Here is a 560,718-nt window from a genome sequence, read left to right on the forward strand (position 1 = left end):
TTAAATTCGCATTTCCTCCTTGGGGAGTGATAATATGGTAAGGCCAGGGAAACCCTGCTTTAAGTGTGACTGGCTGGGCGCCACCTGTGCCAGCCTGGAGCGACCTGGCCGGAGTGTTAGGGGCTGTGGTGTCCGGCGGGTGTCCAGGTCTGATGGGAGATGGTCCGACTCCCTTGCATACTTGTAGAGAGTGACATTTTTCAGTGCAAGTGTCCACAGGTTTCCTCCCCAGCGGTGGGTTAGCCATGGGATGGGAGGTCTGAGCACCCCTGCTGGGTCCTCCCAGGGCTGGGCCTGCACCCAGCAGACAGTGCCAGGCCTGGTTCAGGCCTCAGGAGAAGCAGCCCTGAGATTCACAGAGGCCAATGTCCCTAAGTCTCTGAGACTCAAGTTTCCACATTTGCAAAGTAGGGGACATCCTGGGGCCCAGGTGCAGCTCCTAGTCCTGGGTCGGCACACAGCAAGTGCCCAGGAGTGGCTGGCAATGTCAGTGTGCCAGGATCTGAGCCTGCCCCGAGGGACTGGGGATGGTGCCCCCAGCCTCCGAGGCTCCCAGCAAAGTGGGGACCCTTCCTTAGGGTTCATAGACATGGTGTGCATCCAGAGAGAAACTCGGCAGCCACAGGGTCACCTCCCAGGTCCCTGGGATAGCTCAGCTTTCAGTGCTCGTGGAGCCCACCCCAACCCCAGCCCCCCATTGTCCCTGCTCGCAGTGCTCATTGCCGTGGTTCATAGGCTCTAAACTACCCCCTCCTGGCAGAACATTACAGTGGGCCAAAGCAATCCTCCCGCCTCGGCCTCCTGGGTAGCTGGGACCAAGGGCACACGCCACCACACCCGGCTAATTTTTTTGTAGAGGTGGAGTCTTGCTATGTTGCCCAAGCTGGTCTTGAGCTCCTGGGTTCAAGCGATCCTCCCACCTTGGCCTCCCAAAGGGCTGGGATTACAGGAGTGCGCCACGGCCTCAGTCCGTTTTTATTTAACAGGTGGAATTTTTGCGGTGGCTCTGATGGAGGCCAGAGGGGTCAGAAACCTGCCTCTGAACTACCCTTCCCATGTCACTCCTGGACTGGGGGCTTCCGGGGTGCCTCCTTGCAAGTCAGCATGAGAGTCCTCCCTCCCATGAAGAGTCCACAGGGGCTCTGCTGACATCCTTCCTGCCCTCTCATTTTCTGCTGAGGGTGTTTTTTGGTAGGTTCAAGATGCCCAGCGAGCTGGGATTTCCTGGGTTCCAGTAGCCCCTGCAATTTCCCCAGGAGCTGGGACTGCAAGTGAGCCCACCACACCCGCTCTTGCAGAACCTGGGGGAGAAGGGGCCAGACAGCATGGGTGGAGTGAGGAGGGGGCCAATGGGGAACAGAGTGGGGGAGGTGTGTATGGTGTGGTGGGGGCAGGTGCAGCCCTGGCCTGAGCTGAGGCTCCAACCCTCAGCGGATCCCATCCTGGTGAGACACCGCTGTGCTGTGCACCCCAAGATGACGGGGGCCTGGCACCATGGGGACACCCGCTGGAGGGCAGAGATTGACCATTGCAGGTGCACACGTCACTGGCATTAAGCAGTCACAGCAATGCGGGACCATCACCTCCCACCCTCCACAGAACTCTCCATCTGCCCACTCTGTCCCCATGAAACACTCACTTCCGTCCCCTCCCCAGCCCGGCAGCCACCTACTTCTTATCTCTATGAATCTGATGACTCTAGGGACTGCCAATGAGTGTGACCACAGGATGTGTCCTTTCATGACTGGCTCATTTCACTCTGCATAATGTTCTCAAGGCTCATCCGTATTGTAGTGTGGGTCAGAGTTTTCTTCCTTTTTAGGGCTGAGTAGTATTTTCTTGTGTGGTGAGGCCGCATTTTCCTTATCCATCTGTCCACAGACACTTCAGCTGTTTCCACCCAAGTGGAATAAGCTGCCATGAACTGGGGTGTCCAAACACCCCTTGGAGACCCTGCTTTCAATTACAGGGTCCCATGGTAATTCTGTTTAATTGTCTGAGGAACTTCCATGCTGTTTTTCACAGTGGCTGCATCATTTTACATTCCCAGCAACAGTGCACAGGGCTTCTCGTTTCTCTACATCCTCCCTGGTACTTGCTATTTTCTAGTTTTTTGGTAGCAGCCATTCCAGTGGCTGGGAGGGGGTCTCTCGTGGTTTTTGGTTTGCATTTCCCTACTGACTAGTGATGTTGAGCATCTTTTCATGTGCTTCTTGGCCATCTGTGTATCTTTTTTGGAGAAGCGTCTATGCAAGTCTGTTGCTCATTTTTTAACCACGTTGTTTGGTTTTCTATTTTTGAGTTTTAGGAGTCCTGGATATTAATCCCTTTTCAGATACAATATTTGCAAATATTTTCTCCCATTTTGTAGGTTGTCTTTCTACTCTTTTTTTTTTTTTTTTTTTTTTTTTTTGAGACAGTCTCACTCTGTCACCCAGGCTGGAGTGCAGTAGCACAATCTCGGCTCACTGCAACCTCTGCCTCCTGGGCTCAAGCGATCCTCTTGCCTCAGCTCTGCAAGCAGCTGGGACTATAGGAATGAGCCACCATGCCTGGCTAATTTTTGTGTTTTTTTGTAGAGATGGGGTTTCACCATGTTGCCCAGGCTGGTCTCCAACTCCTGAGGTCAAGTGATCCACCAGCCTCGGCCTCCCAAAGTGCTAGGATTACAGGCATGAGCCACCATGCCCAGCTTCTGCTGACAGTGTCTTTTAATGAAAGCAATGTTTTGATTTTCATGATGTCCAATTTATCTTTTCTTTTGTTGCCTGGGCCTTTGGTGTCATATCCAAGAAATCATTGCCAAATTCAGTGTTACGAAGCTTTTGCCCTATATTTTTCTTTTTCTTTTTTTTTGCTACAGGGTCTTGCTCTGTCATCCAGGATGGAGTGCAGTGGTGTAATCACGGCTCACTGCAGCCTCAAACTCCGGGACTCAAGTGATCCTCCCACCTCAGCCTCCTGAGTAACTGGGACTACAGGTGTGCACCACACCTGGCTCATTTTAAAATTTATTGTAGAGACAGGGTCTCTCTCTCTGTTGCCCAGGTTGGTTTCAAACTCCTGGGCTCAAGAGGTCCTCCTATTTTTTGAGACAGAGTCTCGCTGTTGCCAGGCTGCAGTGCGGTGGTGCAATCTCAGCTCACTGCAACCTCTATCTGCCTCCTGGGTTTAAGCGATTCTCCTGCCTCAGCCTCCTGAGTAGCTGGGACTACCAGTGCATGCCACCACACCCAGCCAATTTTTGTATTTTTAGTAGAGATGGGGTTTCACCACTTTGGCCAGGATGGTCTCGATCTCTTGACCTCGTGATCCACCTGCCTCGGCCTCCCAAAGTGCTGGGATTATAGGCGTGAGCCACCACACCCAGCCTCGGGGGATGAGTCCTCCTTTCTCAGCCTCCCAAAGTGCTGGCATTACAGGCATGAGCCACTGTGCCTGGCTTTGCCCTTTATTTTCTTCTTAGAATTTTATAGTTTTGGATCTTACATTTAGGTCTTGGATCCATTTTGAATCTATCTGTGGTAAGGTAAGGGCCAAACTTTATTTTTCTGTGTGTGGATATCTAGTATTCCCAGCATCATTTGCTGAAAAAGACTGTCCTTTCCCCACTGAATGGTCTTGGCACCCTTATTAAAAAATCATCTGGCCATGTATGCAAGGGTTTGTTTCTGGGCTCGCTATTCTATCCCATTGGTTTCTATGTCTGTCTTTATGCCAGTGCCACATTGCTTACTATAGCTGTGTAGAAAGTTTTGAGATCAGGAAGTGAAAGTCCTTAAACTTTGTTCTTTTTCAGACTGTTTTGGCTAGTCAGGGTCCCTTGAGATTCCAAATGAATTTTAAGATGTTTTTCTGTTCCTGCAAAAAATGTCATTGGGATTTTATAGGGACTGCATTAAATCTGTAGATTGGTTTGGGTAGTACTGACATCTTAACCATATTAAGTCTTCCAGCCCATGAACACAAAATGTCTCTCCATTTATCTGTGTCTTAATTTCTTTCAGCAATGTTTTGTAGCTTTCATTGTACCAGTCTTTCACCGCCTTAATTCTTGTTTTATTCTTTTTATGCTATTGTACATGGAATTGTTTTCATAATTTCCTTTTCAGATTGTTCTTTGCATCCTACTGCTTTGCTGAATTCATTCATTAGTTCTAACAGATCTTTTGTGGAATCTTTAGGATTTTCTTCATATAGGATCATATAATCTGTAAACAGAGATAATTTTACTTCTCCCTTTTCCATTTGGATGCCTTTTATTTTTCTTGCCTAATTGCTCTGGCTAGATCTTAATAGAAGGGACAAAAGTGGATATTTTTGCCTTATTCCTGATTTTAATTTTTTTTTCAGATGGAGTATTGCTCTTGTTGCCCAGGCTGGAGTGCAATGGTGCGATCTTGGCTCACCACAACCTCTGCCTCCTGGGTTCAAGCGATTCTCCTGTCGCAGCCTCCAGAGTAGCTGGGATTACAGGTGTACACCACCACGCCTGGCCAGTTTTCTATTTTTAGTAGAGACATGGTTTCTCCATGTTGCTTAGGCCGGTCTTGAACTCCCAACTTCAGCTGATCCACTCGCCTTGGCCTCCCAAAGTGCTGGGATTACAGGCGTGAGCCACCGCACCCGGCCTCTTATTCCTGATTTTACAGGAAAAGTTTTCAGCCTTTCATCACTGAGCAGTGTTAGATGTGGGCTTTGCATAAATGGCTTCTATTATGTTGAGGTAGTTGCCTTCCAGTCCTAATCTGTTGAGTGGTTTTATCATGAAAGGGTGTTGTTTTGTCAAATGCTTTTTCTGCATCAATTGAGATGATCATGTAGTTTTTTGCTTCATGCTGTTAGTATAGTGTAGTACACTGATTTTTTTTTTTTTGTATACTAAGCCGTCCTTGAATTCCAGGAATAAATCCCCTTGGTCATAGTGTATAATCCTTTCAATATGCTGCTGAAGTTTGCCAGTACTTTGTTGAGGTTTTTTGCATCAGTGTTCAGAAGAAATATTGGTCTGTAGTTTTCTTTTCTTGTCATATGTATGTCTGGCTTTGGTACCAGGGTAATGCTGGCCTCATAGAATGCGTTAAGAAGTGTTCCCTTCTCTTCAGTTTTTTGGAAATGTTTATGAAGGGCTCGTATTAGTTCTTCTTTACATGTTTGGTAGAATTCACCAGGAAACCATCAGGTCTTGGACTTTTCTTTGAGATTCAGATAATGCTTTTAATGCCTACAAAATTAAAAATGAAATTAAAGTACTTTCATCACAAATTTTAAACGGTGGTACAGTACTGCATGTGCTTCTTTATGAATGCATTAAATAATGTAATCAAGCAGCTGGTCTAGGAGTTATGGTAATTTTGGAGCAATGATGAGCAGAATGGTATTCTGTGGCATCTGCAGCAATGGTGATGTGATGTGAGACATCCACGACTTCTGTAGGAGGTGGAGTCCCGGACACTGCTGATGCTGCTGCCAGCAGTTGGTTGCCTAGATTCATAATTCAGGAAAATGTTAAATTTTGGTTAAAGGCCAGTGATGATAAAGATGGTATTTTTTCCTGTCCCAGTTCTCAGTATCAACCTTTTCGGTGTGCTGGATATGATAACTATCCCAAACACCCCCATGGGCCCATGTCACACATGAACATATTCTGTCATATCTGTCTTTCCAGAAAAAAAATGCTGAGAATGACCACAGTAAGGGATGCTTTACTTTGAAACATTCCCTGGTGTACCCAGCCCTGACCGAGGGCCGTGTGGAGGCTGGAGTGTGCAGGTGCAAGGGGTGGTGCCCTGTGCAGGAGGGTGGCCTTGGCTCCTGGGGTGCACAGGCATGGCCTCTCTGCAGGACCTGTGCTTCCACTAGGAGGCTGTGGTGGTTACATGCTCCTGAGTGTGTTTGGGGAAGGAACTCAGTAACTAGTCACCATGTGTATATGTGTCCTGCAGCTGCTGTGGCAAATTACCAAAAATTCAGTGGTCGAAACACAAGCATTTATTCTCTTACAGTTCTGAGGTCAGAAGTCTAAATTATCTCACTGAGGTAAAGTCAAGGTGTTGGCAGGGCTGGCTCCTTCTGGAGGCTCTAGGGTAGGGGAGAATCTGTCCCTGCCTTTTCCAGCTTCTAGGGGTCTCCACATTCCTTGGCTTGTGGCCCCTTCCTCTGACTTCAAAGCCAGCATCTTCCCTCCTCTGACCCCTGCTTCTGTGGTCACATCTTCTGTCCAACTGTGAAGCTCCTACCTCCCTCTCACGATCGTGATTATATGGGACCTACCTGGATAGTGCACGATAACACCCCATCTGAAGGCCCTTCACTTAATCCCATCTCCCAAGTCCCTTTTACCAGGTACGATGATTTAAAAGATGGCATCCCCTCCAAAATTCATGTTGAAACTGAAAGTTGTCAGAATCAAAACAGAGTGACTAATGTTAAGAAAACCCTAACAAATAGAGCTAGGGAAGGCCATGAAGAGAGGGTCCATATGCCCGATAACAAAAACTATCACAAAAGACCACAAAAACCACAACCTTGCACAAAGGCCATTGAATTTTTTTTTTTTTTTTTTTTTTTTTTGAGCCCAAGTCTTGCTCTGTCACCCAGGCTGGAGTGCAGTGGTGCAATCTTGGCTCACTGCAACCTCTGCCTCCCGGGTTCAAGTGATTCTCCTGCCTCAGCCTCCCGAGTAGCTGGGATTAGAGGTATGCATCACCATGCCTGGCTAATTTTTGTATTTTTAGTGAAGACAGAGTTTCACCATGTTAGCCAGGCTGGTCTTGAACTCCTGACTTCAAGTGATTAACCCACCTCAGCCTCCCAAACTACTAGGATTATAGGCGTGAGCCACCACACCTGGCCAAGGCCACTGAAATCTTACACAAGAAAATATTTCTGCAAGGATACCTGCCCAGCAGCTACCTTCCAAACTTGGACCGGTGTCTCCCTTGCTATTAATCTTTGCAGTCAAGGGTATCATTTCAAAATGATTATGTAATCTCCTTTTTTCCTTTAAAACTTTTGTCTTCCTTGAACATGCAGTTACCGTAATATGCATGTTCCCGTTGCAAGGCCCTATTCCTGAATAAATATCTCTTTAGAGAGCCCCTCTGTCATTTGGGTTAACTAACAACAAACTTGGTCCCCATTGTGGTGAAAGAAGAGGTGGGGCCATTTCGGACTAGGTCATGAGGGCTCCTCTTATAAAAGAGGCTTCCTGTGGAGTTTGGCCTTTTCTTGCCCCTCTGTCCATCCCACCTTGTGAGGACACAGCATTCTTCCCTCCAGAGGAAACAGTAACGAAGTGCCCTCACCAGACACAGGACATGCCAGTGCCTTGATCTTGGACTTCCCAGCCTTCAGAACCATGAGAAACAAATTTATATTGTTTATAAATTACCCAGTCTGTGGTATTTTGTTACAGTGGCACAAATGAACTAAGACACCAGGTAAGGTCACACATTCACAGGTTCCAGGAATTAAGATGTGGACATCTTTGTTGGGGGTGGGGGGCGTTGCTGTCACTGCACTATTTCGCTAGTGAGGAGTCCAGGGGCCTCATTCTGTTGCTTGTAGAATAAGCCAATGTCCACTTGGTGGGAACCTCAGGATGTCTAGGAACAAGACGGGAAAAGCAGGGCAAACAGGATGAGTTCTCCTCTTGTGCTCTCTGTGGGCAGGTGGGAGCCCCTCAAGGAATATGCCCATCCAACTCCTCCCCAGAAGGCTGGGCCCTGGAGTCACTGGAGCTGTGCCTGAGCAGCTGCTATGCTTGTAGGAGAGTTCTGAGCACCTTCCCTCTACCTTCATTGTATCTAATAATGCTGTAACCTAGTCTCAACATTAAAAACGAAAAAAACGGCTGGGCGCAGTGGCTCATGCCTGTAATCCCAGCACTTTGGGAGGCCAAGACGGGTGGATCACGAGGTCAGGAGATCGAGACCATCCTGGCTAACACGGTGAAACCCCGTCTCTACTAAAAATACAAAAAATTAGCCGGGCGTGGTGGCGGGCGCCTGTAGTCCCAGCTACTTGGGAGGCTGAGGCAGGAGAATGGCGTGAACTCGGGAGGCAGAGCTTGCAGTGAGCCGAAATCGTGCCACTGCACTCCAGCCTGGGCGACAGAGCGAGACTCCGTCTCAAAAAAACAAAAACCAAAAAAAACCCGAAAAAAAGGTCAGCCTGTTTTGCTCTAACAAAAATATTTTTCTCTTTTTCTTTTTTTTTGAGTCAGAGGGTCTTGTTTTGTCACCCAGGCTGGAGTACAGTGGCACAATCCCGGCTCACTGTAGCCTCAACCTTCTGGGCTCAAGTGATCTTCCTACCTCAGCCTCCTGAGTAGCTGGGACCCCAGGTGCACACTATTACTTCCTTCTATTTTTTTTATTTTTTGTAGAGGTGGGGTCTTATTTTGTTGCCCAGGATGGTCTTGAACTCCTGCGCTCAAGTGATCCTTCTGCCTTGGCCTCCCAAAGTGCTGGGATTACAGGTGTGAACTACCACGCTGGGCCAGAATTAGTTTTTTTTTTTTTTTTTTTTGTTTCGTTTTTGAGATGGAGTCTCCCTCTGTCTCCCAGGCTGGAGTACAGTGGCACGATCTTGGCTCACTGCAACCTCTGCCTCCCAGGTTTAAGCAATTCTCCTGCCTCAGCCTCCTGAGTAGCTGAGATTACAGGCACATGCCACCACGCCCAGCTAATTTTTGTATTTTTAGTAGACAGAGTTTCACCATGTTGGCTAGGCTGGTCTTGCAGAATTGGGTTTTATAATAAGCAATGAGAAGCATTATAGCAGCCCTGATAATGAAACTTTAATGACATAGAGACTTCTTCCTCTTCTCCTTGTGGTTTGTCCTTTAAGCCTAGGGGGACCTCTGGTCCCTGGACTCTCCCCTCTCCCCACTGAGGTCTGGCGTCAGCATGGGCCCTCACACATGCCCTCAACTGTTCTGCCCTGGTCAAAACAGCCACTGTCTAGGCCCCACCTTCATCCTGTGTTCTTGGTGAGTGGACATACACCTGAACCACCCAGCCTTCCTGTCCACTTAAGGGATGTCCCCAGAGAGGCGAGAATACTGCCCCACATCCAGCCCAGATAACTATCCTGGGCCTTCTGTGCCTCCAACCTGCCGTGCCTCTGCCCTGCCCTTAACCAGTCATAGGGCCACCAGGGGAAAACCAGCCAGGCTCCCATCCCAGCCCAGCCCAGCCCAGCCCTCTTTTCAGTCCTGCACCCTGCTGCCTTCTCTTCTGCTGCTACAGGAGGAAAAAGGGTCTCTCTGCTGGGCTCCTGCTCAAGGGCACACGACACCTGCTCCCCATCATCAGATCCTGTCTACTGCATCACTCCAACGGGCACCTGTCATCACTCCATCTTAAACACGCCATTCCGCACCCCATGCCTCTGTCTCGCTGCTCTCCTTTACAGCAAACTCAGGGACAGAATGCAAATACTCATCCTCGGAACTCCTGCCTGTCTTTTGTCCTCACCCATATCTCATCTTGAATTTGCACATGTTGTGGGAGGGACCCGGTGGGAGGTAATTGAATCATGGGGCAGGTCTTTCCCATGCTGTTCTCGTGATAGCGAGTAAGTCTCATGAGATCTGACAGTATCCTATTAGGGGGAGTTTCCCTGCCCAATCTCGCTCTTTGCCTGCCGCCATCCACGTAAGATGTGACTTGCTCCTCCTTGCCTTCCACCATGATTGTGAGGCCTCCCCAGCCATGTGGAACTGTAAGTCACTAAACCTCTATCTTTTGTAAATTGCCCAGTGTCGGGTGTGTCTTTATTAGCACCGTGAAAACGGACTAATACACCACCATTCCACGAAACCTGCACTCGCCAAATCTGAGTTAGCTCCCAGGCCATAAGCTGGGGACCCCTCTCCTGGCTTCTCACCTTTCAGGCTGACTACTCCCAAGTGCTGCCCCTAGGCCCAAGCACCATGCCTCGACTTCCCCTCCACCTGAGCAATGGCTCCTTGGCGCCTCCTCCTGTCTCGCAGCTCTAAAGGCTCTCTCTGTGGTGACAATTCCCAGTCTCCAACCTGGGCCACGCCGGTGACTTGCTCATCCAATCACCCACCAGCGTTTCCATGAGGAGGCCCAACAGGCATCTGAGACTCAACACAGCCAAAGCCACAGCCCAAACTCCGCCGGTATTATATTAGGGGGAGTTTGTGGGAGATACCTGGTGGGAGGTAAAATCCCTGTACCACCCTGCCTCGACCTTTCCCATCTTGGTTAAGGATAACTTTCTCCTTAAAATTGCTTACGCCCAAAACACTGTAACTTAAATAAAATGGACAAATTCCTCTAAAGACACAAACAGATGATCTGAATAGACCTACAACAAATAGAGATTGAATTAATAATCAAAATAAGTAATCAAAAAAGCCCAGACCCAAATGGCTTCAATAATGAATTCTATGAAACACTTAAACAATTAAAGCTGGGTCCAGTGGCTTGTGCCTGTGATCCCAGCTACTCAGGAGGCTTGAGGTGGGAGGATCAGTTGAACCCAGGAATTGGTGACCAGCCTGGATGATATAGTGAACAGGCATCTTAAAAAAAAAAAAAAAAAAAAAAAAAAAAAGAGGAACACTTCCAACTCATTTTATGAGGCCCAGTAGGACACTGATACTGATACCAAAACCAGACACAGACACCACAAGAAAACTTCAGACCAGTATCTATGATGAATATGGATAAAAAAAATCACTCAACAAAATTGTATTAAACTGAATCCAGGAAGACAGATACTCCATGACCAACTGGAATTTAACTGAACACAGGGGATAAGTGTCTTTTCAATATCTGAAAGTCAATTAATGTAACACACCACATTACTAGAACAAGGAAAAAAACCCATGATCATCTCAATGGATGTGGAAAAATCATTTAACCAAATCCGACACGTTTTCATGATAAACACACTCAACAAACTAGAAATAGAAGATACTTCCTCGGCTGGGCGTGGTAGCTCACGCCTATAATCCCAGCATTTTGGGAGGCCCAGGGGGGTGGATTACTGGAGGTCAGGAGTTCAAGACCAGCCTGGCCAACATGGTAAAACCCCATCTCTACTAAAAATACAAAACTAGCTGGGCGTGGCGGCCTGTGCCTGTAATCCCAGCTACTCAGGAGGCGGAGGCAGGAAAATCGCTTGAACCTGGGAGGCAGAGGTTGCAGTGAGCCAAGATCCAGCCACTGTACTCCAGCCTGGGTGACAGAGTGAGACACTGTCTCAAACAAACAAAAAATAGGTTTTATCAGGTTGAGGAAGTACCCTTTTTTTTAATGATTTTTAGACAGTTTCCCTTTTTTAGCTGGGATTACAGGCACCGGCCACCAACCTCAGCTAACTTTTTGTATTTTTAGTAGAGATGGGATTTCTCCATGTTGGCCAGGCTGGTCTCAAACTCTGGACCTCAAGTGATCCGCCCGCCTCGACCTCCCAAAGGGTTGGGATTACAGGCGTGAGCCACTGTGCCCAGCCTGATAAAACCTATTTTTTAAGCACCCACAGCTATCATCATACCCAAAGGTGAAAGACTGGATGCCTCCTCCCTGAAATCAGGAGCAAGACAAGGATGTCCACTCTTGCCGCTTCTAGTCAATATTGTATTGGAGCTTCTAGACAGGGCAGCTAGGCAAGGAGAAGAAATAAAAGGCATCCAGATTAGAAAGGAAGAGATAAATTGATCTCTATTCACAGATGACACGCTTTTGTATAAAATCCCAAGGAATCCACTAAAACACTAGAACAACTAATAAATGCCACTAAAAGACAAGAAGAACTAATAAATGGGTTTAGCAAGGTTGCAGGATAAAAGATCAGTATACAAAAAGCCCTTAGAGTCACACTTGACCTTTCCGGGTCACACTCCACATCCCATATGACAGTGGATGGCCTCCTGCCTCCTTCTCAGCCCTTCCTAGTCTGTTCTTCACCCAGGAGTCAGAATGACCCTTTTAAAGGGTTAGTCATATCCTTCCGTGTGCTCAGTCTTCCGAAGGCTGCCCATTTCCTGCAGAGAAGGGGCCACCGTTCTGACTGTGCAGGACCTGTCCGCATCCCTCCATGTCCCCACCTCCCATTTCCTACCAGTCCTTCCAGCTCCTGCGTTCTCGACTTAGTGGCCTCTACTGTGTTTCTTACACTCCAGGCTCTCGTGTCTCAGAGGCTCTGTCTGCCGTGCTCCTTGCTCAAGACACTACTTCTGCAGATATCCTTACCCTCGACGCCCACGTCCCGCCGGTCTTTGCTCAAATAAGTGCCCTCCTATGGCTTTCCTTGACCGCTCTGCCCTGTCCACCTCGTGTTCTTTTCAGACGGCTGACTCAAGAAAAAATAGACAATCTCAACAGACCTATAACAAGTGAACAGACTCAATTAGTAACCAAAGAACTATGAATCAAATAAGTCATCAAAAAAGCCCAGGCCCAAATGGCTTCAACGTTGAATTGAAGCCTGCACGTGGGTTGGTATGTGAATGACGGACTGCCTGGGTCCTCTGGGCACCTGGCATTTCATACATGTTCCGCCTCTGGCACGGGGTGTCTCGACCAGGTACAGACAGGCTGGGAGCCCCGCGCCGGGCGCCCGCTCCCTGGAAGCTCGACCTCTCCCTGCCGTCAAGGCGCCGGTGGGCGGCACGTGGGCCGGCTCTCCCGGGGGCAGTTCTCTATTTCGCTGGTGAGGTTCTCAGACCAAATCCTCGGAATGCAAACTCTCACGGCGTTCCCGTAATTCTCAGCCCAGCGCGGGCCCCGACGCAGGCTCCAGGGGAACGAAGTCAGCGTCCCTTCCGGGGGATGCGCCGGCGGGGCCGCACCTGTTTCTGCCTCAGGGGTCCAAACGCCCACCTTCCCTGCACCCGGACGGGGGTCTGGAGACTGGCACGTCCACCTGGTGCCCGTCTGCTGGGCCGTCGCCTGCCGAGGTCGCCGCCGGCCACACCCACGAGGTCCCCAGGGCGCCGGCGGCGAGAGCTCGGCCGGCCAGGGGGCCGGGCTGTGGCTGAGGTGGGACGATCCAGGGCCGGGGAGGAGACACGGCGCTGAAAGAGGGCAGCTGCGGGCTCGGCAGGATCCCCGCCGCCGACCCACTCCACCCACCCCGCGCCGCCCACTCCCCGCTGCCTACGCCGCGCTCCGCACCGCAGGCCTCAGAGCCTGAGAAAAGCAACGGGGCAGGCGCGGACCAGAGCGGGTCCTACTGCGCCTGCGGAAGCGGGCGGAGAGGGGCGGGTCGACGCTCACTGCGCCTGCGGAAAGGGGCGGGGCAGGCACAGGCCAGCGGGTGCCACCTACTGCGCCTGCGGAAAAGGGCGGGGCGGGCGCGGGCTGGCGGGCGGTGCCTACTGCGCCTGCGGAAAGGGGCGGGGCAGGCGCGAGAAGGGAGCGGAGCTGGGGGCGGGGTCGAGGGCGGGGTGGCGGGCGGTGCCTACTGCGCCTGTGCGAGGCCCGGGCGGTGAGCGCGCTCCCGCTCCTTGGCCGCCGCCTCAGCCGCTATCGCCGCCGCCGCCGCTCACCCGGGACCGCGCACGCGCTGCCACCGCCCCCGGCCCGCTCCCGCCCCCGCGCCCGCGCCCGCCCCCGCCCCCGGCCCGCGCCCTCCTGCCGCCGCCTCTTTGGGCCGCGGGCTCGGCACCTCCTCCGCCCGGGCTCAGCGCCCGCAGCATGCAGCAGCCGCGGGGGCGGCGACGGCGGCGGCTGTGAGGTGAGGCGGGGGCCGCGCTCGGGCGCCCCTCCCGGCTGGCCGGCTGCGGGGCCGAGTGGTGGCTCGGGGCGCACCGGGCCCGGCGCGGCGAGGGGCGGCGGCGCCTTTGTTGCGGCCGGGCCGCCGCCTCAGCCCTTTGTCTGCAGATGGTGGACGCGAGCGGTCGCGCCGCCGCCGAGGGCTGGAGGAAGATGGAGGCCCCGCCGGACGGCGCCGCCGACCTCGTGCCCCTGGACCGCTACGACGCGGCGCGCGCCAAGATCGCCGCCAACCTGCAGTGGATCTGCGCCAAGGCCTACGGCCGAGGTGGGCCGGGTGAGGGGCGCGGGGCGGGGGCCAGGGGCGCGGGCCGGGGTCGGGCCGGGTCGGGGTCCGCGCGCCGCGCCTTTGTGCCGCGTCCGCACAGGGTCGGGGCTGGGCCGGCCGCCTCCGAGGTCCTGGCGGCGCCCGGGCAACGCGGAGCGTGGGGACGCGGTCACCTGGCGAGTGGGCGTCCCTGCGGCGGAGGGCGGCGTGGGTCGGGGCTTCCGCTCCTATTTCGGGAGTGCCCCCAGCCTCCCGCTGGCGGCGGCGGCGGCGGGAAGGAGCTGCCCGGTTCTGGGCGCAGGGAGGGGCCATGGGGACGCGGGGCCGCCGTCTGAGGCGCCGCTTCCCGGCGCGCCGGGCATCGTCCAGTGCTGGACCTGTGATTCCGAGCCTCGCACTTGTTACGAATTTTGATGCTTACAAGCTGTCAGCTGTTGAATTCCCCAACTAGAAATTGCGTATTCCGCGCATTGTGCTTAATCATAATGATCCCCTTTGGTTAATTCCTGTTTGGAAGAACTAGGTAACCTTGGTACTCAGTCCAGTTTGTTAGGCCCTAATGTGCTTAGTGGATTAAGACGCTCCTGTTTCGTGCCCTGGGAACAGGACAGACCTAGTGATTCTCGTCCGTGGCTGACTTCTTTATTAATTTCAGGTGCTTTGTTTCAGGTACAATTAAAGGTTAATATTTCTGCAATCCTCTTTTCATTTGAAGCATTCTTAAAACATTTGCCTTTATTCTGGTGAAAAATTACCCTTTTTAGAGTAAGACTAAAGGAGACAGCCCTTCCAGAGAAGAGTTCAGTTGACCAGTTTGGAAAACGCTGAGTAGGCGTTGCCCTGTTTGACAGTGGCCTGTGCCCCAGCTAGACTCGAGTTAGTCATAAGGGCAAACGCGTTTTGTAAGTTTTAGGGATTAAATACCTCGCCTTATTTCAAACTGGTTTTTGTACTGTGTAAGTAGTAATTGGGAAAGAGTTTTTCCTTTGACAGTTTTCAGTTTTACAGTTCTTGTTTACTGGCTCAGTGGAACCTTAGTTTCTGTGTTGTAATGAGGAAGAAACACTGCTACATCCAAGACTTCACATGAGTTTTTGAGAACGGAATTGGTAAGATGGAGGTATGAAACTTGAGTCAGGTGCAAAGAACAGCCCGAGAGCGGACGCCTGGGTATCTTGCAGTCACTGCCGGCTGCATGGGCTCACCTGCCTCACACCTTGTGTTAGTCACTGTTTTGCTTTTCTTTGTATTTTGCCGCATGTGCTTACACCACGAACTAGTTTTTACACCTTTGCCAATGATGTCTCTTTCTGAGACTGGCTTTTGTTATTCCGTTATCCCACGTTACGTTCTTAGGTTCTTCTTGACTTCATCTTCACTTTTCCACATTTCCGCTGCTGTGGAGTGTCTCACTGAGGACTGTTCACCGCAGCTGCTCGTGGGCGCTGGCTGGGCTCCCGTAGGTGCTGTGGAGCCCAGTGCATTCTTGGGCATGGCTCCTGGGATCCGAGCACAAAGTTTTACTCCTGCATGTTTTTTAAGATTTTGTATGTGGAGAGGGTTGAGGGCTCAGGCAGCGGATGTTAGACAAATTGCTATAAAAAGAACTTTCACGATCTGCTTTCCAATTTCTTTAGCAAGGTGCATGCATTTGTTATTTCATTGCATTTAGCTTTGGCATTCAGCATGGGATTTGTCAGCCATCCAGAAATAAGTACGCGTGTCTCTGTGTTAGTATTGGGGTCGTCTAGTTTCAGTTCCGGTACCAGATCACTCTTTAATCCTTGTTGACTCATCGGATGATGAATTCACAATCTGATACTAACATGGGCTTTTGAGTTCTGGAATTATTAAAAGGTGGGCATTTAAAGAAAAGAAACATGAACAGGAGCTGGAGAAGACTGGACACCATCTTAGGAGCTGAGACTGGAGTGCCCCTTACTGGTGGGTGACAGTGCCTTCGCACATCAGACTCCGATTTTAGGAGGTCTGGTTTCCACTTTTTTTTTTTTTTTTTTTTTTGAGACGGAGTCTCGCTCTGTCGTCCAGCCTGGAGTGCAGTGACGCGATCTCAGCTCACCGCAACCGCCGCCTCCTGGGTTCAAGCGATTCTTCTGCCTCAGCCTCCCAAGTAGCTGGGATTACAGGCGTGCGCCCCCACTCCCGGCCAGTTTTTGTATTTTTCGTAGAGACGGGTTACTCCATATTGCCAGGCTGGTCTCGAACTCCTGACCTCACGATCCGCCTGCCTTGGCCTCCCAAGGTGCTGGGATTACAGGCGTGAGCCACCACGCCTGGCTGGTTTCCACTTCTTTTTGCCGAGAGAGGGCTTTTACATTCTATACTTTGCTTCACAGGGGGAGCATATGTAATTACAAAAAAAAAAGTTTTTAAGCCAGGTGTGGTAATTTATACTTATAATTCTAGTGACTCGGAGGCAGAGGTGGGATGCTCACTTGAGGCCAGGTGTTTGAGATGGAGTCTGCCTGTGTTTCCCAGGCTGGTCTCCAACTCCTGGGCTCCAGTGATCCTCCTGCTTCAGCCTCGTGTGTAATTTTCTTTTTTCCTTTTTTTTTTTTTTTTTTTTTTTTTGTGGAGGACAGGGTCTCGCTCTGTCGGCCAGGCTGGAGTGCAGTGGTGTGACCTCGGCTCACTGCAGCCTCCGCCTGCCGGGCTCAAGTGATCTTCCCGCTTCAGCCTCCCTAGCAGTTGGGACTACAGGTGCACCACCACGCCTGGCTAACTTTTGTATTTTTTGTAGAGATGGGGGTTTTCTTTAAACAGTTTTTATTTTTGTAAAAATGGGGTCTGTTTGCCCAGGCTAGTTTCGAACTCCTGGGCTCAGGTGATCTGCCCGCCTCGGCCTCCCAAAGTGCTAGGATTACAGGCATGAGGCACCGCACTTAGCCCTCCTGTGTAAGACTGTGTAAAAATTGAGACTCTATTTAAATTTACAGGTTGGAGAGATCGTAATTCAGATGACCGAAATACTTGCCTCAGCTCAGCTGAAGTGATTTACGTTGTTGGGGTCACAGCCTAGGTGTGAGATTCGCTGCTACCCAGTGTGGCTGTATCTTGTAAGAGACTGAGTGGGGAGGGGGTTTTGGTAGGACAGTGTGGGTCCCCCCAACACTTCTTCTAATCCAGCAGCATTTGCTTTGTTTCTTCTTTTGAATGTCTCCATGTACCTCTCCAGCTTAGTTTTCAGTTAATCAGACATGGTTCTTTCAATATGGATGTTTTAATCGGAAATCACTTTTGGGGGTATGATGGTGAAAGTGGCTTCAATGTTTAACTTGTTAAAGGCTTGTTCATTAGGTTGCTAACTAAAGCCCATCCTCCATTTGTGTAAAGATTGAAAGCATTGAAAGCCTGCTGAAACTCCAGGGCTGGCTGCTGTCTTGTTTTGCATTAGCCTTTTGAGATTTTTGGTGTCCTGGGGCCACCAGTCTGCCATTGTAGTAAGTGGGTGGGCTCAGGAGAGCTTGCCCTTGGCGAGGCCTTGTGGCATATGGCTGTGCAGAAACACTTCCTTCAGTTTCGTTCGTCCCTGGGGCCACAGCCAAGAATTGTGGCCGCCTTGGGCTTTTATTTTTAGGTCCCCCTCCCTTTCTTTTGGTAACTCTTGTTTCATTGACAGTGTTTGCATTTTTTAAAGAAATAATGTATTGGACATGTTGAAAATTGTCCGCTTAAAAATGTCTATAAGAAGGTGCAGAACCTGACTAGTCATCACATTTTGTGGTGATGTTTGAGTGAAAGTTGTAATAAATTGGTGGAAAGTTGAGGGGGTGGCTGAAGTTCCCTTTATTTTACCGCATAGCACGCTGGACTAGAGCAGTGCAGTCCTGGCGTTGATCTCGGCCACTGTGCGTTTTGTACATGCCCTTAGGAAACTCAGAGGTATCTAGGCCTTGGTTTCAGGGGACAATGTGGAGAGCAAGCTTTTATTATCTCTCAAGGACAATGTTAAAAAACAACCCAGGGCAAGTACTAGCATGCACTCAATTCTTTGCAAGGATGTCGCGGTGTAGCTCAGTGGAAACCAGGTTTTCCTTTTGCTTGCAGAGCCAAGCTGCCCTGAACCCTAGGGCACTGGATGGGAGCTTAGGGTTCGCCAGTTCATCCCCTCTCCTTACTGACAGCACGTGGCCCTGTGCAGAAGCCACATGGCCTGCCCAGAGGCACACTGTTGGGAGGAATTGTCTGATCCCCTCCTCCTTTTTTTCTTTTGCTAGAGTAATTCGAACTACTGATTTGGAAACCATGTTATGGAATAAGAAATCAGTGTGAGGATGCTGTGGCCTGTGAAGCCTGGGTTTTAGTCCCCATCTCAGGGACCAGCAGTTTCATGATATAGGCAACAAGAAGAGTTTACACTCCGGTTTGCTAACTTGACATGATGAGCAAAATCCCTTTATAATCAACTCCAGAGGGTCGCCATATTGTTTCCTTGTAGTGACTTTTCGTTAAAATGAAATCTGTGCTCAGAGCCCCTTTCCACCTCCAGAACTTGCCCTCCTGTGTAAAACTGTGTAAAAATTGAGACTCTTTATTTAAATTTACAGGTGAAACCACTGCGCGTCTTCCTCCCTGTGTTGGCAGGAGGGCAACAGTGGTTGGAGTCTTGGTGTGAAGAGGCTGCTCTTGATGGCAGCACACTTGTAAGCACATTGCTACATTTCTGAAGGTGATGACTTGTTCAGATTATTGGTTTATGAGTTTAGATTGTATATTTAAATCGTCTTTGGTTGTTCTTGACAAGGGATTTGGGTGTTTCTGACATGGGGGTTACAGAGCATCTTCAAATGCTTCCTGAGCACCTGTTAGGTGGTACTAGATACTGTGGGAGTTGCTAGTTGGTCCAGCTAGCATGACCTTTCCTCTGCAGAGGTGTCCTGAGAACCACCTGCTGCCTAGTTATGTGTGCATCTCTGTGAGGCCAGGGATTATGGTTGTCCCACTTACTGCTGTGTCCACAGTACAGAGTGCTCAAATACTTGTTGAATGGTTAGCCCCTAAGAGCAGAGGGGAGGGCAGCTGGCTACAGCCCTGTGCAGAGGAGAGGTGTCTTCGGGTGTACTGAGTAGATTAACCTTGTTGAGGCGGAGGATTTGTGGACTGAAATAGTAAGTGATTAGTTTGGAAAATAGTCTGGGGCCAGATTGTTTATGGTGCTCAGGTTGGCTGGGGATTTCTTTGATGATGTGTGCCTGGGAGGGTTTTTAAGTAGGGGGATGTCGTGCTGAGAGAGCGAGCCTGGGAAGATGTTTTTAGCAGGTTTGAGTGGGTAGAGGCCATAGACAGGTGTTCTACCTGAGAGTTGATGTCGTTAGGCTGGAAATGCCAAAGACTTGCCTGTTCTTGTTTTTATTTTTTTGAGACAGGGTCTTGCTCTGTTGCCCAGGCTGGAGTACAGTGGCATGATCACAGCTTACTGCAGCCTTGACCTCCTTGAGCTCAAGTGATCCTCCCACCTCAGCCTCCCGAGTTGCTAGGATCACAGCTAGGACCACAGGCCTGCACCTCCTGGTCCGGTTAATTATTATTTTTTGTAGAGGTGGAGTTTTCCTGTGTTGCCCAGGCTTCTGAAACTCCTGGGCTCAAGCAGTGCTCCCACCCACCTTGGCCTCCCAAAGTGCTGGGATCACAGGTATGAGTGAGTGAGTTAGTCCACTGTGCCCAGATGGACTTGCCTGTCTGTCGGCAGAGGGAATAGGAAGGGTAGATAGAGCCAACAGATATACAAGCTGAATCTGTGGAGCTGGACTGATTGACAGTGGCTGTGGGAGGTGGCTAAGGGTGAGTACAGTCAGCTGAACTGCCATGGGGAGCCCAGACACAGGAACGCTGGTGCCCTTGACAGGAATATTTAGTCATTATTTCATAGCATTTTTCTACTTTCATAACTTTTCTTGTCACTACAGAAAAGATCTTTGAGGCCAGGCGTGGTGGCTCATGCCTGTAATCCCAGCACTTTGGGAGGTTGAGGTGGGCAGATCACCTGAGGTCGGGAGTTTGAGACCAGCCCGGCCAACATGGTGAAACCCCGTCTCTACTAAAAATACAAAATTAGCCGGGTGTGGTGGCATGCGCCTGTAATCCCAGCTACTCAGGAGGCTGAGGCAGACGAATCGCTTAAACCCAGGAGGCGGAGGCTGCGGTGAGCCGAGACTACGCCACTGCACTCCAGCCTGGGCAACAGAGTGAAACCCTGTCTCAAAAAAAAGAAAGATCTTTGAGTTTTTTAAATTTCTGGCTTTCCTGAGTTCCCACCTAGTCCTCTCTTTCTTTTTTTTGAGACGGAATCTCGCTCTGTCGCCCAGGCTGGAGTGCAGTGGCATGATCTTGGCTCACTGCAAGCTCTGTCTCCTGGGTTCACACCATTCTCCTGCCTCGGCTTCCTGAGTAGCTGGGACTACAGGCGCCTGCCACAACGCCCGGCTAATTTTTTGTATTGTTTTAATAGAGACGGGGTTTCACCATGTTAGCCGGGATGGTCTCGATCTCCTGACCTCGTGATCTGCCCACCTCAGCCTCCCAAAGTGCTGGGATTACAGGCGTGAGCCACCGCGCCCGGCCCTCTTTTTCTTAGAGTGGTTTATTATTCCCCAGTCACTCTCGTCCCATCACTTCAAACTCAACTAGTCAAAATTAAACTTATATCTGGGGGTGGAGTGTGGTGGCTGACACCTGAAATCTCAGCACTTTGGGAGGCTGAGGCGGGAGGATTGCTTGAGCCCAGGAGATTGAGACCAGCCTGGGCAACAGAGTGAGACTCTGTCTCTACAAAGAACATAAAAATTAGTTGGGCATGGTGGTGCACGCCTGTTGTCCCAGTTGCTTGGGAGGCTAAGGTGGGAAGATCAGTTGAGCCCAGGAGATTGAGCCTGCAGAGAGCCATAATTGTGACACTGCACTTCGGCTTGGGTAACAGAGCAAGATCCTGTCTCAAAAAAGGTTAAACTTACATGAGTTCAGTTGGGCATTACATTGTGAACTGTGGGGCCCTTCGTATCCTTTTCAGGCCTCCTGTAGCGATGGAAGTGTCTGCATATGCAGAGACCCATAATGACGGGCTTGAGGAGGCTGGCTCTCTAAAGGGCAGATGCTACTGGCAGAACAGGGGAGTAGAGGGAGGGAGACTCCCCTGAGGGAATCTGGAATGTTCCATTAGAGTGAAAACTGAGTTTGTAGTCTAGGTGTGTGAGAATCAGATGGAGGTAAGGGAACGAATTAAGAGAAGCAAAGACAATAGGGGGAAGTGGAGGGGAGTGCGTGATGTGCACACCGTGTGGGAAAGGCTGGTGGCCTCATGGGGGTAGTGGCTGCAGAGTTGGAAGGCGAAATTAGACTGGAAAAAGTGCTGAGGCCAGAGCGCGGAATGCTTTGAGTGGCTGATTCGTAGATTGGGGATTTGCTCTGTGGGAATTGGGGAACCACTGAAGGTTTCTGAGGAGGGGAGAGATGTATGAAATCTGAGCTTTTCGGAGAAGTCCCTGCTAGGATACAATGGTTAATGCCCATTGTAAGGTATAAAGTGAAGACTTTTGTTTTGGACTTGTTTTTTTTTTTTTTTTTTTTTTTAATAGAGACAAGTTCTGTCAGGGATGGTCTCGAACTCCTGGGCTCAAGAGATCCTCCTGTCTCGGCCTCCCAAAGTTCTGGGATTACAGGTGTGAGCCACCGCGCCCGGACATTTTGGACCTTTGAGAGAACCTCTTTTATCGAGGTGTGATTTACATCTGGTAAAGCACACATGTTTTAAGAGTGTAGTTTGAGGAATTTAAACCACTGTGACCACAACCACAATCAAGACAGAGCATTCTCATTACTTCCCGAGTTTCCTTTGTGCCCCTGCCCGGCAGGACCCACCCAGGGCTTCACTGCTCTGCTCTGTTATTGTAGATGAGTTTCCTCTGTGCATCTAACCTGACTTCTTTCACTTAGCGTAGTATTTTTGAAATTCATGTTGTGTAGATCTTTTTTGCTTAGTAATAATATTCCATGGTATGGCTAGCTCACGTTTTAGAACTCCATTCATCTGTTGGTGATTATCTGGGGGCATTTCCAGCTTTTGGCTATTATGAATAGAGCTTCTGTGAACATTCATCTATGTGGACAGATGTTTTCATTTATCTTAAACAGCTGTGCTTGGGATTACTGGGTGATAATAGGATACATATGTGTAACTTTGTAAGAAAGTGCCCAGTTGTTTTCCAAAGTGACATATTTATTTGGCCAGCAGCTTATGTGAATTCCAGTTGCTTTGCATCCTTGCCAACACTTGATGATGTCAGTCTTTTTGATTTTAGTTATGTAAGTAGGTGGGTTGTATCTCACCGTGGTTTTTGTATGCATTTCCCTGATGACTTATGATGAGCATTTTTATATGCTTATTGGCCATTCGAGTACCTTTTTCTATGAAGTATCTTAAAATCCTTCGCTAATGTAAAAAAATTAAATTTTAGTTTTGAGTTAATTGTGTATATATATTTTTTTCTTTAAACAATTTTTATTTTTGTAAAAATGGGCTCTCACTGTGTTGCCCAGACTAGTTTGGAACTTCTGGACTCAAGTGATTCTTCCACCTCAGCCTCCCAAAGTGCTAGGATTACAGGCGGGAGCCACCACGCCTGGCCAGGTGGAGACAGTTGTATATTAACATGCATTTTAAAGAAATACTATACAGAGATCCTTGGTACCCTTTACTCAGTTTCCCTAATGATGACTTCTTCTAAAATTGTAGCATAATATTACACCAGGATATTGACCTTTATCTAATCCAGATACAGATCATTCCATCCCACGAGGACCTCTTCTGTTGCCCTTTTCTAGCCACACCTGTCTCCTTCCCTTCTGCTTCCTTCGGGTTTATTTTGGTCTTCTTTTTCTAGTTTCTTGAGCTAGGAACTTGTATTAATGATTTGAGACCTTTCCTCTTTTCTGATGTAAGACTCTAGTGCTGTAAATTTCCCACTTAGTACTGCCACAGCTGCATCTCACATATATGTTGTATTTTCATTTTCATTCAGTTCTAGGTATTTTTTAAAAATTTCCTTTGATAACTACTTCTTTGACTCATTGTCTTAGTTCCTTTGGGCTGCTATAACGAAATGTAGTAGTCCCCTGTTATCAGTAACCTTTGGTCAACTGTGGCCTGAATATATTACATGGAAAATTTAGAAATAATTCATAAGTTTTAAATCGCATGCTGTTCTGAGTAGCATGATGAAGTCTCACGCCGTCTTGCCTGGACGTGACTTATCCCTTTGTCCAGCATGTCCACACTGTATATGCTGTCCTCGTACGTCATTGATATCATCTGCTCCTGACATCCCACCATGGACGTCGTCATGGCTTGATGACCCAGGATCTCCCCAAGCAGATAGTTCTCTGTCTGACCTATTGTCAGAAGGTTGGGAGTAGCCTAAAGCTAGGTCACTACTATGCCTAATGTCATTCAACTCACTTCATCTCATCATGTAGGCATTTTCTCATCTCACATCCTCATGAGAAGTGTGAGTATAGTACAGTAAGTTGTTTTGAGGGCCAGGCGTGGTGGTTCACACCCGTAATCCAAGCACTTTGGGAAGCTGAGGTAGGAGGATAGCTTGAGTCTAGGAGTTTGAGACCAGCCTGGGCAACATAGCAAGACCTAGGCTCCACATTAAAAAAAAGAATTAGCTGGGCGTGGTGGCTGTGTGCCTGTAGTCCCAGCTACTCAGGAGGCTGAGGTGGGAGGATCGTTTGAGTTGGGATTTGAGATTACAGTGAGCTGTAATTGTACCACTGCACTCCAGCCTGGGCAACAGAGTGAGACCGTGTCTCAAAAAAACTTTCGTGTGTAGGAAAGTGTAGTACTGAGCCCTATATGTATATATTTTGTTTCTGGAATCCTCTGAGGGTCTTGGAGCTTATCCCTTGGGGATAAGAGGGGACTGCTGTACTTTTGAGTAATTTATAAATGACAGAAATTGATTGTTCATGGTTCTGGAGGCTAAGAAGTCCAAGATTAAGGTGCCAACAGATTTGGTGTCTGGTGAGGGCCTGTTCCTCATAGATGGCACCTTCTGGGTGTCCTTATATGGCAGAAGAGGACAGGCTCCCTCAAGCCTCCTTAGTCTCATTCATGAGGGTAGGGCCCTTGTGACCTATTCACCCCCGAAAGGCCCCACCTCTCACCACTGCCACATTGGGGATTAGGTTGCCGTGTGAATTTTGCAGGGGCAGAAAACACTCAGACCACAGCACTCCTCAATGATTTCAAACTTTTAATTTTCAAGTGTTCAGAGATTTTCCTGTTTTGTCTTATGTATTTCCCATATGATTTCGTTAAGATAACCTAGTTTGATTTCTTTTATACTTGTTAAGGTTTGTCTTGTGGCCTAGGATATGGTCTCTTTTAGTGAATGTTTCATGGGCATTTGGAAAAAAATGAGTATTCTGCTGTTACTTGGTGGAGTGTTCTATCAGTTGTATTCTGCTAGTTGGTTGTGTTCTGATTTATATCTTTGTTGATTTTATGTCTAGTAATTCTGTCTAGGGGGTGTTGAAGTCCCTAGCTATACTTGTAGATTTGTCTGTTCCTCTTTTTAGCTGTGTCAACTTTTTTCATGTACTTTGAGGCTTTATAGTTTGGTGCGTGGACTTTCAGGATTTTTAGGTCTTTCTGGTAGATTGATCCTTTTATCATTATGTAATGTCCCTTTTTGCCTCTCGTAATTTTTCTACTTTATTAATGTAGTTCTGCTTTTTTTAAAAAAGTGTTTGAATGGCGTATCTTTTTTCCCTCCTTTTAGTTTTTAACCTACTTAAGTTGTTGAATTTGAAGTGTATTTCTTGTAAAGAGCATGTAATGATGTTATGTTTTTTAATCTACCCTCTACCAGTCTGTCTTTTGATTGGTGTATTTAGAGTGTTTACATTTACTAATAACATTATATTGTTAACAATTACTATTGATAACGTTAGGACTTGAGTCTGACATTTTATAGTTTTCTGTTTGTTTCCTCTGTTTCTTGTTCCTGTTTCTCTTCTCTTGACTTCTTATTGGTTAATTGACCATTTTTTAGGATTTTCTCTAGATTTATTTATATTGTTTTTGGGTGTATCTCTGTATAATTTCTTAGTGACTGCTCTGGGTATTACGGTATACTTATGTGACTTACAACAGTTTACTGATATCCTTATTTTACTGTTTTCAGTGAAATGTGGAAACCTTTTTTCCATTTAGCCGCCCTTGCTCTCTCCACTTTTAAATACCACTGTCTTGACCATCTGACAGTGTTAAAATTTTTGTCATCGTATGTAATTTAAAACACTCATGAGGGTAGTCTGTTGTATTTACTCATTACTCATGTCTCTGCATTTTTTCTTCCTGGTCCTCCAAGATTCCTTATTTTCTTGCTCTTTGGACAGCTTTCTTTAGCCATTCTTTAAGGTTTGACAGATTATTTTATTTTCCTTCACCAGAAAACATCTTTATTTCCTCTTCATTTTTTTAAGGATAGTCTTGCTGGATATGGAATTTGTGGTTGATTGACAGTTCTTTTCCTTCAGCCCTTGAAAACTGTGCCACTTCCATCTGGCCTCCATAGCTTCAGATGAGAAGTCCTTGGAGCTGGTGTTCCCTTGTATGTATCGTACCATTCCCCTTTGGCTGCTTCAAAATATTTTGTCTTTAGTTTTAGAAGTTTAGTCGTGATGTGTCCTGGTGTGGATTTCGTTAGGTTTATCTTTTTTGGAGTTCACTCAGTTTCTTAAAACATTTCATTCATTCCTGTCATTCAACATGTTTGGGAAGATTTTCTCTCTTTCTGTTGCTGTTTCTCCTCTTTGATCTGGGCTCCGGTGATAGAACCCTTGGATCTTTTGTTATTCTCCCGCAGGTCTTGGAGGCTCTGTTCTTCTTTTCTCCATTGCAGTTTCTGCCTGTTGTTCAGATTGGGTAGATTCTCTTGATCTGACCTCAAGGTCAATGATTCTGTCTTCTGTCATCTCAACTATTGCTGAGCCCATCCAGTGAGTTTTAAAATGTCTGTTACTATATTTTCCAGTTCTTCATTTGGCTCTCATTACCAGAATTTTCTAATTTTGTTTCAGGAGAATTTGTGATTACTTGGGAGTGATTTCATGCCAGTTGCTTTAAAATCCTTGTCAGATAGTTCCAACATTTGATTTATCATGGTGTTTGTGCCAGTTCATCGTCCTCTGATTAAAGTCATTTCTGATGGCTTCCTGATCATTTTGTCTATTTTGTTAGGAAACTCTGGGTACTGGTTTTATTTTAGCAGTAGTCACCTTGTTCAGGTTTAGCATGCAGGCCTGTCCTACTTTTGTGACTGTGGTTCTAGTGATAGTCTGACCTTCCTAGCCTTTGTGGTGCTGTTTCGGTCGCTTGACTTAGCCTCTCCCCTGGGGCTTCCATGGGTCCCCGCTGATGTTGCTCGAGGGCAGCAGGAGCTCCTTAGGCTGGGCAGCATGCTGCCTCTGGATGGACATGGGAGTCTCTGTGCACAGGACCAAGAGCTTCCCAGGCTGGGTGTTTGTTTTACACCCCTGCCTCTGAGGGGTGGAACATTTCAGCATCACCGTCAGGTGCGTGGAGTGTGGCTCGTGTGCCGGTGTCCGCCCCTCCCCTCGGATGGCTTCCCTCAGTGGGGAGAGGAGTCCCGTGACCAGTGGGGAAGGAGAGTGCCTCCTAGGCCAGGTGCTGGTGATGGTGGTCCCACTTGCTGGATTCCCTTGGTGCAGGGTGTGTCTAGTTTGTGGGAGGGGTGTCTCAGGTCTGCCTGATGGGGAAGGAGAGTGCTTCTGGGCTGAGGGATCTCTTGCTGATGTCCCTACCTGCTGATTGTTAGTAGGGCTTGGGCTCGCCTGGTGTGGTAGGTGGAACTCCTACTCAATCCAGGGCAGAATAAGTGTACCTGGGTTGCCTCTGTTGCTAGGCAGGGAGTCAGGAAGCATCAGGCCTGTGTCACCTCCTGTTGGGTGGGGGGTCGTAAGAACACCCTGTTGCTGTGTTGGTCCTCCAGTCCTGAGGCCCTAAGCCAGTTTGCCTTCCTCTTCCACCTTTCAGAGTCCTCCTTTGTCTCTAGGGTTCTCTCCAGGGTTTATGGTTGTGCTTAGAGGAGAGGAACAGGGAGAGACAAGTGTGTGCCATTTTGTCCTGGCCAGAAATTCCTTCTGGCTGCTTGAAAAATCTTCTCTTTGTCTTTGGATTTCGTCAGTATTACTGTGAGTTCTTTGGTCTGTAGATGTCTTTTTTTGAATCCTGCTGGCATTTTGTAGTGCTTCTTGAGACTATGGTTTCATGAGCTTCACAAGTATTGGAAGATTCTCATCCATTATATGTTTACTGTTTCTGCCCCATTTTTTCTTCTCCTTCCTGGGCCTCCAGTTACATGTCAGTGGCACAGTGTATGTTATTTCTGTCTCATTGTTCTTCACTCAGGATGCTTTAATTCTCTTATCTGTATCTAATCTATTCATCAGCCCATTGTATAAAGTTAAATTTAGTTACTATGTTTTTCTGTTCTACAACCTTTCTTTTGTTTTGTTTTCCTTTTCTTCTTTCTTTTCCTCTTTTTTTCCTTTCTCCTTTCCTTTCCTTCTCTTTTCTTTCTTCCTGCCTTTCCTGCCTTTTCTTTTCTTTCTTCTTTTTTCCTTTCTCCTTTTTTTCCTGCCTTTCCTGCCTTTTCTTTTTCTTTTTTGTTTTTTCCTTTCTCCTTTTCTTTTCTTTCTTCCTGCCTTTCCTGCCTTTTTTCTTTTTTTCTTTTCTTTCTTTCATCTCTCTCCTTCTCGTCTCTCTTCTCTTCTCCTTTTCTTCTTTCACTGTCCTCCTCTCTCCTTCTCTTCTCTCTTCTCTTCTTTTCTTCTTTCAACAGGATCTCATTCTGTCTCCCAGGCTGGAGTGCAGTGGTGCATTCATGGCTCACTGTAGCCTTGAACTCCTGGGCTCAAGTGATCCTCCAGCTGCAGCTTCTTGAGGAGCAGGGACTACAGGCAGGTTCTACTTTGCCCGCCTAATTTTTAAAACTTTTTGTAGAGATAGGGTCTCATCATGTTGCCTAGGCTGGTCTCAAACTGCTGAACTCAAATGATCCTCCTACCTTGGCCTCTCAAAGTGTTGAGATTATAGATGTGAGCCACTGTGCCCAGCCTATAATTTCTGATTAGTTCTTTTTTTTTTTTTTTTTTTTTTTGAGACAGTCTTGCTCTGTTGCCCAGGCTGGAGTGCAATGTTGTGATCTTGGATTACTGCAACCTCTGCTTCCTGGGTTCAAGAGATTCTCCTGCCTCAGCCTCCTGAATAGCTGGGATTACAGGCGCATGCCACCATGCCTGGCTAATTTTTGTGTTTTTAGTAGAGACGGGGTTTCACCACGTTGGCCAGGATGGTCTCGAACTCCTGACCTCGTGATCCACCCGCCTTGGCCTCCCAAAGTGCTGGGATTACAGGCATGAGCCACTGCACCTGGCCGTGATTTGTTGTTTTTTGAAAAAATTTATTTATAGAGATGGGATCTTGCTATGTTGCCCAGGCTGGTCTCCTGGGCTCAAGTGATGCACTGCACCTGCCTTAGCTTTCCAAAGTGCTGGGATTCCAGGTGTGAGCCACCACACCCAGCCTATTTTGTTCTTTTTCTAATTTGTCAAGTTCTTTTTTCTTCTTTTGATTTTTCGTAATTTCCACTTTTCTGTCCAAAATTTTAATCGTGTCTTTTTTGTTGCTATTGTTTGAAGCATGGTAACTGAAAGTCTGTGGCTGGTACCTCAAGTTGTGGGGTCCTGCGGGCCTGTTTCGTCACCTTTGGTCTTCAGCAGTTTATTATGAACCATGTCTGCACACGGTTTTCTTTGAGTTTATTCTGTTTGAGGTTTTCTAGGCTTCCTGAGCCTGTAAATTGGTGTCTTTCACCAGATTTGGGGAGATTTGGGCCATATTTATTCATATACTTTTTTGCATCAACCTTTTCTCTACCGACACAGTGTTGGAACTTTTGACATCGTCTCATACTTCAAGACTTGCCATTTTATCCCATCAGTTTCTTCTCTCTGTTCTTCAGATTGGATTCTTTCTATTGATCTATTTTCATATTCACTGACTCCTCTGTCGTTGCCATTCTGTTGAGCGCATCCAGTGAATTTTATGTTGCCATTGTACTTTTTAGTCCTGAAATTTTCGTTCTAGTTTTTAATTTCTCTGCTGAGATCTCTATTTTTTCATATATTTTAAGAGAGTGTAGCTTTACCTCATGGAACTTATAATAGCTGTTTTAGAGTCTTTGATAACTAACATCTGGGTCATTTTGGGGTTGGCCTCTGTTGGTTGTCTCTTCCTTTGAAAATTGGTCACATTTTCCTAGTTCTTTGTTGAATAATTATGGATTGGGCTCTGTGAACATCATGCTGTGAGACTGGTTTCTGGGTCCTGTTAAAGTCTTTTGGATAATGTTGATTTTGTTTTGCAGCTGGGTTGCAATAAACCCCATTGGGTTCAGCCCAGGAGTCCATTTTGCTGTCATGGGTGGTGGCTGCAGTGTTGGTTCAGCTTTCACAGCTTTTGCCTGTGGCCCTGGGCCTGCCCAAGGCACACACAGCTCAGGAGTAAGCCCAGATCGTGCAGGCTCATACACGTCTCTGGGGATCCCTCTCCAGCTCTCCTTTTGTGAATTCCTTCCACACTTTCTGGCTCCGAGGAACCTTCTTCCTCAGCCTCTGCCTAGAAAGATGGGCTTTCCTCCTTCCTTACCCCGTGCCTAGGCTTCCCTGTTTCTGCTGCTCATGCTGCCACTGCACAGCTCTGTGACTGCAGCCAGCTGGGTCAGGCTGGGAGAGAAAAGTGGGAGCCCTCAGGATTCCCCCTCCAGCTTGTAGGGGCCCTTTTTCCTCATCCTCTGGCCAGAGAAAGACAGGGTTTATCTCTGAGCCTGGCTGTCTGGGGCTGCCCTCAGGTCCAGCCAGGGCAGAAAAGAGAAAACGAACCTGAGGAGTCCCCTGTTTTGGGTTCCTTCTTCAGGATGGACCCTCCTCCCCAGTGTGCCTGCTGCAGCTTACTTTCCAGAGTCCTTAGGTAGGTGTTTGTCTTTTGTCCAGAGTTTTTAGCTGTCGTCAGCGGGAGAGAGGGGCTGTCTTGGACTGTCTTCATCTTGGCAGGCTTCAGGAGTCTGGGAGCTTGCTTCTGTTACTGTTTCTGCTGGCTTTTGCTCATGATGTCTTGTCATTTTGCTTAACTGACCATTGTATGTGAAAGATTTTGGAAACAGTCTGAGGCCTAAGATATAATCTTTTCCCAGGGGGAGTTTCCGTTGGCTTCCAGCGGTCCCTTGGAGACAGGAACAGATCTGGTCACCCCAGGCGAGGCCCTGGTGGAGGTGCCTCAGAGCCGTGCTCTAGTCCCCTGAGGCTGGGCTGCTTCGTGTTTGCTCCTGCTCCTGGGTGCAGCCCTTCAGGTTACCCACCCAGAGTATGTGGTAGGCGTCATTGGGCAGGCCCTGGAGTCCAGATTTTGTCCTTAGAAAGGTGCGGTGCCAGAAACACAGCCTGCCGTCTTTACCACCTCTCCTGGCACGGACAGCTCCTCCCAGGCGCCCTCAGGGGGAAACCGCAGTCCAGGAAGAGGGACGGGTTCTCTGGATTGCGTCTTCTGCCTGAACTTGGCCTGGTGATTCCTCACCACCCGGTTGGCTGGCCAGAGCCTCCCGCAGGTGTGAATTGTGTGTGTGGAGCCTCTGTGGCTGTGAGTTGTGTGTGTATAGCCTCCTGCAGGTGTGGATTGTGTGTGCGGAGGCTCTGTGGGTGTGAGCTGTATGTGTGTGGAGCATTCCACAGGTGTGAGTTGTACATGCGGAGCCTCCATGGGTGGGGGTTGGGCATGCGGAGCCTCTGCGGGTGTGAGCTGTGTGCACTGTCCTACTGTGTCTGCCACGGGGGCTTACTGGCCTAGCGCAGGGTCCACCGTGCCTGGAAGGAGGCTCCCTCCCATCCCACCCCGAGGGGCCTCCCATGCTCCTTTGCCCACCTTTGCTCCATGCCTCCTTTCCAGGCTCAGGCTGTGCAGTTTGTGTTTCGGTTGCAGTGGTTGTGGCCCTTGGGGGCCTCGAGATTTCTTCGTGAGCTCGGGGGAGTGAGCTACGGGTGGGAGCTTACGGGGAGAGGACCTGGTGCCAGCACCTTTCCTGCTGGGTTTCTGAGGTGTGAATGAGGGTGGCCGGCCGGGCCTCAGGTGCAGAGCCTCTGGCCTTAGAGTTTGTGCTCCACTCTTACCATCCCGTGCCCTCCCACGGCCTCTCAGAAGAGCTCAGGGGAAGGAGGAGGAGGGGCTATGAGGGTTGCCCCTTAGTGTCTGCCTCCTGGCCCAGTGGGGTCTCTGTCACTGCGCTCATGAGATGGCCCAGGGCAGCTGCTAGCAGGCGGGCTCTGCAGCCCCTCCAGCCTCTCCTCACCAGCATGTGGCCTCTGCTCCGGGCTTGGTCTTTTCTCCACACTGGGGCTTCTCTTTGCTGGGAGTTCTCTGAGTTTCTGTGAGAGTTTTTGTTTCGTTCGGGCTTCTGCCTGTGCTTCTTGGAGCATTGTTCCATGGTCACTTTGAATTCCTTGTCAGACAGTCCCAACCTTGGGACATTGCCTTTTCTCCTGGAGGTTGCAGGTTTTCCTGTGGGTCTTTCTTTTTTGTTAAGGAGCTTTGGGTTGTGTGTTGGGCATTTGGAATATTGTATTTGGAGGCCATGGGTCCTGTTGGAGGCCTGAGGTGTTGGTTTTGGTTTGTTCTAGCAGGTAGTCCACCCAGTTACGTCGAGACTGCAGGCCCTGACCTGCTCCTGGGGGCTACATACAGTTGAGCGTAGGTTTCATTTTTGGTCTTCGTCCTGCGGCTCTGGCTGGGCTGTGGGCCGTGGCCCTCAGAGTGGCTGCTGTGCCACTGTAGTTGCTTCAGGAGTGGCCAGGATGTGACACAGATTTAGAGGGTCTCCCTGTCCAGCCCCCTCTTCTCTGGGATCCTCTCCCCTCTCTGAAGGTTCCCGAGGGTCTCCCTTCCTGGCCTTCTGGCTGGAAGCCAAGTCTGCACCTGAGCCTGGTGTGGCATGTCCGGGCCAGCGCCCTGTGGGGTGTGTGCTTGTCTGTGCACCTGGCGCTCCGCTGTCAAGGTGCAGTTTGTTACTGGTTGTCCCTGGGTGGGGGTCGGGTGGTCTTGGCCCTGTGGGGAGCATTACATCAGCTTTTCTTACCCTTGTGTCTGGCCTCTCCAGGATGGAGCTGGGGCATGGACTACTGGTCGCTCTTACCTTGAGTTGGAATTATTTCCGTTGACTCCTTATATCCAAACAGGAAGAGTATCCACGTTTTCCAGGTGGAGACACTCACAGCCACCTTTGGGGCCTCTGCGGAGGTGACTTTCTCAGTGTCAAATGCAGATAGCCAGGCCGCCCACGGGGACATTCTGGGAGAGCTGGTCTCAGCTCCCAGGTGGCTCAGACAAGCAACAGAGCAGAGACTCACTGTCCTGCATGTCTCTGGGCTGTGCCTGGCACTGCAGTGGCCTGGTCTTTTTTTCCTGGGGCTGAGTTGGAGGCTACGGGAGTAGCTGGCTTTAGGTTGGGCAGTGGCCACAGTTGTGGCACCTGCCAGAGGGGTCTTTGCCGTGTGCTGCCATGGAAGAGCTGGCGGTTGGTGTGGACACCTCCTCCCGAGCCCCGTGCAGGTGCCGCGGGAGGGCTGCAGTCGACAGATGGCCACTTCCTGACCTGCCTTTTCATCCTCATTGCAGTAATAGCGACGACGGAAGGAATAACAGCTGAGACTCCCATGTGCATCCACAGAGCTTATGCTCAGCTGGCGCAGGGCAGGAGATAGACCCTTTCGTTGTTCGGAATGGACAGGTAGGGGGCCAGGGTTCAGAGGGATCCAGTAAGAGGCCAAGCTGGTACTCTGGGCCAGGTGGCTGTGCTGGGCCCTGCCCTTGGGAGACCCCAGCGCTCCAACTCCTGCTCTCCGTCAGTTGCCACCCCTCTGAGTTCCTCCTGCACTTAATGTTGACCTCACTTCCACTGCAGACTGGTTAGAGTCTTCTGACCCCTTCCCAGGGCCTTTCTGTGTGGCTCCCGCCGAGGCCTGCCCCACAGCAGTCCAGCAGCCACTGCGAATGCGTTGCTCATGGGTACTGACGTAGCAGTCCGAGGAGTGACAGTGCTGCCACCCTGACAGTGCCGTTGCCGACTCTGTCTCCAGTCTCCATGGGCCCCTGCCCTGCCCGTGTCCTTGTTTGACTTTCACTCTGCCCCCTGTAGCCGCACTTCTCCCCACTTCCTCCAGGCTGGGCCCTCCCACTCAGCAGATGCCCTGCCTCCTGCTTAACGTAGTAAGACAAACTGCAGGTGCTGATGGGCCGCCCACCCCTTCCCTGCGTCTGTACCCTGACCCAGTGAAAGACACTGCCCTACCTGGGCCCTGCATCCCTCCCCTCCGCCTCCCGAGGGGCCTCCTTTCTCAGGAGCAGTCTCCTCCTCTTCAGCCTCTCCCATTGATTGGGTTTTCTTTCGTCAACGTTTCTCCAATCCTTAAAGCAGACACATCTTTTTTGGCCACACTTTCCCCTCAGAGCAGAGGCACAGTTCCCGCTGTTCTCACTTCCTTCCTTCTGTGCCTGCGGCTGTCTCTTCACCAGTTCTCAGAATGCTCTTCCCGAGGCTGCCAGCTGAGTCCGGCGGGCTCTGTGGTCTTCATGCATGCATCCTTCTCAGCCTTCCTTGGTGCACACTGCCCCTTCAAAACCTCCTCTGGCCTTGGCAGCACCATGTTCTGGCCCCGCCCCGTTCTCTGTTCACTTGTCCGTTTCTTTGGCTTCTCTCCCGACGTCTGTCCTGTGGGCTTGGTGTCCTCAGGTTGCCTTGACCAGCTTCTCCCGCTGCGCCCGGCTCTCACTGGATGACTCGTCCCCCTGGGCATCGATGGCTGTGTATATGTAATGGGTTCCAAAGCACGTCTCCAGCTGGTCCCTTTACTCTTGCTCTTCCAGTCTCTACACCTCTCCATTGCAAAGCTCCCCTTGGGTCCCACAGGCTCATATCTCCTGTCCCCGACTGCCCTCCTCCTCCACACTACTGGTTTCCTGTCTTAGGAAAAGGGACCGTCCTGCTCCAGGCTGGCAGGAATTATAAGTTTGGTGTTTTTGTCGTACTGCATCAGGCACAGGCCTGCTGCTCACGCCTCCTGGGCAGTGGTGCCCCTTCCCGGGGCTGCCTGCCTGTGTCAGCCTCCATTGTCTCTCCTGGTGGTGACCACAGCAGCCTCTTGGGTCCACGCTCATTCTCCACTCTTGTTTACGGGGAGCTCCAGCAGATGGGATCTCCTCGTCCTCTGGCTTGTCTGACCCCCTTACTTGATGTGGTCTTATTGCATTCCTTGTGTGCCCGCCTAAGCCTGTCTCGCTCTGCTGACAGATCCCGCAGGGCCCAGGTCCTCCTAGCGCAGGCACGCACAAGAGCCTGGTGAGCTAATGAATGAAACATCCAGTTTGCCTCTTCCGCGCAATTCTGAACTGCTGTCACTTGCTAAAATTCTCTTAACAGGGTCATTTTCATGTTTTCCTCTCGCTCCTACCCACCCCCCTACTGGCTGCTTCCTTCCCTAAGAAACTTCTTCATCTGCACATCCCACTGCCCCACTGCCCCACTCCTCAGTGCGGAACTGGTGTCTCCTGCACCCCAGTCCCCCAGCACTCATCCTGTGTGACACCCTCCACATTGCGTGGAAATTACCTGTTGACTTTTCAGTTGTCTTACGAGGCTCAGCCTGAGAACAGTGACTTTATCTCTTCCTGTTTGACTCCCTGGCATTTTTGTACATTTTCTGGCTCACATGGGTACTTAATAATTGTCGAATGAATGTGTATTAATTCTAACAGTCTTACTGGTTTGTAGAAAAAACAACAAGAAACTATTAGAAATACATTGAAGGCATCACAAAGTTTTTTTTTTTTTTTTAAGTAGGTATTGATTTTGATAGAACGTTAAACGTTCTAGAACTCTGCACATCCAGCTCTCGCAGTAGTTGCTTTCACTGAAGCCGGTTACTCATGGACAAGTGCAGTGTCTGAGGGCAGAACTGCCACAGCAGGGCCATGGAGGAGTGTGGCCACTGTCACCCAGTTGGGGGTCTGGCCAGGGTCTTCCTTAGGTCGGATGGAAAGGAGTAACATACAGTTAGGAGGGCTTCACCACAGTCTGAAGCTTGTATCTTTAGTAAGTGCGTCATTTTCCTTTAACTCTCATTTTCCTGCATCTGAAATTTATGTGAATTAGTTGTGTTATGCATATTCATATATGATTCAAAAAGGTGATTATATGAATCATTTTATATTGATTAATTTTAAAAGTGGGTCACCCTATGGCAAACGTTTCTACTTGGTAGATTGTAAAAGAGAAACTTAAATCAGAGCCATGGTTGCTTTTTCCCGTCTGGCCAGGTTTCTGCATCTGTGAGGTAGGCTCTGCCATTCTCCCTGGGGCTCACCCTGCTTCCGTCTAATGCCAGCCCTCCACTTACGTGCCTGTCCCGTCTCCCACTCTGCACAGAGCCGTCACTCTGAGGGGTCCCCCGGGGCCTTTCTCCTCAGCTGTGCCAGTTTCTGCTCTCCTAGGGGGACTGCATCACAGTTGTCTAAGTGGGAGGAGAGGGTGGCTTGGACCAGGCCAGTTAGGCTCGAGGTGCCCCTAGACATCTACATGGAGATGTCAGATAGGCAGTTCAGGGAAGTGATCAGGGCCAGAAATGTACATTTGGGGATGACTGTGTGTCTGTGGTATTTCTAGCCATGAGACTGAATTAGGTCATTAGGGAGGAGTGAGATAGGAAGTGCCCCTTCCAATATTTGGAGAAATGAGGGGCAGCTGGCCTAGGAGATGGGGATGGAGCAGGCAGCGAGATGGGAGGAAGAGGCCAGGTACCCCGAAAGGAGAAAGGCAGCTCCCTCCAAGAGCCCTGACTAGGGCTGCTGGTGTGGTCAGTTGAATAAGAGGAAGGCTGAGAGTGACTGTCGCATCTTTCCCCGCAGCCGGTGTGAACTGCTGCAAACGTTTTCAGGTTATGGGATACCTTGCTCATTGCCCTCCCCTGACTTCCCTCCACGGCCCATGGGTGGAGGGAACTTGGACAAACATGGGCCCACAGGCCGCCTATTTGTCCCTGGCCACCTTGCTCTTGTTTCCTGGGACGTCTCACTCCGGCGTGTGCGGGGTGGCTCTGTGCTCACCTCTGCAGGTCAGCTTTCCTTGAGCAGTTTGTAAGGACAGCAGAAGTCTTCCCGTTGTGCTTGGCATTGGGGCCTGTTCCTTGTGTTACTGCTGTGCTCTGTTGTATTTCAAAAGTTCCAGTGATTTCAGATTAGGGGGCTACTCGATGTGGTCAGCGAGTATAGGATTTGAGTCTGTTAACATCCACTAAGCCAGCCTTCCATAGCTGGAGCCCTGGCTGCCCCTGGGTTGCCGTGGTGACCTAATCATTGTGTACAACAATGCTTAAAACAAAAATGCTGTGTAAACGGTGACTGCTGCCGTTTAGAAGTAAACCAGCTATGAGGTGCTCAAATTGTGGGGAAATGACCAGACTCCATGGGACCATAATGAAGTGACTCAGGGCTCAGGAAAATAGTGAAGGAAGCCAGAAGAGATGGCAGCAGAGAGAGAGGGGTGCTGTGGGGAACCATCACCACAGCTGGTTCTTCCCCTGGGGAAGAGCTTAGGAGAGCTTGGCTCGAAACACAAGACAGGTTTGTTAGTGTCCCCATGAACGTCTCTAGTGTTACTGGTTGTCTGAACGCTAGGAGTCAGTGGGGTTTCTTCATGAGCTGTTCTGTGGAGATGGTAGTCCTTTCTAAACTCTGTGGAGGTGGGAGTGTCTGCACCTCCTAGCAGAGTGTTGGGCACGGGGCACATTAAAGACCTGGGGGTCACGTGTTTCCGAAATGTGTCTGAGTGCAGACATCCCTCGTCCTCCGTCTTTAGTGGGACAGCCGTTGATGTCTTGTGAGACAGTGTGAGGGGCATAGTGTCAGGGCTAGAAAAGTGGGTGAGGCCAGCCGTGACACATTCGGTGTCCCGTGTGTATGCTGCTCCTGTGCTGTTTGTGTGGGAGGCGACGTATGTTGCAGCTGGAAGTATACAGTAGGCTCTCTGGATCAGATTGTGTGGGTTCAGGCTGGTCTCTGCCTCCTGTGGCCTTGAGCACTTACTTTCTCTGTGCCTCAATTTCTCATTTGTAATGTGCAGATGGTAGTCCTCATTTGAGGGAACTGCAGTGGCAAGATTAAGTAGCGTGGTTCATGTCAAGAGTTTGATGCTGCCTGGTCCAAAAATGGATAAAGGCTGATTGCTGCTGCTGCTGCTGTGTCGTCATGGTTACAGTGGCACCACGCCTGCCTGGCTCCCTCTTCTGTAAAGACCACGGGTGTTCATCCTCTGTTATCACTTCCGATTTTCATGTCAGAAAGAGGATGCTGGGCTCCCTCCCCGGGCTGATGCCGGCCCTGCCCACATGCCGTCTCCGCTGGTGTCACCAGGCACTACATGGTCCTAGCCTGTGCTGGTTTCCCCTCAGCCCCAGTAACACCCTCAGGGCTCCCATGTCTACCTTCTTACTGCTGTTAAGTTAGGACAGTCATCCTTTGAGGTCACGATGGAGGTCACGAAATGATTTCAGTTGTCTGTGTTCACAGAGTAGTCTGAGATGCTACAGTTAGTTGCCTTTGTAAGTACAGAAGACAGTAGAATTATTGAAAAGCCTAGAGCCTTTTCACGTTGTTAGTTGCTCATTTAATCAATCAATCAATTAATTATTTTTTTGACACTTGGTCTCCCTGTGTTGCCCAGGCTGGAGTACAGTGGCACAGTCATAGTTCACTGCAGCCTTGAACTCCTTCCTTTGGGTCTTGTGTGTGGCACTCACCTGGTCATCCCCTCCCTGTCTTAGATAACATCCCTGAGGACCTCAGAGACCCTTTCTACGTTGACCAGTATGAGCAGGAGCACATTAAGCCGCCTGTTATCAAGCTTCTCCTGTCCAGCGAGCTGTACTGCCGTGTCTGCAGCCTCATCCTGAAAGGGGACCAGGTGGCCGCCTTACAGGGACACCAGTCTGTCATCCAGGCCCTGTCCCGGAAAGGGATCTATGTGATGGAGAGTGATGACACCCCCGTGACAGAGTCCGACCTCAGTCGCGCACCCATAAAAATGGTGAGTGGTCTGCGGTGGCCGCCCCCAGGGGCCATCCTCTGGAGCCGTGGCCTCTCGTGTGGCGCACCTGGTGCATGGATGGTGTGAACACGGTGTGCGGCGAGGTGGTGGAGACCTGTGCTTTTGCACACTGGCGTTCCTTAGGAAACTGCATATCTTTTAAAGCACATGACTGTTGTGGAGAATGGGGAAAAGAGAGCTTTCATTGAGCTCTTTTTCTCATTGGGAATGCTCTGTGAATGCTGAGATTGGAGTGAGGCCTGTTAATAAAAATACTTGAGGCAGACTTTTTACAGATGAGAAATGTAATTGTTGCACCCATTCTGTTAGGTTGTTTCATGCATACTTTGTGCTAAAATAACTCAGTCTGCCTTTTTCTCCCCCAAGTATCCCACCCCCATCTTTCTCTGAAGCCTTGCTACTGGTGTGCCTTTTCCAGAGCGTTCTGGGTCAGGGCCATTCTCGGTGCCTCCTGCACTGCCTTTGTTTGGTTGCTCCCATGGCGTTCCCGGTGAGACTGCGGGTGCCGTGCGGTGGCTGAAGAGAGTGTCACTCCTGTCGAATGAGGAAGCTGCACTAAGGCGTGGTGCAGCTGTAGCAGGTAGAGCTCTGGACTAGGAGCCAGAGCCCTCTGGTGGGCAGTTGGCCTGGGGCAGGTCTCCTGTCTGCCTTCCCACAACCACGACCTGGGAGCTGCACCGCCTTTCCTGGGAGTCCCACAGGGCTGTTGAGGAGATAAGAAATGACAGTGTGAGACAGTGCACTATGGGCCACAGGGCTGGCCTGCCTGCCTGAGAACGGACTCCTGGTTCCAGACGGTCTTGAGGCTTGACCAGAAATGCAAGGCTTGAAATAGTGATGGTAAGGGGGAGGCAGGTCTCAAATCTGAGTATCTCTTCAGACAGAAAGGGTGAGGGATGAAGAAATTAGGCCAGAATTCTGAGTATGAGCAGGTTCCCTGCATCAGAACCTGGTAAGAGGGGTGGGTTTGAGGGATTATAGCTGCTGCCTCTGCCCCTAGAGTGCCCACATGGCAATGGTGGATGCCCTGATGATGGCCTACACTGTGGAGATGATCAGCATCGAGAAGGTGGTGGCCAGTGTCAAGCGCTTCTCAACGTTCAGTGCCTCGAAAGAACTTCCGTACGACCTCGAGGATGCCATGGTGTTCTGGATCAACAAGGTGAGTGCCCTGCCTAGATGTGGTGTGTGACTCTGCTTCTGTGGCTGGTCTCCTTTTCACTTGAGAGCAGCACACTTTGTCTGTCATGCTGAGACCCAGCCCTTCATTTGGGACCAGTCATATTTTGTGTCCAGAAATGTGTCTGCTGTAGTTAAAAAGAAGCAAAGCAAGCAGGCGTTTCTCCCGCAGGCTGAGAGTAGAGGGTGATGAATCTATATCTGAAAATGCAGCACATGTCGGTACTTTGAGTGCCTTTAAATTTTTTTTTTTTTTTGAGACAGGGTCTCACTCTGTCCCCCAGGCTGGAGTACAGTGGCACGATCATGGCTTACTGCAGCCTTGACCTCCCAGGCTCCAAGTGATCCTCCTGCCTCAGCCTCCTGAGTAGCTGGGATCACAGGCACGTGCTACTATGCTTGGCTAATTTATTTTATTTTTTTTTAATTTTTAGTAGAGAGGGAGTCTCACTGTGTTGCCCAGGCTGGTCTCGAACTCCTGGGCCCAAACAGTCCTCCCTCCTTGACCTCCTGAAGTGCTGGGATTACAGGAATGAGCCACCACACCTGGCCAGTGAATAATTTCTTTTTATTTTCATAGTATGCACCTATATGCAATAAAGGAGTTTATCAAAATGCCTTCAGAAGGCATTTTGATTATTAAGGAAAAAAAAATGGCATTTTCCCAAATGCTATTTTCTCCTTTTACATTTAGAAGCTCATAGTGTAATTTTAAATACAATATATGTAAAGAATGTTTACTTTTAGTAGTGTCTAATGATTTATAAGGTTACCTTACCGGAGCCTTTGGTTAGTAAGCATCCTGATATGCAAAAAGGTGTTTAAGTTTGCGCATTAACACAGCAAAGGAACTAGAAGGTTGTGTGGCCCCATGTGAGGCTGTATTAGTGCGCCTGAATAAGAGGCTCACGCAGGATGGTTCTGGAGTTACTGATAGTTAGCTTGCACATGCAGAGCCAGGCCGGTGCTCCATCTGCTGGCTCCCTGGAAGGCACCTCCGTCGCTGTGACAGGCGGGTCTTTGTCAGGAGTTGGCAGACGTTTGTGTTTTGACTTTTTCTAAGACCGTTGCCCTGCTCTTGAGCTGTTTTCCTACCCAAGCTTGGGGTTGGTGAACCAGGTGGATGGGCAGACTCCTTACATTTCCTTATCCTGCGGTGAGGTAGGGACAGAAAGCCACAGGGTTTTCTAGGACTCAGTGGAGCCTCCGGGCCCTAGTTCAGATTTGGGTGCCAGCCAGTAGCATCTCTGCCCCACTCTGCCTCTACCCATGAGGACGCCTCTTGGTGGCGAGCGCCATGTCTCACTCATCCCTGGCTCTCACCTGGCAGCGTGCATGTGGGAAGTGCTTGCAAGAATTCTGTGGAAAATGGTGTTCAGGCCTAGTTCACATTTCCAGAGGAGCCTGAGCTTCGGGGACGCTCCTGTAATGCTAGTGGAAGCTTCCTGTGATCAAAAGTCAAATTTTAGCTTTTCTTTAATATCTTTTATTGATTTTTCCTCGTATTAGAAATGACATAGTTATAGAAAATGTAGAAACTATGGATGAACAAAAAGAATAAAATGTAAATTACCCATAATCTTATCACCTATGAAAATGGTTAACATTTTGGTAAAAATTCTGATAGTTTTTCTTGATTTGTATGTGTTATATAGGCCTACAACACAGTGGGGAGCCTACTGTGCTTTCTGTCGTAAGCCATGTTTCTGCTTGGTACGGTACTGTGCAGTGAGCTCCTGCTCATTGGCCAGATATCTGATTTCAGCCGTTCCAGTGACTCCCCTGTGGCCCTTCTGTGATCACAGTGTTGCTGGAGGTCAAGTTGTCTCCTCTCCATCTGTGCAGTGGTCTCTGTCCAGCCACGATGATTTCCCTCAGGCCACGTTCCTGCGAGGGGAATGGTTGTTCATATTTAAGGAGTTTGTTTTTGTTTGCTTGTTTTTTTTTTGGCCAAATCTGATCCTAAAGATTGTAACATTTTCCTTTCTATTAGTTTGTGTAGGTGTCTTTTCCCATGTCTTCCCATATCTTGGGCATTATTAAAAATTACTTGCCCATTTGAAAGGTGAAAAATAGTGTCTTTTTCTATGGTAAAGACATAGAAAAACTTAATTCTGGGTAAAATTGCAGATTCTGGGTAAGAGCATCTGTCTCTTACTCTCCTTCTCTGGTGAATCACTTGTTTGTTATCTTTGCCCGTATTTTTTTGGGCAGGAGGGTATGTTTCTTTTTCCCCTGCTTGGTCACGTTTCTCATTTGCTGTGCATTTGTAAGTGACTTTTCAGGCTGTTGCTGGCCTCTGTGTTTCTGTGGACTTGGCAGATAAATAGAAGGTGGTCTCCTTGTAACCAGAGACATCATTTTCCTTCCATGCTATTCTCGTTTCTACCTCTGTATTTTAAAGAAATACATTGTATTTCCGGCTCCTGACTCCTCATTTGTGGACATGATCTACTGAGGTAGGATTGTGACAAATGGCAATTACAGTGATTACAGTTTCCATGGCCCTCCACTCCCCTCCTCCTCATTCCCCTGCGGTTGCATTGACAGCTTTGGACACATTCACAGTCAGACTTGATGTTGCTGTGGTCAGACGCCCATTTTCACAGCTCATGTTCCTTTCCTTGTATTATGCTTTGTTTTTCCTGGAGTTAATACTTGGTTTAGTTTTCATGACCTCTTCTTTTTTCTCATGCATTATTTACATTTGTATTCAGTGTTTTCCATATTTTACTGTTTTCTTGCCATTTCCATATGAATTTAAGTTCCTTACGTTAGTGGTTTCTCCTTATGTGACTTTCTCCCGGGTGCGAGTCCTCACTGCAGGATGCGATACCGGCTGAATGCTTCCAAAGCACCTTTTGCAGTGTGAATGCCCGGGTGTGTAGGAAGTGCGAGTTCCCCGAGCAAACTCTCTCACCCGCGCTGTGTTCCTAGGCCCTCTCTGGTGTGGGTTCTCAGATGCTTCACTGGCTTCGAGCTGTGCCCCAAAGCTTTCACTCTACAGGTGGGGTTTCTCCCCATTGGAAATTGCTGCATGTTTAATAAGCTTAGGGCTGTTGGTACGATTTCCATAAGGGTGAGTTTTTTCTCCAGCATCAATTCTTTGATGCATAAGGTCTGAATTCCCTTTGGGCATAGATACCATGTTTCCAAGATGCCTGCTGTGCGCGGGTGCATTTGAGTGCAGATTTCAGCTTCTCACACCCACACCTGGGTCACTCCCTCCTTGGGTTTGGCTCTGTGTCGTCCTCTGCAGCATCTGTGGGGGAATGGCCATGTTCTGAGTCTCTCCTCCTCTGTGGCATCCCTCTGGGACTTTGTCCTGCCCCTGTCTGCGTGGTTGCTGCCCCAGCCACCTGCATGTCTGCCATCCTGGACTTTCCTCCCTTCACCTCTGCTCCAGGCCGCTCACCCGCCTCCTCCTGGCCGGGGTCCCTACCTGGGTGCAGGAGCCTCCCTGCCGTCTGAGGAAAGGCTAATGCTGTGCATTTCCGGGACCATTTCTGAGACAGCTTCTGAAGGGGCCTTCCTCCACCTTTCCCTGGTGATTGTGTAACTAGATGGAAGCGCTTTCCCCAGCTTGAGGGGGTTGCCCAGCTGTCTTCTCTCTTCCAGGCTGAGGAATCTGCTGCCATGCGGGTTCCCCATCCTGTATGTGACCCGGATGACCTCACTCAGGTTTTCCTCCTTCCTGGGTGCTCTGAAGTTTCACCATGAATCACCTTGCAGGGGCTCTTTTTATTTTTTATTGATGCCCACCCAGTTGTTGTTGTCTCTTTCTCTCTTTTTGTTTTTTTGGAGACAGAGTCTCGTTTTGTGGCCCAGGCTGGAGTGCAGTTGTGTCATTGCGGCTCACTGCAGCCTGACCTCCCAGGCTCAAGCAATTATCCCTCCCCAGCCTCCTGAGTAGCTGGGACTACAGGCATGCACCACCGTGCCTGGCTGATTAAAAAAATTTTTTTTTAATTAGAGATGGGGTCTTGCTATATTGCCCAGGCTAGTTTTGAATTACTGGGCTCAAGCAATTCTCCTGCCTTGGCCTCCCAAAATGGTGGGATTACAGATGTGAGCCACCACTCCTGGCCTGTTTTTTTCTTTCTTTTTTTTTTTTTAAGACAGCTCTACTGAGATGTATTTTATATGAAGTCAGTGGATCTTTTTCCTTGAGTTTTGATAAGCAGTCATTTGTTTAGCATTCACCACAATCAAGGTAATATTTCCATCACCCTAAACAAGCTCTTTCATGGTGCTTTGCAGTTAATCCTCTACCCCAATGCAGGTAACTACTCATCGGCCTTCTTCACGGTGGATTAGTTTTGCTTTTTTTTTTTAGGTTTTGATAAAAGTGAAGTTGTGCGGTGTGTGCTCTTCTTGTGTTTGGCTTCTTTCAGTGAACAAAGTGTTTCTGAGATTGACCTATGGCATTGCATCTGTCAGAAGTTCTGTTGGTGCTTGGTAGAGTTCCATCGTGTGCACATACCATGGTTCGTTTATCTGTCCACCTGTTGATGGACACTTGGGTTGTTTCCAGTTTTTGCCTGTTTTGAATAAAGCTACTAGGGACATTTGTGTGCAGATATATTTTTATTTCTCTCTTTTTTTAGATGTAGGCTCACTCTGCCACCCAGGCTAGAGGGTAGTGGCAAGGTCTCGGCTCACTGCAACCTTAGCCTCCTGGGTTCAAGCGATTCTCTTGCCTCAGTCTCCCAAGTAGCTGAGATTACAGGCGCCCGCCACCACACCTGGCTAATTTTTGTATTTTTAGTAGGGACGGGGTTTCATCATGTTGGCCAGGCTAGTCTTGAACTCCTGACCTCAGATGATCCACCCATCTCAGCCTCCCAAAGTGCTGGGATTACAGGTGTCAGCCACTGTGCCCAGCAATATTTTTATTTCTTTAAGTAAAAATTTAGGAGTAGAATCTCTGGGTCATGTGATAAGTATATATAACTTAATACAAGTATGTGTAAGTTCAGTCTTTAGAATAAGCTGCCAAAATGTTTTCCAGTGATTGTACCATTTAGAACTCCTGCTAGCAAGATAGGATTCCGGTTGCTCTACACTTGTTACAGTCCGTCTTTTCTCTTTAGCCATTTGAGTGGATGTGTAACTGTCGCTCATTGTCGTTTTAATGTTTTCCTAATGGGTAAAGATGCTTGTCTACATTCTTTTATGAGGTGCTTTTTCAAATATTTTGCCCAATTTTTAACTGGGTTGTCTTACCAAGTTGCAAGAGTTTTTAGAAATGTATGTATTTGGGAATCAAGGGCCTTGTCAGATGTATGTATCGTGAAGATCTTCTCCCAGGCCGGCCACCTTTTTGTTTTCTTAACAGTGTCTGTCAAAAAGCAAAGGTTGGCTGGGTGTGGTGGCTCACACCTGTAATCACAGCACTTTGGGAGGCCGAGGTGGGCAGATTGCCTGAGGTCAGGAGTTCAAGACCAGCTTGGCCAAAAGTGGTGAAACCCTGTCTCTACTGAAAATACAAAAATTAGGCGTGATGGCGGGCGCCTGTAATCCCAGCTACTCAGGAGGCTGAGGCAGGAGAATCACTTGAACCAGGGAGGTGGAGGTTACAGTGAGCTGAGATCATGCCACTGCACTCTAGTCTGGGTGACAGAGCAAGACTATGTTTCAAAAAACAAGCAAAGGCTTTTAAAATTTTCTTTGTAGCCCAATTTATCAGTATTTCCTTTTATGGTTTGTCCTTTTGTGTCTTATAGAAGACATCTTTACCCACTCCAAGGTTGTGAGGAGTTTCTCCTATGTTTTCTTCTAGAAGTTTTTTTGTTTTAGCTCTTACATTTGCCTCTGTGACCCACTTTGAGTTCATTTTTATGAATGATATGAGGGAAGGGTTGAGGTTCATTTTTTTCTTCATATAGATAGCAGTTCTGAAACCATTTATGGAAGAGATTTTCCTTTCCTTATTGAATTACTTTGACATCTTTGTTGACAATCAGTAAACCACATATATGTGAGTCTGTTTCTGGATTCTATTCGGTTCCACCGATCTTTGTGTCTGGTTTATAGGAATACTCGAAATTGGGCAATGTTAAGTCTTCCAGCCATATCCTTTGTGTTAAAAAATAATTGTTTTCGGCTGGGCGTGGTGGCTCATGCCTGTAATCTCAGCACTTTGGGAGGCTGAGGCGGGTGGGTCACTTGAGGTCAGGAGTTCGAGACCAGCCTGCCTAACATGGTGAAACCTCATCTCTACTTAAAATACAAAAAACTAGCCAGGCATGGTGGCACATGCCTGTAATCCCAGCTGCTTGGGAGGCTGAGACAGGAGAATTGCTTGAACCTGGGAAGCAGAGGTTGCAGTGAGCTGAGATCATGCCACTGCACTCCAGCCTGGGCGACAAGAGTAAAACTCCGTGTCAAAAAAAAAAAAAAAAAAAGAATTGTTTTCACTATTCTAGGTCCTTTGCATGCCTACCCTTAATTTTAGAACCAGCTTGTCAGCTTCTATAAGAATACTTGCTGGGATTTTGATTGGGAATGCATTGAAGCTAGATGAATTTCAGGAGAATTGATGTGTTATTAATATTGCATATTCCAGCCCACAGACATGCTTATATCTCTCCATTCTGTGTAGACTTAACAGCTTCACAGCTTCTCTCAGCCATGTTTTATGGTTTTTCAGGGTAACATTTTGTATATAGTTTAACTTTATTCTGTATCTTTTGTGTTTTGGATTCTATTATAAATGGTGTTCTCCTAGTTTCATTTTCCAGTTGTTTGTTACTAGTCCGTAGAAACGTAATTAATAATTTGTATATTAACTTTATATTTTGTGACCTTGCTAAACTTATTTATTCTAGTGGCATTGAGAAAATTCCTTAAGATTTTCTACATACAAGATCATGTTGTCTGTGTATAAAGTCATTTGTATTACTATTTAATATGTATGTTCTTTTTTAATTATAAAGGTTTTTTTTTTTGCCTTACTGTACTGTTGAGTACCTCAGATAGAATATTGAATAGAATTGGTGAAAGAAGACATTTTTGCTTGTATTTCATCTTAGGGAATAAACATTTACTGTATTAACCATTGAAATGATGAATGTTGGTTGTAATTTTTTTTCATAGATGCCCTTTATTAGGAGTTCCCTGCCCCTGTGCCCCCCCCCCCCCTTTTTTTGAGACAGGGTCTCACCCTGTGGCCCAGGCTGGAGTATAGGTGGTACGATCATAGCTCATTGCAGCCTCATTCTCCTGGGCTCAAGCAATCCTTCTGCCTCAGCCTGCTGAATAGCTGGGACTACAGCACACAGCACCACGCCTGGCTAATTAAAAAAAAATTTTTGTAGAGGGGATTTTGCCACGTTGCCCAGGCTGATCTTGAACTCCTGAGCTCAAAGGATCTGCCTGCCTTGGCCTCCGACGCCTGGCCAGGAGTTCCCTTCTATTTTAAGTTTGCTTAGGGTATTTTTTTCATGAATACATATTGAATTTTGTCAGATGCCTTTTCTGTATTTATTGAGATGATTATATGACTTTTCATTTTTAGTCTGTTGATACAATGAATTACATTAATTGATTTTCAGATGTTGAACCAGCCCTTTCATCCCCAGGACAAACACAAATTGGTTGTGTTTATTATTTATTTTATATATTGATGGATTCGATTTGCTAATATATTGTTGATGATTTTTGTGTCAATGCTCTTGGCAGATACTGGTCTCTACTTTTTTTTCTCATGATGTATTTCTCTTGTTTTGGTGTTGGGCTAATGTTGGGCTAAAAAAGTGAGTTGGGAAGTATTAAGGTAAAAGGAAATTAAATATTAAATTCACTGGTAAAGCAATCTGGGAGTGGAGTTTTCTTAGATGATTTTAATTATGAATTTAATTTCTTTAATATACATATGATAATAGATTTTCTATTTAGCATTGTGCTAGCTTTGGTAATTTGTGACTTTCAAGGGATTTGTCAGTTTTATTTAAGTAGTTGAATTTATTGGCATAAGGTTTATATTTCTTTATTTTCCTTTTAATATACCTGCGATCTGTAGTGACAGTGTCCTGTTTGTTTCCTGAGGTTGGCAATTTCTTTCATTTTTCTTTACCTTGATTAGTCCGATTTATCAACTTTATTAATCTTCTAAAAAATCTGCTTTTAGTTTTTATTTTCTCTATTTAATACTTAATTTCCTTTTACCTTTATTATTATTTTGTATTTTGGGTTTAATTTGTTCTCCTTGTCTAGTTTTTTAAGGGGGGAGTTAGTTATTGAAGTCTTTTTTCATTTTGAAGGCAGGTATTTAAAGCTGTCGATTCCTCTCTAAGCGGCACTTCAGCCGTGCATTATATATTTTTATAGGCCATGTCTTTCATCATTCTCTTTAAAATATTTTGTTTCCCCTGTGGATTCTTGTTTTCTCACTGGGTTATCTAGAAGTCAGATGTTTAATTTCCAGATACTTAAAGAGAGGTTCTAGATAGCTTTTTGTGTTGTGGTTTCTGGTTTAATTCTGTTGTCAGGGAACATACTCTGTGATTTTCATCCTTTTAAGTTTATTGAGACTTAGGGTCCGTGACATGCCTTACCTTGCAGAATGTTTAATATGCATTTGAAAAGAATATTCTGCTGTTTGAAGGTAGAGTGTCTTCAGTGTCAGTTCAGATTGGTTGTTGGTGGTGTTTGTGTCTCCTTTACCGTTTTCCTGTCTTTGGTCCTGTTACTAGGTTAATCCGAGAGGAGGGTGGAAGGTGCACTTGTAACCCGCCGTTTGGTTCTGTCAGTTTTTACTTTGTGTATTTTCAAAGTCTGTTATGTTTACACATATTCAAGTTTTTGATATTAGTTGATGAATTAACCCTTTTGTCATTATGAGATGTTGCTTTTCATCACTGGTGGTAATCCTTGTCCCAGAAGTCTACTTCATTTAATGTGGATGTGGATTCAAGAGTGCTCGTGAATAGTGGCTGCACGGTGTATGTTTCATTCCTTTAACTTTTAACCTCTTGTTGTCTTTCTCTTTAAAGTGAATTTTTTGCAGATGCTGTGTCGTTGCTCTTGCTTTTTTATTCATCTGACAATCTCTTGGAGTGTTTAAACCAATTGCATTTAATGTGATTATCCATAAGGCTTGGTTTTACCATCTGGTCTGTTTCTGTTTATCTCTTTTCTTCTTCTTCCCTCTTTTAAGGGTTATTTTGGATTTTTTTTTTTTAAGTACTCCCTTTTATCCACCAGTATTTTGTCGGGGTTGCTTTAGGGTTCCTGTCTGCATCTTCAGACCATCACAGGCTGCCTGCAAGTCAAAGTGATGCCACTGCACAAATAGCAGAAGATGCATCTTTTCCTCGCTGACCTTTGTGTTGTCATTCATTTTACCCCAGCTGTGCTGTTTTGGCTTTCTTTTATCTTTTAAAGTATTTAAAAATTGAGAACAAAAGTCATTAAAATTTATCCACATAATTTCCATTCTTGTTGTTCTTAATTCCTTTGCATACATCAAGAGTTTCACACAGTTTGGTCTCAGGATCTCTTCCGTTTTTTTTTTTGAGATGGGAGTTCCGCTCTTGTTACCCAGGTTGGAGTGCAATGGCGTGATCTCGGTTCACTGCAGCCTCCCTCTCCTGGGTTCAGGTGATTCTCCTGCCAGCCTCCCGAGTATCTGGGATTACAGGCGCCTGCCACTATGCCCGGCTAATTTTATATTTTTAGTAGAAATGGGGTTTCTCCATGTTGCTTAGGCTGGTCTCGAATTCCCGACCTCAGGTGATCTGCCCACCTCGGCCTCCTAAAGTGCTGGGATTACAGGCGTGAGCCACCACGCCTGGCCAGGACCTCTTTATAAATTGCTGTGGACCTCAGATAACTTACTTTTTTTTTTTTTTTTTGATAGAGCTGGGGCCTTGCTGTGTTGCCCAGGCTGTTCTCAAACACCTGACCTCAAGCGAGCTTCCTGCCTTGGTCTCCCAATGTGCTGGGATTACAGGTGTGAGCCAGTGCGTCCTGCCGAACTTGTAAAGAAAATTTTAATCTATCAATGTTTGCCATACTAGAAGTTAAAAATCAGAAAGTTTAAAAATATTTATTTAAAAATAACAGTAAGTTGATTTCATGTTAATACTAACAATGTTTTAGTGAAAAATGACTATTTTTCAAAACAAATTAGAAGGGGCTGTGTGTGGCTCACATCTGGAATCTCAGCACTTTGGTAGGCTGAGGTGGGAGGATTTCTTGAGCCAGGGAGTTCAAGACTATCCCCGACAACATAGTGAGACCCCATCTACAAAAATTATTAAAAATTAGCCAAGCATGGTGGTGTGTACTTGTAGTCCCAGCTACTTGGGAGACCGAAGCAGGAGGATTGCTTGAGCCTGGGAGATTGAGGCTGCAGTGAGCTGTGATTATTGTGCCACTGCACTTCAGCCTGGGTGACAGGGTGAGACCCCATCTCAAAATAAAGAAATAAATAAGGAAGATGGCAGTATTTTACAATTTTGCAAGTGTCTTACTATCTGGCTTGCTAGAAGATAGCTGATTCTCCTATCTACTTTTGCATTTAATCTGTCACAATATGTTGTTTTTATTGAAGTTCATGAACAAAATCTGGCTTCATGTAGATATATAATTGGAAGAGGGGATAGTATTTTCACAGTCTTTTCTGAGAAGTATGCAAATCTGTTTTTGCTATTACACCAAAATTTGACAAACAATAGTTTCTCAAAGATTAATTATGTGGAAATTGAAACTATCATCAATTAATGTTTTTAAGAAATTGAGATATAATTTACATGCCATAAACTTCACTATTGTTAAAATGTACTAGTCAGTGGATTTTTTAATTTTTTTATTTTTATTTTTTGGAGAGAGAGACTCTGGCTCTGTCACCTAGGCTGGAGTGCCATGGTGTGATCTTGGCTCACTGCCACCTCTGCCTCCTGGGTTTAAGGGATTCTCCTGCCTTAGCCTCCCAAGTAACTGGGATTACAGGTGTGTGGTACTGTGCCTGGGTAATTTTTTTATTTTTTGTAGAGATAAGGTTTTGCCATGTTGGCCAGGCTTGTCTTGATATCCTCGCCTTCAAGTGATCCATCTGCCTCGGGCTCCCAAAGTGCTGGGATTACAGGTGTGAGCCACTGTGCCTGGCCTAGTCAGTAGTTTTTAATATATTCATAAGGGTGTTGTATTAATCTGTTTTCACACTGCCTAAAGAACTGTCCAAGACTGGGTAATTTATAAAGAAAAGAGGTTTAATTGACTCAGTTCCACATGGCTGGGGTGGCCTTGGGAAACTTACAATCATGGCGGAAGGGGAAGAGGCACGTCTTACATGGAGGCAGGCGTGAGAGAGCAAGCAAGAGTGGGGAAAACTGCCTTATAAAACCATCACATCTTGTGAGAGCCCACTCACTATCACAAGAACAGCATGGAGAAAACCTTCCCATGATCCAGTCACCTCCCACCTCGTCCCTCCCTCAACATGTGGGAATTATGGGGATTAGAGTTTGAGATAAGATTTGGGTGGGGACACAGAGCCAAACCATATCAGCTTTATAGTCATCATCACTGGCTAATTCCAGAACATTTTTATCATTCCAAAAAAACTCTGAGCCTATTAGCAGCCAGACGTCATTCTCTCCTCAGCCCCTGGCAACTAGCAGTCTACTCTGTATCCATGGGTTTGCTCAGTCTGGACAGTTTTTATGAATGGTATCATACAGTATGTGATCTTCCGTGCCTGGCATCTTTGACAGAGCATGTTTCCAGGGTTCTTCCGTGTTGTAGCGGGTGTCAGCGTTTCATTCCTTTTTATGCCTGAATAACATTCCACTGTGTGCTTACGCCTCGTTTTGTTTATTCATTTATCAATTGATGGGCATTTGTGGTGTTTCTGCATTTTGACTATTGTGAATAATGCTGATTTCATGCACAAGTTTCCTGTGTGAATACATGTTTTCATTTTTCTTGGGTATGTACCTGGGGTGGAATTGCTGGGTCATGTATTCATTCTGTGTTTAGCTTTTTGAGGAACTTCCAGACTGTCTTCCACAGCAGCTGTGCCATTTTGCATTCCCACTGGCTGCATCTGAGGGTTCTAGTTTTCCCCATCCTTGCTAACATTTGTTATTTTCTGGCTGTTTTTTTGTTTGTTTGTTTGAGACTGAGTCTCGCCCTTTTGCCCAAGCGGGAGTGCAGTGGTGCGGTTGTGGCTCACTGCAACCTCTGCCTCCTGGGTTCAAGTGATTCTCCTGCCTCAGCCTCTCAAGTAGCTAGGATTACAGGTGTGAGCCACCACACCTGACTAATTTTTGTATTTTTTGTAGAGACAGGGTTTCGTCATGTTGCCCAGGCTGGTCTTGAACTCCTGAGCTCAAGAGCTCCATCTGCTTCGGCCTCCCAAAGTGCTGGGATTACAGGTGTGAGCCACCGTGCCTGACTGTATATCTTCTTTGGAGGAATTCATACCCTTTGCCTATTTAAAAATTGGATTGTCTTTTTATGGTTGTATTGTTCTTTTATAGATTCTGGGTACTAGATCAGTGAGTTTTTATACTCTGTTATTACTATATAGTAACCATTTCTAGTTCTTGCATTCTTCCTGGACCTTTTACCCACCCAGGGTTTTGCAGCTTCATGCTTTGGTCATTTGGAAAACTGTTTCACTGAGTTATGTAGATCTTCCAAATGTTGTCACATTTCATGACACAGTATCAAAACTTACATTCATTGATATTGCCAATCTTGGCTGGGCGTGGTGGCTCACACCTGTAATCCCAGCACTTTGGGAGGCCGAGGCAGGTGGATCACGAGGTCAGGATATCGAGATCATCCTGGCTAACACGGTGAAATCCTGTCTCTACTAAAAACACAAAAAATTAGCCGGGCGTGGTGGTGGGCGCCTGTAGTCCCAACTATTCAGGAGGCTGAGGCAGGAGAATGGCGAGACACGGGAGGCGGAGCTTGCAGTGAGCCGAGATCATGCCACCGCACTTCAGCCTGGGCGACAGAGCAAGACACCATCTCAAAAAAAAAAAAAAAAAAAAAAAAAAAAAAATCGCCAATCTCATCAGAAAAGCCTTTACATGTTAGGAAGTTATCTAGCTTTTGGTGGCAGAAACAAGTTTTCCAAAATTTAAATTTTTTCTGAAATTCAAATTTTGTTACTGGAAACAAGTAATTTTCTTTTAGTGACAGACATTCATTAAAAAAAAAACAAAAAACACTTCTTTGGTTTTGAGATGATGTCTTAACATGTTTGCAAATGTGAATAACTGGTTTGTTAGTGGCTCAGCTTGTAACTCAGTCAGGTGCACAGGTGCATGTCCCGAGGTCACTGATGTCATTTGGTCCACAGGAGAGGTGCTTTGTGCCTGCTGACCATGTGGTCATGGAATACAAAAGAAGTTGTACTATAAGGTAGAGATTTAATAAAATATTTTCCATCTGTATCGTTTCCTTCAGCCTAAAAAACTTCTTTTAGCATTTTTTTTTTTTTTACAAGCAGTTCTACTGAATTCTCTCAGCTTTTTTGTTTTTTTTCTGAAAAAGACATTTTGCTTTCATTTTCCAAAGATACGGCTGGATATAAAATTTTAGGTTGACTGAATTTTCTTTCAGGTGAAAATATGGCTCCATTCTGTTATGCTGCTGGGGTTACTTTGTGGGATGAGGTGGGACTGGGTTCTTGCTCCAACTTTTTAAGACACTGACTTTCAACCGTTGTCTTGTCTGCAGCCTTGTCTCTGGTCTGAGGATGGGAGGCGTCTTGGGGGTGTTTGCAGGGCCCCTGCCTGGCATCTCTTCCCCAGCACTGGGGCTGCACTGGCTCTGCTCTGTGTAGGTTTCCCTTGCTTACAGGGGTTCCCCTCTTGCCTTGTTTGTCCTGTGGATTTTCAGCTTTTAAATTATCTTTTCTGTATTATTTTCACAGGGATCAGAGTTACAAGCAAATGTTTGATTTACTCTGTTTAGTCTTCTTGATTTTTTGGTAATTTATATTTTCCTTTAAAATGTTAGTTTCATTAAAAATTTCAAATTAATTTACATTTTAAGAAGGATGTGTTTTTACGTGGTGCTTTTTTAGTGGCTTCGACTTTCCTCCAAAAATATGACTGTTTCATGTTATGTATTGGTATTTTCATTCATTTTCTTGATTAGCTTTTCCAGACTTTAAAAAAAAAAAAAAAAAGGGGGGGTCTTGCTGTGTTGCCTAGGCTGGCGTGCGGTTTTTGGACTCAAGTGATCTTCGTGCCTCAGCCTTCCAAGTGGCTGGGATGATACGTGTGAGCTGCCACACTCGTCCTTTGCAAAGGACTCTTTTAATCATGCATACAAAACTTGGTTGTGGATTTAAATATCCTTTCTTCTACTTTCTCATTGATTGAATTTTACATTATCTATATTGTTTTTTTGTCTTTTCTTTATTTTTAAAAACAGTTTTTCGTACTTCTGATTTGATGTGCATGGTGGACTCCTTTGTCTGTGTTGTTTGATGACGAAGCATTTAGCTCTGTGCCTTTTTGTCTGATCATGGCTTTTACCTCGCCCCTTTAAGCACTGCTGAGTGTTTTTCTCCATACTTTATGATTGCAATTTTGATATTGAGTTAGTAATTATAGGAGAGAATACTTAAATTTCTAAGAAGTTGAATTAATTTTTAAGGGGTGTATAGTTAAACTTTTATAATTAGATTTGGTTTGGTATGATTTTTGCATGGTCTGGGATGTGTGACCTATCCTGTCACAAGTTAGGCTCTTTAGTGAGATGTCTCCACCAGATTGTTTTGTAAGTGGCATTTGCTGTTGGTGTTGGAGAAGCTTAGCTGTTTGACAGTACTTGTGTGGTGAGTGACCACTGCCAAGATGTAGTGACTCTGTCCCGCAGTGACGGGGGAGCACTGCGCTGGCATTGGGGTGGGGGTCGGGGGCAGGTGGTTTCCTGGTGGTAGCAGGCGGACCTTGTTGTGGATCATGTGGAATTCATGTACTTCTGTATCTGTGTAATTGGCCTAAACAATACCTATGTCTAGGAGTCAGAGGTGAATCAGGTGAAGTGGGGGTCTCTGGGGGATAATTGTGGAGACACAATTGTGCGGGACAGCAATTACCTCTTTAATGCATTTCTCTTCTACTTTAGGTAAATCTTAAAATGAGAGAGATAACAGAGAAAGAAGTTAAATTAAAACAACAGTTATTGGAAAGTCCAGCTCATCAAAAGGTAAAGGGTAAATTTAATTTTTCTGGAATGCACTAAGTTAATGTTGGTCCCAATTTTAAAGAATTCTGTTAGTTCCCACTATTTGCTTATTCTCTATTTTTACTCACCAAAGAAGCAGCTAGTCTCTTGGATTCACCTGGTGGGCTGATTCTCCACACCTCAGTGAGATGTGACCACGGCAGCCTGCCCCGCCTCTCCTGGGAAGGGGTGTTTTGTATTGCACTTTATGGTGGGTGAGGGTATTTGGGGGAATTGGGAAGCTTGAGTGAGGGACGTAGGGCCCACCTGGGTGCTAGCTTCCACAAGTCAACAAACAAGGGGGAAATTGCCTGTTGCTAAAGATGCCCTCGAAAAGTCCTTAAGTGGCCCATGAGGTACAGCGTAGCTGGTGGTGTACCTGTGTGCCTGTGCCATGATTCTGCTGGATGAACCCTACGTGCCTACTGAAGTAGCACGATGGCTGGGCTGCACCTTCCAGCCATTAGCCTTTTTCTTCCTCTGACGTTATTTTCTCTTTTGCAAGCACATGTGTGACTGAATTCACTCAGTTCAGTGCACACAAGATGCAGCCCGACCATCTATAAGGTCTCGCCTTTGAAGGGCAGTGTGCTGCCTTCCCCTGTTCCTTCTTCCCCCTCCAGTGGCACCAGCCCCTGGCCATGCATTTATTAGCTGGGTGGGCGGGTGAGTCAGGCCGCCTGGTATGCCTCCCTCATCTGGATCTTAAGCATTGAGCTTCCTCCCTGTTCCTCAGATAGTCATGTTTAACACATGGGTACAGACTAAGCACTAGACCCTTCCCACGTCAGAGCTGACTTCTTGCCTTTTGGTACCCAGCCCATACCAAGTTTCCGAAGTTTTCTTTGCTACTGCAAAGAATAGTGTTGTGGAGGTGACTCGTGATCTTCCACTTTAATCATCTGCTAATACAACATGCCTATGGCCACGTACACTTAGAAGACTTTGCTTACCAGAGGCTCTCCCGCCTCTGCCGTGTAAACGCCGTGGGGAAGTGTGTGTTACCTCGTCCACACGTGGACCTGCTCTGCTGATGCTCCTCTCCTGCCTTCCTTCTCTCGCTTCCTGAGCAGTCTCCCTCCAAGTGGTATTGGAAGTTAGTGCCTGTAAGTGAACCCCAAGCCGCCAGCTGCCATCTACAGAGCCATCCTGTCGCGATCACTTGCTTCCATTAAAAACTGCTCGCACCCGAAACTGTTTTTTTGTTGTTGTTGTTTAAATGTCCCACCTTGGAGTTATTTATATAGTACAAGAATTGGCCTGATTCTGAGCTGAATAGGCCTTGTAATATGGCACTTTGGAACTCTTAAATTACATTTCGCCCAGTTTCCTAGTTACTTCTTTAAGTGATCAACGTGCACGTAATGAGAGGGCATTTTTGTGATAGATACAGAGGGAATGAGAAGTGGTCTAGTTGCCCAAGTTACTCTGTATATTTTGTTCTTTCTGATGTTACCTTGCCTGACTGTGGTATGTAATGTGACATCTGTTAGGAGCCATCAGCTGGGTGGTCCAGGTATGCGGGTGATGCACCTGGTGGACTAGGGCTGGAGGGCTGCAGAGAGGGGCTCTCACCAGCGTGTCAGATTCCTCTGTTCTCCTCCTCGGGTGTTGCAGCCACTCCTGCTGCCTCGGCCTGCATGGAGTGGGGAAGGGGCGTTTCCTTATTCCCGGGTCTGAGTTAGGTCAGCCTGGCCACAGGCTTTCTGGAGTTAAGTGTGAATTTTCACATAAAAAGAAAGGTGAAAACAGCATTTGGTTTTCCAACCCTAGTTGTGCTCCACCTGGTGGCCCATTCTGGAAGCGGAGCCAGTTTGTTACCCAGGCCCCTGGGGAGAGAGTACTTGGTGCCAGTGGTGCCTTTCTCGGGAACTTTTGGATGCAGATCTTGCAGAGGGCTTTATGCGTACTCCATTAACTGCCTGTGTCCTTCAGTGTCATTATTGGGCCCCTATTTTCCTTTGAAGTCCATCCTCGAGGCGATAGCGGTGGGAGTAAGCTGGGATACAGGGCTCCTTTGAGCAGCGGTAGATTCTGCTGCAGAGCTCACAGATCATTTTGCCTCTCTTGAAATATATTAATAAGAAGAAAGAGGAAAGCATTCTAAATCAATATAGATCTTTTAACTTTTTGAATCCTGAAGACTGAAGAGCTAAATATCAAAGCACTTACGTGATTTAGTCAAGGGCTCACAGACTTCGTCTGTCCTACAGGAAGTGAGGTCACATGAGAGTTTTATAAAAACAGAAACATGTTACCAAGGGTGGTGGGTCCCTTAATGCTTTTTTATTAGATAGTTCATAACCCTAACTTTCCGACCCCAGTGTTCAGTAAATAGGTCAGTGAGGAGAAGTGTGGAAAGGCCTGGGAAAGACGGACAGATTTAGAGGTCTAACCTCAACACTGTACAGCCTAGAGGTTCAAAACACCTGATTTGCAAGGCAACTATACAAGTTCCTGGACTCTTGTAGTTTGGGAGTGTTTCACCTGACCTTAAGCCCACCCCATCCATCTTTAATCAAGAAACCATGTGCTTTCCCGCATGCCTGTGTTCACCCCTCACGTGTCTGCTGTCTGTGTGGAAGCCTGGCCTGGCGCATGCTGTGGTGCACTGCATGCTGGAACCCGTGGAGTTTGCACGCGTGGTACAGTATGAGGCGGGTCACGTTTTGTAGTGTGTGCCGTGGGCTCCGAGAAACAAGTTAAAGTGTGTGCTGAAATAGATTTTATTGACATAAAATAAGCCTTATTGCTAAATTTAAGAGAATGTGTTACAAATGTTTTTTGCTAAACATCAGTATTGATTATTCTACATGATGTACTTATTGACATAACAACCTGAAATTCTTGATTTTAGACAATTTCTCCTCAAGTTGATTCAGCTGCATGACTCTCAGAAATCAGTCATTTTTTATTGTAGATTGCTGGTTTTCTTCCTCTAGTTTGTATTGTGTATTTTCCTCCTGTGGAGAAAATGTGGTTGGCAAGAAATGCCATATTTTAAAGCTGTATTGTGGCTGTTAATGCAGAAAACACCAGCGTACTGCAGGCTGTTTGGCAGTGGGGCTGGGGCTGAGTATCCTGCCCTCAGTGGCCTGTGTCTGTGCTCTTGTTCGCTGACATGCAGATACAGGGGCAGATCTGAGGGTTTGATGGAGTGCAGAAGGCCACACGTGTGGCTTTCTGTAAATGCAGAAACATGGAATCCTTGAGCAGACACTTGTCTTCTGGAGCACCTTGCATGGATTTCGTCTCCTGATGCTTCATTGCCGTTAATAGAGTGGTGGTGGTTGTGTTATGAGAAATTTTGTCTAACCTGGCTTCTGAAATTTCTCAAACTAAATATTCATGCTGTTTTGTGTTTTTCTTAATGACTGAGGCTAGTGATATTACTCAGAAAAGTAACAGTAACTTGGGTCTTCTGAGCGTCAGGATGTTCACCATTTAACTTGTTTCTCGTTAGTGTCTAGTACGTCGGCTTTCGGTAGTGTAGGTGTGTGTTCTGTCTCCTTTCCCGTGTGTGCCTGCACTAGTGGCAGCCTCTGCTTCCAGGTCAGTTTAGAGTAGACTGGCTCTGGTATTGCTAGCAAGTAGTTGCTGTTACCCAGTGTAGCCATGAAGCCCAGCTCCTTGGATCTTGACATATATGTTCCAGGCAAAGTACGTAATCCAGACGTTTCTAACTTTTTCTAGATGATTGCAATTGTTCTCCATGTTGTCTATTAGGCGTTATGTTACTTCTCGATCTAACAGTGTGCCTGTAACATATATGGTAGTGAAGAGACATCACATGCAGAGACCGTTTTCCTTTTATCAACTACAGGTCCGCTATCGACGAGAGCACCTTTCTGCTAGGCAGTCACCCTACTTCCCGTTGTTGGAGGATTTGATGAGAGACGGCAGTGATGGTGCTGCTCTCTTAGCTGTGATTCACTATTATTGCCCAGAGCAGATGAAACTGGATGGTGAGTGGAGAATGCTTCCCTGAAACAGACCCGAAAAGGCTTAAAGGAAAATTATAGTGTACATTGATCTACATATATATTAAAAAAAAAAAAAAGAGAAAGAAAATGGAATCCTTAATATAAATTGGGATGTTAGCCTATAGATGAAAAAATTGGGGGATGATGTGCTCATACTTAACCTGCATTTTATCTGATGACAAAACTGCACTTTGAAATTAGCTGGGTGTGGTGGCACACGCCTGTGGTCCCAGCCACTCGGGAGGCTAAGGTGAGAGGATCACCTTAGCCCGGGGTGGGGTGGGCGGGGGGTGGTGGAGAGGGAGAGAGAAATGGTACTTCAAAGTATTTGAGTAATGTGTGAAAGTATTTGTGACTTTACCTATGTCTCAGAATGGGTAGCTTTTGTAAATCCTTCCTCAATTGATTTAAATCACCTAGAACTTAGTTTGAGGATGGGAAAATTAATGCAAAATTGAATCTGTTTATGAACCATTTATGAACAACTGCCACACGCTTCGTGTTGGGGACGTTCCGATGACAGCGTATCTCCCTCCAGGTGTTTACACCCTAACAACGAGGAGAGAGAGTGAATGACTGTCACCAGCACGACAGTGGGTGTCTGGACAGGGGCCGGGGGAGCATGAATTCTGATTTAGGTTTTGCTAAGCCCCATTCATTCTGAAGTAGGCAGATACAAGGCCAAGAGGTGCCCCCCAAACTAATATGGAAACATTTGTGTCAGACTTCAGGTGCTGGGTGGATTGAGCTGGCATTGATCTTGTTCCTACTGAGCGTAAAAATGCTAGAAAATATAGTTTCTTAGATAAAATAGTTTCACAAATATATAGCTGCACTTAAAGGAAGAGGCTGGACACGGTGGCTCATGCCTGTAATCCCAGCACTTTGGAAGGCCGAGGCGGTAGATCACCTGAGGTTAGGAGTTAGAGACCAGCCTGACCAACATGGCGAAACCCTGTCTCTACTAAAAATTAGCCAGGTGTGGTGGCACGCGCCTGTAGTCCCAGCTACTTGGGAGGCTGAGACAGGAGAATTGTCTGAACCTGGGAGGCAGACATTGTGGTGAGCCGAGATTGCACCAGAGAATTCCAGCCTGGGCAACAGAGCGAGACTCTGTCTCAGGGGGAAAAAAAAAAAGGAAGAAGGAGAGAGCCTCAGGTACCAGGAGATGGTCTCTGTCATTGAGTGAAAACTCATGAGTGGAGGACAGGTAGGTGCCCTGGGGCCCCTTGGGCCTGAGTTTCCATGTTCGTTTGGCCCTGGGCCTATGTGCTGTCAGGAGCTGTGACTGGGACCTTTTGGGAAGAGGACTAGAAAACTCCACCTACTGCCCAGGAGTGAACTGAGGAGGCCTAACAGATGCCCTTGGCTCCGGGGATGTGGAGGAGAAGCTCTTTAAGGAGGAAATGCAGCTCTTGGGTACACGGTGGATCAGAGGGAGGTTGAGATGTGTATCACCCATGTGGCGTGGGAATACTGGTTGAATGTTAGTGCAACAAGTAGTCTAGAACTAGTGAAACTCATGGTCCCTGGCAGGGATAAAGCACAGCTTGGCTGTGCAGGGACATTCCCATGAGCCAGGGCATGCTGGCTGCCCACTGAGGAGAACCCCTGCTGGAAGACAAACTCTTTGAAAAATCAGAAACCACGCAGGGAAAGCAGGCACTGCAGCTGATTTGGCACCAAGACATGGGTGAAAGATAACAGGATATTTAAAATGGTGAAGGACATTAAAAAGAGAACTAGACACCTTAAAGAAGACGGCGGAGGGGTCGGGGTCTTCAGATGTGCTGTGATTTTCTTCATCCTCCAGGTCTTGTCTTGGCACTTTTTTTTGAGGCAGAGTCTTGCTCTGTCACCCAGGCTGGAATGCAACTGCGTGATCTCGGCTCACTGCAACCTCCACTTCCCAGGTTCAAGCGATTCTCCCACCTCAGCCTCCCGAGTAGCTGGGATTACAGGTGTCCACCACCACACCCAGCTAATTTTTGTACTTTTAGTAGAGATGGGGTTTCACCATGTTGGCCAGGCCGGTCTGGAACTCCTGACCTCAGGTGATCCACCTGCCTTGGCCTCCCAAAGTGCTGGGATTACAGGTGTGAGTCACCGCGCCTGGCCATGGGACCTTCTTTTATGTGTTCATCTCTTATATTCTCCCTGCTGAGTTCTGGATGCTTTTTATTTTATTTATTTATTTTTTATGGAGACAAGGTCTCACTCTGTCACCCAGGCTGGAGTGCAGTGGTGTGATCATGGTTCACTGCAGCCTTGACTTCTCTGGACTTCTCAGGCTCAGGTGATTATCCCATCTCAACCTCCTGAGTAGCTGGGACTACAGGCACGTACGACCATGCCTGGCTAACTTTTTTTTTTTTTTTTTTTTTTTTTTTGTGGAGATAGGGTTTTGCTATGTTGCCTGGGCTGGTCTCAAACTCCTGGGTTCAAGCGATCTGCTTGCCTTGGCCTCCCAAAGTGCTGGGATTCCATACGTGAGCCACCGCACCTGGCCCTGGATGCTTTCTGAAGTCCACCTTCTAGTTCGTAAATTTGACTTTTCCTTCATTGTGTGCAGCCTGCCCTGTATGTCTGTTGGGGATCTTAAGACAGAGTGAATTTTTTAATGATACAGGGTCATTGCCAATTATGATCATGTGAACAGTTTACAGGAAGGTGTGACTGTATTGAAGCTCATTATATCTAAGAGCAGAACATCAAAATGGATTTTAAAAAATGGCGGAGTTACGGCCAGGCGCGGTGGCTCACCCCTGTAATCCCAGCACTTTGGGAGGCCGAGGCGGGTAGATCACGAGGTTGGGAGATCAAGACCATCCTGGCTAACATGGTGAAACCCCGTCTCTACTAAAAACACAAGAAATTAGCTGGATGTGGTGCGGGCACCTGTAGTCTCAGCTACTCGGGAGGCTGAGGCAGGAGAATGGCGTGAACCCAGGAGGCGGAGCTTGCAGTGAGCCGAGATCGTGCCACTGCACTCCAGCCTGGGTGACAGAGCGAGACTGTCTCAAACAAACAAACAAACAAAATGGCAGAGTTACAAGGAGAAATGGACAGAGCCACATCGCTGACTTATGTAACAGAAACTGATTGATAAAGCAGATAATTTAGTAAGGCCATAGAGGACTTCAGGCTTCATCCAGTGCACCAGCCACTGTGGAATCTGCTCACTTACAGACAGTAAAGACAAACATGGGAGCCTTTATAAAACGTGCAGTCGATTAAGGCCACAGGTGAGACTGCAGCAGATCCCAAAGAATCAGTACATTCTCCACAGTGCAGTAAAGTGAGAACTCACCAACTAGAAGATGCAGCTTCTTTTCCTGCCTGTGAATTAATGATGGTTCATTTCAGGTGTGAATTTGACTGGATTGAGAGAGAAGCCTAGGTGACTGGTGAAGCATTGTTTCTGGGTGTGTCTCTGAGGGTGTTTCCAGGGGAGATGGGTGTGAGTCAGTGGCTTGAGAAGGGAAGACCTGCCTTCAATGTGGGCAGAAGAGGGGGACTCTCCCTCTCTGCTCTCTCTCCCTTACTGAGTGGGGCACCTTCTCTCTTCCTGTCCTTGGACATCAGACTCCAGGTTTTTTGGGTTTTAGACTCTGGGACTTGCACCATGGCTTCCTGGGGGATTTTAGGCCTTTGGCCTTGGCCTGGGGGCTGCACCATCAGCTTTGCTGGCTCTGAGGCTTCCAGACTTGGACCCAGGCATGCTGCCACCTCTGATTCACTAGCTTGCAGATGGCCTGTTGTGGGATTTCTCTGTCTTTGTGATCATGTGAGCAAATTTCTCTGATTAAATCCCCTATCGTATGTCCTACTGGTTCTGTCTGTCTGGAGAACCCTGACAAATGCACAATTATTCTAAAATCTTAAAGATTGAGTGCCTGGAAGCCAGAGAAGGCATTTAAATATTTCATGGATCATAGGGGAAAGAGTAGTGGGACTTGCTAGTGTGAGCTCAACAGGGGCAGGGTTTTACCTGTTTTGCTCACTGATGTATCCCAGTCATCTGAAATAGTGTCTGGGGCCAGTTGGTGTTGAGTAGGTATTTGTTACTAGAAAAAGAACGTAGAAGTAAACCCAAAAAAAGTTGAAGGAAGGAGAACTGAAGGGCAGTTTTCTATCCATTTCTGTTAGTCAGAAGTCACTCCCAAACAAGGAGAATAAGGAACTGAATTACAGATTCCATTTTGGATGAAACTAAGATATATCTGGACTCTGAACAAGTCCTCTAATGGAGAAGTAATTAAAAAAAAAGGGCAAAGTGGTGGAGGGGTGGGTGTCAAGCTGGGGACGCAAAGAGGCTTATCCTATAGGACCCTGGACAGCAGAACGGAGCGCCAAGGATGCTGGTGGACAGCAGTGCCTGAGGGTGGATTCCTTGAAAGTTGGTCTCCAGCAATGAGAGCTCAGGTTCGCTTTGCTTCTGATGCCTTTCTCCTCACATGCCCTCAGTAGATGCGGGACACTCTTGAGGAGAACTGAGCCAGATAGGCTCTAGCCTCAGACCCCAGGTGCAGGTAGGGATGAGGTGACACTGAAATCAGGGCTTTTGTGTAAAATTCTTCATACCCGAAGGTGAGACTGGTTCTCCTCCTGGTGCACCCTGCCCCAGAAGCCACCGTCTCTCTCACTTGACTCCATAATGCAGACCTGCCCCACATGCAACACAGGGAAGGATTCTTCTCTGCAGAAATCGGCCTCAGGAAAAAGACTCACAGTGACTCACTCTTTACTAGGAGCAGCAGCCAAAGATTCCTGACATTTGAGGAAAGCCACTGACCTGAATGAGAACCCAAATCAACAGAGATGGTGCAGGTGAGCAGGAGAAAATGTTAGAGATGAGAGGGTTTGGACCTCAGAACCAACAACAGGACTCTGGGAAACAATGTCTGCAAGATAGTGGCACATAACTGTGTACAGAATCATCAGACTCAGAACAGCTGTTGGAGTGCTACAGCTTGTTTAGAATTCTCTGGCAAATTCTAAAGAGCCGCCAAAAACCAGTTCTTGGGAAGGAAATATTTGGTTGCTAAGATGGGAGAGCCACTGAACTGCTAGAGGACAGTTGAAATCTCCCAGAAAGTAGAACCAGAAAAGCAAAGAGATGGGAAATAAGGGAAAAAAGATGGAAAAATCAGGATCAGTCTACGAAGAAAGACAAGAGAAAATAGGAGAAAAGAACTTAGTCAACACAAAATGTAGAAAAATGTCCCAAGGACATGCGTGGTAAGTAGGAAGGACCCACTGGGTGGCCAGCAGGATTCCTGAAGAAGGGCCATGGCAAAGCCTACCATGATGAGCTCCGGAACCCCTGGGAAAGAGGAGATCCCAAATAACTGTGGAGAGACCAAGCAGGTTACACACAAGCAGGCAGCCCCAATGACACCAGATTCCTCAGCCACAGTCCTGGAAGGAAGATGACTGGGAGGTGCCTTCCCAGTGCTGGGGAGCGTGTGCACGCACACCATCCTGAAGAGGAGGTGGCGGGAGGCTCAGGCTGAAATCCACAGTGCCAGCCTTCCCATGGATGGGCCAGGAACGTGGGACAAAGGCACAGACCAGGAGGAGGCAGTTGGCCTGTCCGGCTCAGAGGCAATAACAGGTGAATAACTGAGCCAAGTATTAAATCCAGGAGAAATGAAGAGTTGTGCAAGGAGTGTAAGTAGAGACACTGTGTAACCCAGCTGTGGAAGATGGTTACATAGTTATGGTGTATAGAGACTCAGTCTGGGTTTAATCACACATCCTGCTGTGTGGCCACTGGGGAGAGAGGCTGGGGAGGCACACAGAGGACCACCTGCACTGTGCTTGTCTGTTGTGACAGTGGGCTGTAGCCTCTTAGTCATAGGGTAGGGGATGGGGCTGCATGTTCTTACCGAGGCCACAGGCAGAAGGAGTGGAATGGGCAGTGATAAGGTTTGGCTCTGTGTCCCTACCCAAATCTCTTCTTGAATTGTACTCCCATAATTCCCATGTGCTGTGGGAGGGACCTGGTGGGAGATAATTGAATCACAGGGGCAGTTTCCCCCATACTGTTCTCGTGGTAGTGAATAAATCTCATGAGATCTGATGGTTTAATAAGGGGAAACCCATTTCGCTTGGCTCTCATTCTCTCTCTTGCCACCGCCATGTGACACGTGCTTTTCATCTTCCGCCATGATGGTGAGGCCTCCCCAGCCATGTGGAACTGTAAGTCCAATAAACTGCTTTCTTTTGTAAATTGCCCAGTCTCAGGTATGTCTTTATCAGCAGTGTGAAGATGGACTAATATAGGCAGAGACCTAGTTCTCTTAAGCTTTTCAAAACAAATAGTTTGGCTTTTTTGTTTTTGTTTTTTTTGAGACTGGAGTCTCACTCTGTTGCCTATGCTGGAGTGCAGTGGTACGATCTCGGCTCACTGCAAGCTCCACCTCCCAGGTTCACGCCATTCTCCTGCCTCAGCCTACCGAGTAGCTGGGACCACAGGCGCCCGCCACCGCGCCCGGCTAATTTTTTGTATTTTTAGTAGAGACAGGGTTTCACCGTGTTAGCCAGGATGGTCTTGATCTCCTGACCTTGTGATCCGCCCGCCTCGGCCTCCCAAAGTGCTGGGATTACAGGTGTGAGCCACCGCACCCGGCCTTTTTTTTTTTTTTAATTGAGATGAAGTCTCCCTTAGTCACCCAGGCTGGAGTGCAGTGGCCCGATCTCTGCTCACTGCAACCTCTGCCACCACCTGGATTCAAGCAATTCTTGTGTCTCAGCCTCCCAAGTAGCTGGGACTACAGTCACGCACCATCACACCTGGCCAATTTTTTAATATTTTTAGTAGAGATGGGGTTTCACCATGTTGGCCAGGCTGGTCTCGAACTCCTGACCTCAGGTAATCTGCCCGCCTTGGCCTCTGAAAGTGCTGGGATTACAGGCGTGAGCCCAGCCAGCTTCTTAAAGTAAAATAAAAATTTTAAAATTTTGGCATGCAGCAATAGAAAAGGATGAGATCATGTCTTTTGCAGGAATGTGGATGGAGCTGGAAGCCATTATCCTTAGCAAACTAACAGAGGAACAGAAAACCAAATACTGCATGTTCTCACTTAACAAGTGGGAGCTAAGGCCGGGCGCAGTGGCTCACGCCTGTAATCCCAGCCCTTTGGGAGGCCAAGGTGGGCGGATCACCAGAGGTCAGGAGTTCGAGACTAGCCTGGCCAACAAGGTGAAACCCTGTCTCTACTAAAAATACAAAAATTAGCCGGGGGTGGTGGTGCACACCTGTAGTCTCAGCTACTCGGGAGGCTCAGGCAGGAAAATTGCTTGAACCCAGGAGGTGGAGGTTGCATTGAGCTGAGATCACGCCACTGCACTCCAGCCTGGGTGACAGAGTGAAGCTCCATCTCAAAAAAAAAAGTGGGAGCTAAATGATAAGAACTTAAGAACACAAAGAAGGAAACACAGACACTGGGGTCTCCTTGAGGGTGGAGGGTGGGAGGAGGGAGAGGAGCAGAAAAGATAACTGTTGGGTACTGGACTTAATTCCTGGGTGATGAAATAATTTGTACAACAAACCCCCGTGGCATGAGGTTACCTATGTAACAAGGCTTCACATGTACCCTCCCAAACCTAAAATAAAAGTTAACAAAAATTGGCAAATTTGCTGGGTGTGGTAGCTCATGCCTGTAATTCTAGCACTTTGGGAGGCTGAGGCGGGGGGATCATTTGAGCCCAGGAGTTCAAGACCAGCCTGGGCAACCTAATGAGACCCGAAAAATTAAAAAGTTAGCTTGGCCTGGTGATGTGCACCTGTAGTTCCAGATACTCAGGAGGCTGAGACAGGAGGATCACTTGAGCTCAGGAGGCTGAGGCCACAATGAGCTGTGATTGTGCCACTGCACTCCAGATGACAGAGTGAGACCTGCTCTCAAAAAAAAAAAAGTTTTGGCAAATTTAACAGCAAAAAGTGAATAAAGTAGAAAAAATTCCAAAGTTCTAGAGAATATGTAAAACTAAAACCTTATTGTTTTAAAGAATTAATAAAATAGATAATCTGGAAAGACTGATCAAGAATTCAGGTATAGCAGCTACTAAAATAAAAATACTGAGAATATTTGTGTGCCATATGTGTTTGAAATGTTAGACAAAATGAGCAATCTTCTTTGAAGCCAAAAGTGGTGGGCAGTCTAAATAGACCCATAACTACAAAGGAAACGGACTCAGGAGTCAACACATACATCCACAGGGACCAACTTCTTCCTGAGGCATTTCACCAGACTCTCAAGGAATTGTCAGCTCCTGTGTTATGTCAAGTGTCCCGGATAATAGGAAAAGATGGAGTGGCCCAAAAGGGGATTATTCCCTGACACTGAGTAGGCTATGAGAGGAAATTCTAGGCTGGCTTTCCATGTTAGTATGGATTGAAAATCCTATGTAAGATATTAGCGCAAATTGAACAGATTCTCTACGGTCAGCTCAGTAAGGGCAGGGAATCACTTGTGGGCAGTCACTGCCCCCTTCTGATGGTGGCTCTGGGCCTCATAGGGACTTGATGGGACCTCATAGGCTGTTGACCCCACCTGTGGCAGGTGCAGTTCCATTGAAGGCCCAGGAGAAGCGGCGCCTTTGTGTCCTGACGGAGCGGGTTCTCTGAGCCTGGCAGGAGGAAGGTAGCGGGAGCCGTAGCCAGGGCTGCCCTGTGCCCCTGCCCTGCACTGCAGTGCCCACTCCCTATGAGCATTCTCTTGTCATGTGAGAACTGGGAGGCATTTGGGAGTAAGTGCAGCAGAAGAGAGGCGAAGAAAATCCATATGCTTTTCTATTTCTCTTGGGAGAAGACTGAAACAAGTGTACTTAGATCCCCAGTCAGTATTAAAACTTGTGATTTCTCCAGATTGTTCTGAAAACTTGTCGCCAGTCCAGTAAATACTTTTGTCTTCACAGATATTAACAAGGCAATGCAGAAATTCTCTTGGATTGTGTTATTTCTGTGTCTCTCTCAACCATTTGAGAGTAACACAGCAAAAGTTGGGAAAGCTAACGTTGGCACACAGATCCCCAGCCTGGTCCTGACTCGCTCAACTACCCAGGAGCACCTGCTCGGCCCAGCGTCCCCTCATAGTTTCCCTTCATCTGGAGTCGTTTCCAGCCTTTACCTCTCTTGACTCTTGATGTTTTCGAAGAGTAAGGTTGTGAGTAGTGGCCCTTGGTGTGTTTGTCTGGAGTTTCCTTGCGGTGTGTCCTCCCAGCGTGTCACCTCAGGGGCAAGGTACTGGGACATCTCCGTATTGGTGACTCCAGCTTCACCCCTTGGTGCAGGTGGCATGTGCTGGCCTTCCCCACTTCTAAGCTTGCTGTTTTTGCTTTAGAATGCATTAGTAATTTGTGGGGAGAGGCTCTGGACTGTGAATACGTTTCTCATCAGACTCTCACCTGCTGGTCTCTCCACGTGTGGATGGCTTCCAGCCTCAGTGCATCTTTCCATTTTGTCAGCGTTTGCCTCACTTGCTTGCTTCTTTATTCATGTGTTTGTTTATATCCGGATGGCCTCATGGATCTTACTTTATTCAATAGGTCATAATTCATTACTTTCATTATTTATTTTGTTGCTTAAATTGTCCCAGATTTTAACTGAGTAGTTTTGAAGAATAAGAATGTGCGGGGTATGTGCCCTACAAATACCAAATTTTGTTTAACTTTGCATTACCAAAAACAGTGTGGTTTTGGTTCCGGGACAGTCACATGGACCAGATGAATAAACCACATGTAGAACTGAGAAAAGAGATGCTTTGCAGGGAATCTGGTGCCTTTGAGGTGGCCTCACCGAGGGAGCCGTGCTGGCTGGTCAAGAACATGGCGGCATTGACATCTCTATGGGAAAGTGCCGTAAAACCCCACCCCACCTGAGCCAGAAATACCCCTTCCTCGGAGTAAAGATGCAAACCTGAAAAGTAAAATTTAAGAATTTTGAGAAGATAAAGGGAAATACTTTTATGATGTTCGTGTAGAGATGGATTGCCAAAATTATAAAAAGCACAAATAGAAAAGATTGTTAAATGTAACCATATTAAAATGTAAAACTTTCCTGTGACAAAAGAACATCATAAACAAAATGAAATGATAAACTGTACCCATTGAAAATATTTGCAGCACACGTGACCTGATGAAGGACTGCCATCCAGTCCTTTCGTAACCACAATCCAGAAAGAATTCTAGAATCGGTAAGAAAAAGATGCACAGCCCAAGGCAGATATGGACAGGGTCCACAGGAGAGGACCCTTCATGACCAGTAACCATGAAAAAGTAAAGCCACAGCAGTCATCAGAGGCATGCTGTTTGAGAAGGAGGTGTTCACGCCCCTCTGCCTGGCAGACATGGACAGGTCGGTCATGCTGCGGTGCAGGTGGGAAGGAGCAAGCTGTGGAGTGCCGTGGGTGGGACTGGAGCGAGGCACAACCAGGCAGAAGGGCGTTGCCAGGTGACACAGGAGGGCGTGCCTAGCTCGTGGCCCAGCGAGTCCCCTCTCAGAGTATGCCTGGGCAACACCCGTCTGTACACGCATAGACAGCACACGCAAGCTTTGTGATGGCAGCATTTGTCATAATTGTGAGAAATCGCGGAGGACCATATAGCGGTCAAGATGAGTGACGGAAATCTCTCCGTATCAACATAGATCTGTTTGAAAACATCATACTGAGTTTTGGGGGAAAAACTGGCTGCTAAAATGAGGCATAGCTTGATACCATGAATGTAAGTTTCTCAAGGCTGAGACAACACTTTGTGTTACTTGTGGATGCAGACAGCGTGTAGAATACTCAGGAGGAGTGGAAAGGGTTTGTGGCAGTGTTGGGAGAATGGTTCCCTTTGGAGATGGAGATGACTTCGGCTGTTTTATTTCTAAAAAAGAAAAGATCTGAAGCCTATAAGACGTTAACATTTGATGGTCAGAACTGTACAAAAGGAAACATCCTTAGCAGTGTAAGTGTGCACAGTTCCTCAGCTTTAAAGGTTTCTTTTGAGAATGAATGCTGCTTAGGTGACTGTGGAGGGCAGTTCATGAACGACTCTGGATGCTGTGGCTCCAGTTTGTACGTACTTCTAAACCCTTGAAAATGGTTTTTTCCTTAGAAATAAAATTTATGTAAAAAGTTATTTCTGAAATTCTTTTTTTTCTCTATGTATATATTTACAGGCAAAATAAAGTCAAGTCACTTCTCACGGAGTCCTGAGCTGCACCGTGCTCTCCGCAGGGCTCTTTGTCTGAGGGCCACCCCCCACTCCACACCAGGGTGCCTAGACTAGGGGGAGGCCTGCTCTTTGGTCCTGTGACTTGTTGCCCATACTGGTGCTTCCTCCATGGAGGGTCTGCAAAATCACGTGCAATGGAAAGTTGCCCTGCAGATGCTATAGCCACCAGTCTCCACCTCTTCATGGAAAGAGACTTGGGCTATGCATTGTCACTTGATCTTTGTGATTAGTCACATTCCTGTGTTATCACTGAGTGGGCGTGGATGAGCCTGGTGCTTTACGTTTTATTCATTTCCCTTCCCCCTGCCCTTTACAAACACGGAAACCTTGTGCAGAGGGTTTCTGATGGGCGAAAGAAACTCGGCTCAACATTTACTCGCTACGTGCAGCATGGCTCTGCTGTAAAGTGAAAGGTGATTGTTGCTGTTTGTTTTGGAAGCCCACTCTTGAGATCTGAGCGATTTCTATTATTCTTTCTGGATGTTCACCATCAAAATCAGACTTGAGAGGTTCCTGGAGTTGTCTTGAGTGTTTTCTTTTTATACTTAGTGTTACTTGTTGTACATCCTATACTCCCTACATCTCTCAATGTCATTACCTTCATTACTACCTTTATGTAAAATGGTTTTCAGTTTAGAATGCTTCTCTCTCTCTCGAAGCAGAATACCTTTACAATAAATTGTGATTTTCTTTTTGTCTATTAGATATATGCTTAAAGGAGGTAACGTCGATGGCCGACAGTCTGTATAATATTCGGCTTCTGAGAGAATTCTCCAATGAATATCTTAATAAATGTTTTTATCTCACCTTGGAAGATATGCTGTATGCGCCGTTAGTGTTGAAGGTAATAACGAATTATTTGGCATGCAGTTTTAAAACCATGTGTGAATAAACTGCTTATCATACTTTGGTTTTTTGTTTTTGTCTTTTAGCCGAATGTTATGGTTTTTATTGCGGAGCTTTTTTGGTGGTTCGAGAATGTCAAGCCAGATTTTGTTCAGCCCAGGGATGTTCAGGAGCTGAAAGACGGTGAGTGACAGATATTCCCCAGGTTGGCAATGGTTTCCTTGAGAGCCTAGAGTATCAGAAAGCACTCTCCAGTGGTTCCATGTTTCTCGCACAGCAGAGTTCTTGGAAGAGCCTGTGGAGTCAGAATCCCAGGGACGGGCGTGAGAGTTTGGGGCAAAGGCTTTCTAAGTGATTTTGATGAACTATTCGGTTACGAATCATAGCTCTAAAAATTGCACAACTCTAAAAGTTCCAGGATGGCTGTTCTCACCTCCAGAATGAACAAACTGAAAAAAAAACATGTTTACTACAGATTAAAATAATCTGTCAGGCTTGACAATCTAGAAAGTTTTAAGGAGATAATATAGAGGAATATCTTCATAACCTTGGATTAAGAAATTATTTCTTACAAAGAATATGAAAATATTAGCCACAAAGGAAAAGACTGCAAATTCAGCAACATTAAAGTTTGGACCTTCTTTTCCTTGAAAGATGATAAAGATAATTTAAAAAAAACCCAACTATTAATAACTATAGAGGGGGAAAAGGTACTTGCAATGTATGTGGTAGATAAATAACTAGTATCCAGAATATATAAAGAGCTCATTCATAGCCATAAGAAAAAAGAAGAGCCAACAGGAAAAAAAGGCAAAAGAACAGATTCTTGATAAGAGTGGGACCCCATGTGCCTAACTGATTTGTGAAAAGCTGCTCGGCCTCAGTCATCAAGGATATGCAAATTAAAGATGACACCCAGACGGCCTGCAGCTTGCAATGCTTAAGATTTTTCAGCTTCACCGTGGTGCAAAAGCGATGCACGTTCAGTGGAAACCGTGCTTCCTGTGCCCTACAACCATTTTGTTTTTCACTGTCAGTACAGCATTCAGTAAATTACACGAGATACTCAGCACTTTATTCTAAAACAGGCTGTGTGTTAGATTTCGCCCGGCTGTAGGCTAGTGTAAGTGTTCTGAGCACACTGAAGGCGCCTAGGCTAAGCTGTGATGTTTGCTAGGTTAAGTGTATTCAGTGTGTTTTCTACTTACTGATATTTTCAGTTTACGATGGGTTTATTGGGGCATGACCCCATTGTAAGCTGAGGAGCATCTGTGCGGGTATATATCCTCCAGATATATTTGTGGCAAAACATTGGAACGGGCCCAGGTGTGGGGCAGTGTCTGAGAGTGCACCTTTCACCACTGCTGGCAAGAGTGTTACTTGGAGTCACTGTTTTACTTGGAGCAGCCTCTGAAGCTCTTCAGTGTTACCCAGTCCTGTGGGTTGCCTGCCCTTTGGCTCAGCAAGCCCATTCCTGTGGTGTATCCTCAGGGAAACTTGGTACTTGTGCATCAGGACACAGGGAAAGGATGCTCAGAGCAGCTCTGCTCATAACAGCTAAAAAGAAGCTCCCAGATGTGCCTCTGCAGTCAGAGGGGTGCAGTGTTCTATGTCCATGCCACAAGATGCTTTGCAGCCCTGGGTGTGTGTGAGCCACAGCCACGAGCAGCTACAAGGAAGATTCTCCTGATAATGAAGGCACAGAATCACATGGACAGGCTGGAGAGCAGGCAGAGCTCCACTGTGTTTTCCAGGGGGTGTGTATGTGTGTGCATGCATGTGTGTGTGCATGTGTGTGCGTGTGTGTGTGTGTGTGTGTGTCTGGGGCTAAAAGGCAGTGGTTCATTGGGCACGTTGGGTGCTCCTGGCAGACTCGTGACTTTCTCTTCTGGACCCGAGTGGTGGTTACCTGGATTTTGCTTTATAATTATTTGTTAAGCTCTATGTACGTTTTATGCAGTTTCTCTCTGTGTGTGTGTGTGCGTGCACTATTTTACAATAAGAAAGAATAACGACAAAAAGCTTAGAACTGGGTTACCTTGCTGTTAGAATGTTCTTAAGTCACCTCGCTTCCTCACGGGTGACCTTGAACTAATTTTTCATCCCTGGACTTAACTTTCCTTCCCAACTCTTCTTCTGTGGTAACTATTCCATCTTACAGCCAGAAACACTGTAGTGCTGTGAAACTTGCTTCCTTCATCTTAATTGAGGTTAGCCCTAAGTCAAGGCTATTGCTGACTCCTGTTTTCAGATTCGTTTCTATTCTTCTTGCATTTAAGGTAGAATAGGCTTTCCTTGTTTGATGCCTTCATGACTGCAGCACCCTCTCCACTGCCCTGTCCTTTCTGGCTTCCCTTCCCTTCACTCCTCCCCCTCCTCCTCCCCTTCCCCTTCCCTGCCCCCTTCCCCCCACTCCCGTCCCCCCACTCCCCTCCCCCACTCCCCTCCCCCCCACTCCCCTCCCCCCACTCCCCTCCCCCACTCCCCTCCCCTCCCCTCCCCTCCCCCCACTCACCTCCCCCACTCCCCTCCCCTTCCCCCCACTCCCCTCCCCCACTCCCCTCCCCCACTCCCCTCCCCTTCCCCCCACTCCCCTCCCCTTCCCTGCCCCCTCCCCCCACTCCCCTCCCCTTCCCTGTTCTGGGATACTTGTGCACAACCTGCAGGTTTGTTACATAGGTATACACATGCCATGGTGGTTTGCTGCACCCATCAACCCATCCTCTACATTAGGTGTTTTTCCTAATGGTCTCCCTCTCCTAGCCCTCCCACCCCCCGACAGGTGTGTGATGTTCCCCTCCCTGTGTCCGTGTGTTCTCATTGTTCAACTCCCACTTATGAGTAAGAACATGCGGTGTTTGGTTTTCTGTTCCTGTGTTAGTTTGCTGAGAATGATGGTTTCCAGCTTCATCCATGTCCTTGCAAAGGATATGAACTCATCCTTTTTTTTAATGGCTGCATAGTATTCCATGGTGTATATGTGCCACATTTTCTTTATCCAGATGGGCATTTAGGTTGGTTCCAAGTCTTTGCCATTGTGAATAGTGCTGCAGTAAACATACGTGTGCATGTGTCTTTATAGTAGGATGATTTCCTTTTTTTAATTTTATTATTTTTTTCGAGACAGAGTCTCACTCTGCTGCCCAGGCTGGAGTGCAGTGGCACAGTCTCAGCTCACTGCAAGCTCCACCTCCCGGGTTCACACCATTCTCCTGCCTCAGCCTCCCAAGTAGCTGGGTCTACAGATGCCCGCCACCATGCCCAGATAATTTTTTTGTATTTTTTTTTTTAGTAGAGACGGGGTTTCACCGTGTTAGCCAGGATGGTCTCGATCTCTTGACCTCATGATCCACCCGCCTCAGCCTCCCAAAGTGCTGGGATTACCGTTGTGAGCCACTGTGCCCAGCCTATAGTAGGATGATTTATAATCCTTTGGGTATATACCCAGTAATGGGATTGCTGGGTCAAATGGTATTTCAGTTTATAGATCCTTGAGGAATCGCCACACTGTCTTCCACAATGGTTGAACTAATTAACACTCCCACCAGCTGTGTAAAAGTGTTCCATTTCTCCACATCCTCTCTAGCATGTGTTGTTGCCTGACTTTAATGATCGCCATTCTAACTGTCATGAGATGGTATCTCATTGTGGTTTTGATTTTCATTTCTCTAATGACCAGTGATGATGAGCTTTTTTTCTTAAGTTTGTCGGCCGCATAAATGTCTTCTTTTGAGAAGTGCGTCCATTCAAATCCTTTGCCCACTTTTTGATTTTTTTTTTTTTTTTTTTTGGTAAATTTGTTTTAAGTTCCTTGTAGATTCTGGATATTAGCCCTTTGTCAGTTGGATAGATTGCAAAAATTTTCTCCCCTTCTGTAGGTTGCCTGTTCACTCTGATGATAGTTTCTTCTGCTGTGCAGAAGCTCTTTATTTTAATTAGATCCATTTGTCAGTTTTGGCTTTTGTTGCCATTGCTTTTGCTCTTTTAGTCTTGAAGTCTTTGCCCATGCCTGTGTCCTGAATGGTACTGCCTAGGTTTTCTTCTAGGTTTTTATGGTTTTAGGTCTTACATTTAATTAAGTCTTTAATCTGTCTTAATTTTTGTATAAGGTGTAAGGAAGGGATCCAAATTCAGTTTTCTGCATATGGCTAGCCAGTTTTCCCAACACTGTTAAGTAGGGAATCCTTTCCCCATTGCTTGTTTTTGTCAGATTTGTCAAAGATCAGATGGTTGTAGGTGTGCGGCATTATTTCTGAGGCCTCTGTTCTGTTCCATTGGTCTATATATCTGTTTTGGTACCAGTACCATGCTGTTTTGGTTACTGTAGCCTTGTAGTATAGTTTGAAGTCAGGTAGCATGATGCCTCCAGCTTTTTTTTTTTTTTTTGCTTAGGGTTGTCTTGGCTATGAGGGGTCTTTTTTGGTTCCATATGAAATTTAAAGTAGTTTTTTAAAAATTCTGTGAAGAAAGTCAATGGTAGCTTGATGGGGAGAGCATTGAATCTATAAATTACTTTGGGAAGTATGGCCATTTTCACAATATTGATTCTTCCTATCCATGAGCATGGAATGTTTTTCCATTTGTTTGTTTCCTCTCTTATTTCTTTGAGCAGTGGTTTGTAGTTCTCCTTGAAGACGTCCTTCACATCCCTTGTAAGTTGTATTCCTAGGTATTTTATTTTCTTTGTAGCAGTTGTGAATGAGAGTTCACTCATGATTTGGCTCTCTCTTAATCTGTTATTGGTGTATAGGAATGCTTGTGATTTTTGCACATTGATTTTGTATCCTGAGACTTGCTGAAGTTGCTTATCAGCTTAAGGAGATTTTGGGTTGAGACGATGGGGTTTTCTAAATATACAATCATGTCATCTGCAAACAGGGACAATTTGACTTCCTTTCTTCCTATTTGAATACTCTTTATTTCTTTCTCTTGCCTGATTGCCCTGGCCAGAACTTCCAATGCTGTGTTGAATAGGAGTGGTGAGAGAGGGCATCCTTGTCTTGTACCGGTTTTCAAAGGGAATACTTTCAGCTTTTGCCCATTCAGTATGATGTTGGCTGTCGGTTTGTCTAAATAGCTGTTATTATTTTGAGATACGTCCCATCAATACCTAGTTTATTGAGAGTTTTTAGTATGAAGGGGTGTTGAATTTTATCGAAGGCCTTTTCTGAATCTATTGAGATAATCATGTGGTTTTTTGTCATTGGCTCTGTTTATGTGATGGATTACATTTATTGATTTGCATATGTTGAACCAGCCTTGCATCCCTGGTATGAAGCTGACTTGATCGTGGTGGATAAGCTTTTTGATGTGCTGCTGGATTCAGTTTGCCAGTATTTTATTGAGGATTTTTGCATCAATGTTCATCAGGGATATTGGCCTGAAATTTTTTTTTGTTGTGTCTCTGCCGGGTTTTGGTATCACGATGATGCTGGCCTCATAAAATGAGTTAGGAAAGAGTCCCTCTTTTTCTGTTGTTTGGAATAGTTTCAGAAGGAATGGTACCAGCTCCTCTTTGTACCTCTGGTAGAATTCGACTGTGAATCCGTCTGTTCCTGGGCTTTTTTCGGTTGGGAGGCTGTTAATTACTGCCTTAATTTCAGAACTTGTTATTGGTCTATTCAGGGATTTGACTTTTTCCTGGTTTAGTCTTGGGAGGGTATATGTGTCCAGGAATTTATCTGTTTCTTCTAGATTTTCTAGTTTATTTGCACTGAGTTGTTTATAGTATTCTCTGATGGTAGTTTGTATTTCTGTGGGATCAATGATGATATCCCCTTTATCATTTTTTATTGTGTCTATTTGATTCTTCTCTCTTTTCTTCTTTATTAGTGTGGCTAGCAGTCTAGTTTGTTAATCGTTTCAAAAAACCAGCTCCTGGATTCATTTTGAATTTCGTTGCTCTTGCTTCTCTGGTTCTTTCAATTGTGATGTTTGAGCATCAATTTCAGATCTTTCCAGCTTTCTGTTATGGGCATTTAGTGCTATAAATTTCCCTCTAAACACTGCTTTAGCTGTGTCCCAGAGATTCTGGTACGTTACCTCTTTGTTCCCATTTGTTTCAAAGAACTTCTTTATTTCTGCCTTAATTTCGTAATTTACCCAGTAGTCATTCAGGAGCAGGTTGTTCAGTTTCCATGTAGTTGTGCGGTTTTGAGTGAGTTTCTTCATCCTGAGTTCTAATTTGATTGCACTGTGGTCTGAGAGATTGTTTGTTATGATTTCCGTTCTTTGGCATTTGCTGAGGAGTGTTTTACTTCCAATTATGTGGTCAATTTTAGAGTAAGTGCTACGTGGTGCTGAGAAGAATGTGTATTCTGTTGATTTGGGGTGGAGAGTTCTCTTGATGTCTATTAGGTCTGCTTGGTCCAGAGCTGAATTCAAGTCCTGAATATTGTTAATTTTCTGTCCCGATCTGTCTAATATTGACAGTGGGGTGTTAAAGTCTCCCACTATTATTGTGTGGCAGTCTAAGTCTCTTTCTAGGTCTCTAAGAACTTGCTTTATGAATCTGGGTGCTCCTCTATTGGGGGCATATATATTTAGGATAGTTAGCGCTTCTTTTTTTTTTTTTATTTGAGACGGAGTCTTGCTCTGTTGCCCAGGCTGGAGAGCAGTGGCGCGATCTTGGCTCACTGCAAGCTCCGCCTCCCAGGTTCACGCCATTGTCCTGCCTCAGCCTCCCAAGTAGCTGGGACTACAGGTGCCCGCCACCACGCCCAGCCAATTTTTTTTTGTATTTTTTAGTAGAGACAGGGTTTCAGCGTGTTAGCCAGGATGGTCTCGATCTCCTGACCTCGTGATCCACCTGTCTCGGCCTCCCAGAGTGCTGGGATTACAGGCATGAACCACTGCGCCCTGCCAGCTCTTCTTATTGTATTGATCCCTTTACCATTATGTAATGCCCTTCTTTGTCTTTTTTGATCTTTGTTGGTTTAAAGTCTGTTTTATCAGAGACTAGGATTGCACCCCCTGCTTCTTTTTTGCTTTCCATTTGCTTGGTAAATATTCCTCCATCCCTTTATTTTGAGTCTTTGTACATGAGATGGGTTTGCTGAATACAGCACACTGATGGGTCTTGACTCTTTATCCAATTTGCAGTCTGTCTTTTTATTTATTTATTTTGAGATGGAGTTTTGCTCTTGTTGTCCAGGCTGGAGTGCAATGGCGTGGTCTTGGCTCACTGCAGCCTCTGCCTCCCGGGTTCAAGTGATTCTCCTGCCTCAGCCTCCCGAGTAGCTGGGATTACAGGCCTGTGCCACCATACCTGGCTAATTTTGTATTTTTAGTAGAGACGGGGGTTTCTCCACGTTGGTCAGGCTGGTCTCGAACTCCCAACCTCAGGTAATTCACCTGCCATGGCCTTCCAAGGTGCTGGGATTACAGGTGCGAGCCACCACACCCGGCCCAGTCTGTGTCTTTTAACTGGGGGCATTTAGCCCATTTACATTTAAGGTTAATATTGTTATGTGTGAATTTGATCCTGTCATTATGATGCTAGCTGGTTATTTTGCCCGTTAGTTGATGCAGTTTCTTCATAGATAGTGTTGATGGTCTTTACAATTTGGTATCTTTTTGCAGTGGCTGGTACCGGTTTTTCCTTTCCATGTTTAGTGCTTCCTTCAGGAGCTCTTGTAAGGCCTGTTGGTGACAAAATCTCTCAGCATTTGCTTGTCTGTAAAGGATTTTGTTTCTCCTTCACTTATGAAGCTTAGTTTGGCTGGATATGAAATTCTGGGTTGAAAATTCTTTTCTTTAAGAATGTTGAATATTGGCCCTCACTCTCTTCTGGCTTTTAGGGTATCTGCAGAGAGATCTGCTGTTAGTTTGATGGGCTTCCCTTTGTGGGTAACCTGACCTTTCTCTCTGGCTGCCCTTAACATTTTTTCCTTCATTTCAACCTTGGTGAATCTGACGATTGCGTCTCGGGGTTGCTCTTCTCGTGGAGTATCTGTGCTGTTCTCCGTATTTCCTGAATTTGAATGTTGGCCTGTCTTGCTAGGTTGGGGAAGTTCTCCTGGATAATATCCTGAAGTTTGTTTTCCAACTTGGTTCCATTCTCCCCGTCACTTTCAGGTACATCAGTCAAACGTAGGTTTGGTCTTTTCACATAGTCCCATGTTTCTTGGAGGCTTTGTTTGTTCCTTTTCATTCTTTTTTCTCTAATCTTGTCTTCATGCTTTATTTCATTAAGTTGATCTTCAATCTCTGATATCCTTTCTTCCACTTGATCGATTCGGCTACTGATACTTGTGTATATTTCATGAAGTTCTCGTGCTGTGTTTTTCAGCTCCGTCAAGTCATTTGTGTTCTTCTCTAAGCTGGTTATTCTAGTTAGCAATTCCTCTAACCTTTTTTCAAGGTTCTTAGCTTGCTTGCATTAAGTTAGAACATGCTCCTTTAGCTCAGAGGAATTTGTTATTCCCCACCTTCTGAAGCCTACTTCTGTCAGTTTGTCAAACACATTCTTCGTCCAGCTTTGTTCCCTTGCTGGCAAGGAGTTGTGATCCTTTGGAGGAGAGGAGGCATTCTGGTTTTTGGAATTTTCAGCCTTTTTGCACTGGTTATTCCTCATCTTTGTGGATTTATCTACCTTTGGTTTTTGATGTTGGTGACCTTTGGATGGGGTTTTTGTGTGGACGTCCTTTTTGTTGATGTTGATGCTATTCCTTTCTGTTAGTTTTCCTTCTAAAAGCCAGGTCCCTCTGCTGCAGGTATGTATGCTGGAGTTTGCTGGAGGTCCACTCCAAACCCTGTTTGCCTGGATATCACCAGCAGAGGTTGCAGAACAGCAAAGATTGCTGCCTGTTCCTTCCTCTGGAAGCTTTGTCCCAGAAGGGCACCCTCCGGATGTCAACCGGATCTCTCCTGTATGTTGACCCCTGCTGGGAGGTAAACACCCAGTCAGGAGGCACGGGAGTCAGGGACCTACTTGAGGCAGTCTGTCCCTTAGCAGAGCTCGAGCGCTGTGCTGGGAGAGCCACTGCTCTCTTCAGAGCCAGCAGGCGGTGATGTTTAAGTCTGCTGAGGCTATGCCCATAGCCACCCCTTCCCCTAGGTGCTCTGTCCCAGGGAGATGGGAGTTTTATGTATAAGCCCCTGACTAGGGCTAATACCTTTCTTTCAGAGATGCCCTGCTCAGAGAGGAGGAATCTAGAGAGGCAGTCTGGCTACAGCGGCTTTGCCCAGCTCTGGAGGGCTCCACCTAGTTTAAACTTCCTGGAGGCTTTGTTTACACTGTGAGGGAAAAACCCACCTACTCAAGCCTCAGTAATGGTGGACATCCCTCCTCCCACCAAGCTCGAGCACCCCAGGTCGACTTCAGACTACTGTGCTGGCAGCGAGAATTTCAAGCCAGTGGAGCTTCCTGGGCTCTGTGGGGGTTGGATCCACTGAGCTAGACCACTTGCCTCCCTGAGTTCAGCACCCTTTCCAGGAGAATGAACAGTTCTGCCTGGCTGGCGTTCCAGGCACCACTGGGGTATGAAAAAAAAACTCCTGCAACTAGCTCGGTGTCTGCCCAAATGGTCGCCCAGTTTTGTGCTGGAAACCCAGGGCCCTGGTGGTGTAAGCACCGGAGGGAATCTCCTGGTCTGTGGGTTGCGAAGACTGTGGGAAAAGCATAGTATTTGGACCAGAATGCACCATTCCTCACAGCTTCCCTTGGCTGGAAGAGGGAGTTCCCCGACCCATTGTGCTTCCTGGGTGAGGTGATTCCCCACCGTGCTTGCCCTCTGTGGGCTGCACCCACTGTCTAATCAGCCCCAATGAAATGAGCTGGGTACCTCAGTAGGAAATGTAGAAATCACCCGCCTTCTGTGTTGATCTTGCTGGGAGCTGCAGATTGGAGCTGTTTGATCTTGCCAGCCACCTTCCTCCTGCCTTTCTTCACCCTTTTCATGATACTGTCCAGCTCAAGAAGGAAGTCTTGTTTTTCCTGCTGCTTGTGAGGTGGTTTCACCTGTTCTGCCTGGTGGGAAAGGCCTCTTCCCATCGGACCCCGTCGTGAGTCATGGCCGGAGCCCCCTTCTTCTTGCGGGGCTCCTCTTCTTGTCTGCTGGTCCTTAGGAATGAGGAGTCAGGAATGCTAGGAAGCAGCTAAGCTTCAGTTCACTCTGGGATGAGACATAGCGGGGGAGGGGGACCTCAGAGTCATGGGCCCGCTCTGCACCTCCGAGGCTGGGGAGTGTCTCTGGTCTGATACAGTATCATGTGGGGCCCTGTGCAGTGGGTCCTACTGCCAACCGTTGGGTAGTGATGCCTGCTGAAGCCCTATGGCCAGGAGAGGCCAACACTCAGATGCAGAATGCAGGTCTGCTCTTGGAAAAGTGAACTGCTGGCCCTTCCAGGCTGCAAGGGGTCCATTGTAGTTACCTTGCTGCCTAGTGATTGGTTGGTCTTCTCCAGGACGGTGCCATATTAGGAGTCAGCACTGGTCTTGGCAGGTGGTAGTCTGTGCTCTTAGTCTCCATACCTGCCTACCTCTGGCTGCTTCATGTGTGTGTCTGTTGTCCTGGCCTGAGAGTGGCTGATGGCAGAGTTTGTCTGCATTCCCAGTTGACCCACTGTTAACCGTGCCCAGGCTTTCCCCTTTTCCATCCGTGGTCGTCAGGGGCCCTTGTGTGGCTGTAGAGAGGGGCTCGGTGGGCTGCTGGTGCCCTGGCGGTAGCTCGCGAGGGTCTGGGCTGTGTATGCCTGCAGCTCATGCCCCTGCTCCTGTGCAGGCTCGGTCCCAAGGCACAACTCCGTCTTATGGGTGCACTCGGCCTTAGCCCTGGAGTGAGTGGGTGGCAGAACCCAGCTTGTGATGGGCAGTTCTGAACACACTGTCAGCAGGCGTGCAGTACCCTGTGCACGTCAGGGGCTGTTGTTAATGTCGCGTGATTCTCTGTGGCTCTACAGTCCCGGGATCTTGCATTGTGCTCTCCCAGCTGACTTGCCAGAGACTCCTGTGGCATGTTCTCCCTTCACTGATACCTGTAGGCCATGGGATGTGATGACCCCTCCCTTTCCCAATGCGTACTCATCTGGGAATGTAGCTGGTGGTCCCTTTGGGAATGACTGGGGAACCATTGCCATGCATGCTCACCTTAGTGTTGCTGGTCCCAGAGACTGGGCATTGTTGGGAGGAAATACGGACACAAACAGACTCATAGCTATTCATATGCATGTGGCAGGCACAGAAACAGTGGCTTGCTGAGTAGCTAGAAATAGGGACTCATACACTCTGCGTCAGCAGGGAGGCAGGGAGAGAAGAAGCTTGTATGGGAAGGATGAATCAGTTTCCTCAGGAAAGACAGATAGGCTCATACAGGAGCAGAACCGAAGGGCGCCGAACCAAGTAGAAAGTGTGTAGCGAAGTGTGTCTGCAGAACGGGTAGAAAGTGTGTGATGATGTGTGTCCTGAGAATGGAGTAGAAAGTGCGTAACAATGTGTGTCTATAGAACAGGGTAGAAAGTGTGTGGTGACATGTGTCTGCAGAACGGATATAAAGTGTGTGGTGATATGTCTCTGAAGAATGGGTAGAAAGTGCGTGGTGACGTGTGTCTGTAGAACAGGTAGAAAGTGCGTGATGACGTGTCTGTAGAATGGGTGGAAAGTGCGTGATGACGTGTGTCTGTAGAACAGGTGGAAAGTGCGTGATGATGTGTCTGTAGGACAGGTGGAAAGTGCATGATGACGTGTGTCTGTAGAACGGGTGGAAAGTGCGTGATGACGTGTCTGTAGAACGGGTGGAAAGTGCGTGATGACGTGTGTCTGTAGAAGGGGTGGAAAGTGCGTGATGACGTGTCTGTAGAACGGGTGGAAAGTGCGTGATGACGTGTGTCTGTAGAACCGGTAGAAAGTGCGTGATGACGTGTGTCTGTAGAACGGGTGGAAAGTGCGTGATGACGTGTGTCTGTAGAACGGGTGGAAAGTGCGTGATGACGTGTGTCTGTAGAACGGGTGGAAAGTGCGTGATGACGTGTGTCTGTAGAAGGGGTAGAAAGTGCGTGATGACGTGTCTGTAGAACGGGTGGAAAGTGCGTGATGACGTGTGTCTGTAGAACGGTTGGAAAGTGCGTGATGACGTGTGTCTGTAGAACGGGTGGAAAGTGCGTGATGACGTGTGTCTGTAGAACGGGTAGAAAGTGCGTGATGACGTGTGTCTGTAGAACGGGTGGAAAGTGCGTGATGACGTGTGTCTGTAGAACGGGTGGAAAGTGCGTGATGACGTGTGTCTGTAGAACGGGTGGAAAGTGCGTGATAACGTGTGTCTGTAGAACGGGTAGAAAGTGCGTGATGACGTGTGTCTGTAGAAGGGGTGGAAAGTGCGTGATGACATGTGTCTGTACAACGGGTGGAAAGTGCGTGATGACGTGTCTGTAGAACGGGTGGAAAGTGCGTGATGATGTGTATCTGTAGAAGGGGTAGAAAGTGTATGATGATGTGTGTCTGTAGAAGGGGTAGAAAGTGCATGATGATGTGTGTCTGTAGAACGTCCGTGGTGACGTGTGTCTCTGGAATGGGTAGAAAGTGCGTGATGATGTGTGTCTGTAGAACGGGCATGATGATGTGTGTCTGTAGAACATGCGTGGTGACGTGTGTCTCTAGAACAGGTAGAAAGTGCGTGATGATGTGTGTCTGTAGAATGGGTAGAAAGTGTGTGGTGACGTGTGTCTGTAGAACGGGTAGAAAGTGTGTGGTGACGTGTGTCTGTAGAATGGGTAGCAAGTGTGGTGACGTGTTTGTAGAATGGGTAGAAAGTGCATGGTGTGTGTCGGTAGAAGTGTGTGGTGACATGTCTGTAGAACGGGGTAGAAAGTGCATGATGATGTGTATCTGTAGAACAGGGTAGAAGGTACGTGACGATGTGTGGCTGTGGAATGGGTAGAAAGTGCGTGGTGATGTGTGTCTGTAGAACAGGGTAGAAGTGCGTGGTGACGTGTCTGTAGAACGGGGTAGAAAGTGCGTGGTGATGTGTGTCTGTAGAACAGGGTAGAAGTGCGTGGTGACGTGTGTCTGTAGAACGGGGTAGAAAGTGTGTGATGATGTGTGTCTGTAGAACAGGGTAGAAGGTACGTGGCGATGTGTGGCTGCAGAATGGGTAGAAAGTGTGTGGTGATGTGTGTCTATAGAACAGGGTAGAAGGTACATGACTGTGGCTGCGGAATGGGTGGAAAGTGCGTGGTGATGTGTGTCTGTAGAACAGGGTAGAAAGTGTGTGGTGACGTGTCTGTAGAACGGAGTAGAAAAAGCGTGGTAATGTGTGTCTGTAGAACAGGGTAGAAGGTATGTGGTGATGTGTGGCTGCGGAATGGGTAGAAGGCACGTGGTGACGTGTGTCTGTAGAACAGGGTAGAAGGTACGTGGTGATGTGTGGCTGTAGAATGGGTAGAAGGTACATGGCGATGTGTGACTGCAGAATGGGTAGAAGGTACGTGGCGATGTGTGGCTGCAGAATGGGTAAAGGCACGTGGTGACGTGTCTGTAGAACAGGGTAGAAGGTATGTGGTGACGTGTGTCTGTAGAACAGGGTAGAAGGTATGTGGCGATGTGTGGCTGCAGAGTGGGTAAAGGTCCATGGTGATGTGTGTCTGTAGAACAGGGTAGAAGGTACGTGGTGATGTGTGGCTGCGGAATGGATAAAGGTACTTGGTGACGTGTGTCTGTAGAACAGGGTAGAAGGTACGTGGCGATGTGTGGCTGCAGAATGGGTAGAAGGTACGTGGCGATGTGTGCCTGCGGAATGGGTAGAAGGTATGTGGCGATGTGTGGCTGCCGAATGGGTAAAGGTACGTGGTGACGTGTTTCTGTAGAACAGGGTAGAAGGTACTTGGCGATGTGTGGCTGCGGAACGGGTAAAGGTACGTGGTGATGTGCGTCTGTAGATGCACATGGGCTTCTCTGGGTGCTTTTGGGCAGGAAATCTGCCCCAGAGGGGATTTTGGCACCTCTCTTTCCGAAGTTTCTGCCCCTGGTCAGATAAGAGAAGCTCTGAAAAAGCTGTTTTTTGAGTCTGTTGGATAGCAAATGTCAGAATAATTTTTTTGTTGTTTTTGTTTTTTGTTTTGAGACAGGGTCTTGCTCTGTCACCCAGGCTGGAGAGCAGTGGCACAATCTCACCTCACTGCAGCCTCCACCTCCTGGGTTCAAGTGATTCTCCTGCCTCAATCTCCCAAGTAGCTGGGATTACAGGTGCGCACCACCACGCCTGGCTAATTTTTGCATTTTTTAGTAGAGACGGGGTTTTGCCATGTTGGCCAGGCTGGTCTAGAACTCCTGACCTCAGGTGATCTGCCTTTTCCGGCTTCCCAAAGTGCTGGGCTTACAGGCGTGAGCCACCGTGCCCAGCCATCAAAATAATTTTTATGCCACTAGGGTGTAATTTGGATCCGTCCAGCATGGCATACTGAATTCCAGTGGGGGCACAGCTGCTCTTAGCAACCAGTCATCCTTTCTTGGTTTCTTCTCATGGGATAAGCTCACCAGTGCCCTTGTTGGCTCTGTGTTTTGTGCCTAGTGAAGCAGGGCCCTGTTCTCAATTCTGTGACTCTGCTGACCAGGCCCCGTGGCCGCCCCTCCAGCCTTGCCATTCACCATAATCACTAAGGCCACCTGGTTTCTGATACCTCCGTGAAGCCTCTCACTTTGGAACTCTGTCTTCCCCTTGCCACGGTGATTGCTTCCCCGCCAATCGTTGCTTCAGACAGCCCTGGTGTACTGAAGGGGGCGACCACGGGGCTGCCTGGTGCTGCTGTGGGTACCCGTCTGACCGGCACACTCCCCATGCTTCTGCTGTGTGTGTGGGGGCGGGAGGGGTCCTAGCCCCTCCTCTGCTGTCCCTTGGCAGTTATGGTACTTCTCCCTTACTTGGTAAGGGCCTCCTGTTAGTACACGTGCATCATCACCCAATTCCTGCCAAATCCTGTGCTTGGGGGTCCTCCCAAATGGACACATTTTGCCTCAGCCAGCTCCCTTGACAAGGGCCCTCAGAGTCCAGCACTTCACAGCCTCCCCTGGCTGCTGAAACTGGCTGGCTACACCCCGCAGCTCCACGGGGTGTGTGGGTATGTGGCCCTTTTCTCCCAGGCAAGGGCTTTGTTGGATGTCACCCTGGTTATAGGCCTGGTGACCGCGAGGGAAGATGGGGGCAGGTCCTATTGAAGATTAAAAGTGTATATAAACAGCATGATGTTTTGATACACGTATACATAGTGAACTGGTTACCAGGGTCAAGCTAGTTAACATCCGTCTCTTCACATCGCTACCTTTGTATGTGGTGAGAACACTTAAAATCTTTCAGCAGATCTCAAATGGACAACATAATATTGCTAACTATAGTCCCATGCTGCCTTACTTACCTTAAAATGGAAACTTGGTGCCCTTTGACCATCATCTCCCTGTTCCCCTCACCCTCCAGCCCCTGGCAAACACTTCTCTCCTTAAGTTCTGCTTTTTAGATTCCACATACACGTGTGATCAAGCAGTATTTTTCTTTCTGTGTCTGGCTTATTCACTGTACATAATATCTTCCAGGTCCATCTGTGTTGTCACAAATTACAAGACTTCCTTCTTTTTTGAGGTTGAGTAATATTCCATTGTATGTCTCTGTATATCACAATTTCTTTATTCATCTGTTGACAAGCAGATTGATTCTATATCTGGGCAATTATGAATTGTGCCGCAGTAAACATGGGAGTGCACATAACTCTTAGCGACGCTGATTTCATTTCCTTTGGATATATACCCAGAAGAGGGATTGCTGGATCATATGGTAATTCTATTTTCAGTTTTTTGAGTAACCTCCATACTGTTTTTCAGAATGGCTATACCAATTTGTGTTCCCACCAACAGTATGCAAAGGTTCACCTTTTCTCCACATTCTCCTCAATACTCATCTCTTGTCTTTTTGATAATAGCCATCCTGACAGGTGTGAGTGATGCCTTATTGTGGTTTTGATTTGCACTCCCTGATGACTGGTCATGTTGAGCAACTCTTCACATACCTGTTGGCCACCTGTATGTCTTCTTTTGAAAAAAATGCCTATTTAAGACCTTAGCCTGCTTTTTATTTGGGTTATTTGTATTTTTGCGATTGAGTTGCGTTACTTATGTATTTTGGATGTTAACCTCTTATCAGCCATATAGTTTGTAAATAGTTTCTCAGTCTGTAGGCTGCCATCTCGTTTTGTTTGTTTCCTTTGCTTTGCAGAACCTTTTTCATTTGGTGTAGTTCCTGTGGTTTATTTTTGTTTTTGTTAGTTGTGCTTTTGGTGTGATAACCAAATCATCACCAAGGCTAATGTCAAGGAGCTTATTTCCCTAGAGTTTTACAGTTTCAGGTCTTAACTAAATTAATTAGTCTTAGTTTAAGTCTTCAGTCCATTTTGAGTTGATTTTTGTATATGGTGTGAAATAAGGGTCCAGTTTCATTCTTCTACATCTGGTTATCCAGTTTTCCCAACAACATTTATTGAAGGTACTATCCTTTCCCATTGGTGTATTTTTGGCACCTTTGTCAAAGATTAGTTAACCGTATACCTCAATTCTGTTTCATTGGCTTGTGTCTGTTTTTATGCCAGTATGATAGTGTTTTACTATAGCTTTGTAGTATAATTTGAAATCAGGGAGTGTGATGTTTTTGCCTTTGTTGTTCTTTCTCAAGATTACTGTGGCTATTTTGGGTCTTTTGTGGTTCCATACAGATTTTAGGTTTGTTTTTCTGTTTTGGTGGAAAATGCCATTGGGATTTTGATAGGGATTGCAGTGAATTTGTAGGTCATTTTTGGTAGTATGGACATTTTGACAATATTATGTCAATCCATGAATATGGGATATCTTTACACTAATTTTGTTGTCTTCAATTTCTTTCATCAGTGTTTTATTGTTTTCAGTGTACAGATCTTTTACTCATTGGTTATATTTATTCCTAAGTATTTGTTCTTTTTGATGCTATTATAAATTGGATTGTTTTCTTGATTTCTTTTTTAGATAATTAATTAATTGTTAGTGTATAGAAATGCTACAGTTTTTTCATGTTGATTTTGTATCCTGCAACTTGACTGAATTCGTTGATTAGTTCTAGCACTTATTTTATGGAGCCTTTAGGATTTTCTATGTGTAGGACCTTGGATCTGCAGTGAGACAGTTTTATTTCTTCCTTTCCAATTTGGATTTCCTTTTTTCTTTTTTATTTATTTATTTAGACCAATTTATCTGACTAGAATTTCCAGTACTGTGTTGAATAAAAGAGGTGAGAGTGGGCATCCTTGTCTTGTTCCAGATCTTAGAGGAAAAGCTTTCAGTTTTCCCCCACTAATTATGGTACTGGCTGTGGGCTTTTCATAAATGGTTTTTATTGTGAGGAGGTAAGCTCCTTCTATACCTGTTTTGTGTAGAGTTGTTTTTTTTAAATCATGAATGGATGTTGAACTTAGATGCTTTTTCTGCATACTGTTGAGATGATCATGTGGTATTTATCTGTGATTCTGTTAATGTGTTCTGCATTGATTTGCCTTTGTTGAACCAACCTGGCATTTCAGGGAGGAATTCCACTTAATCATGGTGTATAATCTTTTTGATGTAATGTTGAATTTGGTTTATTAGTATTTTATTGAGGATTTTTACATCTGCGTTAATCAGAGATATTGGCCTGTAGTTTTCTTTCCTTCTGGTGTCTATGTCTGCCTTTGGTATCAGGGTGATGCTGTCTTCATAAAATGAGTTTAGAAGTGTTTCTTCTTCTGTTTTTTGGAAGGATTTAAGAAGAATTGGTAGAATTCAGTAGTGAAGCCATCTGGTCCTGGACTTTTTCTTTGTTGGGAGGTTTGTGATTACTGCTTCAGTCTCTTTATTTATTACTGTCTGTTTAGGCTTTAGATATCTTCTTTGTTCAGTCTTCATAGATGGTATATTTCTAGAGATTTATCCATTTCTTCTGCATTATTCAGTTTGTTGGCATATAAGTGTTTGTAATAGGCCCTTGTGATCATTTTTATTTCTGAGGCATCTATTATAATATCTCCTCTTTTATTTCTGATTTTATTTGAGTCTTTTTCTTCATTAGTTTGTCAATTTTATCTTCACAAAACCAACTTAGTTTTGTTGATTTTTTTCTATTGTTTTTCTCTATTTGATCTATTTCTGCTCTGATCTTTATTATAATTTCCTTTCTTCTGCTAACTTTGAGCTTAGTTTGTTCTTCCTTTCCTAGTCTTTGAGGTGTGAAGTTAGGTTGTTATTTAAAGTCCTGCTTCTTCGTTAATGGAAGTGTTGATTGCTACAGAATTCCTTTTTTTTTTAATTAAAAAAAGAGAGATGGGGTCTCGCTATGTTGGCCAGATTTGTCTTGAACTCCTGGCCTCAAGCAGTCCTCCCACTTCAGTCTCCTAAAGTGCTGGGATTACAGGTCTGCGCCACCACATCTGGCCCCAGACTTCCTTGTTAACACTGCATCATGCAAGTTTTGGTATGTTGTATTCCGCTTCATTCAGCTTAAGATACTTTTAAAATTCCCTTTTGATTTCCTTTTTTACTCAATGGTAGTTTAAGAATGTGTTGTTTAGTTTCCATGTATTTGTCAATCATCTTGTTTTCTTGCCGTTACTTTTTAATTTTTTTGAGACGGAGTCTCACTCTGTCACACAGGCTGGAGCGATCTCGGCTCACTGCAGCCTCCGCCTCCCAGGTTCAAGCAATTCTCCTGCCTCAGCCTCCCAAGTAGCTGGGATTACAGGCGCCCGCCACCACGCTCAGCTAATTTTTCGTATTTTTAGTAGAGACGGCGTTTCAGTGTGTTGGCCAGGCTGGTCTTGAACTCCTGACCTCAGGTGATCTGCCCCCCCTCAGCCTCCCAAAGTGCTGGGATTACAGGCGTGAGCCACTGCGCCTGGCCTTCTTGCTGTAATTAATTTTAGGTTCATTCCATTGTGGTTGGAAAAGATACATGACATGATTTTGATCTTCTTAAATTTTTTAAGACTTGTTTTATGACTTAACATATGATCTGTTCTGGAGAATGGGTCCCATGTGCTTGAGAAAAATACGTATTCTGCTGCTGTTGGGTGAAAAGTGTGTATATGTCTCTGTGAGGTCATTTAGTCTGGAATGTTGTGTAAGCCTGCTGTTCTTTGTTTTTATTACTGTTAAATATCCTGTCTGGATATTCTATCCAGTATTTAAAGTGGGGTATTGAAGCCTTCTGCTATTACTGTATTTCTGTTTCTCCTTTGAGATCTGTCAATATTGCTTTATATATTTAGGTCTGATGTGGGTACATAGATGTTTACAGTTGTTACAGCTTTCTGTTGAATTGACCCTTGTCTCTAGAGACAGTTTTCGATGTAAAGTCTGTTTTGTCTGAGGTAAGTATAGCCATGCCTGCTTTCTTTGGGTTACCATTTGCATGCGTGGAATATCTTTTCATCCCTTCACTTTCAGCCTGTGTGTTCTTCACTCAAAAGTGGGTTTCCTGTAGGCAGTATACTGTTGAATCTTGGTGTTTAGTTCATTTAGCTACTCTCTATCTTTTGATTAGTGAGTTGAATCCATTTTTGTTTGAAGTAATTATTGATAGGAAAGGATTTCCTTTTTCCATTTTGTTAACTGTTTTGTCTAACAGTTCTTTTGCATGTCTTTGTCTCTTGCTATCTTCATTTGTGTTTTGTTGTTGCTTTTTGTGTTAATGGTTTTTGCTTTCCCTTCTCTTTTTCTTTTGTGTAACTTCAGTAGTCATTACCTAGGGCTTACATAAGATACAGTTGTCTGTTTTAAGATGATGACAACTCACCTTCACTTATATGCAAGACCTCTCAGCTTTTACCTCCCTCCTCTACATGATGTGCAGTTAATGCCACCATACATAACTATTTATGTAATTGTTAACATAACTTATTGTTATTTATTTATTTATTTATTTATTTATTTATTTATTTATTTATTTATGTATGACAGAGTCTCGCTCTGTCGCCCAGGCTGGAGTGCAGTGGCACAATCTCAGCTCGCTGCAACTTCCGCCTCACGGGTTCAAGTGATTCTCCTGCCTCAGCCTCCTGAGTAGCTGGGACTACAGGTATCCGCCACCATGCCTGGCTAATTTTTGTTTTTTTGGTAGACCTGGAGTTTCACCATGTGGCCAGGCTGGTCTTGAACTCCCGACCTCGGGTGATCCACCAGCTTCGGCCTCGAAAAGTACTGGGATTACAGGTGTGAGCCACCGTGCCTGGCCAATTTATTGTTATTTTAACTATTTTTGTCTTTTACCTTTTTTTCTTCTTTGAGACAAGGTCTTGCTCTGTTGTCCAGGCTGGACTGAAGTGCAGTGGCTTGATCATTGCTCACTGCAGCCTCAGACTCCTGGGCTCAAGCAATCCTCCTACCTCAGCCTCCCAAGTAGCTGGGACTACAGGCATGTGCCACCATGCCTAGCTACTTTAATTTTTTTTTTTTTTTTCAGTAGAGATGAGGTCTTGCTGTGTTGCCCAGGCTAGTCTAGAACTCCTGAGCTGAAGTGGTCTTCCCACCTCAGCCTTCCAAAATGTTGGGATTACAGGCATGGGCCACCGTGCCTGGCCTCTTTTAACTTTTATAATGGAATTAAAAGCGATGTATCTACCACTGTTATGGTAATACAGTATTATGTTTGTGTCTGTATATTTCCCTTTACCAATAAGTTTCATACTTTTTATGTTTTTGTGTTGCTATTTAGTGTTCTGTTGATTCAATATGAAGAATTCCTTTTAGCCATTCTTGGAAGGCAGGTGCAGTGGTGATGAACTCCCTCAACTTTTGTTTGTCCGGGAATGTTTTTATTTCCTCTGTGTTTCTGAAGTATTGCTTCGCCAGATAAAATGTTCTTGATTGGGGTTTTTTCCCGTCCTTTCAGCGTTTTGAATATATCATCCCATTTCTCTCTGGCCTGCAGGTTTCAGCTGAGAAACCTACTGATAGTCTAATGGGGGTTCCCATGTATATGATGAATCACTTTTCTCTTGCTGCTTTCAAAATTCTTTTTGTCTTTGACAATTTGATTATAATGTGCCCGGGGGAGCACATGTCATCTTGAGAGAGAGATCTGTATCATCTAAGCGTGGGGCCAGCAGGGATACTGGCCTTTAACAGGGAGGGGAGCCCTCCTCTGTAGGCTCAAAGAATTTCAGGTAATCTGAGAATTTGAGGTTCTCCAGGCCTAGAAGTTTGTATGCCATTAGTCATAGTCTCTTTCCTTCCCATCTAGGGCCTCACCTTGGCCTTGCAGCCTTCTTGGGTTGGGGGTTTAGCTTCTCTGGCAGCCATTCATTTCTGGTCCTGGCCCCTGGCTGTAGGAGAGCACAGCTTGGTGCCCTTGGCTTTTGGTCACACGTTGCTGCCTCTTAGCCCTCTTTATCTTTTCCCTAGACCGTCTGCACAGCTCAGTGCAGCCGCCACCCGCTCGTCCTTACTTCCCTCCTCCATGTTCACAACACATCACCTAGTGGGTGCCCTCCCACTGGTCCCCACCATATGGCCCCACCTCTTGCCTTCTTGAGCTGCTCCTGGCATCACCTCCCATAGGTTAGTTCTCTGGGAAGCAGCCTTAGATACAGAGTCACTGTTTGGGGCTGACCCTTTGGGAGAGAGGCGGGTGAGCAGGCGTGGGCCAAGAAAGGGAATGGTGCCCCAGCCAGGCTCAGCACCTCACCTGACCCCCAGGGGCTGGAGCTGAAGGGACCCACCAGAGCAGCTGCCCACATGCTGGGCCTAGAGAACCGCCCTTCTGACCCTGCCTCGGTCCCTCACTGGCTGGGCTGAGCGAGGTGGCTCTCTGGAGCTGAGCCCCAAGCCTTCTCCCAGGAGCCTGGGTGGTGGGCATCTTGTCTAGCACCAGGCTTGGTGAAGGTGGCACGTGGTTTTGGAAGCAGCCCACCAGTGGAGGACTTTTGCGCAGGTGTTAGACGGTGACCAAGACAGAGCCCATCAGCTGGGCTTACATTTCCTCTCAGTTCTTCTTCTCATCTGTGTTGTGTCTTTTAATGTTAGTATTTACTTTGGTATAATATTTGTAGTACTTGTTATTACAGAATACATTTGTTAAACTTGAAACCAGTTTTTTTTGGCAGAAGTTTGGTTTCAATAAAAGGTTGAGTTAGTGCTTATAAAAGCTGCAGGTTAGGTTTTCTGTGCTTCCAGTTAGTGTTGTAAGTAACGATGCAAAAACGCTATTTCTGCAGCGAAAACAGTGTTACACCAGAAGAGCAGCCGGCCTCCTGTACCTATCTCCAACGCGACCAAACGCAGTTTCCTAGGCAGCCCTGCTGCAGGGACCCCGGCTGACCTGCAGCCCCCCGTGCAGCAGCCGGCGGAAGGCTGTCACAGGCACTACCTGCACCCGGAAGAACCTGAATACCTGTAAGTCTGTCTTTCTGCTTTCAGAATCAGTTCACCATCTTGTGTCCCTTTTTGTGTTAGTTTGAAATATTAATTGAAGTTACCTTTTTTAAAATAAGCAATTTGTATTCGCTTATGAAAGATTTTCCTTCTGTCCCTGCCCTTCTGGCCATTCGGTCCCCTTTCCAGAGGCCGGGAATGATACTAGCAGGAAGTTCCTTCAGGGATGTGTACCTAATTCTGACATTGTTTATGGAACAGGTGTTTTTCTGTTCTCTTTTCCACCATGTGTTACACTGTTTAAGAAACGATCTAAAGATTAGAAAGTTGAATTGACAGTTTAGGTGTGCTCTTTATGGTCTGATAGACATAAAGAGTGAAATCCTCTTGCATTTCAAGTATTGTGAAGTCTTCAAAGAAGAGAATTTGTTTGCTCTTCGGGGAAGAATTAATTTGATTCTAGTGAAAAAGTGTATAGAGCTGCTTAAAGGCTAAACTACTCTAGAAAAAGAGTTGTTTAAAAAACGTTTTTTCGAAAATGAATTTTCATCATGAAGACCTAATTTGGATAACCATATCTGGGGTAGAATTGACTGTGCCAGAATTGGGGGAGGGGGTGAAGGAAGCTTCCCTTGGAGTAAGAGTGAGCTTTGTGCTGTGTGTGGTAGGAGGACCCACAGCTGATTCCAGCCTGGAGCCAGTTAGCACACCGAAAGTGGAGAAACATTTTTAACGTGGCGATTTAAGTTGGGATTTAAGATGAAGACACTATTTAAAAGTGGTTTTAAATAATTCACATAAGTGAATGGTTCAGTGAGACAGCATGGCATAGAACGAACTCAGTTGTTTCAGGTTGTTTGAGAGGAGCTAAAACCGGTGACCATGTTGAGGGATGGGATGCGGGGGCTGCCGGAGTCAGGAGGAAGGAGTTGAGAGGCCCTTGTGATACAGGCAGTGGCGGGGGGGTACACACCCAGGGGAGGGGCATAGCTGAGGGAAGGGTTTGGATGTGTTCTGTGTTGGGCGGCTTTGAGACTGGGGTGTCTGTCCCCAGAGCTCAGAGCAGAGGTGGGGCGGTAACTCCATGCCCGCGGGCACAGGCGGGGTCACTGAGTGAGGAGAATGGCTCGAGGCTGAGCCGTCCCTCACACGGGGCCAGCGTGGACACTTGGCGTCCTCCCTTCGGTCTTTGCGTGTCTGTTGTTGAGCCGTGTGTGTGTGTGTGTGTGCGTGTGTGCGCACAAGAAGCTGGTGCCCGTGTACACGCTGCTCTGTGACCTGCTGTCTGCACCCAGCAGCCTGTGGTGAGAATTTTCCCACTCGGTGCATCCTCCTCTGCCACAGTTTCAACAGCTACCCAGTCTGTCACGTCATGGGCGTGCCGTGATGGGTCCACTGTCCCCACGGTGTCCAGGCTGCAGGGTTTGCATTGTGGCCCTGACACAGGTCCCTGTGCCATTCCTGCTCTGCCCAGCTTCCCCCCGGGCTCCCTGCCTTGAGCCCCTCTCTCCGCAACCCTTTCGCTTGTGTGCTCCTGCACACCTGCTCTCACTGTGTCTCTTTGGTGTCTGTGTCCTGACTCTGGTGTCCTCTGCCCGTCTTTGCCTCTTCAGGCCTAGGTGTGCTGACTCTGGCCTAGGGTGCCGTGCTGTCCCCTGTGATCTCCCCAGCCTGTCTGCACCTGGCGAATTATCCCTTTACCAAATTCTCCCCAAAGTGAAACAAGCAAGATAGCTGCCCTGCAGTGTGAGCGCGCTTGTTTCTCGGGGAGCTGGTGCCTGTGGAGTGGCAGAGGCTGCTGGGTGCCGGTCTCATGGGTGTTGCTCTGTCAGAACTGTGCGATCCGCACACGTGTGACTTCCGCCTTTCCCGCATGTGCCGTTCTTCCCGGGAGTGAGGCCTTCACACCCATGCTTCTGTGTGCACCTCTCATCGTTCTTTCTCTTAAGCTATAATCCAAGGAGTGGTAAAGGTGTGAGTGATTTTAGAGGTTTTTATGGATATTGCCATATTGTTCTCTAAAAATGTACATTTTTACCCTCCCACCAGCAGTGTGGGAATGTTCATGCTGCTGTCTGTGATGGGTTTAATTACTCATCAATATCTTCACAGTGGTGGCTTAGTACATTGGGCATCATCCTTGTGGTCTCTTTTATCTCTGAAGTTCTCTCTCTTTTTTTTAATTGAAGCAGTAATGTGCATTTTTGAAAACTGTTGCTTGTCAAAGGATCACTTTTTCTTTTTACTTTTGCTTATCTCAGAAAATCACTCTAATTGCACGCTTGGGTTTTGCTTTTCCCGTGGGAAGCTGGTTGTGTTGTAGACACATCGGGGAGTCAGTGTGCCCGTTTGCAGTGTGTGGATGTTCATCCCAGGTTGGAAGTTACTGATACTCTTGGCTCATTTTTATAGTCATTTTTTCCCGAACAGTCCGAGTTTCTCAAAACTTGGTGTGAATTCAGGATGGTCCTGTACACTTGTGCATTTGCTGTTGACCTTGAAGTTTGATAAAGGAATGATTTTCCCTGTAATTCTTTTTCCATTTAGCGGGAAAGGAACTGCTGCCTTCAGCCCATCCCATCCTTTATTGCCACTGAGACAGAAACAGCAGAAATCCATACAGGGAGAGGACATCCCTGGTAAGAATGTTGTTTCCTCGTTTTTTCCTTAATTTCTCCTTACTATAGATTAGTAAAATCATATTTCTCAAAATTAAATCATTTTATCTGATGTAGTGATTTTTTTGTTTGTTTGTTTTTTGAGATGGAGTCTTGCTCTGTCACCAGGCTGAAGTGCTGTGGTGCGATCTCGGCTCACTGCAGCCTCTGACTCCCTGGTTCAAGCAATTCTCCTGCCTCAGCCTCCCACATAGCTGGGATTATAGGCGCATGCCACCATGCTCAGTTAATTTTTGTATTTTTAGTAGAGACAGGGTTTCATCATGTCGGCCAGGATGGTCTCGATCTCCTAGCCTCATGATCTGCCCACCTCGGCCTCCCAGAGTGCTGGAATTACAGGTGTGAGCCACTGTGCCCGGCTGATGTAGTGATTTTAGTTAAGACTGTAGCCAAATAAATTTTAACTTGTGTTGTCAAAATGTATAGTCTTGCAGTGAAAATATCGTTGAGAGCAATTACCTTCTGTGTAGTAGACACAGAGTAACTGCGACATAAGCAGGGCTCACACGTGCTGAAGCTCTCTCACAGTTCTGAACTGTGTGTTACCATCAAAATGTGGGACAACTGTATGGTTTTGCCTCTCTGCTTTCCGTGCGGCCCTTCTGGTGTACTGACTTGAGAGGCATTTTTCTGGACAAATGGTCATATTGAAAGAATTTCAAGTGATAGAAAATTGGTTACTTAACACTATCTATTTCCTCTGTACTGCAGATCAGCGACATCGATCGAATTCTTTGACCCGAGTTGATGGTCAGCCTCGAGGAGCAGCAATAGCCTGGCCAGAAAAAAAAACTAGGTGAGTCTGTGTTTCAGCAATGTTTCTGTTTGGAATGTTTTTTATACTAAACAGCAGTTCTTAAGATGTCACCCCAACCCCCTGAGGATCACCGAGACCCTTTTATAGGGAGTGCCTGAAATCAGAATTATTTTTATAACAACACTAGGAAGTTACTGCCTCTCTGCAGCCTCACTCTTGCGAGTGTGCCGTGGGATTTTTCAGAGGCTGCATACCATGTGGTGTGGCAGCAGGTGGAGTCAGGTATGAGGGTCCAGCCAGATCCCAGAACTATACAGGTGTCAAATAGTGCCTGCCCTTAACACTAGGAACTTCTTCCGTTCTGGCGAATATAGTCATTTGTCATGGAGTGGGCTAATTACTGTAATTTTAATCAGTGTTTAGAAAATGTCTGAGCTTTAATTTGTAGGATGATAAATAGAGATTAATACTGATAAATAGAAACAAAAGCTCTTTGAGGTCCTCAGTAATTTTGAAGGGTATCAAGAGGTCCTGGGACTAGAGTGTTTGAGAATCACAAAGCTGAAATTATCTCTGATTTTCTTCTGCTCTGTGGAAGAGTGAGTTTAAATCTCCTGCATATGAGAGGCGTATTCTCTTTTTGTGGCCGGCATTCTCACCCCCTGGTCCATGTTGGGGGTCTCTGGTGTATACAGCAGCGCACCCAGTGGGCCTTCCCTGTGTTTCAGGCCTGCGTCCCAGCCAACACCTTTTGCTCTACATCACGCTGCGAGTTGTGAAGTGGATCCCAGCTCTGGCGACAGCATCAGCTTGGCCCGCTCCATCAGCAAAGACAGTTTGGCATCCAACATTGTTAATCTGACCCCACAGAACCAGCCACACCCCACGGCCACGAAGAGCCACGGGAAGAGCCTCCTGAGCAATGTCAGTATTGAGGATGAGGAAGAGGAGCTTGTGGCTATTGTTAGAGCAGACGTGGTTCCCCAGCAGGCTGACCCGGAGTTCCCCAGGGCCTCACCCCGGGCCTTAGGCCTTACAGCAAATGCCTGGTCTCCCCAAGGACAGCTGGACACCTCGGAAAGTAAGCCTGACAGTTTTTTCTTGGAGCCTTTGATGCCAGCAGTTCTTAAGCCAGCGAAAGAGAAGCAGGTGATCACCAAGGAGGATGAACGGGGGGAAGGGAGACCGAGGAGCATCGTGTCCAGGAGGCCCAGCGAGGGCCCCCAGCCTTTGGTACGAAGGAAAATGACTGGCAGTCGCGACTTGAATAGGACTTTTACCCCGATTCCATGCTCAGAATTCCCCATGGGCATCGACCCCACCGAGACAGGACCACTGTCAGTGGAAACCGCAGGAGAGGTCTGTGGTGGGCCTCTGGCCCTCGGCGGATTCGATCCGTTCCCCCAGGGACCATCCACGGATGGCTTCTTCCTTCATGTAGGCAGGGCTGATGAAGACACCGAGGGAAGGTTATATGTTAGTTGTTCAAAAAGCCCCAACTCCCACGATTCAGAGCCGTGGACTCTCCTCAGGCAGGATTCTGACTCGGATGTGGTGGACATAGAGGAAGCCGAGCACGATTTCATGGGTGAGGCCCATCCTGTGGTTCTCAGCAGATACATTGGGGAGGAAGAGTCGGCCAAACTGCAGGAGGACATGAAGGTGAAGGAACATGAAGACAAAGATGACGCCAGCGGCCGCTCGAGCCCCTGCCTGAGCACAGCCTCTCAGATGAGCAGTGTCTCCATGGCGAGTGGGAGCGTGAAGATGACCAGCTTTGCGGAGAGGAAGCTCCAGAGACTCAACAGCTGTGAGACCAAGTCCAGCACCAGCAGCTCCCAGAAGACCACGCCAGATGCGTCTGAGAGCTGCCCAGCCCCTCTGACGACGTGGAGGCAGAAGAGGGAGCAGAGTCCGAGCCAGCATGGCAAGGACCCCGCCAGCCTCCTGGCATCTGAGCTGGTACAGCTGCACATGCAGCTGGAGGAGAAGCGCAGGGCCATCGAGGCCCAGAAGAAGAAGATGGAGGCGCTGTCGGCAAGGCAGCGCCTGAAGCTCGGCAAGGCTGCGTTCCTGCATGTGGTGAAGAAGGGCAAGGCCGAGGCTGCCCCACCCCTCAGGCCGGAGCACTTTGCAAAGGAGTACTCTCAGCACAACGGGGAGGACTGTGGGGACGCTGTTTCCAAAACCGAAGACTTTCTCGTGAAGGAGGAGCAGAGAGAGGAGCTCCTTCACGAGCCACAGGATGTGGACAGAGAGAGCCTGGCCTTTGCTCAGCAACATAAAGCAAAAGACCCTGTGGCTCTGCACGAGCTGGAGAGAAATAAGGTGATCTCCGCCGCCCTCCTGGAGGACACTGTTGGGGAGGTTGTCGACGTGAATGAATGTGACCTTTCCATCGAGAAGCTCAACGAAACCATCAGTACGCTGCAGCAGGCCATCCTGAAAATCTCTCAGCAGCAAGAGCAGCTTCTGATGAAGTCCCCCACAGTCCCAGTGCCGGGCTCTAAGAATAACTCGCAGGACCACAAAGTGAAGGCGCCAGTCCACTTCGTGGAGCCACTCTCTCCCACAGGCATGGCTGGCCACCGCAAAGCCCCCCGGCTGGGTCAAGGCCGGAATTCCCGTTCCGGAAGGCCGGCGGAGCTGAAGGTCCCGAAAGACAGGCCACAGGGCTCCTCCCGAAGTAAAACCCCAACGCCCAGTGTAGAGACGCTCCCGCACTTGAGACCCTTCCCTGCCAGCAGCCACCCTCGGACGCCCACGGACCCTGGCCTGGACGGTGCCCTGGAGCCCAGTGGTGACCCACATGGGAAGTGTCTCTTCGACAGTTACAGGCTCCACGATGAAAGCAATCAGCGGACACTTACTCTGTCCTCTTCCAAAGATGCCAACATTCTTTCGGAGCAGATGAGCCTCAAAGAAGTTCTGGATGCGAGTGTGAAGGAGGTGGGGTCCAGCTCCTCAGATGTCTCGGGAAAAGAGAGCGTCCCCGTGGAGGAGCCTCTGAGGAGCAGGGCCAGCCTCATTGAAGTGGACCTCTCCGACCTGAAGGCCCCCGACGAGGATGGGGAGCTGGTAAGCCTCGATGGCTCGGCGGACCTTGTCAGCGAAGGCGACCAGAAGCCGGGGGTCGGCTTCTTCTTCAAGGTAAGGGATTGGTAGCATCTGTTTCAGGCACTCGTGATGTGTTGCCACCCCACGTGATAGTGAGTTAGAGAACACAGATCTGCACCAGGCTGGCCAGCCGCTCCTGTAAGAGGCCAGGGGATGTGTGTGTTTAGCTTTGTGGGCCACAGAGTCTCTGTCCCGAGGACTCCACTTGGCCAGAAGCAGTCCCGGGCAATACGCATGCAAGTGAGCGTGGTGTGGCTGAGATGACTTTGTTATGAGCCCTGAAACTGGAATTTCATGTGATTTTCAACATAGTTTTTTTTTTTGCTGGTTTTCCAGTCAAAACCCTGTCGTCTCCCTGTCCTGCCCCAAAGTGTAAAAAGCGTTCGTCGTTAGAATGCTCTGGAGGTGGCCAGGCCTGGCCTGTGGGCTGAAGTTTGCCAACCTCTGATATAGCAACTTCAAAAAACATTTTTTGTATGTTTTTCTTGTAATTTTTTCCTTAGATATGAAGGGAAGCGTAAACTGAACTGTTTTAATAGTCAGTGCGTCACATGATGTTTGCTGTGACGTTCGTCGTCTCCTAAGATAAGACCATGTTTTCGTGGTAGTTTTTCAATGTTTAGATAGATTTTGATACACAGTTACTTACAGTATTGGGTACAGTAATGTGCTGTGCAGGTCTGTAGTCTAGGAGCAGTGGCTGATGTAGCCGAGGCCTGTGGGGGGCGCTGCCATCCAGGTGTGCGCACACTCCGTGATGCTCACACAGCAGCAGAGTCACCTGAGGACCTATTTCTCAGAACGTTTTCTCTCGGCAAGCGACACTCAACTGTTTCTGCTTTGCCTCCAGGCAGTTATGAATTTGACTGAGAGGATACCAAATCATCAGGTGGATCTTAGCAAAAGAGGCAAGCTTTATTTGGTGGTTGCACTTCTGAAATGTAAACAAATTCGTGACCAACTTCAGTATTCACTTTTTCGCTTTTTTTTTTTTTTTTTTGGACAGAGTCTGGCTCTGTCGCCCAGGCTGGAGTAAAAGGGCATGATCTTGGCTCACCGCAACCTCTGCCTCCCGAGTTCAAGCGATTCTTCTGCCTCAGGCTTCTGAGTAGCTGGGATTACAGGCGTGTGCCACCATGCCCGGCTAATTTTTGTATTTTTTTTTTTTTTTAAGTGGAGACAGGGTTTCGCCATGTTGGCCAGGCTGGTCTTGAACTCCTGACCTCAGGTGATCCACTCTCCTTGGCCTCCCAAAGTGCTAGGATTACAGGCGTGAGCCACCACATCTAGCCAATTTTTGTATTTTTAATAGAGACCGGGTTTCGCCGTGTTGGGCAGGCTGGTCTTGAACTCCTGACCTCAAGTGATTCACCCACCTCAGCCTGCCAAAGTGCTGGGATTACAGGAATGAGCCATTCTGCCCAGCCTCGCTCTTATTTTGGAAATATACGTGTACTTTTTAAGGCAAACTGGATCTCGTGAGATGTTTGGGAAATTGGGTGATGCCGAGCGCCTTTGAAATGCCCTGGTTTGTCTTCATTCGTATTTCAGAGTCTGTAACGGTTAAAGAAAAGCATAGAAGTCTTTATGCGTTGAACTTTTAAAAGCGTAGTGGAAGTCGGCTGCTGGGTCGAGTGCGGCCGTGTCCGGCGTCTGAGGGGGTTCCTGTCATGCTCTGTGTGGCCTCTGTCTTGCAGGATGAACAGAAAGCGGAAGATGAGCTCGCCAAGAAGCGGGCGGCCTTCCTCCTGAAGCAGCAGCGCAAGGCCGAGGAGGCCCGCGTGCGCAAGCAGCAGCTGGAAGCGGAGGTGGAGCTCAAGCGTGACGAAGCCCGGTAAGCGTCCCGCCGGGGGGGAAAGCAGACTGAGCAGGAGCCTGGTGGGTCCCTGGCGGCCCCGGTCCCGTTGCTGGCACTGAGCATGGACCATGGCAATGAGTGCCCGTGACGGTCTTACTCCTCCCATGGACCGCCTCCCCGAACTTTCACGGCCCCTGCTGATCTTCAGTGAGGACGTGCGTTGCCGGTGGCCAGGGAGGCTGTGTGGCCTCGGTGGGTCATCTGCAGGACTGCCCTTGCAGCCTCTGTGTCCCGCTTGTGGAGGCTGGCCACTCTTGGTCCCAGCGGCCGGGGAGAACCCGAGAAACGCGCCTGGACAGAGCCCCGCGGCGCAGGCGTCGTGGAAGAAGCCCCGTGACCGAGCAGTGTCTGGGCGTGTGTTTCTCCCAGGCGCAAAGCTGAGGAAGACCGGGTGCGGAAGGAGGAGGAGAAGGCGCGGCGCGAGCTCATCAAGCAGGAGTACCTGCGGAGGAAGCAGCAGCAGATCCTAGAGGAGCAGGGGCTCGGCAAGCCCAAGTCAAAGCCGAAGAAGCCGCGGCCGAAGTCGGTGCACCGGGAAGAGTCGTGCAGCGACTCCGGCACCAAGTGCTCCTCCACCCGTAAGCAGCCCCGGACCTCACGCGGGCAGCGCTTCCTTCCGCGGGCGGCGGCCTCACGTTCTTCAGCTCATTTCAATTTTGTCATCAAGAGTGGTGTGAGGCGGGAAGGGTGGAGATGATTATCCCCGTTTCATTAATGACAATGTTGAGACCAGATGCTCTGAGATGTGCGGCACCTCCAGGCGCAGCCCGGCTCCCCGGGATGGGGTGGGGACGCGGCCTGTGTGGCCGAGCTCTGCAGGGCGGGGTGAGGGGAACAGGTACAGGGGACAGGTACTTGTCTGTCGGAATCCGTTCATGAACCGTCGTCTGTTTCTGTCTCTGGCAGCTGATAACTTGAGCCGGACTCAGTCAGGCTCCAGCCTGTCCTTGGCCTCTGCGGCGACAACAGAACCCGAGAGCGTTCATTCCGGGGGCACACCCTCTCAGCGGTAAGGGGCCTGAGACGGCCGCCGGCACGGGGCTGGAGGACGTTCGGAGGGGCAGGGTGGGACTTCCTGATGAAACACGGTGAGAGAGGCTTTTGTAACTTTAATTTTGATATAATTTCACATTTACAGAATAGTTGCAATCATGTCATCAGGAATACCAGTGCCCTTCACACGGGCTCCCCAGCTGGTTAAACGTGGCAGCCTTCACCTTATCACCCTCCCCTGTCCCCCACCCCACACGTGCACACCTGCTTCTTCATCGTTTTGAGTCCGTTGGAGTCCAAGCGTGGTGGCTCACACCCATGATTCCAGCACTTTGGGAGGCTGAGGCAGGAGGATCACTTGGGCCTTGGAGTTCCAGACCAGCCTGGGCAACAGAGTGAGACCCCCCCATCTCTACAAAAAATACAAAAAAAAGTTAGCTGGGTGTGGGGGCATGCACCTATAGTCCCAGCTACCTGGGAGGCTGAGGTGGTAGTATCGCTTGAGCCCAGGAAGTTGAGGCTGTGGTGAGCTGTGCTCACGCTACTGCACTCCAGCCTGGGCAACAGAGTGAGACGCTGCCAGAAAACCCCCCAAAGCAAAAATAAACAGAAAAAAACCACTCCGTTGGAGATGTCTGGCCTTTTATGCTTAAATACTTAAGTGTGTATTTCCTAGAACGAGAATGTTTTCTCGTGTTACCAGTTACCAAGGCAGCACTTTCATCCGATTTGCGGTCCCCATTCTGCTGTCCTCAGCTATCCCAAGAGTGTCCCTGACAACTGTGTTGTTCCCTAGTCCAGGATCTGGTTTGGGGCGATGAATGGCCTTGAAATGCCGTGTCCCTGTAGTCTCCTTCGATCCAGAGCAGTTCCTTAGCCTTTCTGTGTTTTTCTGGACCTTGACTTTTGGTAACCACAGGTCAGTTATCCTTCTGGCTGCCTCTCAGTATCGGCTTCCTGTGATGAGACTGAGGCCTCGCGCTGCTGATTGAGCAGCCCAGAAGTGAGTGTGCGTCTTTCTCAACGCAGCCTCTCAGGTGGGCCCCGGGACCGCTCCTGTGATGAGAAAGTAACTTCAGGAGAGAGGCTGGGGACTGGTCTGGACCTCACGGAACTGTCCCGCAGGGGCTTTAGTGACCACCATGGAGCTCCTGCTCACCGCTTCCTCCACGCGTGTTGTCAGCTCTCGTGGGAGCAAGGGCTTCCCTTGCCCATGTGTCCCTTTATTTTTATACGCACAGCGTGTGGCTCCTGCTCTGTGTGCACCTGTGGGCCGTGTTTTCTTGTCTCTTCACCCGTCTCATGGCTCCTTGTTGTCTCTGGGCTTTGTGGCAGATCCCTCCGAGGGACTGCAGATTCTGTTTGGATTTTTGTTCTGGTGGTCAGTTACCCTGGCTGGATTCAGACTCCAGCTCTGTCTGCCTCCCTTGTGAGAGCAGCAGCCGACATCTCTGAGCAGCTTTGTCCAGCCTTTCGGCATCTGTTGTGCTCAGTGGAGAATTCCCTGCAGGGTGGAGCTCAGGCCTTCCAGGGATCAGCGTCACTGGGACCCAAGTTTTCAGACTCGGCCTGCTGTGGCCTCTCCTTCCCTAGGTCTCATCCCTGGCTGGGCAGCAGCACAGGTGGCCCAAACTTCATCCTGTGGCCTCCTGAGCCAGCAGCACTGTGCCCCGTGCTGTGCCTGTGCCCTGCTCACGGGGGCAGTGCCTGGAGCAAGGGCTTCGTGGAGGTGAACCCCTTCGGTGAAGGGCTGACTTCCCTCTGTCTGTCTTCGTCACTCCCTAGTGCCTGAAGTGTTTGCTTTTGTATTTTGCTCGGAGTGTCTGTACTGTGTGGGAGTTGAGGCAACTCGAGCCCCCACTGTCACCGAAAGCCTCCTCCCCTGCTGATGTGCTTCCTATCCTGGTTGCGGGCCAGCCCCTTGCCAGCAGTGGTGAGAGGAAGCCAGCGCTTCACCTGCCTGTCTCTTGTCTGTTTCTGCCTGCAGAGTGGAATCGATGGAAGCCCTGCCCATACTGAGCCGTAACGCAAGCAGGAGCACAGACCGAGACTGGGAGACCGCGTCGGCGGCATCTTCCCTGGCCTCAGTGGCCGAGTACACAGGTGACGGCCTTCGCCCTCCTTAGAGGTCATCGTGGGCATGGCCACACGCCTTTGCGTGGCTCTTTCAATATCTGTTCTCTAGTTTGGTCTAAAAAGTATTTTTCTAACAAAGATGTTTGATGTAGTGAAAGAGAGCTAATTTGAGCTCTTTGGTGCTGAAATGGGCATGTGGTTTAGTAGAAGCTCTTAGGCCTGCCTTGCCCTCCTGGTCATCTGCCCTGCTGTCTGCTGTGCAGGGGGCAGCGGACCTGGGGGCAGCAGAGCCCGGGAGTGGTGGAAGTGCTTGGCTCTCACCAGCTGCCCTTGGAGCAGGCGTGGGCTCAGGGCACAGTGAACTGGAGGTGCTGCTGTGGCTGAGGTGTATGTCCCGGGGCCTTTGAACTTTAGACTTTTTACAAGTTATTTACCTGGTTTTGTCTTTTTTTTATAGTTAAGACACTGAATTTAGAAAGGGGATAAATTATTGATTACTTTGTCTTTAGTTGTCTAAAAATTTATAACTTAAAATTCTTTTGAATAAATTTAAGTGGTTTTTACTTCCCATTTTTAAATAATCATAAATATCTGTAATTCAGCCTACCCATTGCTTGCTTCTAAGACATTGCTGGTTTTCTTTTTTGTGTGTGTTCGTGCCTTAAAATAATAATTTTACCAACCCTGGCCTCGTTTCTTAGGTCCCAAGCTCTTTAAGGAGCCCAGTAGTAAATCAAACAAGCCGATTATTCACAATGCCATATCCCATTGCTGCCTGGCTGGAAAAGTGAACGAACCCCACAAGAATTCCATATTGGAGGCAAGTATCATGTTTCAACCTCAGTTTTTATGTGGAATAAAAAGTGTTTATAAATTAAGGGTTCTTTTTAAAAGAAAACACCCCTAATCTTTGATGCACGAGAGTTACTAGGGAGAATGCAGATTTCAGGGAAGAGGCCGTTCCAGGCAGGTGGGAGTGAGGAGTGCCAAGGTCCAGGGGCTGCAGTGAGCCTGTGCTGGAGGAACACCCAGGAGGACGGGGCAGGGTTCAGAGGCTACATCCTCATGTGGTGCCTCTGGGCTGAGGAGAGACATAGTTTTACTCAGTGAGATAGTGGATGCAGGTGTGGGCAGAGGAGAGCTGGGAACCCACCTGCCCTTCCCAGTAGATCAGAGCAGTCAGCAGGGAAGCCAGGGAGGCAGCCTGGAGGTGAGTGAGGAACAGGGGCCAGGGCTGGAGCGGTGGGTTGGGGAGGACCGAGGACGGAGGACGGAGTGGTGGGTTGGGGAGGATGGAGTGGGGAGGGAGGGAAGAGGTGCGCACCCGCTGAGCGTGTGGACTCCGGAGCACCCAGTGTGCATGCCCAGGGAGGGGCTTGGAAGCAGGAATCTGAGGGTCCTGCACGGTGTCTAGGCTGGCCCCTGAGGGGCAGGACTGGGATTCCAGGGGAGAGGAGGCAGAGCCACTGGACCCTGCCCCAGATTCAGGCTGGTGTGTGGCCTTAAGTTGCTGGCCTTGGGATACAACGGCTTGTGAATGAGTGAATGAAAATTATGCAACAATCTGTCATCCACCAGAAATTCTGCTTTTTAATAATTAAGACTAACCCCTGGTCCTTAGTTGGTTTAGTTGTAAAAATTAAAGTGACATACGGAATTTGTGACCCACTTTAAAACGGATGTGTTCTTTTCTTGATAGTGAAGATCATCTAGACTAAGAATGGCCCCGACCTAGGCAGGTCTCGTGGCACTGGGGACAGAAGAGGCCATGGTCATGCCCTTCCTGCTTAGATTTCCACACGGAGAGGTGGTTGGCCCCCTGTATCAGTGGCCCCCAGGATCACCCTGTGTGCGGAGATGCACTGGAAGGACTCGTGGCCCTCAGTGTGGAGTCGACCCAGGGCTTAGATTTATTCCAGCACTGTGGAGGGAGCCACAGCCACTGGGTGAAGAGGGAGAAGACAGAGGCGGGGCTAGGCCTTGTGCGGCTCCCTCTGCTCTCGTTCTTCCAGCAGTGGATCCACAGCAGCCTGTGGGCCATGGAAAGCCCTTTTGAGACTGGATGCCCTGAGCTCTCCTTGGGGGCTGGTCACAAGGCACACTCCCTGCCCAGTGTGCAGCAGTGTGCCTGACGCCTGGGAGGAAACCAGCGTCAGCGTGCAGACCAGCAGTTCAGGCTCAGGAGGCCCTCCTGTCTTGCCAGTGAGTGACTGGGAGCGAGCTCTGCAGATAGCAAGTTCCCAGGTGCCCACCAAGGGCCGCCCAGCAGGCAGGCCTTTCTAGGACAGCAGCTCTCTCAGCTGTGCCACGTAAGCTGTGGGCACCACACGCTTCCTTATCGCGCAGGCAGCAATAAGTAAATAAGATGAACCCCACTCCCCACAGTCCCGCTGTCCCTACAAATTAAATGTTTCTTTCTTTTTGGCATCTAATTCTGTTCATATTTAAACACAGTGAGTAGGGTTGAAATCAGTATTATATATACAGTTTTGGATTCTTTTAAAAAATACGTATTATTTAAAATAATAAACCCCATTATATGCTGATACATTGCATATTTATGAAAAGTAACTTTTCTAAAGCCAAATAAATAGAAGAGTGGCATTGACATAAGAGGGCTGGCATCTCAGCCGCTCGGGCCCTCCGTCCATTACAACCACACAGCCCAGGGCCTTGGGAAGGTTCTGCCGCACACTTGGGAGAGGCGATGAGGCCTTAGCCTTTCGAGGTCGAGGGCTTGACCCTGAGATTCCTGGGAAGGCCTCAGGATGCCTGGGCCGCATGTGGAGAACTGTGAGGGCAGACCCAGGTGCACTCCCATTCCCAGGCGTGTGGAGGGTTTGTTTTTAAAAGTTACCAAAACACTTGAAGATGCGTTTTAAACTTTTAAATACAATCAACAAACGCGGCGACAGGCATCAGCAGTTTGTCATACTTCAGATTCTTCTTTTTTTTTTTTTTTTGAGATGGAGTCTCACTCTGTCGCCCAGACTGGAGTGCAGTGGTGCAATCTCAGCTCACTGCAACCTCCACCCCTCCAGGCTCAAGCGATTCTCTGAGTAGCTCGGACTACAGGCATGTGCCACCACGCCTGGCTAATTTTTGTATCCTTAGTAGAGATGGGGTTTCACCATATTGGCCAGGCTGGTCTTGAACTCCTGACCTCAAGTGATTCGCCCACCTCAGCTTCCCAAAGTGTTGGGATTACAGGCGTGAGCCACCGCGCCCGGCCCAAACAGCTTTATGAGATATCATTCACATACCGTAAAATTCACCCTTTTAAGTTATACCATTCAGTGGTTTTTAGTACATTAATAGAGTAGCACAACCATCACCACCGCCTAATTTCAGAACATTTTCATCCTCATAAAAAGAAACTCCACGCCCGTGAACAGTCACTCCCCTAGTCTTCCTGCACCCAAGCTCTTGGCGGTTGCCAGTCTGTCTCCGTGGATTTGCCTGTTATATAACTGGAATCATAATTTATATGACCTTTTGGGTCAGGCTTCTTTCACTTAGCGTGATGCTCTGAGGTTTCTCAGTGTAGTGTGTACCGGACCTCCATTCCTTTTCATAGCTGGATAATGCTCCATTGCATGCTCCGACCCCATGCTGTTCATCTCGTCATCTGCTGATGCACACTTGGGTTGATTCTTCTTAAAACATTTTTTATTGATAGGGAACAGATGTGCATGTTTTTGGGGGGTACATGTGATATTTTCGTTTCTACTTTTTGCCTGTGAAGGGATAGTGCTGTTATTTATATGCAGTGTTTTGTATGGATGCGTGTTTTCATTTCCCTTGAGTACATATGTGAGAGAGGAATTGCTGGGTCCCACGGTAACTGCCTGATGGTTTGGAGAAGAGCCAAGTTGTTTTTCACAGCAGCTGCTGTGCTCTGTATCCTTCTGGCAGTGAAAGAGCCCCATGGCTCGCCAGCACTCGTTACCGCCCTGCTTCTGGGTTCCAGCCGTCCTTGTGGGCATGACGCGACGTCTCTTTCTGACTGGCATTTCTCTGGTGGCTGATGATGAGCATCTTTTCATATGCTTTTCCACTTAATCGTAAAAGCATTTTTTCCCCCTTGCTTGCTTAGACTTCTTAAGTAAAGTCTCAATGGCATATAATGCTCCCGTACAGGGGTCTGCTGTAATTGTTTACAACAGGCAGGCCGTAGCTGACGGGTGGGAGAGCTTCCCACGGAGCGGTGCTGGTTGAGCCGCTGTGGGAGCCCAACTCGTGGCAATTGGAGTGGCCCTGAAGTGTTTGTCTCTTCCCCTTTTCTCTCTCTGCACAGGAGCTGGAGAAGTGTGATGCCAATCACTACATCATACTGTTTCGTGATGCTGGCTGCCAGTTCAGGGCGCTTTACTGCTACTATCCTGATACTGAGGAAATCTACAAACTCACTGGCACGGGGCCAAAGAACATCACCAAGAAAATGATCGACAAACTGTATAAATACAGCTCAGACCGAAAACAGTTTAACTTGATCCCAGCCAAAACCATGTCTGTCAGTGTGGACGCACTCACAATCCACAACCACCTGTGGCAGCCCAAGCGGCCTGCAGTGCCAAAGAAGGCCCAGACTCGTAAATGACCCCGGTGCAGCTGGCGTCCAAAGGGTGACCCAGACTCGTAAATGATGCCCTTGTGGCTGGCATCCAGAGGGTGCCACGGGGTCCTTATTTATTGTTTTCATCTATTTGGGTACGAAGTGTGCAAAGTCACAGACCTTTTGCAAAGAGGTTTCTAGACAGCAGAAGAAAACCCCTCTCTCAGCGCTCATCTCACGCAGAGGATGCCAGGCAGGGTGAGGATGGGGGAGTAGATGCCGCTTTTGCAGTGGCTCGCACTGCTGTGGCCACTGCTGACCACTGAGGCTCCCAGCGGAGGGTGTTCACAGCCAGGTCCCGGGCCACGGAGCTCCCTTACTTGAAGTTCTCCTTCAGCATAGATTAGACGTGATCCACTTTGCTTTCTTGCTTCTCACCTCGCCCCCTTGCACATTGCCTGACACCCTCATTTTGGCCAGCTGTAATCTCAAGTGACTATAGGACTGAGGCTCAATCTTGGCTTGGGGTGTTTGAATGTCTATAGCAAAGGAATTCATAATGGGAAATCTTTTTCATTTGAGAAGTTATATGATATTTATTGATTGTGTCTACTGCCAACATTTATATCCAATTCTAAGATTTCTGAAAAAAAATTCTTATCCCTTGCTGCTCAGAAAAAGTTTACTGAAAATACCAGTTCACTAAAAGCACTGAAATCTGCAAAGTCTGTCTTCTGCTAAAATAACGTTTACAAATGTGAAGATGATGATTTCTGGCACGCAGTCATGAGGATGGGGAATGGCACTAGGAGCTGATGTTTGCCTCATTTCAAGTAGGCAAGCTGAGCCAACTGCAGCCATCATTCATTAAGTTTTGGGTAGTGCTCTAATGGTTTGTTCACTTTAATAAAGACAGATTTTGGTAAAGTAGAATATTTTTCATTCTGAGCATGTTTGTCCCAAAAGGTGATGCACTTAAGCTGACAGTCCCTTCAGTGGTTTTGTTAGGTCACGGCTTGTCCTGTCTGGATTCTGCATCTGGAAGCGCTGCATGCTCTCAGAGGAGCGTGCCGTTTCCCCTGTAGATGGATACTTTTGTTTTGTTGCCTATTTAAAAACAATTAAGTGGTTATTTGCAGTTATTTCAGAACTCCAAGTAAGTGGATGGCTTTGGGTTCTTTCTGCCTTGGTCCCAATGGTGTTGATGCTTCTGTGGAGCGCGGACATTCCCAGGAGCAGGTGCGTGCCAGCCATGGCTGCCAGACACTGCTGCAACTGACCAGCTGCCGGAAGATTCTGGAGCCACTAACATTAGTTTTGCACATATTTTCTTGGGAGTGTTACTTGAATCTATCTCAAACTGCAGAAAAAATCAAAAGATCAATAATTGGGAGAAAAAGACAAATTTAACTGTTACATAATTTTAGATAGACAAAAAACATGAGTGAGTCGTGTACATAAGGAGGGAACATGGTACAGAAGGCTAGAAGGAATTATAGGTCTTATTCCCCTTTCCTCAGTCCTTTGAAGAAAAGTACAGTCTCTTGCGATTTTGTATATATCGTGTTCGACACAGCCGCTCTCTGTCCTGTAAATAGGGAACTAAAGGCTGTATGATTTCTCAAGTGCTGAGTTACACAGTCCTGAGTGAGCTTTCTGTTACCATACTTTCACACGTGGGCTTTATTTCTCACTGTATGTTTGATATGATATTACTGTATTTATTTTAAGAAAGCACTAAGATGTAATAAAGTGATGAACTAATTTGCTTTACATCGAATCGTATGTGTGAGGTTGCTGTGGCTCATTTCGCTGACCAGGCGACACCAACTCCTTGCTTTATAGGAGTTTCACATTGTTCTTTACCATGGCCCTATCGAAGTCAGTGGAATTGGATTCTTTTTAATGAAGAGCTAGAAAATATCTGGCATAGAGCTGGAAAATTGCATTCCCATGGGACGTCTGAATCAATTCTGGATTTTCTCCATGGAAGGAGTCAGTGTGTGGAACATCCTGAAACTTGTCCTTAAGCGTGTAGTTTTCACTGTTTGTTGCGAGTAAGCACTAATGTGGCATGGACATTCCTGATGTCCCAAGTCCCCAGGCCAGTGTTCGCCTAATGATTGACAGAAGCGTCCCTGCATTCTTCATGCTTGGACACAGCAACCCTTTTAATTAGTCTTGAAAAGTTTCAGACACAGGATTAATTTTCGTGGTGGTGCTTTTGGGCCTTTCTGGCTTGGGTGGTGGTAAAGTCATGATTTTGCAGTTGATAACACTGACTTATAACTCTGTTTATCAATGTCTCCTATATTCAAAGCCCCTGCAGTGGTATTTGTGTCTCGTTGCAAATTTCTTTCAGCGGAAAGCTTGCACAACTTTCGTTGTGTCTCAGAATTCTAACCTTGTTATTTAAGACAAGCTGCTCTACCCATTTAGGATATAACTTTGTAAAGAAAGTGTAAACCAAATGATTCAATGTATGATGAAGTTTATGTGTAAATCCTTGGTAATGCTAGAATTCTGGGAGCCCAGAAGGGTTGAAAGAGAAATGAAACTTGCGTGAGTCCCATTATTTTACGCATGTATGTGCAGATACGTTCTACCCACACGTGTGCATGCACATGGCTGTGTGCGTGCACCAAAGATGGACTGCTTTCCATGTGTCCTTTTGACTTTCTACACGTGTCACTGCGGTGCAGTCTCTTAGCAGACTTCAGGCCCAAACTGTATTCTTCACTCAGGCAAAATTGAAAAGTGGAATAATTCTAAATTACTTCTAGGTTATACTTTTACCTCCCTGAAATTGTAGTTGTCACTTGGAGGGCAAAATATTTATTGAAATAAAATTTTCTGTTAAAAATTCATCACTTGGAGAATGTTTTACAATTGATTGTGATTTATTTTGTGCAATGGGGTTTGACTTGTGAGAAGTGCGAACGGGCATCTGTAAAGGAGTTGAGTTTCACCTTTTCTGTGAATGTTTTTGAAAAGGACTGTAGCTGTATCTCTCCATCATTGTTTTGGTCAAGTCTGTCTGTGTTACTGGGAAGCAGACACACCCAGGACTGCATCTCTGACTTTCACACCTCCCTTTTCTTACAGGGCTTGAGTAGGTGCCTTACTGTTTGTCTAGAGTTTTTTATGGCTTCGAAGGTGGAGGTGTATTTTTAAGGGCAGTCCAAGGGATTCGGACGTCACCAGCAGAGCCATGTAGGATATTCTGTCATTCACAGTCTCCATTTGCTTCAGTTTATCACATTTGAAGGCCCAGGCTGTGGGGTTTGTTAGAGGGTTCAGAGAGCAGAACTTGCTCTTGTAAGAAACTTGGGCTCCCGGGAGCATCTCGCCGTACAGATGGCAAGTTCCTCTCCTTCCTCCTCGTGCCGTTTTCCAGGATTATGAACTGGGAAAGTAAATTTCAGCTGTGGAAGTCAGTGCCCTCGTCCGTCCGCCATCTAGAAGAGGAGAGATCTCCACCTGCAAGCTCTTTGCAGATGCCTGGTTTTGTTCTTTCTCCTTTAGAAAGAGCAAGTTAAATTTCCCCAGTTATTTCTCACGTAGCAATACTTTACCAAAGCAACATATAATGGGAATGCATGATAAGGCAAAGAAATAGATGAGCAGACTCCACTCCACATAGTCAAGCCCAGGCACAAAACTTGTGAATGAATTGCTGAATGATTTGTTTCAGGGTAGAATATTTATTTGCAGTGAAAAATTTGGGTTGCTTCTGGTTCAAAAGTGTTAAACCACATTTCCCATACAAATGAAGTTCTACGCTAGTATCGCGATGATGGTCAGCAACTAACCAGCTTGGCCTTGGAGCCACTTCTCAGTAGCTCTCTTTTTTTCATCTGGTAAATGATGCTCTCGAACTGCAAACTAAGGTCCTTCAGCTCTGGCAGCCTGTGATTGAGGGTGCGGCCTGCCATGCAGATGTGCATAGCATGTTGGCTTCATCTGTGCAGACAGCCTTCAGGAGGAGGAGGATCCTGCTCTGAGTGTGGCTTGCCACAAACGGGGCTTGAGACATGCTGTCGGGGGCACACGGGGATGATGCTTGCAGGATCCATGTTGCTGCCACAGGGCAAGGTCGAGAAAAGCCCACATGGCACCCGGCTTGCTTACTCCCAGTTGGAGGAGATCTCGTGTCCTTTCTCTCTCATTGTGGAAAAGAATGATACACGTCCTTCTAGTTTCATGCTATCATGAAAAGTAAGTTCTCTTTATAGTTGAAATGATTAATAACACGGTGGTTTAGATGGAGACTCCTGTATGATAGGCGTGCTGGCAGAGGCACCGGCTGTTGGAGTTGGGCCCAGAGGAGCCCAGCGGGTGCTCGCTTTGTGTCTTCCCCGTGCAGCCCCTGGGCCTGCGTCAGTGTGCACTGTGGGGTGCTGACGCTTCGGGACAGGCATTTAAAGTCTTGGGTTTTTTAGGGCCGAGTGTGGTGCCTCATGTCTGTAATCCCAGCACTTTGGGAGGCTGAGGTGGGCAGATTACCTGACAGGTCAGGAGTTTGAGACCAGCCTGGCCAAAATAATGAAACCCCATCTCCCTTAAAAATACAAAAATTAGCCGGGCGTGGTGGCGCGCGCCTGTGGTCCCAGCTACTCAGGAGGCTGGGGCAGGAGAATCACTTAAACCTGGGAGGAGGAGGTTGCGGTGAGCCGAGATCGCGCCACTACACTCCAGCCTGGGTGACAGAGCGAGACTGTCTCAAAAAAAAAAAAATCTTGGGTTTTTTAAAAAGTGATTTTTTTAGTTGAACTGATAAATCTCTCTAATTTCCGTTTTTTCCAGGACACCTTTTTTAATTTCCTTTTATACCAGGTGGTAAATTTTTGTTTTCATTATAATGCAATCCATATTCTTTTAAAATTTGAAGTAGAGCATACTTAGAGAAAAGCAGATCCCGAGCATCCAGCCCAGTAAACTTTTGACAAAGTGCTTGTTCTGGTTTTAAAATCAGTGGTTCCCAATATTTGTCACCAAAGTTCCCCCCATCATATTTTGCTTCTAAATTATATTTATGGATACATATTTTTGCCCTATTTTAGCAGACATTTAACTGCCAGTACAAGCGGGCCAGCTGGACAGTCCCTGTGGCCCGTTAGAGGTGCTGGGAAGGCGGAGTGTTGGGTGTATGGTGCGCACGCGGGTTTCTGTTCCGGTATTGGCATTATTTCTGTGTATGTTTCTCCAAGTCGGACTCTTGTTCAGCTTGCAGGTTGCCGTGTGGTTGCGTGGCTAGTGTTTCCTCATCCCAGGAAGTCAACTTGGTGGGGCACAAGCGTTGTCATTCCTGGGGAAGAGACTCCCGGCTGCTGGCTGGCTGCAGACTCGGTCCTGGAGGCAGACCTGCTGGTTGCCTGGGCATTTGGTGTTTATTTTCCTTGAGGATGACTTTTGCTGTCGTTCTTCTATTACAGTCTTCAAGGGCCAGAGGTGGACAGTGTAGCCCCCAGGTGGCACACAGCCAGGTGAGGGGACGCGGGGACCCATTCGCACCCGCAGGCAGCACAGCAGGGCCTTTTCCTTGGTGGGCTGTGGTTGGCTCTTAGATCGTGTTGGCTGCACCAGGCGGTGTAGGTAAAAGCTGGTGAAGCCTCCTGTTGGGGTGAGGTCAGCGACACCGCCCTTGCTCCTTCAATAGAGGAAGCCTGTGTTATGTACCTCAGCGTCCCCTGCGGCCCACAGGATGTGGTGATGTGGTGGCGGTGGCCGTGGAAGGGGAAGGGGAGGGTGCGACCACCCTGAGCTCTGCAGTGCGGGTCAGAGAGCAGCGGTGGGCCAGTGGGCAGAGGCCAGGCCATCTTCCCTGTGGGTGCTGGGTGAGTGCCAGTGGCCGGCACACGGGACAGTCAGTGCGTGGTGAAGATGCTGCCCTGGGCCCGGGTCTTGGTGGAGCGTCTGTGCCTGGAAGCCTCCTTGCTGTAAGAGTGCCACCATGTTCTCAAGGGAAGGGGCAGCGCTTTTCAGGAAGGAATGGTAGCCACGGAGTAGTCAGACAAAATTAGCCTTATAAGAACTGTGGGCCTATCTGTTAGGGAAAGAAAAGAAATGAGATCACCACTTAAAAATGTGTGACTATTTTAGCTACAAATCGGGTTTTTAAACTAAGCTGCAAAACTTCAAGTCATTTGGTGCAAAGGCTGTGTCTGAATGGTGGAGACCATGGGGCTCCCGGCCTGAGCCCTGCCTTCCAGGCACAGCGAGGGCCCGTCGGCTGCAAGTGGCTCGGGAGCGCTCTCTGGAGGGCCCTGGTACATACACCAGGCCAGACATGGGGTGAGGCGGTGGCACCCTGAGCCTTGTGGTTAAGAGTCCCAGCCCTGGGCTGGGCACACTGGAGAGGGCTATTCCAGTCAGCCTCCCACTAACTTCCTCAGGAGGAGGCTTGGGAGGGCGGGGGTGCTCGTGGCAGGCACGGGAGCCGTGTTGAGCGAGGAACAGGGGTCAAGCCCAACGGTAACCACATCGCGAGGACTGTTCTGAGGGTGGCGGGCAGGTACACAGGGCAGAGCCCACGGCGCGCCAGGCTGGCAGTTCCTGTAGAGCAGCCGTGTCACGAACGCCGCCTGTGAACACACTCTTGTGTTTGGCACCTCATCCCCCGGGAGCCTGTTGTGGGTGGAGCAGTCTTGTGAGTGTGCAGACTTCGACCTGGTGCTGGGAGGGAGGCGACAGCAGACGATTGGCGGTTAGGCTGAGGGTCACCTCCCCACACTCTCTGTTAGAGACAGCACCGGCCACGCCCTCCCTGCAGAGCACTTGGGCGAGGTGTGGACCCAGCTGGAAAGTGGGTGGTGGAGGGTCCGTTGATTGTTTTGAAGATGAATCTGCTTTTTTTTTTTTTTCTTTTTGAGATGGACTGTCACTCTGTTGCCCAGGCTGGAGTGCAGTGGTGCGATCTCAGCTCACTACAACCTCTGCCTCCCGGGTTCAAGTGATTCTCCTGCCTCAGCCTCCCTAGTAGCTGGGACTACAGGCACATGCCACCACGCCTGACTAATTTTTGCATTTTTGGTAGAGACAGGGTTTCACCATGTTGGCCAGGCGGGTCTCAAACTCCTGACCTCAGGTGATACGCCCACCTCGGCCTCCCAAAGTGCTGGGATTACAGGTGTGAGCCACCGCGCCCGGCCGATTGGCAGTTTCTTGATGGCAACAGAAGTGGAGCCTATTTACATCTTTTTTTGGTCACGGAGTTTCCTCCTGTGAAGTGTGTGTAGAAACTTTTTGCCTATTTTTCTCCTGAGTCATCTTTTCCTAAGTTACAGAAGATAAATTTTTGAAAGACAATATACAGAAGGTATAAATATCTTCCATTCTGTGACTTTTCATTTTTTTTTGTTTGTGGATACACAGAAGTTTTTAAGATTTTGTGGCCAGATTGTCAATGTTCTTATTAGAGTTGCAGAAATCTAAGCCGGGTGTGGTGGCTCATGCCTGTAATCCCAGCACTTTGGGAGGTTGAGGCAGGTGGATCACCTGAGGTCAGGAGTTTGAGACCAGCCTGGCCAACATGGTGAAACCTCATCTCTACTAAAAATATAAAAACTAGCCGGGCGTGGTGGTGGGCGCCTGTAATCCCAGCTACTCAGGAGGCTGAGGCAGGAGAATTGCTTGAACCCAGGAGACGGAGGTTGCAGTGAGCTGACACAGTGCCACTGCACTCCATCCTCGGCGACAGATTAAGACTCCATCTCAAAACAAAACAAAACAAAAAACCAACAAAAAAATAAAAAACTCTTGCCCTGCCATGGAAACTACCTTGTAAACCTTCTTTGACGTTTGTATTTCAGCCTATAACGCACCTGGACTTGGCTCTTACGGCTTGTGAATGAGGTGGAAGTCCGTATCATTTTTTTTTCTATGAGAATCTCTAATGGTCCCAGAGCCACTTCTTGGACACGCCATGCTTCCTCTGCTGTTTGGCAGTGCCAGCTTTGCTGTGGTTTTGTTTCAGTACTTCCAGTCCATTGGTCTCTGGTGAGCAGAGCAGTGCCCACCCTACACCCTCAGAGATGTCCATATTCTGATCTCTGGGTGTTTTGTTAACACAGTGAAGGGGAATCAAGGTTGAAGATGGAATTCGGGTTGCGAATCAGATGATCTTGAGATGGGAGATGAGCATAGACTGTTAGGGGAGCCCCATGTCATCACAAGGGTGTCTCAAGTGTGGGATGGGTGCAGAGGACAGAGCAAGACCGGGCCGGCGGAAGAGAGCACAGAGCTGCAGAATGCTGGCTTTGCAGATGGAGGGAGGGGCCGTGAGCCAAGGAATGCAGATGCCCTCTAGAAGCTGGAAAGGCTTCTAGATTCTCTGGAGAGTCTCCAGAAAGCTGGGAGCTCTGCTGATGCCCTTGATCTCAACTCAGGTATTCGTCGGACTTCTGGTCTACAGAGCTGTTAATAAGTTTGTGGTGGTTGAAGTCACTAAGTTTGTTACAGCAGCAACAGGAAGTGAGTCCAGTCTACTTGTCTATTTGTGCAATACACAGGCAGGATCCTGATTCCTGTCGCTTGATAATGAGACTCGCTCTCTGGTAAACCAGCTGCTTCCGCTAAGAGCGTTTTGGATATTTTTGGCCCTTTGCATGTTAGGTTCTACCCAGCCTCCCCTCCCCTCCCCTCCCCTCCCCTCCCCTCCCCAACCCCCAGTAATTGAGATTTGGTTTGGGATTGCCTTGAAGTTAGAGAGATTTGACATCTTTATAGTATTGATCCATGAACTTGGTGTGGCTTCATTATTTAACTCTTAAAGCTTGCAAAACATTTGATAATTTTTCCTGTAGAAGTCTAATACTACTTTTTTTTTTTTTTTTGAGAGGGAGTCTCGCTGTTTCGCCCAGGCTGGAGTGCAGTGGCGTGATCTCGGCTCACTTCAAGCTCCGCCTCCTGGGTTCACACCATTCTCCTGCCTCAGCCTCCCGAGGAGCTGGGACTACAGGCGCCCGCCACCACGCCCGGCTAATATTTTGTATTTTTAGTAGAGACGGGGTTTCACTGTGTTAGCCAGGATGGTCTCCATCTCCTGTCTCCTGATCTTGTGATCCGCCCGCCTCGGCCTCCGAAAGTGCTGGGATATACAGGCGTGAGCCACCGTACCTGGCCTAATTTCCTTTTCTTGTAAGGACACCAGTCAGATTGGATTAGGGCTCATCCCGGTGACCTCTTTTTAACTTAATTACCTCTTTAAAGGCCCTGTCTCCAAAGACAATCACATTCTGACGTCCTCAGGGAATGGACATCCACCTGTGGGTTTGGGGGACACCGTTCAGCTCATAACAGAGGTCACCAGGGATAGGACGTCCACCTGTGGGTTTGGGGGACACCGTTCAACCCATGACAGAGGTCGCCAGGGATAGGACGTCCACCTGTGGGTTTGGGGGACACTGTTGAGGTCACACGTGGGCAGTGCATCCACTGCTTGAAGAGTTGACGTTGCCAGAGGTAGGTGGACCTCTCAGGATTTCTATTTTTTATTATAAAATATTCAACCTGTAATCCCAGCACTTTGAGAGACTGAGGTGGGAGGATTGCTTGAGTCCAGGAATTGAAGACCAGTCTGGGCAACATGGCAAAACCCCATCTCTACCAAAAATACAAAAATTAGCCGGGCTTGGTGATGCTTAATCTGTAGTCCCAGCTCCTCGGGAGGCTGAGATAGGAGGATCATTCAAGCCCAGCAAGTTGGGGCTGTCGTGAGCCATGAATCCACCACTGCACTTCAGTCTGGGCAGCAGAGTTAGACCCTGTCTCAAAAACATAAAAAGTAAAATATTTGAAAGCCATCCAAGGAATAGAGTTGCATATGTTAGTCATGAAGCAAAATAATAAACGTTGCCGGTGACTCTCACTCATCTTAATAATTTTATAACGAGATTTCTAGAGATGGAAGGAGTCGCAAAGGCCAGTGCTCCTGCTTCACTTATCCAGGACTTTGGGCGTCACGTCCCTGGATCTGCGGCACATGGTAAGTCTGTGTTCCTCCTGTGTGGTGAGGCCACACTGTCCCTAAGTGTGTACCGGAAGCACCCATGGAGTAAGGTGCTGTGGGGTGGATGCGCGGCGCTGAGCACACAGCCCTGTGTGTCCGAGCTTTGCAGGCTGGTGGAGGAAGGTCAGGCAGGTGGACTGGGCAGGACCTTTTCCAGACCCAAAGAATTGACCAGGGTTGGCTGGGAGGTGATTAAGAAGTCTTTGCAGAAGCCAAGAAATGTGCGATGCTGAGGAGCTCAGGCTCTTGAGCCTGGAGCTGGTCTGGGCAGGTGATGGTTGTGGAAGGATGCAGGAATGGGAGGTCTCAGGGCTGATGATCAGGGCAGTGGGTGGGCCTTCTGGGCCAAGTGACCAGCGAGTCCTACCGCTCTTGTTCCCCGAGTGCCAGCACCATCACTGGAAGTCTGGGCCAGTGTGGTGGCTAAGTGGCAACATGATGGGCTGAGCGAGACCACGGCAGCTGCCATCCGAGGGAGGTGGCCACGGGCAGGTGGTTCAGGAATCATGGCCAGCGCCTGCTTCTCACTGCTCTCTTATTAGAGTGGTGGCCTTCTTGGGCTGGGAGGTGGTGGTGGGGGATGGGGGACCAGACTTTAAGGAAAAATGGAGGCCACACTGTGAAGGACCCTGGCCACAAGCTGCCATCTGGCCTTTGGGACTTTGTATTTTGAGTAGAATGACCATGCACTCACGTACTCCTCCACTCGCTCATCTGTTCATTCATTTATCCATCTGCTCATTCATTCACTCATTCGTTCTGGAATAGGGCTGGGTGTGCTGTTGGGTGTGGTGCAGGGCTGGAGACAAGGAGGCAAGGGTCCCAGCCAGGGGTGGCTTGCATTAATTCATGGCATCTGGGGGGGTGTTGAAGTTCACGGGCAGTAGAGAGATGTGACCGAGGCCGCAGTGCCATGGGGGAGTGGTGGAGAGAGGAGGTGCGGCTCACGACTTAAGGATGGAACATTGGAGGCGAGACACTGGAGCGTGCGGGCCCCCAGGGGACAGGAGGAGGCAGGAGGGTGTCCTCAGGGAGGAGGAGGCACAGCCTCAGAAGAGGTTGAGACCAGGCAGCCTTGTCCACCACCCTGCAGGGCCCGAGCAGGGCGGGTAGAGGGTGGTGAGAGGTGGGAACAATGCATGGTGCCTGGGCAGGTGCGTACTGGAGACTGCAGCGCGGAGCTGGTGTTTTGGTGTGTGGAGCTGCCACCGTGGGCTGCTTCCTCCAGACCTGTCCTGCCTGCCACATGCACTGCTCTACAGGGCTGGTTTGCTGCAGCAAAGAACTCAGGGCCGGGAGCAGGGCCTGCCCTGGCCAGCTCCAGAGCACGGCCAGGGTCAGGCTGTTCCCAGGGCCTTCCAGGGGTGGCCGTGTTTGACGCATGCCTGGAAGAATGCCTGGTCCCAAACAGCCATCAGTGCCTTTCATGAGCATCCTGGGTGCCAGGCGCTGTGGCCAAGCCCCCAAGGCCCACCCCAGCATGAACTCACAGCCGCTCTCAGAATTTAGGGCTGCTTCGTCACGCTGCACCCCAGGATTTTAGACGGTGATAGGGTGGATTTGAAGGTCAGCTCTGGTTACAGAGAACAGGCAAAGGGCCCAAGGCACAGGAAAGGGAGCGTTTCCCGGCTGCGGTGATGCTGGAGAGGGCGGAGGCTGCTTGGGAAGCAGAGGACAGAGGGCAGAGGCGCCCCCTAGTGCCTGTGTGAGAGACGGCAGGTGACCTCAGGGTGTGGGTGGGGGACACTGAGGGAGGACATGGGGTCTTGAGGGTGTGACAGATGGATCGGCTTGGACACGTGGAGTCTGAGGTACCCCCAGGACAGCCACTTGGAATGTGGAGTGGGCTGACGAGTTCCCGGACTTGAGTGTGGATGGACTTCTGGGGGAGCTGGTAGACGGGTCAGCACCGGCAAACCTCAGTAGTCTGGGGCTATGTGAGGACAATCAGGAGGGCCAAGACAGACTCTTCGGAGGGTGGGTGGGGTGAGTGTCCAGTGGAGGTCAAGTGAGGTGAGAACCAGCAGCACCCTTCATGTTCAGTGGCCAGGAGCCAGCCTGACTCAGGGTGTGTTTTGGGGGGCACTGGGAGTGGGGTGAGGAAGAGGACAGCATGGGGGAAGGCTGGAGAAGCTCAGCTGCTCAGAGGGGAACAGAGAAAGAGAGTGAGCTCACGTGTGGAGGTGGTGCCAGAGGGTGGGCTGAGTGAGGGCAGGGGCCCAGGAACAGCTGGATGGGAGCTGGCATCCTGGGAGAGCGCAGAGCTCCGGGGTTGGCGCTGAGGCTCGGCGGTGCTCAGCAGACAGGAGGTCAAGCCACTGTCAGTCCCCTGGAGATCTGGGCTCCTCGGAGGTCAGGAGGGCTCCTGGCTGCTGTCCTCTGGGGCGGGCTGGGAGTCGCAGCAGTAGATCGAATGTGTGAGTTGGGGGCTCCGTGAGACTCTGCCCCGGGTGCCCTGTGGCTCCTCTGCAGCCTGCTTTCGGGAATGCCAGGGCAAGTGGAGCAGCGAGGCTCCGGGCAGGTGCAGGGGCTGGGCCGGCTGCTCTCTGAGCATCCTCTGTCCTCAGTCCTGCCTGACTCCTCTGCTCACGGAGAAGCCCTTGCCCTGCAGCGGCCGCGTCTCAGTGCCCCTCACAGGTACTCTGTGCCTTCCATGTATGCAAGGTGGGGCCTCTGGAGCCTGGCCCTCACACACAACCATCCAGGCAGCTGTGGGGCAGAGACGGCAGCTTTCTGGGACCCGGGGACACTGCAGGGGCTGATCATGGTAGCCAATGCCTGGACACCTGGCAGGCGGCATGGCCATGAAGGGGCCGTGCCTCAGTTTCCCCACTGAGGTACATGCGTCCTCAGGCAACTGCATCGCTCACCTGTCACCTGGCACCTTCAAGCAGGTGCCTGCCTGGAGGAGCTCTTCCTGGCTTCCAACCAGCTGTGCCACCTGCCATGGGTGCCCTTTGCAGCCTGCGCACCTGACCAGGTTGGACCTCTCCAGCAGCGAGCATCTGCTTGCTGAGCGGGACACCTTCCTGTACCCAGGGGCTCTTCAGGAGCTGGAGCTGTGGGGAACTGGCTGGCCACACTGCCGGCTGTAAAACCATGCGCCATCTAGGGGTCACTTTAAAACCCTCCAGCCTGGACACACATCCAGGCTTGAGGTGTGTGTGGGAGGTGGAGAAGGACAGACAGGGCTGAGGACTGCTGAAGCTGGGGCTGACGTGCTAGTCATGTGACTCTCCATAACTTGGGGACTTAACAAATCCACTATCAGTCTCCGTCTTTTTTTTTTTTTTTTTTTTGGAGACGAAGTCTTGCTCTGTCGTCCAGGCTGGAGTGCAGTGGCACGATCTCGGCTCACTGCAGCCTCCTCCTCCCGGGTTCAAGTGATTCTCGTGCCTCAGCCTCCGGAGTAGCTGGGATTACAGGCACACACACACAACACCATGCCTGGCTAGTTTTTGTATTTTTAGTAGAGTTGGGGTTTCACATGTTGGCCAGGCTGTTCTCAAACTCCTGACCTCAGGTCATCCGCCCGCCTCGGCCTCCCAAAGTGCTGGGATTAGAGGTGTGAGCCACCGCGCCCGGCCAGTCTCTGCCTTTTAATTGGTGTATTTAGACTAATTCATGTACATTGAATGTGATGACTGGGTTCGTGGGATTATCATCTACCATATTTGTAACTGTTTTCTATTTGTTGCCCTTGGTCTTAGTTTCTATCTGCCTTTCTTTTCTGCTTTCTCTGGTTTCAGTTAAGCATTTTATATGATTCCATAGTCTTGTCTTTTGTAGCGTATCAATTATACTTCCATATATAGAAAAAAATAATAAAAAGAAAAATAAGTATATGTATTTTAGTGGTTGCCCTAGAGTTTGCAGCTCATCCAGATCCCCCTGTAAGTTACACTGTACTGCTTCTCAGGTCACAGGGTAACTTGTAACTGATGGCCCCCGCTTCCTCCCACCTGTCCCTTTTAACGTTGCGCTTACATTTCACTCACCCATGAGTGATAATCACCCAATACGCTGTTGGTATTCTGATTTTGAGCAAACAGTTTTATTTTCTTTTTCTTTTTTGTTTGTTTGTTTGTTTTGTTTGAGACAGGGTCTCTCTCTGCCACCCAGGCTGGAGTGCAGTGGTGCCATCTCAGCTCACGGCAGCCTCAACCTCCCCAGCTCAGGTGATCCTCCTTCCTCAGCCTCTTGGGTACCTGGGACTGTATGCACATGCCACCACATCTAGCTAATTTTTTTTTTTTTTGTATTTTTTGATACAGTCAGGGTTCGTCATGTTGCCCACGCTGATCTTAAACTCAACTCCTGGGCTCAAGCAATCCACCTGCCTTGGCTTCCCAAAGTGCTGGGATTACAGGTGTGAGACACTGCACCCTGCCCAGTTTTCTGTTAGATGAATTAGGTATAAGGAAAATAAAAACAAACAAAAAACAGGAATAAGGAAAATAGCAGGTGTCTCACTAATTTTGTATGTTTCAAATAATTCTACCGTAAAACATTAAAAAAAATTCTTTTCGCTTATTCTAGGCAGTGATGACTTCTTAGGGAATTCAGTCCCTTAACCTTTGCTCAGATCCTACTTCACTTGGTGTACTTTGCAGGGGGACCTTTTATGGGTCAGCAGGACACGAGGCTGGGAGAAGTGATGGTGGACGAGGACGGCTGGGAGTAGGGACCCACCTTCCTGATATCATGACTGTGCAAGCCGGGGCTGCTGGTGAGTGGGCTCGGGACAAGCAGAGAGGCACCCGGGTGCTCCCTAAACCTGGAGATGAAGAACATAGAGGCCAAGGAGAGCACAGAAGGTTCCAGATGCTGCAGGCAGCTTTTCTTGGGCTGGCAGCTGGCATCTCACAGTCACTGACCTGCCTAGTTCCAGCCCCTGGCTCCCAGCTTTGCCCACGGGAGGATTCACAGGCCGCTGGGCGCTGGGTGCCACCTGTGTCCACGGCTGCCTGCATGAGCTCCAGGCAGAGCAGGGGGCCTAGAGCTGGCATCCTCTGCGGTTAGTGAAGGGGCAGGGACTGCCCGCCTCCTCCTCGGATGTCCAGGGCTGGACCTGAAGTGGCCTCATTACTGGAGATTATGAAAATGCTGCCACTTGCCACCAATGTGCAGGAGGGAACGGATCACTGATGTTCTCAGAGGCCCCAAGTGCCCACCCAGCCCCTCTTGGGCAGCAAGCCCCCAGCCCTCTTTGGGGGACTCCACTCACCCTTGGAGAGAGGCTCAAAGGCTAAGATGCCTCCCGGCCTCACGGTGGTGGAGTGGCCACAAGGGACTCCGGGAACACCGTCCACATCGCAAGTCAATCCCGAATAAGTCAGGTGACTCCCCCATGGTGCCTCCTAGAGGCCAGCTCTTCCAGTGTGGGGCTCCAGGGGCTACAGCTTCCCCTGCCACTGCTGGAACTGTGGCCCTCCCATCCCAGCAGCCAGACCGGCTTTTCTCTCCCCTCTCCTCCCTGCAGGTGCTGTGCAGCCCCCCTCGCCTGGGGGCCAGGGTGTGGGTGACATGAGAGGCCACCCAGGTGAGGCAGACTTGGGCCTTCCAGCTGCAGGGTGACTGTGGGGCGGGGTGACTGTGGGGCAGGACGTGCTCGCTGGTTGGATCCCAGGAACCTGACAGACCCCAGCCCTGCTGGGACAGGCTCTGGCCACCCTAGCCCAACATCGATCCCTGCCGCTCCATCAAGGTCCTGGGACTTTCTGGCCCCCTGAATCCACACAGCCTCTCCCTGACCACCCATGTCTGGCTCTGTCCCCCACAGAAGGCTAGTGGGCACCTTCTGAGCAGGAGGGTTCCAGGCAGGCCGGGAGTAAGGGACTAGCTAGTCTGTGTGGCCAGGGCCGGCCCCTCCAGCAGCTGCTGTGTTGTCTGCCCTGACACTGGGGAGGGGCTGCACCTCGGCCTTTTGGTCCTTCCCCTTCAGCCTCTTGGGGTACCCTGAAGTGAACGTGGTGAGGTGCACACACATCCCCACCTGGGGCAGCCCTGACCCCCAGTGTAGGGGATGCCCAGCAGCCACTGGCCTCAGATGAGTTCTGTGCCACTGCGGGCAGACCCTGGGGTCTCTGTGCCCACCCCAGGGACATGCCTGGCTGCAGGGGTGAGGCTGATGGGCAGCTCACCAGACAGCCCTCCTGGACTCCGGGACCCCCACCACCAGGCAGGTTTCCTGGCTACCAGGATCCAGTCACCAGTAGCCAAATACAATTTGGTTCCCGAGTTTTGGAAGGACTGTCCTGGCCTGGCTGGGGAATGGGGGCTTGCCTATGGGGTTGGGGTGGGGACCCCAGCAGGTGTTTGTAACCCTTAAAGTGGGGTGGCTGGGAGGGGTGAGAGCCTTGGAAACACGAGCAGGGCGACTTGACTTGTAACTTCATGCCTCCAGAATGCATCCATTTAATAGAAGTTTCCAGCGCTGACCGTACAAACCAGTAAGGAACCAGCAGCAAAGGACGCAGGGTGGTGCTCCTGATGTCAGCCGCCGCCCGGGATCTCGCCTTGCTGAGAAGATCCTCTCTCCACGTGGCCCAGCCCAGAGGCTGAATTGTGCTTCACAAGTCAGGGGTTTAGAAAATGAGGCTTTGCTTTAAAAGGTAAGTGTAAAATGGTCTATGGAAATGCACCATCTTCCGCCCAATGCCCCCTAGATGCAGTGGCTGGGACAGTTCAGTGTGAAGTAGAGGAAACGGCGTCTTCTGCTTCCTTCAGAAAGGTCCTCAGTGACAGGGCCCTCTGGGGGACCTGGGGACGCACCCCTCTCACATGCCCGGCTTCCCCGGGCCCTTTGCTGCTTCTAACTTCCAGAAGGGGCTTGGGACAGCAAACAGCCCAGGGTCCCCCTTACCCACCCCACAGAGTGCAGAACAGCAGCCCTGGCCCCCAGCCCTTGGCTGCAAGGAAGCGAGGCCGCCTGGCCGTGAACGCTCAGGCCGGCTCTGAGTTGGGTGTGGCCCACGCGGGGCTCCTGGGTTCTGCTCCCCTCCCCATGCACCCCAGCCCCACCCTCCAGCACAGCCTGGGCTCGGCCCTGCAGGGCGTCCAGTCCCTGCGTTGCCCTCCCAGCCAGCCCTGGTCACGAGTTGCGGTACATCTGTGTAAAGAGAAGTGGACTGCATCGATGTGTAAAAATAGGTTAAAAAACTCTCCTCGCTAGCCTGCAGGTGCCCAGGAGTGAGCTGGCCCTCCCCCCGCATGAGGGGCTCCTTTCCAGGGTGGAGTCCCAGGAGCCACGGTGAGTAGAGTGTGGCATCCCCAGGGTCACGCTAGTGCCACCGTGTCCTCACACGCTCCTCCACGTCCTTCCTGAGGACCCCGGGCTTGGTGGCCTGAGCTCCGTGCAGGGCTGGCTCAGAGCTGTGTCTCGTCGCGAGTCTCGGGGTTGCAGGACGACAGCTTGTGGCTGCAGCTGCTCTTGCGGCTCTGGGAGCTGCTGGCCACGTGAGCCAGGGGGTCGGAGCGGATGAGATAGCTGCGGGAGGGCACAGAGGACCCTGGAGTGGATGTGGGCTGGGCAGCCCCTGCTCAGCCCTCTGCTGAGCGGCCCCACTGTGGTGCCTGTGGCCTCGTCTCCCCAGTGCCCACCTGGTGCTCAGGGGGGGGTCTCCACACAGCCCACAGGTGCTACTCACACAATGTCGCTGGGCTCCAGCCTCGTGTCGGGCGGAGGGTTGATGAGGACGTAGGAGAGGGTGTTCTGGTGGTCGTTCATCTCGTCTGCAAAGGACACAGCCGGGCAGACGTCACCCCCCAGCCCTGCCCCTCCCAGCTCCGCAGGGGCCCGGAGGTGTGGGGGCTCCAGGATGAGCTGAGTCTTTCCGGCCTTCCTGACCATTCTGCTCCAGCACCTCATCCTGGTGAGCCCAGCCAGGGCCCATCCCTGACCGACACCTGTCCCTGGCCCATCTCCACACAGGGCAGGGGGCAGCCAGGAGGGCAGCTGGGAGCCAGCTCCGACCCGCACCCACCTCTGGTGCTAGGTGGCATCGCAGCAAAGGGGTGGCCCTGAGCAGAGGCACTGAGCACACCTGCACACACCAGCTCACACCTGCCACGTACGTCAGCCTGCAGACACCGGGACGTGTCTGTTCACCTCACATGCATGCATGCCTTCATCTACACCTGCACACACCTGTGCACACACCCACACACCTGCAGATTCACCTCTGTATTCCACACACATTTGTGTGTCTGCACAGATCTTCATAGCAACCCATACCTATGGTATCCACAGACCCCTGCACACTCACTCATATACACACCTGCATGCCGTCCTCCACATCCACACACACCCACCCCCGCCTCCAGAGGCTGCTCAGCCCTGTCCCTCCCTCAGGGCCCTGCAGCTGCCGCTGTCCCCGGGCCTGGACAGGCCATTCCCACTCGCTGTGCTCAGCCCTTTGCTTCAGACTGAAGTCCTGAGTGGCATCAGCCCAGAGCACCCCCCACCCCGCAGCTCATCCCTCCGAGAACATGGCCTCTGCCCCTCATGGGAGACAGCCTGGCGTCCGGCTCATGGGGTGGGCGTGGGGATGTGTCCCACGGGGTGAGAACGGTCCTGGAGAAACAGCCCCCCATCATCTCACAGTCTCCATGGGGCCGGCAGGGTAGCCCTGCCAAGCACAGGGAGGGAGAGGCCACCATCCCAGCAGTGGCCCTGGGTTCACTGGCTGGAAAGGGTCTGTGGCCTCAGTTTATCCAGCTGATGGTGTCTACGGGAAGCTCCTGGATTCCTGTTCCAGGACTCCAAGGACAGAGAACAAAGGTGACCCAGGACGGGGGACCCCAGGGAGCCTCCACCCTGGCTGCTGCCATTCCCTCCTCTCTGCCCGTCCTCTCCCCTTGGGGTAGCCCTGCCCTGGTCCCTGAGAAGGGAAAAGTCGGGGAGGCTGCTGGCCAGCCAGGTGGGGGCCATGCTGGTCCCTCTGCAGTGGGGGCTTCGGAGTTCCCACAGTGTGAGCACAGCTGCTGCCAGGGTGGCGGGGGCACAGGCTAGGACTTGGGGGCGACCAGGGCAGCTCTGGCCAGGAGACCAGCTCTGCTTCAGGCCTTTCGCACACGGCGGCAGGTCATTTGGTGCCAGCTCCTGTGTCCACACCTGCGGGATGGGACGGCCTGACACCTGTTTTGCTCTTTTCCCAAAACCCATGTTGGGGTCTTCCCCAGGCCTTTGGAGGAGGCCCAGGGGCCTCATGCTGAGGCTGTGCAGGGAGGCACATCCTCCCCACCCTCGTGCCCACACACGCTTCTGGGGTGGCCGCATGGCAGGTGGCACAGGGAGTGGGTGGTGCGGGCAGCTCTAGTAGGTTCTTGGGACCCTGCCCCCCTGCCTGACTGGCTTTGTGACGAGCACCCAGTGGGACACCGAGAACAAGGGGCCACCAGCTCGTTTCACTCCGGCAGGCACAGACTGGCCCCAGGCCCCAGCTTCTCCCGCTGGGGTGCCCGGACCACACGCTTCTGAAGTAAGCAGAGCTCACTGGGCTGAGCCAGTCTGGGCTTTGTGTTTCTTGGGGCTGGGCTAGGGGGTGGGTGGGGACGCCAGGCCCCAGCTGCAGTGCCAGGGCCTGGGTTGTGGTCAGTCACATGGCACTGGTCCTGGCTGCCCAGGATGGTCACAGAGGACTAGCTTCGCGTGTCCACGGTGCTTGGTGAAGGCTGGCAGCAGGTGTGCCTGAGGGCCTGGGGTGGGGCAGGGGCTGGCTTTGGCTCTTCTGGTGAATGTCCTGGGCCAGGGCCACCTCGCCCCTGGTCCCCAGGGCTACCTGACTCCTCCACCCAGACCCTCCGATCTTCACTCCAGGCCTCAATGGTAGCTCTGCTCGCCCCCCAACCCGCTTCCTAACCCTGCAGGCCCCAGAGGCTTCCAGACCTCCTGGCTCTTGGCATCCACGGTCACTCCCGCCTGAATCCCCCATGCCAGGCCAGAGCTACCGCCACCCGAGCCTCAGTTTCCTTCTCTATAAACTGGGGATAACTAGTGCCTCCCCCCACGGCAGCTGTGAGGAAGGCGTGAAGAGGGGATTTGTGTGAGTATCGGGGCTGGGGTGCCTCCTCCTGCTGTGTGTGTGGGATGGGGGCTGCACGCTGGAGGGGCCCCAGAATGCTGCCCGCCCTCCCCGCAAAGGGTGTGACTCTTTCTGTTCTGCCTCTTGGCCTAGGCTCCGCTTGAATCTAACCATGGGGGTGCAGCTCCCCAGCCCCAGAACCCCGGCACCGTCACCCTCCCAGGCATGTAGGCCGGCCGAGCCCAGGAAATGCCTGCCGCGGGAGTCCTGTGAGCCCTCGCTCCCCCAAGCCCGCTGTGGCCGTGCCTGCCCTGGAGCCGCAGTGGGAGCCGCAGGAAGCTTTGGCAGGTGAGGGGAGCGGGCGACGCAGGCATCCCACTCATGAAGGCCGCTAGCTGCAGGTCCGAGCACCACAGTGCCCGGCAGAGCGAGGGTCTTCCATGAGCGCCATCGTGGGGAAAAGCACGGAGCCAGGAGAGGCCGACGCTTTACTTCCGTGGCTGCCCCAGGCCTGGCCCTGCCTCCGGGTGCAAGGGCATTGTGGCAAACAGGTCCCTCCCGAGCTAACACCCGTCCTGGCTCAGGAGGCCCTTCAAGCTCCTGGGTTACCCTGTAGGGAGGTGTGGCAGCGGGGGCAGGCTCTGAGCTCCCCTGAGGCTGCCAGGACCCCTGGGAGCACCCTGGCCCGGACTCTGCTCTGAGCACTGATGGGGCACAGCATGTTCTTGGAGGAAACGGGGTGTGGAGCGGCTCTGCCCGAGCCGAGCAGGAAGAATCCCCTCGTGGAGCCCCAGCTGGGGGACGAAGGTCACCATCCACCTGGCCTGGGCAGCCATAAAGCCTGCCTACTCCTCGTGGCTTGGAGTCCCCACCCCTGCATCCAGCCCAGGCTTCACCGAGCTCTTCCCGGGGCCCTGGCTCGGGACCCTCTGGGTGCTTCCTGAGAGCAGAGGAGCTTAGGGTCCTCAGACTGCTCGTGGGGCCGGCAACAGGGAAGGGCTGGCTGCAGGCCAGGGTGGCCCACCGGTCCCATCGGAGCTCAGCGTAAACAGCAAAGCAGGAGCAGCAGCACCAGGGTGAGCCCGAGCGCTGGGCAGTGGCCACTCTGCCTGGCGGCCAACAGCACCTTGACCAGCACAAGCACCGGACCTCAGCCTCAGGCCCGTCCTCGACGCCCAGCCAGGGGACGCTCTGTCGGCATGCGAGGCCTTGCCCAACAGGGCCGCCTGGGCTGACACCTGGGACGTGCTCTCACAGCTCCCGTCCACCTGCCTGGCCGGGACGGCGCGGCAAGGCTGCCGGCGGTGAAGGGTTGGCGAGCCCCGTTGTGCAGCGGTCGGCACCCGCCAGGGCAGAATTACCTTGCAAATATCCCAGGTTTACCCGATTCATGACATCACTGGCTGTTAAATTTGCTACGTCCTCTACAGAACACACAGAAAGAGGCACAGACAGAAACAGAGAGAGAGAGAATGTCAGCAAGCGAGGTGCGGGCGGCCGGCACAGCGGGCGGGTGCAGGGGCAGCTGCACGGGAGGCCGGCCACCCCTGGACCTGCAGCCCGTGCCGGCCACCAGAAGCGAGTCGGTCACCAGAAAGGCAGTTGCTCCTTCCTTGCCAAGCTCTGGGGGCAGGCAGCGGTCGCAGAGGCAGGCACCAGCTCTGGGGGTGGCCAGACCGGGCGGGATCATCCTCTGCCAGCAGTCACAGGGGACCGCAAACATGAATGCTGGGCACTCCCCTCAGCCTCGTGAGCCCCACCTGAAAGGGCGTGAAGTCCCTCCCGGGACAGGGACACTGTGGGGATGGAGGGAAGCTTCAAGGCGGGGACAGGGGGACACCTTCCCCGGCGCCTACAGGGCTGGGGGCCGGGAAAGGTCTTCACAGGCCACCTGTTCCCCAAACCCTGGCCTCTGAGTCTCCTTCGGGCCCACAGGCCAGCCCAGTCACCCGTGAGCAGCTCCTGGGCCAGCCCTGAGCTCCTGACTCTGCTCAGGGGACTCAAGACCCCGACCCAGGTGACAGACACAGGAAGCAGGGTTGGGAGACGGGGCACTCCGACGGGACAGAGGCAGCCCTGAGCATCAGGCAAGTCCCCGAGATGGAACAAAGGGAAGGTGGAGCCTCAACCTGGCTCAGGGGTGGGTGTCACTGGGCAGCAGCCCGGTGCTGGGGAGCTGGGGCCCATGGCTTCATCAACGGAGGTAGCATCTCTACAGTGAGGGAGGGGATGAGCTTCTCTCCATGCCAGGCAGGGCATGTAGGGCCCTGAAGCCCAAGAACACTTCCCACCACAAGGCGCAGAGAGAGGGGGCTGCACGGATCTGTTGCTGAAGACGGACGCCGGGCTCCCTGAAGCGGCAGGAGGGGGCTGTGCCATGGGAGTGGCAACAGGCCCATGGTGGACAGAGGCATGTCCTGGCATGGGCCTTTCTCCCAGCCGTCCCCCCAAAGTCTCCCCCCTACCCTGGCTGCTGGGAGGGCTGGGGGCTCTGGGAGGGGGTCCCCACCAGTCTTGTTCTCTGCGAGAACTCAGGGACCCTGGGTATCCGCTGTCCAGCAGGCCTGGCTGCAGCTGGCTGGCCCAACTCTAGCTGATGCCCTCGACTTGGGGAGCCCAGCCTGGCCCTCTCCACCCCACAGCTGCCTCCCCTGGCCAAAGGACTCAGCCAGCTCCTGTCTCTAATTTGGCAGAGAGGGAAACTGAGGCCCCAGGGCAGTGGAAGCGAGCGCCTCCCTACGGGGCTCACACCAGGGATGCCCAAGGGTCCTGTGGCCTCCCAGCACCAGGGTGGGCCATGGCCACTTCCCTCCTCTGCACGGGGCCTCTGCTGGGCCGTGGTGGTGCCCACAGCTGGCCCCACAGTAGAGGCAGGCAGAGGGTGGCCAGAAAGGCTGACAGACAGACAGATGACAGATGACAGACAGGAGGACGGCCCGGGCCCCGGGATGCCGTGGCCGACTGTTCTTGGCTGTGGCCCGACCCTGGCCCAGTCTGTCCGTCCGGCCCCCACCCACGCCGTGTGCCCTTACCGTAGCCGGTGGTGGGCAGCCCCAGGTGCTTCATGCGGTTCTTCACCAGCTCGGAGAGCTCCTGGCGCTCAGAGCGCCGGTACAGGCTGAGGCGCTGCTGGCTGATCCACTCCGTGGCCGCCGCCCGGCCCGCCTGCTTGGGCGCCTTGCGGCTCAGCCTCCGGGCCCACTGCAGACTCTTGCGCCGTAGCAGCGGGTGCTCTGTGGGGTCACCGCCGCCCGTGTGGCGGCCCTGGGAGCTGCCTCCGGTGCCAGCGTGGGAGCCCCAGGGCCCCTTCACTTCCCGTGTGTCCTCACAGTCCTCCACGTTCACCGAGATCTGGGACTGGGCAGGGCGGGGAGGGGTGAGGCTGCCGGGAGGGTCGTGGGCTTTGGGGCAGGGGCTTAGGAAGAGGTGTGGGCTCTGCGGCTTGGGGCCTGCGTGGGAGCAGCTGGGGATGTTAGGGAAGAGGATGACGACAGACCCCAGGGTGCATGTGCCTGGTTTCCTCCTGAGCACAGATCGCCGGGCCATCCACCCTGCCCGGGCCTGGTCAAGGGATTCGCCAGGCTGCTGAGGGCAGCTCCCTTCACCTCTCTGAGCCCTTATTTCTGTGGGTCCGGCCTGGGACGCATCTGGACCCCAGCACATCCTGGCCTTGCCCTGAGAGGTCACCCCCTCTGCGTGTCAATTTCTCCATCTGCAGATGAGCCCTGATCCCTCTTGCAAACACACCCTTTGGAGGCCCCGAACCTGGGGAATGTGGGGTGCCAGAGCCTGTGGGTCGTGGGGTGCTGGGAAGAGGTAGGCTCCCCACCGGGGTGGCACCTTCAGAAAGGCCTGGGAGGCTGGGGGCTGGATGGTCAGGCCAGATGGGCATGGGGGCTGCCTGCCTTGGTGGGGCCTGGGAGGGGGCGGGGGTGCACCTGGTGTCCAAACTCACAGGCTACTCCCCCCAGGCCTCAGCTTCCCCACCACCAGTGCAGGAGGGAGTGACTGTCAACAGCCTTCTCTGAGCCGTGCTGGGGCCGACACATCCATGGGACCCGCTCCTGCCTCGGCTTTCCCAGGGCCCTGTGGGTGGGTGGGGCCTGGCAGGCTTCTCCATGTGAAGCTGCGATGTTCTGGTGCTCCGCAGAAGCTGCGTGGGCACGGAGGGGTTGCTTACCTGGGCTCTGAGGTCGTGGGGCTGCAAAGGAAACAGGCGCAGTCTGGGACCTGCGGGCGCACCCCTGCCCCCCACGCCGCCTCAGCCTGGGGTCTGCACGGAACATGCTTAGGGCTGGTGGGCACGGTGCCTGCTGCTGTGTGGACTGCAGCACAGGGGCTGCCCGTATTCTTCCTGAAGCCTCCCCTGAGCCTCTCTGCCCCCGGTAGGGGTCATGGCTGCTCCAGCTGGAAGCGCTACACGTGGGCACACGGACCAGACGGAAGGAGCTGCCAGCAATAGCAAAGCTGATCTAGCCCAGGTCCCCGACACTGAAGGTGGGGATGCTGTGGGTCACACAGGACAGGGGCTGCCACAGTCCCAGCCCCCAGGCTGCCCCAGAACCTCCGAGGTGGAGAAGACGTGGCTCTCTGTCCGGTAGATGCCAATGGGGATCTCGGCGCTGGAGGAGCAGAGCTTCTGGAAGAGGCGGCCGTACGTGCGGATCCACAGGTCGCCCTCGGTGATTTTCATCTGCAGGGTGGGAGCCCTGAGTTGGCTGGGGCAGGTGGCGGCACCCAGAGCCTCCTGGCCACCGTGAATCAGGGGCAGGTGCCCATCCACCCACTTGGGACAGCCCAGCACGCCCCCAGCCCGGCCCAGCCAGGGGCACTTACGGCACAGAGGTACCCCGAGCCCGGCGTGGTGTCCAGGCCCAGCAGCAGCCGGGTGATGGTGATCATGTAGTCCTTCACGAAGGACTGGCCAGGGAGGGAGGGAGGGAGGGAGGGAGCCACAGTGAGGTGCGTGGGCACGGGCGTGGGACGCAGGTCCATACCCCACCAGCCACGGGCTCGCCGCCCCTCATGCATACACACACACAGAGCCACCAGGTCCCCAAGCACCACATGACCCACAGGCAGAGTTCTGGGAGGCCTTTTCTAAGAAAACTCCCTTGCCAGGCACCCATAGGTCAAAAAGGGCCCAGAAATCCCTGGGGCAAGGACAGGGCCCAGACGTCTCCTTGGAATCCAGGGAAGGTCATTCAGAGGGAGTCCTATCATTCAGAACAGGGACCAGGCTGAAGAGCCGAGGGCATGACGGGGGTCCCACCCAGGCGCCGCCCTCCTGCTGCCGCTTCCCCGCTGACCTGGTAGAGCAGCGTGTCCAACATGCTGATGCTGAAGACGCGGCCGGCAGCGAACGGCAGGCGGAACATGAAGGCCAGGTTGGAGCCATTCTCTCGCTCCCTCTGTGGGAAAGGAGGGGCCTCAGATGGGCTGGTGCCGAGGTCCCTCCAGTGGCACGGCAGCCACGGGGGCGAGGGCACTGTGTGTGCACCGTACATGTGTGCATGATACCTGTGTGCACATTTGTGCATGGTGTGTGCGCCCACGTGTACACAGTGTGTGTCTGCATGTGTGCATACACCAGCAGGCCTGAACCAGCTTTATCTTCCCAGACACACTCAGGGCCAGAGCCCGGGAGGAGTGATGTGGGGCTCTGATGAGAAGGTGGACTCCCGGCGGCTGCCATGGGCACTGCGCTTGGTCAAGCGCCCTGCTCTTGCCATCCCGAAATTCCAAATCCTCCTGATAATCCTCTCCTGCCCCGGTGTTTTGTAAGTGGTGCCGGAGGGCGTGTGGAGTCTGGGCTGAGGAGGAGCAAGCATCGGGCTCCCTGCTGTCCTTGGCCTCCCCGTCCCCGTGCTCCAGGCTCGCAATGGACCCACTGAGTTTCCTGGGGCTCCCGTAACAAATGACCGCAAACTTAGCAGCTAAAACGACACCTGTCTCCTCTCTCCCGTTTCTGGAGTCGGGAGTTTGAGGTGTCTCAGGCTGGATCCAGGCCTGGGCAGGGCCCCGCTCCCTCTGGAGGCCTGGGGGCCTCCTTCTCTTGCCTTTTCCAGCTCCTGGAGGCCGCCTGCCTTGGCTCATGGCTCCCTCTTCCCTCTTCTGAGCTGGCCGTGCAGCTTCTTCCCACCGGGCGGGGACCTCTGGCCTCTCCCTAGAAGGACCCTGAAGGCGTGAACCTGCCGGATGCTCCAGGAGGACCTCCCGTCTCGAGGCCCGTGACTTAATCCCATCCGCAGAGGCCCTTCTGTCATGTGAGGCGGTACATCCACGGGCTCCGGACTCGGCCGTGGCCAACTCTCGGGCCATTCTTCAGCGGAGGGCCCCAACCCTGGAGCTCGGCCTCCAAGCAAGTGTGCACAGGCAGGCGTGTGCGCCCACGGAGGCCACACTTCCCCCTGGAACCAAAACTCAATTCACAGGTAAAAGACACGACAGCGACAGGACAAGCAGGCAGAAGCCCCTTTTCCTCCGGGTTCGCCCTTACTCATCAGTGGCCGGCGGGAAGGCCGGGGCGTGAGAAACAGTGGAATTAGTTTCGTGCGGCGTTTCCGCTCTTGGGGCGAGAACCAGGTGCGATGAGCTGCGACGGGCGTGTGAGTTTGCAGTCACGGTGATTTGCATCCGGAATTCCAGCCGTACTTCGCAGAGACGAACGTGAAATTCCAGAACAACTTGCAATTTTAATTTTCCTTTACTCAGAACAATGCTAAACAGGAAACAAGAACCACGACAGGGCCAGAGAGAGACGTGGAAGGAAAGAAAAAGCTGGACGTTTCAGGACCTTCCAGAGATTTCCTCCTGCTTTCTGGACAGGAGGGCTTCAGCAGGGGCTGAGCGGGTGCCATTCACAAGTGACAGTGAAGACAGGAGCACACAGGAGCGGATGAGCCCTTCCTGAGCACGAGACCCCGGTCAGAGGGAGCAGGACAGGCACCGTGCAGCCCCGGGATGGGCAGAGCCAGCCTGAAGGAAGGCTCCTGGTGAGGAGGAGAGATCACACAGGCTGACCGTGTGAAAGCAATGAAGTGGTGGAGGAGTCCTGGGTGCTGGAGACCAGGGGAGGTGGACGGCAGGGGAGGTGGGCCTCAGGGGAGAGACTCCTCTCTCACACCGGGGCTCTGAGAGCCTTCCGGAGCCAGCCCTTAAGGGGAGATGCATATCACCCCACCGGCAGCATCCTTAATAATAGTTTCATTTTTTTGCTTTGTTTTTTTGAGACAGGGTCTCGCTCTGTCGCCCAGCCTGGAGTGCAGTGGCACAATCTCGGCTCACTGCAACCTCTGCATCCCGGGTTCAAGCAATTCTCCTGCCCTAGCCTCCCAAGTAGCTGGAGTTACAGGCGCCCTCCACCACACCCGGCTAATTTTTGTGTCTTTAGTAGAGACAGGTTTCTCCATGTTGGCCAGCCTGGTCTCGAACTCCTGACCTCAGGTGATCCGTCCGCCTTAGCCTCCCAAAGTGCTGGGATTACAGGCATGAGCCACCACCCCCAGCCATTAAATTTTTTGTATAGATGGGGACTTGCTATGTTGCCTGGGCTGGTCTCGAACTTCTGGCCTCAAGCGATCTTCCTGCTTCAGCCTCTAAAAGTGCTGGGATTACAGGCATGAGCCGCTGCACCTGGCAGAGCATCTCACTGACGGTCGTGTATGCCATCTCCACCTCCTCCCTTTTTCCTTCTGGAGTCGTGCCTGGAATCCTGTCTTTATCCTTCCACTGGGCCTGGATGTAGAAGATGTTGGCTGCAGGGATTTGGGGTAACTTTTCTTCAATTTTTTTTTTTACTTTCAGTATTCTTTGAAGTAAAATACATGTACATTTTTATAATAAATTGGCATTAATGTCTTTTAAATAAGGGTCTGAAGCTGCCACAGGTGTCCCTGTTGGAAGCAGGTCACCGTATGCTGGCCTGTCAGAGAGACCCACGGGGGATCTGGGGCCAAGGCCACCCAGGCTGGAGAAGCAGCAACCCCTGGTGCCTTCTACTGGCTCCTTGCATGCTGGGGAGGCGGATCCCAGCCTCTGCAGAGGGCGATGGGTCAGGTGGTCCACGGCGCCCTCTCCTCCCTCGGCTCCACGTCTCTGTATATGCCTGGCCCTGCCCAGGGCCCAGGGCATCTGCCCCATATGGACCCCAGCACCATGTCAGCCCAGAGGAGCTCACGGCTGCTTCCAGAGGCTTTGCTGACGTCCTGACTTCTCCTTGGTCCCTATCACACAACTGCCATGGAATCGCATGACTGGAGCTGGAGCCCAGGACTGTTCACTGCTCTGAGATGGAGAGCTGGCCGCACCCGCCCCGGCAACACAGAGCCCCAGTGGAGGCGAAGCTGGGGAAAGAGGTGGGCCCCACGGCGGGGCGGAGCGTGGGTGATTGGCGATGGCTGCCTGGCGGGAAGGCGGGCAGGAACGTGTTGGCTGCGTGCTTGCTGACCCAAACTTCAAGCCACCTTGTGGGACAGAGAGGTGCAAGGCTGAGGCCGGAGGAGCCGCGCCAGGATGACTGCCTTGACCCCAACTCCACGGCAGCATCGCTGTCCACACTGGGTCAGACTTGGTCTTCCAGATCCGGAGAGTCCTCCCAGCCCTAGGGAGCGGCCCGGCACCCGAACACAGAATCCTGTGAACTTCCTCCCCTTCCGTGGTTCGAGCTGCAGAGCACACCCCTCTGCCAGCTGAGCCGGGGGCTGGGGCCAGGAGCTCCCGACGCCGGGCAGGGCAGGCTCCAGGGTGGGCTTGGGCGGCGGGCAGTGCAGACAGAGCCCTCTCCTGTGCTGAGACCAGCTGCCCGAGCATCCCCCTACGCCTCAGGCTGGCATCTCTAAGGCAGAAGCCCCTGTTGACCTGGTGGCTGCCCAGCCCGGCCTCCTCTCGCTTCTCTGGGGCAGAACTGACTCCAGGATCCCTATGGGCTCTTGGTCGACGGCTGGCCGGAACACACTTTCACTCTCCATCGGGTTCAGGTGGGACAAAGCCATGTCCGTGTCGCAGGGAGTGCCCGTGTGTGTCCTCTGCCTGGTGTTGGTGGTCAGGCCGGGCCTGGCTCAGTAGATCCTCCACGGTGTCACAATCCTGCAGCCACGCAGGCCCCAGCAGCTCGCCGATGAGGACTTCAGCCCAGACTGGTGAGCTCGGGGTTCGTGTAGAGCAGACAGCATTGCTGCTGCTGACCAAGGTGCCTGCTCCCTGCTCTCAGCCTAGGGCTGCCTGGGCACCGGCCCCCGTGTGGACAAGGTGGTGCTGTCCCAGCTTGAGCAGGTGGGGAATGTGGTGGGGCTGGGGTCAGCCAGACATCAAGGCAACAGCAACAGTGGCCGTGCCCTCTGCAGCCCTGCGTGCCTATGCCCCTGGGTTCCACACCTGACCCTGGGTGGTGCCCTTCATGGAGCTCCAAGGGCAGAAAGCCAATTCCAGCTAAGCCACTTGCTCCACTGTGCGATCCGGGGCAGGCCCCTTCCCTCTCAGGCCCTCGGTCCCTTGTCAATACAAGGAGGCAGTGGTTATACTGAACCTGTTTCAAGGTTGGGCGTAGTGGCCGGGGCAGTGGAGGAGTCTGGAATGGTGCAGCCGTGTGCATTATCTGTACTAAGAGCTACTGGCCAACCTATGTGGAACCACCAATCTGAGGGCTCCCCACGGGAGTTCTGACCAACTGACCATGCCAGGACAGATGGCCTTGGCCTCCAGACACGGCCAGGCCTGGTCCCTGCTCAGGGAGATGGAAGGCTGCTACGGGCCACATTCCCAGTGCCTCACACGCGGTCAGGGAAACGCCCTGCCTCCGTCTCCTGGCTCCACCATCAAGAGCACCCTGTCCATGCTGGGCCCCCCACACCATCTCCTGAGTTCCCCAGCAGGAGGGGGCAGGAGCCCAGCCTCCCATGGCACTGGCCCCCTTTCCCCTGAGCCCCTTTCTCCCGCTCTTTCTGGGATTCTGGGGTGGCAGCTGGCACGGGGCAGGGCTGCTCACCTTTTCTAGTTTGGAAAGAGCCAGAGAGTAGCTGTCCTTGGCGCGGAACTGCATGAAGCGCATGTTGGAAGGGTGGGTGAGCTCCGTGGTGATGCTGAGGCTGGGGAAGAGCCTAGGGGAGGCAGGCGGCTCAGGGCGGGGCCCATGGTGGCTGTGGGGGTCTCAGGGCGGGGTCCCATGGCTGTGGGGGGGTCTCAGGGCAGGGCCCACTGTCTTGGCTATGGGGGTCTCAGGGCAGGGTCCCATGGTCATGGCTGTGGGACTCTCAGGGTGGAGGGCTTGTGGTCGTGGCTGTGGGGGTCTCTGGGCAGAGTCCACGGCTGTGGGGGTCTCAGGGCAGGGTCCCGTGGTCATGGCTGTGGTTGTGGGGGTTTCAGGGTGGGGGCTTGTGGTCATAGCTGTGGGGGTCTCAGGGCGGGGGCCCGTGGTCGTGGCTGTGGGGTCTCAGGGCGGGGGCCCGTGGTCGTGGCTGTGGGGGTCTCAGGGCGAGGGCCCGTGGTCGTGGCTGTGGGGTGGTTTGGAGCCGAGCCCCGGACACTGGACGCACCGGAACATGGTCTGCACGTTGACGATGGTCTTGGCGTCCGCCATGTAGTCCTCCTCGGCGCTCATGGTGCTCTCCTTGTCCACCACCACCAGGTTGTCCGCATAGATGATGCCGCACTGCAGCAGGCTGTCCAGGCTGGTGGCGGGACCGGGGGCCCGTGGCTGAGGATGCGGCCCACTCCCCACCCACAGGCCCCCGGGATTTGGTCAGAAGGCAGGAGGACCTCAGCCCCCCACCCCACCTGCGGTCGGGGTCACCCCAGACTTTGGAAGAGGAGGGGAGGGGTGGGTGTGGAGCCCCCACGAGCCTCGGCCGGCCACGCCTTACTTGTCCACAGAGCCCTCCATGTAGTAGACCATGGGGAAGCAGCAGATGGCTTCCAGGAAGTGGTGGTCGGGCCTGTGGGGACAGCGGTCCTGGAGGGGCCCACCCTGCTTCAAGGCCCGCCCTCCTCAGGCCCAGTGGGGCCCTACCCTCCATGCACAGAGCTGGGCCAGGCAGGGGTTCCCCAGAACCGCAGCGTATGGGACCTGGGGGGTACTTTAAGGCCAGTGGGCCATTATTTTATTCAAGGGGAAACCAAGGCCCGGGAGGGTGGGACCTGCTGAGGTCACACAGCCAAGATGACCCTGGGCTTAGCTGTCAGGGTCCTAGGGTCCCCTGGGCAAAAAGGTGCCCAGGAGGAAGAGCCATTCACCCCCCCCCCCAATCCTGGGGCTCAGAGTGAGTGGAGCAGGAGGCAAACAGGACAGAAGGAGTGACAAGGGAGGAGGGGGAAAGGGGGAGAGAGGACCAGAGTGGGAGGAGCTGGGAGCCACAGGAGCTGAGAGCATGGAGGAGCTGGGAGACAGAGGAACTGGGAGCAGGGAGGAGCTGGGAGTGAGGGGGAACTGGGAGTGGGGAGAAGCTGGGAGTGGAGAGTAGCTGGGAACTGGGGGAGCTGGAAGCAAGGAGGAGCTGGGAATGGGGTGGAGCTGGGAACTGGGGGAGCAGGGAGGACCCAGGAGCCAGAGGAGCTAGGGGTGGGGAGGAGCTGGGGATGGGGAGGAGCTGGGGGGGAGGAGCTGGGAGTGGGGAGGAGCTGGGAACTGGGGGAACAGGGAGCAGGGAGGACCCAGGAGCCAGAGGAGCTGGGGGTGGGGAGGACCCGGGAGCCGGAGGAGCTGGGAGTGGGGAGGAGCTGGGAGTGGGGTGGAGCTGGGAACTGGGGGAACAGGGAGCAGGGAGGACCCAGGAGCCAGAGGAGCTGGGGGTGGGGAGGACCCGGGAGCCGGAGGAGCTGGGAGTGGGGAGGAGCTGGGAGTGGGGTGGAGCTGGGAACTGGGGGAACAGGGAGCAGGGAGGACCCAGGAGCCAGAGGAGCTGGGGGTGGGGAGGACCCAGAAGCCGGAGGAGCTGGGAATGGGGAGGAGCTGGGAGTGGGGAGGAGCTGAGAGCCAGAGGAGCTGGGAGCAGGAGTGGGAGTGGGGAGGAGCTGGGAGCAGGAGTGGGAGTGGGAAGGAGCTGGGAGCAGGAGTGGGAGTGGGGATGAGCTGGGAGCAGGAGGAGTTGGGAGCAGGAAGGAGAGTCCCCCTTTTTAGGAAAGCTGAGAGGACCAGGCCAGAGGCCCCATGTTCCCATGCCCTCTGCAAAGGTGAAGGGTGGGCCCAGATGGGGAGGCTGCTGGCTGCAGGTCTGAGGGCCCGGGTGGGCGGGGTGGGTTGAGCCCCAGGAGCCTCACTTGTTGTCCAGCAGCAGCACAATGGGGTTCAGCTCCTTGCGGGATCTGTAGTAGGCCCGCAGTGGCACGATGAAGTTGTACAGCCCGTTGCCGGCCGTCTCTGCCGAGACGATGATCAGCTTGTTCTTGAACCCGTAGGCCTTGGCGTCTTCATAGCTGTTGTGCTTGCAGCCCTGGGGGCAGATACTGGAGTCAGTCAGGGCTGTGGTTCCTGCTGGCCACTGGAGCCCTCCCAGACCCCTCACCAAACATCCCCCGTGAACACCCAGCCGTCAGCCTCTCGGCCCACAGCCCTTTCATGGCCTGCACGCGCCTGTGGGGAGCTACAGGCACCACCAGATGCCATAGCTGTACCCACAGGCGGCACAGAGCAGTCATGTCAGGGGTGGAAAGGGCGGTGTCCATGTGAACATGTGGTTTTGGCATGTGGCTGGAGATCTAGGCGTGGGCATAGATACGTGTCGTGTGTGTGCACACACGTTTTCTCAGAGCAGGGATGCCAGCAGCAGTGAGCACGCCACGTGCCCAGGTCTTGGTTTCCAATCATCATTTTCCACTAAAAGGAATCAGGGTTCCTTGGAGAAGTGGTTCATTCCAGACTGGAGCAGGGGAAGGCCAAGATGTGGCTGGAACATCTCCGGTTGGAAAGCACAGATGAGCTCAAAGGGTGAGGGGGTCGTGTCAGAAGCACCCAGAAGCCGCTTGAAGGCCCCCACCCCACGCAGCGAACTGAGGGGGTCCGAGCATCAGAATCAATAACGATCTGTCAAGGATGATGCTACTGCAATGACCAGCCACAGATTACAACCCACAGAATATGCTGGGAGCCCGTGGTCCATGAAGGACACACACACACATGGGGAAGGGGAGGTCCCCTCCGTGGCCGAGCCCTAACACACAGCTGGAGAGAGATTCCGGAACTGGAAACCATCCACAGATGGCAGGCATAGTGGCTCAACGCCTGTAACCCCAGCACTTTGGGAGGCCGAGGTGGGAGGATCACTTGAGTCCAGGAGTTCGAGACTAGGCTGGGCAACATAGTGAGACCCCATCACTACAATAAATAAATAAATAAATAAATAAAATTAGCCAGGTGTGGTGGTGCGTGCCTGTGTTCCCAGCCACTTGGGAGGCTGAGGTGGGAGGACCCCTTGAGCCTGGGAGGTGGAGGCTGTAGTGAGCTATGATCCCACCATTGCACTCCAGCCTGGATGACAGAGTGGGACCCTGTCTTAAAAAAAACCTAACAACAAATAAACAAAAAAGAACCCACTGAGGGATGCTGAAGCCGCTGGGTCGAGTGGTTTGCTTTCCTGATCTCAACACATCCCCCACAGAGAAGCTGCTAACTCCAGAAGGAAAACAGTCATTTTCACAGTGGGGAAACCCTACTGACCCCAGCTTGCCACGAGATCCAAGTAAACATCGCCAGTGACCTGACAATTGACCCCCGAGTTTCCAGGGAGGGCTGGCCCCACATGCAGGCAGAGTCCCACCACCAAGAAACATCGCAGACCCACCTGCCACCAGGTCACTGGTCCCTGCTCTGCAAAAATATTAAGGTCAAGAGACCCCAGGGAACATTCCAGATTAAGGGAGAGTAACGAGAAAGGAGTTGCTAAGACGCAGCCGGGACAGGCTCCTGGTGGGGAAAACACTGCTACGCAGGACACTGAAGGCCTTCAGGGCCCTCGGCCCAATCTGAACTTGGACTGTGGATCAGACACCCATGCCGGGCCGGGGTCCCTGTCCTAATGAGCTGTAGTTACGAGATGGTTCTTGATCTTTGGGAACGCATGTAGATGTATTAGGGGAAAGGGGTGTGGTGGCTCCAACCTGTTCTCAAGATGGTTCAGAAAACAGGTGCTTCTAACATAGACACTGCGAGAGGGAGAGCCCAAACAGGACAGGAAGGGACCGTCTGCTGAATCTGGGTGAAGGATCTGCGGCTCTCCCTTGTAGAATTCTTGCAGCTGTGCTAGAAGTTTGCAATGGTATCGAAATGTAAAGTGACCAAAGAGAAACCAGGGCAGGTGTGCACGGCCCAGTGCTGGCGTCTGGGGGTGCAGAGTGCGGCAGAGCCGCCAGCCTTACCTTGTCCAGCCGCAGGCAGCAGAAGGGGGCTTTCACAGGCAGGAGGTGGCACAGGGTTGGGGAGCTGCCGATGTAGGGCGAGTTGGGAGGGTAGCCCTTCACATACCTGGGGCAGGAGACAGGAGCCCTCAGCACAGCTGCACAGAGGTGGCTGGGTCTGCTCTGGGGCCCCCCTCGGGCTGGGGGACTCGAGGGCACCCACTCCACCCACAGCCACGTTGCTCGAGGTCACGCACAGCTGGCCCAAGGTGGCCCGTTCTTCCCTTAACCACCTGTGCATCAGCAAACGTTCCTCCAGCTGAGCCTGTGGTCACCGTGTCATGGGGCCTGCCTAGCCTTGGCACCCAGGACCCAGTGTGTCCTGCAGGGCAGTCAGGGCAGTGCCCAGGGCACCCATGCAGGTGCCGAACCTTAAGGACCTGTGCCTGCCTGACGGGTCAGCAGCGGCTGCAAGGCCAGGGCTGGGGAGGCATGGACTTAGCCCCATCAGGGCCTTGGGGGACTGGAGGAGACTGAGGGGTGGGTAGGGCCCTCACTGCTGCTGCCCTCACCCAGGTGTGGGAGGGGGTGGCGGTGGGGCTCACCCCTCACCTGGTCAGCCCAGGACCCCCCAGTGGTCAGCCCTCGGCATAACACATGGCCCCATACAGGCACACGGAAATGGACACATCCAGACACACACACAACACATGCACACAGAAATGAACACATGCAGGCGTATGCACACGTGCACCATGTGCACGGACACACATACCACACACACAACATGCACAACACACACACACCACACACCCAGACACACAACACATACATAGACACACAACATACACAACACACAACACACAGACACAACATGTACCACACATGGACACACAACACACAGACACACCACACAGACCACACAACACACTACACAGACACACACCACACACAGACACACAACATACGCAACACACACCACACAGACACAACACGTACCACACACGGACACACAACATACACACAGACACACCACAGACACACCACACAACACACAGACACACACCACACACACACGGACACACAACATACGCAACACACACCACACACAGACACAACACGCACCACACATGGACACACAACATACCCAGACACACAACACACAGCACACAGACACACACACCACACACACCACACCACACACACAACAGACACCACACACACCACACACGGACACACACCACACACAACACACAGACACCACATACCACACACAATACCACTCAGACACACATCACACACGGACACATACCACACACACCCAGACACACATCACACAACACACACCACACGTGAAAAACACACGTTGACACACAACACACATCACACATATGGACACACCACACACAACATACACCACACACACACACCGAACACACCCCCCTTGCACACCCACCCCCATGCCCTACTCGGTCTTTCTCCTCCCACCACAGCCTAGACCAGGCTTTGCAGCCACATGCAAAACCCACAGGGCTCTGCCCGCCCGCCATGCCTCCCTGACATCCCCAGCACCCCCGGCTGGTGGAGCAGGCACTCTGGCCTTGGGCTCTTACCCACATACTTTTCCAGCCAGGCTGTTGTCCCCAGCAGGCCACCACCCCGTCCCCAGCAGCACCCAACACACACACACAATGGTTCAGGGCTGTTGCCCAGCAGCTGGGCTGTCATTACAGTGTGTTGACCCCACCCCAGAGGCAAAGGCCAGGACAGAGTGAGGCAGCCCCGCTGAGGATGGGCCTCGGGCCCTGCAGCTGGGGCACTTGTCTGTCCTGGCTGAGGCCAAAAGGCAGAAGCTGCTGAGAACAGAGTGGGGCCTCCTGTCTCATAATTTGAAGCAGGAGGACTTGGCCCCAAACCTAGGCCAGGACAACAGCTCAGGACGGGCTGTGGTTTCCAGGCTGGGACGCTGCCTTGCCGAGGGGTTGCACAGGGAGCCTGCTCAGAGGACACCCACCCCTGGTCAGGCGAGCTGTGCCCCTCTGTGCTCTGTGGTGCTAAGGGGGAGACCTAGGGCACTGGGTGGAGGAGGATGGCCTGGGGTCACTGCCCGGCTCCATCCTGATTCAGAGAGTGGCCGGGCCACTATGGGGCTGGTGAGGTAGGTGGGAACGGGCCCCTCTCTGAGGGTGGCGCTGCCTGGTGCCTGACAGCCCCTGTGCCAGTGAGCTGCCTCGCTCCAATTAGCTCTGCACCCCCAGCCCCAACTGGAAAGGGTGTAGCCCAGCACACCCCATCTCAGTGACCCTCAAAAGTGCTCCCCGGGGACGAGGGTGATGTGGCTCTGATGTCTGTGTTGGGCCCCCTGAAGATTCCATTTGTCAAACAAGGACTTCCACGGAGCTGTCCAGAAGCTGCAATTCAGAGCATGGGGGACCACCAAGGATGCTCCGACACCCATCCCCCGCACTCATGGGCGGCTCCTCCCCACACTGGGAGCCGTCTCCAAGGCAGCACTCACTCTACCACGGAGAGCCCCTCGTCATCCGACGGCGTCACCTCATCCTCCGACTGGTCGCTCAGCAGGTCGCAGGGCAGCAGGGCTGAGCTGTCGGCCAGTTCCAGGACGGGCGCGATGCTGGGCCGCCGGCTGCCCGAGCCGTTCTCCGTGGGCAGTGCCAGCTTGCTGCCCCCGCCCCCCCCGCCGCTCTGCGTAGGCCGGTGCTCTGTGCCCTGCAGGTCCATGGCCACTGTCCCTGGAAGAGAGCCCTGTGCTTGGCCACAGCCCGACTCCCACCCTCCGTGGGCGGCGAGTTCCCAGAGCTCAGGTGAACACAGTCAGCTCTGGAGACCCTGTCACGGCCTGGCTCCTGTGCTCCAGCTGAGGAGCTTCAATCTATGCCTCGGTTTCCCCCTCCATACAACAGGGACAGTGGCCTCTGGGGTGGCGATGATGTTGAGCGAAGACCCAGGGGGCCCCAGTGCCCTATCGGTGCCACCCAGGCCAGCTGCTGTGGCCTCAGCACCAGATGCCTGAGGAGAGGGTTGGCTGATCCTGGGCTCGGGGGTCTCAGCCTTAGGGGCCTGTGCAGCTGGTCAGGCTGCCTGGTGGACGGGGCCAGGTGGGGAGCAGCCGGGTGACTCAGTGCCTGCGGGAGCAGACTCTGCCACTCCTGCACCACCCCAGGCTGCCAGGTGGGGGTTGTGGACCTCTAGGTATGGCCCAGGGCCTCTGTGGATACAGTGAGGGTTGCCCGAGTCACCCTGGTTTCCTGGAAGCCACCTGGGGGCAGAGTGCCTACTGCGCAGGTGAAGGTGGTGGTGTGGCTAGGCAGCAGCAGCCTGCCTCCCCAGTGCCCTGCGGCCAGGCCCGGTCCCCCGAGTGAGCTGCCGTAGATGGCAGCCGGGAACCTGCGGGGTCTGGCAGGCGGTGGGCTCCGCATCGGCACGTCTCCAAACCCCAGGGCCCTCTGGGTCTTGGAGACTGTGCCCCACTGCACTGAACCACCTGGTGCCCCAGCAGCCACCGTGTAACAACCCCCCAGGGTGGGCGTGCTGGCATGCCCCATAGGGTCAGCCTCTGCCTGGGCCACTGTACGGAGGTGGCAACGTGCTGGCCCGGCTGTAGGTCTGTGGCCTGAGTGGCTTCCTGGCCTGGCCCTGCTCCCTAACTGTCCCCCAGGAAGGCCTGGCTGGGGAGGGGGCAACACCACTATGGGTGGTGCCCTCGGGGCCATGGGCCTGCACCTGCTCAGAGGCAGCCTGACCCTGTCTGGCAAGCGGCACCCTGGGAGGATCCCTGAAGGCACGAGAAGAGGCCAAAGCCCTCGGCCGCTGCGACCTCATCCCGCCAACTCCTGGCCCCATTAGACGTCAGGACTCCTGACTGTCTGAGGGACACACGTGAAGCAGACCCTCCGGGCTGATGGGACCACCAGGAGCCTCCGGTTGAGCTGCCAACCGGTCCTGTGGGCAGCCCCACTTGGACAGGCACTTGGACACAGTGAGCAATGCCCACAAAGGTGGCCACAGGAAGGCGGGGACACCTGTTTGACAGATTCAAAAACAGGCCCAGAGAGACTCCACCTGTCCAAGCTTGGAGGCATGGGCCAAGAGGAACTGGGTCTGGGGGCCACACTGGCCTGGTCTCCTGCCCTGCCCGGTCTGGTCTCCCGCCCTGTCCCGCCTGGTCTCCCGCCCTGCCTGGTCTCCCGCCCTGCCTGGTCTCCCGTCCCGCCTGGTCTCCCGTCCCGCCTGGTCTCCCGTCCCACCTGGTCTCCCATCCCATCTGGTCTCCCATCCCGCCTGGTCTCCCATCCCGCCTGGTCTCCCATCCCGCCTGGTCTCCCATCCCACCTGGTCTCCTGTCCCACCTGGTCACCTGCCCCTGTCCCGCCTGGTCTCCTGTCCTGCCTGGTCTCCTGTCCCACCTGGTCACCTGCCCCTGTCCCGCCTGGTCTCCTGCCCCACCTGGTCACCTCCCCCTGTCCTGCCTGGTCTCCCATCCCACCTGGTCTCCCATCCCACCTGGTCACCTGCCGGTGTCCCGCCTGGTCTCCTGTCCCGCCTGGTCTCCTGTCCCACCTGGTCACCTGCCCCTGTCCCACCCGGTCTCCCGTCCCACCTGGTCTCCCGTCCTGCCTGGTCTCCCATCCCGCCTGGTCTCCCATCCCACCTGGTCTCCCGTCCTGCCTGGTCACCTGCCCCTGTCCCGCCTGGTCTCCCGCCAAAGGAGCAGGCCCAGGGAGTCCCGAGTGCCTGTCCCGGCTCACCCATGGAGGCGATGATGCTGTGCACGGGCAGGCGGGCCGGACCCTCGTGCAGCCCCTGCCCCGAGAAGGCCCTCTTCTTCCGCTTTTCCTCCTGCTTGAAGATGAAGGCCGAGTTCTCCTCCTTGGTGATGTTGATGTAGAAGCAGGTGTCGGAGGCAGCCAGGATGTGCCGGGGCCCCGGGTTCAGCAGGATGCTCTTGTTGTCCTCCCGCTTCAGCCCGATGAGGCACACGCCGTACCTGGGCAGAGGCACCGGCAGCTTCAGGCACCGGCAGCTTCAGGCACCGCCGCTCACCCGCCCTGTCCCGCTCCCTGCCTGCCCTTCCTGCAAATCACCAGAGTCCCCACCGGAGCTCCGCGTCTTCCTCCTGGGGGCCATTTGGGGTCAGGGACCTTGGCTGAACCCTCCTGTCCCAGAGGTGTTGGGGACCAGAGAGCTGGGGTCAGCCCACAAGCCTCAGGGAGGAGCCGCGTGGCAGGTTTTTATGTGGACTCGGAGCCCAATCCTGCGGCTGCCCTCGCCGGGCAGGATGACCTGATGCCCTCCCCCGAGCCCTCTGCAGCCCCGCCCCAGGGCCACCCCTGTGCCTGACCGGGCGGGTGGGGAGGGCACGGAGCAGCCCTGGAGCGCCAGCCCTGTGGACGCAGCCCGGCCTTACTTCTTGTGGGCGTGGAAGGCCGCGTAGGTGAAGCTCTTGCCCTCGTACTCGCGGAAGAACTTGCTGTCACCCATGCGGATGTGGTACACCTCGTTGCCGGAGCAGCGCCCGTACATGCGCTGCCACTGCTCCGGAGACTCCTGTCCCTCCCTGTGGGCCGAGGCAGGGCCAGGGGAGCGTCACCCTCGGCCATGGCTGCCCCTCCTCCCCGGCCGGGTCTGCAGGTGCCCCCTCTGCTTCCCCTGGCATGGATCCCCTCCCTGTGCAGGACTTTTGCCCCCCATGTGCCCCTCCTCTGGGAAGCCCATCCCCGCCCCCATGCAGGCCCTGCCTTGTCTTCCTGTGCCGGCCCGGCCATGGAGGTCGGTCCCCCCCGGGGCACGGGGCACTCACTGGCCGCGGGACGTGTGCACCAGCAGGGTGATGAGGGTGGAGGTCGCCGGGCAGATGCAGTTCAGCGCCAGCATGGCGTACTTGCACTCCTCCTCACACACCACGTGGTCTGCGGGCGGTGGGGGAGGCCGGTCCACCTGCCGCCCTGCCGGCTCTCTCCTCCCCCACAGTACCTGCTCACTTCCTGAAGGTGCTGTGCAGATGCACCCTTGCCTGGCACCCCCGTGTCTGCTGTCCGGCTTCAGCATCTCTGCCCCGAGAGTCTGTGGACCTCAACCCCCTACTTGGTCTGAGCCTCGGTGGACCTTCCATCGCTCCTGTGCTTCTCTCCCAGCTCAGCGAGAAGTTCCAGGGCGGGGCAGGCCCTGGCCCCTGTGCCTTGGGAACTCCATGTGGGCCCTGACCCCTGTCCCCTGGGCACCTGGCATGGGGCCTGCCCCCCGTCCCCCGGGCACCCGGCATGGTCCCTGCCCATAGAGGTGCTCATCAGACGGTGCTCCTGCCCCCACCTGACCTCTGACCCTGCCTTCACCGACCCCAGGGTCCCAGCATAAGACTCTTCATCTGAAGAGTTTGGACCCCCTAGGTCCCTTCTCGGATGCGGTGAGGATGGGGGGTCTGCCGTCCCCTCCAGCACCTCCTGGTGTGCTTGTGTGAGGAGCTCCAGGGCCAGCCCCTCCCGCTGCCCCACACAGCTCGCCTAACTGCGTGCACATGCGCCCTGCCCCAGACACACCATCACCCACGTGTGCACACACGCCCTGCCCCAGACGCACCATCACCCAACAGCATGCACACGCGCCCTGCCCCAGATGCACCGACACACACATGTGCACACGTGCCCTGCCCCAGACGCACCGTCACCCACGTGTGCACACGCGCCCTGCCCCAGACGCACCGTCACCCACGTGTGCACATGCGCCCTGCCCCAGACGCACCGACACCCACGTGTGCACACGCATCCTGCCCCAGACGCACCGTCACCCACGTGTGCACACGCGTCCTGCCCCAGACGCACCGTCACACACATGCACACGCCCCCTGCCCCAGATGCACCATCACCCACGTGTGCACACGCGCCCTGCCCCAGATGCACCATCACCCACGTGTGCCCCAGACGCACCAGCAAACTTGACGTGAAACTTGTTTTCGGGTTTGAGGATCTGGACGTAGAGGGGGCAGTTGGGGGCAAAGTCCTTCACGGCCCAGGCGCGCAGGATGGTCTGGTGGTCCTGGCGGGGTGGGTGGTTGGTCAGTGCAGACGGGCTGGCCTCTGTGGGCTGCTGGGCGGCACCGGCAGCCTGGGGCAGGTCTCTTCCCTCAGGGACCCCCGCTCCCCGGCCCCACGGTGCCCCTCCCGCCCGGGCAGGGCCTCAGCCTCACTCACTGCAGCCGTGCGGTCCACCTCGTTCCTGCTGCTGAGGATGAAGCAGGCCTCCCCATTGTCCATCCTGCAATGCACCAGGGCCTGAGCGTGGGTGGAGCAGGGGAGGTGGGCAGTGCAGCCGGGGGTGCGGAGGTGAGGTGGGGAGGACCTCCCCTGGGAGGAGGCTGGTGCAGCAGGTGCACAGAAAGAGACTGAGAGGACGGCTGGATGGAAGGCGGGGAGGGAGGAGGCCCCTACTCTCTGCTGGTCAGGAGTCACAGTGCCCCCTCAGTGGGCATCCCCATACTGCCCCCCCCGCCAACCCACATCACAGTGCCCCCCGCGGGCATCCTTGTGTGCCCTCCACCAGCAGGCATCCCTGTGCACCCCCCTCCCCCGCAGGCATCCTGGGCCTCTCCAGACTCCCTGGCCCATCCCTGGCAGGCTCTGAGCCGGGTCAGGACTCCTGGACACCCTAGGAGACTCCAAGCTCCGACACTCGAGAAGGCACAGGAGCCACACCTGTCCCCCGAGCGTGTGCAGGCTGACAGCGGGTGGGGGCAGGGGTCAGGAGCCACACCTGTCCCCCGAGCGTGTGCAGGCTGACAGCGGGTGGGGGCATGGGGTCAGATGCTATGGATGGTGTGTCCTGGAGACACCAGCTGACAGCTTCTCCTGGCCACGGCCCTGAGTGGGAGCCCATGGTGCTTCCTAGGGCAGTGCCTGCCCTTCCTCCCCCAGGCCCTGTTCTCTGAAGCAACCCCCCAGCTTGTCCCTAAGTTGGCCAGGTAGGAGGGGCATCAGGAGGTTGTGCGAGGGGGCTCTGCTGGCTGGGGCTGCCTGGATTTGTCCATACTCCCAGGCGTCAGGGGCTAGGGGTCCAGGGTTGGCAGGAGCAGGCCCGGTGGAGACCCCACCTAGGTGTGTGCCAGTGACCTGGGCACTGGCTTCCGGGGTACCCATCTTGTATGTTGCCATGAGACATTCACCCAGGGCTGGGTTGGGGTGCAGGAGGGAGGGGGGAGTTTGGGGGCAGAGACCCTGTCCGCTCCCTGGCCTGGCTACTCTGTGGTCTGGGAACCTGGGTGGTCACTTCCAGCGCCTCCTGGGTCTCCTGAAAGCCCAGCTGCAGAAACTACCCAGCACTGCTGAGACGCTAAGAAACTGTCGCCTCTGCCCCAGGGCAGGGAACCCCACCACATCACTGGCACCACTGTCTGCTCCGCAGGGGCCCCAGGCCCTGTACCCACAGCCCTGGGCTCATCCCTGCCTGGCTGGGAATGGCCTACGCCCTTGCCCTCTCCCCACTCCCTGGGCCCAAGCAGGTGCATCGCCTGTGTGTGCTGGGGACGAGATCACAAAAGAGGTGGCGTTCCATAGGCAATGGGTTCCAGCTTGGGGCTCTGGACATGGCAGGGGGAGGGGGAGCGATGAGGAGAGACCCTGGGAGTACCACCCACACTATGCCACTAAGGACACATTCAGGCTCCTGGAATGAAAACGTCACCAGGAGGGTTTTCCAGGGAGTGTCCCAGAAAGTGCACCAACACATTCTGGAAAGTTCCAGGTAATAATATACTCTTGTTACCTTGTCACTCTGTCAATTTGTCTTTAAAAGGAACTCTACCTTCAGCCCCTGTTCTCCCACCTTGACTCACAGCAGCCGACTCTCCCGCCCCTGTTCTATTTTGAGGCTCCCTAGAACTTGACAAAGATTTCCCTAGACTTGGAGCAGGGGAAGGTGGAGCTCGCAAAAGGCTGCCCCTCACCCTGCAAAAGGGAGACGGAGACTTAGCTGGGTTGGGCTTGCCTGGGCTGCTCCACAGTGGGTATGGTGCAGGGACAAGGGCCTGGCTGCAGGGTCCTGCTCATCTGGGCCTGGGACCTGAGCTGGAGAAACTGCAAGAGGCCCCGGACAGTCTACCCCAGACAATCCACCCCAGAGGGTCCACCCCAGACAGTCCACCCTGGATGATCCACCCCGGATGATCCACCCCAGACGGTCCACCCAAGAGGGTCCACCATGGATGGTCCACCCTTGACAGTTCACTCCAGATGATCCACCCTGTATGGTCCACCTAAATGGTCCACCCTGAATGGTCCACCCCAGACAATCCACCCTAAATGGTCCACCCCGGATGATCCACCCTGGACAGTCCACCTAGATGGTCCACCCTGGAGGGTTCATCCCAGATGGTCCACCCTGGGGATAGTCTATAATGCTCTCATGGCTCTCATTGGCCAGGAGAGCGATGGTCAATGCCTCAGCCCTGAGCAGCTGACCTGACTCAGGAAGGTGCCCCCACGCCACCCCCTCCGCCCACCAGCACTCACTTGGCTCGCATGAGGTCCTGGTCTTTGAGTGCAGAGCCCTGGAGGTAGATGACCCGCTGGGACCACAGAGGGATCTGCAGGACTCTGCGCACCTGGACATCCATCTCCGTGGGGCACAGGATGACCACGTAATAGTCCTGCCGGCCAGGCGGAGGGTCAGACACTCTGAGCCAGCCCCTGCCCCGACCGGGCGGCCCTGCCTTCAGGACTGTGTTTGTGCCCACCACCTCTGGGCCCTAGAGCTCACTGTGATCTTGCATCTGGTGGGAGGGAAAAGAGGGGCCCCCGCAGGGCCCCTCCACCTGACTGTGGGCTGCCACCCTCACTGAAGGGGTAAACTGAGGCTGAGAGGACTCAGGGACTTGCCAGGCAGTCCTGGGGAGAGGATGGCATCTCTGGGCGCTGGGAGGGAGGCGTCTGCCCTCACTGAAGGGGTAAACCGAGGCTGAGAGGACTCAGGGACTTGCCAGGCAGTCCTGGGGAGAGGATGGCGTCTCTGGGCGCTGGGAGGGAGGCGTCTGCCCTCACTGAAGGGGTAAACCGAGGCTGAGAGGACTCAGGGACTTGCCAGGCAGTCCTGGGGAGAGGATGGCGTCTCTGGGCGCCGGGAGGGAGGCGTCTGCCCTCACTGAAGGGGTAAACCGAGGCTGAGAGGACTCAGGGACTTGCCAAGCAGTCCTGGGGAGAGGATGGCGTCTCTGGGCGCCGGGAGGGAGGCGTCTGCCCTCACTGAAGGGGTAAACCGAGGCTGAGAGGACTCAGGGACTTGCCAGGCAGTCCTGGGGAGAGGATGGCGTCTCTGGGTGCCGGGAGGGAGGCGTCTGCCCTCACTGAAGGGGTAAACCAAGGCTGAGAGGACTCAGGGACTTGCCAGGCAGTCCTGGGGAGAGGATGGCGTCTCTGGGTGCCGGGAGGGAGGCGTCTGCCCTCACTGAAGGGGTAAACCAAGGCTGAGAGGACTCAGGGACTTGCCAGGCAGTCCTGGGGAGAGGATGGCGTCTCTGGGCGCTGGGAGGGAGGCGTCTGCTGGGCCACGGTCAGGGGCCTCACCTGGAGCCGGGGGTGGGCGTAGAACTCATTGAGGAAGTCCATGAGAAGGTCGATCTTGAGGGAGCTGACACACAGGACCACGTGCTTCTCCGTCTGCGCACGGTGGCGGCTGTAGTTGCCCCCTGACTTCTGCCGCTCCATCCAGAGGTAGACGAGCTCCTCGAACTGCAGGTGAGAAACAGGTAAGCACCAGCGACCAGGCCCGGGGAGCGAGGGCTCCCGGCGAAGAACCTGGGCCCTGACACACGACTGTCTGTTGGGGGCCTGGGGCAGGGCCGGCCGGGGGGTGACACCTACATTAGGGGGGGCCTTTCCCACATGGAAACTGTAGATGCTGATAGCCTCAGATGACACAGAGCAGGACGCAGGCCCAGCTGGCAGGATGTGTGGGGACCAAGGGAGGAGGGGCGGCTGGAGACTGTGGAGTAAACCGAGGGTGGGGAGGCTCAGCCCGTGGGATTGGGGATCACTCTCTTGATGGTAAGGGTGGCCAAATCAGGCCTCAGACCCTGGTCTTCCAGGCACTCGCAGGCCTCACTGTCAGGAGCCTATGTCTGGGGGGCAGGTGGTTTGAGGCTGCTGGTCTGAGGATGCCGCCTGCCCTGGCTCATGCTCCCCAGATGCAAGCTCTGGGTGTTGAGACTCAAAGGGGACAGAGCCAAAACAGAGGCCACCGGGGCCTCCCAGCACCGGCCCCACTGGCCTCTAGGTGAAAGTCTTTGGCTTTTTTTTTCTTTTTTTTGAGACGGAGTCTCACTCTGTCACCCAGGCTGGAGTGCAGTGGTGCAATCACAGCTCACTGCAGCCTTGACTTCCCGGGCTCAAGCCATCCTCCTGCCTCAACCTCCTGAGTAGCTGGGATTATAGGTGCGTCACCACCATGCCCAGCTAGTTTTATTTCTATTTTTTGTAGAGATGGGGTCTCACTACATTGCCCAGGCTGGTCTTGAACTCCTGGGCTCAAGCGATCCTCCTGCCTTGTCGTCCTGAAGTGCTGGGATTACAGGCTGAGTCATGGTGCCCGGCTTGTTGAACACGTGTTAAATGAACAATGGCAGGAGCTCCCACGGACTGTGGGCCGCGCGGCTGATGTGCTATCGTCTGGTCTAAATGGGACCGTCTCGTTGCACTTATCCAGCGCCTGCTTTGTTCCGGTGACGAGGCTCCACTGCCTTGCCACACAAAACAGTTTCCACAGCTGGGAGGTGCTCAAGACTCCAGGGCGACCGGAACAGAGGCTTCCCCGCGGATGGTGCTGGCGGGGGCTCTGCTGTCAGACACCCCAGGGCTCACGTCCCCCACTCTGAGCCTCAGCTTCCTCACCTGCAAGATGGCTGCATGGCACGGCAACCCTCCAGGGCTGCCGTGAGGATGAAGGAGCTAATGACGGCAGCTCCGTAGTGACCCTAAAAGTCCTATCTGCCCAGAACCTCGCCATGTGATCTGATTTGGAAATAGGTCTCTGCAGATGTAATGATTTAAGATAAGGTCACCCTGGGTTGGAGTGGGCCCTAAATCCAGTGAGAGGTACAGAGAAGAGGCCAAGTGCACACGGGGCAGAGGCTGAGGTTTCTACAGCCACTGCAGAAGAAGCCCCAGGGATTGCGGCTCCACCAGAAGCTGGAGAGAGGCATGGGACAATCTTCCCCAAAGCGGCCTGATAGGGTCAGCCCTGCCAACCCCTCCACTTCCGATTCTGTCCTCCAGGGCTGGCGGAGGATACGTATCTGCTGTTTAAGCTGCCTGTCTGTCTTGCTGATCGAAGAGCCTGGAGGATACTTCCAGGAGACCCAGCCGGCGCTGCTGTGTTCCAGAAGGACGCTCGTGAGCGAGGGCCTCGGGGTCATCACTCTGCTTCAAGGGCTTTTACTGGTGCATTCAGCCCAGTGGAGACCAAGGGCAAGGGCACTGCAGCCCGCCCTTACCATCACCAGTGAGAGGCTCAGTCTTTCCAGTCATTCGGAGGAGGCAGGGAGCGGCTTAGACGGTGGGGTCAGTGGCATCACTGTCCCAATCATCCCCAGCCCTGCCAGGGACAGCACAGGCCCACCTGGGTCAGGTTTGAGCACCAGGCCCAGCAGGGCTGATGGGAGGGAGGGTGCGCCAGCCCCCCAGGCCCTGCCCCCGCCTTCCTCCCTGCCACGCTCAGAGCTCGTCCCACTCAGGGCCTGCTCTGCCTGCCCCACACGGGAGAAAGGAGACAAGGCGGGCAGGCAGTGGCTGATCTGAGGGACCCCACTGTGGACACGGAGCTCGAGCTACAGTGACACCTCTGCGTGCAGGCTGCTGAGCTGTCGGTCACTTGTCACCATGGCCATACCCATCGATGCAATCAGTTCTCGTGACGATGGCGCATTTGTTCCGTGAATTTCCCTGAAGAGCAGTGCAGGTGTGATGCCTGCAGGACCTGGTGCACCTGGAGTCACCTTGTCTTGTTTGTTTTAAGATGGCGTTGAGATGGCATCTCGCTCTGTCACCCAGGCTGGAGTGCAGTGGTGTGATCTTGGCTCACTGTAACCTCTGCCTCCTGGGCTTAAGTGATCCTCCCACCTCAGCCTCCCAAGGAGCTGGGACTACAGCTGTGTGCCATCATGCCTGGCTAATTTTTCCTATTTTTTGGTAGAGACGGGGTTTTGCCATGTTTCCCAGGCTGGTCTTGAACGCCGGATCTCAAGTGATCTACCCACCTCGGCCCTCCAAAGTGCTGGGATTACAGGCAGGACCCATTGTGCCTGGCCCTTTTCATTTTTCTTTGAAACAGGGTCTCACTCTCTGTTGCATAGGCTAGAGTGCGATGGCCAGATCACAGCTCACCACAGCCTCGACCTCAGGGCTCAGGCGATTCTCCTGCCTCAGCCTCCCAAGTAGCTGGGACTACAGGTGCATGCCGCCACACCCAGCTAATTTTCATACTTTTTGGTAGAGATGGGAGTCTCTCTACGTTGCTGAAGCTGATCTCAAATTCCTGGGCTCAAGCAATCCTCCCGCCTTGGCCTTTCAAAGTACTGGGGTTACAGGCATGAGCCCTGCGCCTGGCCTTGTCTTACTTCTTAATAGAGATAAGGGGAGGTGGGGGCTCCCCTGGTGCTTCAGGAGCAGAATGGGAAGGCAGCCCCGGCCCGGAGGCTGTGGACGCAGCAGAGGGACATGGAACAGGCGTGCTGCACATCCCGATTTGGCCCTTTTACCCGTGGGTGCCACAGTCTCGTGAGAAGCACGGGAGAGAGTGCTTCGCTCCTGCTTTATTTGAAAGCGACCCTGGGGGTGGCTGGGGCTGGGGCTCCTCTTCGCTCTGGGGTGTGTGGGGTGGGGAGAGGAGCCGGACGCAGCCTGAAGGTGGAGCTGCATGTGGCTGGGCCGTGGGCCCACAGGGGAAAGGGGGACGCATTGGCCCTGCTGACCCTTCCTCTGACCTCGGCTGGGCCAGGGGCCTCTCGGATGCGTCTCTGGAAGGGCTTGCGGGGAATTCAGAGACTGGATGGGTCAACGCCTCTGCAGAGCATCTGGGTGCAGCGGCCTCAGCAGGTGCCGGCCACGTGGTGAAGTGTGGGCCAGGGCGGACCAGGGACGGAGGCTGGGGGCCCGTAGCAGGGTCAAGGATGGCCCTGAAAGCAGGTCCCCCTGCACCTCAGGATGAGTCCCCATTTGCAAAAGGGTCTCTGCAGAAGTAATTAAGGTAAAGAATTTGAGGTGAGATTTACGGATTGGGGCAGGAGGGCCGAGGAGGGAGGCAGTGTCACTGCACGGAGTGCACCTCACACTGTGCTCCTGGCCTCGCTCCCACCCTCGCTCCCGCCCTTGCCCGGTTATGAAATGCGCAGAGAAAGGAGCAGAATGCAGGGTGTGGGGGAGCAGGCGTCAGAGGGGAGAACCCAGCTCCACCCCACCCCACATGGCAGTTCCTGGTGGGTGAAACCCTGCAGGTGAGAGGCGAGCTTTACACTTTTAGAAGAAAATAGGAAGCCAGGTTTATGATCGAGGGAGGGAATGATCTTTTCAGTAAAGACAGGAAAACAGAAACCATAAGGGAAAGACTGGTGAATCAAAGCCAAGCCGCCTGTAATCCCAGCTATTTCTGGGGCTGAGGCGGGAGGATCGCTTGAGCCCAGGAGTTCGAGGCCAGCCTGGGCAACAAAATGAGAGTGAGACCCTATCTCTAATTTAAAAAAAAAAAATCAAGACCATCCGTGAATGGACGATTCTGTAAGCAAAGTGAGAGGGGCGGTCACAGAGCAGGAAGTAACGGGAAAGCCACACACAACTGGCTTCTTCTAGAACACAGAGACTTGCTCATCAGCGAGAACCAGGGGTAAGACCAAAGAAGAGCGGGCAGCTCACAGGAGCGGGACTCGTGGCACTGGACGGTGGAGTGGCCGACAACCAGGTGGAAAGACGCGCACGGACCCATCTGAACTCAGGAGAACGGAAGCCACAGATGTGGAGAACATGGCCCACGCTGGGGGCCGTACAGCTGGTGCCACAGCTTTGGCTTGGATATAGTGAGGAGAAGAGCCAGGCCTGGCCTGGGCCCATACCTGTGCCACGCCCACTGCTGTTTAGCGGGAGGGAGCTGGGGCTGAGCCTGGGGTCGGCAGAGGCTCCCTAGGAGCACTGCCCTGTCTCCCCGGCATCCTGCAGCCACCTGGGGGTCTGTCTCCCAGAAGGCCCTGGCCACCTCCTCAGGCTCTTCCTCCTACCCAGCCTCCTGGAAAATGTTCCACCACCCACAGGGGTCCCCTCCCTCTCCCATCTCCCCAATAGCAGGGTCCCTCCAGGGTGGGCTGGGGTGCCTGGAGGAGGTGTCAGAGGCAGTCCAGGCCCAAGCACTTCACACCCTGAGGCAGCTGCCCTCTCCAGGCCTCCACCTTTCCCACTGAGGTCTTGCCCCGCCCCCTCCTCTGCTCAGTGGGCAGTGGGCCACAGCAGTGGTGACGGGGAAGCCACTGGGGTGGCCGGGGGGGTGTGCCCCTGTGGGCCTGGCAGCTGCTGCTGCACCTGGCTGTGGATGGGAAATGGGCCGGCTGTCCACCTTGACCCTTCCCTGCACTCTGCCTGGGCCTGGGAGGGGCAGGTCACCCTGGCACTGGAGATCCACCATCTCCCCAGAAGGAAGAGGCCAGCTCATGGGACTCCATCATTACCCACCATGCTGAGCTCATGGGACTCCATCATTCCCCACCATGCTGAGCTCATGGGACTCCATCATTACCCACCATGCTGAGCTCATAGGACTCCATCATTACCCACAATGCTGAGCTCATGGGACTCCATCATTACCCACCATGCTGAGCACCACCGGACCCGCCGTAGACCCTCAGTGGGGGCGTGCAACGGAGCAGGCGCCACCCGCCTGGCCTCACTGTCCCCTCCTGGGAGCGGCCCCCGCACTGTGCCACAGTCTGTGGCACCCTCCCTCTACTGGCGCCCGCCTGTCCCTTTGCTGGTGCCACCCAGGGCTGGTGCCCAGAGGACCCACCTGCAGTGGGAGCACCACGAGGGCCACGCAGATCATGATGACCACCAGCAGCTGCGATGGCCAGATCTTGGGCGTGACGTCACCGTAGCCCACGGTGGAGAAGGTGACGATGCAGAAGTAGAAGGAGGTCAGGAGGGACAGGTTTTCGCCTGCCCGCTCCAGGTGCTGGATGCCGCAGGTCCTGCAACCCCTGGCAGTGAGGGGCGGCCTGGGGCCCAGGAGCCGGGGGGCCGTGGCCCCTCAGAGATCCTGCCTGCCCACGGGACCCTCACTGCCCAGGAGACTGAGCTGTGCATCACCAGGCGAGCCCCGCCCTCCTGACAGCTGGGTGGCATCAGGCCCTCAGCCCTGCCCATCTGTCCCCAGGCTCTGCCGGAGCCACCTCCTGCCTGACGCTGGCTGACGATGCAGCTTGGCCACAGCATGGCGGCCTCTGTTCACGGCGAATTCCCTGGAGCCTCCCTGCCTGCCGGGTGGCTCTCTCCTAGGTCCCTGGAAAATTCTCTGGGAGCAGGGGATGCAGGGCTGTGTCATCAGTGTGGGCTTGGGTGACACAGGGGTGGGCCTGGGGTCTGGCCCTCTACCCCCATCTCAGAGCCTTGCCCCTTTACCCACCACACTCAGGCCTCTGCCCGGCACAGCCAGACAAGCGCCCAGGCCTGAGGCTGGGAGGTCTAATGGGCAGGGCTGGGGTTGCCACCAGGTCCCAGATGCTATCCTCATGGATGCCCCAATCTGCCCACTCAGCTCTGTGTCTGTCAGTCTGTCATGAGGGGCAGTGGGGGAAGGGAGGCGGGAAACGCAGGGCACTCTCCCTCCCCCAGGGCACAGTGCTTGCCTGACATCCCTGCCTGGGGACGGGAAGTGGTGACCAGGCCTCGCCGGGACCCAAGGCAGAGCAGCAACATGGAGCCCTCCATGGGGACACAGGCAGGTGGGCACAGTGGGCATGCTTGGGTGGGCTGGAGGCCCTCGCAGCTCTGGGCACCCCCACCTTTACCCTGGCTGCCTCCAGACCCTGCTTTCAGCTGGGCCTCAGCCAAGAGACCCCACCTGGCCTAGGGGCCAGTCCCCTTCTCTACGTCCATGGCATAGACCAGGAAGCCAGATCTGGGTATCTCTGTCCTTGGAGGAGTCGGGCTGCAGGGCTGCTCGTGTACTGGGGACGTGGGCTTGGAGCTGCCTCCTGACCTCAGTCCCAGCTTGGTGGCCCGACACCCACAGCCCAGGCACTGTGGCCTTTTCTGTCCCCTGATAGCTTGGACATAGGCATCTGTATCCCCTCGCCCGGCCCTGCTTGCCTCTCGGGCCCTCCCCAACGTCCTGGGGTGCTCACACTGACGGCCGGCACTCACCCCGTGAAAACGAGGCACAGCAGGGTGCAGAAGAGGATGAGGACCTGGTTGAACATGGCTGACTGTGTCCGCAGGATGGCACGGTGGAAGTCATTCTGTGGAAGGAGTGGTGGCTGTCAGCGGGCAGGGACTGTGGACCCCGCCAGGAGCCAATGCATAGAGACTAGAAGGACAGTGGAAAGCAGACGGCCCGGCCACACCTGCGTCTCGGCTGAGGCCCACGGGGCAGCCTGCACCTGGCCACACCTGCGTCTCGGCTGAGGCCCATGGGGCAGCCTGTACCTGGCCACACCTGCGTCTCGGCTGAGGCCCACGGGGCAGCCTGTACCTGGCCACACCTGTGTCTCGGCTGAGACCCACGGGGCAGCCCACAGCCACACCTGTGTCTCGGCTGAGGCCCAAGGGGCAGCACACGCCTGGCCACACCTGCGTCTCTGCTGAGGCCCATGGGGCAGCCTGCACCGGGTAGGGCACCCCCTCTGCTGTCCTCTCTCAGGACGGGTCCCCATCTTGCCTACATCCCCGGGGATGAGGCTTAAGTCTCAGGTCAGAGGGCTGGTTAGTGTGCAAGGCTTGGATCCAGCATGGTAACGCTGATTTACCACTGGGGCAGGAATGGGGGCTGTGAGTCAAGGGGTCTGGCTTGGAGAGGGTGGGCGCCTAGGGAACTGACTGCTGCCATTCACATGACAGGGACCATGTTGAGACACTCAGAGCAGGGCCTGCCTGTGGCCCCGTGGCCCAGGTTTCCTGAGATGCTCAGCACAGGGCCTGCCTGTGGCCCCGTGGCCCAGGTTTCCTGAGATGCTCAGCACAGGGCCTGCCTGTGGCCCCGTGGCCCAGGTTTCCTGAGATGCTCAGCACAGGGCCTGCCTGTGGCCCCGTGGCCCAGGTTTCCTGAGATGCTCAGCACAGGGCCTGCCTGTGGCCCCGTGGCCCAGGTTTCCTGAGATGCTCAGCACAGGGCCTGCCTGTGGCCCCGTGGCCCCAGTTTGCGTGTGGCCTGGTGTTTGTGGCCCTGGTCCTCGTGGCCTGGGTTTGTTACACCCTTCACTTTGTCCCTCCTCCTCCTGCCAGCCATTTCATTTCCAGGCTTAGGAAAAGCTCTGGGATTGAGTTTCTTCCTGGAAAGAGGGCATTCGGGGCTTGGCTTGGATGTTTTCCAGGAGCAGAGACGGAGTTTCTGCTGCCCTGGCTTCCCGGTCCTCTACAGGTCACGCCAGGGCCGGGGCGTGGCAGGCTACGTCGCACAGTGTCTTCCAGGGCCGGTGAGGCTGAGGGTGGCCCCCCCAAGTCCCAGCTGCACCGCCCGCCCTGGCTTACAATCATGTTTTCCAGTGCGTGCTTGGCCAGCCAGCAGTTCAGAAAGACGGGGATGAACAGGTTCCGCAGCGGCGGCCAGAAGATCTGTGAAGGGGACAGGTCAGGGCTGGGGCTCCAGGGCCCGCACTCCTGGCAGCTGGGGCTCACCCACCGTGATGATGAAGGGCAGAGTGTTGATCATCTCCAGGACGAAGGACACGCGGAAGATCTGCTCCCAGATGTTGCCCTGGGGCCAAACGGGGGGTATCAGCGGGGGCGATGGAGGGTGGGGGTGGGGCCCAGCAGGGGAGGGGCAGGGTGGGGAAGAGGGCGAGGAGCACACCCTGGAGGTCAGTGGATGAGGCTGGGAAGTGTGGGGAAATAGGAGAGGGTGGGGAGATGGGAGAGGGTGGGGGAGGTGGGGGAGGCTGGGGAGGGTGGGGACCCCCTGTGAGGTGCCATCCCGGGCAGGCACTCACTTTGTAGCTGAGGTAGATGAGAAGCATCGTCTCCAGGAAGCTTATTATGGCCACGATGACCTGGGAGTCAGGAAAGGGAAGGAGCTCTGGAGCAGGCCGGGGCTGGGGCTGGGGCCTGACCCCACAGGCCTCGCGGGCAGGTACCACACAAAGCCAAGTGTGTGTCTGCGGTCTGCCTTGACCCTCACTCCCATGTCAGGACAGTCTTAGCCACCAAGGCCTTTGGCTGACCCCCGCCAGGGCCGAGGGCAGATGGAGTCTTGAAACCATGGTCCTCCTGGGCCGCCCACGCTAGGCCCAGGGTGGGATGGAGGGTGCAGTGGGTGAGGCAGGACGCTCAGGAAGACACCAGAGAGCGGCTATCCCGCTGCCCTGGTGGGGAGGGAACGGAGATGGAGGCTCAGTGGACCTGGTTTTCCCCCACGGAACCCCTCTCAGCACAGGCATCTACTGACCCCTCTGGAACATGATAGGGGTGGGTGTGAGAGACCCTCTCTGGTCTCAGATGGAGACATGGGACCCAGTCATGAACTAGGTCACCCACCCAGGAGCCAGCCAGGGACCTGGCCTGTGCACTCTCCACCCCAGGAAAACAGCAAGGACACAGATAGGTCAGTGGAGGGAGAGATTCAGGTGGTGAAGCAGACAGAGGGGGTCAGGAAGTCCTCAGGGATCCCTGGGAAAATTGTGTGGAGAGCAGTGGAGCCTGGGTCGGTCCTCAGCACTCACTGAACCTGGGACCCCTGCTTACTGAGCCTGGGTGTGTCTTCAGCATTCACTGAGCCTGGGTTCCCTACTTACTGAGCCTGTCTGTCTTCAGCATTCACTAAAGTCTGGTTTCCCTGCTTACTGAGCCTGGGTCTGTCCTCAGTGCTCACTGAGCCTGGGTCCCCTGTTTACTGATCCTGGGTTTGTCCTCAGCATTTACTGACCCTGGGTCAGTAAATGCTGGGTTTGTCCTCAGTGCCCACTGAGCCTGAGTCACCTGTTTACTGAGCCTGGCTTTGTCCTTGGCATTCACTGAGCCTGGGTCCCATGCTTACTGAGCCTGGGACTGTCCTCAGTGCTCACTGAGCCTGGGTTTGTCCTCAGCATTTACTGAGCCTGGATTTTTCCTCAGGATTTACTGAGCCTGAGTCAGTAAATGCTGGGTTTGTCCTAAGTGCTCACTGACCCTGAGTCACCTGTTTACTGAGTCTTGGTTTGTCCTCAGCATTCACTGGGCCTGGTTTCCCTATTTACTGAGCCTGGGTTTGTCCTCAGCATTTACTGAGCCTGGTTTCCCTGCTTACTGAGCCTTGGTCTGTCCTCAGTGCTCACTGAGCCTGGGTCCCCTGCCTACTAAGCCTGAGTTTGTCCCCAGTGCTCACTGAGCCTGGGTCCCCTACTTACTAAACCTGGGTCTGTACTCAGTGCTCACTGAGCCTGGGTCCCTGTTTACTGATCCTGGGTTTGTCCTCAGCATTTACTGAGCCTGGGCCAGTAAATGCTAGGTTTGTCCTCAGTGCTCACTGAGTTGGAGTCACCTGTTTACTGAGCCTGGGTTTGTCCTCAGCATTTGCTGAGCCTGGGTCCCCTGCTTACTGAGCCTGGGTCTGTCCTCAGTGCTCACTGAGCCTGGGTATGTCCTCAGTGCTCACTGAGCCTGGGTTCCCTACTTACTGAGTCTGGGTTGGTCCTCAGTGCTTACTGAGCACCACTGCAGTCGGGAGGGGGGCAGGGTAGGGCACTCACCTGGATCGCCCACAGTGTCATCTTTCTCTCCACCCACAGAATAGGAGCCCTGGGAAGAGAAAGGAGGCAGCACAGTAGGGCACCACAGCCACTAGTGTCCCCCAGCCACCCTGGGGCTGGGGCTATAACCATTGGCCTCCACTGACCCCAAGCATGCGCTGCTCATTGGGGCTGGACCAAAGGAGCCTACCTTGCCTTTGGAGGGGACCATAAGGAGGAGGGAAGGGAAGGTTCCCCAAGAGAGGAGGATGGAGCAGGACTGCAGCAGGCAGGCCCCTCAGGAGGTGCTTGTGAGGCCAGGGCCCATGGCTGAGTCCCCATGGAGCCTTGGCCTGCAGCCCATGACACTACCAAGGGTGGCAAAGCTTCTCCTCTCTGGACATGACAGGCAACAGCAGCCTGGGCCCCAGACTGGGTAGCCTGTTTTTTTCACCTGGGTCCCTGAAGCCGGGCTCCCATGAATGTCCCTAAGAGCAGGGAGGTCGGGCTATCTAACCCACAGCCCCCTGGGTTTCCCCGAGTCTCAGTTCCTCATCCATAAACAGGCAGGGGCATGGCTGCAGGGGGCCATCTGCTCCTTGCCTGATGCGGACAGGGGCTCAGGCACTGGGGACATGCCTTGCAGGGTCTGGGGACAGGTCTTAATCTCTGGACCAGGCACCCCAGTTGCCCCGCAGTCACCTCCCACTGCCTGCCCGGGGCAGGCGCCTTCCTTTGCCGTAAGATGGTGAACTGGAAGAGAAGCCACCGACTCACTGGGAGACGGGCTTCCCTGCATCTCTCACTGGGTTCAGGAAGAGCGTGTGGAGGCTGTGGAACTGGCTGGGAACTCATAATTCTCAAACTGCTCCTCTTGAAGGGGACATTCCCAGCATTGACCACAGCCAGGGCTAAGGGCACATGTGTCCTGGGGTACCTGGGTGGCTGCTGGGTTGAGGCTGGGCATTATCCCTCAGGGACCAGGCAGTGTGAGCCTCTGTCCATCCCACCCCACCCTGGTCCCAGGCCTCTGAGCGCCTGGCTATTGGGAGCTGGAGTGGAGACTCATCCCACCCCACCCTGGTCCCAGGCCTCTGAGCACCTGGCTATTGGGAGCTGGAGTGGAGACTCATCCCACCCCACCCTGGTCCCAGGCCTCTGAGCACCTGGCTATTGGGAGCTGGAGTGTGGACTCACCAGTTGATCTCGGAGGACGAGTCATTGAAGGAGTAGTTCTGCTTTGGGCAGCCCCAGCTGTGGAGAGACACAGCGCTGGCCCGGCCTTGGCCCCTCCAGCACCACTGCAAGGACTTGTTGCCCGAGGGCTTCCACGGGCTCGGGTTCATGGGGGCCTCCTACTCACCCACCCGGGGCTAACCCCCACATCAGAGCTCTAACACCTGGGAGACAAGGCAGCCTGCCCCCTCCCCGCCCACTGCAGAGATCCTGCAGGAGGGCCTCTAACTGAGGAATGCTGGGCTGGCCTCTGCTCAGCCCAGCAGGCAGACAGCGAGGGTACATCCCACATCTGCGGGATTGGGGGTAGCCCTGACCCAACAGCAACACACTGGTTCTGCCTGTGCTGACAACAGGCTCCCAGGGAGGGGCCCTACATGGCCAGAGAGAGCATGTGGGAACACTCAGGGCCTCCCCAAGGCCAGAGCTGCCTTGAACAAGGCTGGACAGTGTTCAAGAGACAGGAAGAGGAAGCTCCTATCCCCAGGTGCTGACTCCAAGAGGCACGTCCCTAAGCTGCTTCTGATGACAAGCAGCCCCCAAGCCACCTGGAACCAGCTGCTGCGACAGTGACCAGGGCATGGCCAACAAGCTAGTTTTGTCCCAGACCATCATCAATGCCAGGGTCACTGACCAAGGAGACCTCACTGCTCACAAGGCCCCTGGTGATGGCCAGCTCCTCTTGTCTTTTCTTTCAACTGACCCACTTTCCCCTGATTTTTAATGGGGTTGTTGCAAACTAAGTGCCCACAGAAGTATCTGGACATCCATCTATCATCCATCCACCCATCCATCTTTCCACTCACTCATCCATCCATCCACTCATCCATCATCCATTCACTAATCCTTCCATTCACCATCCATCTCTCCATCCATCCACTCATTCCTCCATCCATCCACTCATCCATCCATCCCTCTATCCATCCACTCATCCATCTATCTACTCATCTGTCCATCCATCCATCCCTCCATCCATCCATCCACTCATCCCTCCAACCATCTGCTCATCATCCATCCACTCATCCATCTATCCATCTACTTATCTGTCCATCCATCCATCCATCATCCATCCAGCCAGCCATCCATTCATCATCCATCCACTCATCCCTCCATCCTTCTGCTCATCTCTCCATCCATCCACTCATCCCTCCACCCATTCACTCATCCCTCCATCCAACATCCATCCCTCCACCCATCCACTCATCCCTCCATCCATCTATTCCATCCGTCCATCCATCATCTACCCACCATGCATCCACCTATCCATCCGTTATCCACCCATCCACTCATCCCTCCATCCACTCCATCCATCCATCCATCCATCCGTCCGTCCGTCCGTCCATCCATCCATCCATCCATCCATCCATCATCCACCATCCATCCAACCATCCATCCATCATCCACCCATCTTCCCACCCCCATCCATGTCCTGGACGCTGTGCTAGGGGACGGGCAGTGAACACAACAGACTTGGGCCCTGTGGGGATGTGAAACCAGAAGCCCCAGGGGACCCTGGGACTTGGGGTGGGGAGTGACCTAGGAAAGTAGCTTGAGAGTCAGTCAGGGCCCAGTTCTCCTTCTCAAACTCTCCTAGTGGGTTCTGCCCTCTTCTGACCTAGACAAAGACAGGAGGTTCGTTCTTAGGAGAGGGAAAGTCTCTGGCCTGGGGATGCCAGGCCCCCGTGACGGGGTAACAGGTGAAAAGGGGGATTGAGCAAAAGTTTACATGGACGCCTTTAGGTCCCCAGAAGCCAGGCTCCCGGCAGTCAGGCCTTCTCTCCAGGGAAGAACCTGCTCTGTGCAGCCAGAGAGGGGACCAGCATGCTGGCAGGGTTCACCCCGATGGCTGGATGGTGACAACCACACCACACACGTGGCTGCAGAGCCCCTCAGCGCCTGAGCACTCTTACGCATAAACGGCACCAGACATTTGAGGAAATCTACGGGTATGAAAAAATCAGGGCCCAATGTGAGCTCGGGAGAAACAGGCCCAGCAGATGGGGAAAGCATAAAACAGGAAAGGACTGGAGACACCATCCTCGGAAGGACATTCAGAGAAAGGATTTCTGGAAACCAGGAGGCAGGATAGAACAAGTGGACGAGTGAACAAGGGAACGAGGCAGGAGAGGGGAGAGAAGAAACGGGACACAGAGCGCAGCATCCGAGTGCCAGGGAGCCAGAGAGAGAGGCCTGGGGTTGGGGGCTGGTCCCCAAAGACATGACTCAGGACAGTCCGGCACCGAGGGCCGCAGGGCCCTGCTGATGTCCCCTGGGACCCACACAGAGGTGAGCAGGAGGTGCCAAGGCACCCTGGGTACAGAGTAGGTCCCAGCAGCCGCCACTTCTCGAAGCAGCAACAGCAGGAGACAGAACAGGACTCAGAGAGAGCAAGTTCCCACCCACCCTCATGGCGGCTGCTGTGAGGCTGGTAAGGACCTGACGGTGCAGATTGCTGCCCCCAGCACCTCTCCCAGAAGTCCCTGGAGCATGGGCCCCAGGACGATGGGCCCTGGGGAGGGGACTCCTTGGGACCCAGCAGGGGTAGAAGACACCCCCAGAAACAGGTAGGGGCTTTCCCCAGGGGGACTGGGCGCCCCCTTCCCCGACCTGCAGAAGCTCAAGTGAGCACAGAGACACTTGTGGGGGCAGGGAGGGACTTCCTAGATGCTCCAGCCTTTCCGTGGACCTTCTGGGTCCGCTAGTAGCTAAGGGCACAGCTGGAAGTCTACGATGGGGACCCTTCTCCCTACGCTGAGCCGTCTGCGGGAGCCTGGGCACTGAGTCCTTGGCTTTTTCCATCCTGGGACAGGCACTGGGGAAGGAAGGACTCCCCAAGGCCCCAGGCACAGGGGCTCCCCCAGGGACGCCATCAGCTTCTGTAATAGCCCAGTGGGAAGGCTCAGCCCTGGGACCCGGGAGCCCTCGCCTGGCCGCGCACGTGGCCCACCATCCGATGCCCAGGGCCGGGTCGTCGAGCAGGACGCGCACAATGTAGAGCAGGCAGGTGAGCAGCTTCAGGGAGAAGTTGAACAGCCGGATCCTCAGGCCTGCGGGGAGGGCAGCGGCCTCAGGGCTCTGACCCAGCTCTGGGCTTCGGGGAGCAGGGCCTGCACCCGGGTCTGGCTGGGCTCTCTGGATGGCCCCAGCTGGGCTCCCCTCCCACACCCGGGCTGCACGCAGAGCTCTGTGTGCCCTGCGTTGTTTGGGGGCTGATGCTCTTGGGTCAGCCTCCAAGAGGCTCTGTCCCTGGCCCCACCTTACAGGTGCCTGAACTTGGGGTGCAGGGGATTTCTAGAGGCCACTCCACTTCTTGGAGGACAGGATAGGGATTGGGGAGCAGGCAGGTGAATGTGGAGCCCCTGGGGAAACCCCCCAAGTCCTCACCTGCAATCCCGGGGGGGGCATGATGCCAAGCTCTGGCTGGGAACGGGGCAGGGAGCTGTTGGGGAGGGTGGGGCTGTATGGAGGGGTGGGAGGCAGGGTGTGGCCACAGGGGAGACCTTGCTGGCACCTATGGATGGTCCTGCCCCACCCAGCCTGGTGTCCAGCAGGCAGGACGGTGTCCCCACGGGTCCCGCTGGAGAGGCCCTGGTCTCAGACAGTGTGAAGCAAAGAGGGGGCTACCCTGTGCCCCACTCACCATGCAGACCCACCCCCACCCTGCTTCCAAATGCCCCCGCAGCACTCAGGTGGCTCCCACCCCATGGACTCCTCCCTGAGCTCACAGCCCCAGCCTTCGCCATCGCCAGGCTTGCTCCCGGCGCCCTCAACACCTCCCTGCCTGGGAGTGGCCCTCCAGGCACCCCACTCACTCGATCTTTGGTTTTTGATGAAGAACAGCTTGAGCCGCTCCTTGAAGGTGTTCTCGTTGACGTAGAACTCCACCTGGACCCTGAAGAAGCAGAGAGGGGCATGGAGGCTCAGGGCCAGTGGGGACTCAGGCTGGGGACACGCTGGAAGCCCCAACCTGACTGACTTCTTCCAACTTTCCAACTGCAGGAGTTGAGAAGTCAGGGCCCAGCAGGACCACTGCCTCCACCTCAGACCCAGGAGGGCCCTGGGGTCCGTCACACCCAGCAGACAGCCGACCCAGCCTCGGCTCCTCTGAAGATTCCTCCCCGCACCCCTGGGCACTTGCTGCTGTGAGTCTGGGCCCTCCAGGCTGCCCTGTTGGGGCTCAGGGTGCGGCACTCACTCCACACACCCTCGCCCAAGCCTCCGTGGGTGCAGGGCACCTGCCAGGAGGTAAAGTTGCCCATATGGCCCTGGGCATGGTGCTCAGGACACCGCAAGTGCTCAGAACATGCCGTAGGACCTGCGTCATACAGGCTGTCCACAGCTGATGGTCAGCTGCTCTGTCTGGAGGCCGCTGGTGGCTGTGCTCCAAGGCTATGGGCCACTGCAGCCTCCAGGGCTGTCAGGGAAGATGGGCTGGTGGGAAGTGGTCATCCCTGCACCCACCTCGCAGGCCAGCTATGGGGCCCCTCCAGCCAGTGCCGCTCCCCTTCCCTCAGGCTCACCTATGGCCCCAGCCACTGGTTCCCAGACACCCCTCAACCCCCATGCACACCGCTGCTCATGGGGCCTGCCACCCAGCCCTCTGGCCTCCAACCGGGCCCCGGCGGTCCTGAGAAGAGACCACAGTGTGCCAGTTGCCGGGGGTGGCAGGTGGGGTGAGGTGGGGTGGGGAGATTGCGTGGCTCACCTACCGTGGCCACCTGCATGACCCAGGCTGGCCACCAAGAGTAGGATGGAGCCTGGGGGTGGACGGCTGCTGCCCCCACTGCCCCAGCCTTGGACGCAGGGTCTCCTGTGCCCCGCTGTGCTAGAATGCAGGCCAGTCTAGGCCAGGGTTTAATGATCCCCTGAGAGGAAAACTCCAATGCTGCCAGCCTGCAGGACAGACAGGAGCAAGACCCAGAGCCAGGGTTCCTGCAGCAGGCATGGCCGTCTCTGGGAAGGGGGAGCACATGTCCCCCTAAACGGCCCGTGCCCTGGGGTGCTGGGCTGTCCTCCATGGGACCCTCGGCTGCTCCCAGCCATGGCCGCTGTGCCCTCCATGACGTCTGCTCCTATCAGTCGGCTGCCTTAGCCCTCGGGCGCTGCCTCCGGTGCCTGGCCTTGCTCCCTGGGGTCAAAGAGAGGTGCCCCGCCTCCCTCAGGGATGGTGTGGGGGCAGAACACGCAGTCCAGTGAGCTCCTCAGCATGGGCCCCCTGCCCAGTGCAGTGCGAGGGCCACAACACAGTAGGGCAGACAGACAGGGGAGCCTGGAGGAAGACTTGTGCTGCCTGGAAGGATCCTGGATGGCTGCATGGAGGAGGCAGTGTTCAAGCAGAGGTCCCAGGGCAGCTGTCCAGAGGTGGGGGGAGGTAAGCACCAGCCTAACCCCTGTTCCTGCCTCAACCCCTTCCTTGTCACTGTCCACCAGGGCAGGAGGCTGTGACGCCCAGTGGGTGGGCTGTGAGCCTCACCTCCCCTCTGAGCAGGCACTGGCTCCTATCAATCGAATCTGAGAATTTGATGTCACTGCCTGGCCTGGGGCTGGTGACCCCAACATCTCCAAAAGTGATTAAAACATTCGATGTTTCCCAAAGCTCACAACACTCAGGGTAAGTGATGTGGACCAGGTGTGTGCAGCAGCCTTCGTGGTGGGGCTGCTGTGCGGCGGGCGGGAGGGGCCTTGGTAGAGTCCCAGCACCTGCCTTGATCTGCCCCAGTGGCCACAGTGGCCTCTGCTGGTTACAGAGCTCAAGAAGGGGCCAGGGGCCGGTCACAGTGGCTCATGCCCATAATCCCAGGACCTTGGGAGGCAGAGGTGGGAGGATTGCTTGAGGCCGGGAGTTTGAGACCAGCCTAGACAACATAGCAAGACCCCCGTCTCAATAAAAAGTAGCCAGGCATGGCGGCACGTGCTTGTAGTCCCAGCTTCTGGGGAGGCTGAGGCAGGAGAATCGTTTGAACTTAGGAGTTTGAGGCTGAAGTGAGCCGTCAACACGCCACTGCACCCTAGCCTAGGTGACAGAGCGAGGCCCTGTCTCAAAAATGAATAATAAATAAATAAATGAAATAAAGAAGGGTCCAGGGTCCAGGAAGAGGCGTGTGGCTCTCGGTGCCCTTGCCCCATGCTGAAGAGGAGGCTCAGGCCAAGTCCTGGGGGCAGGCTTGTCACCCCACCGGGCATACTCAGGGCTTCTGGGGCCAGGCAGTGGGACAAGCCTCCCACAGACCAGTGGCGTCTGAACCAGTGCTAATGGGGGGTCAGTCTTCCCCCAGAGTGCCCCATCATGCCCTGCAACCCCTCAGCGCAGACAGCTCTGCTGTGTCCCCCAGCCCCTCCTCCTGCCCCACGCCTCTCCTCTGTGTGCCTGGAGCCCTGGCTGGGGAGGCCCCTCCCTGCATAAGTGTCTCTTTGGGGGGTCTGTCTGCCGTCTTTCTCTCTGAATGGATGTCTTTTGCTCAGACAGGATGCTGGAGGTCCAGGCTGCGCTGGGCCTGGTCTGGCCATGTCAGGGGGGCAGGCAGGGCTGAGGCGGGAGCTGCCCCCGGGGGCTGAGCCCAGGGTCTCCTAAGGCCCTCCTCCCCTCACTGCCGGCGGTACCCAGGGACCACCGGGTCCTAAAAGCATGGAGCTTAGGAACCCACCCTCCCCGCCTCCCCACCACTGTCCCGCCCTCCATGGCAAAAGCCTCAACGCTGGGGGTCTGCTCACCTCACTTGCTCCTACTACCTCCCACCCTCTCCTCTCCGGCAGGGAGCCTCACCATGCCCTTCATGGTGACCAGACCCCAGAATCTCCTCTACTCCCTGGGCCTCTCAGCACGGCCTCCCCGAGCTCTGTTTTTCTCCCCTCTGCTCCGTTCTCCTTGGGGGACCCCAGGGCTGGCCACAGGTGCCTCTCTCCCACCCAGCCTGGGAATTAAGTGCCACGCAGGGGTGACTTCCCAACTGGCTCTGCTGGCAGCCGTCCAGCCCCACTCTACCCTCTGGCATCCACCGGCTCCCCCTCCCCGAGGCAGAATTCTCCATTCCTGATGGCACCAGGCCAACCATCCCCCACCAACCTCAGGCTCCTGTACCCTCCCCTCCCCTAGACCAGAGCCATCAGCAGGTCCTGCAGCTCTGCCCTCAGGATGTTGCTTCCCTCTGACCTCCCTCCGGGCCTTGGGCTCCTGCCTGGCCACTCCTCCTAGGCGGGGGTGCCCAGCTCCGCCCTGACCATCGCCCCACACTCCACTCCAAGGCGACACGCAGCCAGCTCCATCTCCCCAGCCAGCTCCGGCCACACCCCCAACCCTCCATCGGTCATAGGCCTCCAAGGAGCTCCTGCTCCTCCCTTTACCTCCCCGTGGACCTGGTGCAGCTGGACCTCTGGGCCTTGGGCCTCTGCAGCTGCCTGGCAAGACCACGAAGCCAATGCGTCCCCCTGGGCTCCCCTTGGCCTCCACAGCCAGGAAACAGAGAAATGCAACCCTGCCCATTGCCAGGACCTCACTGGCTTCCGGACAGCCAAGTTCCTCCCCAGGCACCGTGGGGTCGGGGGCTGCTGGTCTGGGACTAGTCGCGCCCCCAGCAGCTTCTCTTTGAGGATCCTTGACCTCCTCCTGGCACCCCAGAAACAGAGCACTGAGCCCCCCTTAGAGAGAGAGCCCAGCCAGACCCTGGTCCCCTCACCGAGGGGCTGTGGGCCCCAATCTGGGTAGCCCCCACGGAGCTCAGCGGGGAGTGCCCACCTGCACAGATGGCACCCTCCACGTGGAGGCAGAGAAACGCTGGGGCCTGGCAGACTCCCTGAGAAACTGGAGCCTGCGATGCCAGAGACATTAATGAAGCTTCCTCTGCTTTTAATTTTTAATGAACTGTGGCCGCCCACTTCTCCTAGCACCACCACAAAAAGGAGATGAAAACGATCCATTTTCCCCTGCAGTGTATTTCAGGTGACTGGTGCGATCTGTCTTCACGAGTCACGCAGCGGCACCTGGGGAGGGAGCCTGTGGCTGCAGAGGCCTGGCTGGGGTCAGCTCCAGGCCGACCTGGGTGGTGTGGACTCGCCAGGAGAGAGCCTGTGGCTGCAGAGGCCTGGCTGGGGTCAGCTCTAGGCCAACCCGGCTGGGGTAGACCCGCCTGGTGGTTCCTGCCAGAGTGGCCCAAGCCTCCTTGCTGCGGCAGAGGTTCATGGACACTGGTAGCCTGGAGGGCTCCGCTAGCTCCTCAGAGTCACAGCATGCTCCTGGCCCGGCAGCCAGAGGCCCAGGGCTGAGACCCAGTGAGCCCTCTGAGGCTACACGGGCCCTGCCGCTCCTCTGCCCGGCTGTTCCCCTCCACCTGCCAGCACCTGGGCCTCCTCCCTGGGGAATGGGAACCAGGACAGGGACCAACTCCCGGGGCGTCCCGAGGACAGCAGACAGGTGGAGGAGCTCTGTCTGTGCTGAGATAGAAACAATGGCCTCTGTGTCCCAGGCTTCTCTTGGGACGACGCCCTTGCTCACAGGCTCCATTGAGAGGCTGCCCCGGTGCTCATCTGGGGGCCAGCACCCGTCTGCTCAAACCATCAGGACCCACGTCAGCCAAAAGAGACAGCGCAGGCCTTCGACTCACCGTGGCTCCCAGGCTATGAAGCCACAGGTGTGGACCACGGGCAGAGGCGGGACCCCGGGTGGGGCCACACTCTCCGCTTCCTGTCAGGGCCCGGCCGGTGGGAAAGCAGGGGACCCGCTCATGGCAAGTTGCTCCCAGGAGCTGGGCGTGGGCTCGGTGGAGTGCCCTGAGAGGTGGGAGATGACCGAGAACTCCCGTGGGGAGCCGCCCGCAGGGCTAGGAAGAACCTGCCTGTGAACGCAGGCTCCCAGGACAATAGGCAAGGACGGGGCAGAAGAATCTACTTCCTGTGTCCATTCTCATCCACTCATCAGTTCACTCATTTGTTTATCTGGCAAACAGCAAGTGAGCGCTCATGGTGGCATCCGTCTGGGAACATCGCCATTCCCAGAGTCCACACCCGGCAGCGGGTGCTGCATTCCCGGACCCCCGGCCACGGGTCCCGACCCCCACCCTGGGAGGCGGGCTCAGGGCGCAGCCACACACTCGCCACAGGGGGCCGGGCCCGTCTGACCTCTGCCAGTCTGCATTTCGGCTGGTGGGGAGGACGGGGCACACCAGGGACTGCCACTGCCCACAGCCTACAGCCCAGGAGCAAGACGCAGGGCCGGTGAGACTCATGGGCATGTGCGGGCAGGCCTGGCCAGGGGGTCCCAGACACAGCAGGGAGCCTCAGACAGTCCCTTGTGTACCCCCTGGGGTGAGGCCTTGGTCCCTGAGGAATCCACAGGCCAAACCCTGGCCCTGGCCCTGGCCCTGGGAGAGCCGTCAGTGGCGCTGGCCCATGGCGAACAACTTGTCCCTGGCACCGTGAGGACAGGCAGCTCCTGGCCAGCCCCGTCCCTACACGGCTGAAGCCCGCTGTAGCCCCCCGAGGCTCCCCGAGGCCCACGCTTGCCCCAGTCACTCAGCAGGTCAGAGGCAGTGCCAGGCCTGGGTCCTTGGGGCTCCTTGTAGCGGCAGCAGGGGAGTCTGTCCCCAGGTGGCGGCTCTGCCCCAGTCCTGCAAGGCTGGTGTTGAGCCAGGCCTGGGCCCCGCGTGTACCCATGCCCACTGCCTGCCTGTGCCCAGGGGCTCACACCACTGCTCTGCCTGAGGAGGCCCTTGTGCTGCAAAGGGGCTCTCATGGTGCCCACCCCCACACCAAGACGGGACCCTCTGAGGCAAGTGCCGGCCGCCCTGTGACAAATGGGGTCGGCAGAGGCCGGCAACAGTTCTCCCTGCTGACCGGCAGGCCAGCTGCAGGCTAGGGGACTGGCCTTCCAGGGATTCCTGGCAGGTAGTCATACACAGATGGCCATGCCGGGAAGCTCCACACCAGCTCCAGGCTGCCAGGCACACGCCTCGGGGCCCACCATAGCCCTGCACTCACATGGGGCCGAGGTCCGAGCTGCCTCTCTCTGGCAGTGGCTGGGTGCCGGCTGGCTCTTAGGCAGGTGCCTGGGAGCTCCACGCAGGCCTCTGCCCCCAGCACCAGGCAGGCAGGCAGGAAGAAAGGGCAGGCTTCAGGCCCACTGCCAACCCTGGGGCCAGCTATTCTGAGCCTGGACAGAGCATCTGATACGCCCAAGGGCCCAGAAAGGGCACACACATGTCTCCGTCCCCCTGGGGTCCCTGTTTTGACACCCTTGGGCCTCTGGGGCCCCCCCATAGCTTGGCCAGGGGCCCAGGTGAGGCTGGCTCAGGGCTGAAGGGTGAGTCCAGCTGGGCCTCCAAAGGTCCAGGAACATCGGCTGTGTCCAGACCGTGCCACGGCGGCACACACTATAGCCTCGGCTGCAGACGCATCCATTTCCTCCACAGGTCTGAGACCTGACTCCTCGGGAGCCTGGGGTGGGGCCAGGAGAACCCTGGGTGGTGGGCACGGCTTCTATCTCACACCCGTCACCCTCTGCACCATGGGGCCCCAGGCTGGGAAGATAGAGGTCTGGTGGTGGCCACTGGCCTCCCAGCCTCCAGGACTCTTTTGGGATAATAATAGGTCCCACCATGGGTGCCGGGCAGCCCCTGGATGCTCAGCAGCCGTGAGTGCTGAGTGCTCGGTGGTTTCTGCTGCTGGTGCCGTGCATGGAACAGTAAGCCTGGGGCCCCTCCTGGAGACCGCGCTGAAGGTGGATGGCAGCGGGGGGCTTCCCAGGAGTGCACAGGGCCTGGCTGCCCTGGCCTCAAAGCCTCTTCCATTTGACCTACATCTTAGCTGAAGTCAGGAAGCACCACCGGCAGAGCCCTGGCGGCTCAGTGGGGAGTGGCACAGCCTCCGAGAGCGCATCCCAGCTCCTGGGAGCTCGACCGGCACAGGCAGCCAAGGTGGGCTGAGCCAGAGCCCAGGCCCCAGCAGCTGCCTGCCTGCCTGTCCCTGGGAGGCACCATGACAAGGGCCCCTGCTCTGCCATCTGCCTCTCCTGAGGCCGTGGCCACCACTGCAGGGGCTGCGGACCACCCACCTCTGGGGAGCCCATTTCCCAAGTTCAGGCTCCTCTCCAAGGGGGCACACTGACTGTCCTGTCTCCAGCCCCAGCACCTGGGACCCAGAGGCACCAGCGGGTACTGGGAGGTGCCGGTGGCCCTGGCCCAGCTGCAGGGGATGCTGGGTTGAGGGGACCCCCCAGAAACAAGGGCTCTCACACCTCTAAGAGCCCTTGTCTGCCACCAAGACAGTTCCTCCCTTGCAAAGCACTTACTGAGACAGGGAGGAGTCCAGGCTGAAATCTTCTACAGGAAGCCTGGGGACACAGAGGGGCATCAACCAGAAGGCGGCAGACAGATGGACAGATGGAGAAGGCAGCAGACAGATAGACGGACGGATGGAGAAGGCAGTAGACAGACAGATGGAGAGCCTGGGCTCTGGGACCAGGCGAGGCACAGACACGCAGGGAGGCTCTGGGGGGCCCGGACCTTTGGCGCCCCCGGGCACGGGAGAGGTGCCTGTGGGAGGCAGTCCATGTGCAGAGCCATGTGGGGGCACTGAGCCAAGCCTGGCCCCCTCAGGGCCCGAGAAAGCAGCACAGCCTGCTTGGGGGTCCCCGTGCATGCACCCTCCTGTGCCTGGGCCAGATGGGGGGGTGACAACCACACTCGAGGAGAGGGCCACCCTTCAGCCACGCAAGCAGGTGACAATGCTTTGGGCACTCGCCCTCGCCCTGCTCAGCACGAAGCCAGCCCGGGCCCCATGTGTGGTCCCCAGCATCCAGAAGCGAGCGCGGTGAGCTCCACCTCATGCCGAGGTCTGCGAGGCTGTCCCCTTGTCTCCACTCCCCTGCCCTACACCCAGACCAGCAGGTGAGGCACCTGCCAGCCCTGCCCCAACCCTACACCCAGACCAGCGGGTGAGGCACCCGCCAGCCCTGCCCCAACCCTACACACAGACCAGCGGGTGAGGCACCCGCCAGCCCTGCCCCAACCCTACACACAGGCCAGCGGGTGAGGCACCCGCCAGCCCTGCCCCAACCCTACACCCAGACCAGCGGGTGAGGCACCCGCCAGCCCTGCCCCAACCCTACACACAGACCAGCGGGTGAGGCACCCGCCAGCCCTGCCCCAACCCTACACACAGACCAGCGGGTGAGGCACCCGCCAGCCCTGCCCCAACCCTACACACAGGCCAGCGGGTGAGGCACCTGCCAGCCCTGCCCCAACCCTACACACAGACCAGCGGGTGAGGCACCCGCCAGCCCTGCCCCAAGGCTCCCTGCGATAGGACAAGACAGGGCTCAGAGCTGATGCCTCTCAGGGGACCTGGACACACCACCCTCCACCACGCCAGCAGCCACACACCTGCTACCCCTTCAGCCTGGCCCCAGGCAACCTGGCCCCAGTTGTCCCAGACTGGCCAGCAGGCGGCTGACACCAAGGTGGTTGCAACCTGAACTGGATTTGGAACTCGGAGAGAGAGGCTGATGGGAGCTGAGGGCTCCGGAGGGCCGGCCTGGTGGGGGGCTGGGCAGGGTGGGAGTGCCGAGGGTCTTTGCCTTCACTGACTATGTGCCTGTCCTGGACCAGCTCCTCCTCAAAGGACTTCAGAGGGACCTCTCTCTTTTAATCCTCAAAACAACCATGTTTTCAGAAAAGAAAACAAAGGTTCAGAGAGGACCACGGTCTTCTGAGGCCACACAGGCAGGAAGGAGGAAGCCAGCCTGGGGTCACAGGCACACGCTCACCGGCCTACGCCAGGCCCTCCGGGTGGGCAGGTGCCCTCCTGGTGCCCCTAGCCCTAGCAGCTTCTGGTCCCTGGGGGAGGCAGAAGCTGGACACACCCCTGGGAGGGCCGAGGTCCTGGCTGGGCATGGTGGCCGGGCCAGCAGCTCCACACGGAGCAGGCAGAACCCCAGGCTTAATGGGGCTGATCTTTGGGTTTGCTGGGAGCTTCTGGCAGATTCTGCATGTTTGTCTGGCTCAGCTTCCCTCTCGCTGGACCCTGGTGCTGCCTGAAGCTCTGAGCCAGGGCAACAGCTGTGTCAGAGGCTGGCAGGAGCCTGGCAGTGCCTCAGCCCATGGCAGCGGGTCTGCCTGGCCTGTGGGTCAGGTCCGGCGTGGCCAGGCCCCGGCTGGGCTCCTCCCTGCTGGGGCCCACTGTGTCCTCTCTCCCAGGTGCTCCCTGGCCGTGTCCCTCTGCATCTCCCGATATAGCCCTAGCTGAGTGTCTACTGAGCTGTGCACGGGGCCTCCCATCTACTCTGCCCAAGGCCCTGTTGTCTGAGTGTTGAGGAAGCCACCACCTGTCAGATGTCCCACAGCCTGAGGCCCAGGACAGCCGTCCCCGCTGATTTTGGAAGGGGCCACCAAGCACATGGGTAGAGGATCCACCCAGGGACTCCCAAGGGGAGGACAGCGGCCTGTGGGCAAAGGGACCTGGGGCTTTGCTGGCCTGTGCAGAACCTGGCTGAGGACTGGAGCTCTGTGCGAACAAGGTCTGTCGGCTGCACAAACCCTGCCAAGTGAACTGCAGGGTGAGGGGTGGGAGGGGAGCGGAGGGGAGCTGAGGAAGCTCGGCCTCTATCCGCAGCATCCAAACCCACGGTGGTCCAGGAGGACCCTGATGCTCGCCTGTCCCAGTGGTTGGTGGCCTGGGTGCCACTCAGCATCTCTGCCAGCCCTAACTTAGCTGTTGGGACCAAGTGGTGAGGGCCTCATCCCTGGGCCCACCCACCTCCCATGGCCGGGCTCGCTGTCAACACACGAACAGAACCTGCACCCGAAGGCGTCACCTCCCTCCCAGGAGAGGGTCTCAGCCCTGCTTAGGGCAGCAGTGGTCAGTGGAAGGATCTGGGCTTAGCCCTGCTTCCCTGCTGTGTCCTGCAGAGCCTGGGGCTGGGGTCGGGAAGGAGCCCAGGTGAGGAGGGGCCATCCCCACTTGACTTGTGCCCATAAGGAGCAGTCTCAGCTGCCAGCCTCGAGAGGGAGGGACCCTCTGGGCTCTCTAGGAGCCCCTCTGGGCTGACTGGGGGAAGAGTGGGGTGTCCCTCTGCACCCCACAACCCCAAGTCCCATAAGATGCTTCGGGGAAGAGGGGGTTCCCTGCTTGGGGGAGTTTGGGAGCCTCTGTTCTAAACCTGGGGAATGCCCAGAGCACAGCCAGGTCCCGGCAGGGTCCCACACGCAACAAAGGCACCCCCTTATCTCGGGCGGAGTTTTGTCCCCCCAGGCTAACATGCTGAAGTCCTGACCCCCAGTATCTCAGCACGTGGCTGTGTTTGGAGACGAGGCCTTTAAAGCGGTCATTAAGGTAAAGTGAGGCCATGAGGGTGGGCCCTAATCCCACAAAACTGGTGTCCTTATAAGAAGAGATGAGGACACAGACACACATAGCGGGACGGCCAGGAGAGGACACAGGGAGAAGATGGTGTCTACGAGCCAAGGGGAGGGGCCTCAGGAGGAACCAGCCCTGCCCACATCTTGAGCTCAGACTTCCAGCCTCCAGGACTGTGAGACAATAAATGAGGTATGGGCCCAGCAACCCCCCCTGAAAGACAGGGCCTGGTGTCCCCCGAGGGCCTGGGAACACAGCCCCACCCCTGCGGCTGGGCACTCCCTGTGCACACTCCTGGGTCAAGGATAAACCAGCCGCCCAAACAGGTGCATTCTAGGGTGGGGGAGAAAGAGCGCAGAGCACTGTGTGGAAAGAAGGTGCGCAGCCCGGAGGGGGGCAAAGCCAGAGGAGGGCGGGGGCACCTCAGGGGTGACGGGACCATACTCAGGAGGGGCTCTCCTGGGAGAGAGGCCATCTGGGGCAAGCTCCAAGGGGGGCTTCAGGCCCAGGGGAAGGGGTGTGCCGAGCTGGTGTGAACACCATGAAGAGGGTGGAGCGCCGGGCGTGTGCCCGGGGTGAGGGGGGCATGGAGGAGCAGCCAGGTTCTTGGAGAGGAGAGGGGCAACCATGAAGGTCTGGATCTGCAGGGGAGGGAGGTCCCGGCAAGGGTGTCTGGGGTCGGGGGGCTCAGGGGACCATCTCCTGAGCCAAGGAACATCAGGGCGAGGGGCTTGGGGCGGGGCCGGGGCTCTGCGTGCCACAGCTGGACTGACAGGCCTGTGGCTGCCATAGACACTGGGGTGCTGGGCACAGTGGCAGGAGAACTGGACCACGCTAGACCTCAGGCTGTGTGGGGGCCTCAGGCTTGCTCCCTGGGGTCAAAGAGAGGTGCCCCACCTCCCTCAGGGATGGTGTGGGGGCAGAACACGCAGTCCAGGTGAGCTCCTCAGCATGGGCCCCCTGCCCAGTGCAGTGCTAGGGCCAGAAGAGTAGGATGGGGCTGGGGGAACGGCCCCGGAGAGGATGTGGGGAGGGGGCTGTGTTGGTGCCTTAAGTCAGGCATGAGGCTGGGAGACCCCAGCTGGGAGGGGCAAGGCCGCCTAGGTCCAGGGGTGGTAGGGACACAGAGGGGCTCAGGGCCTCCTGACGCAGCGGGGTCTCACTGAGAGGCCCTGTCCCCCCATTGGGCACTTTTACTCAAAAGCTTTGCAGTGATGGTCTCCTGATCCCACCACTGAAGCCACGCTGTCTAATCAGCTCCCAATCCCTCCCCAGCCTCACACAGGGGAGTGAGAAGGAAGGAGGAGACCCCGGAGCTCAGGGTCAGGGGAGCTGGACTGTGTGGGAGGAGGGACAGATGCCAGCCTGCAGCACCCATAAGTGGGCACAGGGTGTTAGGGGAGCTCTGGGCAGGGGCACCAGGAGCAAGCGCCCTCCCCCCACAACGCCTCCTGTGGCTCAGTCCCTGGTGGGCAGTGGAGACCTCTCCTCTGCTTCACTGTCTTCTCAACAATGAGACAGGCAGAGGCTGAGAGGGCTGAGGGAGCCCGGACCCTGGCGGCCCATGAAGGCAGCTCAGGCCTGCAGGATGAGGCAGCTGTGGGCACTGCGACCCCCGGCTCCCTGGGGCAGACCACACCTGCCTCTCGGCTCTGGCCTCGCCTGTGTTTTCCGTGAGATCCACACTCCAGAAGAACAAACCTACCAAGTCCTCTGCTCAGGAGCCTGCCCTACTCATCTCAGCGCGAGCCCTGTTGTATGAATGCTCCAGGCCCAGGGGCTGCTCAGCCCAGCTGGGCAGCAGCTCCATTACCTCTGCTCTGCAAAAGGAGGCTATAAGGACTCTGCACCTCAGGGGCTGCTGGGGGATGAGCGAGGCCACCCATGTGAAACTGTCAGCACAGTACATAGCCCACAGGGCTGGGATGAACATGCGGGAGGGCTTCCTGGAGGAGGTGGGCCTAGGCCACAGCTCCCATGCTGCACTGCACTGCGGGCTCAGACGCAGCCTGGGCAGAACCTGCTATCCCTATGGGCCCTGCAGGAACAGGGATGGGGCAAGGAACCTGCCCCTTGAGGGCTGGCTGTAGCAGGGCTTCCAGGATCACTGCCCTCCCCCTTCCCCCCACACCAGCATCCAGGAAGAGGAGGGGAGGGGACTGTGGTCCCCAGGGCCTTGGCCAGTGCTCGCCTCCCTGGCGGAGGCTGCCCATTAGCTGCAGGAGGCTGCAGCCAGGTGCTTGACCTTAGCCTCAACCGCCTCTTCTGCAAATGGGACTAAGCTGGGCAGTGCCCCCCCAGGGCTGCTGTGAAGAGCTAGAAATGGGGGTGCGGGGAGGGGCCCAACAGCCCACAGCCAGGTAGGAGGGGCAAGGGAGAGGCTCCTGGGCACCCTTGGCCCTGCCATCTGCCAGGCCCTGCTCTGCCAGCCCTGCCCCCCAGCCCTGATGAAACTTCAGCCCTCACTGCTTCCGCTACCTGGAAGGCCCCTGCCCATCTCCCCATGCTTGTCCCGGAAGGACCAGCACCCCAGGAGTCCCCGGCTCTTCTGTCCCGGCCTGGCCTGCACCTCTCTCTCCCAGGAACAGGTTCCGTGCCCACGACATGTGCCCACACCAGGCCAGGTCTGATTCATCCTCATTTCCCCCGCAGCATCTAGAACGGCTCCTGGCACGGGAAAGGTGCTGGCTAGGAATTTGCTGCTGCAGATGAGGCCTCGGTGTCCTCATCCGTGAAATGGGGGTGCTGGGTCCCACCCTGAGCTTGCGGAAGAGCCGAGGAGGGGTAGGCGCTGCTCCACCTGCCCAACCATCCCCAGAGGACGGCCACCTGCACCCCTCCTGCCACAAGCACCAGACACCAGCCCAAGCATACCCCACAGCGGGGCTCCCCAGGCAGCCTGAGCCCTGTGTCCCAGCCCCGACCTGCTGTGCAGGCTTCGGCCTCACTCACCTCTGGGGTGGGGACACGGATGCCGGCCCTGTCTCCCCCAAAGTGGCGCTGGCACCAACAAGATCGGGGCTCCTGTGGGACAGGGCTCGGGCAGGGGCCCCCAGTGCCTGGCACAGAGCTGGGTCCACTTCCTCCCTCCCCTGCAGTCTCACCTGCAGCCCCGCCGTGTTCAGCCCCTACGTGGGGGGAGTGGGGGGTCCCGCAGGCTCTCAAAGGCTGGAGACACGGCAGGAAGCAGGGCGCCGTGGTGGGCTTAGGAGGGGAGACCCTGGCCTCCCCCCTTCCCCGGGCTGCAGGCAACGCAGGTGCAGCCCAGCCAGCGCAGCCCGAGCAGGATGCAAGCGCGATTTGACAAGCGGGGTCCCAGGCCCGCGCGCCCCTACCTCTGGCCCACGTCGCTGCCCACGGAGCCCCCGCCGCGGGCCGGCAGCAGCGGGCTGAGCCCGTGCGGCTCCTCGGGGGCTGCGGCGCCGGCTGGGGCGCCCCCCGGGCCCGCCTTGCCCTCGGACGGCGAGCGCGGCAGCTTGGCCCGCGCCATCCTGCGGGAGCGCTCGGCGCGGCGGGCGGCGGGCGGCGGGCGGCGGGGGCGGTGCCGGGCGGAACCATCTCAGCTCGCGCCGTGCCCTCCCCACGCCGCCGCGCAGTGGAACGGCCGGGTGCCGGGGCTGGGGGGCTGGGGAGGGCGGGGAGGACTGCCCGGCTCAAACCACCGCCAGGACGCCCCATGGAGAAGGTTCAAGCACCCGGTGGCCCTGCGGCTGCTTTGGCAGAAGCCAAGCAATGGTAACAATGACAATCGCGCACGGGGGGAGGGGAGGAGCCGCGAGGGCTGGTGGCCCTGGGCGCCCACCCCGGGCGGCAGATGCTGGAGAGGAGCCGGAGTCCCGCTTGGCAGGGCAGGGCCCTCCAGCCGGCCTGCGGACCAGGCCTGGCGCTCAGGATGGCCTGCCCAAGCTGTGCCCACCCCTGGCCCCCAGCCCTGGTGTGGGGTGGGTGTAGTACCCTGGCCAGGGGGATGATGGCTGAGTTGCCTGTCCTCACCAGGGTCCTCAGCCCCCAATTCCTACCTCCAAAGCTGTCAGGGCACAGCCCACGGGGGCACTCCAGGATGGTGCCTGTATGCCAGGCTGGGCACCGGGCACAGATCCCACCTCTGTGTGTGCAGCGCTGGTCTGCCCCAGATGCCTGGCTGGGCCCGCACATCTCACATGATGTGGCTTTTGTAACCGTTCCCTTCCATGTCACAGACGCGGCTCCAGGTGACTCGCCCAGGTGACAGGCAGGTAACAGCCGGGGGGTATTGGCACCGGGAGGCCCAGCTGCCCCGAAGCCAGCTCGGTAGAGGCAGGAGGCTGTCAGATGCGCCCCTGTCCTCAGCAGTGCCGGGTGGCAGAGCCCTCCGGACTTGTCCACGCTCTGACCCCAGACCTGGAGTCCTTGCAAGCCAGGGATCTGTCTCTATTTCTTCCCCCAACCGTGCCCCAACCAACAGCCAGGGCCCAGTGAGTACAGAGGCCTGTGGGAGGCAGGTGGGCCTAGGACCCCCTGACAGCACCAACTCCAGGGAGTGGGCCGGCCCGCCCCAAACTCACACCAGAAGCCCTCCCGGAGCCGGCTGCCTGTTCCCCCACCCTGAATCCCCCCACCCTTGGCTGGACGGTTTCTGACCTCACTAGGCCTCCATGCACCCGTGCCACAGGAGCCTGGGTGGCCGACGCGGATGGGGTGGGGGTAAAACTCCAGCGGCAGGTCCCTGACAGGCAGCACAGGCTTCCATTTCTTCAGCACCCATGCTGAGGGAGGGCTGGACCACTCGAGGGAGGCTGAGGCACAGGGCCCTGCTCCCTCTGGGGGTCCAAATGCTGAGCCGCCATCGTGCTCAGAAAATGACCAACTTACTGGCGCTCCTGATACCTGCCCTAGCGCCCTCCCCAATGTGGCTGAGTAAGGAAAATCCCCTGAAAAGCCACTGTGTGTGGTCTGAGCACATGCTCCTATGCATGTCGCCCTGGCTGCCTGTCGTGGCTCAGGTCTACCCCAGGGGAGAGCGCTGTTTGTACCTGCAAAGCACGAGCACCCTCTGCCAGCCCCTGGTGTTGGGGAGCACCAGCAGATGGAAGCCTCCTTCAACCCTCCTGTGGAGTGCCCCAGAACGGCTGTAAAGAATGAGGCTGGGCGCTTCTCCTGGGCGCACTGCTGAGTGAGCCCCATGCTGTGCTGTGAGTAAACAGACCAGGCGGAGCCCCGCACCACCCCTGGGCGCCGCCTGCAGGACCCTTCACCGCGCCATGACTGCACAAAGGGCCGATGTACATCAGGGCTGCCCATACATGGTCACCCTGGGGCGGGGAGGAAGCTGGGAGGGAGGGTGCCTGGGCTGCGGATGCGGCTCGCTCACATTCCCTGGGAACGAACCCACAGCCCACCGCAGTGCTGGAGGAAGCCTCACGCAGGAGGCAAACGCGCGCGCCCACCCGGGGCGGCTGCTCCATGATGCAGTGCTGTGACTTTTTCCGTTCCTGCTTTTCGAGAGTGCAGTGGGTCTTCACTTACTCATGGCCTTTGAAGTACAGGATGAGAGTTATGTGACAAGAGAACATCTGTGCCGTGTTGTCCATGGAGTGCCCACAGCCCGCTGCAGCAGGTGCCGCCTGGGGTGCGGGGAGGGGAGGAGGATCTTTGCAACTTGCCGCTGTACCACGTCTGAAGTTTGATTTATTTTGAAACGACTGTCTATGTTTGTCACAGAAAGTCCAGTGAGATGATTCCCATGTGGGAAGGACAATACCTTCGGCATCGAGCAGCGGTCCCAGAAGCCCCCTTTCCTGGCCTCAGGGCACCAGGACGGGTGCAGGGCCCATGGCTAGAGCCAGGCAAGGAGGGGAAGGTGGGCTGGGGCCCCAGGCTCAGGGTCCACAGAGCCACGTGAGCCTTGAGGTGTCCCCAGCACTTTCTGCTCCCATGGAGCCTGGAGAGGCTCGACCCTATGGCTACACAGGGGCAGACATCCTGGAAACTCAGGAAAAAATAACAACTGCCCTTTTAGGGAGCACACAGACGCTGTGGTTCAAACGTGTCTCCAAGAGCCCTGCAGAGAGGGTGGGGCCTCGCTTCGCCTACCGCGAGCTGAGTGGGACTGCGGGCTGGACAGAGGACAGGGGGCCAGGTGGATCCAAGGTGTGTTTTGAAGGTGGCACTGGCTAGACTTCCTGAAGGACTAGGGGGGAGGGACAGCGCCCAGGCTGGGGGGAGGGAACAGGCAGGTGGTGACACCCCAAGGTGGGGAAGACAAAAGGAGCAGGCGGGGGGTGGATTATGACACCCATTCTGGACATTCTCAAAGTGCCTGCCAGGTGACATCTCGTGGGTGGGCACCCACGCCTGGTGCTATGGGGGGCTGCCAGTCTGAGACTGTCAGTCTGAGACCCATCTGGGTCTCCGGCTCAGCAGTGGGATCTGAAGCCCCAAACTAGCTGGGGTCACCTTGGTGGAGTGGTGCAGCCTGAAACCGGCCAAGTGGGAGAGGAGTGCAGGGCTGGGCAGTGTGACATTTACAGATGTGAGGGCAGGTGTGGGGGCAGGTGCAAAGGCAGGTGTGGGGGCAGGTGCAGGGGCAGGTATGGGGGGCAGTTGTGGGGGCAGGTGTGAAGGCAGGTGTGGGGGCAGGTGTGAGGGCAGGTGTGAGGGCAGGTGGGGCAGGTGTGAGGGCAGGTGTGGGGGCAGGTGTGGGGGCAGGTGTGAGGGCAGGTGTGGGGGCAGGTGTGAGGGCAGGTGTGGGGGCAGGTGTGAGGGCAGTTGGGGCAGGTGCAGGGGCAGGTATGGCGGCAGTTGTGGGGGCAGGTATGAAGGCAGGTGTGGGGGCAGGTGTGGGGGCAGGTGTGGGGGCAGGTGTGAGGGCAGTTGGGGCAGGTGCAGGGGCAGGTATGGGGGCCAGTTGTGGGGGCAGGTATGAAGGCAGGTGTGGGGGCAGGTGTGAGGGCAGGTGTGGGGGCAGGTGTGCTGGCAGGTGTGGGGGGAGGTGCAGGGGCAGGTGTGGGGGGCAGGTGTGAGGGCAGTTGTGGGGGCAGGTGCAGGGGCAGGTATGGGGGGCAGTTGTGGGGGCAGGTGTGAAGGCAGGTGTGGGGGCAGGTGCGGGGGCAGGTATGAGGGCTGCACCAACCCAGGACAACAAACAAGCATAGTAAGAACTGGAGATGAATGACTCAGAGCCGACAAGGAGAGGGCAGGTCAGCATCACAGACCTCCTGGAGGGTGTCCAGGGGAGTCACAGAGGAGGTACAGGCAGTGCTGCTCCCCACACTGCTCCTGTCTTCTGAGTCCAAACTGGGAGTGCCGGAATCCTCACCCTTAGCCCCCATCAGGAGGCAACCAGGGGGTGTGTCCTGACTTTGGTCACTGGCTGGCTGGGGAGACACCAGGGCTGACCCTTGGACTGAGGTGAGCCCTCTTGATTGCCCCCAGTGGGAGAAGGGCATGGAGCCCCAGGAAGGAGGGAAGGAAGAAGGAAAGGAAGGAAGGGAGAAAAAAGAGAAGAGAGAGAGAATGAGAGAGAGAGAGAGATAGGTTGGACTTCAGCAGACAAAGAACCCGGCCAACAATAAAACAAAACCCAGAGAAGAAGGAATTTCCCCAGGAGGAATTTGGGCACTGGGTCAACTTGATAAGGACAAGGTGCAATGGAAGCCACACTCGAAGATGAGATGAGCCTGTTCATCTCAGCAGCCAGTGGCAGAGGGGGAGACCACAGAACTCCAGAAGCAAGCAGAGAGCCCACACGCCATACAGTTATGACTCAATGAACCCAAGCCAGGAGGAACAGGAGAGGCATGGCTGAAATTGGATTATAGACACAGATGGTTGGCTCTGACCAGCACAGCAAAGGCACAACAAGATCCAGGCACCGGAGGAAGGGTGAGGACACTTCCACTGGAGGATTGCTTGTACCCCTGGGTAGAAGCCTCAACTAGTTTTTGGTATTTAAAATATATTTGAAGCCAGTTGCGGTGGCTCATGCCTGTAATCCCAGCACTTTGGGAGGCTGAGGTGGGCAGATCACCTGAGGTCAGGAGTTCAGCACCAGCCTAACCAACATGGTGAAACCCTATCTCTACTAAAAATACAAAAATTAGCTGGACGTGGTGGTGGGCACCTGTAATCCCAGCTACTGGGGAGGCTGAGGCAGGAGAATCTCGAACCTGGGAGGCGGAGGTTGCAGTGAGCTGAAATATCATGCCACTGCACTCCAGCCTGGATGACAGAGCGAGACTCCATCTCTCTCTCTCTCTCTCTCTCTCTATATATATATATATATACACATATTTGAAAAGTATTTAGATATGTGATGATGAAGCAAAGAAAGAACTGTGCACGGAGTCCCAGGAAAACAAGACACAGGATGCATTCCATCCAGATATGGCTCCTACTCCACCTCCTCAGCTGAGGGTAAAGAAGATTCTGCAGGTGCACAAGACAGAGCCAGTGAGTCACTACGAAGGGGGTGAAGTGAGCTGGCTGCAGATTTTCTGCAGTGAACTAAGCACCAGAGGATGACGGTCCCATGCTGATCAAGTTCTAATGGGAAAAAATGAGGTCTAGGACTATTATACCCAGCCAAAATGTCACTCGAGTCTAGAGACACAGGGGTGATGTCCTCCAACACAAAGGAACGTGAGAGAACGCGGCACAAATGCACACGCCCTTGTTGGGAGAAAAACAACCACAGCCACCTCAAACATGAAATGAAGCTGCTAAAAGAAATGCCAAAGAAAGAATTCCAGCGTGAAGAAGCCGTATGAAAGGGTGGGTGGGCAGCGGGAAGCCCACTGAGGTGGCTACAGAGCGTTAGAGAATTACACAAAATATGGTTATAGAACAGGTAAGCATTTAAACCTTGGTGGAGTAAAAACAATGATAAAATTAGTAACATTGTGGGTATGCAGGACACTGTGATCCAAAATGGAGACACGCCAGGTGACTGAGATTCTAACGCAAGCCGCGCTGAAAGACCCATCCCCAGAGAATGACTGACTCAGGGCGGGGAAGGTTCGAGAGTGTGGAAAATCTAGTTTTGCTAGAGAACAAGGAAGTTGCAAAGAGGAATGGGGTCATGTCCAAGGGTACAGAAGCCAGTGGGAAGGGCTCCCATTGGCCAAAGTGGAGGCGGTGGGATCTCAGAGGGGACAATGATTCAAACATGGCGTGTGGGCTTCCTGCTGCTGTGGTTACAAATGACCACAAATTCAATTGCTAAACCACACTTTTTTTTTTTTTTTTTTTTTTTACCTTGAGACGGGATCTCACTTTGTTGCCCAGGCTGGAGTGCAGTGGCATGAACATAGCTCACTGCAGCCTGGACCTCCTGTGCTCAAGTGATCCTCCTGCCTCAGCTTCCCAAGTAGCTGGGACTACAGGCATGCACCACCATGCTCGGCTAAGTTTTGTATTTTTTGTAGAGACAGGGTTTTGCCATGTTGCCCAGGCTGGTCTGGAACTCCTGAGCTCGAGAGATCTGCCTGCCTTGGCCTCCCAAAGTGCTGAGATTTCAGGTGTGAGCCACCGTACCCGGCCAACACAAGTGTTTTAAGCACACCATCCCGGAGGTCAGAAATCCCAAGCCTGAAGTGCCGGCAGGGCTGGCTCCTTCTGGAGTCCCAGGGAGGGGTCCATTTCCTTGCCTCTTCCAGCTTCCGGTGACCACTACCCTCCCCGACTGGGCCCCTCCTCCCATCGCTCCAGTCCTTGCTTCCCCTGCTCATCTCCTTCTCCAGCGACTCTGAGCCTCTGCCTCCCTCCCCTAGGAATCTGTGATGATCTTGGCTCACCCAGATCATCCACGATAATTTCCCATCTTCAAGGCCCTCCACTTAATCATATCTGCTAATCCCCCTCACCACGTGGGGTCCCCCTAGCCACGCATGGTTACATAGTCACGGGTTTCTGGGATCAGGACATGGACATCTTCAGGGGAGCATTATTTGGCCCACCACACACGGCAGGTCCACGGAACTCCATGGGTCCACACCTGATGCTCCGAAGGGGGAGTCCAGGGAACCCCTTTCCTTGTTGTCACCACTAGAGGCTGCAATTCAACACTGCCTTACTGTGAAAATCTGTCATTAAAGAGAAAGGGTCGAGGGTGTTTCCAGCAGGAATTATATTTGGGGGTGCACAGCTCCCATGGATGAAGGATCAGCACAGTGCAGAGGAGAATGTGGGTAACGCTGATGGAGGGAGGAAGAGAAAAAGGCAGCCTGCACCTCCCAGGTCCCAGTGGAAGGACAGGCTTGGGAAGGGCCTTCAGAGGGGGCCAAGAGCCACAGAGGGAACACTGGGTGCTCGTAAAGCCACAGGCCACCTTGAGGTGACCAGGGGGAAGTACCTGCCCAGTGGTAGGGTTGGGCTGGCCCCAGCAGGTCCATTGGGCCATCTTTGACAGGGGCAACCAGGACCTGAGGCCACACGCAGACACCAAGGGCACATGCAACATTTTCGAGCCTCGATCAAGTAAGCTCTGTCCAGCAGGCCTGCAGACCCAACTTCCACTTTGCAAAAAATACTGGAGGCAGAAGAACAAGCTGAACCACCCACAGAGAGGCCACCGGACACGTGCAGACGGTGGAAACCTCTGCAGGACGAGAGGCCTGGTGTACGTGCTACCTCTGTTGCGTAACGAACCACCACCAGCCTGGAAGCTCACAGCAGCACCCACTTATCACTTCTCAGTTCTGTAGGGTAGAAGTCCGCGCACAACTGAGCTTGGTTTTCTGCAGAGGGTCCCATGAGGCTGAGACCGAGGCATCCGCAGGGCTGGGCCCGCATCTGGAGCCCAGCAGGAATCTGCTCCCAGGCTCATTCCCGCCATCTGCGGAATCCCCTCCTGCACTGTGGGACAGAGGACCCCCTTTCTTGCTGGCCGCCGGCAGGGGGTTGCTCTAAGCTCCCCAGGGCCACCTCCTTCCTTGGCATATGCCCTCATCTCTAAAGCAAGTACGGATGTGTTCAGTTCCCTGCTGCCTCCAGTCACTTCACCTCTTCCACTGCCAGCCAGAGGAAACGCTGCTTTCAGAGGGCATGTGTGAGTAGACGCAGCCCACTCGGATAATCGCCCTTTGATTAATTCAAATTCAACTGATGAGCGAACTTAATTATATCTCCTGTGTATACCTGTCTCCCCATTCCTCCTTTGTATAAAGAAGGGCCTTAGTCCTATTGAATTAGGGCCCAACCGAATGACCTCATTTCACCTTAATTACCTCTAAAGAACCAATTTCCAAATACAGTCATATTCTAAGGTACCATGGGTTGGGGCTTTGATATATAAATCTTGGGGGACACAGTTCAATCCCGAACACCATGTCACGTGACAATCGTGGTGTGATGTCTCAGATTCACAATCCCGGGGGTAGGGTGGGAAATCCTGGGGGACCCGCCTGGTGGGAGCTGTTCCAGATTAAAAAGGGGTTTGTGAATCATCATAGCCAGACCCGACAAAACACTCCTGGATTGAGCTCACCAGCTGCTGAGCACATGCCGGGGCCGCTGGGGAGGTGTCTCTCCAAGCTGGGCTTGGGCTGCCCCTCTCCCAGGACCCCTGCCCGGCCCTCTCCCCTTCCCAGCCCGTGGCTGCGGCCCTCACTCTCCGGCCCCCGGCTCTCTGCCCCTCCGTGGGCATGGCCTTGGCCTCCCTGAGTTCTGGGGAGATGCCTCCCCTTTCCTGTTCCCCCAGAACAGGGCGTGAGTCTTGGGAGACCTAATCAGGGCCTCCTGAAATCTGGGCTTTTCCCAGGCAGGCCGTGGGTGGCTGTTACATCCTCAGTGAGGCTGTGGGGGTCTCACTTCCCAAGGAGGGGCCTGGGGGTGGCTTGGCCGCTGGCTCTTTTCTGCCCCACATAGAAACCAGGTGAATCTGCCCCGATGTTCTCCCTCCAAACAATGATGCGATTTCCTGGTGTTGGGGTGTCCTGGGGCTGCCATAACAAAGTACCACAGCGGGGGGCTTGAAGCAACAGTTCTGGAGGCCAGAGTTGGACATCAGTGTCCCTGGGCTGAAGTCCAGTGTCACAAGGCTACGATTCCTTGGAGGCCCTAGGGAAGGTCCTTCCTGCCTCTTCCAACTTCTGGGGACTCCAGGCACCCCTCGGCGGTGGCCACATCACTCCAGTCTCTGCCCCCGCCTTCACACGGCCATCTCCTTCTGCCTGTTAATCTTCTTTTTCTTTTTTGAGTTTTCTTAAGGCAAGCTTGTTTTTGTAGTAAATATGCATAACACAAATGTTGCCATTTTAACCCTCTTTGCCGCCCTCTTTTAAGGACTTTGTGACTGCGTTTTGGGCCAGGATGGCCTCCCCACTGCAACATCTTTCCCTCACTCGCCTCTTTAGAGCCCCGCACAGCAGGTCCCAGTCCCAGGCTGCAGATTGGGACGGTCAGTCAGGATGGTCATCCTTCGGCTGGTCTGAGAAGGGCCCTGGCGCAGACCCACGCTCTCTGGATGGCCCTTTGCTCCCCTGTGGGCCCCAGCTCTGTCCAGAGAATCCAGGCCAGCGAGTGGGGGCTGGAGGAGCAGTACCCAGGGGCCGGGGGCTGGGATGCGGAGTGGCCTTTGGCATGGGGGACACCGCCCAGCCTGGTGCCACACCTCCCTTCAAAGGCACGACAGTACCACCAGGCATGGAAGGGGTCCTCCTCTCCCAAAGGTGACACACGGCTGGGCTCCCCCTCCCCATTCCCAGGCCCCTCGGGCTGGGCCTTGACTAATCACTGTGGAGGGGACCCTGCAGAGAGTGGGGAAACTGACAGAGAGAGAGGGAGAGACAGAAAGAGAGAGGGAGAGAGAGGGAGAGGGGGGAGAGAAGGGAAAAGAGAGAGGGAGAGAGTGGGAGAGAGAGGGAGAGAGAGGGAGAGGGAGAGAGAGAGAATGGGAAAGAGGGAGAAAGAGGGAGAGAGGGGGAGAGAGAGAATGGGAAAGAGAGAGGGAGAAAGAGGGGGGGAGGGAGAGGGAGAGAGGGAGGGAGAGAGGAAGAGGGAGGGAGAGAGAGGTAGAGAGAGGGAGAGAGGGAGGGAGAGGGGGAGAGAAGGGGAAAGAGGGAGAGAGGGAGGGAGAGGGGGAGAGAAGGGGAAAGAGGGAGAGAGGGAGGGAGAGGGGGGAGAGAGAAAATGGGAAAGAGAGGGAGAGAGAGAGAATGGGAAAGAGAGGGAGAGAGGGAGAGAGACAGAATGGGAAAGAGAGGGAGAGGGAGGGAGAGGGAGGGAGAAAGAGAGGGAGAGAGAGGGAGAGAGATGGAGAGGGAGAGAGAGAGAATGGGAAAGAGGGAGAGAGAGGGAGAGAGAGAGAGAGAATGGGAAAGAGAGAGGGAGAGGGAGGGAGAGAGGGAGAGAGTGAGAGAATGGGAAAGAGAGGGAGAGAGAGAGAGAATAGGAAAGACGGAGAGAGAGGAAGAGAGAGAGAGGGAGAGAGAGGGAGAGAGGGAGGGAGAGGTAGAGAGTGAGAGAGAGAGAGAGGGAGGGAGAGAGGTAGAGAGAGAGAGGGAAGGAGAGAGAGAGGGAGGGAGAGACAGAATTAATTAGCTAATCATCAGGTTGGGGGCGGGAGTAGGGCGAGGCCTTGGCAGAGTCTGATCTGGGTCTCCGAGGGGCCCCGTCCGTAGCAGAACTTGGCTTACCTGGGGTGCCTCGCTTTACCCTCCCAACAGGTTCTACCTACCAAGGGACCCACTGAGGCTTGGAATGGGGTGGGGGTGAAGATGCGGCCCTGGCCACATGGCGAGCCACAGAAGCCAGGGGGAGCTCTGAGCTCTGAGCTCAGGCCACCCGAGACTGGGCCGGCTTTGCTCCCAGGGGCACTTCTGTCCCTGGGGGTACGGCCTCATCCAGGTCCCTGGAAGGGATCCGAGACCCAGGGAGGCTCCAGAGGGCCCTGCAGGCTGGGAGTCTCCCCTGGGGGCTGCTGGCCCTGTGCCACGTAGTGCTGTGGAGAGGGGCTGGGAGCATCCACCGCAGGCCCTCAGCTGCCCCTGCCCCAGCCCAGCCCCCAGCCCAGACAGCGCCCTGGCTCCTCCTGTCCCCTCCCCTCATCCCCCTGCCCCCATGACTGCAGGCCTTTCCCCAGTCCTTTGCCGGCCCTTCTGTGGATCAAGGTCAGGGGAGGATGTGGGGGTCTCTTGCCCTGACAGGCCCCTCCTCCTGGGTGGGGTGGCCACTCCGAGCCCCCACAGCCGTGGCTCCTGGGTGGTGGCTGGGGAGGCTGCTGCCCACCAACCCCTCTTCCTCCCCAGACCCCTATCGCCCAGGTGGTTCCTCCTGCCAGACCTGGGCTCCCAGGGCGGGTGGGAGGGGGCCTCTTTTCCGGCATTTCTGCTTTCCAGCATATATTCAATCAACTTAGGACACGCCCAGGCAAACTGCCCAGCAAAAGGACGGGGCTGTGCTGGAAACAGACTCTGTCCACCTGGACCTGGCTGAGGGTCCCAAACCCAGCAAGGGCAGCCACAGCTCCACGTGGGAACCTCCTTAGTGGCCCCTGGGGCCCCCCGGCTTTGGTGCTGTCCCAGAGTGACCCCTGCACCCTCTCGTGTGTGCATGGGTGTCCTGGGGCTCAATACCACAAACTGAGTGCCCAAAACTACAGAGGTCTCTTCTCTCCGTTCTGGAGACCAGAATCCAAAATCCTGGTGTTGGCAGGTCCACCCTCCCCCACAAGCGTAGCGGGTCCTCCGCCGTCTCCAGCTCCTGGTGGCCCTGGGCTCGTGGCAGCGTCGCTCTGATCTCTGCATCTGTCCCGGTGTGGCTTCTTTTCTGTGTCTCTGGGTTTGTTCCTTCTCTTCGTTTAAGTCACTGGATCTGAGCCCCTCGGTCCAGAATGGCCTCACCTTGAGATCCTCAACTAATCACATCTGCAAAGACCGTGTTTCTACATAAGCCACATTCTGGGGTTCTGGGAGGACAGGAATCTTTCGAAGGCCCTGTTCAAACACTATAGGGGACCTGGAGTACTCTCCGCAGACCCCTCCTTCTGAGGTCCCCCCCCCCCCGGCAGCTGTGTGGCCCTCGACAGGCCCCGCCCTTCTGAGGACTCCGTTTTCCTGTCTGTGCAGGGAGGCGGTTGGGCCATTGAGCCACCAAGGGATCCTGGGCTGGGTTTGTCATGTGTCCACCACATGCCCCCCCACGCAGTTGCCTCCTGGCGGGGGGGCAGGGACAGGCCCCAGCGCTGCTTCCACCAAGATTACCCTCAGGATCACATGGCGGAGCCCAGGGGCACCCCCTCTCATGGGGGGAAGACCCTGTCAGATCTGTTGTCTGCTAGAGGGAAGGTTCAGGGTCATCCTCGAAGCCAGTGGTGGGGGGCCCATCTGTGCCTGCAGGAGCCCAGGCTCTGCCTGGGCGGAGGAAGCTCCAATCCAGGTGGGTGGCCGGGGCCTTCATGTTGGGCCTCTCGGGGCAGCCCAGCCGACCCAGCCGGAGCTAGGGATCCCAATGAAATACATGACACACCTGGTGAGGTTTCAATGTCAGATGGAAAATAATTGTCTTCAGTATAAGCACGTCCCCGATATTGGATAGGATACACTTCCACTGGGAAATGATTTACTGTTTATCTGACAGTCATATTTAACCAGGCATCCTGTATTTGTATTTGCTGAATCTGGTGCCTACAGCAGACACTCAACTTGACCTCTGTTGCATGACTGAATGAATGAATGCCTGCATACGTGGAGGAAGGAACAGGCAGACTGGCCACGCCCCTCGCCGACCACTGGCCTGCCTGGATCCTGCAGGTGAGGACCTGGTTCTCTGGCTACCACAAGGCTGTGCCTGCCCCCATTGGCCTGTGCTTCCCTGGGCACTGCCTTCACTCTTGTTTGAGGCTCAGGGGGCTCAGGATGGGAGTGCACGCGGGGCCCGCTGTCTCTACCCACCCACGGCTGCCCCCACCTGTGCAGATGGTGCCCCCTGAGCCACCCCTAGCCTGGCCTCCGGGGATGAAAAGCACCCCATGGGGAGGACACAAAGTTGAGGCCCCTAGAGGCCTGACCCTGAGGCTGGCCTGGACTGCGAGGCCCTTGGTGCCCTCCCCCTGTGCCTCTCGAGCCTCTGAGCCCAGATCCCACAGTCAGCTCTTATTCAGGGGCCCATGATGGATAAAAATTCAGAGGGGAAAGCAGGAGTGCTGGGAGGAGGGCATGGAGCTTCCCGGGGCCTCTTATGAAAACCTGGAGAGGAAGAGACGGGCTCAGAGCGAAGGTGGCAGGGATACCTGGGCCTCCCCAGCCCACAGCACCCTCAGGAGAACGGACACTGGTCTGGGACGGGGCTGCGCTGAGCCATGGCGCTCAGACTGGATGGAGTAGGGGGTGTTCAAGGACATGAGGTACCTGTGCTGGGCTGGGGGCAGCCGGACACCAGGCCTGCAAGCCCCGAGGGGTGGCCCGGCACTGAAGGCGGTGATGCCTTTGATGGACTTGCCAGACTGGCAGAATCATCAGTAACAAGGTCCCTGGGACACGGCACTTCCCGGGACAGCTCTAGATGCTCCGGACACCCACCAGGAGAGCCAGGGCCCCCTTCCTACTGACAGGGCTCTGAGGGCCCCCAAGCCCCAGGGTCCCTCCGGAGGCAGCAGGCCCCGTGTAGACATGGCCATGCAGCAGACCCGTGGGCACAGCTGTCGGTCGCACAGGCACAAAATGCCCCTTCGGGAGCCACACGCTCACGTGGTGCACCAGAACTTCCTGCCAGGGAGCAGCAGCCTCTCCTCCCCGCCTGCCACCCTGTGGAGCCGAGCCTCGGGCAATGGCAGTGGATGCCGGCGCCGGCCCTGTTCATGCAGGTGGCATTCCATGTTGACCCCAAGATGGACGATATCTCCTGGAACAGGATGCAGGACAATTTCTAGGTACAGCTGGAACTCCTGACACCCCACCAACGCTTTTGCTTTTGGGACCTGGTGGAGGGGTGACGGGTCACGGGACAGCTCACCCACCCTGCCAGGCCTCTGGGGTGCTGCCCTGCAGGCGAGCTCTGCAGCCCCCAGCTTCCTGCACTCTGCAAGTTCACTGCCTTGGAGAGCCACGCCCGTCACTGACTGCTGGGGAGGCACAGGCAGTGTGGCCTCAGCCTTCACTCACACAGTGGCCGCTGTTGTGATGAGCGCTGGAGAGGAGAGGAAAGCTGCATGCAGGAGGCTCTCCCTAGGGACCTGGCAGATGCCCTTGAAGTTTAAGGAATTTGAAATGAAAGGGCAACTTAATCCCCCGGAGGATTTCCCACGACATCTTTTGCAGCGTCCGCTTCTTTCCCTCCAAGCCTGCTCCAGACTGAATTGCACCCCCCAGATTCCCTTGTTGAAGCCCCCACCGCTGATGGGATGGTATTTAGAGACAGGGCCTTCAGGAGGTGAGTAGGCTTAGACGAGTTCATGAGAGTGGGGCCTCAGGATGGGATCAGTGCCCCACAGGAAGAGAGCAGAGAGCCTGCATTCTCTGCCCCGTGGGCGCAGTGAGAAGACGCCACGTGCAAGCCTGAGAGATGCTCTCACCGGGAGCCTGGTCCGCCGGCGCCTTGATCCTGGGCTTCCAGCCTCCAGAACTGAGAAATAAATCTCTGTTGCTGAGGCTGCCGGGTCTGTGGTGCTTTTCCATAGCAGCTGGGAAGACTGAGACGAGGCATAAACACCCTTACACCCATTCCATTTCAGCTGGACGCGCCGGATGATGGAAACGGAACAGTGGAGGGAGCGCATTGGGAATTACAACCTGAAGCCCAAATGGATGGTGGCTTCCTGACGCGGAGGATGCCAGCCCCTCCCACTGGGCATCTGTGTTCTGTTTTACACTAATGCGGGAGGAATTTCATTTTGTGTCACGCACATGAGTCCCTGGGACACGGGCTTGGTGATGAAGCCGTGTGCCCCGTTGTGCCGGCCCCAGGGGTGGGATGGGGGAGGCAGCCCCAGAGGACGCGGGATTCGCCCTCTCAGGGTCTCCCTGGATATCCTGGGCGTGTGGTTGGGGGAGCCAGAACCCCCCGCTTGAGTCATAAAGATGCACAGGCTGAGGACTGAGCCAGCCCTGGGCCCAGGGGTATCACGGACCCTCCTCCATGCCCCCGCAGCCAGGTGATGCCCCACAAGACACCGTTCACATGTGGTGGGCCCTGGTCACCGACAGCCTCTGTGGCCCTCCTGTTGATCCTGCCCACTCCTTGGTCACCCAGGGCTGGAGGCAACGCAAGCCCCTGGAACCCACCGTCGGAGGGAGGGACAGGGCTAGGAGGAAGGTGCAGCCCACCCGGGAGCCACAGTCTCCACAGCAGAGGCGTCACCTTCCCCCACCCTGACTCAGGCCCACCTTTCAGGACCCTGCTTTCTTGTAGGGGGCCCAGGAGACAAGGGCGAGCAGGCCTGGCCTCCAGCCCTGTCCACAGTCGAGTGGGGGCAACACAGGCAAACCGACCCTGAGCTGGAAAGGGACTGGAGAAATCATGACATGCATTTCACTCACTCAGGACACCGTAAAGCACATGGAAACTGCCAGAACTTTCGGACACCATCCCGGGCCTTTCCTGCTCCAATAAACCAGACCTTGACTCAATCATGCAGGTGGCACACCAGGGGGGTCCAGGAAAGACAGACAGGCGGCCCCGAGGCTCTGGGATTGGCTCCTGGTATGCGCATGGCCGGCACCCTCCCCCGGCCAGGAGACCCCAGCCTGCCTGGGCCCCACCGGCCTGGCCAAGGCCATTTCTCAGGCTGGCCGTGTCCTCCCAAGCCTGTGGGTGTTTGCTCTGGAAAGGGCCCCAGGGCGAGAAGGGCCAGGGGCAGGACTGGGATCCCACCTGGTCCCTCCCTGCCCTATCAGTACGCCTGCACACAGCAGGATGGCCCCGGGCAGAATGTTAAATATAACCACCCCCTACCCCACCACCCCCAGGGACTGAGCAGGCTGGCGTTTCCCTGAGCTCAGCAGCTCTGGGCAGGAGGCACGCCAGGGGACCCGGTGCTGGAGCGGAGTGGCTTCGAGGCTGGGGCTGGCCCAGCAGCTCAGGCCGAGAGCGTTGGGGGCCACTTCAGCCCCTTCTGGGGGTCCCCCAGTCCAGGGGCCACCCTTCCCAAACTCAGCTCCAGGCCTCTCCCACCCCAGCCCTCACCCTGCATGGTTCCCCGACTCCTCCTCGAACCTTCACGGCCCCTAAACCACCACTGCCCCTTGGGCTCGGCCGTGTGTCCCTCATGCCCCACCCTCACCTTTGGGTCAGGCCTGGCCACACCCTTCCTCCTGACTGTCCCCCTCTGTTTCAAAGCTCCAGCTACACCTGAGTCTGTCACATGGGGACCTGGGGCCCTAAGGCAGGAGCAGGGTGGTGCAGGCGCAGCCCAGCCGTAGCTTCCCCAGAGCACCCCCGAAGGAGAGCTGACCTGTGCCCTAGGTCCTGCCCAGGCCACTCACGCCTTCACGCAGAAACTCTGGGCTCAGTGCCCTTCAGGGAGCTGGGGTTGGCTCCGGGGCCTTCTCAGCTCAGGGTCCCAGAGTGGCCTTCAGAGAGCAGGTGGGGGTGGGGGTACAGGCAGGACCCCCGCCCCCAGCCCCGAGAGAGGCGGAGCAAAGCTCCCTCTGGAGGAAGGCTGCCTGGGCCCCCTGCTTCTTCAGCAGGGGCCAGACTGGTGTGTGGGGGCAGGATGATGGGGGTGGGGAGGGGATAGGAAGAGATGATGGAGCTGGGAGGGCTGGGCAGGAGGAGGGCACTTATGCAATCCCAGGCTCTTCACAGGAGGGATGATTCTAGAAGGCCCTCAGCACACCCAGTCACCCAGGTCTCAAGGCACTTCCCCGACCAGCTGAGAAATTGTTCAGCTATTAAGGATGACAGATGAGGGCTCGGAGGGCAGGGCTGTTCCTAGAGACATCCCCACCGCAACCCCTTCTGCTTGGAGGCCTGGTGGGGCCTTCACCCTGTGAGAGAAGCCTCTCTCTGTTCCCAGCCACCCTGTCCCTGCGGGGCAGCTGGATTCACTGTGGGGTAGGGTCGGGTGAATGGAAGGGGTGCATCCAGCAGGGCCAGGGAGGGGTCTGGGCTGCCCCCTCCTTCTGCACCCATTCCTGCTCCTGCTGGCCCTGCCTGGCCCGTCCACAGTTGCTGCCTGTGGGGCCGGCAGGGGTCCATCCTCCACGCAGGCCCGCTGCCCCGTGTTCCCAGCAATGCCGGGCCCTGTTTGTGGTCCACTTCTCAGCTTGTTGTGTGAAAAAATATTTGGTGTTGCTCAACTCCAGAGAACCAAGTCAAGTTCCGTTCTCTGTTGTCAGAGGAGCTAATGAAACAGCCTGGTCAGGCCTCTCTGGGGCAGTGTTCTGACCCCGGGAGGCCTGCACTGGGGCCGGGCTTTCTGTGGCAAGGCGGCCGCTCCCTTCCCAGGTGACCCTGGTGCCTGGGCCCCATGGCGGGGGGTGCTGGGCTCAGCTTGGGGTGGCCCAAGGAGCCAAGGCAGTGGCCCTGGCCATGCTCAGGGACGAAGCTTCCTCTTGCCTGCCGGGAGCCCCAGCCAGTGGGCAGGGCCTTCCTGGCACCTCTCATGTCCTGCTTAATGCCTGGGAGTGTTGGCGACCCTGACGTTGCCTCCAGTGGTGGCTTCAGTGGCCCCGGTGGGCTGGGTCCTGGTGCAGCATGGCGGGGGGTGGCTGCCTGCCCCACCCCTCCCCACTGGGACTCCTTGTCTGGAATCTGCCCCTTTGGAGAGATGGGCCTGTGGTGTGACAGCCCCAAGTGTCCCCAAAGCATGCATCCCCCGACATACACAGCATCTTCCTGAGCCTCAGTGCAGGGCAGGATGGAAGGCGCACCTCCACTGCCACAGACCAGAGTCTGCACAAGGTGCCTGGGACCCAGCTCGGGGACACCGTCAGGACCCAAGCCCTCAGGCAGCCCCTGTTCCGCTGGCTCCTCGAGCTGCCCTTTGGGGGCTGTTAACCCCTCTGCAGAAGAAGAGCCCAAGTCTGTGTCCTCCAAGGGCCATGACGCTCACTTAGGCTTCCGGGACACTCTTGAGAGCTGGCTCTGGCTGGGAGGGCCAGGGCCTCCATCAGTTGCCCCTGGACTCCCAGGCAGAGGGGCAGTGAGACTCTCAGCATGGCTCAAGGGGCTCCAGAGCCTGGGCGCAGGTGGACTGTGGCTGAATGCTGCTCCATGGGAGCACCCGAGACACCATCTGGTAAGCAGTGGTGAGGATCCACCATCAGGTCCCTGAGGTGAGTGAGCTCCCAACTCTGTCCACTTCCTCCACCGGGTGGTACCAATGGGCTGGGTCATCCCCGCTGGGAGAGGCCTGCCCAGCAGTACAGCCTCCTCTGCCCACATGGCCCGCTGAGCTCTTCTCTGTCCAAGGCCACGGGCGATGGAGGCTGTGGTGACTCACTGCCAGAGGCTCTACTCCCGGGGGAAACAGGAAGCCCGAGTCCTGCCCGCCCACCTGCTCACTCACAGCCTGCCAGGGGTTGGCAGCAGCACCCGCTTCTCTCACAGAGCCTGCCCCAGGGTAGAAATAGGGAGGGCGTGAGAGGTGCCGGTCTGTGCTGAGCCCCCACATTGCACCTGCCCTGTGCTGGTGGTTGGGTCTCCCTGCCCCTCAATCTCTTCCCCTGGTGCAGAGAGAGACCAAGCGGCACTTCCACCTTACCCAGACCTGAGACACCCCCATGGCCAAGGCCACCACGCTGGTCCCTCAGGGGCCCGAGCGGAGCCTGTGCTGCCGTGTCCGGGCACACCAGCCCTTCCGTCCGCAGCCCAGGACCCCATCCCAGCGTCCCCTCCCCTCCACCTAAGGGCTTTCTCACCCAGAGCCGGCAGGCAGGTCTTGCTGGGCTCAGCCCTTTCAGACCTGGGCCCCCCATGGCCTCCGGACCCCCCATGGCCTCCGGACCCCCCATGGCCTCCAGACCCCCCATGGCCTCCGGACCCCCGCCTGCACTCCAGACCCCCCATGGCCTCCGGACCCCCCATGGCCTCCGGACCCCCCATGGCCTCCAGACCCCCCATGGCCTCCGGACCCCCGCCTGCACTCCCTCCCACATTCAGATAAGCACATCCTCCCACCTCACACGGCCCCTGTGAGTCACTGCAGTACACAGGAAGGGGGTCCCACCAGGCCAGGCAGATGACCCCTGGTCTCTACTCCAGGAGGGGGAAGGCACAGGCACTGGGGATGAGCAGGAAGATGAGGAGAGACGAGATGGCTTCTAATGGCAGATAGAGGCATCAGACCCCACCCCAAGCACCCAGGAGGGTCCTCCAAGCGGCCGATCCCCTCCTCCAGGTCAGCTTGGGGTTTCCACAGAGCCAGGGCTGGGGTCCCCACGTGCGTGTCCTTATGGATAGGGGAGGGCTTCGGTGACCTCAGGACCCCGGCAGCATCCTGATTTCCCTCATTGTTGCCCACCCATTCCAGCATCAGGGGTCATGAGAGAGGCTATACCAGACTCACCCAACCCTGCCATGGAGGCTGAAGCAGGCCCCTTTGGGCAAAGAAGGTTTGAGGAAGAGAAACCCTTCAGGCCAGGCTCCCTGAGCTGCCTTCAAGAGGAGAGGCCCCCAGGCTGCTGCTGAGACCAAGGAGCTGCTATTCCTGGGTGGGGTAAGTGGGGGTTCCCCGGGGTCCTAGGCCTCTAGGGCACCCTCTCCTACATCCAGTCGAGGCAATTTCTCAGGAAGGCCTGAGTCCACGTGAGGAGTGGGTTCAGCTGTGCAGGGCAGCGGCTGGCGAGCTGGCAGGTGACTTGGGCAGAAGCCCCCAACTCACTTGCCCCTGCGCCCCCGGAAAGCTGCCCACTCCTGTACTGTGCCCAGCCAGCCTCACCAGCCCCCGCAGCCTCCACGGGGAGCCAGGCAAAGCTGCTGGGAACCGGGCTGGACACCAGCCGACCGGCAGCCCCCCACCTTCCAGATCTCGGGGTGCCCAAGGCCACCATCTCCACCAGGCCCAGGCTTCCTCTCAGAGGTGAGAAGTGGGGAACCACTCTCAGAGGGAAGCTAAGTCCCCTCCCTGTCCCATCCTATAGACACCAACACCACAGGGGCCAGGTCCCCTCCCGTCCTATAGACACCAACACCACAGGGGCCAGGTCCCCTCCTTCCCGTCCTATAGACACCAACACCACAGGGGCCAGGTCCCCTCCCTCCCGTCCTATAGACACCAACACCACAGGGGCCAGGTCCCCTCCCTCCTGTCCTATAGACACCAATACCACAGGGGCCAGGTCCCCTCCTGTCCTGTAGACACCAACACCACAGGGGCCAGGTCCCCTCCTGTCCTGTAGACACCAACACCACAGGGGCCAGGTCCCCTCCCGTCCTATAGACACCAACACCACAGGGGCCAGGTCCCCTCCCATCCTATAGACACCAACACCACAGGGGCCAGGTCCCCTCCTGTCCTATAGACACCAACACCACAGGGGCCAGGTCCCCTCCTGTCCTATAGACACCAACACCACAGGGGCCAGGTCCCCTCCCGTCCTACAGACACCAACACCACAGGGCCAGGTCCACTCCCATCCTTCACACATGAGAGAAGGTATGCAGCACAGCATCTCTGAGGCCATCTTGAGGGACAGCACCACAGGACAGGTATGGTGACCACACAGCCCCGAAGCTCTAATCCCTGGCCACTCTCCCTCCAATAGAACCTCACTGTATACTTCATTTCCAACCAGAGAGAGCAGGGCACTTGTGGGGGTGGCACAGATGCCCTGTACCCCATGGGCCTTTCCTGGAGAGGACCCACAGCCACGCACTAGCTATAGCACACACAGCCACACACATCCAGCGGTCCACCTCCTAATACCATCAGTACACAACCCATGCCACCGGTGGGCACAGCACGCCAAGACCACTAGAATGCAAATCGGTGGCTGCCAGGGGCTGGGGGATAAGGGGGCATTGGGGAGTGAGTCCCAGTGGTTAAGGAGATTCCTTCTAGGGTATACAAATGTTATTGAATTACAGTGGTGAGGGTGGCACAGTGTTGTGTACTAAATGTCACTAACGGTAAATTCTGTTTTATGTATTTTACCACAATTTTAAAAAACCACACCCAGGATCAGGGACTCATTGTGAAATCCCATGCCAGCTTCTCCTCTCCCAGGGATGGGCATGGTTCTCTCTAGGTGGACAGCAAAAGCCTCTGCTGTCCACTCCTGAACACTCAGGAATACAGCATTACAATTTGATCAACCACAGCCACAGGCGTTATCGAGTCATCTGGGAGCCCCAGGCACCATTAGGCGGATGGACACCACTTCCTGCCCAATATCGGAAGGATCTCCCAGGGCTGCTGTTTTCAAGAATTAACTAAGTCCCAGCTGAACAGGCATCTGAGGGGCTAGTGCTGGCTTAGAAAGATGTTGAGTCCACGGATTCGGCCTAGGGAAGCTTTGCGTGGCTCCCAGGAGAGCCTCCCAGCCACGCACGCCGCCCTGGGACCAGCCTGGCTGACTGCCCTCTGCCCACACAGGGAGATAAACTAAACTCTTCACCTGGGCATTTGCACTTAGGTGGGCTCATCATTAGAGCACTGAGTTCAACAAGATGAAAAACCAAGTTTAAAAGGCCTCTCTGCAGGGCGCACACTCCCTGATTCTGAGCGGATGAAGACTGGGCTCAGTCCCCACTCCTGACTCTTGGTTCACACAACCGAATGTTATGGGAGGTCTGGTAGAATATTCCATTCCCCGCAGGCAGAGGGGTTTTAAGACCCCCTTTTTACAAATCTTCATGGTCCTCGTGGATACAGTCCCTAGGACTGACTCTAGTTACAAACATGATTTCTTTTTCAGCTGCGGTTTCAGCAGTAGATTACTCTGAAAGCCGTTTGTATCCTGACCATTTTCAACCTCGTGTACTTTGTGTGCTAACCTGAATAACTGCGTTGTTGGGGGAAAGTGCGGATTTGCTAGCTGAGCCCAGGGCTGGGTGGTGACGGAGCCCTGGAGACAGTGACAACCCCGACCCTGCCGTACCCTACACGCTGGAAGAGGAGCGGTTCCTGACCTGAAGCCCCCGCGGGCTCCAGCTCCGCGTGAGTCCTCAGAGCACTTGCCTTCACTTGCAGGCAAAAAAGCGCCTCCCCAGAGCCTGGCAGAGCTAAAGTGCTGGGTGTTTACCCAAGACAGCTATTTGGGGAAAAGGAGGAGAGAAAAGCAACATTTCTTCCAGCTTCCTGCCAGCCCCCTCAGCGGATGAATTATTCCCATGGGCTCATCCTGTCGGTCCTTAACTGAAAGACACAATTCATTTTGCCTTTTTAGCCCAGGAGATGTTGAGGGGACGGGGACACGGTGACTCGGAATAAGTGACCAGGTCACGAACCTGAAGGACAAGCTCCCTCATTGAATAATTAATCAAGGACCGCTGCCTGAGCCTGGAGGACGCCAGCCCTCAGCCAGGCTGCGGGCTCCGCCACCGGGGCGCTTCCGGCCCTGGCTTGCCCCCAAAACCAGAAAAACTGGGGTGCTGGGGGTTGGGAGCAGACACCGGAAGGCCAGGCCGCCCTCCGCCTCCGCGCCCCAAGTCGGGCTCTGGAAGACTCCGCAGCTCCGAGCATCCCGCGCCCTCCTCCGGAGACCCCCTCCCGAGAAGATGCTTCCCCCTGCCCGCACCCCCTCCGAAACTTCTGCGTCCCCAGAAGCCGGGAAAAGTTGAAGGGCGCCGGCGGCTGCGGGGGCGCGCGGGACCGGCCGTCAGCACCGCGGACAGCTCCGGGCGTGCGGCGGCGCCGGGACGGCGACCCCAGCCCCCCCCCCGCGCCCGGTCCCTACCTGTCGTCGTTCTGGAAGGACGGGTCGCCCAGCAGCAGGTCCCGGAAGCGGTAGCGCGGCGGCAAGGGCAGCACCTCGGAGTCCAGGTCGCTCATCTTGAAGCCGGCGGTGTCCAGGAGCGCGCCGTCCCCCGCGCAGGGCCGCCTGCGGGCACACGCCAGCGCCCCTCAGCCCGCGTCGGGCGCCCTCGCGGACGCGCGCAGCCCCCGGCCCGCCAGGCCCGGCCCGCGCAGCGCAGCCCGCGGCCACCGCGACCCACCGGGCGGGCGGGCGGCCGGGCGGGGGCGGGCCTGGCGGCACATGCGGGCGGGGGCGCGCGGGACCGGCTGCGCCGGGCTGGGGCTAGGGCGGGGGCTGCGCAGGGGCAGGGGGCGGGGCTCCCTCCAAAGCGGCCCCGGGGCCTGGCAGGAGGTAAGGGGGACGGGAGCTGTCATGGCCAGCTCAGGGACAGGCGCGCACCACTCCTCCCTGATCCCCCAAGAGCCAGGATGGAGGCCCTCCCCCTGCTCTGAAGCCCCGCCACACCCCTGCAACCCCTCCCAACTCCCCAGCTCCCCTCCCCGTCCCCAGGGTCTTTGCCGAGGCCGGCTGCTCAACCTTCCTTCAGGGTCCAGCCCCAGAGACCCCCGTCTCAGACCCTCAGGCTGTTGAGGGGTGAGGGTGGAGTGACCAGGAGGCCTAAGAAGACACCCTTGTTTGCAGCCTCCCCAGGCGGAGCAGCTCAGCTCAGGTCAGAACCCCGGGGGGCTGCCAGGCCCTCTGGGCCCTGAGCTGCTCTGCCACTGTCACCAGGTGAGGGATCAAAGAGACACAGAGAGCTGGCAGCGCAGGTTAGGGGCATCGTGGCACACCAGGTAGAGTGGGAGGACCCCTGGTGGTCTGCACTTCTTGAGGGCCCAAGCAGGTGTCTTCCAGGGGTCTTGCATCTTTCCTGTCCCCATGTCCACCACTGAAGTGAGTTTTGGCTGCTCCAGGAGAAGCAGGAGCTGAGGGGCAGGGAGCTCCTTACCTGGCCCAGGCCGGCCCTTGTTCAAGGCTTCAAGGCCAGCAGGAGAGCAGAGGGGGGATGGAGGGGGCTGGCTCCCCCACAGGCAGGGGCAGGAGGCTCTGACCATACCCAGCTCCCCGTGCTGTGCCTGTAGGCCCTGCACAGAGGCCACTGATTTGGAACACCAGGTCCAGGGATGCTACAAAACTCTCCTCTCTCTCCTCAAGTCGGGAGGGGTGGGCACATTCCTTGAGCCCCCACCAAGTGCCTCTCCTTTGTCCCCTAACCCTCAGACAAGCAGCAGGCAAGGAGCTATGGGCACCCCAGGCTGAAGCTGCAGGCAGCAGGTGCGTGCCCCAAACCCTGCTCCTTGTTCTGAGGTCACAGGTTCAACCCCCAGGATCTGGCAGCATTTAAAAAATAACATTTTCCTAATTGCATCAGCGTAGCTGCATGTTTTTCCTTAGTCACAAGCTGGCTGGGCCATGGGGAGGTGCAGGCAGGCAGGGGAACCACGTGGCCAGGGGTCGGGGCTCTATTTTCTTGATTTTGTGCCTTCCTTACTGAAAGCCCCTTTCAATGGCAAAACCCCAAGAGACTGCCGGCTCCTCAGGCGTGGCTGCCTCCTCCCATCCCCGCCCCGTCTGCCTTTTGAGCAGCTCTGGTTCCTCCTCCTGGCCTCAAGGCCCAGTCTTGGCAGGGCCCATGGACAAGCTCAGGGGCTTGGACCTTGGCTTGCTTCAGGAGTCACCAGGGGAAGGAAGTGCACCAGGAGTCCAGAGACCTGGCCCCACCCCTGCTCCCCAGATGTGGCCTGGGGAGGGTGACAAGGACAAGATGCCCTTCCTCCCTTGGGAAGCTGCTTTGACACTTGAGTGAGCACACGGCCATAAGCAGGTGTCCCGCAGGCCTCCTGGCATCCTGCCTTGTTCCCCCCACAGAGCCAGAAACCTTGAAAATACTTCGCTGTTGTGTTGGCTGAGGGCCGGGGCTAAAGTCCTTGGCTGTTGTGTTGGCTGAGGGCTGGGGCTGAGGGCCGGGGCTACAGGGTCTCTGGGAAAGGGGCCCATCGCAGGAGGACAGCAGCAAAGCAGCTGCTCCCCGTGTCCTTGGGGTCTGGTTGAGACTTTTCGCAAGCAGGAAGGCCTACATCGGCCAGCTTTTTTGGGCACAGGGGGAGAGGGGAGTGTTGGGGGGTCTGGTCCCTGCCGAAGCTGGTTCAGGTGGAACTGGAACATAACCCTGGCATAGCCAGACACGGGGACCCTGGGGCCCACCTTGAATTCTGCACCCCCTCTTCTCTTGCGCTGTCCTCCCTGTGTGACCCAAGGGGCCCTGGAGGAAATCTAGGACCCCAAGGCCACATCCATGATCTTTTTATTTTCTGAGTGACTGCTGTGCCAAATAATTACCAATTTCCATAAGAATTCTGTGTTTGGTGGCTTAAGGAAGGTGTCCCTCTCCTCAGCCCTTACACTACTCTCTGGACAAGGTGTGGAGCTCAACCTGTGGGACTCACACACCCCTTGGAGCCAGGGCTGAGGTGACGGGACACAGCACACCCCCTAGACAAGGCCGGGGCAGCCCAGGGGCTCGGAGCACCCCCCTGCTCCTCTTGGGGACTCTCTGGGCTGTCAGCACACGCCCTGCAGGCCCAGAGAGTGGCAAGAGTCCCGCTGGCATGAGTTCAGTCCTGGCCCATCAGTCCTGCTGGGCGGCCCCCGGCGAGTCACTTCACCTCCCTGAGCCTGTCTGCTCATGCGTGAAGGGAGATACTGACGCCTGTTCCCTTACAGGAAGAGTGTGAAGATGTAACCAGACAGCATGCCTGAGGCACGCGGAACAGGGCCTGCAGGTGAGTGCTTCAGCTACAGCAGGTGTAGCGTGGCCAGCAGTTTGGCTGAGCTCTTATGGACAAAGGCTATGACCCAGGGTGGCCGGCGCCCAGCGTGCCCCCTCCGCTCAGCTGAGGCCCATCAGAGAGCTCAGGCTTGGGACACTGACTTTTGGAATCCATCTGGAGAGGCCAAGAATGAGCGAGGCAGTCCACACCTGGGCACGGCAACAGGAAGTCCCCGTCAGCTGTTTGGTGCACACGTAGTCACGTGCACTGACCCTGACAACCCCGTCAGAGGGGAGCCCAGCAGCTGTGCTCAGTGCCAGCTGCCATGGACTGAGAGCCAGCTGCACGCCAGGCACCCTGGCAAGCCAGGTGGTGGCATGGAATCCTGAGAACAGTTCTCAGAAGCCAGTCTCTATCCCTAGTTCCTGGCAAGGACAAGTGGCTCCCAGAGCCCAAGGAGTGTCACTGAGGTCCCGGCAGAGGCACTGGGGTGGGGGCCAGGTCCAGGTTCACCTCGGGCTGTGCTGCCTTTGGCCAGCTGGGGGGCTCTTCTGATAGCCGGGAGTGCCTGCTTCTCACTCCCCCTGCATCTGTTCCCGGTGGCCATGGAGCCAGGGCTGTCTGACAAAGTGCTTAAAGACAGCTTCTCCCGCCAAAGGCTCTGGGCATTCCCGTTCCAGTTGGGAATGTGAGGCTGCCCTTGCCATCATAAAGGAGGCCTCATCTGTGCACTGCTGCGAGAAAAAGGATAAAAGCAAGGAGTCATGAAGGGGGCTCTGTTTGGAGTTGGCATGATTGCTTACTGGAAAACCCAAGAGGAATCAACTGAAAACCTACTAGAGCAAATACGGAACCTAGTATGGCGGCCAACCCAGGAGCACCACGGAGAGCAGGAGCAGAGAGCCACCGGGAGAAAGCCCTGCTCACAGCAGGCGCGGGAGCCCCAAACCCACAGGGGCGCACGGCGTTCCCGAGAGATGGACTGGAAGCTGTCGCTGGCGGAAGACGGAGGTCTTCTTCCTGAGGGTCCAACAGTCCCTTCTCCAAACACACGGGTAAAGGGAATCGCCGCCAATCAAGAGCGCATCACTATTTTCTCAGAATTTGATGAACTGTTTCAAAAATTAATCCTGAAGACTATACGTGCAAGAACAGCCACAGCAGTTGTGAAAAGGAACAGAGAGGGCCCTCGTCTTCTGCTGCCAGCACCAATGTCCAGCCACAGCAGCTGACACTCTGCGGTCTGGCCCAAGGAAAGACAAGAGAGTGGGGAGACACAGCAGAGTGCCTTGACCAGCTGAAGCCCACGTTGGAATCCAGGCTTGAGAAAGGAGGCGGGGGGCACTCCTCGTCCTATGGTATTGGAACGAGTGCAGCTCCACCTGTCCTGACTCAAGTCACGGTTGCAAATATCAGGAGGGGCGACATCCTTCCCATTGTGTTGATGGAGAAATGGAGGCCGGAGAACTTCAGAAACGCACTTGACCTTGTTCCTTATTTGTCCTTGTTTATCACTTGTCCCCTTGCCTTGGGAGGGCCGGTGCTTGAACCCAGTACCTGGCTCCAGCCTATGCTATGCAGTGTCTTCTGTTGGATAAAATAAGATTAGACCCCATGCTGCAGCCCCAAACCAAGGACAAGATGGAAAGAAAATACAGGGAAAAGTGTTCAGAGCTGAGAAGGCCTTTTATTTAATACACGAAACCCAAAAATCATCTATTCCAAGAGGAATAGATTTATAAAAGCTTCTACATCTGAACAAAACACTGCTGTTTAACAAAAGACATCACTGGCAAAAGGAAAGAATAAGCGACCAACAGGAAGAACATATTTGCAACAGAATAATCATCAGAACACAGCCTGGTGCCTACAGGTCCCATGGAAAGGAAAACAATCTAGCAGAAAACATGGCCGGGTGCAGTGGCTCAAGCCTGTCATCCCAGCACTTTGGGAGGCCAAGGTGGGTGGATCACCTGAGGTCAGGAGTTTGAGACCAGCCTGGCCAACATGGTGAAACCCCATCTCTACTAAAAATACAAAAATTAGCTGGTTGTGGTGGCACACACCTATAATCCCAGCTACTCGGGAGGCTGAGGCAGGAGAATTGTTGGAACCCAGGAGACGGAGGTTGCAGTGAGCTGAGATCGTACCACTGCACTCCAGCCTGGGTGACAGAGCGAGACTCCGTCTCAAAAAAGAAAACGACTCAAAGGATGGATGAGTGAGGTTCAAAGAAGAGGAATGGAAAACAACGCACAAGTAAAGACAAGCCACCTAGCTAATAATTAGAGAGATGCAGAGTTGGACGGTCTCCTGCGCCAGTGATCGGCTGTGGTTACAGAACAGGGGGTTCTGCAAGCCAGGGCTCTCGTGTAGTGTCCAGCCGACTGGGAGCAGTGGATTAATTATGATGGAATCGTGGGTCCTCTCCAACTTGGAACCTCTACCTGGGGACATTTTTGATCTGTGTCCGAGGAGGCCCAGGCATGGATTTTCATCACGGCCTCATGTGTGAAGGTGAACACTGAAAACAGCCTGCACGTCCCTGAACTGAGGAGCGACTGACAGCTACAGCCAAGACTGCTCTGTGAAGGCACAGGTCTCTGTGAGCCTGCGTGAGCCCGTGTGGATGCATCACTACACAAACAGAATGACATATAATGAACCCCATTTAAAAACTAAACACGACCGCTTTCCACAGAACCCTAAAGAAGAGGTGGGTTTCTCGGGGCACCCAGCTTGTAGGTGATATAGAGACTGTCCCCACACACTGGCAGCCACAGTGCTGGGGGCAGGGTGGGGTTCTAGGGCAGCGTCTCACCCATTGTGCTTTGCAAAGTGAATACATCATGCACGACGTGTGTTATGGCAAACGGAACAGCTAAGGGCTAAAGATGTCCTTCCCTAAACTCCAGCATCACCAGGCCCTTATTTCTGCCCCGGGTGGGGCTCAGAAAGAAGCAAGGAGCCTGCCTCTCAGGATCAGCATAGGAAGGCCTGGATAAAATGTCCTTTCCCGCAAAGACTTCTCTTAACATTGCTTGTGGTCCAGCATGGTGCCTCACGCCTGTAATTCCAGCACTCTGGGAGCCCGAGGTAGGCAGATCACTTGAGCCCAGGAGTTCCTGACCAGCCTGGGCAACATGGCAAAAACCTTCCTCTACAAAAAATAACAAAAGTTATCCAGGCATGGTGCCTGTAGTTCCAGCTACTCAGGAGGCTGAAGTGGGAGGATCATTTAAGCCCCTGAGGTTGAGGCTGCGGTGAGCCATGACTGCGCCACTGCACTCCAGCCTGGGTGACAGAGCTAGATTCTGTCTGAAACAACAACAACAAAAAAAGATTGTGACTGTCTTTGGCTAAGGGAATGAGGTTTCTCTCCTAAAATACATTCTTGTTCACACTCAGTTCAAAATTTCCAGGAGCTGGGCGAGCCATGTTTGACAGAGAAGTTAGGGAGGAGGGAGATGAGCACATGTAAGCACGTAAATACACACATGCATGCTGATGTGTGTGTAAATGAGCATGTATGTGCATGCAGAGGCATGTGTACGAATATGTGCATGCATGTGTGGATGGGATTGCATGCATGCATGTACAATGTGCATGTATGCATACATGTACATGGGCATATGTATACATGTGCACATGTGGACATGTGTGCATGCACATGGATCTGTGTGCATGTGCCTGTATGTGTGTGGGCATCCCTACCCTGCATCCAGGAGAGTCCCCCAGGCAGGCATAGCATCACTGTGGTGGGGGCGTCTGAGTGCTGGGCTTAGTGTCCAGCAAGTGCAAAGCTGCAGAACCTCTCTGCTGACCATGGCAGAAAACTCAACGCTTCCTTTGCACAATGATTAAAAAGTCAGAGCTGCTCGAGATGCCCAGGCAGCTGGGCAGGCAAGCGTCCTCAGTGACGTCTCTCTTTAGGGGAGGGGCTTCTTGCCCATGCGAGGGTGGCTGCTCAGCACCATCTCCTGAGATGCTTTAGGATCCAAAGTGAAAGCTCAGAACACATGGAGGAGCCGAAATCAAGCTGTAGATTTATCCAGACAGACTTCAGAGCAGCTTTCTCCCAGCCCGGCGGGAAGAGGGGAAGGCCAGCAGCACAGTGGACACAGGGGCCCCAGGCGAGGCTGTGGGGGCCATCACCCCTGGACCCGTGCCCAAGGTTGTCGGGGGAGGCAGAAGCCTGGGCTTGGGCCAGACGCCAGGCGAGCTCTTCTGCTGTCCCCACCCCCTGCAGCAGGCAGCAGTGTGCTGGTCACTCAGGGTCAGATGGCAAGTCCATCTCAGGGTCCTGGGTGCCCGGGACCCTTGGCTGGTCCTTCTCACAGGCCACACCCTGTTCTCCAGCTGCATCAGCCCACAGCCCCTGCCCCCGGCCACGCTGTGGCTGCTGGGAGATGCTTGGTGACTGCACACGTCAGCTGTCAGTACCCTCGAGCTGAGCTGGCTGCTGGGGGCAATGGTGATCATAGCAAGGAGCACAGCCTGGAGCCGGCAGGGGACCCTTGGGGACAGCCCTGCTAGGGTGGACAGCCTGAGGGTGGGGAGGCCGTGGTGGGGGCTGCACCTGGAGGAGAAGCTGCCCCTCTCCCACAGCTATGGGAGGCACCACCATGCCCCTGCTCATTCCCCCAGAGAACTGTGCCAGGTCCCTGGGCTGGCCATGCTGAGCACCTGAGGGCTGGCATGGCCTGCAGGGGTGCACCGGGCCTTATCTGATCTTAATTTTTAATTTTTTTTTTTTTTTTGTAGAGACAGGGGTCTTGCTATGTTGCTTAAGTTGGTCTCCAACTCCTGGCCTCAAACAATCCTCCCGCCTTAGCCTCCAAAAGCACCGAGATCACAGGCATGACCCACCGTGCCTGGCCTTGGGCCTCTCTGGGAACTGAGGCACAAGTGAGGCTTCCATTTCCTCAGCACCAATGAACTCTGGGAGGGCTGGGCCGCTTTAGGGAGGCTGAGGCACAGGGCCCCTGCTCCATCTAGGGGCCCGTACCCTGAGCTGCCATCATGCTCAGAAAATGACCAACTCACTGGTGCTCCCAATACCTGCCCCAGCCCCCTCCCTCAATGTGGCTGGGGTCAGGAAAATCTACGGGAAAGCTGCTGGGTGTGGTGGTCTGAGCCCTGGCTGTCTGTCACAGCTGGGGTCTGCCCCAGGCAAAAGCACTATTGGTGCCTGTGAAGCATGAGGACCCATTTCTGGCCCCTGGAGGGAGTCACAGGCAGATGGAAGCCCTCTTTGCCCCTCTTGTGGAGTGCCCCAGAGTGGCTACAAAGGAGGAGGCCTGTGTGCCTTTCCTGAGCACCAAGGGGCCAGCTGTGTCTCAGCCTCCGAGGCCTGAGTGGTGCCTGGCAGGACACAGGTGCCCCAGGGCGACGGTGCCAAGGAGGAGACGGTGGCAGCTGGCACACACCACACCCCGGCACTGTTGTGAGGAGGAGCCATTCCCACCCCTGGGGGCCGTGGGCCATGCGGCAAACATTAACACTGTGGGAATCTTTTGACCGGGCAATTCCACTTTTGAGAATCCATCTCGGGAAGTCACCGGACAAATGCTTAGCTCTGACATGTCAACACAGGCTGGTGCGTGACAAGGCAAAGACGAACTGGCCGGTGTGCAAGCTCCCGACGTCAACACAGCTTTGTAAACACCGAGTATGTGCTGTCAGCGTGGGCTCAACACAACCTCGTAAGGTCCATGCTAGCACTCCCATTCTACAGATGAGGAAACTGAGGCCCAGAGAGGTGAAGTGACTCGCCAGAGCTGACACAGCTACTGCATCTCAGTGCTGGGATAGACCAACCTCACAGACACAGTTCCCAGAAGCTCCTCCAGGCCCTGTGCTCCTCCCGGGGCGCCCGCCTTGTGCCAGTCCAGACCCTGGTCCTGCAATGCCCTCCATCTCCTGATGCCCCCACCTCTGCTCCAGTGAGGCCACCCTCCTCTCCCACCTCCCCACCTCCCGCCCCCGATCTAGGGAGCAGCTGGAGGCCCCCTCTCAAGGAGGGCCTTCCCAGGGACCTACCCCAGGAAGCTCGCGGCCTCTGCCCTGCCACTGTCCCCTGCAAACCTGTTACACTTGCCAGCTGCTAGTACTGGTCTCACCTCCCTGGGCCAATCGCATCCTGGCCTCAGTTCCAGCCCCGCTGGCTCACTTCCAAGTTCCACAGGTGGAAGTGGGTCTGGGTGAACATGGGTGGCCTTATCCACACACACAGCTGGGAGAGGTCCCAAGACACCTTTGAAAGATGCCCATTTAACCGGGCCTTGGCACCCAGCCACCTAGCACGGGCACGCTGAGCCCAGCCTGCCTTTCCCCAGACTCATGACCGGTGACTTCAAGGTCACACAAGCTGGCTGGCGGGCCCCACACATCCTCCTCCAGCTCTCACACACGTGCCCACGGTGCGCCTGCCTGGCTCACAGAGCGCCCGCCTGGCTCACGGAGCGCCCAGGTTCACAGGCACACACAGCACTTGTTTTTGGGTACACGATACCCGTTCAGCATCCCTCACCCATGCAGGGCTGGGACACACTTGGACAAACTTTCCTGTTGCAGAGAAACCTGGGATTGTTTGTGGGAGACACAGAAGTGCCACCCTTTCCAGGGCCAATGGCACCTGGGTCAAAGCCTGCAAGTTTGCATCCTGGGGAAGCAGGACAAAAAGCCTCAGGGGAGAGCCCGAGACGCCCCCCAACACCCTCCGAGGGCATGAGATGGCCCCACAGCAAGGCCCCGCTACTGCCACACCAGGCTCGTCCCAAGTAATTTTCTGTGTTAATCAAGAGCTCACCATACGGTAGGTGAACCAGACCAGCACACTTGGAGGCTGCCGGGTGCGAGGACACAGGCCACACCCAGGCCAGCCACTGGAACACAAGCAGAGGCCCTCGTGGGGACCCTGTCTGCTCCCTTCTCACTCACCTCTGTCCTCCTGAGCTGTTACTGTGGCCACTCCTGGGCCACAGCAGACCCCTGAGTTCCCCGTGGCCCGAGCCGTCCCTCCTGCCGGCCAGTGCTGGGCGGTACCTTGGGCCCTCAAACCTTTCCCATGAGCCCTGAGCTACTTCCTGCTGCTGAAGGCACTGCTCCCTAATATGGGCCTGGAGGGCTGGCCAGGACCTTGGGCCAGGCATGTACCCTGGCAGGATGCCAGGGCCTGATCCCATCAGGGCCTAGAGGGTCCCAGGCCCGCCCTGGAGCACAGCTGCTGGGAAGTGGTATTTCCAGGAAAGCCCTGGCAGGGGCTCTGATGCGAAGTGCGCTGGGCAGGGGGTGGGCACTTGCCAGCTCTGGGGCCACCAGGGCCACTGGTCCCTCCCTGTCCTACAACAGCTGTCATCTCCAGGGTCTGTGGGGAGGCAGCTGAGGGCCTGGGACTCCATGGCATGGGGGTGGGAGCAGGGAGCCTGGAGGCCAGAGGCCCGTGAAGACCCCTGCAAACTGGAAGGCCAGGAGCTCCTCCCTGGAGCCCCACTTTCTGGCCTGATGGCCTTGGGGCTGACTCAGGGACACCACTAGCATGGAGCTGGGGGTTTGAGCTGGGGCACTGGAGTGGGGTGGGGTGTCCAAGCACCTCCTGCCCCCTCTGAACCACAGCACCAAGGCTGGCATCCTCCAGCACCCAGGAAAGACAGAGGCCTGCTCAAGGCCTGGCACCAAGGCCTATGGACTCCAGGGCCTGGGTTCTGACCACGCTGTTGCCTAGCACCCTCCTCCCCATGTGAGAGCTGGTGGGGAAACCTGCCCCGCAGAGCTCCCCCCACCACCAGGCAGCACGAAGGTTCTTCTTTCTGCAGCTGAAGCCACCTGCCTGGGCCGCAAGCCTTGGCCTCACCTGGAGCTCAGCTCCCCGCTCCCGAGCCCAGCCAAGCCCAGGTCCTGCTCCCTCCCCAAGCCTGACGCCTGACATCCCTCCAGTGCTGGCAGCTGCTCTGCCTGCAGTGTGACAGGGAATCTCTGTTGCAACGGAGGCCAGCTCAGTCCAGCGGGGAGGAGGAGCTGTCCCGGGCCGGTGGGCAGGGCCAATTGGGAGAGACAGGTGTCTGGAAGGACCCGGAGGATGAGGCCTGGAGCTAAAGGCTGGACCCTGAGGACACAGTCCTGCAGGTCAGGCCCAGCAGGGTAGGTGATAAACTCCAGCAGAATGGCCAGGGAGGGCAACGCTAGGCTGGGGAGGGAGATGGTAGGGGCCGGCCAGCCCACAAAGACGAGGGCAATCCAGGACCCCCTTGGGATCATTTTCTCTGTGCCTGACAGGCATCCCCCGGATAGTCCCTCAGAGCACGTCCAGGCTGTGCCCACTTCCCAAGGACATCACCAAGTCACTGTCTACCCTCAGAGCACCTGCTCCTCACACACGCTGTACCCCGGACTCCCCCGGGTGCCAGGTGGGTGCTGTGCCTGCCTCTTGATTCTGGGAACCTCCTCTCCAGCCTGGTCCCTCACCAGAGGCAGCCTTTAAAGACCATCCGCCCTACCTCCTCATTTTACACTCGGGGAAACTGAGTCCCATAGAACAAACAGGCAGCCGCACCAGGCCTCCCGCTCTCAGGTATGCTCTTCCACCCCCTTCTCTGGCCTCAGGACAGCCTGAGACTGGGCAGGATCCAGAAGAAAGGGCTCTGTCCTGGTGGGGAGGGGTTCGCCCAAGGCAGTGACCAGCTCTGCCCAGGGTTCCCTGGAGTCTGGCTCTGGGGACAGGGTGAGGGGCAGACTTGCCTGTTTTCAAGAGCCGAGGGATGGGGGAGAGGATGGGGAACCTGGACCCTGGGGCAACCTCCGCTGAGGACTGTCCCACTCAGCTGCTGGTCCGCGCCTCTGCACTGGTCACTGGGTGGGCGGCAGACGCATGGCATCCCAGGACACTGCACAGAACAGCTAGCTCCAGGTCACCTGAATGCCCTTCTCAACTGGCCCTCTCCTCCCAGGGATAGGCCAGCGGGGAACGAGGAGTGACCAGAACCCAGGACTCCCGCCCTCATCTGACAGCCACTTAGCCCACTTCCCACTGGGGACTCTTCCTTGGAAGGTTGCTCTGGAAACCCCCTACTGTGTGGGGTAACCTCGCCGGGAACCCCACCCTGGCCGAGCACTGCCATGCCACACAAGAAGGATGGAACCTTCCTCCCCAAGCTGGGGTGGGGCAGGGGCTGGGGGAGACGGAAGGCCCTGCACCGCCCCCAGCCTCCCTGCCACTCCCCCCACCTGGGAGATGCTCAGGACCCCCATGTAGCCACAGCCGCTCCCCCCAGCTTCTCACCAGGTCGAGGACAGATGGGGACGGACGCTGCTGCCTCGGCACCTGCTGATTAGTGCGGCCCACCCTGAGGGGCGCCCCTGTTCCCCAAGGTGGTTGGGAGGGCACTCGCGGGTCCTGGGGAAGTTGGATGGCCCTGGGAATGGCGGGTCCTGGAGGGTGCGGGAGCCTGAGGGGGATCTTGGGGGTCTTAGGTTAGACCGGGGCCTCCCCGCGTGGGGAGGGCGCAGCAGACTGTACCTGGGGGCGCATTGGCCGTCGTCAAACTCGAAGGTCCGGTTGGTGTAGCCCCCGCCGCGCGCCTCCTGGTAGACGCCCCCTGGGGTACGCGCCCCGTCAGGGAGTGGCATGCGGCCTCGCAGCTCGGACCCGACCCGAGGGAGAAGCGAGTGGGAGCCGCCACCTTCGTCCCTCGCGTTGCCCTGAAAAACATTTTTTTTTTCATCGCAGATTAGCGAGGAAAAAACGCCAGTTTCAGGGTCGGGTGCAGGCGTCTGTCCGCGCGCGCCCCCTGCCGGCCGCGCCGGGAGCCGCGGCGGCTCTGGCCCAGGCTGCGACGGGGGTGGGGGGTAGGGAAGGCGAGGGTCCAGGGATCCGCTCCCGCCGCGGCCCTCTGAGCCCTCAAAACTCCGAAAAACAGGACGGGGTTCGTCAATGGCTAGAAAAGCCCAAGCGCGCCGCCACCGGGCCCTACACCCCTGGGAGGGCTCCGTGGTGGGCGGGGGCTCAGGGGGCTCTGGGTCCTTTGCGGGCAGCAGGGCACATGCGCTGCTCGGACCGCCAGCGTCCAGCCGCTGCGCCCAGGGACCGTCAGCACCTCCCCCTTGTGCTGCTCTGCCGTGGTCAACACTGGTCATTCAACACAAGCCAGATTCAAGACGACTCCCCGCCCCCCCGCCCCCCGCAGGCTGCGGCATCTGTGGGTGGGCGCCACATCCTGGGCTTGGCCTGGGGGAGGGGGATGACTGCACCCCGCCCTGTGCTCTCACGCAGACGGGCACACACAGCACCTTTAGACGGGTGGGGAGGGGCCCCAACTTAAGATGCTGCAGGCCAAAGACTAGGAAGCAGAGGGTCCCCCTGCGGGCCCCCTTTCCCGTGCACGTGCTCACACTGTTACACATGCGTCACCCTGGCTCAGCCTCACACAGAGCTCTGGAGAACTGCGATTTCTGTCCCCAGAGCTTTGTTGGTTTGCAGGGCGGACCAGGCCCCTCACTAAGTCAGGACTGCGCCCACGAGGGCCAGGGGGAGGGCCAGGTCCATTTGGAGGGCGCATGGCATGTACTTTGTGGTCCCTGGCCTCCCCAGTGTCTCTCCAGAGGGTCCCTTCCCTGTTTCTCCAGGAGGCAGCAGGCTGAACACAGATGCTTTTGGGGGGTGGGTGGGGAACACTCGGGGAAGTCTAGGATGCTAAGTCCCCAGCAGAGGTTCAGCCTGTGTCCCTGCCACACAGCTCGTGGGCATCTTGGGGGTTTTTCCTCAGGTCCCCAGAGAGGCCGGTGCTGCTGCCGGGGTCCCCCCACCCCTGGGCGGGTGCCGCCGGGGCAAGATGGTGGCCTTTCTGCCAACGCCCTCCTGCCTGGGGAACTCAGAAAAACCACCACTGAGAGGCCGCACCATCTGCATCTGTGGTTAATTAGCAGTAATTACACGTGTGCCAACGGCAGGAGAGTCGCAGGTTTGATGACATTCCAAGGGCTTCAGGGAAACAAACACTTGGCCCCACTCTGCCACTGAGGAGCCCCAGATCGCCAGCCCGTCCATCCCTCCCTGGCCAGGGGCAGGGCTGGGAGAGGGGCCCAGGTCCCCGAGAGCTTTTGCCCTCCTCTCCAACCCCGTCCTCCTCCATGTCTGACCTGCAGCCAAGGCTGGGCGGAGCAGGGATGGAGACACCACCTTATATTACATAACCTCCCTCTGCTCCAAACACCCTTCACCCATCTTTGGCCCAAAGTCCAGGATGCCAGCCCGAGGCCCAGAGCCGCGCCTTCTCCACAGGAGACTGGGGCACCCCGGACAGACGCCCCCGTGTGGTGGCACCTGCCCGGGCTCCTTCTTGCCTCCCCTCTCGGGACGAGAGCCCCTGCCACCCACCCCACCTCCTCCCGCTACGGACCTCAGCACGAGCCAGGCCAGGGATGTCCTCCCAACAGTCCAGCCTCACCCCCCACCCTCGTCTCCTGCTTCCCTGAGGGCCCCCCGCAACCTCCGTGAAAGAGGAAGGGTCTCCACCTCCCCCTTCCCTCCGTCATCCCCCCAAAAGTATGTACTGGGGGACTCAAGCCCAGCGCAGGGCGGCTCCTGGAGTTCAGCGGGGAGGTGAGCAAACACCTGGCGCCGGAGCTTTCTGAATTTGGATGGGCAGGACCCCCGCGATCCCGCAGAAACCTGTTGAGAGTGTGAGGGGTCGAGCTGGGGCCCCAGGGCATAAAGCGGGGACGGTGCTTGGGCAGGGCCAGGTGAAGGGACAGACGGTTCCGAGGGTGCCCGGCAGAGCTCAGCGGGAGGAAGAGCACGGACGATGGTGGCCTGGGGTGGGGACAGGATGCCCCTGGTTCTGGGCGACCCAGAAGTGTGGATGGTGACCCTACCCTAAGGCGCAGCATCTGCAAGCGTACCAGATTTGGGGGAAAATGGAGGCGTGGGCGACTGGGGAGCAGGCGGGTACCCTTCCCCCTCCCTGTGTCCCTGGGTCCCCCAGGCCTGGGCTAAACAACTCAGCCCAGCCCGCCCACTCCCACCAGGGGCTGGGCTCCTAAGGGCAGGGCCCGCATCTCCAAAGTGCCCAAGGGCACCGAGACCACCGCATAAGTGGGAACCGAGGCGACCCCCGGGAAGGTAAGGGTAGAGGCAGGGCCACCTGGGCTGGGGCCCCTTCCCCTGGCGTCCTGCGGGGGCATAGAGTGGGTGGACCCCCCGAGTCCCTTTCCAGCACCTTCTTTGCAGGAACGCGGGTCACGTGGGCCCCGGGCTGGCTGCGTGGGGAGGGCTAGAGCGCATGCGCTATGGGGGCGGATTGCAAGTGGGGGTGGGGGTGGGCTAGGTGGAAAGCACGTGGCAGGTGGGCAAAGCACACGTGAGGGGGCGGGGCTGCCTGCGGAAGGGGCCGTGCACGTGGGGTCGCTCCGCAGCTGCGAGTTCATGGCGTCCCGGTGCTCCGAGCCCGACCCGGAGGTCTCCAGAGTCCCCACCGTCAGGGGATGCAAGTGAGGAATTGGGCTGGGGGCCAAGGCCTGTACCCAGGGGTTCTTCCGCAAGTTGCCGGGCTCCACCCATCCTGGGCCTCCTGGGGCAGAGCCCTGGACCCTGGGAGAGGGGAAGGGGTGCAGAGAGGGCCGGGCCGTGTCCCTACGTGACCCAGTCTTGGCTTCCACCCGCACCCCAAAGACGCCCATTCTGGCATCTGGGACTCCTAGTGGCCTTTTCTGGGGGTTCTCAGGGCCCGGTACTCTTGGCTTTCTCAGCAGCGGCTCCCTGTCTGGTGCCCTCTCCTGCTGCGAGGACTCGGCCCAGGGCTCGGGCCCGCCCAAGGCCCCTACGGTGGCCGAGGGTCCCAGCTCCTGCCTTCGGCGGAACGTGATCAGCGAGAGGGAGCGCAGGTGAGTGGTGGTGCCTCCCAGGGGTGAGGGCGCTGTAAAGGGGTGGAGCGGGTGAGATTATGTTCGGGGCTGCCACCAGGTGTCAGGCAGCTGGGAGGGGCTCGTGGCCTATGCCCAGGAGAAGGACAGACTGCACGTCTCCAAGTAAACCAGAAAAGCCGTGTTGGGGAACATCCTGCAGCCCCTCTTTATCCTGAAGCCTTGGCCTCTTGAGGCTATGCACCTGTGACCCTCTGTGCTTCTGACTGCCTCTGACCCTCGTTGTCTTTTCCACATCGCAAAGCAGCCATGGTTTGGGCCTGGGCTGGACAGCCTGTCGCCGAGGTCCAGGGGTCAGGCCCAGGCTGTGCTCTGATGTGGATCTCGGGGCTTCAGACCACGGGGGCAGCTCTGAGTCATCTTGTAGCCCCCTCTGCCTGACAAGCGCCCAGGGTCTATCTGGCAGGTTCTAGCAGTTGCTGTCCCTTCTCGGGGAGGGCAGGAGGGCCCAGAGGTATTTGTTTCTTGACCGGAACCAGGAAGCGGATGTCGTTGAGCTGTGAGCGTCTGCGGGCCCTGCTGCCCCAGTTCGATGGCCGGCGGGAGGACATGGCCTCGGTCCTGGAGATGTCTGTGCAGTTCCTGCGACTTGCCAGCGCCCTGGGGCCCAGTCAGGAGCAGCACGCTGTGAGTTGTAAGGGTAGACGCTGTCAGTCCTCCGGCGTCACGGTGATGGGACATCTCACCACCTTGCAGGCAGCGTGTCCCCTGTCATCCCTGTCTCCTTCAGCCCTCTGGGTCTCCACGGCTAGAGCAGGCCACGTTTTCGGCAGGGCACTTCCTGATTTGTTCAAGCCTTACCTGTTGTTATTCTGTCCCTGGAAAGGAGCAAGCCTTCCTTTCCAGCCCTCCTGTGCCCCTGAGTCATGTTCATTGATGGGTTGCCGAGATGCTCCGTGCCAATTTGGGGGAGAGTTGGGGTCTCCTGATCCTCCCTGGCTGAGCACCCCCTAGATCATTTCTGTGCACGTCTCCAAGAGAGAGGCTCCTCTCCCCTCTCCAAGGCTCTGGGGGCTCTGGCTGACCCCGTGAGTGCTGGGGCTGAGGACCTGCGTGGGGAATGAAACTGTGTTGTCATCTGTGAGGTCACAGCATTTGCAGTGAGGCCCTTGGGTATGCACAGCCTGATTCAGGAATGGTGGGGTCTTTCGGGGGTGGAACCTCAGCCTCGTTGTCAACCTGTACTCTCGCCCCCAAGTTCCAAGCGGGGACCGAGCTCACAGTGACCCTCCAGGCCCTGGGGTAGCAGTCTTGTCACCGTGTCTTGGGTTTCTCAGCTGACTGTCTCTGTCCTTGTTTTACATGTTTACTTAAATTTCAGATTCTTGCTTCCTCCAAGGAAATGTGGCACTCGTTGCAGGAGGATGTTTTACAGTTGACGTTGTCGAGTCAGATTCAAGCAGGTGTGCCAGACCCTGGGACGGGAGCGTCCAGCGGGACTCGGTTAGTGTCTCCTGGGGCCTGCTCTCCAGGGCTGGGTGACCCTGGGAGCAGCAGACCCAAAGCCCCCTGGCATGTCCTCGGGAGGGTGCGGCCTGGAGGCCCGGCTTGGCCTCCGCAGGTGGTGACCTGCCCAGGGCCCTGCCAACTCAGGTGGCCAGGTGTGAGGTGACCAACACGGGCGAGCTCCAGCAAGGGGGGAGCGCGGTCAGCAGAATTGAGGGCCTGGGCTGGCGTGGAGGTGGGAGGTGCCCAGGAGGATCTCTTCTGCTCCTGTGTGTGGGGAATTTACAGGTGGTCAGTGAGGTGTCGTACTTCTCCCCATGGGCAGCTTCAGGAATGGAGTTTTCTGAAGTCAAGATAATTTGGTTCTTTTCAGAATGGCAGCTCCCCAGGTTGAAGGACTGTCTGCATCTTGTGTTTAAATGCACCCATTTTACCCCAAAGCGGGCTGGGGCATGGGGCTGGTGGCTAATTAGCTGTGGAAGAATCTAGAACCGGGGGAGTTGGGCAGAGGGAAACTGGGCAGACAGCTGTGGAGCTTGGCTGGCCCAGGGCCCCTGGGCAGAGGCTGGCTTGATGCTGGGTGGTGCCTGGGGTGTCCTGGGGACGGGTCCAGCCCTCTGCTCTTGGGGTGGGTGGGGGCAGCCTTCCAGGGGGCTGGGGGATAGACCCAGGATCCTTGTCATGTTGCTCCTTCTAGAACCCCAGATGTGAAGGCGTTTCTGGAAAGTCCTTGGTCCTTGGATCCGGCGTCGGCCAGCCCAGAGCCCCTGCCGCACATCCTTGCGTCCTCCAGGCAGTGGGACCCCGCGAGCTGCACGTCCCTGGGCACGGACAAGTGTGAGGCACTGTTGGGGCTGTGCCAGGTGCGGGGTGGGCTGCCCCCTTTCTCAGGTGAGTCCTGGGTGTGCATGTGGGGTACCTTTGGCCTGGGGAGCGGCGCCAGGCTGTGCTTTAGCCCTAAGAACAGTGGGGGCTGTTTGCAAACGGGGGTTCGAAGTTTTCCCAGGCCCTTGTGTTGGTGAGAAACCCACGTGTTGAGGGATGAGCTTGATTCAAGGCCCCCGGGCTGTGCCTGCTTTTGTGAAAAGGAGGACGTGTGCTCTTGGGAGGGAGAAAGTGGGGCTCGAGGAAGGGAGAGTCCTGGGCAAAGGCCACCATGGGGGCTGTTCCTTCTATCCTGTCTCCTCCTGGGACTTCCATGTGCTCCAGGGAAGGGAGGGCCTGATCTCCTCCTCCCTGGGTCCCTGGGTCTGCAGGAAGCATGGGGATGTAGAGGGACTTGGCCCCATCCTGGTCACTCCCTGGGTTTGCAGGAAGCATGGGGACGTAGAGGGACTTGGCCCCATCCTGGTCACTCCCTGGGTCTGCAGGAAGCATGGGGATGTAGAGGGACTTGGCCCCATCCTGGTCACTCCCTGGGTTTGCAGGAAGCATGGGGACGTAGAGGGACTTGGCCCCATCCTGGTCACTCCCTGGGTCTGCAGGAAGCATGGGGATGTAGAGGGACTTGGCCCCATTCTGGTCACTCCCTGGGTCTGCAGGAAGCATGGGGACGTAGAGGGACTTGGCCCCATCCCGGTCACTCCCTGGGTCCCTGGGTCTGCAGGAAGCATGGGGATGTAGAGGGACTTGCCCCATCCTGATCACTCCCTGGGTCTGCTGGGAAGCGTGGGGACGTAGAGGGACTTGGTTCTGTCCTGGGTCTGTGGGAAGTGGGGATGTAGAGGGACTCGGCCCCATCCTGGTTGCTCCATCCAGCTTTGTGGCCCTGCTTCTCTCACCCGCCTGTGGCTGGTGTGTTTTGGATGTGGCCGGAGATCTGTTTTCCCCGGGGCGCCCCATCTGCCCTTCCGCCTATGCTGCCTGGCTATGGCAGGAACTGTAATTGGGGTGAGCCAGGGGCCCGAGGCCTCCCAGCTGTTCCCTCTGCCACCCGGGGCCTTTGTCCCTAATGCCACCCACAGCTGAGTTCTGGTCCCTCTGTGGGTGGCCCTGCAGGGCGCCTCTGATGACCGAACTCCCCTCGGCCCCTGCTGTGGTAGCGTCTGGAAGTTGCCAGGTGCCATGAGAGGCAGGGCTGTGCCTTTTGGCTCCCAGCTGTGGCTGGGAGCAGTCATGCGGTTGGCAGGGCTGGTGTCAGAGCTGGGGTCATCAGGGCACTCTGGAAACCCAGGAGTCAGCCAGGCACTTGGGGAGCGAGCAGGTCTGAGGGCAGAGCTTGAGGTCCGGGAGGCGGTGCTGAGAGGGTCCCCAGATCCAAGCCCCTTGCGGCTGGCCAAGCCAGCACCCCCTCTAGGAAGCCCTTGGCCCCCAGGTGTTGGGCACCCCACCTCTGGGTGTTCATCTTTTCCTTGTTTACCTGTGTGCCACCCGCTTCTGAGCTTCCTCCCACGTGTCCCCGCTGCAGGGTGCAGGCAGCAGGGCAGGTGCTCGGTCAGCGTGAGTGGACCGAGCCTGTGAGTCACGAGGTCCTCGGGGGCAGCCTGTGGGGCTGGGCAGGGAAGGCTGACCCGCATCTGACTTCTCTCCCAGAACCTTCCAGCCTGGTGCCGTGGCCCCCAGGCCGGAGTCTTCCTAAGGCTGTGAGGCCACCCCTGTCCTGGCCTCCGTTCTCGCAGCAGCAGACCTTGCCCGTGATGAGCGGGGAGGCCCTTGGCTGGCTGGGCCAGGCTGGGCCCCTGGCCATGGGGGCTGTACCTCTGGGGGAGCCAGCCAAGGAGGACCCCATGCTTGCGCAGGAGGCCGGGTGAGTGCCCAGGTGGTGTGCACGCCTGTGTGTGCGTGAGCGAGCATGTGTGTGTGCGTGAGCGAGCATGTGTGTGTGAGCCTGTCCCACCTCCTCCCAGTCCTGCTTGGGCCCACTTTCTCGGCATCTGGAAGCTTCCGTCTCTGCTTCTGTGCCCGTGGGAGGGAGGCCAAGGCCACAGCCCAGGACAGGACCAGCCAGCCTTGCCGTGTGGCTTTCTAATGTGTGTTTCTGGAAACACTTTTGTCTTCCTAATTGTCATTTGTTTTGGCTGATAGTAAAATGAGTTTGTGTTTCGTGAGCACATACCAGCTGGGGTGTGGGAGGGGGAGGGGAGGGGGAGGGAGGGGACGAGAAGAGCGAGACTATGGCTGGAGAGAAACCGGCAGAGATGCTCTGCAGGACGGATCGGGACCCGCGAGAGCCGCTGGCCCGTGTCCTCAGCGGCTGTGGCCTCTGCATTTCTCCCCGCTGGGTAGGGTAGAGCCTATCAGGAGTGGTGCCTAGATCTTTGCATTCGAAGCTGCCTTTGCAGGACTTGGGCCCAAATGTTTCCTTGAGCTCCAAGGCCTGGGTCCACTTGTGGCCACTGAGGAAGAGCTTGTCGCCTCCAGGTCTGCGTCGGGGTCTGATGTGGACGATGGGACGTCCTTCCTGCTAACTGCTGGTCCCAGCTCGTGGCCGGGTGAGTGGGGCCCTGGGTTCAGGGCTGGTCCCCCCGCATAAGCACCTGACATGAGCTGGGGAATTGGGACTCAGGCCTAGCATGTGTCAGGGGGCCCCAGGGTCTGTGTCTGAGCCCCCATTTTCTCCACCGTTGGTGCTTAGCTATTGGGCCGTGTCTGGTATTGAGCGTTATAGGTGATATGTGAGTGTGTGAGTGAACGTGATGTGGACGAGCCTGCATGAGAGCTGGCGGTGCTTGGAGCCCTGTATTCTTCCCCTTGACCCTGTGTCAGCGAGGCCCCTGGTCCAGCCCATGCTGGCCGGCAAAGGTGTATGGCCCTGTGACGTGTGTTCATTCCATTTAGGATTTAGTGTTTGGGAGCCCGTTCCTGGTTCTGGTCCAACAGGTGTCCTGGGTCTGGGGCCACCAGGTATGAGCTCACCCACCTCATCACAGCCTCTGTGCAGCGGGGACAGGGCAGGGCAGACGGACTGAGGTGGGAGCTCTGTTCCTCCGACCCCACCTGTCTGCCTTGAGCTCCCAGAGCACCTGCCTGCCCTGCCGATGTGTCCTGTTTGCTTCCAGGGTCTCTGGAGGGTCGAGGAGGCAGTGGCCCTGCATGGGCCCCAGCTGAGAGCAGTCCACTGGATGATGGAGAGCCAGGCTTCCTAGGGGACCCTGAGCTTGGCTCCCAGGAGCTCCAGGACAGCCCTCTGGAGCCGTGGGGCCTGGATGTGGACTGTGCAGGCCTGGCCCTGAAGGACGAGGTGGAGAGCATCTTCCCTGACTTCTTTGCCTGCTAGCAGCCAGGCTGTGGAGAGGAGGCGGGCGGGGCCGGTGGATCTGGAGCCGTGTGTGTCCCTGTCGCGTGCTTGGGCATTTTATTTTGGGTTTGGGTTGCAGCTGCACCCTAGTTTGAGCGAGGCTTCCAGGCTGCGAGAAGAGGATAGCGAATATTAAAGAGGGAAAGCAGTTTTCCTGGAGGAAGCAAAACCCGTGTGGCTTCTGTGTAATTAGCCTGATTCATCAGGCAGATCGCGCCACCTCCGTTCAGCGTTCAGGCAGCTGCCGGGGATTTTGTTTTCCAAAGTTCTCAGCACTGCGAAATCCCGGAATAACCCAGTCCTGGTGCCCTGGGGTAGGGGCGCTCTGGGACCTGCTCCCTGGAGGTGATGTGGCCTCACGGTCTTGGTGCCTGGAGGCTGCTCTGTGAGCTGCTTTTCCTGCTCGTTGCCACTCAGAGCTGCAGGGAGGAGAGTCCTTTAGGAAAAGCCTGCTGTCCTTTCCCAGCCCAGGGGGCTCCAAGGGAAGGGCTGGCTTCCACCTCCACTGCTGGTCATCTCTGCACTCACTGTGCATGGGGAATAGGGGACCCTGGGCAGAGGTCACCTGGCCTCAGTGTGTGGTCCTATTCCCAGCCCTACACACTGAGATCTGGAGGGGGGCGGGGTTACTTTGGGGTGGAGGGGGGCAGGTTACTTAGAGGAAGGGCTGAGCTCTTTGAATGGTGCTTAGGTGCCCGCCTGTTCTTCAGCCACAGCACAGGTGGTGCTGGTCTCCGACCCCGGATGCTCAGGGACTCACCCTGCTATCCCCATCCGGATAGCACCCCCACCAGGGCGGTGTTCCAGGGGCCAGCGCAGTCTCTGTCGCCCAGGTAGAGGAAAGAGGTCTGAGCGTGGGCTCAGAGCCCCACCAGGCTGCAGCCCTGTGCCTGCATGCAGCCGCCCCTGCAGCCAGCCAGAATGTTCCATTCATTCCTCTGAGTCATTCAGGCAAAGGCTTAGGAGGGAGTGCTGTGGGCAGGAGGTTAGGAGGCTCCAGGGAGCAAGCGCCGTGCAGACACCAGGCTGTAGGTGGCGGGCAGACCCAGAGGAGAAGGGGGTAGGGGGCTTTGGTGAGGGGCCCAAGGCCATCAGGACTGGCTCTGAGCACCCATCGTGGTCCCTTGGAAGGAGGTTCAGGTCCAGCTGGATGCCTGAGACATGGCTGCTGGCTGCAGAACAGCATCCCTGGGATGCCAATGCCACCGGGTACTGATGGCCCGTGTTGCTGAGACCCTGTGGCAGAGGCGGAGGAGCCTTCAGACCTCTGGTGGACAGAGTGGTGGTCGGGGCCCAGCCGGGAGCACGAGGCTGCTCTTCGTGTCCTGTTCATTAGGGGTCGACTCAGGCAGCCAGATTTCAAGAGTGTCTCCTGGAAGACCATTGTGTTCACTACTGCACTGCCGTAAAGCGATACTTAAGACTGGGTGATGGAGGAAGAAAAGAGATTTAGTCGGCTCACGGTTCTGCAGGCTGTACAGGAAGCGTAGTGACTTCTGCTCCTGGGAGGCCTCAGGAAACTTCCAATCATGGTAGAAGGCAAAGCGGGAGCAAGCACATTACGTAGAGTGGAAGCAAGAGAGAGGAGGGAGGTCCCAAACTCTTCAGCAGCCAGATCTCACGTGAACTGACAGTGAGGACTCACTCATCACCAAGGGGCTGGCACTAAGCTATTCGTGAGGGACCTGCCCCCACGATCCAGTCATCTCTCACCAGGCCCCACCTCCAACACTGGGGATCACATTTCGACATGAGATTTGGAGGAGACGTCCAGACTGTAGTACCGTGTGTGCATGTGTGTGCACACGTGTTCGTGGGTATGCACAGCTTCGTGCTAGTACTCGAGTGCGCACCCATATGTTGGTGTGCATGTGTGTGTGTGTCCCATGTGTTGGTGTGTGTCCACGTTTGCACTGTGGTGTGTGTGTGTGCACTGTTGCCATGTGTGCGTTTGTGTGCTGTGTTGTGCGTGCGTTTCTGTTCCCATGTGTGTTGGTACGCATGCTTTTGCACTGTGCAAACTGCAGTTGTGTGTGTGCATGGGTGCTTGTGCCAGGTGTTGGTATGTGCATGTCTGTGTGCAGTGTGCACATATGTGTACGGTATTGGTGTCTGCATGTGTGTGTACTGTGGTGTGCATGTGTGTGATGTGTGCACTGTGGTGTGCATGCGTGTGTGCACTGTGTTGGTGTGTGCATGCATGTTTGTGCACTGTCGGCCCGTGTGCATTGTGTGTGTGCACTGTGTTGGTGTGTATGCATGTATTTGTGCTCTCGTGTGTACGTGTGTGCACTGGTGTGTGCATGTGCATATGTGTGCGCTGTTGGCAGTGTGTGTGTGCACTGTGCTGGTGCGTGTGCATGTATGTGCACTGTGTTGGTGTGTATGTGTTTGTGCTCCCGTGTGTGTTGGTGTGCATACATGGTTGTGACTATTGGTGTGCATGCCTATATTTGCACTGGGTGTATGTATCAGCCCTGCTCCGGCTGACCAAAGAGACCCTACTACCCCTCCGGTCGGCACCCAGCTGCTCCTGGCTGTCATGAGCTGAGTGGGGCGTGGCTGTCCAAGCATGAAGGTGGCCATGGGGTGGCGCGGCAGGGTGGGCCACTGTGCTGTCTGGCTTCCCCTCAGTGTTGTTCCGTGGCCAGCAAGGGGTGAAGAGTCCGTGCTGCACCCCAACTGGGAGCCGGGAGTCCCCGGTCAGGGCCGCACCTAGTCACCTTCCACAGCCCAGCACGAGGCCCTCCCTCCCCTTTCTTTCCAGAAACTTCCAGAATCTTCCTGACTCCTGGACTTTTCTGGCCTTTTGACCCTCATCAGCTGTCCCTGCAGTGGTCCCCGTGCCCAGGTCATGGCTTGTGTGTGTGTCTCCTCGGCCCACAGTGTGTGAGAAGCCTTGGTGCTCCTTAATGTCCGGGGGCTCCTTGGAAGAGGAGGCCTGAGGAGAGGATGGCACACCTTGGACCCTTGAGGCGGTTTGGGGGAGGCGCTGGGTCACATGAGGGTAGGGTGGGAGGTGGGGTCCAGGGAGGCCCCAGGAGTGAACTCTGATGCCCATCTGAAGGGTCTCCACCGACGGGTTTCGGGGCTGGCAGTGGGAACCGGCATGCAGACGGGAGTGGGGTGCCCTCCCCCTGCCTGCCCTCAGCTATCTCTGAATCTCTTCACCCAGGAGGTGGAGGAGGCCCCCAGCTCCGAGACGCACATGCTCAGCTGCCCCTCTGGGAGCCACATTCTCTCTCCAGGCGTCCACGCTGGGGTCGTGCCTGGTTCCCTGAGGGGAGGGGCGGGGTGGGCAGGTGTATCAATCCCTTTTCACGCTGCTATAAAGAACTGCCCAAGACTGGGTAATTTATAAAGGAAAGAGGCTTAATTGACTCACAGTTCAGCATTGGCTGGGGAGGCCTCAGGAAACTGACAAATTGTGGCGGAAGGGGAAGGAAACACATCCTTCTTCACATGGTGGCAGCAGCAAGGAAAAATGCAGAGCAAAGCGGGAGAGAACCCCTTAAAAAACCATCAGATCTCATGAGAACTCACTCACTATCACGAGAACAGCATGAGGGTCACCGCCCCCATTATTCCATTACCTCCCACTGGATCCCTTCCACGACTCGTGGGGATTACGGGGACTGCAATTCAAGATTTGGGTGGGGACACAGCCAGACCATGTCAGCCGGCTCCAGGTTCATCTCCGTGCGCAGCATGAGCGGGAGTGGGCAGGTGGGCTGCCTGGAGGAACCCCCAAGGCTGTGGGCTGGATGCCCGTCTGCCTGAGGGTCACCATTGTGTCCCTCCCATGGGCCTTGGGAATGGACATCTGAGTCTGGGAGGTGCGGGCTTCTGTCCTTTGGTGAGGATGAGGGAGGTGAGAGGGGGAGGCTGGCGGTGGGTGCGTGTTGGGTTCGGGCTGCTGTGGAGGCCCATTCACACCTGGGCCCTTGGACACCTCAGACATAGGAGCGGAGCATTCGGGCCTGGCCCTTGGCCCTCACTCTCCCTTCCCTGCTCCCCTTTATCTCTGCCGTCCCCAAAGTTCAGGCCTCCGTTGGTGGCACCCATGAGTGCCCCTTGCCCTGGGCCCTGCCTGGCCTGTGAGTTATTCCTTTGGCCCTGCCTTCCGGGTTCACCCACAACCCCTGGCCCAGCTGGCAGCAGGGCCAGGCTTAGTTCTGTCCTGTCCTGGATGCTGCCTGCGATGCAGCCTCACCAAGCCCATATCTCATCTGCCAAATGGGCTTGGTAGAGAGGGGAGGAGTGAGAGTGGATAGAGCTAAATCACTCAGAGTAGTGTCTGATGCTAAGTAGACACCTCATAGGGTTTCAGACTCATCTCTGGGAGGATTTATTGAGCTGATGAACGCGCAGCTGCAGATGCAGGCAGAGGGCTCCACGCATCCGGGGGTTTTGCTTTAGCAGCTGCATTGAGATGGAATTCACATCCCGTACAATGTGATTGGTGTCTGGAGGCACCATCCAGGGCCATCAGCATACTGCACACATTGCCTGCTTCTCCACACTCCTCCCCACCTCCACACCCCCATCCCTCACCTGCATGGAGGTGGCAGCTGCCTGCCTGGTCTCCCTGTGCTGTCCTGGGCCTGCGGGATGCTCTCCTCACGGTACCCAGCATGAGCCTGACATCACACATGACGGTGTCACCTGCTTTTACAAGTATGTCCGGGCTCCACGCATCTCCTTGGCTTGTGAGGTCTGCAGGGTCCTGGGTGGCCACAGAGGAGATTGATCAAGAACGTGGCCTGTGATTGGCACATAATTGTGTCACAGTGATTGACAATAAGGTTGTGCTCGACCTGGGAGCGGCTTCTGGCTGGAGGGATTGTGACCCTGCAGGACGGGGATCCAGCCTCGCTGACATGGAGCAGTGGCTTCTGGCTGGAGGGATTGTGACCCGGCAGGACGGGGGTCCGGCCTCGCTGACATCGAGCAGTGGCTTCTGGCTGGAGGGATTGTGACCCTGCAGGACGGGGATCCAGCCTCGCTGACATGGAGCAGTGGCTTCTGGCTGGAGGGATTGTGACCCGGCAGGACGGGGATCCAGCCTCGTTGACATCGAGCAGTGGCTTCCAGGCTGGAGGGATTGTGACCCTGCAGGACAGGGATCCAGCCTCGCTTACATGGAGCAGTGGCTTCTGGCTGGAGGGATTGTGACCCTGCAGGACGGGGGTCCAGCCTCGCTGACATGGAGCAGTGGCTTCCAGGCTGCAGGGACTGTGACCCTGTAGGACGGGGATCCAGCCTCGCTGACATCGAGCAGTGGCTTCTGGCTGGAGGGATTGTGACCCTGCAGGACGGGGATCCAGCCTCGCTGACATGGAGCAGTGGCTTCTGGCTGGAGGGATTGTGACCCTGCAGGATAGGGGTCCAGCCTCGCTGACATGGAGCAGTGGCTTCTGGCTGCAGGGACTGTGACCCTGCAGGACGGGGATCCAGCCTCGCTGACATGGAGCAGTGGCTTCTGGCTGGAGGGATTGTGACCCTGCAGGACGGGGGTCCAGCCTCGCTGACATGGAGCAGTGGCTTCTGGCTGGAGGGATTGTGACCCGGCAGGACGGGGATCCAGCCTCGTTGACATCGAGCAGTGGCTTCCAGGCTGGAGGGATTGTGACCCTGCAGGACGGGGATCCGGCCTCGCTGACATGGAGCAGTGGCTTCTGGCTGGAGGGATTGTGACCCTGCAGGATGGGGGTCCAGCCTTGCTGACATGGAGCAGTGGCTTCCAGGCTGCAGGGACTGTGACCCTGTAGGACGGGGATCCAGCCTCGCTGACATGGAGCAGTGGCTTCTGGCTGGAGGGATTGTGACCCTGCAGGATAGGGGTCCAGCCTCGCTGACATGGAGCAGTGGCTTCCAGGCTGCAGGGACTGTGACCCTGCAGGACGGGGGTCCGGCCTCGCTGACATGGAGCAGTGGCTTCCAGGCTGGAGGGATTGTGACCCTGCAGGACGGGGATCCGGCCTCGCTGACATGGAGCAGTGGCTTCTGGCTGGAGGGATTGTGACCCTGCAGGACGGGGGTCCGGCCTCGCTGACATCGAGCAGTGGCTTCCAGGGGATGCCCTCAGGGCTGACGGCCACACCCTCAACGCTGCGGGATTTCCTGGCCCCGTGGTCCCCAGAACCGTGGTCACTGCACCGTCAAGGCTCCCTTGGCTCCAGACAGCGACGTTGCCACCTCCACTGTGTTCAAGCCAGTCCTGGCCTCCCTGGATACCCCTGCTGGCTCCTTCCTGGGACCAGAGAGGTGCTAACACCCAGCCCTTGACCCGGGAGGCAGCCCTGTCCTGCCCCTCTGTGGGCTCTTAGAACGCTGAAGCCCCGGGAAGCTGCGGAAACTTCTGGTTTGCATTGGGACCGCCTTCCTGAAGTGTGGCCCACGGACCCCTTCCTGAGAGAAGACACTGGGGGAGTGGGGGGGCATCGGGAGGGTTTGGGCCAGTCCTTCCCTGGGATGCTGCCAGCTCTTTCCCAGCCTCTTTGGCCAGGAGTGGCGGGAAGGCAGGAAGTACAGCTGGTGGGGCCGGCAGGAGTGTGGCCGGTCAGACATCACCACCCTGGTCAGCCTGGGAGGTGAGCACTGCTGTGTCCCCAGGTTACATGAAAGAGAAGCAGATGTGGGGCTCCCTGGGGTACCTCTTGGGAAACAGAGCTTGGAGGGATCAGCTGGACCCCAGGTGAGCCCACCGGCCTCTGGGGCCCAGGCCTCCCTGGAGCCTAGGGTGTCAGCCTCTGCTGTTCTGAAGCACAGCCTGGCCCTGAGGGCAGGGAAGGCCCCACCCCCCACTGGCTCTGGGACAAGATGCTGAGGTTGGTCCCCAAAGCAGTGAACTAGGGCAGGCCCATGTGTTGACCCTGGAAGGGGTGACACCTCCTTTTGGGCTCCCTGTCTCCCTGGTCCACTCCCACCACGTGGTCCTGGCCCCCCCCAGGGGACCCACCACCTCAGCCCTTGTCTGCCCAGGGGTGTCCCCCCGGGCCCAGCCCCAACCGCCAGAAATCTCGGTGCTCCTTCCTGCCTCCCCACGCCATCCCGCCCCGGCCTCACCTGCCCACCTTGCCCCCACGGCAGTTAGGATGGATGTGCCTACCTTTCCACACTGCACGGCTGGTGGGCCCACCCCCGAGAGGCCGAGTCCGCTCGCAGTCAGCAGGCCATGACCCGCCACATGCTGGTCACAGTGCTGGCCGGGGGCACCTTCCACTGGGAGGGTGTGGGGGTCTGGGCAAAGCCAGTGGTGAGGCGGGGAGGAGGGTGCTGCACTCACCCATGGAAGCCCCCCCTGGCTGTCAAAGGGGCCTGGCGCCAAGGGAGGGGGCGTGTCCACAAGGACTGAGGGGCCGCCTGGTTTTTATGCAGGGCCAGGACCCCCCCTGCCCACAGTGGATGTACTCAATGGTGCTGGCTCTAAGGAACGTGGGTTCTGGGTCCTCCCAGAACCTCCTGGAGTAGCAGGGTCTCGGCGTCTTGGGGGTGATGAGAGAGACGTTTCTGGATCAATGTGAGTTTCCTCATTCCTCTGCTGACTTAAGGGGGAGTCCAGGTTGGACCAGAAGGGTTAGCAGGACGGACAGATGCTCTGTGTTATCCTCAAGGGGGGTGGCAGCTGAAGCCACATGGAATCGCTCGTTGGAGAGGTGGGGTTTCCTCCTTAGCGAGCACGAGGGTCAGTTACACCTTCCTTGCTTGCCTGTAGCCCTCCAGCCTGAGAGGCAGAGACGTTGGCCAAGGCAGGCCACAGACAGGCGGAGTTGGGTTTGTGCCAGAGCCAGCTCTTCCCTACCTGGCCACCCCCTGGGGCAGATGGGGGCAGAGCTGGGCCAGCCAGGGGCAGCCTTTATGTGCGAACTGCCTTTGCCCGGGGACAGGCCGTGGGGTCTGCGCTTTCCTTTGCTGGGTTTTCTGAGTGATTTGTTGCTGCCCAGCCTCCCCTAGGCTGTTCCAGTCACTGCTCCTAAAGTGCCCTGTGTCTGTGTTTGGATGGACCTCAAGGCCCCGATAACAGCACAGTGGCCACCAAGATGCAGATGCTTTTTGGCAAAGACAATGAACTTTGGACCTCGAGGTCTGGCCCCCAGGTGCCTTTCTGAGGAGCACGAGCTGGGCTAGGGGCCTGGGGCTTCCACCAGGTCAGACACAGCCAGGCCAGGCTGCTGTGTGCAGGCAAGACCTTTCCCGGCCACCGCTGTTCCAGGGCCACCCTCCCTGTGTTCCCATGGTTGCACATCCTGCGGCTGCTGCCCCCAAAGACACAAGGCCCCGAGCTTCACAGAGACATGAACGGGGCCTCTGCTTGTGTGCACTGTGGGCCTGGCCAGGTGCGAGGCCGGGGAGGGGGCTCTTCAAAGGATCATGAGTGGCACAGCACACACTCAGGAGGAGGCCTCGGCTCCTGGAGCCTTGGCGCCACTGCAGGGGGCTGGGAGAGGCCCGTCCGCCGAGGGTCGTCTGACCCCACTCCTCCTAGAGCAGAGCTGTGCAGGGGCCCAGGCACTCCCCCCGCAGTGACCAGGAGCCCCAGGGCTGCCCTTTCCAGTTCCAGGGAGCCAGCCAAGGAGCGCCAAGGCCACCCGGGAGCAGAGCTGCCCACCCCAGGTAGAAGCGATCCGGTTTCTCATGCACAAATCCGTCGAGGACCCTCCAGGGCTCCTGGTAGCTGGGCCCACTGAGCAGCTCCGATTCCCACACCCTCACCGCCCTGCTGACCTTCTCCCCCGAGTGTCACCCCACGCTGGCCCACCCCGGGTCACCCCACCCCCAGGCCACCCCACCCCCGGCTCACCCTCCCCCCGGCTCACCCCAACCCTGGCTCACCCCACCCCCGGCTCACCGCACCCCCGGCTCACCTCACCCCCGGCTCACCCCACCCCGGGCTCACCCCACCCCCGGCTCACCCCACCCCCGGCTCACCGCACCCCCGGCTCACCCCACCCCCGGCTCACCCCACCCCCGGCTCACCCCACCCCCGGCTCACCCTACCCCTGGCTCACCCTATCCCTGGCTCACCCTACCCCCAGGTGATCCTACCCCCCGGTCACCCACCCCCGGCTCACCCCACCCCCGGCTCATCGCATCCCTGGCTCATCTCACCCCAGGCTCACCTCACCTCCGGCTCACCCTGCCCCTGGCTCACCCTATCCCTGGTCACCACAGCCACAGGTCACCACAGACACAGGTCACCCCTATTCTGCACTTGGTGTTGCCTCAGCCCAGAGGTTTCCTGGGGGATGTGTCCCCAGCACCACAGGCTGGAGTCTGACCCTCCAGGGGCATTTTTGAGGAAGACGGGGATTGGGGTGGGAGTGGGGGCGGGGAGGGTCTCCCTCCTGTGAACCACTGGTCACTTTACTGGCGTCTGCCTTATAAATGGGGTGGGGTTGTCAGGGGCAAAAACTGACCCCCATCACGTCTTTGGTGCAGTTTTGGGGTCCCGAGTGGGAGGAGTGGGAGCTGTGACCTTGGGGGGAGGGGAGGGCTCAGGGAGGGTTAAAGGACAGCCCTGAGGGTCTTCCCAGGAGGGGGTGATTCCTCTCCGTGGTGTCAGGGCCCAGCACTCACCAAAGAGCCACCCCCATCGCCCCCCCGTCCTTTTATGGGAGGGTCTGATGCCCAAAATAGGGCTATGATCCCTGCCACAGACACCTGTGGGTCCAAGCGGGAGACGCCCAAGGCGTGCGTGCAGTGCTGGGGTCTCATAATGCCCCTTCCAACAGCACCTGCCTCGCCCCGACCTGGTTGGGCTCAGCTGGCAGCCCTCCACGCCTGTGACGCGTGGCCATAAACATGGGTGAACCAAGGTAGGAGCGAGTGGGGGGATGCAGAGGTCCCAGTCGGCTGCCTCTTGTAAAGTGGGGATCCGTTGTGCCCTCCAGGCGGGGGGTCTGTGATCGATTTCCTCCCCAGAGGGGACCAGGCTGCCCTGAAGTGCACCCCAGTACCCTCCCCACCAGGTGCTGCTGTCTCTGGAATCAGGATTTCTGAAACCACCTTTGGCAGGGCCACGGAGCAGCGTCTAGCTCTCTGATGGTAAGATGGGGTCCATTTCCCCTCATTCTGCGGCCCCCTTCCCTGGAGAGTGTTGGGGTGGAATTGGGGTGGAATGGAGCCATGGGCAGTCCGGCTGCTGAGGCTGTGTTGTGCCTGGGCACTGCCCGCCATGGCCCTTCCCTGCCAGGATGGGGCAAGCAGCCATGTCCTCAGGTGGCTGGGAGCAGCCCTGGACTTCTCCATGTTGCATTCACAGCCCAGCCCTGGGGGTTCCCTGAGGCTCCAGGGTCCTGGGCACAGCATGTGCTCAGAGAACGCGCTTCAGGACCTGGAATGGGCTGTACAGTCAGTGGACGTTGATTCAGCCCAGGAACTGTGCTGAGAGGCCACTTTGGTGCCAGGACAAGGGAGGGGACTCGTTTTTCCTGGGTGAACTGCCAAGTTCATAAGCCGGGCTGTCTCTTCCCTTCTCCTCCAAGGGCCCATCCCCCAGCAGGGCCAGACCCCAACCACGTAAGAGCCCTGGGCAGGGGAGCGGGGCTGAAGGAAGGGAACTAGAGGGGCCAGCCCCTTTAAGGGGCTTGCAAGGTTACTCGAAGGGTGCGCAGGTCCATGTAGTGGGGCAGGAGGCTGTCGCCAAGGAGGACCCGTCAGGCACAGGGACAAAGAACTGTCATTGCAGAGGAGGGGAGGGGGAGGCACCCCCAGTTGTGTGTTCTCTCCCCGAGAAGGCTGTGCTGGGGCTAATGACTCACTCATGCTCCTGGCTTCCCCACATGAGCCCTCCTGGGTATCCCCCAAACCCATGCTGTGCTCACCTTGGCCTCGGAAGTGGGACTCTGTTGGATGTCAGGGTGACAGCTGCTCCCCCTCAGGGCTGGCCTGGGGTGGGAGGGGGCACAGTGCAGGTGTGGAGCTGTGGCTCTCTTAAATCCCAAGCGCAGGCCCCGTCTCTGCCAGGTCCCTAGCAGAAGAGGAGAGAGGCAGGCGGGAAGGGAGGGCGGGAGGTCCCGGGCAGTGGCCTGGTGGATGCCTGGCTTGGGTCCTGCTCAGAGAGCCCAGCCTCGGCCCTTGTTCAGCTCCCCTGCAGTGGCCAGTGGGGAGGTGTGAGGGGCACCCCCTAGGCCCTCCACATTTTGGGGTTGCTCCTTCCCCTGTAGGAGGCCTGCTGTCCCAGGAGTGGGTCCAGCCAAGGGTCAGGCTGGCGGGGACCCCAGCAAACATCTGGTCCTACGGGAGGGAAACTGAGGCACAGAGAGGGCAGGGACTGGCTGCACCCAGGACTCCCAGCTCCTGGCTGGCCCTGCCCAGAATTGTGTCATCTTCCCGGGTCAGATCCAAGGGTGGCCCCCACTCAGGGCTAGGTGTGAGGCTGGGGAGATGGGGGCCACCCGGCCTCTTCCTAGATTGGCCGCTTCTCCAGCATCTTCTTCCTCGCTGAAGGCCTGGGCTCAGAGGTGCGTTTGCTCTCCTCATCATTCTCCTCCCCCTCACTTTTCTGGGTCGGGTGTGCCCAGGTGTGGGCTGGCCGGCAGGGACAGGTGCAGAGGATGCGGCAGTAGGAGGCTGCCCAGGCCTCCCCATTTCCTGCCCCTGGCTCAGGCCTCCCAAACAGGGAAGGTGTTCACTCACTCATTCTTCATTCATTCATTGATTCACTTGGGGCTCCAGCCTCCCAGAAATGCACAGAGGGGGTTCAGGGCTGGGCCAATGATGAGGACGACACTGGGGGCTGTGGACGCCTAGGCAGGGGCTCCTTGTCAGACTCAGGGCTCAGGAAAGGCTACCTGGAAGGGGAAGTGCAGCTGAGGCTGTGTAAGAGTCACCCATGAAGGGCCGGGTGGAGTGGCTCACACCTGTAATCCCAGCACTTTGGGAGGCCGAGGCGGGCGGATCACGAGGTCAAGAGATCGAGACCATCTTGGCCAACATGGTGAAACCCCGTCTCTACTAAAAATAGAAAAAAAAAAAAAAAATTAGCCGGGCATGGTGGCAGGTGCCTGTAATCCCAGTTACTTGGGAGGCGGAGGCAGGAGAATCGCTTGAACCCAGGAGGCAGAGGTTGCAGTGAGCTGAGATTGTGCCATTGCACTCCAGCCTGGGCAAAAAGAGCTAAACTCTGTCTCAACAACAACAACAAAATCACCCGTGAAGGACAGAGGATGGGACGTGGTGGCTGAGCACGTGTAGAGGCCTGGGACTGAGGACAAGCTCTGCCCCTCAGGGGACTGGGGGCTGCAGACAGGGACAGCCAGGCTGGGCTACGGGAGAGGCAGGGCCTTGGACAACAGCACGTGTTTAGAGTTCATCCTGCAGGGCAAGGTGTGCCCCTGGAGGGTGTTATGTGAATGAGGAGGCTCCCCCGGTGGCAGAGGGAGGGCTGGGCTGAGGCTCCCTGAGATGTGCTGTCCGCTAAGCACTGGAAAAACAAGCAATCAAATTAGGAATAAACATAATAAATATCCAAAAAAGTACAACCCGCTGGGGCTGGTCTCAGGTTGGAGGCAGGGTGGCAGCCACTGGGGGAGAGGGGCCTGAGCGGAGGGACTGTAAGGCCAGTTGGGGCTGGAGGGAGGGTCCGGAGACGTGACTGCCTGCTCTGACGTCCTCGTTGGAGTCCTGTCATGGAGTCCCGCTGGCCTCCACGGGGAGGCATTGAGATGGGGGTGGTTTTCTGGGGTCCCCCATGCAGGCTGCAGCAGAGACAGGGTGGCATCCTGGGGTCCTGGATCTAGTCTGCAGAGCTGGGGTCCTGGGTGGAGAGAGGAAGTGCCGGATGCCAGGGAGGGTGTGTGGGGATGGGCCTGCCCCTGGTGCCGGTTCCTAAGGGTACCTGCTCTTCCCTGGCAGCCTCTGAGGGCAGATGCTGGCTTGGGGTCCCTGCCTCCCCTGGAGGGTCACACTCCCCAGCCCAGCCCAGCACTGTATCTGTTTTACTTTAGGTCCCAGGTCACTGCTGGACCCTGGGTCTCACACTTGACTGTGACCCCCGCCCCACCCCAGTCCCCAGCAGCAGGGGCTTCCCCGACTGAACCACGGATGCCCGGCTCAGGGATTGGAGAAGGCTTCACGGGTCTCTGCTGAGTCAAATCCAACTTAAAAAGGTGACTATCTTTGCCTCTTTAAAAACATATATTTTTTTCATTTAAAAAATGTGCCACTTTCCCCAAGCCCTTGGGATACAGTGACAGCCCCTTCAGTGCCCTCACTACCCTGTGTCTGTGCTGAGGCCCTGTGCGGCCCCACACCCTGCCCCCTGCCCCGTCCTGGTGAGGTGTCCCCTCTGGGAAGCCCCATCGGACATTCGGCCTGGGGGTCCCTCCACCAGCTCTCAGGGCCCCTGTGCCTTCCTGCGGAGCAGCCGACCCTCGGTGTGGAACCTGCCGGTCACCAGGGGTGGGTGGTAGCTTGGGTGCAGCGCTGGTTGGTGGCCAGCACCTGGTGCCCTGGGATTTGGGGAGAAGCCCCCTGCCCACAGAGCACACTGGTCCTGGCTCAATCGTTTGTTGGATACACAGGAAAGGTCTCCAGGTAGGGAGGGAGGGGCTGCTCCCCACGCAGTGTAAATTCTTCTTCCCTTCTCTTCCATGTGAAAGTGTCTGTTTCTGGCTTCTGGCCTGAGGCTGCACTTCCCAGCCAGTCAGAAGGGCCATCCTGCAGGCTGCAACCGTTTATGAGCAATAAAGCTCTCCTTTCCAAATGTATGAGCCTTGTCATTCTTTAGTTGACATGATTGGGGGCGCCCCACAATCTCCCTCACCATAGTGGCTAAAGCATGGCCGTCAAAAGGCAGGGGCACTGGGTCAATCTGCTGGAGCCCTGTGTGTCGGGAAGCTGTGTGGCATTAAGGAAGGAGACCACTACTGCTCTTGCTGCCCTCCTCCCCCAACCTTGCCTAGTTCACAAGACAGGAGAAAAAAAGTGAAAAGTGGAAAAAAACAAAAGTAAGATAAACAGCCAGACAACCTTGTCACCACTACCCAGCCCTAGGAGTTAAAAAAAGTAATAATAATAACATCAACCCCTGACCTAAACTACTTATGTTATCGGTAAATTCCAGACGCTGTATGAAAAAAGCATTGTGAAACTTTTTGTTCTGTTAGCTGATGCATGTAGCCCCCGGTCACATTTCCCACGCGTGCTTGATGTATCACGACCTTTTCACGTGGACCCCTTAAAGTTGTAAACCTTTAAAAAGGCCAAGAATTTCTTTTTCGGGGACCTCGGCTCTTAAGACGTGCGTCTACCGACGCTCCCGACTGAATAAAAACCTCTTCCTTCTTTAATCCGGTGTCTGAGGAGTTTTGTCTGCAGCTCCTCCTGCTACAGCATCACCTGTGACGAGCCCCTGGGCAGCCCCGGCCACCGGAGAGACCGCCTGCCAGCCCCACCCCAACAGTGCACACATGGCTCCAGCGACCCAAACGGGATGACTCAGTGTCCATCCTTGGAAGAGTAGACAGAGGAAGCATAGGGACGTTCTGTACAGCAGCTGTACAGCCATGGAGATGACAAATCCCAGCTGAGACCAACAACTGGGTGATTCTCAGAGATGAGGATTTTAAAAATATACCTAACAACCTGAAACAGCAGAATAGTGCTCACCTGTGGGGAGGGGAGGGGATAGTGCTGACCTGGGGGGAGGGGGAGGGGATAGTGCTGACCTGTGGGGAGGGGGAGGGGATAGTGCTCACCTGTGGGGAGGGGGAGGGGAGGGGATAGTGCTGACCTGGGGGGAGGGGGAGGGGATAGTGCTGACCTGTGGGGAGGGGGAGGGGGAGGGGATAGTGCTGACCTGTGGGGAGGGGGAGGGGAGGGGATAGTGCTGACCTGTGGGGAGGGGGAGGGGAGGGGATAGTGCTCACCTGTGGGGAGGGGGAGGGAAGAGTGCTCACCTCTAGGGAGGGGTGGGGATAGGTTTGGTGGTGCAGAAGGGCTGCTGGGTGGCCATTGCACACGTGTATGCCTTGTGAGAATTCAGTGAGTTGTGCATTGATGTTTTTGTGTGTTACATGCTGCCAAAAATAAGTAGACAGGAGGCCCCAGCGCTGGTAAGAGGTTGATTTGGGCCTGAATGTGGGCGGAGCTTTGGGGATGCAGTGTTTGCACGGGGAAGGGTGGCATGGGGCTGGGTGAAGCAAGGGAGGCCAGCCCAGAAGTGGTTTCAGTGGGCCCTGAGGCCAGGTGCCCGCAGCCCCACTGGGTGGGTTTGCTCGGCCACCACTCAGCCACTCGGCGCCTCAGGAACACAAGGGGGTTTGTGGATGCTCCCCTCTTTCCCTAGTGGTTTTCTCTTTTGTCCCCAACGCCTCTTCAGGACCCATCTGGAGAGCAGATCTTGTGCAAGGTGAGGAAGAGCAGGAGAGCCGAGGGCTTGGGCTCTGCCATTGGGAACGCTGCTGGGGCTGCCAGGTTCTGGAAGCTTCCTCTAATTCTCAGCTTCATAGGAGATTTGAGCAGCAGCAGCGGTTGAATTTGCAGAGCACTTTTTCTGCGCGGAAGCAGAGGCTGGGTTGGCCTCACTGGGCCTGGGGATATGGGGGCTGCAGGTGAGGGAGGGGAGAGAAGGCCTGGGCCTGGCCTGACTGTGGGAGACACAGCCTCAGGGAAGGCTGGGCGGGCAGAGGGCCTGGGAAGCTGCCAGGAGCTCGGGCAAAGGCCTGGAGGGATGAGGGCAGGGTGGCCCACCAGGAGCTGGGGAGTGAGGGGCTCTGCGGGGGAGAAGGGGGTGACAGTGGCTGTGCGTGGCACCTTGGGACCGGCCAAGTGGATTTGTGCTTGTGTGTACCTGGCATCGACATTTGCTGAAAGGAGGTCAATGCTCTCTCGCCGTCGAAGTCTGATGTTGGCATGGGTGATGGGTGGCCTGCCAGGGTGGGAGAAAGCAGGGGGCAGGTAGCTGGATTTAATATTTCACAGCCCCAGCCACGGTCATACCTCAGCCACAACCCCAGCCATAGACACAACTGCAGCCACCGCCACAGCCGTGGCCACCCACCCCCCAGCCACAGCCACAGCCACCACCACTGCCATGGCCACAGCCACGGTCACTACAACCACAGCCTCCAGTCATGGTCACTACCACGGCCACAGCCACAGCCCCCGTCACTGCCCCAGCCCCAGCCCCAGTCCCAACCCCAGCCCCAGTCCCAGCACATTCCAGTCTGCAAGCTTTGTCACAGCCTCGAGCTCCCTGGGCTGCTGGCACCTCAAGGCCATACTTCATGTGAGGAGAGAGCTCCCCTCAAAACTGTGCCTCTGAGCTTGGGGTGCCTGGAGTCCCTCGTGTTCTGGGGGGTTCTTTTAACTTTATTTTGAATGAAAGAAATGCTGATGGGGAAGACTCAAAAGCCTGAAGACACCCAGGCCCCGTCTTGGTGCAAGGCTGGGATGGGGAGAGGCCGCCGGATGGAGTGGGCAGGAAAACTGGAACTGGCTTTTCCTGGGAGTGTGACGTCACCATTCCAAGAGCGTTTCCAAGGTCACCTTGCAGAGCGCGTGCAGTAGAGGCCATGCATTCTGTCCACAGCATGGAGGCAGCGCCACCTGCCCACTGCCGTCAGCACAGACACCTGGGCTCGTGGGCATTTCAGGTCAGCATCATCCACGGATCACAATGTGCTGATTCTCTGACAAGCAGAAGGCAGGCGCCCAGGTGCTCCGTTAGCCAAAGGGAGGCTCCAGTGCCGAAGACGGGCAGACGGCCGCGGCACACACAGACCACGGTGTACACAGGCCACGGTGCACACAGACCACGGTGTACACAGGCCACGGCGCACACAGACCACGGTGTACACAGGCCACGGCGCACACAGACCACGGTGCACACAGGAGCCAAGAAAATGTTCGTGAAGCTGTGAGCAGGAAAGCACGGATTTCCACGTGGAGAGGACCTTATCCACGGTGATGCTGATGTGTGGGGATCACCGTCAGTGCGTTGCTCGTAGGAAGGCAGCTGAGATTTTACTCTGGGTTGGGTATTTTAAAATTCAAATTGGCCCCCTGCATTTTCTCTCTCTCCTCGCTGGGAAATAGAGGGACGCCTTGCTTGGGTGCCCAGGCTGCCCTGGCTCAGCACCTCTGAACTTTCCTTTCATATCATCTTCCCAATTTTGCTGTATCTAAGAGGCTGATCTTTTTGTTATTTGCTATATGGATTTGTTTGTCTAAATCAGCTTACTCCTACCTGTCAGGTGGGTGTGTGCTGAGGAACAAGAACCCAGGCTGATCCCAGACATGCAGCTGTGTCCCAGGGCGGGAGCTGGACACCTGCGGGCTCTGCCCCACGAAAGCCCTGTCCTGTAGCCCATGCCAGCCCATGCCAGCTCCTGGGTCCTGGGCCACAGACTCCTCCAGCTCAGTTGCCGTCAGCCCGAACGAGGGAGATGGGGCTGTCGGGTTGGAAGCCTCATGGCCACACCAGCCGTCGGCCTCCCAGGCTGTCTCCGCCTCATCACAGGGACCAGAGGACGGTGGGAGCCCCACGGACCGGACCCCATTTCTGTGTCAGGGCAGGGCCAGGAGGAAACCACACAGGAATTCCAGCAAAGAATTTTAAAAAATGTATCGTGGTACAATATGTGTCACATAAAATGTGCCATTTTAACCATTTTTGCTGAACAGTTCAGTAGCGTTAGTTACATTTACAAAGCTGTGCAACGCTGACCACCATCTACCTGGAAAAACTTTCATCTCCCCAAACAGAAACTCTGCCTCATGGGACTGGGCATGTGGTTCACGCCTGTAATTCCAGCACTTTGAGAGGCAGAGGCAGGAGGATCAGGAGCCCAGGAGTTTGAGATTGGCCTGGACAACATGGCAAGACCCCACCTCTACGAAAAATAAATAGCTGGGTGTGGTGGTGAGCCTGTAGTCCCAGCTATTCAGGAGGCTGCAGTGGGAGAATCGCTTGAGCTCAGGAGTGATGCAGCCTGGGCGATATAGCAAGACCTTGTCTCTACAAAATAGAAAATAAAAAAATAAGCCCGGCATGGGGGTGTGCGGCCCCAGCTACTTGGGAGGCTGAGGTGGGAGAATCACTTAAGCTCAGAAAGTCGAGGCTGCGATGAGCAGAGATCACACCACTGCACTCCAGAGTGAAACCCTGTCTCAAAATAAAAATAAAAATGAAACTCTGGCCATGAGCCTTTACTGCCCCCACCCCCAGCCCTCTGCATCACCACCGTTCTGTTCTCTGTCTCTGTGGGTTTGCCTATTCTAGATATTTCATACAATATGCAGCCTTTCCTGTCTGTTTTTAAAAATTTTTAAATTTATTTATTTATTGAGACGGAGTCTTGCTCTGTTGCCCAGGCTGGAGTTACAGTGGTGCAATCTTGGCTCACTGCAACCTCTGCCTCCCAGGTTCAAGCAATTGTCCTGTCTCAGCCTCCTGAATGGCTGAGACTACAGGCGCCTGCCACCAAGCCCAGCTAATTTTTGTATTTTCAGTAGAGATGGGGTTTCACCTTGTTGGTCAGGCTGGTCTCAAACTCCTGACCTTAGGTGATCCACCCGCCTTGGCCTCCCAAAGTGCTGGGATTACAGGCATGAGCCACTGTGCCCGGCCTATTATTATTATTATTTTTATTGAGACAGAGCTTCGCTTTGTCGCCCAGGCTGGAGTGCAGTGGCGTGATCTCAGCTCACTGCAACCTCCACCACCCGGGTTCAAGTGATTCTCGTGCTTTAGCCTCCCCAGTAGCTGGGATTACAGGCGCCCGCCACCATGCCTGGCTAATTTTTGTATTTTTAGTAGAGATGGGTTTTGCCATGTTGGCCAGGCTGGTCTCGAACTCCTGACCTCGGGTGATCTGCCCGCCTCGGCCTCCCAAAGTGCTGGGATTATAGGCTGAGCCACCGCAAAGCCCGGCCTGTGTCTGGCTTCATTTACTCAACAGAATGCTTTCTCGGTTCGTCCCTGTCCTCGTGTGGGTCAAAGTTTCCTTCCTTTCCTGGCTGATCCATGTCTGTTTACCCAGCGCCTGTGTGGATGGGCTTGCGGGCCTGCTGCATCTTTCGGCTATCCTGAGTGCTGCTGCTGGGAAAGTGCGCCCGAGTGTTTATGAGCCCCTCACATCATTTATCTGGCCCAAGAGTGGAGTTGCTGGGTCACAGGTTGTTCTGTGTTTAACTATTTGAGGAACTGCCAGGCTGTTTCCACAGAGGCTGCACCATTTACATCTCCACCTTCGACAAGGGAAGTCCGACAGGGAAGGCCCAGTGTGAGCCGTGATAAGCCATCCGCACTCCTGGAGCCACAGGTGTGCAGGAACCCGACCTGCACAGGTGGGGAGAGTGATGAAGGGGGAGCTGCACTCCCACCCCTGCCACAGCCCCAGAGACCCTGAGTAGCCACCACGAAGGGGAGGGGGAGTCGGGGCCCCGGGAGTGAGGCGGCCTGAAGACACCAGCCTGGCGGCAGTAGGCCCCTAAGATGGTCTTCAAATGGAAACAGAGTCCAGGACCCCAGCCTTTGTGGTCATTCAGTTGGAAATTAGAAAAAAGAAACACAACTGATTTTTTTTGAGTGTTGATATGATAGCCTCAACTTTTCTGACTTTGTTTGTTCTAATAGTTTTTGTTTTAATCTTTAAGGTTTTATATTTTTATTTTTTGAGGCAGGGTCTGGCTCTGTCACCAGGCTCGGGTGCAGTGGTGCGGTCTTGGCTTATGCAGCCTCTGCCTCCTGGGTTCAAGAGATCCTGTCACCTCAGCCTCCTGAGTAGCTGGGACTACAGGCTTGAGCCACCATGCCCGGCTTACTTTTGTATTTTTGTATATTTTTTGTAGAGACGAGGTCTCGCCATGTTGCCCAGGCTGGTCTCGAACTCCTGAGCTCAAGCGATCCTCCTGCCTTGGCTTCTCAAAGTGCTGGGATGACAGGCATGAGCCACCACGCCCGGCCCTCGAGGGTTTTCTATATGGAAGATCATATCATCTGCAAAGAACTATCACTTTACTTCTTCCTTTCCCCTTTGGATGCCCGTTATTAAATATGTCCGTTCCGTGTCATTGCTGTTGGTTCACTTCCATTGCTGCGGAGTCTTCCCTTATGTGACCATCCTACAATTGATTCATCCGTTCTGCTGTTCGATGGACATTTGGGTTCCTTCTGGTTTTGGGCTGTTAACTATCCAAGTCTTTTGGTGACTTATAATTCCATTTTTAAGTTAAATATTTAGGAGTGGAATTCTGGGTCATAAGTAGATGTGCTTTTACTTTTTCTCAAAGCGGGTGTACCACTTTGCATTCCTACCGGCCGCCCACATCCTTGCCAGCAGCGACAGGGTGGGTGTGGATCGGCTTGGCCCTGAGGCTTGGATTTGCATCTCTCTGACGACGGTGAGCACCTTTCCTGTGCCTGCAGGCCGCTATGGTGTCCTCTTTTGTGAAGTGTCTGTTCCTGTGTGTTTCCATTTTTAAGTTGGGATTTTTTTTTTTTTTTTTTTTGCTATTGATTTGTAGGAATTCTTCAAATATTCTGCAAGGAGCTCTTTGTCATGTGTGTGTAATTTGAATATTTGTTCTTTGATTGGGGGATATTCAGTGGGAAAATTTAGTGATGAAGTAAATGAATTCTCCTTATATTATTTAAATCCCCTTTACATTATTTAAATTATATTGAGGCTTATTCTATGACCCATGATTAGGAATATCTTTTTTTTTTTTTTTTTTTGAGACAGGGTCTTGCTCTGTCACCCAGGCTGGAGTGCAGTGGTGCGATCTTGGCTCGCCGCAGCCTCTGCCTCCTGGGCTCAATTGATCCTCCCACCTCAGCCTCTTGAGTACCCCTGTACTCCACCTCTTCATCCCTCCCTCTCCCTAATTCCTGGCAGTCCCCTGACATTCTTACTGCCTCTGTAGCTGGGGGCGGGGAGAGACTTGACACATGCAGGGGACCAAGGGATGTGGAGATGGAGCAGAGAGAGATTTGAGATGCTAGCCTGGAAGATCCCAGTGATGCAACCACAAGCCGAGGGAAGACTGGAGCCACCAGAAGCTGGGGAGGCAGCAAGGATCCTCCCTTCCCACCTCGGAGGAGGCGCAGCCCTGCCGACATCTGGATTTCAGCCTGGTGACACTGATCCTGGAGTGCTGCCTTCCAGGACTGTGCAAGAATGAACTTCTGTTGTTTTGAGCCCCCTACTTTGGGGTCCTTGGTTACAGCAGCTCCAGGAACTAATAGAAGTTGGGAGAGAAGAGTTAAACATCCTTGACTCATTCATCTGTCTGTCTCTCGCTTGTGATCTTTAGCTGTTTGCTCCTGTATTTGACTCGCATTTATTGAGTGCACAGCCATCTACAATTGTTCTGTCTTTTTAACGAGTTTACCCTTTTATGGTTATGATATATATATATTTTTGCTTTTGCTTTTTTTTTTTTTTTTGAGACAGTGTCTTGTTCTGTTGCCCAGGCTGGTGTGCAGTGGCAAAATCTTGGCTCACTGCAGCCTCCGCCTCCTGGGCTCAAGCGATCCTCCTGCCTCAGCCTCCCGAGTAGCTAGGACCATAGATGCAGGCTACCATGCCCAGCTATTTATTTTTTATATTTATTTATTTATTTATTTATTTATTTATTTATTTATTTATTGAGACAGAGTCTTGCTCTGTTGCTCAAGCTGGAGTGCAGTGGCACGATCTCAGCTCACTGCAAACTCCACCTCCTGGGTTCAAGTGATTCTTGTGCCTCAGCCTCCGGAGTAGCTGGGATTACAGGTGTGTACCACCACGCCCAGCTAATTTTTTGTATTTTCAGTAGAGATGGGGTTTTGCCATGTTGCCCAGGCTGGTCTTCAACTCCTGAGCTCAGGCAATCCGCCTGCCTCAGCCTTCCAAAGTGCTAGGATTATAGGTGTGAGCCACCACGCCTAATTTTTATTTTTGTAGAGATGTTGTCTTGCTATGTTACCCAGGCTGGTCTCGAACTTCTAGGCTTAAGTGATCCTCCTGCCTTGGCCTCCCAAACTGCTGAGATCCCATCCAAAATGTCTGTCTTGATCCCTGGGAATGGTCCCCTTCCTTATGTAAATGTAGCCACTCCAGCTTGCTTATTCTTTGTGTTTTTGAGATATACATTGTGATTGGCTGAATAATGACGTCCGCATCCTAAACCCTGGAACCTGTGAATGTCACCTCATATGGCAAAGGGGGCTCTGTAGTTGTGGCGAAGTTTAGGATCTCGGGGTGAGGGCATGACCCTGGATTGCCTGGTGGGCTCCAAATGCAGTCACCAGTGTCCTCATAAGAGAGAGGCAAGAAGAGGGAAGACGCAGAGGGAGAGGTGAAGCTGCTACTTCACGCTGCTGGCTCTGAAGGGGGAAGGGGCCAGGAGGCAGGAAGCAGCGCTGGAGCTGGGAAAGGGGAGGAAGCAGGGGCTCCCCGAGAGCCTCGAGAGGGGGCATGGCCCTGCCAACAGCTCCATTTCAGCCTGGCCAGACTGATCTCAGATGGTGACACCAGAGCTGTGAGGGACCCATTTGTGCTGGGCAGAGCCGCTCCTTGTCAGAGAGGCCAGGGGTCACCAGCCTCCTTCAGACTCCCGTGAAGGCTCAGATGGCCCCGCCTCCTAGAGTCCTCCAGCCAGCGGTGGGAACATCTGCTCAGCCGTCCCATGCCCGCTGCCGCCACCATGAGGCACTGGGTCCCCATCCCCTCCTCTCCTCATGGTCCCGTCCCACCCCAAACCCCCAGCTTGCCTGGGCCTGGTCCGGTCCCTGGGCGTCTGCAGCCGGCGCTCAGCGGCACACACCCCATTCCTGGGAGAAATCTCTCTCCTGGGTCACGGAGCCCTAGAGCACATGGAGAAATCCAGTGGCTTCCTTGCCTGAAAAGCACTCGGTGGGAAGTTGCTGCTCTTGCTGAGTGAGCGGTTCCTGGCCCTGGCACTGCACTGTGGGTGCCCCATGCCAAAAGGCCCCAGGTTAGGAAGCCCTGTCCAGAGGGTGCTCCTGTGCCTGGAATTTACCAGCAGTGCCCGCCATCCCCAAAGTGGGATCTGCATCTGCCATCCGCTCTGCAGTGCCAGGAGGAAGAGGCTTCCACGTGGTCGTGTCCACTGGGCAGGGCTCCGTCGAGGGTGCGGGAGCCAGGTGCCTTGTTCCACTCCAGGCCGAGCATGTCATGTTCCTTGTTCTGGAATCCCGCAGTGGCTCTGGCAGCTGGGCGTGATGTGCAGGCTGGCAGCCATCCGATGTGTGCCCAGGAACATACCAGTCATTTGGGGAAACAGAGGCGGGGGCTCACCCCACACCTGGCTGGTCGCCTGACCTGCAGGCGCATTGTTAAGGGCCTCTGGTATGGGAGGGGCTGTGGGGAGTGGACATGCCTCCCCTCCTGGGGCTTCACCTGCCTCTGCTCCTAGCTCCGACTCCCCTGGTAACTGCAGGCTGCCACACTGTCGGTAACTAAGAGAACACTGCGAAGGGAAGTGGCATCGACAGCCCCTCGCCCCGGTGCACGTGTGCACACAGCCGTCCTGTACACGCGGTGCATTTGCACGACCCTTAAGCTTGTCCTTTCGATGCCCGAGAGACCCTGGGCGGTCTATGGTGAGGGGCCACACAGGCCGGGCATGGCTGGCAGAGGCAGGTGGGTGGCCGAGTCCACACTGCAGGCGAGAGGGCTGGAGGCAGGAGTCAGACCAGCTGGTGGTCAAGCAGCATCCCTCCACCAAGGGCTGACCAAGCCCACCCAGCACCCCACCCATCCTGAGCCCACCTTGCACTCTGGACTCATGGCACAAGGATTTCCCCATGCAGGTTCCCGTCCTTCGGGTCCAAGGTGTTGACGAAGAACCTGAAGCGCCCACCGGGCTTGATCTGGGCAGAGTCGTTGGAGGCCAACGCTGAGGTGTGCCAGCTCCCAGAGAGCTGCGGGCACGAGAGAGGCCGATGGGGGGCCAGCACCCCCTCCTCCCCCGGAGAGCTGCAGAAGCGAGAGAGGCTGATGGGGGGGCCAGAACTCTCTCCTCCCCCATCCAGCTCCGTCCACACCAGCAGTCAGCGCCTGGTGTCCTGCTGAGATCGTGCCCAGGAACGCATTGAGGTGCTGGCCAAGCTGGTGGGTTCCAGGCCTTCAGGCTGACCCTATGCCCTGGCCAAGGGATCGCCGGCCTCCCTAGCACCTCCTGTGGATGGTGGCTCATGAACAGCAAGTGGGGAGGATGGTCAGCCTTGTTCATCTCCAGTGCCTGGTGCTGCCCCACTGCTGGGGTCCCTGGAGCCCTGCTGGACTGAGCTCAGAGCTTCTCCCAGGACCACAGCAGAGGCTCCAACCCCACAGCTACCCTTGGAATCCCCCTCAGCCATTTACAAGCTGTGCAAAGGGCAACCCTGGGATTGAGCCCCACATCCTGGTCTGGGGGTGCCCATGGTGTCCATGCTCTGCTGTGGGCAGCAGTGCCCGTGGGCATCTGGCTACACTGACCAGGGAGTGTGGTACTAGGGGGCCTCTCAGGCCTGCTTCCTGGGCGCCGACTCAGATGGGGTGGCATGGCTGCCTGAGGCAGGGACTCTCAGAGTCCTGCTCTCCGGAAAGATCTCCAGGCAGGTGTGGGAGATGGGAGACACTTCTACTCCAGCCAGGAGCCAGGTGGGCCCACTGTCCAGAAGGCTCACTCAGGGTTTGACCGCCATGATGCTGACTGGATGTCAGGACTGTCCTCCCAGCCCCGTCCCTGGCCCTGCCTTCTGGGAGCCCCCAGGAGCCCCTTGGGAGGTACTGTCTCACCTGCGACAGGTCTGACGCCTGCTCTTGGGAGCGCACCCCATGAGCTCAGAGGCCACCAGCCAGTGCCAGGTCCACAATCAGCTGCATCCCCAGGCATGGGCAGTTGGGGCAGAGGGACAACTGGGGACTCGCTGGCTGCAGGGATGCTGGGCCCTGGCCTGTCTATATAGCTGTGTGGTCAGGGTGTCTGGTGAGGTGTCCCTGGGTGTCCCTGACTTGGAGAGGGGGCTTAATCTTGGGAAACGTGAGCCCGTCTGTTCTTTCTCTGTGGCTTTGGACACCAAAATGTTATGCTCCCACAAAGCCAGTTTCCAAAATCAACAGCCAATCTTGGGCTGGGCCAACTTTCTGGGCCTGTGTGTTGGTTACTGTATTAGTCCATTTTCACGCTGCTGATAAAGACATACCTGAGACTGAGCAATTTACAAAACAAAGAGGTTTAATTGGACTTACAGTTCCACGTGGCTGGGGAAGCCTCACAATCGTGGTGGAAAGCAAGGAGGAGCAAGTCAGGTCTTACAGGGATGGCAGAAGGCAAAGAGAGAGAGAGCCTGTGCAGGGAAACTCCTCTTTTTAAAACCATCAGATATCGTGAGACTTATTCACTATCACAAGAGCAGCATGGGAAAGACCTGCCCCCATGATTCAGTTACCTCCCGCCAGGTCCCTCCCACAACACGTGGGAATTCAAGATGAGATTTGGGTGGGGACACAGCCAAACCTTATCAGTCACTTTGGGGAACCCTCCTGGAACACAGCTAGGGGGACACAGGCCCTAAACAGAGAGAGCCTGGGATTGAGCACTGGGGTTGGGGGGTGGAGGGTAGGGGGTTCTGGGCTCCAGAAGATGATGTCAAATTGTGCCAAAGGTGTCCCCACCCATATGATGAGTCCCATGGATTTTCAGAGCAGGGATGGTGATTGGAGGGTGTTGTGACGGAATTGTGCTCCCCAAGCACCCAAAATGCATGTTGATGCACCTCAGAATGGGACCATATTCGAAAATAGGGTCATGGTAGATGTCATGGGAGTCAACCTTCCTCCACACTCGAGTACCTTTAGAAAGTTGTTTATATTTGATTCAAACTTCCTAGCTGTTATCTGTGTGTGTAGTGGGAGAGGGCCTGCTTGGAGCTTCTCTGCCTCACAGGAAGCAGAACATTGACTTCTGTTTCAACAGGGACGGTCTGGCTGCTGGGGGAGAATAACCTGGGGTGCAGCACGGAAGTGCAAGACCACCTTGGGGTGCTTCTCCATCATCAGGGAAAGAAGGGCGTGCTTGGACCAGGAGGGAGCAGTGGAGGGTGAGGAGGAGTCGGGGTCTGAATACATTTAATTAAATTAATTAATTAATTAATTAATTTGAGATGGAGTTTCACTCTTGTTGCCCAGGCTGGAGTGCGATGGCATGATTTTGGCTCACTGCAACTTCCGTCTCCCAGGTTCAAGCGATTCTCCTACCTCAGCCCCCTAAGTGCTGGGATTACAGGTACCCGCCACCACACCCGGCTAATTTTTGTATTTTTTGTATAGGTGGGGTTTCACCATGTTGGCCGGGCTGGTCTCCAACTCCTGGCCTCAGGTGATCCACCTGCCTCGGCCTCCCAAAGTGCTGGGATTACAGGCATGAGCCACTGCACCCAGCCTCACTAGATTTTTATTTGACTGAGTGCCACCCCAAATGGAAACAATGAGGGTGGTCTCTTGGTTGTTCTTTCATGCCCTGCCCACTGCCCTGTTCCTTTGTCCACCTGAGGCCCCTGGTGTTGGGGCTGCAGGAGTCTGAGGCCAGGGCCAGCCTGGTGCTGAGCAGCTGATGGTGGGGTGGGTGCTGGGGATGCTCAGCTCTGGTTCAGCTCCCCTTTGTGCTGTCTTCTGGGGTGGGGCTAAAGGCTTCTGCCTATGTCCACATCCACCCCCATGCCCAGGCCTCCTCTGGGGCCCAGAGGCTCCCCCTGCACCAATGGGCAGTGGCCTCCCAGCACCCCTTTCTGGCAGCCTTGGCTCTGCTCCTCCAAGGCCAGCTTTCTGCACCAATGGGCCCCGCCGAGTGGGCAGCTTCTCGTGTTCCCGCTGCGGCTCAGCAGGCTGGGCCCAGATCCAAACAGGGGGCCGGAAGCTGGGCAGCCGTGGGAATGCCAGGTGCCTCCCACTCCCTCCCATCCCAATGGAGCTGCTCCTTCCCCAAGCCTGGCACCCATACGGCAGGCACTAAAACTCTACCCAGCCTCGCCCTACAGCCTGGAGCTCCCAATGGAGGTGGGGTGGGGGGTGGCATCCAGACCCTCATCCTAAGACAGCTCCACTTAGCTCCTTTACAAGCAGGCACTGGCTCTGGGGACAGGTTCTTCCTGAGCACCCGGGACTGTGACCCACGGGATGACCCCTTGGAGAGCTCACGCAGACGCCAGAGTTGGGGCCGCCCAGCGCACGCCCCCAGCACAGACGCTTCTGGGTCTCGGGCTGCAAAATGTTCTCCCCCGGGCAGGGGGCAGGGCCAGCGGCTCCTCAGACAGAGCCGCATTTTTGCTGCACGTGCAGGGTCATGTCCACCGCCAGGGTCACAGTGCAGGACGTTCCATCGTCACCAGGGCCCCTCCTGGTGCCCCTTTCTGGCTGAATTCCTACCTTCCATTTGTAACCTCTGGAAATCACCGACTCATGTCCCCCTCTGCGGTTTTGTGATTTCGAGAGCATCATACAAATGCAGTCGTTTTCACATCTCTGACAGAGGCCCAACCAACAATCACTTTTAACCCACAAAATCACCGCAGATTGGCTGGTACCTCCCTTTTATTCACCAAAACATGGAGGGGGGCGCAGGCACCTGCCTCAGCTGTGACATTGTTGATCATCTTCCCCCAAAGGCAGTGGCTGAGCCCAGGGAGGGGACAGGAGGGGAGGGCCAGAGAGGGGAGGGACAGGGAGGGGAAGGTCAGGGAGGGGAGGGGCGGAGAGGGGAGGGGTAGGGCCTTGGTTGCCGGTTGCCATCTCATCTCACCCGCATCTTGGGGCCACCACGCACCACAGGTACATCCACTCCTTTACCCTCAGGAACCCTCGTGCAGAAATGCAGAGGTGCCTTCAGAGGCATATCTCTGGGAGGCTCAGGCTCTGGGAAGGGAAGGGGGCCCTGGGGGTTTTTACTGGGCTGGGACCATTTCTGAGAAGGGAGGGGCATCTCGGAGAAGGAGCCTGTGGTGGCCTGAGTGGTGTCCCTCAAAGGACATGCTCCTCTCCTAGTGCCTGGAGCCTGTGAAGGGCGTCTGATGGGAAAGGGTCTTTGCAGGTGTGAAGTTAAGGTCTTGACAGGAGATCATTCTGCATGAAGATGGGCCCTAAATCCAATGACAAGTGTCCTTAGAAGAGACAGAAGAGGAGACACAGACAGAGGCAGAGGCTGTAGTGACAGCCACAAGCCAGGGATGCCTGGACCCCCCAGCAGCCGGAAGAGGCAGGAAGGACCCTTCCCGGGAGCCGGTGGAGGGAGCACAGCCCTGCGGACCTCGGGTTTCAGACCTCGGGCTCCAGGCTGTGAGAAAGTAAATCCTGGTTGTCCTAGTCACCCGCATATGGTGACATCAGGCCCTGGAGACTCACACAGGGCCCCATCTCACTTCCTGCTCAGACCTTACCACCCTGGAAGGCCCCATCACTGCCCCGACTCCAGGATGCTTTTCACAGCATCTTTCACCAAAGCACCTTGTGTTCGGTTCCCAGACCAGGGGGAGGGATGGGCACCTCCTGGGGTGGGACCCCCCAGCCTCTGACGTTGGCCCCAAGCTCTCCCCATCCAGCCCCCTGCCCGTTCCGAGTTGCAGCTCACGCATGGGAGGCCTGGGCGGGCTCCTGTAATGCTTGGAGTAGCAGGGATCTGGAAGGACAGAGGGGGCTCTCAGCGCAGGGACAGGGACCCTGCAGGCACACCTCCCATCCCCACCCTGTCCCGGCTCCCGCTTGGTCTGGGAGCAGTGGGGCTGACCTTTGTTGGTCAAGTTGATGATATTTTGTGAGCCAAGTCCGTACTTTTTGCAGGTTTCTTCAAATCTGCTCAGGAAGGAGGGTTCCAGCTGTGGGACCCATGCTGGGAACAGAGTTGGTTGTGTGTGAAGCTGGGCCTTGCTGGGGGTGCTCAGGCAGTGCTGAGGCTGGGCAGGGGGTCACGCCCTGACCAGAGAGGGGCTTTGTGCCAAGTGAGATGGGAGGTGACAGATTGAAGCACCCAGCACCCTAACGGTGTGTCTGTGGGAAGGAATAGCCAACGGGAACCACCTCTCCAAACCCCAGGGCCACTGCGAGACCCTCCTCCGCCCAGGGTTGGGCCAGACTTCAGAGGAGGTGGGGTCCCCGAGGGGGTCAGAGGGGGACAGCGGAGGTACCATAGAGCGCCAGCGTGTGGGTCTCGGTCCCGTTCCTGAAGTTCTGGAGGTGGAAGGTGATGAACAGCCTGTAGTCAGTCTCCGAGACGGCCACTGTGTTCTGGCCCTCATCTGCGTGGAGACATGGCTCAGCGTGGCCTGGCCCCGCCACCCTCAGGGTCCTGTGACACGTGCTGTGTGGCCGCAAGTGAGGATGGGGGGTCAAGTGGCCTTTTGAGGCGGGAGGGGAGGAGCCCACGGTGCTCACCCAGCGGAGACCCCTGCACAGGGGGCGGGCAGCAGCGGCACAGCCCTCTCCCTCCTTGTCATTGGCTTGCAGACCCTGGTGGCCCCTCAGTGGGCTCACCCCCCAGAGCTCAGCATGACACACCTGCCTCTCTGCTTCCCCTGGGCCAGGAGCCCCCCTGGGTAGGTGCCAGGATGGGTCCCTCCAGTTCAGGGTCAAGCTGTCAGGGGCTTAACTAAAATCCCCAGAGTCAGTGCTCACCAGAATATGGCCCAGGCCCTGGAGAAAGGAGACCCCCGACTGTGAGACCAGGAGGAGCCTGGCTTCCACTTACAGTTGATGGAGTATTCCCCATTCTTCTCTGTCTTCTCGCAGACCACGACCACAGCCACACACTCCCCCTGCACCCTGGAAGCCAGCCAGGAAGATGCCGGGAGTGGAGCTCCAGCCCCCTGGACGTGCGATGGCAGAGAGCACCCCTCCTCCAGGGCACAGGCTCCCCCTCCCAATGCCCAGGCCTCATTCCACAGCTCCGAGTTCTTGGGCTGGGCCCTGCTGCAGCCCACCGGACACCCTCATCTCCTCGAACCTCACCCCAGCCTTGGAAGGGGGGCGATTTCATCTCTGTGTTTCAGGGAAGAGCACAGTGCCAGGCAGACCGAGTCCCTGCTCCCACCTCACCCTGCCCCCAGGGGTCACACGCACAGGCTCAGGCTCTCGCCAGAGTGCAAGTCAGTAAGTGTGAGAGCGTGTGTGTGCAAGAGTGAGAGTATGCGTTGGGGTGGCAGGGGCATGGGTCTTCCTGATGCCAGCTGAGATGGGCAACACGCACATGTATTCGAAATCAAATTTTAGGCTGCCGTTCTTCAAGTGTTCAATATTCTGGACGAAGACCCTCAGGTCTCCATTTTCTTTAATCTGATTCAGGTCATCTTAGGCCATGAAAATAGAATACCAGACCCCCGAAACCTGAAGACAAAGAGCTCCAGTGGGTGGGGGGCCGCGGGACAGCCCTGGGGATGCTTAGCGCCCACAGTCTTCCCTCCCAGGGCCCAGCCCCTTAGCATCTGGCTCCCAACCAGAACCCCTCCGCCCTTCCAGTGCCCCCAGGTCTCCCCCCGTCACCAGATCCCCCCTTTACCCCCAAGGTCGCCCCTCTGCTCACAGAATGCCCTCTGCCCTTCCAGGGCCCCCTCTGCCCCCCAGGTCTCCCCTCTGTCCCCAGATCCCCCCTTTGCCCCCAAGGTCCCCCCTCTGCTCACAGAACGCCCTCTGCCCTTCCAGGGCCCCCTCTGCCCCACAGGTCTCTCCTCTGCCCCTCCAGGTCCCCCTCTGTCCTCTCAAGGTCCCCCGCTCCGCCCTTTCCCACTGAGTCCCCCTCTTTTCCCTAGGTCTCCCCTATACTTCTAGTAACCCCTGTGTCCTCTTAGGGCCCCCATCTCCCTGCTGGCTGCCACTCCACTCTCCAGGTTTCCCCTCTGCCCTCCCAGGGCCCCCTCTAACCTCTCAGGGCCCCAGTCACTCTCCCAGGCCTCTCCCACCCGACCCTCCCGGAGTAACCCCTGCTCTCCCAGGCTGCTGTCACAGCTTGGGGAGGAGAGGTGGGCTCCCCTTGGACCAGTTGCCCTGGTCACAGGTCAGAGACCCCAGGCTGGGGGAAGACAGGTGCCTTGAAGACTGGCCCCTTCCCCACAGACCCCGACGCAGACACACCCTGGCCATATTGTAGTTCCTCTGCATAACGGTGCGGGGATCGAACTCCTGGGCTGCGATGAGGCTCAGCCCCAGGCTCAGCAGAAGCAGAGCCATCTTTGCCGTGGACGCCTCAGCCCTCAGCCCACCCCCTTTATACCCTGCTGCCCTGCGGCTTCCAGCCCTGCAGGGTGGCCCACTCTGTGGCCTGTCCACACACATCCTGTGCCCACTGGGCATGCAGCCAAAGGCCCCGAGGCTGCTGCCCTCTCTGCCTTGGGGAAGATCACCCCACTCCCTTGTGGGAGCTTCCTGGATCCGTGGGCAAAGGAACCTGCTGTCCCCTCACTGGAGGCAGGCACCTTGTCTCAAACGCAGGGGACAGCCTCTCTCTCAGCCTGCAAGAGGACCCACGGTGGCTGTGTCTGTGGAGTACAGGGTGTCCCTGTTCCCCTCCCATCCCCTCCCGCTCCTTCCCCAGCACAGCGTCTGGGGCCGGAGCCGATGGTGAGTCACAGCGTCCCCAGACTCAACCGACGGCCGGGCGCTTATTCGCTCCTTATTCTCTCAGCCCAGTAACGAGATGCAGACGAGCTGGGAAATAAGAGAGTTTGCTTCTGTCACCGGGTACAGGGAGAAGCCCGGGAAAATAGCACCAGACCACTCAAAATTGCAGTTTTCCAGAGCTTCTGTACCTTCGAAGCTGTAGGTCTACGTGTAAGTGTGCATTCAGCTAAAGACACAGTGATGAACTTCTTCTAATCTATAACTAAGGCCTGAGTCCTGAAGACCTTCCTCTGGAGCCTCAGTAAATTTACTTAATCTGGAGGGGTCCAGGTGCTGGGGTGATTCCCCTTATCTTGTCTCCTGCTAAATCATGGAGGTTTGGGGCGTTCCTTTAGACCCCAATAGAACTTGTTTAATCCTAAATGGGTCCCATTAAGAATTCCTTTGTTATCTTGCCATGCTTCAAGGCCCAGGAGAGGCCTGGGCAAAACTCTTGGTGGGCTTTTGTTACATTCCAGCCTCTGTTGAAGGGCGCTGGCCCTCTCAGCTTTTAATAGTTAACTTCACTACCCGGTCAGTGCTGAAACAGTTGTCGTGGAGGCCGGCCTATTCAGCCGTTAGTGAGACCTGGCCTGCCACAATTCCCACTGTCAAATTATGCATGATTGCTATCATGCTTGTATATTTATTTCTTATGAGAATCATGGGGGGATGGGGCATTATAATCTTTCTGGCTACTTCCTGCTGATAGGAGGTCATTGTTATGGGGCACCAAATGCAGTGTTGGAGTGAAAGATGTTGATTTGTTCCCAGTAGTACTCTCTGTTTTGGGGGCCTAGAGGCAGCGCCTGTTGAAATAGTATGAGCTGGAGGGGTATTTTGGAACAATGTGCAACAGCAATACATTCCACAATGTAACATGATGCCGGTGCCTGCAAGGACGGCCTGGACTGCGAGGACGTTCAGCCCCGAGGGAGGCCCCCTGCTAAGCCACGATGTGGTTCGGTCATTAACCGATAACCTAGGGCTGGAGATGACCTGCATCTGTGGATGATAGCCCTTTTTTTTTTTTTTTGAGTCTCGCTCTGTCGCCCAGGCCGGAGTACAGTGGTGCCATCTCGGCTCACCGCAAGCTCCGCCTCCCGGGTTCATGCCATTCTCCTGCCTCAGCCCCTCAAGTAGCTGGGACTACAGGAGCCCGCCACCATGCCCGGCTAATTTTTTGTATTTTTAGTAGAGACGGGGTTTCACCGTGTTAGCCAGGATGGTCTCGATCTGCTGACCTCGTGATCCGCCTGCCTCGGCCTCCCAAAGTGCTGGGATTACAGGCGTGAGCCACCGCGCCCGGTGGATGATAGCCTTTAATGCCAGAGAAATATTCCCGGAATTGTCAGGTACATACATGCAATATTCGGTTCTGATGAGGGTGCAGGGTCCCTGCTGGGCCGCTGTTAGAATGTCTAGGGCCATTTGATTTTGCAGGATAGCTTTCCACCTATGGTACGTTTCAGCATTCACACGGGAAACACTTTGGAGACTGTCATTTAAGCCTCACTGCGTAAAACTAGAGAGTGCCTCTGTGTGCCATATGACCATTTCTAAGCCCATTGAGGGCGTAAATATTACGGCCAGATGACCGTACCTGTGAAAGACTGGCCTTGTCCATCTGTTACGCATATGTGGGAGATTGACTGGATTTTGGATGGTTTTTACCAAGGTCCCTGTGCCCATAGGAGGCCTAGAGTGCAGTGTCTCAACGTGCCCGAGGGCAGCCATGGCCATAAAATGGTGCCACAAAGCCACTGGCTTCCGTCAGGGGCATACCAGTGTAGGCAAGGCCACTGGGACCAGTCGGTGGCAAACAAATCTCTTTACTGAGGGCCGGGCGCAGTGACTCACGCCTGGAATCCCAGCACTTTGGGAGGCTGAGGCGGGAGGATCACTTGAGGCCAGGAGTTCGAGACCAGCCTGGCCAACATGGTGAAACCCCGTCTCTACAAAAGAAATATACAAATTATCCAGGCGTGGTGGTGGGCACCTGTAATTTCAGCTACATGGGAGGCTGAGGCAGGAGAATCGCTTGAGCCCGGGAGGCAGAGGTTGCAGTGAGCCGAGATTGCGCCACCACACTCCAGCCTGGGCGACAGAGACTCTGTCTCAAAAAAAAACAAACAAAACCCAAATCTCTTTGTTGTAGCACTATAATATGTGCGGCAGAATCTGTCCCATGATCCGAGTTACGTTAGGCCGGTGATCAATGTGTGGCGGAATCCGTCTCATGACCTGAGTTACATTAGGCCAGCGGTCAATGTGCGGTGGGCGGAATCCGTCTCATGATTCGAGTTATGTTAAAGTCGGTGGTCAAGGGAGGGGTTCTGTCGTTTGCAGCATAAGGGGGCTATTTGGTTTAAATGTCCGGTGGAGGCAGTTAGCCAAATAAATCCATTCCAAATTCGAAGAAAGCCGTTTTTATACCGGACATTTTGTGGTATAATAGCCTGGACATCCACCTTCGGACTCAGCAAGGGCATAGCTAAAGCGGTTGCATCATCCCTTGTTTTGTTTACTGAGAATGGCCTTTTGTGCCCTGGGCCTTCTAAAGTTTTGTTTATGGGCCACTCTGAGACATTTGCGCTGGTTACTCCTGTCATTTGTGACCCAGTCCAAGATTTTAGATTTCCCAAAAAGGTTTGCAGGTAAATCCAGTCCTTCCCTTGGATGGGCGACCCCCGCCAAGGCAACCCTGAGGTGCTAGAGAGGGGTGAGAGGCCACAGACCCTGAAGGAGGCTGGCTGCAGGTTATCTGCCTAGTCCTGTGCCCAGTGTAAGAGAAGATGAGAGGTAAGAGCAGGCATTGCAAGACGGAGCACTAGAAGAGAAAGTCTTAGCGTTTTCTGAATAGAAACTTCAGGCCTTCTAGGGATTCTGCTTCCCAGCCGTGGCCGGAGTTTCCTGTGCTGCAGGGCTCTTGGCCGGCAGGGATCTTTCCACTCGTGTGATGGACCCAAGGCTTGATGCCTGCCAGCTTCAATGCTGCGCCCATGGTCAGGAGCACGTGGTAGGGCCCTTCCATTTTTCCCGTCGCGGCAGCTTCCTTCCATTCCCTCAGCAGCACTTGATCGCCAGGTAGGAGTGGGTGGCAGGTGTCTGTGGAATTCACCGCATCCGTGTTGGAAGCAAACTTAAGCAAAACGTTAAGAGTCTGTCCTAAGTGAGCAACATGATTCTGAATAGCCGACTCCCTACCTAGGGGCACTTTGGTAGCCCGAGACAGATTGGCTGCAAAGGGTCTCCCAAAGACGGTTTCACAGGGACTTATTTTAATCCCACCTACGGGGAGCAGTGCAATGCTAAGTACCTGAGTCCATTTCAACGGAGCCTCTTGACACAACTTGGCAATGAATGTTTTTAGGCTGCGGTTCATTCTCTCAGCTTGTCCGGAAGATTGAGGTCTCCACGCTGACTGCAGTGTCCACTTCATTTCCAACGCTTCATTCATTTGTTGAGTTATCTCAGAGGTGCACGAAGGCCCATTATCATTTTGGATTACGTTGGGGAGCCCGTATCGTGGTATGCTTTCCTTGAGCAAAACTTTACTTCAGTTGCTCATTCGGAGTGACATGGGCACGCTTCCACCCAGCCAGAGAAGGTGCCCACTAGAACTAGGGGGTATTTGCATCCCCAGGGGCTGGTGGCATCTGTGTAAAGTCTATTTGCTGGTTTTCTGGTGAGTGCCTGCCTCTTTCTTGTTGCCCAGGCTGCCCTCGGCTATGATTATTAGGCTCATTCCGGGCGCACAGATGACAGTGCTGAATGATATTCTCTAAGTGGCCCTTTAGTCCTTTCCCTTTCAAATAATTTTGTACAAAGGCCAATGAAGCGACTCTCTCAAAGTGCGGGCTATTGTGAACGTACTTTAACAGCGGGTGGACGAGACGCACTGCCGCCCAGCCTATGCCTGCGCTGTTTCCTCTCTAGCCTCCACCCTTCCTCGTTTAGTTTGAATCCTTTATCTTCTGCAGCCTTTTTATCTTCAGAAGCATACCGGGGCTCGAGGGCCGTGAAGTCTATCTGGGAAATTAAGGGCGCCTGGATTTCGATGCTGTCACTGGCTGAATGCCCGGCGGTGCAGTCTGCGAAAGCATTACCCCTTGCCACTTCGGAATTACTGCGTCAATGGCCAGGGCAATGCATTATGGCTATTTCCTGTGGGGCCTTTATCGCTTCTAACTTTTTTTTTTTTTTTTTTTTTTTTGAGATGGAGTCTCCCTCTGCCGCCCAGGCTGGAGGGCAGTGGCGCGATTTTGGCTCACTGCAACCTCAGCTTCCTCAGTTCAAGTGATTCTTTTGTGATTCTCAGCCTCCCAAGTAGCTGGGATTACAGGCACGCGCCACCGCGCCTGGGTAATTTTTGTATTTTTAGTAGAGACGGGGTTTCACCATTTTGGCCAGGCTGGTCTCGAACTCCTGACCTCAGGTGACCCACCTGCCTTGGCCTCCCAGAGTGCTGGGATCACTGGCGTGAGCCACCACACCCGGCCCACCTCTAACAATTCTAACGCTTGCTTAGCATTTTTAACTTTGGTGTTATCCGCTCTTAGCCACCCTCCTTCCCTCCAGATAGTTCTGTGGGCCTGAACTATCATGAATGCGTACTTGGAATGAGCGTGTATGTTGGCGCTCTTAACTTGGGACAGTTGTAAGGGCGATTAACTCTGCCTTCTGTGTCAAGGTTCCTGCCGACGAAGTTCTTGCCTCTGTTACCTCTGAGGAGGTCACCACGGCATACATGGTGTTTCTCTTCCTGTCGGTGACCAAGCTACTCCCATCTGCAAACAAGGTCCAGTCTGTACGCGGGAGGGCTACAGCCTTTAGGCCGGGTGGCTGGAGAACACTTGGTCTATGACCTCTAGACAGTTATGTAGAGTTTCTCCAGCTCCTCGGCGGCAGGGAATAGTGGAGCAGGGTTTAGAGTTCTGGTGGTTTGCAGCTTTATTTCGGGGTCGTCTAAAAGGATGACTTGATAGCTACCCAACTGGCCTGCTGTCAGCCAGTAACCTCCTTTGTGCTGCAATAACACTGACATGTGGTGGGGCGTATGTACTGTGACAGGCCGCCCCAAGGTCAGCGTCTCAGCTCCCTCGAGTAGCAGGCAAGCAGCAACAACTGCTCGAAGGCGGGAGGCCCAGCCAGCCCTTGGCTACCGCGTCAAGCTGCTTTGAAACGTATGCTATGGGTTGTAACGCTTCGCCTCACCTTTGCATTAAGACTCCAAGTGCCAAACCCAGTCTCTCGTGCACATCCAGTTGGAAGGGCTGAGGAGGATTTGGAAGCCCTAAGGCGGGGGTGAAGATTCACTTACACTTCGGTTGTTGATCGAGTGATGGTGCCTTTCTTCCCACTCGAAAAGATCGTGGTCGGCCCCTTTCAACAGCTCACATAAGGGCTTTCCCATTAATCCATAGTTAGGAATCCAAATCCGACAAAATCTGGCCATATCTGTGAAGCCGCTTAGCCGCTTTCTCCTGGCTGGCTCACCGAATTGTACCCAGACTGAACCCGGGGTTGGGCAGCTAATTCTCACGGCTTGATAATGAGATGCAGATGAACTGGGAAAGAAGAGAGTTTGCTTCTGTAAATGGGTACTGAGATAATAGCACCAGACCAACTCAAAATTACTAGGTTTTCCAGAGCTTATATACCTTCAAAGCTGTATGTCTACGTGTAAGTGTGCATTCCCCTAAGACATAAGTGATGAACTTCTTCTAATCTATAATGAACGCCTGAGTCCTGAAGACCTTCCTCTGGAGCCTCAGTAAATTTATTTAATCTGGAGGGGTCCAGGTGCTGGGATGATTACCCTTATCTTGTCTCCTGCTAAATCATGGAGGTTTGGGGAGTTCCTTTAGACCCCAATAAAACTTGTTTAATCCTAAATGGGTCCCGTTAAGAATTCCTTTGTTATCTTGTCATGCTTCAAGGCCCAGGAAACGCCTGGGCAAAACTCTTGGTGGACTTTTGCTACATTCTAACCTTTGTAGAAGGGTGCTGGCTCTCTCACCTTTTAATTTTTTTTTTTTTTTTTTGAGACAGAGTCTTGCTCTGTCACCCAGGCTGGAGTGCAGTGGCGTGATCTTGGCTCACTGCACTCTCTGCCTCCCAGGTTCAAGCGATTCTCCTGCCTCAGTTTCCTGAGTACTCAGCTGGGATTACAGGCACGTGCCACCACGCCTGGCTAATTTTTGTATTTTTAGTAGAAACGGGGTTTCATCATGTTGGGCAGGCAGGTCTTGAACTCCTGACCTCAGGTGATCCGCCTGCCTCAGCCTCCCAAAGTGCTGGGATTACAGGTGTCAGCCACCGCGCCTGGCCAGCTTTTAATATTTAACTTAATCACTCAGTCAGTGCCGAAAGTTGTTATGGGGGCCTGCCTGTTCAGCTGCTAGTGAAACCTGGCCTGCTACAACAGTGCGGAGCCACACCTGCCCTAACTCCATCTCCTCTTTCATCGGCCAGGAAAACGACGCTGCCCACAGGTGCACACCTGCAGAGGCCGCAACCCATGTAGAACATAAGTGTCCCAGGAGAGAGGCCGAGGCCTGGTTCCAGGAGTGGCCCAGAGGATGGACATTCATGACCCTGGTGAGCAGGGTGTGCTTAGTGGTTGGCCTGGCTGGGGGATCCAGCCCGGGGGCCGCTCTGCATACAGCACCCTGGGGCCCTCCCATCTGGGATCCACTTGCTTGACCCCTCGAGCTTAGAGAGGGGAACCCACCCCCACCAAGCCCTCTTTTGTCAAGTTCCCCAGGGAAACCTGATGGGCGGCAGCGGCCCCCTCTGACCAGCTCCCACCCTGCTCTACTTTCTGAGTCTGAGGACAGAGGAGGGATGTGAAAGCATTTAGGGCCCCAGGCAGAGGGTCTGGGTGAGGGCGAGGGATTCTCAGGAACTCGGGGGCAGCAGAGCCTCCTCCTGAGACGTCAGAGGGGAGGATGCCCCTCGTGCTGTGGCCTCTGTGAAGGAGCCTCAGCAAGACCCGGGGAAGGGTGACCAGGCAGAGGAACGGAAGGTGCAGTGCTGCAGAGGCAGCAATGAGGTGGTGCATGGCCAGGCACAGAGAGGAGGCAGAGGCCAGTGAGCCAGGGGCGGGCGGGGTTGGAACTAAGCTTGGAGAGGTGGAGGGCAGAGAGCCAGGGCGGGGGCTTCCTCTCATTCCCTGTGCAGCGGGAGGCCTGCGGAGAAGTGGAACCTGCCCTGAGCTTTGCCCGTGGCTGCTGAGAAGCAGTCCTGACCCAGTCACTCCTCCCCAGGACAGGGCATTTGGGAGGTGGGGCTGGATCCAGCCTGCCCGGCTGCCCCGGCTCTGCCCTCCCTGGAGAATCAACAGGGTGTTCCTGACTGAGCAGCCTGCTAGGCAGATGAGCCCTCAGCACCATCCAGACAGGCCTTCCCAGCCGCTGAGTCCCGGCCAGATGGACAGAGGGCACAGCCTGCAGCAGCTGCCTTAGCACTAGATGCCCCTGGGCTGTGCCTTCCTGCATCTTGCTTGGTTTCCCTTCTGTTGAAACAGAGTGGAACTGACAAGGGCATATCTGAGTAGATGAATTCCCTTTTCACAAGATTTTCACAAGAAGGTTTTCTGGCAGGTGGATTTGCAGCTAAAGTGACAGTAGATGTTATCTGGGGTGTAGATGGAGGCTTTTCCCTGCAGCTTCCCCTGCTGTGCTTAGACAGGGATCTGTTTGGTGGAGGAGTCCCCCCCCCACCCCTTCCCTACCCAAGAGATAGTCATCATTAGCCGGCCTCTCTAGGCACCCATGTCCTTCCCCAAATCCATCACTATCCCTTCTCTGTCTCTGTTTTAGGAACTTTTAGAGATCTTCTATTTTCTTACCCAAAACCTGCCTTCAGCCCTAGCCTGTAAGGTATTTAATGCACAGGAGAGGCGGGCAGGGCACCCCTAAAGTCCAAGGGTCTGGCTGAGTTCCTGGCACACACAGGCACAACAGGTCTCAATCAATATGAAAGAAAGGATGAATGAGGGATGGGAGTAGAAGGAGCCGTTGGGAAAGGGGTGGGAGGAAGGATCTGGGCGCCTTTCTGGGGCCAGCCCGCTTCTCTTCTTTAACCATTGAAGCCCTCAAAGTCATCTCTGGAGAAAGACACAGACCACAGACAGTTTCTGGGATTCCTAGATCTGTCAGGAAGTGACAGTCTTTACTTGTCAGATGTCAGTGACATGGGGCCAGTTTTTCCAAGGGGCTTTTATGCTGGTCTTCCATCAGTGTGGCCTTGATATTAATATTTAATTTGTAGAGAAACTCCGAACTAATTTTATCTCTCATAATCAGCCCTGAGAATCTCACGTGCTCACCTCTTCTAGAGGCGCTGGATAGTGTTAATATCCAGTCCTGTGTCTCATGAATGCAGGTTATTTTGATTGTCATCTCATGGGTCTGAAGATGAGGCTTTAACTGCTGTTCATGTTTAAGGTTTAGTAGGCTTTGTGTCCTTTCTAGACCGGAGTCAAAGCCCTGTAACTTAACGGCACAAGGTCTTTAAAAGCAATACCTAGAGTTACACAGATACTGTAACCTTATTTTTTTAATCTCAGTTTTCCTAGGACTTGAATTAGTTAGACACATAGGAAGAGTGTGTCCTGGATCAGAAATGAAAGTTTCCAACTTCATAGAAGAATTTGAAGCCAAGAGCACAGAAGGCTATATTGAAAGAAAACACTTCCTTTAGATCTTTTTTTTTTTTTTTTTTTAGATGGAGTCTTGCTTTGTTGCCCAGGCTGCAGTGCAGTGGCGTGATCTTGGCTCACTGCACATTCCATCTCCCGGGTTTGAACAATTCTCCTGCCTTAGCCTCCCAAGTAGCTGGGATTACAGGTGCCAGCCACACCTGCCTAATTTTTTTGTATTTTTAGTAGAGATGGCGTTTCACCATGTTGATCAGGCTGGTTTTGAATTCCTGACCTAATGAGGGCTGCCTGCCTCTGCCTCCCAAAGTACTAGGATTACAGGTGTGAGCCCCTGTGCCTGGCTGAGATCCTTAAGATAAAATATTCTGTGGCATCAGGCCACAACAGCAGTTAGAACCTGAGGAAACTAGTTACGGGAGATGATGAGTAATTTGCAGGAGAAACTTATTTCAGGCCTTCTTGAAGGGGAGAGAAAGCTGAAAACAGTGAGATGCAATAAAAGTTAAACTTTTGCATTAAAAAAATTAAAATCTCTTGTAATTTTATTGAGTAAATCAATACCTTAAGAAAATTTTGTTGTTCTAACCAATTCTTTAATTAGTGTATTTTAATATCAAAACCCAACCTCTAGAAAGACTATTGTAATTTCCTTTTAATTAGAACCAACTTGATTATGTAAAGTTTTTTCATAAATTCCCTTTTTGTAAACCTTATTACCACTTACACAAACCATTTACAATATGCTTGGAGTTCGTGTTTTATCCTAAACATCCCTCTTTCTTAAATAACCAGTCATTTTATTTTAGGACAAAAAAATTACCACATAAGATTTTTTCTCATATAAAATTATTGTCCCTTCTTACCAAAAATACCTCTTCATATTTATAACATTCTTTATATCTCTCTTATGTACTGGTTCCTTTTACCTTGTGTGATGGTTAATACATAATGTCAACTTGATTGTATTGAAGGATGCAAAGTATTGTTCCTGGGAGTGTCTGTGAGGGTGTTGCCAAAGGAGATTCACATTTGAGTCAGTGGACTGGGAGAGGCGGACTCACCCTCAATTTGGGTGGACACCATCTAATCAGCTGCCAGCACAGCCAGAATAAAAAGCAGGCAGGCCCGGTGCGGTGGCTCAAGCCTGTAATCCCAGGACTTTGGGAGGCTGAGGCGGGCGGATCACAAGGTCAGGAGATCGAGACAATCCTGGCTAACATGGTGAAACCTCGTCTCTACTAAAAATACAAAAAAATTAGCCGGGCGTGGTGGTGGGCACCTGTAGTCCCAGCTACTCAGGAGGTTGAGGCAGGAGAATGGCATGAACCCAGGAGGTGGAGCTTGCAGTGAGCCAAGATCGTGCTAATGCACTCCAGCCTGGGCGACAGAGCGAGACTCCGTCTCAAAAAAAAAAAAAAAAAAAAATCAGACACAGAAGAACATAAAAAGACTAGACTGGCCTAGCCTCCTAGCCTACATCTTTCTCCTGTGCTGGATCCTTCCTGCCCTTGAACATCGGACTCTAAGTTCTTCAGTTTTGGGACTCACACTGGCTGTCCTCACTCCTCAGCTTGCAGACAGCCTACTGTAGGACCTTGTGATCGTGTAAGTTAATGCTTAATAAACTCCCCTTTATATGTATATATCTATCCTATTAGTTCTGTCCCTCTAGAGAACCCTGACTAATACACCTTGTTTCAAAAATGACCTTTAAATAGCCTTTGAATTAGACAAAAATTATTTCCTTTTCATAAGAACACACTATTTTTCAGAAAAATGTTTTCTCCTATAATCGAATTTTTGTTAAAAAATTGGAAACGATACAGACATTTAACAAATATTATTTTACTATAACTTTAGATTTTAAATTCTATGATGTTTATTTGCAAGCATTTAGTCCATTACACTTAATTAATTAATTTTTAATAGTTTACCTAGATTGCTTATGAAAATTATGATAGTCAGGTAAACCAAAAGTAAAATTGTAAGCCCCGCAACCATCCGATTGGACCTGTCCTCTCTGCCACATGCATTCCAAAGTTAACCTGAAAAACTAGCTCAGGCCAAGATGGGAAGAGGGAGTTGGACATACCTTATACCATCAACACAGACCTTCAGACTGAGAGGACAGACGCTTTAAGTCTGATAAGAAACATTTACAATCTATTCTCTCTGAAACCTCCACCTGGAGGCTTCACCTGCGTGATAAAACTTTGGTCTCCACAACCCCTTATCGTAACTCAGACATTCCTTTCTACTGATTTCAGGTCTTTAGGTAATAACCAACTGCTGATCAGAACATCTTTGCATCTGCCTATGACTTGGAAGGCCGCATTTCCAGCTGTCTGGCTTTTTCTGGACTGAACCAAGGTACATCTTACATGTATTGATTGATGTCGTATGTCTCCCTAAAATGTGTGAAAAAGTTGTGGCCCAACCAGCCTGGTCACAAGTCATCAGGACCTTCTGAGGCTGCGTCATGGGTGTGAAAGGAAAATCTCTTGGGCCCCCCCAAATCACTAAGCTAAAGGGAAAAGTCAAGCTGGGAAGTGCTTTGGGCAAACCTGCCTCTCATTCTATTGAAAGTCATCCCTCGGCTCACTGGGTTAAATACATATTTGATTGCCTCCTTTGGAGAGGCTCATCAGAAACTCGAAAGAATACAACCATTTATCTCTTATCTACCTATGACCTGGAAGCCTCCCTCCCAGTTTCGAGTTGTCCCACCTTTCCGGACTGAACTAATGTTCATCTTACGTATATTGATTGATGTCTCATGTCTCCCTAAAATGCATAAAACAAAACTGTGCTTGGACCACCGTGGGCACCTGTCATCAGGACCTCCTGAGGCTGTGTCGTGGACACGTGTCCCCAACTTTGACAAAATTAACATTCTAAATTAAATGAGACCTGTCTCAGATTTTGGGGGCTCACATGGCATGTCCTTCACCTTGGCAAAAGAAACTTCTAAATTCACTGGGACCTCTCTCAGATATATTTTGGCTTACAGTCATCATTTAAAGTTATTTCCTTGTTGACCATTTTTATAGCCAGTGAATTTCAGGTGTTTACCTAAGTAAGAATCTTAAGGTTAAATAAATGAATTTTTTGGCCAATAACTCAGGATTTACTGTTTTTATTAAATTAACAATATTAGACCAATAAATCTAAATAATAATGTATGTTGACAATTCTGAAGACATTTCTAATTTTATTTTACCAATTATTTTAAAGTTAGGTTATTTATTAAAGATTTACTGAAGTCATATGAACTTGAAAAGTATTTGCACTTATTTACTTAATTTATTAGCACTCCTTTTTTTTTAAGCCAATTTGGTACCTTGTGGTCACAACACATAACAAAACACATGCATGCACACAAAAACGCACCTAAGCATGCACGTGCATACACACTCACACACATGCACACACAACCACACATGCACACACACCACATGCACACACTCACACATGCACACACTGACACATTTGCAACACTTGCACACACACTCGCACATGCACACACCACACATGCACACACTCGCACACACAAAACTCACATGCACACAAACACACATGCACAAACACTCACACACCACACACTCGTACATGCACATGCATACATTTGCACACACACACCACACACTTGCACACGCACATGAACACATTCACATACATGCACACACACACTCGCACACACACCACACACATGCACACTCACACACACACTCGCACAATCACATATGTGCACGTGTGCACGGGCACACACACACAAATAAAGGTCCCATAGCTTTTGCCTTGGAATTCCAGCCAGGAGGTACCAATGCAAACTCACCAGTTTACAAAAGAACGGTTGGATGTGAATAGTGGTTTTTATCTTCGACACCAGCAGAAAGGTCCTCTAAACTAGAAAAAAAATATGTTTCATTAAGCAAAAACCACATCCTCATGTTTTTTTAATAAACTTCACCAAAAATGCATCTTACTTTCCTACTATTCTCTTAGAAACCCTAATTTCCAGCAAAAAACCTAGGATGACTTCATTTAACACAACATGACTTTAAGATTTTCAATTACTGGAGAGAATTGTGAGATTACATTCACCAAATTAATCTTACCAAAGATTACTAAAGTCATGTGAGCTGAAAGGCCTCTGGGCTAGCTTCTATTAGTCTATAAACACTTACTTTTCTTTAAGCCAACTAATTAGAGCTCTTTCATATGATTGGTAGTGAAATATTGTTTCCATGTGACACATAAACACACAGACTTAACAGACCCAGACAGAGGCAAATCTTAGAGATTTAAAATGTTTCACTTGCCTGTTTTCAAAGTTTTTTTCTTCCCTACTTTAGACCACTAATCTCTTGATTATCTATTCCATGTCTTAAACAATTGTTAACTAGGTAACTCTAAATTTACATCTCCAAATACATGACTTAGGTGAAGCAAGGTAAAAAATGTACATCTCAAAGGCACAGACTTGGATCTAAAAAAGGCAAGGTCTGTTATGTAAATGAAGCCATTGTCTCCCCCTTAGTTAAAGTTCCCAGTGGTTTAGACGCAGAGACAGAGATGTCCTTACAAAATGGAAATTTCCTTTAAAGACATAAATTTCCTTTACACAGAATTATATTGAAGTGACTTAGTTTGATAGGTAGTATTTTCAGCGGAGCTTGATTAGGTCACTGGCTTTAGGGTGGAGCCCTTTAAGGAACAGAGCCAAGAAAGCACGCACAATTTTCTGATCTAAATGTGCAACGAGTGGCCCCCTGTAGTAATGACCATTTCCTGTAAACTGTCCTCAGCCTTCCCTAACGTTGTAGCTCTCATCTGCCATGACACACACCAAGGTCAAATCCTCTCACAGTACAGAGTAATCTCTGGTATCTCTAAAAGTCAAAGAAGTCAGGTAATGCAATACAGGAAAGCAGAACTTTAGACCTAAGAAAAACCTGCCATGACTCTAAAAACTCCACACAGAAAGCAGAACACCCCCGCACAGGGTGAGTGGTGCCTTTATTCTGAGTTATTTAAGGATCCAAGTCATTATGATACAGGAGCGAGAAAGAAATTCAGGCAGATAAGGAGGGTAAGAGAGTCCTCAGCAAGGTTTCCTTTTAATAAAAAGCAGCCCCCAATCATTTCTTTCCTAACAAAAAGCAGCCTGAAAAATCAAGCTGCAAGTATAGATAAACAAGCTAAAAGCTTACATAGGTAAATGCTAGCAGCTGTGGTGATAGAAGAGGGATACCTGGAAGCCAAGTCTGTTCAACATGAAGGATCCCCCTTCCCTTTTCTTGGTCGCCACCTGTGCGGTAAAAGGCAGGCAATATGACACCGGCCAGGTAGAGACCCCATCTGGATAATAAAAGATTAGGGTGAGTTGGCCAGCTTCTTTGTGCACTATGCAAATGGCATGCCTAGTCTGACCAATCTCTCATGTCCTATGTAAATCAGATATCGCCTCCTCAAGCTCGTCTATAAAACCTCGTGCATTTCACCAAGGACCTGGAAGACCCACTCAGACGCCCCTCTCTCTCCGCAGGTGAGAGAGCTATCCTCTTTTCTCTTTCCTTTGCCTATTAAGCCTCTGATCTTAAACTCACTTCTTGTGTGTCTGCATCCTCGATTTCCCTGGTGTGAGATGACGAACCTCAGGTATTTTACCCCAGACAACAACGCTGCTTCAATTAGAACCCTTCTGTAGACATTTTTTTCACTTGGTACCAAAGATGGCAAAAGGGCTTCCCCTTTTCGGGAGAAATAGGGTGGAAGAAAAATAAAAGAATAATTTTTTAAGAAAGGAAGCACACAGAGAAATCAAGTGAATGTTTTTTTTTTTTTTCTCTTTTGCAGCTTCAAGGAATTTTAGCCAATCCAGAGGGCTTGTTACCCATAGTGTGGAATTCTCATTCAGATTTGACCAAGTCAGGTAGAGATGGTCAAATCCAATGGGAGAAAGACCAAAACGACAATGAAACCAAACTATATTGTTAGAAAAAAATGCTTGGTGCTGCAAAGAAAACGAGGCAGAAAATTTCTCAGCAAGGCACATTTACTTCTGCAGAAGGGTGCTGCCTGCATCAGTCACAATGGCAAGAGCACACTGAGCTGGGAGGGCAGGAGTTTTTACCCCTAATGCAGTTCCTGTTTCTGTGTCCTTTCCCCATTGGCTGGAGTTGGACTGCACAGTCTAAACTGACCCGATTGGCTAGTGTTTGAAATTGAATAAGGCCAATTATGCGGGAAGGGAGAGGCTGTTCCTTACCAACTAGGTGGGAAGAGTTGTTTACAGAGTAAGAGGTTTGCAGGTTACAGATCAAGCAGAAAAACAAGTGCTCATTACAGATTAAGCAGGAAGGGCTGTGTACAGAGCAAGAAAGACCAAAGAAGCTTTGAAGAGGAACTTATAATTTCTGGCAATATGATTACTGAGCTCTCTAATGGAAGCAGAAATGAAGACCAGGTGGTGGTCAATCTTAACTTTTAGGCATGAGGGAGAATTCTCAAGACAAAACTCCAATTCAGCTACTTACCTAGAAATGGGGCCCAGGCTGAAGACTGCTCTCTACTGTCTCAGAAACAGGAAAAGTCCCAAACTCGCCTTCCCTGTTGGAATCGAGCTGAAACTCCAGAAAAGGAGTTGCTCAGCAAAAGAAACCTCAGATCTCAACCGAATGTTGGGAGATCAGGGATTCTCTGGGGTAGAAGGGGATACTCCTGGACTTCAGCAAATCGGACTTCAGCAAATTGTCCTATTAATTTGAGCAATAAAGATAGCCCAAACTGATACTGAGCATGGATAGGAGTGTCTGCAAAAAGAGTCAAACTTGGTAAAATATTTGAAGGGATTTATTCTGAGCCAAATACGAGTGACCATGGCCCATGACACAGCCCTCAGGAGGGCCTGAGAACATGTGCCCAAGGCGGTTGGTTTTATACATTTTATACAAGCTTGGTTTTATGCATTTTAAGGAGGCATGAGACATCAATCAAATACATTTAAGAAATACATTGTTTTGGTCCAGAAAGGTGGACAAAGCAGGGGCTTTCAGGTTATAGGTAAATTTAAACATCTTCTGGTTGACAATTGGTTGAGTTTGTCTAAAGACCTGGGATTATAGAAAGGAAATATTCAGGTTAAGATAAAAGATTGTGGAGACCAAGGTTGTTTTAGAGTCTTATAGTGGCTGCCCTTAGAGACAATAGATGGCAAATGTTTCCTATTCAGATCTTTAAAAGGTGCTAGACTTTTAGTTAATCTCTTTAGGATTGGGAGGGCCTGGAAGAAAAAGATCTAGCTATATTAATTCAGATTATTTAGAGATGCAAATTTTCCCCCACAAAGGACAACTTTACAGGGCCATTTCAAGATATGGCAAAGAAACATGTTTTGGGGGTCAAACATTTTCATTTTCGTCCTTGTCTTACAATGTTATGCCAGAGTCAGGTTGGAAAGTAAGTCACAATATATAGGGTGAAATAAAACCCAGCTAATGACAATTTATGATTGTCTGAAAAATGCTGAAAAAAAGGGCATCCCCAGAAACTTGTAGGAAAAGGGGAGAGAGAAAAATAAAGCAGAGAAGGAGGGAAAAATAAAGGTATTGTGTAAGGGAGGTGATCTCCTGCCTCCCATCCTGGCTTCAGCGAATGATTGGAGAGTGTTCTGACTCCCGGCTGCCTAATTTTGAGCTGTAGTCAGAGCTTGGAAAAGGCAGCTCCTGGGCTCAAAGGCAGTGGCTGGGGGAGGAACGCACAAACCCAGGAGCCAGGTGGGCTGGATGTGGCATCCCCATGTGTTAACTGCAGTGTCAGGCAACTTACTCAACCGTGTGTGCCTCTGGTTCCCCACGTGGAGATCAGGGGTGGTGGCGCTCATTGCACAGGGCGTTGCAAGGATGAATCCAGTGGGATAATGCACTCAAACACGGAGCTGGGCGCACACTAGGTGCTCTCTAAGCATTAGGCATTACTGCTCGGCACCTGCTGCCGGCGCCTCAGTAAAGCACTCCGTGTTTAACTTGGTTCTTGTTCCACAGAAAACGCCCTGATGTTATAACGAAAACAGACTGGCTCGCTCCCATCCTATGGGAAGGGACTTTCGACAGGCGGGTTCTGGAAAAACATTACAGAAGGCAGAATATCACTGTGGGCCTGGCCGTCTTTGCTACTGGCAGGTAGGTGCCACTCACCTTTGCCCTTTTTTATTTTGGGAAAATGTGGATCAGCATTCACGAGCCTTTAACCTCCAAAGAGCCAACCATAATTAAGCATAATTAGTGATAACAATAGCCACGATTTCTGGGGAGAAACAAACTTACCTGTCCAAACCCAAATAAGGGACTCAGAGACCTGGAGAACAGTGAAAGTGAGACTTTTAGTGACAGTCTTGCAAGATCGGATGTCTGATGGGCAGGCACACCCGGCACAGTTTCAACTGCAATTTATCCCCTAGTGCACAGGTCCCTCCCCCAGTTCCTCATAGGCTGAGTACTTGGGGTCACAATCTTCCCAGACGTCGCCTATTTGTTGTTGGGCAGGGGCTTTAGGTGTTTTCTTTAGGGTGGTCTTGCTGCATTTTGTTGCAGCCCACAATGCATTGCAATCCTAGTGAGCTCAGGGGCTCTTCAAGTATCTGACTTATGACCTAAGTAGCTGAGCAGGCTGATAAGAACAGACAAAGTGAGCTATTTTGCAGACTAGTAAAGTTTTATCTTAGACTAAACTTTTTTGGTTTGGGTGAGGGCAACTAAGGCAGGAGGCCGACAAGCAGGCATTGGCTATTTATAGTGGGGACCTAGTATATCCTGTTTCTTTTGTAGTTTGCTGACCTAAGCCGATTTAAGGCCCTTTGTCTTGGAGATGGTCTACTATAGACATGATTTCCTTCAATTTCTGGCTGTCCTGTACAAAAGGTGTGCTGGGTTTCTCTGTCGATGGCCGAGTCCTTAACACCAGTGGGAACCTTTTGACTCATACCCATTTAGCTCCTGCTCCCTTTCTTCACAACAGCCATTCCAAAACATGGTGGCTTTTCTCAGGCCCTCCAGATCAGGACATTCCTTCCCACTCACCAACTCAGCTGAAGCTGTGGGCCCGACTCCTCCACGCTTGTACATCCCAAGTTCCTTAGCATCAGACACACCCATGTGAGTGCATTCAGCCGCCTCTTCTCCTGATCATGTTTAGAAAAGTAAGTGTCGGCTGGGCACAGTGGCTTATGCCTGTAATCCCAGCACTTTGGGACGCCGAGGTGGGTGGATCACCTGAGGTCAGGAGTTCGAGACCAGCCTGGCCAACATGGTGAAATACCATCTCTACTAAAAATACAAAAAAAAAAAAAAATTACCTGGGCGTGGTGGCAGGTGCCTGTAATCCCAGCTACTTGGGAGGCTGAGGCAGGAGAATTGCTTGAACCCGGGAGGTGGAGGTTGTAGTGAGCCGAGATCACGCCACTGCACTCCAGCCTGGGCATCAGAGCGAGACTCCATCTCAAAAAAAAAGAAAAGAAAAAAGAGAAAAGTAAGTTTCTTCCCTAGTGTGTGTTTCTTAGGTTTGCAGAGGAGTACCTGAGGCCGTTCCTACACTCCGCAAATAAGCGCTTCATGACAGGCTACCGAGCGATCTTCTACATCATGGTGGACGCCTTCTTCAAGCTGCCTGACATAGGGCCCAGTCCTCTTCGAACGTTCAAAGCATTTAAAGTGGGCACCGAGAGGTGGTGGCTCGACGGCCCCCTGGTGCATGTGAAGAGCCTGGGTGAACACATCGCCAGTCACATCCGGGACGAGGTGGACTTCCTCTTCAGCATGGCTGCCAACCAGGTCTTCCAGAATGAGTTCGGGGTGGAGACCCTGGGCCCGTTGGTGGCCCAGCTCCACGCCTGGTGGTATTTCAGAAACACCAAGAACTTCCCTTACGAGAGGAGGCTGACCTCAGCAGCTTGCATCCCGTTTGGACAGGGAGATTTCTATTATGGCAGCTTGATGGTTGGTGGCACACCCCATAATATTTTAGACTTCATCAAAGAATATCTGAACGGAGTTATTCATGACATCAAAAATGGACTCAATAGCACCTATGAAAAGCACCTTAACAAATATTTTTACCTCAATAAACCCACCAAGCTGTTATCACCAGAATACAGCTGGGATCTTGCATTTTCTCCTCCTCCACAGATCCAATACGTCAAGGTTGCACATGATTCCCAGAGGAAATTATGAATTACGCCATGAGGTTTATGACGAATAAATGAATCACGGCAATTTCTTATCAATGAGGGAAGTCTTAAGACCTTCCATTTTTTAGAGACATACAAATTTACATCCTTCCCAAATAAATGTTTCTTCTTGCCATTTTGAGCCATCTTATTTGGCTAATGTAGGATAAAGAATAAAAGCATAATTACTTAATGTTAATACACAGTAATGTTATTATCTATGTATTGTAGACAATGTGAAAATACATTTGACATAGAATGAATATTTTTAATGGAGAAAGACTCTAGTTGAGAAAAAACGTTCATAAAATGGAAAAGTAGTTCACGCAAAGGAAAAAATGAATGCCAGGCCACTCACTGAGTAGTCACTGTGTTTTTCCACACTGGGATATGTGTGGCTTGTGGTCGACCTCGCCTATTGTCTCAGTCTGTTCGGTGTGTGATTCGACACAGGTGAGCTAGAGGAATCCAGCCAAAGCCACGTCTTACTATTACGCTTCCAAAGTGAGATATTCAGTTCCTTTTGTTAAAAAGCTATAGATATTGGCCGGTTGTAGTAGCTCATGCCTGTAATCCCAGCACTTTGGGAGGCCGAGGCAGGCGGATCACCTGAGGTCAGGAGTTCGAGACCAGCCAGCCTTGCTAACATGGTGAAACCCCATCTCTACTAAAAATACAAAAAAATTAGCTGGATGTGGTGGCGCATGCCTGCAATCCCAGCTACTCAGGAGGCTGAGACAGGAGAATCGCTTGAACCTGGGAGGCGGAGGTTGTAGTGAGCCGAGATTGAGCCATTGCACTCCAGCCTGGGTGGCAAGAGTGAAACTCCATCTCAAAAAAAAAAATCTGTAGGTATTTTATTTTTTAAAAAAAGATATTTACTGAGCTCAGCGGTAAAGGTGCTCGCCAGATGCAGACAGGGATAGAAAAGAGTTTGGAACACCTGTGTCCCTGGCAGCCCACACTCTGGCAGAGGTTGAGGCTGTGTGCTAGCAGTGCGTGTTCAGGGTGCTAAAAGTGACAAGGAAGACGGTCACCTGAGCTCTGTGGTGGTCAGGGAGCCAGCATCTCCACCAGACGCTTTGTGTGTCACACAGGGAGAGTGTTCCTAAGTCCGTGGGCAGTGGCAGCTATGAACAGCTTTAGTAAGTGTCACCCCATTACTAAGCTGAGGTCCTAACTCCGTACCTCAGAATGTGACTGTGTCTGGAGATAGGGCCGTTAAAGAGGTCATTAGGGTAAAATGAGGTCACTGAGGTGGGCCCTAATCCCACAGGACTGGTGTCCTTATTAAGAGATGAGGACACAGACACACAGAGGGACGACTGTGAGGACACAGGGAGAAGAGGTGTCTGCAAGCTGAGGATTGAGGCCTCAGGAGGAGCCAACCCTGTAACACCTTGATCTGGAACTTGCAGCCTCCAGGACTCTGATGACACACATTGCTGTTGTTGACGCTACCCAGCCCAGTCAGTCGTACTCTTTTAGAGTGGCCTGAGCAAACTATTCCAGTAGGTGTCCCAAAAATAACAGCAGTTCAAACACCAGATTGCAAGGAGCGCTGACCACCGTTTCCTGGGATGGAAGACGGAGGCTGAGAAAAGCCTCCCTGGGTTCAGAATTAGACCTGGGGCTACCACCTCAGGGTCCCCTTTGTTATGTCACCCAGCCTCCCCCTCATGCCCAGTTCATGCCAGGGACCATCTTAAAGAACCTATCTGTCAAGGCTTAGCTCACCCTCCCTCTTTTTTGCTGTCATCTCCTTGGACTAAAAGAAGGTGATCTTTTCGGAGACTCATTCTTGCATCTCACAGAGTAGCTCTCAGTTTTTAAAAAAAATCTATGAAAGTTTCAAAAGGATGAAAATAGATCTTACATTAGCCACAAACCCTATATATACAGTATTAGTAATTACCTGGGCCAGATCTGGAAAGGGTGAGGTGTACTGAACTAAACAAAACTTTTTTTTTTCCTGCCAATTTATGGATAAGGCTAGAAGACTTACTGAGAAGGCTTCTGAAGTTTTATCTTTAAAAATTATGGAATCAATATTAAAGCATTGTAAATGTCTTGATTTGCATGGCAGAACAACAGGTAAGCTTGCCAATGTTGAGAACTTCCAGGTCCCAAGGCAAGCCTGCTTAGGAGACTTAGAAACCAGGTCATCCGGAAAAGCCAACATCTGTCCCCACCAGCCAGCGTGTGCCTCCCTCATGGTGGGTGCTAAATTGATTTCTAAAAGAAGTTTAATTTTGCCAATTTGATGAGCAAAAATAACCTCTCTTTTTTTTATTTGACTACTTATGAAGTCAAACCTTCTTTTAATCAGCCTTTTGATCTATGCAAATATCCTTTTTTTTCTATCTTTTGCTCAGTGCTTTTTTTTTCTTTTAGAGACAGGATCTCACTCTGTTGCCCAAGTTGGAGTGCAGCGGTGTGATACCATGGCTCACTGCAGCCTCAAACTCCTGAGCTCGAGGGATCTGCCAGCCTTAGCTTCCCAAGTAGCTGCGTTCTATAGGCGCATATCACAATGCCCAGCTAATTTTTTTTTCTTTTATCTTTTTATTTTCTTTTTGTCTGGGGCTGCTTTTTGTTAAGGTTTTTTTTTTTGTTTTTTGTTTTTTGTAGAGACAGGGTCTTGCTATGTTGCCCAGGCTGGTCTCAAGCTATCATTTGGCCCCCAGCTTTCCACAGCGATGGGATTACAGGCATGAGCCGCCATGCCCGGCCCTTCAAGGAGTTTTGATTTATATATGTATTTACATATGTGATATGAACCCTTCATCACATTTGCTGCAAATGTTAATTTCAGATTGTTCTTTCCATTTTGATTGTGTTGATGATGTCTTTGACGAGCCGAGTTTAAAGCTCTCATCCTTTCCCGTGGTGTTGATACTGTCTGTGTAGGCACCCCATCCTCAAGTTATAGAAAATATAGAAGTTTCAAGGTTTCCTTTTATTCAGACTTGATCAGGAATGAATTTTAAGGTAATGTGTAGGGTGAGATAGCTAATCTTATTTCCCCCTTTCTGTCTTGCCCATTTCCCTCAACACTAGTTATTGAATAAATAATGCTTTTTTAGGACAGGCCATTTGTACTGTCTATGAAGTTGTTGTATATATTCGGGTTCATTCCTTGACTTGATACCCAGTTTCATTGCTGTTGTTCTGCCCCGAGCTAATGTCACATGCTTCTCATCATTGCTGTTTTATATTAGGGTAGAATGGTAGATCCATCTGCATGAGGCTTCTTTTAAAAATGTTTCCAAACTTTTGTTCCTTCATGTAAATTTTAGATTCAGATCTGCAGTTTGGGGAAAAATCCCACTGGAAGAGTAATTGAATTGCTGAAGTCTATGGGTGAAGCTGAGGTTATCAACTCTACGATGTTGAGAGAGACACAGCACTCTCACGTCGCTATTTATCCCGGTCATTTTAGGGCCCCAGAAAAGGCTATTTTTTATGGTCTTACAAATTCCATAAACCTCTTGTTAAACGTGTGCTTTGTGATTGTCGTTTTTCCTTGTGTTTTTCCAGCTGGGCTTGTTGGTTTGCAGGAGAACCGTGGGGCTTCGTCACCAGCTTCATTGCCAGCTCTGGATTTCGTTCCATTGTGTTTTTCCCACGTGGGGGAGAAGGGAGAGAAGGGGGAGACTGGGCAGATGGGAGAGACGGGGGAGAAGAGGGAGTAGGGGGAGAAGGGGGAGATGGGGGAGACGGGAGAGATGGGGGAGAAGGGGGAGTAGGGGGAAAAGGGGGAGAAGGGGGAGACGGGGGAGACGGGGGAGTAGGGGGAGAAGGGGGAGTAGAGGGGGAAGGGGGAGAAGGGGGAGTAGGGGGAGAAGGGGGAGAAGGGTCAGTAGGGGGAGTAGGGGGAGAAGGGGGAGTAGGGGGAGTAGGGGGAGACTGGGCAGACAGGGGAGACGGAGAAGGGGGAGTAGGGGGAGAAGGGGGAGACAGGGGAGAAGAGGAAGATGGGGGAGTAGGGGGAGTAGGGGAAGAAGGGGGAGAAGGGGGATACTGGGCAGACGGGGGAGAAGGAGAAGGGGAGAAGGGGAGTAGGGGGAGAAGGGGGAGATGGGGGAGACAGGGGAGAAGGGGGAGACGGGGGAGATTGGGGAGAAGGGGGAGAAGGGGGAGAAGGGGGAGAAGGCCTCACTGGAGGCGTTTTCGGGGCAGCCTCTGGCCATACCTGTCTTGGGAGTTCCAGACAACAAGTATTGAGTCCCTGACCCAATTTCCTCAGAGCCTGCCCTGCCGATGGGCGGCCCTGGCTCACCGGGTGCAGAAGTGGGCGCCGCCCTTCAGAATCCTGGGCTCCGAGGAGTGGGCGTTGGCTGGTCTCACCTGCCACACAGGTACAGCCGTCTGTTTACCTGGCAGCCCCACTGGGCTTCTGCAGAGAGCAGGGTCTGGAGCTGGGCTCACTTAGGGCTCTTGGGCCTCAGTGGGGACATATGCGTTTGCTCACGGAGCATGGAGGCCACCTCTCTGGAGGGTCCCCAGCAGACCCAGGTGAGGTGGGTCACAGTGGAGGGGAGCTGGAGTCTGAGAACAGCCTCCGTGGGGTCATGTTCCTGAAGGACACTTGAGGGCCACCCCAGCAGCCCTGGGTGGGGGGGGTGCATCGGAGGCACCTGGGACTACAGTGCTCCACTCATTGTATAAGTTTTGGAGGCCTCTGGCGCTGCGGGCAGGAGCTCAGGGGGCCATGTACCCCCTCCTCACCACCCTGGGTGTGCTCCAAGCCCACGGGCCAGGCTGGGGCACACTGCTGGCCCCTGGCTGTTGGTTGGCAGGTGGTTGGCAGGACCTGGAGACGCACAGAGGGAAGAGGCCTTCCCAGCAGGGGAGGGGACCAGGAGAGAGGCAGGGTTGGGCTCAGCTGGGGAGCTTCCTTGAGTCCCTGAGATGCAAAAGGGCTTCCAGGGGGATCTGGGGACAGTCCAGGCCACAAGCCAAGGTGAAGGAGGTGGAAGGGAGGCTGAGGGCAGCAGAGGGGTGAGGGGCCCAGGCAGGAAGACTCCAGAACTGCCAGACCTAGGCTCAGGGTGGGGGACATGGGCCTGTGGAGCAGAAAAGAAAAAGGTGGTGATTCTGAGGACTTCACTCATTCATTTTGAAATCAATCAATCAGCAAATCAATCACATAGCACAAAACAGCCATCCCTCACTGGCATCACTGGGCCTTCTGCCTCCCCATGTTGGCTGTGTCCTGCCAGGGCCCTGTGCTCTGTGGAAACCCAGTCCCCTTGGGGGCCCACAAGGCCCCACCCACTGCCCCTCTCAGCCTTGGATCTCATCCCTGCCCTCCTCTGCTTGGCTCCTGTTCCATCTGCATGACCCATCTTCCAGGGAGCCTTCCTCCCTCACCTCATCTCAGGGCCACCCACCCTGGCTGCCCGTGCTCACACAGCACGGTCATGCTCCTCAAACCTTGTTCTAGCCCCCACTCCCACCCCCATAGCCCTTGCCTCTAACAAATCAGGTAATTACAATGCTTGCTGCAATGTAACCCGCACTAGAGCTGGATGATGTGTCTGTCTTGTTCTAAGTGAATCCCAGACTCCCAGAACAGGCCTGGCCCGTGTGTTTGTTGATTGACTGAATGATGCGTTGGGAGGCAGCAGAGGGGAGAGGCTGGCTGGGCACTTGGCTCAGGAGGCTGGAGATCTGGATCCCTTCCAGCTCCTCCTCCTGGCTGTGCAACTTGGCCTTGTTACTGAACGTCTCTGAGCCACCTCTGTAGAGTGGAGACGGCATTGGACCCATATAATCGTGTCACGTGGGGCTGGTAAGATCCGGCAGCCCCTGAAGCAGCCGGCACAGGCCTGGCCGTAAGGGGAGTGGGGATGGGCTATACCCTCAGTGGCGCTGGCGGGGAAGACGAGGCCCCAGACCCTCAGGCCCTCTTCCCGTCCGGCTCCGGGATGTGGCTGGGGGGCAGTGCTCACCATCTATGTTGAAGACCGGGGATTTCTGCAGGTGGAATTTCTCCACGTACTCCAAGTATCTTCCCAGCCATTTGGGGTCCTCCAGCATTCTTCTCGCTGGAATCAGAGGGGCTGACAGTGAGGGGCTGAGGCCTGGAGCCTCTGTCTTTTCTGTCCTCCTCCTCCTCCTCTGCGGAGAACAACGGGGAGGCAGAGGCCCTGGGCATCGGCCACCCCACCACTAAGTTGCCACGACACAGGCTGGGGGCTCTTCGGACCACGGCAGCACCCCCTCTGCGACCTCCCAGGCCCGGCCAGCTCTGATTGCACTGGCCCCAACCTTGCCTCCTCTAAACACAGGTCTGTTCTGAGCACGGCAGGTAAAATGCCCCTGGAAGGAGGAAGTCAGGCCTGGCCTGCCTCAGTGGAGACCCCTAGAGGGTCCCAAGTTCCGGCCTGGTGCCACCCCTCCCACCCCGGTGCCACCCCTCCCACCCCCTCGACCTTCTCGGCCCTGCGGCCTCTCGGCTGCTGCTGCCCCGCTCCCCCACCCCATCCTGGGCTCGGGCTCCGGCTGATCCTCTGCCCTGAAATGCCCCCAGCCCCATCTATCTCCACCTCGTCTTCAGGACACTGCAGCCCCTCGATGTCCCCCACTCTGTCCCCTGTGCCCTTCGAGCCCTTCTCTCATGGTGCTTTTACTTTCAGGAGCCCCCCAGGACCCCGAGACATTGCTTGATAAGGAGGAAGACAAGGAAGGTGTTTTCTCAGTTTTATCCACTGATAATTCAAGCTCCCAGTGCAGCACCCAGAGCAGTGCCCGCCTTGTAGCAGGCCCGCAGTGCACGTCCTGCGTGGGGACACCCTCCCTGAGGGGCATGTGTCGGAGGAAGAGCTCAGCTGCGTCTCGGCCCAAGGCTGCCTGTGCCCTCAGAACACTCTGCACAGAAGGCCCCCTCCCAGACAGGACAGCAAGTCTCTGCACAGAGCCGGGAGTGTCCAGCAGCTCCGCCCTCATGTCTGGGGTCTGAGGCACTGCACCTGCCAGTGCTGGGGAGAGCTGGCCACTTACCCAGCAGCACCCACAGGTTGGTGATCTCATCATCCTCAAAGCGCACGTAAAGAATGAGGTTGCTGTAGTCGGTGCTGACGAAGCATACGTGCATGCTGCCGCCCTCAACTGTTGGAGACCCCGGGCCAGGTGATACACGATGCCTCTCTCCTCCATCCCCCAGGCCCTGGACCCCCCCATGCCCTGTGGACATTGCAATGCCACCAAGAGGATGCACAGCTTCCTTCCAGCACCCGGTCTTCCCCCAAAGCCGACAACCCCTTCTGAGTGTTGCGGCCAGGACTGGACATCCGAGCGTCCCTTGCTCGCCCCTCCCCACTCAGAGCCCAGCCCAGATCCTGGACAGGGGCACTCACACGAGCCTTGGTACTGGCCTTGCAACTGGGTTGGATGGACGGTGATGTTTGTTTCTTTACACACCCCTTCTCCCCTGGGAAAAGAGAAAGGAACCAGGGCCTGGTCAGCCTCCAACTGTGTCCTGTTGCCCTTTCCCAGGACGTGGTGGCCCTCTCAGGGCTCTCCACCAGGGGACACTGTGGCTGCCACCAGCTGAGAGCCCTCCTGTCCTCCACGGGGCGTCAGCTCCCCAGGCTCAAGGACAGCCTCGTCCTGGCACAGGCACCAGGGTCATGCAGCCAGGAGGTGGCGATGCCCAGGGGGTGCTGGGGATGCGACTGGAGTGACGAAGTGGAGTCTTCCTCACTTCTGGGATGACACCAAGCCTCCTGGAACGGATTGGTCCCAGTCTGGCTTTGGCTCTGAGCTCCAGGTTTTGGGGACTGGGACTCTGACTGTCCTGCCTGTCCCCCCATGCTCCTGCCTCCGTGCATAGACAGAGTCCCCCTCACTCCCATGCCCCTTGCTCCGGGGTCTTCAGTTTCTCATTTGGGGTGGGTGCCCACCAACCCCTGGGACTCTGCAGGCCACCGCGCGGTGTGTCTACGACTGAGCGTCTGCTAGGATGTGGGTCTAACTGCCTTCGGAGCTGTGGGTGCAGGCGGAATAACGGAAGCTTGTTGTCGGCGTCACTGCACTCAGCGTAGCTTGTCCCCAGGGCCGATTTTCTTTTGCTGACAGTGCAGCCGTCCTTGGGATTCCCTGGCTTACATCGGGGCCGGAAGGGGCGTGGGCCCAGGGTGGCTGTGGTCCTTGGGAGAGGGATGTTGGGAATGAGGCAACTTTTAAACACTGGAGATCGCACATTTAAAACTCCAGACCCGAGCTTCCTTCACAGCTGGAACACAGGCCCGTGGCCCAGTGGGCGTGTCTGCTGGGACTGGACGTTGCATCCGGGGCCAGGCTGTGTGTTTCCTGCCCGCCTGCCTCTGGCAGCTTCTGAGCTTACCCCTCTTGGAGCGGGGTCTTGGGCCTCAGCTTGGTGTGATGTGTTCCTCTGGCTCTGAACACTGTCACTGTTGCTTGGGGGTCCCCGGGTCTGAGAATGAGTGCCTGAGAGGGGCGGCAGGAGCCGTGCTTACTTCCAGAACAGCACGAAGTCCACGTCCCCGCCGTCCCTGGTCCGGATGGAGTGGAGAGCGAGCCTCAGGGGGTCGGCCGGGGAGACCAGGTCTGCATGGTTGGCTGCCAGCTGCAGGGTGAGCCAGCGCCCCTCCACCTGCAGGGGTGTGGGCCGGGGCAGAGGAGGCCAGCTAGCACCCGGCTGTGTGGCACTCCCTCCACATGCAGGGGTGTGGGCCGGGTCGGGAGAGGCCGGCTAGTGCCCGGCTGTGTGGCACCCCCTCCACCTGCAGGGGCGTGGGCCGGGACAGGAGAGGCTGGCTAGTGCCCGGCTGTGTAGCCCCAGCAGGCCACCCTCTGGGCTCTCAGGCCCCAGCTTCGGCACTGAGCATGGTCAGCAGGTGGTCGTGCCCCTCCCAGGGGGCTGCACTGGCAAACGTTCCCCCTTCCTGGTCTCTATTGGCAAATGCCCATCTGTGGGTCCAGGTGGAAGATAAGCTGTGCTTACTTCTTGGGAAGAGTCACCTCCCGTCCCCTTGTCTCAGGTCTCTGTCCAGTCCCCTTCCCCACTTGCTGCCCCCACTTCCCTCAGCCCTGCACCCCTGCCTCTGCCTGGTCCAAGCTCTGTTCTCCTGGTCAGGGAGGGCAGAGGGGAGGGTCTGGTGCTGTGCCGGGTGTCCCTCCATCCCTGCATTCCCACCAGCAGCACCAGGACCCCAGGGGCCACACAGGGAGGAGGAGCTGGGACCCTCCCTGTATCCAGGGTTGGCCTCTTCGTGTCACCCAGGGTGAACCCCTCCCCTGCTCGGCTGGGTCCCCTGGGACCCTGCTCCCTGTCTGGGCCCAGTGTCTGGGCGCTCTGTTTCTCCGGCTGCCGCCCTGCAGCCTTCTCCTGCGACCTGCTGTTGTGCTGTAGCTTCCGCAGCCCGGAGAGAGGGAAAGGCCCCGAGGTTAATCAGTGGCCGCTGGTGCTGGCTGCGCGGGAGGACAGAGCCTGCTCCCGCCTGGGTTGGACCCAGGGGCAGCTCACCCTCCAGAGCTGCTGCAGGGTCAGGCAGGACCTGAACCTCGGCACCCCCTGTCTGCCCCACCCCCTGCACCTCCTCAATGTGACACTCAAGCCGTTGTTCCAGGCCTGAGTCTGGGGACTGGACCCATGACACGTACCTTCTGCGCATTGAAGCCCGGCTGTACCGGCACCTCTTCCAGAGCCTTCTGGGCACCCGCCAGGCCCAGGCCAAGGGCCAGCAGCAGGAGCGGGCCTTTCTCCAGGGCCATGACTCCGGGGAAGGGAGAGCATCCCTAGTCAGCTCCCTCCTCTGCGCTGCCCAGACCCACCCCACCGTCCCACCCACCACCTAAAAGTTCCGCAATCCCACCCCAGGAATGACGCCGCCTCTGGGCACCGCCCCATGTCCAAAGTGATGCGAAGCTGTTGTTTGGACTGGGTGTGGAGTGGCTGTCGGGGCAGTTTAACTGCATTGCACGTCTGTCCTGGATTCTGGGATGAGGCCTGTGCCTGAGGGGGGCTGAGAAGAGGGCAGAGGAGGACGTGGGCTCATTCGGGCCTGCAGTCCCTCCTCCCCAGGCCCCCTGACCCCCAGTGTGTTTGTCCACCGACTGCTGGAGCCACGAATGCCAGGATCGCTCTCACATCTCTGTTCACCTCATGCTCACGGTGGGGCCTGCCCGGGTGTGGGGAGGGTGGAGGGGGTGACACAGACCAGCTCTGGGATGGCACTCGGCACACGCCAGGCACTCGTCACGGGGCGTCTGTCCCTTGTTCCTGCTTACTGCAAACGTCTCCCACTAGCCCCCTCTCTCCAACCCTGGAGCCACTCCCAGGCCACACCATGAGCCTCTCTCCTGCCCCATCCTCCTGCCCCTGTGTGTCCACAGGCCAGCGTGGGGTCGGGTCAGGTGCTCCCTGCTTGCCCGTCTTTGGGTCCTCCTTTGCCATCTGGATTAAGTGCAGATCTCCAGGCCACAAAGCCCCTGTGGTCTACCCCTTCCCCACTCCCTCCCTCCCTGCTGCAGCCGCACAGAGATGCCTGCCAGCCCTTGAATGTGGCACCTGCCTCTGTACCCCGCCCCCGCCCTGCCCTCCTTCCTCCTGCCTGGGCCTGCATGGGGCCAAGGAGAGGCTGCCTGACTGCTACAGGTCCCAGCTTCCAGGGAGTCTGGAGTCTGGTGTGGGGAGTACAGCTGGCCTCAGGGTGACCACTGGCTTGGCCTCAGGGTTCTTAGATGGACACTGGGGGGCTACTCTGGGCTGGTGCTGCAGGGTTAGCTCTAGGAGTGACGCCCTGCCACCCCCCCAACCATGGAATGTGGCCAGTCCCAAGTTCCACCCACTGAGCTTCTGTTTTCTCTCCAAAGATAGAGAGCGGGCAGGGATGCCATGGTCTGTGCAGGGTGCTCCGAGGACGGAGTCAGGTAATAAAGGAAAGAGCTTAGTTGAGTGCCTGCTCCCCATAAGCTCGCTGTGAAGTCAGCTCCCAGCCAGAGGTCCTGGCTGAGGGTCCGGTTAAGTTTACAGGAAATGCACCCAGCCCATCAGGGAGGCTCCGAAGCCCTGGCTGGGGAGGGCCTGGCCTGATCTGTGGGGTCTTTCTGGAGGCTTCCATCAGCAGACCAGGGTGAGGCAGCTCTCCCAGGTCAGCCTTGGTAATGGCCAGGCTAGAAGATGAAGTCTCATTCCCCACCCCTGGCCACAGGCACAGGGACTCAGGTGGGCCTGAGGAGACCTCGGGCCCATCCCCTATGTTCTGGAAGACACAGCAGCTGCCGCCCATGGCTGACTCAGTCTGAGCTCCCACACACCCTCCAGCGCTGAGCTGGCCATGCTTGAGTCAAGGGGTCGGGGACCGATACAGCATCCTGCATCCTGCCTACACCCCCTGGGGCCCTGGGGAGGCCCCACCCTGCACTGGCTCAGCTCCGCATGCAGGTTCCAGAAGCGGCCACGGCTGGGCAGGGCTCAGCGCAGTGCGACAGCTTCTGGCCTCCATCCCTCTTCCTCCTTCTGGGTGCAGGATGTCACTCAACAGCAGCCACACTCAACCTCAAGTCTGCCTGTTTGGTTGGGCCTTAGGGGGTCCTAGCGCTCCCTATGGACCTTCCAGGGCCCAGCTGCTGCCCTGGGTCTGTGATTTCTGCCTCTGGGCACCTTCCCCTACTTCCCAACCTCCCTGGTGTCTGGGTGCTGGCCTGAGATCTGGGTGCAGGGATGAGTGCAGGTACGTGTGAGTGTGCAAGTGTATGTGCGTGCAGGGGTATGTGCAAGTGTGAGTGCAGGGGTGTGTGTGCAGGGGTGTGTGTGAGTGCAGGGGTGTGTGTGTGAGTGCAGGGGTGTGTATGCAAGTGTATGAGTGCAGGGGTGTGTATGCAAGTGTATGAGTGCAGGGGTGTGTGTATGCAGGTGTGTGTGAGTGTAGGGTGTGTGTGCAAGCATGTGTGAGTGCAGGGATGTGAATGCAGGGGTGTGCATGTGCAAGTGTGTGAGTGTGCACATGCGTGTGCAGGTGTGTGTGCAAATGTGAGGTCAGGGGTGTGAGTGCAGGGGTGCGTGCAGGTGTGAGTGCAGATGTGTGTGCAAGTGTGAAGTCAGGAGTGTGAGTGCAGGGGTGTGTGAGTGTGCAAGTGTATGTGTGCAGGGGGCAGACAGAAGGGGTGACTGGAGACAAGGCAGGGGGCACCAAGACCGGGTGCCAGTTTCATGCCATCTGGGGTGGGAGGAGGCTGTGGCTCTTCCTGAGACCTCAGTGGGAGCTTCTGGAGGGTCCCCACCTGCCCTGTGAGCCCTGCACACCTGGGTAGAGAGAGTAGGGTCTTCCTCGGTCTGCAGATTCCCTTCCTACCTGGATGTTCTGACAGGCCAGACCCTGGACCAGCCATCTTTAACCAGCACCGCCCATTGGCCTCTGGCCCAGTGGACCGGGGACTGCACCGGGAGGGCCATCCTTGGAGCAAGACCCCGTCCCTTCTGGTGGAAAAGGCCGCTGGCCCAGAGCAGCAGATGTGGACAGGGCCAGGGGTCCATTCACCCACAGCTGGAGTTTGTGCACCTTGGTGTGGGTTAAAGCAGAAAGCAGAAGTCCCTGCTGGAGCTCAGTGACCCCCCAGCCCTGCCCACAGCAGCAGTAGCCCAGTCCCAGACTCTGCAGAGCCCTGGACCAGCCAAACCCATCCCAGACGGCCCCTGGTCTCCTGGCTGCCTCTCGGCACACGTGCTGTCAGGGTGAATTTCCTACTGGGGAGTGTGGTCATCCCATAGCCTGCTACAGTTCAGGTCCCAGCAAGACCCGAGGCTACACAAGTGGCCCCCAACGCTGTCCCTTCCTGATGCCTTCTGTAGGTGTGCGGGTCTCATGTACCTGCTGCCCATGCTCACCCACGCAGCCATTCCTGCGGCCACCAGGGCTGCACCAGGTGGTGCATGGGGTTGAGGGGGTGGGGTGCCAGGGAGGTCACAGGTGACCAAAACCATCTGTGATCAGGATGGCAGGTGAAGAGGGTACCCTGGCATCTCCATGGAGGGAGACCAGCCCGTGGGAGGGGGCTCCAGCCCCTGACCCTCACAGCCCACCCCCCTGGACTCTGTTCCTTTTCTCCTTCCACTGTCCCGGTATGAGTGCTCCTGTCCAGGGGTCGAGCAGCACCTACCTCGGGCCTCTGCCACAGGGAGGCTGCCTCCCTTGTGATTTTCCGTGTCAGTCATGGCAAAGTCAGAGCCATGAGAGTGAGATCGTTTTTGCCCTTCTCTATGGCAGAAAATGGAACAGCTCACAGATGTGGGGATCCACCATCCACCTCCCACCCCAGTGTGCCCTGCCCCTCCCAGCTGGCTCAGCCCCGACCCCCATCTCCCTCACAGCTCAGTCCTCGATGGGCACCTGGAGCCCAGGATCAAACCACAGGCACAGACCCAGGCCACTGACGTCATGTGTCTCTGTCTCTCTGTCTGTCTCTCTCTGTCTCTCTCTGTCTCTCCATCTCTGTCTCTCTCTCTGTTTTTCTGTCTCTCCATCTCTGTCTCTCTGTCTCTGTCTTTCCATCTCTGTCTGTCTGCCTGTCTCTCCATCTATCTGTCTCTGTCTCTCCATCTCTGTCTCTCTGTCTGCCTCTATCTCTATCTCTGTCTTTCTCTGTCTCTCCATCTCTGTCTGTCTCTGTCTCTCCATCTCTGTCTCTCTGTCTGCGTCTATCTCTTTCTGCCTGTCTCTGTCTCTCCATCTCTATCTCTCTGTCTGCCTCTGTCTCTCCATCTCTGTCTCTCTGTCTGTCTCTTTCTGTCTCTCCATCTCTGTCTCTCTGTCTGTCTCTCTCTGTCTCTCCATCTCTGTTTCTCTCTCTCTCTGTCTCTCCTTCTCTGTGTCTCTCTAGGTCAGAAGGATGGCAGGCCAGACGCATGGAGGAGGGGGCGAAAGGACCTTCCTAACTCTAGCAAATCCTGCCTTCAGTGCCTCTCTGCCTCAGGCTCACCCAGCCCAGGCCCTGGCTTAACAGGACACCCGTCCATGGAGCACCCAGGAGCGTGAAGCTCACCTGCCTCTGTTCCTCAAACTTCCAACCGTGACTTTTATTCCCAAAGGGAAATCTTATGTGCACCCCAGACCCTGGCGTGCCCCTCCCCGCAGCGGCCTCCCCCCAACCACCCCGCCTGTCTCGGACTTTGAGCTGGTGGGGAGGGGACCTGCCCGAGTGTGCGGGACCCTGGGAGTCTGAGACGCACAGCTGCGGAGCCACTGCTCGGGGTTTTTGAATTTCTGTGGTGTCATCTCCTCATTCCTGCCCCACCTCACCTCACTGCCCCTTCTGGAACCTTCCCGCCAGGTCACATTTACATCAACAACTAGCTCATGCCAACCCCCATGTGAGCCACGGTCACTTCTACTCATGATCAAAGTGTAGTCCCCTGGGTGTCTTCTCCCATGTAGAATTCTTTCACGCACTTTGTTTTTTCTAAAACAGAAGCAGCCTTCCTTGTGAGATGTGCCTGCTAGAGCTGGCACTGTTAGGGTCACCTGGGGCGTGAATAGGTCGCTGGCCTTGGGTTCACCCAGGAGGAGCCGAGGGCTGCCATCCCACCTTCCAGGGCAGCTCAGACGGGCGGCCCTGAGCCCTGTTATCAAGGCCCCCCTGGGGGCTCAGGGCTTGAGGGGAGCCATAAGCAGTAGGGAAGCCCAGGGGGAAGGGGTTGGGTGCAGGGATTCAGCCCTGGGCTCTCCGAGGGGAGGAGGGGGAGCGGAAGTGGAGACCTGGGGGCGGGGTGGGCGGCCATCAGAGCCCCTGTCGCACGCAGGAGCAGGAGGTCTTCGAGCTGCTGTTTTCCAGGAGTTTGATGTCTGACATGAAACACAGACGCGGGGGCACCTCCGCCCTCAGTGATGGCCCTTGGTGACAGCGAGTTTCACGGAATGTCATGGCCCCTCCACCTGGAGGCAGCAAGGCCTGGTGTCCAGCCTGTGGCAGCCCTGCTGAGCCCCTCGTCCCCAGGTCCTGGGCTGCAGCAGCGGTGGGGGCCGGGTGTGCCCAGGGTGGGTGTGCACTTTCTCTCATGTCACGTTCTGGGCCGGGGTCTTGGGGGCCGCTGACTCTGAACCCCCTCCCCAGCTGGGCTGGCCAGCCTGGTGTGGCCCCTTTTTGGCCACGGGTGACGCTGAGGGGGTGGTGGGGGTTCCCTGCATCTTCTCCTACCTGGGGCTGCTGGGTCTGTGGCTGTGGGGAACAGGGTAGGCAGGCCTGGCCGAGGGCCCCAGGTTCTGAGCCCTGCTTGGACCCTGGCCAGCCCGTGGGGAGGTCTCAGGTGGCCCACACCCCGAGGGGAGCCCAGAGGAGTGAGGGTCAGTGTCCCGCGGTTCCTGCCCTCTCCAGGGGTATCATTCTGCAGGTCACACCCGAGGGGAGCCCAGAGGAGTGAGGGTCAGTGTCCTGCGGTTCCTGCCCTCTCCAGGGGTATCATTCTGCAGGTCTCCCTCCGTCAGCACGTTCAGAGCCCTGTGAGTTCTCAGTGCAGTGCCCACGACGGGCCTGACTCAGCTGCCCCCTCACTGCCACCTCCCCGTGTAGCAGGAGGCCTGTGCCTCAGCATCTCCGCCTGCAGAGTGCCATGGAGTGCACAGTGTGCTGTGGGGTGGCAGGGTTCCAGGACAGGCCTCGGGAACATCGGCTGCCCCCACACACCCTGCCCCCAGAACCCCCGGAGCACCTCCTGCTCAGGATGGAAGTCTGGCTGTCATACCGCAGGGCTCAGGCCAGGCCCAGCCCCATGCTGCGGGGCCACAGCCTCATCGTCCCTGATCATGGCCATTTGGGGACATGGGGCTGCGGGGACATGGGGCTGCAGGGTGGATAAATGGCTTCGCCCAGGTGCTTCTGTGCGCTGCTTCAGAGGCAGGGTGGCCCAAAGAGAATAGGCCCAGGCTCCTCACCCACCAGCTCCCTCCCCACCTTGCACCACCCGCTGGAATCAAAACATGTGGCGAGCCAGGGCCTTCCAGACGCTGCCAGCCTCGGGTGACATCAGCTTCTGCTGATAAGGTCAGGCGGGGTCTCGGGGTTGGGCTGCCCTCACGGGACTGGGATGGGCCTGGGAGAGATCTAGACCAGGGCACACCTGAGGGCCCTGAAATCTCAGCCCGACTGCGGGTCGCTTGATGGGGGTTCTCCATGTTTCTCTGGGAAGAGGCCATGGCTTTCCCTAAACTCCCAAGAGCCTGTGGCCACCACGAGCTTAAGAACCATTGGAGATGAGGCCGTACTTTTGCCCCTGGGGCCTTGGACCCTGTCTCCCAGTCTCCACCCGCAAGCAGCTTCCAGCTGCTTTGGGGACATAGAATGGCTGTCACCACGTGGGTGAGCTGGGTCTCTGGACCATGGCAGCCGGACAGGTGGGGCAGTGGCTGTCAGGGGAGCTGAGCAGAGGCCTTGTTGTGTCCCTGCAATGGCTGCCTGGGGGGCTCTGGCAGCCCTCCTGCTACTCTGACCTGTGTGCACACATGTGCGCCTGTGAGCACGTGTGCCTGAGCCTGTGCGTGTGCATGAGTGTGAGCACACGCGTGTGATGCCTGTCCACAGACACATTTCTGTTTGTGTGACCATGAGCACGCGTTTGCTTCTGTGCACAAGAGGAAACTCGAGATTCTCTGGATGTTGTGGGAATGTTCACATTCTCCTCAGAAAGCCACACGCTTGTTCCCAGAAGCAACCTTGATAAAGGTCAGCAAAGTGCTCAGGGGCCTGGCCGAGAGCTGAGGGTGGGGCTGGGCCGACAGAACCAGGCCTTGCACGGTCTGTGGTACCACAAACGGCTGAGTGTGAAATCAGACTTTACCCATCAGATCCCAGACACTGAAGCAAGGGGGCTTTCGGAGTAGACAAAAGGCGGGAAGGAGGAGAGCGACTGCGTTCATCTGAAGGATAAATGGGAGGAAAGGCCCAGAAACCCGGTAATGCAGGCGGACGGCAGAGTGGCAGGTGGCAGCTCTGTAGACATCAGCTCACCTGGCACACACCGCGTGCACCTCCAGGATGGGGAGAGATGGCCACGCGTGAGGTCCATAGAGGCTTCTGGAACTTACAGCGTGGCTGGGGCCCCACACAGAGCTACCCAGGTGGGGGTGGGGCTGTGACAGCTGTCCGCCTTTCTGAGTGGGGCGAGGTGACAGGAGTAGTCAGAAACAGTGTTCCAGAGGTGGGAACAGCATGTGTGAGGGACCCAGCGGAGCCAGCGACAGCCCAGCCCCCTATTCGAGCGAGCCCCGCCGGGGTGGGTCCCAGAGGCACAGGGCTGCGGGGGCTCAGTGAAGGTGGGTGGTGCTCCATGAAGTCACCAAGTGGCTGGGCCAGGCCCCGTGAGCTCCTGGCCATGGGCAGAAGTCAGGCTCACCTGCATGGTGGAAGTAGTTGGTGGATACAGCTGGGTTTGCATTTTACAGGCCCCTGTCGGCGTGGTAAGGGGCCTTCTGCAGGCCAGGGTCCCAGTGGAGGAGGAGAAGACCGGACCCGTGCCTGCCTGTGGGGTGGCAGCCGCAGCCAGTCCCTGAAGCCCCACTGCTCTGCTGTGGGCTATTCCTGCCCCACCCCATCTGCACACCTTCCTGGCCAGCTGGGAGCCATTCCATGGGGACCCTGTGAGGCTGCCACCTCCAGCCTCAGAACGGTGACCCCCTTGTGGCCTGGAGAGAACACATGTTCACTGAAAACAACTAGCAGGCTGGGCGCGGTGGCTCACACCTGTAATCCCAGCACTTTGGGAGGTTGAGGCAGGCCGATCACTTGATGTCAGGAGTTCGAGACCAGCCTGGCCAACATGGTGAAAACCCGTCTCTACTAAAAATACAAAATTTAGCCAGGTGTGGTGGTGGGCGACTGTAATCCCAGCTACACCTGTAATCCCAGCTACTCAGGAGGCTGAGGCAGAAGAATTGCTTGAACCTGGGAGGCAGAGGCTGCAGTGAGCCGAGATTGTGCCACTGCACTTCAGCCTGGGCGACAGAGCGAGACTCCATCCCCCCAGAAAAAAAAATTACATAGCGATGGGGTCTCCCTGTTTTGCCCAGGCTAGTCTTTGACCCCTTGGCTGAAGCGATCCTCCTGCTTCAGCTTCCCAAATAGCCAGGATGTCAGGTGTGAGCCCCCATGCTCAGCCTATGCCATCAGGTCCTGCCTCTTCCACCCAGGGAATCCCACGGGGACAGCGGGAGGGCAGAGGGGAAACAGGCTCTGAGCAGAGGGAGCCAGGTCCACTCATCAAGGAGTGGCAGGCCCAACAGTTGCCAATCACCCTCCCCTGCCACACTGATGTCCCAGCCAACACGGCCACCAGCGACCCTGAGACACGAGAGCTGATCAGGAGCCACTGGCCTGCATCCCAGGTGTGAAGGATAGGAGCCAGCATGGCCCAGGCAGTGTTGGGGACACCCATGGCCCCCTGGGGACCCCACTATCACTCACCAAGGCCAGGCTGGTGGGTCAGAGATGGAGGTCACCTGGGAGACAGTCAGGGCCCAAGCCTGGCCACACGGGCAGAAAGCCCGAGAAGCGTCGGGTGTCAGGTGCCCCAGATTCTGCAGATTCTCCCTTTGGACGTTTCCACCCAAACAGGCCGCGTGGAAGCTGCCTCCATCCAGGCAATGGGCCTTGGCGGTGCTCCAGGAACCTGCTCTTCCATAGCAAACAGGCCTGAAAACCCAGGCCGGAACTCCTTTTTGAAAACAAGTGGGAAAAAATAAACAAACTGAAAAGAATTCTGCTGAGACAGCGAGCAAAGCACTGGGACGTGCCGGCCACCCCCGAAAGGCACGGGAAGGGAGCCGGGACCCCAGTGTGCAGGTCACCCCGGCAGGAACCAGAAGGGAGGCGGGACCTGGGACCGACAGGATTCTCCTTCAAGACCTCCTGCCTTGCAGGTGTGCTTGGCAGTTCTCTCCCTCCCCTCTCCCTCTCTCCCTGCTTCCCTCCTTTCCTCCTTCCTCATTAGCAAGTCAGCAACACTCTGGAGGCTGAGACCCACCTGGCCGCTGTATGCTCTGGGCCTGCTGGGGGCTGAGGCTGAGGTGCCCTATGTCCGCCATCCCTCTCGCCCCGAACGCCCCCTCGGCCTGCTGGTTGTCATGGTCATGACGCCCACCTGTGTCCGAGGGTGAAGCTGCTTTCTTCAATGCACCATCACGGACATGGGGAGGCCAGTGCTGTGGCAGCGTTTCCAAATTAGCTTGACCCACAGGGCACCCCCAGGAACCCCTACCAAACGCCCCCACCTCATGAGGAGCGTGTCCCCCATGCACGGCCAGGGGTGCGCTTTGGGATCTCAGAGGTATCCCCACGGAGGCACCCCAGGCCCTTGTGGGGTCTGAGCGTGCTGTGGTGGACAGGTGCAGCGGGCGGGAGGCAACCATGTGAGTCTCAGCTTCTCGGCCTCTGAGCCGGGCTCGCCGTGCACAGCTCACACGGTGATGGTCTCTGTGCCTTGGTGGGCGGGTCAGTGGACCCAGCGAACATCCGGCTCAACGGTGACAGCAAAGCCTAACTCGGAAGAATCCGGTTTAGGAAGAATCTGCGACTCTTAGGCTGCAGAGCGAGGGTGGGTGGCTCAGGCACAGCAGGTGTCTCAGAACGAGGGTTAGGGCCACTGAAAGACTCCCTGGTAGAAGTCCACCTGGTCCACTCGGTGGGGCTTCCGAGTCTTGCCCGACAGTTGCTGTCCTCCAGGGCTGTCATAAACGCAGATGAAAGCAGGATGGCTGGACTTCTTGGGTCACATTTTCCACCAATATTTCTGTAAAATTTGGCCCGATTTTCCCCAGGGCCCTTCCACGCACTCAGAGGACTCGGGCGCCACCAAGTGGCCATCGTGGGGACGTCAACGGCCAGGGCCGCACATCCTCTGGTGAGGCGAATTTTGTATGAGTTAAATCCTTCGGGATTCAAGGTGACAGACTCCTCGGGGGCTGCCTGTGGGCTCGGCATCCATTCTGTCCACGCTCCAGCCCTGGGAGCTCCAGCTGCCTGCAATGTTGGACTTGCTTCTAATTTGTCACTGCATTCCCTGCTCTTCTGTAGGGATCAGCACCAGGGTTAGAAAACCTCTGAAGGCCGAGGCAAGTGGATCACCTGAGGTCAGGAGTTCGAGACCAGCCTGGCCAACATGGTGAAACCCCATCTCTACTAAAAGTATGAAAACTAGCTGGGCGTGGTGGCACACACGTATAGTCCCAACTACTCGGGAGGCTGAGAGAGGAGAGTTGCTTGAACCTGGGAGGCAGAGGTTGCACCGAGCTGAGATCCTGCCACTGCACTCCAACCTGGGTGACGAGAGTGAAACTCGGTCTCAAAAAAAAAAAATTAAAATAAATAAATAAATAAATAAATAAAGAACCCCCCTGGACTTGTGCAGCGGAATTAAGTTGTGAAAACCCTGGAGGCAGATCTGCCATCCGTGGAGGGGGTAACTCGGAACCCATCAGCAGGGTGCATGCTGACCTGTGAGATTTGGGATGCCACGTGGCCCCCGAGCCTGGGAAAGAGGCAGCCCCAGGGGGAGGGTGTCCAGAGGCTGCGGAATCTATGGCTAATCATCTATGCAGTTGTTTAGGGATAGGGGTCGATGGGGGAAGAAAACCATGCTGAGGCCTAGTGGAGCCGGGGTCACGTCAGGCTGGAGTGAGGCGGCTGTCCCAGGTCACGGGGGTCACAGGGGTCCCCGTCAGGGGAGGGGGAGCACAGTGGTTCGGGGAGCTGCTGTGACAGTTACGTGAGATGGGACAATCAGCATTTCCAGGGTGCTGTGGCGGCTGCCAGAGCAGGGCTGGGTGATGACTTGGGGAAACAAGGCTCTTCCCTTATGAGGGACCCATGGAGTCAGCGGCAGGGTGGGGACACTGTTGGGAGTGGCCATGTCCACTGCTGTCCTGAACACATCCTGAAAGACCAGCGCGACCTGGGGAAGGCACCCACGCCTGCGCCCCACGCTGCCCCACGAGGGTAATGACACAACACAGGACTCAAAGGCCATCCCATAGATTACAAAGCAGCATCCTTCCTGTTCGCCCTCTGGTGGGCGGGTGTTGCATTGCAGTTTTAATTTACGTTTTTCCTGATGAATAACCATGTTAATTAAACATTTTAATGTTTTTTTTTTTATTTGAGACAGAGTCTCGCTCTTGTCACCCAGGGTGGAGTGCAATGGCACGATCTCGGCTCACCGCAACCTTCACCTCCTGAGTTCAAGCGATTCTCCTGCCTCAGCCTCCCGAGTAGCTGGAATTACAGGTGCCTGCCACCATGCCCAGGTTTTTTTGTTTGTTTGTTTGTTTTTTGTATTTTTTTTAGTAGAGACAGGGTTTCACCATGTTGGCCAGGCTGGTCTCGAACTCCTGAGCTCAGTTGATCCACTCACCTTGGCCTCCCAAAGTGTTGGGATTACAGGCATGAGCCACCGTGCTGGGCCAGCATTTTCATATTCTTTTGTGTGTGTGTATGTGTGTGTAGGCATGGGGTCTTGCTATGTTGCCCAGGCTGGTCTCAAATTCCTGGGCTCAAGCAATCCTCCAGCTTCGGCCTCCCAAAGCACTGGGATTACAAGCATGAGCCACCTGCCCAGCCCATTTTTTCTTTTTGCCGTTTAGGCTAAGGTTCTGTTCGAGACGCTTGTCAGTTTTCAGTGGGGTTGCCTTTCCCTTCCATTCTGGATGGAAATCCTCTCTGGGACAAATCCTCTCGGTGAACAACTGCTCTGTGGGTTGCCTTTTCGCCCTGTTAATTGGGTCTTAGTCACTACATAATCCAATTTACCTAAACTTTTCTTTCATGGTGGGCTGTTTTGGAGCCCGGTTTAAGAAATCTTTGCAGACCCCCAGGCCACAAAGATGTTCTGTGTTTTCCTCTGAAGCCTTACTGCCTGGTGCGTCTGGAATTGATTTTTGCATATGGTGTGTGTGGGGATTTCAAAACGCATCTTCCAAGGCCAGGTGCGGTGGCTCACACCTGTAATCCCAGCACTTTGGGAGGCCAAGGCAGGCAGATCATTTGAGGTCAGGAGTTCGAGACCAGCCTGGTCGACACGGTGAAACCCTGTCTCCACTAAAAATACAAAAAATTAGCTGGGTGTGGTGGTGCATGCCTGTAATCCCAGCTACTCAGGAGGCCCAGGCAGGAGAGTTGCTTGAACCCGGGAGATGGAGGTTGCAGTTAGCTGAGAGTGTACCACTGCACACTCCAGTCTGAGCAACAGAACAAGATTCTGTCGCAAAAAAACAAAAACAACAAAAAAACTGCATCTTCTTCATGCTTCCCTAAGTGATGCCACACCATTAACAGAGAATTTCTTAGCTCCCCACCCCACCCCCCAGCTCTGCCTTCGTCATTGATCTGGAGCTGTGTGGAGTCTGTTTGTGAGCCTCTTTTCTGTTCCATTGATCAAGTTGCCAAACCTTGTGTGACATCACACTGTCTGCATTACTGTAGCTTTATAATATGCCTTCATTTTTATTTATTTATCTTTTAAATTTTCTTTTGAGAAGGAGTCTCGCTCTGTCACCCAGACTGGAGTGCAGTGGTACGATCTCAACTCACTGCAGCCTCTGCCTCCTGGGTTCAAGCAATTCTCCTGCCTCAGCCTCCCAAGTAGCTGGGACTACAGGCATATGCCACCACTCCCAGCTAATTTTTGTATTATTGTGGAGACAGGGCTTCACCATGTTGGCCAGGCTGGTCTCGAACTCCCGACCTCAGTCGATCTGCCTGCCTCAGCCTCCCAAAGTGCTGGGATTACAGATGTGAGCCACCACACCTGGCTCATTTTTATTTATTTTGAATGTTGTCCTTACTATTCTTGCTCCTTTGCAATCACAATTGAATTTTTTAAATGAGCTTCTCCATGTCTACACACAAAAAAACCACTGCGTTCAATGCAATCAGGATTGCATTGAATTTACAGATTAATTTGGAGAGAATTGATGTATTGGCAACATTGAGCCTTCCAATCCATGGATATGGTATATTTCTCCATTTAGAGCTTCTTTAATTTCTCCTAATAGTGTTGCCTATTTTTTCAGTTTAGAAGTCTTGCATCTCTTTCTTTGCCCTTTAAAAAGTCAGATTTAGTGAGGATGCTAGTAAAATTCTCCCTTTTTAGTGTACAGCTCTACGAGTTTTGACAAATGCACACATAGTCATGGAACCACACTATAATCATGATACAGAACAGCTCCACCCCCCTCCAAATTTCTCTCATGCCCCTTTGCAGTCAACCCTGCAAAGCTGCTCTTTAAGTAGCTCCCTGTCCTGCTCCCAGCGCAGGGCGTGCCACAGTCCTTCCACCTATAAGGAGATGCCATAGTCACTGGAGCGTAGGGAGGGAGACCAAGCCTTTCCCGACTCCCCCAACATTTCAGCAGACACCACTGCCGCATGACACAAATTTCTGAGGATGTGGGAATTAACCGTGAAATGGTCGAGGGTGGAAGAAGGAATAAGAGGGAAAGAGGCTGGGCGCTGTGGCTCATGCCTGGAATCCCAGCATTTTGGGAGGCTGAGGTGGGAGGATTGCTTGAGCCCAGGAATTCAAGACCATCCTGGCCAACAAAGTGAGACTCCTGTCTCTATAAAAAAAGTACAAAAATGAGCTGGGTATGGCGGAATGTGCCTGAAATCCCAGCTGCATGGGAGACTAAGGCAGGAGGGCTGCTGGAGCCCAGGAGTTTGAGGCTGCAATGAGCCATGTTTGAGCCATGGGTGACACTCTAGCCTGGGTGACAGAGTAAGACCCCATCTCAAAGAGAGACAGAGAGGGAGAGAGAGAGAGAGAGAGAGAGGGACAGAAAGAGAGAGAGAAAGAAATGGCAGTGGAAGAGGGTGTGGGGTTTTGTTGCAAAGCAAACTAGACAGAGATATTCAAGGGGCAGTCAGGAGTCCTGGTCCCTGATAGCCCCACATCCATCAGCAGAAGGGGAGCCAGGCCAGAGGCTGGGACAGGGGCCCTCTTGTGAGGCCTGAAGGATCAGGGCAAGCCTTAATGTTGGGGGATGAGACAGGAAGATAGCCAGGGGCCAAAGGGGCTAGAGCTCAGGTGTCGACCGGTCAAGAGTCAGCAACATGCCGTGGCGCTGGCTGAGCCCAGCTCATCTTATGACCACAGCCATGGCTGCTGCGTGTGAACAGCCCACAGGTGACCAGCGCTGCTTCCTTCCCCTGCTTGTCCCTGGTGCCTCTGAGCATGAGACTCGACAGCATTCTCCCCAAAGCAAGCAGCAGTCAGTCCCGCCCTGGGCGCGCAGGCCTTGGGCCTGACCACTCGTGTCTGTTCTCGCAGTGCAGGCTCCCGCCTCCCTTGGGTCCCACGCTGCTGGACCGTGGCGTCTCTGGTGCACAGATGTGGACTTCCCAGGCCCAAAAGCCACAGATGAGCATTGGGTTGAAAGAGCAAGTCCCTGAGACCTGGGGAGGGGACCGAGGCCATGGAGGAGGTGGGAATGCAGGTGAGGCAGTGGGGAGAGGTCCTCAGGCCCCGGGGGGAGAAGAGTGTGGCCAGAGGCCGAGCGGCTCTCAGAGAAGGGAGGGAGGCTCTGTGGAGCAGGAATCCTGGACACAGCTGTGGGGGCCCAGGTGCCGGGGGGCTTGGTCCACCAGCCTGAGCACCAGGAGCTCCTGTGTCCAGGCCACATCAGCCCAACCAGAGGCCCAAAAGTCTCAAGAAGTCAAGGCCATGGCGACCCCTGGGGATGTTAGGACCAGACGTCTGGTCACTTGCCGCCCTTAAGTCTTTTCTCTAATAATGCCACAAACTTGTAAAAGTCATTTAATCTTGACAAGAACTTGTGGGGTTTTGTTTGGTTGTTTGGTTGTTTTTGAGACTGAGTCTTGCTTTTTTTGACTAGACTGGAGGCCTCCGCCTCCAGGGTTCCAGTGATTCTCCTGCCTCAGCCTCCCGGGTAGCTGGGATTACAGGCATGTACCACCATGCCCAGCTAATTTTTGTATTTTTAGTAGAGACGGGGTTTCACCATGTTGGCCAGGCTGGTCTCGAACTCCTGACCTCAGGTGATCCACCTGCCTCGGCCTCCCAAAGTGCTGGGATTACAGGCGTGAAACACTGTGCCCGGCCAAGAATGGATTTTATACGACCCCTGATGTGTTGCCCTTGCAAAATGAAAACTCAGAAAAGGGGGATTCCCCACAGCTTCTACCAAACCTGAGCTCCCCAGGGGGAGATGCTGTCTCTGGGAGATGAAGGTACTCAACAAAACCCTCCCCAAACCCTGGCCCTAGGAGAGGCTGGGTGAGCTGGGGTGGGATCTTCACCTCACCAAGATGCCCGTTGGCCTCTGAGCAGTCACCCCGCAGTGGAGACACCAGTTCTGCCTACAGGAGTGAGTTTGCCCAGGCACTGCTTGGCACCCCCTTCTCTACCCAGGGGACGCCACCAAAGGCACAAGGGGGACCCTTCAGCTGACGTTGTCCCCCGGGGTTTGGGTCACTGCTGTGCCACGGGTGCGAGGCTGGGCATCCGGTCCAGGGTCTGGAGACCGTGGCCCGGGAAGTGGCTCTTGTGTGTGCCCACCTCACCCTCCCAAAGCTCTCACCTTCTCAGCGGGGGCAGGAACCACCTGGGTCCCCTGGGCTCACAGCACGGAAAGCAGGCTCAGCCCAAGGGTCCGCATTAGTGGCTGCATCGTGGCTGTGGCCCTGTGTCAGCTCCGGGCTTGCACTGCCAGGCTGGCTGTGGCGACTCTGGCTCTCTCTGGTTGTCCATTTATTCCCTGACTCTGGGCTGACTGGGAACTGGGTGAGTTTCCAACTCACTTGTTTTTCACAATGGCCACGGACCATCCCAGCAGAGGTGGGGCCATGCGGGAAAAACACTGACCATTCCGTAAAGCATCCTGTTTGTCCGTCTTGGACCCTGTTTTCCTAAAGCTTCACCTCAAGAGAGAATGTCACCAAAGCAGGAGGAGTGAAAAGGTTTCTTAGAACAACAACAAATACATGGTCTGCTGACTCCTCCTCAGCCCCTCGTGTCTGGCTGTGCTGCTGGCTGCAAATCTATCCCCGTCACTGGCACGTGGTTCCATGAGGATGTGAGCAGTGACAGCTCCACCACTGCACCCAGGACCCGCTGAACCCTGAGCAGAGTGCGTCACAGCCACGTCAGCCCTGAACCCACAACCAGCAGAGGCAGTGTCCGCCTGCCCCTTCCTGACCGGCTTCTCAGCCCCAGGCCCCGAGGCCCCGTGTCCGGCTGCCCCTTCCTGACCGGCTTCTCAGCCCCAGGCCCCGAGGCCGCGTCTGTGCTTCCCAGGGAAGGCTTTTCTTGGATTCTGCTTTCCTCTCTCACCTTCCTCCCCCGATTCTGACTATCTCCCTTTCCCGCCCTCCATCTCTGTCCATGCCAAAATGGCTCCTGTTTTTGTTCCTCTTCTGGGGGATCTCAGCCTCTCCTGGTGTCTTGGGCACGCTTTCTTGACTTCCAAAGCTTCATCCTCGATGTGCATCTCCTAAATTCTAGGTTCTTGTATGTAGCTGCCAAATGGACACCTCCCTCCTGATGCCCCACAGCTCTGACCTTCAGGACACCTCTGAACAAGCCCACACCTCTACAAATACCCCTGGGTGTCACCAACAATATTTCCATCTTCCTCCAGTTGGCCTTTCCATTTTGCCTGTAACTTATGACTCATCTTTCAGACCTATCTCCTCCTGTCCCATCTCCCTGCCATTTCTCTATTCCCCAACTTCATTAGTGTTTTAAAAATAGGTACACTGCGGCCGGGAGTGGTGGCTCACGCCTGTAATGCCAGCACTCTGGGAGGCCAAGGTGGGCGGATCACGAGGTCAGGAGATTGAGACCATCCTGGCTAACATGGTGAAACCCCGTCTCTACTAAAAATACAAAAAAGTAGCCATGGGTGGTGGTGGGCGCCTGTAGTCCCAGGTACTCGGTAGGCTGTGGCCGGAGAATGGCGTGAGGCCAGGAGGCGGAGCTTGCAGTGAGCCGAGATGGCACCACTGCACTCCAGCCTGGATGACAGAGTGAGACTCCATCTCAAAAAAAAAAAAAAAAAAAAAAAGAAAAAGAAAAAGAAAAAAAAAGGTACATTGCTTGATGCACCTCCTAGTGGGCTCCCCTTCAGCCCCATCAGTTGAACTCTTACTGATTCTGGATATGCAGTGGATGGATGGGTGGCTAAATGGGTAAATGGATTGATAATTGGATGGGATGGATGAATGGGTAGATGCATGGATGATTGGATGGAATGAATAAATGGATGAATGGATGGATGGGTAGATGTATGGATGATCAGATAAAATAAACGGATGGATGGATGGATGGATGGATGGATGGATGGGTGGATGGATGGATGGATGGATGGATGGATGGATGGATGGATGGGTAGATGAATGGATGGGTAGCCAAATGATTAGATGGAATGAATGAATGAGTGGATGGATGGATGGATGGGTCAATGGACAGATGACTGTGTGGAATTGAGGCAGGAAAGTAATAAAAGGAATTGGAAGTTGGATAAAAGGCAGAATGAGTAAAAGCAGAGAGCAGAAGCAAGGCAAAGGGATGGGTGAGCAAGAAGCAAGATAGGAGACAGAAACTGAGCAGCCAAACAAAAGTAAGATAAAAAAGCAAGTAAAGAAACTCTATGGCCAGCAAGATCTGGACCAAACCAGTAAGGGGCAGCTCCTCAAAGATAGGCATGCACAGTAGAGAGAAAAAGTATCCTTATCATGACCCCGTATGATAATCAGCTCATTAAAGCTCATGCATATGGACTGCATATCATTTATGTACTTAAAATTATGGGATAGAGGCAACGAGCAAGTGCACAAGGGCCAAAGTAACTAAGCAACCAACCTATTAATCAAAAGGCAGATGTTGGCTAAAGATTAGGCAGCCTTGGGAAGAAAAGAAAAAAAAAACATATAAAAAGACCCAAAGTATACCAAACTAATGCTGATCTCATCTTGCAGAGGTCAGCCCACTCTCCCCTCTCTCAGAGTGCTACTGTGCTTAATAAACTTTTGTTGCTTACTTTGCTATTTGTGTGTGCCACATCAAATTCTCTATTCAGGACACCAAGAGCCTGTAACTGCACAGCACCATCCAGTAACAGAATGAATGGATAGATGAATGGATGATTGGATGGAATGGATGGATAGATGAATAGATGGATGGATGGATGGATGGATGGATGGATGGATGAATGGGTAGATGGATGGATGATTAGATGGATAGATGGATTGGCAGATGGATGGATGGTGGATGGGGGTAGAGAGGTGGTGAATGGATGGATGGAAGGGTAGATGGACGGGTGGATAATTGGATATAATGGATATTGTAGATTGATGTATGCATAAATGGATGGGTGGAGGGATGGATGAATGGTAGCTGGCTTCATTTACTCATATTGAATAGGTCATTTATCTTCTCACTTTCATGACTTCTCCAGCTTGCCAAGGTGCTTTCATGTTCAGTATCACTTTTGACTCCTCCTATGGCTTCCATTCCTTCCAATCATCCATTCATTCACCCATGTACCATCCATCCACAACCCTTCCATCCATCCATCCATCCATCCATCCATCCATCCATCCTTCCATCATTCCTTCTCTCAAACACCATTTTTGGTGCCATGTGACCTGTTTTTGTAGTCACTGCTGTTTCCACATTGCCTCAGTGGAGGTGGCAAGAATGAGATGTCATTGTGCCAAGTACCTGATTTTTCCGATTGCCTGCTCCACCCTGACTACATTCTGATTACCTGCTCTGTCATAACCATTTTTCACACCAAACCACTCACCCCCTCACTCTCTTTAAATTAGCCAGTTGGAATTAGTTTAGCCTGTATGGTCTAACCCTAGCCAATAGTGGAATGACACAGCAGCAGGGGCCACATGCATCAGGGATAAGAACGCCTTCCCCTCCCTTGTCCAGGTGTGTGCCCACCATTGCTCCATCTATAAGGGCACACCCTTCTATAGAAGTAACTTGCCTTGCTGAGAATTAAAAAGACAATTTTATATTCAAGTGTTATTTCTTTTGTGGCACCGAAACTTTATTTATAACAACTGAATAGCACAAATAATATCTAATTTCCTTAATATATAAAGAGCTCCTACAAGTCAATAGAAAAACTCCAAGAACTCAATAGACAAAGGATATGATTTAATTCTTCATGGAAAAAAATGCAAATGCCTCTCAAACATGTAAAAATAGGAGAATATTCCATGCAGTAACAGCAAAATACACATTCTTTTACAAGGATAAATTTATCAAGAGAATCTGTGAATGCAATGAATCACAGAGTTTTATAATGTGTGGAGCAGACGCTGATATAACTGAAAGGAGAATTGTATAACTCCACAGTAGTAGCTGGAGACTGCAACTCTCCCTGTTCAGTAACAAAGAAAAAGTTGACGGAACATAAAGATATAGAAGGCTTGGTCATTGTCTCAACCAATTAACTATCAACCACCTAACATTGGTTACACATTCTTTCCAAGAGCACACAGAACATTCGGCAAGGGAGATTGTATCCTGGACCATAAAACCAGTTCCCCCAAATTTAAGAAAATTGAAATCATACGAATTGTATTTTTGTCAAATAGAAATCAATAGCAAAAAGATATAGGGAAAATCTGCAGATGTTTGGTGATGAAGCTGTCCATCAAAGAAAATGACGAGACAAGTCTCAATCATTTTAGGAAATTTATTTGCCAAAATTAAGGATGCACCCAGGAGACAGGTCTACGCCTTTCTCTGAAGATGATTTTGAGGTCTCCAAATGTAAAGGGGAAAGGGTGGGATATTGAGAAGCACACAGTTTTCATATAAACGGAAGGGGAGGGGCAGAGGAAAAATGTGGGGAATCTGCATTTTACATAAGATAACACAGACACAATGGGGCAGCAGAAACAATCAGATATGCATTTGTGTCTGGCTGGCTGGGGTGACTGCACCTGCAAAGATAAGCTGTCAATTTGCATCGCCATGGCTCACCAGGAATTTCCTTGTGGGCAAAATAGGGGGAGGTGGGTAGCCTTTCATCTTGTAGCCAATCTTCTTTAGTAACCGAAGTGGGGAGGCAGCTTTGTGTGACTCAGTTCTCGGTGTGACTTTTCCCTTTGGCTAAATGAGTTTGGGGTCCCAAATTTAATTTCCTTTTACAAAACAAACCATATTTAAGTAGCCAAAGGATGAATTTCACAAGGAAAATCAGAAAATATTTTGAGTTGAGGAAAAATGAAAACAAAATATGGCTAGGTGTGGTGGCTCCTGCCTGGAATCCCAGCTCTTTAGGAGGCTGAGGTGGGAGGATTATCTTAGCCCAGGGGTTTGAGACCAACTGGGCAACATGGCAAGACCCCATCTCTAAGAAAATAAGTAAATTTTAAAAAATGTTATAAAAGAAAATATATTAAAATATGCGGGATGAACTAAAGCAGTACTTTGGAGAAGATTTATAGCATTAAATGTTTATATTCAACAACATAAACATCCTCCATTCAGCAATCTGAGCTAGCATCTGAGTAACTGGAAAAAGAATTGTCTAAAACAACGCAGGCAGGAGGAAATAAACACTCAATATAATAGCTGAAATCAGTGAAATAGAAAACAGAAAAACAATAGAGAAATCAATGAAACTGAAAGCTGGTTTGATCTTCAAAAAGATTAATGAAATGGATAAATCTCAAGCCAGACTAATCAGGAAAAAGCAGACAGCTGACACCAATGATTACTCTCAGGAATAAGGAAAGGGGACACCATTACAGACCCTATGGACATTACAAGGATAAAAAGAAAATACTTTGAATAACTTGATGAAAATAATTTTGAAAACTTGGACAAAATGGATAAATTCCTGGAAATATGCAAAGGGTCAAGCTTATTAAAGAAGCAATGGATCACCAGAATTGACCTTACAGAAATGGAATTTGTAGATAGAAATTTTCCTAACCACCCTCCCCTTGTACCACCCTCCCCACAACAAGATCTCAAACCCCAGTTGGCTTCACTGGTAAATCCTACCATTTGAGAAAGGAACAATACCTTTCGAAAACTCTTCCATAAATTGCAAACAGAGGGACATTCCCTAACTCATCTTATGAGGCAAGCGTTACACTGATACCAACTAGTTACATACTATTTCCTACATAAGACATACTTTGCTACTGAATTGAAATAATTCCCTTGTCAACCATTAAATTTCTACAATGACTATGATGTCTTCTAGACACTATTTTGTTCCTCCTGTCTTTTTGTTTTGTTTATTCCAGTCACCATGAAAACCCTGTATCCCCCTTATCCTCTAGTGACTATAAATGGCAAGGGCTTGGCTACTCCTAAGCCCCAAGTTACGGCATTATCCTTTCCTGTCTCCCTAAGGACACACCTCCGTATGTGAGTCCTCCCTCAACTATCTACTTCCTGTGTGCTCTCTGTTTCATACTGGGCTCTGACTGATAGAACACTAATATCATTACTAACATGGATGTGACTACTGGGTTGAAGTAAGGATTTCTTGGCAATGCCTTTTGCTCTAGAATATACTCCAAAAGAGACCAAAGTGTGAATAAACTGGGGTACCATCAGAGAGAACGAGATGCCAGGGTCTCTCTGCAGGCCCTGGCAGCAGGCAGCTAGGTAGTTGTCATGTAGCACAATTAACATCCTCTTAACAACACAGTGTGCATGAGGTCCAGCCACAGATTTTGAAATGAGGATGTGTGTTCCATCCCTGTTTACAGCCACTAATACTGGCAGTGATCAAGCCTCACACAGGATTGCTTCGCAGCCAGCCAAGGAAAACACTTCACTAGAAAAAACAATTACCTGAAGCAGTTTCTTTCCTCTGAAATTGTCGATTTTAGGGTTTAGTTTCATTTATTTCTGTTTTCATTTTATGGCTTGTCACCTTTTACTTTTTGTTTTAATTTTATATTTTAAATACATAAAATGTTAACTGGTTCAAAAGTTAAAACTGCATGAAAGTTACACTTATAAAAGGCTGACTTCGATTCCTACCCTCTGCATGCATTTTTATCCTCAGAGATGACCATACTCATTAATTTCCATTCATTCCTCCTGTGTCTTTTTCCAAATAGGTGTGGACAGTCTTAATTCCATTCTTTCTTATATGAAAGTCAGCAAAGACCATGTACCTGCCTCTTTGCCTCATTTGTCTCACTTAATGACATGTGCTAGAGATTTACTCTGTGTCCATTTGTAGAGAACTTAAAGGGAAGGGGTTTTAATGTTTTTAACAGACTCCAGCATCTGCAGAGAAATCATGGTATTCTTGATCCTTTAATTACACAATTATGTCCAGAGATGTCTTCCAGGGGTGAAGCTCAGGTAGACGCCTCTGTGATTCTCTCACCGTGTGACTGGGTTCCAGGGGCACCGGTACTGTTCAGGGTGTTTGCTTCGACACACAGTGTGGTGTGGTGATGGAGCCAGCAGGTGCAATGGTTGTGTGTGTGGGTATTAGACTCCCTGCCAGTCCATGTGCCACCCACCAACTGGGCAATGAGACAGTAAGGGCTTCTGCCCCATGGGCAGTCATGAGGATGAAATGGCCTATTTGAGTTTTGTTTTTGTTGTTGTTTTTTGGGTTTTTTTTTTTTTTGAGATGGAGTCTCGCTCTGTCACCCAGGCTGGAGTGCAATGGCGCGATCTCGGCTCATTGCAACCTCTGCCTCCTGGGCTCAAGCAATTCTCCTGCTTCAGCCTCCAGAGTAGCTGGGATTATAGGTGGTCCGCCACCACACCCAGCTGATTTTTTTTATTTTCGATACAGATGGAGTTTCACCATGTTGGCCAGCCTGGTCCCGAACCCCTGACCTCAGGTTATCTGCCTGCCTCGGCCTCCCAAAGTGCTGGGATTACAGGTGTGAGCCCCCATGCCTGGGTTAAAATGGCCTGTTTGTTATATAGACAGTGCAGACGTTCCTTACAGCCTCATAAGTCCTAGTTACTCCTGGTAGGGCCTGGTTTTGTGGAGTTTTGATGGAGATATTTTCCCAGCATTAGAAACGAGTGTGGAAGCTTTGCCCCCTCCACATGCCTGCGACTCTTCACATTGCCTGGTTTCACCTGTTCCCGAAAGGAGCATGAGATCCCTGGCCGCTTGCCCGGCTGCTCTCGATGCTGGGGGCTGGGCTGGGACACAGACCTCTGACTGTGTCTGTCTGTCTGCCTTGGGAAGGGTCCTTACCTACTCTACTTTGTCTCCAGTCTTCTCTGATCTGTTTTGGATGCTTATATTTGCATTGAAATCATCTCTTTTGGATTGTAGAAAATATATTCTGGAGTCAAATAGCATAATCCCTTATGACTCTTTTAATCTATTTTCTCTTAATCTGTGGTGATTGATACTTGCTGGAATTTTTTTCCCAGGTGTTTCTGACAGGTGAGCTAAATCCCACCATGCCCACCCCTCCCCACCTTGGGGCACAGGTGCATGAATTTGACATGTTTCTCTGATTTTGTCATTTTTGCTTTTATCTTCCTTCATTCTATTTTCTTACTTTCCTCATTCTAAGGCTTTTTTTTTCTAACAAGAGCTCATTAGAGATTCATTGATTTTAATTATTTCTTGCTAACCCATTTCAGTATTAAAGACTATGAGTTTTCCTCTGGGCTCATCAATTCTGATATGAGTGTCCTGGTTTTATTGTTCTAGACATTTCACAAGTTTGTGAAAGTGGACCCTTCTATTTTGTAGATAAGAAACTTGAGGTATTTTCTCCACCAGAAGCTGCCCATGGGTCTGTAGCAGCTCCGGTTCTGCCAGGCGGTGGCCTGGGCCTGCCCCGACCCCAGGCCCTTGTTCCTGAATCCCACACCCAGCAGTGACTGCGCATCCAGACAGGACATGCTCCAAGGGTTTATTAATAATCTCTGCCAGAGACTGCCCCCAGGGAGCAGCCTCCCCATGGCCGTGGTGCAGGTGTGCAGCAGGAAGGGGATGGGGACACAGATGACCACGTCATCGTCTTCTGAGCTGTCGATATTCTTTGAAAGGGCAGGAGGAAGTCCCACCGCTCTGGAGGTGTGGAAGGGTGGGAGTCCAGTCTTCCTGGAGGCGGAGACGAGCTGTTGGGTTTACAGGTCACTTAAGTAGAGGGAGGAAGAGCAGGGTGTTTCGGGGGAGCCCTGGAAGGACGTGGTGGGCTTGAGGACACCCCCTTAAGAATGTGGCACTGAAATCCCAGCACTTTGGGAGGCTGAGGGGGGGGATCATGAGGTCAAGAGATTGAGACCATCGTGGCCAACATGGTGAAACCCCGTTTCTATTAAAAATACAAAAATTAGCTGGGCATGGTGGCACACGCCTGTGGTTCCAGCAACTTGGGGGGCTGAGGCAGGAGAATCGCTTGAACCCAGGAGGTCGAGGTTGCAGTGAGCTGAGATTGTGCCACTGCACTCCAGTCTGGTGACAGAGCGAGACTCCATCTTAAAAAAAAAAAGAACGTGGGACCAAGACCTGCAGGTCCCCAGCTTCTCATGCCCTTCCATGTAACCATCCTCCTTCCTCCTCCTATAGCCCCCACCATTTCCAACCAACACCCCTAACCCCAAAAGAAAGCATGAGGTCTGACTATAGGGCACAAGCCCGTGACTAATACAATGGCTGCAAGACACAGGCTGGGCTCGTGAACGGGGACGTCAGCAGCCTGGCTTTCTGGAATCACAAGACCAGACCCCAGTTCACTCCTGCAGGATCAGCCCTGAACTGGACACAGTGGGGTCTGTCCCAGGGGCCCAGAGAGGCAGCCGCAGACAGTGGGTGAGGCTGATACATTACCCAGGAGGCAGGACCAGGCAGGAGCTCACCTAGAAACGGCACAGCTCTGTGGGAGGAGATGGGACAGTGGAGGTGTCAGCGAGAGAAGAGACAGCTGGGGACACAGCAGCCCCAGGGCTAGAGAGGGGATGAAAGGATGGCGGGAGAGGGCAGGACCCCACCTCAGGCTGGCTCTGCACCCCAGGAGGCCAGGGGAGAACAGGGGAGGGGCCAAAAAGGAGTGACCTGAGTCCTACAGAGCTAGCAGCGGGCTCGGGCTGAGAAAGAGGCAGCTTCTCCTCCAGCTGAGGCTGGGCGTGTCCTAGGCAGAGCTCACCTTCCATCTGTTTCAAGTCCAGCAAGTACCATAGGTGCCTGGGCAGGGGCCTGAAAGCCCTGATGAATCTCTGCATGATCTCATCATCCTCCACCAGGACTCTGGCTGTGGAAGAGGCTGGGTCAGTCCTGGGCCCCTGGGGCTTCCACGAGAGCTGGGGAGCTCCAGAGGCCTTGCCTGAGGAGGGAGGGCAGAGAAGGAGGCCCCAGTGCTCCGAGGTCTGGCAGAGTTTGGTCTCGAGTAGGTTCCTAGGGCGGTCTCCGGGGCTCTATCCACCTCGCCTCCAGGTTCCCTGTCCCCAGCTCCCACTCCTTGGCCCGGCCCCCTCTGCTCCGCTCTGGGCAGCGCTGGGGTCTGCACAGCTTAGGATGGTGTCTACAGAGTCACAGGAGAGCACAGTGCCTGCCTCCCCCAGTGCCCGGCTCTCACCAAGCATGGCTGAGGCTGATCAAGAAGACACCTGTGTGACCCCAGAGGAAACACTGCACTCAGAAACATGGGGAAGGGCTGTGCCTATGTGGCTATTTTGGTATTCCTGGCCTTCGTTTGGTCAACAGCATCATAGGTTTCAGGGCGTTTTGACTGGACGTCCAGTGAGTATTAATCTTTCCACCAAGCCCAGCCCCTTGACTGGTGACCGTCCCACCGGCCCTATATCAGCTCCTTGCTTTGTCAGAGGACTCGATGAACCGCTGGAGAAAAACTCAGCCTGGCTGGGCGTGGTGGCTCACGCCTGTAATCCCAGCCCTTTGGGAGGCCAAGGTGGGTGGATCACTTGATCCAGGAGTTGGAGACCAGCCTGGCCAACATGGTGAAACCCCGTCTGTACCAAAAAATACAAAAATTAGCTGGGCATGGTGGCGTGCGCCTGTAATCCCAGCTACTCTGGAGGCTGAGGCACGAAAATCGCTTGAATCTGGGAGGCAGAAGTTGCAGTGAGCCGAGATCACGCCACTACACTCCAGCCTGAGTGACAGAATGAGACCCTGTCTCAAAAAAACAAAGCAAACAACAAACAAATAAAAAAAACCAAGAAAGAAAAAATCAGCCCACAGGCACCGAGGTGGACAGGAAGCCAGTTGTCAGCTCCCCAGGGTTCCCAGCCATGGACGTAGCTGCTACCTCTCACCCACGTTGACCTCATGTGCTGTGAGACCCACCCAGGTACTGGCACATCATGCTCTGGATGGGGGTGGTGGTGTCCTTTAGGCAGAGAAACAGGAAATTGTCGTAGTCAGTATCGAGCAGCGTAGCCTCGTTCGCCACCGTATCTGGGGACAGAAGAGAAGAACCAAAAGGAAGATGAAGCCTCCGTCTCAGCAGAGTCCTGCGCAGGCGTGTGGACATCCCACCACACTAAGTGGCTTCCTCATCCACTGACACCATGGGACGTGGCCCCTGGTGTGGACCATGGTCAGGGAAGCCAGGGAGAAAAGGAGAGAAGAGGCAATGTGGAGGGCCATGGAGCCCCGGCTGAGGGGGAGAGGCCAGGTGTGCAGTGGAGAGGCAGACACGGCAGGCAGGGAGGCTGTGACCTGGAGAGACTCCAACTGAGAAGTCACGTACGGGTGAGGACGGCGGGAGATGGCACAGGAACAGGGCACGGGGGTGGGAAGAGGGAGAAGAAATGGACCTTGGAGAGTGGCTCGATTCTGGGGAGGCAAGCAGGGTCAGAAAGGCCTGAGGCAAGTCCCAAGCATGAGAAGCAAACTGTATTTGCTGGGAAAATGTGCCCATGAGGGGATAAGAGACCCCAGACCCTGACCACCTCTGTCTTTTTAAAAAAATAATAATTAACAAAATAGAACAAAATGTTGCAAATTGTTAGGAAGAATTCAGTGGACCAAGGACATGCTGTAAGCCCCTCTCTCTTCCCCCAGAGAGGCCTCGGAGCTCAGCCTAAGACCAGAGCTGCAGCCCCAGAGTGCACAGGAGGCAGCCAGGCCCACGGGAACAGCAGCCACTTGCCCACCTGCCCACCTGCCCACCTGCCCACCTGTTCACCTACCCACCTGTTCACCTACTCACCTGCCCACCTGTTCACCTACCCACCTATTCACCTACCCACCTGCCCACCTGCTCACCTACCCACCTGTTCACCTACCCACCTGTTCACCTACCCACCTGCCCACGTGCCCACCTGTTTACCTAATCACCTGTTCACCCACCCACCTGTTCACCTAATCACCTGTTTACCTACCCACCTGCCCACCTGTTTACCTACCCACCTGCTCACCTGCCCACCTGTTCACCTGGCCACCTGTTCACCCACCCACCTGTTCACCTACCCACCTGCCCACCTGCTCACCTAACCACCTGCTCACCTGCCCACCTGTTCACCTACCCACCTGTTCACCTAACCACTTACTCACCTAGCCACCTGCCCACCTACCCACCTGTTCACCTACCCACCTGCCCACCTGTATACCTACCCACCTACCCACCTGCCCAGCTGCCCACCTGTTCACCTACCCACCTGCCTGCTTACCCACCTGCCCACCTACCCATCTGTTCACCTACCCACCTACCCACCTACCCACCTACCCGCCTACCCAGCTTTTCACTTACCCACCTGCTCACCTACCCACCTGCCCACCTACCAACCTGTTCACCTGGCCACCTGTTCACCCACCCACCTGTTCACCTACTCACCTGCCCACCTGTCCACCTACCCACCTGTCCACCTGCTCACCTACCCACCTGCCCACCTGCTCACCTACCCACCTACCCACCTGCCCACCTGTACACCTACCCACCTGCCCACCTGTATACCTACCCACCTACCCACCTGCCCACCTGTTCACCTATCCACCTGCCCACCTGTTCACCTAACCACCTGCTCACCTGCCCACCTGTTCACCTAACCACTTACTCACCTAGCCACCTGCCCACCTACCCACCTGTTCACCTACCTTCCTGCCCACCTGTATACCTACCTATCTACCCACCTGCCCACCTGCCCAGCTGCCCACCTGCTCGCCTGCAGCCTCCCTGGCCTTTTGTGAGGCCAGAGTGAACAGTGCACACAAAGCACCTGTCCCCTGTGCCTGGGCACAGTGCAGACCCACATCCAGTCATGTCATGCCAAGAATTAGTACTTCCCCTGCCCTCCAGGTAAAAGATGCCTCTGGGGTCAGCATCAGGTTGACCGGAGTAAACACTCTGACTCCCTGAAGCAGAGAGAGTGGGGACAGGCCAGGCCCCACTCCCTCATGCCCCAGCAGAGCCGCCTCTGGGAGAGCGTGGCTCGCATGCCAGCACTGAGCCAGCCCTTGGGGCCTGGGGACGCTCACAGTTGATCTTGAACTTCTTTGGATTCTCAGTCTTCTCTCCAAGGACCTTCTTCTCAACACAGCTGTTGTTCTCCCTGAAAGGTGGTGACAATAGGATGAGTGGCCACTTGAATTGGAGTTGCCTTCACTGTCACTCCTAAAATCAGGTTACCGCGGGAACTTCCCCGGGTCCAAGGAGCACCGCGGCCCACAGCCGCCCAGACCTTCTCCTCAGTCTGACCCGGGGCTGCACTGTGTGGTTGGCTGTCGGCCCAGAGCCTGGGGCAGGGGATCCAAGGGGACAGGGAACGTCTGGAGCCCTGGTTTTCCACCCCACCCTCATGGAAGGGCCACAGTGAAGCCCCTGGCTGTCAGAAAATGCCTGGGGCTGAGTCCAGCTCCGCCCAACCCACCCAGTCCTGGACCCCTGAGGGGGGAGACTGTGCCCCCGCCCAGCCCGTCTCAATGATGAGGAACCCACCATCTGTGCAGAACGATCTCCAGGTTGTCCTCGGGGGTGGGCCACAGTGAGGTGATGTGGACCCTCAGAGGGGCCTTCAGCGTCGCCATGAGGGAGATGTTGTTGGTCGCCATGGCCATGGAGTGCCAGGTCCCTGCCAACTGAGGGGGCCTTGGGCTGCACGGCGGTCCCACCCCACCATGGCTCTCGTTGCACCCGGTGCAGGCGGGGCTGAGTCTAACTGGGATGGGTACAGTGAGCATTGGATGGTTGTCTGCTATCTACCAGATCCTGGGCTATGAAATTTCCTGTACTTAAAATGACCAGTCTGTGCTAACTCAGGAGTGTTCCAAAGTCCAAATAATGAGTCACCTAGGATGCTGGGAAACCAGAGAGGCCACCCTAAAGATGGAGAGCAGGGCTGAGGGCTTCCTGACGTCATGGCGTCCATTCTGGGCTTCCTGTAGGTTTCTGAGATCCTGGGCTTCCCGCCTGCCCACAGCTCCCACCCACCCCAGGCCTCCCACAGTAAAGCGCCCGCTCCCCCCAGCCTCAAACCTTTGGGAGCTCCAGGTCCTGCTTGGTCTGGGGGATGTCCATGGCCGGGACACCACAGACCAGGGCCACGCCCAGGGTGAGCAGGAGGCACTGCATGGCTGCGGCTGTGGGTGGCTCTGAGCTCTGGAGCGAGAGGGATGCTGAGGCACTGTGGGCTCAGGGGGCCTTATGTAGGAGGAGGGCAGACAAGAGCCCCGCCCACAGCCTCGCCATGTGATTCCTCGAACCTGTGACTCATCCTTGGCCCCTGGGCAGCTTCCTCCACTGGGGCAATGGGAGGCTCTTCCCTGTGTCCACGCGGGAACCTCCTCTGTGTCCGGGCTGGGCAGTTCTTGGCAGGGCCTCAGGTGGGAGGGGCCTGGGTCGGGTCCAGGCTGGCAGCGGCGGGAGCACCTTCTGGGTCGGGGCTCCTGGACAATGTCGGGTCAGAGGCCAGCACTGAGGACAGCTGTGCCCAGGGCAGGGGTATGGCCTGTGGGGCAGGCAGAGGGCCTGAGAGCCCCATGGCTGCCCCAGGATGCCACAGACATCATGCCAGTGGGTGACGGACTGCACGGTCATAATCCTGACCTGTACCTTCCACTCAGCCATCCCCAGGTGTGCACACCTGTGTCCCTCAAACAGCCAGCCTCTGGACAGGTGCACACTGCCTGTTAGCACTGTTTCTCTCTGACTCACAGGCAAGACGGGGTGGAAATGGGAGGCAGTGGACTTTCAGACTTTGTCCTACAGTCTATATTGGATGCACTTTTTCCCACAGGGAAGCATCACTTTATAACTTGCAATCGAGCCAGCATCTCATTCCCTGGAGAGCACCTGAGTCCTGAGGCAAGACACGGGTGTCCACTCCCACTCCCCCATCCATCAGAGCAGGTCATTCCGGCCAGGGCAGCTAGGCAAGAAATGGTAACTAAAGGCAGGCAGATTGGGAAGGGGGAGGTATACCTGTCTCTATTCGCATATAACATCATTGCCCAGGTACAAAATTGCAAGAACTCTACAAAACCCCTCCTAGAACCGAGTGAGGTCAGCAAGGTCAATCGCACAAAAATCCACCGTGTTCCCACACAGTGTCAAGGAGTAGACAGAACCCGAAACTGGAAATTCAGGATTTGTAATCACACACACAGCATGTAGGCAAAAATCTCACCAAATATGGACAGGACTTAAACTCTGAACCCAAGGAAGGGAAATCAAAGACCTAAGGAAAAGGACAGGCACAATGTGTTCATGGGCTGGAAGCTTCAACACAGCAAAGGTGTTAGCTCTCCTCAACTCAACCTAGAGATTTAATGCAATTACTATCAAATTCTCAGCAAGATATTTTGTAGGTAGCTATAGACATGTGTGTGTGTGTGTACACACACACACACATATATATACATATATATATATTTTTTGAGGCAGAATCTTGCTCTGTTGCCCAGGGTGGAGTGCAGTGGTATGATCTTGACTCACTGCAACCTCTGCATCCCAGGTTCAAATAATTCTGCTGCTTCAGCCTCCAGAGTAGCTGGGATTATAGGCGCCCACCACCACACCTGGCTAATGTTTGTATTTTTAGTAGAGAGGGGTTTTCACTATGTTGGCCAAGCTGGTCTCGAACTGCTGACCTCAAGTGATCTGCTCACCTCCACCTCCCAAAGTGCTGGAATTATAGGCATGAGCCACCACACCCCACCATATGTAGATATATAGAGAATTTTTTTTTTCTAAAATTTACATGTCAAGGCAAAGGAACTACAATTGCTAAAGCCGTTTTGAAGAAGAATAAAGTATAAAGAGTTAGTCTACCCAAGTTTACAAGCACTATTATCAATAGTCACCAAGAGAGTGTGGTATTGGCAGAGAAATGGACACATAGATCAATGGGAAATAGAGAGTCCAAACATGGACTCACACACAACAACAGACCTTTAACAAAGCTGCAAGAACAGTGCATGGGGGAAGTGTTGTCGGAAAAGAGGGTCCCGGTCCAGACCCCAAGAATGGGTTCTTAGATCTCACACGGGAAAGAATTCAAGGTGACTCACAGAGCACAGTGAAAGCAAGTTTATGGGAAATGACTCCGTGCCAGAGCCAGGCAACCTCAGCGAGCAGGAGGAACGCCTGTCCTCTGTGAGTGCCTCTGCCTGCTGCTTGTGAATGAATGGTTAGACAGACGAGTACATCTGCCTTATGGGAGACTCATCCATAAAACGAGGTGAACTGCTGATACCCACAGCAGCAGGAGGGCATTCAAGGGAACTACGCTGAGTGAAAAAGGCCAATCCCAAAAGGTCGCATACTCTATGACTTTGTTTATACAATATTCTCGAAATGACATTATAGAAATTGAAAGCTGAGGCTGGGCGTGGTGGCTCACGCCTGTAGTCCCAGCACTTTCGGAGGCCGAGGCGGGTGGATCACGAGGTCAGGAGATTGAGACCATCCTGGCTAACACGGTGAAACCCCATCTCTACTAAAAAGTAGAAAAAATTAGCCAGGCATGGTGGCAGGCGCCTGTAGTCCCAGCTACTCGGGAGGCTGAGGCAGGAGAATGGCGTGACCCCCGGAAGGTGGAGCTTGCAAGTGAGTCAAGATCGCGCCACTGCATTCCAGCCCGGGAGACAGAGCAAGACTCAGTCTCAAAAAAGAAGAAAGAAAAAGAAAAAAGAAATTGAAAGCTGATTCGTGGTAGCCAAGGGCTGGGCCTGGGGAATGGGCATATCTCTAAAGGGGTAGAACAAGAGATCTCTGTGGGGATGCACCATTCTATATGTTGATTGCCGCGGAGGTTACACACATCTACACATGTAAAAAATTGCATAGAACCACACACACACACACACACACACACACACAAGCAAATAGAAAACTGGTGAAATAGGAATAAGACCTGGTTCTGCACGATGTATGGTTATGTAAATCTTCACACAGTAGTTATGTGAGGTCTGACTGTAGCTATGCACAGCAGGCAAAGGGAACGCAGGACCCCTCTGTACTATTTTTGCAGCTTCCCATGAATCTATAGTTATTTCAAAACAAAAGCTAAAAAATAACAACACAACTCAAACTTCCCCTCCTGGTTAACACACAACAGCAGGTATCGTATTTGCTCACCTTAAACAACTAGAAATCCAGGAGATTTCGGAAGCAGTGCTTTCTGAATATTTGACAACAGGCAGCGAAGGATCATGATCCCTGTGAGATACAACACGAGTGCTGACCTCTGTGACCCCAGCAAGGCCTGGCTCAGGGCAAACGAACCCAAACAGATCCCAGGGTGCCACCCCACACACACTGAGGAGAAGAGTGTTAGAGTGTGGGGAGGCGGAGGGACTCGACTTTGCTGGGCAAAGCTTCGGAGAGAAGGGGCTACACGGAGCGCTCAGGAGACACACAGAGGGGCAGGGAGGAAACCTCAGAAATGGTCAACTGAGTGACTCTTAGAACTCACACAGCCGAGAAGAAAGCCTTCAGAATACACGGGGCAGCGGGCAGAATTCTCAAAAAGAGACTGAATTGGTAGCGGGGTTAGCAAGGGCTGTTCTGAACCCATTCGAATACAATTAAAAGCAAGTATTGGGAAGATCCAACACGTTAAAAATAATTTAACTGTAGCCACACAGAGTCTAACATTATTTAACGAAAAACAAAATTGAGTGTGTTATTTCTTGCTGCATAAGAAATTGTCTCCAAACACAGCAGCTTCAAACAATGATTTCTGAGGGTCAGGAGTGGGGGAGTGGCCCAGCTGGGTGGTTCTGGCTCAGGGTCTGCAATGAGGCTGTGGTCATGTTCTGGGACGGGACTTTGGGCTCTGGAGAATGTCTTGGAACTGGTGGACCACAATGGCTGGTGGGAACTTCAGGCTCCTGCCACACGAGCCTCTTCCTGGGGCTGCTTGTGACACGGTTCCCCACCATAAGCAGTATGAGGACCAGTGGGGCTGATGTCACACTCTGTGTCTGACTCATGCGCCATCCCTTCCTCCTTGTCATATCTATTAGAAGTGGGTCACCAGGTCCAGCCCACACTCAATGGAAGGCATCACACAACGGAAGCCATCCTGGAGGCCAGCTGCCACGTCAAGAAACCAACAACGTGAAATCCACAAAGTAAATATGACATCCAGTTAACAATTACCAGGCAGGCAATGAAGCAAGAATATAGGAGACATAACCAGGAGAAAAATCGAGTGATAGAAACAGATCCAGAAATGACAGTGATGGTGGACTTAGCAGATCAGGGTGTTAAAGACCCATTATAAATATCTCTATGTGCCCAAGAGGGTACTGAAAGGCAAGAGCTCAAGGAGAAGCAGAGTGGAAGGCATGGAAAAGACCCAGGAAGGAAAACGGTGCTTCCACTGTGGAAAACAATTGGCAGCTTCTTAAGAAAGTTAAACACATCATTATCCCATGACCCAGAAACTTTGCTTGAATTGAAAACAGGAATTCAAACAAATATTTGTGTGTGTGCATATTTGTGGCTGCACTGTTCAGAAGAACCAAAAGATGTAAACAACTCAAGTGTCTATCAAACAATGAGTGGACGAAAAGCATGGGGTCGGCTGGGCGAGGTGGCTCACGCCTATAATCCCAGCACTTTGGGAGGCTGAGGTGGGTGGATCACCTGAGGTCAGGACTTTGAGACCAGCCTGGCCAACATGGCAAAACCCCGTCTCTACTAAACATACAAAATTTAGCCAGGCCTGCTGGTGGATGCCTGTAATCCCAGCTACTCGGGAGGCTGAGGCAGGAGAATTGTTTGAGCCCGGGAGGTGGAGCTTGCAGTGAGCTGAGATCGTGCCACTGAACTCCAGCTTGGGCGACAAGAGTGAAACTCCTTCTAAAAAAACAAAAACCAAAAACCAAAAACCAAAAACAAAAACCAGCACTCTTTGCAGAAACTTAACAAAACCCAGAGTTTATACATCATTCAAACTGTTCAGGATACAATCCAAAATTATTATACACATAAAGAAAGGAAAATGTGACCGTTCTCAAGAGGACTGACTCTGAGCCAACATGGAGGCAGCAGAGAAACAGTGACTGCAAACAGCAACCAAAGGGATATTCTAAAACTAAAGATCACAACATATGGAAGGAAAATTCACCAGATACAGCAAAGAGAAAACTTGAGACACCTCCGTCAACAGGAAGATATATAAATAGAAATAATCCAGCCCTATGAATAAAGAGAACAAATATTGAAAACAAAAAGAGCTCGAGCCCAGGAGCTCCAGGCTGCAGTGAGCTATGATTGTGCCACTGCACTCTGGCCTGGGCAACAGAGCAAGACCCTGTCTCTTTAAAGAGAGAGAGAGAGAGAGAGAGAGAGAGACAGCCTCAGAGAGCTGAGAGACAATATCCAAAGGCCTAACACCCATGTAATTGAGTTCCAGATGGAGTGGAAAGCAATCATGGGCAGAAGAATCATTTGAGGAAAAAAGTTTTATGAAATCACAGATACAGAAAGCTTAGAAAACCCCATGCAGGATAAACAGAAAGAAAACACATTAGGTACATTAAAGTCAAAGTGCCAAAAACCACATTTAAAGACAGAATTTTCAAGCAACCAGAGAAAAAAGACACATTACATACAGCAGAAGCATGAGCTGACTAAGCATTGAGATCTCACCGGAAACCACACAGGCCAGAGACAGGGAAGCCGCATCTGTAAAGTGTGGAAGGAAAAGAACTGCAGTCAAGAGTTCTTTTTATTTTATTTTATTTTATTTTTGAGAGAGAGTCTCACTCTGCTGCCTAGGCTAGAGTGCAGTGATGCGATCTCGGCTCGCTGCAACCTCCACCTCCTGGGTTCAAGCGATTCTCCTGCCTCAGCCTCCTACGTAGCTGGGATTACAAGCATGCGCCACCATGCCGGGCTAATTTTTGTATTTTTAGTACAGACAGGGTTTCACCATGTTGGCCAAGCTGAATTCCCAATCTCAGGTGATCTCCCGCCTTGGCCCCCCAAAGTGCTAGGATTACAGGCGTGAGCCACCACGTCCAGCCGAGAATTCTGTGTCTGCTGAAAATATCCTTCAAGGGTAAAAGCAAAGTGAAACACATGCAGATAAAAGAAAAAGAAAACAATCTGTGGGCAGCAGCCAGCAGTATAAAAAATGCTATTAGGTTGTTTTGGTGCAAAAGTAATTGGGGTTTTTTGTCATTACTTTTAGTGGCCAAAGCTGCAATTACTTTTGCACCTACCTAAGAAAAGCCATTCTTCAGGCTGGAGGGACGTGATCAGCATGGAGACAGGACACTCAGGATCAAAGAGCACTCAGCGCAGAAGGTCTGTGGGTACAGAGAAAACACCCTCTCTGTTCCTTTATCACATGTGGGACTGCTTCAAGCATGCTCTGCAGTGCTGCGTCGTGGCGTCTCCAGCATATATAGATGTGATGCGTGTCAGCAATGACATGAGGGAGAGCACCTGTGCCATCACAAGGTCTGTGACATGAGGCAGAGCGGGGAGGACGCACCTGTGCCGTCACAAGGTCTACGACATGAGGGAGAGCCTCGACCTCCTGGGCTCAAGCAATCCTCCCACCTCAGCCTCCCGAGTACCTGGGACTACAGGTGTGCGCCACCAAGCCTGACTAATTTTTTTTTTTAAGAGATGGGGTCTCGCTATGTTGCCCAGGCTGGTCTCCAACTCCTGGCTTCAAGTGATTCTCTCACCTCAGCCTCCCAAAGTGCTGGGAACACAGGCATGAGCCACCATGCCTGGCCAGAATCGAGCACTGAGGCCTGGTTAGGGGCCAGCCTCTTCCTGAGCAGCTGATTGGTCCGCACAGCAGCCCTGCGCTAATCAGACGGCCCCACTGGGGGGCCACTCCCCACCAGCCCTCATTGCCCCAAGGCCAGGTACCAGACAACCAGGGACAGCCCCTAAGCCCTGGAGCAGAGAAATGACTCATGTTAGCTGGCCACAGGCAGCCGGGTCACCCGCTACACTTTCTGCTCCCTACCCTGAGCTCTGCAGGCTGTTGTCCTGTCCCAGGCTCAAGCCACCCCGTGTGGCCCTGCTTGGCAACTGCCCTCTCCTGCAGAGCAGCAAGTCACTAAGAGTCTGCCTCTCCTCGCTCCCAGCGTCACTGTGTGATGTTGCGCCATCGAAAGAAACTTTAAATCCTACAGACCGCCAGGGTCAGGAAAGGCGCCTGTGCCAGGTGGGACCTCTGGTGGCTGCCCCCAAGCTGGGAACTTGCTGTCCCAAACCTACCCAGGCACAGAGAGGGACAGCGTGGAGCCAGGCTCTGGGGGCAGTGCTGGTGTGGTTCCCCGGAGGACAGGACTGGTTTCCCCGGTGAGCTCAAGCCCGAGCGACACCCTGCCTTGAGCTGCTGTCCCCTCCCCCCACGTCCAGCCTCGCGGACTCAGCATCAGTGCTGAGGACACTGGTGGCCCTGCCCAATCCCTTCTGGGTGGCAGCTGCGCTTGGTCCCAGGCCTTCCGGTCTTACTTGTGCAGGACCGAGGAGTAGAGCCCTGCCCCCACCCCTGCAACCCCTACAGCCTGAGCTCAGCGGGTGGCTGACCTGCAGGAAGCACCCTGGGACCTTCAGGCCCAGCCTCCAGCACACACCCCCCTGCTAGGCCCCTCCCACTGTTGGCCTGCGGCACCCACCAGGGAGAACTGGGTCCAGGCTGGTTCCCTGTCCTTCCTCCCGCTTCCCACCCCCTCCCTGCACCCAAAAGAGCACCCAGCCAGCACCCCTCACCCCGAGGGACCCTACAGACAGGCGAAGTCACCGGGAACTGCTGAAGCTCTTTATGGAGAACCAGGAGAGGGGGCGCAGGGCAGGGGGAAGGCAGGGGGTGGTAGGAAGGGGTGCAGCCGGCCGGGTTCTGCAGGGGTGGGGAGCTTTTTCCATGTCCCTGTGAATGACGGAGGTGCTGGATGGTGCCGTCCTTGGGCTGCTGAGGAGCCAAGGTGTCCCCTGCCCTGGAAAGGGGGGGAGGGCGAGTGAGGCCAGGACAGCAAGGGTGGGAGAGGGATGCAATGTGGGGGCGCATGTGGGCTCTTGGGTGCTGCAGTGTGGGGGGCACATGTGGGCACTCAGGGGCATGGTGTGGGGGGCACATGTGGGCACTCAGGGGCTATGGTGTGGGTGGCACATGTGGGCACTCAGGGGCATGGTGTGGGGGGCACATGCTGCACTCTTGGGGGCTATGATGTGGAGGGCACATGCAGGCTCTTGGGGGCTATGGTGTGGGGGGCACAGCAGGCTCTCAGGGGTGATGGTGTGGGGGGCACATGTGGGCTCTCAGGGGCATGGTGTAGGGGGCACATGTGGGCTCTCGGGGGCTATGGTGTGGGGGCACATGTGGGCACTCAGGGGCATGGTGTGGGGGCACAAGTGGGCTCTCGGGGGCTATGGTGTGGTGGGCACATGTGGGCTCTCGGGGGCTATGGTGTGGTGGGCACATGTGGGCTCTCGGGGGCTATGGTGGGGGTACACACTGGGCTCTTGAGGGTTATGGTGGAAGGCACATGTGGGCTCTCAGGGGCGATGGTTGTGGGGGGCACGTGCTGGATCTCAGAGGCAATGGTGTGGGGGCCATGCACCGGGCTCTCGGGGGCTATGGTGTGGTGGGCACATGTGGGCTCTTGGGGGCGATGGTGTGGGGGGCACACACGGACTCTTGGGGGCTGCAGGTGGAGGCATCAGCCTCCAGATTGGAGCGGATGGAGCAGGGACCACCCCCACAGGCTGCTGACAGAGCTCCCTGCTGAGTGAAGTGGAATCAGGGTGACTGCAGGCCAAGGGGAGGGTGCGGGAAGGACAGCGATGCTGTCAGGGATTCTGGCTCTGCCCACACCTGGGCAGGTGACCTTGGGCTAGTCTCCAAACTCTGGTCCCCTTGTGCAGCCAGCAAGGGGCCCATGTGACACAGTGAGCACAGGCACGCCTGCCGCTTTGCTGAATCTTTGAGCAACTTATCGGGTAAGTGGAGTCACAAGCATGGCTGAGGGTGAGGGGTGCTGAGGAGGAACCTGAATCTCCCGCCTGCTCCTGCCCACGTGACTGGGGAGTAGACACCGTCTCCACCAGCAGCCAGCAAAGGCGGGCTCAGCGCTGTGGGCTTCCCAGCTGCCCAGGAGTCACACCCAGGGCAAGAGCGGAGGCTGATGCCCGAGTGTGGGCAGCTCAGGAGCAGAGCTCCCACCTGCCTGGCCTACGTGGGGCATCTCCCACCCAGGTAGGAGTGGGATGGGTGGGAGAGACCCCATGGCCTCTGGAAGCACCACTGAGCCCCAGAACTGGATTTTCTCAAATGTCCTCTAAAGCTGTTCACTCACCCTAATCGCTCCCTGGAGAGCAGGTTTCTGCAGGAAAAGGAAGCACAGGTGTTAGGAGACCCCAGGAATGCGGTCAGGACTGGGGCCCCTCATCAGCCACCAGCTCCACCACCCCAGGAAGGACAAAGCCAGAATTAGACACAGCACAACTACGTGCCCGTGCAACGTGGCTCTGCTGACGTCCCCACGCGGGGACATGGGGGGCTCTGCAGGGCCATGCCTCCTACCGCTCTGCCTGGGGATGAGGATGCTCTCCGTGCTGAGTCCGCGAGCTCCTGCGGCTTTCTCAAAGTCCTCCAAGGCTTCCAGGTTGTTCTCGGGGTCTCTGCCTGTGGGTGCCAGGACGAGATGTGGGTGCTCGAGGCAGCACTGGGCTGACGGCACCCCGTCCCAGCCTGGAGGCCTGAGCTGGGCTGGGGAAGGGGACCTCGCCCACCGTGGGGGGACTTGAACCTAGAGGCCCTCAGGCTGGCAAAGTGGGACCAGGGTGCCATGCACGGCTGAGAAGGCTCCTGCGGCAGCAGAACCGGGAGAACGGGAAGGGCTCTCCGTCCATCCCTGAGCATCTCCCGGAGTGAGGATGGACGGCACGACAGGCCCGCCCTGGAGGAAGCGCCTCTCCCCTTGGGGGCACCAGGGTCCCATTCCTCTGTCATTCGCACACCCCTGGCTCCAGGGAGAACTCAGGAGCCTTCATGGGCCTCGTCCTCTGACAGGGACGGCACTGATGCGCCACCGTCTGTGGGAGCCACCGCGTCCAGAATTCAACCCCAGGAGCTGGAACGTTCTTTCCATGCAGACTTCCGCTCACATCCCCGTTCCTCTTCCCTGCTGGACACCCCACAGGAACGCGCTCAAGGATGACACTGCAGGGAGCTGCTCCGGGGGAGGGCCTGGCCCACTCTGGGACACGTGTGACCTTTGAGCCCCTGTGCCTGCAGCTGCGGCTCCTTCCTGCCTCTGCTGCAGAGACCGAGGCCGGGGCATCCCAAATCCTGAACTCCAGGGGTGGGAATTGAGGCCTTTATCAGGAAAACTCATCCTAAGAAAACTGCAGTGGGTTCCTGGGTCCCAGAGGCTTCTCCCATGGGGAAGAGGGTGCAGGAGGCCGAGGGAGGAGGGAGGGCGGGAGGAGGCATGGGTTGCAGTGTGAGGGTGCGGGACCCACCCACGAGCTTCACCCCTCGGACCGGCTTCCCGTGCAGCTCGCCCTCACAGTAAAAGATGTAGTGGTCCTTCACGTGCGACCTGATGATGTATGCCACGTGCTTGCCCCCGTCTGCAGAAAGACAGCAGCACATTCCTGAATTAGCCGCCAGGGACTTCAGAGAGGATCCCGGGACAGCGTGCGTTGCCAGGCCCAGCAAGCCCCGCAGCTCCTGCACCCTCCCAGACTCCCAGAGCTCCCTGACCCAGGTTCCCCACCAGGCCTGAGCCCCAGGCCATGGGACCCCCACTTCCCAGGAACCTGATGCACCCGAGAGGCGGCCACATCCCAAACCAGTGAGTCAGGGGGGGTTCCTCCGGGTGTGAGGTCTGTAGAGGTGGGAGTTGGGGTACAGCCCCCCGCAGCCAAATACGACTCTGCTCCTGGCCCTGCCAGAGCCGCAGCCAGGGCTACGGGGCAAGCCCAGAGGGTCCTCCCCGGGACAAACCTGCCACACCTGGTGTTTGGGGTCAGGTGTTCAAGTCTCTAATGCAAATTGACCAGTGGGAGAAGAGAGTGGGCTTTTAGTGGAGTAAGAAGGCAGCAAAAGGCTTCCCAGGCCAAAAGGCCACCCCAAAAAGGCACTGGCTGCCCCCCTACATCCAGCGTGTGTTCAAGCTCAGGCTCTGGCTCAGGCTCCGGGACTCACCGGCCGTGTATTTTCCCGGCTCGTCAGTTTTCTCCAGGATGGCCTTCACCTCCTGGCACCGGCCACTTATCCTGGAAAACAGAAGCCCCCTGGCAAAGCGGCCCTGGCCTGTGCCTCCCCCGGCCCTGGAGCAACCATGCTGCAATGTCCTGCAAAGGTGGCCCCGAGTCTGCCACAGGTCCGTGGAGGAGGGTGCTTCTCTGCGTCTCAGACCCAGGCACCAGCAGCCCCTCTGGGTCCCATGCGGCAGTTCCCGGGGTCTCCCGAGGTGGCCAGGAGCTCTGCACCGCTCCTCCTGGTGGCTGCCTTCCCAACCCCCCCGCCCCCAACACATTTCCTGCCAGAGGCACCCAGGCTGCCTGGTTTGCAGGCAGCGTCTGTGGCGTGGGCCTGAGCCTCATCCCGCCAGCTGCATTCTTCCTTTTAGAGACATTCAGGCACAAGCCCCATATCCATCATCATCCGGCCCAGAGAGGGAAAGGTTCAGTGAGGGGCTTTGGGGGGAAAAAAAATCAGGGTCATTGCCAGGGTCAGTGACTTCCTAAGGGTCAGCCCCCAGGACCGGAGCACAGGCACTGCATGCCACTCAGGAGGGAGCCACAGGGGTGAAACCACACAGGTGGGAAGTTGTGCAGGTGGGAGCCACGCGGGTGAAATCAAACAGGTGGGAAGTCACAGATGTGAGCCACGCGGGTGGAAGCAGCACAGGTGAGAGCCGCACAGGTGAGCGCTACACAGGGATTTCAAGGGGGTCTTCTCCATGGTGTCCTATGCCCCCTCTTGGTCATTCTGCAAGCCCCATCCCTGCACTTCTCCAAAGCAGAAATTTACTGCCAGGACTGGCTCTGACTCTGGTCGGGGGTAAACACCTTTTCCCAAAGGGGCCTGCACGTCACCAGACATTCCCTAGTCGGAGGAGGAAGTGGGCAGTACCCAGGGCTGCCACTGGTAGCCCACAGGGTCTGATCCGGGGCCTCTGCCCCCTCAGGCCCCCTCCAGCCGAGGCACCTCAGTGGCACAGTTTGCCCTCAAGCATTGCAGGAGGGGCTGAGAGGGGCCTCCCAGCAGGTCTGCCCACCTCCCCAGCACCAGAGCTCTCCTGGGTGGGGAAAGGGAAGGCCCTAGACCAGGTTGTAGGCTGCCCGGCCGGCTGGCAGACACTCACAGCATGGTGACCTTGGCTTCCAGGTTGCCCCCTTCCAGGGTCGTGAGGGTCATGGGTGTCACCGATTCCAGATTCATCTCAGGGAACTCCCTGTCCACCGTCATGGCCTTCAGATACCACGTCCCTGACACCTGGAGAAGGCCCCTCTCTATCAGGCTCAGGCCGACTGCTCCAGAGCCTTCCCCTTCCCTGGCCTTCAGCCACTAGACTCTACCGCACCCCGAGGGCTGGAAACGGGGAACATCCCCCAATCTAACCCACCCAGAAAACACCCAGCACCCTCGCCAGGCCCATTTGAAGGTGGCTGCAGCCCCCGCAAGTCGGCCAGGACCACAGGAGCCCTCACCCTCAGGAGAGAAGTGAAATCAGCCAGACCCCCACCCTCCCAGCCCTGCCCACTCTGCACACCTGCACCACCTACCCTGCCAGCCCAGACCCCTGCTGCCCCATCCCACCATTCCCTCAGGGCAGGGCTTTAATGCCCAACCCAAAAACGAGGGTCTCCTTGGATGGGGGAGGCATGGGGTCTCCATCCAGTCTCAGCCTCGCCCCTTGCCCCCTCCAGCCCAGCCTTCCCATCCGGGCCTCACATCCTGAATCTCCTCGTCTGAGGCCAGGAGGTGGTGGGCCTGCAGGGCAGCAATGAGGCCAAGGCTGACGGCCAGGAGCAGGGGCTTCATCTCCGGGGTCTGAGTCCACGGCCGCCTGACAGGTCGCTTGCTGGGGCTGGGAGAGGCTGTACCAGTCCTCCCACAGCCACCCTTTATACCGCTGGGCTCAGGGTCCCCCAGGGACCTGGCACAGGAGACTGACCAATCCCTTCCTGGATGTAAACCACTGCCAGTTCTGCAATGGAGCAGATAACCTGCCATTATTGTTGGAGGCTGGTGAATAACAGCTTGTTAATTCCAGAGGATCACTTGGACAGGACCAGGTCCAGAGGAGCAGATTTGCAGATTTCACCTGAAGGGAAACTGAAGGGAGTGAAGAGCGTGCAGGCCTCCTGGGGACGTGTGCAGCCGTAACAGATGCCCCCCAGCCATCCCACACGGGCTGACGTGCACACCGCTGAAGGGGTTTGGGGTTGGAGTCCGAGGGCCGTGGGCTTGGGGCTCGGCTGAGCTTCCTGCATCTCTGGGCAGGTTACTTGGCCTCAGATTCATCATGGAAAAAAAGGGACCCTCCTGTGTGAACACGATACCGTGTGCATTTAAGGACGGTGTCCACTGTCCTGAGCAAGGTGTGCAGTAAGGACCCTCTCTGCTCCACACACAGAGCAGCAATAGGTCAGACAGACAGAAGACCAAGACAGGTGTGTGTGTGTGTATGCAGGTGTGTACATATATACATGCACACACATGCACAAACACACACACACTCACGTAAAACAAGGAATGGAGGAGAAGCACAGGCTGGTGATGGGGCAGAGGCAGGGGCCTGTCAGCTCCAAGTCCCAAGGCAGGCAGAGAAGGCCTAGGTCCGGCTCCTGGGAGTGATGGGAGGGGCTTCCCTGACTCCAGAAAGGAGGCTGAGAGACCCTCCCTGACACATCCCAGGGCTGTAACTTTGTATAACTTAGTGGAGCACTGTGGGCATAGGAAGGCAAGAGGACATCAACATGGCCTTGAGAGCAGAAGCTGAGACAAGCCGTCCTTGGAAAGGGTGACTTTATCTGTGACATCCTCCACATCACTGCAGAGCAGAAGCCTGAGACCCGGGGCAGAGGCTACGAAACACTGCTAGACAGAGGACAGTGACAACGAGATGGCGGAGAAAGGCAGAAATGCAGAGACACAATATCCTCGCCTTGAAATAAGCTAGAAAGGCCAGGTTCCAAATTACCCAAGGAAACACCACACCAAGAAAGGCAGGCTAAAAATGAGCAATTGGTACAGGAACTTACACCAGCTAAGGAAAGTCTGACACACACTTTAAAACTGCAGGAGTATGATCAAGATGCCTAGCGATTTAAAAATATATAAAGTATAAAATTAGAACTGGCCAGAATATAAGAAAAAGGAGAGACGAAATAGAAATAATTACAAATCTTGAAGATGTGAATAAAGTGAATAAAAAACTCAACAGACAGGTTAAATTCCAGACTTGACATAGTAGAAAAGAGACTTAGTGTCATGGAAGATGGTACTAACAAAATCAATGAAGGCAGAAAAATTCAAAAGAGAAATTGAGGTGTTACAGATAGATTCAGTCTCCAGCCTGGAGCTAGTAATAAAATGAGTGGAGGAAACCAACCAGAGTGCAGCAGCTCTGAAAACACAACACACACAGATATACACACACACATGCACACACATGCACACACACATGCACACATGCACATGTGCACACATACAAATGCACACAAACCCATACACATGCACACACACACATACACACACATGCAGACATGCACACGTGCACACACCATTCATACATACACACAAGCACACACATGCACACATACATACACACATGCACACTCACACACATACACACATGCACACACATGCACAAAGTTAACACACATGGAGAATAGATCAGGAGGTTCCAATATAAACAGAATAGGAGTTCTGAAAGAAAAACATTTTCTAAAATGGCAACAAAGCAACAGAATAGCTCAGAATTCTTCAGAATTGAAAAGACATGAAGATGACACCCCAGATCTAAATTACCAAGGAATGATAAAAATTGAGAAATCCACTCCTAGAATATTACAGTGAAGTGCAGATCATCCAGGAGAGGAGAAAAAAAGTCAAAATGACCAGAAAGAAGAGCCACACTACATACCATAAAAGCAGATGTGGACTGATGGCAGACTTCTCAATAGCAACACTACCTTCCGGAAGACAGTGGAGTGACGTCTTTAACAGACCCAGGGGAAATCACATTCACCTTTGAATGTTATTCTCAGCGCAACTTTCATAAAATATTGAAGGCAAAATAAAGACATCTCGGACATTAAAAAACAACTGAGGCCCAGCGTGGTGACTCACACCTGTAATACCAGCACTTTGGGAAGCCAAGGTGAGGTCAGGAGTTCGAGACCAGCCTGACCAACATGGTGAAACCCCATCTTGACTAAAAATACAAAAATTAGCCAGGCATGGTGGCGTGCACCTGTAATCCCAGCTACTTGGGAGGCGAAGGCAGGAGAATTGCTTGAACCTGGGAGGCAGAGGTTGCAATGAGCTGAGATCATGCCACTGCACTCCAGCCTGGGCAACAGAGCAAGACTCCATCTCGAAAAAATGATAATAATAAAAATTAAACAACAACAACAACTGAGAGCATCTACCACTCACTGGTCTCCATCAAAGGAAGTTTGAAAGGGAGAATTTTAGCAAGTCTATAGGAGACCGAGGTCGGGGGGATAAATGATGTCAGCAAGGCAAACTACCTGCTGGCTGTACAAACACGAATGGTGCAGACTTTGATGGTGGGGGAAAGGTTCTGTTTTAGTGCATATTTAAAGAGTGCTAAATGCACACAAAACACACTTGTGCCCACATGCATGGGTTCATAGGAACAAGAATGCACACAAAACACACTTGTGCCCACATGCATGGGTTCATAGGAACAAGAATGCACACAAAACACACTTGTGCCCACATGCATGGGTTCATATGAACAAGAATGCACACACAACACACTTGTGCCCACATGCATGGGTACATAGGAACAAGAATGCACACAAAACACACTTGTGCCGACATGCATGGGTTCATAGGAACAAGAATGCACACAAAACACACTTGTGCCCACATGCATGGGTTCATATGAATAAGAATGTATACAAAACACACTTGTGCCCACATGCGTGGGTTCATAGGAACAAGAATGCACACAAAACACACTTGTGCCCACACGCATGGGTTCATACGAACAAGAATGCACACAAAACACACTTGTGCCCACATGCATGGGTTCATACGAACAAGAATGCACACAAAACACACTTGTGCCCACATGCATGGGTTCATACGAACAAGAATGCACACAAAACACACTTGTGCCCACATGCATGGGTTCATATGAACAAGAATGCACACACAACACACTTGTGCCCACATGCATGGGTTCATATGAACAAAAAGATGCACACAAAACACACTTGTGCCCACGTGCATGGGTTCATATGAACAAGAATGCACACAAAACACACTTGTGCCCACGTGCATGGGTTCATACGAACAAGAATGCACACAAAACACACTTGTGCCCACGTGCATGGGTTCATATGAACAAGAATGCACACAAAACACACTTGTGCCCACATGCATGGGTTCATACGAACAAGAATGCACACACAAAACACACTTGTGCCCCACATGCATGGGTTCATATGAACAAAAAGATGCACATTAAGCACGGGAGAATAGTGATGCATGGAGAGGGAAGTGGAAAGGAGTGGGCAGGGATAATAAATTTTCAAAATACATAAACAAGCCTGTTAGACAAAAGCATGATTTACTTTTCATCAGTATAGATGAAAAGGCGGCCAACATGAAAACAATTAAAAGCACAATCACAAGAAGACGAATGTTCATGAATTTGAAGGCATACTGCATCAAAATGCAGGAAGCCAAAACAGACTGAAGAACAAAGGGGTCAAATACACAGTCGGAACGGGAGACGCCAGAACTTCTCCATTAGAAACAGAGGGCGAGGGTGTTAAAAGTTCACAGCAATGTTGGGGCTTTGGAACCAACATTGTAAAGTATACAAAGACACTGCCTCAAAAGCTAAACAATTATATTGTTATAATTGTTACAATGAAAAATTTTAGTTGCTAATTCTTATTAAATACACACGGAATAATTTTAAAATAGGCCACATACCAGGCAATACGGGGAACTTCACAGAACTAATGCAGCAGAGCCTGCCCTTTGTAGCTACAAGGCAATAAACTAGAATCAACAATGAAGAGACTGTTACATAAAGAGAAATATAAACTTCAAGTTTACAGCCTTAAACGCATCTATAATACAATAAAGATGTCAGGACAGAAGTCCTCTCTCTGTGAAAAGTTCTCGGTCATGAACACGCACGAATGCCCGGCCAGCTCTGCGCTCCTTCATCAGGACAGAAGTCCTCTCTGTGTGGAAAGTTCTCGGTCATGAACATGCACGAATGCCTGGACAGCTCTGCGCTCCTTCGTCAGGACAGAAGTCTTCTCTCTCTGTGTGAAAAGTTCTTGGTCATGAACAGGCATTTATGCCCCGGCCAGCTCTGCGATCCTTCGTCAGGAGAGAAGTCTTCTCCCTGTGTGAAAAGTTCTTGGTCTTGAACACGCACGAATGCCCGGCCAGCTCTGCGCTCCTTCGTCAGGACAGAAGTCCTCTCTGTGTGAAAAGTTCTCGGTCATGAACATGCACGAATGCCCCCGGCCAGCTCTGCAGTCCTTTGGTGGTCACCTCGCAAAGGAGAATTGATCAGAGCTGCTGCTTACAGGGTGACGCCCGTGGCAGCATCACCACACGCACATCATGACGGCGGCCACGTGTGTCATTCAGCCCCCAGCTGATGATGAGAAACCAACCTGAACCTCACGGCAGCGGGAAGGCGGAGTTATCTTTCCATTCTATTTATGAAAAATTATTTTCATAGGAAGCAATAATCAAGGGGTAGCAGCCAAGAGATATAGAAAAAATAAGTTTGATAGAAGTATGCCTGGGAGTAACTAATCAAATCTTTTTTTCTTCCATTTGGTGATATTTATTGCACCTATCAGCTTTTTCATGTGCGAGCTTTGTGATTTTTTATCACTTCAAATAAATATTTCTTTTCATATCTAACTTGGATTCATATTGCTATTATTATTTAAAGTAACCCCTAAATTTTACATATATTTTAAGCCCCACAAAATCCGTCTACTCCTGGCTATATCTGTGAGTTTAATTTCCTTTTAAAATAATCTGAATATATGCCAATGAGATTTTCTAATGCCGGGCATGGGTGATGGGTGTTTTTGTTTTCGGCTTGCTCTCTGGGCGCTGAAATAGTCTGGATTAGGAGAGCGGACCATGGAGAAAGTGCCCGGATGTGCTGGTACCTGCAGCTCAGGAGAAAGGGAGGCAGCGTGAATGACACGTTCTTTTATTTGGGTTCTTGCTGCTCCCACGTTACTGTCACAATATTTTCCATGGAGTTGAAAAGCGAATGCCCCAAGACAAGCACAGAGGGTGCAGGGGTTGGGGTGTCCCGAGGGTGGGGCTGTGGTCAGGGCCTGGACTCCCCGCACTGCGGCTCCTCCTCTGTCCCCGGGGTTCCGTCCTCCTTGGTGGCCTGCAGGGCCTCTGTCCACTGCCAGGCCACTGACTAGGCTACAGAGACACGGTGACAGTCAGGTTTCTCAGGTCCCCCGGGCTAGAGGAACACGTGAGCCTTTCAGCCACCCCGTTGACCACCCATGAGACAAAGGCAGAGTGGCCGCCTGGTCACGGAGGACAAGCAGCCTTTTGCCCCGTCTCCTGGAGGCTGGCGCTCAAATGAGTAAACCCAGGGAGTCCTGAGATTCTTCCTGCTCAGACACAATGCCCTAGTGAGGTCGCTTCCTGACACGAGTTTAAAGGACGCACACGTGTTATAAATCTTAGAAAGCTGGAAGAGGGGAGAAAATCACTTCCAATCCCACCTCTGCATTGACTCACTCGTGAGATGGAACAGTTTCCTTCCTGTCTTTTATCTAACAGAGTGTTTTGCATGGATGCGGTGACACAGATGTGTCACCTGCCTGTGACGGAAAGGAGCCGCAGGAACGACACCCAAGGGCCTTGTGGTGTCTCTCCTGCACCCTGCACTTCCCCGGGGCCAATGCCAAGGGCAAGGCCAGCCGTGGCGGGCAGCAGCCCCTCTGCTGGACACGGCGCCTGCCCCAAGGCTGAGGCTCCAAACTCGGCCCCCTACTGAGCATATGATTTCCTGAGTCCCCCTCCGAGGGCTCCGGGATTTGACCTCAAAGTTCCCGCCAGCCTGGGTCTGTGTGTTTTAGTGTGTGGCCTTCCCTGTCCGTGCCCTGCATCCACCAGACCGCTGTCATCCTTCAAAGCCCAGCCCAGTCCCATCTCCTCGGGGAGGAAGGGGCTCTGCCCGCCTGGCCTCCAGGGCGTCTTGGGCCAGGGCAGCCGCAGTGGTCCCTGCACGTCCCCGTCACACATGGGTGCCTGTCCTGAAGGAGCCCAGTCATCCTGACAGGACTCGGCCCTCTCTGGCCACCCAGGGTCCCTCGCCCTTCTGGGCTGGGCTCAGCAGAGGCTCTTGGGGCTCAACTGGGCTAAGCAGAGTCGCGGGTGGTAGAAGTGACGGGCTCTTGGCCATGGGGGCCCAAGGCTTGGCAGGGGGGCCCGGGGCGCGTTCGTGGAGGGGCTGCTTCCCGGGAAAGTTCGCGCTGTGTTTGTGTTCCGGCTCTTTCCTCCGCCTGAGTTCCTCCGAGGCCCTGGCTTATCTGCACACAGGACCCTGTGTGCCACTGCATGCACCATGCCACGGTGAATGTCACACAAACAGGAACATGCCTGGAGGCCGCCTGGACCTGTCCTCCCGCCCATCAGCTGCCAAGGTGATGCTGTGCACACGGCCGTCCCCACCTGCTTCCCGACTCGTGGAGCTTCTCACGGGCTCAGCACCCCTCTTCCAGAAGGCTGGTCCTGGGAGGGGAGTGGCAGGCAGTGCAGCCAGCATGGGGTCCGTGAGCCAGGGGGTGGAAGAGGCCCCGTGACACGGGGAACACACTAAGCTCCTAGTCCAGCTCTTCTGGAGGACCAGACGCCCTCACTCTGCACCTGGGGAAGGGGTACACAGAGGGCTTGAGGCCAGCAAAGGAACTGCCCCTCAAATCTTACTCCGGGATCGGCACTTTTCTGGAAGACCCCAGGAATAAGGAGAAGGAAGGGCAGGCAGGAGGGAGGGAGGGAGTCCCAAGTCAAGTGCCACTGAGAGGGGGTGGCGTGACCCTGTCCAGGTTGTCTCCTGGGAAACTGAGGCCCAGCCAGGCAGAATCAGGTCTCCTGGCCCCAGATACCACCCGCCACTCAGGCAGCTGCTGCCTGGGAAGCTGAAGATGTCTGAGGTGGGGGTTTCAGACCACAAGCCACGTGGAGGGAGGCCACGTTCCCCGTCCTCCCACCTGCACACCTGCCCTCCCCCGCTGGGCTCCAGGAAGCCCTCTCTGGGGTGGGAGTGGGTGCTAATGTTGGGTGCAGCTCTTTGGTTCAGTGACTTCTTTTTGGCGAAAGGGCTCAGAGATGCAGCTGAAGCCGTACCAGCCTTACATTCCCACAAAGGAGCTGTTACTCTCGTGCCCCTTCAATGGGAGAGGAAGGTGAGGCTGGAAATGGTGAGTAAGGGGCCGAGCTCGCTCAGAGGCTGGTATGACCCCAGGCTCACACCCGCCAGCAATGTTAAGAGGCACCGAGAACTGAGAAGGGCTGAGGGTGCCACGCTGGGGGTGGACCAGGTCCGACCTGCCCCCTCCTCTGAGACCCTCTCCTTCCCTACCGTGTTGGCCTTTGAAGCCCACAGTTTCAGCGTCTGTCACGGACCCCACCGCACACCCAAGTGCTGCTGAGGACTTTAACTCCTGCTTTGGAATTTTCAGTGCTTTCTGATTATTTGTAGACTCAAAATCAGAAGAGGCTACTTGCCCTAAACAGAACATGGTATATTTGCATAGCAGCAATTTGTCTACAAAGTCACCTCCTCCAAAAAAACAAAACAAAACAAAACGAAAAAGAAACCTCCCTAGGGATTTTGACAGGGCTGCCATCAGGCGTGTGACTGATTTGGGGATAATTCCCCCATCCCTTTGCTTTCCATTACCCTGTGGCCCCCGTGTCCTTCAGGGCAGGTGGCCTTTGCCTTGTGAGCATCATATATTTTTGTGGGCATTTCCTGGGCATCTGGTAGAGCCGTAGGTGAGAATGGCCCCAGTGGTACTGGGCAGATGTGAGCACTGGGCCAATGTTAGTGCAGGAAGTCAGGGGCCCGTCAGGGCTGTTGGTGGCTGACGCGGCATCCATTCCCCTCCCTGCATCCCCCCAACACACCGGCACCCTCATGGATGGTGACCACGCTCCCTGCTCTGGAGTGCATCTGATTGATCTAACGGGGCACTGTCCCTCTGGTCTGTGATTGCTCTGGAATGGGCCAGGGAGCCCAGAGAAGAAACACACACAGGGCATCTGAGAACCGCAGCAGGGGCTCCAATTGGAATGAGCCAGCCCTGGGGGCCTTGAGGAGAGAGGCAGGAAGCGCCCAGTTCTTGACGCCATCACGGAAGCCTGCCCCACCCCTGGACTCCAGCCACGTGGGCCACGCAGGGCCAGGCAGGCTCAGCGGTGTGAGGCAAAGCATGGTGCCCGGTGTGGATGCCGCATGTGTTGAGCCAGCTGTGCTGTGGACAGGGCATTGTGGACAGGGCACAGCAGACAGGCATGGGATGTGGGCATCGGGAGGGGGAGTCATGGCTGGTGTGAGCGCCTCTGGAGAGGGGAGTGCTGGGCAGCGAGAGGTCAGGGAGGCGTGGGGGCTTGGGACAGCCACCAGCCACGTCAGAGCAGCACTGCTGCTGATTCCCAGCAACACGGAATGAGGCCTCTTGGCAAAGTAACAGGATGTATCTTTGAAATGGCAGCAGCTGACCTTTAAAACAGTGGCAAGCCGTGCCTGTCTCAAAACATTTAAATCCTCACCCCAAACCATTATGCAGCTCACTGCACCCATGGAAAGCCAACATCAATACCTGCGTGCATGCTGGCCTCCCTGGCTTGGCTGTTTTATGGGGAAATGGGTATCAGTTACGCAGCTCACTGCACCCGTGGAAAGCCAACGTCAATACCTGCATACACACTGGCCTCCCTGGTGTGGGTGTTCTTTGAGGTTGCTGTCTCAAAGCCCCCAGCACTGCCAGACGGGGAACCTGGCAAACCGAGGAACTCCAAGGCTCAGCTCAACAGCCACACCCTTCCATAGGCCAAAAGAAGCAAGAGCTTTCTCTTTCTCACTGTTCTCAGGGATTCATTGTCTTTGTTTCTGTTTTTTGTTTTGTTTTGTTTTTAGGAAGGGGGCCATGTCACAGGTTACTATAGAAACAACCCCAAACTAGATGGGTGACGAAGCTGTTATTCCTCAGGGAGGCTCTTCGACTTGAACCAATTGTGGGGTCATTCTTTAGAAAACGGCTGTTTTTGCCCTGGGAACATTTCTAAGTTCTTTCTTCTTCCTTTGCCTCAGCTGGGGGCAGCATCGCTTCTGGATCACCTCTGATCACTTCCTTTTCACAGCTTTGTTGACATATAGCGTACACATCACAGTGCTCATCCACTGTACAATTCAACCACTCTTAGTACATCTGCAGGCCTGTGCAGCCACCAGCACGATCTGGCTTTAGAACGTTCCCACTACCCCAGAAAGGTCTCTCGTGCCCCTGAGCAATCAATTTCCAATCCCTTCCCCAGACCCTGACACAGGAATCCACTTGCTATCTCTAGAGACTTCTCTATTCTGAACATTTCACGTAAGTGGGATCATACATATGTGGCCTCTTGTGTCTGTTTTCCCCCCCGCCCTGAGTGTACTGTCTTTTTTTTGTTTGTTAGTTTGAGACAGAGTCTCACTTTGTCGCCTAGGCTGGAGTGCAGTGGTACATTCTCAGCTCACTGCAACCTCCACCTCCCGGGTTCAAGTGATTCTCCTGCCCCACCCAGCCTCCCGAGTAGCTGGGACTACAGGCATGCACCACCACACCTGGCTAATTTTTGTATTTTTAGTAGAGACGGGGTTTTGCCATGTTGGCCAGTCTGGTCTCGAACTCTTGACCTCAGGTGATCGGCCCGCCTTGGCCCCCCAAAGTGCTGGGATTACAGGCATGAGCCACCGTGCCCGGCTGAGTATACTATCTTCAAGGTTCATCCGTGTTGCAGCGTGTGTCAGACCTTCATTCCTTTTCGCGGGTGAATAGTGTTCCATTGTATGGACAGAACACATTTTGTTTATCCATTCACCAGTTGATAGACATTCTGGCTTTTTCCACTTTTTGGTTATTATGAGGAATGCTGGTATGAGCATTCAGATACAGGACGTATGTTCTCCATTATCTTGGGTATATGACTAGTCGTTGAACTGGGGGTCATCAGCCACACTACGCTTAACCATTTAGAGAAATGCTGGATTGTTTTCCAGGATGGCTGCACCATTTCACACTCCCACCAGCAACGTGCCAGGGTGTCAGTTTCTCCACATGGATGACAATACTTGTTATTGTCCTTTGTTTTTGACTAATGCCGTTCTACGTGGTGTGAAGTGGTATCTCATTGTGGTTTGATCTGCATTTCCGGAATGACTCATGATGCTGAGTAGCTTCACGTGCTTACTGGTCACTCATCCATCTTCCTAAGTGAAAAGCAAATGCAGGGTGAATATGCTTCCTGGGTCAAAAGCATATTCAAATATATTTTACATTTTTTTTTTTTTAGTTTGAGTTGTTTGTCTTCCTGTTATTAGTTGTAAGAGTTCTATCAGATGTATAATTTACAAATATTTTCTTCCAGTCTGTGGCTTCTCTTTCATAATGGGTATTTCTTGAATCACAAAAGTTTTAAACTTTGATGAAATACTTTTTTTATGGATTATGCTTTTGATGATGTGTCTAAACACTCTGGCTAACTTAAAGTCCTGAAGATGTTCTATGTTTTCTTCTAGATGTTTTATAGTTTTGGCTCTAACATCTAGATTTATGATCCATTTCGAGTTAATTTTTTAGTATGAGGTACAGGCCTAAATAAATCTCTTTCATGAGGATATCCAATTATCCCAGCATCATTTGTTGAAAATATTACTCTTTCCCTATAGAACTGCCTTGGCACCTTTTCAAAATCAACTAACCATAAATGTTAGCGTTTATTACTGGACTCCAACTTTAGTCCATTGATCTTTGTGCCCATCTTTATGCCAGGATGACACTGTCCTGATTGATGTCACTCCAGGAAGCTTTGAAGAGAGAAATGTAAGACCTCCAACTTTATTCTTCTTTTGAAAAAATGTTTTGGTGTCTCATATACATTTTAAGATCAACTTATCAATGTTTGGAAACAAGCAAATCCGACTGGGATCTTCTGAGTGATCGAGTTGAATCTGTACATCAGTTTGGGGATATCTGCCACCTTGACGATACCAAGTCTTCTAATACCATGGAGTATCTCTCCATTCATTTACAACATCCTTAATTTCTCTCAGCAGTGTTTTATATTTTATAGTTTTCAGTATGCAAGTCTTCTTCTTTTGTTAAATTTGTTCTTTTTTTAAAAAATGTATGTTGTTCTTTTGAGGGATATTGTGATTGGAATTGTTTTCTTGGCTTAATTTATGGATTGCTTATTACTAGGATAGAGAAACACAGTGGATATTTGAATATTGATCTGGAATCTTGTGACCCTGTAGTACTCATTTATTGCAGTTCGTCGTTGATTCCTTAGGATTTCAACACACGGGATTATGTTTTCTGTTAATAAAAGTCATTTTACTTCTTCCTTTCTAATTTTGAACTTTAATCTCTTCTTTAATTATTTTTTTGTTTGTTTGTTTCTGGTTTTGGTGCTGTTGCTTGTTTGTTTTCATTTTTTTTTGCCATATCGTACTGGCTATAACTTTCATATACTCAGAGGGCCGTGCTGTTAAATGCATAAACATTTATAATTATTTTATCTTCCTGAATAATTAATGCTGTCTTCATTATGAAATTCCCCTCCTTATCTCTAGTTAATGCTTTGTCTTAAAGTCTATTTTGTGTGATATTAATATAACTCCTCCTGGCCGGGCCTGGTGGCTAATGCTTGTAATTCCAGCACTTTGGGAGGCTGAGGCAGGCGGATCACCTGAGGTCAGGAGTTTGAGACCAGCCTGGTCAACATGGTGAAACCCCATCTCTACTAAAAAAAATACAAAAATTAGCTGGGCCTGGTGGCACATGCCTGTAATCCCAGCTACTTGGGAGGCTGAGGCAGGAGAATCACTTGAACTCAGGAGGCAGAGGTTGCAGTGAGTCGAGACTGTGCCACTGCACCCCAGCCTGGGCAACACGAGCAAAACTCCATTTCAAAACAAAACAAACAAACAAACAATATTTATGTATATATAAAACTACTCCACATCTCATGGTTATGGTTTGCATGGTGTTTCTTTTCCCATTATTTTGCTTTCAACCTATTTGTGTTATGAATATGAAACGTTTCTGCTCTAGGCTCTAGAGAGCATAAAGTTGGATCTTGTTTCTCATCCACAGTGTCAGTATCTGCCTTTTGATTGAAGTATTTAATCCATTTACATTTAGTTCAGTTATTGCTATGGTTGGATTTATCTCTGCCATTTGGCTATCTGCTTCTGATATGTCTCATGTCTTTTTTCCTTTCCTGCTTCCTTTTGTGTCAAGTAGGTACTTCTTTGAATATTTTTTCTGCCCCTTCTCTTTCTCCTCTCCTTGAACTCTGATTATGTGAATATTAATATGTTGATTGTTTCCCACAGGTTCAAGGCACTGTTCATTTCTCTTCCTTTATTATTAGTTTTTGCTGTCAGTCTTCAGATTGGATCATTTTTACTGATCTACCTTCAAAGTTCCCTGATTCTTTCCTCAGATCTGCTGTCCATCCCTTCCAGTGAATTTCCATTTCGATTATTAAACTTTTCAGCTCCAGACTAGCTATTCAGTTTTTAAATTAATGAGTATCTCCTTATGTATTTTCTCTAATGAGTCATTTTCATCATACTTTAATTCTTAACATGGCTTACTTTAATTCTTTTTATTTTGAATTCTGGTTTCCTAAGTGTTGTTCCTGGGTCACCATATCTTAGTGATCAGCCAATACCTGGTCAGAGGTGGTGCCCAAATGCCTTGAGCCAGTAAGCCTTCTGCTTCTTGCCAGTGGGTCTGTGTGCAGGATGAGGAATGCATTCAAGGTTCTGGCAGTTTACCAGTCTGCCCTGGATGTTCTTGTCTTCTGGGCCTCCTCCTGTCTCCTCTGAACATGTGTAAGGCCTCATATTTAGCCAAGGATGAGTAGAGAGCTAGGACCCTCTCTGGTTTTTCCTGAGTGGACACAGCCCTGCACATGAGCAGAATCTTCTAGATCACCAGAGGCATGTGGCAGCTTATCAAGGCTCATGTGTCTCTCTTATTTCCTGATTCTCACTCAAGATTCTGGCTAGTGCACCTTGGACCTGGGAGAGCTGGGGTGGCCATGCTGCTGCTGACCCACCCATGTCTCCTCAGCCCACCCGAGTCCACCTGCAGCTGGGGGAGCTGGTCTCCATCAGGCCACGGCATCCCATGAAACGCCTGCATGTGTCCTTCCTGAGGGCTCTCTCGGGCACCACGGGGGCTTCCTCTCCTCTACACTGCACCAGCCAGCAGAGCAAGGGCATTAATCTCCCAGGGATAACCCTCCACTCATGGGGACAGAGCCCATCCAGGTGGGACCTGGACTCCCTGTGAGGCTGAGTGGGGTCCCCACTGCAGGGTTTGCTCAAGGCCACTCACCGGCTTCCCACCTCCAGGCCTACCTTCCCAGGTCCTCCCTCAGGCTTCCTGGGATCAGCTGCAGCAAACAACATGTCCCCGAATCCCTGTCTGCTTTCAGAGACCCAAACTCTGCCAAGGTTCCACACTGGCTGTGACTGGAGCAGATGTCTCCACCTTCTGGATACGAGTGTCCTCATCTGTAAGATTTTCCTTGTGCTAAATCATGGAAATCTTTCAAGAAAATCCGGGCTTTAAACACTTCCAATAGAACAAAAGGCATCCCAAACATTTGCCTCTGTGCCTCTCCACATTCTGTTCCTTATTTCCACACTGTTTAATCGGTGCGTACATGCTGTTGTGGGTTCAGGGAGGTCCGGGAGAGCAGCTTCATGTTTGTTGATTGAATGAGCCCCAACCAGCTCCTTCCCAGATATCTGAGTGGCCCTTGGGCTCTTCAGCCCTCCCCAGAGGGTCCTGCTCTGCTATACCTAGGATGGGAACCTCCCACATGGAATCTGGAATGTTCTCTACAGGTGGGAAAACTGCTTTGCACATACAAGTGAGGCCTAGGGCAGACAGCTTCCCCATGGAGGGGAGAGGAAAATCATAAATAAGAACACCACAGCCCGGGCAGCCCATTCCCCAGGGCCAGGCGTGAGCAGAGCGCTTTCCACGGCCCGTCCCACCCAGGCTTGACAGCAGCCTCATGAGGTCCCCTTAGCTCCCAGTTCTCACACAAACCAACCGAGGCTCAGAGGGGTGAAGTGGCATTGCCAAGACCCACAGTTGGTGGGTGTGGGAGCGAGGAGCCCCTGTGCGGTGGAGCGGGACACGCTCGCCTGTGGAACAGCAGGTCCAGCATCTGTGGGGTGGGGGCAAAGCTTCCACACGTGCCCAGGAAAGCAGGAACGAGGAACGGTCGCTGCTCTGCCCCCAGGTGACGCTCTAGCTTCTCCGTGCAGCCTGCGTGGGGACTCCCACCCTGCAGGTCTCATCCAGGAACAGGGCTGACTCATTTTCACTCTGGGGTGAGCCAAAGGGAGGACGGCCCAAACATATGAACAGGAACAAAACGCAGTCGCTCATCGCCATCATGTGAATTGGAGAAGTCCAGGAAGAATTTCTGGGCTATTCCTACAGGAATATGAAAAGTCACTTTGCACCTGGCCAAGCTGGGGCCGGACGGTGGTGGGGTGAGGGCAGGAGGAGGCCTAGGGTGCTGGGATTGGGATTTGGGGGCTGCTGGAGAGGCAGAACCCTAGGAGGACCCTGGGAGCCACCTGGTGGCATCTGGGCAGGAGGCCTTCCCAGCCATCCAGGGGCCCTGGTTGTGGAGACCTCCCCTGCACACTTGCACCCCCAGCCAGCGCTGGCCCTTGTTGGTGTCGAGGAGCCCCTGTCCCTCACTTGGGGAGAGGGTGGGGGTCGCCCCCTTGGCCAGTCTCCTGCGTGGAGCTCTGCAGAGACAGCGACCTAGGAACATCAGAGCCCAGCCCGGCCCTTGTCACTTCTGCCCACCTGACCTTCTGCTCCCCAGATCAGGCACAGAGCCGTGTCTGTGCAGACCTTCAGCCAGGATGACATGAGATCCATCTCAAGGGCTGGGGCCCACATCAGCAGAGGGCATCTCAAGGGCTGGGGCCCACATCAGCAGAGGCCCACATCAGCAGAGGGCCCACATCAGCAGCTGGCCCAGCTGGCCTCAATCCTCATGGGCCCCTAGGCTCCTGCCCCAACACCCTGCTCTTGCCCAGGGCAGGCTCTCCCCTCTTGTCCCCTCCCCCCACACACCCACCCAGGGAGGGTTGCAGGGGATCAGAGTGGAAGCCTGGCCTGTGCTGACCTCAGAGCTGCCCTGAGCTCCTCCAGGCAAATGGGGATCTTCCGGGCCTCAGGAGTGGGAGTGGCCCAGCCTCGGCAGGGCTGGAAAGGCTCCTTGGCCCTCCCCACCCCACCCTGCCCTGAGCCAGCTCTGCCAGGCCCGTTCTCTGGTGGCTGCCTCTGGTCTTCCCCACCATCTGGGACACCAGCTGGTCCAGGCACAGCCTTGCCACAGTCCAGAGAAGGCCACCTCTAATGGGGCCTGCAGGCATTGTGGCCACAGGAGGAAAGGGCCAGGGGGCCCCTCTCCCCACTCCTGGGGCAGCTCCCTTGCCCTTCCCCAGCCTCAGGCACTCTCATCATCTCCGTTGGCCTCTTCTGGGGGCTCTTGGGGTTCATCTCCAGGGTGGAAAACTTGGAGGGCCCCTCCTGGCAGAGTCAAGGATGGGGTCAGCGAGACCCCATCCACTCAGCCCTCAACCTTTGTTTCACCCAGAGCCCCTCCGAATCCTGGGAGCTGGCTCTTTCCACTCCCCGAGGGGGCCCTCAGGCCCACCCTGGCTGTCCCAGCATGGCCCCCGCGGCTTCTGCGCTGCACCCTTCCCGTCCCTCCCTGCTCCTCATGGTCACTAGTGCTGCTTATCCACTGTCATCCCCTCGGCCAGGGCCCCTCCTGCCCTGGAAGCCCAGCAAGCGCCCACTCGTAGCTCCTCAGCGGGTCCTCGCCGGCCCGTGCCAGGTGCAGGGGCCAGTGGGAGGACAGCAGGAGCCAGGCAGGCCATCAGCGCAAGGTAAGGGGGACCGGTCGGGACCCAGGGAGCCTGCCCGGGCCTGCCAGCCCCCACCATTCTTACAAGGCGCCTTGGGTTAGCCACAGCACTGCCTGGGCTGCTCCCCTCCACCCAGCCTCAAAATTAATGACCCCAGAAGAGACCGCCCCGTCCCTCCTGTAGGCTTGTGCCCCACTGTGTCTCCTGAGGTCCAACCCCTGGAGCTGCCTGCAACGTCCTCACTAATGGCTTAGCAGGGAAGGGCCCGGCCTGGACCCAAGCTACAAAGGCCTCTCCCAGGGAAGGCTCAGTCACAGCTCCAGGGGCACCTCCTGGAAGCCCCCCAGTCAGTCCCCAGTGTTTGGTACTCCTGTCTCATCTCCAGGGTCCTGGCTCCCCGCAGCTGGCCTCCCCAGCATGGTGGGACAGGAGACCCAGCTCAGTGTCTCACCTGCACACCCTGAGAGGGATTCTAGGGGGAGCCTTGGAGGGGCCCTCACTTCACCTGCCTTTATACACGTGCATCTTCAGACTTCGGCTTTGCAAATTAAAGCCATGCTGGCCAGAGACCAACCTGAAGCTCAGCTCCCTGTCCCGCCCAGATCACAAACCTGTGACAAACCTGGGGACCCCTACCATGAACCCACCAGCCTAACCCTGAAGGGACAGGGATAGGCGCTGGACTCCGGCCTCCCATTGCCCTGTGCCGCTCCTGCAGGGCAGGCCTCACCCTACCCAGGGCACCAGACTCCACAGGGCCCTGCTGCCCAGACTCTGCCCAGAGACGGCTCCTTGGGTGGTCAGGTGCATGGGGGGCCTATGTCCTAAGCAGCTCGGGATGGGGCTGGGAGGAGGCCGCAGCTTGTTCCAGGAACACAGCTGTATCCCCACAGGTGAGGGGTATTAAGCGTCCCTGTCAGCAAGTGCCCGTCTTTCCTGAAACTGGGTCCACACCAAGCCTGTTCTGCTGAATGAGGCTGGCCGGGCTGTGGGCTTGTCACAAGCTCCACTGCTGAAGACGGTGCCCTCTAGTGGCAGCTGGCACCTCTGCTGACCTCATTCATGCCCCTCACACACACAGTGCCCGTCCCATCTCTCATCACTGGAGCCCCAGTGTGTGCCTGAAGAAAAACCGCACCACATGGATGAAAGCAAACCCACTCGAGACAGAGCCCCAAACTCCAAGTCTCATTTTGCCCAAATCTGAGTTTTATTTTTGCTGGAATCAGGTCATCTGGCCTGGCTGTCCCACCAACCCAGCTGGGAGCCTCTGAGTGGCCTGCCAGCAGCATCTCATTACAAAACAGCCCCCTGGAACCAGGTAGCCAAGGAAGTGGCCCACCTGAAAGGCATTTAGATTGAGAAGAAAAACTGCACCTTCCTGACAAAGGTCAGGGGTCACGGTGAAGGGAGGGCTGCTGGGATCACAGGGACAGCAGCGTCTTCTAGCAGCTCGGCCACACCAGCCATTGAGGTCCTAACTGCAGCCAAGGGGCCGTTCTGCACACGTGGCTCACCCTCTGTGCTGTTCCCCACAGAGCAAACGCACATGGCAACGTTGGTCTGCTCAGCCACTGGTTCTGAGGTGGAACGGCGGATGTCTGCACTGTGACATCAGCTGAGTAAGTAACAACGACTGAGGATGCCGCTGACCCAGGGCTGGGGAAGGGGACTCCCAGCTGACAGGCTTGGCTGTGGTTTGCCTCGGGAGGAGAGTGAACATCACAGGGAACGGCTCATGTCAGCCCCAGGGGGGTGGGCTGGCCCCTGGCCTCCGGGCTCCTTCTGGCCCTGCAGGCGATAGAGAGCCTCAACCTGCCGCCGCTTCTCCTTGGCCCGGGTGATGGCCGTCTGGAAGAGCCTGCAGTAGAGGTGCACAGCCAGCGGAGAGTCGTCATTGCCGGGTACAGGGTAGGTGATGAGGCAGGGGTTGCAGTTGGTGTCCACGATGCCCACTGTGGGGATGTTCATCTTGGCTGCGTCTCTCACGGCCACGTGCGGCTCAAAGATGTTGTTGAGCGTGTGCAGGAAGATGATGAGGTCCGGCAGGCGGACCGTGGGGCCAAAGAGGAGGCGCGCGTTGGTCAGCATGCCGCCCTTGAAGTAGCGAGTGTGGGCGTACTCGCCACAGTCACGGGCCATGTTCTCAATCAGGTACGAGAACTGCCGGTTGCGGCTTATGAACAAGATGATGCCCTTGCGGTAGGCCATGTGGGCGGTGAAGTTCAAGGCCAGCTGGAGGTGCGTGGCTGTCTGTTCCAGGTCGATGATGTCGTGGTCCAGGCGGCTCCCAAAGATGTACGGCTCCATAAACCTGCCAGAGACCCCACAAGGCAAGGGGGATGAGAGTTCACGGGGCCATCTCCACTGGCCCCTTGCAGGAACACAGACGCCCACCAGGGACTCCCGGGCTCCTCTGTGGGGGCACTATGGGCTGGGAAGCACAATTTGCAACGCTCCCCGTGTGGATGGACAGCAGTGCAGACCCATCCAGGCCACCCCTCTGCATGCCTCGTCTCGTGGCTTAACCCCTCCAACCCTCTACCTCTTCCCGAAGGAATCCTAATAGAACTGACCCCATATGGATGTGTGGACATCCAACATGACGCCAAAAGGACATTCTGCCCCGTGCAGCTCACAGGGCAGCCGCCTCCGCCACTCTCCTCTTCCCGAGGCTTTGCGGACGAGGCCCCTCTGGGGTTGGACTTAGCGGGGTGCTCTGGGCCAAAAGCATTAAGGGATCAGGGCAGGAGTGGCCAAGCCTGGGCGGGGAACCCTGATCCAAAGCACTGGACCACTGCTGGCCTGGGCTGAGAAAAGCGGGGCATGGGAGACACCCCTGCCTCTCGGTGCATGACAGGCGAGTGATCCACATTTGCGGTTCCCAGGTCCTCACCTCCAGTCTACTCCCACTGGGTTCTGTCCCTTCCTCTCAAGCAACCCTGCCCATCAAGGCACTGGCGACCTCCATCTTGCCAAGGTCACACCCTTGAATTCACTTCTCAGCAGCATCAACAGAGAACCACATCTCCCCCACCCCCGGCTGTCCCTCTTCACTGACTCCAAACACTGGAGCACCCAGGGCTCCACCTTGGACCTCCTTTTCCGATGCTCTGGAAACACCTGCCAGCCCCCAATGCCGATGGCTCCCTGGGCCCAGGCCCATCCCTCCTGGTAACCGTGTGACCTCTCCACTGGGGCAGCAAAGGGTTCATACCTGGTAGGAACCAAGCTTGTGATGTCCCCCAGGTCTCCCCTGGTTTTCACCATCTCAGTAACCAGTACCAGGCTCCACCCGAAGAGCAGGTGTTTGATCCCTTCGGCCCCAGCCACCTCCCACCCCAGCCCAAGGCCCACTGGCTCTGCCCTGCTGCCTCATGTCCACCTGCTGCTCCAGCTCTTCCGCTACTGCGATTTAAGCCCCGCCACCTTCACCCTGAACGCCCACACCAACCTCCTCCCTGGCCTCCCACCTGCCCCTCCCATCCCCTCCCCCCACAGCAGTCAAAATGACCATGTGAGAATACAGGACCAGTCATTCCTCCTCCCCGCAGCCCAGAAGGCCCAGCCCGATCCGGGGGGGCCAACCTTACAGGTTCTGCCCTCAGCCTTTCCATTTCTGAACCCGTGGAGTCCTGCAACCCCCAGCAGGCCTGCCCTATCAAGGGCTGTGAGCGCCACACCAAGGCACACAAGAGCGTCCGCCAAGCTGAGGAATAAACTCCTGCTTCTCTGTGGGGCTCTGTATTCCCATGTGGAGGAGGATGGGGCTGTAATCACCTAAAACTGACACAGGCCAGTTCAAAAGTGGCCCTAGAACCAGAGCAGGTCCCTCCTGGGAACAGCCCCGGGCTCAGATGGGGGTGTCACCTACCTGTGCCGACAGCCAGCTTTGTGTCCCAGATGGACTCGGGCATCGAAGAGGCTTCTCACGGAAAACAGTTCCTTGACATTGAAGAAGTCAGAGTGCTTGAGGGGCTCATTCAAAATCTTGTCGTTGAAATCTACGGCAGGGAGGAGGAGCGACGCTGCGTCTCCCACCGGTGGCAGCAGAGACAGGCAGAGCGCAGTTCCCGCCCACCCCTGCTCCCAAGTGCCTTCTGTGACACCGAGGTGGGGAGCCGGGAGCCCAGCAGCCCCAGGAAAGACCTGGAAGCACAGGGACCTTTTCAGGAAACAGAGGGCTGGAGCCAGGTTCTGATCCCGACCTTACTCCTGGGTAAGCCTGGTCGAACCTGGTCAACCCCGTCCCTTGGTCTTACTTGGAAGACAGAGGAGAAAAAGAGAGGGGCCCAGCGGGTTGCTCAGGTCTTTCTGGCACCTCCCCGCCTTGTGGTCTCAGGTGGCCAGCCAGAAAGTCCCTATGAGGAGTCCAGCAAGGTGGGCAGACTCCAAGCCCAGTGCCCCCAGGTCACTTGGGCCCGCCTGGGCGAGCTCGGGGCTCCGGGCCTCGGTGGTCCAGTGACACCCCCCTAGGCAGCGAAGCCTGTGCTAACCACTGGCCCGCCCGCTCCCTCTCACCCTATCCATGGTGAGGCGGTGGCCTCAGCCCGCTGTGCTACGTCCGGCAGGACCGAGCGGCGGCGAGCACGGGAGTGGGAGGAGCCCAGCGGAGCGCGCAGTTTCGACCGCGTGCAGCGCCCAGGCCCCTCTAGGGTTCGCATCCCCCGCGGCTGCCCGCCTCTCCTCGTTCCCACCCAACTCGGCTGGGCGCCCAGTGTTACCGGTGCTGTCCTCGGACTCGCGGATCATAAGGGCCGTCGCGCTTCCAAGCGTCCTGCGGCTCGGCCGAGCAGGCCGGGGGGTCGCCTTCCCGAGGAAGCCCAACCAGCGCGACGGGGCCCGGGCACCTGGGGGGAAGCAGACAGAGGTCCTGGCGCCGCGTCCCGGATGCACCACGCCCGCTCCCCGGATGCACCACGCCCGCTCCCCACCGCATCCCCAACAGGCCCCTCCGCGTCCCTAACGGGTCCCCTACGCGTCCCCGCGCCCTCCCCGAGTCCCCTCCGCGCTCGCCCCGGGTCCCCTCCGCGTCCCCGCCGCTCCCTCGGGTCCCCGCGCCCCTCCGCATCCTCCTCGCATGCTCCTCCCCAGGGTCCCGCAAGCGCGCGCTCACCCGCGCCGAGTATTCGGGGCAGCGCGGCCGAGGATGTCGCCATGGCTGGGACGCGGGGCAGAGCGAGGCCTCCCTCCAGGCCAGGCCGAGCGACCTCCCCTTCCGTCGCCATCCGCGCGGGGCCGCAGTGCCGCCTACAGGCCCGGAGGAGCCACAGTGCCGTCCCCAGGCGGCTGGGACCTCCCTGCGGGGGCGGGGCACGCGAGGGGTCAGGGCCCGAGGTCCTGGGCTTGAGAGTCTCGGGCGGGGAGTGGAGCCACGGTCCTCGCCCTGCAGCTCGCCCCGCCCTGCTAATGGGACCGGCCAGCCCGGGAGGCCCCTGACCCTTGGGGAAGCCCGCTGGGCGATGGGGACCCTCGCCTCCCGCCAAGTGAGCTGTGAACCACGTCCTGCGCAACCTCTCGCTCTCCAAAACTGTTTGTAATATTTAAACGATATTTGGCTTAGGAGAATTTCATAAAGTTAGCAAGATCTCGGGTCACAATTTAGACTCGGGGTGCTGGGGGGCATAGTATCCCTGGAGTACACTGGACAGCAAAAGTCCAATCGTTGCCTGCCGAGTGGACCTGCAGTGCTTAAACCCCGTCACCCGGCTGGCGGGGTCCCAGGCCCTGGGGTTTCTTTCGCCCGGGAGTCCACGCCCTGATGCTGGGATGGCCGTGTCCCCCCGCGGGTGGCTGGGGGCCTGGGGCTGCCTCACACGACGGTCCCAGCAGGGAATCTCTCGACGTCCCGACCTTCCCGGCCCTTGGGGAGTCGCCCGGCAGGTTCCGGACCCACCCGCAGAGGAACCCGGCCCACGCGCGGCGCCTTTAAGGCCCCTCCGCTCCCCAGACACGTGACCTGGCCGTCGCTTGGCAACAGGACGCCGCGGAGTCCTGCTTCTCCTCCAGGCGCAATGGCTGAGGAATGCCCCAGAGCGTGCGCGGAGCCTGTGGCGCCCAAGGCCACGGCCCCGCCGGAGAGGACCAGCGACTACTACCGCGTGAGCGCGGACCTGCCGGGCAGGTTCAACAACCCGGGGTGGTTCCGGGGCTACAGGTGAGGAAGCTGGGGCCCGCCTGGTCCTGGCGTCCACTGCTCGATAGCCCCGTGTGTGAGAGACCCCGCAAGACCGCCAAGGTCCTAGCTACAGAAATCAAGAAGATCGAGTGGTCATCCGGGGCCCGCGCTGTCATCGCCCGCCAGTGAGCGGCGACCGTGCTCCCTAGAGCCTCATACAAGGAAGTGGGGATAAGGGCCGTGGGGGGAGAAAGCCCAGTTGTGGTCTCAGCTCCACTGTTTTGTGTCGGGTGAGTCTCCTCTCCTCTCTACCCTGAAACTCCGCTTTGGGGCGTGAGCACAGCAGCACCTCCACTGTCTTGCTGTAGACTCAGCCAGCTCTGAGCTGCCACAGGGCATTGCAGGCTAAGAAGCAGTAAGAAACTCAATTCCTGTAGGCAGGTGCAAACATCTTGCCGTGCTCATCACACATTTGGTCCCTCAACAGTCCTCTAGGGCAGGGTCTGTTAGTATCCTCATTCTCGCATTGAGATGACTGGGAAGTAGAAGGAACAACTTGGCCAAGATCTAGGAGTACAAAGTAAAGCTATGTCGTGGGCCTGCAGCCTCTCAGTAGCCTGTCCTACTGACAGGTAGGGGCAGTGGTACCAGTAGAAGCATAGCCTCAGTGAGGGTGGGGGCTCAGAGGCAGAGGGACCCTCTGGGTGGCAGGGTCTGGAGGCCAAGCCTCTGCTCCTGACAAGCTAAGTTACCCAGAAATTGCAGCATGTGCCAAGGCCCTGCCAGGGCTGGGGATGAGCACTTGCTGGCTGCCTGCTCTTTAGGGCTTTGGCCTGCCTTGGAAGAGCAGGGACAGTGGCGAGCAGAGGGGGCCGGGGAGGCCGGGCCATTCAGAACGGTCATCAGCCAGGTACTCCCAGAGGCTGCCTTCGAGGCCACATCACCAGCCCGGGCACATTGCTCTTTCCATGGGGGCATTTCCAGGGGAGTGCCGTCAACCAAATACAAGGCTGTGGCTTGTGCAGAATTAGAGTAAATGAATGAAAATAGAGTGTTTCTCATCTACCAGAACCCAGAAGGCTGTCCCAGTGTACAGGACCAGTAACCAGGCTTACGGGAGCAGAGCCCCCACCGTGCACGAGATGCCTGTAAGTGGGATGCAAGACCGGGCATGGGGGGCAGGGGGTGGGTGGCCTCAAGAAGAGGCTAAAAACCTGGGGTTCTCAAAAGGTCAACAATGAGACGGGGAGGGGTGCACCCAGGGAGGAGGCCAAAGTTCCAGCATCACAAATAGGGAGGAGGGAGGTTCCCAAAATCGTTTTGGGAGAGGGTAGGATGGAACTAAATGAGTGAATGAATTTGGGAGTGGAGTGTTTTAAAAGAGGAGGATATAGACTTGCTGACATCACCCTGCCCCCATACACCCAACCACACGCACAGCAGTCTCACACACACACACGCAACCATCTCCTGCAACTTACGGTGCTCAGTTCTGAGGCAAATAAATGAAGGGCTACTTTTTTTTTGGAATTGCACTTTATGAGATGTTAACGTGTAACCTGAAGAGGCAGTACTGGCTGACGGCACAGCTCGTGGGTGGGCAAGTTGCATTGGTGGGCACAGGAGTCTGTGGGCCATTGGGGAAGCCAAACCCTTTTTGAGCTTGACCTCAGGCTCCAGGATGGCCCTCCTAGAACCTCCCCACACCAAACCCCATGAAGGTCCAGGTGAATGGACAGAGGGACTAGTGCGGTGTCTCCTGCACACCTGGGACACTGGGCCAGCCATTTTGGGGTGAGAATGTTGTGGACGTATTTTCGTTGTCAAAGCATTCATCATTGAAAAGGTCTGGTGAGTGCTTATTTAGTTGTGTGGCGTGAGTGACTGAGCCCTCGTGAGAAGATTACGTATCTAAAAATGCTGGAGCATTTGAGAATCACTCTCCCATAATCAGACGACCCTGAGTTTTCCCTGGGGATCAGGTATTTCTATGAAAAAGATCAGACACAGCTGGATGCGGTGGCTCACGCCTGTAATCCCAGCACTTTGGGAGGCTGAGGTGAGAGGATCACTTGAGGCTCAGAGATCAAGACCAGCCTGGGCAACGTAATGAGACCCCCATCCCTATAAAAATAAAATAAAATAATTAGCTGGGTGTGGTGGCATGCACCTGTAGTCCCAGCTATTCAGGAGGCTGAGGGGGGAGGATTGCTTGAGCCCAGGAGGTTGAGGCTGCAGTCAGCCTTGATCATGCCATTGCATTCCACCCTGGGTGAGGGCCAGACCCTGTCACCAAAACAAACAAACAAGCAAACAAACCAAAACCAAAAAAAAAAAAAAAAAACCCAGCACACTCACTAACATGGGTCCAGATGTTTTAGGTTTTATAAAAGGCCATGAAAAAATGTTCCTATTGTAAATGGTAGGAGCCTTCAGGTCACTGATGGGAGCAGGCAGTGGGGTAGGAGGCATGAGGTACTATTGACAAGTTTCCAAGGAGGTTTTCCTCCTTCTTATCCACCTGCTCCATCTGGAGTCTCTTTTCCAGTTTTGTGACCAAGGGTGGATGCCAGAGAAGCTGTTTACCTCCCATGTGGGAATAGAAGATAAATGCTTTGCATTAAAAAGTGCACTGAAAGGCCGGGCACAGTGGCTCACGCCTGTAATCCCAGCACTTTGGGAGGCCGAGGCGGGCAGATCACCTGAGGTCAGGAGTTTGAGACCAGCCTGGCCAACATGGCGAAACCCCGTCTCTACTAAAAATACAAAAAGTAGCCGGGCATAGTGGTGGGCGCCTGTAATCCCAGCTGCTTGGGAGGCTGAGGCAGGAGAATTGCTTGAACCCAGAGGCGAAGGTTGCAGTGAGCTGAGATGGCACCATTGCACGCCGGCGTGGGTGACTAGAGCAAAAACTCCATCTCAAAAAAAAAAAAAAAAAATGCACTGAAGGGAATTCCTCTCCATGATACTGCATGGGCGGATCCCTGTGATGATACATTTGTCCCACCCGTAGAATGTAGACTTTAGTTACTAATAAAGTATCAACACTGGCTCCACCGTAAAAAGTGTGCTACACAAGTGCAACATGCTAAGGACAGGGGAAACTGTGTTTGCTGAGGGAGGTAATTTGGGAACTCTCTGTACTTTCTGTTCAATTTTTCTATAGATCTAAAACTTCTCAAAAACAAAGAAAAGTTTTCTCTTTGCACTTGTTTCTTGCCAAGGAGATGAAACATCAGGTGATGTGCGTGGCACAGGATTCTCTAAGGACAGGTCACCCGTATGGGGTAAAATATTTGGTGGAGGTCCAGACCACTCGCTTCAGGAATGTCACAGTCACCTAATGATGCTGTCTTGCTAGAATAACTCCTACCACTGGGTGCCCGCCCACACGGGTGGCCTCAGCACACCCCTTCTCAATGGAGTTTCGCTCTTGTTGCCCAGGCAGGACTGCAATGGCACAATCTCGGCTCACTGCAAGCTCCGCCTCCCGGGTTCAAGCAATTCTCCTGCCTCAGCCTCCCGAGTAGCTGGGATTACATGCGCCCGCCACCACACCTGGCTAATATTTTTGTATTTTTAGTAGAGACGGCATTTCACTATGTTGGCCAGGCTGGTCTCGAACTCCTGACCTGAGGCGATCCACCTGCCTCAGCCTCCCAGAGTGCTGGGATTACACGCGTGAGCCACCGCACCCAGCCCCAGTTAAGGTTGAAACCCACTGACATGGATATCATTTCTATTCCATAGAAGAGAAAACTGAAGTTCAGAGAGGGCTGGCAGCTTTCCCAGAGTAGCACAGTGAGGAAAAGCAGACCTGGGGGTGACTCCAGGACTGACCCCCAAGGCGATGCTCACAGCCACATCCTGAGGTAGAGATGGCACACAGGTGGCCCCACAGCTCATTCTTCTATCCTTAGAACAGTGCCGGGGGCAGTGTTAACAGCAAGTGCCAGGCATCGGGCATGGATTAGGATGGTCTGGGGTGAGCCAGGCCATCCTACCCACTCTGGCTTCTCTGCATTTTCTTATGAATTCTTATTTTTCTTTCAAAAATATTCAACGGATTGCTCAAGAGTATTATACGTCATTCATCCGTGTTCCTTTATCTCTTATAGAAAGTATTTTATCCAAATTCGAATAAATTTTCCCAACAACTTGCAGCGGGTGGAATGTTCCGGAACAATACTCTCAATGTTTACCTGGAGAAAAGCATCGTGACTGGCCCCGATAACTGCATCACCTCCTGTGACCGGCTCAACTTCCACCCTAGTTACAACATCAACAGGCCATCCATCTGCGATTGAGGGGCTGGAAACTCCCTCTAGGAGTCCTCTGACCCCAGGGCCTCCTGGAAAATCATCGTCCCTCATCACCCACAGTCGCCCGATTGTGACGGCACAGACTGCGCTGCCTTCCCTGAAAATATTATTCGTCTGCAGAGTAGGAAAATATGCAAACGGGGCCGTGAAGTCCTGCCATTTCACATCTAATAAGTACATGGGAAAGATGCTAATGGTTGACTTTGCATTAAAAACGTTGTCACATCCTGAGCTTCCGTCTCGTCTGGCATTTGTCATGGTGGAGTGGGGCTGTGGGCTCCCGGAGCCCAAGTCCTGGCCTGAGCATTGGGAGCGCTGGCGGCTAACTCTGCTCGTGTCTGTATTTGGGAGCCATGTTACACACAAGACCAGTTAGGGAGCAGATCTCCCGTCCTAAAGCACCCAGCACCCTGGCTGAGATCTGCACAAACACTGCGGGGTTCCCACGAGGGCATGAGATGCCCCACTGGGGTGTGGGCGAGGGCCAGGCGCTGGGCAGGAGGAGGAGCAGACGCCTCGTCAGCCAAGTCGAGGCTGAACAGGCAGGAGGGGCCGTTACTGTGTGAGATTACTCGAGGAGCACATGGGGTTGCCAATGAACCTCCTCCACCATGTTTGTGTGCTTCATGCTCCAGCAAGGGGCAGGGGCAGGGGCAGGGGCAGAGACAAGGTTGGTGAATGCCCTTCGTTGTGGAAGGGGGTGATGCAGACATGGGCATTCTCTATGTTTATTTTAAAATTTCAATAAAAAGTAAAAAAAAAAGGCAGGGGATTACCTGTATTTTGCTAAGGGGGGTAATAACTACATGAAGTGGATTTTTATCTCTATGTAGTCATAAATCCATGTTTACTATGAGCTACAGGGTCTTCAATAAAAAAAAAATTGTCTATGACATGGATTTTTTTTCCCTCTATGAGAGCAAGATGTGTTCATTATAGGAAATTTAGAAAGTACTGAAACTAGAAAAAAGAAACTCCTCTTACACACCATCAATAATATCTTGTTTATAGATTCTTACCTGCAGGGATTCTACTCACGAATTAGGGAAGAAGTTAAACATCATGATGGGTTATTTCTTCATATAAACGTTTTATTATTAATACACAAAAGTAAACATTTTGGCAACAGTCTTAATGTCCAATTTGGGATGGAAATGCTTTCCAGAGAAAATCAATATATTTAATTAAAAAGTATACAAAATTGGCCCTGAAGCCAGGATCTATGTAATATCTTTCTTCTGAGCTAAAAAACCAGCAGAGACTCCAGGCATCAAACTGAAAATGTTTTTGCAGTTATTCCTTAAAAATACCAGAAATACCAGTAACCCCTCTGTGTTTAGCTTCTATTGAAATAAATTAAAAAAAAAAAGCCTTATCAATCAGGTTTCTCAACACACTGAAAAGAATGCATTCCCGGCCGGGCGTGGTGGGTGGCTCACACCTGTAATCCCAGCACTTTGGGAGGCTGAGGTGGGCAGATCACTTGAGGTCAGGTGCTCCAGACCATCCTGACCAACATGGTGAAACCCTGTCTCTACTAAAAATACAAAAATTAGCCAGGGGTGTTGTGGGGTGTGCCTGTAATTCCAGCTACTCGGGAGGCAGAGGCAGGAGAAATGCTTGAACCTGGGAGGCGGAGATTGCAGTGAGCCGAGATCACGCCACTGCACTCCAGCTCAGGCGACAGAGCAAGATTCTGTCTCAAAAAAAAAAAAAAAAAAAAAAAAAAAGAATGCATTACTTCCTCCACAGATGATTTTGAAAAGCACCAGGGTAAGATAAAGCCATCAGTCCAAATGACTGCGTTTGTTTCCCCGCCAGCCTAGAACTGTTGAACACCTGCACTGCTGTAGCAAGATGGCTTCATCCAGGCAAAGTCACGCCTGCAGGCAAAGTCACACCTGATGAAACCACTTCACTCGGATAACACCCCCAATTCTAGCTGAGGCGCTGTCGGGGCCCAGGCTGGGAGTATCAACCAACAGCAACAGGTGCCTCCCTCCTACGGGCTTCACGGGCTCAATTCTGGCATCTCAGTTGGGTGCCGAGTGATTTAGTTAGTCGTGTCTAATAAAATGTTATTTCTGTACAGCTGCTAATGAGCTGATGGAAAGTTAGACTCCACTCATTTATTCTAAATAGAGTAAGCATCTGGAAAGATGAAAATCCCCAATACCTCTGAATTGTGAGCCTGCCTGTCTCCCATGCCCAGGCCCGGGCGTGTGCCCGCCGCTCCGTTTCTTGGCATCTCGCAGTGTTCTAAGGGCTTTGGCATTGTCACCTTGCCCGATCTTCACACCTGGGGCCTCCCTCTCAGATGGGAAACAGAGCCGCATGGAAGGCTGCGAGCCGGCCTCGCTGGAGCCCGCCTTGGGGACATCGTGGAGGCGGGAGGCCATCGGCACTAGAGCCGCAGATTCAGTCCTAACCTACTACACATTTGTGAGTCATACAGAGCTCCAGGGATCACAAATCTGGAGACCTTCCTCTTTGGAACAGATTTCCAAACTGAAATCTTCACATGCTGAGAAAAATCAAGTCCACTGATCTAACGGAATGCTAAATGGGTGTGTTTTCTGTTTGGGATTAAAGCGTACAGAACGGAGGGTTGCAAAATGAAAAGAAAATGGCACCCATCTGTACTGTGTTCTTTCAAAATCTCGGAATTACAGGAAAGGTGACGGAAACACAGTGTAACATCAGTTTGCAGAGATATTTGAAAAAAAAAAAAAAAAAAAAAAGGACACAGCCATTTCTGAAACCCTCTCTCTTCACTCCACAGAGCAGTCTTTGCTTTGTTTAGCCTTTTTATTCCACTCAGAAATTACAAGCTAAGGCTGGGCACGATGGCTCATGCCTGTAATGCCAGCACTTTTGGAGACTGATGTGGGCGGATCACCTGAGGCCAGAAGTTTGAGACCAGTCTGGCCAACATGGCGAAACCCTGTGTCTACTAAAAATACAAAAATTAGCCAGGAATGGTGGTGCACACCTGTAATCCCAGCTACTTGGGAGGTTGAAGCGGGAGAATTGCTTGAACCCGGGAGGTGGAAGCTGCAGCGAGCCAAGACACCACTGCACTCCAGCTTGGGCGACAGAGTGAGACCCCGTCTCCAAAAAAAAAAAAAAAAAAAAAATTCATGTCACTTTACTAATCGCTGAATTTTACTGCTGGGTTGGTTTAAAACCAGCCTGTTCTTAAACGTACATTTTCATTTATATTTCTGTATTTTTCATCAGTAACCTTTATCTTTTCATTACAGTCAATATTAGAATGGTTTCTATTATGTAGTAAAATATCTTGACATTGAAAAAAAAATCTCTTACATTTAGTACACAAAATACCAGAAGCCTCAAAGATTTTGCAAATAATGTGATCTGTCCCCCACCCTCCCCAACAGCCACGCCTGGGAATAAACCTGGTTGTGATTTGCGGATATGGAATGTGGACTTTGTGCTGTTCCCCACGCCCCTTTAAACAGGTCCTTTCATTCGTTTTGAGGGAGGGGGGATCCAGGGGCAATGCCTTTTACATGTTTATATGAGCAGACAGGTGCTAATAATTACATGTACTGCTTGATTTTCCAAAGCAAATATATCTCGAGCTGGGAAAATCTGCTGTCTGACCCTTCAGATTCTGAGCGACAGATAAATTAAGGGGGACTCTTCCTTAAAGGAAGCTTCTCCCCCTACATAGGGACGTGGGTGGAGAATATCAGACATGACCCGCCAGAGCTTTTTCCTTTTCCCATCCTCGTTCCCCGACATCAGGCTGACTCATCCCAGAGGACGAGAAACCTTAAAACCTGGCCTCTCCCAATTACTTGTATTGGATGAAATGGACCCTGGCCCTACTCCCTGGGAAGAGAGGGGCTCTTGGGACATGACTCACCTCTAGGTCTTAATAATTACAGACTTGCAAAGAGCTTGACTTACTGACACACCGTCCACCGGAGACTCCTACAGGGTGGGCACACATCTACTTATTCCCACAGCGGTGCCGGGCCTGTATTCATGGGATGCAGCCGCATCGTCACACCTGAATCTGCGGAGGTGCTGGGAGACAGACTGCCAACACAGGGGCGGGCATCCCTCCTGTGCAGCTCCTGGCTGCCCCAACTGCGGCCCCCTCCCATACAGGAAAACCCGCTGGCAGGTGTGGACGAACCTTGGATCTTGGCCTCTTCTCTAAAACAAATGGGGCAGTGCAGGGGTGAAGAAGCACCACTTTCAGGTCACATGGCCCATGGGCAATTCCAGGGAATTCCAGTTTGTGAAGAGAAAGAAGGCACCGACCGACTCATCTCCAGCTGAGTCTTAAAGCACCAGTGACTCCTGAAAGCAGGACAAGAGGAGCTCCAAGGGCAACTGTGATCGGCAGAACAAAGGTGGGAGGAAGCCCCCCCGTGCTCCAGGGAAGACTGGCATGGATCGCCTGTTTTAACCCCATCAGGAGGGCCATTTGGTCGGTATTTAAGCAAGCCACTGTTTGTCACAGCAAAGCCTGACCCCAAGGGCCTCGGTAAGGAGCTCTGAACTGGGGACATCTTGTGCAGTTTTGAGTGCACAAGAGGCCCCGCGACGACACGGCACCTCTTTACAAAAACTGAAAATGGACCAAAATGTTCCACAAAGAAATGCGGGTTCCTGGAACATTCTTAGTGAGTGATTAACCCACGGTGACTGTAAGCCAATTGGCAACTGCTCTGCACGTGGATAGGGGATGCCCTACACACATGTACGGGCAGAACACGCTAACTAGAGCTGGTGACCGTGTTACAGATGCCATGTCCCTGAACCTCAGGAGGTCTTCTTTCTGGGGCAGCAGCAGCTCTGACCTGCACTGCTATGTGGAGTGTTGGCAGAGGACATGTGAACGTCAGGAAAGGTGTAAAGGGTCCGGGGTTTGGGGAAGAGATGAGACAAGCGACCCTGGGGTGGGCATGGGGGCAGGAGTGGGAGAGGCTCAGTGCTACGTGCCCTGTGGCTGTGGCTCCTCCCCTGGTGGGCCCAGGACAAGGGGGTTGGTTTCCAGCCAACATCCCCACAGGCACTATTTAGAAATATAAATAAGGCCGGGCACGGTGGCGCAAGCCTGTAATCCCAGCACTTTGGGAGGTCCGAGGCAGGCGGATCACCTGAGGTCAGGAGTTTGAGACCAGCCTGAACAACACGGTGAAACCCCTCTCTACTAAAAATCCAAAAATTAGCTGAGTGAGGTGACTCATGCCTGTAGTCCCAGCTACTCGGGAGGCTGAGGCACAAGAATCGCTTGAACCTGGGAAGTGAAGGTTGCATGAGCCAAGATTGCGCCACTGCACTCTAGCCTGGGTGACAGAGTGAGACACCGTCTGAAAAAATAAAAAATAAAAAAAAGCAATATAAATAAAAGAGCATGGATTACATGGAACTGTTTCTCCTGGAAGCACCTAAGTGAAGCAATATGCCACAACGAAGATATCACACACAAAAGACGGGGCTGGACAGGAACGGCAACCACAGGGACCCTCATCACGGCTTCTGACCCAGCAGACATTGCATCTGTGGATGGCAGGCGGCACATGCCTGCATCTGGATACAAGAGTGAATTCTTGCTAAAACCCAGGGGCGCAACAAGCCACTCGCATGTTCGAATACCAACAAGATTCAGCTCCAAAGAAACCCCGCATGGCAGCTAAGCCACGAGGCTGACCTGGGAAGCTCCAGTGACTCATCAAAGTTTGCTGGACAATTACAATGTAAATGTCACGGCCCGTCAGTGCCCAGCACTGCTTCTGTCTCTGTAGTAGCCACGGACACTGCGGTGGCCTCAGAGCAGAAGGCACAGAATACCAGGGCAGCATCACAGGGCACCAACACCAAGGACCTGAGGTCGCCACCTTTAACCACACCACAGTGCAGGAGAGGGCCCTGTGCATTCTGCCCTGGGAGGCGCCCACAGAAAGCCACCCAAAGGGCTGACGTTGGTGTTCAGGCACACCTCTGATGGGGCTCCTGTTTCTGGAGGGCAGGTATGGAGAACGCTTATCCCCAGGACTGGGTTTTGCACATCATCTCTGCCCTGGGTGTCTGGGGACCAAAGTTCAAAGCAGTGCTTATTGGTGTGTGCAAGAAAAGAAATTTGTTTTGTTTTTTGAGATGGAGTTTCACTCTTGTCACCCAGGCTGGAGTGCAATGGCACGATCTCAGCTCACTGCCACCTCTGCCTCTTAGGTTCAAGCGATTCTCCTTCCTCAGTCTCCTGAGTAGCTGGGATTACAGGCATCCGCCACCATGCCTGGCTAATTTTTGTAGTTTTAGTAGAGACGAGGTTTTGCCATGTTGGCCAGGCTGGTCTCGAACTCCTGACCTCAGGTGATCCACCCGCCTCAGCCTCCCAAAGTTCTGGGATTACAGGTGTGAGTCACCGCGCCCGGCCAGAGAAAAGGACATTTTAAGTGCACGTGTGTTATCTTTAAGAACCATGATTTAAAAAGAACAGTAACGCCATATAAAAAGAGGTTTATTTCGATGTTAGAATCATCTAGTGATCGAACAAGATTGGACATGAACCCACCCAGGCCCAGGGCTGGGCTGCCGAGCAGCTGCCGCTGACATCTGTGTGGATTTGACATGCAACAGGGAGTAGCCACGTGCTCGCTCGCTGGCCACTGTGCTTCGAAACGTTTTTCCAGCGGACGGCTGTGATTGCAGTTTTCAGATGTGCTCTGGCCTCTAAGGACGTGGGGCCGAGGCGGTGTCCTCTGTATAAAAAGTGCTGTCCTGGGAGCTTCCCAACGGACATCTTGGGGCATCTGAGTGATTCCCAGGGAGGGCAGCTCGGCCTTCCTCAGGCTACCACTACAGCCACCGCCGGCCATTCTCACCAGCAATCAACCAAAAAGCATCAGAGCCTCTGTGAACCTGGCTGTGATGATAAGAACCAAATGTTTCCTAATCTAAGACTTGTATGCAGAACACAGAAAACTGCAGTTAGGAACACCCTACAAAATTGAACAACAGTATTTTCCAAAAATATTTTTTACATCACTTTAAATAATTTACAAAAAGCTACAAAAATCATATTTACCAGGACACGTCTGTTAAATAAAAGTTTCATGTTGGTGTACATATATACAGGGCTATGTATAATAGACTGTTTCCCCTCCTTGCAGCTACGGAACCATCACACACACGCACGGCTACACGCACAGCTACGCCGCTTTCCACGAATGCACGCAACCCAGGACGCGAACCCACAGCTCGAGGGCTTAGACCTTCACTACTGAGCTGCCGCCACTGTCCTCCGTGAAGGTGTCGCTGAAGTCACTGGCGTCACTGCCCAAGGCGTCCTGCTCCTGGTCATCCCTGTTGACCCTTCGTCGATACCTCAGGTCTAAAATGCTTTCCTCCGAGCCCGAGCTCCTCCTGTCATGCAAACTCAGCCCTGTCTGTGCCTTCCTGGTTGGCCAGGGGCCGCCGTCCTTCTTTGCCAGCAAGTGTGGGCTTCCAAAGACAGGGCTGGGTCCGGCCTGGGCCTCCCTGAAGGCCGAGAAGGACGGGCCCTGCAGAGGCAGCCCCAGGTGGGGGCTGAAGAGGCCAGCCTGCCTGCCCCCCCAGGAGACACCCTTTCCAAAGTGGAAGAGCTGGGTGGACAGCAGCGGCGAGAAGCCGGCAAGGGGCAGGCTGGGCAGGCCCCGGGCGGGGCCCTCGGACCCCTTGTCTCTCTCGCTCCCGACGCCCCCCCTCCACACTGCATCCCTGCCTTCGGAGCGCAGCACCCACGGGCTGGGCAGCCGACTCTGGTGGGCGAAGTCACTCCAGGGCGGTGTGCGGTCGGCCTGGGCTCCAGCGTCCCTCTCAGCTCCCGGGCTGGGGGTCAGGAAGCTCGGGCTCCCGCAGCCCATGTGAAAGGTTCCTCTGGCGCCTCCTGCCTCGGTGCCCGCTGTGGCACAGCTGGGCAGCTGACCAAAAGCACTTTTGGCAGCAGGCTCAGTCCCTCGTGGGCTCTGGTCCTTGTGAACGTAAACATTTCTCCTGCTCACTGAGAGCCCCTTGGCGGAGACACCGCCGCTGGTGCTCCTGGGCGGCACCGGATCCCCTCGGGCAGGAGCAGCGGGGAGCCCCTTCCCGCCCTGGCTGAACAGACCAGCTGTGCCCTGTGCTCCTGCGCTCTCTGTGCCTCGAAGCCCTTCGGCCAGATGTGGGACCCCCCTGGCCCTCTGGCTGCGTGTGCACACGCCAGGCGGTGGGGCCGGCTCCTTCCTGCACGGCACCTCTGGCCTGGCTGGGCCCCCTGTCCCGAGAGCGGTGAGGCCGTCTGCCTGAACTTCTGAACTGCTCACCGACTCCTTGGCCTTTTCCGCCAAAAACTTCCTAATCTCCAGTTCGATGCTGTCGTCGCTGTCCACTGAACTGCTGTCATCAGACAGGGAGCCGGGGCTGGGAGCTGGGCCCTGGGACTCCCTGGGGAATGGATTCCCTTCGGAGGCAGAGGCGGAGGCGGGTCTCCTCACCCGGAAGGCCAGGGCCGCGTCCTGGCTCCCGGCGCCCTCCTGCCTCGTCCTCTCTGCCGTGCTGCCAAAGACACTGGGGGGTTTCTTCCCAGGACCCTCGCCACTGTCTCTCTTGGACTTGGAGAGGCAGCTCTTCAGCACCGGCGGGCCCCTGTCTTTCCAGTCTCTCCGGAGCCCGCCCAGCTGCTCCAAGAAGTGCGTCTGGGCTGTGCTGAACCTGACCTTCTTCCTGCACGCAGCCCTGGGCTCCCTGCACCTCTTCTTGAGCTTTCGCTTGGACCTTAACAAGTCCTTGATGGCTGTGTCCAGGTCCTCGTCACTGTCCAGGGAGCTGCTTTTGTCTTCGGAGCTCTCCTTCTCGTCTAGGCGCCTTGCCTCGTCTGTCTTACCCTGGCCCTGTGACATGCGAGTGTCGCCAGGCCCCCTGGCGGTGCCCTCCCCTCCCAGGGCCTCACTGGCTTTGCCCTGGATGGGCAGGTCTCGCCCCTCATGGCCGGGCTCAGCTCTCCCCTGGCTGTGGTCGGCATCCTGGCTACCGTCTTTCACCACCTCCTGCATTTTCTTGGGCGTGGATGGCCTCACATGGCCACCACCTCTACGCTTCCTTTTGCAGCCCAGCAGTGGGTCTGGTGTTTTAGAGAGAGGGGTCTTGTGGCCGCCGGTCTGGCTGTTGAGGCCAGGCGGCAAAAGTGGACCCTGGGCAGCCTGCGGGCAGCTCTCACCTCTGGCCAGCAAACTCCCTGACTGCGCCTTGAGGGCCAAAAATGTCCGGATTTCCTGCTCGATGCTGTCATCGCTGTCCACGGAGCTACTGTCGCCGTCAGAGCGGGAAGGCACGTTCAGGGAGTAGAAGAGTGGGCTTGCGGACAGGGACCCGTCACTGCCCTCCACAGGGGCCGGCAGGATCGTCTTGGAGATGTCCAGGATTGCTTCTGCACACATCAGCTCAGCAGATGTGTCTGCCCGGCACGAGGACCGTTCCACAAACTCACTCCTGGAAGCAGGGCTCGCTGGAGGTGGAGCTTTGGTTTCCTTCAGGAGCTTGGGGGCATGGTCAGTGTCCAGGCCCCCTGGACCAGGGTCCGTGGTCTTGGTGGCCACTGGCTTCTTCTTGCTGGGTGTTTTCCTGTGGGTCTCGGGCAAGGCACTTTTTGTGGCACTGCTTGTGCTGTGTGCGGGAGGGTCAGGCGCTCTCTCCTCTCGGAGTTGGACCCTCTGGGGCGGGTCCCCGTCGGCCTCCTTGCGTGTTTTCTGCAGCTGGTACAGCTGGATGGCCTCCTCGATGCCGTCGTCGCTGCTGGAGTCGGACGTCTCAGGCGCCTGTGCCGCACTCGTGACTCGCTTTCCCCTCCTTGCAGCGCTGGCGCTCCTTTTGATCCCACCTTTATTCTGTGCTGCTTCTGAAGGGCGGCAGGGGGTTGCCGGCTTCGTGCTGCCCTCGTTCTCCTGCGTGGTCGTGACCTTGGACCTGAGGCTTCTGGGCTGCACGTTCATCTTCGCTAACCGGGGAGGTTTGCGGAAGGCGAACTCCTTCTGGGCGCCCAGCAGGCCCTGCCGATGCACCACCTTTGTAGGCGGCTCTTGGTGGGATTTCAAGAGTGACTTGGCGGAATTTTCATTTGCGTCTGGTTTCTTCTCCACTGACCCATCACATTTCTGGGTCTCATGCTGTCTCTTCTCATTCAGAAACTGTTCTATTTCCGCCCTGATGCTCTGCTCGAAGGAGTCATCGCTGCTCACACTGACCGGGGAGGCGGAGCCCTGGTCCTCGCTGGATCCCACCTGGCTGCCGGGGCCACCACCCGATCCAGGTACAAGTTTTGGGGGACACAGGGCAGTCGGGGCACTGCCGTGAGCCGGTTCCGGCTTACATCTACTGCCTCCGCCTGCGCCCCTGGAAGGCTGGGCTGCACCTGGCTGGGCCCCGCCGGCCCCGGGCTGTGCGGCTCCACTCTTTGCCTTCAGGTACTCCTGGATGGCCTCCTCAATGTCCCTGTCCACGGAATCATCACTGTCTGAATCTAGCACCAACGGGCCAAAGTCTGCAGTTTCCTCCTCCCCCATGGGGTCAAAGTCAGCAACGAGACCACAGGCAGCCAACGCGGGTGGCTCCTTGTGCACGGTGGGCTTGGCAGCCCGCCTGGCGTTGTGGCATCCCTCTGCCCTGTGGCCCCTCTGTGCGGCGCGCTCATCGCTGGTGCCCCGAGCAGCCCCGTCGCGCTGCAGAGTGCTGATCAGCATCTGCACCCGGGCGCTCACCGACGCGCTCTCCACGCCCTCTTCAGCCTCCGAGAAGCACCTGGGGAACCTACAGCTCCCTGGCGGGCCAAAGGCCTCCCATTTGGACTGGAGAGCAACCACTGGAGAAGCGTTCATGAGAAACATTCTAGCAGACAGGGAGGGGCGCGCAGAGGGGCGATGCTTTATTTCTCTACAGGCTTCACATCCTGGGCGGAAAGAAAGCACATGGGCATGATGCAGCTACGAACAGCGATAGCTGCCAACACCAAGCGAGGCCCCAGAGGAACAGCATGTCGGGCTCACAGAGTGGAGAGAGTTGGGTGGAGCCCAACGTCCAGCTAGCTGGGCGTCCTTGTGCGACTTACTCATGCTCCTGGGGCGTCGGATTCCTCAGCTGGGAAAGGAACAATTTACCTGCTCCAGCCCGGGGCTGCTGGGAAGATTCAGTAAGAAAATGTTTCCAACCACCCTCCACGGTGCCGCCCGGGGCACGCACGGTCATCACCTCCCCGCTCTTCCCTTCTCACTCCGGGCTTCCACCTTCTCTGTAAGAGGGGAGAGGTTTTATTTACCTCCAAAGTTGGCAAGCGGTACCCATGAGATAACGTCTGCAAATGCTTCTTTGCAGGTTAAAAAGGACGACTAGAAACCCAGGATCAGCACGCCGTCATGCGTAGGTTCATTCTTGACCCAACCAACAAGCTCCTGGAACAGAAAGTTGTATGATGTGAGCCACTCAAAAATTATTTCCCCAAACATCTTGAACGGCTGCTTTTACTAAACCGTCTCTATGTTAAATGTCAAATGTAAATTTGCCAGGTGGTCTCATGGGACTGCATTGTTATTCTTAGCTAACTAGCACAGAAGTCACCCTGAACACAGTGATGTCCCCCTTCTCATCCTGCGCTGCCAGATTTCAGACCAAAGGTGGCTGCCTCAGCACAAGTGCTGGGCTGAGCTTGGGACGCTTTGAAGACCTGCTCACGAATGGCCTGGGGATTGCCACTGCAGGGAGGAAGCTCAGGTGGATGGCAGTCACTTAGAACAATACCAGGGATACTGCGCAGCTATTCATTCTTAACACATTGCTGTGATACCCACCTGCCTCCCCCAAAATTGCAGTGCAAAGCGGTTCTTATGCAAGCAAGGCCCCAAGGCTTATGGACACTGAACTCCCCTTGGCTCAGAGGCGGTGGCTGCCCTCAGGACCTCAGCAGTGGGCGAAAACTGGCCAGTATGTTTTGCCTCTGTTATGGATTCTTCTTTACCAGGAGCTTTCTCCGGTTAACCAGGCGCTTCCTTCCTGACAAGCACATAATTGGGTATCTACATGCCACCATCTTTTCACAAAAACGTGAGGCTGTGGCCAGGTGTGGTGGCTCACGCCTGTAATCCAGCACTTTGGAAGGCCAAGGCGGGTGGATCACCTGAGGTCAGGAGCTCAAGATCAGCCTGACCAATATAGTGAAACTCCATCTCTACTAAAAAAACACAAAAATTAGCCGGGCATGGTGGCGCATGCCTGTAATCCCAGCTACTTGGGAGGCTGAGGCAGGAGAATTGCTCGAACCCAGGAGGTAGAGTTTGCAGTGAGCTGAGATCGCGCCACTGCACTCCAGTCTGGGCGACAGAATGAGACTCCATCTCAAAAAAAAAAAAAAGAAAGAAAGAAAGAAAAAGAAACAAAAGGTGAGCCTGGCCACCTACACACAGGTGAGCCCAAAAGGGGTAACCAGCAATTAACCAGGGGGTGAGACAGATTCAGAAGTAAGTCATTTGCTAGCACCAATTTGTGCCCTACAAGGGAAACTAAAATACAAGAATTACTTGAAATTACTTGAAATTCTGTGAGTCCAGGTTGACTGTGATGAAATGGCAGCCAGTGTTCCCACACGGCCCAGAGATCAGGTCCTCATCACTCCACTTACACACCGAGGCATTCTCTCTCTGCTTTTTCAATAGACTTTTGACTACCAGAATCAAAGAGAATCAGAGGCATCTAATTACAGGCTGAAGCTACAGTTCATAAATTTTTTTTTTTTGGAAAGAAATATCATTAACTTAAGGGCTCAAAATTAACTTTTGAAGGAACGTACTCTAAGACATTTAACCACAAGTACAAATATATTTAACTTAATGTATTAAGACAAATACATTTAACCACAAGTAATGTATAGCTATCCTGGACAGCAGATCTGATGCTGGCTGAAGTGATGGGGATGGGGCATGTATGTGACGTTATCTGCTAGTTCTCAAATTCTGGCCACCCACTGCAGCCCATGACATCCCCCATAAAGTCACCTTCTGGAGAGATCCCCCACTGACACAGAGCACTGGGGGACCAACAATGCGAGAGGGGCTCTTTCACTGGCTAGCAGACCACGCCTGCCTTACTGTAGGTGTTATTCAAATTGCCTCTGCAAACTGACATAAATGACAAAACATTTGCATTAGCCTTGGGCTGAGGAGAGTCTAAATTAAGACTATTGACTCCTTAAACAGCAATACTACCTTAAGAATACTACCTTAAATACTACCTTAAGAAAACTGGCCCAAGTCAGTGTCTTTACACTAGATGACAAGGTCGGGGAGGGGAGTTTTCCTGGGGAAATAGTCTGTTCTCCACTAGCCACGTTTACAGCTTCTGACTGATTGCAGAGAAGGCCTGGACACCCAGTGAACAGTTTTCTAAGTTGTCAAATCACCTAGTTCAAGAACGGTATTAAAAAATCTGGCCAGGTGCAGTGGCTGACGCCTGTAATCCCAGCACTTTGGGAGGCTGAGGCAGGTGGATCACCTGAGGTCAGGAGTTTGAGACCAGCCTGGCCAATATGGTGAAACCCCTCCTCTGCTAAAAATACAAAAATTAGCCGGGCGTGGTGGCGTGTGCCTGTAATCCCAGCTACTGGGGAGGCTGAGACAGGAGAATTGCTTGAACCCAGGAGGCAGAGGTTGCAGTGAGCCGAGATCGCGCCACTGCACTCCAGCCTAGGAGACAGAACGAGACTCCATCTCAGAAAGAAAAAAAAAAAATCGAGGGGGGTCGTCTCCCCAGGACAGCTTGTGGCTTTAAAACATTATGCGAGTTGAATCATTCTTGAAAAGCCCCCTGGGTCGGGGATAGTGGCTCACACCTGTAATCCCAGCACTCTGGGAGGTGGAGGCAGGTGGATCACTTGAGGCCAGGAGTTCGAGACCAGCCTGGCCAACATGGCGAAACCCCATCTCTACTAAAAACACATAAATTAGCTGGGCGTGGGAGCCCACGTCTGTAGTTCCAGCTACTCCAGGGGCTGAGGCACGAGAATCGCTTGAACCAGGGAGGCGGAGATTACAGTGAGCCGAGATCAGCCATTGCACTCCAGCGGCTCTAAAAAAAAAACAACAACAAGAAAAGCCCCCTAATCAGTCCTTAGAGATAGGTGTGGGCCCAAGCCAGAGGTGCAGGCTTTGTCAAATTGCTGCCTCAGGATACGGTCTTGAGGGTGGCTGTGGGGACACCCAGCACCTGCACCCCAAGGCCACACGGTGTCAGATTTTAGGAAGCGGTGGAGAACACTCGGGTACCTTCTCGGTCCAGACATCAACCTTCTGGAGAGAACCAACGCACCCACACTGGGCCCTCGCCATCCTAACAGTCTGCCCACCTGTGAGAAACGCCCCCAAATACTCTACATTTCTCGGTTGGCCGAAAAGCAGCTCAGCCAGCGGTCTTACCTCCCAGGTGGGGTTTTCCCCCAGGGTAGGGAGGCCAGGGTCTGCAGGCCAGGGAGAGGAGCCCCGGTGCAGGAGCGGGCGGGGCAGCAGGAGGACCCGCTCCAGCCACCCAGAAGTGGGCGTGGGCTAGAATTCAGCTCCCAGCCTTCCAGAAGCTGCAATTTTACAACCTCACTACAAGCGTCCCCCAGCAAAGCTGCACCGCCATTTCCTGTGCTTGGGAACTGAAGGCAAGGTGAGCCCCTCCCGGCTGCCCCGGCCCGACCTCCCCCGACTCCCAAGCTTGGGCTACTCACGGCCTGCGGGCTGGGCAGGGTCCCCCACGGGAGCTCCCCTCCCCGAGGGCGCGCTCACCCTAGCCGCTCGGATCGGCGACCTGGTCCTCGGCCCGGCGGGAGCGAAAGCCTCCCCAGGGAAGAGGCCGGGCCTCCAAGCAGGTCTGCACCCCCGGAGTTATGTTTCTGGGATCCGAGGACTAGCGAGCTTGGGGCCCGGGAGAGCGGCCACCCTCCCGGAAGCTCCGCCTGGCGCAGGGCGTGAACCGCAGTCTCCAGGCCGGCCGGGCCGCGGCCATTCTCGGAGGGCAGCGGCCGCCCCGGGCCGGGCCCAAGCTCCCCACCGCGGGCCCTCACCTGCGCCTCACCTGGGGCTCCAGGAGCGCGGGGCGCGCGGACCGAGAGTCGCACGGAGGCCAGAGACAGGATCCCCGCCCGGGGAACGGAGCAGCCCCGGCGCCGATCCCCGTCCGCCTGCCTCGGGGAGCCCCCGCCGCCCGCCCGCCGCGGCCTGCACGGCGCGCCGGCCCCGGCCTGGCTGGCCCTCCTGTCCCCGACCCCCCAGCTTCCCAGCCCCCGAGCCCCCCGGCCCCGGCCCTGCACCCGCTCACCTCCGCCCGTCCCCCGCCGCCCGCCGCGCGGACCCCGCCTGCGCCCGCGTCCCACGTCCCGGGGGAGGCGGCGGGCCGGGGGCGGGCCGGAGGCTGCAGGGCCAGCGCGCTCCGCCCTCGGCCGGGGCGCGGGGAGGGGGCGCAGGGGCGTCCGGCCGGGCCCCCCGCCTCCCCGCCTCCCCGCGCGCCGCCGCTGCCGCCGCCCCGCGCCCGGGCCGCGCCGTGGGAAGCGCGGGAGGGGCGGGGCGGGGGGCGGGGCGACCCCCCCAAGCCGCCCCCTCCCCGCGACCTACCGGACGGTGGCGGCGGCGGCCGCACTCCGGAAGCCGTGCCCGTGGCTGGGCATCATGGGAATGGCACGGCCGAGTTCCGGGGGAGGCGCGCGGCCCGGCCGGACCCCCGCCCGCGAGAGCGCGCCCACCTGCCGCCGCGCCCGCGCCCCGGGGACGCCCCCGCCCCGCCCCGCCCGGTTCGGACGCGGCCCCCTCCGCGGGGTGCGGGGCGAAGGCGCTTGGGCCGGGCCGAGCCCCGTGCTGCCCGCCTCCCGTACCGCGGCCACCTCCGGGGGGCGCGCAGGGGGCGCGGGGTCGCCGGGAAGTTCTGGGCGCGGGGGGCGTGGCCGTGGGAAAGCGCTCGGAGCCGCGGGGAGGGAGCGTGCGGGGCCCCGGCGCCAACCGAGTTCCTCCCCGAAGTTCACGCGGGGCTCCGGGCTGAGACCGGCCTGCCCGCCCCTCCAGCCCCACAGCCTTGGGCCGGGGTCGGGGGCGGCCCCCGCGTGTCCCCGCGGCTGCCCCACCCGAGCTTGCGGCGGGGAGTGGACGCACGACCTGCCCGGGGTGGCGGCTCCTCGAGCACACCTGCCGCCAGGTTCGGGGGAGGGAACAGTTTCTAGGAACTGCCCCGGACCTTGAGGCCGCTGCTGTTTCTGCTTCTGCTATGCACTGACCATGTGACCTTGAAAGTCTTCCCAGTTTTGTTTTATAAACGGTCCAGGGTGTGTGCCCGAGGCTGGCGGTGGCCCGGGTGTGCTCAGCATCCCCGGGCGGCGGGGAACGGGCAGACCCGACTGGATCCTCCCTCAGCGCCCACTCGTGGAAGGGGCAGATGGTGCGCAGGGGCACCGCGCTGCTTCTGTGAGCCCCCTGGGCCCTGATCCACACGTGTCTGGGAGATGAATTTGTGGGTTCGGTTCCTGTCTAGAAAGTGTCAGAGATTTGATAGGATCAAAATCAGAGACTTGCCTTGGAGGGGTGCTTCTAGTCATGCCAGCCTGGGAAGCTGGAGGGCCAGTTTTGGGTCAGGAAACCCATTAAAGAATTGTTTTAATGCCTTCGTGAATTTTTTCAAAAAGCAATGTTTTTTTCTCATGAAATAATACTCTTTCATTACCAAACTTTGGGGAGATGATCTAATTAATAAGGTGACTTCCCAGAGACATGGGCTGTTAAGGTTTTGGCATGCTGCTTCACAGTTTTTAAAACAGTGCTGTGGTGAACAGCTTTCATGATGCCTCCTTAGAGCGGCTCTGAACATTTCCTGCGGGCAAATCCCTAGAAGAGGCCGGCGGGCCAAAGACTATGCTGCATTTTGCCAAAATGCCCTCCAGAAATGCGGGGCCAGCCTGCCGTCCACCCGCTGGTGAGCGGGCATGCCCGCTTGCCTGTCCTCTTGCCAGCCCTGAGATAGGTCATTGCGTGATGTCTTTGGCAGTCTGATAGGCGAAACAGCCCTTTTCATCACTTGAATCCTAATTTCTTTGACTGCTGGTGATGTTGAACATCTTTTCATTTTATTATTGGCCATTTGGAATATTGCCTGTCTGTGTTCTTTGCCCATTTTTTATTTTTCTGTTGGGCTGTGTGTCTTTTTCTTAGGGATTCTAAGAGCTTGTTACCGTAAGGAATTTAGCTCTTCTCTGTGCCGTATGCTGCTCTGTACAAGAGCGTAAATGCAATGTATGGTCGGGCGCGGCGGCTCACGCCTGTAATCCCAGCACTTTGGGAGGCCAAGTTGGGCAGATCACCTGAAGTCAGGAGTTTGAGACCAGCCTGGCTAACATGATGAAACCTCGTCTCTACTAAAAAATACAAAAATTAACCTGGTGTGGTAGCGGGTGCCTGTAGTCCCAGATAATCGGGAGGCTGAGGCAGGAGAATTGCTTGAACTCAGGAGGTGGAGGTTGCAGTGAACCGAGACGGTGCCACAGCACTCCAGCCTGGGTGACAGAGCGAGACTCTGTCTCAGAAAAAAAGTGTATTGTACAACAGTACAATAACACAGAATATTGTACAGTAGTGCAATATACTCTTGTACATTGCATTTATTTTTCTGTCATTTTTCTTTTGACTTTGGATTTTGGTTTTTTGTTTGTTCAACCTTTTTTTTTTTTTTTTTGAGACAGGGTCTTACTCTGTGTACACCCAGGCTGGAGTGTAGTGGCGTGATCATGGCACTGCAGCCTCAACCTCCCCAGGCTCAGGTTATCCTCCCACCTCAGCCTCCCCAGTAGCTGGGACTACAGGTGCACGTCACCACGCCTGGCTAGTTTTTGTATGTTTTTGTAGAGATGGGGTTTTGCCATGTTCCCTAGGCTGGTCTTGAACTCCTGGGCTTGAGTGATCCACCCTCCTTGGCTTCCCAAAGTGCTGGGATTACAGATGGGAGCTACTGTGTCCTGCCTTTTTATTTTTTTACTACACACAAGTTTGAAGTTCTTCTGTAGCTAAATCAATCAAGTTTTCTTTTGTGGTTTCTGGCTTTGGGGTAAGGCCTGGAATAGCTTTTACCACTCTAAGATTTCATAATCATTCACCAGTTTAATCCCTGCATTCCAAAGTAAGAGAGCAGTGGAGGGCATGGAGGGGTGTGACCTAGGGCTCTTGGGGGATTCCTGGGCCAGAGTGTGTGGCACGTAATAAACAGTTTCTCAAAACAGGGAACACCTGTACTACTTTTTTGAAGCTACTGATGTTCAGAGATTGGTTGGTTGGTGCTTTTTATTTTTTTATTAAATTCTAAGGAGGCCTCAACAGTGCCTTGTGAGGCCTTCATTGGAGGAACAGGAGGGGCGTCTGTCATTGTCAGACTCTCCTGTTGTGAGAGGCTCTGGCCTTGGCCTTGGGACCCCCTAGTCAGGCTCCTCACTGTGCAGGCTGTGCCTCCGGGGATCAGCACGCAGGGTCACCTTCATTATCTGCCATGGAGGAAGTGAGGACTCCTGGCATCTTTCTACCCAGCCCGGGGCTCTGCTGTCCATGGGTGGATGGGCGGTGGCAGCAGGGACAGGTGCAGTGGGCTGCACGTCTCACCCGAGGGGCTCTGGTGGGCTCTTGGGTCCCTATGTGGCTGTTGCTCCCCTCTGGGCCTCTGCTTGGCCTTCTGTGAAGGGCACAAAGAGTCCAGTGGGACCACATGAAGGTCACTCTCCATGTGGAGTGGAGAGACCGCCTGGGAGAGATGGCTGAGGGCCTGCTGGGGACCAAAGTCTGAGCTCATAAAGAAAAGCCAGCAGTTCCTCTGTTGCTCTTTTCCTTTACAGAATTAGTTACATTGTCATAATTAAAGAAAACTCAAGGGCTGGGCTCAGTGGCTCATGCCTGTAAACCCAGCACTTTGGGAGGCCGAGGAGGGCGGATTGCCGGAGATCAGGAGTTCAAGACCAGCCTGGCCAGCATGGCGAAACCCTGTCTCTACTTAAAAAAAAAAAAAAAAAAAAGAATTAGCTGAGTGTGGTGGTGCACACCTGGAATCCCAGCTGTCAGGAGGCTGAGGCAGGAGAATCGCTTGAACCTGGGATGGGAGACTCTGTCTCAAAACAAAAACAAAGAAACTCATGTGAAAGAAGGCAACATTTCCCCCCAACACAAGGAAGCTCCACAGTCCCCTGGGAGGACCCAAGGATGCAGGCGCCCCAGACCCTGCTGGCAGGAGGACACAGTGTCTGTTGGGAGGTCATCCTGCTGTGTCTGTTAACTATAAATTGCAGGTCACATTTGAGTGTTGCTTAGCCCTTCGTCCTGAAGTTACGTGCAGTTTGTCCAGGCACGCGCCGACAAGGACTGCTCCAACCTTGTCAAAGCAGACCCCCATAAGTGACCAGATGGGGAGAGTGAAATGAACCCTGGAACCTCCTGCACCTCTGGGCCTCTGCCGGAAGGGAGGCGGATCCGTGTGCCCCAGTGCAGAAGGAGTCCAGGGAGCATAAGAAAGTGGAAAACGCTTGCAGCAGAATGATGTAAAGTGTCACCCCGGTGCATTTTCAGAATCAGGGTGGGCTGGTGCGCCACCTGGCAGAACACGCACGAAGATGTCAGGACCCGTGTGAGCGGCCTGAGTGGAAGGCCAGCAAGGGGGAGGGGAGGTTTTGGTGTTGTCTTCTTTTATACCATTTAAATTTTCAAAACGGTGAGCATACCGGTCTCACGCCTGTAATCCCAGCACTGTGGGAGATGGAGGCGGGTGGATCAGTTGAGGTCAGGAGTTCGAGACCAGCCTGGCCAACGTGGTGAAACCCCATCTCTCCTAAAAAATACAAAAAAAAAAAAAAAAAAAAAAAAGATTAGCCAGACGTGTTGGTGGGTGCCTGTAATCCCAGCTACTTTGGAGGCTGAGGCAGGAGAATTGCTTGAGCCCAGGAGGCAGAGGTTGCAGTGAGCCGAGGTTGCACCATTGTACTCCAGCCTGGGCAGCAAGAGCAAAACTCCATCTCAAAATAAATAAATGAATAATAAATAAAATAAAAAATAAAATGGTAGGTACTGCTCTCCTATGTACGTAAACCGACTGACATAGGCTGTTTAACAGAAGGACATGAATATTCATGACTGTGAGCACAGCCCTGCGCAGGCTCGCCTGTCCATGGAGACCCGCCACCAGGTGGGGCAGCTGGCACTCTCCATCCGGACCCGGAGCCCGCAGAAAGGGGGCCAGTCCCTTCCCACCCGGGTCCAGGGAGCCCACTGGATTCAATCTTTAGAAATTCTATTTCTGCAAAAGAATTTTCGAAACCGTTTACCCCAGAAGTGACTCTGCATGGCTTTATTTGGGTTCATTTCTTGATTGTTATGTTCTTAGAATTTTCCTGGCATGAATTTTACCCTGTTTATTACTTACAATGTCAGGGGACAACGTGACTTGATGATTATCTGTTTATGAGGGAGCGTTTTAAGCTGAAACGGAAAATAAGCCCCCGAGACAGAATTATTCAGGAGACCCCGCGTGCATCGTCCGTGGGAAACAAGGATACGTCACCCCCCGAGACAGAATTATTCAGGAGACCCCGCGTGCATCGTCAGTGGGAAACGAGGACATGTCACCTTGGATTTATTCAAGGGCAGGGTGCCTCCAATTCAGGATCTGGGAGGAAAATGACTTTCTCGCTCTGATTCCTTGCAGAAAATACATTGGGCGAGGGCCCTTATTCTTACTAGACACTGTTTCTACGTTTGCTCCTTTCCTCAAACAGGAGGGCCTGGAGGGGCCAGCAGGAGTGCGGCGGGACAGGTGACCCCCTCCTCAAAGGCAGGAAAACCTTGCAGAGTAAAAGGCAGAGGTGACAAAGGCCAGAGGAAGTGGGCATCTGTGACCCAGACGACCTCTCGGACAGGAGCCTGCCCAGGGCGGGGGAGCTGCATGGACTTGAGAAGCCTATGTGTGAGGGTTTGGCCAGGGGCACCCCCAGGACAGGATGGGGCAGGGGGCAGCCGAGCGGTCACACGGCCACGATGGAGGCTTCGGCTGATTCTCGGGGGGCCCTGGAGCATGGCAGCCCCTCAGATGGCCCCTGTCAAGGAAATTGGCCGGACCTTTACACCTCTAAACCCCCTGTACGGCCATTGGACGTGGGCTGCCCCTGGGGAACCTCAGCCCGGGACTGTCATTTGGGCTGGGCAGCCGGGGACCATGGAGTGCTCCTGCCCTGAAGGGGGCCCAGACAGCTGCCCTGTGTCACCCCAAGTTCCCCAGGACCCTCCTTCCTGGGGAAGCAGCAACTGGAATCTTTTACTTCAGAAACTCTGCTAGGAGCTCACTTTCTCCATCTCTTAGGCAAAGAGTTAGTTCACTTGTTAAGTCTCTCTGAGAAATGTTATCTCAACCATGTTCAGTGGAAGAGGCTGCTGAAGCCGTATCAGAAATGATAAGCTGATAAGACTTAGCTATACAACTCTGAAATAGAATGTTGGCAATCAAGGTTAAAACGATGGCAAATGTGATGAGGGAAACAGATTCTGGTAAAACCTCTCACGAGGAGGTTTCTGCACTCTTGTTAAATGAAGGTGGTGCAGAGTAAAAATGAGAAAGGTCACGGTTTTCTTGAGTCTCAAAAATTTCCCCTAGATCCATGGAAATGATTCTATTTCAGTTTTCCTTTGGCAGAAAGAAGAGGGACTCCACCGCACGTTCTATGAGTTTTGGAAAGGCAATACAGAACGTTTGATATTTTTGTATAAAAACCTACTCATGATGTCCTGAATCACTTTATTCTGAGGTAGGGGAGGGTAAGGAGCCTCCGCAAGTCTTGATACAGATTTGTAGTTTCTGGCCGGGCACAGTGGCTCACACATGTAATCTCAGCACTTTGGAAGGCTGAGGCAGGCAGACTGCTTGGGCCCAGAAGTTTGAGACCAGCCTGGGCAACATAGCGAGACTCTGTCTCTAAAAAAAAGGAAAAAAAATATGTATACGTATATTTATATCTACGTTTGTAGACCCAGCTACTCGGGAGGCTGAGGTGGGAGGATCGCTTGAGCCCAGGAAATTGACTCTGTCTCTAAAAAAAAGGAAAAAAAATATGTATACGTATATTTATATCTACGTTTGTAGACCCAGCTACTCGGGAGGCTGAGGTGGGAGGATCGCTTGAGCCCAGGAAATTGAGGCTGCAGTGAGCTGTGATCGTGCCACTGTGCTGTAGCCTGGGCAACAGAGCAAGACCCTGTCTGCAATATATATCTATAGTTGTTTTTGTATGTAGCAGTTTGGCACTGTACAGAAAAGTAGGGCTGCATGGAAGCTGTACCTTTCACCAGCCCAGGACCATCCAAGGCCAGAAGGCATTGAGGGCTGAGCATCGGGAAGAGGCAGGTGTCCCAGGCCCCTCTGTGCCCCAGAAGACTCTGCCTAGCTTCAACCTAAGGCAGCCTTCAAAACCACTCCTGCCACAGTGCAGCAGTATTTCCCGGGGAGAAACACCTGCCCACTTTTCTCTCGGCCTAGTGGTCATGAAGGGAGATGGTAAGGTCCGCTTTGACGGATCATGACACCCCGAGCTCATGTTAGAAAGGGAAGGGAGATGGCCTGGGGTCTATCTGTGGCCACACACAAAGTTGGACCTTAGGGTGGGCTCCCTTTGCCGCCTATGGCATCTGTGATGGTGGCTCCAGTGAGGAGGGAGTCCCCGTTTCCAAGGGTCTCCCTTGCAGAGATGGCCGGGAACCGAGGGTGAGCACAAATTGGGGGTGGGCACAGCCTGACGAGGGCAGCTGCTTTGGGTTTTTTTCCTCCCTTGAATCAGAAGTTCAGATGCAGCGTTTCCCTGGGAGTCTGGGCTTTTAATTTTTCTCTTTTCCTTTTTAAGTTTTTTATCAGCAGTGTTTTGTTTCACTGCCCCAAGTGGGACCGATGAGCGGGGTGCTACTGTGTGGTTGCCCCCACATCTGACTCACCTCAGTGCCCAGGATGGGAGCAAAGCACAGGTGAGCTGCCCCGCCAGGCCCCTGCGGAGGGGGTGCATGCATGGAGACAGCTGCGGGTGTGGAGGTAAAGCACTCTCATTCCAAGCCCATTGCCCAGAGGGGAGAGCTGGGGGACAGAGGTGAAAGCACTTCCAGACCAAGCCGGTTGCCCGGAGACCCCTTCTTGTTTCCGTGGCAGCAGCTGCTGACCTTTCCGACCTTTCCACCTGCGTTCCGAAACCAGCGTCTCTGGTTACAACCAAAGAGGTTGCTCAGTCACACTCCTGAAAGGCAAAAGGAGGTTGGCCAGTAAAAAAGATGTAAACCCTAGATGTAGTTCTTAGTGTGGAAGCCACAGGAGAACTTCCAGTGTGGCCACGGGGATCGCTGAGGCTTTTATGCAGGTAACTGAGCTGGGTGACCAGCTGCCTGGTTAACAGTTGGGCAGAAGTGACGTATTGTTGTGCTCTGTGCTGTCTACTTACAGCTACCGCATAGCAACATGGTAGAGACTGTGACGTTTTGCTCGGCATCAGGTGAAGGCATTCGGGAGTAAGTTTCACAACAGAAGACAGGCTCAGAAGCAGATCATCCGAGTCGGGGGAGAGAGGCGGCGACTAGTCAGGCTCCCTCGAATCCCAGGCTGTGATTATTATCTGCAGCCTGTGTCACCCAGGATGAAAGGGGATGGAAAAGCCGTGCATACCCTTGGTGACAAAGCCACTCCTGCTCTTAAAGGCTGGAGCAGGACGTCTGACACAATCCCAGGTCTCCATGGAGGCAGGGGCATGGCCGGCAGCTGTAGACCACAGCCTCCGGGCTCTGGCGTGGAGGAATAAAAGGAAACCAGCACAGAATTTTTTTTTTTTTTGAGACGGAGTCTGGCTCTGTCCCCAGGCTGGGGTGCAGTGGTGTGATCTTGGCTCACTGCAACCTCTGCCTCCAGGATTCAAGTGATTCTCCTACATCAGCCTCCTGAGTAGCTGGGATTACAGGTGCTGGCCACCACGCCAGGCTAATTTTTGTATTTTTAGTAGAGACAGGGTTTCACCGTGTTGGCCAAGCCGGTCTTGAACTCCTGACCTCATGATCCACTCGCCTCAGCCTCCCAAAGTCTTGGGATTACAGGCGTGACCCATCGCGCCCGGCCAGCACAGAATATTTTTAATTGAAAAAGGAGGGGGCTGCTTTGTGAATTTTTTTTTTTTTTTTTTTTTTTTTTTTTGAGATGGAGTCTTGCTCTGTCCCCAGGCTGGAGTGCAGTGGTGCGATCTTGGCTCACTGCAACCTCTGCCTCCAGGATTCAAGCGATTCTCCTACATCAGCCTCCCGAGTAGCTGGGATTACAGGTGCTGGCCACCACGCCAGGCTAATTTTTGTATTTTTAGTAGAGGCGGGGTTTCCCCATGTTGGCCAGGCTGGTTTCCTGACCTCAGGTGATCCTCCCTCCTCGGCCTCCCAAAGTGCTGGGATTACAGGTGTGAGCCACTGTGCCCAGCCCAACTTTGTGAAAATTCTAAAGGATCAGGAGCAGACTGGGAAAGTGGGACCTTGGTCTTTAAGGCTCAGCTTAGGGAGGTGACAGCTGTCTGCAGCCGTGTCCAGGAAGTGGTCCATGGTCAAGGGAGAACTCTGTAATCTGAGTGTGGAGAAAGGTATTGCACAGTCCCCAGACACCCCTAAACATTTCTTCAGAGCCATCTGAGAACCGGCCCTATCTGGGTCATTGCCATAGACAGAGGACACAGCTTGGGGTGCAGAGGACCCAGCCTGGCCCTGAGGCTGAACCATCTGAAATAGATCCTGGACACTTGTGGAGGCGGAGCAGCTCTGCTGCCCCGAAACCCCGGGATGGACACAGGAAGACGAGCCTGTGCTTTGTACACCAAAGAAAATGACTGAGGAGTCTCAATCTATCGAGAGGTTTATTTTGCCGGGGCTGAGGACGTGCCCAGGGGAAAGTGTCGGCAAACCAGATCCGCAGCTTCAGGAGAAGGATGGGCTCCGTGGGCTAGGCGGGTCCGAAGGAGCACAGTAGGACCTGCGGCCTGCACGATTTCCAAAGAGGGTTTGAGAACTTCAGTATCCAAAGAGGAAAGAGCAGACAGTAGGGAAAAACGGAAAGAAAAAAACGGGAGGGTGGATAAAAGAGGCCAGCGTTGCATTCTTTTGAGGCGTTGATGAGCCTTCCCTGAATCCCCGTTTTCCATGGGAAAGGCGGAAGAGGAACAGTAAACTGTGCATTCATCCTGTGCTCAGTGAACCTGCATCTTTATGGAAGAAGAACAGTAGAGGAGGGAGTCAAAGATGCCTTTGTCTCCCGTGAGCGGAGGGAAGACTTCTAGTCCTGTCTTTGTCCCATACCTGTGCAGATAAGCTGTTAATTTACATTTTCAGGGTGAAATTCAGCAGAACTCTGTTTTAGGACAAAGTTCTTGGAAAAGAAAGAAAAAAAAAGATGTGTTGCCTGTAATCCCAGCACTTTGGGAGGCCGAGGCAGGCAGATCACCTTTCAGGAGTTCGAGACCAGCCTGGCCAACACGGTGAAACCCCATCTCTACTAAAAATACAAAAATTAGCCAGGCGTGGTGGCACACGCCTGTAGTCCCAGCTACTTGGGAGGCTGAGGCAGGAGAATCACTTGAACCCAGGAGGTGGAGGCTGCAGTGAGCCCAGACCCTGCCACTGCACTCCAGCCTGGGCAACAAGAGCGAAACCCCATCTCAAAAAAAAAAGATCTTGGGGACCACAGTGTATTTCCTTGTGAGCAAACAGTGAGGGGGGCCCCCTGGGGAGGGGAGTGGCCTTCTGTCTTTGCATCTGTCTATTTAGGAAGACACGGGAGGTAGTTTTGGGTGACCCAGTTCCCAAGCTTAACTCTTCTTTTTGGCATAGTGAGTTTGGGGTCCTGAGATTTTTATTTTCCTTTTACCTCTTTAAGCTGGAGGAGAAGGAAACTTCTCAGGGATTATCCCAGCACATTATCTTATCTTCCTGGGCTTGAGATAAGACAGAACTGCCTTTGGGCTGCCTGTGTCCCTGGGAGTCCAGAGACCCTGGGTGATATGGCCGGGCAGATGGCAGAGAAAGCTCCATTGAAAATGTCCTGCTCCAAACCTGAGATTCTTATCCTGTCTTAGTAAAACTTGTAAAAATGTGATGGATACATTACGATCTCTGTAACTGCCCAAAGAGTTTACCTTGCCTGCTGTGTAGATAGCGCCATTTTATCAAGACAGAGGAATTGCAGTGGAGAAAGAATAATTCATGCAGAGCCGGCTGTGCAGGAGACCGGAGTTTTATCGTTACTCAAATCAGTCTCCCCGAGCATTGGGGGATGAGAGTTTTTAAGGACAGCGTGGTGGGTGGGGGGAAGCCAGTGAGCCAGGAGTGCTGACTGGTTGGAAATGAAATAGGGAGTCATAGCTGTCTTCTTGCGCTGAGTCAGTTCCTGGGTGGGGCCCACAAGATCAGATGAGCCAGTTTATCGATCTGGGTGGTGCCGGCTGATCCATCAAGTGCAGGGTCTGCAAAATATCTCAAGCACTGGTCTTAGGTTTTACAATCGTGATTTTATCTCCGGGAGCAGTTTGGGGGGAGTCAGAATCTTGCAGCCTCCAGCTACATGACACCGAACCATAATTTCTAATCCTGTGGCTAATTTGTTAGTCCTACAAAGGCATCTAGTCCCCAGGCAAGAAGGGGTTTTGTTTTGGGAAAGGGCTGTTATTCTCTTTGTATCAAACTATAAACTATTAATATAAACTAAATTCCTCCCAAGGGGAGTTCAGCCTACACCCAGGAATGCACAAGGACAGCTTGGAGCTTAGAAGCAAGTGGAGTTGGTTCATCTCTTTCACTGGCTCATAATTTTGCAACGGCGGTTTCATCTCTACCCTGACAATACCTTTTAGTTTTCTTACCCACTGGGGTTGAGACTTAATTGAAGACCTCAGACGGACAGAATAACACGGAACCTGAGACCTTGATTTGCAGGGACAGGCTTAAAGTGTATTCTGGAGTTGGTGCCCCCACCCCAGGGGCCGGCTCAGAGGGTTCACTTTCCAGCCTAACTGCAGGGGAACCAGAGGCTGCCGACCTGGATCTCACCTTGACGGAGGTCTTGTCACCTTCCTCCTTGGCTGGAGAGACAGACTGTGGATGCTCTCCTGCTGGCCACCCAAAAACAAACAAACAGACAAACAAATATGAATGAGGAAAACTTGAAGAGGCCCCACGTGCCAGAGGTGGGACAGCTTGAGATTTGGTGAGGATAATTGCAGTGGCTCAAAACCCATAAAGAAGTTTAAGTCCATGAGTTCACCGTAATCTTAAACAAAAACAAAAACAAAAACAAATTGATCATCTTTGGAGGCTAACAATCAATTCATTATCTAGAGACAGGTAAGTAAAAATTCAGCATTGTTCCTGCCCATATCGGGGAGTCTTTTTTTTTTTTTAAGCAATCCAACTAATAAATGAAAGAAGATTGGGAGGCCAAGGCGGGCAGATCATAAGGTCAGGAGTTTGAGACCAGCCTGACCAATATGGTGAAGCCCCATCTGTACTAAAAGTACAAAAATTAGCCAGGTGTGGTGGCACATACCTGTAATCCCAGCTACTCGGGAGGCTGAGGCAGGAGAATTGCTTGAACCTGGGAGGTGGAGGTTGCAGTGAGCTGAGACAGAGTAAGACTGTGTCTCAAAAAAAATTAAAAAAAAAAAAAGAATGGTAGAATTAGAATATCACCATTTTGCAACCCCTGGTGAATGAATGAGTGTAGGTAATGCAGCCACTGACCCCTCGAAAAGGGGGAGCATCCAGCTTCTGTGCCCTTGATAAAGAGCTGCAGGGGATGGCCAGGTGCGGTTGCTCACGCCTGTAATCCCAGCACTTTGGGAGGCCGAGGCGGGCGGATCATGAGGTCATGAGATCGAGACCATCCTGGCTAACACGGTGAAACCCCATCTAAAAATAAAAAAAATTAGCCAGGGGTGGTGGCGGGTGCCTGTAGTTCCAGCTACTAAGGGAGGCTGCTGAGGCAGGAGAATGTCATGAACCCGGGAGGCAGAGGTTGCAGTGAGCCGAGACCACGCCACTGCACTCCAGCCTGGGCGACAGAGCGAGACTCCGTCTCAAAAAAACACACAAAAAAGAGAGATGCAGGGCCTGGGTGTGATCGGGCCCCTGGCCCCAGCCCCTGGCTCCAGCTGCCTCCTTGCAGGAAACCCACTGGACAAGGGAGGAGGTGTTGATCTGTGAGGGGCAGCCAGCAACACTCTGACTGTGGGGAACTTGGCAGAGGACAGCCCCAGGTATTCACCAGATCAACTGTAAGGAAAAGAAAGGGATGGCGTGGAACTTGTAGGGGAAAGAGATTTAAAAGACACATCAGATAAAAAAGTGGCTCAGACTAAACTGTCATGTTTAAAGATAGAGATATTAAATAATTTGACCTAAATGAAAGTGTAGAGAAGCACAAGGGAGAGAAGATCCTGTCAGGACGGTGATGACTTTGGGGGCTGGGAGAGGGCTGTGGCCATGAGGGTGCTGTGGAGGGGGCCTGGAGTGGCTGGCAAAGCTCTTGGCTTGCGTGGTGGTGACAAAAAGTGTCTGCCCTATCAAAGTCCATGAAGCTTGGCCGGGCACCGTTGCTCATGCCTGTAATACCAGGCTTTGGGAGGCCAAAGTGGGAGGATCGCTGGAGCCCAGGAGTTTGAGACCAGCCTGAGCAACATAGTGAGACCTCATCTCTACAGAAGATTTAAAAATCAGCAGGGCATGGTGCTGTGCACCTGTAGTCTCAGCTACTCTGGAGACTGAGACAGGAGGATCGCTTGAGCCCAGGAGGTCAAGGCTGCAGTGAGCTGTGATTGTTCCACTGCACTCCAGCCTGGGCAATAGAGCAAGACACTGTCTTAAAAAAAAAAAAAAAGGCCGGGCGCAGTGGTTCACACCTGTAATCCCAGCACTTTGGGAGGCTGAGGCGGGTGGATCACGAGGTCAGGAGATCGAGACCATCCTGGCCAACATGGTGAAACCCTGTCTGTACTAAAAATACAAAAATTAGCTGGGCGTGGTGGCGTGTGCCTGTAATCCCAGCTACTTGGGAGGCTTAGGCAGGAGAATCGCTTGAACCAGGGAGGCAGAGGTTGCAGTGAATGGAGATCACGCCACTGCACTCTAGCCTGGCAACAAAGTGATACTCTGTCTCAAAAAAAAAAAAGAAAAAAAAAAGATTTCATTAAGCTAAAAAAAAAAAAAGTCTCTGATGGTTTCCTAGTATGGTTTGAATGGAGCCGGAAACCCCCATAGCCCACCCACCTACCTTCAAGGGCTCATCCCTCACATTCTCCCTCTTCTGCCTCCCTGGGGGGTGGGTGCATCCACTGCTCTCCCCACTGCACGGATTTGACCTTCTAAAGGCAACGTTGCACCCACAGTTTGCAGGAGACCTGCCTCCATCTCCTTTCTCCCAGAGAGAAGCAGTCATATTTCCTGCAGTGGGTTATTTAGCACTTACTGCTGGGACCCCCCCAGGCCCTGAGATGAGGACCTGGGGACCAGGGACCCCAGGAGGCCCAGTGAGGGAAGGGTGTGAGACATCCGGGGAGGAAAGCCAGTGGAAGGGTGACGGCCATGGGCAGCTGGGCTCAGGCTCCTGGGGGCCGCGGGGAACGTGCCTCGGAACTTCCCTCTGAGGGCTGAGGGAGCCGGGATCGCCCATCGACTCCCATTCCTCAGTAGCTGATGTCCGCCCCTGGGCCGTGAGCCCCTGCCAAGTCCGGCAGCTCCGGCAGCAGGTGAATGTCCTCCCGCGGGACACGGGAAGCCAGGGGTAGAGTCGAAACCGTCTGAGGTGACCTCTGGGGTACGGCAGCATCTCTCATTCCCTCCTGCCCTGCGTGGAGTCCATTCCGTCCTGTCGCTGATTCTTCAAGTGACGATTTCTGGGAGGGCTGGTGGCACACATGCTAGTTCCCACCACCACAACCGTGGCCTTGGCGCCACGGCCGACTCTCATTCTAGAGCCCCTCACCCCGTGCTCCTGCTGGTCTGGGTCACTTGCTGGCTGGGGTGTCCGATGTCATGGCTGAGGCTTCCACCCCAGGGACCTTCCCCCGGCCAGACGGTGGTTGCTGCAGTGACCTGTTTACTGTTTGCTTTGGGCGAAGCACCAAGGGTAGTGGAAAAGGTGGATAAAACGAATGAGATGATGGAGGCTTTGACAGGGCAATGGAGCCCTCGGGAAAGGATGGACAGGCCGCGTCGGAATCGCAGATTCGCTGGAGTGCACTTCACATAAAAGCCCCTGGATACAGCTGAGGAAAGACTCAGGGACCAGTGCTGAGATTGACTGAGAGAAATGATCCAAATGGAAGCACAGAGAAGGAGAAAGAGAGATAAACCAGCTAAACCAGCCTGGAGCTGGAAACGTGTGGGGTGAGGCCCACAGGCCGCAGGGGCCTGCGGGGTGCAGAGGGAGTGAAGAGATGTCAGAGAGGAGCCTGCTGCCCCCACAGGGCCCCCTTGTTCCCCCCGAGTGGGTTCCCCAGTTTCCCACCCCCACTGCCTTCCCATTTCTTGGTTAACATTTTCTTTCTTTCTTTTTTTAGACAGAGGCTCACTAGTGGCACGATCTTGGCTGACTGCATCTTCCACCTCCTGGGTTCAAGAGCTTCTTGTGCCTTAGCTTCCTGAGTAGCTAAGATTACAGGTGTCCACCACCACGCCCGGCTAATTTTTGTATTTTTAGTGGAGATGAGGTTTCACCATGTTGGCCAGGCTGGTCTCGAACTCCTGACCTCAAGTGATCTGCCCGCCCTGGCCTCCCAAAGTGCTGGGATTACAGGCGTGAGCTACTGTGGCCGGCCACATTTCCCTTCTGGTGCGCGTCCTCCTGTAGCTGTGGGATCAGGGGAGGTAGAGATGTCTTGTAACTGACTCAAGTTTGGCTGCTTGCCGCAGGAGAAGCGAGGTGTGGTGAAAGGAAAGCAACTTTTATTCAGATGCTAGCAGGTGGGAGAGTGGCCAGGCTCAAGGCTCTAAGGAACCATCTCAGCTTTTTGGACTGCGTGAAGGGCTTTAGGAAGGAGAACTCGGTGTGGGAGACATGTGGGAGTGGGGCAGTGGTGCAGGTGTCTTGAGTCATTGCCCATCTGGAGGTCTAGTTGGCATCATCTTGACCTTGGTCTGGTGGTGGTGGACTCATTGTTCATAACTCCCCTAGACAGGAGGATTCCACAGCTGGGTTCTATGCCTGGCATTTCTAAGCAGGCACAGAATGAGATAAGTGAGCACTGTGGCTGGTGGGAAAGGGAGGGAAACAGGTTTAAAGTATGTTTCAAGGCTGCATTCTGAGACTAGGAGGGAAAGGAAGAAAAACTTTAAAATTCTTCTCAAGGCTGAGATATTTGACTACAGTCTCATGCCCAAAATGTTTCTATTCTACGCTGAGACCTGATAGATAATTTGGCTGCATACCTGGAGTCCAGTGTGTGCACCTGCCCCTCCCATCCCAGACTCGCAGCCAGTGGAAAAGTCTGCAAAAGGAAGCCAGCTGGGAGTGCCCACCAGAGTCAAAGTCTGGGGTAGGCTGGTGGACTCAAGAGGAGTCTTAAATATTGGAAATGTCATCACAAACCATCTGGGAAGCCCCCTCCTTTTAAAAAGGACATAAAGTCAAAGTGAACAGGTGTGCTCACTCCAAGCCTGTGCCCACAACCACAGTGCCCTTCACATTCAGAGTCATGGCCACTAGCCACAAAATTGTGACTTACAGTTCACAAAATTGGGACATATTTACATGTTGACTAAGTTGGGAAATAATTGGGTTTTCTTTAAAAGTAGTAAAAGTAAAGAAGAAAAAGTCAAAAAGCTCTGACATCTAAGAGGGTGAAATTTCCTTACTTTAGATCACAAGCAATCAGGCTGATCCCGCCTGAGCCCCGAGCTCCCTGGGACCCAGCAGCAGCTGTGCATTGGCACGTGGTGCCCTGTGTCTGATCAGCTGACTCCTCAGGCAAAACCTGCACCATTTTCACCGGAATTGCAGATGTCCTCAGTGTCATTACAAAGTTCCTAAGTCATGACCATTCTGTCCTGTGGAACCAGGCTGGACTAAGCTCCCATTTCTTTAAGCCATCCTGTCCCCTGCAGGGACTTCCAAGGTTGAGCTGATGAGCAATAGTTATGAGTCACTGGAGGAGACATCCCAGAGGCGCCAGCTCCCCTCTGCCCTAAACTGAAATTAAGACCTGGTGCTCTGGGTGGGGCCCCTGGAAGGGGATGTGCAACTCAGAGGGGACCTTCTCCACCTCCACCCAGGAGACCCCAGAGGGACCATGGCAGAGCCGGAGCCCTCTATTTTTTTGTTCGTTTTTTATTTTATTATTATTATACTTTAAGTTTTAGCCCTCTTTTAAAAACCAAATGAAAATAAGCAAAAGAAGCCAATCGTCTCTGTGAAATGTCCAGAAGAGGGAACTCTGTAGAGACAGAGAGGATATTATTGGCTGCCGGAGGCTGGGAATGGGAAGGTGAGGGGCCTGGGGAGGTGATGGTTAAAAGATTCTTCTTTGTGGTGATGAAATTGTCTTAAAATGGACTGTGGTGATAGTTGTGCAACTTGGTGAATATATAAGTTATTGAATTGTACACTTTAAATGGGTGAACTGTATGGTGTGTGAAACATATCTCAATAAAGCTGTTATTTGAAAAATAAATAAGTAAATAAGTGAAGTCCCTGGGCTGGAGCCGGGGGGATGCGGTTGTTCACTCTAGCTGCACTTGCTGTAGGCCCTGGGCAAGACCTTTCTGCACCCTGGCCCTCAGTTTCTCCAATCTGGAACACGTGGGGTCGGCCAAGGTCTCCACAGGCCTTCTCCAGCAGTGTGTGACAGTGTGGAGTGCCTGCAGAGAAAGCACCTGGGTCTCTCTGAGGAGCAGAGAAGGGGACTGGGGCTCCAGGAATGTGGCTTCACTGTGGGCTTGGGTATCTGTGAGGTCCTGTCTGGGAGAAGCCTTCTCCTTCCCGCCAGTCTCCACCTGGCTGGGACTCTTCCTTCATGGCTCGTATGGAAATGACAGCCACAGAACGCTGCGTGCTCACCTGATGTTCACCTGAGTCGAGGCTCCTGAGTGTGGGATTGGCCCAGCACCTGGCAGAGACTTAGAGTCAGACCACAGCAGATGCCAACAGAAAACAAAAGCGAACCCTGGAAACGGTTTGGAGCCGTCTAGGAGCCAGCCTTGGGAATGCAGAAAAAGTGAGGGCTCAGCCGTGCCCTCCCAGAGCTGCAGGTGAACAAGGAGTCAGTGCGGTGGGACTCGGCCACTGCAGCGCGGGCAGGTGCTCCAGTGAGGCGAGGCAGGGCTGGGGGATTTTACAAACCCATTATTTCAAAATAATTTCAGGCACACAGAAAGGGTGCAAACATAGTACAAATATTTCCCTTCTGTCCTTAACCCAGATTACCCAAATGTTCACATTCAATCACATTTATATCTGTTATTTTCATTCTTTCATTATTATTTCACTAGTTTTAGATCCAATGATGAGTCTTGCCTGAAAACATTATTACTATGATACTTGCCAAATGGTTTTTTCCAACACCATCTTTTCTCCTACAGTTATCAGTTGGCATTCTATGTAAATAAGACTTTCCTCTCTCCCTTTTTTTTGAGATGGAGTTTTGCTCTTGTTGCCCAGGCTGGAGTGCAATGGTGTGATCTCGGTTCACTGCAACCTCCGCCTCCTGGTTTCAAGCGATTCTCCTGCCTCAGCCTCCTGAGTAACTGGGATTATAGGCATGCGCCACCACGCCTGGCTAATTTTGTATTTTTAGTAGAGACGGGGTTTCTCCATGTTGATCAGGCTGGTCTCGAACTCCCGACCTCAGGTGATCCACCCGCCTCGGCCTTCCAAAGTGCTGGGATTACAGGCGTGAACCACTGCACCCGGCTAACTCTTCTTATGTGTGTGTGTATGTGTGTATGTAAGTGTGGACTCGTAGACTATTATTTATGGATTATAATTTATTTACTATCATTCTTTAGTTTGTTGTTCAAATTGTCCCTGATGTGGGAGAGTTTGCAGACGGGAGTGTCACAGTTAGATTTAGGTTTTGAGAGAATCCTGTAAACCACAGCGAGTGCCACTACTCACACACCGGAGTCGTTGAAATTGGAAACGTCAGCCATGCTGAGCGTCGAGGAGGATGCAGAGCTGTGGCAATGCTCGTACACCGCTGGTGGAAATGGACAATCCTGGGGCAGGCAATCCCGAGAACAGTTTAGCAGTTTCTTATAAAGTTAAACATACACTCATGATGTGACCCAGGGATTCTACTCCCACATATTCACCTAAGAGCAGTTAAAATGACACATCTTCACAAAACCTTCCACGCCGATGCGCAGAGGGGCTTTATTCATTAGAGCCCCAGACAGAAAACAACCCCGATGTCTATAAACTGCAGAATGGGTCCAAAAGACGGTCGTATTTCCATTCAGTGAAACAGCCTCAACTCAGAAGAGGAATTAACTACAGACACACACAGCATGGGAGAATCTCAGAAACATGACCCTAGCTGAAAGGAGCAGAGAATAAACTGTGTGGTTCTATTTATACAAAATCCTATAACTTGCAAAACTCTAAGAACAGAAAGCAGATCAGTGGGTGTTCGGAACTGGGGCTGGGAGGGTAAGGAGGAGTTTGATTAAAAAGCAGCAGGTCAGAAGTTTTGAGGTGATGAAAATGCTCTAATCACGACGGTGGGGTGGCCACACACAGCGCACAATGCAAAGCGCGTGGAGCTTTACTTCTGAACTGGTCAGTTTTACTCCGTGTGTAATTAGACCTTCATAACCTGACTCTGAGAAAGCAAAAACCATTTCTCAGGTTCTTGTGGGGATCGCAGACCACGGGGCAGAGTGGAAGCAGGTTGACAGTGTGGGGTCAGAGTTGGGATTTATTTCGGTGGAGAGTTGACCAGACTTGTTGAGTGGTTGGATGCGGGGTGGGAAAAGAAGGGTAAAGGGGGCCCCTGGGGTCTGGATCTGGCTCAGGGTAGGTGGTGGTCCCACTAGTGGAGAAGGAGGTGGGCTGTTTATTGCCACATCCAGGGGGGCACGGGGGACGTCACCCCACCTGTCTCCCTGCACCTGGACCACACCTGGAGGTGGCAGGCAGTGTCCTAAGCTGATCGCCAGGGAAGTCTTCAAGGCCCCCTGCCCCAGGGGTAACACCAAGCCTTCTGCCCTTGGGGCTGGGGCAGGCCTAGGGGTCTCCTTTGGGCGTGGAGCCTTCAATGGGCACCTGGGGAAAGATGTTGGGGTCCCTCCTTCCCAGGGGCTCCCTTGGAGCTGGGAGGTCCTGCATTTTGACCTCTAAGGAGAGAGGGAAAGACACCCAGGACAGAGCCCGGTTGTAGGGATGCAGTGCAAGGATGTTCCTGGGACTGGCCTGGGCTTCCCAGCCACCCAGGTCTGAGTTCAAATCCCGGCCATGCTGCATACCTAAAACTACCTGATCTTCGACAGAGCTGACAAAAACAAACAACGGGAGACATTGCTTGTTTTTATGTTTGTTGGCTGACATACATACACACATACATGTCTTAAGACATACATGCAGTCAACAAGCATATGAAAAAGAGTTCAACATCATTGATCATTAAAGAAATGCCAGTCAGCTGGGCGCAGTGGCTTATGCCTATAATCCCAGCACTTTGGGAGGCTGAGGTGGGAGGATCACCTGAGGTCGGGAGTTCGAGACCAGCCTGACCAACATGGAGAAACCCCGTCTCCACTAAAAATACAAAATTAGCCCAGCGTGGTGGCACATGCCTGTAATCCCAGCTACTCAGGAGGCTGAGGCAGGAGAATCGCTTGAACCTGGGAGGCAGAGGTTGCGGTGAGCTGAGATCATGCCATTGCACTCCAGCCTGGGCAACAGGAGAAAAAGTCTGTCTAAGAAAAAGAAAGAGAGAGAAAGAAAGAAAGAGAAAGAAGGGAGGGAGGGAAGGAGGGAGGGAGGGAGGGAAGGAAGGAAGGAAGGAAGGAAGGAGAAATGTCAGTCAAAACCATGATGAGATATCATTTCACTCCAGTCAGAATGGCTCTTATTAAAAAATCAGAAAATGGGCTGGGCGCAGTGGCTCACTCCTGTAATCCCAGCACTTTGGGAAGCTGAGGCGGGCAGATCACTGGAGGTCAGGAGTTTGAGACTAGCCAGGCCAATGTGGCAAAACCGTGTCTCTGCTAAAAATACAAAAATTAGCTGGGTGTGGTGGTGTGCATGTGTAATCCCAGCTACTCAAGAGGCTGAGGCAGGAGAATCGCTCGAACCCTGGAGGCGGAGGTTGCAGTGAGCTGAGATCGGCCACTGCACTCCAGTCTGGGCGACAGAGCAAGATTCTGTCTCAAAAAAAAAAAAAAAAAAAAGTCAGAAAATAACAGATGCTAGCAAGGTTGTGGAGAAAAAGGAACACTTATACACTATCTGTGGGAGTGTAAATTAGTTTAACCATCGTGGAAGACAGTGTGGTGATTCCTCAAAGACCTAAAGACGGAAATACTATTGAACCCAGCAATCCCGTTACTCATTATCTACCCGAAGGAATAGAAATTGTTGTACCATAAAGACACATGCATGTGTATGTTCACTGCAGCACTATTCACAATAGCAAAGACATGGACTCAACCTAAATGCCCATCAGTGACAGACTGGATAAAGAAAATGTGGTACATATACACCATGGAATACTATGCAGCCATAAAAAATAATGAGACCGTGTCCTTTGCAGGAACATGGGTGGAGCTGGAAGACATTATCCTTAGCAAACTAATGCAGGAACAGAAAACCAAATACTGCATGTTCTCACTTATAAGGGGAACCTGAATGATGAGAACACATGGACGCATAGAGAGGAAGACACACACACTGGGGCCCATCAAAGGGTAGAGGGTGGGAGGAAGGAGAGGATCAAGAAAAATAATGAGGGGGTACTAGGCTTAATACCTGGATGATGAAATAATCTACAACAGTCCCCCATGACACAAGTTTACCTATGTAATAAACCTGCACGTGTACCCCTGAACTTCAAATAAAAGTGACATTAAAAAAAAGTCCTGGGCTGGGCGCGATGGCGCACGCCTGTAATCCCAGCACTTTGGGAGGCCGAGGCGGGCGGATCACGAGGTCAGGAGTTCGAGACCATCCTGGCTAACACAGTGAAACCCGGTCTCTACTAAAAATACAAAAAAGTAGTCAGGCATGGTGGCGGGCAGCTGTAGTCCCAGCTACTCGGGAGGCTGAGGCAGGAGAATCGCTTGAACCCGAGAGGCGAAGGTTTCAGTGAACCGAGATCACGCCATTGTACTCCAGCCTGGGAGACAGAGCAAGACTCTGCCTCAAAAAAGAAAGAAAAAAGAAAAAGAAAAAGAAAAAGAAGTCCTGGCCATGTCTTACAGTGGCTGAGGAACCCTGGGAAATTGCCTCAGTTTCCCTACAGGCACAGTGGAGGCCATGTCTCCACCACCGAGGTTATGGGGACCTCATAGACAGTAGACCTTCTATCAGTGGCATCCTTCACTCTCTGCCCTTCCCAGTCTCAGTGGCACTCATACGGCTCCTGTTGCAGTAGGGCCTGCCATCAGAGGGCTGGCTCTCCCCGAGCCTCTGCACCCCTCCGGGCCTTAGCTGAGCTGCTTCTTCCCGCCCCAACTGCTTCTTTGCCTCCTCTTCCTCCAGCCCTATGGTCCCCACAGTTGTGACTGGGCACCTCCTGTCCTGCCTACCAGGGCCCCTGGCTCCTCTACCTGCCACCCACCCCTCATCCCCAGTCACCAAACCCATCAGAAAAGCCTTCCCCATGGCTTCTTCCTTTCCTTCCCCTGGTGTACCTCCCCCTGCCCCCAGCCAGGTTGCCTCAAACAGGACCTCTGAGACCCTTCCCCACGAAGCCTGGTAGACCAGCCCACCTGGAGGGATGTTCCTTCTTGTTCTTTTGTGGTCCTTATCCACTGTAAACACTGGCTTTCCAGGGCTGCTGCAATCTCTTGGATTGGGCCCTTCTTGCCCTGCTGGAACACGTGCTGAGAACCATCCAGGAATACCAGGTCCAGGTACCTGTGCTCTTGGATGCATTTTCAGAGAGCAGCAGCCCTGGAATGGATGGTGGGAGGGGCCTGGGCCCTGCCAGCCATCCCACTATACAGATGGAGAAACAGAGGCACAGGGGGAAGACATCCAGCCGGGTCCCCAAGCCCAGCAGCTGTTTCTGTCTGCAGAGCATCAGGGTTTCCATCCTGTGGCTTCCTTCACAGCACCTGCCATGCCAGGCAGGCCCTGTCCAAGTCGGGGAGGGTGGGTCAGCAAGACCAGCGCTGCCACTGAAGTTCGCTGTCCCGTGGGGGGCTGAACAAAGAAGCAGGAAGAGTTCCAGGAAAAAGACAGAGCCCAGCGGGGCAGGTGGCTTCTTGGCCCCAAACCAGAGGAGACTCCTCGCCAGCCTATGAACTAATTAATTGTTTTTTTTTTGGTAAAGCACAGTGAGCGACCAGGACTCCAGGAGACAGATGGCGCTAAAAAGGCCTTTTCAGCCCAGTCACTTTCATTCCTAGGCCAGACAATACCCAGTGACAATCAGATATTACCGCACTGGCTTTTCAGCTTCAGATGACGGACTGTTTTCTTTAAACTGCTCTGAAAACCCCAAACCACGACCTTCTCTCCACCCATTTCTCTCCCACTACCACTGCAGGTGAAGCCCGCAGGAGAGGCGCCGCGGGAGCAGCACAAGCAGGTGACCGCGTCCTCTCTTCTCTGGTAGACATGGTGGAGTGGTAAGTGCACCGACATTTCTCACATCCTGGAGGAAGCTGTGAACATTCTGAGGACTACTGCAGGCTTCAGTGCCCCTGTTGGGATTTTCATGGATGATCCTGGGGAGGGCGGCTTCGCCTTTCTGAAACACCTTCTCCTGGTGGAGGTGGCCCAATCCCCTACCCTGTAACTCCATCTCTCCCCTCATCTCTCCCCTCCCCTCCATCCCTCCCCGACCTCCATCCCTCCTCTCACCTCCATCCCTCCCCTCACCTCCCTCCCTCCCCTCACCTCCCTCCCTCCACCTCCCCTCCCTCCCTCCCCTCACCTCCCTCCCCTCACCTCCCTCCCTCCCCCTCACCTCCATCCCCACCCTCTCCTCCATCCCCACCCTCTCCTCCATCCCCACCCTCCCCTCCATCCCTCCCCCACCTCCATCCCCGCCCTCACCTCCATCCCCACTACCTCCATCCCTCCCCCACCTCCACCCCCACCCTTACCTCCATCCCTCCCCTCACCTCCATCCCTGCTTTCACCTCTGTCTCCATCCTTCAGCCAGTTGACCATCTGCACAGCCAGGCCTCTTGGTCCCGCCTTCTTGGTCCTGATTCTCCCAGCCCCAAGGACCCCAGGGGTTCCAGTGCTGACAAATAAGTAGACCTGAAGTCATCTTAGCGACGTGCGGAGGAGGAGGAGGGAAGACGAAGATGCATAAGAAGTGTTTTCCCCACATCACATTTTTATGCCTTACAATTGATTTCCTCAAAATCGCATTTTTATTCCTAAAAAATTCCACTTTTATTCCTTTGATACAAAATAACAATAACAGCTTTAAATTCTCAGGCATGTGTTTATAAGTTGATTTAACGAGGGACAATTTACCAAGTGATGGGGCCGGGTTAAGAACACGAGCTGGGAGCATCTCCTCTGAGGGGCGAGGGGAGGGAATGTGCGCCAGGCTCTGCAAGGATGGGGAGGAACCACCAGCTTCCTCCTTCCCACCCTCTGATCTCCTGCCAGGGCCCCCATGAGTGGATCCCAACTAGAGGTCAGAGGCCGGGGAGCTGGGAGGATGCAGAGTGGGGAAGGACGGACGTGGACTCCTCATCAGAGCCGGGACCTCCAGCAGGAGGGGAGCTGCTTCAGAGGGGCTGTGACTGGGGAGTACTTTGGGAAGAAGTGACATGTTCTTGTTTGTGTCTAGAAAGGCCAGCTGGCTGCCGTGGACTTTAAGTTTGTGGTGACGGGAACAACTACAAGACAGTTGGGAGGCTGGGGACCGTGGTCATTTGGGAGAAGTGGAGGTGTCCCAGTTGGGTATGGAGAGGGTGGGCAGGCAGGAGAGAGACCTGGGTGGAAGTGGACCGGGGGGGCTCGCTGGTCTGGGAGCATGAAGGAGAAGCCGTCCACCCAGACTCAAATGATGGGGAGTTTGCTGTTTGAGGGAACCCGGGGGCTGGCCGTGCAGCACAGGGAGCAGAGGTTGGCAGGAGCTTTTATCCTAAGGTGGATCTTGCCGCCTCTCTGGGCAGCCTCCCAGGCCTCTGCTCCAGGTGACCAGCTTCTCTCGAGGGCCCACAGCCAGCATGGCAGAACACAGCTACCAGCCTTTGCTACACCCCAGATGCTTGGCTACAGGGACCTCCACAACAGCAGCTCTGTGTCTAATGCTTGAGCTCAGTTCCGAGGAGTCTGGCTAGGGTCACCTTTCTGAGCTGGGCTCCCAAGTCACAGCTGACACACCGACTTGTGGGTTTGTGTCCTTGGGTCAGGTATCTGCTGTAATCGGCTGTGCTCAGGGTTGTGGGATGGGCTGAGAATGACAAACCTCCAGGACGGCAGTGAGCTGTCCCAGTGGAGGTCCTCACCTTGATCACCCAGCCACTAGCCAACTCACCAACCGACCGCAGATGCAGGAGAGCAGCTGAGACCAGCAGAAGAATGGCCCAGCTGAGCACAGCCCAAGCTGTTGACCGAGAGAATGATGACAAATGAAATGGCCGTTGCTTTAAGCCACTAGTTTTGGGGGTGTTCGTCATGCAGCAAAAGCTGACTGAAATAGAAATTGGAATCCAGAAGTGGGGTGCTGCTGTACAAAAACCTAAACCATGTGCCATAGGTTTGGGACCAAACAGTGGGCAGAAAATGGAAAAGTGACAAGGAAACTATTAGCAAGGGCTGAGAAAATGGAAAACTGTTAGTGGAGTCTGGAAGGTATAAAAAATGCTATGGCTACTGGAAAAATGGCATTACATGGTAGCCCAACATCTGGCAAAATGTTATCTGCTGTAACCTACGAGATAGAAAATGCACCTGACAAACTTGTGGGATCCCGCCAAGAAGATTTCTCAGTAGAATGTTGAAATTGACAGGTAGTTTCATTTCACTGTGTGAGATCCAGAGAGAGAGAGAGAGAGGTGAGTCGAAATGAGAACCATCCAGTTTGCAAGATAAATCTAGAGGAAGTAGAGAGGAGCCCAGATTGCTGGACTGGAATAAAACTGTTTCAAATAAGTGGTCACAGGGTAAAGATCAAATGAGACGTGTAGCTTAAGTCCTTTGTTAAAACCTCAGAAAGACTTCAGGCAGTGGCCAGTACAGCCTCCCAGGGAAACAAACAAACTTCTAAGAATCTTAAGGGTGTTGTCCCATAGCACCCTCACATCCCACCCAAGTCAAAGAAAGGACTGTCTAAAAAAGATCTGTGGGCATGACGCTGTTGGATGAAGAGGACTTGCCTCGCATTCATAAGTAATTCACAGAGTTTTAAAGGAAATTCTATTGGTGAAAGCCCCACAGTGCAAACGGAGATAGTTCAAGTTGCACACGGGCTTCTGGGTGCCTCACTTTCACTATGGAAGAACCAGAGTGAGAAAGCAAATCAGCTGCCCACAGGGGCCTTTCCTTATGGAAATGAAGGACTCCTCTGAGGGCAGAGCTCGGAGAACAGTGGGCTGCAGCCCTGTCCTACTTATAAATCACGTGTCGGCTGGGCATGGTGGCTCACGCTTGTAATCCCAGCACTTTGGGAGGCTGAGGCTGGTGGATCACAAGGTCAGGAGATCGAGACCATCCTGGCTAACATGGTGAAACCCCGTCTTTACTAAAAATTCAAAAAAATTAGCCGGGCGTGGTGGTGTGCACCTGTAGTCCCAGCTACTCGGGAGCCTGAGGCAGGAGAATGGCATGAACCCGGGAGGCAGAGCTTGCAGTGAGCCAAGATTGCACCACTGCACTCCAGCCTGGGAGACAGAGTGAGACTCTGTCTCAAAAAAATATATATCACTTGTCTTGTTTTTTCCACTCCCTTGTCTCACCTTCTCCATTCTCTCACTTGTGCTTCCTGGGATCATCCTCAAATACATTTCTCCCATTCCAGTCCTAGTCTTAGGTCTAATTTTGGAAAAACCAACCTATGACTCTCGGCAACCCATTTTGTCTCTGACTATTTATTTATTTATTTGAGACAGAGTCTTGCTCTGTTGCCCAGTCTGGAGTGCAGTGGCATGATCTCCACTCACTGCAACCTCTGCCTCCTGGGTTCAAGCGATTTCCAGCTAATTTTTGTATTGTTAGTAGAGACAGGGTTTCACAGTATTGGCCAGGCTGGTCTCAAACTCCTGAACTTAAGTGATCCGTCCACCTTGGCCTCCCAAAGCACTAGGATTACAGTTGTCCCTGCCTTTAGTGGAAAATTCTCTAGTGTTTTCCATTAAGCATGATGCTGGAGTTTGGACAGAGATAGATATGAAGTATCCAACTATTCTTTTTATCCACGTTTTTGTTTTGTTCTGCTTTTAAGGACTGGTTGTTGAATTTTGTCAAATCCCATTTTATGAACATCACAAGTTATCCGTTCTTGATTGACAATTATGAATAAGGCAGCTGTGAACATTCTCATGCCTGTTTCCCAGCAAACATGTGCACACATGTCTTTTGGGTATATACATAGGAGTGTATATTATATATAGGAGTAGAATTAGGAGGTCATAGGGTGGGCGTTTCTTCAATGTTGTTAGAAGGCACTGCGAGTTTTCCAAAGAGATTGTGCTGTTCACGCTCCTACCGCAGGGCATGGGAGTCCAAGCTGTCCTGTATTTTTGCCAAGGTTTATTATTGTTAGTCTTTTTATTTTCAGCTGGTCTGATGGATGTGAGGTGTTATTTCATTATAGCTTTAATTTTCACTTCTGTGATTACCAAAGAAGCATTTTTTAATGTGGTTGTTTCTCATTTAAATATACTCTTAAAAAAACGAACAAACAACAACAAAAACAACAACAACAAAAAACAAGGAGAACACCAAACATACTTTATTAGCACAAAAAAGCAGCTGTAACAAGGCACAGCAAGAAGAAACATACATTCGCAGTCCAAGGGTTAGTGTTGCATACAAATACAGCTTTTCTGGCTGGGCCTGGTGGCTCATGCCTGTAATCCCAGCAGTTTGGGAGGCCGAGGTAGGCGGATCACAAGATCAGGAGTTCGAGACCAGCCTGACCAACATGGTGAAACCCTGTCTTTACTAAAAATACAAAAATTAGCTGGGCGTGGTGGCATGCACCTATAATCCCAGCTACTCAGGAGGCTGAGGCAGGAGAATTGCTTGAACCCAGGAGGCAAAGGTTGCGGTGAGCCGAGATTGCACCACTGCATTCCAGCCTGGGCAACAGAGCGAGACTCTGTCTCGAATATATATATATATATATATATATGTATCTTTTCTTTCCTGTAGCCTTGGTGATAGCCATGGGAGTGTAAAATGACATTCTGCAGCAGCATGGAAGGAAACCAGGAAGCAGTCCGCAGTGGCACAGAGCACATTAACAAAAAGATACAAGGACAGATTAGGCTGCTTTAGTGCAAAATGTCTAGGACAGAACTGTACACATTCGGTTCAGATTCTAAGAAGCAGACACTAGAACCTGATGTAACTTCCAAAAGAGCCCACTCAAATAGTATTACATAGTATTCCAGGTGACAAAAAGTTGCTAAGTAAAGTCGTTTACAGATACAATGGTTGTACAGCACCTTTTAAATTTGCAATTTAGGTTTCAGATTTTCCATTGAGAATGAACTGCCCTGAAATTCGATACATTATACTTAAGCAGTTCAGCTATGAGAATTTTTTTTTTTTTTTTTTTTGAGACGGAGTCTCACTTTGTCGCCCAGGCTGGAGTGCAGTGGTGCGTTCTCAGCTCACTGCAAGCTCCGCCTCCCAGGTTCACACCATTCTCCTGCCTCAGCCTCCCGAGTAGCTGGGACTACAGGCGCCCGCTACCACGCCTGGCTAATTTTTTTGTATTTTTAGTAGAGACAGGGTTTCACTGTGTTAGCCAGGATGGTCTTGACCCCCTGACCTCGTGATCTGCCTGCCTTGGCCTCCCAAAGTGCTGGGATTACAGGCATGAGCCACTGTGCCCGGCCTCAGCTATGAGAATTTACAACAAAGAGGTAACTACTGCTATCCAAATTATTAATTACAGTTTAACAATAAACTCAACATCAGCAACCATTGCAGTTATTATTGTCTGTCTTGATGGGGCATCTTCTAGTCTCGTGTTCTTCATGGTTCATGAAATCATCATGGGCATAAGGAAAGATCCAACTTTCATGAAACAATGATTAGACTGCACATCAACTTTAAAAAATTACATGCCAGACTATATTGCAGAGGCCGGGCATGGTGGCTCACCCTTGTAATCCCAGCACTTTGGGAGGCCGAGGCACTTGAGTTCAGGAGTTCGAGACCCCCCTGGCCAACATGGTGAAACCCCGTTTCTACTAAAAGTACAATAATTAGCCCAGTGTGGTGCAGGCACCTGTAATCCCAGCTACTTGGGAGGCTGAGGCATGAGGATTGCTTGAACCCAGAAAGTGAAGGCTGCGGTGAGCTGAGATCATGCTCCTGCACTCCAGCCTGGGTGACAGAATGAGATTCCATCTCAAAAAAAGAAAAAAGAAAAAAAGACTATATTGCAGAAGTGATTCCACATACCTGTTTTAAGTTAAAACACTCATTAAAAATATTAATACCTAGGACCTTTAGACGAAATTCTACTACTAAATTTATAAGTCTGAAATTTTAAGAATGACTATTTAGAAAAGCTGGTTTACCTAACAGTAGCTTTTGGAGAAGAGAAAGAATCTGACTATAAAATACATCAACACTTAAGTGAACTGCACTATGCCCTCGTGGCCAGAAAACTGCATTTCTTTTCCTAAAAGGAAGGCAGTCTTTCATTTTTTTTTTTGACTTCTAAAGCTTGACTTATAGTAACTTCAAACGTCACTACTTTTGGAAGATGATAGAAAAACTCTTAGAAAAAATATTTTAGGCATTAGTCAGACAGTTGCAATACTCATCCAATATTAATTATTTGTTCTTCAGTAAGAAATTGAATTTGTCAGAGCAGATGCCCCTGACCTGCCTCACTCAATGACTACAGCCATTACAAACCCATCTGTTAGCTACATTGGCCGCATGTTTTGGTAGGCTTACTGACCACCTGGAGCGGTGTCTCCTGTTGCTCCACCAGGCACCACGTTCATCTGGATAAATAACAGCAGGTCGCACCTAACAGATACCAGCACTAAGGTCAAAGATGGCATGGAAAAACCCAGCAGTGATGTGTGTGCTTGTTCTGGGGCACTGTCTGATGCACACAAAAGTGAACTGAGTTAACACCCTTTGGGGACAGGACAGTTTGCTTTGTCCTGACTGGTTCTCTTTCTAGTTAGCAAACTCTAACTTTTTGTTTATAATGATACCCTTTTTTTTTTTTCTCAAGACGGAGTCTCGCTCTGTGACCCGGGCTGGAGTGCAGTGGTGCCATCTCGGCTCACTGCAACCTCCGCCTCCCAGGTTCAAGCAATTCTCCTGCCTTGGCCTCCTGAGTAACTGGGGTTACAGGCCCGCACCACCACACCCAGTTAATTTTTTGTATTTTTAGTAGAGATGGGGTTTACCATGTTGGTCAGGCTTGTCTCGAACTGCTGACCTCGTGATCCGCCCCCCCTTGGCCTCCCAAAGTGCTGGGATTACAGGCGTGAGCCACCATGCCTGGCCTATAATGATAGTCCTTTAAAAAATTCTGCCACGTTGATGATAAAGGGAGCCCACTGATTGCATCATACGCAGTGCACCTGCAGACTCCTGCAGACAGATGCTGCAGGCTGAAAGGAAAGGTCCTGTTTAGAGATACAGTAAGCAGTGGTTCAAAAAACATGAATGAAGCCGGACGCAGTTGCTCACGCCTGTCATCCCAGCACTTTGAGAGGCTGAGGCAGGTGGATCGCCTGAGGTCAGGAGCTTGAGACCAGCCTGGCCAACATGGTGAAACCCCGTTTCTACTAAAAAAAAAAAAAAAAAAAAAAAAAAAAAAAAAAAAATTAACTGGGCATGGTGGCACACACCTGTTGGGAGGCTGAGGCAGGAGAATCACTTGAACCTGGGAGGTGGAGGTTGCACTGAGCAGAGATCATGCTATTGCACTCCAGCCTGAGTGACAGAGTGAGACTCTGTCACAAACAAAAACAAGCAGGAACTGGGATTTTGATCATGTTCTAAAAGATCTGTTACAGGAGGCAGAGGTTGCAGTGGGCCAAGATCGCGCCACTGCACTCCAGCCTAGGTGACAGAGGAAGACTCCCTCTCAAAAACAAAAACGATAACAAAAAGAAACAACAACAACAACAAAAAATAAAAATAAAAGACCTGTTACAGCGGAGGAGTGAAATACACATGGGCCATGGCCATCAAAACACACGCTGTGATCCCACTGCTCAATCTGTGCATAAAGGGACCGGGTGCAGCGGCGGAAGCTCACAGAGAGGAGGTGTCCTCTTGCACAGAGTCCCTGAGCAAAAAAGGGCCTTCGAGTTTCCTTTCCAGAAGGGCTTCTGCTTCCTAACAGTCCCTCACTCCCCCGTCACAGCGATTCCCTGTAATCTGAAGCAAAGCGGGCATGAGGCAGTGTGTGCAATCAGTCTGTGTGTGGACTTTCCAAGCTCCCCGTCTGCTAACATCGGCAAGGCTGTCTCCAGATACTGATGCTACTTCTGCCTCCATGACCGCAAACACAGGGCGCTTGGATTCTCTTCTGAGTCACAGTCAGCTTGTGGAATTGCAGAACTGTCCCCACTTATTTCAGCAACTCCAAGAGCTAACCTTGGTCCCAGTTTCTTTAAGGGATTAACCTGTGCAGTAGCTTCAAATGTATTTATTTGTACATTGGGAGGGGGATCTACCCCTTCTTCAATACCAAGCCATCTTCTCCCTCTAAGCCTATCTTCTTTGTCTTCTGTAGAAACCAAAGATGGATCAAATGTGTCAGAAATGTTGAATGTGGGCTCACAGGAGCTGCATGCTGTTTAATCAGATGCCATTTTGGGGCTAAACCTGAGCTCACTGCAACCTCCGCTTCTGGGCTCAAGCTATCCTCCTGCCTCAACCTCCCAAGTAGCTGGGACTACAGGTATGCACCCACCATGCCCGGCTAATTTTTTTTTCCATTTTTTGAGACAGAGTTTCACTCTTGTTGCCTAGGCTGGAGTGCAATGGTGTGATCTCGGTTCACTGCAACCTCTGCCTCCTGGGTTCAAGCGATTCTTCTGCCTCAGCCTCCTGAGTAGCTGGGATTATAGGCATGCACCACCACACCCAGCTAATTTTGTATTTTTAGTAGAGACGGGGCTTCTCCATGTTGGTCAGGCTGGTTTCGAACTCCCGACCTCAGGTAATCCACCCGCCTCAGCCTCCCAAAGTGCTGGGTTTACAGGTGTGAGCCACCACACCTGGCCTAATTTTTGTATTTTTGCAGACGGCATCTCACTATGTTGCTCAGGCCGGTCATGAACTCCTGAGCTCAAGTGATCCCCCCACCTGGCCTTGCGAAGTGCTGGGATTACATGTGTGAGCCACCACGTCGGGATTACAGGTGTGAGCCACCGCGCCGGGATTATAGGCATGAGCCAGTGCGCCGGCCTCTAGTAAACATTTTATCAGCAGCCAGTGAACTCTGGGTCTTTGTGGAACAGGAATGTTTGTTCCTCCCACCTGTGGACCATGTGGAGAGTAGGCATCTCTTCATGAAGTCTTGTTCCTGGGGTAACACAAGAATCATTGTCCTTTTCAGTGCTTGTTTCAATAATCTGAGAGATTTTGGTGGCACCATTTTGGTGTCTCCTTGAAGAATTCTTGGAAGGGCTTAATCCCAGTAGTAAGGGAAAATGTTTTTCTCTTGAGGGACTGCTTTGTGGCTGAGCTGAGTCTCCCTGTGTGGATGCTTTTCTCTTTGACAGACAAACCGCCCTTGTCTATATTTTCCCTACGGCTTCCTCCCTTGTGACTGAAGCGATTCTGACACCTGTACTTGAAGTCATTCCATACTTTCCCCACTCTATCCATTGGCTATAAAATCATCTGGGGCGTGCGGAGCAGCCTTATGCAGGGTACCTGCGGCCAGCCAGGACAGGCCCGGACGGCACAGTTCCCGACAGGTGGAGGATGCCTGCTCTCTGGTGTGTTCTGTCCCCTCTGACTGCACAGCCCACCCCCTGTCCCCCTGCCCCAGCCAGCCCTTCCTCTTCACCTGTTTCCCCCATCTCCCCCCACCCCGGCCAGCCCTTCCTCTTCACCTGTTTCCCCTCCCCCTCCCCCCACCCCAGCCAGCCCTTCCTCTTCACCTGTTTCCCCTCCCCCTCCCCCCACCCCTACCAGCCCTTCCTCTTCACCTGTTTCTCCCCCTCCCCCCACCCCAGCCAGCCCTTCCTCTTCACCTGTTTCTCCCTCTCCCCCCACCCCGGCCAGCCCTTCCTCTTCACCTGTTTCCCCTCCCCCTCCCCCCACCCCTACCAGCCCTTCCTCTTCACCTGTTTCTCCCCCTCCCCCCTACCCCGGCCAGCCCTTCCTCTTCACCTGTTTCCCCTCCCCCTCCCCCCACCCCAGCCAGCCCTTCCTCTTCACCTGTTTCCCCTCCCCCTCCCCCCACCCCTACCAGCCCTTCCTCTTCACCTGTTTCTCCCCCTCCCCCCACCCCAGCCAGCCCTTCCTCTTCACCTGTTTCTCCCCCTCCCCCCTACCCCGGCCAGCCCTTCCTTTTCACCTGTTTCTCCCCCTCCCCCCACCCCAGCCAGCCCTTCCTCTTCACCTGTTTCTCCCCCTCCCCCCACCCCAGCCAGCCCTTCCTCTTTACCTGTTTCCCCTCCCCTCCCCCCACCCCGGACAGCCCTTCCTATTCACCTGTTTCCCCGCCTCCCCCATCTGGAATGGCTAAATACACTCTTTGGTGAAGTGCTGTGTCAGGCCTCTTGTCTATTTTTCCTGTTGTGTTAATGATCTTTTTTCTCGCTGCTTCATAAAATTTCTTTAAATAATAAAATGGAAATGACTGAAAATGGCTATTTTTGGTTACATATATTACAAATATTTTATTCCACTTTCTAACTTGCCTTTTCCTTTTCTTCCTGGAATCTTTTGATGAATAGAATCTCTTATCTTCTTCCCATTTTGAAAACTGTGGTAAAATAGGCTGGGCATGGTGGCTCGTGCCTGTAATCCCAGCACTTTGAGAGGCCGAGGTGGGCAAATCATTTGAGGTCAGGAGTTCGAGACCAGCCTGGCCAACATGGCGAAACCCCGTCTCTACTAAAAATACAAAAATTAGCCCGGCATGGTGACGCACGCCTGTAATCCCAGCACCAACCCAGGAGGTGGAGGTTGCAGTGAGCTGAGATTGCGCCACTGCACTCCAGTCTGGATGACAAAGCAAGACTCCTTCTCAAACAAACAAAAAATTGTGGTAAAACAGACATAACATAAAATTTACCATCTTAACCCTTTTTAAGTGTAAAGCTTAGTTGGGTTAAGTACATTTATAATACTGTGCGGCCATTGCCACCAAGCATCTTCAGAACTCTTTCCACCTTGTAAAGGTGAAGCTGTACACTCATTCAACAACAACCTCCCACGATCCCCTTCCAGCTCCTGCAACCACCTTTCCACTCTGTCACCATGAATTGGACTGCTCTAGGCCCCTCATGTAAGTAGAATCCTAAAGCATCTGCCTTTATGTGACTGGTTTGTGTCGCTTAGCACAGTGTCCTTAAGATCCGTCCGCCCTGTAGCGTGTGTCAGAATTGTGTTCCTTTTTTTTTTTTTTTTCCCCGACGGAGTCTCGCTCTGTCGCCCAGGCTGGAGTGCAGTGGCATGATCTCGGCTCACTGCAAGCTCCACCTCCCGGGTTCACCCCATTCTCCTGCCTCAGCCTCCGGAGTAGCTGGGACTACAGGCGCCCGCCACCACGCCCGGCTAATTTGTTGTATTTTCAGTAGAGACGGGGTTTCACTGTGTTAGCCAGGATGGTCTCGATCTCCTGACCTCGTGATCCGCCCGCCTCGGCCTCCCAAAGTGCTGGGATTACAGGTGTGAGCCACTGCACCCAGCCAGAATTGTGTTCCTTTTTAAGGCTGAATAATATTCCGTGGTTCGTATACACATTTTGCTTGTCCATTCACCTGTGGGTGGACACCTGGGTTGCTTCTGTTTCAGTGATTGTGAGTAATGCTGTTAGGAACACGGGTATGAAAATATTTCTTAGAGACCCTGCTTTCAATTCTTTTGCGTATATGCCCAGAAGAATTCCTGGACCACTTGGTTATTCTTTTTTTGCTTTTGTGAGGAAATGTCATAGTATTTCCCCAAGCAGCTGTACCATTTTATATCCTCACCAACAGTACGCAAATGAGTTTTTGTTTGTTTGTTTTGAGACAGGGTCTGGCTCTGTCCCCCAGGCCGGAGTGCAGTGGGGCCACCTCCACCTCCAAGGCTCAAGCAATCCTCCCACCTCAGTCTCCCGAATAGCTGGGACCACAGGCACACACCACCATGCCTGGCTAATTTTCGTATTTTTTTTGTAGAGATAGAGTCTTGCTATGTTGCCCAGGCTGGTCTCAAACTCTTGGGCTCAAGTGATTTCCCGTCTTGCCCTCCCAAAGTTCTGGAATTACCGGTGTCAGCCGCCGTGTACGGCCCTGCAAATGTTTCAATTTCTTTACAGCTTCACCAACACTTTTTTTTTTAGCAGTAGCCATCCTAATGGGTGTGAGGTGGTGAGGAGAGAAGCCATTTCTCTTACTGTCTCCTGTCTCTGAAAAGGAGAAGGAAGTACAAGTTGAAAAACAACAGGAATGAAGTCAGTGGCAAGACCAGCTGGTGCCACTGATGACCCGGCCTGAGGTTAAAAGATTAAGCCCCGCCCCCCACTCTAACCACAGGTGCTCTCAATCCATCACTAAGCCCCGCCCCCCACTCTAACCACAGGTGCTCTCAATCCATCACTAAGCCCCGCCCCCCACTCTAACCACAGGTGCTCTCAATCCATCACGACCCTTTCACGTGGAACCACTTAGCCCTTAAAAGGGCCAGGAACTCTGTCTTCGGGGAGCTCGGCTCTTAAGACGCCAGTCGGCCAATGCTCCCGGCCGAATAAAAAAACCTCTTTCTTCTTTAATCCGGTGTCTGAGGAGTTTTGTCTGCCGCTGGTCCTGTTACATTTCTTGGTTCCCTGGCTGGGAAACGAGGTGATTAACGGACCCTAGAGGCAGCCCTTTAGGCCGCTTAGGCCTGCCCTGTGGAGCGTCTCTGCGGGGGACTCTGACCAGCTCCAGCAACGTGGATCCTGAGAGCGCTCCCGCGTAGGAAATTGCCCCGGTTGGAACTCTTCATCAGAGCAGCGCGTGGCAGGCCCGGGTGGAGGATCAACGCAATGGCTGAACACCGGCAAGGAACTGGCACTGAACATCTGGTCTGGACATCTGAAACTCGGTAAGACTGGTCTTTGGAACTTGCCCACTCCATTTGAGTGGAAGCGTGGCCTCATCACCCATGGCGTGCCTGTACCGGCACTTTGGTTCTTGTTTTTGACTTGGCTTGGATTGCTTGATACTTTGGTTTTGGTTTTGACCTGGCTTGGATTTCTGGATACTCCCATTTTGGTTTTGATTCTGGTCTGGTGTAAACTGAGAAAGTGTGTGTGTGCCTTTTTTACGCGTTCTTTGTTCTGTGGTGTGCGTGTGGTGTGAGCGTGGTGTTTTGTCTCGAGGAAACGGGTCAGACACAAAGTAAGCCCACTCTACAAGGAACTATGTTGAAAAATTTCCAGGAAGGATTTAATGGAGGCTATGGGGTTACTATGACACCAGGGAAACTTAGAACTTTGCGTGAAATAGATTGGCCAACATTAGAAGTGGGTTGGCCATCAGAAGGAAGCCTGGACAGGTCCCTTGTTTCTAAGGTGTGGCACAAGGTAACTGGTAAAGGATACCTAGACCAGTTCCCATACATAGACACTTGGTTACAGCTGGTGCTAGACCCCCCACAGTGGCTAAGAGGGCAGGCAGCAGCAATGCTAGTAGCAAAGGGACAGATAGCCAAGGAAGGATCCCGCTCCACCCGCCCAGGGAAATCAACTCCTGAAGTTCTGTTTGACCCAACATCAGAAGATCCATTGCAGGAGATGGCACCAGTGATCCCAGTTGTGCCCTCCCCTTACCGGGGAGAGAGGCTCCCCAGTCTTGAGCCCACAGTGCTTGCACCTCTGCAAGACAAGCATATCCCTAGGCCACCCAGAGTAGACGAGAGGAGGTGAAGCCTCAGGAGAAACCCCTCCCTTGGCAGCTCGTTTAAGACCCATAACTGGGATACAAATGCCCCTGAGAGAGCAGCAGTATACTGGGATAGATGAGGATGGTCACGTGGTGGAGAGGCGTGTTTTTGTGTACCAGCCCTTCACCTCTGCCGACCTTCTCAACTGGAAAAACAATACCCCGTCCTATACCGAAAAGCCACAAGCTCGAATTGATTTGCTGCAAACTATTATCCAGACCCATAACCCCACTTGGGCTGATTGCCACCAGCTGCTCATGTTCCTCTTTAACACAGATGTAAGGTGGAGAGTGCTCCAAGCAGCAACTAAGTGGCTAGAGGAACATGCACCAGCTGATTATCAAAACCCCCAAGAGTATGTAAGGACCCAGTTACCAGGAACCAACCCCCAGTGGGTCCCAAATGAAAGAGAGGATATGCAAAGGCTAAAGCGAGACAGGGAAGCTGTCTTGGAAGGGTTAAAGAGGGGAGCTCAGAAGACCACAAACGTTAACAAGGTCTCTGAGGTCATTCAGGGAAAAGAAGAAAGTCCAGCACAATTCTCTGAGAGACTGTGTGAGGCCTATCGTATGTATACTCCCTTTGATCCCGATAGCCCTGAAAATCAGTGCATGATTCACATGGCTCTAGTTAAAGCGCAGAAGACATTAGAAGAAAACTGCAGAAACAGACTGGGTTTGCAGGGATGAATACATCAGTTACTAGAAATAGCTAACCAGGTGTTTGTAAACAGGGATGCAGTAAGCCGTAAGGAAAACCGCAGAGAGAATGAACGTCAGGCCCGGCAAAAGGCCGACCTGTTAGCTGCAGCAATCAGAGGGGTGCCCCCAAAGAGGCCAGGGAAGGGGGCCCTGGGAAAGAAACTCAACTTGGTTGTCAGAGTTTGCAGCATAACCAGTGTGCTTATTGTAAAGAAATAGGACATTGGAAGAACAAATACCCTCAGCTAAAAAGAAAACAAGGTGACTCAGAGCAGGAGGCCCCAGACAAGGAGGAAGGGGCCCTGCTCAACCTGGCAGAGGGGTTATTGGACTGAGGGGGACCGGGCTCAAGTGCCCCGAAAGAGCTTACGGTCAGCATGACAGTCAGGGGTAAAGACATTGATATTCTTGTAGATACTGTTGCTGAACATTCGGTAGTAACTGCCCCAGTTGCCCCCTTATCCAAAAAGACTATTGACATCATCGGAGCCATGGGGGTTTCAGCAAAGCAAGCTTTCTGCTTGCCTCGGACTTGTGCTGTAGGAGGACATACAGTGATTCGTCAGTTTCTGTACATGCCTGACTGTCCCTTGCCCTTGTTGGGAAGGGACTTGCTTAGCAAGCTGAGAGCCACTGTCTCTTTTACAGAGCATGGCTCTTTGCTGCTAAAGTTACCCGGAACGGGAGTCGTTATGACCCTTATGGTCCCCTGAGAGGAGGAATAGAGACTTTTCTTAACTGAGCCGGGCCAAGAGATAAGACCAGCTTTGGCTAAGTGGTGGCCAAGAGTGTGGGTGGAAGACAACCCTCCAGGGTTGGCAGTCAACCAAGCCCCTGTACTTATGGAAGTTAAGCCTGGGGCCCAGCCGGTTAGGCAAAAACAGTCCCCAGTCCCCGGAGAAGCTCTTAAAGGTATCCAGGTTCGCCTCAAACACCTAAGAACTTTTGGAATTATAGTTCCTTGTCAGTCTCCATGGAACACTCCCCTCCTGCCTGTTCCCAAGCCAGGGACCAAGGACTACAGGCCGGTACAGGATTTGTGCTTGGTTAATCAAGCTACAGTGACTTTACATCCAGCAGTACCTAACCCGTACACATTGCTGGGGTTGCTGCCTGCTGAGGACAGCTGGTTCACCTGCTTGGACCTAAAAGACGCTTTCTTTAGTATCAGATTAGCCCTTGAGGCAAACAGCTTCTGGCTGTTTCAGTGGGAAGATCCGCAGTCAGGTGTCACTACTCAGTACACTTGGACCCGGCTTCCCCAAGGGTTTAAGAACTCCCCCACCATCTTCGGGGAGGCGTTGGCTCGAGACCTCCAGAAGTTTCCCACCAGAGACCTAGGCTGCGTATTGCTCCAGTATGTTGATGACCTTTTGCTGGGACACCCCATGGCAGTTGGGTGCGCCAAGGGAACGGCTGCCCTACTCCGGTACCTGGAGGACTGTGGGTATAAGGTGTCCAAGAAAAAAGCTCAGATCTGCCGACAGCATATATGATACTGGGATTTACTATCCGACAGGGGGAGTGCAGCCTGGGATCAGAAAGAAAGCAGGTTATTTGCCATCTAGCGGAGCTTAAGAGCAGAAGGCAGGTGAGAGAATTCTTAGGAGCTGTGGGGTTTTGTAGACTGTGGATCCCAAACTTTGCAGTATTAGCCAAGCCTTTGTATGAGGTCACAAAGGGGGCGGGGACCGGGAACCTTTTGAATGGGGATCCCAACAACAGCAAGCCTGAGTTAAAGAAAAAACGTATGTCAGCCCCAGCCCTGGGGCTGCCCGATCTGACAAAGCCTTTTACATTGTATGTGTCAGAGAGAGAAAAGGTGGCAGTTGGAGTTTTAACCCAAACTGTGGGGCCCTGGCCGAGGCCGGTGGCCTACCTCTCTAAACAACTAGACAGGGTTCCTAAAGGATGGCCCCCGTGTTTGAGGGCCTTGGCAGCAACTGCCCTGCTAGTACAAGAAGCAAATAAGCTGACTCTTGGGCAACACCTGAACATAAAGGCCCCCCGTGCTGTGGTGACTTTAATGAATACTAAAGGACATCATTGGCTAACGAATGCCACACTCACCAAGTACCAAAGTTTTCTCTGTGAAAATCCCCGTATAACCACTGAAGTTTGTAACATCTTGAACCCTGCCACTTTGCTCCCGGTGTTGTACCCAAGCGAGTTAGAAAAACGCCACACTTTGAGACGAGTTAAGAGTCCTAACGCCACACTTTGAGATGAGTTAAGAGTCCTTTATTAGCCGGCGACCGAGAGAAGGCTAACGCTCAAAATTCTCTCGGCCCCGAGGAAGGGGCTTGATTAATTTTTATACCCTGGTTTAGGAAGGGGAGGGGAGGGTCTAGTTAAAACAATTTTACCGAAGTTAAGTAGTCAAAAAGTTAAAAGGATAAATGGTTACAGGAAAGTAAACAGTCCCAGGTGCAGGGGCTTTAAGACTATTACAAGGTGATAGATGCGGGGCTTTGGGCATTATCAATCAGACGAATTCTTGGGGACTGCGGATATAGCTTGCCACAGTATCTTATCAGTTAATTGCATTCTTGGATGTGCTGGGAGTCAGCTTGCACAAGTTAAGTCCTTGAGGAAGGAGCTGCCAATGAAAGAGCCAAGATGGAGTCTGTCTGGTTCTCTTAGTTAAGGGAGAGTCCATTCAGGTGGAAACAATGCTGCGTGATTAAAGGAAAAGGGGGAGTCTAAAAATAGGGTTAGTAAAAACGAGTTTGGGCATTACACCGGTATCAGAGAGCCCTGTCGAGCATGACTGTGTAGAAGTGTTAGATTCAGTTGACTCTAGCAGACCTGACCTCCGGGACTGGCCTTGGGCATCAGTAGACTGGGAACTATACGTGGACGGGAGCAGCTTCATCAACCCGCAAGGAGAGAGAGGTGCAGGGTATGCAGTGGTAACCCTGGACACTGTTGTTGAAGCCAGATCATTGCCCCAGGGCACTTCAGCCCAGAAAGCTGAACTCATTGCTTTCATTCGGGCCTTAGAACTCAGTGAAGGTGACTGTAAACATTTACAGTGATTCTCGGTATGCCTTTTTAACCCTTCAAGTGCATGGTGCATTATATAAAGAAAAGGGCCTATTGAACTCTGGGGGAAAAGACATAAAATATCAACAAGAAATCTTGCAATGATTAGAAACAATATGGAAACCCCACAAGGTGGCAGTTATGCATTGCAGAGGACACCAGCGAGCTTCCACCTTGGTGGGTTTGGGGAATCCCCGCACTGACTCAGAGGCTCAAAAAGCAGCATCTGCCCCCTTCTGGGCATCAGTCACAGCCCCTCTGCTCCCTCAGGCACCTGATCTTGTACCTACTTCTTCTAAAGATGAAAAGGACTTTCTCCAGGTAGAGGCAGGACAAGTGATGGAGGAAGGATGGATTCGGTTACCAGATGGGAGAGTAGCTGTGCCACAGCTGCGAGGAGCTGCAGTTGTACTGGCTGTGCAGGAAACCACCCATTGAGGTCAGGAGTCACTGGAAAAGTTGTTAGGCTGGTATTTCTATATCTCGCATTTGTCAGCCCTTGCCAAAACGGTAATCTTTGTATTTTTAGTAGAGATGGGGTTTCACCATGTTGCCGAGGTTTGTCTTGAATTCCTGACCTCAGGTGATCCGCCCGCCTCAGCCTCCCAAAGTTCTGAGATTACAGGTATAAGCCACTACAATCGTGTTTTTTTGTTGTTGTTAAATCTTAGGAGTTCCCTATATATTCTAGATATTAATCCCTTATTAGATACATGATTTTCAAATATTTTCATCCATTCTGTAGGTTGCCTTTTAATTTTGTTGGTAGTGTCTTTTGATGCATAAAAATTTTAAATTTTCATGAAGTCTAAGTGGTCTATTTTTTCTTTTGTTGCCTGTGTCTTTGCTGTCATCCAAGAAATTATCACCAAATCCAATGTTTTGAAGCATTTGCTCTGTGTTTTATAGTTTTAGGTCTTACATTTAGGTCTTTGGTCCATTTTGAGTTAATTTTTCTATATGGTGTAAGACAAGGGTCCAACTTTATTCTTTTGCATGTGAATATCTGGTTTTCCCAGCACCATTTGTTGAAAAGACCATTGTTTCCACATTGAATGGTCTTGGCACTCTTCTCAGAAATCATTTGACCATGTATGCAAGTGTTTATTTCTGGGTTCTCTATTCCATTCCTTTGGTCTATATGTCTTTATGCCAGTACCACACTCTTTTGATGACTGTAGCTTTGTAGTGAGTTTTGAAATCAGAAAGTGTGGGTCCTTCAGCTTTGTTCATCTTTTTGAAGATTGTTTTGGCTATTTGGGGTCCCTTGAGATTCCATATGAATTTTAGAATGAGTTTTCCTCTTTCGGCCAAAAACATCATTGGGATTTTGATAGGAATTGCATTGAATCTATAGATCACTTAGGGTAGTATTGACATCTTAACAATATTACAACTTCCAATCTGTTAACACAGGATGTGTTTTTGTTTATTTATATTTTCTATTTCTTTCAACAATTTTTTTTTGCTTTCTTTGTACAAGGCTTTCACCTTCTTGGTTAAGTTAATTGCTAAAAATTTCATTCTTTCTGATGCCATTGTGGATGGAATTGTTTTCATAATTTCCTTTTCTGGTTGTTCTTTGTTAGTGTATATAAATGAAACTGATTTTTATGTGCTGACTTTGTATCCTGAAATTTTTCTGAATTCGTGTATACTGTGTGTATGTGGAATCCTTGGAGTTTTCTTTCTTTCTTTTTTTTTTTTTTTTTTTTTTTTTTGAGATGGAGTCTCGCTCTGTCGCCCAGGCTGGAGTGTAGTGGTGAGATCTCAGCTCACTGCAGCCTCCACCTCCCAGGTTCAAGCAATTTTCCGGCCTCAGCCTTCCGAGTAGCTGGGATTACAGGCATGAGCCACCACACTGGCCCATCCTTGGAGTTTTCTACATACATTATATCAGCTGTGAACAGAGATAGTTTAGTTATTTCTTCCTTTTCAATTTGGATAGGATACGTTTTATTTCTTCTTCTAGCCTAATTGCTCTGGCTAGAGCTTCCAGAACTATGTTGAATGGGAGTGGCAAAAGCAGGCATCCTTGTCTCGTTCCTGATCTTAGAGGAGCTAAAACTTTTAGTCTTTCACCATTGAGTGTACTGTTCACCGTGGGATTTTCATATATGGCTTTTATTATGTGAGGTAATTTTCTGCTCTTCCTAGTTTGTGAGAGGGTTTTTTGTTTGTTTTTTTCACAAAAATGTGTTGGATTTTGTCAAATGCTTTTTTATTTTTTTCATCTATTGAGAGGATCATGTGGTTTCTCCCTTCATTTTGTTGATATGGTTTATACATTGGATCAGTTCTTTTTTTTTTGAGATGGAGTCTTCCTCTGTCATCCAGGCTGGAGTGCAGTGGCGCGATCTTGGCTCACTGCAATCTCCACCTCCCGGGTTCACGCCATTCTCCTGCCTCAGCCTCCTGAGTAGCTGGGATTACAGGTGCCCACCACCATGCCCGGCTAAGTTTTGTATTTTTAGTAGAGACGGGGTTTCACTGTGTTAGCCAGGATGGTCTCGATCTCCTGACCTTGTGATCCACCCGCCTCAGCCTCCCTAAGTGCTGGCATTACAGATGTGAGCCACTGTGCCTGGCCCATGGATCGGTTTTTTATGTGTTGAACTGTCCTGGGGAAGCTTAGTTTTAACGTGGTTAAACATTTCAATATTTTTTCTTTGTGGTTAACATTTTTTTTCCTTTGCCTGCTCTGAGGTTATAAGGTTGTTTCCTTACATTACTTTTAAAAATTGTTATTGTTTTGCTTCTCCTGTTTAGCTTTATAGTCCATGTGGGACTAGCTTTTGTGCATAAGGTGAAGTAGGTATTATGTATGTTTTAAAAATTATGAATGGCCGGTTGCGGTGGCTCAGGCCTGTAATCCCAGCACTTTGGGAGTCTGAGGTGGGTGGATCATCTGAGGTCAGGAGTTCGAGACCAGCCTGGCCAATATGGTGAAACCCCATCTCTACTAAAAGTACCAAAATTAGCTGGGTGTGGTGGTGGGCGCCTGACATCCCAGCTACTCAGGAGGCTGAGGCAGAATTGCTTAGGACCCGGGAGGTGGAGGTTTCAGTGAGCTGAGATCTTGCCACTGCACTCCAGCGTGGGCAACAAGAAGGAAACTCTGTCTCAAAAAAAAAAAAAAAAAAAAAAAAAAAAAAAAATTTAATTGTCCCAGAACCATGAATTGAGGAAACCATTCGTTCCTCAGTGCCCTGCAGTAGCACTTTTGTTATAAATCAAGTGTCCATTTATGCAAAGATCTGGTTCTGGCTTCCATACTCTGTTTTCAAATCACACTGTTTCAGTTACTCAATCACTAGCTTCATTATCCATTCAGAAGTTGATGGGCATACTAATTTGGAGCAATTATGTAGTCATTTGGATCTGGCTTCTTTCACTTAGCATAGTACATTAAAAACTCATCCACGTGTCTGCATTTATCAGAAGTTTGTACTTTTGAATGGTTGGCTTGTGTTCCGTCGGATGTACAATAGTTGGTTTATCCACTCACCAGCTGATGGATATTTGGATTGTTTCCAGGTTTTGGCTGTTACAAACCACGCTGCCAAAAATGGTGTCTTTCTGTGGACAGGTATTTCCTTTACTCTTGGGTAAACACCAAGGGGTGAAAGCCCTGGCTCATGTGGTAACTTTATGTGAAATTGCCAAATTGTTTTCCAAAGCAGCGGTACCATTTTGCATTCCTACCAGGAATGAAGGAGAGTTTCAGTTTCTCCATATCCTCGTCTGCTCTCCATATTGTCAGGGTGTGTGTTAATTTTAGTTATTTAAAGTGGTATGTGGTGATATCTCATATGGTTTTAATTTACATTCCCCTAATGACAAGTGATGTTCATTATCATTTGGGTGTTCATATGTCATCTGTGTATCTTCTTTCTTTTTTTTTTTTGAGATGGAGTCTCGATCTGTCGCCCAGGCTGAAGTGCAGTGGCGTGATCTCGGCTCACTGCAAGCTCCACCTCCCGGGTTCACCCCATTCTCCTGCCTCAGCCTCCGGAGTAGCTGGGACTACAGGCGCCCGCCACCACGCCTGGCTAATTTTTTTCTTTTGGATATTTAGTACTAAGAGACAGGGTTTCACCATGTTAGCCAGGATGGTCTCGATCTCCTGACCTTGTGATCCACCCACCTCGGCCTCCCAAAGTGCTGGGATTACAGGCGTGAGCCACCCTGCCTGGCCATCTGTGTATCTTCTTTAGTGAAGTGTCTATTCATATTTTTCTCCCAATTTTAAAATTAGAAAAAAATTTGTTTTCTTACTCTGGAATTCTTTCATATTCTGGATTCATGCCTTTTGTCAGATATGTGTGTTGCAAATTTTTTTTTCTCAGTCTGTGGCTTATCTTTTCATTTTCTTAATAGTGGTGCTAGCACAGCAGACATTTTTAATTTTCAATAAAGTATACTTTATAGTATTTTTCTTATTCATGCTTTTGAGTCATACCTAAGAAATCCTTGCCTGACCCAAGGCCATTAATATGGTTTGGCTGTGTCCCCACCCAAATCTCATCTTGAATTGTAGCTGCCATAATTCCCACATGTTGTGGGAGGAGCCTGGTGGGAGATAATTGAATCATGGGAGCAGTTTCCCCCATAGTGTTCTCGTGATAGAGAATAAGTCTCATGAGATCTGGTGATTTTATAAGGGGCTTCCCCTTTTGCTTGGTTCTCGTTCTCTCTTGCCTGCTGCCATGAAAGATGTGACTTTTGCCTTCTGCCATGATTGTGAGGCCTCCCCAGCCACGTGGAACTGTGAGTCCATTAAACCTCTTTTTGTTTATAAATTACCCAGTCTTGGGCCAGATATGGTGGCTCACGCCGGTAATCCCAGCACTTTGGGAGGCCGAGGCGGGTGGATCACCTATGGTCGGGAGTTTGCAACCAGCCTGACCAACATGGAGAGACCCTGTCTCTACTAAAAATACAAAATTAGCTGGGTGTGGTGGCACATGTCTGTAATCCCAGCTACTTGGGAGGCTGAGGCAGGAGAATGGCTTGACCCCGGGAGGCGGACGTTGTCGTGAGATCGTGCCATTGCACTCCAGCCTGGGCAACAAGAGCAAAACTCTGTCTTAAAAAAAAAAAAAATTTACCCAGTCTTGGGTATGTCTTTATCTTTATCAGCAGCATGAAAATGGACTAATACAGCCATTAAGATTTTCTCCTATGTTTTCCTTGGTGGTTAACGTTTTTTTCCTTTGCCTGACTTTACTGCATTAACTAGGAAGTACAGTGTTAATCAGAAATGATGGCAGCAGACTTCCATGTCTCATTTCTGTTCTCCAGAATTTCACCAAGTGAGGTGTTTGCTGTATTACTTATTTCTAGTTACATCTTATTCCTAGTTTGTAGTTTGTAGGTTGCTACAAACTCTCAAAAATCATGAATAGATTCTGAATTTTATAGAATACATGTTGAATTTCTTCACGATTAAGATGTTCAAATGATTTTTTCATCTTTAAAGATATTTACATTTATTTATTTTTTAAAATTTCAGCATATTGTACCTGTAAACATCTTTATTTTTTCATTGTTGTGAGTGACACTGATGTATCTTCAAATGTCAACAACTTGAAATTCCTGGAATACATTTGATTGTCATATTATTCCTTGTATGTATTACTTACTGGGCTGGACTTAAATAGTTAAATAGTTACAGGAATACTTAGGAACTGTATTCGCATCCATTTTGGTAAGTTGTATTTTTGTTTTCTTTCTTTCTTTCTTTTTTTTTTTTTTTTTTTTTTATTTGAGACATTGTCTCACTCTGTCGCCCAGGCTGGAGTGCAGTGGCATGATCTCGGCTCACTTCAGCCTCCGCCTCCTGGGTTCAAGCGATTCTCCTGCCTCAGCCTCCTGAGTAACTGGGAGTACAGGCACGCACCACAATGCCCGGCTAATTTTTTGTATTTTTAGTAGAGACAGGGTTTCATCATGTTTGCCAGACTGGTCTCGATCTCCTGACCTTGTGATCTGCCCACCTTGGCCTCCCAAAGTGCTGGGATTACAGGCGTGAGCCACTGCGCCTGGCCCGGTAAGTTGTATTTTTCTTGGAATTTGTCTGTTAAATGTTATTTTCAAACATATTGGCATGGAGCTGCACTCCACACCATTTTCACAGCTGCCGTGTGTGTGTAGGGTCTGTGGTCTTGCCACTTTTATTGCCGTTATTGGCTATTTGTGCATTGTGCCTGTCTCTCTTAAACAGCTTTATTAAGGAATAATTTATATCCCATAAAATTCATCTGTTGCAAGTATATGACTCAATTCAGTGGGTTTTTTTGTTTGTTTGTTTGTTTTTGAGATGGAGTCTCACTCTGTCTCCCAGGCTGGAATGCAGTGGTGCAATCTTGGCTCACTGCAGTCTCTGCCTCCTGAGGTCAAGCGATTCTCCTGCCTCAGCCTCCCATGTAGCTTGGACTACAGGCATGCACCACCATGCTTGGCTAATTTTGTATTTTTAGTAGGAACGGGGCTTCACCATGTTGCCCAGGCTGGTCTCGAACTCCTCACTCACCTCAGGTGATCCTCCCACCTCGGCCTCCCAAAGTGCTGGGATTACAGGCATAAATCACTGTATCCAACTGATACATTGATTATTTTATCAATTTGAAGTGTTTCTCTTTATTGCCAGTCATGCTTTTTGCTTTAAAGTTTATTTTTCTAATATTAACATAGCCAGCTTTCATTTGGTTAGTGTTTGGATGCTATCTGTTCCCATTCTGTTACTTTCCATTTCTCAGTACCCTTATGCTTATATTTTTTCTGTACAGAGTATATAGTTTCCCCATCCTCCAATCGACCTGATAATTCTAGATTGGCTATTATATTCTTTTTTTGTATTTTGAGATGGAGTTTTGCTCTTTCAGCCAGACTGGAGTGAAGTGGCATGGTCTCGGCTCATTGCAACCTCTGCCTCCTGGGTTCAAGCAATTCTCCTGCCTCAGCCTCCCAAGTAACTGGGATTACAGGCTCCCGCCACCATGCCTGGGTAATTTTTGTGTTTTTACTAGAGATGGAGTTTCATCATGTTGACCAGGCTGGTCTCGAACTCCTGACCTCAGATGATTCACCTGTCTCAGCCTCTTAAAGTGCTAGGATTATAGGCGTGAGCCACTGTGACTGGCCGATTGGCTATTTTAGCCCTTCCAATATATCATTTCATTGTATTCTGGCTTCTTTGTTTCTTGTCAGAACTCAGCAATATTCTGAGGTTTGTAGATAAACTATTGTTTATTTCTTTGGCTGCTTAAGATTTTTTTATTGTAGAGTTTTAAAAAATAGGTTACCCTATAGAAAATTCTAGTTATAGATTTATTTTTTATTCTCCTTCGGATTTATTAGTCTTCTTGAATCTATGAACTAGTAACTTTCATCAGTTTTGCAAATTTCTCAACTATGATCTCTTCAAATATTGCTACCCCACTCTCTCTCTCCTCTTCTTCTGGGACCCCAGTGAAATGTGCATTAGATTTTCTCACTTTGTCCTCCATGAATTTTACATTCTCTTCCATAGTTTCCATTTTTTCTTTTTATACATTCACTGTTCATTTATATTTGCCTACCTATTTCCATTTTTATTTTTCTTTATTCTTTCCTCCTCCATTTCAGATCATGTTTAGCTTTGTTATTTAGGAAGGTTAGGATTTTTGTGTTTAGTGTTGCCGTTATCATATATATTACATTTAGTCCTTCTTTACAGGGTATGTACTAGTAGGAAACCATGAGCAATGATAAAATTAGCATAATTGCTCTTCCTCTCCTTTAACATCTAATTTTAGTTGGTTTTTTCTCCCATATCCTGATAGACCAGTGACTGTTTTCAATATTTTCAAGTAACTTTCTTAGGTGTAGTTCTTGTGTACAGCAGTCAGATTTTGCTTTTTGATATAATCTGAATATCAGTTTCTTTTAATAGACGAGTTAAGCACATTTTACAGTTTTTAGCTTTTTTATTTAAAAATATGTAATTGACAAAAATGTATATATTTAAGGTGTGCAACATGATTTGACATATGTGTAATGATTGTCATAATGAAGTTAATCAATACTTCCATCACCACCCATGCTGTAATTAGATCCCCAGAATGTGTTCCTCTTATATCTGAAAGTTGGACCCCTTCATGAATACTACCCTAGTTCCTCTAACCCCCCAGGCCCCACAATCACCGTTCTACTCTCAATTTCTATGAGTTTGACTTTCTGAGATTTCATGTTCAAGGGATAATCATACAGTATTTGCCTTTCTGTGACTTATCTCACTTAGCATAATGTTTTTCAGGAAGCTCATTTACATTTAGTGATATGACAGATATTTTTTCTAGGTTTTTCACATTCTTTTATATTTTGTTTTCTCTTAGTTGTTTAAAAATGTCTTCCACAATGTGATGTCTTTGTTTTGCCTTTTTAAAAAAAATGTTCAATTATTCTCCTATTTAGGAGGGTTTATGATTTTGTACTAGTGTTCAACTTTATTAATACAACCTAACATAATAACCTTTATTATAATAAAATTTAAAAAATTTAAATAAACCTATATTTTTATGCCTTCTATTTCTTTAGACAGTATTAGTAGCTTACTGGGATCAAGAATAAAATTAGCATATTTCCTCCTCTTTTCTTTTCTTTTTTCTTTTTTTTTTTGAGACAGTGTCTCGCTGTGTTGCCCAGGCTGGAGTGCACTGGCACCATCTCGGCTCACTACAAGCTCCACCTCCCGGGTTCATGCCATTCTCCTGCCTCAGCCTCCCCAGCAGCTGGGACCACAGGTGCCCACCACCACGCCTGGCTAATTTTTTGTATTTTTAGTAGAGACGGGTTTTCACCATGTTAGCCAGGATGGTCTCAATCTCCTGACCTCGTGATCCCATCTGCCTCGTCTCCCACAGTGCTGGGATTACAGGCATGAGCCACCACACCTGGCCTCCTTCTCTTTTCTTTTACCACCTGACTTTAGTCAACAACATCAAACTTCTTAGTATTTGAATTGTTAAATTGTCTTATACTGTTATTATCAGATATTTTGGAAGAACATTCATTGATTCCAAGTTTCTAAGATGAGGCAGCAACTTACTCTACCTCCCCCTATCTTTCCCTATTTTCCTCCAAATTTCCACACGCTCATGGCCTATAACATTTACTTCATTTTTGCCAGTGAGTTCTGCAATTAATATATTCAATGCTCATCATCAATATTTTTTCAAGTTTCCCAGGCATCTCTTGGTAGTTTGCAATTTATCTTTCAGTTGTTTCTTCAAGAAGCGCCCATGGAAGCCACATTCCCAGAGTTCTCAAAAGTATTTTGTCTCTAAATTCATGCTCAAAACTGTTATTTCCAGCTTTGAGAGTTTAAGAAAGTTGACTGCATAAGCATCACAGAGCCACAGTTCTCTCCTGAGGCTGTTTCTCTCTGTTGGTAGCTGTGCAGGAATCTAAGGCTAGCCTATTTTTTCTTTTTTATATTAAGAGACTTGGGCCGGGCATGGTGGCTCACGCCTGTAATGCCAGCACTTTGGGAGGCTGAGGTGGGTGGATAACCTGAGGTCAGGAGTTCGAGACCAGCCTGGCCAACATGGTGAAACCCTGTCTCTACTAAAAATATAAAAATTAGCCTGGCGTGGTGGCACATGCCTGTAATCCCAGCTACTCGGGAGGCTGAGGCCAGAGAATTCCTTGAATCTGTGAGGCAGAGGTTGTAGTGAGCCGAGATTGCGCCATTTAAAAAAAAAAAAAAAAAGGACTCCATCATTTTGCCTGATTGTCTCCAAAGATTTTTTTTAAATCATTCTTTAATTAGATCGTTAAAATGTGTCCGCTCCATTGTCTCGTTTTTCTTATGGACTCCTGTAACGCAGGCATTGGATCTTCTTTGTCTCACATGTCTGTATCTTACTTTTTTATCCTTTTAGTAGCTGTCACTAATCTTATTTAATTTTTTCCCTAATTTCTGTCCTCACATAAGCCTTTCTGTATTTTCTTCAGGATTCCGTCTCTTGTTTTTCATCTTTATTTCTGTGATGTTCATTTATTTTTCAATTTTTCCCTGAATTTTGCCGGCTCACATTTTCTCCCTTCTTGCCATTTTTCCCCTGAGGTTTTGTGTTTCTGTTTTATGGTCTTTATCATAGAGTTAAATGTTTTTCAATACTTTAAAAATGATTTTTCACACTTTTTAAAAAAAATTTTTATTTTTTGAGATAGAGTCTCACTCTGTCGCCCAGGCTGGTGGGCAGTGGCATAATCTCGGCTCACTGTAACTTCCGCCTCCCAGGTTCAAGTGATTCTCCTGCATCAGCCTCCCGAGTAGCTGGGACTACAGGTGCCCGCTATCACGCCCAGCTAGAGTTTCACACTTTAAAATATCAGGTCATGGCCAGGCACGGTGGCTCACGCTTGTAATCCCAGCACTTTGGGAAGCCAAGGCGGGCGGATCATGAGGTCAGGAGATTGAGACCATCCCAGCTAACACGGTGAAACCCTGTCTCTACTAAAAATACCAAAAAAAAAAATCAGCCGGGTGTGGTGGCGGGCGCTTGTAGTTCCAGCTACTTGGGAGGCTGAGGCAGGAGAATGGCTATGCTCTATCCTATGCTAAACAAGGGGTGGATTATTCCAGAGTTTTCTGGGAAAGGGGTGGCCAATTCCCAGAACTGAGGGTTCCTCCCCATTTTAGACCACATAGAGTAACTTCCTAATGTTGCCATGGCATTTGTAAACTGTCATGGTGTGGGTGGGAGTGTCTTTCAGCATACTAATGCATTATAATTAGCATAGAATGAGCAATGGGGACCAACAGAGGCCACTCTCATCGCCCTCTTGGTTTTGGTGGGTTTTGGCCGGCTTCTTTATTGCATCTCATTTTATCAGTAAGGTGTTTGTGACCTGTATCTTGTGCTGACCTCCCATCCCATCTTGTGACTAAGAACGCCTAACCTCCTGGGAATGCAGCCCAGTAGGTCTCAGCTCTGTTTTACCCAGCCCCTATTCACGATGGAGTTGCTCTGGTTCAAACGCCTCTGACACGTAGTATCCACTATAAATAGAGTTAAAAATTTCCCTTTATTGTTTTATTAATATCTGATTTCTAGGTGATACAAATTCTGATTTACAAAGCCATATTCATAGCAGAAGGCCCACACTCATGCTTTTCAGGTAAATATTAAAGGTTTTTTTTTTTTTTTTAATGATCCTTTAGGTGATTGTTCAGGTTTTTTTTGAGATGGAGTCTCGCTCTTGTCGCCCAGGCTGGAGTGCAATGGTGTGATCTCAGCTCACTGCAACTTTCTCCTCCAGGATTCAAGTGATTCTCCTGCCTCAGCCTCCTGAGTAGCTGGGATCACAGGCGCGCACCACCATGCCCGGTGAATTTTTGTATTTTTAGTAGAGACACGGTTTCTCCATGTTGGCCAGGCTGGTCTCGAACTACTGACATCAAGTGATCTGCCCGCCTCGGCCTCCCAAAGTGCTGGGATTACAGGCATGAGCCACCATGCTGGGCCCAGGTTTATTTATTTATTTTTTTTTTTCAGCTAAAGCCAACGGTCATTTCTCCTGAAAGAAATTTTAGGGGTCATCTTGGTTTTAGGATTGTCTGTTGTAGCATTTTAACTTTAAAAAAAGTACATATTTTGGGTGGCAGAAGTGGGGAGATGGTGGCCAAAGGTACCAAGTTTCAGTTCTAAGTTGAGCACGTGCCAGGGAGCTAACCGATGGGGCCATGGTTACTGGCAAAGTGTTGTATACTTGTGTGAACCCCAAAGTATCTGAGACAGAGCTCAATCAATGTAGAAAGTTTATTTCACCAAGGTGAAGGACACACTTGTGACACAGACTCAGGAGGTCCTGAAGACATGTGCCCAAGGTCGTCGGGGTACCAGCTTGCTTTTATACACGTTAGGGGTCAATACATGTAAGAGTTACATTGGTTTCATCTAGAAGGGTGGGACAGGCTGGGCGTGGTGGCTCACGCCTGTAATCCCAGCCCTTTGGGAGGCCGAGGTGGGTGGAGCTCCTGAGGTCAGGAGTTCGAGACCAGCCTGGCCAACATGGTGAAACCCCGTCTGTACTAAAAATACAAAAATTAGCCGGGCCTGATGGCGCGCGCCTGTAATCCCAGCTACTCGGGAGGCTGAGACAGGAGAATCGCTTGAACAGGGAGGCGGAGGTTGCACAAGCCGAGATCACGCCATTGCACTCCAGCCTGGGCGACAGAGTGAGACTCTGTCTCAAAAAAAAAAAAAAAAAAAAAAAACATAGAAGGGTGGGACAACTTGAAGTGGGAGGCTGGGGGGCAGGGGGTGGGGGACGGCTTCCAGGTCATAGGAAGATTTAAAAGTTTTCTGATTGGCAATAGAAAATGAAAGTGTCTGGGTTGTGATAAGGGGTTGTAGAGACCAAGGTTTTATCATGCAGATGAAGCCTCCAAGTAGCTTCAGAGAGAATAGATTATAAGTGCTTCTTATCAGACTTAAGGTCTGTGCTGATGTTGATGCTGGAGGGTAGCATGGGGCGTGTTCGACCCTTCCATTGCGGCTGGAGTGAGTTTTTCAGGTTGGCTCTGGAATGCCCTTGGCAGAGCGGAGGAATTCATTCAGATGGGTGGGGTTAGGGTTAGAATTTTATTTTTGGTTTACACTTGAAATGTTCTAAGAGAGTAGTTCTTAAATATCCTCAACCCTCTTAATACCCCCCGCCCCCCCTGCACACATGAATGGTAACTAGGTGTAGCAATGGATGTATTCATTTCATTGTGGTCATCATTTCACAGTGTATACTGGATCAAATCATCACATTGCACACCTTGAATATATACACTTTTTTTTTTTTTTTGGTGAGACAGGGTCTTGCTCTGTCACTCAGGCTGGAGTGAAGTGGCGCAATCTTGGCTCACTGCAACCTCCGTCTCCTGGGTTCAAGCGATTCTCATGTCTCAGCCTCCCGAGTAGCTGGGGTTACAAACGTCCGCCACCACACCCAACTAATTTTTGTATTTTTAGTAGAGACGGGGTTTCATCATGTTGGCCAGGCTGGTTGCAAACTCCTGACCTCAGGTGATCAGCCCACCTTGGCCTCCCAAAGTGCTAGGATTACAGGCTTAAGCCATCATGTCCCGCTGAATATATACATGTTTTTACTTCTCAACTATCCCTCAATAAAGCTGGAGGGAAAAAAAGTGCATATAGTGATGATTTATTAAGTTCAAATAATTTAAACAAGTTCTTTGGTGGAATAAACTGACTGTAATCGCTCAATGGGTTCATTTTGCCTGCTGCCCAGATAGAGCTGATTTATCACGACAGCGGGATTGCAATAGAGAAAGAGTTTAATGCATGTAGAGCCAGCTGAATGGGAGACCGGAGTTTTACTATTACTCAAATCAGCCTCCCTTAAAATTTGGAGGCTAGCGTTTTTCAAGGAGAATTTGGTGGGCCAGGGAATGGGTGCCACTGATTGGCTGGGGATACAGTCACAGGGTATGGAAAACAGTCCTTTGGCGCTGAGTTCACTTCTGGGTGAAGACACAGGACCAGCTGAGTCAAGAGCTGGGACTCTTGACTCAAGGTCAGAGTGGGACTGTCAGTGGACAGAGATGGGAAAGCATGAAAAGACAACTCAAAAGGCCAATCTTAAGTTCCCCAGTGATGTTATCTGCAGGAGTAATTGGGGAAGTCGCAAATCCTACGAGTTCTGGGACAATGGCTGATAATCATTTATGTCTACACCTTAGCAGAATGCGGGGCCCTCTCATCCTCCTAAGCTGGTGGTCTTTCTTTAGCTTCACAAGGGCAGTTGAGTTTGGGGGAGGGGCTGTTATCATTTAAACTATGAGCTAAATGTCTCCCAAAGTTAGCATGGATCATACCCAAGAATGACTAAGGGCAGTTTGGAGGTTACACTGTTATAAGTTTTGCAAAGGTGTGTGGTTTTTTTTTTTTTTGAGACGGAGTCTGGCTCTTTCACCCAGGCTGGAGTGCAATAGTGCGATCTTGGCTCACTGCAACTTCCGCCTCCCCTGTTCAAGGGATTCTCGTGCCTCAGCCTCCCAAGTACTTGGGATTACAGGCGCGTGCCATCATGCCCAGCTTATTTTTTTTTGTATTTTTCATAGAGATGGGATTTTGCCATGTTGGTTAGGCTGGTCTTGAACTCCTGACCTCAAGTGATCTGCCCGCCTCGGCCTCCCAAAGTGCTGGGATTACAGGTGTTGAGCCACTGTGCCTGGCCTGCAAAGGTGGTTTTAATAGGATGAATTTCACCAGATTTTCCTTTGAAAGAAAAAGAACTGGGCACTTTACTCTTTCATTGTCTGCGGCTTGGTATGACACTTGTTTGTATAACAGCCTTGCATGGAAAATAATCATTTTTCCTTTCTGCTCCTTCATAGGAGGAAAGGCTGCGAGGGTCATTTACCCTCCGAGAAGCCTGGGTCCCGGCTCTGGGCTGGGTGGGTGTGAGCCGACTCCTCCAGGCCAGAGCTGGGCACCAGCCCTTAGGGACAGGAAGAACTCACAGAAATAAGAAATGCCAAGCCGGGCAGCGTTTCAGAGAGGAAGCCCCGCTCCCAGGCAGCCTCCAGGGCCTTCTCTTTTTGAATCAATTAGGGAAGCTGTTTGTCGTTTCTGCGACTGTGTGGTGGGAACGTCCCTTCCCTGTGAGATCCCAGATGAAAGGCTCCCCTTATAATTTCCCTCAGAAAATTCACTCCAACCGTGTTTAGTGGAAGAGGCCGCTGAGAACGTGTCAGGAATGACAAAGCCTAGTCAAAGACAGAAAGCTGCAATAGCATTTCTAATAACTGTGGAGAGCGTGAGGCATGAATGGGGAGGGGAGGAAGACTGTCAAGATTTGCCATCAGGAAATTTCCTGGTAAAACTGTCGTCTTCCACGGGGCTTTTCCCTGAAGAAAACGCTCCTGGTCAAGTGATTTGCGAAGACGTCTCCCACAGCCTGTGCATGAGACCGTTCGTTTCTCTAAGCAGGCTCAGGAGACAGCCAACCCCTAGGAAATTGAGTCCCTCTAAATCAGTGGCTCTCGATGAGGTGACCTTGCCCCCAGGGCACAGGTGGCAAAGGCTGGGGACATCTGCGGTTGTCACCCTGAGGGGCTGTTGGCATCTGGTGGGTGGGTGCCAGTCATGCGGATAAATGTCTTACTACTAGAAAGGGGTCCTGATCCAGACCCCGATAAATGGTTCTTGGACCTCATGAAAGAAAGAATTTGGGGAGAGTCCATAGAGTAAAGTGAAAGCAAGTTTATTAAGAAAGTAAAGGAATAGGCTGGGTGCAGTGGCTCACACCTGTAATCCCAGCACTTTGGGAGGCCGAGGTGGGCGGATCACCTGAGATCAGGAGTTTGAGACCAGCCTGGTCAACATGGAGAAACCCTGTCTCTACTAAAAATACAAAATTAGCCGGGCGTGGTGGCACGTGCCTGTAATCCCAGCTACTCGGGAGGCTGAGGCAGGAGAATCACTTGAACCCAGGAGTTGGAGGGTGCAGTGGGATCGCACCACTGTACTCCAGCCTGGGCGACAGAGCAAGACTCTGTCAAAAAAAAAAAAAAAAAAAAAAAAAAAAAGGGGAAAGTTAAAGGAATAAAAGAATGGCCACTCCATAGCAGAACAGCAGCATGGAATGCTGGTTGGCTATTTGATGGTATTTCTTGATTCTATGATAAGCAAGAGGTGAGTTATTCATGAGTTTTCCAGGAAAGGGGTGGAGATTTCCCTCAACTGAGGGTTCCTGCCCTTATCAGACCATATAGGGTAACTTCCCGACGTTGCCATGGCATCTGTAAACTGTCATGGCCTGGGTGGGAGTGTCTGCTATCCTGCTAATGTATTATAATTAGCATATAACGAGCAGTGAGGACCACCAGGGGGCACTTTCATCGCCATCTTGGTTTTGGTGGGTGTTGGCCGGCTTCTCTACTGCATCCTGTTGTATCAGCAGGGTCTTTGTGACCTGTATCTTGTGCCGATCTCCTATCTCATCCCGTGACTAAGAATGCCTAGCCTCCTGGGGCCGGGCGCGGTGGCTCACGCCTGTTATCCCAGCACTTTGGGAGGCCGAGGCGGGCGGATCACGAGGTCAGGAGATTGAGACCATCGTGGCTAACACTGTAAAACTCCGCCTCTACTAAAAATACACACACACACACACACACACACACACACACACACACACACACACAAAATAGCCAGGCATGGTGGCAGGTGCCTGTAGTCCCAGCTACTCAGGAGGCTGAGGCAGGAGAATGGCGTGAACCCAGGAGGCAGAGGTTGCAGTGAGCCGAGATCACACCACTGCACTCCAGCCTGGGCAACAGAGAAATACTCCGTCTCAAAAAAAAAAAAAAAAAAAAAGAAAGCCTAGCCTCCCGGGAGTGCAGCCCAGCAGGTCTCAGCCTTATTTTACCCACCCCCTGTTCAAGATGGAGGAGTCACTCTGGTTCAAACGCCTCTGACAGTCCTACAGGGCTCAGACAGCCCCCAGGACAAATTACCCAGCACCAATGTCAGCAGTGCTGCCAGTGGGAGACCTTGCTTCAGATTAATCTTTCAGGACCAGGGAAATGGGAATCTGAGTTTTGGGAGGGGGAAAAAATAGGTTTTCTATGTTGTGTAAAAATATGTTTATTATCAAGGGAAGACCTCCCACCGAGACCCACTGAGATAAGTACAGCCTGTAACTCAGGCCTTTTCTGTGGTGATTGATTTAAGACAGGCAGAGAATTAATTGGTTTAAACGTTCCGACCTGAAAGTGAGTCTCAGTTGGTGGATGCATGTGTCTGGCACATAGAAGATGCTCAATACACATTTGTGGAATAAATACAGGAGGGAACGCTGGCTTCGGGGAGAGAGTGGGGGGCTTAGCAGCAATGTCCAGCTGAGTTACAGCATCTTTTCCTTTTCCCAGCTAGAGACGGCTTGGCGCTTGAGGTTTTATGTTGTTTTCAGCCAGGGTGCCCCAGAAAGCCCGAGGATCAGCCTGGGGGGCCCAGCCAGAGCAAGCCGAGGATGAGGGGGTGCCCAATAACTGCACCAAGAAATAAAGGAAACGAATCTCCCAAATTTCACATCCTCCCAAGACACTTCCCAGCTTCAAAGCAATAATTTAAAATGTTCTTTGGAGTAGCAATTTTTACATTTCATTTGCAAATATTTTCCCTTATTCAACATCTTTTTAAGAAACCCACCTGCTGGACAGGTGCGGTGGCTCACGCCTGTAATCCCAGCACTTTGGGAGGCCAAGGTGGGTGGATCACGAGGTCAAGAGATCGAGACCATCCTGGCCAACATGGTGAAACCCCGTCTCTACTAAAAATACAAAAAATTAGCCAGGCGTGGTGGCAGGCGCCTGTAGTCCCAGCTACTCGGGAGGCTGAGGCAGGAGAATCACTTGAACCTGGGAGGTGGAGGTTGCAGTGAGCAGAGATTGCGCCACTGCACTCCAGCCTGGGTGAGAGAGAGACTCTGTCTCAAAAACAACAACAACAAAAAAAACAAAAACCCACCTGCCTTCCTCACAGAATGTGTCTTAGAAGGCGACGGAGGAGTTGTCAGCCCATCTGCCTGGGTTGTCAAACTCCTTGATGGCCAGTAGGGAGCCGGGGCTGAGGTGGGGAGAGGAGAGAGGAAGGCAGCCGGGCAGGTAGTGTGGAAGGTCACAAGCCAGGTGTGTGTGGGGTGTGCATGCATGTGTATGTGCATGTGTGTGTGCATGCATGTTTGTGCATATGTGGGCGTGTGCATGTGTGCACACTGGTGTGTGTCTCTGTGCACCAGGGAGGTTTCCTTTGGAAGCATGTTCTTGCCCTGGACAGCCCCTCCTTGCCTGAATTAGATTTGAGTTGTGCTGCCTGCTGGGGAAGGGAGGGATGGAGAGCGTGGCTCCCCAGGCTGGGTCTTGGTCTTGCTGTGCAGTGGAGGGTGGTGAGGGCCGGGGGGTTCTGTAACCTGCTCCCCAACACCTTGGCTTGGAGTGACCCCGAGGGCACCAGAGTCTCCAGGAGGGTGTGATGAGCTCCGAAGGAGGGAGAGGGCAGTGGTGGGTGGTCCTTGCTGTGTTTTCAGCCCATCCCCCACAGGGGTGGTGTGTGACCCCTCCCGGGATTGGCGGGCTAGGACCAGGCCCCTCACAGGGACAGCTCTGAGGGCTTGCTCATCTTAGGCAGGAAGGAATGGAAGGTGCGGTGCCCCTGGGTGTCTGATGATCTCACCTCGCCAGCAATCTGATGCCCGGTCTGGGCAATGGATTTTCTTTCTTTCTTTTCTTTTCTTTTTTTTTTTTTGTTTTTTGAGATGGAGTTTCACTCCTGTCACCCAGGCTGGAGTGCAATGGCCTGATCTCAGCTCACTGCAACCTCTGTCTCCTGGGTTCAAGCAATTCTCCTGCCCCAGCCTCCCGAGTAGCTGGAATTACAGGCTCGTGCCACCACATGCAGCCAATTTTTTAATTTTTAGTAGAGACGGGGTTTCACCGTGTTGGCCAGGCTGGTCTCAAACTCCTGACCTCCAGTGGTTCACCCACGTCGGCCTCCCAAAGTGCTGGGATTACAGGCGTGAGCCTCCACATCCGGCCAGCAATGGATTTTTTATCCTACCTCCCATATTATTATTTTCCAGCTGACATTTGGAAACTAAAAGTCTCCCTGTGGTCCTTGCAGAATATTCCATGCATTTTTGTGCTCTGGATCAAAGGAAGGTGGCTTCATACACAGGGAAACGCAATCAGAGACGAGCCAGGACAGGTGGCATCTTGACCTCATGTTTAGAGGCCTGGCCACCGTGGAAATTTCCAGAAACAAACACCTTGGGGACCCTGGATCCACTGGCGGCCATTTCTCTTGAGAGAGGCTGGCGGTGCAGGTCAAGGAAGGAGGGAACGTGAGTGTCTTGCTTGCTGGGGTGTTTGAGTCACGGTGAGCCCTCTAAGAAATAGGGCTGAATTAGGCGGGAGGCAGGAGCAGCCTTGGGGGCCCCCCCTGCACAGCAGGGCCTGACCTCGTTCCCAGAAGCAAGATCTCAGCCAAGGCTCATGGTCTGGCTGGGGCGGGTGCTGCCATGGAGAGCTGTTGGGTTCTGATGGGTCCAGGGCCACCACGGCCTTCACCTGCCTCAGCTCCTCCCCTCAGCCCCGAAGCAGGACAGCGCCAGGCAGCCCTTCAAGTCCAAGCCAAGAGCTTATTTCTTTCCTTTGCTTTCCTCACTACCCCCCACCCACCAACACATTCAATCACCTGAAACTCCAGGCTTAGGCGGCTGCTCTTCAGAAATCTGAGACCCACCTCCCTTCCATTCCATTCTGGAGAGAGCAGGAGACACCTCAGAGAGGCTCAAACCACAGCCCAGGAGGGAGCCTTTCCAACAGTGTCCTTCCCAACACGGCTGGTCTGGGTGGCCCCTGAGAGGGTCTGCGGTGAACTGTGTGCATCCATGCATCCTCTAGCCCCGCAGGGGTTATGCATTCGAATCATCGACATTCAGTTTGCAGTTCTTCCTGGAGGCACATGCCGAGACCCCATTGCTGGGCTTGGTCTGAGACCAGCTTTGGCCAATGTCAAGGGGATGCCAGGACAAAAGCCCATCTGAGCAGAGGCTACCAGAGGCCAGTGTTAAAGAAAAAAGACTTCATGACACTTGTTTAAGCTTGGTAAGGAAGACTTTGCCACCAGCATGTCTCCAGTAGGGACTGGAATGGTCCAGGAATTCCTGCTGCTCCAGGAATGAGCAAACAAGTGGCTGATCTGCAGCCCACCTGAGCCCACCTGAGATGCCAGCATTGGGGCACGTTCTGGGCGTGTTTGTTACTGCAACAAAGCTGATTAATGCAGCCTCTGCTGTTGGTTAACTTGGTCGTGCAGGGAGAGAAACTGAGTGCTCCCAGCATATTGATTATAAGATGGGTGCTTTTGGGGTAGAAAGGGGCTTTGGAAAAACACTGAATTTAAATAGAGCCCCTGCTGCATGGAAGACGGTCACCTGGCTTGCCCTTCCTGAGCACCTAAAAGCTCATCTTTGTGCTGGTGAACATAAAAATGACAAAAGCGCTGAAGTTGTCAACTAATTTTCAAAACAAAACCTCTAACTATAGTTCAGTGATACAGTGAGATGCGTTGGATTTGATGTTGTTTAAGCACGCTGTGGCCTGCCAGTGGGGGGATTTTCAGGGAATTCTTACCGTTGCAGCTCACGAGGAAATAAAATGATGACCACAAGCTTCACTATGTAAAGATAGAGTGCTTCCTGTGTGTGTGTGTGTGTGTGTGCATGGGCGTGTGCATGTGTGTACATGTATGACACACGCTGAAGAGAGGAAGGGGTTCCATGGGGGTGTTGTTGACCTGAGGGGCTGTTAGCCTGGTGGCCTGCAGCCACATCCTCCTTCCTGCTGGCCAAATGGACGAGGTTCATTTGCAGGAGAAAACGAGGCCAACAGAGAGAGAGCCAAGACACGGAGCGAGAGTGTCTTGGTCTGTTCATGCTGCTAACAAAATCCCTTAGACTGGGTAATTTGTAAACAGCACAAATACATTGCTTACAATTCTGGAGGTTGGAAGTTCAAGATCACAGCACCAGCAGGTCTGGCGACTGATGAGAATGCTCTCTGCTTCCAAGATGGTGTCTGGTTGCTATGTTCTGTCCTCACTTGGCGGAAGGGGCGGAAGGGCAAAAGTGGCCTAGCTAGTTTCCTCCAGCCCTTTTATAAGGGCACTAATCCCATCCATGAGGGAGGCCCTCATGACTCAGTCACCTGCCCAAGGCCCCATCTCTTAATCCATTACATTTCAGTATATGAATTCTGGAGCGATATGTTTATTCAAATGATAGCAGAGAGACAGAGAGGAAGAGAGAGAGAGAAGGAAAGTGGCAGAAACATCTGATAAACCCACAATTGCAGCTCATGAGGAAATAAAATGACCACAAGTTTCACCATATATCAATAGAATGCTTCCCGTGTATGTATGTGTGTGTGCACATGTGTGTGCCTGTGCATGCATGTGTGCATGCATGTGTGCATGCATGTGCCTCTGGAGCCAGCCCGAGGTACCACCCTGCTGGTAGCTTCCTTTCTGCTGGTAACTAGCGTGGGTCCCATCTTTGCCCCTTACCACTGAAAGAGTTCTGAGCAATACGAGAGCTTGCAGACTGGCTCCGTGCTTTCTGATCATACGGCTGGCTTTCAGCAAGTCTTTACACGGCCAAGCTCACAGGTCATTAAAGTAAACTTGCACTCAGTAGTTTGCAAAATATGAGTTTTTAGGCAGAAAACAGCATCCATGTCAGGCTGTTCAAATTGTAAGCTTTTGGACAGCCATCAGTCAAATAAAGTCAAATATTGGCTTCTGTGTAACAAACCACCCCAAGCTGAATTGGGTAAGATGAAGCAGCCACTATTTTATTATGCTTGCGGAGCTGGAGGTCAGGAATTCACGCAGGACGCAATGGAGTGGCTTTGATTCTGTTCCATGTTGTCTGGGGTCAAATGGGACGGTGCCAACACTAAGGGGACTTGAAGCTGGACCATCACATATGTGGGCTGAGCCGGGCTCAGTGGTGACTGTCGACCAAAGCACGAGCTCGTGGCCTCCTGTGTGGCTTGGGTTTCTCCCAGCATGATGACCAGGCTCGGAAAGGGAGCTTCTTGAGTCAGAATGTCAGGTGAGGCCACTGGCCTGTGCTGTCCAGCCTCCAAACACACCTGGCCTCACTGCCACTGCCTGCTATTGAAAGCAGTCACAGCTGGTCCAGGTTTGGCAGTGGGGGTAAGGGGTAGAGACCCCACCTCTCAATGGGAAGAGGGTTAGTGTGGGTAGGGGGTACAGACCCCACGTCTCGATGGGAAGAGGGGCAGTGGGGGTAGGGGGTAGAGACCCCACGTCTTGATGGGAAGAGGGGCAGTGGGGGTAGGGGGTAGAGACCTTGCCTCTCGATGGGAAGAGGGGCAGTGGGGGTAGGGGGTAGAGATCCCACGTCTCGATGGGAAGAGGGGCAGTGGGGGTAGGGGGTAGAGACCCCGCCTCTCGATGGGAAGAGGGGCAGTGGGGGTAGGGGGTAGAGACCCCACGTCTCGATGGTAAGAGGGGCAGTGTGGATAGGGGGTACAGACCCCATGTCTCGATGGGAAGAGGGGCAGTGGGGGTAGGGGGTAGAGACCCCACGTCTCGATGGGAAGAGGGGCGGTGGGGGTAGGGGGTAGAGACCCCACGTCTCGATGGGAAGAGGGGCGGTGGGGGTAGGGGGTAGAGACCCCACGTCTCGATGGGAAGAGGGGCGGTGGGGGTAGGGGGTAGAGACCCCACGTCTCGATGGGAAGAGGGGCGGTGGGGGTAGGGGGTAGAGACCCCACGTCTCGATGGGAAGAGGGGCGGTGGGGGTAGGGGGTAGAGACCCCACGTCTCGATGGGAAGAGGGTCAGTGTGGGTAGGGGTACAGACCCCACGTCTTGATGGGAAGAGGGGCAGTGGGGGTAGGGGGTAGAGACCCCGCCTCTCGATGGGAAGAGGGGCAAGGACTTGGGGCCATGTTATCATTTTTAGAGGTGAGGTCTCGCTATGTTGCCCAGGCTGAATTTGTTTTTGTTTGTTTTTGAGATGCAGTCTCACTCTGTCACCCAGGCTAGAGTGCCGTGGTGCGATCTCGACTCACTGCAACATCTGCCTCCTGGGTTCAAGCAATTCTCTTGCCTCAGCCTCCTGTGTAGCTGGGATTACAGGTGTGTGCCCCCACGCCCAGCTAGCTTTTTGTATTTTTAGTAGAGATGGGGTTTCACCATGTTGCCCAGGCTGGTCTCGAACTCCTGACCTTAGGTGATCTGCCTGCCTTGGCCTCCCAAAGTGCTGGGATTACAGGCATGAGCCACCGCGCCTGGCTTCGCACACCTTTTTCCTTTGTGTCCGGGGGGCGAGAGGGACCAGCTGTGGACACTAGGATGGGTGTCGGGATTCAAAGACCCCCAAGTAACCTGGAGCTCCCCTAAAAGCCACCACAAGCTTCACAGCTGGGTCCTTGCTGGACCGAGCCCTGCAAGGGATGGAAGCACTGTTTTAAAAAATTGGGGTAAAGTCCACATAACATAAAATTAACCGTTTTTACAGACCACTTTATTGAGGTAGAACAGATGTCTGAGAACCGCACGTATTTAAAGTGGATGATTGGCTGAATCATTTTCAGGTGCACAGCTTAGGGGCGTTTAGACATTCACGGTGTTGCGTAACCACCACCTCCATCTAGTTGCAGGAAGTTTTCAGGCCTCCAGGCCGAATCCCCGTCCCTGTGAGGCAGTGGCTCCCCACTCCTCGCCCCCACAGCCCCGGGAAGCTCTGCTCCCTCTGTCTCCGTGGATTTGTTCACTCCTGACATGTCGTGGAAAAGGAATCACACCACGTGTGTCCTCTTGTAACCGGCCTCTTCCACTTAGCGTAATGTTTTCATGGCCCAGAATTTCCTTTCTTTTCTGGCTGAGTAATATCCCACTGTATGGATGGACCACACGCTGTCACCACATTGCTCTGTGGATGGACATTTGCAGGGGCATTGTGAACAATGCTGCCAGGAACATGTGTGTGCAGGATTTTGCTGGAATGCCTGTTTTCAGTTCTTTGGGGAAAGCACTTTTCATTTTTTAATGAGAAACCACTGGTCAGCGTAGGGGATGGCTATGAAGGGGGATGCCTCTGCCTTGTTTAAAAGAGAAAGAGGAACAGAATCCTCCCCACACCCCCCGGCGCACTTTTTTGAGGAAAGACTAGAACCTTTTGCAAAATCTCCAAAGGAATCAGTTTTGTGTGGCTGGATGTGCCGGAAGGAACCAATGATTCCCGTCCATCTTCCAACCCAATGGGGCAGGGCCTCAGCTGGGTGTGGACAGAGGCTGCCCATGGCTCCTGTTGGCCCCTGGGTGACCCCAGGCCCCTCTATGGGGAGTCGTGGGGATAAAGCATCCGTGAGCTTAGAGGCCCTGCAAGGGCCTCTTCAAGGACCCTTCTTCTGGAAGCAGAAGGCCCTCCGTGGGGAGGGGTCACTGTCATCCCAGAATCCGGCTGGACCCTGTGGGCCGGAGGTGGCCACGCCGGGTGGCCCTGTGGCCTGTCCCCTAAGAGAGGCAGTGAAGCCTGGTGTGCAACGCAGGGGCCTCTCGGATCAGGCAGGCAGTCCCGGTGCAGTGTGGGAGCCGGGCCGCAGACCTCCCGACCTGCGTGGGGTTGGAGGCTGCCGGGCAGCTCTAGCGGGGGTTCTGGGGAACCAGCCACCTCGCCAGCGACTGCACCACCAGGTCTGTGCCAGTGGTTTCATGTATTTAGGTCCCTGTGCTGTAGAGTGAATTGTGTCCCCGGGTTCAGACCTTGGCTCCCAGACCCCGTGTGGCTATTTGGAGACAGGGCCTTTGGAGGTGATGAAGGAAGTGAGGTTGTAAGGGTGGGCCCCGATCTGACAGCATTAATGACCCTCTCAGAAGAGGAGGGGAGGCCAGAGCTCTCCCCCTGCGCATCCCGGGAAAGGCTGCGTGAGGACGCAGTGGGGCAGCCGTGAGTCTGCAATCGTGGGTCTCACCAGACCTGGAACCAGCTGGCCCCTTCATCTAGGACCTCCCGGCCTCCAGAACGGTCAGAACTGAATGTTTAAGGCCCTGGTCTGTGGCGTTTTGTTGTGGCAGTCTGCGCTGACTGAGAAAGAATCTTCCAGAAAGAACCTCGGGCAGCTGAGTCAGTCAAATTACCTCAGTTTCCCCACAGCCGAGAAGGACCCCACCCCACCATTCAGAGCTGCTTTTAGCATCTGACAGTTTGGGCCCCGCGGATATTCCTGCATTACTTCGGATCTGAACACCAGGTGTATTACGTGTTTTCATCTTGGTGCCTGGGTTTTCCGGCGTCCACCTGGCTCCTTCTTGCAGAAATGCCGGCTCCGCCCGCTGGGTGCCAGGGTCCCTCCACCGAACGCGCTGGGCGCAGGGCCGCGAGCGTCCAGCAGGGGGCGAGCGCGCGCTTCCCGGAGCGGCGCGGAGCCGGCGGGTCAGGCTGAGACGCGCGGAGAATCAGCCGCAAACCCCTCACCCGGCCCGGCCCGGGAGGCTGCGCTGGGCTCGCGAAGGCCTGGAAGCTTCCCCGTTCTTTTTTTTTTTTTTTTTTTTTTTAATTTTATTATTATTATACTTTAAGTTTTAGGGTACATGTGTACAATGTGCAGGTTTGTTACATATGTATACATGTGCCATGTTGGTGTGCTGCACCCATTAACTCGTCATTTAGCATTAGGTATATCTCCTAATGCTATCCCTCCCCTCTCCCCCCACCCCACAACAGTCCCCGGAGTGTGATGTTCCCCTTCCTGTTCCATGTGTTCTCATTGTTCAATTCCCACCAATGAGTGAGAACATCTGCGCTGACCTATGGCTTCTTTTTGGAAAAAAGTGCGTTCAGAGGCCAGGCGCGGTGCCTCACGCCTGTAATCCCAGCACTTTGGGAGGCCGAGGTGGGTGCATCACTTGAGGTCAGGAGTTCGAGACCATCCTGGCCAACATGATGAAAACCCGTCTCTACTAAAAATACAAAAATTAGTCGGGCGTGGTGGCGGGCACCTGTAATCCCAGCTACTCGAGAGGATGAGGCAGGAGACTCGCCTGAACCCAGGAGGCAGAGGTTGCAGTGAGCTGAGATTGTGCCATTGCACTCCAGCCTGGGGGACAGAGCAAGACTCCATCTCAAAAAAAAAAAAAAAAAAGTTCTGTCAGGCCAGACGCGGTGGCTCACACCTGTAATCCCAGCGCTTTGGGAGGCCAAGGAGGGAGGGTCACTTGTGTCCAGGAGTTTGAGACCAGCCTGGGCAACATAGTGAGATCCACATCTCAATAAATAAATAAAATAAATAAATAAATAAATAGGCAAGCCGGGTGTGATGGCGAAGACCTGTAGTCCCAGCTACTTGGGAGGCTGAGGTGGGAAGATCACCCGAGCTTGGGAAGTGGAGGCTGCAGTGAGCTGTGAGTGTGCCACTGCACCCCAGTCTGGGTGACAGAATGTGACCCTGTCAAAAAAAAAAAGTGCTTTCACAGTTTTCTTATTTTTATCGATCCACCCTGTGTGGGAGGGGTATTGCCACCCGTGAGCGCTGGAAATGGGGCTGGTCTGCCCTGGGATGTGGTGTTCTGGTATAAAGACCAGGTCCTATTTTGAAGACTTAGTAGAAAAACAAATGCAAAAAAATCTCATTAATAATTCTTTATATTTGAGTATATTGGGTTTAACAAAAATATATTACCAGGATGAATTTCCGCTGCTTTTTTTTTTTTTTTTTTTTGCCTCCTTAAATGTGGCTGAGCTGTGTTTCCGCTGGACAGCCCCAGGCCCTGGAACGCAGATTCGCAGAGGTGGTGTTTCATCGCCTGGTGGAGCTGAGAGGGTTTCCTGGATCGTGCCGGGAGGGCTCAGCACTCGTTGGCGTTTCCCGTTGGTGCTCCCAGGGCTCAGCTGGCTTGGGGTCCCACAGTGTTTCCCTGATTCCCTGACTCCCACCTGACCTCCCACATGGGTGCCTCGGGAAGGAAGGAACGCACCAACCCCTGGTGACCAGAGGCCGACTCCGGAACTGCTCCTTGAACTCGGCGACCCGGGCAGCCCCAGAGGCCGACTCTGGAACTGCTCCTTGAAATCGGTGCACCGGGCAGCCCCTCCTCCAGGTTTCAGTTTGGTTTTCAGGTGGGGGTCACCAGGGCCGTCTGTCCATGGAGGCCACAGGTGGCTGCAGGCAGGGCCTGCCGCAGCTGCAGCCCGGGCTGTGGTGCACCCAGTGAGCTTGGCTCTGGACTTACAAGGTGCCTGAGGTTCGCCCTGCCCTGGGTAGGCTTTCAGTCTAGCGGAAGACCTAGGTGAGGAACAGAGAGAAATTAATAATGATAATAAGAATAATTTTAGCTAAAATCTGTTGCCCACCTAAGATGCGCCAGACCTGGGCTCAGCCTTCACCACATCATCCCTTTCAGTCCTCAGTCACCTCAGAAGCTAGATTTCGAGACCCTTGGGACCTGCTGCTCTCCAGGGGAGGGAAGGGAGACCCTGGGCTCTGAAGGGCCTGCCTCTTCCTGGATCCACAGGGTTTTCCAGAGCTGCTGCAGCGAGGAGGGCAATGCCTGGGGCTTTGTGGGTGCCACTCGGGGAGCCTGGGTTTCTTAGGGAACAGCTGGAGTTGGGGTCTCACTGGGGGGTGTGAGTCAGCTCGGGCGGCCACACCAAAATAACCCCAGGCTGGGGCTCAAACAACGCACATTTATTCTTGCAGTCCTGGAGGCTGGAAGTCCCGAATCAAGGTGCTGGTGGGCAGGGCTGGTTTCTCTGGAGGCTCCTCACCTTGGCTTGCGGATGCTGTCTTCCTCCTGTGTCCTCACAAGGTCATTCCTCTGAGTGTCTGTGTCTTCATCTCCTCTTGTTATGAGCTCCCCAGTCCTGTGGGATTAGGGCCCACCCAAAATCACCTCATTGTACCTTCATGACCTCTGTAAAGATCCTGTCCCCAAATGCAGCCACATTCTGAGCTGCTGGGGGACAGGGTGCCAACCCAGATTCAGCCCAGAACCAGAAGTGTGGTCCCAGCAGAGTGAGAGTGAGGGGGAAGGGAGTGAAGCAGGGGGGTGGGGAGGCCAGCGTGTGTGTGGGATAGAGGTGGTGGCTCAGCAGGCGTCCCCACACGGCCTGGAACCCCTGGAACCATCCGTCCCAGAGCGGCGGGGCAGTCTGCCTTCTGCTCGGGCCTGTGTCCTGTGGGTCAGAACTCACCCCGCGGGAATTGACTCCCTGCTTTGGCAGCTCCCTGGGAAGCCAAGCCTCGTGCCCTGCAGTGTGGGACTTGGTCGGTCAGTCTGGAAGGGGCAGAGACTTACTTATGGGGGGTGGGCCTCGGGGTGGCCGCTCAGCCTAAACAGCCGGGACAGGGCTGGACGGCCATGGGGTCTGAGGGTGGGTGTCTGTGCTTGGCTCAGTCCTGGGCCTCCTGCCCTGCTCAGAACCATGCGACTGTGGCCGTGCCAGCCGCTCTGTCTGTCAGCCCCGGCCTGTGCCTGTGCGCTCTGCTCCCATCACATGTGGGAGACATAGACCCTCGGCATCCCTCTGTCAGGGCCCTTCCCGCCACAGGTCAGGAAGTGGGCCTGGGAGGAAGCAAGAGTCGGATGCCTGCCCCTCGGGCTCAGTGGTGAGGAGCTCACACACTCCACCATTTGAACAAACCCTGCGAAGCTCTTCCCAGGTGTCTCCATGAACCCACCCGTTCCACCCGCAGTCCCACGAGCAATGGCAATGGCAGCTGGAATCCCCTTGGGGGCACGAGAGCCCTCGGCAGACACTGGGCCTCATGCAGGGAGCAGGTGTGGATGTCAAGAGGGCAAGGGAGGCCCTTTCATCTCCCTGTGGATGAACCAGACTCTCAAGCCACCATGTCCATGGATGGTGGAAAACGTCATCTTGCCTATTCATGATGATTCAGTCACTTTAGGACGTTTCTTGGCCCACTTTTGGGGGACATGGATTCTTCCCCTGTCCCCCTTCCCCCTTCTCCTGGGGTGGGCAGATCCTGGGGGCCCTGGGGACTTCAGGTCTTGACATAGTGGCAGGTCAGTCCTCAGTCCTCAGGGCCTCTGCTGAGATGTTATTCATCCATCGCCCCATATGCTGGAGAAGGCGGAGGGCCCCGGGGCAGCAGGCCCCACTCGGGTCACTTTGGGTCTTCATCTTCCTCCCAGCCCTGGGCCCCTTCACACCTGCTGGCCCACCGCCAGCTTCCTTTGCACCCTTCCCAGGATGTTCTTCTGGCTGGTTTAGGTGGCATAGCACAATGTCTGGGGCTGCAGAGCTGGGCCTTGAATATCAGTTCTATGACTTATCAGCTGTGTGACTTTGACTACGTTGCTCAACCTCTCTGGGCCCCAGTTTCCTCAGATGGAGAATGGTGTCATGAATGAACACCTGTAAAAGTGCGGGTGCCTGTGAACTATCACCCTTCCTCTTCCCTGTGTTGCACAGGACGTACGGGACTCGGCAGTGGTGGTGGAGAAAGCCACCAGACCCAGGCATTCACTCAGCTCAGCTTCTGGTGGCAGACACGGGTGGCACCTACACTCAGTCACCACAACTCCTCTTCCTTGGTAACAAACTTGGGGTGTGAGTGGATCTTCATTCCCAGGGTTAGTGACCCCCAAGCGGGTGAATCCAGTGCACCTTGGAGTCTTACCTTCCCAGCCTGGAGCTGGTTTAGGCACGGCATGTGAGGCGGTTCTGCTGGAGGGGTCTGAAGCCAGTTGACAACAGCAGCTTCTAGGGAAGGCTTTCTTGTTTTTCAAAGAGATTCCAGGAAGAGTCTCCCCTTCTTTTGCTGGGCATTGCTGGGTCTGGGTGGGATTCCTGGGGCTGTGGCAGTTGTTTTGTAGCCTCGAGGAGCATCAGCCTGAACCTCAGAATGGCCAGGAGGACAGAGGTGGAAGTGGCCAGGCAGCCAATTGCACCGGCTGGGGCCTTTCATGATTCTCAAAAGCAAATATTCCTTTTGCTTTCAGTGGGATTTTTTTTGCAATGAGTGGGGGTTTTCGCAATGCATTGGAAGGGCCTCTCCCTGACACTGTTCTCCTGCTGGGGCATTGGACACCCTGCTCTATGTGAACTTCTCCTGAGCCACCTGCTCTTAGCCCAGAGGACGAGGTGCAAGCTCCTTCAGTGCTCAGCACACTCACTTGACTCTGGAGCATCTCAGGATCTCCCCAGCCCACTCCCTGCCATGATGCTCATGGTCTGTAGGATTCTTGCTCTTCTCTCTTAGTGTCCCAGCCTCTACTGAACTGCTGGGTGAGGGTGGGTAAGATTTTAAAAATAAAATACATAATCTCTAACTATAAAAGGAGAGATGTTTCAATGTGGAGATATTGAAATTAAGAAGTTCTATTCACTGGAGACAAATTCAAAAGAACAAAAAGACAAGCTATGAACTGAGAGAAAGTATTCTCATCATAAATATTAATAATTGACAAAGGATTAGTAGCCTGCATATATAAAGAGCATTTGCAGATCAATGAGAAAATGACATACAACCCAGTAGCAAATGGCGAAATAAATGAGCAGGCATCTCACATAAGAGAGAAGCTGGATGCCTGATAGCACCCCAGAGGGGCTCAGCCTTGGCGGGGATCAGGAAGCCAAATGAGGAGACCCCACTGTGGGTCTCCAGGTGCAGGGCAACTCCATCTTGGATCCGACAGTCACACTGAGTGATGGATGGGAGTGGAGTCTTTAGGACCTCCTGTTCTGTATGAAGGGTAAATTTGAGCAGTTGCTTTGGAAAAATTTGGGCTCATTTGTAAAATTCACCTGGGTCTCCAGGTGCAGGGCAACTTCATCTTAGATCCCACAGTCACACTGAGTGATGGATGGGACTGGGGTCTTTAGGACCTCCTGTTATATATGAAGGGTAAATTTGAGCAGTTGTTTTGGAAAAAATTAGGCTCATTTGTAAAGTTCAACATCCACAGGCTCCAAAGCCCAATGTACCCCAGGACACAGATTGTGCAAATGCCAGAGATGCCCCAAAGTACACCAGTAGAAGGTGGGCAGGTGTATTCACGCTGCAGAGTAGTACACAGCATGGATGTGCTGTGGGCACAGATGCTCTGGAGTTCAAGTCTGTGACAACAGAAAAGTCAAGCTCCAAATGCAACATACAGCAGGATCAGTAGAAAAACAACTGAAATGAAACAATGTGGGACTTAAGTACACATTTAAATGCAATAAAATGAAAGTCAAAGGAATCCAATAAGCATGGAATTCAGGCTTGTGTTTGCTCTGGGGTGGTGGGGAAGGCAGGAGGATGGGATAGGAGAGAATGCACAGTTAATGCTTTCATTCTTGGGTTTGGGGCATAGGGGTATTCATTTTATTATTATTATTAATTACTATTTGAGACAGGGTCTTGCTCTGTTGCCCAGGATGGAGTAGAGTGGTGCAATCACTGCTCACTGTAGCCTTGACCTCCTGGGCTCAAAAGATTCTCCCACTTCAGCCTCCCAACTAGCTGGGACAACAGACGTGCACCACCACACCTGGCTAATTTTTATTTTTCCATTTTTTTTTGTAGAGACGGGGTCTTGCTATGTTGCCCAGGTTGGTCTTGAACTCCTGGGCTCAAGGGATCCTCCCTCCTTGGCTTCCCAAAGTGTTGGGATTACAGGGCTTGAGCCAGTGTGCCTGGCCCATTTTATTAATGATACACAAATGAGTGCACAGACAAATTCATAAGTATAATCAAGCGGCCATGTGTGAAGGAGTGATGCGGGTGTGTCATGGGCCCTGGGGTCTGCTTCATCTGCTTCGGAGCCCCTAAGTCCAGATAGCAAATGGAGACCCCTGACTCCATCCCTGGCAAACCTAACACCTGCTTAGGGAGAAGAATTCGGCACAGGGCAATACAGAAGGAAATAGCGACCGTCCCACCGCTTAGTTGCCCCGTGATGTCTTTCTTTCCCAGGATGTAACTCAGGGCCCACAGCTGTGCATGCCAGGTGCAGGGAAAGGGCTGGCTGTGGCCACACGTGAGCTGGTGATCCCTGCCTGCTTCCTCCAGCTCCAGGTGTTTTCTAAGCACCAGCTATGCGACAGGAATGACCATGCAGGAAACTTTGGGTGAAGTTCAAGTTTAAAATGGTTTTCATGGAATTTCTCAGGCCCCATTCAGTCTAAGAGACAATCATTCCCAGTTTCTCCCTCCTGGCACTAGCTTGATGGAAGGCTGCCAGCCGCTGGTGTTATGGAAAGTCCACTTTGTAGGGCCTCTGGTTTTGACCTGTTTGTGGACAGGGTGCAAGCAGCTTCGTTGGTTTAACGATTTCCTGACCCAAAGAGGCTGCCCGAGAAAGCAGATGCTGAGTTGGAGGTGTCAGAACTTGGTTCTTTCCTGGGCTGAACGTGGGGTGGGGGTGCGGGGAGGGAACAAGGATGTCACAGGACATCTCAGCACGCAAAGGTCAGGTCTGTGACTGGCTTGGAGGCAGATTTTGGCAGAATTTCCTGGATGTGCCCCTTGGAACACTCATTCTGTGGGATGATAATACATGTGACATGGGGAAAAAGAATTCCAGCCAAGTAATGTCAGGAACCCTGATTTCTTTTCTTTCTTTCTTTCTTTTTTTTTTTTTTGAGATGGAGTCTTTCTCTGTCGCCAGGCTGGAGTTCAGTGGCGCGATCTCGGCTCACTGCAACCTCCGCCTCCCGGGTTCAAGCGATTCTCCTGCCTCAGGTTCCCGAGTAGCTGGGATTACAGGCATCCGCCACCATGCCCGGCTAATTTTTTGTATTTTAGTAGAGACAGGGTTTCACCATGTTGGCCAGGATGGTCTTGATCTCCTGACCTCAGGTGATCTGCCCGCCTCAGCCTCCCAAAGTGCTGGGATGACAGGCGTGAGCCACTGTGCCCGGCCGGGAACTCCGATTTCAGATGACGTTTATCACCCTTCTCGGAGGGAGGCTTCCCACGCACTGTGCCTTCCTGAGCACTGGGAGATGCTGAGAGGGGCTGAGTGTGGGGTGGTCCTCAGATTCATCTGGACTGGGGGATATTCTGTGGGCAGACCCCTGAAGGGGCCCTTCCGGAAATGCCACCTGGAGTCCCACCCACCCTTCATCTCTGGGAGATGTTTGTCCGTCATGGCAGGTCCCCACTCCTGGCGTGTGGTGGACGAGCTGGTCTTCCTGGGGGACAAGGGGTAGGAGGAGTGGCAAGTGTTCCCAGAGGCGGGTCCTAGCGTGCTTCCTGCCCGGCGCCCCTCCCGTCCATCAGCTGATCACTGTCGTTTAAATCCCTGCCGCCACCGCCCTCTTCCACAGGTTTTTGAGAAGTTACCAGGAGTCAGAGGTCACATCTCAGCCCTCGCTGGCCTGAGTTTGAGATGGGGACTCTCACAGGTCCAGGCCTGGGCTTAGGCTGGGGCCAGGCCGGGAGAAGTGGAATCCAAGGCCACACAGTATGGATTTTGGAGTCGGACAGGACCAACCCCTGCAGAAGGGAAGCTCTTGAGGACACAAATCCCCAGGGAGTGGAGGGGTGTTGGCTCCTCCTGGATCTTGAGCCTGCTGGCCTCTGGATTCGGGCTGCAAATACACATCAGCCTGCCTGGGCCTCCTGCCTGCTGGCTGAAAACCTTGGGACCGGCCAGCCGCCGTGATCACAGGAGCCAGCTCCCTCTCGGAAGCCTCTTTCTCTGTGTGTCCACAGCCTTCTGGTTGTGTTTTTCTGGGGAGCCTGACGCACGCGGTAAGGAAATCTCATTGTCCCCCAGAGGGGTCTGACTCTGCCCTGGTATAAGTCTCAGGCCGCAGGCCATTCCTGACCACAAGTCCTGCCACCTCCAAAGGCCACCATCCCAGAGGCTACTGGGCAGTGTCCTGACCCATAGGCAGCTGGATGGATTCCAGGGGCTGGCCCAGAAGTCCAGAGGCCACCAGCCCTTGCCAGGATTCACACAGGTACTCAAGGTTGGCCTTTGCCCAGGATGGGCCAATGTCCAGTTTTTCCAGTTCTCTGGTACCCAGAAAAGCCATATCCAGCTGTCAGCTCCAGCTGCTCCATGCAGCCCCCAGGGACCCCCCACTCCATGACCAACTGCCTTGCTAACTGATAAAGGCAGAAACAAATCCAATTTCACACTTGGCCAAATGCCAGGTGTGTCTCTGTCCAAGCTCCAGGAGCCCCAGACCACAGGGCTCTCCAACGCGGCAGCCTCAAAGCCAATGTCAATCCCCACCCGCCCAGGAGCTGGTCCACACCGAGCAGGCTGACCCTCCCGCAGGGCAGGAGGAGAGGGGTGGGGCCGTCTCCTCCCTCCCCCAGGTGGCACCTTGGGCCCATGTCGGCCACACCTTCCTATAACTTCTTCCCCAGCTCCAGGCCAGACCCCGCCCTTGACCAGCCCTCTTTCCACGACAAATCCCAGGATGGCTGTGTCTCAGAAGCTGCTGGAAGGAGACTGAAGATACGCATCAAGAACCGGAGAGCCTGGGGATGAGGCATCTCATGCTGGCCTGAAGTTGAGGTCTCTTCTTCAGGGACTGGTCAGGGTCGCAGTCCTCCCAGAGTGGGGCCCCCGAGTTGGGGGCCTGCTAGTGCCTGTGGGCGAGGGTTGGGAGGTGAGTGTGGGACCCTGGTGTCCCCACGTGCTGCAGGCAGATTCTTGCTACAGCCACCTCCAGGGGTGCTCCTGGCAGCCTCACTTCTGTCTCAGTTCCCTGGGTCCAGCCAAGAGTGTGCTGGGGTCCCTGGCCATGGCAGGCAGTGGGGCGTGGCTGGGAGGCCAGGGCTGTCCTGTCATCAAGACCAAGTGCTGCAGGCCTGGGGCTGAGCCGGCCTGGACAGCAGTCTCTGCAGAAGAGCCCCTGGTAGGAGCGATGGGTGAAGTAGCCGGTGGGCATCTCTGTCTCCCCAGTGACATCATCACTGTTTGTCTCCGTGAGGGCAGCAGCCAGCTCCCTAGAGCCACCCAGGCAGCATGTGGCCGGGAGGGGAAGGAGGGGCCGGGCACAGAAAACATGGCTCGAAGAAGCCAGCAGCAAGAGCCCAGGGGCACCCGACCCTTGGAGGCCCCAAGGCCAGATTTGCTGCCATGGCTGCCGCAGGCTCCGAGTGTGAGTTCCGCAGCCTCAGTCCCTCTGCAGCGGCTTCTGTGTGCCAGGCCATTGTGTCTAATCTCGGAGGGGATGAGGCGACTAAAGGAGGAATGGGGCCAAAAGCACCCAGTCCTCGGCCTGGGAATGAGCGAGCACAGACCCAGGGGAAATTTGATTATTAATAATAGAGATGTTGTGTCTCCACCCTGGCCCCAGGGCCCTCGGTGGCCGGTGTTGAGGGCTGATGGAGGCTGGAGGAGGCACGGAGGGTGGGAGAGGGTGGGCCTGATGCCCGGCTGCTCCCCTTCCAGAGAGCACAGCCGGCTCCAGGGCCCAGGAGTGTCCCTGTTCCATTTCCTTAAAGGCAAACACAGAGTCAGAAACACGGGCATTCTCATTTGAGTGGGAGACAGAGGTCAATTAGGGATGCTGCTGTGAGCCCAGGAGTTACCATGTGCAACCTGCAACGTGCAACAGGCAATGCGCAACCAGAGGCACTCCCCATGGCGAGGGAGCGCCTGGCTCAGAGGACGTGCTCGGACCCACCATGTGGCACAGAGGGTGTAGCAGCAGCAGGTGCACCAGCCCCAGGAGAAGACTGGCAAGGCGTGGTATCCTCCCATCCCCAGCCCACATGCTAGGCTCTGGGGACCGTGGAGAACAAGACAGACATGAACCCTGCCACACAGTTTACCGTCTAACTGCAGGCAGGGTGGGCAAAGGGAACTTAAGGCAACCCCGAGAAGACATCAGGCAGAGAATTCCAGGAGGGAAGGGGGAGCTGGCCATGCCAGCTGGGCACATGCTCCCGGGGAGGGCACTGTCACGACCACAGGGATCAGCCACGTGAAGATCTGGGGCCAGCGGCCCAGGCCGAGGCCATGGCAGTGCAAAGGTCCTGGGGTGAGACCAGGCAGAGCGGGGGGTGAGGCGGATCATGGTTAGGGGTCATCGGAGGGGGGCACTTTGTACCCTTGGGCTCAGTGTGGAGCAGGTGCAGCATCACTTTTTGTTTTTGAGGTGGGGTTTTGCTCTTGTTGCCCAGGCTGGAGTGCAAGGGCACCATCTCAGCTCACTGCAGCCTCCGCCTCACAGGTTTAAGCGATTCTCCTGCCTCAGCCTCCTGAGTAGCTGGGATTACAGGCATGTGCCACCATACTCGGCTAATTTTTTTGATTTTTTAGTAGAGATGGCGTTTCACCATGTTGGCCAGGCTAGTCTCCATCTCCTGACCTCAGGTGATCTGCCTGCCTCAACCTCCCAAAGTGCTGGGATTACAGGCATGAGCTATTGCGTCCGGTCTCATCACTTTTATTAGTGAACCCTTTTGAGTTGCTGGCTCGGGTCTTCTCCTTCCTCTGGCCAAGGCCAGGTGGACACCCATGTGGAGTGTGATGGCTCAGGGTGTGGACCCTGGGACCGAACTCTCTGGGCTCAAATCCTGGCCCTGCCACTTACAGGCTGTGTGACCTAGGGCGAGTTTCTCCACTCTCTCTGTTTCCTTGTCTGCAGAATGGGGTAGCGGCAGTTCCCACCCCATAGGGTCATCGCAAAGGATGAAGCACGCTGGCATTGGAAGAGCTTAGTGTAGCGCCAGGCACGGGATCAGTGGCATCAGTGGCATCATCGTCAGTTTACGAAACCCCAAAAACATCCTGTGTCCAAGGGCAGCTGAGCCGCCCTCCGCTGCTGCTGCCCTGGGCTGCCGGGACCACTGGCTCATTGGCCGCACGGCTACCTGCTTTCCTCTCTCTGTCTTCCCGACACAGCCCGAGGGTCCCACTCTTTCTGCAGAGAAGGGCATTTCTTCTGGAACATGTGTCTCAGCCCCAACTCACCCCCTTCCAGTTTCCATCCCTCAGTGAGTCAAAAGTGACCCCATGATTGTCTGATGCACAGTAAGGCAGAATTGTGCGTCTCCTTTACTGTGAAAAATAAGGAAATTAAGGTCGGGCGCGGTGGCTCACGCCTGTCATCCCAGCACTTTGGGAGGCTGAGGCGGGTGGATCACTTGAGGTCAGGAGTTCGAGACCAGCCTGGCCAACATGGCAAAACCCCGTCTCTACTAAAAATACAAAAATTAGCCAGGTGTGGTGGCAGGCGCCTGTAATCCCAGCTACTCGGAGGCTGAACCTGGGAGAATTGCTTGAACCTGGGAGGTGGAGGTTGCGGTGAGCCGAGAACGCACCACTGCACTTCAACCAGGGCAAGAGAGAAAGACTCTGTCTCAAAAAAAAAAAAAAAAAAAAGGAAATTAGACAAAGTCCATTGGAACCACCCCCTGCCGTTGGCATCCACTGAGCGGCCCCACTTGTCGCCTGTAATCAGACCCACATCCATATCCTCAGTCTTACCGGGCCTGCCTCAGTCGCTGGTGGAGCAGTTGGACCTTTTCCTAACATTTCTCAGCAAAACTGCCGGCCTCCCTTCGCATCCACAAGGCAGGCATCTGTGGGCTGCCTCTTCGTCTGTGGGCTGCCTCTCGCCAAGCAGGATTCACAGCAGTATTTTTACGAGAAAGCTTATTTATCATCCACTGCCCCGCCCCGGACCCCACGAGAGGCACTTTCTGTAACTCATTCTTTCCTTCCAAAAGTGCCTGTCCAGTGTCGGGTGGTAGGTCCAGGCAGGCAGCAGAGGACATGGGAGAAAGAGTCCCCACCCTCGGAGGCTTCTTTCACATCCACGCTGGGAGAGAATGACAAATGCAGGAAGGGCAGGAGCAGGATTGGGAGGGAAACTGAGGCAGGCTGGGGATGAGGTGCCAGGCTGGGTTGGGGGTTATTTTACACGGATGATGGAGCCGCTCTGCTGGGTGATGTTCCTGCAGGAAGGAGGAAATGAGCCAGGCGGATGCAGGGAGGGGGCTCCTCTGGACTCAGAGGAGCATCCTGAGGCTTCACCATGAAAGTGGGAGTTGTGAGGGGGTGGATGGGAACTCGGACATGAGGGTGGACGGGGGAAGGCTGGAGGACCAGGACCCGGGGAGCCGGCATCGAGGGCTCTTTCCTGGGGGTCTTTCTTCTGCACCAGCTCGATGCCCTGGGGAGCAGAGCTTGTCTCACCCCACCCTCTTTTCCATCCCTGTCTGCAGGCACCTGGGGCCGCCTCCTCCCTCTCAGACCCCACCCACCCTATCTTCTTCCCTTCCTCAGCTGCTCAGCCTCCTGCTCTTTCATGTCCAGGCAATGACAGGGAAGATCCCACCCCTCCTCTGACCACTCCCCACTTCCCTCCATGGGCTTCCAGAGCACCCCCTTCCCAGCCCACAGCGGTGCAGGCCATCCTTGCTTTGGGGCCCCAGCCTGCTGGCTGCAAGTCCTTCCAGCCCCATCATCTGGACCCAGCTCTGGCAAGGCCCCCACCGGCCATATGCTCCTGAGCAGGCCGGTGTGCCCAGCTCTGTGCCCGGCCATGCTGCTGGGGACAAGGACACACATCGTGCCTGCATAGACCTGTGCCTTGCTCCTGGTGGCTTCCTGGTCTGTGGTGGGGGGACATGCCCGCACTGTCCCCTCTACCCTGCATGCACAGCCATGTGATATCTGCCTCCTGCTGCAGCTTGGGGCCCCCCTCAGGGTGCCCTGGGCATCTGCACGCCAAGCCTGGACACAGGCACTGCTAGCATACGCTGCATGGCTGAGCTGGGAGCTGGGCAAGGCACGGGGCCCACACAGGCCCAAGGCCAACCTCAGTCCCCCCGGCCATCACCTTGGGCGCAAGGGCAGGTGCTGGCACTTTGAGGCTGTGCAGGCCCCTCCTGGTCTCCCATGGCTCTGCCAGGCTCGCTGTTCTCCCAGACCCACCCTCAGACCCCAGCATCTTGCCCCACCCCTGCAGAGCCACCCGAGTGGCTCCCACACACAGCAGGACCAAAACTCCCATCTTCCTCTGGAAATCTCTCCTCCTAGAGCCCCTACGCTGGCCTGGGGGCGCTGCTGCCCCTGACGTCCACAGCTGGTGGCCCGACTTCTCCCTCTATGCCTCGTCTCCTCTTTCCACCTTCATTGCTCAATGTTGCCCCCAACTCTAGCCTGGACCGTGAAATGGTCCCCTTCCGGCTCCCTCAGGCAGTGGGTGCTCTCCCTAACTCCTCACTCTGACCACATCCGTCTCCACCAGAGCCCACAGCTCCCCGGGCCCAGGACCCCCAGTGTGGTCCCCGCTCCCCCGGCCTGGATGGCTCCTGCCTACCCAGAGCTGCCTAGTGTGGCTTCCCTACCCGGTCCCACCCTATGGCCTTGCTGTGGACAGGACGTACCCTTCCTCGGGGCTCCCCGAGATCCCCACGCATTCCTCTGCCTGGGTGGCCACTGGGTGCTCTGAGCAATGTCCTGCACCTCCTTCCTGCCTGGCGGGGTGCCTGGCACAAGGTCGGCCTCAGTGAAATGTGGGCTGAGTGAGTTCGTAAAGATGACCCTGGGTGCCCCGGGTCCTAAGCTGTGAGAGTCATGGCTGCTGTAGACGGGAGCCTTTGGGGCTGTCCCTCCATGTAGGCGTCCCCCACCTACAGCTCCTCTCCCGGCAGCTGCACCTGGCCTCTGTGGGCTTCCCTTCTCTCGACGTCCACTCTCCTGCCTTTGAGGACTGGCTCCAGGACCCCATCCTCTGGGCGGTGGGGGGGGCGCATTCCATGACGGACGGGACAGCCTGGCCTGTCCGGGATGGGGTGCAGGGATTTTGTCTTTGACCCTGGCTTGTCTGCTTTGTCAGCGCGCGGGATTTCCCACTGTGGCCCCACTGTAATCATGGAGCTACTTGTACACATCCTGGGTTGCCTATCCCTCAGCACAGCCTGGCCCCAGGGGACCATCTGCCTTGTCCATCTGACTACAGCCTCCAGCCCAGGACACAGTTTGTTGCAGGTGCACAAAAATATTTGTTGAACAAACAAATGAAAACGCCTCTACGGCTCCTGGTGTGGTCTGCCATGCTGTGCCTCAGTATCCCTATCTGAATGTGGATGATAATGTATTTGCTGTGAGAATCACACGAGATAATCTGCGTGAAGAGTGTAACCCAGCGCCTGGCCTGCAGCATTCCACAGACAGGTGGGGCCAGGTGTCACACGAGATAATCCGCGTAAAGAGTGTAACCCAGCGCCTGGCCTGCAGCATTCCACAGACGGGTGGGGCCAGGTGTCACACGAGATAATCCGCGTGAAGAGTGTAACCCAGCGCCTGGCCTGCAGCATTCCACAGACAGGTGGGGCCAGGTGTCACACGAGATAATCCGCGTAAAGAGTGTAACCCAGCGCCTGGCCTGCAGCATTCCACAGACGGGTGTGGGCCAGGTGTCACACGAGATAATCCGCGTAAAGAGTGTAACCCAGCGCCTGGCCTGCAGCATTCCACAGATGGGTGGGGCCAGGTGTCACACGAGATAATCCGCGTAAAGAGTGTAACCCAGCGCCTGGCCTGCAGCATTCCACGGGCGGGTGGGAGCCAAGTGTCACATGAGATAATCCGCGTGAAGAGTGTAACCCAGCGCCTCGCCTGCAGCATTCCACGGGCGGGTGTGGACGAGGTGTTGTTACTCCACCACAACCACAATCACAAGTTGCATCGTGGGCCACCACTCACGTTGCCAACTGTGCCAGGTCCTCGCTGGGTTGTGGCCTCCACCAGGCCCAGAGGAGGCTCCCAGGTGAGGCACTCCGAGGGAGCAGGGAGCTTCTTTCATGCAGGGGCATCATTGCAGTGGACCGAGTGAGTACGATCCTCTCTGGGAGGGGCTGGGAGCAGGGCTCTGGCTCAGGGCACAGGCTTGGGATGGGCACGGCCTCTGCCCTGTGCACCTGCCCTGTCCCTGCACCAGCAGTGTGCCACTTCCTGCAGACTGCCTTGGCACCGGGTGCACTGGGAGAGGCCAAGCTGCACTTCCCCGCTGGGCTGCTCTCCTCCCGAAAGGAAGACAAATGAATTTTAATTTGTTCCAACTTGACACAGAAATCCCCCCGGAGGAACTGAGTCACGAAGCACAGAAATCATCTGCTGGCTGCATCTCACGGTCCTTTCCCACCAACAGGCCCTGGTTCTTCCTGAGCACACGGGGGTCCTGGGGGCAGTCCCTGTGGACCCCAGGCTGGTGCTCAGAGTTCCAGAAGTGGATGGGCCTTGGGGAGATGCAGGGCAGCCCAGGAACAGCCCAGGAACAGAATTCTGCACCCTCGGAGCTCTAAGGGGCCTTGGGGAGGCTGGTCTGCACTCCACCTGCTGCAAGAAGGTGAGGATGCAGTCCAGAGAGGGGAAGGGACTTGCCTAGGGTCACACAGTGCATCCAAGCTGAGACAGGTGCGAAGCCCTTCTGACTCCTAGTGCGGTGAGCGTTGGGAGGGGTGGTTTGTGCCTCCCAGCCTCAGTCCTGCAGACACTGTCTATGTCTCACTCTGTGCCAGGTGCTGACACCTCTCTGGTGGTGCCCTGTCCTGTAAAATGTGATGACCACACCTGCTTTCCAGGTGTGCAAATGTTAAGGCAGCTGTCCCCAACCTTTATGGCACCAGGGACGGGTTTCATGGAAGACAATTTTTCCATGGACAGGGTGAGGGTGATTTCGGGATGAACTTGTTTCACCTCAGATCATCAGGCATTAGATTCTCATCAGGAGCGCGCAGCCTATATCCCTCGCATGCGCGGTTCACAATAGGGTTCTTGCTCCCACGAGAATCTAATGCCACCATGGATCTGACAGGAGTGGAGCTCAGGCAGTCATGCTCGCTCGGCCACCGCTCACCTCCTGCTGTGTGGCCTGGTTCCTAACAGCCCGTGGAGCAGTACCTGTCTGTGGCCTGGGGTTTGGGGATCCCTGTGTTAGGGGAGTCCGTGTGTCCCAGGTGTCCACAGGCTTCTGGGGGTGGGCTCAGAGTGCTGGCGGGTCCTCAACGTTCTCTCCCACCTCCCCGATCCTCTCCCACCTCCCAGATCCCAGGCGCATTCAGGGTCTGAGACTGGGAGTGTCCAATTTCATCAGGTGGACACTCAAGTTCCCCCAGGTCACTGTGTTAAGCCTCAGCAGGTAACCCCAAGGTCACTGTGTTTGTGAAAGGGAACTTGCCCAGCTGCCTGCAGCAGGCCCGAGTCTGGGGTCGGCTCAGCCACTCTGGGCTGTGCACTCTTGGCCAAGGCGGTTTCCTTATCTCATTGAGCCTCAGTTTCTCCATCCATTTAATTGAGGAGATGGAGGCCTAACAGCCTTGTGTGGGGCTCAATGAGCGGGGTTTGTGGGGGCATGTGATGTGTCCTGGAGCCTGCCAACTCCAGGTGGCCAGGGCTATGGTGATGGCCAAGCCTGCCAAAGGTGGCTCTGAGCAGCCCTGAGATGGACATTTTTGGAATTAATGGCATTTGGGTCCTTGAGTTTTACTTGGTGAAGGGAGAGGACAAGTGGAGGCCTCAGAGGGTCAAGTGAGTCACCCCAGGCAGGAACACCACCCTGCTCTGGGCTCAGGGGTGTTTTCAACCCTGGAGATTTTCTGCAGGCAGGGTTGCCCCAGGGCTCTGGCCAAATTAGGAGACACTTTATGGGGAAGGTGACAGGACCAGGGCTGGAAGCAGCTCAAGCCAGAATTTCTATCTCTGATGAGATTTCCCTGGTCAGCATCTTAATGAAGACAGGGCTGCTGGGGCTCCAGGGCTGTGCACGCAGGCTTAATTACTCCTGGCTCTTGGCTCTGCTTGGCGCATGTCTTGCTTCTCTGGGCTTGTTGTCCTTAGGCCTCCCGTCTTGGCTCCAGGCCCAGACCCTGCCTCTGTGTACCTCCTGCTCCTCTGCACAGTACACAGTCCCTCTGCTTATGTTCTGAGCAACCATCCACCTGTCCATTCACCCTTTCTCCATCCCATCCATCCACACACCCATCCATGCATCCATCCATTCACCTGTGCATGCGTACACGCATCCACCCACCTTTCTATCCATCCATCCACCACCCATCCATGCATCAATCTAAGCATCCATTCACTTGTGCATGCAAACATGCATCCACCCACCTTTCTATCCGTCCTTCCACTGCTCATTCATCTATCCTTCCACCCACTCATCCATCCACCCTTCCATCCACCACTCATCCACCATCCATCCACCACCCATCCACCCCCTCATTCACCCACCCTTCCATCCATCCACCACCCATCCATGCATCCATCTAAGCATCCATTCACTTCTGCATGCATACATGCATCCACTGCTCATCCATCCACCCATCCACCCACCCTTCCATCCACCCTTCCATCCACCCATCCACCATTCATCCACCACCCATCCATCCATCCATCCACCACCCATCCACCCCCTCATTCACCCACCCTTCCATCCATCCAAGCATCCATTCACTTCTGCATGCATACATGCATCCACTCACCTTTCTATCCATCCATCCACTCATCCACCCACCCTTCCATCCACCACCCATCCATCCACCCACCCATCTACCATCCATCCACCCACCCTTCCATCCATCCAAGCATCCATTCACTTCTGCATGCATACATGCATCCACTCACCTTTCTATCCATCCATCCACTCATCCATCCACCCTTCCATCCACCACCCATCCATCCACCCACCCATCCACCATCCATCCACCCACCCTTCCATCCATCCATCCATCCATCCACCCATCCACCCACCCATCCATCCATCCATCCAAGCATCCATTCACTTCTGCATGCGTACATGCATCCACTCACCTTTCTATCCATCCATCCACTCATCCATCCACCCTTCCATCCACCACTCATCCATCCACCCTTCCATCCACACATCCACCATTCATCCACCATCCATCCACCACCCATCCACCCCCTCATTCACCCACCCTTCCATCCATCCATCCACCACCCATCCATGCATCCATCTAAGCATCGATTCACTTCTGCATGCATACATGCATCCACTGCTCATCCATCCACCCATCCACCCACTCATCCACCCACTCATCCATCCACCCTTCCATCCGTCCATCCATCCACCATTAATCTACCATCCATCCACCCATCCATCCACCCACCCATCCACCATCCATCTACCCACCCTTCCATCCATCCACCCATCCATCTAAGCATCCATTCACTTGTGCATGCATACATGCATCCACCCACCTTTCTATCCATCCATCCATCCACCCACCCATCCACACTTGCATCCCCTCCTTCTGCATGTTTCCCTGGAATAACTCAAACACACCAGTCTAGAGCTGGGGGTTGGGAGGAAAAGATTCAAAGGGAAAGAGCCAGGTCTAGTTTCTGCCCTCACAGAGCCACAGTCTGCTGGGGTGAAAGACAAGCAAAGTGGCTGCATCCGTCCACGTGGAGAAGGGTTGGCTGACAGCAGCACTGAGTGCTAAGAGGGTCAAGGAGGTTGTGTCATGTGGAGGGGTGGGGCTTCCTGGAGGACAGACAGCAAAGCCAAGATATTGGAGGCCTTGTCTCCTGGGTGAAACTAGCTCTGACCGTGGTGTCTTTTGATACGGGAGGAGGAGACAGCACAAATGTCCTTGTTGACCGCCCACATGGGGGTGGTGCTGCCAGCCTGCCCACGAGCCATCTGCCTGGTTCCTTCCCTTCCCTGAACACGCTGGAGCCTGTGGGCTGTCATGCTCCCTGCACAGTGGGCAGATGCACATGTGGGCCTTGGGCTCCTGCCCCACAAGGCGCCCAGCGGGCTGGTGTCCTGATGAAGGGGTGGCCTGGTGAGGTCAGTGGGACCTGGGACGCTCCTCCTAGGGGCACAGCACCTTACAGTTCGGGAGGTGCTTCTCTCTTCAGTGTTTTGTTCAGTTCCTGTGACCGTCCATCCTGGGAGGGGCAAGGCAGGGCCCCTTGCTGCCTCCTGGAAGTGAAGACTGGGGCCTAGTTGTCAGTGAGTGTACATGGCAGAGCCTGCAGGGGCAGGGCTGGGACGGGGCCTCAAGTTCTGTGTGCTTCAACCCCTCCTCCGAGGGAGCAGGGACGGTGCAGTGGGAGGGCACAGGGCTCCGGAGTTGAAAGCACTGGTGTCCTGTGGGTGTGGTTTCCACCCACACTGGGCTGGGATTAAGCACATGGGGTGTGGGCCTGGGCAGAATGGTGGAAGGCAGTGCCCTGGACGCAGCGATGGTGTCTCCTGCCAGGCTGTTTACTTTGGCAAACAGTGCTCATGTGTGTGTGTACATCTGTGTGTGTGTGTGTTAAGATACATGTCATCCCTCCCGGCTTTGGGAAGGCATTCAACAGAGCACCTGCTAACGAGCTGGAGGCTTAGTTGTTCTCTGTACACACTCTTGAGCCCCCACCGTGGGCCGGGCCCTGTGCCTGTGGGGAGTCAGCCTTGGGTCTTTCCTCGGAGGCACTCTTGCCCTTTGGGGCTGGACCATCCTTGGTTGTGAGGGGCCGGCCCGTGCATTGTTGGGGGTTGAAGAGCATCCCCGGCCTCTGCCCACTTGAGGCAGCAGCTCCCCCTCCGCTGTGACAGCCCAAGTGTCCCAGGCATTGGGGGTAGAGGTAGGTGCCCCTCTATAGCCATGAGCACAGCAGACCCTCTGCTGACCTCCTGCTGCTCACAGTGGGTTGGGGACAGAGAAGAAATGGGACAGTTGCACTGCAGGGTGGTTCCCACAAAGACGGGGGAGCCCTGGAGGCTGTGGGGTGCCCTTGGAGTGCAGGCAAGTCATGGGGGTAGGCGGCTTCTCAGCTGAAATCAGAGACTCCACAGGAGGCATTCAGATGGAGACGGGGGACAGGCATCCTAAGGGCTCGAGGCAGGCAAAGTGGGCACAGTCTGGGGGCCAGGTTGGGTGTGGGGGCTGGAAGGGGGCCCAGCCAGTCCCAGAGCAGTGGGCAGGAGGGGCCATGGGAGGCCCCTCTGTGGTCTGGCCCCTTTTCTGGCTGATGAGGGGTTGGGTGCGAAGGGGGACCAGGAGACAGGGTCCCGGGCATCTGGGAGGAGAAGGGGACTTTGCCGAGCTGGGGAGTCAGGCAGGACAGGCCATGCCCAGGGCACCTGATGACCCCTGACTCAAGCTATCTCGCTTCTTTTCCTCGCTTCTCCTGACCGCTTGAGGTCTGTGCTCTTAGAAGCTCCTGCTCTGGCCTCTGGCAGGATGAGAGCAGAGCCGTCGGGAGCTTCCGTGGAGGGCAGCCTGACCTGGCAGATCACTGAAGGTGATAATTAGAGGTTCAGGCTCACAGCTGCATTAGAAAAGCTAGGAAGCACAAAGGGCCTCGGCAGGGAAGGCCATTAGTCACCGGCCTGACTGCCCTGGCCGGGTCTGGTTGACCTGGGCGAGGACCTGGCTGTGCCCATGTGGCTCCAACTTGCGGATGCTGCCTCTGTGGGTGGGCGGCGGGACAGGCTCACCCCACTGGTGCTGGGGCAGTGGGGCCAGCCAGGCCTCACCAGCACATGGACACCTCCCTCCTCCCTACTGAAGAGCTCGTGGGGTGGAGGGCGGCATCTCGCTCTCCCCCTTCCTTGTGGAGGGACGTGAAGGGAGGCTGTGTTGGCCACAGGTCCTCCCTGTGGCCCACTCCTGGCCCCTCCACTGGCCAGGCTCCTCTTGTTCCCAGGCTGGAACTCCTGGCCCGTGTGGTCTTGCTGTTCCAGGATGGAATCGTCCCATTTCTAAGGGCTACCTGAGAGGAGATAGGGCAGGGCCAGAGAACTGGCCATGAACAGTGGGACCCTGTGGGACAATGGAAAATCAACACCCTCCAATGCGTTAGGGACAAGATTTCCTAACACATGCGCCCCCAGCCTTCCCTCCCAGGATGGCCCTCTGTGGGGAGTTTTGGGCTTGGTGGTCTGGCTGCTGGTGGGTGAGGGGGTGTGGGGAGAGGGCAGGAGAGGTGGGGAGGAGGCAGGATGCCGGACGCTGGCGTGGGGCTGGTCTCTCGGACTTCTGGTGTCACGAAGCACCTGGATGTAGGCACAGAGGCCACAAAACCACACAAGGCCGAATGCCCAAGGGGCTGAGAGAGCGGGCGGCAGGGACTCAGGCTCGGGGAGGGAGATTTTGGTGGCTTCAGAGGGCAGGGGACTCTGGAACATATGTGGGGTGTGCGAGAAGAAACAGAAAAGTCCAAGCACTCTGTGGAGTCTCTGTGCTCCATGAATCAAGTGGATTCGTGTTTTTAAAGCAGCCTAGATAAAGACCAGGATTTCTTTGATGAGTGCATTTCGGCGGTTGGACTGTAGGTCTTTGAACTGGACCGTGGCAGACCCTGGGGTAGACTCAGGTTGCCTAAAGAAGTCCTGGGGAAACGAGAGCACAGGCATCCCGGGGTCTGCCCGGCGCCCTGAGGCAGGACTGCCTGCTTTGGGAAGCCTCGCGCAGCCGCCTGGAGGAGGGGAGCTGGCGCAGGTGTCCGTGGCGATGCTCTTTGTTGTGTGGAGTGGGCGTCGCGTGGATGTCTGTCTCTTGGGGTACGATGTTGTGTACAGTGCCAGTGGCACATACAGAAGTGGGGCTCAGACACCCACGAGGCCTGAGGCTTCCGGGGAACTCAGAATCGGGGTTGAGCCACTTTGACGGGGTTCTCTGAGGGGCAGGGGTCCCCCTACCTCTGGATCACACCACACTGGGCAGAGCACTTCATGGCATCCAGGAGGAAGTTACCTGTCCAAGCTACAGTGCTGGAGAGTTGGTTAGTCCAGTGGGCCCCCGGGGCTGCCACCTTCTCCCTCACCCTCTGCATGAGCTCCTGACACCCTGCAGGACCCCTGGCTCGATCCCCACATTCCCACCCTCCCGACTGCCACGCCGAAGCCCCTAGCATCCTGCCTTCATCCTCTCCAGCCTAAAACTGCCGATGGTGGCCACAAAGCTGGAACATTCCCCATGGCTCAGGCTGGCATTTGAGACCCCGGGTTGTTGGCCTTGCCTCTTGGGACCCCCAACCCCCCAACACACCTGTTCCAGCTTCACAATCCATGGAGCACGCTGGGTGTGGCTGCCTCTGACCATGGTTGTGCCTAGTGCCCTCACCTGCCTTCCCTTTAAGGCACAGCCAGCTCCACCTTCCTGGAGAACCCCCACCCTGCCCCCATGGCTGCCCCCTCCTTTGGCTCCTCTCCACATCCCCTGCACCCAACACCACGTCTGGTGCACACTAGCTTAGTTAGGAGCACCTGCATGCTGTCCTCTGGTCTCTACCACTGAGCTCAGCCCCAGGGGCCCTGGTGCCATCTGGGCTGGTCAGAGCCTCCACAGATCCCATCTTCCATATCTCCTGCCCCCCAGACTGGTGGCTCCCCATCCTTCCCCGGAGCAAGGGCCCTCCAGGCACTGCCCCGTTTCTCCCCCACCTCGTCCCTCCGTGGGTCACCGCCTCTCTGCCCACCTCCTCCCCTCATTTCTTGTCCCGCCCTTGTGGTGAGAATAGGATGCAAAATCCTTCCACGAGACACCTTGTTGGGTGTAGGTTGGTTCAGGGGGCTCAGGAAAAACTTTTCCTGTCCTGGGACCGAGGCCAGCTGCACAACCAGCAGGGTCCAGTGCCCAGTGGAAATGTGGGCCTGTCATCCAAAGGCTAAGAACTTCAGGAAGACAACAGCAGGCCCATGAGGCTGCCGGGGCTGGAGGCAGCAGCCAGGACCCCAGCCCTGCCTGGGAACCACGGTTCCAGGGGACGGCTGTCCGTAGCTCACCTCTGGAGCTTCTTCCTGGAAGAGGAGGGCAGCATCAGACCGACTCTGTGGTCAGCGTGTACTCTGCTTTTCTAGAAACCCAGGGGCCATGAATTTGGACAAACAGCTGTGACAATGAGTGTTTGGTTGAATCCACTGAGGGAGGATGAGGCCACCGCCCTGGAAAATCCCGGGGCTGAGTGGGGAGCAGGGCTTGGAGTCACACAGGCTCAGGCCTGTCTCTACCACCCTGGAGGACCTCGGACACATGCAGCTCTCAGGATCTCAGTTTTTTTATTTGGGAGTTGAAGACGTGAACAACCCTGCCTGTCAGTGGCGGGACACAGTTATGACCAGCTGTGGGGGAGAAGAGGCCCCCAGGGGCCTTTCCGCCCTCCAAGATTGCATGGGCTGTGGGGAGCGTCTGCAAGGGGCACAGGGTGGCCGTGCTCCCAGCAGCCCCTCCAGCTCTTCCCTCCTCCTTCTTCATATGAGCTCTTTCTTTGACAGAACTTGTTCCTCACAGCCCTCTCTGGTCATATTTATTTTATTCTATGGCTTTGATCTGTAAAATATCTGGAAAATCCTTTCTCAGAAGGTACTGGCTTCTGCCTCACTGGTTAGTAGTTAAACGCGGTGTTTAAACATTTCATGGACTCTTGGTACCTTTTTTATTACAGAGGCCCATTGGCTGTGGATCGGTGGCTTGGTTTGTCTCTCCTGGGTCTCAGGGAAGCCTAGGAGACAAGAGAGGATGAGAACCAGAGAGAGGCTGCCAGGCCCCTTGTCCAGAAATGGCGCCACGGTGCCCAGTGCCACGGGCCCAGCAGGAAGGTAGAGCCAGCCAGGACCCGGGGAGAGTCCAGGCTGGGCCTAATCCTTCCAGGTCTCCAGCACCCTGTCTGCACGCAGTAATGACAGTGAGAAGGAAGTAGGTACAAATTGCAAGGCCCCAGGGCCTGGGAAGACTTTCCCCTTCTTTCTCTCTGGGGCTCCCACACCTGCCTCCTGGTCCCTGATTGGCAGGGTGGCTGGAGCTCAGGAGGCGTTTCCAGCTCCCCTGTGGGGCTCCATCCTCCTGATGGGTCTGGAGCCCCCAGGCTCTGGGCTTGCCTGACCACTGCTCCTTCCCCAGCTCACAAAGAGCCTCTGCGGGCCTGCAGCACCCACACTCAGGAGCACCAGGAGGCGAGGACTAGCCCGTCCTGTGGTGAGCAATGAGGCTGAGGCTGAAAGGCGAGAGCTGGTGGGTGTGAGACGTGAGAGGCACCCTGTTTTCATGTTGTCCTCATCTCCCCTTAGAATGGAGATGGGGATGCTGCTGGGGTGACGTGGGCTTGGGCCAGCTCTGGTGGCTACGTGTTCCCATACGTCGAACTCAGAGTCATGATGGTCTTGGTGGGAACCTGCCCCAAAGCCTCTGTGATCCCCTCGTCTCCCAAATCCAGACTCAATATGTGAGACACAGCTCTTAAAGACACAAGGTAACACATTGGTTCAGCCCGGAAAGGCGGGACAACTCAAAGGGCGGTGCTTACAAGTGATAGGTAGGTTAAAAAATTTTCTGACTGGCAATTGGTTGGAAGAGTTACTATCTATAGAGAGGAATGTCTGGGTTATCTGGGCTATGATAACAGGTTGCAGAGACCAAAGTTTGATCTCGCAGATGAGGCCTCCTTTTATGGATTCAGAATGGGGAGTGCATGCAGATTGGTTTGTGAGTTTGCAAAAAGGTGTCAGAGGGAATAGATCCTAAACACTTTTTTTTTTTTTTTTTGAGATGGAATTTCACTCTTGTTGCCAGGCTGGAGTGCAATGGTGAGATCTCAGCTCACTGCAACCTCCGCCTCCCGGGTTCAAACAGTTCTCCTGCCTCAGCTTCCCAAGTAGCTGGGATTACAGGCGCATACCACCATGCCCAGTTAATTTTTGTATTTTTTAAGTAGAGAAGGTGTTTCACCATGTTGGCTGGGCTGGACTCAAACTCCTGACCTCAGGTGATCCGCCCACCTCAGCCTCCCAACGTGCTGGGATAACAGGCGTGAGCCACCGTGCCCGGCCTCCTAAATGCTTTTTATCTGACTTAAGGTCTGTATTGATTGTGCTGGAGGGTGTAATGAGGCAAAAGCCCAACCACTACTTCCCGTCCAGGGTCAAGGCCTGAACCAGTCTTTCAGGTTAAATTTTAGAGTGTCCTGGCCAAGAAGGCAGTCCATTCAGATGGTTGGGGGGCCTTAGAATTTTATTTTTGGTTTACAAATGAAACGTGGAGAGAAAAACCCTCAAACATTTGAACGGTGCATCGGAGTTGGAGCAGCCAAAGATCTGTTCCACTGCGGTCCCTGAGAGAGAAGAGAGGAGCGCATAGAACATCTGCAAAAATAATGGCTGATGAATTTCCAGATTTGATAAAAACCACAGACCTGGGGATCTGGGAAGCTCAGCGAACCCCAAGCACAAGAAGAATGAAAAAATCTGCAAAAACACGTGATCATCAAATTGCCAAAACCAATGATACAGAGAAAGTTTTAAGAAGAGTCAGAGAAAAAGGACAGCAGCAGGTTTCCCAACCAAGACAAGCGAGGGGACGGAGGGGCAAGATCTTCAACACACAGAAAGAAACACAAAACAGAACTGCCAATCTAGAGTCCACGCCACATCAAAACGCCTTTCTTTTTAAAATTATTATTATTATTGTTGTTTGAGATGGAGTCTTGCTTTGTTGCCCAGACTGGAGTGCAGTGGCCTGATCTTGACTCACTGCAACCTCCACCTCTCGGGTTCAAGCGATTCTCCTGTCTCAGCCTCCCGAGCAGCCAGGATTACAGATGCGCACCACCACGCCCAGGTAATTTTTGTATTTTTTTAGTAGAGATGGGGTTTCTCCATGTTGGTCAGGCTGGTATTGAATTCCTGGCCTTAGGTGATCCACCCACCTTGGTCTCCCAAAGTGCTGGGATTACAGGCGTGAGCCACTGCACCTGGCCCAAAACACTTCTTGTATTCTTATATTTAAGACCTATTCTTGGCCGAGTGCAGTGGCTCACACCTGTAATCCCAGCACTTTGGGAGGCCGAGGCGGGTGGATCACCTGAGGTCGGGAGTTCGAGACCAGCCTGGCCAATATTGCAAAACCCCGTCTCTACTAAAAATACAAAAATTGGTCGGGCACAGTGGTGGGTGCCTATAATCCCAGATACTTGGCTGGCTGAGGCAGGAGAATCGCTTGAACCACGCAGAGGTTGCAGTAAGCTGAGATTGTGCCACTGTACTCTAGCCTGGGTGACAGGGTGAGATCCTGTCTCAAACAAAACAAAAAACAAAAATACCCTATTCTTATAGGAACAGATCTTACTCCAGACAGAATAAGACCAGCAGAAATGGTAATATGTGGGTAAAAGAAAAAATATGTTTTTTCTTATAATTTACATGTTTTTACAAACGGTCATGACATTAAGTAACATTTACTGAATGACTCCAGGTGCCTTCACTTTACATATTCCATAACTTTCTTTTTTTTCTTTCTTTTTTTTTTTTTTTTGAGATGGATACTTGCTCTGTCGCCCAGGCTAGAGTACAGTGACGCTATCTCGGCTCACTGTAAGCTCCACCTCCCGGGTTCACGCCATTTTCCTGCCTCAGCCTCCCGAGTAGCTGGGACTACAGGTGCTCGCCACCACACCTGGCTAATTTTTTGTATTTTTAGTAGAGACGGGGTTTCACCATGTTAGCTAGGATGGTCTCCATCTCCTGACCTTGTGATCCACCCGCCTTGGCCTCCCAAAGTGCTGGGATTACAGGCATGAGCCACCATGCCCGGCCACAATCACTTTCCATTTTCAAAAAACCCACTGGGGCAGGTACAATTCTCTGTCCATTTTATAGATGAAGAAACTGAGGCTTGGAGGGGGTCACAGGACACGGGCAATGGAACACACATTGTACGAGGTCAAAGCCCAGAGTGAAATTTGGCCACCTTCAGTCTTCAAACTGTGCTGACAGCCACTCTTCTTGTCCCAAACCAGCCCTCTCTTCCCACGAAACCCTGGTCTCACCTGGGCCATGTGGGCCCCACACTCAGATCCCTGTGGGTCTTGCCACCACGGAGTGGGGAGGCTGAGGCCCCTTCCTTTTCAGTCTGGTTTTCTGCAGCGTTGCTAGAGCTTGCCAGGAGATGAAATATGGGCCGGGGCTGTTGCTGTGGCAACCACTCATTTATGAATGGCCTGGGAGTCCACTGGCTCAACCAACCAGGAGTGATTTGCTGGTTCTGCTGCACCGAACTGTAGCTCAGCCCTCAGACGCAGGGTGGGCACGGGGAGGGTGGAGGGCCATACAGAGAGCTCGAGACTCCGCCCATTCATTGCCCCTTGCCATCCTCTCTCACCCCAGAAATCATCTTTTCGGCTTCTTCTCCAAGTGCTTAGTCACACACCAGGTCACACACGGTAGACCTGACCCCAGCCTGGGGCTGACCTGTGGGCCAAAGTGGGGTCAGCCCCCACCTCGCTCCCAATGTCCGCCTCTGAGTCCATTGAGCCATCTGGTCACCTGTACCCCTTCCCATCCCGTGGAGCACCTGGCCAGTGTGGCTTTGCTGGTTTATGACGCGTGTGGCTCCTGTTCACGTGGAAACCGTAGGAGCAAACAAATGGAACGAGGGTGCACGGTGGCCAGTGCTGGCCCGCGCAGAGGAGCGCTGCTCTCGCTCACTGTATGCTCTGCAGAGAAGTTCTGATAAAAATAAACACGTTACTGTGGCAAAAGACACAACATAATTCACCATCCTAACCATTTCTTTTTTTTGAGACAAGGTCTTGCTCTGCCGCCCAGGCTGGAGTGCAGTGGCAGGATCTTGGCTCACTGCAGCCTTGACCTCCTGGGCTCACGTGATCCGCCTCCTGAGTAGCTGGGACCACAGGCGCACCTAACCATTCCTAACCATTCCTAACCATTTCTAACCATTCCTAACCATTCCTAACAATTTCTAGCCATTCCTAACCATTCCTAACCATTCCTAACCATTTCTAACCATTCCTAACCATTCCTAACCATTCCTAGCCATTCCTAACCATTCCTAACCATTCCTAGCCATTCCTAGCCATTCCTAGCCATTCCTAGCCATTCCTAGCCATCCCTAGCCATCCCTAGCCATCCCTAACCATCCCTAGCCATCCCTAACCATTCCTAGCCATCCCTAACCATCCCTAACCATCCCTAACCATCCCTAACCATCCCTAACCATCCCTAACCATTCCTAACCATTCCTAACCATTCCTAACCATTCCTAACCATTTCTAACCATTCCTAACCATTTCTAACCATTCCTAGCCATTCCTAGCCATTTCTAACCATTTCTAACCATTCCTAGCCATTCCTAACCATTCCTAACCATTCCTAACCATTCCTAGCCATTCCTAGCCATTTCTAACCATTCCTAACCATTCCTAACCATTCCTAGCCATTTCTAACCATTCCTAGCCATTCCTAACCATTCCTAGCCATTCCTAGCCATTCCTAATCATTTCTAACCATTTCTAACCATTCCTAACCATTCCTAAGCATTCCCAACCATTTCTAACCATTCCTAGCCATTCCTAACCATTCCTAACCATTCCTAACAATTCCTAGCCATTCCTAACCATTCCTAAGTGCGCAGCTCGGCGGCACTAAGCACATTCACATGGCTGTGCAGCCGTGACCACCTCCTTCTCCAGAACTTCTCCATCTTCCCAAACTGATGCTCTGTCCCCATTCAGCACACACTCCTTGTCCTCCTCCCAACCCTGGGACCGTCTGCACATACTCGCCCAGGTCAAGCCCTGCCTTCCCGCAGGAGGCCCCTTCAGGTGGGGAGGGGCTGGGGGGCCTGGTCAGCTTGTTCTCCAGCCCCCCTCACCATGTCCACCCTGCCCCCACCTCAGCAGAGTCAGGGAGAGGCAGGGGCGGAAGGGTCCCCAGGGAGGGAGCTTAGGTGTCTGTGCGGGTGCTGCTGGGCGTGGCCGGCTCCTGGGGGGTTGCCATGCCCAGGTGTGTCCCCCTACATCCGTGTGCTGGAAACATCATCCCCAGGGCGAGTGTGGAGAGGGAGAGCACCCTCACTGCATGCCGAGCCTGCTGTAGCTGGACTTTGGCCTCCCAGCCCCCAGAACTGGGAGAAACACACCTCTGCTCTGTAAATTACCCAGCCTCAGGCATTCTGTTAGAGCCGCATAAAAGGACTGAGGCAGGGTCCTCGTGCGGGTGCGGGAGACCCCATCTCTGAGGCTCTCTCGCCTGTGGCTTCCTGGACGGGGGTAGCCTCCTGGCTGGCCACCTGCCGCAGCCCTTCTCCTGGATCACTTGGTCACTCCAAGTGGTCCTCATGGGAGGGGTCTCTTTCAAGATGACCAGAGCCCAGCCCCCCTCTGGAGGAGCTGGCTTGTGTCCCTGCCCCAAACCTTCCAGCCTCAGCTCCTTGCCTTGGGCTGCCCTCTCTGGTGGGACACCCCAGCCCTGGGGTCCCCTCCCTTGACCTGCAGCGGCAGGAGGCGCACTGCTTCCCTGCTCTTGGCTGTGGGGGCAACTTTTTCTTCAGGGAAAGCTCATGTTACTTTCCCAAACTCCCAGCAGACTCTTCAAGTCCTCTTTCAAGGTGTGGAGGTGCAGGGGGCAGGTGTGGGCAGAGCCAGTAATCCAGCCCCAGGCAGCCCCGCACAGGTGAGCTATCGGGTGGGCTATCCTGGTTCTAAATGTGCAGGTCACGTGGAAACTGTCACTGGTGGGTCTCAGAGGAAATGCTCAAATGGTGATTCCCAACTCCAGGGGCACATGGAGCCACCAGCCTCAAAGAGGTCACGTCCAGTGCAGAAGAAGGACATGGGCCCGAGCAAGGTGGCTCATGCCTGCAATCCCAGCACTTAAGGAGGCTGAGGCAAGCGGATGACTTGAGGTCAGGAGTTCGAGACCAGCCTGGCCAACATGGTGAAACCCTGTCTCTACTAAAAATATAAAAATTAGCCGGGCGTGGTGGCACATGCCTGTAATCCCAGGTATTCGGGAGGCTGAGGCTGGAGAATTGTTTGAAATTGGGAGGCGGAGGTTGCAGTGAGCCGAGATGGTGCCACACTGCACTCCAGCCTGGGTGACAGAGCGAGACTCTGTCTCAAAAAAAAAAAGGACATGGGACCAAAGAATGGGCAGTGCTCTTGGGGGCCAGGGGCGGCCAAGTTTAGGAGATAGTGGGGGCTGGAGAGCAATCTCCCAGAAGAGGAAGGCGAACGATGGTGAACATTTCTGGGACAGCAAAGGCCCGACCCCTCCAGGGTCCACGAATTGCCGGCAGCCGTGGCCACGAGGACCCTGCCTGGGGCTCTACATCTGGTGTCGGTTGCCTATTTTTTAAAGTTGTCGGAGAGCGGGGGGCACACAAGAGTGGGAGGAGCTTGGGGCCTTCTGCTGCCAGCCCTGATCGAGAAGTGGGCACGGCACCCCCACCCCCTCATGCTTCGTTTAGCAGGGGTGATGGCTGGATTTGCAGAGGGAAGTTAGGAGTCTTAAGGGAGCCCAGCAGATTTTGTTCAAGGAAAGAGCCATCAATCAGGGACGTAGTTTAGGGCCGTTAGTGTGTAACTTGCTGTGCTAGTAGACATGTGGGTGCTGAGAGCCTAGGCTGGGCTGGGCAGTGAACGGTGGTGCTGCTGACGCCAGCAGGACTGTGAGTGGCCCTGAGCACAAGCCTTAAAGAAAAGAAGGAACTCCGCATGGTTTCTGCAGAGTGGTTGGGGGCCCTCCTGCCTCTGTGTGGAGCTCAGACCCAGACATGTCTACAGAGCCACACTCTGACCCACCCTGAGACCCCACACACAGACTGACTACTCTTTAGACCCCTGAGGCACCCAGCCATGCAGGGACACTGATGAGCCTGCAGGAAGAGAGGGCCGCCAGGGCAGAGAGGGGCTCAGCCTGGAGGCCCATGGCCAGGCTGCCTCTTGTGATTTGGGAGGGGTCTCCTAACTCAGCAGTGACCTGGACCGATACACTGACCCTGGCCTGGCTGTGCTACCTTTGGTCATCTAGTGAGGGCCGCACATTCTCTGTCTTCCCACGGAGAGGTGGACTCAGCCCCACCCGCCTTCCTCGGCTTCACGCTCATGGCTTCCTTGCCATGAGCATATGAGTAGAATATGGAGGAAGTGTGGCTGCCTGGCTTCTGAGGCCAGGTCTGCTGGCGCCCAGTGCTTCTGCCTGGGCCTCTTGGAATTCTCGCTCTCGCAGCCATGCAAGAAGCCCAGCTGCACTGCTGTAGGGACCAAGGGGAGAGGTGCCCTGCGGGGGATGGAGGAGAGGGGCCCTACAGCGGATGGAGGAGGAGAGGGGCCCTGCAGAGCCTGCCCGCCAGCACCCCCTGCTGAGGCACTCCCAGATACGAGTTCACTTCCACAGGAGCAGACAACAATATAGATTTACACTTTCTTCTAGGGCTATGTTAACTCTTCTGCCCTCTGACATAATACACATCCCACAGAGTGTCATATTGATCCAGAACAAGGCTGACATCATGTCAATTGGGCCAGACGAGCAGGAGGCGGCATGCACGGTGGAGGCCCTGGTGTGACATATGCACTCCCAAGGGTGGAGAATGCCCCTATGCAGATCGGGAACCTGCCACAACTAGAAAATGTTTACGGGTCTGGTCGCGCTCCCAAGGGTGGGAGATGCCCCTTTGTAGATAGGGGAACCTGCCACATCTAGAAAATGTTTAGGGGTCTGGTGGTCAAATGTGTGCTGGGATTTGTCCTCCAAAGTCACAGATAAATTATTGCATCTGCACCTCCTGCCACAAAAGAAGCACAGTGTGTGGTGGGCGTTTTCAGTTTCTGGAAGCAGCAGATTCGATGGGCAGGGATGGAGCTTCCATCTATGGAGGGAGCAACACAGATGCTGTCAGATTTGAATGGGGCAGGAAATGGCTCTGTATTAGTCTGTTCTCATGCTGCTGATAGAGACATTCCCAAGACTGGGTAATTTATAAAGGAAAGAGGTTTAATGGACTCATAGTTCCACATGGCTGGGGAGGCCTCACAATCATGACGGAAGGTGACGGAGGAGCAAAGTCACATCTTACATGGTGGCAGGCAAGAGAGAGCACGTGCAGGGGAACTCTCCATTATCAGACCATCAAATCTCATGAGACTTATTCTCTATCATGAGAACAGCACGGGAAAGACCCACCCCCATGATTCAGTTATCTCCCACCGGGTCCCTCCCACAACACTTGGGAATTATAGGGGCTATAATTTGAGATGAGATTTGGGTGGGGACATGACCAAAACATGTCAAGCTCTGTAGTGCTAGCAGCCCTGCTGCTCAGGCCCTGGGATCAGGAGGACACCGTGGAGTTGGAGGTGTCAGTGGTGGGAAAGGATGTGGGGCAGAGTTTCAGCCAGGACTTGGGGGAGAACATGTGGGTTCTCATCCTATGACTGCAGGGAAATAAATGCCTCTGAAAACAACTCCTACTATGCCAGTGGGCCCTAGGAGGGACAGAACACCCGAACACAGGACATCAGATGACTCTGTGGCCTGAACATCTCTTCAGGAGATAGGCGGCATCAGGCCTACCCAGTCCTAAGGCCGGATGTGTCTAGCAATAATCCCTCATGAGAAGGAAAGGGCCCAGGACCACCCATGAGCAGGCCCAGAGGCACCATCGAGCAACATGGGTACGTGGCCCTGGCCCCACAGCACCCAGCCCATTGCACCAGGCAACTCCCTCAGCTCAGGCCTTCAGACCGGCCACAGAGGGAGGGCAGACCCAAGCTGGATCATGGACGTGAGAGTACAAACTGCACACTGAACATAGATGGCACCCGCACCACAGCCCCCTCGAGGGGACACCTTGGAAGACAGCACAGAGGGCAAATGCTCAGTGGGGAAAGGCCAGGGCCTGAGGGCTGTGGGGGCTTTGGGGCTTGGCTCCCCAGCCTCCAGGACTATCAGTGACAAATGTTTGTCTTCCAGAAGCCACCCAGTTTATGGTATTTTTGTCATAGCGGTCCAAACAGATGAAGACACCCCCCCAACGTGGGTGACCTCATTGAGGCCATGGAGAGCTGGAATAGAACAAAAGGCAGTGCCAGGGAGGACTCGCCTGGGGCCTGATGCCTGCCAGCTGGGACTCTGGTGTTCTCCTGCCTTTGGACTCTGACTCTGACTGGAGCCCACACCATCCACTTCCCCGGTTCTCGGCCTTTGCACTGGGGCTGGGACTGCACCGTGGGCTCTTCCGGGCCTCCAGCTTGCCAATGGCCGATGGTTGGGCTTCTCAGTCTCCATAATCGTGTGAACCAATTCCTCATAATAAATCTCTCTCTGTCTATACCGCCTATTCATTGTGTTTCTCCGGAGCACCCTGAGGAGTCTAGGAGTCTGGCACAGAGATGCGTGGGCAGACGTAGGCAGTGAAGATCCTGTATCACATGTTAAAGCCACAGGGGGCCACTGAACGGCCAGAGACGAACTGACTCAGCTGGTTGACGTCATCAGCTTCGGTCACCTGCCACCCGGCACTGACACAGTGGGCATGAGGATGGAGGGACCATGGTGGCTGAGATGGAGACTACACACGTCCCCACAGGAGGGCTCCCACCTGCTAGGCTGACCCAGCTCCTGTGGCCACCAGGTGTCCAACCTACCAGCGAAAAAGACCACGCTGAGCCCGGGAAATGGCTCCATTCCTTGGGGAACAACTGCCCACTTGGTGGCAGGTAAACTGCCAGGGGCTGGGCCGAGCTGGAGAGGGCCAGCTCACTGGAGTAGATAATGAAGGCACCAAGCCCTGGTGAGAGTCATGGCCCAGGCTTTAATCACTGCAGGTGTCTGCTGGGGCTGCGGTGACACAAGACCACAGGCTGGCGGCATAAGCAACAGAAACTTATTTTCTCACAGTTCTGCAGGCTGGAAGTCCAAGATCAAGGTGTCGGCTGATGTGGTTTCTGGTGAGAGCTCTCTGTCTGGCCTGCAGACAGCCACCTTCTTGCTGTGTCCTCACATGGCCTTTCCCCTGTGCATGTACATCCCAGATGTCTCTCCCTCTTGGCACAGGGACCCCAGTCCTATTGGATTAGGGCTCAGCCTCAGGACCTCTTTTCACCTTAGTTACCCCTTTAAAGGTCTTATCCACAAATAGTCACATGGGGCAGGGAGTCAACCTATGAATTTAAGAGAACACGGTTTAGCCCATAGCACTCTCTTACTACAACTGGATAAGCAAGAGGCCACAGCAAAGAAAGCCTGGGCCCCCCTCCCCCATTCCACTTTCCTACCTGGAAAGGCCTACATTCAGGGGATCAGCACAGATGTGGGGGTTGCCTCGCTTCCAAGGGAGCCCCAAGCTAAAGGCTCCTGTCATTGTATGAACTTGGGATGGGGGACAGAGAGGGACACGTGTTAGGGGTGCGAAAGCCCTGGGTGCTGAGTGTCCTCAGCTCCCCTCCCTCTGCCTCCCCCCGAGGAGGTAAAGAGACTTCTGAGCAGGGGCTCCCGGGCTAGGGATGTGTGGACTGCGTGAAGGCTTGGCCGGCCGGGCCCCGAGTCTGTGAAGCTCTGCAGCTCTGTCCGGAGACGCAGCCACAGGTCCGTAGGAGGCCACCTCTGGGAGGGCTGCCGGGCAAAGCCTCACTGCTGCTCGGCTCCTGGATGACTACACCGGGCTCTCCCCCTGGAAGGACAGAGGTGCTTTCTCCAGGGACAAGTGCGGATCCCACGCCTGGGTTTGCCTTTCCTGCTACTGGGCCTCCGCCAGCAGTGCTATCTGGGGCCATGCAGAGTGGCTGGCTCGCTTGGCGTGGGACCCCATGTAATGCCACGTCAGACCTGGGCTGGGCACCACTTACCCAGGGCCACTGCTCCCATCGCATATGGCCCATTGGAGCTTACCACCTGGGAGAGTGGTGGGCACACCAATGACCCGTGAGAGGTGGTGCCACCCCCCAAGGGCCTTGATGTGGTGCTGTGTCCCCAGTGGGAGGGACACACGGGCTTGGACCCAATGGATGGAGTCAGGAATGGCCGCACCTCCCTTCACTCTCAGCGACCCACTGGGGGACCTGTGTTTCCAACCCCACGGCTCAGGTTCGACAGGGTTGAATCCTGTTCTCCAGAGCGGCTGTGCTCTCACAGGGACACAGCCAGTGTTCTGTTCAGCTTTGAGCCATGGTAGTCGCTGGGGCCCTTTGGGCTCCTTTTTCCAGACACCAGCAGGCAAGAAGGGGGCCAACATCTTGCTGGGGAGACCGACACTAGCCATTGGGGGTTGCTGCTGGCACACATGGGGGCGGGACATGCATGTAGAGCCAGCTGACCCCCCTGGGCACCTCCTACAGCTCCCTTGCCTGACTGTGACTGTAACTGGATGGGGACAGTAACCCCCACCCAGAAGGTCCCTCAGGGATGAGGGCCTGAGCCACCCATCAGCAGAGGGGCTGGCTAGGGGTGGGGGAATGGAGCCTGGAGGGTGGATTGGGAGACCCTAAGGACAGAGGTGGGCAGGGGCCGTGGAGGCCCCCAGCATCCTCGGAAGCTTCCGGGAGGGGGCCCTTGGGGATCCTGGAGAGCCGCTCTTTGACTGGACCCCAGTGAGTGAGGGGTGGTCTGTGGGAAGCTTAGAGACCCCCTTGAGGGAGGACGAGGGCTCCAAGCCCATCAGGATCCCCTTCAGCTGCAGGAACCCACCTCTCCCATGGCCACGCCATGTCCATGGACTGAACAAGGGACCCGCTGAGGCTGGGTCATCTTAGCCGAGGTGATGCTCTGACAGGTCACACCCTTGCACCCCCACATTACCTTCTGACTTCTGCATCCCCCAAGAATCTCCTCCAGAGCTAGAAAGACCCCCAACCCCAGATTAACCATCCCAGTCCATGTTCTGGACAAGCCCCCTCGGCCTGGTCATCAGAACAGTGCACCTGCGGCCGGCGGGCTGAAGACTGCCACCAACGTGGGGCCTATCCAGTTCAACCCCTCACCGACCACAGGACGCCTCATCTCAGGGAGGACAGGGGGAGGCTCAGACCCGCACCTGACCCTGAGTCCCCTCCGCCCTGGCTGTGTCCTGGTCAGAGAAGGTGAGTTTATGGGGCCATGTGCTGCCAGTCACTTCTTCCTGGGAAGAGACCCTCTGGTGAGCGGGGGAATGTGCAGTGGCCTCTGTGGGTTGCTTGATATCCAGGTACAAGGTGCCAGAAAGCACCCACCTGCAGTCTTCCCACACTAGTGGAGGTCAGGGCTTACCCCTGGGATCTGAGAACACTTTCGCCTTTGTAATTACTCCCGTGCCGCCTCCAACGCCCCAATCCCCGCACAGCACCCCTCGCTGGGGGAAAGCGTCCAACTCGGGAGCCCCAGCTGCACACATATTTAAGTAATGACTCCAGCTACGAGCCATCAGAGCCCTGCAATTGCATTATTAAAAAGAAGTCTCTGTAGACACCTAAAATGCATCAAACTACTCAATATTCCACATTTGATCATAATTAAAAGTAAAAAATATGGGCCAGAAGGGGGCTGGTGGTGACGGATTTGCTGCACGGGGTGAATGGAAGTGTTATTAACAGGAGGAAATTGCCAGAGACAGGCTTGGCAAGACGCCTGGTTAGACATGCATGTGGAGGGCCTTGGGGGCCGGTGGTGATTAACGTCACTGACCCCCAAATCCAGGCAGAGAAGTAGCTGTGACCCCGAGACTCTGCCCTGGCCCTCCGCCCTGGGGATTCGAGGCCCCCTCTGCTGACCAGGAACCGGGATCTCCCATTATGAAGGAGGGAGTGTGGGGTGGGGGTATCCCAGCGGGGCTGGCAGCAGGGCTGTGTGTGGGGTGGACCCGGGGCCACAGTACCCAGATTCCCTGTGCAGTACTGAAGCATGTGATTCCCCCTGCTGAGTGTGCTGGCAGCCGACGGTGGCTCTCAGACCAACCCTCTCCAGAACTGCCTTTGGCTGGAGAGAATAGCCTGGCTCAAGTTGACTCATGACTGGCGGATGTGTGGCTTGGGAAGTCTTGGGCCCCTCACCCTGACGCGGGGTAGCTCTGCGCACTTGGGAGATGAGCTGAGTACTCTCTTTCGACTGCACCAGAGCTCAGCTTCTCCCCGACCCAGACCAGCTTCCTGTGCTCCCTCACAGGGGTCTGTTTGAGAGGGCTCCTGGGAGACCCCCGGCACACCCGTCTCTCTCTCTCCAGCATGGCTTCAAGGGAACTGACCCTCGACACGGGAATCAAGCACTCCTGGGCCTCAGGTGGGCAAGTGTCTGGGCAGTGCCACAGGAGGCAGCTGAGGGAAGCAGAGTTGGGGAGAGCTGAGGACTCCAGCACCGGCTCAGACCACACGTCCCCAGACCCCAAATAGGCCCAGGCCACGGGCGTCTGTGGTGCTGCTGCCTCCCCTTGGCCACCTCTGGTGCCCAGGCCACCTGCATCCCATCTGACAATCACAGGGCAAAGATGGCCTCTGGTCCACCCAGGTCCACCCATGCTCTCACAGTGAACCCCAGTCTCTTCTAGCAAGTTCAGCCTGGCCGTCCAAGTTCAGCTTCCCCATCCCACCTGCGTGCTTGGAGCAGACAGCACAGGGCCGAGATGGGTGGCGTTATCATCCTCAAAGCCGTGAGCAAGAGGCCCCAATGGGAGAGCGGGCTTGGCCCAATGGCTAAGAGATTCTATAAGCCAGAGTCCCCAGGTTCTAATCCCAACCCAGCTACTGGCTAGAGAGGTGCTCTTGGACAAGTTACTTCATTTTGAGCCTCAGTTTCCCAGCCTGGGTGATGGTATGACAGCTCCCGTGGGGTGGCAGGATTAAAAGGACCGATGCAGGGAGAGGAGCAACACACGGTCATTTGAACATAAAGGGGTCTGTGTGCTCATTAGTGTTGAGTTCAGACTCAGGTCTTGCTGGGCCAAGAGATGACTCGGGCTCCAGACAGCATTTAGCCCAGAGCCTCCCAAATGTCATGCGTCGCATTACCTGGGGGTCTCGTCCCAGTTCAGATTCTGATTTAGTAGCTGTATTTGTGTCCTGGGGCTGCAGTTACAAATTGCCACAGACTGGAGGCTCAAAATAGCAGAAATCCATGCTCTCCCCGTTCTGCCAGCCAGAAGTCCCAAATCAAGGTGTGGTGGGCCACCCTCCCACCGAAGGCTCTGCGGGAGGATCCTTCCTGCCTCTTCCAGCTCCTGGTGGCTGCAGGCACCCCTTCCGTCTCTGCTGTGTCTTCACGTGGTCTCTTTGGTGTCAAAGCTCCTGCTTCCGCTCTTCTAAGGACACCTGTAATGGCATGTAGGGCCCACCGGCCGGCCCATTAGTGGCAGGGCACCATCATTCCCTGCGTCCTCGCCGGCCCCTGTGTAATGGGACTGGACAGCCAGGAGGAACGGCCCAGGGACCCAGCCCCCGTCATGAAGGCAGGCATGGGAGTGGGACCGTGTGAAAGGCTCTAGTGGAAGCGGCTGCAGTGGGGAAGATACCGGAACCCGAGAGGGCTGTGCCGCTGCAGGGTGCTGGAGCCGGGCTCCTGTGATCGCCCCTTCCCGAGCCCACCTCGCTCAGCACTACAGCATCCCACCCTCCCACCCCGGAGGCGGCCACAGAGTGCTTTCCACAGAGCCATGGCTCAGCCGAGTCATGGGGAGACGTGGCTGCAGGGAGGAGGGGCTCAGCAGTGGGAATGAAACGGAGTGGGACTGCACCCTCTAAAATTACGCAAAGATTTATTACAGCAGTGTTCCCGGTGCCTGGTATCTTTGCAGAGGATCCTGTAAGTGGATAAACAGGAAGGAGATTTAATTAGGTGCATGGAGCGGAGGAGTGGTGATTAGCAAACCGGTCCTTTAATGCCCTATATTACATGCAGTTAATTACACAGATTGCAGGGGAATTAATGTCGGGCCCTGCTAATGATTTTTTTGGGAAGAATAATTTTATTTACACAACATGGGCTGCAAGAATTATTGAAATGAGAAACATGGAAATGGCAAAGGGAAGGAGGACTCTGCTGTCCCTGGACAGTGGGGGCTGTGAGGACCCAGGGGTGCCCTCAGCCCTGGCACGCCTGGCAGAAACCCATTGGCCCCGCATTCTTGCATGAATGACCTGGTGAGGTCAGCTGGGTTGGGAGGACCCTTGTGTAACACTGCCTGCTGCTCGCCGCTTCCCCAGGAGCCACAGGGCTCACTTTCCACCAGCCTCCTCACCCCCTACTGGGGTGCAAAGTGTCTGAAGGGCCACTAATCTGCAGGATGCTGGGGAGACCAAGAAGAGACAGGTATGGCCCTGTAGTCTGGGTGTTTATGGTGTGCAGGCAGAGAGAGGTACCGAGGGATGCGCCACAAGCTTCTAAGTGACCTGGAGCAGGAGAAACAGATTGGAGTCTGTGGAAGTAGGTGGAGGAGGGGGAGGGAGAGGGTGGGTAGAGGGGGTGTGAGAGGTGGAGGGGGAGTTGGGGGGAGGGCCAGGGGTGGACCTGCAGCGCCTGGAAGGGCTTGTAGGGAGAGCAGCGCCCCTACACGCTGTTTCTCTGCACTCGTGGGAGTTCTGCTGTGAAGTCAGCCAGTGCAAAGGCCACTGCTGTCCCCATCCATCTCCAGCCATCCCCAGCCCTGGCCTCAGCTGCAGGAGGGTCTGTCCCACTGTCTCCGGATGGAGCAGGGTGGGATCCGCAGGAGTTGGGTTTCCTAGCAACAGGGGATGAGTCCTGAACCAGGTGCCGGCCCAGATTTCCAGATTTGATTAAATTGCTGCCAGAAGATCAAATACATCACCGCAATCACCCTTCATGGAGCGGTGGGCACCCAGAGCTCCTGCGTCCCGTGCATGGGGGTGGGCTGGAATCCAGATGGAAACCTAGTTGAGAGAAGGACAGCCTGGGGAGTGGGGGAGAGAGAGAGAGGAGACCCCAGGGTCCCCCGACTAGTGACAAGCTGCGGTGCTTTGGGGTGCACACCCCATGGTGTGTGCCTGTGAAGCCCACTGATTCCCAGACACAGGGTCTGGACTATACCTGGGACTGGACCAACGTGACACCCGGAAAGTTCTTCCGCAGTCACCAAGAGGGAGTGACCTGGGTTCTCGTGGGCGGGGCGCGTTGGCGTGGGTCTCAGTGGGTGTTGTGGAAGCTGCCAGTACAAATGGACTCAGGTCAGACTCTAACAGAGGGAGTGGGCGACCGTGAAGCAGTGGGGCTCGCGTCCACAGGCCTGCAGCAGAGCGCATCGCAAGGCTGCCTCCAGGTTGCAGGATTCCAGGCACTGGCAGAGGACGCTGACTCCACTTCACCTTCCCCGCCCTCATGGCTGGCAGAGCCTGCCTCCATCTCCAGTGCCCATTGCCCGCCAGCCCCACCCTTCCGCCCCTTCCCTGTCTGCCCCGTGCCTCCCTCTCTCCTTCCCTGCACCTTCCCGGCAAGACCCCAGTCCCCCAGTCCTCCACCCAGGCCCTGTTGCTCCCACATGTCTGGGTGTGTCCCTGGGTGCTGCTGGGCACTGATGGGCCCTGGGGCCTATGCAGGGGCACCAGGTGACACCTGAGGAGGAAAGAACCAAGGACCCCAGGGCACCAAGCTCAGCCCCGCCCCACACCACCCCCACCTCTCCTCCCTGAGGAGTTGCTGAAGGCCTCTGGGCAGGGTGGCTGTGGGGCTCCACCGGGGTCAACCACAGCAGCCTCCACAGCTCCTTGGGGCCTCACCCATGGGACCCAGGATGCAGACTCGCCTGCAGCTGGGAGGAAGGCGGGGCTTCTGTGGGCGCAGGCGTGGCATCGGAGGGCGTGGCTGTGCCCTTCTGGGACTCCCCTGGTGGGAGAAGCCTCTGCACAGGGCCTCGCCCCTGCCTCCCCTCCCAGCAGCCCCTCCTGGGGCAGTACCACTTTCCCCAGATCCCCTGCCTCCCACCGACATGGCCCCTTCGCTGTGACCCACCTGGGACGGGACAGACTTTCCAGACACCACGTCTCTCAAGCGCCGGACGGGAGGAGTGGGTAAGGGCGGGCAGCATGGGCCTGGCGCTGCAGGGAGGAGGCGGTGTGGGCCCCATGACCAGGGATGGCCTCGGCCCTGGGAAAGACTCGGGGGAGGGGGAGCTGGAAGTTTCGGGAAATGTGCTCAGTGGGCACTCCCTCCTGTCCGAACTCCCTCCAAGGCTCTGTCGTCCCTGCCCCCCTTCTCAGGGGGCGTTTTCTCCTCCCTCTGTGTCCTCCGCTCCGTCGTCGTGGGCAGCGTGGGAATGGAAAGCCTGGCTCTGGACATGCAGCCGTGGCTCTTGCTCTGCAGCTTCCGGGACTCCCACTGCCCAGGCCTCACTGTGCATCCCTTGGGGCATCTCCCCCCAGCAGGATGGCTGGGCCTCGGCTCCCTCGTCACTGTCCACCCCGACGTGCCTCGCTGCCCTGGACCGTTGTCCTTTATGGACCTCTAAGTTCACAGAGGAGAAGGGTCCCTTTGCTCGGACCCCACATCTCCCTGGTGGGATGGAATTTGGCAGAGCTGGAGAAGGGAGCCTGGGACCCACTGAGTCCATCCCTGATGAAGACCTGTAGCCCACAGGAGAGGATTGCTCCCCAGGGGCCCTGATTTTTGCCAGCAACCCTTCCTCTCCACCCACCGTCCCTGGGGGGACTTGCCAGGACCCTGGAGGCCTTGGGGCCTGGTGGCCTGTGGCATGTCCCTATGATGTACTCACTGAGCCATGTGGGAAGAGCTCTGACCTTGCTTCTTCCCTGTGAAATGGGAATAATACCAGCGTGGCCCTCCGTGGGCTGCTCTGGGGCCTCTGCAGGTGGAACACCCACAGGCCTGTGGTGCTGCCACTGGACGCCTGCCCTTTGGAGACGTCCCCTCCTGCCGCAAAGAGAGACTTGCAATCAGCACATCTGGCGAAGAAGGGCGGCTGCTGATGCTGACAGCGGCTACAGGAGCTGCTTCAGGCTTTGTAAAGGGCCTGGCAATCTTGTCTGGATGTTAATTTGCAGTGTCTGTGGAGAAAGCAAATGTCAGCTTCTGCTGGCCCTGGACAGGCTGATCACAAACCCCTAATTAGTGGTGTCTGAAATAATGAGATTTCCCTGTGTTCTCATTACATGGAAATTGCTTCTGAAAAGCAACTCAGAGGGACATGTAGGCGCGAGACAACCCTTTCCAGAGGGGCACCGGCCATTGGCCAAGAGTAGACCCAGGCTGGAAGGCTTGGCTGAGAAGCAGGTGGGCGTCCTTGGCACTATAGGAAGAGCCTGGCGTTGGTGGAGCTGTGACACCTTTGCCTCAGACAGGAGCCCTCAGGAGAACAAAACCCGAGGCAGGGCTGAGATGGGGTAGCCCGGGAAGTCAGCTTGGGAAGCTTCTGTGGGGGTGTCCACGGGGTGCATCCCACCTTGGAGGACACTGACCTGTGGCGGCAGCCTGGGCAGCAGGGGGAGCTGGAGGCAGGAGGGGTAGTGTTTCCCCCCAGGAAGCTGCTTAGGGAAAACGAGTTGGTCTAGCCCCTGCTCAGCCAGACTGGATCTGTGGCACCTCCATGCAGGGTCGTTGCTTGCTTTCTGCTTAAAAGGATGCTTTTTGGCAAACCTCAGGATGCCGTTATAATCTCATGGGCTCCCCTGAAGTGGAGGGCCGCTGGCCATGGCCTCGAGCCAAGCCTGTGCCTTGCCCGGGCGTGTCTCCCATTGGTGTCTCAGGGATGAGGCTGCCCCTGCGGCTGGCAACACAGGTTGGCTGGGCCCTGACTCTTGCTGGCTGGGACGCAGTCAGATGGAGTTTGCTTCCAAATAGAGCCTCATTAACACAATGATTAAATGCCTGATGGCTCTTTTTCTTCTGCAAACTATATTTCGGGCCGGGCTTTGCCAGCAGCCATGAATATTTCATGGTAGAGTGAGCTCCTGCTGCCCCAGCTGCCCCAGGCATGTCCCTGGGCATCCTGAGACCAAGCCAGAGGGCGCCCGGCTGACTCTGGGACCGTGGGACCCACAACCCACACGATCTGAACCTCCATGGCTAAGGGCCCGCCGCTGGCCTGCTGATGTCATGGATGCTGGTGTAACCTCGTGACCTGGAAGCCTCACTATTTTCGGGACCTGGGACTCTGCTCTCAGCTTAGAGTTGCCCTGGGCCTTCCCCACATGGAGCTCAAATTCGCCCCCCGCCCCATCCCCCGTAGGAAGCATTTCCCGCCTATCCCAGAGGCTCCTGGTGACACTGGAAGATCTGTCCCTGCAAGCCCCAAGCCATCTATGAACATTTGAACATCTGAAGTCTACAGGTGCATGGATTTATGAATAAGTGTGTTTTTATTATGAAGCTGCTTGGCACATAGTAGATGCTCATTAAACATCTGAAAACTGCATGGATGGCTAAATGAATGAGTGTGTGAATAGGAATTAGTTACTTAAAATACACAAGTGAGCAACTGAGCACCACTGTGTCTTTTGTAGCTAGAAGCCATCAGTAAACGCAAGCTAAAATCTGCAATGCATGGTGACCACGCGGGGCAGTGACCTGTGCTGCTGCCTGGCCATCCCTGCTCCTGCTGGCAGAACTGCTTTGGCAGCCAGGTTCCAGCCTCACCCCTCAGCTAAGCATCCATGCTCTGCACTCTGGGAAGCCCGGGGCATCCCCTTCCACAGCTTCCTTGCTTAATTGGTGTTTCCTCGGTTGCTCATCTCAGGAAGAGGCTCCTTACTGGCATGAGGTGCCCCTGCCCACTGTATCATGGAAAGCTTTTGTGAAATGATTTCCCTGATAATGAGAATCCCAGGAAATCTCATTAAGCCCCACAGTACTAATTAGGGTTTGAAATCATTCTGTCTAGGGCTGGCAGGAGTAGATGTTTGCTTTCTGCCTAGACAGAGACAGTGATTAAGTGAACGAATGAATGAGTCTGTAAGCAAATGATCAGAGGTCTGATGTGCTGGGTGCCTGGTAGGCTGGCCAGAAACATTTTGAATGAATAAGGGAAGGAATGTATGCATGAATGCTGACTCAGGGAAGGGAGGGAAGGTCCCTGGAAACCTGTGTGGTGACTCTGAATGCACTCCAGGTCTCCCTGCCTTCTGATAGCCCTGGCTGCAGGCTGTTCAGCTGCAAACAGTCCAGGTCCCCCTCTGTGGGTGCCAGCTCAGTGGACTGGTCTTCAGCAGGAGGTCATCCCCTCACCACAAGGACCATGAGGACAGCCCTTCTGCTGCCTTAATGCCACCCTCTGCCTTCTTTCTTCTAGCTTCTTTTTTTGAATTTAACACACTTTTAAAAAGCAATTTTGATGGCGGGGCGTGGTGGCTCATGCCTGTAATCCCAGCACTTTGGAAGGCTGAGACGGGCAAAATACTTGAGGCCAGGAGTTCGAGACCAGCCTGGCCAACATGGTGAAATCTCATCTCTACTAAAACAGAAAAATTAGCCGGGCGTGGTGACGCATACCTGTAATCCCAGCTACTCTGGTGGTGGAGGCAGGACTCTGGTGGCGGAAGCAGGAGAATCACCTGAACCTGGAAGTCAGAGGTTGCAGTGAGCCAAGATCGTGCCACTGTACTCCAGCCTGGGTGACAGAGTGAGACTCTGTCTCAAAAAAAAAAAAAAAAAAAAAAAAAGCAGTTTTGGGTTTCCAGAAAAATTAAGTGGAATTGAATGGAATTCACTCCTGGTGTCGTACATTCTGTGGGTTTGGACAAATGTATAATGACTTGTCCCCACCGTTATTGCATCATACAGAATTGTTTCACTGCCCTAAGAATCCTCCGTGCCCCATATATCTGTTACGGAAGCACTGCCCTAAGAATCCTCCGTGCCCCATATATCTGTTACGGAAACATCTAGATCCTGTGGCTCTCTGCACAGAAAGCCAATCACTGAGATGACAAGTATTGCTGAGGAAGAAAGCTGTAACTGGGTGTTGCAGCCGAGGAGAGGGGAGCTCTGTCTCAAATCCATCTCCCTGACTGAATAAAACTAGGGGTTTATCTAGCAAGGAAGAAATGTAACCATGTATAGGACAACAGGAACTCAGAAAGGGAAAGAAACAATCAGAATGAATAAGGGGTCTGGTCTCATTGTCTGGAGGTGGTTACCTGGTGAGTTTCAGTTCTTTGATACTTTTTGAGAGGTCTGGGGGTTCTTTCCTGAGGAAGGAACTCAAATAAAATGAATGTAAGTTTTAAGCTTTAAGACCAGAAGGGTCAATTTCTATGTTTATCAAAAAAAAAAAAAATGTCTGAGACAATTGGGTCGGGTTCCTATTCGTCCCTCCTGCTCCAACTCCTGGCAGCCAGGGATGTTTTCACTGTGTCTGCAGTGTGGCCTTTTCCAGAATGTCATGTCGTACAGCATGTGGTCTTTCCACACCGGCTTCCCTTCGCTTACGATATGCGGTGACGTTTCCTCCATGTCTTTTTCGTGGCTTGATAGTACACTTCTTCTCAGGGCTGAACGAAATTCCATTGAATGGATGTACCACGTTTTGTCCACTTTTTAAAATTTATTATTATTTTTTTGACACGGAGTCTCCCTCTGTCCCCCAGGCTGGGGTGCAGTGGTGCAATCTCAGGCTCACTGCAAACTCTGCCTCCTGGGTTCATGCCATTCTCCTGCCTCAGCCTCCCGAGTAGCTGGGACTACAGGCACCCACCACCACACCTGGCTAATTTTTTTTGTATTTTTTTCTTTTTAGTAGAGATGGGGTTTCACTGTGTTAGCCAGGATGGTCTTGATCTCCTGATCTTGTGATCCGCCCGCCTCGGCCTCCCAAAGCGCTGGGATTATAGGCGTGAGCCGCCGCGCCTGGCCCGTCTTTTCATTCTCTTACAATTCTTTCTTAGAGCAGAAGTTTTATTTTTATTTTTTTGAGACAGAGTCTCACTCTGTCACCCAGGCTGGAGTGCAGTGGTGCAATCTCACCTCACTGCAACCTCTGCTTCCCAGGGTCAAGCGATTCTCACTCCTCAGCCTCCCAAGTAGCTGAAATTACAGACACCTGCCACCACACCTGGCTGATTTTTTGTATTTATAGTAGAGATGGGGTTTTGCCATGTTGCCCAGGCTGGTCTCGAACTCCTGACCTCAGGTGATCCACCCGCCTTGGCCTCCCAAAGTGCTGGGATTACAGGAGTGAGCCACCGCGCCCAGTCCCCAAATTTTTCTTTTAAAGAAGGCGTCTTGCCCTGTGACCCAGGCTGGAGTGCAGTGATGTGATCGTGGCTTGCTGTAGCCTTGACCTGAGCTCAAGTGAGCCACCTGCCTCGGACTCCCAAAGCGCTGGGATTACAGGCATGAGCCACGGTGCCAGAAGTTTCACTTTTAATGAAGTCCAGCAGATCCATTTTTGCTTTCATGGATGGTGCCTTTGGTGTTGTATCTAAGAAGTCATCGCCAAACCCAAGGGCCCCTGTTTGTGTTTTCCTAAGTTATCTTCTAGTTCCATGTTTTGCATTTAGGTGGATGATCCATTTTGAGGTGATTTTTGTGAAGGATGTGAGGTCTGTGTCTGGAGTCGTTGTTTCTCATGTGGATATTCAGGGCTGGGCCCTCTTCTGAAACACAAAAGGTCCTGGACGGAGTAGCTTTTGTGCCCACTGGTGCCACCAGCCAAGCTTGGGGTGCAGAGGAGTCCTGGCTGTATCCTCCTCTGCTGGGCACCATGGTAAGGGGGAACGGGGCAGGGGTGTGGCCAGATACCTCGGGCACCAGATGGCCTTTCCCTGCAGTCCTCAGGCAGTGGCCTTGGGAGGAGGTTTCCAATGAAGGCGTGGCTCTGAAGAGGCCTTGGCCTGAGCGAGATGGAGGTCATCAGCACAGAGGTCAAGGTCAGACTGACCATTGATGGCCCTCAATGCACTCCAGGTCTTCCTGCCCTCCTACAGCCCTGGCTGGAGGCTGCTCGGCTGCGAACACTCCAGGCCCCCCTCTGCAGGTGCCAGCTCAGTGGACCGGCCTTCAGCAGGGGGTCATCCTCCCGCCACAAGGACCATGCAGACCGCCCTCCTGCTGCCTGAATGCCACCCTCTGGCTTCTTTCCTTCTTGGAAGAAATGCCCCCTGGTTTTGACAAAAACTGTTTTCAAAAGACTCTCATTGTCAAAATAAGCCCAGGCCCAGAGGATTCTCTGAAGGGTCTGGAAATCGGATCCCGGAACCTCTCTTCTTTCTGGAGCTTTCCATGTGGACGTACCTGCTGCAGGGTGTCTGGTGTCTGCCTCTCAAGAGGCCCCTGGCCCCCAAGAGGATTGCCCGGAAAGTCAGCTCCGTCACTTGCCCTCCTCAGCATCCCACCCTCACAGTGTTGGGGGCAGGGACGCACATACATCAAATGCTTTCATTCCACCCTTTCTTTGTTTCTGCTGCCATCCAGGCAGGGGGCTCAGTGGGGTGGACAGACTCATATGCTGATGAAGCTGGCTTTTGGGGTCAGGACAGGCTGAAGACTAGGCCACTCCCCAACTTTCCTTGTGTGTTTCATGTTGTGGGGGCCAGCCCCAAGCACTGGGGAGACCAGAGGGGCGTGGGGGCGGGCACAGATGTGGACAGTGAAGCTAGTCTGGAGGCTTGGGCAGGCTTCCTGGAGGAGGGCCATCCTTGTGGAGGTTTGCAGGAGAGGAAAGAATCAGCCGTGAGTCTGGGTGAAGGAAGGGGCACCCAGGGAGCGTTTGGGGCATTCCTGGAAGAGACGCCAGCAAAGGCTCGTGTGAGAAGGCGCTGCCCATGTCCTCTCGCCAAGGACCACCAGGGACAACCTGTGCCAGAACAAGTCGGTTTATTGCTCATGGCAGCAACAGGCTACGCATACCCTGGGGACCCACAGGGCCTCTCCAAGAGGGGGTTAGAAAGGGCTCGTAATAGGATGTGGCTTGTGTTGAGTGACTTTTGGGGGCATTTGAGAAAGTGGGGTTTGCTCTGGGTTGGTACTGTCAGGATGCAGGCTGACCCCGTGGCCAAGCATCTCAATAAACCTTATCTGCAGGGAGAGGGGACGAGGGCGAGGCTGCAGCCGTGACCCATAAAGAGGCAGCAGGGCTCAGACCAGCCAGGAGAGGGGGGTTTGAAGCTTTTCTGATGGGCCCAGAGACCTGGCTTTTGCCTGTGCTCAGATGACATTCTGGGCTGGCTGAGTTCTGTCCCTCCCTTCACTGTCCCAGTGTGGCCTTGTCTGAGGCTGGTGCACTGTGAGACAATTCCTGCTAACGGGAGGGCATGGGGGCTCAGCTGTGGCACCAGGGAGGGTCTGAGGCATGAGCCAAGGAGCTGGCGGGCAGCGAGAAGCCCCTGTAAGCTGGAGCTGGTCAGAGCTGAGCACGCTCAGAGGAGTCAGAAAGCTGCTTTATTCAGGGGTGGAGACCCAGGCTTAGGCCTCTGGAAACCCTGGAGCCGAGGCCACACAGATGTTTGGCTTCTGGGAGTTGGAGGGAGGAGAAATGCTTTCTGAGGGCCTGTTCAGCTGCAGCAGCCTGGAGCCCCACTGCTGAGGGCCACTGGGCATTCAGCTCTGGGCACCTGCCTGGGTTCAGGCACTCCGGCTCCACTGGGATCCTCCAGGCTTTAATTCCTACACCTTTTTTTGTTTCTTTTTCTCTTTCTCTTTCTTTCTTTCTTTCCTTCTTTCTTTCTTTCTTTCTTTTTCTTTTTCTTTCTTCTTTCTTTCTTTTTTTTTTTTTTTTGACAGGGTCTTGCTTTGTCACCCAGACTGGTGTGCAGTGGTGCCATCTTAGCTCACTGCAGCCTAAGCCTCCTGGGTTCAAGTGATCCTCCTGCCTCAGCCTCCCAAGTAGCTGGGACTACAGCCACGTGCCACCACGCCCGGCTAATTCTTGTATTTTGAATACAAACAGGGTTTCATCATGTTGCCTAGGCAAGTCTCGAACTCCTGAGCTCAAGCGATCCACCTGCCTTGGCCTCCCAAAGTGCTAGGATTACAGGCATGAGTCACTGTGCCTGGCCATTTTCATTTATTTTTAAGTTCTTTTTTAAGGTTAAGAACACCCAGTTCAAACAGTGTGGTTCTCAGCCCAGCTGGAGTCTCCTGCTCCAGACATTCATGGGCCGTGGAAGGCTGGGCTCAGGCCTGTCCTGAGTGTGGCTGTGTGGGGGGCCCAGGGTGCCAGCCTCACCACAGCCCTCATCAGCCCCTGGCAGGTGTTCCAACGCCAGCTCCCCTACCCCACCTGCCATGTGCCTTGGACCCCTCCCTTCCTCCCATTTTTTTCTGTAAAAGCCAGAAGTGTTGGGAGGGGAATGAACAACCTTCCCTGAGCACTCGCTGAGCGCTCAGCTTATTGCCTCCTCTTGTTCTTGCCGTTTCCAGGGAGGCAGGGAAGATTTTCTCCATTTTATAGGTGAGAACACTGAGGCTCTGCGGGGTCAATTGCTCGGTGCCCAGGGCTGGGTGTGCAGTCTGCACTGCCTCCTGGAAGCAGCTGGTACTTGGACTGAATTTGAAATAGGATAACTCAAGCACCTCGTTCACCCCGGAATCCCTGATGTCCTGTTTTGCTCACTTGGAGGGCATTTGGGGGATGTCTCCTCATCTGGTCCAAAGTCCTGCTGGAGGAAGCTGGAGGTGAGCGATGGCCAGGGCTGCCAGAGACCAGGATGGAGGCAGTCTTGACTTCGAGCATCTGGCAGCAGTTCCCTCCAATTAGCAGGAGAGAGCAGGCACTGCCCACGAGAGCCTCTTGGCAATTAGAAGGTCATTATCGTATTCCTTCTCTTAATTACGTTTGGGTGAGGCTGTGGCAGCTGCAGCCAGGGAGCATCTCCTGGCCCCTAGGGATGTGTATCCACTTGGAAGAGAAAGAGGGAGGCCTGCGGGCTCAAGCACAGGGAACTTGCACCGTCATTGTTGCTATGTGGCACAGCTGGCCCATGCCTGGCAGGCTGTGGGCTGCACGCATCCACCCAGAAGCTGCACTAATGAGGGAGTGTGGTCAGGCACCTCGCAGACACCTGAGCGATGAGCCTTCTGGCTGTGGCTGTGGATCCCCTGGCCAGGATCATGGCCTGGTGAGCCTCAGAGGTGGCCCTTGTGCCTCTTGGTGACTGATCTGTCCATCCATGTCCTGTTTGCAAACAGGAATCCACGCCCTGAGCCACCAAGGTGTGATGCTTCCTGGAACAAGCCGTGGGCCTCTGTGGAACATGGCAATGCGTGAAGCAGGATCTCAGGATTCTGTAACACTGTTGATCATGATTAAGACCCCAGAAGGTGCTGGTGTTGTCCTTGCACTCACACCTGTCCTTCCAAGGACCCTGCAAGTTGGCATCATTCTTTACACTTTGTATTAGTCTGTTCTCATGCTGCTAATAAGACATACCTGAGACTGAGTAATTTATGAAGAAAAAGGTTTAATGGACACATAGTTCCACATGATTGGGGAAGCCTCACAATCATTGCCAAAGGCAAAGGAGAAGCAGAGGCACATCTTACATGGCGGCAGGCAAGAGAGTGTGTGCAGGGGAACTGCCCTTTATAAAACCATCAGATCTTGTGAGACTTATTCACTATCATGAGAACAGCATGGAAAAAATCCACCCCCATGATTCAGTGATCTCCCACTGGGTCTCTCCCACAACACATGGGAATTATGGGAGCTACAATTCAAGATGAGATTTGGGTGGGGACACAGATAAACCATATCACACTTTGTGGAGAGTGGCTTGTCCAAGGTCACCCAGCTGGTGGTTGGTGAGGACGAGAATCAAATCCACATTTTCGTGGCTCCATGTTCTTCCCTCTGTGCCACTTCATGGTCGGTGAAAGAGCCCTGCCCTTGGGGGAAGAGAGTCTGTTTAGTTCTCAGCCCCACTGTTTACTGCCTGTGGGATCCTGGGAAGGGGAGCCTCTCCCCTGAGAGCCATGGCTGATGCTCCCTGATGAGTGCTGCTCAGGAGCTGATCTAGGGGTCTAGGGGGCTACAGTGAAAGAGCACACACAAACATGCTCTGCAAACTGCACTCTGCACATGCAGGTGTGTATGACGAGAGAATTGAGAACCCAGACCTCTGACTCATAGGCTTGATCCTGGAGCCCAGGGACACCTCAAGAGATAGTGTGTGGGCCCAGCAGTGAACCCCAACAGGATGTGAGGGGCTGGATGGAGGCCAGGACCTCAAACTCCAGCCTTGGCTCTCTTCACTCTTCTGGTGTTAGTGTGTGCCCTGACAATAAGCTTTAGGCATTTATCCCCCATCTACCCACTCCACATGCATCATCCACCCATCCACCCAGTCATCCATCCATCCACCCATCCATTCACCTATCCACCCATCCACCCACTCATCCATCCATTCATCCATCCATTCATCCATCTACCCATCCATCCACCCATCCAGCCATCCACCCATCCACCCATTCATCCATCCACACATTCATCTATCCACCCATCCACCCAGTCATCCATCCATCCACCCATCCATTCACCTATCCACCCATCCACCCACTCATCCATCCATTCATCCATCCATTCATCCATCTACCCATCCATCCACCCATCCAGCCATCCACCCATCCACCCATTCATCCATCCACACATTCATCTATCCACCCATCCACCCAGTCATCCATCCATCCACCCATCCATTCACCTATCCACCCATCCACCCACTCATCCATCCATTCATCCATCCATTCATCCATCTACCCATCCATCCACCCATCCAGCCATCCACCCATCCACCCATTCATCCATCCACACATTCATCTATCCACCCATCCACCCACTCATCCATCCATTCATCCATCTACCCATCCAGCCATCCACGTATCCACCCATTCATCCATCAACACATTCATCTATCCGCCCATCCACCCACTCATCCATCTATCCATCTATCCACTTGCCCACTATTCATTCACTCATCCACCTACCCACCCACTCTTCCATCCATTCGCCCACCCACCTACCCATCAACCCATTCATCCACTCACCCACACATCCACCCATCCATCCATCTTCCTTCCTTCTTTTCTTTCCTTCCTTCAATCCACTCACCCATCTATCTACCCTTCCACCCACTCATCCATTCATTCACACACCAACCCATCCACCCATCCTTCCATGCATCCATCCACCTGTCGATCCATCTTTCTTCCTTCTTTTCTTTTCTTCCATCCATCCATCCACCCATCCATCCATCTTTTTTCCTTTTTTTTCTTCCATCCACCCATCCATCCATCTACCCACCCACCCACTTATTCATTCCTCAAGCACTAATCGAGCAGCTATTATGTGCCAGGAGACAGAGAAGCCAGCACAACCAAACAAGACTCTGTTTAGAGTCTGGTGGGGTAAGAGGCATTGCTTTGACTACCACATAAATCCAGCTGTAACACAGACTATGGGAAGTGTCAACAGGATACAGACCCAGAAAGCCTAGAAGGCATCCTGGGTCCTGACTTTGAGCAAGTTACAGGCTTATTTGTCGTCTAGTTTGCTCACCTATAGACTGGGAATAGCGATAGTGCTGAACTTATATACCTATTGTTAGGTGTCAATGTGTTCACGAGTGTGAAATTCTCAGAAGCATGTTCAGTAAGTGTTTTTCTATTCCTACAAGTATTATCATCACTACTATTGTTACTATGGCTGCCACGAATGATGGACCCTGAGCTGTGAGAGTGAGGAGTGGGAACCCTGGCTGACCGGGGGTGGGAGAAGTGCCTGGCCACCGTATTGCAGAGCCAATCCGGCCAAGCATGAGCCTGCCCCTCCCTGAATTTTCTTTCTGAGCTTCCAAGAGAGCACCTTTGTGGTGGTGAAGGGAGGCTGAGAGTCACAGATGTAGGGTCAGTGCGTGACTGAGCTGCTGGGTGGACAGTTCACGGGGAGGACACTCTGCAGGGCCTGCAGCCTTGTCTTTGGACATTCATCTTTCCAAGCTCAGAGATCAGAGTTAGCGGTTGTAATTTCAAAACTTAAAAAAAAAAAGCTGTGCAAAGGCTTAGGGACTTGGCCTGCCCTGCCTAGGTGACATGCTGGGCATGGGCTCAGCAGAGCCCAGCAGGGGCTGCTCCTCCGGTAACACCCGTCCACCTTCTCTCCCAGGAGGCCAGGTCGGGGGCTTCCATGTGGCAGGCCAGCCCTGCCTTCTCGCCAGTCTCACGCTCCCCTGGGTGCTCTGAGAGGTGGCTTGGGAGCTGTGTCTCTCTCCTCAGTGGCATTCTGGAAGGCTGGGTGTGTCCTCACATGGCTCTGCTTCCTTCTGGTATGGGCAGGAATTACGCTCGCTTCCTTAATCACCCAAAACTCATTTTTATGGATCCCTGGGAGCCTTTGGTGCTGTTAGGTACAGGTGACACCATGGGGCGTGGATGGAAGCTCTGTGGAGGGGGCCTGGGAAAGGTGCCTCCCCCCCACCTACCTGAGGCCATGGGGTGTGGATGGAACCTTTGTGGAGTAGGGCCTGGGAAAAGCGACCCCCGCCACTACCTACCTGACACCATGGGAGGTGGATGGAAGCTCTGTGGAGAGGGCCTGGGAACAGTGAACCCCCCACCTACCTGTCGTCTCATATGATCACCCTGATCCCCAGAAGATTCTAGTGCTGTTTTCATTTTAAGATGTAGAAACTGAGGCTCAGGGAGGTGAAGTAACTTGCCCAGGAGCACAGTGAGTAAGTGGCAGAGCCAAGATTTGAAACCAGGTCTCACAGCTCAGCCACACCCTAACTGCCGGCCTCCCCAACTTCCTGTGGCTGGTGGAGGAGTGTCTTGGGGCTGCGTGGCCAAATACTACAGACTGAGTGGCCTAAAGCAACAGGAGTTGATTCCCTCTCAGTTCTGGGGCCCAGTAGAATCCAGGTGTCACAGGGCCACACCCCCTCGGGAGGCTCTGGGCGAGGATCTTCCTGCCGCTTCCAGCTCCGGGTGGCCCCAGACACTCCTTGGGTTGTGGCCGCATCACTCCAGGCTCTGCCTCTGTCTTCACAGGGCCTCTGTCTTCTCCCAGTGTCTCTCCTCTGTGCGCCTCTTATGAGGACACTTGTCATTGGATTTAGGGCCCAACCAGGTAATTCAGGGTGATCTCATCTAGAGATCCTTAATTTAGTACATTTGCAAGAGCCCCTTTTCCCATAAGGTCCCATTCACAAGTTCCAGGGGTTAGGACATGGCCCTGTCTGTCTGGGGCCACCGTTTGACCTTCTATAGTTGGGAACAGGTGGAACATACTTCCAGGAAAACCCTGCCTGAGGCTCCTCATCCCTCTCAGAGGACTAGAGATCCCGGTGTCCCTGCAGCTGGCGGCCTCCCTGTGGCCCGTGAGCACCCTGTCCCTAGCATGGTTTTACAGACAGTACCTGGCTTATGATGGTTCCACTTACAACTTTTTGACTTTACGATGATGCCAAAGGGATGCATGTCCAGTGGAAATAGCACTTCCCCTACAACCATTCCATTTTTCACTATCAGTACAGTATTCAATATACTATATGAGATATTCAACACTTTATTATACAAGAGGCTTTGTGTCCGATGATGTTGCCCAGCTGTAGGGTAAGGTACGTGTTCTGAGCACGTTTAAGGCGGGCGAGGCTGAGCCAGGGTGCCCAGTGGGTGAGGTGCATTTTGACTTAGGGTATTTTCAATTAAAGACGGGGTTATTGGGGTGTGCGCCTGTCATAAGTCGAGGAACATCTGTGTTTTATTTTAGCCCCCATGAGTTGCTTCTGTGTGGCCTCCTGTCCCCTTCTCCCCCGACCTGTTCCCAGTGCGCAGGACGCTTGTCCCTTTTGCCTCTGTGGACCTGTACCTGGTACAGGGCTCGAACATGGTCGGGGGCCAGTTATGTTGAGTCCACAAAGGGATGGCCAAGGTCAGTGCCAAAGCAAGTCAGGCCGCGTTTCCCCCACCGTGTGGAGACCCCTCCAGGGACCCCGTGGCCCCGCATACCCTGTGGCAGCCCCTCTGTGGCCGGGGCCCAGCTGCTGAGTGCAGCCCATTAGCCCCACTCTCCTGTCTCTTCCTATCTCTGTTGGCATTGTCGGAGACATGTGAACAAACAGCGGACCCAGACAACCCTCCCGGGTCTGGGAATTTCAACGGCATTTCTTTAAAGTGTCATAGCTGATTGGCAGCAGGTGCCTCTGATGGTTTCTGGGGGAAAAGAAAGTAATTTGGAGCGGAGAAATAGCTATTGATTGAGGCAAGAAGTTACGGCAGCCGGGCCATCTCCAGTTCCCAGGCTCCGATCTCCCTCCCACCATGGAAGGCTCCCGAGAGCTTTCTTCCTTAGCGTCCTCGACGCTGTCAACTCGGCAGAGCCCCCGGCAGCCCCACCTCCTAGGCTTGGTGGGGTTGAAGCACTCATGTGGAGGCTCCTGTCTGCTCTGCCGGCCTGGCTGGGTCCTCCTGCTGCGGTGGGGGAGAGGACCTGTCCCGAGGCACAGAGGCTTCGGCACAAAATTTTGACAATCGTAATGGTGAAGGAAACGCCAAACGCACATCTGCATCCATGGACAGCATATTGCTGAGTGAAACAAGCAGACTCAGGCCAGCACGAAAAATCCCATCCACACAAGCACAGCGCTCTGACTGTGTAAACACAATCTGCAGGCCGGGGAGGCAGGGCCTCAAGGCTTCCGCAACTTTTCTCTGGGTGGGGGATTTGGAGAGGCTTCACTTCCTGAATGAAACGAATGGAGGATGTCCAGGAAGTGACGGGAAGTGAGGGGATGGACGTGTTTGGGTTCCCCACAGTGAGCTCTAATATGTTCATAAAGAGAAAAAGCACTACTTTTAAAAATGCGACGTGGCCGGGCATGGTGGCTCACTCCTGTAATCCTAGCACATTGGGAGGCCGAGGTGGGTGGATCACATGAGGCCAGGAGTTCGTGACCAACCTGGCCAACGTGGCAAAACCCCATCTTTATTAATAATACAAAACTTAGCTGGGCGTGGTGACGCGTGTCTGTAATTGTAGCTACTCAGGAGGGTGAGACACGAGAATCGCTTGAACCCAGGAGGTGGAGGGGCCGAGATCGCACCACTACACTCAAGCCTGAGTGACAGAGTGAAACTGTGTCTCCAAAAAAAAAAAAAACAAAAAAAAGCAAAGTTCTGGCCTGGGGGGCTGCCTCAGGCTGCTGTACCACCTTTGGCCTATGAAAACACATCCCGGTGCCTGTGTGGGGCTGTGAGCCGGGAAGGAGTGCAGAGGCCAAGGGACTCCTCCCAGTGGCTGCCTGCTGTGGGGGAGTGGGCGAGGGTCTCCCAGGCTCCTCCCACGGCACCTGCATCGCATTCCTCCACAGCTCCCGGCCCCCGAGGAAGGAGGCACCAAAGACCATGCAGGACCCTGTGGGTGCAGCAGCCACAACCACGAGGGCCCATGGGGAAGGCTCTCTCAGGGCACTGGGAACCAGAAGTGGCTTGTCTCATGTCTCTTAGCAGATGGGAGCTCTGGGGGGTCTTGCCTGGATCCCTTGGCCTTCTCTGGGCAGATAGAGGCCGCCCCTGTCCCTGGCTGGCTCTGAGCCCTTCAGGGCTCTGCTGTGATGCTCTGGGGGTCCACTATATCCCCCTCTAGCCTGATGACCCAGCCTCAGCTGCTGGCAGGGTCTGCTCTTGGCAGCCACCCTGGGCCCTGGGCTAGGTCCCACCCCGGGCAGGGCTGGGCTGGGATGGGACAGGCTGAGCCAACTACTGGCTGATGCAGGGGTGCAAAGGCCCAGCCCCCTTGTTCAGGACAGTTCAGGACAACTCTGAGGGGCCCCATCTCAGCTCCAGACACCTCCCCAACCCCATGTGACCAGCTGAGGCCTCGGCCGCTGCAGGCTTCTCCCAGGTCAGCTGCACTGTTGGTCCCGTTGCCTTCTTCAGTCCTTACAGGCCATCTCCTAGGGCGCTTCTTGCCTATGACCCTCTCCCCAAAGAAGGAGCATCTCCAGGGAATTCCCAGGGAGGGGGTGGGCCCCATCCTTCCTTCCCTTCCCTTCCCTTCCCACCTATAGGCCCAGACCCTCCCCCCCTGCCAGCATCCAGGTCCCCACCTGCCATACAGGAGCCTCCTGACACACCTGGGCTCGCGTGTCTGCTCTGTGGGACCTTTCCCACGGGGCCTCTTCCCTCCACCCCGCTGCTGGGAAGGAGTGCCACTGCCCCGTCCCAGCCTGGAAGCCCACGGTGGGAAGTCATGCAGACATGCTCTCCCCTGGCGTTCAAGACCCTTGGCAGGGAGCCTAGGAGCCCAATTTCCAGATTCAGGTTGCCTCGAGGCTGGGCCCCAGCTCTACAGATTAGTAACTGAGAGACAATCTTGCCGAGCCTCAGTTTCCTCACCCATAGAGGGGGCACCCAGGAACACCCAGCTCATGTGACTGCTGGTGGTTGAAACGAAAGGAATCTGTGAAAACACCTCGTGCCCGGTCACTATCGAGGCCGTTGCTCCGCCGTGGCTCCCGTCAGTGCCCGGTCACTATCGAGGCCGTTGCTCCGCCGTGGCTCCCGTCAGTGCCCGGTCACTATCGAGGCCGTTGCTCCGCCGTGGCTCCCGTCAGTGCCCGGTCACTATCGAGGCCGTTGCTCCGCCGTGGCTCCCGTCAGTGCCCGGTCACTATCGAGGCCGTTGCTCCGCCGTGGCTCCCCTCAGTGCCCGGTCACTATCGAGGCCGTTGCTCCGCCGTGGCTCCCGTCAGTGCCCGGTCACTATCGAGGCCGTTGCTCCGCCGTGGCTCCCGTCAGTGCCCGGTCACTATCGAGGCTGTTGCTCCGCTGTGGCTCCCCTCAGTGCCCGGTCACTATCGAGGCCGTTGCTCTGCCGTGGCTCCCGTCAGTGCCCAGTCACTATCGAGGCCGTTGCTCCGCCGTGGCTCCCGTCAGTGCTGCCTTGCAAGGGCCTGAGCGTCCATCCCGATAGAGTGTCCAGCCCCCGAGGCTGGTGTCTGGGTGGCAGGGCCTGACTCTCAGTCGGTCTCCTGCACCTTGGCAGGAGCAGCGAGGGGGTGGGCTGGGGGCTCCGGCTGGGGAGGGGGAGGCTCCCCAGCTCAGCCTGGGCCCGAGTGTTCATAGGTACCAGGCCTGCTCAGAGCGCTCCTGCGCCTCGGGAGGAAACAGATGGGGCTGTCAGCTCCGCTTATGCCCAGTCTTCCCAAACCCAGCCAAGCGTGCTGGGAACAGGGAGTGGCTCCTCTGCGCAGCTGGTGGGCCCCAGGTGGGCACCCCTCGGGGCAGAGTGATGCTGATTAGCAGGAAATAATGTGCAGGTGAATGGAGCGGGCCCAGCGCCCACCTCCTGGTCTTGGGGCCCTGGGAGGCTGCGGAACCAACACCAGATGTGGCCCCGCATGGCACCGGCCTCTTCCGCCAGCTTCGGGGCCCTCTGGGGCTCAGCCTTGAGAGCCGGGGATTCTGGGAAGGATTTGTCATTTAAGCTTTACATACGACGGAGCCCCTGAGGCAAGTCTGCTCTGCGCTGGGGATGCCGGGCACGGGCTGTCCTCCACCTGGCCTGCTGACTCTCAGTTTGCTCAAAGCAAAACCAATTTGGGCTCCTGATTTGTTCTCCCTCCCTCCTCTCCAAGAAATAAATTGTATCTGTTTATTGCACAAATAATACTGGCCACATAGAAAAATGAGACATTCCTGAAAACTGAAAAAAAGAGAGAAAAATCCCATCTCACTACCTGGAAGTAAACCCCCATTTATAATTTATGGATCATTCCTCCATGTATGTAAGGTGTAGCGTTTTGTAGTATCCACATTTGCTGTTTGTAACCTGTTAATTTCACTCAACAGTTTACTGTGGACACAGAGTTGTGTCAATAACCGCGTTTCTACCCATGGTGTGAGCCGCTGTCTGTGTGGCGCTGGACTGAGCACACACACCGGCATTTATGTCTACTTCACAGTGTATTCAAACACCTGTGTGCACACCCTTCATTATTTCCCGAGGATACACTTCTAGAAGTAGGATTTCTGGGTCAGAGGTTATGTATGTATATATATTTTTCCATAATAAATATATTTTTATAGGTTTTGTTTGTTTGTTTGTTTTGAGACAGAGTCTTGCTCTGTCACCCAGGCTGGAGTGCAGGGTCAAGATCTCGGCTTACTGCAACCTCCACCTCCTGGGTTCAAGCAGTTCTCCTGCCTCAGTCTTCCAAGTAGCTGGGATTACCCATGCCCGGATAATTTTTATATTATTAGTGGAGACAGCGTTTCACCATATTGGCCAGGCTGGTCTCAAACTCCTGACCTCAGGTGATCTACCTGCCTCGGCCTCCCAAAGTGCTTGGATTACAGGTGTGAGCCATGGTGCCCGGCCTTTGTAGTGTTTTTTTAAAAAACTAGTTTTATGGAAATGTAATTCACACCCCATACAATTATCCCAGTATATTCCCCACCCACCCTTCTTCCAGTACATTGAGATAACTTAGTAGATACCAGCTCAGTGGTTTCTAGTATATTCAGTGTTCTACATCTACCACCACAATCAATTTTAGAACATTTTCTAGACCCGGTACCTCTGGGCACTCATTGCCTCCCACTCCCCGAGCCCTGGTGGCCACTCATCTGCTCTCACCTGCGGGTTTACCTATTCTGAGCGCTTTGCACGTGGGAAGTCCTGCTACACCCGCCTTTTGTGCGGGGCTCCTTCCCCTGAGCATACTGTGCTGAGGTTTGCCCACGTGGAGGCGCATGTTGGAACATCGTTCCCTGCTACTGCCTGGTAAAATCCCATCGTGTGGAGATGGCACGTGTATTTTTAAGGGGTTTAATGAACGCTACCACGCAGGGCTGCTGAAAGGCCGCTTTCATTTCTGCACAGCAGGAGACGGGAGTGTCCACTTCTGCCTCCTCTTTTAGGTCAGTATATTCTCCTGGGGCCGGCGTCAGGCATATCCTCGTCTGTAGGCTCAGTTGGGGGTATCTGCGTTAGGGATGATGGAGGGTGCCGTGCAGACGGCGTCACAGCTGGGGTCAGATGGGACCCCAGGAGGCTGGTGATGATCTCCAGGTTGTCACAGCAGTCTTAAAACAATCTTCAAAGCAGAAGAATTTTAATTCACCTTAATTTTAAAATGCCATAGTATAAAGCGGATTTTTTTTTTTTTATTTTAGTTGATGTTGGAAAATTGGTATATATAGCTCCTGAAATCTAACACACAGCAGAGGGCTGGCCACTTCTGAAAAAGTGTGGTTGCTACGACAATGCAGAAAGAGGCCGTTAGGATTTACCACATGGCGGGGGACTCAGAACCTGCCCCCTCTCCTTTGGGTCACCTTTGTGCCCGCAGGTTTAGGGGAGCTGCGACCGCCTCCTCTAAGCCTGCAGTAACCCCCCTCCTGCTCACTGCTCCCTGGGGTTCCACCCTCTATCCAGTACTTTCTGGGTTGGGCAAGGCCTGCGTCCAGCCTTCCTGTCGCGTGGGAACTCTGGCCTGCCAAGGCCAGACCCGCAATCCAGCTCCTTTTGCTTTGCCTGTGGGTTGCAGCTCTGGGATTCACCACTCCAGGCCAGGCTCTGCTGAAGTCATAAATACGAAGCCTAGAAATAGCAACTCCGGCTGCCAGCGCCGAGTCGAAGCTCACACCCATCCCCTTCCCCGGCCCCGTCTTCCCTTGCACAGTTGGGCTATCCCCTTCCCAGCAGGAAGCGGGTTTGAGGAAGGACAGGTCTGGGGAAGTGCATTCCCACCCAGAACTCTCACCTCACTGGAGTTGTCCTTACCCCAAGAGCACCAGGGGCCTGGCCTCCAAAGAATGCCCGGATGGTTAGGGAGGGGCCGTCGACACAGGGGCCGGGCAGGCCGTCAGCAGTCTGTAGCTCTCCCACCACAACTGGAGCTGGCTGAAGGACCCCTTGGGCTGCAGGAGGAACAGCGAGAAGGGTCAGGAGGTTGAGGGCCCCTTTTGGGGTCTGGAATGGCATTGCTCTGGTCTGCAGAATGTGCAAGTCACCTCCAGCCCGGTTCAAACTCCCTGGGATGAGTGCCTCAAAGGAACACAGCAAAATTCAATAGAAAAGGCTGCCCTAAACCTCCTCCCCAGGATAAGACCCCATAAGAATAGAGGCTGAGCTCCCCGACACTCCAGGAATTTCTCCATTCTCTTGAAGTGGACTGAGAAAAGGGTCACATATGTAACCAAATGCCAGCCTCCTCTGGAGAAGGCCACTGCCTTCAGGAGTGGGGTGGCTCCCAGCGGTGGCCCAGGCCTTGTCCCAGGAGAAGGGCCCCATCTGACATTTGTCTGGAGAAGAAGAGGTACAAACTGACCCCTACCTTCCAGCCCAAGCTTGGGTGCAATTAATATTTCATACCCGAAGAAGACGCTGACATTTTGCTGGATGGCTTCAGTTAGCTCTGGAGCCTCGTTCTCATGCTAATAATCAGCTTGCTTATTATAATGGTTTATTAATCTATTTCACAGTGTGAAGTCATACAGTGTGTTTCACAGATACCTCCTGCTGCTGCCTGGATTGGGTAGAAATGACTCAGGCCCTGTGATTGCTTGTTAAAGGGGTTCAGTTCTTGGAGGACAGGGGTGTGGGGTTAAATGGGGGTAGAAGGCTCACAGCTCTGACCATTTCTTTGTTTCCTGGAGGCTGCGAGGGCCCTTTTGGACAGAGCACAGTGGCATGTGGCCCATGGGTAGAGTTGCAGATTTTTCTTTTCTGGCTTTGTTGACATCCTCCCTTGACTGAATTCCCCAAAGGTAGGCTGAGAAACTATTGGGAAATTCTTTAGAGGAATTTCTCAAGAGAAACTTTGGCATGGGGCTGGGGATCAGGGGAGATGGGAGATAGTAGAATCATTTGGGTGGGCAATTTTTTATTTCTATTTTTTGTATAAAGGTGTTTACACATATTCTGTATCACATGACCTACCATCCTGGCCAGAGGTGAGCATCTGAGCCCCAGGCAGCCACCCGCAGACTCTGCAATGGCTATGAGTTGGCCTCATGCTACAGCACTGCCTGGCAGGGCTAACCTGCCCACCATAGACAATGTATGGGGGCACGTATACAGAACCAAGAACGTGGTGGGGGCAGAAGCTGCAGATGTTCAGGGGGGTGGCTGCAGCAGGGGCCACATCAGTGGGGGAGGGAGCATCTGTGGTAGCCAGCTGCTGGGTCTCACCTGCATCTGGGACAGCAGCTCCTTGAGAGGCCACTCCGGGCAGCTGTCCTGGGCCCCAGGGCCCCTTCCCTATCTTTGTAAGACACTCCTATTGCCCAAGGATGTGAGTGTCTCCAATGCTTGCAAACGGAATCTTTAAACAAGACTACCATCTTGCCAGGACCTCTCTAACTTCATGTTCCCATTTCAAAAAGCCCCATTTCCCCAGACCTGCTGGCTTCCCTGGCTCCTCCTGAGGAGGCCTCTTGCTTACCCTATACAGTGGGGCTGGTGGGCTCACCCATGGGCTTTTATCCCACTGACTCCCTGCATGGCCTCCCTCTGGAATGGGAACAGGGCTCCATCCCTCCAACCCCTCCGAGGATACTCACGTGGCAAGGGGTGTGGAAGGCTGGGGAGGGTGAGACATGGCTCACAGTCGGTGGGGGTGGGCACCTACTCTTGCTGAAGGCTGGTCCAGGAGCTGAGAGTCCAGTTGTTCCTGGGGTCTCATTGTGGGCAGCCTGTGTGGGGCCAGGACTAGGTGAGAAAGGGTTTCTCTTTGCCAGCTGCTGCGAGAGTTCCTCTCGAGGAAAGAGCTGCCTGCACTTGGAAAAGCATCGAAAGTTGCTGCTTTAGGAAGGGGAAGGCCACCCGGCTATGCCTGGGGAGTGCCGGGGGCTTGCGGGTCAGGAAGCAGAGGAGAGCAGGTGTGGCAGAGCTGAGCTTCTGTGAGGGCAGCTGGAGTCCCAGCTCTGAAATATGGCGAAAGAGATGCTTTTAACCTGAAATAATTTCAAAATAGAAATAAAAGTTGTAAAAGAGGACAGACATGTCCCGTGTACCCTGCACTCAGCTTTTCCTGACGTGAATATCCTGCATAACTATAATACAAGTGCCAAGACATTAACGCTGGGTGATACTGTTAGCTAAGCTACAGACCCCATTTGGATTTTGCCAGTTTTTTTCTTTTTTTTAAACCAATGTTCTTTTCCTGTTTTAGGATCTGATCCACTGTCCTCCACCTCCAGATGCCATGCTGCATTTTGCCATCAGGCCTCCCCAGCCTCTAACCTATGACATCTCTCCATTCTTGCCTTGTCTCTTCCTTTGGGTCAGCACGGGCCAGTGGCTCTGTGAACTCTCCCTCCATTTGGGCTCCTGAGACCGTTTTTAATGATAAGATGGAGGCTCTGCACTTTTGGCAGGAATTTTGAAGAACGGAAGGGCCCTTCTGTGTGCATTCCATCGTGGAAGCGTGACATGGATAAGTCTTTTGAGGAGGCTGACCCCGACGATGGAGGACACTGGCGCCTGCTGGGTTTCTCCAGTGGGAAGTCACCATTTTTCTCTTTGAAATTAATAAATACCTCAAGGGAGACACTCGAAACCAACGCAGGCCTGTCGTCCCCTCAAGTTTGTTTATTGATTTGTGTGTCCGTCGGTGGCTCTCGGTGGCAATGCTTATGTCTGTGGTCTTCTCACCGAGACACTCTCTCAAGTTTGTTTATTGATCTGTGTGTCTGTCGGTGGGTCTCGGTGGCAATGCTTATGTCTGTGGTCTTCTCACCGTGACACCCTGTTTCCCTCATTCCTTCCACGTTTACCAATGAGATTTCTTCTCAAAGAAGAGCTGTTTCTTCTCCCCCATTTAATGTCAGCAGCAGCACTTTGCCTAAGGTGAGAGTGTGCTCCTCCGGGCCTCCTGGGAACCGAGGCGGCAGGGGGCTCCATTGGGAGAGGCAGAGGCCCCAGGGGTATCTTTTCGCCTTGCCAAGGGCTGGTTGCCTTCCCCGCTGTCCTGGCGCTGACCCTCACCGCGTTGATGTATGCCACAGGATGATGGCATACTGTCTCCCCATGCAGCCCGCAGAGACAGCCCCAAACTGTCTTTTGTCAGTTATTTATTTATACCGGTATGGACCCAGGGACATTTATTTGTTTATTGCTACTGTTATTTCTTTTTCTTTTCTTTTTTTTTTTGAGATGGAGTCTTGCACTGTTGCCTGGGCTGGAGTGCAGTGGCGTGATCTCGGCTCACTGCAACCTCCGCCTCCCAGGTTCAAGCGATTCTCCTGCCTCAGCCTCCCGAGTAGCTGGGATTACAGGCACCTGTCACCATGCCCGGCTAATTTTTTGTATCTTTACTAGAGACAGGGTTTCACCATGTTGACCAGACTGGTCTGGAACTCCTGACCTCATGATCCACCCGCCTCAGCCTCCCAAGTGCTGGGATTACAGGCATGAGCCACCGCACCTGGCCTATTTCTTTCCTTTCTTTGGCTGTGGGAGCCACTTTAGTTTGCCCCTGTGTCCCTTTGACATGTGTTGGTGGTTCTGAAAGCCTCTTCCTTCCTGACCTCATGGGACGCTCCAGGCTCACCTGCCTTTTCCCTGCTCCAGGCCCAGAATCAGCCTCTTCTCCAAGGAGGCCAAGAGATGAAAAAAAAAAAGAAGTGAAATTGACAACTTTGCCTCTTCTGTCCGTCAGCTTTCAATGCCCTCCTTCCACCCCGTGTCACCCCGGTCACCTGTCCCCCGTCCGCTGTCCCAGTCCCGGTGGGTGGTGTCCGGCAGTGTTGGGGTGGGTCCCACATTTGGGCTGGCAGAAGGGCAAGGATGAGGAAGTGGCGTCGGGACAGGCAGAGGAGGAGAACGCTTCTGGGTGGAGACTCATCCTGGCTCATGGCTGGCAGGAGCTGCTGGGGCCCGTGGGGCTGGGGGAGCCTGGTAGCTGGTGGGGGGTTTTTCTGGAAATCGAGTTGGAGGAGGCTGGCCTGCGGCCGAGCCCCTCAGAGAGGGCCTGGCTGACCACAGACTGGGAGGCATCCGAGTGATCTTATCAGACTCTAAGGGCAAGGACCCCAGGTTGAGAAGAAGGAGGGGCACTGGGAACCCTGCCTGCAAACACCCCCACCCACACCCACCCATTTCAGCCAGGAGTCTGTGCTCTGCGCGCTCCTTGCCGTCCACACCCGCCCGTTTCAGCCAGGAGTCTGTGCTCTGCGCGCTCCTTGCCTTCCACACCCGCCCGTTTCAGCCAGGAGTCTGTGTTCTGCGCGCTCCTCGCTGTCCACACCCGCCCGTTTCAGCCAGGAGTCTGTTCTGCCCGCTCCTCGCTGTCCACACCCGCCTGTTTCAGCCAGGAGTCTGTTCTGCGCGCTCCTTGCTGACTGCCTGCTCCTCAGCATCCTGCATCCACGGCATGGGTCCCATCCTGACCTAAGCTCTACTAGAGCCCCAAGGGCTATTGAGAACTCTTCGCTCTGGCTGGAGGATGACCTTGAACCAGATCCCCAGCCGAGCCCCCAGACCATATTGAGTCTCTGACTCTTGACTCTGGTTGAGTTCCTGACACTGCTGGCCCTTTTATCAATGACCAGTAAGTCCCTGCCAATTGCAAAGCCCTCTACAAACCCCAAAGCCCCTTCCTCATGCACCTGTGAACACACACTTGTGCCCTCCCACTGGGCAAGCTCTGTCTGCCTGCTACTCCTCGGGAAGCTCTGGGCTGTCCTGCCACTGGCTGGTTTATATCAGGCTCCCCGACCTACACCTGTTCTGGTTCCAGCCTGATGCCCCGCCCCAGAGCTGGCTGCTGGGTCCTTCTGCGGCTCTCACTGATGTCATCAGACCACCCATCCTCCCCATTCCCCACCCCCTGCGGGCTGGGGACGCGCCCTGGGAGCTCAGCACTGGAGCGGGTCCTTTTTCACCATTACTGAGTCGTGTCTGCCTTTTCATGCCAGGATGCCAACCTTGGCAAAGACCGCCTGTGAGAGCTGTAGATGCTCATCCTGGGGCCCGGCAGCTCGCCTCAGGGCCTGCACCATGGAGACAGGGAGAGAGGGGACTGGCTGTCCCTAGGGGAGCCGGGAGTGTGGGGGCCACAGGTCCAGGCTTGTCTTGGGTTAGGGTTAGAGACCACGTGGATTAGGTACTCCCAGAGACTAGGGCTTGGGCCCCGGTTGGAAGCTCAGCCTCAGAGTTTGAAGGGAGAAAGTTTAGGCGGAAGTTTGGAGGAGAGAACTTGGGACTTGGATGGAGCCAGCGGCCCTGGCCAAGGAGATGACCCAAGTCTCCCACCTGAGCTTTGTTTTGCTCACCTGGACACAGTGCTGTGACATCCAGGCTGCCGTTGTGAGGCGTGAACGAGGCGCTGCAGAGGGACCTGGTAGAGCTCGAAGATCAGGCAGACTTGACCTGGTGGCGCCAGGTGCTGTGGGGGCTCAAAGTGATGATGACACCGTGTGGGAGCTCTGGGCAAGGGGGCAAGGGGGGTGGCACCCAGGGACGGGTTGCTGGCAGCCCTGAGGGGCGGGGGCTGGACAGGCGTGGCACAGGCATCTCCCACCCACACAGACCCCTCTGCTCACCTCCTGCTGGGCCCCAGCGAGGACTTCTGACTCCTTCCTGCTTCCCTTCCCGCCCACGGCCCCACGCAGCCCTGGGCGCTCTCTCTGGTGCAGGGGAGTCTCACCGTGTGCTCCCTGGACCGGCAGATCAGTAGCCCCCGGGAAGTTGCTAGACACGCACATTCTCAGGTTCCACCCCAGACCCGCTGCATGGGATGCTCCGGTGGGGCCCACATACAGCAGGTGCTGAGGCCCTGGCTGGAGAACGGTCCTGGCCTGAGTGAGATCTGGGTGCTTGCCCCCAGGAGCTCCCATTGCCGCTGGACACATAGCAGGGGCATTGGCACGTGCTTACAGTGGGCGGGAACCCACTCGGTGCCTTGCGAGTCTCACAGAGTATACAACATAGACATGATGTTTCCCCCACCTCCCCAGAGGGGAAACCGAGGCACAGTTGCTGCAGCACTTTGCCTAAGGTGAGAGTGTGCTCCTCCGGGCCTCCTGGGAACCGAGCCAGCAGAGGGTTCAGCAGGGAGAGGCAGAGACCCCGGGGGTGTCTTTTCCGCTTGCCAAGGGCTGGTTGCCCTCCCCGCTGCCCCGGCGCCGACCCTCGCCCGCGTGGCACAGGATGATGGGTTGAGGGCCGCAGTCTGTCTCCCCACGCAGCCCGCAGAGACAGCCCATGCTGCCTTCTTGGTGTCGCAGGCATTTAAATTGCCATTTTATTTAAATTTATGTCCAAAGATACAGGCGGAGAAAGGGCCATTTCAAAGTCAGTTTCTGCTTTATGTCTTTATGGGGGATCGTGTCGGGCAGCTGCTGGAAATACTGTGCATGTCCCAGCACAACAGAGGGTCACGTGGGCTCTGGCTGGTGCAGGGAGGAGGCTCCACTTCCAGGATGGGGAGCTCTTGCTTTGTACCCCAAGCCCAGACGGAGCCCCTGCCCACTCCAGGCTAAGCCCTGGTCCCAGGCCCAGACCGAGCTCACATCCAGTCACACAGTAAGTGCTGAGCCTGGCTCTTGGCCGAGCCCTGATCAGCCCCGAGCCTGGCCCATATTCATTCTTTTATGAACTCGTACTATTGCTTATGGCATGGTAGGTTTAACGGGAACTCTTACAGTTTCACAGACATCTCCAGGCAAATCTGTTCAGCAAAGGCACAGTTCCAGTGCCCCACGGTTCCACGCAGCTGATGCCTACAGCTGGAGGAACATCTGCCCACACCCTGAGCTGACGAGCTGGGAAGGGTGGGCTGCTCCTCACACCCCTTCCTTGTGCAGAGAACAGCAGCAGCCGCAGCCCGGAGAGCCGCTGCCCGGCATCTGGGAGCCCTGGAAAGGCCAACGTGGGTGTCAGCGGCCCGGTGACCCCAGCTTCCTCATGAGACCGCAGCTGAGTCTGACTTCCTTGAGGTTTCTCTTCTTTAAAATGGGGCTGGGACTCTCTACCCTCCCAGGGGGTTTTTCAGGTTGAGTGGGAGCCCACCCAGAAAAGCACTTTGCAAACCACAGTACAGGGGATCCTGGAGTCCCAGCACCCCCGAGGTAGGACACCTGTGCCGAAGCACCAGATCCTGATATTCTCGGGCCTGGGCCTTGGGCTCCTCCAGAGACCCCCGGGATTTGCATATGAGAAGTGGGTCCAGTAAGGGTTAGGCCTGAGCCAGGGCAGGGAGTGTGCTGGCAGATGAGGCCCGAGCCTGGGCTGGGCCCAGGGAGGCTTCCTGAGCTCGATTTTCCTCCGTCTCACCCTCACACCGATCTCTGCACATGCCTTTAGCTGCAGCTGCCTTCGTCTCTGTCTAGAACCGGGGTGCAGTGTGGGGTGGGAGTCAGTGTGTGCCACCCGCTGTGGCCCAGCACCCTCTTTGCAGGTCCCTGGCATCTCCACCCGCCCCACCTGCCCATTTCTTACCTTGTTCCACCCCACCTGCTCATTTCTGACTTTGTTGGCAAATCCTTGGGCTGTAGTGAGTCAGAGACTTGATCGGAATCTGTGGCGTTGGCGTGGGTGGGTGGCCCTGGGAAGGTGGAACAACTTGCTAGATTGAGTCCTGCCAGGGAGGGGGGTGCGGGAGGTGGGAGGAGCTGCAGATGGAGAGCAGCAGAAATGCCGCCTGGCGTCCAGGCCCTCCCGAGAGGAGCGAGGGGCTTCTCCGTGTATCTAAAGGGAACGTGGCCCAGACGCCAGCACCCTGCACCTTGTTGCCTGGGAGCCGGGTTTCAGTTTCCCCACCTGTGCTTTTCATCTCAGGGGCTGGTGGTGAGAAAACTGAGCGTGCCCCAGCTTTGTGCCACCACCAGCAGCTCCTGGAGTGTGTTTCCTGGGTCAGGCCTCCTGGGAGAGTCTCTAGGATGGAGCTGTCCCACCGTGAGTCGCTCGCTGGTGGACTGGGCTGGGGGCTGGTGAGGACCAGCCGGGACCAGGGCACTAGGATCCCATGACAATCGGGGCGGGGCTCACGCACTGGAACCCAGGCCCTGTCCTTGCCGGACGCTCGCTTAGCTAGGGGAGGGCACAGAGATTTGAGAAGCTCACCTCATTCTACCCGATCTTAACCTCACCACGCCCAGGGCCTCCATGAAAGGAGGATCTCCAAAGACCATTGTCTTTCCTTTAGTCATTCAACAAACATGTATTGCGTGTCTATTTGGTGCAGGACCCAAACTACCTGCCTACATGGAGCAGACATTCTAGTGCGGAGGGAAGGGTGGCGGGAAGTAAATACACTAAAGGGGAAGATAAGGGGACGCAGTGACAGGCAAGAGTGTAAGACATGGTGATGTGTACGAGTCCCGTCTGCTGGCTGGGGGCTGCTACTTCCAAGTGCAGGGGCTCAGGTGTCTTTGTCAAGGGGTGACGTTTGGGTTGAGACTCGAACAGCAAGAAGACGTCAGGAGAAGGCATTCCCAGCAGAGCAGAAGCCAGGCCGAAGGCTAGCCCCCTTCCCTGCCTCTCTTTCTCGTAAGGAATCAAGGAGGCCTTCAGGAGCCAGGAGGCATTGCCTGGCAGTGAGCAAGCGCCTGATGCCTTCCTGAGTCACAACTCTTCAGAGCTGGCTTGAGAAACTCGGCCTGGAAGCAGCCGTGTACTCCTGGAACCCTGCCCTGCTCTGCTGTCCTGTCCTGCGCTCTGAATACTCTCCGGATACTCTCCCAGCCATTTCTCACTGAACAGTGAGATAGGAGAACCGTGCACCTTGGTGGGCGGGTCTGGCCCACAGAGGGGTGTGTTCCTTCGCTGAGTGACAGGGTCTGCAGAGTGCCAGGGTGTGCTTGCTGGGTGCTGGGGCAGGGACACAACAGTGCGCTCACCGGGCAGACCACCAGGAGACGGACATTACCACCCCACTCCCCAAACTGCGAGTCCCGGAGCATCTGACTGATTCCAGGGTCGGGAGCCCCACCCGGGGGAAGTGACTGTGGCTGAGATCTTGGGGATGAGCTGACCCCCTGGGGGAGGAGTTCTGGGCACAGGGAACACGGAAGCCGTGTCTGACTGTGGGAGTGGGTACAGTAAACATGGAATAAAGGACCCAAGGGGCTGAGGCCAGGACCTGGGGGCGAGACTGGTGGGGTTGGCAGAGGACAGCACATCCTGAGAAGAGTGCCAGCCTTCGAGGACTTCCAGCAGGACAGTGGCACCATGAAGCATGTGTGGTGACACATTCTCTCTGTGTGGAGGGTGCATTGGAGCAGGTGGGATGGGAGGGGGCAGCTGGGCCTAGGGGTGCCGGGGGGCTGGATGGCAGCTGGAGGAGGGTGAAGTCTGGACTCGCTGGGTCTTTGGGAGGAGGAGGCAGAGCCCCGGCCCAGAGCCTGCAGGGCGGCCTGAGAGCATTCTCCTCGGGCAGGTGGGAGCTGAAGCCGGGTGTGACAGGTTGGCCTGAGGGTGAAGCCAGAGGAGGAGGTGCCAGGGAGGCCCGAGGGCCACCAGGGGCATCATCCAAGCCCAGACCTGAGTGTGCTTCTTGAAGGGAGTGGCCAGTGGTGATCCCAGGGCTGCAGAAGCGTGGGGCGAGACTGGTCCCTGGCCCAGGAGGAGCTGCTGGGGGTGGAGGCGCTCCGGGCCTGGGCGCCAGATTGGAGTGGGCCGTGGAGCTGGTGGGAGGGGAGAAACGGGGACAGCGGGTACCGCCAATTCTCCTGAGTTTTTTCATCTTTCTCTTTTATTTAACACAATCAGTGAAAGGCGTGTTCTAGAATACCAGCCTTAGTCCTCAGACATGTTAATATGAGGCCAACTTGTAATGGGGGAGCAAACACGGCCCCTGGCCTGAATGCAGGCAGCAAAGTCCATTTCCAGGCAGTGTCGACCTCAGGGAAGCTTCCAAGCCCAGTTGCTGGCTGTGTGGTTGGCGCCGAAAGCTGGGGTGCGCTGTGTTCTCAGGGGTGTCGGCACTGCTGCAGGCACACCTGGGACCTGCTCTTGAAGCCACCCCACAAGGAGCAAGGCAGCCCACGGATGCCCAAAGTGCAGCTCGGAACAGAGCCAGCAGGCTCGACTCCATGCATGCTGTTTGATCTGCAAAAAGTGGAGAAGCAGCAGGCACGGAGCGGGTAGAGAGGGAGGGAGATTTTTTTCTCTTTTATGGCAGAAACCTGAAAGTGTTTAGAAGCCAGTGGGAAGGGTCCTGTTGAGAGGGAGGTGTTGGCTGGCAGGGGAGGGGGAGCGAAGGTGTGAGTTCCTGGAGAAGACAGCGCACCAGCTTCGTGCACAGACCACGACAGGCCCTCCTGCTGCTGGGCGCCCACACTGTCGCCCACGGCCCTCCTGCAGGTGCCTTGGAGCGGGTCCCTGGCAGTGGGCAGGGCTGGCCCGCCCCTGCAGAGTGAAGGATAGCCTGGGTTTGGGAACCATGTGTGAGGGCTGGAGATGTCTCTGGGGCCTGTGATCTGCTCCGGGTTGGGTTGGGCTGGGCTGTAGTTGAGGGGCTTTGGGGGACACTGTGGTCCTCACAAGCTCAAACTAATGTCCACCATGCAGGGTGGTGGCCCTCCCTCTGGAGCTGCTCAGACATTCACATGTGTGTGCACATAGCCAGGCACATACAGGCATACGCACACATGTGCAAAAATGTACATATTCATGCATGCATATATATAGACACAGACCCGGGCACACAGGCACACACATGCACAAATGCATCACATGCAGAGAGACCCAGGGGCATGTGCACACACAAAATGCACATGTATGCATATGTATGCATGCACACACACACATACCCAGAGCTGCACATGCAGGCACACACACACATATGCCCACATGTACACTTGTTTGTGTGAAGCACAGACATCCACACGCAGGCATATGTATGCATGCACACACACCTACATGTGCAGACCCTCTAGCCTGAGAAGCCCAGGTCTTCCAGACAGATGGTTGTGTGAGTTTCTCTCTCCCAGGACCAGGCAGACGCAGCATAGAAGCCCTGATCCGTCTGTTCCTAACCCAGCAAGTGACACACAATAGCCTCTCTGTGTGGCCCTGAGTGGAGATGAGATTCAAAAAGAAAAAAGCAGCTTTCAACTTCCTCTACGTGAAAGGTCATTGCCCCCTCCCCACGTGGGGGTGTCAGGCGATGAGGGAGCCTGGGAGCCCAAGCAGGCTCTCGACAGACAACTGTCTCTCGCATGTGATGGTGCCGCCGTCTTTCTCACCAGCAGCACGACGCTGCAGGCTCTAGGGGCTGTGGGTAGAGACAGACGGCCTGTGCCCTTTACATCCTTCCAGCCAAGCCCACTGCTGTACTCCAGATGCGGGCCTTGTTTGCCCTCCCCGCGTATCTCTGAGGTCCCCACGAATTGCTGTGTGGCATGAATATGAGATCCCTGCCATGGTATCCAAAAGGCAAGCCTCTACTTACAGGAGGGATGAAGGCCCTGAGGGGTGGTGGGTGTCCCATCCCCCTGAGAGTTGGGGGTGCAGAGGGCCCCTCTGCACCTGACCTGCCACCTGGTGGTCACTGTGGTGAGAAAAGGGTCCTGGGACTCCAGGCCTGGGGTTTTGGGGTGAAGATGTCTTGTCTAGAGGCACCAGCTGCCCACAGCCCTGCAGCCACCCTGGCCGAGAGCAGATGATCCAGCGAGTCCTCAGGGGAACATTATCCTCTTTGCAAAATAACTGTGGAATTAGAGCTTGATGTGGGCTTAGCGGGTGCCCTGCAGTGTCTCAGTTCATTCCTACCCAGCAAAGTGGCTGACGTGAGAGCGGGGTCTGCACCGACAGCAGGATCTCCCTGTTCACCTGCTCCCGAGACCACCAGGGAGCCATGCTGTGGCTGTGGCTGAGGCTGAGGGTGGGGCAAGAACCAAATGCACGGAAACCTGCATCATCCGTCCAGCACTGGATCCCAGGGTCTCTCTAGACATTTTAAAAGATCTTTAAAAACAGGGAAGAAAGAAACCAACCCCCTTGGGGCGGTGGCTCCCTTAAACTTTCAGCGACTGCCATGTGAACAGAGCTTTCGGTGGCTCCAAAGAACACAGGCTTATATTCCTTTGCTTTTCTTGAGGTTCCTATGCCGGAAAGATGCAGGTGTTGCCTGCCCTCTTGCCCTGTGAAGCTGTTCCCTCAGCCGCCAGCCCAGGACTGGGCGTCGGGCTGTTCTGTCCACGCTGCAGCCCTGCTGTCCGCTAGATGGCGCTGCGTCATGCCCGTGGCGGGCCTGTCTGGAGCCCAGGAAGGCCTGGCGGAGTTCCAGGACGGTCTCTGGAGACCCAGGCGTCAGCACAGTGACGGGGACGAGTCCCCTCCCTGGAGGGTGTGAGATCCCCTCATTGCCGGGCTCTGGGCACCCAGAGCACAGTTTTTGTTCACTCACTGCTGGAGAAGCATAGCCTGCCTGGGAAATGCCCCCTCCCCTCTGTGGAGCCGGGAGGTATGCATGCAGGCATGTGTGTGTGTACATGTGTGTGCACACGCCTGTGCCTGTGTGTGCCTTATGCATTCTGTGCAAGGATGTGTGTGCATGCGCGTGCATGCATGCACACACCTGCACACACTCCTGTGGCCGCGTGCTCTTGTGCATATGTGGGGGTTCTGTGTGTGTGTCTGGGGACAGGGAGGTGTAGGAGGCAGCTCCCTCTAGCCCATTGGAGGCTAGCCCTGTGTATGCGCTGGACTCCAAGATGACAAAGACCTGCCCAGGTCTCAGCCTCAGCCTGTAACTGCTCTGAGCCTCCATTTACTCATCTGTAAAATTGAGATGCCTCAGTTACCTCCCAGGTGTGATGAGGCCCCACCGAGACCATGGGGCGAGAGGGCCCTCCCCGCAGGCATGATGCAAAGTGACATCAATACACACCTGTGTTGTGGTCACGCACCTCCAGCAGCGGCCACAGGAAGGACACTGAGGTCTGCCCTGGGCTGAGGCCCATGGCATCCTGTTCATCATGGGGGTGCCACGGAGTCCCCCATCCCACAGGGGAGGAGACACAAGCTGAGAGGCAAAGCCACAAGCCTGACTCTGAGCCCAGGCTGTCGTCCCAGGCCGTGGTGCCCACACTGCCACTCAGCCCTGGCTGGAGATGCAGTGCTGAGGTGGGCAGGTGGCTCCACCAGCCCCATGAGGCTTAGTGGGACCTGGTGGAGGGTGGCACTGGCCTTGGAGAAGACTTGAGCCCAGCCTCTCTGTGCTGGCAGCTGGGAATGCTGAGAGGCAGGAGGAAGCTGGGGGGCACTTCCTGAGCCCCCACTGCATGGGGACAAAACCCAGGGACCCCTCCCCAGGCAGAGACCCCACCGGGCTCGGTCACCAGACTTCTGGCTGTCAGCTGGCACAGAGGCCCAGCAGGGACAACCCCAGAGGAGGGGAATGTGTCATTGGGAGCCTGGGCAGCCATCAACTAGTCCTGGCCTAAACGTGGAGCGCCTGGTGCCCGGCCCTTTGGCAGGGCCTTCCTTGGGGACGGAGATGACTGCTGGTGCCTGGACCCAGGAAGCTCCCCCATCTCCCCAGGCCACCAGAGGCCCCGAGTCACTCCCGGGTGAAAACACAAATCCAGGCTGGGGCAGCTGACAGGTGGTTCCCAGGGAGGAACTGAGGGGCTGAGGGGCAGGAGAGGTGGGAGCTGGACACAGTGACTTCTGGGGCATCAGGCCTCGGCCATCTCCGAAGGAGGGCTCCCGGGAGGTGCACGTGGACAAGATTTCTGGATGAGATCAGGCTGCTTACCCGTCTGCCAAGGCCCTGCAGCTTGGGTGTCTTTGCGAACCTGTCAGTAATTGGGGTTGTGTCCAACAGCCTGTGCCAGGCTCCTTGGCAGGGCAGTCCTTGCAGCAGTCCTTGAAGGTCACCTTGAGAGCCAAGGCTGGGCAAGGCGATGGATCCATCAGGTGCAGGGGGAATGGTGTCTGGGGCCCACAAAGGTCACGATGTGGCCCCGCAGGTGCCAATGAGGGAGCCAGGGTCCAGCCACCTGTGCTTGCCAGCTGGGTGCCCTGGTACCAGGGGACGAGCTCCTTCTTGGTTTGCACAAAGGCTGGTGGGCCCTGTCCAGGGGCTGCTGCCCAACAGTGTGCTCTCGGATCCCTAGGACACAGGGGCCCCAGCCGCATGCTGTGCTCAGCCCCATCGGACACTGGGCGCCTCCTTCTATGGAAACAGAGCTCCCGAGGGGATGCTAGAAAAGTGTGGAGCTCTTTTCCTGGGCGCTGAGCCCCCTGTCCATGGTAGGAAAGAGGACAGTATTAGTGATGGGGATGCAGGGAAACCTGTGGCTTCAGAGCATCAGCTTGGAGTTCCTGACTTAGTCATGAGACAGCCTCACCTGGGGAGAACTTTCTTCCCATTTTACAGGGGAGTAAATAGAGGCTGCTGTGGCGCCCTGCCCGGGAGCCCTGGCTGCTTCGAGGCTGAGGAAAGCAGGGAGGTGAGCAGCTCGGGGCCTGCCCTGCAGGTGCACCCGGACCCTGGGTGGGCCCTGCCACCCTGCACACCTTCCCCAGAGCCCTCTGAGCCTTGGCCGGTGGGCGGATGGAGAAGGTTCTGAGGGGAGGAGTCTGGAAAGAGGGAGGGGCTTTGCGAGGGACCACAGGGGAAGTGGGGCCGAGCCTCTGCTGTCCTCAGCCTCTGCTGTCCTCAGCTGGGTCTCCCACCAGGTCCCTTCCACCCGCTGTGGCCTTGGTGTCCTTCTTGCTTGGGCCCCATGGGTCAGCTGTGGGTGCCTGGACACCCATAAGTGGCCATCCTGCCTGGGTCCCTGGACCTCTTGCCACCTCTCCCATCCCCACACACCTGCCACCATGCCAGCAGCCACTTTCTAGAGCCTTCTGTAGCAAATGAGTTCCTTCATCTCAAATTAGGTGCAGGGGGAATGGTGAGGCTTTCTATAAAAGCCTCTCTGCTGATGACGGCTTCCTGCACAAACAGACCTCCACTAGGGACTGGAGCGACAACTTCTCCCCGCTGAGCGCAGCCGGCGCGTCTCCCGTGGAGCCCACGTCTCCTGGGAACAGCCTCCTCCTCTGACAGACAGGGCCACAGAGCCAACTTGTGACAGTTTGCAGAGAGCCCGCTGCCCTCCGCCGCAGCTCAGCTGGGTGGGTGCCTGGGCCCCGGGCCACCCCTCTGGTGCTGGTCCTTGGCTCGTCTTTTTGCAAAATAGAAAGGAATTTCCAGAATCTCAGCAAAACTACACCGCAGCTTGGACTGTGGATTTGGGGTCTGTGCAAAGCCCCCTATCCCTTTCTTGGGGCAGTCAGGCTGGAAGAAGACCTTGCCCGCCCAGGGCACCCCTGAGGTGCAGGGCACCGTGCCTGTGATGCCCTCATGGGTGCACTGAGCTCCCCACAGCCCTGCAAGAGCTTTCTGCGGATGGCTCCCGAGTCACAGATGGAGAAACTGAGGGGCTGTTTACTGGGCCTGCCCATCTGGTCAGCAGCAGAGCGGACACCCCGTCCGTGCAGCACCTGTGCAGCTGTTGCTGGCCACTTTGTCTGTTTGTTAGGTTCTGATGGGACCTGGGGGACACCCCATTCTGGGAGCCTGCTGAGCCACAGCACACACGGTGAGAAGCCATTCAATAGCATTTCTTGAAAAATCATGCTTCAATCGAATCTCTTCAGTAAGTTACATGGGTTTTTCACTAGTTAACCAAAATAAATTGCATCAGAGGCTAGTGTTTATGAATTTTTAAAACAACGCGCCTGTATTTATCTGCCATTTGTTTCATTTAATTTTTTTGTCTGTGTGCCTTCCTGTTTGGGGGCAGTGCAGCTGTGGGCCGGGCCGGGCCTGGAACACTCAGTGTAGGCTGCCTAAATATTTTATTTGCCAGTTGCAAACAGGAAACGTAATTAGAGGCCTGATTGCCAGCCACGCCAGGGAAAGGGGGTCTCGAGGGGGGCCAAGCTCCCTTTAATCTTTGGAATTTATAGCGTTTGGATTACGGAGCCACAGGGAACAGGCTTTTTGTTTTTTATTTTCTTAACTAGAATGAAGGCAAAGGTTTCTGCAGATAGGAAATTCCCCAACTCACACGACATCCATTGAAATTTTAATAGAATGCTAAAATTCAGCCCCTGAAAGCATCCAGCAGCAACTCCGGTTTGCTTTGAGTCACTGGGTTGGAAAACACAAGAGAAGGTCGAGGAGCAAACAGGGACGTGGTGGTGGGAAGTAGGGGGAGAAGGAGGAGAACTCGTTCTGAAAATAATGAAGAAAAACAGAGTTCACAGCTCTTGCAGAGCTCCGTAATTAAAATCCCGGGCGGAAGCGGTTATTTCTCTTTAAGCAGCACCAGAATTAATTTGCCCTTCTAAGCCCTTTATTTTCTGGGCAAAAGAGCTACTTGTCTCTTGCAGTAGCGTACTTGGTAGCCAGCCCTCACCCGGGAAGACCCCAGAAGCCGGGAGTGAGGTGGTCCAGCCTTCTTCCTGTTGGGAGGGGGGCAGTTCAAGGGCAGAAGTTGGTGCACCTGGGGAGCTCCTGGTGAGGTATCCCCTTTCCTGTGTCTCATGCAGCCTTACACATGTGGGTGAACACATAGGGACCCGGGGACGGAGTTGAAGATTGGGACCACCCGGGCCTGCTGGGACACACACAGAGCAGGCGGCATTAAGAGGACCCCTCTCCAGGACAAAGGTTGGCAGCTTCAGGTCTGGCTGACCCTGCCTGGTGGCAGGTGGCCTCCGCTCCCAGCAAGCATGTCAGGGAACAGAGTGTCCAACCCCACACCACCATGCTTGGCTTCAGCTTCCTAGGGGCTGCTCCTGGCCTTCCCAGCCTCTGTGGAGCCCCTGTGGGAGACAGACCAGGCGCTGGGGCTGATCCAGGCGCTGCTTCTTGTTGGCCTGTGGTCTGTGGCGGCGCCGGCCTCCTGGAGCTTCTTCTCCAACTGGAGTGTGATGGACATGCCGTCCTCACCTCGGTGAGGCTCAGAGCGGAAAGTGTGGGAGAGCTCCCAGCCAACCAGGCCCCTGCAAGCTAAAAAAAAAAAAAAAAAAAAAAGACAAAAAAGAGGAAAGTCATCTCTAATCTCACCGCCCAGAAATAATCTCATGACAGGTGTGGCACAGAGACTTCCAGACGTTTCCAGGTGCCTTATAAACTTAAATGTACGTTTTCACAAAAATGAGGCATGCCCACTGCCCTTGCCTCTCACTCTCTAGTGCACAGTGAGTGCCCATCCCGTCTGTTGGGCATGAGCTTCCACAGCAGCATCTTGGCGTCTGCTGCAAGCCCGTACCATCATTTGCATGCCCGTTCTCCTGTTGTGGAAGGGAAGGGTGTTTTCCACTTTTATGAACAACCCTGCGGTGGGCAGGCTGTGCTTGTGGATGTTTGCGGACTTGCCGATCACGCACAGCGTCTTTGGAGGTCAAGGGTGGTGCCTGGAGCTGCTCAGAGTTGGGGTGCGTGGATGTGGCCAAGGGGCTCCCCACACCAGGGTTAGCTGCAGGGGCTGGGACAGGGCTGGCCCCAGGACTTCCACGCACAGCTGTGCAGGCTGCGTACTGCATTCTTCTGGGAGGCCTTGTCATCTGAGACATGACATCAACGGTGTCATCTGGAATCGTGCACAGTACTGGCCCCGCTGGGAAGGTCTGGGCGAGGAGAGGACCTCGAGAACCCCGTGGCCCCTCTGCTGGGATGCCTGAGCAGGCTGACCACACTCCCGTCGCTCGGCTGCTGTTGGTTGATTCCACCATTCCCTTTGGAGCGCTGACCTGGGTCTGGGCGCTGTTGGCCTTGGGTGAGGAGTGAGGCCCTCTCTGGCTGAGTCGAGTCTCTGTTGCTGCCAGTAACTGGGTTCCCCTCTCAGGCCTCCCCTCTCCCCTTCTTGTGGCCTTTGCTGTGGCCTCTGTCCTGGACTCTTTTTTTTTTTTCCTTTTTGAGACAGAGTCTAGCTCTGTCCCCAGGCTGGAGCTCAGTAGCACAATGTTGGCTCACTGCAACCTCGGCCTCCTGGGTTCAAGCAATTCTCCTGCCTCAGCCTCCTGAGTAGCTGGGACTGCAGGCATGCACCGACACGCCCAGCTAATTTTTGTATTTTTAGTAGAGATGGGGTTTCACCATGTTGGCCTGGATGGTCTCGATTTCCTGACCTCATGATCTGCCCACCTCAGCCTCCCAAAGTGCTGGGATTACAGGCATGAGCCACCGCGCCTGGCCTGGACTCTTATCTTTTTTGCGCCTGTGTCCAGTTCTCTCTCATCATTCAAAGCCCAGGCCATAGCGCTCGGAAGCGTCTGTGACCCTCCTGAGTGGGCCCCAGACATCCAGGGAGCTCTGGCGGCCGAGCTGTGGGAACCTGGGGTCCTATGCACGTTCCTGCTGGAGCTTGAGCCCATCCAGGTCCCAGGCCTCTTCGCTTAACTCCCCTACCCCAGCACACACACAGGGGCCACTGAGATGTGTTTGCTGAATGAACAAATGAAAGCTGAGTCCACGCCCAGCGTTGTCATTTTTTATTCCTCCAGGAACGTGGTTTGTCAGGTAGGAGGCAGGGAGACACAGCTGCAGGGACCTGTGGCAACCTACTAGGCAGGTCCCGGAGGGGCCTCGCGGACTCCCATGGCACCTGGGAGGCATGGACCCTCATCCCTGCCGTGCTTGGGGAGGCAAGTGTGCTGACTTAGCCCAGGGCGGGCACATCCTGCTGCAGCCAGCATTGCTACACACATACCCTCAAACATATGCACACACACATGCACACGCCCCCACACACCTGCACATATACCCTCACACGCATGCCCCCTGCACACATGTGCATACACTTGCACACACCTCCCCTCGCACACGTGCACATTTACACACACTGCACCACATGTCCCCAGGCACACGTGCATCCTGTGGCTGCTGCTGAGTGCCAAGGGCAGGGATGCTCAGCCTCCTCGCCAGTGCCCTAAGTCCTGGCCACGCTCTCTGCCTTCCTCATCTGAGCCACTCACCCACCCCGGTAGTCTCTCCCCTCTATATTTTGGCTGCTTCTCTGGATGAAGCCCTTCCTGGCTGGGTGGCCTTTCCCTGCCGAGGTGAGACATCAACCAGCAGGAGTGCAGGCTGCGCTACAGAGTGAGCTCAGCTCGAGTTGGGAATTGGAATTGGGCACACACACCACCCACGCCCACACATGCACATGAACGAACACACACAACCACAATCCCACATGGTCATGCACGCATGCACACACGTACACATTCACTCTCATAGATATGCACACACATGCAGCCTCACACACATGCAGCCTCACACACATGCAGCCTCACACACATGCAGCCTCACACGTGCACACACATGCACATGCACACATTCACTCTCATAGATATGCACACACAGCCTCACACACGCAGCCTCACACATGTGCACCCACTGCAGCCCCACACAATGCACCCTCACACATGTGCACACACACGCACACACACAGCTTAACATGTGCACACACGTATATGCACACACATGTGCACACACATGCATCCTCTCACACACACCCTCACACACATGCACACATGTATACACTCGCACATGCACACACACCCTCACACACATGCACACACGTATACACTCGCACATGCACACACACCCTCACACACATGCACACACATATACACGCGCACATGCACACACACCCTCACACATATGCATGTGCACACACTGCACACACGTGCCCCCATGCACATACCTGCGCACAGTGTCTGAGGCTTGAGGGGCTTGCACAGGATGCCGTTAGGGGGTCTGCCCTGAGAGGCCAGCTTTCCATCTCCTGAAGGCCCCACCAAGTCTTGGCTGGGAGAACTGACCTGACGGCTCCTTCTCCCCAGCCTAGGGCCCTTCCACAGCATGAAGTTGCTCTGACCCGTTTCTCACTTCCTGGGTGCCTCAGAGCCAGGAGGCTGGGAGATGCTTCAATTAATGTTTCACTGTTTTTAATGAAACATGAGAACATGGAGGGATGGTGAGCCTGGCATTTTAAAATATGAATTATGAGAAGCCTCCCCTCCAGATGTCCCCTCTCAGCTGCTTTACCCCATGGGCTTTAGTTTGTTTGCTTAAAATTTGTTCCTAACTTTTTTTTTCAGCCATGAACAATGTTTTCTGCCTTCACTTAAGAGGCTGGCCAGGGAAATTTGAATTAAATTCAGAATCTAAACATTTATTGAGTGTCAAGCACTATATCGAATTTGGGTGATTTTGAGATGGAATATACCCAGTTTTTACCCTTGAGGGTCGTACGAGTCTAGCGATGTGAGTTCTACAAAGATTCATTGATGCTTTCATGATCTACTCACGAAGTGTCATTTATTCTAGGTGCCAGGATCCGTGCCAGCGGCTGGGGTTGAGGGTGGAGCAGGGCATGGGCTCTCTTGACTGTTACAGTCCAGCAGGGATCAGAAATCCAACTGGTGATCACACAAATATGCATGGAATAAAGCTGGTGTCAGTTCACGGGGAACTTACCTGAGGCGAACAGGCGGGCCATGAATGTGGCCTTATTCTGCCAGTGTTCACTGAGTGCTTTGTCCTTGACTAGGTTCCTCTATAAAATGGGGATGAAGGGTGCTGTGGGCACAGTGAATGGAAATTCACATACTTTCCAGAGAAACAGCAGCTTCATGGAGGCCTCAGCACCCATCCAACGTCCCCCCTCCACCCAGCCTTCGTGTGTCCACCCAGCACCCCTGCACCTGCTCTGGCCCCTGCACCTCATCAATCCTCTATCAGTGCCACTGTTTGCCTTGGTCAGAGAGGGCCGGGCCAGGCCTGAGGGCAGGGAGAGATGGGCAAGTGACCAGAGGCTGCTCTCTGCCCACCGTCGACACCAGGCATTTGGACTTGGGGCTCCTCCTGCAGGTGAGGAGTTCCTTTCCATGTTAGCTCCAAAAGACGAGGAGGAAAAAACATCCTGGCTAAACAAAGAACTATCGTAACTGACTTGAAGAAAGGAAACGTCTGAAGCAAACATGCTCAGTTGTTCACGTAGTCACTCGTTCATGCACTTCTTCACTCCAACCTTTACTGAACTCTGACTATGGCCCAATTCTTGCAGCAAGGAGGATAAGCCAGTAGCTGCCACCCTGTTCAGTGGCCAGGCATGGCCCACATGGCTAATTGGTGCTTCCCTGCCCCATACCCAAGTCCTTAGTCAGATTCATAAACCTGGGGCCCTGGGCAGCTGGGCTGCAAGGGACCTCTTTTTGCTGCCCTGCTTACCCTGAGGATGATGGTGGAGCAGGCACTTATGTGTCCTGAGCCACTCCCTGACCGGGGAGATGGTCCTGGGACCATCTTGATGACCACAGCATCAAGGGGGGCCCTGGAGATGTGCGGCCCAGGGGAGGCCGATGCACAGAGGAGGAGCTGGGCTGCCAGTTCACGAGCTACTCAGTGAGTGCCAGTTCCAGGCCAGGGAGCGCTCTGGGTGCTGCGGCCCTGATGGGACAAGGCCAACCAGGCAACCTTGTATTTTCATAGAAATCACCTCGTTACTTTGAGCTATTCAAAGCCTCCCAAGACTGCTTTTAACAGCCACCACGCAAGTGTGGCTGGTATGTGGGGATTCAAACCCGAGGCTCACAGACGTCTTCTGTTTCTATAGAAGGGGACCCTGCCACTCTGACTTTGCCGCCATTAAAGGCCTGTGTCTGACTCCTGGGGAGGCAAACATAGCCCACGGCAGTCTCATTAGTGCCACTTGTTCACCTGGTGAGCTGGACTTTCCCATGGCCATGTAAGAGATGCTTCCCATTAGGAGACTTAAACTGTAGCCTGGCACCTGCCCAGATATTTACATATTTTATTGAAATGGTTGCTCTTTGGCTGCTTTATAGTTGCATCATCATTAATGACAGCCTCTTAGGGCAGACCTGCTGAACCAAGAACCAGCCCAGGGACATTTGCATGCTGGTCAGTGGTGCCATCAGCCTCACTCACTAGGCCTTCTCTGCCTTCATCTGTAGCCAGGTATGGGCCCTGAAGGGTGGTCATCTATCCATCCATTTATCCGTCCATTCATCCATGCATCCACCCATCATCCATCCATTTATCCAATCATCTATCACTCCATTCATCCAACCAACTAACTATCCATTTATCCATCCATCCAATCACCCATCCATCCAGATCATATGCACATCCATCCATCCATCCATCATCCATCCATTTATCCAATCATCTATCCCTCCATTCATCCAACCAACCAACCAAGTGTCCATTTATCCAACCATCCAATCATCCATCCATCCAATCATCCATCCATCCAATCACCCATCCATCCAGATCGTATGCATAACCATCCATCCATCCATCCATCCATCCATCCATCCATCCACTTTTTAAGCAGTCAATCAAATTACTCCCTCTCTCTGGCCTTAATTTTCTCATTTGTGAAAAAGTGATAAAGTTACCCATTTCACACAATTGTTATGATGATCATTTCAGATGGTGCGATGGGCATAAAGGACTTGGAATAGTGCTTGGCCATGGTAGTAGGCAGGGTAGCTTGGGTTTTTTTTTTGGAGGCATTCCTGCCTGATGGGCATTCTAGCATGGTAGATTAGAGCCTGAGACTGGAGTCAGAAAAAACTGGGTTTGTCTGACCATTGGCAAGCTCTTCATCCTCTGTGAAACTCAGTTTCTTCATCTGGAAAGAGGGCTAGTAACTTCTCTTCAAGACTTGATGAGATGATTAAACAAGGTAATGTATTCAAGGTGCTTAGCCCTGGGGTCAGGCTTATACCAAGCGTCCACTAAATGAAGACTGTTCATCATCATCATCACCATCATCATCACCACTACCACTATCATCATCACCATCATCACCACCATCATTACCATCACCATCATCACCACCATCATCACCATTACCACCATCATCACCATCATCACCATCACCACCATCACCATCATCGTCATCACCATCATCACCACCATCACCATCATCATCACCATCACCACCATCATCATCACCACCATCACCATCATCACCACCATCATCACCATCATCACCATCACCACCATCATCACCATCACCACCATTATCATCACCATCACCACCATCATCATGACCACCATCATCACCATCATCACCACCATCACCATCATCACCATCACCATCATCACCATCATCACCATCACCACCATCACCATCATCATCATCACCATCATCACCATCACCACCATCACCATCATGATCACCACCATCACCACCATCATCATCACCACCATCATCACCATCACCACCATCACCACCATTACCACCATCACCACCACCATCACCATCATCACCACCATCATCACCATCATCATCACCACCATCATCACCATCATCACCACCATCACAATCATCACCACCATCATCACCACCAACATCACCACCATCATCACCACCATCACCACCATCATCACCATCACCACCATCACCATCATGATCACCACCATCACCACCATCATCATCACCACCATCATCACCATCACCACCATCACCACCATTACCACCATCACCACCACCATCACCATCATCACCACCATCATCACCATCATCATCACCACCATCATCACCATCATCACCACCATCACAATCATCACCACCATCATCACCACCAACATCACCACCATCATCACCACCATCACCATCATCACCACCATCATCACCATCATCACCATCACCACCATCATCACCATCACCACCATTATCATCACCATCACCACCATCATCATCACCACCATCATCACCATCATCACTACCATCACCATCATCACCATCACCATCATCACCATCACCACCATCACTATCATCATCATCACCATCATCACCATCACCACCATCACCATCATCATCACCACCATCACCACCATCATCATCATCACCATCATCACCACCATCACCACCATTACCACCATCACCACCACCATCACCATCATCACCACCATCATCACCATCATCATCACCACCATCATCACCATCATCACCACCATCACAATCATCACCACCAACATCACCACCATCATCACCACCATCACCACCATCATCACCATCATCACCATCACCACCATCACCATCATCGTCATCACCATCATCACCACCATCACCATCATCATCACCATCACCACCATCATCATCACCACCATCACCATCATCACCACCATCATCACCATCATCACCATCACCACCACCATCACCATCACCACCATCACCATCATCACCATCATCACCACCATCACCACCATCATCATCATCACCACCATCACCATCATCACCATCACCATCATCACCATCATCACCATCACCACCATCACCATCATCATCATCACCATCATCACCATCACCACCATCACCATCATCATCATCACCATCATCACCATCATCACCACCATCACCACCATTACCACCATCACCACCACCATCACCATCATCACCACCATCACCATCATCACCACCATCATCACCATCATCATCACCACCATCACCATCATCACCACCATCACAATCATCACCACCATCACCACCATTACCACCATCACCACCACCATCACCATCATCACGACCATCATCACCATCATCACCACCATCGTCACCATCATTGCCATCATCATGTCATCACCACCATCACCATCATCACCACCACCATTACCACCATCATCACCATCATCACCACCATCACCACCATCATCACCATCACCACCATCATCACCATCATCACCATCATCACCACCAACATCACCACCATCATCACCACCATCACCACCATCACCACCATTACCACCATCACCACCACTATCACCATCATCAACACCACCATCATCACCACCATCACCACCATCATCACCATCATCATCACTGATCATTGTCATCACCACCATCACCATCATCACCACCATCACCATCATCACCACCACCATTACCACCATCATCACCATCATCACCACCATCACCACCATCATCACCATCACCACCATCATCACCATCATCATCACCACCATCACCGTCATCACCACCATCACCATCATCACCACCAACAGTACCATCACCACCGTCATCATCATGTATCCCACAGAGGGTTATTGAATGCTGTCATGGGCTGAACACCTGGATGGTAGTGTGAGAATTTCCATTGTTAGAGAAGTGTGAAACAGTGGTCTCCGAGAGGCCCCTAAAGCAGGTGACCTTTGCAGCAATTTGTTGTTGACAACAACTTGCATCAGGGCCAAGCTGATGCTGACCGTGGGCCAGGAACTGTGTGAAGCACCCTCTGTGGGGTGTCTCCTTGAGTCCTCTCAGCAGGACTATGGGGTGGATACTGGAAAGCAGGGTCCCAGGCTGAGAGAACTTCCAGTCCTGATTCTGCCTTCAGAGACCTGCCTGAAGACCCAGGACCCTTGAGGGACCTGCCTTTTCTGCCCTAGGTCTGGCCGGGCAGCACTGATGGGTAGGTGACCGCATGCAGCAGCCACGACAGGGCCAGAGAGGCAGCGCTGAAGAACTGCCCTAGCACTGCCGCCTCACTGGTCCCAGCCTCTGTCAGAGTTGTGTGACCCAGACTCCTCTGTTGGGAGGACGCCTGTGTCTCCCATTTGTGGTGATGAAGCCAGCGCAAAATGGAAAATCCACCTTCTGCGGGTGAAAGCACCATGGCTTCCAAAGCACGTTCCTATCTGTGAGCTTATTTCAGCCCCTCCCTGACCTAGGAGAAACAGTTCTTTCCCTTCTTGATAGAGGGAAAACTAAGACCCTGGGGGAGAAAGGGACCTTCCCAAGGTCGAGTGTGGGTCATTGGCAGAATGGGGACCAGAACCCATGTTCCCTCCTTCTAGGAGTCTGCAGCCATGGGAAACAGGGCAGGGGAGTTTTCAGCTGCAAAATGAGAGTCACGGTGTTTGTGTGACCCTAGGTGAGAGCATGGAGGTTCCACGGCAGCCTCTAGGAGCAGAGGCCAAGGGCTGCCTGGACCCAGCAACTCCAAGTAGTGAAGTCTCCCCTCAAATCTCTTTCAGTGGCCATGGTAGCCCAGCTCCTGCCCCCAGCACTGCAGCTTGGAGAGTCCCTAGGACAGATACTCCCCTCTCCCAAATGCCCAAACCTGAGACTGTACACTGTGTTTACTCAAAATGGATCTTTTTTTTCTTTGTATTAAAAACAAGAGCAACTGGCTCAAAATAATAATGGATAAAGCCTACATGGCAAGAGCCTTGTTATGAGCAGAGATAGCAGGATTCAAAGTGTTGTTTGCAAGCAACCCACCACCTTCATTATGGGTAATTTATTCCAGATGAGATCAGACGAGCAGTTTATGTGGTTAAAGACACACACACACACACACACACACACACACACACACACACACAGGCGCGTTGCTTGCCATGCTCATAGAACAGGAGATTTATATTTCCTCCCCTTGCTCAGGAATGAATGATAAATTATTCACCAGGATTACGCCAGAAGCCCCCTTGTCAGGCTTGCTGAGCAGCTGGTGGGGAGGGCTGGTGGGGAGTCGGGCGCTGGAGCCAGGGAGGGCCGGAGGAGCAGAGCCCAGTGGCTGATGGGGTAAACTTAGCCTGGGAGAGTTCCCTGCTAGGCTGAACCTGCCTGCAGTCCTTTGTCATCCCTTGCTCTGGTGCTTTCATTGTGGAAAACAAGCCTCCAGTGCTTGGGGTTCTTGTTGGCAGTGAGGCGGGAGTTGTCTGAGCCTCAGGGGGACTTCCAGGGCCTGGGGCAGAGGCCGAAGAGCACAGGACTCTGGGCCTGAGCTCCTGTTTGCAAAGCCCAGGTTTGAACCCTGGCCCAGCAGTTAATGTCTTTGTGACCTTGGGAAAGTTCCTTAGCCTCGCTGTGTCTTGTTTTTTTCATCTGTAAAATGAGGGTAATACTAATGCTTACATACCCCTTAGGGTTGTTATGAAGATTAAAAAACATAAGCCCTGTAAAGTGTTTAGCCCAGGGCCATGCGTGGAGTTGTCGCCATCATTTTTCATTTTCCCTGGGTGCCCTCTGCATTTCCAGAGAAGGAAGAGTCTCACAGGATCTGTGAGCTGCCACTGCGCCCATGGCCAGTGCAAGGCCATGAACTCCAGCCTCAGCTCCTGCCCCTGCCCTGGCCATTTCGGCCACACCTGGCAGCTTCCGTGGGGCCTCATCCCCCTGCCAGAGCCCCCATCTCTTTCTCTGCTCTCTCCTCTCAGGGGTGGGGCTCAACAAGGTCTCTCACCTGAGTCTGTCCCCCCAGAACACCTGCCATGTGCCTCAGTTAGCTTTCCCGCGTCCCAGCCCTTCAGGGTCTGCCCTGTGGGCACAGTCACTGCTCGGCCCTCTGAGCCTGACAGTGTCCTAGGTTTGGCCCCAAAGCTTCAGCTCCCCAGCCAGGGCCTTGTGGTAAGTTGACATCTGGTAGCCCCACTTGGGTTGGCCACCTGGTGTGTGCATATGTGTGCATCTCTGTTATGTCTGTGAATGTGTGTGTGTGGTATGTGTATATGTGTGTCTGTGTGCATGTGTGTGTGCATGTGTTTCTGTGTGTGAATGTGTGTGTCTGAGTGTGTATCTGTGTCTCTGTGTATATCTATGTGTATGTGCGTATATCTGTGTGTGCATGTGTATCTGTGTCTGTGTGTGAGTGCATATCTGTGTGTGTGCATGTATGTGTATCTCTGTGTGTGCATGTGTGTATCTGTGTGTGAATATGTACCTGTGAGTGTCTGTGTGTGTACACGTTTATGTATCTGTGTGTGTGCCCACCTGTATATCTCTGTGTGCACACATGTGTGTATCTGTGTGTGCATGTGTATCTGTGAGTGTGAGTGTGTATCTGTGTTTATGTGCACATGTGTGTGTGTGTGTGTGGCTGTGGGAGGGCTGCATGCTGATGTTCTTCAGGACTTTGCTCCCACAGCAGAGCAGCCGTCTGTCCCTCTGGTGTACGAAAACGAGGCCTCCCCCATGGCTGGTGATAAGTCCCCCAACTCCAGGGAGCTGAAGACTGATCCACAGTGCCTGGCCTCTCACTCATTCTCTTCTCCATGTCTGCCCCTCCAGCCCCAATCCACCTCATTCCAAAGCCAGTAGCCCGAGAGCCTAGAGCCGAGAGCCAGGAAACAGCTGGTGGGCACTGGCTTCCAGCAGGATCAGCTCAGGGGACGAGGGTGAGGATGCAGCTCCCATACGCAGAGCCCAAGGACTTTCTCAGTGGGCATTCAGCACTAGGCCCAGCAGCCGGGGAAGCCGCTCCCCTCCTCTTGCCAGTCCCGGGGAGAAAGGGCATGACCATCCTTGGGTTTCATGACCACAGCCTTCTCAACCCTGCAGGGCTGTAGATATTTATTCAGTAATTTTCACAGCAGGGCTGCACACTCTACAACAAAGCATTAAACGCGCCAAAATACAATCTTTTTATGGGGAGCAGATTGAAAAATCCATCAGCATGTACCCATCTATCACTAGTGCTGACAGAAACCACTGCAAAGAGAAAAACAAACATAAATAAGGTTTGTTCGACTGGGTATGTTGGAAACTGCTGCGAGGTCCCTGCGGGCCTACGACACTGGAGTTGAGTTTGCCCGAGGCAGGTAGGGTGGAAGGAAGGCCCCCGGCCCCGGGCCAGGTGCGGCAGCTGGAACCTGGGCTTCTTCTGCGCTACCTCTACCAGGCCCCGGGCCTCACTTCCTCCCGTGGGATGAGCAGACCGGCCTGATGCCTGCCCCCTCCCAGGCAGCAGGTGGGAGCAAGTCCTGCAAAGGACTCGGGAGTCAAAGCCGCTGTCCAGGGTCTGATCCTCCTGACTTGGAAGGAAGCCCCTCCCCAAACCACCTGCACCCACGCTGCACTTTGCAGAGTTCCCTTACGTCCTGAGAAGTGCTGCCTCCGAAAGTTTCAGTGCTGAGAGTAGACAGTGTGACCACTCCTGTGGTGGGTGGGGCCCCAGCATCTGGCGCGGTGCTGTCCGTTGACTCAAGGACTAAAGACCAAACTCAAGGACAAGTCTGGGCCCAGGTGGTCTGAGTGCCCATCCCCAGCTCTGCGGCTCCACACCCTCCGGTCCCACTTGAGCGCTCTTTGGGCTCAGGGTGCATGGTGCTGCTGCCCCTCTGCCTAAAGCACAAGGCCCCTGTCCCTCCCTTCTTCTACTCCCCACCCCCCACCCAAAGGCTCCCAACTTCTAGGTCTTGGATCAATGCCTGAAGTTTCCTCTGGGAAGCCTCCCTGTTCCATGCCTCTCTCCTCACTGCCTGGTTGCTGCTGCCTCGTCCCCCTCCCTGGGCTTGGGCATTCCTGGAGGGTCCTTGCAGTTGGGTCTCTGGTTGGGGCAAGGCCAAGAGCAGTGCCTTGCACAAGGCTGGCTGGTACCCATGCTGCACGAGTGAGGCCTGGGGAAGACAGCCCGGGTAGTGCTCATCAGAAGAGGCTTCTCAGAGGAGGAAGCTGACTTCCTGCAGGGCACAGAGGACAGGGAATCTGGAGGTGCCAGGATGGGAGCCCGGTGGGGCTGGGGTGGTGGGTTGGGGCTGGGAGTCCTTCTCAGGTGGGGACTGAGGCCTGGCCGTAGCCAGTAACTGTCGCTGTGATTACCGTCATCACCCCTGGCTCTCCTCTGCGTGTGCTGCAGGCTGGCTGGGGTGGGGACTGAGGCCTGGCTGCAGCTGGTAACTGTCACTGTGATTACCGTCATCAACCCTGGCTCTCCTCTGCATGTGCCGCAGGTTGGCTGCTCCCCTCGCCATCCTGGTGGGTGCCTGTGCATGGCTTGAGAAAGGCTGGAGATGGCTCAGCCTCCCCCAGGCTTCTTGCCACCATAGATCTTCCCAGCGGCCCTGGGAGGCTGCAGAGGTGGGTGGGGAGGCCTGAAGTGCTCAGCTATTCAGGAGAGCCTCGTCTCACCTGCACACGGTGGGGCTCATCGACTCCCAGGGTAGGTAACGCAGCCCCTCAAACGTCTCCCTGCTCCCATTCCACTGCCTTCTCAGAACCTGGGGTCCCTGGGAATCCAGCTGGCCCCCAACTGTGGGTTCTCACCCTGAACCTCTTCTTAAACTGCACAGATTTTCATCCCCTGGCAGCCTGGGAGAGCTGGGGCAGTGCCCTCCTCTTACACATGCAGATGGGGCTGCTCAGAGAGCTGGAGCAGAGCCCCTGCTGTCCCAGGGCAGTCGGTGGCAACCCAGGAGTCCTGACCCCATTCACTGACCCTGGAGGAGGTGGTGACAACCTAATTACATTTAAAGAAATAAACTAGGAATTGATTTAAACATTTATTCCCATTTTAGTGCTTTGTTTTTGGCATTTAGTTGTTCATGAAATTCTATAACACCAAAATAACAAGAGATACAGGGTGAACAGGGTCAACTATCAAGTTGTTGTTGTTTTTTTTTTTTTGTAATGGCTTTTTTGAGCTATAACTTGCATGCCTCTCTGTTCATACTTTACAGGGTACAATTCAATAATTTTTAGTATATTCAGAGTTGTGCAACCTTTATCACAATCAATTGTAGAACATTTCTATCATCTCACAGAGAAACCCCACACCCTTTACCTTCCTATTCCCCTGACCCCTGTCCCTAAGCAGTGCCACATCTACTTTCTGCCTCGATGGATTTGCCTCTCCTGGACATGGCGTCGAAATGGACTCACACAGTGTGTGGTCTTTTGCTTCTTTCATCAGCGTGTTTGCAAGGTGCGTCCATGTTGTGGCGTGCGCCAGTGCTTCACTCCTTTTTCCAGCCGAATAATGTTCTGCTGTATGAAGAGTGCCTTTTGCTTCTTCATTCATCTACTGATAGACTTAGGGCTAAGTGTACCTTTTGGTTATTATGAATAAGGCTGCTGCGGACATAAGTTCTTGTATGGATGTAGGTTTTCAAGTCTCTTAGGTACATACCTAGGCATGGGAGTGCTGGGTTCTGCAGTAGCTCTGTGTTTAACTTTTTAAGGAAAACCATCAGGCTGTTTTGCAAAGGGGCTGCAACATTTTACATTCCTGCCAGCCATGGCAGAGGCTCCAGCCGCCCACCCAAGGGCTTATCCCACAAGCTGCAGCTACACATTCCCCAGACCCTGACTCCTCAAAGCCCTCCCTCCTTCAATCTCTAGCACCCCATGAGTGAGCAGGGCTCTTTCCCCTTCCTGAGATGGTGGCCAAGATCAAGTGGCTGGAAAGGAGTGGAGCAGGTTTCCAACACAGACTGGGCCCCAGAATCACCAATCTTCCCAGAGGCGGTGCCCGTGGCTGCCCGATGCCTCAGGCGGGCCCTGGGGAGCATTTAGCTCTGTCGGCAAGAAAATGAAGGGCCAGACGTTTATTTTTTCTCTCAGCCAGAACAACCCTGTGTCTGTCACAGCTGAGCAAATTTATATTAGCAGCTAAACTGACGGACCCCACGCAGCACACGTGGCTTCCGCAAAACCTGCCTTCCGCGTGGCTTTCAGCTGATTAATAAATTAAACGTAGTCCACACACCCACCCACACAGCATGCTGGTTTCCTTCCTTGCTGCCTCGTGGAATATGGATCCCAGCCACATATGCCACACTGGGCTGGGTGTCTGGGCACAGCCAGGGCTGGAGGCTGGGGTGCAAGCTGAGGCACCAGCAATGGGGGTTTCTGAGTGAGGATGACCAGCGGTGCAGAGCCAGCCCAGGAGCCACAGCAGCCCTGTGGTGTACATCCTGTGTGGTCCAGCGCAGCTCCCTGAGACCTTTTGGCACAGTCTCTCCTCTCTAAGACGAGGAGGACTCCAGGCTGATGACGCAGTAGCCCAACAGATCTGAAGGCAGAAGCACCCGGAGGGAGCTGTGATTCCCTGACAGGGGTGTGACCTCCTGCGATGCCGAGGCCAGCCCCCATCACCCATGTTTTGATGCCGGCTTTTGCTCCAGGGTCCCCTATGGCATGGCGCATCCATATTCTTGATCATTCCTGGTCCTGTCTTCATTTAGAAATGTTGGTTCATCAAGGATTGTTTGCATGCAATTTGACTTAAAATACATTGCTTTAAAGTGTTATCTGTCTCAATGATTGTGTTTGTTGGCACCTCCATCGATTTTGCCCCTGAGGTGAGCGCCTGGCCCACCTTGTCCTAAGTCCAGCCATGTGTGTCCAGCCCTATGTGTCCAGGGCCTCTGTCCAGAGCCTGTATGTCCAGGGCCTGTGTGTCCAGGGCCTCTGTGTCCAGAGCCTGTATGTCCAGGGTCTCTGTGTCCAGAGCCTGTATGTCCAGGGCCTGTGTGTCCAGGGCCTGCGTGTCCAGGGCCTGGGCTGGCTGCGGGGAGGTGGACATGCGGTGGAGGAGGGCAAGGGCGAGCTGGGACCACACTGGCCTTTCATGGTGTCCAGGTCACTGATGTGGGTATGCCACAGAAGCCCAGCGGAGAAGCTAATGCCTTCCTCTGGGTAGACACACACCAGGCTCAGGAGCCTGGGAGGGAAGAGGAGCTGGTGTGGCCAGCAGGCTGCGGCCCCACAGCCACACGCAGGGGGGCCACAAGGCGGGTGAGTGCCGGTGCCCCACTTCCCACCACCCCCCAAGGATTTCAAAGGGTGGGCTTACCCATCGCATTTCACTGAAACTGCATAGGGACCTGCCATGCGGCAGTGCCTACAGCTGACAGTACTGTAATGTACACTTAAAGATCTGCTATGAGGGTCGATCTCGAGTTAAGTTTAAGCCCCATAAACACTCGTGGGATGAGAAACGGGAATGGATGAACGATGAAGAGGCCTCGGGTTACCATCCTCAAATCACTGAAGGTAGGTGGGGGCAAGAATGCGGTCGTGTCCTCTGTGACCCCAGAGGGCAAACCCAGGAGCCAAGGGGAGAAGCTGTGGGAAGGCACCTTGTCACAATCCAGGGACGGTTCTTCTCGGCTGTCAAACATGGTTTATTTCTCTCTCCCCTTATAACAACCGCAATAGTTAAGTTCCTGTGCATCAGGGAAGTAATGAAAATCCAGATGTGCAGGGGGGAGAATCTGAAAGTCACACACAAGTCCAAGGACCAGAGACAACAGCAGCTGACGTTCGACGTAGTTCTCATCACTCGTAACAAATATGGCCATAGCCAGGCACACACCCAGTGTTGGCCATTCTGAGCCATCGTTTCCAGGTAACTTCAATATAGTTATCTCCTGCCAGGCGGAGGTTGCAGTGAGCTGAGATTGCGCCACTACACTCCAGCCTGGGTGACAGAGTGAGACTCCATCTCAAAAAATATAAAATAAAATAAAATAAAATAAAATAAAATAAAATAAAATAAAATAAAATAAATCGTCTCCTGCCATTTCCATGCAACCTCAACAGGAACATTTCCTGGTATTCTGTACATTTCACAAACCTTATTTTTGACATCTGTGTAACATTTCATTGAAACATCTTATCCTAATTTATGTAAACACCTCTTATCGTTGGATATTAGGTCATTCCTCATGTTTCACTATGGTAAGATGCTCCAGGATCTTGGTGACAACACTGTCAGGAGAAAGTCCCAGGTGGCTTTGCCGCCGTGAGACAGGGCTTTGTGACATGGGGAGTGTCCACAAGCCCGCTGCCCCGAGTGGCCGCACCTGTTTACTGAGCGCCTACTGTGGGCCTGGCAGGAGACACTCAGAGTCACCCATGGAAAAATAATCAATGCCAGTGCTCTGTCCCGTCTCCACAGCTCTGGGGTCTCAACCTTGTCTGAGGGTCAGAATCCCCTGGAATTCCCTGCCCTATTCAAGAGATTTTGAGGCAACTGGGCCAGATCAGAGCACAGATGTTATTTATTTATTTTTTAATTGTAAACGTTTATGTTGAGATCACTGTACAGCTACATGCAGTTGTGAACATGATGTAGAGAGGTCCCTTGAACCCTTTACCCAGTCTCCCCAATGGTAACAGCTTGCAGAACTCCAGCCCAGGGTCCCAGCAGGATACTGACAAAGACACATGCAAGACACAGAATGTCCTTCACCAAGAGGAGCCCTCGGGGTGCCCTTCATGGTTACACCTGCTTCCCACCTCCCTCCTGTGTCCACCTGCACCGTAACTCCTGGCACCCACCGCTGTCTTCTCTATCTCTGTAATTTGGCATTTCAAGGACGTTACGCAAATAGAACCATAGAGTGTGGAACCCTTTGGAATTGGCCCTTTTCACTCAGCAGAGAGCTCCCTTGAGCTTCAAACCCAGTTGCTGTGGGATGTATCAATAGTTTGTTCTTTTTATGCTGTGGGATTCCAGTGTGCTGGTGGGGATGTATCACAATTGGTGTAGCCACTCACCTATTGAAGCGCATCTGGCTTATTTCCTGCTTGGTACTATTACAAATAAAGCTGCTATGAGCACCGTGGTTAGGGTTTTCAGTAAACATGTTTTTGTTTTTCTGGAATAAATGCCCAAGAGTGCAATGACTGAGGAGTATGGTCACTGTGTTTTGTTTTACAACCAACTGGCAAGCTGTCTTCCATAGTGGTTGTAGCATTTCATGTTCTCACCAAGCAAGGTTTGAGTGATCCAGTTTCTTTGCATCCTGCCATTGTTTAGTATTTGCTTTTATTTTAGCCATTCTGATAGGTCTGTTGTGACAGCTTATGGTTGTTTAATGTGCACTTCCCTAATAGCTAATGATGTTGAACATCTTTTCATATCCCTATTTGCTATTTGTATATTCCGTTTCGTGAAATGTCTGTTCATGTTTCTTGCCCATTTCATAAATAAATTATTTTTCTATTGAATTTTGAGAGTTCTTTATATCTTATAGATACTTGTCCTTTGTAGGACATGTGACTTGCAAATATTTTCTCCCAGAATGTAGCTTGTCTTTTCATCCTCTTAATGGAAACTTTTGCAAAAGAAAAGTTTTTAATTCTGATGAGACCCAATTTATCATTTTTTTCTTTTGTGGGTCATGCTTTGTCAAGTTTAAACACTCTGTCCAAAGTTCTATTTTTTTTTGTAAAAAATCTTTTAATTTGTAGTTTACACTGAAGTCCATGATCTATTTTGAGTGAACTTTTGTATAAAGCATGAGGTTTAGATTGACTTTTGCTTTTTGCCCATAGGTTTTCCACTGCTCCAGCACCATTTGTTGTAAATACTATCTTTCTTCCATTTAATTGCTTTTGCATCTTTGTCAAAAATAAGTTGGACATATTTGCATGGTCTAATTCTGGTTTTTATATTCTGTTCTCTTGATCTATGTATTTATCCCTCTCCTAATACCACACTGTCTTAATTGTTGTACCTCTATAGTAAGTCTTAATATCTGGTAAAGTGATCTCTCCTACTTTCTTCTTCTTTTTCAAAATTGTTTTATCTTATAGAAGATTCCAGTTTCAGTTATAGTTAGTTTTTTTCTAGGTCATTTATCTTTCCATATGCATTTTAGAATAGGCTTGTCCATACCTACAAAAATATGACTAGTATTTTGACAGGAATTATGCTAAATCTATAGATTAATTGGAAGATAATTGATATCTTTACTACTATTCTGAGTCTCCCAATCCATGAACATTGTATGTCTCTCTATTTATTTAGGCTTTCTTTAATTGTATAAGTGTTTATAAGGCCCCACAGGTGATGTGCACCTGGGTTGAGCTGGGTGGATGGTATTCAGGCATCAGACTGGGGGAGGGTTGGTTTAGATCAATTTTCCCCAAGCTTCCCTGATGCTAAGAATGACCTAGGGGCACATGTTATAATCTCCAGAGGGAGTGAGAATCAGACAGTGGGGTGGGACACATCTGAGTGGTTAAGAAGCCCCAAGGGTGGTCCTCACAGACCTGGTTGCAACGAGTCTCAAGTTCCTTGGGCTCCAAGCATTGTCCCTCTAAGCCTGAGGGATGGCCAATGGAGTGTGTGGTGAAACCGACATGCATCTGCTCAGCATCTCTTCGGACCTACTCAGTGGGGACAAGCAGGCCACTGGCTAAGGAGGATCCTGTGGCATTGCCGATTTCCCTAATCCGGCCTCCCCTGGGGTGATCTGTGGTCCTAAACTACCTGCCCTTGTGAAACCACTTGCATGGCATTGTCTGTTTGTTGATCACTCAGGACTGAAGTCTCTAATCTTTGCAGTAATTCGGCACAACACTTATTCCTCATTGCAGGATTCTGTGGGCCTCACATCAGTAGACCAGGAAGGTTTGGGGGCTCCAGGATTTTCTTGCTCTCCAGGATCCACGCAGTCTCCAGCAAAGCCACAGGAACCTCACTGGGAAGCAAAATGAGGTCTTTGAAGTTAATTTTGCTGTTTAAAACAACTGGGCCAGGAAAATAGGAACAGCTGGGGCCTCTTTCAAAAATCCACCTTTGAGAGAACTCATTGGACAAGGATCCACATTTTTAAAGACCTGTCAGATTCCTGCATGTTACCTGGTGTCCATATCATGAGCCGTTTGTTCCTCCCGTATAGGATGGGACAGCTACTCTCTCCAGGGTTTTGGTGAGGATGGAGTGAGAGGATTCAGGCAGCACTCAGGAATATGACCTGGCAGGTGAATGCTACCTCATAGTGGTTTCTTCAACTGGATTGAAAACTTTCCAATAGCGAGGCCAGCATTTTCTCCTTATTTTGTGCCCTGTCCCTGTCTTCTTTTTGTACCCCTCACATTGCTCCTTGCCCTGTTACTACCACCTTCTCAGTGGTGCACACAGAACAGATGCTCATAAGCCTGAACATGGAGAAGACACAACAATAACCCTCATCTCTGCCATTATGACACTGCAGAAACCCTCTGGAGAGACAGCCAGGCACCTGCCTTCTTGTCCCAGAATGATGGTGAACAGAATCCTTCCAAGTCAGAGGGAAGATGGAGGAGCTCATGGCTTGAGTGTTATGAGGTGCGGCTGTGAGGAAGACAGGCTCAGGGCTGTACTCACTCGAGATGCCCCCTTGGGAGATGCCTCCTTTGGGGGCTGCAGCAGGGCACGGGGGCTTTCTTGGAAATCCACAAATTGGAGATCCACCTTAGTCACACGCAGAAGCCTGTGCATTTTTCACCAGGCTCAGGCATCCAGGGCAGGTGGGAAGGGCAGAGTGGGTGGAGGCAAGGGACTCCTGTACAAGTGCTTCACTGGACAGGGCTGAGCCCAGGGCAGTGGAGCCCCAGAATGAGCCACGGCAGAGTGGACCTGATGGCAATAATGGAACCGATCCGCCCTCCTGACTCCCAAGGACCTGCTCCCTACCCCAGCCTGGCTGCAGGGACTCTTGGATGCTCACGTCCCAGGGATGGGCCTCAGGTCTCCTCTCCACACCTGTGAAAGAGCTGGAACTCTGGGTCTGGGTGGGCTGGGTGAGGTGGGATGGGGTGTGGTGGAGGAAGGATGGGGGGCAGCCTCCCACTGCTGGCCTGAATGAACATCAACCTTGCAGCAACCTCTGTCTGCCCCCTGCACTCTCTGGCCTGCCTGAGAACTTCCCACTTCTTGGAGACTACCCAGTGAGCAGGGCCTCCCCCTGGGCTCTCCTGCCCCCACCCTCTGTGGTCCCCTGGGCGAGGCAGACCTGAGGGGATTCTGCTCTTGCTCCAGGACCCTGAGCACCCACACTCTCGGGACCTGCAGAGTCTGGAGCGGAGCAAGGTGTCTGGGGCTGTGGCTGGGCAGGGGCCATGCTCACTGGGGCAGGCGCTCACCTGCGTCTTTTCAGTGGGGATGGCTGAGGATGGGGTGAGGGGTGCCCCAGGGTGCACTCTGCCTTAGGCTCTGGAAAACTACAGATGTGAAGGTGGGAGCGAGGCTGCCGTTTTGTTTTATAAACGTCAGCCCTGTGTGGATACAAGTGCCATGAAGCTCAAAACTGGGAGATCTACTGGTCTCCAGAGATCCACAGACTCGGCACCCACCTTCACTAAGCAGCAACATGTGCCAGCATGTGTGCCCACCTGCAGTGCATGAGAGTTTGGGTTGCTCCCGTCCTTGGCCACACTTTTTGCCTATTTGATGAGGGTGAAATGCCGCATCATTGAGGAGTTGTTTTTTGGTTTTTTAAAAAATGTTTTCCTCTTTTATTGAGGTATAACACACACAGGATGTGCAGTTAGATGAAATTTTACATATGTATATGACCATCTGTCAGTGGGGTCAAGACATGGAGGCCCAGGTCAAGACATGGTGTCCAGCACCCCAGCAGACACGTCCCACGCCTCCCAGTAACCCCCTCCCCGAAGGCAGGCACTGTTCCTCTTCTCTCGCCACTGGTGAGTTTGGCCTGCTTTTACATCTGTGCTTATGGGAAACATTGGACTGTAGTTTTCTTGTGCTCTCTTTGTCTGGTTTGCATATGAGGGCAATGCTGGCATATTAGGGTATACAGAAGAGGAGATGTATCATGGAAGTTGACTCGCACTATTATGGAGACCAAAAAGTCCCATTTGCGGTCTGCAAGCTGGAGACCCAGGAAAGCTGGTGGCTTAATTCAGTCCAAGTCCAAAGGCCTGAGAACCAGGTGCTCCCATGTCTGAGGGCAGGAGAAGATGGATGTTTCAGCCTAAGCAGAGAGAGAGAGAGAGAGAGAGAGAGAGAGAGAGAAAGAGAGTCAGTTGCCCTTCCTCCACCTTTTTGTTCTATCTGGGCCGTCAACAGATTGGATGGTTCCTGCCCACATGGGTGAGGGCAGACCTTTACTGAGTCTACTGATTCAAATGCTAATTCCTGCTGAAAACACCCTCACAATACACCCAGAAACAATGTTTTACCAACTGTCTGGGCATCCCTCAGCCCTGTCAAGTTGACACATGCAATTGACCATCACAGCTGGCCTCATAGAATGACTTATGAAATATTTCCTCTGCTGCTGCTTTCTGAAAGATGTAGAAAACCTCTAGGTGTAATTTCTTTCTTACATGTTTGGTAGAATTTACCACTGAAGCCCTCTGGGCCTGGTGTTTTCTGTTTTAGAGATTGTTAATTGTTGCCTTAATTTAAAAAATAGATATTGGTATATTCAGATTGTCTATTTATCCTTATGTGAGTTTGGTAGATTGTGTCTTTCAAGGAATTGGTTCATTCCATTTATGTTATCAAATTGTAGCCAGTTTTAAAATTTTATGTAAATATAAACATACACTATGCATACCTTTGCATCTGGCTTGTTTTATTCAGCACTGTATCTGTGAGATTCCCCCGTGTTTATATTTTTTCACTACTGCGCAGGATTCCACTCTGTGGGTATTTACCGCTGTGTTTACCGGTTCACCTGTTGATAACCATCTGGATTGCTGACAGGTTTTGGCTGTTATGAATATAGCTGCCACAGGCATTCTTGGATATGGCTTTTGGTGGATCTATGCACTTATTTCCATTGGATAAATACCTAAGAATGGAATTGATGCATCATAGAGAATACCACTGAAGAGTTTTCCAAAGTGTTGGATCATTTTTTTCACTCCACCAACTCCAATATGAGAATTCAAGTTGTTCTAAAACCTTTCTAGCATTTATTATTATCTAATTTTAGCCATTCTGATAGGTATGTAGGAATAATTCACGCTGGTTTTAATTTGCATTTCTTGGACGACTAATGGTGTTAAGCAACTTTTAAAATATATTAATTGGCTATTTGTATGTCTTCTTTTGAGAAGTGTCTGTTTGGCTTTTGCCCATTTAAAAATACTGGGTTGTCTACCTTTTTAAATTGATTTATAGGATTCTTTGTATATTCTTCTCCAAGTTCTTTTTTGGACATGTGTTTTACAAATATCTTCTCCTCATATGTGAGTTTCCTTTCTACTCTCTTAATGATGTCTTTTGATAAACAGAAGTTCTTAATATTAATGAGGTCCAATTTCTCAAACTTTTATTTTAGGATTTTTTTTGTGTGTGCCTAACAAAGCTTAGGTGATCCAAAGATCATGGATGTTCGATGTTTTCTTCTAGAAATCTCACTGTATTTTTGGCTCACTTTGAGTCCATTTGTTTGCATGGGTATGAGGTAGGGGGCCAGGGTTTATTCTTTCCCATTTAGATATTCAATTAATCCAGCATCATTTATTGAAAAAGGTTTTTCTTTTCCCCCATTGAATTGCAGCGGACTTGTTGTCGCTAAGTATGAGAACAGCATGCCTGTGTTTCTGGGTCCTCAACTCTCTTCCATGGAACCACTCATTTGTTCTCGCGTCAAGGCAATGCTGTCTTATCTACTATAACTTTGTAGCGTGTCTTGACGTCTGGCAGCAGAAGTCCCCTGGCCTGGTTTCGCATCTTCCTCTCCACTGTCCTAAATTCTTTGCAGTTTCATAGAAAATTTAGAATGTTGTGATTTTGACTGGGATCAATTTGGGGAGAATTGATGTCCTTACAATATTGAGACTTCGAATCCATGAACACAGGATAACTCTCCGTTCACTGAAGTCTCTAACACTTGTCATCAATATTTTATGGTGTTGAGTGGAGCGATCTTAGCCATTTAAAAATTATTTTCATTCTTGGCATTTGGTGTTATTTAACCGATATTTTTAATAATTTTATTTCCAAAGTATTTGTTAATATTATATGGAAGTACAATTTATTTTTGCATTTGGTCTTGTATCCAGTCATCTTGCTGAATTCAAATAGTTTGTAGAGTTTTTAATTTTATTTTCTATATACATAATTGTATCATCTGCAAATAATGAAAATCACATTTCACCCTTTGAAATCTTTACATATTTTATGTCTGTCTCTTGCCTTATTAACTGAATAGAATCTCTAGGACAATGTTGAATAGAAGTGGTGATATCTGACAGCTTTACGTAACTTTTTTTTTTTTTGAGGTAGGGTCTCGCTCTGTGGCCCAGGCTGGAGTGCGGTGGCACAATCTCGGCTCACTGCAGCCTCCACCTCCCGGGTTCAAGCGATTCTCATGCCTCAGCCTCCTCAGTAGCTGGGACTACAAGTATGCACCACCATACCTAGCTAATTTTTGTATTTTTAGTAGAGACGAGGTTTCACCATGTTGACCAGAGGGCTGGTCTCAAACTCCTGACCTGAAGTGATATGCCAGCCTCGGCCTTCCAAAGTGCTGGGATTACAGGTGTGAGCCACCACGCCCGGCCAGCTTTAGGATAACTCTTGGTGGCTCTATGCTGTTTTCTTCAAGAGAATATTTGCCATTTTTGACCTTTGCCATTGCATGTGCATTTTAGAAACAGACGGTCAAACTCTACACACACAGACAAATGATGCAGGTATTTTAAGTAAAATTAGGAAAAAATTGTAGGTCATTTCAGGGGAAATTAACATCAGCATCTGGTAAAGTATGTTTTTGAGTGTTATGCTCCACAAACATCTTGAGCATAATATATCTCTCTGTCTTTTCAGATAACATTTCTCTTTTATTATTTTCTTCATAAATATTTTGCACATATTTTGCTACATTTTTCCTAAGTATTATATATGTGAAACCTGAAAATCTGAGCCAGGTCTCAGTTAATTTAGAGTTTATTTTGCCAAGCTTGAAGATGCACCCATGACACAGCCTCAGGAGGTCCTGACAACACGTGCCCAAGGTGGCCGGGGCACAGCTTGGTTTTATACATTTTAGGGAGAACATGAGACATCAATCGATATATGTAAAAAGTACATCAGTTCAGTCCAGAAAGGCAGAGGCAACTCAAAGCAAGGTCCCCCAACTGGAGGCTTCCAGGTCACAGGTAGGTGAGAGACAGACGGTTGCATTCTCTTCAGTTTCTGGTAAGTCTTTCCAAAGGAGGTCATCAGAACATGCATGTATCTCTGAGCAGAGAGACGACTTTGGATAGAATGGGAAGCAGATTTGTCCTAAGCGGTTCCAGCTTGAAGAGGCCCAAGATATTTTCCTTTCACATATATTTTTGATGTCATTGTAAATTACACCTTTAAAATTTCCCTTTTCTCTCTTTATTTAATGTTACTTACTATCAGTGTAAAGAAAAGCAATTGTTTTTCGTATATTGATTTTGTATCTAATAACTGTACTGCATTCTCTCGTTAATTCCAGTTATTCATCTGAATATTCTTTTGGACTTTTAATACGGACACCCAATTATATCATCTGCAAATAATGGCACTTTTACTTCTTTCTTTTTAACCCTGTATTGTTTATTTCTTTCTCTTACCTCATGATACAAGCTAGAAACTGCTGTCAATACTGAAGAGAAAGATGAAAAGGAGATCATCTTTGTCTAGTTCTTGGTTTCAGAGAAAGCTTTTAACACCTCATGTTTAACATGATTCTTTTCCTATCCATCTCCTGCAAATAGCCTTCACCAAGTTAAGGAAATTCCCTGCTATATTTAGTTTGTTAACAGGTTTACTTTAAAATCATATATGACATTGAAAAATTCTATTAGCATTTCTTTGATCTTAGTGTAATTGAATGTTTAAAAATGTTTATTAGTTCTTTCTTTTTAAAAGAACATTAACTGATTTACTTATTTTATTCATTCAGCCTTTTGCAATGTGCCAGGCACCTTGCTGAACATCAGGAATACAACTGACATAAAACATTGCTCATAAGCCCAATGCTTTTAATTTTGATAAGCTCCAACTTATCAAGTTTTCCTTTTGATAATTGCTCTTGGTATCAGCTAAAACACTCTGCCCTAGGTCCTGACGATTTTCTATTTTTTTCCAAAAGTTTTATAATTGCGTATTTTACATTTAAACCTGTGATCCATTTTGAGTTAATTTTTGTAAAAGTTGTGAGCCTTAAGCTAATCTTCTTTCTTCCGTCTAAATGTCTTAGGCAAGAGACATTTTCTATTGCTGTCCAATTTCTCCAGCACCATGCGTTGTAAATACTACTTTTTGCCCGTTGGATTGCTTTCGCATCTTTGTCAAAAATCAGTTGGGCGTATTGGTGTGGTAACTCCTGGGTTCTCTGCCCTGTTCCATTGAACTATGTATCTACCCCTCTGCCAATACCACACTGTCAGCCAGGTGCGGTGGCTCACACCTGTAATCCCAGCACTCTGGGAGGCTGAGGCGGGTGGATCACCTGAGGTCAGGAGTTTGAAACCAGCCTGGCCAACATGCTGAAACCCCATTTCTATTAAAAATACAAAAATTAGCTGGGCATGCTGATGGGTGCCTGTAATTCCAGCTACTTGGGAGGCTGAGGCAGGGGAATCTCTTGAACTCAGGAGGTGGAGGTTGCAGTGAGCCAAGATCCCACCACTGCACTCCAGTCTGGGGGGCAGAGTGAGACTCTGTGTCAAAAACAACAACAACAAAAACAAACAAAACAACAACAAAAAACCTCACACTGTCTTGATTTCTATACCTGTATAGTAAGACTCAATATCTGGTAAAATGATTCCTCCACTTTATTCCCCTTTTACAAAGTTGCTTTCCCTTGTAGATTTTAATTCCTGTTGTATCTTGCTTTTCTTGTGCCCTTTGCCTTTCTCTATATAGTTAATGTTTTTCAGACAGAGTCTCACGCTGTTGCCCAGATTGGTGTGCAATGGCGGGATCTCAGCTCACTGCAACCTCCACCTCCCAGGTTCAAGTGATTCTCGTGCCTCAGCCTCCCAAGTAGCTGGGATTACAGGTGTGTGCCACCAAGGCCGGCTAATTTTTTGTATTTTTGGTAGAGATGGGATATCACCATGTTGGCCAGGCTGGTCTCAAACTCCTGACCCCAGGTGATCTGCCCACCTTGGCCTGCCAAAGTGCTGGGATTACTAGTGTGAGCCACCGCACCCGGCTGATTTTAGAATAAGTTTGTCTATATCTACAAAAAATCTCCCTGGCATTTTGATAGAAATGAAGTTAAACTTAGATCAATTGGGGGAGAACTGACATTTTCAGTTCTGAAACTGACATTTCAGTTGGGTCTGTCAATCCGTGAACACACAGCATCTCTTCATTTATCTAGTTTTTTTTTCATTTCTTTTATTAGCATTTTATAATTTTCTGCATATAAGTTCCATCCATATTTCATTAGATTCATATGTAAGCATTTCATTTTCTTTGTATATGGTATGATGTCTTTGATTTAGTTTTCTTTTTTTTTTTTTCAGACACAGTCTGGCTCTGTCACCCAGGCTGGAGTGCAGTGGCACGATCTCAGCTCACTGCAACCTCTGCCTCCCGGGTTCAAGTGGTTCTCCTGCCTCAGCCTCCTGAGTAGCTGGTACTACAGGTGCATGCCACCACGTCTGGCTAATTTTTTTTTTTTTTTGTATTTTTAGTAGAGATGGGGTTTCACCATGTTGGCCAGGATGGTCTCTATCTCCTGACCTCGTGATCTACCTGCCTCAGCCTCCCAAAGTGCTAGGATTACAGGCGTGAGCCACCATGCCCAGCCTGATTTAGGTTTTTACATATTCATTATTAACATATAGAAATGGAATTAAGTATGTGGGTGATTTTGTATCCTATGACCTTGTGGAACTCACATAGTTCTAGGATATTTTAGTAGATTTTTTGTGGTTTTCTACATAAACAATCATATCACCTGAAAATAGAGACAGGTTTATTTTATCCTTTTCAAGTCTGCATATTTTTTCTTCTTTTTGCTTATTACTGGCTATAACTTCCAGTACTATGTTGAAGAACAATGTCTTGTCCCTTATGTAAATGCCTGCATTTTTGAAAGGTATTTTCATCAGGTACAATATTCCTGGCTGGCAGTTATTTTCTTTCAGCACTTTAAAGTTATTCTATTTTCCTAGATGCCTAGTTACTATTATTGCTCCTTTGAAGGTCATGTGCCTTTCTTTGCTGACTACTTTAAAGATTTTCTCATTGTCTTTACAGCAATTTCTATATGAGATGACTATGTATGCATTTTCTTTCTATTCATTCTGCTTGGGGATCATAGGTTCTTTGGATCTGTGACTTGATGTCTTTTGTCAGTTTGGGAAATTTAGCTTTTTCTCCATTTTCTGTCTCCTTCACTTGTGAGACATATATCACACCTCTTCAGGGTGCCTTATGTGCCTCTCCTGTGCTTGCATATTTTTTCATCTTGTTTTTTCTACCCTTCCTTCAGTCTGAATAATTCCTATTGACCTGTTTCCCACATCACCAATTCTTTCCTTAGCTGTGTCTATTCTGCTTTCAAACTCATTCTTAACTTTAATTATTTAGTTTTCAGTACTAGAACTTCAACTTGACTATTTTTATAAATGTTCTAGTTCTTGGGTGGCTCAATTGTGTTATCTCTTTTTAAAATTGTATTTATCAGAGTTATGTAAAGTCCATGTTTGATAAGCTTAATATCTGGAATACCCGTGAGCCTTTCTTTTGTGTATTTTTTCCTCTTGATCTGTCTCTTGGATTGACTGGTAATACTTGTTTCAGTGCTACTTTGCATGAAAACTTGTTAAGGCTCTGAATGATGCAATATTCATGGAGAAAATTTTTTTAATGTTTCTTTTGGACATTTATAGTAAGAGCAGATCACCTTTATCTAATGATCGTTTTTACTTCTTTGAGGCTGAGTTTCAGTGTCTAAAGTCCTGATTTATTTATTTTTTTGAGAGGGAGTTTCACTCTTGTTGCCTAGGCTGGAGTGCAATGGCACGAACTCACCTCACTGCAACCTCTGCCTCCTGGGTTCAAGTGATTGTCCTGTCTCAACCTCTTGAGTAGCTGGGATAACAGGTGCCCACCACCACACCCAGCGGATTTTTTTGTATTTTTAGTAGAGATGGGGTTTCACCACGTTGGCCAGGCTGGTCTTGAACTCCTGACCTCAGGTGATCCACCTGCTTTGGCCTCTGAAAGTGCTAGGATTACAGGCATAAGCCACTGCACCCAGAAGATTCTTGATTCCCCCTCTTGCTCCCAGTTATCTTCCCCTAGGCTTTCCCCAGGGATTCTCCACCTTACTCGTCTGTGAACTCCAATTGTATTTTCCCAGCATTGTTGAGACTTTCAAAAGTTCTGCAGACATAGTTATCATTTTAGTATCTGCTTCTTTCTTGGTTTCTCCTTCTCTGTGGCCATGCAGCTTATGCACTGGCCAAATGCTTTGAGGAGGAAGGTGATCAGATGGCCAGACTCACTGCTGTGCAACTCCCTTTTCCCTAGCATCTCAGTCCCTCAGGTATGGCTTCTTATACAGCTCTTCAATGCTTTCAAACAGTTGTTTGTGTCTGTGTGTTTTAACCAGATTTTTTTGTTCTTCCTGGGATGATTGGTCAGCCACAAGCTAATGATCTAGCTATAAGCAGAAGTTTGGATGTTTAATTTTATGAAACACTTTGAGGTGTTTACTAAACATGAAACAGGTGATAATTTGATTTTCTGCTTTAATTTATTAATGTTGTCAATAACATTAATTTATTTTCTAAAGTTAAACCAGCCTTGCATTCCTGGAGTCAACTTGGATGTGATGTGTTGTCCTTTTTATACATTGCTGGATTTAGTTTGCTAAGGGCTTGTTGAGGATTTTCAAGCATGTTCAAGGATGAAACCTGATCCTTAGTTCACACATTTTTAGCTTTCTTTTTTTCTAAAATAATTTTTTAGCACTACAAATTTCATTCTTGTACTGCCTCTGTCAGGTTGGGTGTCAAGATTAAACTTGTCTCTTTGATTAAACGTGGCATGTCTCTTGTCTTCCTAGTCTTTGAAACAGATTTTTCAAGACTCCAATTATTGTTTGTTTAATATTCCATGGAACTGATGGATAAAATTGTATAGGCCTAGTGGGGTTTTTTGGGAGAAGATGTTAAATTATTACTTCAATTCCTTGGCTATAGGACTATTTAGGTTTTCTACTTATTATTGAGTCAGTTTTGAATGGTGTATTTCCCCCTAGGTATTCATCAATATTTGTCTAAAATTTTAAATATATTGCATAAAGCTTCTATTTATTGATTGATATAATATTATCTTATTAACTGTTTAGTCATGGTTGCTTTTTTTTTTTGAGACAGAGTCTTGCTCTGTCACCTAGGTTGGAGTGCAGTGATGCAATCTCAGCTCAGTGCAACTTCCACCTCTGGGGTTCAAGCAATTCTCCTGCCTCAGCCTCCCAAGTAGCTGGGATTACAGGTGTGCACCACCATGCCTGGCTAACTTTAATATTTTTAGTAGAGATGGGGTTTCACCACATTGGCCAGGCTGGTCTTGAACTCCTGACCTCAAATGATCCACTCGCCTTGGCCTCCCAAAGTGCTGGGATTACAGGCATGAGCCACTGTGCCCAGCATGGTTGCATATTTAATTATGCTTTTATATGTTAATTTGTTCTACATCTTCTTTTATTATTGATTAATAGTGCCAAAGATTTGTCAATATTATTAGTTTTTTCTATGAACTGGTTTTGGTTTTGTTGATGCTCTCTGGTGACTGTTTTTCTATTTTATTTAACATTTAATTTCTGCTACATTTATTTTAGTTTTTTGTTTTCTTGCTAATTTTTTAGATAGATGCTTAGTTCACACATTTTTAGCTTTTCTTCTTTTCTAAAATAATTGTTTAGCACTACAAATTTCCTTGTACATATCATTTTAGCTGGATTTCTCAAGTTTTGACATACATATTTTTATTACCTTTCAGTACTAAATATGTTCTAATTTCCATTTTGATGCCTTCTCAAGTGATGAGTTATTTAGAATTTTCTTGATTTCCCAACATAGCATTTTCTAGCTTCTCTTTTGTCACTGATTGTAGTCTAATTGCTTTGTGCTCGGAGACTGTGGTCTGCGTGTTTTTAAATCTCTTCTATTTCTTGAGACTTGTTTCTAGCCCAGTGTGTCATCAATTTTTAAAAAGCATTTCCTGTTGTGCTGGAAAAGATGTGTGTACTCTGAAGTTTCAGGTGCTAGTTTTAACTGTCCATTAGATTGTGCTTGTTAATTGTGTTACGGAAACCTTTGGGGTCCCCACTGATTTTTTGATGTGCTTGATCTGTCAACGACGAGAGAGGTGTGATAACGTCTCCCCCTCGCTGGAGGGTTAGTCTCTTTCTCCTTGTAGTTTTGTCTGTTCTCACTTCATGGAGTGTGTGCCCATCGTACAAGTGCAGAATTGTCATTGCTTCTTGGGGAATTAACATTCTGTTGCAGATACGGTCCTTTTTATCTCCAGTAACACTTTTTGCCTGAGATCTCCGTGCTGCGGGAGAATTTGTTGTGTGTTCTGGTCAACACCCGGCTACCTTTTCTTAGAACTTTTACTGCACGGGGCTCCTGCTTGTGCCTGTGTCTCCTGCAACTCCAGGACCTGGGGGGCCACACCTCTACGTCCTTACCAGGAAGGATGTACCTCTGGCTCCCAGTCTCACCTGGAGAATTGCCAGACACAGATAGCGCTGCCCCATTACACTCACACCCACGGGCCCTTTGCCACTTTCCCCTCCTTTGAGTCTACTGAGCTCTGCGCCACTCCCAGCCTCCCTTTAGAAGGCACAATCACCTTTGCGCACGAATCAGAACCAAGCGCTGCTCCCACCACCGTTGGCAATTACGGAATAAAATCTGTTTCCACCAATTCAACTGATGTCTGGCTGTGTTTATCTTTGAAAAAGCTGAGACTCAGAAAGGTTTAGCCCATGGCCACAGCCAGGACCTGGTGCAGGAGCCTCTGGCCCGTGCTCCCCGACAAAAGATGGCTGCTGGGGGGGGGTCTTCCGTTCCCCCACCAGTTCCCGCTGCAGCTCTTCCTCCCTGCCCTGGGTCCCGGGGCACTGGTCTGCAGCACACACTTCTCTTGGGCCCCCTGCGCCTCTTGCTTCAGGGCAAAGGACCCATCAACAGCCCCCAAGGGTCACCCAGCCTGGGCCAGTGTGTGGCTTTGTCCCTGCGGCTGGATGCGCTGGATGCAGGCAGGCTGTGTCCCTCTGCAGGGCAGCGCCCCATCACACCCTCCCTGCCCTCCGGTTCTGGAGCCCTTAGCAAACTAAATCCAGCAATGTATAAAAAGCATGGAGGGCTGCACTCCTCTATGTTCTTTCCCCATGCCCTTCCCTCCAGCATTGTCAATCATCCTCAGTTGCCTAGTTTGTGTCCCTGCTGGAATCCCGAGTAGAACAGAAAGTGCTTGAAGAAGCCAGTGTGACCCAAAGGGATGTGTGGAGACGGCGGGCTCAGAGCAGGGCAAGGCGGGTGGGAACAGCAGGGATGTCTTCAGGTGGGCCAAAGAAGCTTGGATGTCATCCAAGGATGTGGCACGCACTGCTGGGGAGGGTGCCTCGGCACAACACCCTCGGAGAGCAGTTTGGTGGAACTAGTGGAGCTGAAGTGCGTTCATTCCCAGCTGGGCCCTTTCCCACCTGCAGGCAAGCTCTCAGGCAGAGCTGTCCCCCGGGCAGACCCCACCCAGAGGCAGAGCTGTCCCCTGGGCAGAGCCATTCCACGAGCAGAGCCGTCCCACAGGCAGAGCTGCTCAAGGCTGTCCACCCAGGCCTTCACTGTCATGACCACGAAGCGCTGGGCACAGCCTCCTTGTCCTAGAAACAGAAGGGACAAAGGAGTGGTGATCTGTTTGTGGACAGACACTGGACAGCGGCGGGAATGAGTGAGTGAGGGCCCCAGGCCCAGCAGGACACTCCCTCGTGAACGCAGCAGGCTGCTGAGGACAGAGTCACCACAAGGCCACCTATGCACACGGCAAAGCTCCCAGAGCAGGTGACACCGGGCACTGTTCTCACACACGCAGGGAGAACGTAAAGCACTCGCAGGAATGAGAAATACAAATCCAGGAGAGCCGTTCCTTCGGAGAGCGCGGAGGAGGAAGGAAGCGGCAGGTGCTGCCGGAGGCTCAGCTGTGTCTTCTGCTTCATTTCTTTCCTAAGAGAGGCAGTTCTGGAACATACGGCAAAATGTTAGCATCTGTCAAATCTGGGTGGTGGGTGCATGGGTGCCTCCTGTGTTAATTCTTGAATACTGGAAACATTTCATATTTGAAAGCGTTGTCAGGGGCTTTGTAGGAGAGCAGAGGGCCGGGGTCCCTGATGAGGCAGCCGTGGATCCCAGCACCTTGGATTAACCTGGGACATAAGCCATGCAATTAGGAAAAGCTGCTGGCACCAGCCTGCTCTTTAGGGAGCCTCTCAGCTCCAGTGCCTCCTCTAGGAGAAGGGTCTGGACACCTGGTAGTGGAGGGTATTTGTAGGAGCGCTGCTTCCGAGTCAGACGGCCCTGGGTTCTCCTGGCTCTGCGCTGGGCTCTCAGCCTTTGTCTGTAAAATGAAACAATTGGCTGGATGCAGTGGCTCACACCTGCAATCCCAGCACTTTGGGAGGCCGAGGCAGGTGGATTGCTTGAGATCAGGAGTTCAAGACCAGCCTGACCAACATGGTGAAACCCTGTCTCTACGAAAAATTAAAAAAAAAGAAAGTAGCCGGGCGCAGTGGCACACACCTGTAATCCCAGCTACTCGAGAGGCTGAGGCAGGAGAATTGCTTGAACCCGGGAGGCAGAGGTTGCAGCGAGACAAGACTGCACCACTGCACTCCATCCTGGGTGACAGAGCGAGACTGTGTCTCAAAGAAAACAAAAATGAAATAAGCAAATGAGATCATGTCTGCAAAGTGCCCTGCACAAGGCCTTGCCCTCGGGGCCCAGTAAGTGTTGCCACTGTTGCTATGAAACGCGTGTGAGGGGCCGGGCGCGAGCGATGGCTCATGCCTGTAATCCCAGCCCTTTGGGAGGCTGAGGCGGGCGGATCACTTGAGGTCAGGAGTTTCAGACCAGCCTGGCAAACATGGTGAAACCCTGTCTCTACTTAAAATACAAAAATTAGCCGGGCGTGGTGGCGTGCGCCTGTAGTCCTAGCTACTCAGGAGGCTGAGGCAGGAAAATCACTTGAACCTGGGAGGTGGAGGTTGCAGTGAGCTGAGATCGCGCCACTATACTCCAGTCTGGGTGACAGAGCAAGACTCTGTCTCAAAAAAAAAAAAAAAAAAGAAAGAAAAAGAAATATGTGTGAGGCTCCTTATTCTATGACGAGGTGTGTGAGGTTCCTTATTCTATGAAGAGGCTCCAAGTGAGGCCAAGTGACCTTATTAGGAAGGACAAAATAAGAATGAAAAGCTGTCCAAAGGATTTTTATGAAATGTAACATAAAACTCAGGGAGCTGCCATTAGCACCCATTTGATTGGCAGATCTTACGAAGTTGGCAACATGTAGCTGGTGGGAAGTTGAAATGATCTCATCCTGGCAGAGGGTATTCAGCACTGAACACAGCTGCTTGGTGCTGGCCCCGACCAGCAATCCTGCCTCTAGGAATTTACCCTGGGGTAACGCCTCCGACAATGCTAACGTGCTTATTCACAGGGTTTTTCATATCTGCAATATCCATCAAAATGCGCACACGTAGGGGAACGTGAATAAACTCTGTGCATGTACACAGCACTCTACACAGCTTAGCAAAGGGGGAGAAGAGCTCCATGAGAGGAAGGGAATGAAAGCCTGCAAATTATAATGTGTGTGTGCCTCTGTGTGTTGCTACATTTGGGTAGTAATGGAAGAGAACTAAGAAAGCGTGCATGTATGTATTTAGTTATTTTTGAAAGGAGAGGAAGAAAAGAAGGAAGAAGAGAAGGAGTTGCTGGGGGAGGAAGAGGAGGAAGGAAAACCCCTGGGGATAAATCAGAAGCCATGGGACTGGTTACCTGCAGGGAGGGAAGGTGGGAACTGAACTGAGAGTTGGGGTCTGGTTGGGGATCCAATCCAGGGGATCTCAGGGTTGGGACAGAGGGACACAGTCAGCCTCCCAGTGAGACCACCCACAAGGACACGACGTCACTGCTGGGATTTTCCTGCCTGAAATGCAGAAGCCATGTTTGGTTGTGAGGGCGCAACGGCCAAGACCGAGGGACGGACATTCTGCGGAGGAACTGAACTGGCCTGTGCTCCTCGGAAATGCCAAATGTCACACAAAAGACAAAGACACACCGAGGGCTGCCCAGACTAAGAGGATTTAGGAGCCATGGCCACCAAATGCAGTGTGGGATCCAAAACTGGATCCCGGACTCAAAGGAAACCAAAGCCATGAAGGACATTATTGCGACCACGGCAGATGTCTGACATGGCTGTGGATTTGACGAGAACGTAAGATCCCCTGATTTCCCTAACTGTGTGAGTGGTTATGGAAGAAAATCTCCTTGTCCTGAGAAATATGCACAAAAGTGTTTTGGGGCCAGGGGTAGAGAGGCATTGAGTTACTTTCAAATGGTTCAGAGGAAAATCATAGATACTTGTTGAGAGAGAGAGAGAGAGAGAGAGCGAGTGAAAGAGATAGAACAAATACTGAAATCAATGCAGCAAAAATGTATATGGGAGTTCCTTGTGTTATTCTGGTAACTTTTCTGTAAGCTTGGAATTCTATCAAAAAATTCCAAATAAATAAAATTACAAGTTCCAAAAAAGGAAGGAAAGAAGGAAATGAAGGAAAGAAGGAAGGAAAGGAAGAAAAGAAGGAAAGAAAGGAAGGAAGGGAAGAAGAAAGGAAGGGAGGGAGGAAGAAAGGAAAGGAGGAAGGGAGGGGGAAGGGAGGGAGGAAGGGAGGAAGGGAGTAAGGGAGAGAGGGAAGAAGGGAGGGACAAAGGTACGGAGGGAGGGAGGAAGAGAGAGGGAGGAAGAAAGGTAGGGAGGGAGGGAAGAAGGGAGGGAGGAAGGGGAGGGAGGGAAGAAGGGAGAGAGGGGGGAAGGGAGGGAGGGAGGGAGGAAGAGAAAGAACACGGATCTCAACAGAAGCCCAGCATCACAGGGAGGGCCCTGTTAGGACCCCACTCACCTTAGGCCACCTGGATGCTGGCCAGCCAGTCTGTCCCTCTGTCTGTCGGAGTGGACTGTCCAGTGGCCGAAAGGGCAGAGGGCTCTAGAGCTTCTCCTGAGATGGAGGCTCCCTCAAGTCACCTGTGCCCCAAGGGGCCACGTGCTGGGGATGGAGCCTAGATCCATGGAAATGGGGCTCAGGAATGGGTTCTCCTTCTCCCTCTCGCTACTCTCCCGCTCAGACCCATTCTGGTCCTGTCCATTCAACATTCTGCAAATCCAGAAAGCTGAGCCAGGCTGCCAAGGAGCAGGAGGGGCCTGAGGAGCCATGGGGAAGGAAAGCTTGCCTTTCTTTGCCACGGGCCAGGATCTAAGTTGTTTAAAAGAAATTCCAAGATGCACTGACTTTCGGAGCTTAGTAAAAGACTCCTGTGGAGCCTGGGAGAGCCTCTGGGAAGGAGGCCACTCCCGGTGGGGCCTCTGGGCTGCTCCTCGTGAGACAGCCGCACTCTCAGACTTCCTCTGGCTCCTGCTTTAATCAGCTCCTCTCAAAGAGGGCCCAGAATTCACGGATTGAGGAGAAAGAGCTTTTGGCTTCTCCAAAGAGAAGAAGCTGCTGCACATTTGGGGGGCTCAAAAAACAAGACAAAAATGCACCTGAATGTAAAGCACATATTTGCTTATGGAACCACAATTTCTCCTAGCAGCCAGTCGGAGATGAGCTTCCAGGGGGAAATAATAGTTCCAAGATGGGATGAAATTCACCAGTGCACACAGTAAAAGAGGGGAGATGGGCCTAAGGTCCTAAGGGGCAGGTCCTTGCTTCCTTGGCCCACCAAAGCTTGGGGAACACCAGTTGTTCCTCCCAACCCCGCTGAAAAGCAGCTGTGACAGTGGGGAATGGGTAGCTCAAGGGTCTGCACACCATTCTCCCAGGAAAAGCCTCTGGAACTGGCCCTTGGTGGCCTCACACAATGCAGGGTTTGCACCTGAAGGCCCAGCCATCACAGCCCATGAGAGCAGAGCTGTGAGCCCTCAAACAGGTCTTTCCACTTGGCTTGCCCAGACCATCTGTTTTGATGGGTACACAACAGCAAGGGGGGTCTTCTGTAATTGCCGGGGGCATCTCTGACTCAAAAGGAGATAACAGAGATGTCAGGATAAGAAACCTACTGCTGCTCCTGTGGCCAGAGGCAAAGGCTGATGAGGCAGTGACCTAAATGTCGTCTAGTTCTTGTTGTGAGGAATTTTGAAGGCTTCTAACCCTGCAGACAACATGCTCTTTGAGAAGGCCTAGGACAGAATATGTCTAGTGCACGCAATCCACTTTCTGTCATCTATCCATCCACTCATCCACCATCCATCCACCCATCCACACACCCTCCATCATCCATCTATCCACTCATCCACCATCCATCCATCCACCCACCCACCCTCCATCATCCATCTATCCACTCATCCACCATCCATCCACCCATCCACCCACCCTCCATCATCCATCTATCCACTCATCCACCATCCATCCATCCATCAGCCCTCCATCCCTCCACTCACCCTCCATCATCCATCCATCCACTCATCCACTATCCATCCATCCATCCACCCACCCTCCATCATCCATCCATCCACTCAACCACCATCCATCCATCCATCCACCCACCCTTCATCATCCATCTATCCATTCATCTACCATCCATCCATCCACCCACCCTCCATCATTCATCTATCCACTCATCCACCATCCATCCATCCGTCCACCCATCCTCCATCATCCATCTATCCACTCATCCACCATCCATCCATCCATCTGCCATCCATCCGTCCACTCACCCTCCATCATCCATCCATCCACTCAACCACCATCCATCCATCTGTCCACTCATCCACCATCCATCCATCCATCCATCCATCCACTAATCCACCATCCATCCACCAACCCTCCATCATCCGTCTATCCATCCATCCATCCATCCATCCACCTACCATCTATTCATCCACTCATCCATCCACCATCCATTTATCTACCCACCCACCATCCAACCATTCACTCATCCATCTAATCCATTCTCTTCCATCTTACCAACCATCCATCCTTCCATCCACCCTCCATTTATCCATCCATCCAGCCTTCCAAATGTCAGGCTGTGCTAATTCCACACAAGGGTGTATAGGAGACAATTTGTTGTGTTCATGGGATTTGGAGGGGTGTGTGTGTGTGTGTGCGTGCATGCCTGTGTGCCCCTAAGGTGTTGGCAGGGGACACAATAGATGCAGGGAAATATTGGGAGGACTGGGCACAGGTGTGGTTAGGAAGAGGCTGCATGGGGAAAGGTGAGTAGCCACTGCCTAACACACCTCCCACCTCCCATTCAATCTCATGTGGGCTGTCTGAGGGACTGGGGATTTCTAAAATATATAATTGGAAAGTTATTAGCAATTGACTTCCAATAAATTCATGTGAGGGGAGCCAGGGCCAATCAGGAAATTTCAGCCCATTTAGGCTAAAACACAGAGTTGGATCCTGAGTGTCTGGGCATGTGCGTGGGAAGAGTGAGGAGGTGGGAGGGGCTGAGATTTTAGGTGCAGAGCTGATTGTACCCAGACAGGCAGGGCTGTGGTTTCTGTTTCACTTTGTGTTCTGCAGACAAAGGCAACAGTAATAGTTATATCCTTTTAAACAGCAATTTGCAGTCGGTAATATCCTTTCCCCAGTCCGTCCTCACCTGACCCTCAAAACAGCCTTGGATGGAGGGGAAATGGTCCCACTCCCCAGGCTAGAGCTGCAGAAGGCCAGGGCGCTCCCTGCCGTGAGGGCCAGACGTGGCTTGGAGCCCCACTGGTCCAGCTCCCGGCACCATGAGAACTTGCTGGAGCGGGGGGCATCTGAGAGTGAGTGTGTGTCCGGGAACATCCTACTTCTTTTCCCTCGAGTACTACATGCCCACTCTTGGAAGATTAGGAAGTAAAACATGATCTAGACGAGGGCATCAGTTAGTATCTCATCATCCTTCCTGGTTCACGCCAACCTTCCTGGCTTCTGTGTGCGTCTGCGACCTGCTTGTCTGGGAGCACCGTTCGGGGCACCTTTCCCTGGGGATGGCTGAGGTGGTGCAGCCATGTCAGCTGGGTGAGGGCTTCTTCGGGTGCTGAGTTCTAATCAGCTTCATCAGCCCCTGCATAAGCAGCTTCAGGGCTTTCACTCGGTCACTGCTGAGATGAACATCTTTGGGTCCCTGTAGCATTAGATCCTCAGGACACATGTTCGTGAAGTGCAATGGCCAGGCAACAGGGTGCTCCATTGGTACAGCTTTTCATTCATTGCTGGGGTGTCAGGCTCCTAGCAGCAAGTCCAGCCCAGTCCCCACAAGGAATGGCCCCTGCAGACCCCAAGTGCCGGCTCCAGGACTGGTGTGAGGGGAGCCCAGCTGCCTTGCCAGAGCCACCTGCCCTCCTATCTTTGGGACATTTGCTCATCTGTGGCTGAGGGATGTTGCGTTCCCGCCGAGGGTGCTTGCCCACCAGGCACAGATGTAGAGAAGAGAGGAGAGGAGGCCCCTGAGTCCGGAGTCTGAGCAGGGATTCCAGGTGTTCCTCCGCTCTGGGTGGCAGCAGAGTGGCCGGCCGGCTTGCCAAGGCTTCAGGACAACCACGTCCGACAGGGAGTGGAGGGGAGGGGACAGGATTGACGTTCACAATCACGAGAAATGAAGATGTTGGCGGCTGCCTTTGCTGGCTCTGAGATGCCATTGCCTTCATTGAGGGACCGACTATTTTGATTCAGGCTAATGCTGCTGATGGGCGGGGTCTCCACTGAGAGCTGACTTATCTGGAGACCCTGAGCCCCCAGGAGGGTGAGGGCCCCTCCTCAGTGCTCCCCGGGGAGACCCTGACCACCCAGTTCTGCGTGGAGTGGGGGAACCTGGACCCTGCCTCTGCCCCCAGAGAGGAAGGAGTGCCAGGCCTGCCACCTGCTCCGTGTCTGAGGGGAGCACAGGGGCCAGCAGGTGAGGCTCCCACCGAAGCAGTCCTGTGGGGAGGAGCGGGAGGCCTGGTGGATTCCACGTGCAGCTGGTCAGGCTCCCCGGATGTGTTTGAGATGGCAGCTGGTGTGCATCTCTTCCAACTCAGCGAGGCATAGTGAGCCGGCCCCACGCTCCCGCCCAACAGTGACCAGACGGCCGTGAGCTCCTGCGGTGTCGTCAGGGTCCGAGAAGCCTGATTCGGGAATTCTGCCTGCGTGAGTGGCCCTGAGAATTCACACAGTCCGTGGCCTCAGTCCTCACCTCGACTTTTCATTCAACAAACACATCCAGTACCCGCCGTGCCCTGTACTGCCCCCCTCCGCCTCCTATCGTCCCGGGAGACTAGAGGTCAGTTCCCTGCTTTACCCAGGAAAGAACCAGAACGCAGGTCTCTATGCCCACGGCCATATAGTGCCACGACCTCACAGGGCCTCCCGGGGCAGTCCCATGTGGGAGCCCAAGAAGGTGGGCATTGCCTTGAGCTGGGAGATCTCTGAACCCTAGAGAGTTCCCCAAAGCAGTGTTTTCTGACGGGACATACCCGGCTCCAGGAAGTCACCCCTGCCAACCTGCCTCAGGGTCTGAGGTGGTGCCTGATCTCAGGGGCTCAGGTCAGGGGCAGGGGCAGGTGCAGGAGGCGGTGGAGGGGGAGAGGGGCAGTTTGAGCTCAAGGACCCACCCCTGGGACTCTCTCACCTCTAGCTGCACAGAGTTGAAGAAGCTGCCCCACGGTGCAGAGTGACCAGGAAGTCTCGTTGATTTCTTGCCTTCCACAGGGGGACTCTAGCTGGCAACTTTGCTCAGGGACCCGGATTTTGGATTTTTACTTTATACACACCAGCCAGGGTGGAGTGTGGGCTTCTTTGGGACTTTTGACTTGAGGCAGAGTCTCCCATTCTGACTGGGGGCTGCTGTTTGAGACAGCTGGAGGCTGGGTGGATTAGCCTCTCACTCAGCTGATTCTCCTCCTCCTTCGAGACGCAGGGCCCTGATCTAGCTCACACCCCATGGCTCCCTGAGGAGGCGGCAGACACCTGGAGACACAGGGAGAGGGAGAAAGGAAAGAAACCAGGCATGGGTGGAGCCTCTGCCTTGAGCGTCTGCCCACACCTGCGGGTGGTGCCAATTCCAGCCAGGAAATGCTTCTCCCAGCCTCCTCTCACCCAGGGCGCCCAGCCCCAAGCCCTCCATCTGGGCGTCTTCCTAAGCATCGGGCCCCAGGCCAGGGCGAGCCTCACCCGCTGCAGTCAGTGGGGGGACTGTGAGTGGGGACAGCAGGTCTCTGGGACAGGGAGGAGCCCCAGCTTTCAGGGAAGATGCCCTGCCCTGATTCTGGGGCTTTTCTGCGGGTGCTCCCTCCGCAGGAACATCCCCTGGCACCCACCTTGTCCCCTCCCCCTCCACATGCCTTTCATTCAGGGTCAGCCAGAGAGAGCCTTCCCTTCGCAGACATCTTCAACCCTGGGACACCGCCTCCTCCTACCTCACAGCCGCCCCGTGGGACTCGTTCCTGATGATCCAGGCAGGGACGTCTGCCTCGCTCCCATTGGCTGTCCCGCTGCCAGCATGGTGCTGAGTGCCCAAGGGTGCTTGGCACTCACTGGGCGAATGGGTGAATGACTGACTGACTGAATGATGTCCTCCCCTTTTCTGCACTGAGCCCACATCAACCAGCCCAGGAGGCTGGAGCTTTGTTTGCTCCGGCTCTTGCTCCTTCTGGAGCTGGGTGGGGAGAGAGAGCCTGGAGCGCTCTACAAGAACCATTCTCCTCTGCCTGGCGGACCCCTATTCATCCCACAAGACCCAGCAGCCTGGGCATCAGAGGAGCTGTCCTTGAGCAGCACAGGTGCCCGCCCTGCCTCAGAGGAGCTGTCTCTGAGGGGCACAGGTGCCCGCCCTGCCTCATGGGAACTGTCTCTGAGGGGCACAGGTGCCTGCCCTGCCTCAGGGGAGCTGTCCCTGAGTAGCACAGGTGCCCGCCCTGCCTCAGAGGAGCTGTCTCTGAAGGGCACAGGTGCCCGCCCTGCCTCATGGGAGCTGTCTCTGAGGGGCACAGGTGCCTGCCCTGCCTCATGGGAGCTGTCTCTGAGGGGCACAGGTGCCCGCGCTGCCTCAGGGGAGCTGTCTCTGAGGGGCAGAGGCACCCACCCTGCCTCTCATGCTGTGCCTTTGGCCTCGAAGGTGCTGTGCTCACTAACCAGTCACACTCTTGCCACGTGTGCTGATTGCCCCCTCCATGCAGGGCTGGCCTCGCCATGTGGGCTCTGCCTGGGGAGGTGGCACAGACACGGGAGTGCCGCTGGCATGGGGTGGAGAGACGCTTCTGCCACCCTCTGAGGGCTCCACAGCCGACCATGGGCTGGTGAATCGCAGAAAATGTTCCCAAGGTGTCACTTGCACGTGGCATCACAGGAAAGAAAAGCGAGTGCTGCAAACACCCCGGCTTCATTGAGGAGGGGTGGGGATATAGGCAACTTGGGGGGCAGGAAATGACCTTTGGGAAAGATGAATGGGCCCTCGGAACAGGTGATCGTGTGTGAACAAGACTTTCTGGGTGTGGCGTCGACCACTAGCCTTTTCTCCTGGGAGCCTGGGCTCATCCTCCTGGTTGATGAGATTCTCCTGCTCTTGGAGGCTCCGTCTCTGGGCAGGGGAGGGGCCCTCAGGAGAGCCGTTCTCTGCATCTGCCGTTGTTCAGCTAATCAATGTGCCAAGCAGCATCTTCTGGGGTGGTGTGTCCTGAACTCCTTCACTCGCTTTCAATCTGAATAAATGCTGTGAAGAAAACAAAACAGACTATGGGGCAGGCAGGTGGCAGGGCCAGAGGCTCTTCTAGGCTGACCTGTCCCCGTTGAGAGGCAGGGTCTGCGTCTTCCCCACGCTCTGACCTGTGACTTGCTGTCACCAGCGGATGTGGTGAACACATAGGCTCGTTCCGGAGGCCCTGCAGCTTCCCCCACTTTGGGGACACTCACTCCGCCCTGTAAGAAGTCCCACTGTCCTCAGATGGCCAGCCTGGGAGCCACGTGGATTTTCCCCAGGGATCGTGGACGGGCTCAGCTCCATGGAGCCTCTAGACAGCGGCCCCGCCAAGCCCTGACAGAACCCCCTGTGGGAACTACCCGGCCAAGTCCTCCTGAACTTTCGCCCCATAAGATGGTGGTACCAGTGAAGGATTTCAAAACACACTGCCCCAGAGCACGCCGCTTGGGCAGACAGAAAATTTCCAACCAAAGGCACCTGAAGAGGAGCGCCACAGGCAGGGCAGGCTCTCTGGCCTCCCTCTTTCTACCTAAAACAGGTCACAAAATCTCCTATGAGAAAGGCGCCCTTCCTGTGCCAGGAAGAGAGGAACATTTTGTGTAGACCAGGAGTCTACACAGAAGTGGATTTGCACAGACAAAGCTGTGGACACGGCCCTCCCTTCATTAGCTTCCCCCAGTCACGCACCCACAGCTTTCTGCCTTTAGCCCAAACCTCTTCTCCACAAACTGACTGCTTCTTTGTTTAAAAAGTTTATACTGGCCGGGCGCGGTGGCTCATGCCTGTAATCCCAGCACTTTGGAAGGTTAAAGCGGGTGGATCACCTGAGGTCAGGAGTTCGAGACCAGCCTGGTCAACATGGTGAAACCCTGTCTCTACTAAAAATACAACATAAGCCGGGCGTGGTGGCGGATGCCTGTAATCCCAGCTACTTGGGAGGCTGAGACAGGAGAATCACTTGAACCCAGGAGGTGGAGGCTGCAGTGAGCCAAGATTGCGCCACTGCACTTCAGCCTGGGCAAGACAGAGCGAGACCCTGTCTCAAGAGTAAATTAAAAAAAAAAAAAAGTTTACATGCTCAGGGTCCTAACTGCCTCTTCACATCTTCATTTTTCTGATATGAGTCCTACGTGCCTGTAAAAATCAAACGTGTACGCTCTTCTCCTGTTAATCTTTTTGCCAGTTTAATTCTCAGGCTCAGCCACAGAACTTCCGAGGGTAGAGGAAAGATTTTCCTCCCTTGTGCTAGATGGAAAAGCCAGACTCACTCACTCATGCAGCCAACGTTTACTGAGTGACTATATGTGCAGGTGCAGGACCCAGGCCAGCAGTGCGCTGGCTCCCGGCCGTTGCTATCTGCTTGGCAGCCTTGGCAAGCCCCTTCCCACCTGTGGGCATGGCTGTCTCCACCGGTGGGACCCCGTGGTCTTAGCAGCCTTTTCTCATCCAAAGTCAGGATTGGCAGGTGTCTGACAGGCCCCATGGTGTCAGCAGATCCAGGTTCTAGTCCAGGGGCTAGAGACGGAGAGTGTTGCTCTCCTCACGCCTGTATTGGGAGGGAACAGGGTACTCTAAAACCCAGGCATGCTTCCAGAAGACTGTGTGAGTTTCACCTGAGGCCATGCCCTGGAAAAGAGGAAAACACAGAGGTATTTGCAGATTTCACAACCGGAGTTTTGACTTCTCTTGTGTGAAAGGAACACCCTTGACCTGAGGCAGTTCCTCTGTCGGAGCCCAGGGGTCTCGACCCAGCATCTCACGGGTCCTGCGGGTTCTGGCCTGGTGCCTGGGTAACCTCGAGGAGGCCTGGAGGTGGGGCTTAAACTTGAGATTTCAGTTCACTGCTTTTGGAGTGGGAACTTGCTCTCAATGATGGGGTTTGCAATGTTTTGCAAGGTTCTCAAGAGACAGTGAATGCCACAGGACCCCTGCCTGCCTGTCAGCATCCTGGGGGCGCCAATAGTGCCCTGAAAAAAAAGAAACTAGCAAGTTAATGGCAGGTGCTTCCAATAAGCACTAGGAAGGCAGCCCCAAGCCTCCAGCCTCTCGGGGCCCACAGCACAGGCAGCCGCCTGGCAGCCTCCCGTGCTGGCTGTCTCAGGCAGCCCAG

General features: G+C 53.6%; 12 protein-coding genes, 6 long non-coding RNA genes and 1 pseudogene across 78 annotated transcripts; 7 read left to right on the forward strand and 12 right to left on the reverse strand.

The window, feature by feature from the left end:
* Positions 1-5,230: 5,230 nt before the first annotated feature.
* On the reverse strand, positions 5,231-13,186 carry LOC106635146 (uncharacterized). 7 transcript variants are annotated; one of them, XR_004664424.2, is made up of 3 exons: positions 12,234-13,150; positions 11,536-11,643; positions 5,231-5,484 (listed from the first exon to the last, which is right to left on the reverse strand). It is a non-coding gene; the product is annotated as an uncharacterized LOC106635146 (long non-coding RNA). The 7 variants fall into 7 exon arrangements; XR_004664420.2 differs by having other exon boundaries at positions 12,103-13,150; XR_004664423.3 differs by lacking the exon at positions 5,231-5,484 and adding an exon at positions 5,491-7,607 and having other exon boundaries at positions 12,234-13,186.
* A 671-nt stretch (positions 13,187-13,857) lies between these two features.
* CAMSAP1 (calmodulin regulated spectrin associated protein 1) lies at positions 13,858-110,879 on the forward strand. Of its 7 annotated transcripts, none has more exons than XM_034929490.3 (18): positions 13,858-14,025; positions 37,996-38,258; positions 39,280-39,441; positions 54,561-54,641; positions 55,733-55,765; positions 58,483-58,624; positions 70,576-70,715; positions 70,804-70,900; positions 92,909-93,086; positions 95,613-95,704; positions 96,455-96,539; positions 97,229-99,650; positions 101,315-101,451; positions 101,845-102,053; positions 102,382-102,484; positions 104,456-104,571; positions 105,246-105,364; positions 108,842-110,879. In XM_034929490.3, the coding sequence occupies exons 1-18, from the start codon at positions 13,866-13,868 to the stop codon at positions 109,142-109,144; spliced, it is 4,842 nt and encodes a 1,613-aa protein (XP_034785381.2). In that variant the 5' UTR covers positions 13,858-13,865; the 3' UTR covers positions 109,145-110,879. The 7 variants fall into 7 exon arrangements, 6 of the variants coding, with proteins under 6 accessions (XP_034785381.2, XP_034785380.2, XP_034785382.2 ...); XM_034929489.3 differs by lacking the exon at positions 55,733-55,765 and adding an exon at positions 57,245-57,304; XM_034929491.4 differs by lacking the exon at positions 55,733-55,765 and having other exon boundaries at positions 13,866-14,025.
* Positions 110,880-123,140: 12,261 nt separating this feature from the next.
* On the reverse strand, positions 123,141-219,283 carry KCNT1 (potassium sodium-activated channel subfamily T member 1). Of its 13 annotated transcripts, none has more exons than XM_034929463.4 (32): positions 218,036-219,283; positions 205,688-205,831; positions 169,403-169,482; positions 168,538-168,637; positions 165,552-165,608; positions 164,376-164,424; positions 162,642-162,701; positions 162,335-162,409; positions 162,184-162,267; positions 160,861-160,955; positions 159,506-159,695; positions 154,030-154,194; positions 152,980-153,116; positions 150,667-150,730; positions 150,403-150,511; positions 149,280-149,388; positions 148,887-149,036; positions 148,228-148,466; positions 145,977-146,211; positions 143,480-143,585; positions 141,386-141,558; positions 139,993-140,064; positions 139,666-139,800; positions 139,119-139,230; positions 134,443-134,544; positions 133,970-134,053; positions 133,698-133,826; positions 133,314-133,334; positions 132,166-132,490; positions 130,495-130,557; positions 126,758-126,842; positions 123,141-126,597 (listed from the first exon to the last, which is right to left on the reverse strand). In XM_034929463.4, exons 1-32 carry the CDS (start codon positions 218,650-218,652, stop codon positions 126,477-126,479), a joined length of 4,287 nt encoding a protein of 1,428 aa, XP_034785354.2. In that variant the 5' UTR covers positions 218,653-219,283; the 3' UTR covers positions 123,141-126,476. The 13 variants fall into 13 exon arrangements, with proteins under 13 accessions (XP_034785354.2, XP_034785360.1, XP_034785359.2 ...); XM_034929469.4 differs by lacking the exons at positions 205,688-205,831; positions 218,036-219,283 and adding exons at positions 176,869-176,910; positions 183,269-183,447; XM_057298599.2 differs by having other exon boundaries at positions 125,495-126,597; positions 145,977-146,205; positions 159,506-159,686.
* LOC117974397 (uncharacterized) lies at positions 184,117-185,611 on the forward strand. Its single transcript, XR_008626622.2, has 2 exons — positions 184,117-185,104; positions 185,307-185,611. It is a non-coding gene; the product is annotated as an uncharacterized LOC117974397 (long non-coding RNA).
* Positions 205,638-227,278, forward strand: SOHLH1 (spermatogenesis and oogenesis specific basic helix-loop-helix 1). 18 transcript variants are annotated; one of them, XM_057298603.1, is made up of 14 exons: positions 205,684-205,773; positions 208,472-211,614; positions 211,941-211,995; positions 212,452-216,660; positions 216,796-216,926; positions 220,543-220,636; positions 221,263-221,397; positions 221,916-222,063; positions 222,758-222,879; positions 223,580-223,773; positions 225,415-225,628; positions 226,243-226,313; positions 226,660-226,725; positions 226,881-227,278. In XM_057298603.1, the coding sequence occupies exons 4-14, from the start codon at positions 216,599-216,601 to the stop codon at positions 227,096-227,098; spliced, it is 1,455 nt and encodes a 484-aa protein (XP_057154586.1). In that variant the 5' UTR covers positions 205,684-205,773; positions 208,472-211,614; positions 211,941-211,995; positions 212,452-216,598; the 3' UTR covers positions 227,099-227,278. The 18 variants fall into 18 exon arrangements, with proteins under 18 accessions (XP_034785372.1, XP_057154586.1, XP_057154589.1 ...); XM_057298604.2 differs by lacking the exon at positions 205,684-205,773 and having other exon boundaries at positions 207,113-211,614; positions 212,452-215,335; positions 216,336-216,660; XM_057298605.2 differs by lacking the exon at positions 205,684-205,773 and having other exon boundaries at positions 207,108-211,614; positions 212,452-216,645.
* Positions 227,279-254,631: 27,353 nt separating this feature from the next.
* Positions 254,632-258,283, reverse strand: LCN9 (lipocalin 9). Its single transcript, XM_057303179.1, has 6 exons — positions 258,175-258,283; positions 257,294-257,430; positions 256,796-256,869; positions 256,236-256,346; positions 255,839-255,940; positions 254,632-255,730 (listed from the first exon to the last, which is right to left on the reverse strand). Coding segments are annotated over exons 2-6 (567 nt in total). The 5' UTR covers positions 257,296-257,430; positions 258,175-258,283; the 3' UTR covers positions 254,632-255,452.
* Positions 258,284-274,802: 16,519 nt separating this feature from the next.
* Positions 274,803-277,949, forward strand: GLT6D1 (glycosyltransferase 6 domain containing 1). The gene is made up of 3 exons (XM_055117340.3): positions 274,803-274,828; positions 275,380-275,550; positions 276,927-277,949. Exons 1-3 carry the CDS (start codon positions 274,803-274,805, stop codon positions 277,594-277,596), a joined length of 867 nt encoding a protein of 288 aa, XP_054973315.3. The 3' UTR covers positions 277,597-277,949.
* A 3,752-nt stretch (positions 277,950-281,701) lies between these two features.
* LOC117974438 (minor allergen Can f 2) lies at positions 281,702-287,393 on the reverse strand. Its single transcript, XM_034929785.3, has 6 exons — positions 287,226-287,393; positions 286,079-286,215; positions 284,957-285,030; positions 284,601-284,708; positions 283,550-283,645; positions 281,702-282,661 (listed from the first exon to the last, which is right to left on the reverse strand). The coding sequence occupies exons 1-6, from the start codon at positions 287,334-287,336 to the stop codon at positions 282,642-282,644; spliced, it is 546 nt and encodes a 181-aa protein (XP_034785676.1). The 5' UTR covers positions 287,337-287,393; the 3' UTR covers positions 281,702-282,641.
* Positions 287,394-309,717: 22,324 nt separating this feature from the next.
* PAEP (progestagen associated endometrial protein) lies at positions 309,718-317,127 on the reverse strand. 3 transcript variants are annotated; one of them, XM_057303174.1, is made up of 7 exons: positions 316,986-317,127; positions 316,449-316,522; positions 315,989-316,062; positions 313,856-313,966; positions 312,696-312,800; positions 312,409-312,425; positions 309,718-311,667 (listed from the first exon to the last, which is right to left on the reverse strand). In XM_057303174.1, the coding sequence occupies exons 1-6, from the start codon at positions 317,079-317,081 to the stop codon at positions 312,409-312,411; spliced, it is 477 nt and encodes a 158-aa protein (XP_057159157.1). In that variant the 5' UTR covers positions 317,082-317,127; the 3' UTR covers positions 309,718-311,667. The 3 variants fall into 3 exon arrangements, with proteins under 3 accessions (XP_057159157.1, XP_003816990.1, XP_057159156.1); XM_003816942.5 differs by having other exon boundaries at positions 316,449-316,588; XM_057303173.1 differs by having other exon boundaries at positions 312,380-312,425; positions 316,449-316,588.
* A 7,601-nt stretch (positions 317,128-324,728) lies between these two features.
* On the reverse strand, positions 324,729-330,043 carry LCN1 (lipocalin 1). Of its 3 annotated transcripts, none has more exons than XM_008970049.4 (7): positions 329,896-330,043; positions 329,306-329,436; positions 328,141-328,211; positions 327,466-327,563; positions 326,512-326,613; positions 326,285-326,311; positions 324,729-324,925 (listed from the first exon to the last, which is right to left on the reverse strand). In XM_008970049.4, exons 1-7 carry the CDS (start codon positions 329,983-329,985, stop codon positions 324,752-324,754), a joined length of 693 nt encoding a protein of 230 aa, XP_008968297.2. In that variant the 5' UTR covers positions 329,986-330,043; the 3' UTR covers positions 324,729-324,751. The 3 variants fall into 3 exon arrangements, with proteins under 3 accessions (XP_008968297.2, XP_008968296.2, XP_003816989.2); XM_008970048.4 differs by having other exon boundaries at positions 326,512-326,609; positions 327,453-327,563; XM_003816941.4 differs by having other exon boundaries at positions 324,812-324,925; positions 327,453-327,563; positions 329,896-329,985.
* Positions 330,044-345,828: 15,785 nt separating this feature from the next.
* LOC130540472 (uncharacterized) lies at positions 345,829-348,990 on the forward strand. The gene is made up of 3 exons (XR_008954441.1): positions 345,829-346,429; positions 347,947-348,030; positions 348,563-348,990. It is a non-coding gene; the product is annotated as an uncharacterized LOC130540472 (long non-coding RNA).
* Positions 347,597-351,652, reverse strand: MRPS2 (mitochondrial ribosomal protein S2). Its single transcript, XM_003816938.7, has 4 exons — positions 351,525-351,652; positions 351,133-351,258; positions 350,283-350,412; positions 347,597-348,722 (listed from the first exon to the last, which is right to left on the reverse strand). Exons 1-4 carry the CDS (start codon positions 351,634-351,636, stop codon positions 348,131-348,133), a joined length of 960 nt encoding a protein of 319 aa, XP_003816986.1. The 5' UTR covers positions 351,637-351,652; the 3' UTR covers positions 347,597-348,130.
* A 49-nt stretch (positions 351,653-351,701) lies between these two features.
* PIERCE1 (piercer of microtubule wall 1) lies at positions 351,702-357,079 on the forward strand. Of its 2 annotated transcripts, none has more exons than XM_003816939.6 (3): positions 351,702-352,565; positions 353,596-353,674; positions 356,645-357,079. In XM_003816939.6, exons 1-3 carry the CDS (start codon positions 352,423-352,425, stop codon positions 356,831-356,833), a joined length of 411 nt encoding a protein of 136 aa, XP_003816987.2. In that variant the 5' UTR covers positions 351,702-352,422; the 3' UTR covers positions 356,834-357,079. The 2 variants fall into 2 exon arrangements, with proteins under 2 accessions (XP_003816987.2, XP_008968295.2); XM_008970047.5 differs by having other exon boundaries at positions 356,691-357,079.
* Positions 357,080-357,511: 432 nt separating this feature from the next.
* PPP1R26 (protein phosphatase 1 regulatory subunit 26) lies at positions 357,512-372,617 on the reverse strand. Of its 14 annotated transcripts, none has more exons than XM_055117486.2 (5): positions 372,188-372,337; positions 369,422-369,554; positions 368,157-368,289; positions 367,950-368,014; positions 363,334-367,790 (listed from the first exon to the last, which is right to left on the reverse strand). In XM_055117486.2, exons 4-5 carry the CDS (start codon positions 367,951-367,953, stop codon positions 364,099-364,101), a joined length of 3,696 nt encoding a protein of 1,231 aa, XP_054973461.1. In that variant the 5' UTR covers positions 367,954-368,014; positions 368,157-368,289; positions 369,422-369,554; positions 372,188-372,337; the 3' UTR covers positions 363,334-364,098. The 14 variants fall into 14 exon arrangements, 13 of the variants coding, with proteins under 13 accessions (XP_054973461.1, XP_054973460.1, XP_034785352.2 ...); XM_055117485.2 differs by having other exon boundaries at positions 367,950-368,017; XR_008626626.2 differs by lacking the exons at positions 363,334-367,790; positions 367,950-368,014 and adding an exon at positions 357,512-362,199 and having other exon boundaries at positions 372,188-372,352.
* A 27,701-nt stretch (positions 372,618-400,318) lies between these two features.
* Positions 400,319-405,291, reverse strand: LOC100970562 (suppressor of cytokine signaling 5-like; annotated as a pseudogene).
* A 1,022-nt stretch (positions 405,292-406,313) lies between these two features.
* On the forward strand, positions 406,314-502,874 carry LOC129398723 (uncharacterized). The gene is made up of 3 exons (XR_010108993.1): positions 406,314-406,727; positions 408,054-408,511; positions 501,422-502,874. It is a non-coding gene; the product is annotated as an uncharacterized LOC129398723 (long non-coding RNA).
* Positions 436,925-450,745, reverse strand: LOC117981612 (uncharacterized). The gene is made up of 4 exons (XM_034967053.3): positions 450,653-450,745; positions 450,104-450,144; positions 440,463-440,558; positions 436,925-439,980 (listed from the first exon to the last, which is right to left on the reverse strand). Exons 1-4 carry the CDS (start codon positions 450,743-450,745, stop codon positions 439,374-439,376), a joined length of 837 nt encoding a protein of 278 aa, XP_034822944.2. The 3' UTR covers positions 436,925-439,373.
* LOC117974395 (uncharacterized) lies at positions 498,175-506,829 on the reverse strand. 2 transcript variants are annotated; one of them, XR_008626627.1, is made up of 4 exons: positions 506,692-506,829; positions 500,811-506,108; positions 499,030-499,166; positions 498,175-498,822 (listed from the first exon to the last, which is right to left on the reverse strand). It is a non-coding gene; the product is annotated as an uncharacterized LOC117974395 (long non-coding RNA). The 2 variants fall into 2 exon arrangements; XR_008626628.1 differs by having other exon boundaries at positions 498,175-498,825.
* Positions 506,830-511,152: 4,323 nt separating this feature from the next.
* On the reverse strand, positions 511,153-512,159 carry LINC02907 (long intergenic non-protein coding RNA 2907). The gene is made up of 2 exons (XR_008626630.1): positions 512,087-512,159; positions 511,153-511,536 (listed from the first exon to the last, which is right to left on the reverse strand). It is a non-coding gene; the product is annotated as a long intergenic non-protein coding RNA 2907 (long non-coding RNA).
* Between the last annotated feature and the right edge of the window lie 48,559 nt (positions 512,160-560,718).

This window comes from Pan paniscus, chromosome 11 (assembly GCF_029289425.2).
Source record: "Pan paniscus chromosome 11, NHGRI_mPanPan1-v2.0_pri, whole genome shotgun sequence".
Lineage (NCBI taxonomy): Eukaryota > Metazoa > Chordata > Mammalia > Primates > Hominidae > Pan > Pan paniscus.

Bases quoted from the DNA above. Each gene is read 5' to 3' on its own strand.
- SOHLH1 (XM_057298603.1), top strand. From the start codon at position 216,599: ATGAGGCCTGGAGCTAAAGGCTGGACCCTGAGGACACAGTCCTGCAGG. The intron at 222,064-222,757 runs GTGAGTTGTAAG...CTTAAATTTCAG, and splicing joins CCAGTCAGGAGCAGCACGCT to ATTCTTGCTTCCTCCAAGGA. The intron at 226,314-226,659 runs GTGAGTGGGGCC...CATTCCATTTAG, and splicing joins TGGTCCCAGCTCGTGGCCGG to GATTTAGTGTTTGGGAGCCC.
- LCN9 (XM_057303179.1), bottom strand. The intron at 256,347-256,795 runs GTAAGTGGAAGC...GTCTCCACGCAG, and splicing joins TGGGGAATACTCCATCAACT to ATGAGGGCCAGAACACAGTG. The intron at 255,941-256,235 runs GTACCTCCGCTG...CTCTGTTCCCAG, and splicing joins CCACACGCTGGCGCTCTATG to CATGGGTCCCACAGCTGGAA.
- LOC117974438 (XM_034929785.3), bottom strand. From the start codon at position 287,336: ATGGCCCTGGAGAAAGGCCCGCTCCTGCTGCTGGCCCTTGGCCTGGGC. The intron at 286,216-287,225 runs GTACGTGTCATG...ACACCCCTGCAG, and splicing joins CGGGCTTCAATGCGCAGAAG to GTGGAGGGGCGCTGGCTCAC. The intron at 283,646-284,600 runs GTAAGTGGCCAG...CTCTGATTCCAG, and splicing joins CAACCTGTGGGTGCTGCTGG to CGAGAAGAATGCTGGAGGAC.
- MRPS2 (XM_003816938.7), bottom strand. From the start codon at position 351,636: ATGGCGACGGAAGGGGAGGTCGCTCGGCCTGGCCTGGAGGGAGGCCTC. The intron at 351,259-351,524 runs GTGAGCGCGCGC...GCTTCCCCCCAG, and splicing joins GCCCCGAATACTCGGCGCGG to GTGCCCGGGCCCCGTCGCGC. The intron at 348,723-350,282 runs GTAGGTGACACC...GGTCTCTGGCAG, and splicing joins AAAGCTGGCTGTCGGCACAG to GTTTATGGAGCCGTACATCT.
- LCN1 (XM_008970048.4), bottom strand. From the start codon at position 329,985: ATGAAGCCCCTGCTCCTGGCCGTCAGCCTTGGCCTCATTGCTGCCCTG. The intron at 329,437-329,895 runs GTGAGGCCCGGA...GGCCTTCTCCAG, and splicing joins CAGACGAGGAGATTCAGGAT to GTGTCAGGGACGTGGTATCT. The intron at 326,312-326,511 runs GTAGGAGGCATG...CTTTTCCTGCAG, and splicing joins CCTCATCCCCAGGCAGAGCG to AAACCTGCTCTCCAGGGAGC.
- PAEP (XM_003816942.5), bottom strand. From the start codon at position 317,081: ATGCAGTGCCTCCTGCTCACCCTGGGCGTGGCCCTGGTCTGTGGTGTC. The intron at 316,589-316,985 runs GTTTGAGGCTGG...AGGCCCCCTCAG, and splicing joins AGGACCTGGAGCTCCCAAAG to TTGGCAGGGACCTGGCACTC. The intron at 316,063-316,448 runs GTGGGTTCCTCA...ACCACCTTTCAG, and splicing joins GAGATCGTTCTGCACAGATG to GGAGAACAACAGCTGTGTTG.
- PIERCE1 (XM_003816939.6), top strand. From the start codon at position 352,423: ATGGCTGAGGAATGCCCCAGAGCGTGCGCGGAGCCTGTGGCGCCCAAG. The intron at 352,566-353,595 runs GTGAGGAAGCTG...CTCATCTACCAG, and splicing joins GGGTGGTTCCGGGGCTACAG to AACCCAGAAGGCTGTCCCAG. The intron at 353,675-356,644 runs GTAAGTGGGATG...TATCTCTTATAG, and splicing joins CCACCGTGCACGAGATGCCT to AAAGTATTTTATCCAAATTC.
- KCNT1 (XM_034929463.4), bottom strand. From the start codon at position 218,652: ATGACCAGTGTTGACCACGGCAGAGCAGCACAAGGGGGAGGTGCTGAC. The intron at 148,467-148,886 runs GTAAGGCCGGGC...GCCTCTGCCCAG, and splicing joins GCCTTCCACGCCCACAAGAA to GTACGGCGTGTGCCTCATCG. The intron at 139,801-139,992 runs GTAAGGCGTGGC...TCCCGCCACCAG, and splicing joins ATGGAGGGCTCTGTGGACAA to CCTGGACAGCCTGCTGCAGT.
- CAMSAP1 (XM_034929489.3), top strand. From the start codon at position 13,866: ATGGTGGACGCGAGCGGTCGCGCCGCCGCCGAGGGCTGGAGGAAGATG. The intron at 93,087-95,612 runs GTAAGTCTGTCT...TTTTCCATTTAG, and splicing joins CCGGAAGAACCTGAATACCT to CGGGAAAGGAACTGCTGCCT. The intron at 95,705-96,454 runs GTAAGAATGTTG...TCTGTACTGCAG, and splicing joins ACAGGGAGAGGACATCCCTG to ATCAGCGACATCGATCGAAT.
- LOC117981612 (XM_034967053.3), bottom strand. From the start codon at position 450,745: ATGCCGGCTCCCCGGGTCCTGGTCCTCCAGCCTTCCCCCGTCCACCCT. The intron at 440,559-450,103 runs GTAAGACTGAGG...CTAATCCCACAG, and splicing joins CAGCGACTGAGGCAGGCCCG to GACTGGGGAGCTCATAACAA. The intron at 439,981-440,462 runs GTGAGGAGCCTC...TTCCTCACCTAG, and splicing joins GACAGCATCCGCAAGCCAAG to GTCTTCCGCTAGACTGAAAG.
- GLT6D1 (XM_055117340.3), top strand. From the start codon at position 274,803: ATGTTATGCCAGAGTCAGGTTGGAAA. The intron at 274,829-275,379 runs GTAAGTCACAAT...GCCTCAGTAAAG, and splicing joins TGCCAGAGTCAGGTTGGAAA to CACTCCGTGTTTAACTTGGT. The intron at 275,551-276,926 runs GTAGGTGCCACT...TGTGTTTCTTAG, and splicing joins GCCGTCTTTGCTACTGGCAG to GTTTGCAGAGGAGTACCTGA.